This window comes from Pelobates fuscus, chromosome 2 (genome assembly GCF_036172605.1).
Source record: "Pelobates fuscus isolate aPelFus1 chromosome 2, aPelFus1.pri, whole genome shotgun sequence".
Taxonomy (NCBI): Eukaryota; Metazoa; Chordata; class Amphibia; order Anura; family Pelobatidae; genus Pelobates; species Pelobates fuscus.
Window position 1 is genome coordinate 393067086 of NC_086318.1, and position 576716 is coordinate 393643801.

General features: G+C 41.2%; 4 protein-coding genes across 6 annotated transcripts; 2 read left to right on the forward strand and 2 right to left on the reverse strand.

The window, feature by feature from the left end:
• Nucleotides 1-32967: 32967 nt before the first annotated feature.
• LOC134587457 (spermatogenesis-associated protein 7 homolog) lies at nucleotides 32968-255877 on the forward strand. The gene is made up of 11 exons (XM_063443834.1): nucleotides 32968-33020; nucleotides 45299-45373; nucleotides 99407-99499; nucleotides 111406-111453; nucleotides 178746-178864; nucleotides 182820-183274; nucleotides 184590-184653; nucleotides 188004-188035; nucleotides 205686-205763; nucleotides 209999-210056; nucleotides 255367-255877. Exons 1-11 carry the CDS (start codon nucleotides 33005-33007, stop codon nucleotides 255466-255468), a joined length of 1140 nt encoding a protein of 379 aa, XP_063299904.1. The 5' UTR covers nucleotides 32968-33004; the 3' UTR covers nucleotides 255469-255877.
• Nucleotides 255878-258696: 2819 nt separating this feature from the next.
• On the reverse strand, nucleotides 258697-318011 carry CENPF (centromere protein F). 3 transcript variants are annotated; one of them, XM_063443831.1, is made up of 21 exons: nucleotides 317910-318011; nucleotides 311739-311935; nucleotides 303251-303447; nucleotides 299520-299632; nucleotides 299351-299442; nucleotides 297941-298232; nucleotides 294653-294855; nucleotides 294115-294240; nucleotides 292927-293055; nucleotides 286684-286806; nucleotides 283753-283888; nucleotides 280852-283004; nucleotides 277781-280387; nucleotides 275384-276262; nucleotides 273243-273395; nucleotides 272645-272818; nucleotides 269096-269257; nucleotides 267142-267298; nucleotides 262536-263030; nucleotides 260733-260920; nucleotides 258697-258920 (listed from the first exon to the last, which is right to left on the reverse strand). In XM_063443831.1, exons 2-21 carry the CDS (start codon nucleotides 311898-311900, stop codon nucleotides 258720-258722), a joined length of 8742 nt encoding a protein of 2913 aa, XP_063299901.1. In that variant the 5' UTR covers nucleotides 311901-311935; nucleotides 317910-318011; the 3' UTR covers nucleotides 258697-258719. The 3 variants fall into 3 exon arrangements, with proteins under 3 accessions (XP_063299901.1, XP_063299902.1, XP_063299903.1); XM_063443832.1 differs by having other exon boundaries at nucleotides 317930-318005; XM_063443833.1 differs by lacking the exons at nucleotides 258697-258920; nucleotides 260733-260920 and having other exon boundaries at nucleotides 262929-263030; nucleotides 267138-267298.
• Nucleotides 318012-373401: 55390 nt separating this feature from the next.
• Nucleotides 373402-477473, forward strand: PTPN14 (protein tyrosine phosphatase non-receptor type 14). Its single transcript, XM_063443836.1, has 19 exons — nucleotides 373402-373721; nucleotides 409720-410041; nucleotides 429527-429696; nucleotides 443434-443531; nucleotides 445875-445942; nucleotides 449245-449315; nucleotides 450766-450853; nucleotides 452552-452640; nucleotides 453818-453905; nucleotides 462618-462700; nucleotides 463548-463605; nucleotides 463699-463762; nucleotides 464962-466445; nucleotides 467062-467205; nucleotides 468440-468658; nucleotides 473740-473868; nucleotides 475904-476138; nucleotides 476276-476439; nucleotides 477071-477473. The coding sequence occupies exons 2-19, from the start codon at nucleotides 409868-409870 to the stop codon at nucleotides 477197-477199; spliced, it is 3555 nt and encodes a 1184-aa protein (XP_063299906.1). The 5' UTR covers nucleotides 373402-373721; nucleotides 409720-409867; the 3' UTR covers nucleotides 477200-477473.
• A 5879-nt stretch (nucleotides 477474-483352) lies between these two features.
• Nucleotides 483353-526802, reverse strand: SMYD2 (SET and MYND domain containing 2). Its single transcript, XM_063443835.1, has 12 exons — nucleotides 526527-526802; nucleotides 517381-517444; nucleotides 514831-514941; nucleotides 511032-511092; nucleotides 509384-509508; nucleotides 497505-497572; nucleotides 494091-494193; nucleotides 491468-491578; nucleotides 488935-489055; nucleotides 487120-487294; nucleotides 485797-485905; nucleotides 483353-484158 (listed from the first exon to the last, which is right to left on the reverse strand). Exons 1-12 carry the CDS (start codon nucleotides 526691-526693, stop codon nucleotides 484081-484083), a joined length of 1293 nt encoding a protein of 430 aa, XP_063299905.1. The 5' UTR covers nucleotides 526694-526802; the 3' UTR covers nucleotides 483353-484080.
• Nucleotides 526803-576716: the final 49914 nt, after the last annotated feature.

Sequence of the window (576716 nt, forward strand, 5' to 3'; positions counted from 1 at the left end):
CCCCCGGTCCCCAGGTACTATTCCACATCCCGGATACGGCAGTGTCACGCCGTCTTGGGTTTGACTTGCTTGAAAGCAGAGAGTCACACCGGACAAGCACTCCTGTCCGCCCTGAACGCACAGGTGGAAAAGCAACTGGATATCGGCAAAGTGGTGTGTGACAACGGAAAAAATTTGATAGCGGCATTGAAGTTGGGCAGGTTGACACATGTGCCGTGCATGGCACATGTGTGTAATCTGATCGTACAACGCTTTGTGCATAAGTACACAGGCTTACAGGACGTCCTGAAGCAGGCCAGGAAGGTGTGTGGCCATTTCAGGCGTTCCTACACGGCCATGGCTCACTTTGCTGAAATATCCAGCGGCGAAACAACATGCCAGTGAGGCGCTTGATTTGCGACAGCCCTACACGTTGGAATTCAACACTCCTAATGTTCGACCGCCTGCTCCAACAAGAAAAAGCTGTTAATGAATATTTGTATGACCGGGGTGCTAGGACAGCCTCTGGGGAGCTGGGAATTTTTTTTCCACGTTACTGGACGCTCATGCGCAATGCCTGTAGGCTCATGCGTCCTTTTGAGGAGGTGACAAACCTAATCAGTCGCAACGAAGGCACCATCAGCGACATCATACCATTTGTTTTCTTCCTGGAGCGTGCCCAGCGAAGAGTGCTGGGTCAGGCTGTAGATGAGCGTGAAGAGGAAGAGGAAGAGTTGTGGTCACCATCACCACCAGAAACAGCCTTATCAGCATCGCTTGCTGGACCTGCGGCAACGCTGGAAGAGGATTGTGAGGAAGAGGAGTCAGAGGAGGAATGTAGCTTTGAGGAGGAGGAGGAGGAGCAAGACACAAACACAACAGGCATCCCAGGGTGCTCGTTGTCACCTATCTGGTATCCGTGGTGTTGTACGTGGCTGGGGGGAAGAACATACCTTCAATGACATCAGTGAGGAGGAGGAACGGGAAATGAGTAGCTCGGCATCCAACCTTGTGCAAATGGGGTCTTTCATGCTGTCCTGCCTGTTGAGGGACCCTCGTATAAAAAGGCTGAAGGAGAACGACCTGTACTGGGTGTCCACGCTACTAGACCCCCGGTATAAGCAGAAAGTGGCGGAAATGTTACCCAATTACAACAAGTCGGAAAGGATGCAGCATTTGCAAAATAAATTAAAAAGTATGCTTTACACAGCGTATAAGGGTGATGTCACAGCACAACGGGAATCTAACAGGGGGAGAGGTGGAAGTCATCCTCCTCCTCCCACGACCACGCCGGCAAGGACAGGACGCTTTAAAGACGTGTTGTTGATGGAGGACATGCAGACCTTTTTAAGTCCTACGCATCGCCACAGCCCTTCAGGATCCACCCTCAGAGAGCGACTCGAACCGACAGGTAGCAGACTACCTCGCCTTAACTGCAGATATCGACACTCTGAGGAGCGATGAACCCCTTGACTACTGGGTGTGCAGGATTGACCTGTGGCCTGAGCTATCCCAATTTGTGATAGAACTTCTGGCCTGCCCCACTTCAAGTGTCCTGTCAGAAAGGACCTTCAGTGCAGCAGGAGGTATTGTCACTGAGAAGAGAAGTCGCCTAGGTCAAAAAAGTCTAGATTACCTCACCTTTATTAAGATGAATGAGGGATGGATCCCGAAGGGACTGACACTGGGCGATACATTAAAAAAGGCCTGATGAGATGAGCTGCCTTGGGCTAAAAATGGTCCACACGCTGCTGTATTTTTTTTATTTTTTTATTATTCTTTATTTTTGCGGTGCTTTGCATGACAGTAAAACAGTACATTGCAAGTCAGAATTTCTAGTATATAGCATCAACATATTTATCTTGCATCTTGTGAGACTGCACCAATTATATAATTTTATAAAATACAAGCAATAACTTGGATCCGGGTCATTAACCGCTTAACCTGTGTTATTTGTGTGTTTGAGTCGTATATTCGGTGCTGGTATCCGCGTTCCGTGTGTGAAGTAGTTATGGAGTATGTGGTGCCTCCATGGTTATGACACTTGGGTGTGCCTGTATGTGTCGGTATGGTGTCCCGTGGGCATATTGATGGGTGTGTACTAGTGAGTGACTTCTGAAGCGTGTGGGCTGTCCAGTGCAGCCTCCTGCCGTGAGTGTGGTCTCTGCCTCACGTGATCGAAACTCCTAACCTAGGGAGTCGCGGGGGGGTGGGGGTGGTCGTGGTAAGAGTGTAGCAGTCACTCCATTAAGCGTTTGTGGTATGTCCCCGTCTTAGGTGTACCAGTCGTGCGAGAGTGGGTCCAGTTGAGCCTGTGGGGTCAGTCAAGTACGGTCCATGTCAGGGTTAGGCCTGTCGATTGTTATACGTGTGTCAGTCTTCTAGTAGGGATCGCAACAACATAAACAATAAACCGTTTAAACGTCCTTTTGTAACTGTGAAGTTAGATAGGTTTCTCCTGACCTCTGCTTTTGTATGCAATTCTTGACTCGTTTTAGACTTCACAAACCCTCGAGCTTAAAGCTCTACACCCGCTAAGAGTGCAGGACAAACCCTAATCTTTGCAGAATAATGTACGTTGCCATATGGACACTTTGTTGGTAGGTAATGGGTCGTATACAACCTGTACCTTTACTATGCTGCCCTCTTAAAGGCCGGCTACTGTTCAGTATTCTAGATTAGTCATCTATATAAGGTCAGCATTTAATGGGCTTTAGCAATATATACATTTTGTCAGACCATTTAATCATGCTTTTGTAGCTTGAAAGTAGTGAGGTGTGTTTATTAAATTTTAGTGCCCCTATTCAGCCTTAGGAGGGTAATGTCCCCTAGTCATGGGACACTGAGCTTGGCTTTAACCTCTATCAGATGTTTGGAGACCTTACAAACTGACAGCCACCGGCTCAAAAACAGGGTTCAGGAGAAAGAACAAGGTAATAAACAATTGTGATTTACAAAAGATTGAACAGATTAGACAGCTCCCCCCACTCTCACTTGCAGAGCCAAGCAAAGGGAGAGAAGATCTATCAATCAACCTGGTATATTGGAGAAAATAGAGCAGTGAATAATATAGAGATATGCCTATAGTTAAGTCCAAGAAACTAGGTATCTACAAGTTAAACACAAAAATATTAGAGACACTGAAAAAGTATGTATCCTAGCATAAACAGTAAAAACTGTAACTTTATTGAGCAGACTGTAGAAAGGATACAATTGGACAGTGTCTAATAAATGCTTGTGAAAACGACTACGAAATTCCCAGTAGATATGCTTGAACGCCAGAGGGTAGGAATTAAAGCATAAAAAATGCTATACTATGTAAATATCCCTATTAGGTGTCCACATAGGAAAACAAAAGAAAACGTAGTAGATTAGATACCTTTGAATCTTACAGAGGTTGGACAGTTAGGTAGAGGGAGACAGAGTTGCACAGTGATAGAAAGGACATAGTGTCCATTGTACATCAGCTTACAGAATAGCTATGGGGTGTAAAAGGTTAATAGGATGTATGATGATTTGTATGGTAGAGTTAGGTTTCAGTACCCAGTGAGCCTCTAAATCTCATCTCCTATAAACTCCCCCCAACACCTTCGTGGGTGTTCTATCGCTAATAAGCCCTGTAGACTGTCCCCTTAAGCTGCCGTTACACTAGTCCAGCTTGTAAGTTCAAATGAACAGACATCAGATTAACGAAAAAAAGGAAAAATAATAAAAGTGGTCAAAAGGGGATTCCCTCGTGCATAGTGCTCGGTGAGTGCTCAGTGAGTGAGGAATCCGCCTGCAAACGAAACCCGACGCGCGTTTCGGAGTGTAATACTCCTTCGTCAGGGGCTAGAATTTGCCGCCCGGTCTCCCCTCGGTATTTAAATGTAGGCTAGCCAATCCATGGAGTGAACGTCAATTACGTCATTGATGACGTGTCGCTAATGCGATCACGTGTGAAAAAGGTGGGCGGAGTGAACCGCTACGTCAGGATGATTGGCAGCCGAATGTCCCGTTCAATTACCTGACTCTCCTGTTAACGAAGAACGTTTTGGGGGTTAGGTGTAAGCTCCATAGTGGGCAGTGGGACATAATCAGGCTGGTTGACAGCCAAATGTACCGTTCAATTACCTGACTCTCCTGTTAACAAGGGACATTGGAGAGTTGGGTGTAAGCTCCATAGTGGGCAGTGGGACATAGGAAATCTCTCTTAACTATCAGGACAGTGTTAATTATCTGTCTTGCTGATGGTTTTAATTTTATGTAGGTATATGCTACAAGTCTGCACACAATTTATACTTGACTAATAATTGTGGATATATACAAAATAAAAGCTTCGATTGGGTTTTTTTCCCAGACAGAGCAAAAACAACTAAGATGTATAGGCACTTTCGATGCCGGTTGGGATCAGGTCAAGACAATTATGAACCGTTTCTGGCCTCTGTTGAAACAGGATGCACAGCTGAAAGATGTCCTCCCGGTATATGCCTCTTTAACAGCTAGAAGAGGCAGGAACTTAAAAGACATGTTGGTACATAGCCATTTTCAAGCAAAGAAAGTTCCAACACATTGGCTGTCGAACAAGATCAAGGGCACTTATAAATGTGGAAGGTGTAAAGCCTGTAACCATATAAACACAAGTTCTAAAACTTTTAGTGATAGCACCCGTACAGAAAACTCTATATTATTCACTGCTCTATTTTCTCCAATATACCAGGTTGATTGATAGCTCTTCTCTCCCTTTGCTTGGCTCTGCAAGTGAGAGTGGGGGGAGCTGTCTAATCTGTTCAATCTTTTGTAAATTGCATATTCATATCTGGGTTCAAGCCCAACTTAGGTGGAACTGGTACCACCATCCTGGCCCGTTACCCTAGTCTCAGATTCAACAGTTTGCTGGTCAGAGACAGGGGTACTTTAAACCCAATCCTCTCAATAAACAATTGTGATTTTCGCATTGAGTGTACGAACTGTAGGAATTATGGTAACGTTTCCAAAACGGCACTTGGTTACCAAAATTGGGCTCACAAAAAAAAAAAAAATATATATATATATATATATATATATATATATATATATTGTTGCCCCCAAGAACTATGGGGTACTATAAGAAATATTAAACGTTCAATGAAAATAACTTTGCAGTCGTTAGACCTGAGGTAAAGGTGAGTGCTGGGAAGGTGTGAGCTGAGCTGAGTTGGTCCTGATGAAAGCCACTGATGTGGCTGAAACGTTGACAAAGATGACAGCAACTATATTTTAACAATATGGAATAAAGAAGAAATGGTTTAACCCTAACTACAGACCGTGAGTGCAAGCCTTTATTTTTGGATTATTTTATATATATATATATATATATATATATATATTATATGTAAAGTTTATAAAAAAAATAAAAACGCCAACTTTGGCCAGTGTTTGTGACTAAGTAGCTACTACAAAAGACTGGACATACCCCATTTAGAATACCCTGGGTTGTCTACATTTGAAAATAGTATGCCATGCAGGGGTTCTTTCACATTCCTGGGCTACCATATGGTCTCAAAGGGTAACACAGACCCAGCACACCAATCTGGCAAACTGAATCGGGCATGCCCTATATTGACCCTGTAACTTTCCAAAACACCATAAAACCTTTACAAGGGGGGTATTGTTATACTCGGGAGACTTCATTGAACACAAATATGAGTGATTAAAACAAGTAAAACGTATCATGACGATGAAATCACCAGTAAAAGTGCAGTTTGTGTGTAAAATATACAAAGAGCAAATATGAACGCCGCTAACTTTGGCCAGCGTTTGTGGCTAAGTGGCTACTACAAAAGACTGGACATACCCCATTTTGAATACCTACTTTTACAAATGGTATGCCATGATGGGGTTAATTTTCATTTCTGGGCTGCTTTACGGTCTCAAAGGCAACATAGGTCCAGCAAACCAATCTGGCAAATTTCAGAGTGCAAAAACCCATAAAACCTGTACATTGGGGACACTGTTGTACTCGGGAGATGTTGCTGAACACATATTGGGGTGTTCTTTGTCAGTAACACATAACAGGAACTGAGAATCCGTGCCTAAAGTACAATGTGAGAGAAAACTAACACAAAAATAATGACTACCCAAGAGTTTGACAATTAGTGCATGGAAAGTGTTAAAATATCACAATTTGAAATACCCTAGGATGTCTACTTTTCAAAAATATATGGTTAGATGGGAGTAAATTACATTGTCCAGCTTCACAAACGTCCCAATTAGGACATAGGTGCATGATGACCAGCTGAGAAAATTCCAAGTTGGAAAACTGGAATTTGCACCCTGCAAATAAGGTATTTTAGCCCCCAGAGAAGCTGACACACCTATACATGGTGGGTATCACTGTACTCAGGAGATGTTGCTGAACACATATTGGGGTGTTCTTTGGCAGTAACCCTTAAAGTTCTCAGTACATGTATTCTTAAAGTGCTATGTGTGTCAAACAAATTACCAATTTTTTTTTTTTATTTGCATAGATTGTTGGTAAAATGGTTGCATGAAAATAATCCAGTTACCCCAAGTTTAATACCTTAGGTTGTCTTCTTTTAAAAAATATATACATGTGAAGGGTTATTCAGGGATTCCTGACAGATATAAGTGTAACAATGTAACTTGCGTTAATTTTGAAAATAAAATGGTTTGGAAATAGCAAAGTGCTACTTTTACTTATTGCCCTATAACTTTCCAAAAAAGTTAAGAACATGTTAACATTGGCTATTTCTAAACTCAGGACAAAATTTAGAAACTATTTAGCATGGGTGTTTTTTGGCGGTTGTAGATGCGTAACAGATGTTGGGGGGGACAAAAGGCAGGAGAACCTCCTGTGAAATGTGGAATCGTGAAACCACCCTAGGTAGAAATTCCACTGTAGGTCTTAAGATAATTATATCGTGGAAGACCTGTATATGATTCTCAGCACTGGAGAAGGCTTAAATCTCAGACATTCTTTTAGCCGTGGTAATTGCCACTAAGAACAATGTTTTATAAGTCAGAATATTAAAACCCAACTCATCCAAAAGAGCAAAGGGAGTGTCTGACAGAACATCCAGAACCATAGGAAGATCCCAAGGAGGAGCATAATTTCTGGATGGATGTCTTATACGAATAGCTGCCTTGAAGAACCTCGCTATCAGAGGATCTGATGCCCATGAGGTGTTACACAATACAGATAAAGCCGATGACTGTACTTTTAATGTGCGTAAGCTTAAACCCTTCTCCAGACCTGCATGTAGGAATTTCCGAACATCCATATTAGTAGGATGCAGGAAGTTTATGAAGTTTTGTTCTGACCAAAAAACGACAAACATCCCATATTCTGTGATAGCACGCTGAAGTGTATCCTTTTCTGGATTTCAAAAGCATTTCAGCCACAGCCAGGTAATCCTTTCTCTAAGAGTCTCTGCTTCTCAAGAGCCAAGCCCCCAATTTCAACTGGTTTGGATTGTGATTAACTGCTGGATCTTGAAACAACAAATCTGGTCTCTGATGAAGTGGCCATGGAAGACTCAAGCTCGTTCTGTTCAGGATCGGGAACCAAGGTCTCCTTGGCCAAATCGGAATTATTGCAATAACCATCTTCCCCTTTTTCCAAACTTGTCTAAATAATTGGTGAATCATAGGCAGGAGAGGGAATTCATCTCCCAGATCAAATCCCAGGGACAGGAAAATAAATTTTGTCCTGCTGATCAATAGTCCACTTGTAGTGAAAAATACTTCGGGACTTGAGCATTCCTGTTCGAAGCAATCAAGTCGATCTGACGTGTGCCCCACCTTAACGATATCATTTGAAATACTTCTGGATGCAATTTCCATTCTCCCGCTAGTATCGTAGTTCTGCTCAGATAGTCTGCCAAAACATTTTCCGGTCCTGGAAGATAGACTGCTTTCAGACCCTGTATCTTGTCTTAAGCAAATTCAATAAGTGGAACTATTTCTATTAAGAGAGCTTTGCTTTGAGTTCCACCGTGTCGATTTATATATGACGCCCAAGAGTTCTTTAGGCACTACTGAAATCACAAAAGGGCATAGTATATTGCTCTTAGTTCTCTTCGATTTGAATGCATCATCCTCTCTTCTGATGTCCATGTACCCTGTATCCAATTCTCTTCTACATGTGCACACCATCCATGGAGACTTGCATCTGTGGTATCTGTCTTCCATGATGGTTCTTCCAATGGAAAGGCCAGAGATAGGTTTTTAATTTTCGTCCACCAAGATAGGTCGTCTAATGTTTTATGAGTGAGAAGAATTCTCTGATCCCAGAGGCACTCTCGTTTCTTGAAGTTTTGTAAGAGTTTCATTTGAATTGGACGCATGTTCCACTGTGTCAATTTGACTAATCCTACGCTAGTCATGATAGAGCCCAATAGGCTCATAAATTCCCTTGCCGTTATGTGTACTTTGTAGTGAAGATTCCAGATCTTTACTGGAATCCTCTCCTATTCTTTCTGGTGATAAATTCACTGTCCCGATGGTAGTGTCTATAGCTGCACCTAGGAATATCATCCTCTGAGCAGGTATCATCATACTCTTTTCAATATTCAACTTCCACCCATGTTCTAGTAGATATTCTACTGTCACCTGAGTGTGAAGGGCTACTATGTGGCGGGATGGACCTATAATCAAGATAATCATCCAGATAATGATAGATCGCTATCCCTTTCTTTCGGATAACTGCAACCAAAGCGATGAGGATCTTTGAGAACATGGTGCCAGGCTTAACCCAAACGGAAGCCCTTTGAACTGGTAATGCCTTCCAAACACATAGAACTGAAGGAACTTGCGGTGGTATTTGTTGATCGGGATCTGATGATATGCATCCTTTAAGTCAATTGAAATCATCCAATCCCCCATTTTTGGTTTGTTTGGCATGGTATGATAGCGGAAATGGATTCCATCTTGAACGTCTTCTTTTTATTCTGGAATTTAGATTTTTTTTTTAGATCCAGAATAAGTCTCCACTTCTTCTGTAAGATTTGGGGCCAGGAAAACTGTAGAATAGTGGCTCTTTGATTGTTCTTCGTTTGGGACTTCTTCGATAACCTGGTTTTCCAGAGGTTTTTATATGCAGCTCCTCATAGCCTTTTCTTTTTACCCTTTTGCTAAACAAGATTGAAGAAATCTTTCATTGGAAAAGTTTCTAATTCTATCCTGTATGCTTCTTCCAAAATAGATAGGACCCAGGAGTCTGTCACGCTTCTGACCCAGACAGGATAGAAGAGATTAAGTCTTCCTCCTGTTATTCCTGGCTGGGCGGTTCAGAAGTTTTTACTTGGAATACGTGATCCTCTTCCTCTAGATGATTTGGAAGGTGTCTGATAGGTCCTCCAGTTAGGTCTGGAATATTCCTTTCCTGGCTTATATGTTCTGCTTTCTCGAAAGGAACGGTCCCTGTACCTTATTTATTTATTTATTTATTATTGCCATTTATATAGCGCCAACAGATTCCGTAGCGCTTTACAATATTATGAGAGGGGGATTTAACTATAAATAGGACAATTACAAATAAACTTACAGGAACAATAGGTTGAAGAGGACCCTGCTCAAACGAGCTTACATTCTATACCTCTCATGTTTCCGTGTGGTAGAACCAAATTTTCTTCTTTCTTGTGGAAGAAAAGCTTTTTTCCCATTTTCCCATCAGCTGCCTTGTGAATTGCTGCATCCAGGACTTTACAGAATAGAAGATCTCCTTGGAATGGGAGAGCACACACGGAGGCTTTAGAGGCATAGTCTGCCCCTCCATAATGCTCTCCTTGCTGCAACTGACAGACCCATGCTTTTAGCCACCATTCTAGTGACATCCAATGAGGATTCAGAACAAAATTCAGTAGTCAACTTCAATTCTTTTACTCCGTCCAAAAGATGTTCTCTCCGGACTCCTTTAGCAATGTATTCTAACCAAACTTTAAATGCTCTTGACAAACTGGTTAAAGCTACTGCTGGCTAAAGTGCAGATCCTAATGCTAGGATAACTGCTGCGTCAATCTTAGTGATGGAGTTCAATGATTTGCAATCCTCTTTCGAATAGAGATAAAGTCTGAATGCTTTATTCTTAAGAGTTACCTTTCTCTCTGGTTTCTGCCATTCCTGGGAAATGTTTTCCTTTATGGTAGAGTGAATCGTTGGCCTATTAGCTTTCAGATCTTCTAAATATCTGTCTGATTCTTTATTTTCTAATTTCTCCTCTGGAAATCCCAGAGTCTCTCTTATGATGTTGTTTAGTTTATCAGCTGCCTTAGAATCCAACGTTCTTGAAGCATAGTTTACTTCACCTTCCTCTTAATCTGACAGATCTTCCATTATGTCTGAATTTTCACTTGAATCTGTTGAATTATCTTATCTTCTTAGGCATTTGGATGAAGTCATCTTACTTGTTGTGGACTTGAACCCTTCTGCTATTGCCTCTGTAATCCACTTCTTCAAATCTGTCTGAGGTGATTGTCTTTTATCCATTACCTCAGCAGCTTCTGTCAGACATTCTTTACAAAGCTTGCTTCCACTAGGTGCAAGTTGATTGCAGTTTACGCATCTATTGGATTTATATTTGTGTTTTCTTGGAGAATCCTCTCATGGATTGCTTGGACTGAAAGATGCCAATATAATAAAATATTATGTGCCCCTAGTGGCACACTTTTACCCCTGCATAATAATTATTGAGGCTCACCTATGTTTTCTAGATAAAGAGTTAGAAACCATCTATAAAAAGAAAGCAAAGAATAATTATAGGACTTAAAATTCCTTAAGAGATGAAAAAAGGGGTTACAAATTTTTTTGAAAGTATAAATTCTACCTTGTTAGATAAATTTTCCTCTCTAGGGCAGCCTTCCAGCAAACTATACAGGTTCCAATCTCTGTAGAGTTAATGTATACCAAAAAAGAACAGTACCTTTAAGGTTCCTGGTATTTTTACATTTTGGCACAATGTTTCATTAGGGATTCTGTGGCTCGCGCATGCTCAAATGGATCTTCAGGAGGCTGACGCTCCTGCGCATGCTCCGCATACCGAGATCAGAAGAAGCCGGAGAAAGCACTCATCTTTTTTTTCTCCTAGAGAGCCACAAGCAACATGCCCATCTTCCCTTCTCTTGATACACATGGAAAGCCCCATGAATCAGGTACATTTTCAGGATAAGAGATTAAAACACTTACCTATACTTCTCCCAATTCTCTGCCCAGGATCATAGGGGGTTATTTGATGCATGCAAGGGGAATTTTTAAGGTATCTCCAACCCCACATCAATTGTAAATATTTGCCTTTTAAAGGATTCCTCATGCTGTGGTACATATACTAATATGTACCCAACTCACTTAGTCCTGCAGGCTGATTACTGGGTTCTTCAGATGAAGAGAGGCTGAACTTTATCTGGAAAACCCATGGTACACATGGGATGGTGGCCTCAAAAAAATTGTCTTAGGAGACCAATTCCTCTTTTTCCTGTTTAACCCCTTAAGGACCAAACTTCTGGAATAAAAGGGAATCATGACGTGTCAGACATGTCATGTGTCCTTAAGGGGTTAAAGGACCACTCTAGTGCCAGGAAAGCATACTTGTTTTCCTGGCACTAGAGTGCCCTGAGGGTGCCCCCACCCTCAGGGACCCCCTCCCGCCCGGCTCTGGAAAGGGGAAAGGGGTTAAATCTTACCTTTTTCCAGCGCTGGGCGGAGAGATCTCCTCCTGCTCTCCTCCTCCGATCCTCCTCTTCTCCTCCCCGTCGGCTGAATGCGCACGCACGGCAAGAGCTGCGCGCGCATTCAGCCGGTCACATAGGAAAGCATTCATAATGCTTTCCTATGGACGCTGGCGTGCTCTCACTGTGAAAATCACAGTGAGAAGCACGCAAGCGCCTCTAGCGGCTGTCAATGAGACAGCCACTAGAGGACATAGGGGGAAGGCTTAACCCATTCATAAACATAGCAGTTTCTCTGAAACTACTATGTTTATGAAAAAATGGGTTAACCCTAGAAGGACCTGGCACCCAGACCACCTCATTAAGCTGAAGTGGTCTGGGTGCCTAGAGTGGTCCTTTAAGGACAGAAAAAAGATTGGGGGATAGAGGGAGGAGGGACCTTTTATGCCTACAGTCTGCTACCAATTAGTTAATTGTTTCCTGTCCTGTTCCTGTTGGGGGGTGGAGCTAACCCATAAGTAATGCTGCCATGATAAGCCAGGAAATACATATGTATTTGAATGATAGTTAGTTTTAGATTCATTCGGAAGCTGCATTCTTTTTTTTTTTTTGTATTTTTTTTTTTGGACAGAAGTGTTATATTTGAGCATGCTAGGCTGAATGTGCATATATCATGGCTAGTTGCACTGAGGGTATGAGTATATGAGTCTTGATGGTAAGGTATGTCTTTTTGCTGATGATACTAAGATATGTAACAGGGTTGATGTTCCAGGAGGGATAAGCCAAATGGCTAATGATTTAGGTAAACTAGAAAAATGGTCAGAGTTGTGGCAACTGACATTTAATGTGAATAAGTGCAAGATAATGCATCCTGGACGTAAAAACTCAAGGGCAGAGTACAGAATATTTGATAGAGTCCTAACCTCAACATCTGAGGAAAGGGATTTAGGGGTGATTATTTCTGATGACTTAAAGGTAATAGAGCAGCAGGAAATGCTAGCAGAATGCTTGGATGTATAGGGAGAGGTATTAGCAGTAGAAAGAGGGAAGTGCTCATGCCATTGTACAGAACACTGGTGAGACCTCACTTGGAATATTGTACGCAGTACTGGAGACCGAATCTTCAGAAGGATATTGATAACTTAGAGTTCAGAGAAGGGCTACTAAACTGGTTCATGGATTGCAGGATAAAACTTACCAGGAAAGGTTAAAGGATCTTAACATGTATAGCTTGGAGGAAAGACGAGACAGGGGGGATATGATAGAAACATTTAAATACATAAAGGGAATCAACACAGTAAAGGAGGATACTATATTTAAAAGAAGAAAAACTACCACAACAAGAGGCCATAGTCTTAAATTTGAGGGACAAAGGTTTAAAAATATCAGGAAGTATTACTTTTCTGAGAGGGTAGTGGATGCATGGAATAGCCTTCCAGCTGAAGTGGTAGAGGTTAACACCGTAAAGGAGTTTAAGCATGCGTGGGATAGGCATAAGGCTATCCTAACTATAAGTTAAGGCCAGAGACTAATGAAAGTATTTAGAAAATTGGGCAGACTAGATGGGCCGAATGGTTCTCATCTGCCATCACATTCTATGTTTCTATGTTTCCTCCATGACAGCTGCATTCTTAGTGAGAGGAGGGACAGTGTAGCTACTGCTGATTTAATAGGGAAATCGATAGCTAGGCTAGTGTATTCAGTGTCCACTACAGTCCTGAAGGACTCATCTGATCTCTGCTGTAAGGACAGCACCCCAAAAAGCCCTTTTTAGGGCTAGAACATCAGTCTGCTTTTTTTTCCCCCTGTGTAATCTAATTGCAGTTGCCTGCCTGCCAGCGTGTGTGTCAGGCTCACAGTGTATACTGTGGCCACTTGCCCAGTGCCACCACTCATATCTGGTGTCACAATAGCTTGCATTTAAAAAAAAACAAAAACTTTTTTGACTGTAATATAATAGCAGTCAGTTTCCTTCACACGTGTGCGTTTCAGGGCCTGCCAGGGCACAGTGTCACACCAGTGCAACTCATATCTGGTGTAACAGTAGTGTACATTAAAAAAGAAAACTAGAAATTTGACTGTGAAATAATAGCAGTCAGTTTCCTTCACACGTGTGCATTTCAGGGCCTGCCAGGGCACAGTGTCACACCAGTACAACTCATATCTGGTGTAACAGTAGTGTACATTTAAAAAAAAAAATACAGGGGGCTTGTCACCTTTCGGGGACCCTTGGTGTTGTACGTGGCTGGGTGGAGGAAGAGACCTTCAATGACATCAGTGAGGACAAGGAACGGGACATGGCTAGCTTGGTATCCAACCTTGTGCAAATGGGGAGTTTGCGGTTGTGCAAATGGACTGTTTGCGGTGCGTTAAACGGGGAGTTTGGTCTGTCACTGTGAAGCGGGCGTAACCCTTACACTACCTGATGTTTTAAAGCACGTTATTCCAAACAATTTAGGAATGTTAGGTGATTTATGCCCTTTATGGATTAAAACCAGACTGCATCAACTATGTAATTTTCCATGGCATGCCACAGTCCAGGTGTTAGTCCCCTTGAAACAACTTTTCCATCACTATTGTGGCCAGAAAGAGTCCCTGTGGGTTTTAAAATTCGCCTGCCTAATGAAGTCTATGGCGGTTCGCCCGTTCGCGAACATTTGCGGAAATTTGCATTCGCTATACGCGAACTGAAAATTTTATGTTCGCGACATCTCTATTTGCCAGTACTGCTGTGGAACATCCAGGTGCTCTTGTGCAAACTGTAAACGTGCAGCAATGTCTTGTTTGGACAGCAGTGGCTTCCTCAGTGGTGTCCTCCCATGAAATCCATTCTTGTTTAGTGTTTTACGTATTGTAGATTCGCTAACAGGGATGTTACCATTTGCCAGTGACTTTTGTAAGTCTTTAGCTGACACTCTAGGATTCTTCTTCACCTCATTGAGCAGTCTGCGCTGTGCTCTTGCAGTCATCTTTACAGGACGGCCACTCCTAGGGAGAGTAGCAGCAGTGCTGAACTTTCTCCATTTATAGACAATTTGTCTTACCATGGACTGATGAACAGCAAGGCTTTTGGAGATACTTTTATAACCCTTTCTAGCTTTATGCAAGTCAAAAATTCTTAATCCTAGGTCTCCTGAGAGCTCTTTTGTGCGAGGCATCATTCACCTCAGGCAATGCTTCTTGTGAAAAGCAAACCCAGAACTGGTGTGTGTTTTTTATAGGGCAGGGCAGCTGTAACCAACACCTCCAATCTCATCTCATTGATTGGACTCCAGTTGGCTGACATCTCACTCCAATTAGCTCTTGGAGATGTCATTAGTCTATGGGTTCACATACCTTTTCCACCTGCACTGTGAATGTTTACATGGTGTGTTCAATAAAAACATGGCAACATTTCATTATTTGTGTGGTATTAGTTTAAGCAGACTGTGATTGTCTATTGTTGTGACTTAGATGATGATCAGATCACATTTTATGACCAATTTGTGCAGAAATCCATATCATTCCAAAAGGTTCACATACTTTTTCTTGCAGCTATAATTTAATTATACATGTATTTTTATGTTATTATATGTATATATTTATATAAAAATGCACTTAGTATGACATCATATATATATATATATATATATATTCACATTTTATATAGATATAATATGTGTATACATCTCATATATATATATATATATATATATATATATATATATATATATATATATATATATATATATATATATATATACAGGGAGTGCAGAATTATTAGGCAAGTTGTATTTTTGAGGATTAATTTTATTATTGAACAACAACCATGTTCTCAATGAACCCAAAAAAAACAAAAATCAAAGCTGAATATTTTTGGAAGTAGTTTTTAGTTTGTTTTTAGTTATAGCTATTTTAGGGGGATATCTGTGTGTGCAGGTGACTATTACTGTGCATAATTATTAGGCAACTTAACAAAAAACAAATATATACCCATTTCAATTATTTATTTTTACCAGTGAAACCAATATAACATCTCAACATTCACAAATATACATTTCTGACATTCAAAAACATAACAAAAACAAATCAGTGACCAATATAGCCACCTTTCTTTGCAAGGACACTCAAAAGCGGGCCATCCATGGATTCTGTCAGTGTTTTGATCTGTTCACCATCAACATTGCGTGCAGCAGCATCCACAGCCTCCCAGACACTGTTCAGAGAGGTGTACTGTTTTCCCTCCTTGTAAATCTCACATTTGATGATGGACCACAGGTTCTCAATGGGGTTCAGATCAGGTGAACATTAGATTTTCTTCTTTTATACCCTTTCTTGCCAGCCACGCTGTGGAGTACTTGGACGCGTGTGATGGAGCATTGTCCTGCATGAAAATCATGTTTTTCTTGAAGGATGCAGACTTCTTCCTGTACCACTGCTTGAAGAAGGTGTCTTCCAGAAACTGGCAGTAGGACTGGGAGTTGAGCTTGACTCCATCCTCAACCCGAAAAGGCCCCACAAGCTCATCTTTGATGATACCAGCCCAAACCAGTACTCCACCTCCACCTTGCTGGCGTCTGAGTCGGACTGGAGCTCTCTGCCCTTTACCAATCCATCCATCTGGCCCATCAAGACTCACTCTCATTTCATCAGTCCATAAAACCTTAGAAAAATCAGTCTTGAGATATTTCTTGGCCCAGTCTTGACGTTTCAGCTTGTGTGTCTTGTTCAGTGGTGGTCGTCTTTCAGCCTTTCTTACCTTGGCCATGTCTCTGAGTATTGCACTCCTTGTGCTTTTGGGCACTCGAGTGATGTTGCAGCTCTGAAATATGGCCAAACTGGTGGCAAGTGGCATCTTGGCAGCTGCACGCTTGACTTTTCTCAGTTCATGGGCAGTTATTTTGCGCCTTGGTTTCTCCACACGCTTCTTGCGACCCTGTTGACTATTTTGAATGAAACGCTTGATTGTTCGATGATCACGCTTCAGAAGCTTTGCAATTTTAAGAGTGCTGCATCCTTCTGCAAGATATCTCACTATTTTTGACTTTTCTGAGCCTGTCAAGTCCTTCTTTTGACCCATTTTGCCAAAGGAAAGGAAGTTGCCTAATAATTATGCACACCTGATATAGGGTGTTGATGTCATTAGACCACACCCCTTCTCATTACAGAGATGCACATCACCTAATATGCTTAATTGGTAGTAGTCTTTCGAGCCTATACAGCTTGGAGTAAGACAACATGCATAAAGAGGATGATGTGGTCAAAATACTCATTTGCCTAATAATTCTGCACTCCCTGTATATATATATATATATATATATATATATATATATATTTAATTTTATTATATTTTATTTTATTTTACAGATGCAAGGAGTCTGCCTGTCAGTTTAGGCAGTCCCTCTGCAGGCAGCACTATGGATGCCTATTGCGGCCATGTGATTGCTCTTTCAGGCCATGTGATCGCTTTCAGATCATGGGTGTCTGCAGGAATAAAAATGTTTAACTTTTTTATGAATGGGGAGCTACTGATTGGCTTAGAGTGCCAGCTGACCGCTCCAGCCAATCAGCAACACCCCTACCCAGTGGCACTCTGTGCTTCCTGACACTCAGTAAATAAAAGTGAACACATTAACACTGATATATGTTTTTTTATCTGGGGAGATGAGAAGGTCCAAAGTTTCCCTGCCAGGCCCAGGTACCAAAGCCTTATGATGTGGTGTCCATAATAAAGTGGAGGGTTCACTTCACTTGTCCTTCCTGCTCCGATCTCCTTTTCTTCTCCTTCATTTGACACAGTCTTCTTTTTCTTCTGACACTGTCTTCTCTCGTCCTTGGCTCCTTTTGCTCCTTTAGCTTTATGCTACTTGCTGCTTATTTTGGGATCTTTTGCTCCTTTCTCTTTCTGATCCCTTTCTGTTCCTTGCAGACCCTTTCTGCTCCTTCTGTCTCATTCTTCTCCTTGCTGCCCCTTCCTGCTCCTTGCAGATCCTTCCTGCTAATTTCTGCTCCTTCTCCCACTTTATGTTTGTGCTCCTTCAGCCCCTTCCAGCTCATTGCTGACTATTTCTGCTCCTTGATGTCCCTTCCTGCTCATTTCTGTTTCTTCTCCTACTTTACCTTTGTGCTCCTTCTGTCCCTTCATGCTCCTTGCTGCCCTTTCCAGCTCCTTGCTGACTCTTTCTGCTCCTTCTACTTTACCTTTGTGCTGCTTTACCTTCCAGCTCCTTGCTGACCCTTCCTGCCCCGTCCTGCTCCTTGCTGCCCCTTCCTGCTCATTTCTGTTCCTTTGTGTTTCTTCTCCTACTTTACATTTTCTGCTCCTTGCTGTCCATTCCAGCTCATTTCTGCCCCTTTCTGCTCCTTGATGTCACTTCCTGCTCATTTATGTTCATTCTGCTTTCTGCTCCTTCTCTTATTTTACCTTCCTGCTCCATGCTGACCCTTCCTGTAGGCTGCCTCCCCCATCCCTCACTTACCTGATCTGTAGGTGGATCCCCCTATCTCTCACTTACCTGATCTTTAGGTGGGCCCACTCATCTCTCACTTACCTGATCTCACTTACTCCCCATCCTTCACTTACCTGATCTATAGGCTTTCTCTCCCCTCCCCCCACCCTCACATACCTGATCTATAGGCCGTCTCCCCCCCACACCATACCTCACCTACCTGATCTATAGGCTTTCTCTCACCCCCACCCTCACATACCTGATCTATAGACTGTCTCTCCCCTCCCCCTCCCTCAATTCCCTGATCTATAGGCTGCCCCCTGCCTCACTTCCTTGATCTGTAGGCTGCCCCCATGCCTCACTTCCCTGATCTGTAGGCTGCCCCCATGCCTCACTTCCCTGATCTGTAGACTGTCCCCCCATGCCTCACATCCCTGATCTATAGGCTGCCCCTCCATCCCTCACTTCCCTGATCTATAGGCTGCCCCCCATGCCTCACTTACCTGATCTCTACTGGCCAGCCTCACTTACCTGATCTATAGGCTCCCCCCCACCCTCACATACCTGATCTATAGGCTGCCCCTCCATCCCTCACTTCCCTGATCTATAGGCTGCCCCCCCATGCCTTACTTACCTGATCTATAGGCTTCCCCCCCACCCTCACATACCTGATCTATAGGCTGTCTCTCCCCTCCCCCCTCCTTCACTTGCCTGATCTATAGGCTGTCCCCCCTGCCTCACTTCCCTGATCTGTAGGCTGCCCACCCTGCCTCACTTTCCTGATCTATAGGCTGCTACCCCATAACTCACTTCCCTGATCTATAGGCTGCCACCCTATGCCTCACTTCCCTGATCTGTAGACTATCCCCTCCATGCCTTACATCCCTGATATATAGGCTGCCCCATCCCTCACTCCCCCAAACTATAGGCTGGCCCCCCCATGCCTCGCTTACCTGATCTGTAGGCAGCCTCTGCTCTGGGAGTTGCTGACTGCACTCTGTGCTGCTATCTGTGGATTCAATCAGGAGAGAGAGGCAGGGATAACATGTAGCTTCCAATCCCTGTCTCTCTCCATAAACAGCGCCATCTACTGGCCGGCACCAGTATTGCAGTGTATTTTTACTCACACAAAAAATAGCAGCACAAGCTGAAAAAATCAGGGGGGGGGGAGTGCCCCCCTTGCCCCCCCTGTAGATGCCCATGAATCACATGGCCCGCGGGCCCGGGCCTAATCTGCCAAGAGGGGACTGTCAGGAGAGGTAAAGTGGTTGAAAGCGTTCACCATTTTTTGTCGGACGTACCTAGTACATTTGCGGTCCTTAAGTGGTTAAGAACCCCCGATCTAACCAGACGCCTGCACACTTATTGTTTGTGATACAATAATTATTTACAACCAAGTCTTGTAGCATCTGTACTGCCTCTTATTAATAATAACATCTGTGCTTTTTGTTGTTTCTGGAACGGGTGACGTTTTTAAGATTTCCTCATATACAGTATAATTTTGAAAAGCAGGGACTTCCTGCATAAATGATTTGTTTATTCGTTTCCTGTTCTTTGTGAACCCACACATGCTTATAAAATTATACTTAAATATTTAGATGCTAATGAAAATATGACGCCTAAAAGTTCATACCACAGTGAATCAGAGGCAGGAAAATATAATTTATTGAAAGGATGTTGTGATGCAGTAAAATAGATGTGTAGTAAGCAAATCAACTTGTTTATAAAATTTTAATGAACTTGAAAACACTGTCACAGTCCGCTTTCTTTTTAAGATGGAACCCAAACTCTAGCTTTTTGTCTTACAATTCTTTTGGGGTTTTTTTTAATGTAAATTTACAGTGGAATTAAAAGCATGTTAGAATATTTACTGTGAAACCTGAAACTGAACACTAATGTACAAATTGTATCTTCAGAAGCTTCAACAATAGGATAGGTTTGCATTTGGAGAAGGTAATGCAGAGTGGTCGTGTTCATCTTAGACTTGTACATGGCAAAAATAAAATAAGTTTGGCAAAATCATTGTGTTTATACAAAATGATTCGGACGTACCGGAAATGTAAAAAAAAATAAAATCAGTTCTCCCTTACATGTTATTAGTGATTGAATATCTTTGAAAGCTAAGAATGCTATTGTTTTACATATGTATAATACTTTTTCACTTCTGTACATGAAATTTAAAAAAAATCAGATCATTTAAACTAAAATGATATGACCTTGTGCTTCTCTTCATCTAATCAATATTTATAAAAAATAATTATCATGTGTTACTAAAAGTCTAAGTCGCAAGTCGCAAAGTTATTGTTATGGAATGTGATCGGAATCCTGAAATCTGAAATAAAAATAGAAAAAAACATCAATTTCTCCCTTGTTTCCATTTATGGCTGATAAAAGTAAAAAAGAATGAAGCTATTGCAGCCGACTATAAATCATTGAACCGAGAGTGAGCCATCCTTTGCAAACAAAATAAAAAGGGGTGCTGCTGTAAATACCAAAATGTCACGATTCAATACTTAGTGTTTGGCTTTTAGAACATGCTTGACAATGCTATGGTGAGCATCTTTTGCATTCCTACCTCTAGATATTGGACATAGATGATAGAACGGTCTGTTTAATGTCTTCAGAATCAAAACATTCTAGGCATAAGGAGAATTTAGTCAGGTTGATAAGAGAAATTTTTAAGAAAGTGGTCATCTTTCTCTTACCCAAATACAATTCATGCTTCTTCAAAGAGCACTAGTGATTGCAATCCCAAAAAGCTTGATATTTGCACTTTATTGCTTGCTATCTTTTGGGGGCAAGATATACAGTGGGCTTTGAGAACAGAGTTCTTGTTTTAAATTATGAATGAGGAATCTTTCCTTACAGATACATATTTTACTCAAAATCAAATTGTGACTTTAGCCCCAAAGTAAATGTTCAAGTTTCGAGAGCTTCTTTGCTATTCACCAATGACATACTTTTTTTTTTTTTTTATATTAAATGACTGATGGTTTAATATAGCTTAATCATTCACTGATATTATTATATATATTATTTGAATCAAACACCAATGATTTATTATATATACATAAAAAGGCAAATTTCTAGCTCTTTTATTTCACACATATTACCTTATTAAGCGTAGCTTTTGAGTGACATACACATTTGTAATTTGCTAAAAAAAATTATGCTCTAGAACTTATATTCTTTGTAAAACACATACTTTACTGGGAAATGTTTATTAAGGGCAATATGACCTTCATTTCATAATTCTCAGAATGCAGGAATAAAATGACTGAGTTTCTAATTTAATAACTATAGATGTTATTCTTTTTATTTTCACTGTTAAACCAACCCCACCCCCCCCCCCCCCCCCCAAAAAAAAAAAAAAAACCTTAAAAATATCACAGAATATTGCTGGAAATACCAGCCACCAATAATCTCCTAAAAACCCTTGTGTTTTTTGATTGAAGTAATTAAAAAGTTAATGATTTTTATCTGAACATGGTTAAAACGAAAATCTGTTCTGCAAAAAAAAAAAACTATAAAATGTCACAGGATTGAACCTAAAGAAGATTGAAGAGAGAACGGAGATGAATACTGTACTTAGTTAATCAGATTGATTGCCCCAGGGAACAGGAAATGGCCAGCTCTAGTGATATGGATGTTCATGTGGAATGCTATGTTTATGCACTAGATGGAGATGGATGGATGGATAAATCAATGATATAAGTTTGTATAATAAAATATACAATAGCTATTGCACATTTTATATCTATAAAAAAAAATCAGAGACAGAGCAAGCTTTCAAAAATATATCTTCAAAATGTTTCAGCCTTTCAGATATTTGTTAACAATATAGACTTAAACCAGGCACAAAATCCCAACTGCACCTCAAGTGATGTAATAATACAGGCATGGTTGGACCTGGTGCTTGAGGTTTAGAAAAAATAAATAATACTGAGAGACACAACAGCAGATCTAACTGTGAACAACCCATATTCAAAGGAAAAGGGAAGGGGTATAACTGTCTTAATGTTCAACATCCAGAATTAAATTTGCACTTGTGGAATCTTGGATGATGGGTTTGAAGTTAAATGAACACTATAGTGTCAGGAATACAAATACATTTATCTCTGACACTTAAGTGCTGAAGTGGTTGCTTAGATGACTGGCCCCACTCGCTAAAACTTTTTACTCACCTTTTCAACCACGCCACACTGGTCTTTGCCTGGCTCCGCCTCCATGGCTGAGATCATCAATCTTGACAATCTCAGGCAATACAATGATTTCACTGTGCAGCACTGAACTAGGAAGCACCGCTAGTGGCCGTCTGAGTGACTCCCACTAGAGGTTTTACTAGGCACCAATGTAAACACTATGTTATCTCTGAAAGGGCAGCCATCACATTGAAAAGGCACAGGCTATAGATACCAGAACCACTACATTAAGCTACATGTTCTGAGGTGTAAACAGATCTGACATTGATTTAAACTTGACAAAGTTTCATGGGAATTGTAACTCAAAGCATGCACCGTGTCTGATGCTTGTAGATCTTTGTACACAATTCCCATGATGCTTAACCAGCCATTAAGGTTTTTTGAGTGGCAGGGGAATAGCAGTTTGCAAATATCCATCCCATTTTTCTCAGCATTGCTATTATTTTATGATACACCCCAGGCTAGAATAATTACTCTAATGTCCCTAAAGCATTTTCAGATTAAAAATGTTTCCCAACAAGGATGCTCATTGTTGTCCTTCCTTTGAAAATTAATATATTTGGGGCAAGAAATATAGAAATATGTAACTTTGGCAATAAATAGCATTAAAACTTTGTTAGCATCAGGGCCGGTGCAAGGATTTTTCACTAAAGAGAGAATTGATGGGAATTTAAGAACAAAACTGTCAAACTGAAAACAGAATTGACTCAGAGAAACTTTTTAATTCAACTGTTTGACCTACATTTTAAAATTCACTTTTAATTCTCTTTGAAAACCAACAATTCTCACTTTAGTGAATAGCCTTGAGTTAGTAAAACCATGCACATAATTTGATATTTATCTATATTACCTCCTAATTATTCATAGTGCCTTTCAAAATTACTTAGACCCCCTGATCCAGTTCACTCAGAGCAATCAAATACAAACACCTCATTAATATTTTTTGTAATAAACTGGTAATTATATTTGTGTTATTGCAGTGAAAAAAACCACACAAAAAAACGTGCATTTCTAAATGTGTTTTTAACAATATTTTATTAAAGGAAGGGTAGAATGCAATATGATATATATATCATGGTCACAACAGAAAAGGAATATCCGGTGTCACAAGTTTATATGGGATATTTATCAAAAAGACAATGTTAACGCCAAAAATACTTCAAATTTGATGTATTTGGCATAGTATTAACTAGTGAAGGCTAGAAATTTAACATATCCACGTAGTTGGTCTACAATTTTTTAAATCTCTTTGTAATGTTGTGACAAAACATTCTATTTTATACAATAATAATGTAAGAATAATTTCATATGTAAGTCTTACTTTACAAAAATTATTACAAAAGAAGACTGAAAAAACTAATAAGACATAATTTGAATAAAAAAACTAACATTTTTTGAATGCAAACTAGTAGCAGATTCAACATGTTCTTCCATTCTTCCATTGAACATAAGATAATAATAATATTAATAATAATGACTTTAACGCTTATTTCTCTAAGTGAGACGTAAACTGTTCTGCAAATATGGATATAGACAAAATAAGGTACTCCTAAATAGAGTCATGAAAGTATGGACTTAATGGGGCTTATATGTCAAAGCAAAATATTCCCTGATCTTTCTTTTAAGTATACTTTCTAGGATTGAAGGTTAATGGGACTGTGAATTTTTGAACAACTAATGTGCAATAGTTCAATGTCTTAAAAAGTACATGATTCTTAATTTTTTTTGTAAACTGAGCAAAATGATAGTGTCCCTCTAACCATGCAGCGTTAAATCTTCTGATTTGTTGAAAGAAACATCGCAGAATTCCCAGAGCCTGAGTCGAGAGGAGTATGGAAACTTTTAGTAGAGAGGCATTAAAGGGTTGGATGGGAAATTAAGTTGCATAGTGGGAATTAATTTCTCTCTCTCTGTCATGAACGCTCCCTACTTCAAGAGTGTGCGTGACATAGTTGTGGTGAAAGTGTTAAAGTTCACAATTTTTCTGCACAAGACCGGAAATAATGATAAAATCGACTTAACACCACCCACACTTAAACATAATAATATAAATATTAAAATTTTAACGCTGCCACCACCAAGACAATTTATAAATGGGATAAAATAACAGAAAGTCCTAATCACTTACTCAGCTCTTCAAAGTAAATACTTCTACCCCGGGGGTCTGTGGAAGGAAAGATGGTTACTCACTTAGAATTAGATTCTGGCCCCTCAAGCAAGTACAAGGCACACTTCAGTATTACTAGAGTTATACCCTGTAGATTACCATGCCTCGCCCAGAGGTGGAGTTAAGGCGTATCTATAGAGAAACTAAGTGACCACCACTTAAACTTATTTTCTGTGAAATTTTTGAAGCCACTGGATAGCTTGTTCATAAAATAGGTTAGATAGCTCAATTATTAATGTCCCTTTTGTAGTTCTCATTGCAGATTTGAGATGAGATACAAGAGAGATTATGTGCAGAGACCAGCAGTTAAACTTATAAATCTGATAAATTTGTCTTCTTAATGTCAAGATGTTTTATACATTTGGTCCATGTTTTTGTGGTATCACTTCAGAGTGAGCAGCAGGAGAATCTAATAATTCTCAAGGTTCTACCTTCTCAATTTGATGTGCTTTTGTTGAAAAAAAAATAGAGAAATAGGTAGGTGGACCACCCATATTGTACACTGAAACGGAATACCCACGAATAGATTCAGTAGAACTGTAGAATGGTTCAGAACTCCAAAATGTTTTTTCTGGAATAGGTTTTGTTCTGTCCTTCTGATTCCTAACATCTAGATCAGATAGCAGCACGTCTGTATTTTTGTGGATTCCAGTATGAGTGATATAAAAAATTCCTTCCCCAAAATGGATTTCTAGGAAAGAATGACAAATATCAACAATCGAAGATTGATCAGGCTTTGTTGTATAAATGATCCAACAAGTCTTTTTAGGGTCACAGCCATGATGTAGCACATATTACCTTCTTAGGAAGTATATTTTGAATTCACATTAGCATGTATAGTCTATGATTCAAAGCATTTTGATAGAGGGATATTTAACTTTTGACCTTTCACTAACTTTTCTTCTTTATCCAAGTGAGCTTCTGACACTTGTTCCTCATGACATCTACTAATGTTCTAGTAGACAATGTTAGTGCCGTGAAGACCCTATCAATATGTACCCAACTTGAAATTAAAGTATTTTTTTTTTTAAAGTCAACATGTAACAGAAAATTAAATGAATAAAAAAGTATATAGTAAAAATAAATAAAAAAAAGAGTGCCCAAAATTTTCAAATAAAATAACTTTCAGTTAATGTGTTTTGATTTTATTTTTTGTGGCTCCTGTCCATTAACAATAAATCAATTAGTACTTAAATATAGCATTTAGATTCCATAATTGCTTATTGATGACTTAATGAGACATAAAATAGAATATATTGATTATTATTAATAGATTCTGGCTTGTTATTTTCGCTAACCTGGGAATGGAAGTATGCTGTAGCCTACACTCATAAGGGAATGGTGAGAAAATCATTCTCCTTGGTAAAGACCGTTTAAAAGGTAGAGTATTTATAGGACAATTACAGGAAGACCGTTCAAAAATGCTGAGAAAGTAAACATAAAATGATAGGAGGAAAAAAATGACATGACAAAGGGAAATTATCCATTCAGTTAGACCAACAATGTTTTGACTCCGTGCCAGTGTTTAGCTTTTGTTTTGTTTTTAATTATTACCTAGAAAATATAAATGCTTTGTAGCCTCTTAAGGTTTGTAATGCAAATAATAAAGTTGTCAATGTTCAAATACCTTCTCATTAAAAATAGTTTTGATGTAGTTTTAGGAGCATCGTTATAGCTCTCTTAGTAGCACAACAGTCTGTTAGTTTTTTTCTTTTAACAGCTGCTAAGAGGCTCACACATATTAGTTTCCTCCAGGTTTTATTTCATTTTTAAATTAGGTAAACCAACTATGTTTGATTTAGTAATGAGTATTGTCTGTCCATAACAATTGATTACCGCCAACTATACACGTTCATTGTTGTTACTGCTTTTATTAAGCCAGAGATGCAGTAACAGAGACCTATTATGCCACTTGCGCTGAGGAATGACAATAGAGGTCTAAAAAATTAGACCTTTAATGGTCCAGTGGTTCTGGTGCCTAGGGAATGAATGCAGCATTGGTATAACCTTTGCAAACAGATACCCTGGCCTGTATTAGTAATATGTACAATCATATATATATATAAAAAAAAAGATTAACCCTTTAAGAACACATGGCATGTGACATGTCATGATTCCCTTTTATTCCAGAAGTTTGGTCCTTAAGGGGTTATCTTTTGTTTGTTTGTTTGTTTGTTTGTTTTGTTGTTGTTTTGTTTTGGATTTTGAGGAAATCCTTAAAAGAACATTTTATTTATCCAGTTCTAGGAACAGCGTGGAGCTGACATAGCAGTTGTTATTATATTACCAATTCCAGCAGCAGCAGTTGTTCAGTAGTGAATTAGTGGACACAACATCACATCAAATATTAAATATATAGGAACATGTGCAATGAACATTTAGAAAAGAAAACGGACAGTTAATAACAGCTTAACCAGATGAAAGGTGACTAACAGCAAAACAGACAAACATAAATCAATAGGAGTGCAGCAGTTAAGCTTTAAAAGGCAAACTATTTATTTTCCACAAAATGAAAAACACGTAAATCAATGAAAACAAGTGCTAAGACCACGTAAAGTTCAAAATGCATATAATAACCACAACCGAAATGAACAGAAACCTAACTGCATACAGCAAAATGCACACTACTAATCACAGGTAAACAATATTAATTTCTAGTAAAATACTTTGAAAATCAATATATAATGCCCTGCTAAATGTTCACAACCAAACAACTGAAAGCAAAGAGAAGGAGGTGGTGGGCCAGTCACTGAATCTTAATGGTAGGCAGTGGTATAAACAAAATCTAGGATGTGTTAAAGAAACGCCAGTTGCCACTACTACCATGAACATTGTTGCTGAATGAGTGATTGTGTCCTTAACTCTTTTAGTGGCCATATGGATGGTCAGATTAGGCACTAGCCAGTGGCGGAACTACCGTCGGTGCAGCCACCCTTACGCTTACCGTGCCCATTGAAATCTAGTGTGAGTCTGACATTAGATACTTCCATGTAAAGATACAAAAGGGATCGTTACAGAGCTATAATTTAATGATGGTATAAAAGTAAGGGTTAAGCCACACGCCAGTTCTAGTGCTTGTTTGGTCTGTAGCGAGCTAACACTTTGCTAACTATTGAAACTGGAGATATGATTGAAAGTGAGACATTACCAGTAATTTACATATTACTACATGACCTATTCATTGTTTCTAGGAAACTGGGTCAGTTATCAAGAAGAAGAAAAAAATAGTGTTCTATTTACACAAAACAATATATACAGTAGTCACTCTCTTCTCTTGTAACTTTCCCATTCTTTGTCCTGGACTCTGAGTACCCACAAACTCAGTTCTTGAAACACAGATTTTCTACTGGCATAAAACAATTGGCCTTTCAACTATGGCTCATGTTGGGTCTCCAATTGTGTCTTGATATGTCTTGTGTTTATATTGATAAAAAAAAAGAATACGGACTGTACAAAAGAAAACACAGATAATAGCTATATTGATAACTCACTTACACGGGATTGTCCCTTCTCTAGAGTATATGCCATTGAATAAAACATTGACAATCAGCTACAAGGTGTGTTTAACATTTTTCATGACATTCTGTTTTCTCTTAAATGAATATGAAAGATTTAGCTAATCCAGTTCAGAAAAGGCAACTGTTGATAACAATGTACCATGGTACATTAAGTGACCAAGTAATGCTATTGGATAGATTTGTATTATTATTTTGCTTTGTGTCTAGCTAATGTCAATAGAAAGATTTAGTATTCATTGCAGCACACCGTTTTTTTTTTTTTTATATCGCATTGCACGCTAATGAGAAAAGCATAACGGCATAAATGTGTTTGTTATTGTGTCATTTCCTTTAGAAGAGCATTAAATATGTAACGAGTGTGTGTTTTCCAGTACATTCAATCAGAAGCAATAAAAAGCTAAAAGTAAACAAATTATCGTCAAACAAAAATAACTGAGGATCTGCGTAATAACTGTAAATTAAATGGTAGTTATAAGTGAAAGTGTTATAGTGAAACCATAAACAGGACAATAACAAAACATTTGATCGAATCATTCTAAGAAGAAACAAGATAGAAAAAGGTTTTATTTTAACTGCATCATTATCTTTGCATGTTGAGATTGTTAAGTCATGAAATATCTGCCTTATGTTTTATTATATAAATACCACAAGGTATACAAATAGCCTCCAAAACAATGTGAAACGGCAAATAAAAAGCTTTACCAAAAACATACCAAGTCAGGCAAAAGTATGTTTTTCTTGTTCAGATGCCAATACAGAGTTTTCAATATGAAACAATTAATTCATGTAAAATAAAAGATTAAATAAACCATAGCGTAACACTTTACAATAATAGTGTTACATGTATTGCACTTACTATCATATATAGCACTGTGGAAAGGCTGGTCCTGCCTCCTTGACTGAGCTCATCAGTTTTGTTGATCTCGGCCAATCCAATGCTTTCCTAAAAGAAAAAGCCACGCTATGCCAATCAGCATCTCTAATTAATCTAATGAATCAATGCATCTCTAAGGGAAATGTTCAGCGTCTCCATGCTGAATGTAGGTGCTGCATGATGTGCAACACTAGCACAGGGAGCACCTCTAGTGGCCATCTGAGTGACTGCCACTAGAGGTGTTCCTAGGCAGCAATGCATCTCTGAAAAGGCAGATCTTACAGTTCTCAGCCTGCAGGAACAGGCTACAGGCACCAGAACCACTAAATTAAGCTGTAGTGGTTCTGGCGACTATGGTGTCCTTTAAATGGCTGCTTTTTAATGATAAGCATGGAAATGAGCCCTTGAAGAGATACTTTACACATGAAAACAACACTAGCTTAATTAAGCTGTTTTTGTGTATAGATCATGCCATTGCAGTCTCACTGCTAAATTCTCTACCATTTAGGAGTTAAGTCATTTTTTGTTTCCGTTTATGCAACCCGTCACACCTCCCCTGGCTGTGACTTACACAGCCTGCATGGAAAAAAATGGGTTCATTTTAAATCATATGTTAACTTGCATTAGAAGTTTATACCTCCTGCTCTGTAACTTGAACTTTAACATACACAGGAGGCTCCTGCAATGTCTAGAAGGCTGTAAGCAGAGCAGGACATAAGAAATTCCAAATGAAACCTAATGTGCAATAAAGGAAGTTTAAACATTAGATCTCTATTTACAGGAAGTGTTTTGAAAGCTGCGGAAGTCACATGCATAATTAATAAAGTGAGGGAAACATAGGTTTCCCCATGCCCCCACAGTGGGACAATAAAGAAATAATAAAGCAGAGGGACATATTGTTTCTCACATTGCCACTCCTATGGCCAGCAGTGGAAACTATTAAATAAAATTCACGGGTGGGCCTAGTTCACCCCCCACCCATGAGGTCTAATAATAATAACATGGGGTCCTAATGACTCCCACTTATAAGTGGCAGATGGGCACTATTAATAAGCAATAGAAAACTATAGCTTTCCCCAGCTGCCTTGCCTATTAACCCACGAGGGGCCTAATTTCCTCCCAGCCCCCACTCATAGGCGGCAAATTGGAGCTAATAATATAAATTCAAGGGGGTTCACATACTATTGGCACCGCCCCTACACCCCTAACCCTAATATTAGCTTAGTCCAGCAAACTAAATACATGTAAAAAAAATTATATACCTACCATCTTTCTTGTTTGTTTTTTCTTGTTAAAAAAAGACGTATTGCAAAAAAAAAAAAAAAAACACGCTGCTTAAAAAATACACCCAAGTTGGCCAATTCAGGCCTCCATAGATTTTAAGATTGTATAGTGGGAAAAGGACTTTATAAGGACTTTCCCACGCTATGCAATTTCAGTCAGACCTCTCTGATTAGTCGGCTTCTGAAGCAAGAGGGCTCCGACGGGTACGTCAGTGAAACTTTGGACTGTCCCGGGATTAGTGTTTCTGAGAATAGTGTCAATCCAACTGAGCAATACATAAAAATAAACACAGATGGTGTCACCCACACTAGCATGTACAAGGACAATGTCACTTATATCACACTGATCTCTTTTAACCATATAGTCCCTAATTAACCTTTTGAGTTGTTTAGATCAGCTCATTATCTGGTTAAAGATCTACGGTGTACGTGTATGTAAAGTGTTGATAGAAGTTTTACATGTAGAGTAACTATTAGAAAATATAATAAATGTGTCTAGCCTGCTGAGTTGAAGATGAAAATTGCTATGCTCGTGAAAAGCAGATACATGATGTTCAGGAAGTTAAGAATTTAACTAATTTGAAATAGGTGAAGATGCTGACAAACGTATGGGAGTCATGATATTTTTTCCACTCCAATAATTTTATCTTACTCTTTACGGTTCACAGGATGGAAAGGTTACATGTATCACAGGCACAGAGAATACTGACAGAATATCAACCCTCCCTTCCAAGATCATATTGTTTTACCACTTACATGGAATATAGCCTTAACTTAATCTGCCATAACCCCTTTTCAGTAATTGAAAAGATGCAAGAGCCATGATTAAAACGGGTTATAATGAAGCCAAAATAAATATCCAAAGTTGTAATTTATTTTAATTGCTTTTAATTTTTTTCAGATACTTTCTCTTTCCCCATGTCTCCAAAGATGCATCTGTCTGCTGTGATAATTGCCAGTAGTAGGCTGGTAGAATAACCCACTGGTGCCTAAGTGCTGGAGTAATTAGATGCCACAAGAAACATTGGAGAAACTTGCTGAATCTGACAAAACTATATTCTTAAACAAATGTATTTTAATAGAAAATGCCAACATTCTACAGGAAAAACAAATTAAAATATTGAGTGACTGGTGAATGTCCAGACTGGACCAAAATATCACGAGTGCGCTGCTCAAGTGCAAAGTTTTGGCTCATTAGTAGTTCTACGTTTAGGCTCATTAGAGCCTTAATCGTGCATCGGCTCTAAGGAGCCGAAACACTGCCCTACTGAGGTCACTTACCCTCTAATAGACTTTGACCACTTGTTTCCTGGAGTGCTGCCCATTTTTCTATTCTTCCTGGTGCTGGGACGGATTGGTGGTGTGCATTCGTGCGGAGCATCTCCTGGGAGAGTGGTTGGATTGATAGATGGAACCAGAGTGTGGGGTGGTTTGTTTCCTGGTAAACGTTTATTTTATTCACAGATCAAGTGGGAATAGAGCAATAAAGGAAAAAAGAAGAGAAGGAAAATAAAAATCTATACATATAATATGCATTTGACACATGTATAAAATATAAATATATATATATATTTTTTTTTACTGGTTTTCCTTTATTGGTGACTTTTTCTCACTTGATCTGTGAACCACATGGTGGGAAAAATAATCTTAGATCTATATTTTGTAGTACACTGTCCCATTTTTGCACCCTTTTGGTTCCTCTGATTTGCTTCTGAACTAGGTTTCTAGTATATATATTTTGCCGAGTGGAACTGATATATAGAGGTAATTCAGGTGTTCAAAAAAATATTTTAATTTAGGGGAAGATAGCTGAATTTACTCGCATGCACAAGTATTATGTGTTTAGTAATATGTTTTGCCTCCAATTAACTAGACTCTCCATATACAAAAAAACTAAATAAAAAAAATTGAAGCTTTGCAGCATGTCGGCCATATGAAACAATATATAATATTTTAATAAAGCCAACCCAATTGACATATATGTTGACACTGAAGGTGAAATTTGAAAAGTCAAAGGTTAGTGAATACTCAAATATTTAAGAAAGGTTGAGGACCTACTTAGATTGAGTGTGATAACTACCATCTTGCACTGTGATATACATTAAGACGCAAGAAACTCTGGTCTAGCAGACTTTTGGTTAATTTAAACATGAGAAGGTCCAACAGGAGGTTGAAATGTTTCTATTTTTTTGTACTGATATATTTATGCAGATTTAATTGAATACTTTATGCATATTGGGTAAATGTTATGTATTTGGGACAATTCATTCTTGCATTCTAGAGTTTAGTAGGTAGGCATATGATATAAATAGGCTTTTTATGCCTTTCAGTAATGAGCTCCATAAATAGAAGACAGAAATCTAAATTGTGAACCTTCCTTAAAGACACATTTAGACACACAAATGGTTATCATGCGAATACTTTATATTTACTGTGCTGCTAAACCTTAGAAACAAATATGTATAAGTTTTGTTTTTTTAAAGATTGGAAGAAAATTAATTATTCAAGAACAAAAAGGAACACACATAAAAAGTAAAAACATAAAAAGTAAAAAGTATTTTATGCAAAGAAAAAACAAAAACAGAATAGTTTGAACTACATCTAAACATACTGGCAACTCTGTCACATTGGAATACTAAGGAACAGTGAGTGATATATCACTACCTCTGTGTTTACTTTATGTCCACTCGTTGGCAATACAGCATATCTGCAGTTCCTAAGTGACAAACGTTGTAGTTTGTTTATAGTAATGTTACCTACTGTTGTTATAAGGAATTATTCATGCTTTTACCACACCCTGACTTCTATTTGAAACTGCAAGGAGAGTTTCTATTTTTTAATAGAAAGGTGCATTGTCAGCTGAAGGAAACAAAACTCTTAAAATTTTTGCAACTTCCTAAATTTGAACAAAATGCTAGCTACGTACGGTGAGTAGGAGAGGATCCAGAAACATATCTATATAAATGTTATGTATTTGGGACAAATCATGCTGATACCACAGGTTTAAATAAACACGTGTGAGTATTACACCATGCATGTCTGATTATTCTGAGAATTTTAGTGTAATATCTTATTTACAAAACGACATAATTTTATATCTCCTGTTTTTGTTGCATATCCTACTGTATATAATTCGGATTTCCAATATATGTACTGTTCTGTATTAACTATGTTTCTCGTCCCTGAAACATAAAATACTATTAAGGGTTTTTTCACTACACTCCTCGTAGCAGTGAATAGAAAAGCCAAATGATAAATAACAAAGCTGTCCGTTTAACTAAGTAGGAGAATTTCTCCAGTTTGAGTACTTTGGCCTATGTTTTGCAATGATGCTTTTAATTCACTGCAATTTCCCATGTCAGTGGATAAACCCATATACTGTATACTCTATGTACGTAGCTTTGTTTTGGATATACTACACCAGATAAGTTGTTTCATTTTCCACTCCTTTTCTACGTATTTTTTTATTGTACGAATGACAAGAAAATATCTTTGCTTTAAAATAAACAAGGCTTTTCACATTTAAACAATGTTTGTTCTATAAATCCTCAATAACGTAGTTGAAAATTAAAACGGGCCTATAGCTAATAAATACTAAGAAGTAAAGAGTCATATCTGGGGGGGGGGGGGGTAAATAACAATAAGCACATTTTAACAGAAAATGATTTTGCTGTTTAATTCAATGTTGCCCTGCTTAGTAAGTGATGCTTGCTTGCAGTGATGAGCTGCTATTAGATCAATTGAAATGAATGCCATAGGATTCTGTATATGCCCCTTAAGTACATAATGGAATGAAAGGGATTAACTGAGCTGGTGGAGACGTTCTGTCTGAATGTATCATTAGTATTCCTGAAACGTTGACAAACTTTGCATCATTCCATATATTATGGTACAACGTGTGCTGCAGGTATTTAATTCCCTTCCTGTCTCAGACTTAGCAAAGGAAGAGTTTCTAACTCCAGTCTTACGGAGAGTTCCTGGTATGCAGTGATTATTAACTGCCAAAAGTAGTGATTTTAATTTTGTGGAAAAAAAGACAGAGGGAAGTAGCGCCTTACAGGTATCCTTGAGATCCAATCAGGAGAATTCTGAATTTATTGAATTTGAAATATTGGAATATTGAATTTTCCTGATTAGATCTTGAGGATACTTTTAAGTTGCTGGTTCCTCCTGTCCATTTTCCACACCATCCACAACCAGAAAAAGAGAGACTCTGGTTTGAGTTGCTCATGCTGTCTACCCGCACTACAAACAAGCGCTAGAGACTTTACATTTTGTACGATTTTAATGTTGAGGCTGATCAGTGTAAATTTGTAGGACAAGATCAAACTGCATAGACAAGAATAGCTCTGGTGGAGCCTAATTCAGTTCTAAATGAAGGCTGACTGTTGCTCACATATGTCTGTCCAAATGCTCAGGGCCGGTGCAAGGATTCTTGTCGCCCGAGGCAGCAATCCATTTTGCCGCCCCCTCATAAAGGCGACTACATTCTCTTACAGGTTTATTCACTAAATTCTGAATTGCAATGAAGAGACATTTAGGGAAGAAAACACTCATCTAGTATATGCATCCATATACACACAATGCCCAATACATCCATCCACACAAACTGCCTATTACATACAATCAACCATACACACACAGCCCAATATATAAATACACACACGGCCTAATACATACATTCATACACTCTTACTGCCTAATGCATAGATCAATACACTCTTTTTCAATGCATTTATGTAATTTGTAGTAATATTGAGATTTAATTTATGTTACTGCGAACATTTTTTCAGTTTAAAATATGCTATTAATATATATTTGAAATATAATTTAATATATATGTTACTAATTACATGGTCTCACACACACACACACACACACACACACACACACACACACACTAGCACACACACTGTCACTCACACTCTGACATACATACACATTTTCACTAATACACTTTTACTGAAATACAGTGTCACATACACATTCTCACTAACACACACTCTCACTGACATACAGTGTCAGTTACACACTTTCACAAACACTAACACAATGTCACTAACACACTTTCACTAACAGTGTCACTTACACACTCTCAATAGCATACAGTGTCACTTACACACTTTCACTGACATACACAATGTCACAGTCACTAACACACACAGTGACACTCACAAACACTCTCACTGACATACACATTAGTTTCACTTATACACACACACACTCACTGACATACAGTGTCACTTACACACTCTAACTGACATGCACAATGTCATCTACACACAGTAACTAACACACACACTGTCACTGACATGCACACACAGTTTCACTTACACACTCTCACTAACACACACACACACACACACACTGTCACTCAAGCACAAACTCACACCACTTTACATAGTGTCACACTTTATTTACACACACAAACACAGCAATTTACCATCATACACTCATACTCATAATCAGTTCCACTTACCTTCAGATGGATCATTTATGAATGAAGGAGAGGGGTCCAGCCTGCAGGTCGCTGCTGTTGTTCCTGATGGGGGAGCAGGAGAGCAGTGAACTGTGAGCACAGGCTACTTCCTGTTCCCCTCAGAGTGCTTCCGGTGTTCACAGTCAGGGGGCAGCTGGGATACTAAGTCATGTCCCGGCTTTCCCTGTCTGCAGGAAGCACAGTGCTCTGCTTGGAAGCTGGGGTTACAGCATACCCCGCTCCCGAGCAGGCAAGCTGCTGCAGAGAGAGCCCAGCAGCTGAATGGCTGTGCTGGGGATGGCTAAGGAGACGCCCATCCAGCACACCAGCCCCAGGCAGCAACAGGGCAGCCCACTCCTGGTGGGTGCCCCCCAGAGGCCGGCACCCCAGGCAAATGCCTTATTCAATTAATGGTAGCTCCGGCCCTGCACATGCTTCTTCTCAAAAACTGTAAAATTAAGCTTTTTTATTTTGATTTATGTAATAATTTCACAAATGTGGGTTGTCAGATGTTGCCAAATGTATCCCCTAAAATACAAAATCGCTGACTCGGAAAATCTCTTCAATGGGCTCTTTTGGTTTATTATATGCAATCCTCTTATTGTTCCTCCACAATAAACATTTAAATGTATAAACTTCATTATTTTGCAGTTCTACAGAACTTGTCAGTGCTCTTTTGTCCCTAAATTAAGTATTCCTCTTATCTGCCTCTACTCTGACAGGAGTAGTTAATTTATGCAAATTACCTAGTCTTAGTATAATGTCTTATTAGTAATTATAACATTATTTGTGACACTTGTCACATACTCAAAATAAAACGGACAAAACATTTTAAAAATGGGTTTTTTTTTTCAAGATTACTGCATTTTTAAATACAAACACAAACACACAAAATAAAGCCATGTGCTTAAACTCCCACTAGTTGTTGGCGGCAGCAATAGTTACAGTATTTATAAGCCTCATTACATAGAACAGAAGCCAAAAAGAGTTACCTGTGCTCTCTAGCAAGTCCCAATACACATTTAAATAACTGGAGGTTATTTCGTGACTGGATTTTTATATGACCAACTGCCCTTTGCCCCTGGCTTTTGGAGGAGCCTGATTGCCAGCCTCCTCCCTCATGACTATGGGCCTGGGGTGCATTGCCATTTAAACAGACTATTTGGGGCTTATTGGCTTTTAAAAAAGACTGTTTCTGCCCATTTGAATCCATGGGAAGATGTGTATCTTCCCCTCCCCCGATTCATGTCTATTGTTCCAGCAGGGCGTTGTCCCAGGCACACTGCCAGACCAGTTGGAACTTGCTGTTTTGCCCCTCCTCGGTCTCTCATCAGCTCTTGGTGTGTTTTAACCCCATGGTGATTTGACTGTGGTTGTTGGATCTGAGCGCTGTTCGGATATAGGGAGCGCTCAGATCCAAGCTCTCTGGGGATAGGTTGAATGTGGGGGTTCTGTTAAGTCTAATAGGAATGATGTATTTTTGTGTTTTTACGGTTGTGAATAGAGCCATTTTCTGTATGCTGGAGGTAATTGGCTTACCACACCCAAGCCATGCTTGCAGATGGTCACAAAGGGACTTTCAACTAACTTTTGACCCACTGGACCAATTTGTATGATTTTGACGTATGTTTGTATTTGGAGTATGCTGATTCTGAAAATGTAAGTTATGTGAATGTGATGTATACTTTTAGAGTTATGAATATTGTGTAAAACTGTATTTTCCTGCCTGTGATAAATGTGTTCAGTAATTATATCACAGGCAGATGGGAGGATGTTGTGTGGGAGTGTCTGAGTGTATTGTACGTATTGATTGATTGATTGTTCTGCAAAACCCTGTGGGCAGTACTAGGTTTGTAGAATGTGAATAAAAGAGGCTGTATGTGCCAGTACAGGCAGTTCTACTTCACCCTCAATTTGGAGTGCCGTCTCTTATTGGGGGAATCTGCTACAAGGGATTGCTATGCTTGTCATACTCCCTTGCTAAATCACTATTAAGCTCTTGGAAAAGCTTGTTCCTGTTCTGCTACCTGAAGGAGTCTTCGGTGGTTATGGTGTCTGCTGGATTGCTTGAAGTCCTCAGGAAGCGCTAGGAGCATCCTTCAACGGAGGTACCCAGTCACGGTGCCAGGTGATCCGTTACATTTCGTATCACTCCAATGTCCATTTAAATGTAAGCTCACCTGTCACGTCATGGCAAAACATCTTAGGGGAGTCCCACACTAAAATAACTCCAATTGGTTTTTTTCAATGTAAATATTTTTTTAGGCAAAACTCAGCTGACATATTAAGTGATCCTAGGTTATAAAACATAGAAGCGCGTTCTGTGGTAAGAAGGATATTACGTTTTACCTGATCCCACGCGAGGCTGGAATAATGAAGCATAACTATCACAAAGAGAAAAAAAGTGAAAAACATACATTTGGTGAAAAATGTATATATGGAAACAAAAAGGTATACACTCCTAATCTTTAGAGCCAATTGGGTCTCTCTCAGAATTCTGCAGAAGCTGGTGTCTCAAAAAGGTTCCACCACACCCTTTGTAATATGAACTCCACTTTATGGGATCCAACAGTGTAGATTGTAACACAATAGTCAATATAGATGTGCTGAAGAATAATACCCATGTGGGACAGAGCCTATTGATCCGGCTCATGATGTGTCTGCTTTGCGTTACTGAGGGTAACACTCCCATGTAGTGAAGAGGACTGAACTGCAAGGTATATTATATATAAGCTAAAATATAAAAACAATAAAAAAAAGTTAGAAATATAAAAGTAAATTACTAAAGGAAAACTATAGGGTCAGGAACACAAACATGTATTCCTGACCCTATAGTGTTAAAACCACCATCTAGTCCCCCTGGACCTCCCTTGCCACCTTTAATATACTAAAATCTTACTTCTATTTAGGTCTGCAGCTGCTGGCTCCTTATTTTTAATTGTGTATGTTAAGCAAGAAAAGTCTTTTGGTAACCCAAGCTGTACCAATTTTCTTTTTATTGTATTTTATATGCACTTTTTTATTTTATTTTACTCTTCTTGGCATTTTCATCTGTTCCTGTACTCCAAGAAATCCGAGGTGGGGATCACTCCACCAACGCTTTATTAATAGAGCAGTGTTTCCTGCTCTAGACATGTGAGTATATTTTATTTATTTTATATCCTAATTTCATCATATTGAGAGCACTATTGCTGTCTTTTTATCCTATTTTGGAGCCCTGGATACCCAGACTGTATTAACGGACGTACTTCTCCTGCATATCCCATAAGTGGAGATTATACCACTGTACGCCCTCCACTCCAGACTTGGTTATAGCTCTTGCAAATGTGAGTGTACTACTTACTTTTTCATTTTACTTTATCTCTGGATCTCAACATATTGCACTATTGGCTGTTTTCGTATCTCCCTCTTGTCTCCTTACATATATGAATATCCTAAACTACTCGGATGGACCAACCCCTGAGGAAAAGTCCCCACAAGCACCTTAATCCTACCCTGCTGCTCTAGTGAGACTTTATTTTGAACTATTACTTCTGACTCTACTGGTGCAGCCTTTTCTGTTTTTTTTTTTTTGCACTATTTTCTGTTTCCCTGAAGGGTTTGGAGGGATCCCCTTCTTTTAGGTTGCTGCCCACCTACATATTGTTTGTAAATTAGCACTGACCTATTGTTGTATTCTCTGCTCTTTATCTGCCTGCTTGGCTGACATCATCAGTAGTAATTATCTGAGCCAATCACAATGCTTCCCCATAGGATTGGGTGAGACTGTCAGATAAGGATCAGAGCCGGCACAATTCAAACACAGCCCTGGCTAATCAGCATCTCCTCATAGAGATGAATTGAATCAATGCCTCTCTATGAGGAAAGTTCAGTGTCACCATGCAGAGGGTGGAGACACTGGCAGAGCTGCTCACTGTGCAGCACTGCCCCAGGGAGCACCTCTAGCTAGCAACCATCTGAGGAGTGGCCAGTGAAGTTATCACTAGGCTGGAATGTAAACACATTTTTTACAGCAAAAAGCCTGAAGGGAATGATTACACTCACCAGAACAAATGCAATAAGCTGTAGTTGTTCTGGTGACTATAGTGTCTCTTTAAAATAATGTCCAAAATGCCTCTAAAATCAAGACGTATTTTACAGCTTCGTAGCGGTTTCTTCATCTGCGTTTTGCCCAGTCCTTGTGTCTCGCTGTATAACATAATAAAATGCAGCATTAAAAAAAAAAAAGTAGTTTGTTTTGTCTGGATTAAATAAAGAGGAAAAAAGGAGAAGGAATTTTTATATTTTTTAAAATGGAAATTCTTTTAGGTAGTCATTATGATGTATACTGAAATGCACTGGAACACTGTGTTTTGTGTGTTTTTTATATTAATGGAGGATGCTTCTGCAATGTTCCTCTGGGAATGAAAAGCAGCCCTGAAAATAGACTCTATACCAGCTCCATAATGCATCGCGCCAGCATAGTGTGCACATATGAAAGCTGGAAAAAAAACAAAAACTGAAAATTATCACTCAAACGTGAAAGAAAGCACTCATAGGGCTTCAAAATAAACAAAAGAGCGGATTTGTTGTAAGCAGATGTGCATGTGCATATAATCAATGTTTCAGTCCAACTACCTTGACATATTAAGGAAAGTTCTGTAATTGGACTGAAATTTGGAATGTATATTATTGCACAGCAGTAAATAAAATGACGTTATCATGCTTATTTTGAAGTAACAAGAGTGTGCTCTTCACTTTGACTGACAACTGGATGTTCTCAGTCAACGCCAATTCAATTCCCATAGGAAAACACTGCACTTCACCGCACCAATCAGCATCTCCTCATAGAGATGCATTGCATCAATGCATTTCTATGGGGAGCGTTCAGCACCTCCATGCAGAGCGTGGAGATGCTCAACTTAGGTGCTGCACACTGTGCAGCACTGGACTAGGAAGCAGCTCTAATGAGTGTCTGAGTGACTGTCACTAGAGATGTTCCTAGGCAGCAATGTAAACACTGCCTTTTCTCTGAAAGGTAGCATTTACAGTTCTCAGCATACAGGGACCGGCTATAGACACCAGAACCACTACATTAATCTGTAGAAGTTCTGGTGACTATAGGGTCCCTTTACTACAAAGTCTCTCTCACCGTGTCTCTTTCCCCACAGCTCCTCTGTGTGTCTTATTCTCCCCTCCCCAGCCCCTCTGTGGGTCTCCTGTTCCCCTTTCCTAGGCCCTCTGTCTCTTTCTCTCCAGACCCCTCTGTGTCTTTTTCTCCCTAGCCTCTCCATGTATCTCATTCCACCCCCTCCAGCCTTACATGTGTATCATTACCACCGCCACCTCTCCATGCTTCTAAATCCATCCCCTCAGACATCCATGTGTCGCAATCCATCCCCCAGTCCTCCATGTGTCTCATTAGCTCCCTTAGCCCCTCCATATGTCTTATAAGACCCCCAGCCCTCCATGTGTCTCATTAGCCCCCCATTTGTCTCTATAGCCCCCCACCAAGCCCACCATGTGTCTCATTCCTCTCATTCCACCCCTCCAGCCTTACATGTGTCTCATTAGCCCCCCATCCCTCCATGTTTCTCAATCCATCCCCTCAGCCATCTATGTGTCAGCATCCATTCCCCCAGCCCTCCATGTGAATCATTATCCCCAGACATCCATGTGCCTTATTATCTCCATTTATCCCTACATAGGTCCCCATAGCCCCTCCCAGCCCTTCATGTGTTTCTATACACCCCTCCCAGCCATTCATGTGTCCCTAAACCCCCTCACAGCCCTTCATGTGTCCCTATAGCGCCCCCAGTCCCCATGTGTCCCATTAGTTCCCCCCAGCCCCAATGTGTCCCATTAGTTCCCCCCCAGCGTCCATGTTTCCCATTAGTTACCCCCATGTGTCCCATTAGCTCCCCCCATTTGTTGCATGCTCTAACAGAACCATAATTAATGAAGCCCATTTTCTCTAAAAAAAATAAAAACAAGTTTATCCAGAGAATGTTTTTTTTTTAACAATATTTATTTTATATGTTTTGCTCCTCTAAAGATCACAGTAGGATTTGTTTGGTAGAACTAACCTGTTCGTTCTCCTTGCTATAATTACAAATTAATAGAAACTTAGAATTCATATTTGTTTAGGGTTTTTTTTTTTAGTATTTCAACAATGAACATCTGCCTACGTTATTAATCTATTCCTTTGTTTTTTTTCCAATTAATTTGTTGCATAGCCTTTCATCAAGAAATAGTCTGCCTGTGTGTGATATGTCAGTTTATCTGTATAATATTTTTTAATACGTAGTAACTTACTTTTGTTTTGTTTTATAATTTGTTGCAAATACTTATTTTTTTTTTTTCATATGTTCTGCTGCTGTCTGGGACATGGTCACTCTTGCCAAGCTGCTGTGCATTCACAGAGAATGCACTTCAAAGCAAGGCAATCTCATCTGTGCATTCTCTCTCTCAGCTCTCTGTTAGCCAGCAATATTATGCTCTGTTGCATAATGGACATTTTTAGGCAGCTGTGCTTCCGTCAGTCTGCAGTATATTGTTTTTTAAAGTTATTTTTAAAGTCATGACCCTGTCAAATTCAAGCAAACCAGTTTCTTAACTGGGCTGTGTTCGTACAAAATTGAAGACCCTAAATTATACCGGAATAGTTTAGAAATCACTCAGCAATTAATTCCGAGACAATTTCCAATCTCTATCCCCCAAAATGAGAAAATAATTTGATTTGGAGTTTAAAATAAAAATACATAGTGTTGGTCTCTAGGACCCCAAAACTGCAAAGGTAGCCCCTCTGAGTAGCTTCACCATTCGATCACAAATATGTTAGGGTTATATGGTGTCCATTGTGCAGATAATCTTGAGTTATATTGTAATCATGGGGAACCCCAAAATGTCACAAGGCTGTTATTTTAATGCCAAGACGATGATTGAGTATTAAAAGGGGAGCCTTCTTTTACCATACTGTACTGTGTATTAGACAATGCTGAGTCTTGTTCTGTGGGCCCCATGATGATAACTTCACAGTGTTTGTACCTTTCTACATTAATAAGTTTTGGAGCTCCCTTGAATGCTTTGCCTCTCTGAGCCAGCCAAAAAAGATTACTGATATATACATATATCTACACTGTAGTCAGGTGGGACAGACCAGAAAATTACAAAACTTGCACGCACATTTAGTAAAATGTAGATCTTGATGCATTCAATAAATATAGCAAAGAGGTAGGATGCAGCACCTCATAAGCACCAAGATAAGACTCTTTGGTAGATCCCACTATGAGAACGACATCAAATATTCATGAAAGCCTTTATTGCTTGTTTTGTTCTCTAGTGCGTAGAGTTCTCTGTTGTAAATTACACAGATAACTTGGCACCTCTTTACAGTGGAACAGCTGGCTAACACTTTATCTCCCTGGTAACAAAGAAAATAGAAGTCTTCCTTTTTGTGAAAATACACTGATGCTGAAAAACAAATGAACATTCAATATTTGCATATTTCCATAACTGTAAAACCAAAACAATAGCTAAGTACTCGGAAGGGCTCTTACGATGTCCCTGGCTATGAAGGAGCAACTTTTATTTATTTTTTTAACAATGAATACAAATAAAGCTTATAATTATTCCTAGACATTGTGTGTAGGTAACAACGAAAGCTCTTCCCTTAGTAACGTTTCATCAAAAAATATGTATTTGTAATAATTCATCGTATTTTCTCAGTATCTACATTTTTTATTTATTTTTAAAGGTTTGTAAATGTGTATCTATTATGTTAGTAAAATATTTGAAAAACCTAACAAGCTCTAGGTTAAACGCTACTGTTTTTAGGCGCCTATCAAATTTCCAGTCCTGCTACCTCCACTGAGACTTATGAATTGTATGCATAAAGGTCTTACAGGTTTGCAAAATATGTCCCCACTTGAGGCTGTCCCTTAGCAATGCCAATAACTAAACTGGAATCGTAGTGGATCATGTGACTTGTTCATGGAAAAATTACATTCAGATTTTATCTTCTCACTTAAAGAACACTTCAAGCACCATAACTACTACAGAAACTGTGTTTATGGTGTCGGAAGTGCCCTGGCATCCCCCTCCCCCAGGTACATAGTCAAACCATGTGCTTATGGTTTTTGTTGGTTTAGCTAATTAGCTAAGTAATATCTGACTTTCTCAGTCATTAAGTGTGGTCCTAATTTGTACATTAGCACAGACTGGCTACTCCTGTTGGGGAAGGCACAGGCTCACCAAGCACTATTGGTTAAGGTGTTTAGAAAGTTTTGTTTAATTGTAAGTAGAAACAAACCATTTGTACAATATAATAGCAGAGATTGCTAAACTTTTGTTTCCTTTAAGATTGGCTTGTTTTATAAATATAGGGAATATGAAAATGGTTGACTTCATTATTCTCCTACCACAATATAACAATGTAACAACGTGAATTTTAGTCATCAAATTCAGTGCATAAACAACAAATTAACAAAGCCAGCTATCAGGAAAGTCATTTTTAAAAATGTGAACTGCAAAAGATTGGCCACAAAATCTTTGTTTTCTCAAATGTCACTAAAAGTCAATTAACTCGCTGGGGATAGAATCAAAACCATAAAGAAATGTATCAGGGTGAATGATCACAATCTGCTGATACAGTGCTATCAATCATTTCATAGACTGAGACTTCAAGCACAGAGCAAGACTTCAAGCAGAAGTTTACCAAAGCAATCAAAAACTCCCAAAACTAAAGACAGAGTTATAGAAGGAACTGCCACCCATACTGATCACCAAACAGTGACTTGAAGTGGCCATGGTGCTTGGATTCTTTATGTGTATATGGGAAGTGTTTCAGTATAAAACGGTGCACATACATTAATATCTGAGTTTTCTATAGAGAGTTCTTGGTTGCTAATGTGAATTCTGTGCAATACATGTGTCCATTGTCAGCACGAATAGAATACGAACGACAGATGTTCAGTGACGGCATAGCGTCCCTTCCTCTCCCCACCACCACGTGGTGCTCACAGTCCAGTCATCCCTGCATGGAAAGGGAGTGACATCAAAGAATAAACTTGTGAATTCAGTTTCAAATGAACTGCGATAGGTACAGATTTTGGGCAATCAGCTGTTTATTTGAAATCCCGAACTCCAAAACACTAGTGGGGGCAGTTAAATTTCCACAAATGTAACAGACCTAAAAATAAGTTTCAAAACTGGAATATCCCACGTTTTCAAAAGACCATGGCCTCCTAAAGATTGTTTGTTTTTAATTATCACTCATTATTACCTGTAAGTACTCAAATGTGAAATCACACATACATACAGACATACATATATATATATATATATATATATATATATATATATTACAAAATATAGCTTTAATTGTAGTTCTCTTCAAGTGTGGCAATACAGAAGCTTTGGATATCTGTCCCTAAAAAAAAAAAAAAGAAATAAAGAATACAATTCTGACTGCTGTTTAAGAATGTGTTCTAGCTATGTGACACAATGACAGTTCCATAGCTTTGCTCCAGCCGTCATCAGAGTCTATTTCCCACAGTCCCAGTGGGAGACCTGAATATGACATGGTGTGAGTGCGTTTGTATGTTTTATTCAAGGTAAGTGTACAGGCAAAATAAATAGTGCAGCAATAATTTAAAGGTTATTATACATGTGCTTGTTTAATCATTATGCTAGATCACTGTTCAATATGTATATACTAAATTAATGTAACATTTAATTTATTTATAGAAAGCCAGACTGTCACAATACCAAAATATTCACTGATGGGACCATTCCGAGGCCACATGAGCATCAAAAGCAGCCGTAAGTATAGAATTAATGCTGCTATGTGTGGAGAGACACAAACAAGGATGACAGACAAGGTTGTGCACTAAACTCCGATGTGTTGTAATTAAATAACGAATGGCAAAATGCAGCCGGTCTGGGAAAATGTTCCTACTGAGCTGTAGTCACCGCTTGGTCTATTTGCCTTAATTTTGCTAATTGCATTTTAATTGACTACAATTCGGAGTACAGTTAATAGCCCTGATAGAATTGTTATCATACTCTGTTTTTCATTCTTTGTCTATCTCCGGAGATCCAACAGTGAAAATGGGAACAATGTATGGGAACTGCAGTGTTGCATTTTGTTAAAACTGTTTACTTATTAAAATATTATATAAATCACACTATGGGCCTGTAAGATGTAAATGCTCAGTTAAAGGCCAGTGAAAATGCCATGTCTCTCTGCAGGACAATTCTCTACTAAAAGGAAGGTGATTATTAATCTTCATTGTAGTAAAATAACACATTTTAATTCTAGTTTCCCTATTTTACCTAATTGAAACTGTATTACAACTAAGTATTTAATATTGTATTCTTGAACAGTGCTTAGCTCAGAAGGTATTTTAGATAACTATTTATATTGCTATGTGTTTTGTACTGGACTGATATCACCATAAAAAGTGTTAATATGAATTGTATGGTGTGTGGTGGCCCCGGGGTGCAGTAGAAGACATTATATGCCCCATTTCCACTGAGCGGTACAGTTCGGGTCGGTATGGTCTGGTATGCTATTTTGAGTTTTTCCATTATGAAAGTGGCCCATACAATCAAACCAAACCACATCATTTCTGGCCCCCTTCAGATGTAGGTCCATAGGAAATGGTACGGTGCAGTTAGGGCGGAGCTACTGGCGTCACACTATACAATCCATTGATTGGCGGACAGGAAAACGTTGATGCTCACGACAAATGACACGCTAGGCATTTGGTATAAACCCCGTATGCCCCCTGGCGGTCCGACTTGCAGTGGAAACGTTCACTTGAATAGACTGGACCATTCTAACCCTTCTGAACCGTACCGACCCGAACCATACCGCTCAGTGGAAATTAGGCTATATATACCTGATGCTGATCCCATGGGTGCCATCATCTTTTTTTCTACAACTCCTTTTGTTTCCTCCACGTGGAGCTCATTTCACTGCGCACACTAGTGCATGTGCGAGAGTATAACACTGATATCTATGGAAGATCCTGCAATACTGTGGGAGCCTCCATAGGTATTGTCTGGTGATGTCATTAGGGGAAGTGGCAAAACCAAGGTAGAGCTGCCTTTTGTCAAGTTTTTTTAAGCCGATAAAAAATACATATGGACGAAGAGATTGAAGCAAGGTAATTTTAGAGTGACTGAGAAGCTTTAAAGATAGCCCTTATTGATTTGGAACACAGAAAAAAAGTTTTATTTCAAATTTGCAAACTATACTTAAAATATAAGTGGAGCTGATTCATCTTTTAGATCATGCCTGTTATGATTATATTAACATTTGCTTAGCTGAACGGTGCATATTGCTTTACGCATGTGGCGTTTTTTCATACATGGAGCTCTACCGCTGTTTAATTGAAGTGGGGAAAAACACTTTAAGGGTTTAATTACTAAAATGTGAATTGTCAGGAATTCAAAGTAAATTTCAAATCTTACACCAAACTAGCTGATGTGGAAGCATATCTCACTTGGAGAATAGAAACATAGAATGTGTCGGCAGATAAGAACCATTTGGCCCATCTAGTCTGCCCAATTATCTAAATACTTTCATTAGTCCCTGGCCTTATCTTATATCTAGGATAGCCTTATATCTATCCCACATGCTTAAACTCCCTCACTGTGTTAACCTCTACCACTTCAGCTGGAAGGCCATTCCATGCATACACTACCCTCTCAGTAAAGTAATACTGCCTGATATTTTTAAACCTTTGCCCCTCTAATTTAAGACTATGTCCTCTTGTTGTGGTAGTTTTTCTTCTTTTAAATATAGTCTCCCCCTTTACTGTGTTGATTCCCTTTCTGTATTTAAAGGTTTCTATCATAACGCCCCTGTCTCGTCTTTCCTCCAAGTTATACTAAAATAATATTTTCAATTAAGTTATTTTGACATTCAGGTTTGGGGTTATTCACTAAAGTCCAAATAGTCCCATACCGAATGGGACAAAACCACCCAGGACTGCAAAATCCAGGAAAATTGTTTGTGCAATTTAACAATGTCTATATTTTCTGGAAAAATCCAGGCACTGATGCTTCAAACCCAGACCTGTATTTAATAAAAATCAAAACTATTTGCCAACTGAGTTAAATAACCCTTATCAGCACTAGTTATCTGCCCCAATAAAAAAGGAAAGAAAAAATAAATGTAAAACCTATGGCGTCAATAAGACCTCCATATTACTATAAGAGAGATTTAAAACCTCCCCATGTCCCCACATGCCAAGTGGCAGGTACAGGCATGTCTACTAAATGTGTTCAACTAGTGACTAGGCAGCCATTGGGCAAGTGCAAGTGAATTATAATTTCAACTGTGCATCCTGCCAAATACATTTAGTCTCAAATGTTATTAACACCGCTACTTTGTGAATATCCTGAATCCTATACTTTGTATCATATGCAGATGTGAAAGCATCGATTTAAATCCGGACAGCAAATGCATCTGGACGATTGCTGCCGATTTGCTCGGGCTGACCAAATTCCGATGGCATATAGCTTCAGGAAATATGAGAATTGCCAATGGGGTCGGAATTCAGTCATTTTCACCACATTTTGTCCATCCATTTCCTAACAATTCTCACTTTAGTGATTACATCTGTCATATAGAGGCTGGCTGTTTTTTCTGTACCAGGATCTGATCAACAACATATAAAATGTCTTATCAGAAAGGACACATTAAAATTCCAGATGTTCTATCCATTGAGTTCATGACCATAGAACCTTTGAAATTCATGATGTACCGCATGTCTTTGCACTCAAATAGATGGCCAGGGAGGGCAATTTCAAAATGGAGCAGGATCGGAGTGCCATTGTTTATTCAGTGGCATTGCATAACCACCAAACACTCACTTGATGGAATAATAAATATCTCTCCCAACATCATACCCATACACTAGACAAACCTTCGTAAAGGGACAATATAAATGGTGTATTGAGGAAAATACACAGTATAAATAGAGAACAATGTTTACATAATGGGAGAACAGACACTGAAAGAGAACTGATGTGGAAGTCCTCTCTTAGAACATTAGGGCAACATCCTCCTGGAAAACCAATACGGCATTAAGGCGAAGGAAAGGTTACATACACAATGACACTATGAATACCCCATAAAAGTGCTGTCATACAAAGTAATGTATCCTAATCAAATCTCTATTGATAGGTAGGCATGGTATCTTGGGTCAGGGATAGTGATGTCACGAACATAAAATTTTCGGTTCGCGAACGGCGAACGCGAACTTCTGCAAATGTTCGCGAACGGGCGAACCGGGCGAACCGCCATAGACTTCAATGGGCAGGCGATTTTTAAAAACCCCATGGAAAATTACATAGTTGATGCAGAGTCTGGTTTTAATCCATAAAGGGCATAAATCACCTAACATTTAAATTGTTTGGAATAACGTGCTTTAAAACATCAGGTATGATGTTGTATTGATCAGGTAGTGTAAGGGTTACGCCTGCTTCACAGTGACAGACCAAACTCCCCGTTTAACGCACCGCAAACAACCGCAAACAGTCCATTTGCACAACCGCAAACTCCCCATTTGCACATGTTTTAGTGCAAACTAGCCTAACTACTAATATAGTTGAAACATGCTACTTTTATTCATGCCAGACAACCATGCAGGCCAGACTAACAAACATGCCAGGGCCAATCATAGTTAACCACCTCAGATAGTAACATGGCTCCCTCTATATACAGAGTAAACATGGCTCCCTCTATATACAGAGTAATTTGGCTCCCTCTATATACAGTGTAACATGGCTCCCCTCTATATATAGAGTAACATGGCTCCCCTCTATATACAGAGTAACATGGCTCCTCTCTTTATACAGAGTAACATGGCTCCCCTCTATATACAGAGTAACATGGCTCCCCTCTATATACAGAGTAACATGGCTCCCCTCTATATACAGAGTAACATGGCTCCCCTCTATATACAGAGTAACATGGCTCCCCTCTATATACAGAGTAAACATGGCTCCCCTCTATATACAGTGTAAACATGGCTCCCTCTATATACAGAGTAACATGGCTCCCCTCTATATACAGAGTAACATGGCTCCCCTCTATATACAGAGTAACATGGCTCCCCTCTATATACAGTGTAAACATGGCTCCTCTCTATATACAGAGTAAACATGTCTCCCTCTATATACAGTGTAAACATGGCTCCTCTCTATATACAGAGTGTACCTGGAGCATTTGGCACCCGGGGCGGATCCTTTATTTGGCACCCCCTCCCCAACTTTGAAATGTAAAAAACAACTGCAATTTTTTAAAAATGTATGTGTATGCAGTGTGTGTATAGTGTATGCAGTGTGTGTATAGAGTGTGCAGTGTGTGCATAAAGTGTGCAGTGTGTGCATAGAGTGTGCAGTGTGTGCATAGAGTGTGCAGTGTGTGCATAGAGTGTGCAGTGTGTGCATAGTGTATGCAGTGTGTGCATAGTGTATGCAGTGTGTGCATAGTGTATGCGTGCATAGTGTATGCGTGCATAGTGTGTGTGTGCATAGTGTGTGTGTGCATAGTGTGTGTGTGCATAGTGTATAGTGTGTGCATAGGGTGTGCATAGTGTGTATGCAGTGTGTGTATAGTGTGTGTGCAGTGTGTGTAGAGTGTATGTTGTGTGGAATAAGTGCTGCCACTGGTGCTGGTGGTCCGGTGGCACAGCATCAATGGGCAGTTTAGAGGGGCCCAGTATTCTCCATTCTCGTTAATAAGACTATCTACCTGAGTTTCCCATCCAGCAGCAGCAGGGTCCTCTGTTCTCGCGATCCGCAAGAGCGTTGCTATGGCAATGTTCTCGCGATCCGCGAGAGCGTTGCTATGGCAAACCACGGCAACGCTCTCGCGGATCACGAGACCAGAGGACCCTGCTGCTGCTGGATGGGAAACTCGGGTAGATAGTATTATTAGCGGCCAGTCCCTTTACACAAGACACAGGGTGGCATTTCGCCACCTATGCGAAAGTTCGCCCCGGGCACCCCCCTAGTGAGTGGTACCCGGGGCGGACCGCCCCCGCCGCCCCCCCCTTAGTACGCCACTGCCTCTATATACAGAGTAACATGGCTCCCTCTATATACAGAGTAACATGGCTTCCCTCTATGTACCGTGTAAACATGGCTCCCTCTATATACAGTGTAAACATGGCTCCTCTCTATATACAGTGTAAACATGGCTCCCCTCTATATACCGTGTAAACATGGCTCCCCTCTATATACCGTGTAAACATGGCTCCCCTCTATATACCGTGTAAACATGGCTCCCCTCTATATACCGTGTAAACATGGCTCCCCTCTATATACCGTGTAAACATGGCTCCCCTCTATATACCGTGTAAACATGGCTCCCCTCTATATACTGTGTAAACATGGCTCCCCTCTATATACCGTGTAAACATGGCTCCCCTCTATATACCGTGTAAACATGGCTCCCCTCTATATACTGTGTAAACATGGCTCCCCTCTATATACCGTGTAAACATGGCTCCCCTCTATATAACGTGTAAACATGGCTCCCCTCTATATACCGTGTAAACATGGCTCCCCTCTATATACCGTGTAAACATGGCTCCCCTCTATATACCGTGTAAACATGGCTCCCTCTATATAGAAAATAACATGGCTCCCTCTATATAGAAAATAACATGGCTCCCTCTATATAGAGAATAACATGGCTCCCTCTATATAGAGAATAACATGGCTCCCTCTGTATAGAAAATAACATGGCTCCCTCTATATAGAGAATAACATGGCTCCCTCTATATAGAGCAGTGGTAGTCAACCTTTATCTAACTACCGCCCACTAATGCATCTTTTTGGTTGAAAAATTGTCCTTACCGCCCACCAGTTTTCGCGCAAGTGCAGAATATTTTTTTCGAAAGGAGGGTGTTTTAAAAAAAATAAAAAAATTGTACGTTCATTTATCTTTTTATTTCCAATTAATGCATGTTTATAATGTTTTTAACTTTATAAAGTTTAATGAGAAAACAATAAAGTAAATTGAAATTACCTTTACTAGTGATTAATGAGATCCTTGAGGTTGATGCTGCAAGACTAAATATTTGATATCTGGTTCGATTTTCGTAAGGAACAAACAAAGGTCTCCTCTTTTGGTGATATTCAGACGACTTCTCTGTTTGCGCATAATAGGATTTCTCATCTGTACGTCATCCCCCCTCTTCTCCCTCCTCAATTCCCCTCCCCACCTTCCCCCCCCCCTTTTTTTAACCTTCCTTTTAGCAATGCCCAGTAGGAAGGCTGAGCTAGGTATCCCACTATAACAGACTGGCACACAGGGCCGCCATCAGGGCATGACAACCGTGACAATTGTCATGGGCCCGGCGGCCCTGGGGGGCCCGGCCCCCACGTGTATCAGCGGAACTGCCGCCGGTGCATCTGCACCGGGGCCCACACGCTTATGGGGCCCATCAGGTGGCCCAAGCATTTAGGGCCACCCAATGGGCCCTATTATCTTCAGGGGCCCGGTCAGCGCTGTAATAGCGCGACCGGGCCCTTTTAAAAAAAAAATGCAGCCGGAAGCAAGTGCTGCTGGGAGGAAGTGACGTCCGGTCACTTCCTCCCAGTTTACTCCGCGCGGGAAGGAGGAGAGAAAGGCCGCGAGGAGAGGCAGCCGACTCACATCATCCCCAGCCTCCCTCCTGCGACGAAATGGTAAGGAAGAGAGGAGGGTGGCTGAAAATGAGGTGTATGTGTGTATGCCAGTGTGTGTGTATGTGTATGTCAGTGTATGTGTATGTCAGTGTATGTGTATGTCAGTGTATGTGTGTGTGTATGCCAGTGTATGTGTGTGTGTATGCCAATGTATGTGTGTATGCCAGTGTATGTGTATGTCAGTGTATGTATGTATGCCAGTGTGTGTATGTCAGTGTATGTATGTATGCCAGTGTATGTGTATGTCAGTGTATGTATGTATGCCAGTGTATGTGTATGCCAGTGTATGTATGCCAGTGTATGTGTATGTCAGTGTATGTGTGTATGCCTGTGTGTGTATGCCAGTGTATGTGTATATGCCAGTGTATGTCAGTGTATGTGCGTGCCAGTGTGTGTATGCCATTGTGTGTATACCAGTGTTTGTGCACTGTGTGTATGCCAATGTGTATGCATGTGTTTATGTCTGTTTCAGTATTTGTATCTGTTAGTGTGTGTATTCCTGTGGGCAGGATTTGGAGGCGGGCCCTGTGGGCGGGCTTGAAGGGGGGCCCAGACCTTGAGTTGTGTTAGGGGCCCCAAAATTTCTGATGGCGGCCCTGCTGGCACACATACATACATACATACAGGCACACATGCAGACACACACACAAACATACAGACAGGCACACATACATACAGACACACACACACACAAGACATACATACAAAGACACATACACACATACAGACAGACACAAGAAACATATACATACACACATATATACAGACAGACACACACGACACATACAAAGACACACATACATACAGACACCTACAGACAGAGACACACAAGACATACATACAAAGACACATACACACAGACAGACACAAGAAACATATACATACAAAGACAAGACACACATACATACACACATATATATATATATATACACAGACAGACACACACACGACACATACAAAGACACACATACAGACAGACACACACAAGACATACATACAAAGACACACACAGACACACACAAGACATACATACAAAGACACATACACAAACAAACACACATTATATTTAAGTCACCCTCCTGTTTCCTACCTTTAAGGTGCAGGAGGGTGACTTTCCCTGGGGTCCAGTGGTGGCTCAGGTGGATGGGAGTCAGAGTTCCCACTCTGACTCCCTCCTCCTCCTTCCTCCCGCGCGGGCTCTTAGTATGCTGGGAGGAGTGACCGGGGAATCACTTCCTCCTAGCAGAGATGATGTCATCACAGGGGGCCGGTCGCGCTGTTAAAGCGCCCAGCGCTGACCGGGCCCCCTCACAAATCACATCCATCGGGTGGCCCTGACAGCATGGGCCACCCGATGGACCCCTCTATATGCGGCCCCAGCGGATTTCCGCCCGGGCCGGGGCCGCAAGTGGTGATGGCGGTACCCGGTCGCAGGGGTACCGCCGCCTCGAACCCGCCCGCTCACCCAATCTATAAAAAAATTTGAAAATCCCTACCGCCCACCTGGAATCCCAAAACGCCCACTAGTGGGCGGTAGGGACCAGGTTGACGACCCATGATATAGAGAATAACATGGCTCCCTCTATATAGAGAATAACATGGCTCCCTCTATATAGAGAATAACATGGCTCCCTCCATATAGAGAATAACATGGCTCCCTCCATATAGAGAATAACATGGCTCCCTCCATATAGAGAATAACATGGCTCCCTCCATATAGAGAATAACATGGCTCCCTCCATATAGAGAATAACATGGCTCCCTCCATATAGAGAATGACATGGCTCCCTCCATATAGAGAATAACATGGCTCCCCTCTATATACAGAGTAACATGGCTCCCCTCTATATACAGTGTTAACATGGCTCCCCTCTATATACAGTGTAAACATGGCTCCCTCTATATACAGTGTAAACATGGCTCCCTCTATATACAGTGTAAACATGGCTCCCCTCTATATACAGTGTAAACATGGCTCCCTCTATATACAGTGTAAACATGGCTCCCTCTATATACAGAGTAACATGGCTCCCCTCTATATACAGAGTAACATGGCTCCCCTCTATATACAGAGTAACATGGCTCCCCTCTACATACAGAGTAACATGGCTCCCCTCTATATACAGAGTAACATGGCTCCCCTCTATATACAGAGTAACATGGCTCCCCTCTATATACATAGTAACATGGCTCCCCTCTATATACATAGTAACATGGCTCCCCTCTATATACAGAGTAACATGGCTCCCCTCTATATACAGAGTAACATGGCTCCCCTCTATATACAGAGTAACATGGCTCCCCTCTATATACAGTGTAAACATGGCTCCCCTCTATATACAGTGTAAACATGGCTCCCCTCTATATACAGTGTAAACATGGCTCCCCTCTATATACAGTGTAAACATGGCTCCTGAGCTGTGGGTGGGGGCCCTATAAAAGAATAATGGGAGAGGGGACCTACTGTCCTCCCCCCGCCCCCACCCCTGAGCGGCGGTCCTAAGTTACAATAAGAGGGGGGACCTACTGATAATGGGAGAGGGGACCTACTGTCCTCCCCCCGGCCCCTACCCCTGAGCTGCGTGTGGGGGCCCTATAAAAGAATAATGGGGGGGACCTACTGTCCTCTCCCCCGGCCCCCACCCCTGCGCGGCGGGTGGGGGCACCTACTATAAGGGGCCCTAAATGAAAATCCCCCCCTCCCCCATCAAAAGTGACTAGGGGTCCCCAAGCCCCTAGTCACACACCCAAATAAAAAAGCCCCTACCTACCCCCTCACCCTAAAAAATAGTGAGGGGGGAATAAAATTACTACCCTGTAAAGTAAAATTCAACGTCTTCTTTTTTCTAAAATCTTCATTTTTCAGCCCCAAAAAAGGCAAAATAAAAAGCCATCATACCCGTCGAACTTAAAAATAAAATAAAAAACCTGAGCGCAAAAAAAAAAAATGAATCCATCTTCACCCATGGAGGGCTCCGCGCAGACTAGGGTATTAACATATACCCTATTGTTACAATTGTTACTTGAAAAGCATGAGGAATGCCGTTGGGGTACCACATGCTCTTGTTATACCTCCATGCACTACAAAAATAAAGAATTTAAAAAAAAAAATATATATATATAAATAAAATAAAAAAAATAAAAAATGTATGCAGCTTCCAAATGAATCTAAAATGGATGCTGTCCAGGAGGTGGGAGGCAGTTTAAGTTCACAACAGAGGACATGAACCCTCTAAAACAAGGCTGACCTTCCAGCTCCTTCACATGCCATACAATCACTGTTTCGTTAGTGTAAGGTGAAATAGAAATGCCATTCCTGGGACATGATGCAAAGGTTGGATCAGAGCCTGATAACCCATTAGGTGGTGATTGTCTACTGCCCAGGCTCAGACAGAGGCCTGGTGGGCAACTGGACCCCCACCCCTCCTTGCCCTGGGCAACCTTAATTCGGATCTGGCTTACTTACATAAAACAACAATGATTAATCCAAAAAAAAATATTATATCTGCCGGTAAATAGGATGTCATTTGAATTTTTGCCAGTTGGCCAAAACTCTTTTCCCGGCATCTAAGTGTTTGGAGTGAACATACTGCACTTTATATAACAATAATAAGTATAGGATTCTGCTATTTATAATTGGCTTAGATCAATCCTTCAATAGGGAGAGGCAAGTAGGGACTGTACTCAAGGTCTCATGCTTTTTGTTAGGATGACTAATTGGAATATTAATTGCCTTCAATTAGCAAATGAAACTGATCTGACAGCACTGGTGAACTGCACTTAATCAAACAAAATGCAGCACATGAGAGGCCCTGGCTACCCTAAGGGTGGTCCAAGTTTATACAATGTTATCAGTGTATATTCCGACACAGCCAACACAATTTCTGAACAATATTTTGAGGGTTTTTTAAATGCTTTTTATGTAAATGGGTTTTCTTTCCTGATCCGGCATATTCCATGTAGAAATTGAGTGTCTGAATGTGTCTCTTGTGCATTAATAATCAGAAACATTATGATTGCATACAAGGAAAGGCAATAACTTTCTAAGAGACCAATTTAACAGACTGAATTCATTTCACATTTATGTCAATGGGTTTGAGGTTCTTCTATTTTTGATTAAAAGACAAACATAATGGAGAAAAACAATAAGTGAAGGGTTGTCCACTCAACTGGGAATAGGGAATTGCACATTTTAGGACAAACCAGACAAGTTGTATAAAGTTTAAGTTGGAGGATATCTATTGTAGCCTAACATTTTAACTTACCCTTTCAATTCCTAGCAATTACCAGTTTAGTGAATTACTGTGAACACTTGGCTGATTATATTTCCTATATTTAAAAATTTACCATAGTTCCAAAAGTAAATTGTTTAACGAAGGTCATACCAAAATATAAGAAAATATCCTGAGATGTTTCCAGACTTCTCGGACAATCATTGAATTTGTTTAAAGGAACCCTTCACACCTCTAAAGCACTCAGCTGAACAGAGTGTCCTCTCTTTGTCACCTAATAAAAGTACCAAATTCAAAACAAATCACTTCTGCAAAGAGGCTCAGTGATTTATGCAATGCTTCTCAACAATCTAAACTTCAAATGCAACATTCCAGAGTTATACGTAAATGTGTATATGTTTAACATTGCAGTGTTACTTTAAGAAGATAACATTCACAACATTATCAAGCTGCTTAACCCCTTAAGGAACGGACTTTTTTTGCGATGTTGCACATTTGCGACCAGGCATCTTTTTGACACTTTTGTGGTGTTTGTGTTTAGCTGTAATTTTCCGCTCTCTCATTTACTGTTCCCATGCAAATTATATATTGTTTTTTTCAGGACAAAAGGGGCTTTCTTTACATACCATTATTTATATAATCTCATGTAATTTAATTTAAAAAAAATGAAAAAATATGATGAAAAATTGAAAAAAATGCACGTTTTTTTGAATTTTATGTGAAAAATCTTTTACTCATCTACAAAAGCGAATGAAAAAAACTGCTAAATAGATTCAAAATGTTGTCCTGAGTTCAAAAATATCCAGTGTTTACATGCTTTTTGCTATTTTTTTGCATGTTATAGGGCTATAAGTACAAGTAGGATATTGCGGTTTCAAAACATACATTTTTAAAATGTATCAATAGTGACATTGTAACACTATTATCTGTCATAAATTGCTAAATAACACCCCACATGTACATATTTTTTAAAAGTAGACAACCCAGGGTATTCAATATGGGGTATGTCCAGACTTTTTTAGTAGCCACTTAGTTCGCAAACATTGGCCAAAGTTAGCGTTCATATTTGTTTGTGTGTGAAAAAAGTAATAAAACTAAATTGAACGCTAATTTTGGCCAGTGTTTGTGACTAAGTGGTTACTAAAAAAGACTGGACATACCCCATTTGAAATACCTTGGGTTGTCTTCTTTTGCAAATGGTATGCCATCATGGGGGTAATTCTCATTCCTGGGCTACCATACGCTCTCAAAGGCAACGTAACCAACCTGGCCATTTTCAATGTAAAAATATTTGACCCATATATTTGACCCTGTAACTTTCAAAAACGCTATAAAACCTGTACATGGGGGGTCCTGTTCTACTCAGGAGACTTTGCTGAACACAAATATTAGTGTTTCAAAACTGGAAAATGTATCACAACAATTATATCATCAGTAAAAGTGCTGTTTGTGTGTGAAAAATGCAAAAAAAAGTCACTTTCACTGACAATATCATCACTATGATATGTTTTACTGTTTTTAATCACTAATATTTGTGTTCAGCGAAGTCTCCCGAGTAAAACAGTACCCCCCATGTACAGGTTTTAGGGTGTCGTAGAACGTTACAGGGTAAAATACAGTGATAGCAAATTAAATTCTCTGGACTTTTGGCCTGGGTTGGCAGGCAGGTCCCTTAAATTGCAATCAATAAAATAACTTAATTATGTAAAAATATTACATAAATACGCACGTAGAATTTAAATATATATGCATATTTATATATTTGAAGTCTATGTGTATATTTATATAAATATTTATGTAATTTTGTATATGGACATATGAATAGTTCGCATTCTTTTTATTTATTTATATATACATAGATATATATACAATTTCATTCTAAGTGTATTTTGATATAAATATATATATATTAATATCAAAATACAGTTAGAATAAAATTTCGTATAGATATATAATTTTTTTTTAATTTGTATTATTATTTTTAATTTAATTTAAATTATTTATTATTCGTATTTTATAATAATATATATATACAATATATATAGTTATTATATATATTATATATATACGTGTGTAATTTAATTATAAGTGTATTTTTATATTAATATATGTACATATTAATATAAAAATACACTTAGCATGACATTATATATATGATATATAGACATATATTATATAGGTATAATATATGTCTATATATCATATATATACACATATATAATAATATTTTTTTTATTATTAACTTTCACTTTTAATTTTTTTTATGATTTTACACTGGCAGGGAGACTGCCTGTCAGCACAGACAGTCCCCCTGCAGGCAGAGACTAGGACACCTATTGTGACCATGTGGTCGCCCTGTTGGGCGATCACATGGCCACAGGGGTCCTAAACCGCCATGGGGAGACTGTCTGGGCTGCAGGCAGTCTCCCCACACCGGGAGCACCGCCGATCGCCGCCGGGGGAACGACGGCGATCGGGTAAGTACATTGGACGGTTAGGACGGTTCAGGACTGTCACCGGTCGGCAACGCAAAAATGCCGATGACGGTCCTGAACCGTCCTCCGTCCTTAAGGGGTTAATGTATGTTTTTTTTATATTTCCTTCAACACTTTACCTCGTCACTTCTAGGCTAATTAAATAACTCATTTGCCTTTGCCTATTTTTCCTTATTATACGGTATAATAAATAGTCTTGTGAACAGGGTGAAACAAAATTGGAGATTGAAGTGTAACAATTGGGAATCCTAATTACTAAATAGACTAACAATAAAATGCCCAAAAAGCTAAATTGGAGTGAATTATATACCGTATGTATAGTTCTCATGGTGAAGGAAAAATCAAAAGAAATAAAGTTACTATGTCTTATTTTGTTCATATTCCGTAACGTTAAGAGGTAATTAAAAAGGCACTCTTTCTTCTAGCAGATAGTACAAGTAAAATGTAGGGGAATTTGATTTTTTTTATAAATCACTATTTACTAGATGAATGCCCAACAAGAACATGCACATGTTTATTAATAAAAACAAAGAACGTTACCCACGCTCTGGCCTAAATCCCCATGTGCATTTAAACAAAATGGAGGCTCTTTAGTTTTATTCCAATGGCCATTTGAATATATAAGCTCACCAGCCACGTCAAGGCAAGCCTCAATAGGTGAGTTCCTACACTAGCCATTAGATATGCTGATATCAGCCAAGAATCTCCAGGGAGACAGCAAGGGGTATTTTATAAACCCTTTCACATTTAACCCTTTATAGGGCTTCTACACATACAATAAACTTTGCTGATATCAGACAAAGTGAGACAGAAAGGGGTGTTTTATCAACCCTTTAACATTTAACCCTTTATAGGGCTTCTACACATTCAATAAACTTTGCTGGGATCAGACAAAGTTTAAACGTCTCTAATGAGACATGAAGGGGTGTTTTATCAACCCCTAAATACTTTACCCTAAATAGGGCTATAAAACACACAAATCGCCTTCCTGGTATCAGCTAAAAGGCAAATTTATCTGATGAGACAGGAAGGGGTGCTGCCCCTACATACTTATAAAGTCTTAATAAGACAAACGTGGGGAGGCTGGCAGCAACGTAACATAGCTGTGTGATACAAAATTCATATACAAACACAAAGATAAAGCACCGCGCTTACAGCAGCAGTAGCTTAGTATCCAACAGCTTAAAATACAGCTTAAAATACATAGTAAAAACAAAGAACGTTACATGCGCTCTGGCCTAAATCCCCATTTCATTTAGTGTGTATCCCACCTCTGTGTCACTTAAAACAAATATGCAACACACACCACACACAGTGGTACTTAGCTTTTATACGATTGATGTGGCTGCCCAGGTGGACTCCCAAATAGCCAATACAAGTGATTTTACTAAAGTGGCTTTTTTCTGACACTTACTTACCTTAACCTTGGTATAGCTTAAAAAAAAAAAAAAAAGCATCTGTTCCAGGTAAATGACCAATCACAGGCTTCTCATTGAGAAGCCATGACGAGGCGAGAGCCAAGGAGGATACCGGTGCCAGGAGGAGGAGGTTACAGAATCAGGGAACAATGAGGGAAAATGAGCCCCAGGGACATTTGTTTATGGGCATGCTCTCACAGACTCTCTGTTTGTGTGCAAGCTGCAGTGCTTCATGGGGTGTGAAGTGGTTCTTTAACAGTGTTTTACAATGGAGAAAATAAATTGATATTTTGACTTTTGCAAATTATACAGCTGTATGCAAAAGTGAGGACAGCAAGATTAAATAACATGTTTGAGGTATGCTTTGCAAAACTGAAAAAGTAAATCATAACAATTTGTGTTCACTCTAATTGAAATACAACTGTAATTCTATATAATTACTTTAAGAAATGTTTAAAAAATATTTATAAAATTAAAACACAAATTCCACTTTCAGATGTGCAAAATATACCTCAAAATGCATGAGGATTGTGTAAAAATAATTCTAAGTAATTAGAATATGGTGCCCATATCCGAAGCATGTCATGGCTGGCTGAAGGTTTTACTAGCATTGGAACATAACGTGTGCTTATTAGCTGAACATTTTTTTATTATATGTTTTGCTCACGGCTTCCTGGAATTCTATTTACAGTAGCATGTGAGTGAAAGTTATGGTTTCATTTTCTTTTCCTTATTGAGAAGTCAGTCTCTGCTGTATATTTTGTCTAACAGTGTTATCCCAAACGCTCTGTCTACATTCTGCAGGGAGTTGCCAAAACAAATAAGGCCTCAAAAAATAGGAATCAAGCGTCCATCTACTATTATTAAATCGTTATACATTGTTATAAAATAAAATTATTATTTATAGAAATAGCCACTGATAATATTAAGACACCCTCACTAACACTTAGACAGAGAAAAAAAAAATACATTTATGTACTGGATCAGACATAGGCATTATTAAGGAGGCTAAAGACCCAAATTTGAGCTTCGTTAGCCTTGGATTCTTTAGGCAGTGCTGGAGTAGTGTGTGTGTGTGTGTGTGTGTGTGTGTGTGTGTGTGTATGTATGGCTAGTTATATATGTGTTTATATGGTAGCTCTTGATAAAGGCGCATGCTTTTTTAATTTAATCTAGCTGATGTGACAAGGAACGTTCTATATATTTAATAATTAGCTGGATACTTCCTCTGTTTAGATTCTGACTATTAAGGGGACTGCCCCTAATCTTTTGGGATAGTTCTTACTATATAACTGGTTCTTAAGGCATTATTCCTCCTTTTATTTAAAATGTTTTATATAGAAGCCTCCTATTTTTTATCTAATTATTTAACTATTTCCTGAGATATAGAATGGTCCCTATGATTGTTCTTTTTTAAGCAATGGTGTAATTGCTATTATCGAACTGAAGGCTCAATTCTCTCTTCTTATTTTTAAGCTATTTCACCTTAATAGTGGTAGGTTAATATCAAACTTTTTGCTGTCAGTATTCCAGTTTGAATACCAAGTTAACTTGGAATATACTGCAGCTAATTGCCAGAGGTGTTTATCTGTAAGCCTTGCTACTACTATTCTTTGAGACTAGCCAGTTATGGCCTTATTTGTAACAGATCGGGACATTATCTATAGGAAAAGCTATATTTTGATCAATCTCTATAAATCTCTACAGGTATTTACAAGTATTTATATCTGTCTATATACTATCTTGACAGACTAATTTATATTTATATTGATGCATTTTGACTTGAGAGCAGGAGCTTGATGGTTTAATTAGCCTCTAACTCTAATCAAACTTTTACCCTGACTCTCTCCCCCCCCCCCCCCCCGCACCTTCCTTTCTAATTAGATCCTTTATGATTACTCCTTTCTCATATTTCTATTTTTTTTTTTAATGCTGCGCTCTTAATGGGGTTAAAAAAAATGGTTACATTACAATGAGCCACACTACATCGTTACAATACGAGAGTGCTGATTGTTTCAATGTATAATGAAATACAATAAGACCACATTGAGTTGTTATCCAGCTATACCGGATCTAGTTCCTGTAGCTCATCAGCTGCTTTTTTTTCCTGACATAATTCACCTTGACGCTTAACCTTTTTCACTTAGTTTGTGTTGAGTGTTTTGACTTTATTTCTTAAGGACCCTAATAAAGTGATGTTTAATTACGTTTTAAGAATGGATATTGAATTAATAATGATGGTCTGGTCCTCTTTTTGAATCTTGACTCCATTAGTTTTTGCTTACATTTTTGGTGTTATGCCCTAATTACTCTACAACCATCTTGTGCATCAGGGCAAGACTCTGTGTTTTTCAACTGGTGCTTGTTTTTGTTTATATATGTGTTTATGTGGTTAACTAGAGAACACAGGGATTCTGTGGAAATTGAACATTGTGTTTTAGTTCTTGTTTTTCAAAGATGGCTAACCAATAGCCTACGTAGCTCAGTCGTTCATTTAGCCAAAATAAGTATACTTTTTTTAATATCTGGGGTGCCAAGGTTAGACATCACTGCTCTAGAACATTTCCTGTAGGGAAGTTCAGCAAGTACGCTCATTTTCCAGGTAGGTGGTTCCTCTGGGCACACCTCTGTTTTATTAGTTCAGGCGCAAGCAGATATCTTTTCTTAAACTAGAAAAAACAAGTAACTTCTCTCTAAGCACTTCCTTTGAATTGTGTCTAGCAAAACAACTCTGTTAACTTTGGCCATTCCTTTATTTTCAGAAACCAAGCTCAATAACCCACACTTTCCTTTTCTCCAGATTGCATCAAGTAACAGGCCGTTGTAAAAGCAAAGAATGTCTAGCAACACTATCTAATTTGTAATAAAATTCCCTATCAGTATTAAATCAATTGTTACTGTCTTCTATGTGTTTCATTAACAAGTAATGTAACATCATAAAATAAAACATTGAGGGTTTTCCTCTTCATGGAAAAGGCGTTCGCTTGTACTGCTATGCCCCGAGATAGAGACAGATTAACTAGGTCATCTACGTAGGAGAATGCCGCTAGCTCGGAAATTATCTTAGTTACAGTCCCGTTTACCAAAAATCAACATCATTTTTAGTAATATCTTGAAGCAAATTCAGCTTATATTGCTGATATTATCAAAACTCTTCCAATCTGTGGACATTAAAAAAAGACGTATTTAAAATATGGCTATTCTAAACAAGCACAAATTGAAAATTGATAAATAATTAGGTAAATACATTTTAACAATGTGGCAAAATAGTGTTAAATACTTTGCAACAAATATTTTAGTAAACACAAAGTATTTGATGCAATTTCCTATTTACTGTATTATATTTTGTATATTTTATACCATGATAATCCTGATAACTCAAGTGATAGAAACCATTTCCAAAATAAAATAAATGCATGTTTTGTGAAACATATAGTAAATATAATTTGAAACTATGAAAACATATGCTAAAACTCCCCATTCCATTTGACAATAAATGTTCTGATTCATTGTTTCATTATTAAGTTGAAAAATGGTACTTGCTTTGTGTGTCATATTGCATGTGCCTTCTGAGTCTCTGACTTTTTGAGGGAACTAACTAAGTTTTCCAGACGTTATATATACTAGAAGAGACTACAATGAAAGAATTAAATTGTTGCAAAAAGAATTGTAAAGAAATACCATGGCCATGTTTGTAAGTAACTTGGCTCAAACAACTCAAAATTGTGGGTCTCAGCCAATTATTATTGATTATCATTTTAAACAATGAAATGTGCCAGTCTGTTGTTTACCTGTGTACAGTAAAAAAAAAAATTCTTAACTGATATGATTCTGAATGTTACAATTTTTTGGTTCTGAAGAATTTGTTCAATTCAAAATTTCAATTTAGTAGGAAAACTTTTGGATTGATCTGAAAATTGCCAGGCAATAGACATGTGCAATTCGTTTCGTTCCGAATGTAAATTCGGACAAATTTCGTCAATTCCAAGTGCCAAATTTCGGAAGTGCCGAACCGAACCGAATTGCCGAATTACCTAATTTCAGGAGTGCGAAACCGAACCAAATTGCCGAAGTGCTGAATTTCTGAAAAGTGGCAAAACAAGAGAGGGAGGGAAAGCTACATGAATGGTGACAGGAATCTAGACCAATAAGCTAATTCCTGGCACTGGGAGTCCTATGGGTGTGTTAGTGCTTTTGGTGGCAGTCCGGGCACCTAACACTAACCCTACTTCTAACCCTACCCCTAACACTAGTGTGTAAGTGGTTGTGGTGATTAGGGGGTAGGGGTATAGGTAGGGGTATGGGTAGAGTTAGGGGTAGAGTTAGGGGTAAGGGTAGAGATAGGGTTAGGGATTAGGGAGCCTTACAGATGTGTAAGTGGTTGTGGTGGCAAGAGAGGCATGCTAACGAATTGCCCAAGTGTCGAAGTCCCGAATTGCCAAAGTCCCGAACACTAACCCTACTTCTAACCCTACCCCTAACACTAGTGTGTAAGTGGTTGTGGTGATTAGGGGGTAGGGGTATAGGTAGGGGTATGGGTAGAGTTAGGGGTATGGTTAGGGGTAAGGGTAGAGATAGGGTTAGGGATTAGGGAGCCTTACAGATGTGTAAGTGGTTGTGGTGGCAAGAGAGGCATGCTAACGAATTGCCCAAGTGTCGAAGTCCCGAATTGCCAAAGTCCCGAATTGCCAAAGTCCAAAATTGCCAATTTTTTGTACTTACCCGAATTTCCAAACCGAGCCGAACCAAATTTTTTGCCCATGCACACAGCTACCAGGGAAGCAATGGGATTAAAGGAAAAAAAGGTGCCTGTGTCACTTAAACACACAAAAAACTCTCAGACTGTAAATTAGTGATTCAAAGTTGGTGTTAAGTATGAGGGTCTTCTAGACTTGTGTATAGCAAATATGTTTAGTTCTTCCGAATTGATATGGTTCTGATTTTTGACATTTTTTGGTTGTGATGAATTTCATTTTAAGTTTGATTAGAAATTCTGTGATTCAGAATGACACAAAATAGGTCAAAGGTCTGCTGAATTTTGATTCTGACCAATCCAGATCTCTGAACCTCGTCTGTTGCATTCAAATAAAATGTATGAATAAACATTAGATTAATGATTTTAGATTGAATGGAATAAGTCATCAAATAGGAAAAAATCACCAAATATCATAAAGCAATTTAGGATTGCTTAATATTTATATTAATATAAATTCCAAGAAGCATAAAATGGATAATTATATGTATTTATATATTTAAACACACATTTATATATATATATATATACATAGCACTGCAATGCAAAAAACATTTTAGCTAAAGACTATATAAACTTTCAATTGTTTATATGAATAAAAATATTGCTGGCTGCACTTAAAGCATTTCCTCAAATGGAACTTAATGAACTAGTAAGGTTTACACAGATGGTTATTTATCCTGAAAAAAATATTCATAGTGACATGAAGACGAGAAGCTGAGGTTGCATTGTTTATATTGGTGCAGAGAAAAGCGGTCAAGTGAGGTGAACAAAGCAGGTAGTCTTTTTTACCTAGTAATTTCATTTTTTTTCTTATCGTGTTTCCGACATCAGTGGATAATCATTTCCTTCTTGGCTCCATTCGAATTAAGAAATATCCTACACCCGATGTTGTTTTTTAAAAAACGATAAAATTTTCAACACGTGAAATGGTCGTCAAATACATGGCAAGAAAACATTATGTTGTTTGCACGCCTAAAGTTTGGACCCAGGCTTGATGACTATTTCATTCCTAGTCAAATTAAAATTAGTGCAAAAAGCATAGGGCTGTTTAAGCCAGTGTTCTAGTGTACCAAAGATTTTACATATCCAGGAAAGGTAACGCTTGAAAAATATGATAACGAATAACTTTCACTCCACCGAACTGGTATTGACATATTGATGGACTTCGGATGTCTAGCTGAACCTAGGCTTGATAGATATTTTATTCCTAGCCAAATTGAGATTACTGCAACAATGTGTTCTAGTGTACCAGTTTTTTAGTGTACCAAAGACTGTGCATATTCAGCAAAGGCTACCCTTGCACAATATGATAATTAATGGCTTTAACTCCAATAAACTGGTATTGACACATTGATGGGCTTCAAATATTTATTTCATTTTTCTCCCACTCTTCGATATATTCTCATAAATACGATGCTTTGTCATTGGGTATTTGATCTTTGTTCTTTATGATGGATCCCTTTTGAGCATGCTTTGGTGGATAGTGATTCTGGTATGCTGGGTGACTTCTTCCAGTCCCTAGGCCGAAGAGTGTATAACTTCAACCTCTCATTGAAAATTTTAATAGTTACACCTATGACTCCAAAAAGGACTCATTCTTTCGACCCTTGTTATGGACTAATTCCCATAAAAAAAATAAAGAATGCAAATACAAGAAAAATATTAATTAGCTTATTTCTGTAACTTTTATAATATATAAAGAAAGTCAATAAAACGGTTTTCATGCAATAACTTACGTAAAATACTTATACATAACTTAGCTGCATATTGAACTACTAGTGTAATTTCAAGGATCTCACGAAGTTGTTGATGGAACTTTGAGTGAGGCTAGTGGCAGAGATTGGGACTGTGTTAAAGGGGAGCTGTCACTTACCTGAAATTTATGTTGAATAAAACGTTGAAAAATATTGCTCAATTTTCTATTAAAATTCATATTAAAGATTTAGCCAGGACTAGGACATATAGAAACATTGTTTCATGTTTCCTCTTCGCTGCCTTCTCTATGATGGCTTCCAAGTGAAAATAATCAAGCCTATATCAATGATTAAAAACAAACAGTGTACATTCACCTGTGTGTAGATAGCAAACACACTTAGTGGGTATTGGGTGAAACAAACACACAAGTTACCCTTAATTAACTGTATTGTAGACAAAGGATTCCTCTTATATCCTCAAGGCAATAACAACAAAATACCAAAGAAATGGCAATCTACAATACAGAAAAAATAGAGAAGGACATAGCGCAATACTGTTGCAAAATAATATAATTGTGGTTTAAATGATTGCACTCACAAAAACAGTTTGATTGAAGGCACATCAAATATACTGCTGTGACAAGTTCAGGACTTGTGGACCATCAGAATCATGCATAAGAAGGAAGAAATAAAAATATAGTGCAGAGTATCCAGATAAAAAAGACACACTTTATTCACAAATGCACTTACAGAATTGCAGTGTCAAATAGGCACATCAAGGTTCAGATGGAATGGTACATCCCAGTGGAGAAATCCAGAGGGGCAGAAAAACCAGGTGCATAAATAAAATCAACAATATAATAAAAAGTAAAAACTCTAGCACTTCTTTAGTGCTAGAGTTTTTACTTTTTATTATATTGTTGATTTTATTTATGCACCTGGTTTTTCTGCCCCTCTGGATTTCTCCACTGGGATGTACCATTCCATCTGAACCTTGATGTGCCTATTTGACACTGCAATTCTGTAAGTGCATTTGTGAATAAAGTGTGTCTTTTTTATCTGGATACTCTGCACTATATTTTTATTTCTTCCTTCTTATGCATGATTCTGATGGTCCACAAGTCCTGAACTCGTCACAGCAGTATATTTGATGTGCCTTCAATCAAACTGTTTTTGTGAGTGCAATCATTTAAACCACAATTATATTATTTTGCAACAGTATTGCGCTATGTCCTTCTCTATTTTTTCTGTATTGTAGATTGCCATTTCTTTGGTATTTTGTTGTCTATATCAATGATTGTCAGTCAGCTAATATGAAGGCACCTATTTGCAGGATACAGGATTAGGGCTTTCTATATTTAGTTTTAGTTTTCACAACCCACAAATGCATTTTGGGTAAATATAAGTAGAAGCAAATATAATTTATGGAAAATCCTGGTGACAGTTGCCCTTCAATAATGAATAACTACATCACTTGGACTTGTGTATTTAATGATGTAACTCCTGTGGCTGCAATAAACATGGAAACAGTGTTTTAAACTTCAAAGTGTTAATCGTGGAGATGAGCAAACTGTAATAAACTCCAATGCCACATGTGTCCACACCAGGGGTAGTCAACCTTTTTCTACCTACCGCCCACTAATGCATCTTTCTTGATGGAAAAATTTCCTTACCGCCCACCAGTTTTCGCGCAAGTGCAGAATATTTTTTAGAAAGGAGGGTGTTTTTAAAAATAAAATAAATGTACGTACATTTATCTTTTTATTTCTACTTTATCCATGTTTATAATGTTTTTTTAACTTTATAAAGTTTAATGAGAAAACAATAAAGTAAATTGAAATTACCTTTACTAGTGATTAATGAGGTCCTTGAGGTTGATGCTGCGAGACTAAATATTATCTGGTTCGATTTTCGTAAGGTGGATGGGGGGGGCTGTAAGGTGGGTAGGTGTTCTGTAAGCTGGGTAGTGGTTCTGTATGGTGGGTAGGGGTTCTGTATGGTGGGTAGGGGGACTGTGAGTTGGTATGGGGGCTGTGAGGTGGGTAGGGGGGCCATATAGTGGGTAGAGGGGCTGTAAGGTGGGTAGAGGGGCTGTAAGGTGGGTAGAGGGGCTGTAAGGTAGGTAGGGGGACTGCGAGGTGGGTAGGGGGACTGCAAGGTGGGTAGGGGGACTGCAAGGTGGGTAGGGGGACTGCAAGGTGGGTAGGGGGACTGTGAGGTGGGTAGGGGGCTGCATAGTAGGTAGGGGGACTGTGAGGTGGATGGGGGACTGTGGGGTGAATAGGGGGCAATATAGTGGGTAGGATAGCTGTGAGGTGGGTAGGGGGGCTCTATAGTGGGTAGGGGGTTGTATAGTGGGTAGGGGGGCTGTGAGGTGGGTAGGAGGGCAGTATAGTGGTTAGGGGAGCTGTGAGGTGGGTAGGGGGGCTCTATAGTGGGTAGGGGGGTTGTATAGTGGGTAGGGGGGCTGTGAGGTGGGTAGGAGGGCAGTATAGTGGGTAGGGGAGCTGTGAGGTGGGTAGGGGGGCTCTATAGTGGGTAGGGGGGTTGTATAGTGGGTAGGAGGGCGGTATAGTGGTTAGGGGAGCTGTGAGGTGGGTAGGGGAGCTGTGAGGTTGGTAGGGGGGCTCTATAGTGGGTAGGGGGGCTCTATAGTGGGTAGGGGGGCTCTGAGGTGGGTAGGAGAGCTGTGAGGTGGGTAGGGGGGCTCTATAGTGGGTAGGGGGCAGTATAGTGGGTAGGGGAGCTGTGAGGTGGGTAGGGGGCAGTATAGTGGGTAGGGGAGCTGTGATGTGAGTAGGGGGGCAGTATAGTGGGTAGGGGAGCTGTGAGGTGGGTAGGGGGGCTCTATAGTGGGTAGGGGGCTGTAAGGGGGGGTAGGGAGGCTCTATAGTGGGTAGGGGGCTGTGAGGTGAGTAGGGGGGCTGTGAGGTGGGTAGGGGGCAGTATAGTGGGTAGGGGGCTGTGAGGTGGGTAGGGGGACATTATAGTGGGTAGGGGGCATTATAGTGAGTAGGGGGTGTGCTAGTGGGTAGGGGCAGTGAGATGGGTAGGGGGGCTGTGAGGTGGGTAGGGGGGCAGTATAGTGGGTAGGGGGCTGTGCGGTGGGTAGGGGGGCATTATAGTGGGTAGGGGGCATTATAGTGGGTAGGGGCAGTGAGGTGGGTAGGGGGCTGTGATGTGGGTAGGGGGGCAGTATAGTGGGTAGGGGGGCAGTATAGTGGGTCGGGGGGCAGTGAGGTGGGTAGAGGGACTGTCTGTGAGGTGGGGGCATTTGAATGGTGGGTAGGGGGCTGAAAAAGGTAAATACCTTTCAGTGTCCTCTTGGTACGGTGGGCAGCTTCCCAGTAACATGTGTGGGGGTGGAGCTTGTGGGCAGGAGGCAGAGCTTCTGTTTGGGGGCGGGGCATGCGACCGGAATGATTTTAGAGTGTGCAGGGAGACTGAGAGGTCTCCCTGCAGCTGCTGGCAGCCACACCAGCCCCCAGCTCCTCCCTCCTTCCTCCTTCCTCCTTCCTCCCCTCGGACTGACAGGCTGGCACAGTCTGAGGGGAGGATTAATCAGAATGATTAGGTCTGTCAGCCCCAGCCACACCAGCCCAGCCACCCACTCTCTTAAACAGAGGATTTAGCCGCCGAAATCCCTACCGCCCACCTGGAATCCTGAAACGCCCACTAGTGGGCGGTAGGGACCAGGTTGACGACCCATGGTCCACACAGACATTGTATGAAGATTATAGTGAAAAGTCCAACACAAACCCCCACATTCCAAATTATTTCTTTATTTTGGGCTGACAGCAAAGTGAGTATGTTGAAATGTTGGACTGTCAAGCAAGAGTTTCCAATAAAGAAGTTCCTTTGAATCTTGTTGTGCTAGACTTTTTATTAATACTTTTATAGTTATTCTGCACTTTTTTTTTTTAGCAAGTTCACCCTTTTTATCTCTCACTTATTACTAAATATGAAAGCTAAAGATTACCGTATTATTATCTCACTGAAAATTATAAAACAATTAAACACTTTGCCAGACAGACAAAAGAGATGAGTGTGTTAATTATAAATGTGTTTGAGAGTAAAGAATGAATATAACCAGAAGAATGACCAGGACACGGCAAATATTAACATGGTTAACAGCTTTGAGAGCATATGAAGGCAGAAACTAGAGAAAAATTATAACAGTGTTTAAATAAAGTCCAAAGTGAATTTCAAATGTAAGGTCAAATTAAAGGTCAAAAGAGCTAAACTAGAAATATTCTCTATGCCAGCTATGGTTTCAGTTACTGCTACTCTGGCCTTAAAATAAATAAAATGTCTCCCCAAGAGCAGACACTCAACACTCTGGCCTTACGTTTGAAATTCACTTTGAATTCCCACTTGGGTAAAAAAAAAATAAAAAAAAATAAACCTTGTGTGACATTGTAACATGTGCATAAACAGCTTCCAACACCTGCTTTACAAGCGAGTGTGAAGTATCAGATCTCTGTGTATTTTATACACAAAATATGGTACTTAATTTCCATAGAATCTCAATATCTCATGATAACTTCCTGGAGAATCCATTCATCTTCTTCTTTACGGGCCATTTTCCTCTACGATAAAGAGCATACATCTAACTCATTATGTTTAGTTATATCCAAGCTAAGAGAAACTTACAAACTGAAAGATGTGAACCATAAAATGGTCAAATGAGCTAGCACCTAGCTTTCTCTTCAATTAGAACAGGTAAGGATGAATCTAACAGTGTAATAGTAGAAAGACAGTGATATTGAATTAAACACATTTGTTTAAAAAGTCCTTAGTTTTTATTGACAAGCCACATAATCCACAGTTCTTGGGGCTAACTACTATCCATATTGCAGTATACTTTGTTTGTTTTACTCTTTCAAGGCATGTTACACTACACTTGTCTTGCATGTCTTTGGTCTTGTTTTCTATTGGCCTTTAGATGTTTCACCATAGTCAAGGTTAGAGCTGAGCTCCTGCTGAGGGAAAGTAGGCAGAACAGTGGTGAGCTAAAACATCTCCCACACCAGCCCAGCAAACTTCAAAGTCCAGGATTACCTGGCAATTAGATGGAACTTTCCCCCCCCATGCAGCCATAGGTTGCGCCGTGATGGGAGGAAGTGATTACATGGGTTATCAAGAGCAGCACTGGGGAGAAACACATGCTTACAATCTACAGGCCCTATACACACACACTACAGCCCCTGTCAACACATGCACAATCTCTACAGCCCCTATACTTATGCAAGCACACACTACACCATAGTCCCTAGCTGCATATCCTACTTATAGGGACAGCAGAGACAAGCAAATGCAGTTCAAGCATGTCATTAAATCTGCTTGTGCTGTGCAACACAAACATACAAGACAAACTCGCCCACAATTTCTACCACCCGACTTGGGGTGGTGAAAATCATTGATGAGCTCCCTGACTATATTTAAAAGCGTATTAGCATAAATATTGATTTAACTTTACCTAAACCTCCTAACACCCTTTTTATGTCAATGCTTACTATGTTGGGAAGTGAATATACCAATGTCTATAGCTGTTTCACACTTTCAGGGCACTTGCAATTGTATTTAGATATTTACATGCACATATCATATTCACATGCTCAAACAGATTAATGCATATTCCATCATAATTACATTCATACACACACATGTTTATACCTTCATGTATAATGTGTAACAAAAAAACAGTTTAGATGTTTAAACCCACCACACAAAACACAAAGTGCAAGTGAAGCGCTAAAAATAATGTATACCAACGTTTCCCTTTGGTATACACTGGGGTAATGGGCAAATATTCAACATATAAAAGGAAAACCAATAATAGTGCAATACTTTATATATCACCCATAACACATAGTTACATAGGCTGAAAATAGAAATGTGCCCATCAAGTTCAGCCTTACCCACATGTGTTTTTTGCTTTTAATCCAAAACAAGGCAAAAAAACAAACAATTTTAATTTTGCAACAAACTGGGAAAAAATTCCCTCTTGACCCCAAATGGCAGTCAGATTAATCCCTGGATCAAGAAGCTATTACCCTACACTGAAAAATTATATCAATAAATATTGTGTTTTTGCAAGTATGCATCTAGTTGCTGTTTATATAATATACAAAATATGGAGAGAATACTCAATAGTATAAACATTAATAATAAACAATTGCTAGGGTGCTATTCAATAATGGTACTCCCCCAGATTCCAAAATAACCAATAATTAAATCAAATAAGAATGCACACCAGGAAACCATAAGAAATCTCTATCTATATTTATTAAATCACTAATAAGTATACAATACTCATACAGCAGTCAGTAACAATATAGGCTAAAAATAACAAACAATAATAAATATTTACCGCAATTCACAAGCCTAACCGGGCAGAAACACGAGTCAAATAAACAAACCCCCCAACGTTTCGGCTCCTCCTGGTAGCCTTTATCAAGGGTGTCTATATCAAACACTCACCCAGAAATCGTTTAAATAGCTGTACCTGCAGCTGATGGCCATTAGTAATAATGTGAAAACCCGAGACCGGAAGTGACATCATCACCTCCAACCCCGGTTTCACTTACAAAATTCAAAACATAAATGTACATGATATCCACAGTATAAAGATCCCATCTAAGCCCCATAGGTAATCCTCCCAAAAGAAATGCTTCCATACATTGTTAATAAACAATGAATGATTGAAGTAGTTGGATTAAATCAATATCCATACGCATGCGCGATCGACGCTCACCACTCCACCATATTGCTTAATGGCAATCTGCCCTTACTCCGTATCATACCCGCGCAAATATTTAAGGAAGAGAAAAGGCAGAACTAACCTCTGCCTCAAAAGGGATAAACACATAGGTACACATAGTACCTCCACATCGATATCTAGCCCACCAAACATAATGCGGACTATTTTTTAGCCTATATTGTGTCACTGACTGCTGTATGAGTATTGTATACTAATTATTGATTTAATAAATATAGATAGATATTTCTTATGGTTTCCTGGTGTGCATTATTTTTTTTATTTATTTATTTAATTGTTTAAACATCTGTACAGATTCTGATAAAACGACTTCTTCAAGCAGAGAATTCCATCCTTATTGGTAAAAAAAAAAAAGAAACATTTCCTTTGCATTAGACTTACCGGTAATATTTTTTTCTTCCATGATGTCCTATGTATAGTCCTGTTTGTGAATTGATTTTCACACAATTGTTTGTATTGGCCCCAGATATATTTGTATAATGTTATCATATTCTTTCTGAGGCGACGGTTTTCTGAACTAAAGAGGTTTAAATTGGTTAAATGTTCAATTCCTTTTATTAATTTTGTAGCCCGCCTCTGCACTTTTTCTAGTGCCATAATATCCTTCTTCAGAACAGGTGCCCAAAATTGCACAGCATATTCAAGATGTGGTCTTACCAGTGATTTATAAAGAGGCAAAATTATATTCTCATCCCGAGAATGAATGCCATTTTTCATGCATGACAATACCTTACTGGCCTTAGCCACTGCTGATTGACATTGCACATTGTTGCCTAGTTTGTTGTCTATAACAATTCCCAAATCCTTCTCGTGTTTAGTTGTCCCTAATTTGCTTCCATTTTAAGTTGTTTGTGCATTCTTTATGCTAAAGTGCATAACTTTGTATTTTTTAACATTAAATTTCATCTGCCATTTTAGTGCCCAATCCCCCAGTCTATCCAAATCCCTCTGCAGCAAGTTAATATCTTGCAAAATATTTTAATTCATTAAAAGTTATGTTTTATCATTCTACTGTGTTTCACCACATCCAATTCATTTTGCTTGTACGTTTATAGGGCTCAAACCCCTAGATAGGATGGGGAATCATCTATCCTCACGTTATCTTTACAGTGGTAGACAATACCTTCATCTTCTTTAGAAGTTAATATCTTGCTCACATTGTATTACTTTACAGAGTTTTGTGTCATTTGGAAATGCTAAAACAGGACTTTCAATGCTTTTTTCAAGGTCTTTTATAAATATGTTGAATAGAAAGGGGTTCCAGAACAGAATCCTGAGGGACATCACTTCATCACTTACCACCTCTGTCCAGCTTGAAAGCTTACCATTAATGACAACTCTCTGTACTCTATTTTTAAGCCAATGTTCTACCCAAAAACAAGCATTTTTATCTACACCAATTTCTTTGAGTTTGAACACTAATCTATTGTGTGGAACTGTATCAAACGGTACACTTCACTGGATATATACAGTATTTTGTTTTCCTTTGTATATTTGCCTGTTTATCACTTAAACACTGAGTATATGTTTTTGGTTTATTCAGTTATTTATTGTCATAGCTGACATAGCTGTCATAGTTGCTGTCAACATATAACAGCTACATTATATTTTAACTAAGCACCTTTGTTGTCACACTTATTTTTATTTTTTTGTTGATATATATATACAATTTGTAGAAGTTTTGCACTCCAGATTTCCCCCTGGCAATTGCCCAGTGCTCAGCTGCACGAAAATACACCTTCAAAAAGAGAGCCAGCACTCAAGGACTTGTATAAAAAAAATATGAATGCTTTTAATCCAAACAGTCAACGTTTCAGTTCACTACAGTGTGCTTTCCTCAGGACATAAATGTATGTACATTTACATTTATGTCCTGAGGAAAGTTCACTGTAGTGAATTGAAACGTTGACTGTTTGGATTAAAAGCATTCATATTTTTTTATACAAGTCCATGATTGCTGACTCTCTTTTGGAAGATGTGTATATATATATATGTCTGGGCATGATAATATAGGGTATGCGATATGCTTAGGCTGGCCCTACAACAACAACAAAAAATCTGAACTCCTCACGAATCCGAGAAGCACATAGAATGTACAGAATCAAAAGAAGGGGAACATTAATGCCTCTAAAGGGTACATAAAAAGATACATTTTTAATTAGAGCACAACATCATTATTGTAATGCTTGGAGTCTAGATGTGTTTAATAAAACCAGCATACTCAATTTCATGTGCTTTTTGGCATGAAATGCAGTGTATTTGTGTGTCTCCCTAAATTATAATTCAGTCTCGGATAATTACCGTGAGCCATTTACCTGCCTACATTGCCTGTCTTCCCATGGAAATATTACATCTGTTTTTGTTTTTTTGTTTTTGGTAGGTTTTTTTTATTTTTTTATTTTGAAAAACTCATATAATTTAATGTCATTAACAAGAATGGAGACTTTGCTTACATTTAAGCTCTCAGAGCTAGATTATTGTTATGTTGTTTTTCAAAGCCATCAGTAATTTAATATTCGGCCTCTTTAGCAAATGCATCATCTTTAATACATATTTTTATGTTCAGTACATCAGTAACCTTTGTGTGACCTGGCAAGAGTACATCTGAAAAAGGTAAAAGAAAACAGTAAACCGTCGCAATATTCAACTGTGAATTTTTCCATCAGGGAAAAGGTATATCTATTACATATGTTTATACCCTTTGAGGTTTGTGTGGAATGGGGTTTCTCAACCTTGTTCCTATCTCACGCAACTATGAAAAGCGACCATTTTAGTTCTTCTTCGTCCTCAAACTCCAGCTATGGCTGTACTACCAGTTGGTTTGTCAACTTTTCTGTTACAAAAAAAAAATGAATAATAATAATAAGCATTAATGATAAGCGTGTGGCAGAAGAAAAACATGTTGCATCTTCTGCAGTTTACTCTTGATGGTTGGAGAGGCTACTGACAGATGGCAACTAATGATGCCCTGATTTTTTTTAAATGCTCTGTGTTCTGTGTATAGAACTCTCAAACATGCTTGATCTACTTGGATTTCTGATCTCACCCATTGGCTTTGGATTAATCAATAATTAGGATTAGGCTTATCAATAAACTACAATCTTTGAGTTTGGATTCCAATATTGTTGAATGGGTAAGGCAGTGGCTGAGTGACAAGCAACAGAGGGTTGTAGTCAATGGAGTATATTCGAAGCTTGGGCTTGTCACCAGTGGGGTACCTCAGGGATCTGTACTTGGACCCATTCTCTTTAATATTTTTATTAGTGATATTGCAGAAGGTCTTGACAATGTAATAGAGCAGCAGGAAATGCTAGCAGAATGCTTGGTTGTATAGGGAGAGGTATTAGCAGTAGAAAGAGGGAAGTGCTCATGCCATTGTACCAGGGGCGGACTGAGAACCCTCAGGGCCCCCGGGCAAAATAAATCAAGGGCCCCCTTACAGGCCCCACCCATACTCCGCAGCAAGCGCCACCCATGTCCCGCCTCCATGCACCGCCTCCAGTGCAATAATCCCTTCGAGGCCCCAGTAGAGACTACAATTGAGGGCTAATGGGCCATGGAAGGGGGTCTTTCTAGGCTATCTCAGTGTCCTTTAGAGAGTGTGTTAGAAAGAATTTCCTCCAGGTCCCATTAGAGACTACAATGGAGTCTAATGGGGCCTGGAGGGGGGTCTCTCCAACACTCTGGTTCCTATTCACAATATAGCAACACAACATAGCTCGCTGATACCTAGGCCAAGTTGTCTCCTCTTACCTTAATTACTGTTGCTGGCTGGCAGTCTGTGGGCTTGCTGGAAGGCTGTGGGCTTACTGGCTGCGGCTGGCAGGCTGTGGGCTTGCTGGAAGGCTGTGGGCTTACTGGCTGCGGCTGGCAGGCTGTGGGCTTGCTGGCAGGCTGTGGGCTTGCTGGCTACTGCCGGCAGGCTGTGGGCTTGCTGGCTGCGGCTGGCAGGCTGTGGGCTTGCTGGCTGCGGCTGGCAGGCTGTTGGCTTGCTGGCTGCGGCTGGCAGGCTGTGCCTTGCTGGCTGGCAGGCTGTGGCTTGCTGGCTGCGGTTGGCAGGCTGTGGGCTTGCTGGCTGTAAGCCTAACTGGTGGCCTGTGGGCTGGCTGGCTACTGGCCAGCCTCTGGGCTTGTTGGCCGGCCTATGGGCTGGCTGGCCGGCCTGTGGGCTGGCTGGCTTGCTGGCTACTGGGGCACTTGTAGATTATTTAAAGAAATAATCCATGCACAATAACCACTACTGCTCTGTGTAGTCGTTATGGTGCCAGGAGGGCCGGGCCCCCCTTTCAGAGTAAGTAGTCAAACCGTTTAAGAACAGTTTGACAACTTACCTGGGGTCTGCTGGGATATGAGGCTGTAGTTGGGTGTAGGAGCAGTGGTGCAATGTGTAAGGGGTGCAGTGTGTGTGAAAGGTTCAGTGTGAGGGGGTGTAGTGTGTGAATGTGTAGGGTGTGTGAGGGGGTGTAGTGTGTGAATGTGTAGGGTGTGTGGGGCAATGTGTGTATGAGGGGGCTGTGTATGTGTGTGGCAATGTTAGTATGGGGGCTGTGTGTGTATGGGTGGGCAGTGTATGTGTGTGTGTGTGAGGCAATGTGTGTAAATGTGTATGGTGTGTGTGGGTGTATGGGGGCAGTGTTTGAATGTGTATGGTGTGTGTGGGTGTATGGGGGGCAGTGTGTGAATGTGTATGGTGTGTGGGGGCAGTGTGTTTATGGGGCTAGAGTTCACTCTCACCACTGCGACCACCAGGAATCCCTGGTGGTCACAGTGTTGAGAGTGAACTCTAGCCCGTAGCTCCAGGGCTAGAGTTTACTCTCGCAAGAGCCGTAACGTTGCCGTGGTAATCGCGGCAACGATCTGTGCTCGCGCAAGAAGGACCCAGAGGAGCTGAAGACTGAGCTCCCGAGTCCTCTCTTCCTCCCTCCCCTGCAGGCTGCCGCACGGTACCTGCGGACAGGGGAGGGGGCAATTGCCCTCCTCTTACTCCCCCCTCCCCCTCTTCTTACCCCCTTCTTACTCCCCCCCTCTTCTTACTCCCCCCTCCCCTTCTTCTTACTCCCCCCTACCCCCTCTTCTTACTCCCCTCCCCTCTTCTTACCCCCCTCCCCCCTCTTCTTACTCCCCCCTTCCTCTTTTTACTCCCCCTCATCTTACCCCCCCTCTTCTTACTCCCCCCTCCCCCTCTTCTTACTCCCCTCCCCCCTCTTCTTACCCCCTCCCCCCTCTTCTTACCCCCCTCCCCTCTCTTCTTACTCCCCACTACCCCCTCTTCTTACTCCCCTCCCCCTCTTCTTACCCCCCTCTTCTTACTCCCCCCTTCCTCTTTTTACTCCCCCTCATCTTACCCCCCTCTTCTTACTCCCCCTCTTCTTACTCTTCCCCCCCCCTCTTCTTACTCCCCCCTCTCCCTCTTCTTACTCCCCCCTTCCTCTTTTTACTCCCCCCCTCTTCTTACCCCCTTCCCCCCTCTTCTTACTCTCCCCTCCCCCTCTTCTTACTCCCCCTTCCTCTTTTTACTCCCCCCTCCCCCTCCTTACTCCTCCCCCTCTTCTTACCCCTTCTTACTCCCCTCCTCTCTTCTTACTCCCCCTCCTCTCTTCTTACCCCCCTCTCTCTCCTTACTCCCCCTCCCTCTCTTCTTACCTCCCCTTCCTCTGTCTTCTTACCCCCCTCCCTCTCTCTTCTTACCTCCCCTCCCTCTTTCTTCTTACCCCCCTCCCTCTTTCTTCTCACCCCCCTCCCTCTTTCTTCTCACCCCCTCCCTCTTTCTTCTCACCCCCCCTTCCCTCTTTCTTCTCACCCCCCTCCCTCTTTCTTCTCACCCCCTCCCTCTTTCTTCTCACCCCCTCCTTCTTTCTTCTCACCCCCTCCTTCTTTCTTCTCACCCCCCTCTTTCTTCTCACCACCTCCCTCATTCTTCTCACCCCCTCCCTCTTTCTTCTCACCCCCCTCCTTCTTCTCACCCCCCCTCTTTCTTCTCACCCCCTCCTCCCTCCCTCTTTCTTCTCACCTCCCCTCCCCTGTAGCGTGGCCGAGCTGCTGTGCGGTCCGCGGTGCCCGGGCGGAGTGATAGGAAGGTGCACACTGAGTGTGCACCTTCCTGTCAGTCCGGCCGGGTACAGGAAACAGAAACTCCTGTTCCGCGCGTAACAGGAGTTTCTGTTTCCTGTACCCGGCCGGTCTGACAGGAAGGTGCACACTGAGCACCTTCCTATCACTCCGGCCGGCATCGCGGACCGCACAGCTACAGAGGAGGGGAGGGGAGGTGAGAAGCTGCAGCCGCCTGAGGCTCTTAAGAGAGCGCTCAGGCGGCTGCAGCATTTAAAGGGGCGGCGGGCCCCCTGATGGCGGGCCCCCCTCCCGGCCGGGCCCTCGGACCATGTCCGAAGTGCCCGACTGGTCAGTCCGCCCCTGCATTGTACAGAACACTGGTGAGACCTCACTTGGAGTACTGTACACAGTACTGGAGACCCTATCTTCAGAAGGATATTGATACCTTAGAGAGAGTTCAAAGAAGGGCTACTAAACTGGTTCATGGATTGCAGGATAAAACTTACCAGGAAAGGTTAAAGGATCTTAACATGTATAGCTTGGAGGAAAGACGAGACAGGGGGGATATGATAGAAACATTTAAATACATAAAGGGAATCAACACAGTAAAGGAGGAGACTATATTTAAAAGAAGAAAAACTACCACAACAAGAGGACATAGTCTTAAATTAGAGGGACAAAGGTTTAAAAATAATATCAGGAAGTATTACTTTACTGATGCATGGAATAGCCTTCCAGCTGAAGTGGTAGAGGTTAACACAGTAAAGGAGTTTAAGCATGCGTGGGATAGGCATAAGGCTATCCTAACTATAAGATAAGGCCAGGGACTAATGAAAGTATTTAGAAAACTGGGCAGACTAGATGGGCCGAATGGTTCTTATCTGCCGTCACATTCTATGTTTCTATGTTTCTATTAAGCCATCTGGTCCTGGACTCCCTAAATTATAGCTCTTTAAAATGTTCTGTCTTGTAGGCAGGGCTGCCATCAGAAATTTTGGGGCCCCTGACAAAGTTCAAGGTCTGGGCCCCTAGAGCCCACTCACGAGTCCGCCCACAGGGCTGTCCTTGAATCTGCCCACAAGGATGCTGTATGTGTGTAGAGTGAATGCAGAGTCTCTGTGTGTGTGTAGTCAATGCACAGTGTGTGTTTAGTGGATGCAGTGTGTGTAAAGTGGCCAAATGTAGTTCTGAATCAGTTGTAAGTCCCAGAATGCTTTGCTAGCTGGGGATCTACAATTTGCAGGGCTGTATTTAGCACTCAGCAGTGTGAAAAATATTATTATGTACTTTAAATGTATTTAATGTGTTGATATAAATATTATAAGTTTAATTCAGATTGCTACCAGAACACTGAAATTGAGAAGCCATACCTTGGCCTATAGAGTATTACAGACTTTCATTGTATAGGAATGGAGACCACATCTGGTTCACTTTAAGAGTGATGTTGAAGGGCTTGTTTATAGTAACCTTTGACCTAGCCTTGAAAGCCTGAATTCCTTTGAAGACTCACATTTCTACAGGCAATTATTCATTACATCATGTATATAGAAGTTCTTTGTCTCACATATCTTGCCGCCAAATATAACGTATGACTTTAATCATAGATTTCAAATGATGCTAAGTAACTCCCCTTTTTCTAAGATAGCCACTTATTTTAAAGTAAGGCAATCTTATGTATACTCCCCTCTGTAACTGAATTTTAAACCCATAAAACTGATTGTAGTTTAGAATTCGTGGCCAATACCTTTAACATCAAAAATGGATAACAACTGGAAAATTGCTCTCTGTATTGGACAAAGAATGTTAAAGACATTTGTTATTACCAGATGGATTGTTATGTTTGAATAAACATAAGTTAACTGCAAGATATTTGATTCGATTGTTATGAAAACTGATATGTGACAAACAAAGATTTCACGGAATGCCAATTTCCTACATTTAATGGTGGAGAATGCGGGCACCAACAACAGCAAACTTTTGAATTAAGCCTGAATTATGACTGCTACAAGCTACAAGAAGATTACTAGAAGAAGATAAGAAAATCACTGAAGAAAAGTTGAAATTGTTCCCTGAAGAAAAAAGCTTTAGTACCCGGCTTGAAACAGGAGAAACACAATTGACTGATACAGCAGGATGGCATCCCAAAAATCCTTTATTTAAACATTCAGTTTTACTATGCGAAAATAGAGTTGCGCAGGGGAAAAATCGTTCGAACGTGGAAATGCTCAGTACTGACGGAAGAATATGACGATAATATATTGATAATATATTATAATTTTGACGATAATAATTGAGATGACAATCTGGATCCTTTTATCCATACTTTATTTATGAAGAAATAAATGTTATGACGAATTGCAGATCGAAGATGGCATTTCGGAGGATTCTCAAGAAATAACTACATATTCCAAAAAGTATTCTTCCATCAGATGATGCGCACACCTGTGGAAATCAAATACTTCAAGGGTATGTGTCTTTAACATGTCTGTAGAAGTTGCTCATATGTATATTGAAACAAATTGTATTAACTGTTTAGTTAATTATGGATTGGCAGCAAAAGACTGCTGTCAAATGTAACAGGATCTGTCTGTAAAAGAGTTAATCCTGAAAACGCTATTGTGTATTGAAATGGTTAGACAGATTAACTGGTAATGAGCAAAGCAATGTGGTTAAAAGGGAAAGAAAAAGTTGCATTACTGGCAAAAGGCTTTCTGGAAACTAAAGATTCTATAAAGGAATGGTGTCAACTTAAAAAGACCAGTAATTGTTATGTTTGTAATACATCGAAACAAAATAGAAATGTGTTGTTAAAAACAATTGAAAAATATATGTGTTGTTGCAAGGTCTAGTAAATTTACCTAGCCTCTAGCTAAACTGTAAATTTCCTTAAAAGTGTTAAAAGAAGGAAATCGCCCCCCATGGCTCTCTTTTGAGAGTGCATTGGATGCAACATTAGTTGAAACAAAAACTCAGACTCTCGGCAGTTGTTGAAAGGTTTAAGTAATGTCAAGGAAATTAAGATTTTAATATAATGAAAGAAATGCTTAAGAATCAGACTGATCTGTTAAATAGAACCCATAAAACAATGTCTCACATGTCCAATATTAGACGTTGTTACTAATTTTGACAATTTGCAAAAATTGTTAGTCTGGGGAATGTTACAGATATTTTGTGGAAAAATCTGAAAGATTTGGATTAAAGTAGAAGTTGCGTGAAAAGGGCAGGAGAGAAGAAAAGATATAGAAAAATGGGGAAATTGTGCAAGAAAAAGGGTCAGATGGATACTCTCAGATTAGCCAGATTGATTAAAAATGTGTCTAAATATGATGAGCAGAGAGGACCTTTTTACAATATGTGGGTTTTTGAAGGTGAAATGAATAAACAAAAATTTAGTGATGTGGTAGCCACCAGATGTCGTTTGATCTGGCTGCCAGCCTCATTAAGTAAAGGGGTTAAAAATTAACTCATTGATGTGTTGGAGGATAAAGAATGTGAAAAGCCCAGAGTTTAGTTGCAGGGATTGTTTCCAAATATATTGCTAATGGTTGTACAGTGTGAAACTGGTTTGAATAGTTTAGAATTTTCTATTTTTGATTAATTTAAATGGAGAAAATTATGATATACATGTTTGTGCTAATTTAAGGAATAAGGCATGGAATTTGATTACTGACACAAAACAGTCTACTATGTCTAAAGAGTAACATAGGCAGAGTGTTAGTGAATATGTCTCTATAATATCAGGGTAACCAAATGAGCTAGATTAAGAGATTTTGCTGCTATGAAAATTATGAAATCCTTGCAATTGTTAAAAAGGAAAAACACAGGAATAACTAAAATGTTGCACAGACACACTTTTGTCTAGGGATACTTCAGCAGGACTGGCCCCTATTAAAAATGTGTCTAGTGAAGAAGGTAGAAGGAGAAATGAGGTTATTAATTGAATATGGTAATTTTAGAGTGAGGTTTAAGGAAAGACCACAAAATTAACAAAATTACCAGGGTACTAAAAACTATTCGGCCACACCCCAAGATAGATATTATAGGGTTTTATTAGAGTAATTCTATGGTATGCTATAATTGCAACCAATAAGGTCATGTTAGGAGATATTGTCCTAAATATGAAGAAAAAAACTTACCCAGTGAAAGGGAAAGAAAATTGAATTTCCCAGACCATAAGAATCTACAGAGAGTGGCAGCTGTAAAAACAGAGCATACATCTTCAACCAACCCCCCCTCACATATCAAATTCATGTGAAGAGTGTATACTGATGTTAAGTGCCATTGAAAGAAAGGTGTCACAAATCGACAAGTAAAATCTGCCTAAACTCACCAATAAATAGGGATGTGTAACCCCTAGCTATTATCAGATCTATCATGCTGATAACGAAGTGAAGATGGGCGACCATATATTTATGGAAGACTAGAGGGAAAAATAACAGAGTTTTATTAGAAACAGGAGCAGGAATGACTCTAATAAAACACGCTTGCCTTTAAAAATTTAAGTTATTAAATTTGGTTTTATGGCAAGCTTTAGGTGAGAGCAAAACAGGTTGAGTGGTTAAACCTAATAATTTAAGATAGTTTAGTCATGATATAACTGTAAAACAGAGTGAAGTGTCACCTTCTATACAACAAGATGATGAGGTTGTACCATATCTTAAAACTAAATACCCCACAGTGTGCTCTAAGTCTAAACAAGAGTGTGGGATAGTGAATTTGCAAGTTGTAATTGTAGTTCTAGACCCCCTGCAGTTAAACAATATAAGATCCCAAAGAATAAGAAGAAGGTGTGAATCAGGTGATAAAAGCATTGGTATCTCAAGGAGTGTTGAGAGTGGGTAATTCCAAATGTAAGTCACCATTTGGCTAATAATCAAGCCAATGGCACTTATGGTTTAATTGTAGACACGTATGTGGTGAATAAGTAAATCTCATCAGATATCATGGCGCAAATAGATGCTAATGTTAAGTACTTTCTGTATTGGATATAGTCAATGTGTTCTTTTCTATACCATTCAATCCAGATAGCTAGTATCGCTATGCTTTTACCTTTAAAAATCATCAATATCTGTTCCAGGTGTTGCTACAGGGCTTCCACGCCTCACCAGCTTACTTTCATAAAGCAATGGCTCAAGTATTGGAACCCCTGGGGTATGGGAATAAGATTTTGCAATATGTTGATGATCTGTTAGTTCAAACAGTAACAAGGGAAGAGCATGAGCAGATACTGTGTGATATTTGTCAAAGCACTGGCACATAATGGGTTAAAACTGAACACATTCAAAGTGCAGATCTTGAAGGAAAGATTTACTTTCTTAGGAGTTAATATAGATCCAGAATGTAAAACGCCATGTACAGCAAGGGTTAAAGCATTGCAGCAATTGCCAAGGCCAATGACAGTGTATCATCTACAGAAATGTTTAAGCTTGATAAATGTTAGCAGAGAATTTATATATGATATGACAGGGATAGCAAAACCCTTATGCAATATGCTAAAATATAAAAGATAAGATCACCTGGACAGGGGAATTTGAAAAGAGTTAAATCTGTTAAAAGATGCTCTCACACAAGCGCCTGTGCTAGCTGCTCCCATTGAAACAGTACCATATATTGTTCAATGTTACGCAGGTGTCTCTTCATTAATAGCAGTTTAATGCAAAGGTAGCATGAATCTTTACGAATACTGGGATATTTTGCTAAAATTATGTATCCAGTGGAAAGATTAATGTTTTCCTGTGTAAAACAGCTCATGGCTGTATGATGGGCTTTAGAAGCAACACAACAAATGGCAGGATTTGGACAGATAAATTTACAAACCCCCCAAATATCTAAAACTGTTACAAAATTGTTCTGAGTTAGGAGTGTATAGCCAGTTACAAAATAAACCACCCAGGGTAGAAACCAGTAAAAGCTATGTTATTCCTGATTTGATGTCAGAAGGAAATGGAAATATAATCCAGATCTCCTTTTGAGAAGCAAATAATACAAGGGATTTCTAGTTTGTATGTGGAGTGACGAGATTTTATGTTGATGGATCACATCACACAGGTTATGCCATATATGACGATTAAACAAAAAATTGCAAAGATAGACTGCCAGGCCATATGTCTGCTCAGAAAGCGGAGTTAGAGTCTGTAAAGAAAGTTCTAGAAATAACAATATATGACCCAGTGAATGTAATCAGTGACAGCAGTTATGTAGTTAAAGCTTTAACACTTCACCTCCCAATATGGAGAAAAGAGGAATGGTAGATTCTCAGGATAAAGCTTTAAAACATGCAGGTATTCTGGCAGAACTGTTTAATTAAGCAGAAAATAAAGGTTTAACTTGTTGTTGTGAAACAGACTTGTAGATCAGGAATCAAAGGAAACTTTGTCTGAGGAGTTGTAATACTTGGAAAATCTAATGAGTGCAACTGTTAGTAAAAAGACAAATAACAAATACCCTATAAGATCAGATAGAGAATGGAAGGATGTAGCTTTCAGTATAGAAAGAATGGATCTAGATACTGAAACTGGCATGTACAGGGTTAAACACAATGAAACACAAACATTTGTACCTAGTGGCTTATTACAAGAGCTGATTGTATTCAATCATCGTACACAGGGCATTTGGGTACAGGACAACTATTTAAGGTCCTGCAAAATAAATTGTATCATCCTAATTTAAAACAAAAAGTGTATAAATATATTGCAGAAGTGTCTCATATGTGTTCAATTAATCCAAGACCTAAATACAAGAAACCAAAATTGCAGAGAGTTCCTTTGGCAAAAAGCACATGGTACTCTATATAAATTAATTTCTAAATTAAAATGAATAAAATAAAATAGAAATAAAAATGCTTTAAGATAAGAGTAATTGGTTAACATATTTACCAGGAGTATTAATGTCTATTCCTGCAAATCCAAACTCCAGTGTCACCTCATGAGTTAGTGACATGTAGAACTATGTAATCACTTTCCCTAATAAACCTTTTGTTCCAAGTTACAGCAGAACATGCTGAATAGTTAAAAGTATTACAGGAACATCTATTGTTAGAATTGAAGTTTGCTACTTCAAATGTCGTCCCTTATGGTAAACTATGTGTTAAAGTTGTACAGCGCTACGGCATCTGATGGCGCTATATATGTAAAAATAAATTAAATACATATAAAGAAGTAACACAGGGAAATTATGCAGATATGTTTAAGCCAGGTTATAAGGCAATGGTAAATCATTTAAAACACCAGGTCTATGAAAAGCAAGTTGGGAAGGTCCTTATGGTCCTTATGTTAGTCTAAGAATAAAAATTAGAACAAACTGTGTTATAGGTTTAAAAAGCAAACATTGGTACAAAGTGTAATAAATCAATTCTTGTGTCTAGTGATCAATGTAAAAGAAATGTACTAAGGTATAAAATGTACTAAGGTATAAGATATGTACTAAGGTATAAGAAATGTACTAATGTATAAGACATTTACTAATGTATAAGAATAGTAAACTGCCATCTGTTTTTCATTACAGAACTAATACTGTTTTACATGGACAAAAACCTGTATGATTTTAAATAAAAGGACAAATTGTTTGGACTTTCAAAGGACATTATGGACTTTCAAAGAGACTGTGCTTGTGGATTCGATTGGAGAGGACAATATTTCATGGACTAAATCAAACCGATTGTGTTTTCTGGTTAATATAAACTGTATACAATTGCACAGCATAATAACTATGATACCGTTATTATTAATGTTAGGTAAAATCAATGCCCAAGGTAAATTAATGAATTAGTGAAAAATGTAAAGGTAATTGTAACAAGAATTTTGTTCTTAGGAGTTCAGAAATGAAAGGGTTAAAATGTCTTGCTTCTCCCTCTTGGAGTGTAAAAAAAGCAATACAGACAACTGGAAATGGCTGTGTTAAAAGGCCTTTCCTTGTAAACTGATACTTAGAGACCAATATCAGAGAACAACATTAAAATCCCATAAGTAATTGGTATAAGTTATTATGATGCAATATTTTAAAATTCATTAAAATAAAGCATCAAAGAGGGGCTTGAAAAATATTATTATGTACTTTAAATGTATTTAATGTGTTGATATAAATATTATAAGTTTAATTCAGATTGCTACCAGAACACTGAAATTGAGAAGCCATACCTTGGCCTATAGAGTATTACAGACTTTCATTGTATAGGAATGGAGACCACATCTGGTTCACTTTAAGAGTGATGTTGAAGGGCTTGTTTATAGTAACCTTTGACCTAGCCTTGAAAGCCTGAATTCCTTTGAAGACTCACATTTCTACAGGCAATTATTCATTACATCATGTATATAGAAGTTCTTTGTCTCACATATCTTGCCGCCAAATATAACGTATGACTTTAATCATAGATTTCAAATGATGCTAAGTAACTCCCCTTTTTCTAAGATAGCCACTTATTTTAAAGTAAGGCAATCTTATGTATACTCCCCTCTGTAACTGAATTTTAAACCCATAAAACTGATTGTAGTTTAGAATTCGTGGCCAATACCTTTAACATCAAAAATGGATAACAACTGGAAAATTGCTCTCTGTATTGGACAAAGAATGTTAAAGACATTTGTTATTACCAGATGGATTGTTATGTTTGAATAAACATAAGTTAACTGCAAGATATTTGATTCGATTGTTATGAAAACTGATATGTGACAAACAAAGATTTCACGGAATGCCAATTTCCTACACAGTGTATGTGTGTTTGAATATAAACATGGTATTGAATGGAGCATGTGTGTATTTGAATGTTGGTGTTTGAATGCAAGCGTGCATTTGTCTGTAGTGTATACACACACACACACAGATAGATACACACCCTGACATACATGCAAATACACAGACACACAGTTACACATATTGGCACATAGTTACACACACATATATACTCAGGTTCACACTGACATAGATACATAGACATACAGACATATACACAGACACATTCAGGTGCAAACTGACACACAGACACATACACACACTGATATACATACATGCACACACATAGGAGATACAGGCACATGCATTGACATACATGGAAATATACAGACACGGTTACACACACACACACACACACACACACTGACACCCAGATACACGCACACAGAGATACACACTCAGGTGCAATCTGGCACCCATATATACACAGATACACACACTAACACTGATACATACACACACACACACTGACATACATGTAAATATACAGACACACTGAAAGATACAGACACACACACACACACTCAGGTGCACATTGACACAGATACATACAGACACACAAACAGATACACGTAAAAACTAAATATAAATAAAATATATGTGTAAAAATGTAGAAAAACAACAATAAAGTAATCAATTCTATGGGCAGATTAACACCAAATAAACACAGCTTTAGTTGAGAATCTCAGAAAACAAAGAAAGCGTGAGCGCTCCAGCAAAATATATATCTATATCTATATATATATATATATATATATATATATATATATATATATATATTATGTATTGCACTAACTAACACACTTTAAAAAATAAATGCAAACGACCGAAAATGGGCCATGCACATAATAAAATATAAGACAGGCTATGCAAGATAAAAACGTACACAACATGGACAGGCAGCGCCAAATAGAAAAGATATGCATTACAACAAAGTTACCAAAACAAACTAACAATCTGTTTAAACATTTAAATAGAGCCACAACTAAAACTAAAATAAATGGGGAATATCAACTAAGTAGTGAAAATGATTGTGGACAAAAAGTGTACAAAAAATCAAAAGCACAGACACTAGAAAACCATGAACATAAAAGCTGCAGCACTGCTATAAAAAAAAAAATCAAAGAATAAAACAATAACAAAAACATACACTCAGGTGCACACTACCAACCAGATACAAACAAACACATAGATACACACACTGATAGATACATAGATACAGACAGACACACACACATTTAGGTACACAGATACACACACTGATAGATACATAGATACAGACAGACACACACACACATTTAGGTACACATAGATACAGACAGACACACATAAACACTCAGGTACACATAGATACAGACACACTGACACTTTTTTTTTAACCACCCTCCTGTTTCTTACCTTTAGGCTGCAGGAGGGTGGACTCTGCTGGCTGGGGCTGATGTGAGTGTGGGTCTGACTCTGTCCTCCTCTCCCACCACCCTCATGTTTTTACCCTTAGGCTGCAAGAGGGTGGACTCTGCTGGCTGGGGCTGATGTGAGTGTGGGTCTGACTCTGTCCTCCTCTCCCCCCACCCTCATGTTTTTACCCTTAGGCTGCAAGAGGGTGGACTCTGCTGGCTGGGGCTGATGTGAGTGTGGGTCTGACTCTGTCCTCCTCTCCTCCCACCCTCATGTTTTTACCTTTAGTCTGCAGGAGGGTGGACTCTGCTGGCTGGGGCTGATGTGAGTGTGGGTCTGACTCTGTCCTCCTCTTCACACTCCCCAATGCTTCCTCCCTGTTTCTTACCTTTAGGCTGCAGGAGGGTGGACTCTGCTGGCTGGGGGCCTGGGGCTGATGTGGGTGTGGGTCTGACTGCCCTCCTCTCCTCTTCACACTCTCCGGTGCTTCCTCCCGCGCGGGTGTTAGCTCTGCTAGTGCCAGGATCCTTAAAGGGGCCCGGACTAGCTATTAAAAATCCACGGCACTGATCGGGCCCCTTCAGAGATATGCCCATCGGGTGGCCCTAAGTGCATGGGCCACCCGATGGGCCCCCTCAGGTAGTTCTGCCACTGCCAAAACACATGTATATAGCGATAACTGCTATATATATGTATGCACATTGGGAATGGAGGGCCTGGGTGCCTGGGCCCCCCAGGACCGCCGGGCCCATGACAACAGTCATGGTTGTCACCCCCTGATGGCGGCCCTGCTTGTAGGGTTGTCATGGGGTAAAGCATCAGAGGGGAAATCTGAGCTCTTGGAAGATTCCCACAGAGATGTATCTACATCATAGACATAGTCCTAAATTAGAGGGGCAAAGGTTTAACAATAATTTGAGTCAGTATTACTTTACTGAGAGCGTAGTGAATGCTTGGAATAGCCTTCCAGCTGAAGTGGTAGGGGTTAACACAGTGAGGGAGTTCAAGCATGCGTGGGATATGCACAGGGCAATCCTAGATATAAGAGACTAATGAAAGTATGTAGAAAAGTGGGCAGATTAGATGGTTCTTATCTGCAGTCACATTCTATGTTGCTAGGTTTCTATATGTTTAGCGTCTTTCCATATTATGTCTGACCAAGGTGGGTCAGACCAAGAGTTAAATTCATTATCACTTAGAGGTAGAGGAATTAGATTCTTCTAAATAATTGTTTCCACTTTGAAGCAGTGATTTGTGATTGTTTGTCGTGCACACATTCAGCATTCAGGAAGTGAAAATTAGAAGCTTTATTCTCTTTATTGTTACACGCCTTTTTCAATCACTCATATTAAGCATATAATTGACGTTACATTCCAAAATGTAAATGCATTCAAATACTATTAACCTTTACGTTTTTACACTTATGGATTATAAATACAACAAATTACAGTTCAGTTTCAATGATTTTCTAAAACGTCAAGTTGGGTATTTTTTGATTATGCACTGCGTGGTTCATTTGCTTTTTCTCTTTTTATAATTGTAATTGTTCCATCTGGGGTGCTAATTATGGTATACTGTAAATGTATTTCTCAATACTCTTACATAGTGTGTGTGTATGTTTCCTTTGATATTCCAGGATCTAAACTGATAACACAATACATTATAAAACTCAACGGGACTTGGAAGCTTAGCAATCAGTCATTGGCCACTGGTTGCATCCAAGATGAAGTGTTGTATATACAACTGCTAAAGAATACACACACACACACACACAGCTAAAAGACCTTATTTGGAGGATCCGCACTCCAGTTTTTCTAACTTGGAATTTTCACTGCTGGTCATCATGCACCCATGTCCCATCTGGGACATTATTGAAGCCAGCCAATGTAATTTACCCCCATCAAACCATATATTTTGGAAACTAAGACACCCTAGGGCAGGGGTAGGCAACCTATGGCACTAGTGCCATGCACGGCACTCGAGGTGTCTTTGCACGGCACTCAAGGCTGCTAGAGCCAAACGTACTCTGGCCTATCAGGAGTCCCAGTAAAACTTCAGATATCTGCTAATATGAAAAGGTGGTGAAGGACAATCCTCAATTTATGCATTGCAGCACATGGAGGAAGTGATCTCAGATCACTTCCTCCTAGCACTTGTGAATGGGAATCCACACTGTAGTAGAGCAGCCCTCGACAGCTATCACAGCTCCTGTCCTTGACTTGTACCTGGCCAGCCTGGTCCCCACTGGAATCCAGGGAACCCACCCACACTGCTAGATATACACAGAAATGCAGAATAACTCTCCCCTCATACAAATAATATGAACAGCCCACACACACACACACACACACACACAACACACAATCCCCACAAACGCAACACCACTGACAATCCACATACATGCACACAACACCACATGCAACATCTCACATGCAATACCCCAAACAGCCCCCACACACTACCAAACACACAGGGCTCGAGTCCTGCAGGAACGCGTGGGAACGGCGTTCCTGCACTTTTTTCATGGCAGGAACGCCGTTCCCTTTGCTCCTGCAGGCCCAGCTGGTGCTCCTCCTGAGCAGAGCCTTCACTATGCAAGCGAGCGGCATCGCATAGTGAAGGAGTCAGGACTTAGGAGCGGACGGAGGACTTACTTCCGGGTTGCTCCTCCTCCGAACTCCCCTGCCCTTTGCGTACGCGGGAGTGTCATGACATCACGCGGAGGCGGAGTCACGGCATTGTGTCGGCAACACTAGGGTGAGACCGTGACGGTGAGAAGGAGGGAGAAGAAGCCAAGCCAGCCAGCACCCCTGAGGCCAAGCCAGCCCTGAGTCTTCAGAACTGTAAGTACATTTTATAAGGGGAGCTACTATTACTTGTTTGATGGAGGCTGGGTGATTGGAGGGGGGGGGGGGTAGGGTGGATGGAGATGGGGGCTGGGTGGTTGGAGGGGGGGTAGGGTGGATGGAGATGGAGGCTGGGTGGTTGGAGGGGGGGTAGGGTGGATGCAGGTGGAGGCTGGTGGTTGGAGGGGGGGTAGGGTGGATGGAGATGGGGGCTGGGTGGTTGGAGAGGGGGGGTAGGGTGGATGCAGATGGAGGCTGGGTGGTTGGAGGGGGGTAGGGTGGATGGAGATGGAGGCTGGGTGATTGGAGAGGGGGGGTAGGGTGGATGGAGATGGAGGCTGGGTGATTGGAGAGTGGGGGTAGGGTGGATGCAGATGGAGGCTGGGTGGTTTGAGAGGGGGGTAGGGTGGATGGAGATGGAGGCTGGGTGATTGGAGAGGGGGCTTGACCCCTGCAAACACATAATGTAACATATCCATCCACACACAATTCCACAAGCAGCCCTCATACACAGCCCACATTCATATGTATCATACACGATACCATAAACTACTAATGAACATATACAATATAATAGCTCATATACGCACAAAAACAACGATACAAAGCAATTACAGTAAAAATAACACAAGCAGAATAAGGCAGCATACACACCTAAATTTAAAAAAATAGGATCGGCACGCTACGGGACATCACAATCCTATATCGGCACAGTGCTGCTAAAAGGTTGCCTACCCCTGCCCTAGGGTATTTCAAATGGTGGTATTTTAACACTTTCCAAGCACTAATTCTACCACCAGTCTTGGTCAAACATTTGGGTAGTCTTTTTTTTTTTGTGTTATTTTTCACACACATTCTACTTTACGCATGGATTTTCAGCTCCTGTTATGTGTTACTGCCAAAGAACACCCCAATATGTGTTGAGCAACATCTCCTGAGTACAGCAATACCACCGATGTACAGGGTGTCAGGTTGTCTGGGGGCTAGAATACCTTATTTGGAGAGTGCACATTCCAGTTTTCCAACTTGGAATTTTCACCGCTGGTCATCATGCACCCATGTCCCATTTGGGACATTATTGAAGCCATCCAATGTAATTTACCCCCATCAAACTATATATTTTGGAAACTAAGACACCCTAGGGCAGTGATGGCGAACCTATGGCACGTGTGCCACAGGTGGCACGCCGGGCCTGCTCTGTTGGCACGCGGCCAGAGGTCGCCAGGAGAGGGGTCCGCTGGCTGTCTGCAGAGTAGGCACCTGCCTGCCCGAAATGGCAGGCGCCTACTCTGCTTCCGTGTCGGGAGAGCAGGGGGAGGGCTCTAGGAAGTAGCTCCCCTGTCCTCCCGCGTGATGCTGTGTGGAGCATTGCCGTGCGTAACCATGGAAACGCTCCACACAGCATCGTGCGGGAGGACAGGGGAGCTGCTTCCTAGTTGCCAGAAACCCACTTACCACTGTGTCCCCTCCCCCCCCCTTCACCAAAGGTAGGAGGGGGGGATACAGAATTAATATTTTTTTGTTTTTTTTTGTAATTTATTTTTACCCCTACCGCCCACCCCCCACACACACTGCACCTCTCAATGCAGTATGTGTGTGTATTTAGCGGACTGTGTGTGTGTGTGTGTGTGTGTATTTAGCGGACGGTGTGTGAATGTGTTCTGCAGTCTGTGTGTATGTATTGCATTTGTTGGAGATACTAATAAATATAAGCTGAATTTTATCTATTTATATCATTATTTAAAATTTGTATCATTGAACTCTGTTGTGTTCTTTTTTAAAACAAAAGTTAATTAGTTCGGACAACTGTACAAGTTGTTTTTTCTAAACTTAAACCTCCGTATTCAGGTTTAATTACACACAGGCACATACATACTGACAGACATGCACACAGACACACACACACAAGACACACATACAAAGACATACATGCATACAAACAGACAGGTACACATACAGACAGACACACACATATACACAAAGACACATACACAAATACAGACACACACAAAGACACATACATACAAACACACACACACAGTGACCGGGGCAGTCACTTCCTCCCAGCAGTGATGTCATCACAGGGGGCTCGGTCGCACTGTTAAAGCGCCCAGCGCTGACCAGGCCCTCTGAAAATCCATCTCCATGGACCCCTTGAACGGCAGCCCCAGAGGTTTGTCGTGCGGGCCGGTGCAGCAAAACATGGCGTCCGCAGGGCGGCCAGGCCCCCTGGAGTGACGGGCCCAGTCGCAGCTGCGACTCATGCGGTCCCTATATGTACACCAGTGACATGCACTAATTCTACCACCAGTCTTTGTCAAACGTTTAGGTAGTAATTTTTTTGTGTTTTTTTTCACACCTTATACTTTAGGCATGGGTTCTAAGCTCCTGTTAGGTGTTACTGCCAAAGAACACCCCAATATGTGTTGAGCAACATCTTCTGAGTACAGTGATACCACCTATGTGGTTTGTTGGGTTTTTTGCGGGGTGCAATGCCAAGCTTCTGGCATGTGTTTTTAAAATTTGACATATCTTTTTTGGTTATCTTCTATTTTGTCAGGGTATTTATATCGGCAGACATTTTGTGCTATGATAGAAATTAAAATGTATATTGTCAGAGTCACTCGGAACAGAGCAGACTCCATTTTTTATTTTCAGACTAACAAAAGACACAAGATTTCTATCCCTTCTGTAAAACTAACCACTTTGCCAGAGCTAAAGGAATGCTTAGTATAAACAAACCTGTTGATGAGAACGGGGGATGGACAGACTGTCTAAATGCTAATGGAATATGATCAATTCTAAACCCAGACATTTATGACAGAGAAGATTAAATAATTTAATTTTACTTTCGATATTGTATAACGTCCCATTGTAAGTTTAGGGGTCATACTTAGTTATAACTTAGTTATAAGTTATAAGCGCTACGGAATCTGTTGGCGCTATATAAATGGCAATAATAATAATAATAATAATAATAACTGTCATATCAGAAATTACAGCAGAAATTGGAGACACAGAGTCTGAAGAAAGCCCAAAGAAACTCTTTTGAAGTGACAGAAAACTTAAATTATGAATAACCATAAGGATAAGCTAAATGACGTCAAAATAGCCACCAGGAAAAGTTAACTCTTTCCTGGATAGGTATGTTTAGTGGGACGAGACTGCCCTCTATAGACCAAATACTTAAAATTGTTATCTGGAAGGTAACCACACCTCCAGTGTTTCTCTTGGTCTATCACCTAGTGAATTTTCCTTTAAAAAGTTACGACAAAGGGAAGAGAGAGGTATGCAGAGAAAGCAAAGGTATGCAGAGAAAGCAAAGGTATGCAGAGAAAGCAAGAGAGTGAGCAGTCGGGGGCAAGGCAGGCGAAAGCAGGCTAAGAAAGAAAAGCAGAGAGCGAGAAAGAAACATTCCTGGACACTTAGCTACCCAAGAACATCTGATGAGAACATCTCTTTAATTGGTAAATATACTGGCTTCATTTAATTAATCTAATTTAATTAAAAAAATTCTAATAGCATGATATATGACTGGATAAATCACGATCAGATTTCGATATCTAGAAATCTTAGTTAACTAAGAAGTATATATTTATAACCATTCCATGCTGCAGATGGAATTAGAATAAGTATGTATTTATGTGACATATCATGTTAGCATATCGTGATATTTATCCAGGTGTATTGATTTGCTCTAAAATAAGATAAAATATCTGTTTAGGCAAGTTAAAATTCTGCTTATAGAACATAGTAGATTACTCTTATTGGATGGTTCCAGGAAATGACTAGTGAACTGGTTTAAATGTTATTTTATTTAAAATCACATGAGAATAGGTCTTAATTACTTAAGAGGTCTAGCCAGCATTGAAAGGGCTATTTTAACTGTCAGCTAAAGTTTTATGGCTTTATGCTGCAAACTGTGTGAAACTTTTTCTTTGTCTCTGTGAAAGACAGTCATAAATCTTGTCTTGACAATTAAGGCTGTTAACCATTGAAAAATGTTTTTGTATTGCCATTGTATTGCATATCATGTTATACTAAATATTGATTGATTATTGTCACGGATGTTACATATTATTATTATTTAAATTGTCACAATAAATTGTATCTATTTTTATAACAAATTGTGATTTTATTTATATGGAATACATTTCACTTACACGATAACGATCTTTGGGATCTGAGAATTGAAATAGTGGGCAATTCTCAACTGTTTACTATTATTATACCATAAATATCCCCACAATTTGGGGGCCTTTTTACATATCCCAAAAAAATTTCTTGCTATGAGCGTGCATATATTTGAAAAGTTGACACCCCACAGTATTGTATATGGAGTGTTTTGATGCCTTTGATGCAATCGTTTTAATCAAAAAATTGCAGAAAATGTGTGGTGGTAATTTTTCAATTTTCATTTTTACACATACATTTGTGTGTGATTTAGGGGATCCTGTTGTTGCTTATTGCAAGAAATCACTCCAGGTTGTTTTCTGCAATTCCTCCTGATTACACACATGCCCCCCATGCATAGGTTTGACAGGATATTTAAATGGTTCTGTTACAATTGTATGACTTGTAATTTGAGTTGAAATTCAGAGTATTTCTTCTGATAGGTCTATCTTTAGTTTGGGGCTTATAACGCACCCCGGTTTTATTTATTGCCATGAAAGTGTATATATTTGAAAAGTTGACACCCCGAGGTATTGTATATGGAATGCTTTGATGCAACCATTTTAGCACAAAAAATTGGAGAAAGTGTGTGGTGGTAATTTTTCAATTTTCATTTTTACACACACGCTTTTTGACTGGGATTTAGGACTGCGGTAGTTTTCTGCAATACATAGGGAAAACGTAACCAAAAAACAAAATAAAAAAATTAACGGCAAATGTTAAAAAATAAATAAATATGGACCAGTGTGTAGTATCGTTTGAAGCAGTCCCCAATGCAGAGTCCAGGCTGTCCAGGGCAATCAGGACAGTAATATGCGGTATATTTTCTCTGCCCCCTCTTAAAATAAACTCTGCATCTTTTTGGGGGATTCTGCTTTGCCGCAGTAGGGGGGATTTTTAAAATAAAATGTGTAGCCCCAACTCTGCTCTCTCCCATCACCGGACAGGGAGCAGGTGCATCATGGTACAAAATCATGGAAGGTTTCTTTGGTATTGATTATTTGATTAGAAAAAAGTATAATTATATTTTTATCATCAATTTCACTATCTAAGCAATCACTGTATCTCACTGCTTTTAATGCCCTCATCTGGTGGGTTGTATATCCACATTTTTGGGCATAGAAATTAGTTTGGGTGACAATGTTCCCTAATACATAATTGCCCAGAAACACCTCCATAAACTACTGATGGCTAAATCCTGCGACATCCACATTGATGCCAGGATTTGCACTGAAGGGTGGGATATCTGGCCTCTGGCAATGAGGCACTACCCACTCATCAGCAGTACTGCCAGCTGGAGCAGCACGTCTCCTTCTGGCAGGGGGACTAGCAGGCACAGATACAACATCACTAGATACATCACTAGCAGCAGACACTGTATCTAGTGATGTATCTGAGCACATGACAGGGTCAAAATCAGGGTCGGAGTCAGACATACGCAATAGATGCGTCAGACTAACGCAAGGATGGCATACGCCTCCTCATCGCCATACGACTTCTGTGATCTCTGTGACATGATCACAAACACTTTATTTAGTGATCTGTCACAAAAAAAAACACTTAAAAAAATGAACCCCTAAAAAAATGCACAGTCAGCAAACTAAGTGTTGCTGTTGAAGAGCCGGCGATCTATACAGTGATCACTAGCAGGATAGGGGCTAATAGCTCTGAAAAGAGCATTTGGATCTCACAAAAAAAAACAAATCACAAAAAATATAGTCCCTAAAAAAATGCACAGACAGCAAAAAGGTGCTGCTGTGCAAGAGACACCAATTATAGTGATCGCTGGCAGGATAGGGGTTAATGGCTCTCAAAAGAGCCTTTGGGTCTCACAATTTTACAAATCCCTAAAACCTAAAACTACCTAAATCTCTCTACCTAAAACACTCTCTCCCTTTCTCACTAAAACACAAGTGAAGAGAGGGACGGAGATCCATACTGATCAGATTCAATATTTACTAATATTGACCTGATCAGACAAATAGTTGGAATAAACATTGTTATAGGGGCAAGCTCTGATTGGATGTCCCAAGCCTGCCTCTATGATGAGGCAGGCTAGGGACACCCCCAGAAGCCCCATGTTGCACTGCCTTTAGAAAAGCAGTGCCATCTTGGGAGCCACATGGCTGGGGGCGGGGGGTTTATATATATTTTATTTATTTTATAATTTTTTATTATCTTCGACCCCTAGAGGCATTCAGCACATGCAGAGCATCGGAAGCCTGTCCGATGGCTTCCGATGCTCTGCTTTACTGCTGGGCGCCACATGGAGCAACCCGGAAGTGATCGCTCCAGGGGGGAGCAATCCTCTGGCGTCCGGCAGTAAAGAGAGGTATTACACCAACAGAGCGGCAGAAAGCGATCATGGTCGCTTCTTGCGCTCAAATTTGTCGCTGACGTATCAGGTACGTCCGCAGTCCTTAAGGACTGTTTTTTTGTCGGACGTACCTGATACATCTGTGGTCGGGAAGGGGTGAAATTTGAAATTAATTTTGAATTCTCACTTTAATAAACAACCCTGTATGACTTCAATGGGTGCCAGTGCAATAATCAGTTTTTTCATGCTTGCAGCTTTCATGCCTGGATCTTCATCCACACTGTCAAGTCAATACATCGTTCAAGATCACATGGCAACACATTACCGGAAACTGCTTTCTGCAAAAGGTATTTCTGAATATTAATACAGTGTCAGGTCATTGCATTAAGCCTGCTAGCTCGGAACCCTTCATTTTCCTTAAATTGAATTTTGGAGCAAGACAATATGCCTTATTGAAAGTGAGCCTAGTATTGCTATTTAGAATTCTTACATTTCCTACTGAAGTCTATTCAGCTGTTCTTCATTTATAACAAAAAGCAATGATGCAATTAATGCGTTGGAGAGCTTCTCCTTTATTTATGTGCGGTGAAGATTAGTTTAGGAGACATTGTAGAGATAATCTGTCCCTTTTATGTGCCTAGTGAATGCCTGATTATAATACAACAATCACAAGTTTTCAAACTTTCTGTGAATAAAAGATAACCTTTTTCATCTTAAAAATGATGTATTCTGACTATTCAGAGTCTTCTGTCCCACGTGGCTTACAATATTTAGGCTTTGATTTTTTTCATACCAAAGTTATGACTCGCATGACTTATCAACCACACTGATATCTGGATAAATCTGCTACATGTAGAGTCTGATGTTGAATTATTCTATGAAGAATTAGTTATTTTAGAATCCATTCTCATGTACTTTACATGGTCCCTCTGATAAATTTAATAGGTTTTTTTTTTACAAAAACATATGTTTGCTTGTGTCTTTAGTTGTTTTTGTACACGTTGGAAGAAATGGAGGATTCTCTGATTCGTGTATTTCTTTGAATTACGTAATATATTGAAAATACTAATTATTTACAATGTATTCATTGCACAACATGTCAGTCAACTTCTGCAATGCACACTAGCACATCAAAATCAAGGGAAGTACAATATCTGCAGTCGAAGCACCAGTAAAACTGGTAGAGTTTCCCATAAGGCAGTAATCTAAAAAATATTTAAAATAAATAAATAATTACAATATATATGGGGGAAGAAGGGTACAAATGAAATACAATGCAATCCTGCAATTATTTATCAGTTCCATAAATGCATATTCTTACAGTTAGGAAATAAATATTTGACTCTCATTAGACTGAAGTTAGCAAGACAAATGCACTTTAAGTAACAAAATTACAAGATCTACGATCTCAACTGACTGAAGTGGTTATGGTACCCGGGGGTCCACTGGATTTTGCATCACTACTAAATGGTTTACTCACCATTTAGGGGAGATTCTCAGTGTCCAGACGATATGGCAGAGAAGGAGTTAATCTGCTGCCACATGTCATACTAGTTTCTTCCAGGAATTGGGGCAGTGATTGACTGAGCATAGCACCTCCTCCAACATATTGTCATTGGAGGACAGGCTTCAGGATTGAACATCTTTACTAAATGGTAATTATACAAGCTGCTAGTGAAGCAGGTAAAGTGAGATTTAACCTACCTACACCTACTACTTCTATATTCTATAGGACAAGAGAAAGTACAGAGAGCTGCTCTGTTAAGCTGCTATAAGAATTTTGGGATGGATTTCTTAAAAATATCTACAGGTTGATTTATTTTCAGCAAACCATTTCAACAATTTCAAGATCCTATACAGCAATATAGTTTGGACGGTATCACTGTTTCGAGAGTTCTCTTTACACTAAAATCTTAAAAATTATTATGTCCATATAGATTTAATGGTAACGGTTAAAAACCAATAATAGGAGGTATATCATAATAGAATTAGATTTTTACATCTAAATGGTCACAGGTACCTTGCTAAATATTGTTGTCTTAGTCTGTTCTCTCACCATCTGCTACCTGACCTTCTATTATATGACCCCTGATCAATCGGGTTTTCGCCAGAATCACTCCACTACAACTGCCCTCTTAAAAGTTTGCAATGTCATCCAAACTGGCATGGGACAAGGAAACCTAACTGAAGCTGTTTTCCTTGATTTTGCAAAGGCCTTTGAAACAGTAGACCACGACATTCTACTGCACAAACTCAAAAAAAGGTATGGGTGATAGTTCGCTAACCTGATTTCGATCGTATGTATCGGATCGCTCGCAATATGTGTCCATATCTGACAGCAACTCCCTCTCCCAGTCACGTGTTGTGTTCCCCAAGGTTCCATTCTTGGCCCCCTACTATTAACATTATTTATAAATGCTCTGCCTAATTTCTGCAAATCCTCAAATGTACACATGTACTCAGACAACACAGTAATCTATGCAAGCAAATCCGAGTTACTGCAGCTTGAGGTTGTGCTCCAAGACCAGTTGAAAGAGGTAGAAATGTGGGTCACAAAAAGCAAACTCTTCCTAAACACTGACAAAACTGTCACAATGACCTTTGGAACAGTACCTAAATTACACAAATTACACAATTCCCACCTATCCGTCAAAACAAATTCAAATAACACACTGACCGCAGTCCACTCTTTCAAATACCTGGGTATATTGTTAGACCCCAATCTATCTTTTGACCTCCACATAGAAAAACTTTTATATAAACTTTATTCAAAACTAGGTTCCCTGTACAGAAACAAATCCTGTCTAAGCCCTACAGTAAAGGAAAAGATTGTACAGCAAATGCTGATGCCAATCATTGATTATGGGGATGTAGTATATGCATCTCTACCACAAACCCACCTTAATACATTGTATAACTCGTTCTGCCGATTTGTGCTACAATGTAATTACAGGACCCACCGTTGTGACATGCTAAAAGAATTAAACTGGCTGTCGCTGGAATCCAGATGCATCCTTCATCTTTCCAGTCTTGTGTTTAAGAGCTTTTCTGGGAAACTCCCATCCTACCTGAGCAGAAGGCTCTCCTCGGCTGTTCCCACCTCCTATAACCTCCGATCCAGTACCAGCACTTTATTTAGTCTACCTCAATACAAAAAGAAAGCAGCCCAATCCTACTTTTCCTACAGAGCACCGCAATTGTGGAATGACCTTCCGCAGACTTTCAAATCTTCCCCAAGCCTAAAGTCCTTTAAGAGATCCCTCTTTACATACCTCAAAACAGAATGCACGTGCCATGGTTGATTATATATTTCCTACCTGTTCTATGTTAAATTTTGTATATAATATGTATTAATATTGTTTTTGTATTTTATTGTACCATAATGTAACAATGCAATGTTTTGTGGACCCAGGACATACATGAAAACTAGATAAATCTCAATGTATCTTTCCTGGTAAAATATTTTATAAATAAATAAATAATACATAATTACAATGCCTATACAACATAATTAGATGCATTTTATTCTAAAAATAATTATATTGTTTCCAAGTATTCTATAGCAGGCTTCTTCCTTCCTCCATTCTTGGAAGTAGATAGCCGTTCCAAACAACTAAAGCCATAGAACTTATTATCCAATTCTGGTGACAAAGAAATCAAAAAATCGTGACACTTTCTACATGAATGCTCATATAGTACAAAGTTATTAATTGTGATAAACATGATGAAGGTCACCAACATAATATTTAAAGACATAAATAGAATTAATTACTACATGCATGAGTGCAAATAGCAGCCGTACTATTTACTCAGGTGTCAAATTCAGTTGATATTTGTTTTATATTCTAGATGAAAAAAAGATAGAAATTATTATTATTCTTTTCGAACTTAAAGGGTTAATCCAACCACCATGACTACTTCTTATTTTAGAAGTGGTCATGGTTGTAGCAATCTGTGTGCGCAGTCTTTCTGCTTGAAGTGCTGCCAATTCTAGCATGCCTGCAAGTAGAATCCCAAACTCCATCCAGTCAGTCTCTTGTACACCACCACCACCCTCTGTACAGTACTTCCTCTTTCCCCTCCTCAGTGACGGGGAAGAGGGCAGGCTTTAGTAGCACGATGAGCTGTCACTGTCATACCTGAATGCGAACACCATGTGCATGCACAATGCAGCATTTAGTGGTCCAACAATGCTTCTCTATGGGGCACATTTGCTTGGACCACAAGCATGAAGACATCAGAGAAGGTGGGAACTCAATCATGGAGGACTAGACTGAGTTCCAAGTAATTTTTACTCCTATAGCAGCTTTTAGACATGTGCAATTCGTTTAGTTCCGAATGCCAATTCGGACTAATTTCGGAAATCCGGACATTTGGATGCTTCCATTGATCCCATTCTGAAGAAGCCACTTATGGTGAAACGCGTTTATGGTTATTTAAATCTTGTATTTTAGAACAACAAAAGTCTTTTGGCTACTTTACTGTACCAATCCTCTTTTTATTGCACTCTCTATGCACTTTAATCTTTTTTACTTATTCCTGGCATTTTAACCGTTCCTGGTTACTTTTACTTCCACTGGCAATTTTACTGTTCCAGTACTCCAAGAAATCCTAGGTGGGGATCATACCACCAACGCCTATTCATAGAGCAGTACCTCTGCTCTATCTTTGTGAGTATTATTTTATCTTCTATTTTACTCTCTTAACCTATCACAATTGAGATCACTATCGTTGCTTTTTATCTTTCTATCTTGGAGCTTTGGATCACCAGACGGTGCTGACGGACATACTGCCGCTACATATCCCATAATCGGGGATTATACCACTGTATGCTATCCACGCTAGAGCTGGCCATAGCTCCCTCAAATGTGAGTTCTTTATCTTTCTCTACCTATTGCACATTGAACCACATCAAAATTGAGAGCACTATTGTTGCTTTCTAATTTCTTTTCCGGGTTTTGGACTACCAGACGGTGCTGACGGAGATCCCCTCCCCACATATCCCATAAGTGGGGATTATACCGCTGTACGCAATCCACACCAGAGCTGGCCATAGCTCTCCTGAATGTGAGTTCTCTACTTTTGTTATTTATTGTACCCTGAACTTTACATACTATACCATTGGTCGCCTCTACCTCTCTTGTATTTGCATATACTGAGCGGTCAACACCAGACGCACCTACCTCCACAAAGAACTCTATCAAGTATCCCAGACCATCTACTGGTACCCTAGCAATATTTTACTGGACTATCTACCCTCATTTGGCGCAGCCCTTTCATATCTTTCTCTTTATTTGGATGCTTCTGAATGTCCGAAGTGCCGAATTGCCGAATATCCAAAGTGCCAAAGTGCCAAATTTCGGAAGTGCCAAATTTCGGAAGTGCCAAATTTCGGAAGTGCCAAATTTCGGAAGTGCCAAATTTCGGAAGTGCCAAATTTCGGAAGTGCCAAATTTCGGAAGTGCCAAATTTCGGAAGTGCCAAATTTCGGAAGTGCCAAATTTCGGAAGTGCCAAATTTCGGAAGTGCCAAATTTCGGAAGTGCCAAATTTCGGAAGTGCCAAATTTCGGAAGTGCCAAATTTCGGAAGTGCCAAATTTCGGAAGTGGCAAATTTCGGAAGTGGCAAATTTCGGAAGTGCCGAATTTCGGAAGTGCCAAATTTCGGAAGTGCCGAATTGCCGAATTGCCGAAGTTTCGAAGTTTCGAGGTTTCGAAGTTCCGAAGTGCGAAGTGCTGAATTTCGGAAATGCCGAATTTCAGAAATGCCGAAGTGCTTTGGATTTCTCAAAAGTGGCAAAACAGGAGAGGGTTGGGGTAGGGTTACGGGTTGGGGTAGTGTTGGGGTTAGAGTAGGGTTAGTGGTTGGGATAGAGATTGGGTTAGGGGTATGGTTAGGGGTTGGGGTTGGGGTTGGGGTAGGGTTAGGGGTTGGGGTAGTGTTGGGGTTAGAGTAGGGTTAGTGGTTGGGATAGAGATTGGGTCAGGGGTATGGTTAGGGGTTGGAGTAGGGTTAGGGGTAGGGTTAAGGGTTGAGGTAAGGTTAATGGTTAGGGTAGGGGTAGGGTTGGGAGTTGGGATAGGGTTAGTGGTTGGAGTAGGGTTAGGGATAGAGTTAGGTTTAGGGGTAGGGTTAGGGGTAGGGTTAAGGGTTGGGGTAGGGTAAGTGGTTGGGGTAGGGTTTGGGTTAGTGGTTGGAGTAGGGTAACTTTAACCCTACTCCTAACCCTACCCCTTAGCCGTAACCCTACCCTAACCCTATCCCTTTTCCCCAAGAACTAGATGACACATAGTTTGGGAGTCAACTGCCTGGTCACCATATTTATACAAGTCCCCATGCAAGGGGTTTCCAAACTGGCATTGCAGGGGTTTTACTTAGGTGGACTGTGTGGGGAACTTAGCCTGCAAGGCTATTTCCCATCATACATTGCTGTACAGGAGAGATAATTGCGCAAGAATGTACTGTTAATCACATTATCTCTCCATACAGCAAAATATATCATTTCGCATTAAAATACATAACTCATACAATATTACTTAGAATTCACTGAATGACCCTTCATTGAATAGCTGGGAACTAAACGCACCATCTGGTGAAATACCGCTCAAATCCATTCACTAGAATGGGAAAGCGATTCGAATGAAGGTTCATACAAACACGTATTGTAATGTTCCAATAGACAGTGAGCTTTAATTTGGCGAACAGTGTCTGATTTAGACGAAGAAACATTTTAGACGAATGAACATTTTAGATAAATGAACATGGAAGCCCAGCGGTGTTCGTGAGGTCGAGTAGCCAATTTTAGATCAGGCACTTGACGACCAAACACCGCTGGCCTTTCGTGTGCAAAGATGGCCGCCGCCACGTGTTTGGTATACGAACGGCAGCCACCTGCAAAAAACATTAGTTATCTGCAGATACATTGTTGCTATTTCGTTAATGGGAGACACACGACTCCCTTGTGTGGTCTCCTATTCGGTAGTTTGATTTGTTTCACAAACAGCATATTCCAATACTGTTCATGAAACTAGCATACGAATGCTCGCGGTTTATGACCGCTAGCATACGAATGCTCTCAAGCTCAGACATAAAAGAAGGAAAACAAAATGCACGTATTTACTCACCCTAAAGGTCCAGAAGTCCCTACCCTTACCCTACCTCTAACCCTATCCCAACCCTAACCCTACCCCTAACCCTAAACCAACCCTAACCCCAACTCTAACCCTAACCCTACCTCTAACCCTACCCTTAACCCTACCCCTACCCTAACCTGACCCCTAACCCTACTCCTAAACCAGCCCTAACCCTACCCCTAACCTAAACCTTATCCTAACCCTACCTCTAACCCTACCCCTAACCCTAACCCTACCTCTAACCCTACCCCTAACCCTAAACCAACCCTAACCCTACCCTAACACTAACCTAACCTTATCCCTAATGGAGAAATAAAGTAAACAGAGTGCAGGTCAGGAGTCCGGAAACAAGTTAAGGGCTCATGAGCTGCACCACTGTAACCACCTAATAGGGAGCTCCAATGAGGGAGTATCCCTCCAAAATATGTAGGTAATAGAAGTAGGTGATGTGTAGAGTCCCACAAGGGGAAACCAACATCAGAAGAGCTCCACTGTAGAAGAAATGAGGAAGGGAGGCCCTACATCTAATCAATCTAAGGATAAAAAAGGATATGCAAGCAAAAAGTATAACTTGAAAAAAAGGGAGATCTACTAAACGGTGCCCAGGGGATCAATTGTCTGGAGTACTAGCTGGCATCCAAGTTGCAGTTCCCCTAGTGTCCGACTGACAGGAAGGTAGTGTAAATGGGGTTAGGGAGAGAGAAAAGGCACAGGGTCCCCAGAGAACAAGGGACCAGGTAATCAGGTCTAAACGCAGATGAAAAGCCTCACAAAAAAAAAAATATTACAAATTAAATTAAATTAAAATAAATAAATAAATCTCTCAATTCACCCTAAAAGTTACCTCGACACCGTGGTCTAACCACTAGTGTCTACCTGAACCAGCTCTCCCTACTAAAGTTATAAATAGATAAACACCTAAAAATCAATAACCATAGTGGTAACAAAAATAAAAAAGTGCTACCAAGTGCAGAGATTAAAGAAAAAGAAAACGCTCAACGCGCGTTTCAGCATGTTCAAAACACTGTCGTCAGGAACCTGTGAACATGAGCAGCTTGTTGTTCCATTTAAATACCTATTGCTGATGAAACATGGCCATCAGCTGTTCAATGTGGGAGTTCCTGAGGGGCGGAGTATCTAAGCTCTATTCTGCAGTCCAACAGAGGTGTGGCATGTCGTCACAAATTCTACATCTCAAAAACATAGTGAAGACACACCCTGCCAATGACATAGCTTAGCTGGCAAAATCCCTGACCACAAAGCCTGCTAAAAAATGGGCAAGGCTGCAGGTTCAAATCCCGGCAGGGCCAACCAAACACCACATCCGTCCGAGGTCACCAAAACAAGCTCCATCAATGGGGCAACATTAACATAGACTACTAGTCAGCTGCCGACCTGGTCCGCTCTGAGAGCTGAAGAATGTCCTGTGTCCGACTAGGGGAAAGGTGCCACATAAGTACATGTTATTATTTTTTTAACCCCTGTCATGACCTTTAGAATGGAGTCAGACTCATTGTGAGAACTGCACTGAGTCGCATCCGGTATGGGCATCTATTGCATAGGCTGTCCCATTGATTGTACAGTCAAAAAATTTGCCACACAAGATCTCACATATGCCAGTCAGGTCAGGGTACATTAAATGTACAATTAAGGGACCTGTCTTATGGATTGAATAATGCCTATAAACATATAGAAATAAACATCCAATCAGGGGAAGTAAACCCCAATCAGGATGTATACAATAAGGCAGACAGCATCTTGGCTCGAATGGCAAAATGAACAAGGTGAAAATAAAGTGTCCGTTCATGTTCATATAAAGTGTCATATTTACATATGGATGTTAAGTAAAGAATACACTCTGTACTCTGCACTCTGGCCTTATATCTCCTTATTATATTCTCTTTTCTGTACCCATACTGACATACCTGTCTGCTCTTATTTACATTTTGATATTATTACTAATGCTACCCTATTACTTCAATATTCACCACTTTCCACTTGAAGTCTGATTACTACCATTATTAATTATTTTCTTCTCACAAGCCTGGTTCTCTTATCATCTGGCTTGTGCCCAATTTATATGTACATATATTTGCATTTAATTATTAATGCTACTGTACTCATCGGTTCTCTCATTACCTAGCTTGTGCTTAATTTATATTTATATGTATTTGCATTTAATTATAAATACTACAGTAATCATATGCTGGATTATCTTTGAACAACTTTCTATATTTTCCTTTATTACAATTTTTTCCGTTTGCATTTTCCCCTGTCTGGGAGTTGAGGGGTTAATATTCTTCCCCTCTTCCAGACGTCACAAAATGGGAGGTCCCACTCCAGTGACATCTGAGCCATTAACCAATCACATCACATTCCTCACCAACCAATCACAAACCATCTGTTTGTTTTTAAACAGAGTGCTTCACACCGACCGGTTCCCTTCTGACGAGCCTGGTCGGGTGAAACGCGCGCGTCAAGGGATCTATTATGTGATTTATCAAACTCATCTAATCTTTAGTTCCTATGTTTGCACCCTATTCTTTATGTATATCCTGTTGGGGGGGGGGGGTCTAGGTGCCCCTGAAGGCACGGGGGGACTTCCTAAGGATAATTGTTTAGCTATTTTAGCTTGTTTGTTATTTTTTTCTCACCTCTCCCCCAGCCCTCCTATAACATTCTACACAAGTGTGGATTCTTTTGAACCTAGGGTCTGGTGGCAACCTTCCCTGTCTCAGATTTAAGTTATACCTTGTACTGTGACTATCTAGCTAATTCTCCACATTTACCAAAGAGACCACGATACCCTGTCACACTGTTTTGCAAACGTGACAGGCTTTTGTGCTTTGCTGTTTAAAGTTAATCAGTCTGTATACATTTCGAACGGACAATATAACCAACAGCACAGACCGATACAGTGACAGGCTTTTGTGCTTTGCTGTTTAAAGTCAACCATTATTAGTCTGTATACATTTCGAACGGACAGTATAACCAACAGCACAGACCGATACAGTGTCTCTGCGCATAACTATTGGGAATTATAATAGCTTAACAGTACTCAGCGGCTTCTCTGAAAAAGCACTGACAGTATATCCACTGACAGGGCATAATATTGGTAACATTGTTTCATGTACTGCTGTTAACATTGTTTAATCAACTGTTACATTAGCAATATACCCTGTCACACCGTCCGGTATCACCCTTTATCATATCGAATAACGTGACAGGCTTTGTCTTGCGTTCTATAGTTATCTATCACCAGTCCGTATACATTCTGAACGGACAGTATAACCAACAGCACGAACCGATATAGTGTCTCTATGTATAACTATTGAGAGTGGTGACAGCCTCATAGTACTCAGCGGTTTCTCTGATGAACTGCCACATTAGCACTATACATACCAATTGACTGAGCCTTCTGATTGCAGCACTTGGCATTTTTCACTGTAATCTATTGCCAATTTACACATACAGCGAACAGATAGTGCTCAATATTGGTTATATCCTTTGAACTATATTCATTTAGGCTCTGCCAGTCCTCCACACCTTTTTAAGCATCTCATTATTTCCTATCGCTCCCTAACATTCCTGGTTTATCATCACTTTTTTGTAACACAAACGTGTGTTTTACAGATATTAACAGGAGTGCAACTTTGGAACTTTTGAATCTCTAGCTATCAAGCCATTTCTTTTATTTTTTTTGCTATTATTTTATTTTTATTTTTTTCTAGGTTCACTATATTTAGTTTGTGTGTGACACTCTAGGTGATTGCCAAGTTCATAGGCAATTTTTAACATATACATATATATTATTTCTCGAATAAGTTCTTTTTTATTTTTCATGATTGGTATCCTCAGCCTTTGTTGGTAATAATATTTAAATACCTTCTATATGTTCCCTATACCACACACTGGTATACTACTCGTCCTCTCTTCTTTTCTATTTCCACCAAGGGTTACCCTCTTTTTTTCTAGTATATCAGAGGGAGCTGTACCCAATTAGAATTGAGAGATTTATTTATTTATTTTATTTTTATTTAATTTAATTTGCAATATATATTTTTTTTTTTTTTTTTGTGAGGCTTTTCATCTGCGTTTAGACCAGATTACCTGGTCCCTTGTTCTCTGGGGACCCTGTGCCTTTTCTCTCTCCCTAACCTCGTTTACACTACCTTCCTGTGAGTCGGACACTAGGGGAACTGCAACTTAGATGCTAGCTAGTACTCCAGACCATTGATCCCCTGGGCACCGTTTAGTAGATCTCCCTTTTTTTCAAGTTATACTTTTTGTTTGCATATCCTTTTTTATCCTTAGATTGATTAAAGGTAGGGCCTCCCTTCCTCATTTTTTATACAGTGGAGCTCTTCTGATGTTGGTTTGTGGGAATCTACACATCACCTACTTCTATTACCTAACCCTATCCCTAACCCTAAACTTACCCGAAGTCCTGAAGTCCCGAAGTGCTGAAGTGCCAAAGTTCCAAAGTGTCGAAGTGCCAAAGTTCCAAAAGTGCTGAACCGTACCAAAGTGGCGAAGTCCCGAATTTTGGAATGCCGAACCTAACCAAATATTTTTCCCATGCTCATCCCTAACAGCTTTTTTTTTTTCAATAAAAGCCCCATTAGGGCTCATATACTTAACCCTATACTTAATATAGTAACCCTTTAAGTCAAATCAACAATCTGTCTAATTTTATTTTATTGGTATAAAGTGTCACTCTCACTTTCTGGACCCCTGACAGTGACAATGCCGCTAGGGGCTCAGTGTTTCCGGTGGAGGGGTTGGAGGGGGCAGGCAAAAATGTGTTCTATTTACCTGAATGTGTCCTTAACGACTTCCAACCTCTTCTCCTGGTAGGTCCTCTTCAGCCTCCAGGAGTTGGCACTACTGAACACTTACACATGCACAAGTGTACAGCATTGAGGTCTATGGAGGAACTGACAGTCTCGCAGGATCCTCTATAGATTAAACCAATTCTCTGCAGCCATCACTGTTAAATTGAGATTTTTCTTGAAAACTGGCATCAGTTATTTTAATAATTGATAAAATAAGGCTTTAACAGAATAACAGGAAACTATTAAAAACAGGCAGTATTTTACAAAAACTTATTTTTTTTTCAGCTGCTGTTGATACATCAACTCCCAAGACTTTATTTACCAGCATTAAATGTAAGTACATTGTCTCAAACATCACTAAAAACATTTTTTTGGGGGAAGGAGAGTTGTTACGCATTTAACCTTGCTGGTATATATTCTTGATTTGTTCTTCTTTGAGAAGTCACATTATTTTGCAATTGTATTCTGTCAAATTATTTATTCTTGCACCTATCATTTTTATATATGTAACTCCTTTTTAGAATGATGGAGATCAAGGCTAGCCTTCAGTGTGTTTGCTACTGATAACACAGTGCTGCACACAACTCATCCAGTCTTGACCTGATTGGCCAGCTCCTATTCTGGTGCATTCTCCAAAACTTTGTTCACATATTGACTGGTTACAGACAGGTCTATCCTTTCTCCCCAGATGAGCAAGTATACAGTACGACTGAGCCTCTATAAAACTCTTCATCAAAGTCTTCATAAATTTTAATAACAGTTGTATGTTGAACACATGGAAAAATAATATACCTAGAATGTAATGTGATGTTTACTTTACATATCACATTACTAAGTGTTTGTTCCATGCAAATTCCTTCAGTGTGTCAGTGTCATACGTGGCCATCATGATAGAGTACTGTATAACGCATTTCACTCTCCGGTGGGCTACTTCAGGGAGATATTTTGCTCATCCTTAATTTTATCTTCTTAAATGCAACTGTTCACAGTCTCATCTCTAACCTTTCTTTATATCTCATTGACTTACCTTGTTCAACAACTTATTGTTGTCGTCTCCTCACTCCACTTCAGCAATCTTTTGTTTCTACCATAATGTTACTCCAGTCAGTGATATTCTTCTCCATTTAAATTTTTACCCCCAGGTAATTTCAGTCTGTTCGGCTCAAAGGAATTTCGGTACCGAGACTCTGATTCAGAAACCGAATCAGAAGAACTAGAAAGGGCATGGGAATTAGCCAATCACTGTGCTTAACCCTTCATAGATCAAGTGAGGAAAAGTAACCAAAAGAAGTAAAAACAGGAAAAGCAGTAATATATACACATACACACACATATTTGCTGTATATGTATATATTTATTTTTTCACTGCTCCTCGATTGCTCATTTCTCACTGTGAAAATCCAAGTCTAATGCTAGTGTTACAATATTATTTCCTAAAATAATTAATACAATTATTTCCAAAACTAAAGTATGTATTATTCTAAGTTTGAATATGTTGTATGATGTTGCAGTTTGGGATTGTACAAGAGATATCTTTTGATACTCTAGATTAGTGTAGAGAGTGCACTTTATATTCATAGTTACATGGACTGAAAAGAGATATGCGTCCATGAAGTTCAGCCTTTCTTGCATCTGTTTTTGCTTTTGATCCAAAAAAACAAGTTTGAAGCACTTGCAACAAAGTAGGAGAAAATTCTTTCCTAACCCCAGAATGGCAGTCAAATATATCCTTGGATCAAGAAGCTATTACCCCACAGATTTAAAATAATATTCCTGAATATTATGTTTTTGAAAGTATGCATCCAGTTGCTGTTTAAACCTCTGTACAGACTCTGATAAAACCACTTCTTCAGGCAGAGGATTCCACATCCTTATTGTTCTTACTGTAAAAAAAACCTTTCCTAAATCTTCTTTCTTCCAGTCTAAATGCATGAGCTCGTGTCCTAAGTATAATCCTGTTTATGAATAGATTTCCAGACAATGGTTCGTATTGACCAAGAATATACTTTATAATGCTATTATTTACCCTCTGAGGTGCCGTTTTTCTAAACTAAAGAGCTTTAAATTTGCTAACCTTTCATCACAATTAAGATGTTCCATTCCTTTTATTTATTTAGCCCGCCTCTGCACTTCTTCTAGTGCCATAATATCCTTTTTTAGAACAGGTGCCCAAAATTGCACAGCATATTCAAGGTGTGGTCTTACCAGCAATTTATAAAGAGGCAACATGATATTCTCATCCTGAGAATAAATGTCCCTTTTATACATGACAATACCTTACTGGCCTTAGCCACTGCTGATTGACATTGCATATTGCTGTATAGTTTGTAGTCTATAACAATTCCCAAATCCTTCTCATGTGTTGCTATACCTAATTCACTACCACTTAGGGTGTAAGTTGATTGTGCATTCCTTACTCTAAAGTGCATAACTGTGCATTTTTCTACATTAAATTTCATTCCATCTTTTGAAAGAAACAAACAGAAATCTTAAAGTATGGCGCCGATTAAAAGTATCCTGGTATGGCAGAGTTAACATCATGAAATCTTGTGTATTTCCTAAGTGGATCTACATGTTTAGAATGGTACCATTAGAAATACCTCGCTCTTGGCTAGCATTAATTAAAATAGTTTTTTTTGTTTTTTTATTTCGCACAGAGAGGAAAATAACCCAGGATTAAAAATTCTATGCTCTCTAATAATATAAAATAAAGTGGCCTAAGATTTCCGGATGTAGACAATTATTATGAAGCAGACATTGTTATGCATATTGCTCTATTGCAAATAGAGACTCAGACTTGGTATAATATTGTCAAATTAAAAACCCTCTATATTTAAAATGGAATAAAAATATATTAATTATTTTAATTCTTATATTTTAAATCAAATTGTTCCAATGTGGATACATACCAACAAGAAGCTAAGGCTTTATGACAAAATGTTTGATTTTAAAAAACAATGGATAATATCTCTCAAAACAGTTGGAGACTTATGAATATTAACATCATAAAAGTTCTGATTTCAGAAAATAAGATGAGATCTTTTGAAACCTTACTAACAGAATTTCAAATATCAAGCTGGAAAACTCTTTTTTAAGGGTAAAACATAATTTAGTCAACAAAACAATTCCTTTGAATGGTAATTTTATGGCAAGACAGGAGGCTTCATATTTGCTTTATCTTTCTTTACTGAACCTCCCAGCAGCAAAGGAACAGTTAACAGTAATGTAAAAAGTTCAACCAATCAGATAGTATAACAGTATTATATGATGTCATCAAACTCCTCCCATATCCTCTTTCTTTGCTGCTTGCCTCCCAGGTGAGTCTACTCCAATTATATTGCTGTATCATTTAACCTTTAATACACTATTTCAATTAAAAAATGTATTACAATGGCCATATACCTTTTAACACTATATTCACTTATCACTTTAACAACACTTTCTGTGGAAACATTTATGCTCTATTTATTTTAATTTCATTCAATTCAATCTTGGACTACTTTTTCAATTTCCTATTAAACTTTATTTAGGTTTCCCCTTTAAATCGCAGGAGGTTTTTCCTCCTGCGACTCATTACTGCTTTTTACTATTCTCAGTTTCGCGCCCTCACGTTACCCCGCCCGTTCGCATCAGCACTTAGCAAGTGCATTGTTTCCCGCCCTTTTGCTGGCGGCGGCCATTTTATTCGCGTTCCAGTCACCAGAGCAGCGATCAACTCGCCTGACTTCGGATCTGGTAAGTACTATTTTCCTCTTCTGTTTATAGCACCTTAAAGTGCTAATACCTTAATTTCTTTTAGTGATTTTTTCCCCCCCTTTTATTTCCTTCTCAGGATTTTTTCCAACACCTGCTGTATTATCATTGTTGTTACTAAATAAAGGAAGGCTTTGTGGGTGACCCCCACCATTTTATTATCTGCCACTTCATTATATTGAGTGTCTCTAACATCAATTCCTAAGGTGTTTTTAACACCAATATTACTGTTCAGGGTGACCCCCTTATACAAATACACTATAATTAAAGTGATACAACACTTTAATATCAGTTCTTAAGGTGTTTTAACACCAATATTACTGTTAAGGGTGACCCCCTTATACAAATACACTATAATTAAAGTGATACAACACTTTAATATCATTTCTTAAGGTGTTTTAACACCAATATTACTGTTAAGGGTGACCGCCTTATATAAATGCACTATAATTAAAGTGATACAACACTTTAATATCAATTCTTAAGGTGTTTTAACACCAATATTACTGTTAAGGGTGACCCCCTTATACAAATGCACTATAATTAAAGTGATACAACACTTTAATATCAATTCTTAAGGTGTTTTAACACCAATATTACTGTTAAGGGTGATCCCCTTATACAAATACACTATAATTAAGTGATACAACACTTTATTACTACTCAGTGGTGAACCCCACTGTCTATGGTTATAATTAAGTGGTTAACCCCACTGTTTACTATCATAGTGGTACAACCCACTTGTGTATATTTTAATGGACAACCCCACTAAATATTGAGTGCCGCCTACGTATTAAACTACACAAATATTTTGGGTGACCCCCATCTATACTCTGAAATAATTTTGGGTGAACCCCATTCAACTCCATTCTTTCAAATTAATATACTTAACTGTTTGGCAACCGCTCTAAGACATACCATGTCTGACAATAATGAGCCCGCTATATCCCAGGTACTCAGAGCCTGGTTGGTTTCAACCATTGCAGATTCCATCCCCAAGGCATTAGCAGCCTTTCATGAGAAGACTTTGGCCGAAGTCACCCCTACTGCACGTCAACTCTCTGATTCCGAGGACTCTCAACCCTCGGATCAGGAGGTTACACGCAAACGCCCCTGGAAAGGGGAGAGTAGGTCTGCGGGCAAGGGCAAGGCTCCTGCCAAGTCCCAATTGATTGCCACTCGCCCCGTTCAAGCTAACTTTAACCCCTTAGAGGGTCTACATCCCACACGTTAGACGGGGTTGACGATTATTTCCTTGGATATTCTGATGAGGACCCCTCGGCGAATGCGCTAGGGGATACCCCATCAGAATTTGTCAAGGAAACCTTTCTCACACATAAAGATCTAGATGCTATACTACCTAATCAAAAGGACCCGATTCAGACATCCTTCTGGATGCTTCAGGTGTCCCTTTATTTGACCCCAGGGTCATCAGACACCCACGGTCGGCAGAATGTGCTCCACCAGAGCACATTTCCAACTTTTGTAAAATGTGGTTATGCAAACCACTGGACAAAGAAAGTGCCCTTGACCGACGATTCCAAACAAGGTAGCTCTCACGCCAGATTTGACCCAAACACAGTTAGAGAGTGGGCCCAAAGAGCCTTATGCTTACTAGGCAATGCTAATGTGGCCATGTCCACCGAGAGACGCTAGGCGGCACTGTACAAACTGGATGCAAAATTAGCCGATCTGAGCTCTCGAGAACTGGGACCAGAGGTAATGGATTACTGTTTGGGGACTCATTCATGAAAGACCTTTCCAAACATGTAGCGGTGTTCACCACCCTAAATAAGGCCCAATCCTCCTTGCGCAGGGTTTTTCGTTCTCAGTCAGGCCATTTTTCTGGGAGAGCTGGACGTTATAGAGGCCGAACGAACAGCAGAATCGCCTTCACAGGCTACAGGCCTCGCCCCTCTGAAAACTATTGGCAATCGGGACAACCCCGACCCTACCACAGGCAACTATTCACTAATGGAGGGTCTATCCAGGGACGTGGATCTGCCTCCCTTCGCGGAAGAGCTGCTCCAGGTAATAAATCTCCCTTCTTTCAATGTACCTATAGCAGGTCGATTAACCAGTTTTTCCAACAGTGGGAATTACTTTCTCAGGATCTATGGATCCTACACACAGTCCAAGGGTTCAAATAGATTTCCTTTCCACCCCTTCCAGGACACCCCACCTACACCACTACAGATGTCTGCAGCAGACAACCTGACACTACAAACCAAACTGCGCAAGCTAGTAAAAAAAGGGCCAATAGAGAAATCCCTTTTCCCGCATACTTTTCTAAGCAACATTTTTTTGGGGGGGCCACAAAAAATTGGAGACCTACGCCCAATTATCAACTTAAAAAAACCTGAATCACTTTGTCAGGTATCGCCACTTCAAGATGGAGGGCATCCATCTACTCAGGGACCTCCTTTGCGTGGGAGATTGGTTCTCCAGCTTCAATCTCAAAGACGCATACCTCACAGTTCCTATTGCTCGCAACCATCGAGCTTTCCTTCAATTCCTCTGGCAAGAGGAAATCTGGCAATTCACATGCCTCCCTTCGGACTATGCTCCGCACTATGATGTTTCACAAAACTGATGAAACCAGTGATGGCGCTACTCCGATCACAGGGGATTCGATCCATCATATATTTGGATGACATCCTGATAATGGCACAAGACATTCGCAAATTGTTATCAACCCATCAGATTCGCTTACGCGATCTGGCCCATACTATAGGCCTACTGTCCGCCTCTATCCAAGCCATTTACCCAGGACCTTTACACTACCGGGCCATGCAACGGCTCAAGACATACTACCTACACCGTTCCACCTCCTACGATCAGTACATCCAACTGACAGACGAAGTTCGTATAGAACTTCACTGGTGGCTTCACAATATGGAAGCCTGGAATGGCAAAGCCATCTTCGGATCACAACCAGATTTCATTCTGGAATCCGATGCCAGTCTCCTGGGATGGGGCGCCACATGCGCCCAAGGGTCCACAGGGGGACTTTGGTCCCCATCCGAACAAGCACTGCACATCAATTGTTTGGAATTGATTACAGGATCTTTCGCAACTCGCAGTTTCGCGAAAGACCGTTTCAACTGTTCACTAGTACTGCGCATGGACAACGTCTCTGCAGTGCGCTATGTGAATCGGTTAGGAGGCTCCCAAGCCAAGCTACTATCCGATCTGACCAAAGATCTTTACCAATTCTGTCTAGAACGGAACTTATCTATCAGAGCGGAATATCTTCCGGGCACGGACAACCTAGTCGCGGATTGGTTCTCTCGCCATTGGAGGGATGTAAGCGACTGGCAATTAGACCCCCGCGTGTTCCACCAAATTCATTGCCTTCGCGGGCCCCTTACACTGGACCTGTTTGCATCCCGTCTGAACCGCCAGACGGAAGCCTTTATCAGCTGGCTCCCAGACCCCAGTCATGGGCAGTCGACGCCTTTCTACATCCTTGGCCGGAGACAGGAGCCTATGCGTTCCCACCTTTCTCCATGATCCAACGCACCCTCTACCGGGTCAAAGCCCTAATAGTGACGATAGTCATTGTCACTCCACTAAGGAGAACCCAGACTTGGTTTCCAACCCTGTTAGAATTATCAGTGAACTATCCAATTCTTCTACCTCGATCACCCGACATCCTCAGGAACCCAACAGGGCACTTTCACCCGCTCACCCTTCAGGACCGGCTCCAGCTTGTAGCTTGGACCGTTTCAGGGGATCTTGGAACGTCTCAGGACTTTCGGAGACAACTCAGGCTCTCCTATGGGACTCCTGTCCCTTTTCAGCACCTCTGACGATCATCCTAAATTTTCTGTCTACCCTATTTGATCAAGGTAAATCCTATCGATCAATTAATGTCTATAGATCCACTATCTCTGGGGCCCATAATCCCATTGACAATGCGTCAATAGGGAAACATCCTTCAGTCTGTAGACTTTTACGAGGGATCAGGTTAGCCAGACCCCCTCTTCCTAAAAACTCCTGTTTCTGGGATATCACTCAAGTCTTTTCCCTTTTAGAATCCTGGACCGCTAATGAAAATTTGTCGCTACGTCAACTTTCGGCCAACTGGCCTTACTCCTATGCCTGGTATCCTTCCGTAGGGTCTCGGATATCCGAGCATTTGATCCCCACGCAGTAGTCTTCTCGCCTGAAGGCGTTAAGTTTCACATCACCAGACGAACTAATTCTTCCTCCGTATTCTACCTTACTTTCCTAATAGACAGTCACTCTGCGTGGCACTCTGCGTAAGGCATTATTTAGATGCCACCACCACTCTACGCCCCCCTACGGGACCCCTCCTCGTGTCTTATGTAAAACCACACAAACCGGTATCCGCACCCACCGGCGCACGGTGGATCAGATGGATACTAGCGCAAGCAGGCATTGACTCAAATTTTGGCGCATATTCAGTCAGAGGAGCAGCCGCATCCTCAGCCTTTCGCGCGGGGAGCTCCCTCTCAGACATTTTGTCATCTGCAGATTGGTCCAGAGAGTCCACATTCCGTACATTTTATTTCAAACCTATGACACATGCTGCATCTTCTATCATATAGGAGCGTTAAAACAGCAAATATGAAGCCTCCTGTCTTGCCATAAAATTAGGGATTATTCTAGCTTTAGTGACTGAATAATCTAAATTTTATTAACGACAGGAGGCGAATATTTTCCCCCCCTTCTTTATTTTCACTTTCTAACACCCGCCCAGGTAAGTTACTATGCATTCCAGTCTACTGGTTACACACACTTTATACACCATCTGCCATAGGTTCACGCCATAACAATTCTAATCTAGTGTTTGAAATATTTAATATTATATTCAAAGAGTAACTACAATTTGTTCTTAACATACATGCCATAAATTGCATTCACCTAGTATGAGAACCTATACTCTCACGTCTTTTCTCTATTCCCTTAGTGTGAAAAATACCTACCTTTGTATATACGGCTCCTTCAAGCACGCTGAAGATTCCACATGTTGACTACTTCAGGACTCTAACTTAGTCCGCAGTTCATCGTTACAGTTTACACGATTGACACAGACATATCATCGACCACAGCAAGAAAGTGGATATGGGAGGAGTTTGATGACATCATATAATACTGTTATACTATCTGATTGGTTGAACTTTTTACATTACTGTTAACTGTTCCTTTGCTGCTGGGAGGTTCAGTAAAGAAAGATAAAGCAAATATTCGCCCCCTGTCGTTAATAAAATTTAGATTATTCAGTCACTAAAGCTAGAATAATCCCTAATTTATATCAAATAATGAAAGGAATTTTTCAAGGCAATAAGTTGAACCCCTTAAGGACACATGACATGTGTGACATGTCATGATTCCCTTTCATTCCAGAAGTTTGGTCCTTAAGGGGTTAAACAAATGTAAGATTAATTGAAGTGAACAATAAAACCATTACACCTCAGGCTATTAACCCCTTCACGACGGGTGACGGACGAGGTCCGTCATCCTGGGGATGCCCTTAACGACGGGTGATGGACTTCGGCCGTCACGCGGTAAAATTAACCCCAGATCGCCGCAATCGCGGCGATCGTGGGGTTAATGGTGCTCCGGTCTGCCTCTGCATTAGAGGCAGACCGGGAGCACCGGATCGGGCTGTCAGAGTACATGTGCCCGCTCTGACAGCATGCCAGAGCGGGCACATGTGCTCTCTATACTCACCTCCGCCTCCCTGCACTTCCGGGTTCAGTGTGAAGTGCAGGGAGACGGATCTTCAGTGATCCTGCCCCCTGCTGTTAAAAAAAAAAGTTAAATTAAAATCCCACCCCCCCTTTACCCATATTAATAAAAAATTAACCCCTTCCCTGCCAATTGATCACTGACTACAGTGATCAATTGGCAGGGATTACATTTTAATATGATCTGATTTTTTTTTTAACCCCTGAGGGTTAATTCTTTTTTTTTTTTAACCCTCAGGGGTTAAATTTATTTTATTAATTAATTTAAATATTTTAAAATTATAAATTTAGCTAGCTGGGGAGGGTGGAAGTTAGTGGGGAATTGGGGGATTTAGTGTTAGGCTAACTAGGGGTTAACGTTAAAAAAAGTTTTAAAATAAGCTTTAAAAAGTTAAAAAATTAAGTAAAAAAAAAGTTTTAATAACGTTTAAGTAAAAAATAAAAAAAAAATAAACCCTTTACCCAGTCCAAATAAAAATTAACCCCTTGCCTGCCAGTCTATCACTGCCTACAGTGATCAAAATACAGATCACAGTATTATACTGTGATCTAATTTTTTTTTAACCCCTGACGATTAACTTTTATTTATTTTTTAACCCTCAGGGGGTAAATTAATTTAATTAACTAATTTAAATATTGTATAATTCAATATTTTGCTAGCTGGGGTGGGTGGGAGTTATGGGAAAATGGGGAATTTACTGTTAGTGCTGCTTACTGCTAGTTAGGGGTTAACGGTAAAAGAAAAAGCTTAGAAAAATGTTAAATCTGTAAAAAAAAGTTTTACGAAAGTTTAGGAAACTTTAAAAAAATGAATAAGCAAAACAAAAGTTTAAAAAATAGTTTTAAAAAGTAAAAAAAGTTTTAAAAAGTAAAAAAATACATTTAATAACGCTCATTACCACTACACCTGGTACAAGCTAGCGGAAAAATGATCCCACGCTAAGGTTCAAAATATGCCTTTTGAAATACCCTGGGATGTCTTCTTTAAGAAATGGTATGGCTTTATGGGGTATTTGGATTATATAGCCTGGTAAAATACTCTAAAATGGGACATGGGCACAGCGTAAAAATTTAAAGTTTGAAAAAAATGGAATGGCTGTGTCCCAAATGTGCCCCTCCGATGTCCACATATACCTGGCAAAGGTACATACGGGGGTATTTTTGTACTCAGCCGACATAGCTGAGCAACATATAAAGTATTATAGAGTGGTGGTACACAAAATGTTTGCAAAATATACTGTGCAAACTCACTTTGTGTGTCAAAAAGGCAGAAAAAACGCTTATTACCACTACACCTGGTACAAGCTAGCGGAAAAATTATCCCACACTAATTTTCAAAATATGCCTTTTGAAATACCCTGGGATGTCTTCTTTAAGAAATGGTATGGCTTTATGGAGTATTTGGATTATATAGCCTGGTAAAATACTCTAAAATGGGACATGGGCACAGCGTAAAAATGTAAAGTTTGAAAAAAAATGGAATGGCTGTGTCCCAAATGTGCCCCTCCGATGTCCACATATACCTGGCAAAGGTACATACGGGGGTATTTTTGAACTCAGCCGACATAGCTGAGCAGAGGCGGCTCTAGACTTTATGAGGCCTTAGGCAAAACGCAAACATGAGGCCCCACTAACAAAAAAGTGTCACATATACACATTGATGCACTGTCTACCTGTGTATGTGCCTGAGAGTGTGTCTGACAGAGAGTATCCTTGTGTGTGTGAATGTATGTCTCTGTGAGCATGTTTGTGTTTTTGTCTGAGACCCTATGTGTATGGGGTAGCAGATGGTGAGAGGGAGCAGAGGGTGTGATGGTGAGAGGGAGCGGGGGGTAAAGGTGAAAGGGAGCGGGGGGGTTGATGGTGAGAGGGAGCGGGGGGGTTGATGGTGAGAGGGAGCGGGGGGGTTGATGGTGAGAGGGAGCGGGGAGTGATGGTAATGTGAGAGGGAGCGGGGTGTGATGGTAATGTGAGAGGGAGCGGGGTGTGATGGTAATGTGAGAGGGAGCGGGGTGTGATGGTAATGTGAGAGGGAGCGGGGGGTGATGGTAATGTGAGAGGGAGCGGGGGGTGATGGTAATGTGAGAGGGAGCGGAGGGTGATGGTAATGTGAGAGGGAGCGGGGGGTGATGGTAATGTGAGAGGGAGCGGGGGGTGATGGTAATGTGAGAGGGAACGGGGGTGATGGTAATGTGAGAGGGAGCGGGGGGTGATGGTAATGTGAGAGGGAGCAGGGGGTGATAGTAATGTGAGAGTGAGGGGGGTAATGTGAGAGTGGGTAATGTGAGAGTGAGAGGGGGTAATGTGAGAGTGGGGGGGTAATGTGAGAGTGGGGGGGCTAATGTGAGAGTGAGAGGGGGGTAATGTGAGAAGGAGGAGGTGATGGTGAGTGGGGTGAGGCTGAGGGTGGTGACGGAGGGTGATGGTGAGGGTGGTGGGGGGTGATGGTGAGGGTGGTGGGGGGTAAGGCTGAGGGTGGTGGGGGTTATGGGGATGGTGAGGCTGAGGGTGGTGGGGGTAATGGTGAGGGTGGTGGGGGTAGTGATGGTGGTGGGGGGTGAGGCTGAGGGTGGTGGGGGGTGAGGCTGAGGGTGGTGGGGGGTGAGGCTGAGGGTGGTGGGGGTGAGGCTGAGGGTGGTGGGGGTGATGGTGGTGGGGGGTGAGGCTGAGGGTGGTGGGGGTGATGGTGGTGGGGGGTGAGGCTGAGGGTGGTGGGGGGTGAGGCTGAGGGTGGTGAGGGGTGATGGTGGTGGGGGGTGAGGCTGAGGGTGGTGGGGGTGATGGTGGTGGGGGGTGAGGCTGAGGGTGGTGGGGGGTGAGGCTGAGGGTGGTGAGGGGTGATGGTGGTGGGGGGTGATGCTGAGGGTGGTGGGGGGTGATGGTGAGGGTGGTGGGGGGTAAGGCTGAGGGTGGTGGGGGGTGATGCTAAGGGTGGTGGGGGGTGATGCTGAGGGTGGTGGGGGGTAAGGCTGAGGGTGGTGGGGGTTATGGGGATGGTGAGGCTGATGCTGGTGGGGGTGATGGTGGTGGTGGGGGGTTATGGTGAGGGTGGGGAGGGGTAATGGTAGTGGGGGGTGATGGTGAGGGTGGTGTGGGTGAGGCTGAGGGTGGTGGGGGGTGATGGTGAGGGTGGTGGGGGTGAGGCTGAGGGTGGTGGGGGTGAGGCTGAGGGTGGTGGGGGGTGATGGTAAGGGTGGTGGGGGTTATGGGGATGGTGAGGGTGGTGGGGGGTAATGGTGAGGGTGGTGGGGGGTGAGGCTGAGGGTGAAGGGGGGGTGAGGCTGAGGGTGGTGGGGGTTATGGTGGTGGGGGGCAGGCTGAGGGTGGTGGGGGTGATGTGGTGGGGGGGCAAAGCTGGGGGTGAGCCTGAGTGTGGTTGGGGGTTATGGGGAGGGATAGCCTACCTTTCCCTGGTGGTCCAGTGGGCTCCCTGGTGGTCCGGTGGCCACTGCTTCCGGTCTGCAGCTCCGCAGAGCTGCAGACCGTGTCATCTCGCGAGATTTCAGAGCGTTGCCGTGGTAACCCGCGGCAACGCTCTGATTGGCCAAATCTCGCGAGTCACATGGTCTGCAGCTCTGCTCACTGCGGAGCTGCAGACCAGTGTCTGCGATGGTGGCCGGGCAGCCAGGAGGGGCCTCGCACCCGGCGGCATACCGGGCAAGCCGCCGGGCCCCCTCCTGGTGTCAGGTCCTCGGTCACTGACCGAGGACCTGACACACTCTGCCCACAGGCGGTTTAGGCGGCCGCGAGGCCCCAGCCAGCGCAAGGCCTTAGGCGGCCGCCTAAACCGCCTAATTAGAGAGCCGCCTCTGTAGCTGAGCAACATATAAAGTATTATAGAGTGGTGGTACACATAAGGTTTGCAAAATATACTGTGCAAACTCACTTTGTGTGTCAAAAAGGCAGAAAAAACGCTTATTACCACTACACCTGGTACAAGCTAGCGGAAAAATTATCCCACGCTAAGGTTCAAAATATGCCTTTTGAAATACCCTGGGGTGTCTACTTTAAGAAATGGTAGGCCTTTGTGGGGTAGTTTGAATTTAAAACTTACGAAGATGCTTGGAAATTGCACATAGGTCCAGCGTCAAAATTCAAAGTTCTGTAAAAACTGATATGGCTTGGTCTCCAATATGCCACTGTAGCTTCACAAAATAGTGCCAAAGACATTCATTGGGGATGTCTTTTTACTCAGAAGACTTAGCTGAGCATAATTTGAAGGTTTTGAACTTAGTGGCACATATGAAATATACAAAATGCCCAGCAAAAATGCAATCCGTATGTCAAAAAATGCACAAAATTATTTTTTACCACATACTTTGGCATATATTGGTGAATAAATGGGGGCATGCTAAGGCACAATATGCACCTTATGATATACCCTGGAGTGTCTACTTTTACAAATGGTAGGCCTTTGTGGGGTTTTTTTTGAACAGTCAAACTGTTATAATACCCCAAATGGAAGCATAGGCTCATTAAATCCGTCTCTCAAAATTCTACTGTGAATACTGAAAAGGACAGGTCTCCTGTATGGCACTGTAGCTTCACGAAATAGTGCCATAGACATTCAATGGGGGTGTCCTTTTACTCAGAAGACTTAGCTGAGCATAATTTGGGGGGTTTGAACTTAGTGGCACATATGAAATATACAAAATGCCCAGCAAAAATGCAATCCGTATGTAAAAAATGCACACAATTATTTTTTACCACATACTTTGGCATGTAATGGTAAAAAAATGGGGGCATGTTAAGGCACAATATGCACCTTATGAGATACCCTGGAGTGTCTACTTTTACAAATGGTAGGCCTTTGTGGGGGTTTTATAACAGTCAAACTGTTATAATACCCCAAATGGAAGCATAGGCTCATTAAATCCGTCTCTCAAAATTCTACTGTGAATCTTGAAAAGGACAGGTCTCCTGTATGGCACTGTAGCTTCACGAAATAGTGCCATAGACATACAATGGGGGTGTCCTTTTACTCAGAAGACTTAGCTGAGCATAATTTGGGGGGTTTGAACTTAGTGGCACATATGAAATATACAAAATGCCCAGCAAAAATGCAATCCGTATGTAAAAAATGCACAAAATTATTTTTTACCACATACTTTGGCATGTAATGGTAAAAAAATGGGGGCATGTTAAGGCACAATATGCACCTTATGAGATACCGTGGAGTGTCTACTTTTACAAATGGTAGGCCTTTGTGGGGGTTTTTGAACAGTCAAACTGTTATAATACCCCAAATGGAAGCATAGGCTCATTAAATCCGTCTCTCAAAATTCTACTGTGAATACTGAAAAGGACAGGTCTCCTATATGGCACTGTAGCTTCACGAAATAGTGCCAAAGACATACAATGGGGGTACCGTTGTACTCAGCAGAAGTAACTGAACACATAATAAAACTTTGTACAGGAATAGCACACACCAACTTTACAAAATACACATGAGAAGTTCTTTGTTATACGTTTGTGTGCGAAAACCCCCAAAAAACACAATTTTACTCCAATATTTAGCAGAGGTTGGCGGTAAAATGGCTACGTAGAAAGTGTCAAAACAACCTTAGGTAAATAGCCTGTGATGTCTACTTTATATAAATATATACTTTTGTGTGGCAATTTTGTTTTATTTTATGGCTATTAGGCTTACAAGACAAACATACCAAATTCTAAAATCGCTCCACATTAAAATTTTATTTTACTCCTTGTGCTTTGTGACCTGTAACTACCAAAAAAAACTTAAAATCCCAGACACATTATATATTCTGTAAATCAGAACAAATAAATGAATTTATTTTTAATTACTTTCCTTAACCTGCACTAATTATGCACACATTATGATTGCAAAAACTGTAAAAAAAAAAACAATATTTTTATTTTTTTTGCATTTTTCTGTATTTTTTTTATAATAAGTAAGCATTTTTATATATATATGTTATATCAAATTAAAGCCCTTTCTGTCCTTTAAAAACCAGTATATAATATGTGTCGGTGCAATAAATGAGAGAGATGCAAATTGCAGTTGAACGCAAACAGCAAGAAAATGCAAAAATTGCTTGTGTCATTAAGCGTAAGTCAAGCTTCTGAAGCTCTGTCCTTAAGGGGTTAAGATATGGGTTAAATACATTAGTATTTATGAAGCGGATTGGTATTCATCTTGTTATAAAGGACTGTTTTAGACAAATCTTTGCCACTCACTGTTTAATGAATAAAGCTCCCAGATTTATCTATAAATGTACATCATTACAGTATGGCCAGAGGCTGATATACACACTATAGAACGTCTTTCCTTATTGCTGAGCAAGCACTCGTGATGGATGGGAATCTAACACCTGGAATTACAAAAGGAAATGAATGGCAAAGGGCTAATGTGCAGGAAAATAATTTGATTGAGTGCCTTTTATTTCCCTATTGTTGCTGCCTTAATTTTGCAGAAACAGCAATTTTTCTTCAGTTCGGGTCAACATCCTTACTCTAAAGCTCCCCTGAAGTATTCTTATTTTTTATTCCAGTTTAATGAACGTGAATAGAAGACATGCATGACAGATCTTTCATGACAGGATAGAGAAGGGGATTTCGTGTCAGTTTGCTAGTTGGCTTCGAGACTTGTTATCATTAAATTCGCACTTATTTAGGGTGTGTGTTTGTGTGTGCATACAGACAGGTGGGGGGAGAGAGGGAGAGAGAGGGAGAGAGAGAGAGAGACAGAACATGGATGATATAATAGATAGGCAGACAACTATGGATGGATAGGTAATCAGAAAATAATAATGCCAGGCTAGAAATAATATTTTCTTCCATATCTCTATTCTATGCCATTTTGAAGCCTAATGGTTAAAGGAACACTAATGGTTAAAGGAACACAGGTGTTTCTGATCCTATATTGTTAAAACACCATATAGCCCCTAATGCACCCTTACTCCCCTAAATATAGTAAAATCTTACCTTTATTCCAGTCTGCTGCTGGCTCTGCCCCTGATCTGCCTGCTTGACTGACATCATCAGAAGTGTTGATCAAAGCCAATCACAATGCTTTCCTATAGGAAAGCATTGGATTGGCTAAGATTGCCAAGGAGGCAGAGCAGGCACAAGCCAGATATCATCTCCTCATAGAGATGCATTGAATCAATTCATCTCTATGAGGAAAATTCAGTGTCTTCATGAAGATGGTGCACTGCCCCAGAAAGCACCTCTAGCAGCCATCTGAGGAGTGGTCAGTGGAGGTATGCCTAGGCTGTAATGTAAACACTGCCATTTCTCTGAAAAACTGTGTTTACTGCATAAATCCTAAAGGGACTGATAATACTCACCAGAACAAATACAATAAGCTGTAGTATTTCTGGTGACTATAATGTCCCTTTTACTCATATGGGCTACAGAAAATAAAGGGATGATTACAATGTAGGTGGTCAGGAGACAGATCAAGATAAGGGAAGTTAGAGGTGCTAGCACTAACCAGCTGGGAAACCTAAAACAAGTATTGATATGTAAAGAGAAAGTTAACGCTATGAGCAATTTCTGACTTTTTACACTTGCTCGTTTGAAAGAAAATTCTGAAGTTACATTGTTACTGGACATTGTTACATGCAGGGCCGGACTGGCCCACCGGGATACCGGGAAATTTCCCGGTGGGCCGTCGGCACCTGGGGCCGGGCAGGCAGCTGGCTGAACGTGCGGCTGCTGGCTGGGGGAGCCGTTCTGGTGGCCGCTGGCTGGGGGAGCTCTTTTGGCGGCCGCTGGCTGGGGGAGCTCTTTTGGCGGCCGCAGGGGGAGCAGACTGTTCTGTCTCTGCTCCCCCGCCCCAGAGTGCCGCTTAATGAGACCGCGGCCGGAATATGATGTCATATTCCGGCCGCGGTCTCATTAAGCTGCGCGCGAGGGCGCGGGAGCAGAGACAGATTAGCCTGCTCCCCCTGCGGCCGCCAAAAGAGCTCCCCCAGCCAGCGGCCGCCAGAACGGCTCCCTCTGCGGCCACCAGAAGAGCCAGCTGGGCTCCCACATGCAGCCACCATCAAACTGAGCTCCCCATGCGGCCGCCAGCACAAAGGTAAAAATTATGTGTGTCAGTGTGAGTGTATGTGTGTGTGTCATGGTGTGTGTGTGTCTACCTGTGTCATTGTGTGTGTGTGTCTCTGTCTGGCATGGTGTGTGTGTCTGTCTGTGTCATTGTGTGTGTCTGTCTGTGTCATTGTGTGTGTCTGTCTCTGTCTGTCATGGTGTGTCTGTCTGTGTCATGGGGTGTGTGTGTGTCTCTCTGTGTCATGGTGTGTGTGTGTGTGTGTGTGTCTCTGTGTCATGGTGTGTGTGTCTGTCTGTGTCATGCAATGTGTGTCTGTGTCATTGTGTGTTTGTGTGTCTGTCATGTAATGTGTGTATGTGTGTTATGGTGTGTGTGTGTGTGTGTGTGTGTCAAAGTGTGTGTGTGTGTGTGTCTTTTTTAAGGTGTGTGTCTGTCATGGTATGTGTGTGTCTCTGTCATGGTGTGTGTGTCTGTGTCATGGTGTGTCTGTCTGTCATGGTGTGTGTGTGTGTTTCTGTCTGTCACGGTGTGTGTGTGTGTGTTTGTCATGGAATGTGTGTGTGTCTGTCTGTGTCATGTAATGTGTGTGTGTCTGTCTGTGTCACGGTGTGTGTGTGTGTGTGTGTGTGTCTGTGTCACGGTCTCTCTGTGTCGTGGTGTGTGTGTGTGTATGTCTGCATGTGTCATGTAATGTGTGTCTGTGTCATAGTGTGTGTGTGTTTGTGGCATGGTCTGTCTGTGTTATGGTGTGTGTGTCAAGGTGTGTGTGTGTGTCTTTTTAAGGTGTGTGTCTGTCATGGTATGTGTGTATCTCTGTCATGGTGTGTGTGTCTGTGTCATGGTGTGTCTGTCTGTCATGGTGTTTGTGTTTCTGTCTGTGTCACGGTGTGTGTGTGTCTGTGTCACGGTCTGTCTGTGTCATGGTGTGTGTCTGTCATGCTATGTGTGTGTGTATGTGTGTTTTTACTCACCTTTTTTTTTCCCCCACGTCGTGCTGGTCTCCCCTCAACTGGCCCTGCCCTGGAAAAAAATCTATGCCAGCCCCATAAGTCATTGCGCCATATATTGTCACATGTAATATGTAAGGCTATGTCTTGCCACCCTAGATGATTGATTATATATATATATATAATCAATCATCTAAGGTGGCAAGACATAGCCTTACATATTACATGCGACAATATATGTCGCAATGACTTATGGGGCTGGCATAGATTTTTTTTTCCAGGGCTGCTTTGGAATCCCCAGTCCGGCCCTGGTTACATGCTAATCTAAGTTGAAGAAAGACTCAAGTCCATCAAGTTCAGCCTTTAAAACACATGTTTTTATGTTGTTGATAAAAAAAAAGGCAAAAAACAATGAAGTGATGGCCAAATTAAAAAAATTAAGTAAAATTCACAATTTACAATATTAGCCACAAAATAAAGCTTGTATGTGTTATTGGGTTATTGTTATCTATCTCCAACTTGGTGATTTAAAACCCCTTCATATATGCCTTTTTCTCATTGAGTTTAAGAGGACACTCCCAGGCAAAATTTAAATCAAAGCCTCTTATAGTTTCAATCTCGCATGAGCCTACTGTATTACCTACTGTATTACTGTATGAGGCTAACTATGGCTTTTATGGTTGAAACATCTACACCTTCATTCTCTGTTGAATACAGTTGGCATTGCTCACTGTCAACGTCATTATATCTTTGGTATTTCGGTGCTACCAAAGAAGAACTTTTTTGTTGTACACTCAACAACAAGCAGAAATACATGAAGAGAATGGTATTTTCTAGCTGGTCTGTGGAAAGACAAGAAATACATGATCGTTTTATCAACAGACAGAAGATTGTATACATTATCACATTATATGTTGGTTCTCTAAAATATGTCAACCTTTGGACATCACAGAGGACAAGAACACTTCAAATATACTGAGGTCAACCAAAAACTGTCTACCTCTGTCACTTTGTCTGTAGGGAAAGCTATAGAATTTCCAGAAATAGGTGTGTGTGTGAGGGGGGGGGGGGGGGGGAGAGTTATCTTTAAATGTAGTCCAGGAATGAGGAAGTATGATAGGTGTCTATTGTCAAGCATTACTAATGCATTAAGTGTCAGTTATGCCTCGTCTTTGGAATGTGTCAATGTTATTACTGTTAGATAAGTTATGTTAAGAACTTTAAGAAATAAAGTCACGATTTTAAACATCTGTTTCAGCCGGTCAAAATCATTATGTTGACAGTAAGCGGTCACCAGTTCCAGGTGCTAGTTCCATTCATGAATGTTTTATGAGTCAGATCAATGTAGGTCCTATTTTTAGATTCGGCTCGCTGAGATGCGCTCTGTTCCCCCGTGCATTTGTATGTCAGATTTTTCAGCTGTGGAAATGGACATTGTGTTACATAGTTTACACCTTTTTAAAAGCGCTCATTAAAAGAAAAATGAAATAGCCGCTAATTTGTTTCACTGAAGCATCTTACGTTTATTCTGAATTTCCATTTAAATGAACTGTTTGTGAACGATGTTAAAAGAAAAGATATGAAATGCAAAGCAAAACAAAAAAAATATTCTAAGTCTAATTATGATGAAATCATTTTGGAATAGTATAGTAATTTGAGTTTAGAAAACCATTGCATAGCTTGCAGTCAGGTTGGTGTCAGTCAAAGAGGCTGTGAATCTCAAAGACAGACGTATTTGTTAGCAAATGTGTTGGCACTTGGTAGGGAATAATGAGGGCTTCATGGCAATGTCTCCACCAAAAGGCTTTGGCATGGAATAACAGTACAATTAAATTGTACCATGTTGAGAACAAAAATTGAAAACTACTTTAATTAAATCAAACAAAAATCACCAATTCCAGTTTATATATAATGCCTTTTTTAAGATATTGTTTGCATTGAGGTAGTTAGCTGGTTGGTAGTCGGTTAGTTAGTTAGTTAGTTAGTTAGATGTTAGACTGACCATGCAGTCTCATGACTTTTTGGGGTTGCTAAGGGAGGACATGAATAATTATACATTTCTCATTGTTTTCCTTTTTCTTTTCATGTAATCTGGAACCAAATAGCGATGCATAATCATAAATAAATCGAATTTGCAGTCATTTCCTTGGGTTCTGTTCATATAGTGGTGATGTATTTTTATCATGATTAGATCTCATTGAGATGTAGATGAAAGAATTTAACATTCCCCATATATTTATTTTGAAAAAAAAGTACAGAAGTCATACAGGTGCTTAATTGACCCATTGGGGAGGTCCCATTCACAAAATGTAATATAGTGTCCAGCAAGAAGTCTTCAGGAAGTCTGTATCTATACATTAAAATATAGCATCCATTAAGCTCTTCAAAAATAAAAGTGAAAGCAAACTTAATACATGCTAGGGTCTGTGAGACTACAGCATGTAACTACATATATAACTATAACTACAGCATATAACCAACATATAGGACATAGAATAAAATTAAACACAATCCCAAAGGAATATCACTCACAAAATAAGAGGGGTTTGAGAATTCTTTAAGTATCTGCAAATACGATGTTGTTTAAGGAAACATTATCAATTGGGGTTCGAAATCCCATGGGTCACTGTAACCGTTGGAAGCAGAATGTTAAAAAGTGGGAAAACTTATGAGACTTACATCTTTTTGTTAGACTCTGATTCACATAAACATTATGGACGGTCCTGCCCTATTTAAATATGGCTTTACACAGACTACCGGTATGTTTTGTCCGTGAGAGGATGTGAACGGCAATTAGGCTATGCCGTCATGATGTAATTACGTCAATTGCCGTCATCGCGCCGAAGGAACTGTAGGAATGTGGAAGTGACTGTGGAATACGTAAACAGCGCGAGATTCAATTTTTCGCAAGGATGGACTAAAAGCCACCATGGAGAAGAGTCCAACATACACTTTGAAAAAGACCGATCTAGGTTGAAACGTGTTAGTGTTTGTGGACTTTTGCTTATGTAGTTGCTGTTATTTATTTGTTTTTATTCGAGTAAAGTTTCTTCACTCTTACCCTATTGGATATCCTCGCATTTATGTGGTACCAGGAAGGAGAACCCAAGGAGTGGAATTTACAGCCTAAATAAGCTCATTATTCAACTGCCAACATAGCCAGAGCCTGCTTGTTGTGGCTCTGGAAAGTGTGAGTGACCCATTACCTCTTCGTTTGATCAATATTTGCTGTTATACAGTATTATGCTAGGATTGGTTTTATACTGCTTCTACGGAAAGAGCAAGAGGCTCTACATCTATAAGCATCTATCCCTGTGTGCTGTTGATCACTCTTGCACCCCCCCCTCCCCCCCCCCCCCCGTTATTTATTACTTTTATCATTTTGTTACTCTAGTATAATTAAAGAGTGGGTCAATATATTTCCATTATATTAAAAAAAATATCTGTAAAACAGAAATTGGAGTAGTCTTCCTAACAGAACAGTTAACAATGATATTTGATGGAGATTAGATTATTCATATGATGTGTGATATGATATTTTAATTTTTATTTTTTCTTCCTAGAAATATAGAAAGAGCTATATTCACAATATACCCAGGTGACATGACAAAATAACCAAAGCATACTTCTTAGTCATATATTTGGAGTTGCAAAATTGCCAGTGGCAAGGAGTTGGAAAGTCATTGATATCCCTTGCACAAGAAACATTAGGGACTCATTGCTCCAACATACTGGAGCATACAGCATGTGCCTTTCGTGAAACAATACTAAAATAGAATAGGATTTGGAGCCAGCATCCACAGAGTTGGCACAAGTTGAGATCAGATGGGAATAAGTGGGGGTTGGGGAGAGGAGAACAGAGAGCAACAAAGGAAAACTATACCTTTTTTTATTATAATAAATATGATAGTATTGGGTAAATTAATTTTTTTTTACTTAATGTACACATTCTGCAAAATAAGTCATTCTCATTAGTGTTTTCCTTATGGGTTTAATTTGCAATCTGTTGTAATGCGGGTGGGGATAGGTTGTAGTCTCTGTTACACCTACTGTGAATGCATTATATTTTATCAAACGAATATCACTAATGATAGAAGTTTGAAAAAAGAAATGTCTGAAATAAACATTTTTCTTTAGTGGGCAAATCTACAAATCTTTTTTCTTATTCGTTCACAAATCTGATTTTGAATCCATTTTATCTTCCTTTGCTTTAGCAAATTGACATCGGTTTCTGTTTATTCATTTGGGTAAATGTAGCAATTGGATTTTAAAAGTGTGTAGCTCTGTGATCCCTTCTAATTCCCCCAAAACCTGTTGGGTGGATCTTTGGAAGACTCTTGCAGAAAAGGTTGAATACTTATTTTTATGTATTTTTCGTATTTTTTGGTGTCTAGAGTGTCCATTTTTTTGTATAATACTAAACAGCCGAAAACCAAGTGTTTTCCAAGTATATTTCAATATTGATCTCTGAAATGTGTCATTACTTGCCAGGTTTTTACTGCTGCTTCCTAGAGTCTTGGAGAATATCGTGTTCTAACAGATTTTCTTTTAATAAATCTTTTTTTGTTCATACAACAATTTAAACTGAAGGAAAATCTCCTTGTCCAGCAGTCGGAAATCCAATAAGAAACTCGCACTGCGGGACATTTTTAAATTAAATTTTGAGTCCTTTAAAAATTCAATTCACAAAAAATAAAAGATATACTGATTGTAAGGTTTATAATGGTTTCAAGACTCTGTATACATTTGCAAATATATTTTATGGATTTTTATTGTTGTTTTGTTTATGTTTCCATCCATTGATTGGCCAGAAAATAAATTGCACACACTACGCTAAATAATTAAAAACTTTTTAATAACAAGTAGTGCATATTTTCTTTAGAAGGGAAGACTATAGAAATCACCACCTAAGCCCACATGTATGTAGAAGCATCGTACCTGCATCACCACCATAATTCCTTTGTCGTTCCCCCCCACCTCCACTATATCTTGTACTCTTTCAGTTGTGGACATGGACAAAGCTGCTTGCCACATAGCAATTAGCCACACTGTAGGACTCTACCAGCACCATGCGGTGCTCATGAAGTTGATGGCCACTGCAATTCCAATGGGGAAAATCCTGCCTGTGCTACAAAATTCCAGGGACAATGCCATACTCCTGCATAGCTGGAGGTAGGGATGGATCGCAACAGCACAAGTTACCTGGTGTAATACGTTCTATGGGAAGAGAGGTGAGGCCCTGACACAGCATGACAGATACATTGAGTTAAAAACATTGTGGTGTTCTTCTGAGGGCAACTTCTGAGGGCAATTTTAATGTTAGTGTATCTTTTACATTTTAATACATTTAAATTGGTTTACAATATATAATCCTTCTCTGTTTTTTTCCTTGTGTTAATGCCTAGAAGCCAAAATTAGAATTGTCCACATACTTGCAGGCTAAAGCATTTACAATGAGCCTACTAATAGATTTACTCAGTGAGGAAAACTACGATTTGTGTGCTGAAATAGGTTTATAGTAATCTGAAACCATTGTTCTGTAACTCTTCCACGTGTATCAACTATTTCCTGTTTAAATTCTATTAATTAAATCATCTTCCTATCCCACAATATAAGATGGAGGAAATAGTATGTTTGAAGCTACAGACCCACCTGTTTGGGAACTTTAACATTGTTGCTCGTGTTGTGAAAAAAGGTCTAAGTATTGCACTAATGCCTTCATGGCAAGCTCTACAGTAAAATCTTACTACACAACGTGACCTGAGTAAAATCTGTTAAAACGTAGCTCATGGGAAACATAAAAATCAATAGATTTCCCAGTGTAAACAGTGAACTGTAGCAAACTGATGAAAATCTTGAGAATTTTAGAACAAAACAGAGACTTTCTTCAAATCTGCTTCAGTGTGAAAATAAAGTCTTAGCTCATGAAAGCAACATCACAGAGGAAGTAATTTTATCATAAGATAGAAATAATAGTGGCTTGACTGCACATGGAGTAAGTCGCACGCTGCACTAGCTCCCGGGCCCCGATCCGCCTAAACCCAGACCCTGAGCGAATTTTGCGGTCCACATGGGGAGAACTAAACGGATGACGACCCCGAGACCTCCTCCTACACCCCACACCAACCTTAGACCCGGTCCGATGGACGAATTTCTGTCCACACCTCAGCACCTCAGAGACCCACGAGGCACGGACAAGATGGCGCCCACCTCCCCGAGCACCAGCAGCTTAGCGGGCTCCGCGAGTGACACACCCGGCGCAGCTGCGCTGTCACAAATGTCGCTGGACATAGCGGCTATATCGGCCAACATGCTCACACGAAGTGACAAGACGGCCCTGGTCGCGGAGCTGCGTACCGTCATCCGGGAAGAGGTAGCCGCGGTGCGTAGGGACCTGACGGCCCTGGAGCAGAGGGTGGACGACCTGGAAGAGACTCGCCTCCAAACTGTGCAATACCAGCAGGCCACAGACCTAGCTACAGCGAGGCAGGGGAATATACTCCTTGAGATGCGCAGACAGGTCGAGGACCTGGACAACAGAGGCCGCCGCAACAACATACGAGTACGGGGCCTCCCTGAAGCCGACAATGAGACCCACGGGAACTGCTGACAGGCCTTTTCTTGTACCTGCTAGGAGAAGACGCACCCCCTGATATATCCATGGAACGCGCACATAGAGCGCTCCGAGGCCCTAGAAGAGATGGCCAGCCCAGGGACCTGATTTGCTGCCTCACATCGTTCCAACTCAAGGACGCCATAATGAGAGCGGCCAGGGCCCGACGCACGCTCACATATATGGACTCCCAGGTCATGCTATTCCAAGACCTGTCGCCTCTCACGCTAGATGCCCGCAGAGCGCTGAAACCGCTCACAAACATGCTAACGGAGAAGCGGATTCCCTATAAATGGGGCTTCCCATTCAGCCTACAAGCCAAGATCGAGAACCGTTGGCACACGCTGCGCTGGCCCAAAGATGTCACCAGATTCCTCCAGTCCGCTGGATTGCCACATGTCCACGTTTCTAACTGGATTCTTGAGTATCCGCCTGCGCGTCCGACTGGACCCCACCCAGCGGCCGAGAACCTGTCGGGCGAACGTGTTGCCCCCCTTCCGCAACGACGAGGAGGCCCTGTCGGCCCAGAAGAATAACACCTGGTGACGCCACTACTGACCATCTTTGCCTGGAACCATGGACCTCACCCTACGCTACCTAGCCCTTATAAAGGTACCACACCCGTCCCTCTGACTTCGATGATTGCCGACCTCATCCTGTACGGGGTGGACACTGTGAAGTTGACCACAGGTTAGTGGGACATTATCGCTGGCTCATCGCAGGGCTTAAGACTTAGAGTTGCACTTTGGGTGGGGGGGTTTTTTGGGGGTCACGGACCGTACCGGGTGGGCTGTGATGCGTTGGACTGTTTGGGAGGCGGGCTTGGGCTGCTCAACCTCACGTAGTGCTGGCTCTTAGTCATACCCGGGCCTAGCAGGTTGGCACACTCAGGGGGCAGGGTATTGGGGTACGACTCCCCACGTATAATGCTTCTTGCCTATATCCATTGTTTTCAACTTTGTTTTCCCACAACATGCTTAACTTGTTTCAAGTCAACACCCCTGGCGCATACCCCGTAGCTAACGATAATTAACGTGCCACCTCACTGGTTCATATATCTTGTAATGCATTGCACTGTATTCCACATGTTGACCCTCCCCATTGCTTCCCGTCTTAGAGATGCCGTGGTGAACCGCCCGCGGCACTTAATGCCCTAGTACCTGCCGCCCACCTAGCGAGGATTAAGCGGCTGATGTAGGTGTTGCACCACACTGCCCGATGTAGGTCATGTTATATTATACTTATATTGTTGACCACTTCCTTTGCCCCCTATCACGTGTTCCCCCGAGAGGCTTCAATAATTGGTTTGTTGTTCTTGTATACCTAACTGTTTGTGATGCTTTATTTCGAATGTGTTTAGTTAAAAACGTGTATTTCAATGTTGGCATAGGTGCCATAGCGTTCTCCATGGCATACGTTGTTTTTGAATATGCCTACTATGCCGTCACCCCCTGCTGCGCTACCGCACGGCCACACCCTGTATAATAGGATAGCTCGCACATGGGCCGGGGTAACGGGTGCTGGTCTCCCTTGCGTAATGGGTACACTACCACCATTCATGTGCCCTTTATACATAGCCGATACGCCTAAATTATACCAAACGTGCCACCTGCGGCATCATACGCTACTGTGGCTGGTACTGCACTGCTCTCGCTTATTACCCGGTTACATGCTACATTGCTTGGTGCCGCACGTGGCGACCCCCTTACTGCCACACCCCACTTGAGCGCCCTGTACACACGTGCCGGGCCCCATTCCCAGGTTTCCGCTATGCCTCAGGCACGCGCAGCAAGGCCCTTGTGGGATGCAAGGCACACCGTCTATTATAGGTACTGTAGGCCAACACCCATATAGTTATTCTTTGTAATACTAGTACCATACGCACACCCAAGAGATCCATGCCCTGTGCTTGTTATATTTGTGTAGAAAAATGTTTGTGGTATCCCGAATTCTGTTATGGTTTTGCTGATGACTTGGGCTACAAAGCCGATGCTGAGAATATAACGTTCTGTTCACATGTGTTGTTCTGCAATGTATTGTATTACACTGTGCTGTATTAACCGTATCTTTGAATGACAAACGGCTCTGACTACCACTCCCCACAGGCCTGCCCTGGGGGCCCGCCCCCTCCCCCCCCCACCCCCACCCTGCCTTCCCCCTCCGCCCGCCTACTCGAGAGGGACACAAACCCACGGTGCTGACAGATGCCCCTACGCTACCGACGGACTTGACACCCCCCCTTCTTCTCCCCCCTCCCCCTCCCCGGACACGCAAGGATCTAGACAGCGATCTCCCGCGGCGGATCGGGAGCCGAGGGACATGGGTGCCGATTACATCCCCTCACGTGACACAGACTTCGTGGGTGGCCTTCCCCGCACCTCACGCAACTGAACTTCTTTGTAAATAAGACCGTAGTTCTACGAGACTTTCCAGACCCACAGTCTCCCGAACACTGTCAACCGGTCTAGGTTCACACGTTGCATTGACTCTCCCTCCCCCCCTCCCCCCCCTTACTGAATGACGAACCCCCATCCTCCAGGCGTCCGCCGTGCGGGGGCCGGAGCGGGATTCGGCCCGGCCCTGCTTAAATACTGGTCCAATAATACTGGGGGCCTCAACCAGCCGGAGAAACGTTCGCAGCTGCTCCGCCGTCTTTGGGCGGAGAGGGTGTCCGTGGCGTTCCTGCAGGAGACGCACTTCCGGGGCCCAAATGCTCCCAAACTGGAAAACAAACGTTTCCCCCTGGCTTACTATGCCAACCACCCTGATTCTAAGAGAGCAGGCATAGAAATACTGTTCGCACACAACACACCCTTCTGCCACGTAGAGACCCAAAGAGATCCGGGAGGCAGGTACATTTTTATCAAGGGTAAGATAGCTGACCACACGTACACATTCGCATGCTTATACTCTCCTAACCGCGGCCAGCACACCTTTCTTTCCCGCACCCTAAACAGACTGAACAAGTTCAGGGAGGGGCTTCTTCTGGTAGCAGGTGACCTGAACATGCCACTTGACCCACTCCTGGACACGTCACGAGGAACATGCACGCACCCGCCGCACTGCTTGCGGACGGCTACTAGGGCTCTTACTAACTTAGGACTAGTTGACTGCTGGAGAACCGCACACCCCGATGACAGAGACTACACACACTTCTCACACGTCCACCGCCATTATAGCCGTATTGATTACATTTTCATGCCCCAGGAATACCTCTCCCTCCTACGCGACGCGCACATTGGAATCATGACCCACTCGGACCACGCCCCGGTTACAGTCTGCACGAGCTCCCCACTTTACAAACCAAAGGATAGGCAATGGAAACTGAACGTATCCTTGCTGACTGACCCGGTCACCCGCGCATCCACACATCAGACGCTCACACAATACTTCGACACTAACGACAACCCGGACACGCCACCCCTGACGGTCTGGGAGGCACACAAATGTGTTGTGAGGGGCCACTACATCGCCATTTGCACTCAGCGTAAGAGAGATAGACTCAAGCACTTCACCAATCTCACCACCAGGGTTACTGACTTGGAGAACATGCACAAACAGACATTGGACGACGACACCTACCTACAACTGACTGAAGCTAGGAGGGAACTTAGGGATCACCTTTCGCAGGGACTGCTGCACACACTGTCGAAGTCAGCCAGATACTTTTATGAACACTCTAACAAGAGTGGTCGACTTTTAGCACGGATGCTCCAGACAAAAAGACGGACACAACACATTCATAAAATAAACACACCCAGCCAACGTAGCACGCGACTCCCAGGAGGCATTCTTGAAGCCTTTCAGACCTACTACGCTGACTTATACAACCAGACACAGACCGCACACGGACAAACATCTCAGACACACCAACGACAAATCACCGATTACCTCTCCCAGCACATAGCCAAAACACTCACCCAGGAACAATCGGAGGACCTAGAACTACCCCTGACACTTGACGAACTTAGAGGTGCTCTAAAGTGCATGAAACCTCACAAAGCACCGGGCCCGGACGGATTACCGGTCTCATACCTTCGCACATTTAGTGACACACTCTTGCCTAAACTTCTCTCAGGTCTGAACTCGATTCGCGAAGGAGGGCAGTTCCCGACGGACACACTAGCCGCCACCATCACAATAATCCCCAAGGAAGGTAAAGACCCGTCTAATTGCTCGAGTTACCGCCCGATCTCGCTCCTAAACTCGGACCTTAAGCTCTTTGCTAAAGCGCTAGCACTGCGGATCTCCCCGCTCCTCCCGGATCTGATTCACCCAGACCAGGTCGGGTTTATCCCGGGCAGGGAAGCCCGTGACGACACGATCCGGGCCCTTAACATCATCCATATCGCTAAATCCAAGAAACGCGAGGTTGTCCTGTTATCGACGGATGCCGAAAAGGCGTTCGACCGGGTAGATTGGTCATACCTCGCGTCCACCCTCCACCACTTCAGATTTGGCCCGCAGCTGCGCAACTGGGTGGCGGCTTTGTACACGACCCCGACAGCGCGCATTCGCGTCAATGGTGCATTAACGAAACCTTTCCCCATCAGCAATGGCACGCGGCAAGGTTGTCCCCTGTCCCCCCTCCTGTTTGCCCTCTCTCTAGAACCTTTCCTGGAGGCGGTCAGACGGGACGGGGTATTACGGGGGTGACTCTGGAAGCAGAGGAACACAAACTTGCCGCCTATGCTGATGACATGTTGTTCTTCCTGGAACAACCCTTAATTTCCATCCCTAACCTCCTCAAAGCGTTCCGCGATTTTCATCGAGTCTCCAACTTGAAATTGAATATGACCAAGTCAGAGGCCTTGCCTCTACTCGATAACACCGAGCTGGTTGATCGGTTGAGCTCAGAGTTCGCCTTCTCTTGGCGACCAGATAGACTACGGTACCTGGGCACTTGGCTACCGAGAGATCTCGCACAACTCTACCCGATGAACTTTCCCCCCCTACTCGCAATTATCCAAAAGGACCTTCTACGTTGGTCCCCAATGTATCTCACCTGGTTCGGCCGCATACAAGCCCTGAAAATGAATGTCCTCCCCAGACTACTATATCTTTTCACGACATTACCTGTCGCGATCCCGCAATCGTTCTTCCGTACACTGGCCAGAGACATCCGTAGCTTTGTATGGAACCGCTCCGCTTCCCGCATTCGCAGAGCCACCCTGGAACGCCCAAAGTCAGCAGGGGGGGCCGGACTACCTTCCGTGCAACGATACTACCAGGCCACACATCTACAAAGGGTGGTGGACTGGCACGCGAACACGGGTGCCAGGAGATGGGTGTCCATGGAGGTACAGCAATCCCGCGGTACGATCCCTGCTAGACTCTGGCTTGGCTCCCTTACATATTCTGAGCTCCGACTCCAAAATCCCCTCATAGACGCCACCCTTAGGGTATGGTGTTCACTACGCTTCACGCACAGGCTCACCACATCACCTAACCCACTGACCCCGATCACACACAACCCGTCTCTCGCGGACGGTCTCACCCCCGCGGCAATGCGAAATTTTCACCAGACGGACTGGCTCTACCTGCATCAGTGGATCGCAGACAGAGCCCTTAAACCGTTACCCGATGTCATATCGACCCAGCAACCGACCCTGATAGACGCGTTCCACTATCACCAGGTGAAGACATACTACACAAATATTCAAGGCAAAGACCACATTCACAGACAACTGACCGACTTCGAACAACTGTGCACCGACAGAAAACACCTTGATCACGCTGTATCCCACCTCTACGTACGCCTACTGACACCGGACAATGAGGGCACACTGGGGTTCACGGACAGGTGGGAGCGGGAGACGGACACGCGCTTGACTGCCCAGGAGTGGGGCAAAGTCTTTCTCCTAACCCACAAATGCTCCATTAGCTCCAAATACCAGGAGATGAGCTACAAATTACTCACGCGATGGTATAGAACCCCAGAAGTGCTCAGACACATGCACGGTACAACCTCTGGCGACTGCTGGAGATGCCACTCCGCCCTGGGCACCACCCTTCATATCTGGTGGTCTTGCCCACGCATAGCTCCATACTGGCACATGATACACGACAAAATTAAGGAAATCACGGACACAGACCTCCCATTCTTGCCATTGGCAATGCTCCTCCACCACACATCCATGCCCATTCAACAGTACAAAAAATCCCTCACAATACACCTGCTCTCTGCTGCGAAAAGCCTTATCCCGCTGCTTTGGAAAAGCCAGGCGGCACCCACTTACAAGCAATGGGTCGACAAGGTTGAGGAGATCCGTGGGATGGAAATGCTAACTGCGTCCCTGCGGGAGCGCTCGGACAAGTGCGCCCTCCAATGGTACCCCTGGACGTCCTATACTGCACGGGGACGGGCCTGACCCCGTATTCCCGGCCCCCCAGGAGACGCCTGATACCCTCGCCTGCTACCCCGACCCATATCCCTATGACGAAGATTAGTTCCCAGACCCAGCCACCCCCTCCTATACCCAACCTTTGACTCACCTGACAGCTATAGACGCGCCTGTAATACATTTTACACCCGAGGAAGGTGCCCCACATCGCCAACCACAACCCGCTTAGGCGGACACGCTGTACATTGATTGTGACAATGTCATTGGTGAAACATTATACTCGACTATGTATCAATGCTGGGCTCGATATACTGAGCCGATGTATGTCATTCTTTGCAATTTGATGTTTGTTTCCCCCGCCCCTCCCCTCCCTTTCCTTTTTTCTGTACCCCTTCCTTACTTGAAAAATATCTCATAAATAAAGAATGTCTAAAAAAAAAAAAAAAAAGATAGAAATAATAAAAAAAAACTGTAAACACATTTTATTATGTTTCAAACCTAAGAAGGAGCCTTCTGTTAATTAAATATTTATCGTGGTTAAGAACAATGAGTGAATTCTTTCAAAAGGAACTGTAGATGAGTATGTGTTCAAACTGACAACATACACAACAAAACACTCAATAAAACATTTACCTAGTGTACAGGGGCCACAGGAGAGAGGTACCCAGAATCCACACCCACATGAGCCAGCAAATTAACTTACAGAGGACAAGCTAGAAGAAAAATAGGCATGATGATCGTATTTAGTCATCAGAATGGAAGCAAGATTATGGAAGGCTCTTTTGAGCAACTGGATGCTGTCTATGAGTAGAATAAATACCTTTGAAAGTTCCACAAATAAATATTAGACAGCAACTAGCCAAACGGAAGACATTTCAGAATGTTGAGGATTGCCTGGAAGAGAAGCCAACATGTGGTTCTACAGAGGGAAGCAGGTCTAATGAAATCCCTTAATGAAGACGAGGCCTGGACAATAGCAGAATTGCTAACTTATTGCAAATCTATTGGGAGCAAACCGTCAAATGCAGTAGGCAACAAAGGAGAAGTTAAACATTATGTAATGATGGACATATGGTTGAAAAGGGATGTTGAACAATCATAATATATAGTGATTGTATGTGCTTGAATCAAACAGTAGGTGGATCTACCGTAAATGTTCATAGAATAAACCGTTCAGCCCAGTTTTCTCCATGTCTTCATTTGTCTATGATTGACTGAACATGTAGTTCTGAGTTCTGAGCATTACGTCTGTCACACTAAATAATCTTGTTCTACGGAGTCATGATTGGTTATTCAAATGAGAATAAGTATCATATGTTTCTTTTGTGACAGATCTAAGATTATGTTACATGTTGGATCTACCTCCTTTTAACATTAGCAATGCCCTAACAAGTTCCCTCATTAAACTCCTGAAGGGACTATTCACTGAATGTCATCATTGTCCATTTTGCTTACAAAAGTGGTGTTTTTTGAGACTTTTCATCTCTGGGTATAAGTAAACCATAAGCAGATCTAGCTTGTCACGTCTTTGGAAAATATACACCCAATGCAAATTGATGAACTCCCGAACCTAAGAAAGTTCATCATCTATACCCATCCCAAGTTTAATGATAGCTAAAACATTCATGCAACATAAAGAAATTACATTTACAAAACTCTTTTTGTATCCAAGAAGAATTGTGATTATTTCTGTAACATGTTTATTGTGCTGAAGAGGCTAGCTTATTTTTGCTTTTCATTTATTTTCTAGCCCTAGAGGCATTCAATTATCCATATAATAAATCTTGTTAAAGACAATGCACCATCTTATCACTGGTGCATTCTAAGGAAGACTAATTGGACAAGTCTGATTCTCACGTTGTCCAAGGTCAGGCAGGTCTGTTACGTGGTGGGTAATTTGATGTTGAAATTTATGTACGAACTGGCAGGTCACATATATTTCTTAAAATTATGTAAATTTTATTATATAATCAGATACATCATGTATGCCCCTATAGAGTTATTATATGAAGGTTATGTTATGCCTTAAGATGCATAATTTTTTACATATTACAAAGTGGCTTGTTTTCAATAAAGTATGTGTACGACCTTCTCCTTATTCTTGGCTCTTTGCTAATTCCAGTATTATTATAATTTGCTCTTGAGAATAACTTCTAATTTAATACCAAACATTGTGCAAAACTGAAAGACATCTTGACAGGCATCTAACTCTTAAAGGGATACTATCATGCATTTTTACACTAAATCATGGGTAGTTAAGCTGGTCCCTTTTGGATTTCAGGTGGGTGGTGGTGGGTTCTGCAGAAAACTCCCTGTGGGCCTCGATAGCCATGAACCAAGGCCAGCAGGGGAGATCATTTTATCTCCCCTGCCAGCTTACAGCATTGTTGCAAGCCCTCTCGGGCTAGTGAGGATATCAAAGAGCTCCCTCACCGGCCCACTGGCACTTAGTTCCAGCAGAGGGAGGAAAGGGCCTGGGAGGCTCTGTGTTGTTTCCGCAAGCGGGTTGGTCGGAGCATTGCAGTGTGTAATCATGGCAATGCTCTGATACGGTGCTGTGCTCGCAGGAGGACAGGAGATTCAGCCTGCAGCTGGAGGAGCTGCAGGCTAAAGTGAACATGCCACTACTGGACCACTAGGGCTTGAAGCATTATGTCCCCCCTCCCTGATAAAATGTAAGAAGAAAGCAGGGGGAGGGATTAAGATAGATTCTCACCCACCTACACACAGCATAGACCCTATGCACCCTTCACACACAGACACACTACACCCCTCAGTCACACACACACACACACACACACTTCCCTCTCATACACATACAGACTGCCTCCCTCACACACACACACAAACACACACAGACTGCTCCCATCACACACACGGCCCCCTCACACACACTGTACCCTTCACACACACAGCACCCTTAACACACACACACACAGCACCTCTTACACACACATCACATCTAATACACACACTGTACCACTCACACACACTGCAACCCCACACACAGTGCATCCCTCACACATACTGCCCCCTCACATACACACTGCACCTCAGACACACACACTGCCCCCTCACACACAGCACTCTTCACACACACACTGCCCCCTTTACACACTGCCTCCCTTACACACACAAACATACACACAGCACCCTTCACACACAAACATACGCTGCCCCCTCACACACACACTGCCACCCTCACACACACTGCACTCCTCACACACACTGCACCCTTTGCACACATACAGCACACCTCACACACACAGCATCCTTCACACACACACACATACTGCACCCTTCACACACAATGCCCCATCACACATATTGCACCTCTCACACAAACACTTCTTAAAAGAAGAAAAACGACCACAACAAGAGGACATAGTCTTAAATTAGAGGGACAAAGGTTTAAAAATAATATCAGGAAGTATTACTTTACTGAGAGGGTAGTGGATGCATGGAATAGCCTTCCAGCGGAAGTGGTAGAGGTTAACACAGTAAAGGAGTTTAAGCATGCATGGGATAGGCATAACGCTATTCTAACTATAAGATAAGGCCAGAGACTAATGAAAGTATTTAAAAATTGGGCAGACTAGATCTTATCTGCCGTCACATTCTATGTTTCTATGTTTCTACGTAACACACACAGTACCCTTCACACGCACACACAGCACCATTCACACACACACTGCACCCTTCACACATAGACAGCACCCCTCACACACAAAAAGCACCACTCACACACACACACTGCACCCTTCACACACACACACACACACACACACACCCCTCAAAACACTGCACCTCTTACACACACACACACACACAAAAAAAAAAAATATATATATATATATATAATTGCACTTATGCTATAAAATTTGTTACTGTGGCACTGGTGGGCTATAAAATAAGTTACTGCGGCACTGGTGGGCAGTAAGGAAATGTTACCATCAACAAAGATACAAAAGTGGGTGGTAGGCATAAAAAGGTTGACTACCCCTGCACTAAATATTAGATCAGTATAAACAATAACAGAGAAATTATAACATTCAGTTTCTGTAAAAGAAGCTATTCAAATATTCTGCGATTGCATAAAATCTCCTGTTAAAATTGCTGCACAGTATCCTTCGTATAACACAAAAAAGTTACAGAGCACTTGCATGGACAAGCAAAATCTTTCTTTTCAAGATTGCTCTCAATTCTTGTTGTATTTATTTTACTTATTTATTTAACAATTCTTTTATAGTGCCCTTATCCAGAGTAATTTACAAATTATGCAAAATAACATTGTTAATTATAGAAATAGAGAACATATATTTAGACACATTGAAACAAAATAGGAATATGGTGGGTGTGGGAAGATAGGTGGCATTGTCTGTGGTCAGAGCAAGTGAGTTGCTTATTCATAGCAGATCTAGCAGACAGAGGGAGCAGCCAGAGTGGACAGATATGCATACATCATGAATCTGCCCACAACTTTTGTATCTTCGTTGATATGTATATGATACAGGGGTGTATCCTGGTTTTGTGCTGCCCTAGGCAGGACAAAACTCAGACGCCCCGTCACCCCCACCCCCCCCCCCCCGCCACCCCCACCCAACCCTTCCCCCGCCTTCTAAATACACACACACTGACAGATACGCATCCATTAGCTAACTGTTAGCTAATGGATGCGTATCTGTCAGTGTGTGTGTGTGTGAGTGTATGAGTGTGTCTGTGTGTGAGTGTGTCTGTTAGTGAGTGTGTCTGTTAGTGAGTGTGTCTGTTAGTGAGTGTGTCTGTTAATGAGTGTGTCTGTTAGTGTGTGTGTCTGTTAGTGTGTGTGTCTGTTAGTGAGTGTATGTCAGTGTGTGTGAGTGTCTGTTAGTGAGTGTGTGAGTGTGTCTGTTAGCTGCTAACAGACACACTCACACACTCACTAACAGACACACTCACACACACTGACATACACACACTAACAGACACACACAGTCAGACACACACTCTAACAGACACACTCTCACACACACACACTCTAACAGACAAACAGACACACTCACACTCACTAACAGACACACACTAACAGACACACTCACACACACTAACAGACACACTCACACACACTAACAGACACACACAGTCAGACACACTCACACACACTCTCACACTCACTAACAGACACACACACACACTAACAGACACACTCACACATACTAACAGACACACTCACACACTAACAGACACACACAGTCAGACACACTCACACACACTAACAGACACACACACACACACTAACAGACACACTCACTAACAGACACACTCACTCACATTAACTCATTTTTTTTTAATTTACCCCCCCAGCCTCCTTACCTTTGGGAATGCTGGGGGGGTTCTCCCTCTCCCTGGGGTCTAGTGGGGCTGCCGGTCGGGCTGCTGGGCTGGTTGCTGGGCGGGCGGCTGGCGAGGGAGCACTTCCTCTGAGTTGTCTGCTCAGCTCCCTCGCGCGCCGCAGAGTGAGGCTGGGAGGCGGAGCCGGAATATGACATCATATTCCGGCTCCCAGCCTCACTCTGCGGCGCGCGAGGGAGCTGAGCAGACAACTCAGAGGAAGTGCTCCCTCGCCAGCCGCCCGCCCGCCCAGCAACCAGCCCAGCAGCCACCAGCCCAGGATGTCTGTTAGCCGCAAGGCTAACAAGACATTTGCCCTGGGCGTTTGGGGGCGGCTTTTTTTGCCGCCCCCTGGAAAATGCCGCCCAAGGCAAATGCCTTGTTTGCCTCGCGGCAAATACGCCCCTGATATGATACATATGATATGTATGATACTGTAGGACAATATCGGAATTCCTGTGGATATGTTGGCATTGGGATATTTTTATCCAGACAAACCAGTTTCTTTCATTTTATTCATGAATGCACAGCAGGCTGACACAAGGGCATAATGTCATAACACCTGCACCGCTGATGGTTGCCCATACACCAAGCACTTTTGAGAGCTCTGAGCATGGGCTGAATGCCCTAAAAACACTTATGCACTTACACTGCCTTGATGAGGGACAAATATCTGGTGCCCCAAATGTATGGCACCTGAGAAGACACCCAGACTGGGGACAGAAGCTCACAGCCAGAACAAGTCCTGCCACATCTGCTTAAAAATAATTTTTCCAAAAAATGTGGGATGAGGTTAATGTTCTAATGGCACCATAACTACATCATTAGCACCTACGTATTATGGTGCCTAGATTGACCTTTAGTATCACGCACATTGTACATGGTTATTAAATAACAGATGTTCCTCTGAGTTGCCACCATAGACATCTGAACACTGATTGAAAAAAAATGTGAGTATTAATTGCAGTATGTCAGCTTATGAGGAGCAATTGGAAATAAGTAGAATGGAAAAGAAGTTGTGAATGAATACCAAGCAATCCTGTAGACCAAGGGTTCCCAACTCAGTCCTCAAGTGTTTTTTTTCTTCTAAAACACCTTAGACACAACTGGGTAATCCCAGCCAAACCACTTCCTCCAAGAAAAATATATTGCTGAATTTAGGCCATAGGATCATTCAGGTCATCCGCATTTTGTAAATTTCATTCAGGAGAACAAATTAAATGAACCAAGAGACGCAACAATGGGCCAATCAGTTTACTGCTTGGTATAAATATTATGTATATATTTTGCAGTACACTGATAGGTTATTTTTCCCATAATTTTGTACACAGATGAAGTGATCTCATTCATTGCATGATTCATTTGGTAATGAATATGTAAAAAAAAGTAATTTCTAAGTCTGTAGACAATGAAGTTGGAGCAGACGTTGACAGTCGGGCAAGCATAATGTACACAATGTTTTGTGTAAACTGAACATTATGGAAAATAAATTATATTTTACAAAACATTAATAATGTATACACAGAGAGAATATTATTGTTACACGACATATGTGTAACTTAAACACCAGGGGGGAAAACCCATTAGGACATGTAAAATATTACCTACAATTACATTTGTAGAGTGCCTATTGAGTCACGAAGAAAGACAGCACATTTCAAGAAATAAAAGCTATTAATTATTACATGACTTCCATTGTATGCTCACTTAATTGCAATCAAAAATGATTTTGTGTGGGTTCCCCCTTTAAGTAAGGTCACACAAGGTGTCAATTTTAATGGAAAGTCAAACTCTGTGTTAGAATACCCTAATGAACATGCCATTTAATTTACATGCTAGACAATACTGACAGTACATTGGCCAATCACAAATTTCATTTTTCAATGTATTTTATTAAGTCAAGTAATATATGCAGTCAAGTGGGGAAAACAAGATAAATTGCTCATGTCTCTTTGTTTAAAGACTACACTACATCGGTTTTCTGCAAAAAAAAAGTTTGTGATATGTTTTAGATGTGTCAGTGGTTCTTAGCTGTCATTAGATTGCCTTTTGTATAACGTTCCAAAAAAACAATTTCTCTGAAATCTTACTTAACATTATACAACAGGGCTTTTTTTTCAGATAACTATAGTTCAGTAATTCAGGACCAATTGCAATGCATATTTCTTCACAAATATATCACAATTTATCTTCTCAATACAGACTGGTAGAAGTAGTTGAGTCCAGGGACCGAGTATAGAAGCAGTCTGGCAGTAAAATACAGCAGGAGTTGTGATGCAGGAGTAGCATTTATTAACTTAATGAACAGGAAGTAGATGAAAAAGTTAGTATAACACAAGGGTTTATCCTGAAGAACAGTTAATGGCCCAAGTGTAGCGAATAAATAAATACTTTTAACCCCTTAAGAACACAACTTCTGAAATAACAGGGAATCATGACGGAATATTTCCGTCATGTGTCCTTATGGGGTTAAATTAAGCAAAAACGTCAACGTGTTGGCATCAGGAATGTTTAGACATAATGCTGTATTATTACCTGGAGCAGGTAATATCGAGCACTTTAGAATAATATCACTCCTTCATAGACAAAATTAACAAGACAGGTTGAGACTGATTATTTTCAAGACTAATACATGACTGTTATGAGTTAGCATGGAATTGAATGGCAGTGTGAACATTATGGCAGAACCATTAGATGCCTCAATTGTTTAAAGCAATTCTGTTGGCTGACAAAAACAATTACCATGACAATCTTAATTGGTCAAAGCTTATACAATATTTGTTTAACGCTTTATTCCTCTGTATTAGAATATTTTCTTTATTAGCCACACACTTTCTTGACTCACACAGTATTTCCCTTATAGACTACTCACTATTGTACTAGCACCTTTTTTTCAAAATTCATCATATTTTTCAACGTTTTTGAGTAGTACTTTTCATTGAACACTAGACAATTGTTTTTACTTTTCTACTCTGTGTTTAATTTGTTTTTCTTTCTATTTATTGAAAGTATAATTCAACATACTTGTGTCAGGATCGGGACAGGGATCCAACACGCAGAGTACAGACAGTAGAAAGGTACGTATACCGGACCTTAGAATGGCCGGACTAACGTACGGAGATATAGAGAATGGTCAAAGACAAGCCGAGGTCGAGGGAACGAGAAGACAGGTAAGCGAGGAACAAGCCGGGTCAAAGGGTAATAGAGATAAGCAGAGTAATACAAACAAGCCGGGTCGGAACCAAAAGGAATACTGGAATACAAGAGCGCTGGGTGACTAGACAGGCTAGAACCACGACAGGGCAATGAGCAAATGGAAGAAGCACTGTTAAATACCCTGGCTCAGGAGAGTAGACACGCCTCCGACGAGTCCTGATTAGTCTCCAGACAATTGAGTGACAGGTCGGTCCGGGTTGGAATCATGACGTCGACTGCTGGGCGTCGTGTTACAAAAGGAAGTGGATCCCTCGCGGCCGGCGTGTAAATGACCGGGAGGACCGCGTGGAACGGATGAAACAGCCCTTCTGGAGGGATAAACTTCTAAGTCTCTACCTCTCTCAGAGGTAGAGACCTCAGGTACCCTGACAGTACCCCCCCTCTCAGATACGCCCACCGGGCGGAAGGAACCGGGACGAGATGGGAAGCGGGAGTGAAACGCCCTGCGGAGGCGAGGAGCATGAACATCCTCTTGAGGTACCCAACTCCTCTCCTCAGGACCATATCCTTTCCAGATATTGTACTCTCCCCCGGGATATTCAAGAATCGATGATAGAGTTGACCTCATACTCCTCCTGACCCTCCACCTGAACAGAGCGAGGAGAGGATACCGTGGAGGAAAATCTGTTGCAGACTAGCGGTTTCAGCAATGAAACATGAAAGGAGTTAGGGATGCGTAGGGCAGATGGGAGAGCTAGACGATACGCAACTGGGTTAATTTTAGTCAGAACCCTGTAAGGTCCAATATAACGAGGAGCGAACTTCATGGAAGGTACTTTTAAACGAATGTTTCTAGTACTTAGCCATACTCTATCGCCTGGAACAAAAACCGGAGCCGACCTTCTACGTTTATCAGCGTGTTTCTTAACCAGCATAGAATTGTGCAGAAGAATTTGTCGAGTCTGATCCCACAACTTCCTCAAATTGGCAACATGAACATCAACCGACGGTACCCCTTGGGAAGGAGAAACCGAGGGAAGAATGGATGGATGAAAGCCATAATTCATGAAGAAGGGGCTTGAATGAGTAGAATCGCAAACAAGATTGTTGTGCGCGAACTCCGCCCAAGGAATCAAACCGACCCAATCGTCCTGGTGTTCGGAAACAAAACAACGCAAATATTGTTCAATCTTTTGGTTGGTGCGTTCAGCAGCTCCGTTAGACTGAGGATGATAGGCGGAAGAGAAATTCAATTTGATACCCAGTTGAGAGCAGAAGGATCTCCAAAAACAAGAAACAAATTGGGAACCTCTGTCAGATACAATCTGGGAGGGTATCCCATGTGAACGAAAAATCTCCCTTGCGAATATCTCTGCCAACTCGGGAGAAGATGGAAGTTTAGGCAGAGGAACGAAGTGAGCCATCTTGGTGAATCTGTCAACCACAGTGAGGATAACAGTCTGTTTTTTAGAAATAGGTAAATCGACAATAAAGTCCATAGCCAAGCAGGACCAGGGCTTTTCTGGAACCTCTAAGGGATGCAGAAATCCACATGGAAGCGTATGAGGTTGCTTGGTCTTAGTACAAACCTCACACGCACCGATGAAATCTTTGATATCCCTACGTAAAGCAGGCCACCAGAAGTCTTTGGAGATCAAAGCGCACGTCTTGCGAATGCCAGGGTGTCCAACCTTGCTGTTGTGGAAACATTGTAACAGTTCCAGTTGAAGAGCAGGAGGAACGAAATGTCGATCCCCGGGAGTCTGTTTAGGGGCTAGATGTTGCAATTTCAAGATCTCGGCAAGTAACGGAGAGTGAATCCTGAGATTCGTGTTAGCGATAATATTGCATTTCGGAACTATAGAGGAAAGAACAGGTTCAGATATAGTAGAAGGTTCATATTGGCGAGACAAAGCATCAGCTTTAGAGTTCTTAGAACCAGGTCTATAAGTAAGCACATAATTGAAGTGAGTCAGGAATAAGGACCAACGAGCTTGTCTGGCGGACAGTCGCTTGGCCTCCCCAATATAGGACAAGTTCTTGTGATCCGTTAAAATGGTAACAGGATGTAAGGTCCCCTCCAATAAATGTCTCCACTCCTTTAACCCCTTAAGGACACATGACGTGTGTGACACGTCATGATTCCCTTTTATTCCAGAAGTTTGGTCATTAAGGGGTTAAAGCCATAATGACCGCTAATAATTCCCTATCACCAATGTCATACCTGCTCTCAGGACCAGACAGTTTCTTGGAAAAAAAAACACAAGGGTGTAGTGGTTTGTCCACACCCAACCTTTGTGACAGAACAGCACCTACGCCTGTCTCAGAGGCATCGACCTCGAGTAGGAACAGCAGAGTCGTATCAGGGTGGACTAAAATTGGAGCAGAGGCAAAAAGTTCCTTGAGAGTCTTGAAAGCAACGAGAGCTTCAGTAGACCAAGTCTTAGTGTCAGCCCCCTGTCTGGTCATATTGGTAATAGGCGCAATAATAGAAGAGTATCCCTTAATGAAGCGCCTATAATAATTGGAGAAACCAATAAACCTCTGAATAGCCTTGAGTCCCTTAGGCAATGGCCAATCTAAAATAGACTGGAGTTTGTCGGGATCCATCTTAAAGCCTTCCCCAGAAATCACGTAACCAAGAAAGTCTATCTGAGACTGGTCAAAACTACATTTCTCCAATTTGCAGTATAACCCATGTTGAAGAAGTTTGTGTAATACCTTTCTGACTTGTCTGTGGTGAGTCTCAATCTCTCTAGAGTGTATGAGTATGTCGTCCAGGTACACAATAACACAATCATGTTGAAATTCCCTGAGAACTTCATTAATCAAGTCCTGAAATACTGCTGGTGCGTTACAAAGACCAAAAGGCATGACCGTGTATTCATAATGCCCATAACGGGTATTGAACGCTGTCATCCACTCGTGTCCTTGCTGGATTCTCACCAAGTTATATGCCCCTCTGAGATCCAACTTGGTGAAAATTTTAGAGCCCTTTAGGCGATCAAACAGCTCGGTAATCAAGGGGATCGGATAGGCATTTCTGATGGTTATTTTATTCAAACCTCGGTAATCAATGCAAGGTCTTAGGGAACCATCCTTCTTCTTAACAAAAAAAAAACCAGCCCCGGCAGGAGAAGAAGATCTCCTAATGAATCCTTTGTCTAGATTCTCCCGAATATACTCCTCTAGAACAGAATTCTCTTTGGTGGATAGAGGGTATACATTACCCCTCGGAGGCATGGTACCAGGTAGCAGATTAATTTTACAGTCAAAAGTCCTGTGTGGGGGTAAAGTATCAGCATTCCTTTTGTCGAATACTGCTTTTAAATCCAGATACAGAGGCGGTATCTGTAAATCTGTAGACTGGGTAGAACTACCTGGTGTGTTAATTACCCCCAATGGAGAAACCCTCCGTAAACACTTCTCCTGGCAGCCCTGGCCCCATGAGAGTATCTCCCCTAACTCCCAATCAATAATAGGGTTATGTCTCTTTAGCCATGGGTAACCCAGGACTATGGGAACAGAAGGGGACGAAATAAGCATAAGCGATAAGTCTTCCTCGTGTAAGATACCAACAGTTAAGTTAACGGGTATGGTTTCACGGAAGATAACAGGCTCAAGTAAAGGTCTACCATCTATGGCCTCAACGGCCAAGGGTGTATCCCTTAACTGGGATGGGATAGTGTGTTTAGTAGCAAAGGCCTGGTCGATAAAATTCTCAGCAGCTCCGGAATCTATCAAAGCCATGGTCTTTAGTACTCCCTTCTCCCAAGTTAAAGAAACTGGTAGAAGAAGCCTGTGATCTTTATAGTTATGAGTAGAGGACAAAATAGAAACACCCAAGGCCTGTCCTCTAGAGAAACGTAGGTGCGGGCGTTTCCCGAGCGATTAGGACAATTCAGGCGTAAGTGACCTCTGACTCCACAATACATACACAATCCCTCCCTTCTCCTGTACTGTCTCTCCTCTTCAGAGAGGCGAGTCTTGCCTATCTGCATAGGTTCAGGCAACAGTGAGGTAGTGGAATCAGGACTTTGAAATGCGGGAGCTAATTTAAAGGAAGGTCTAAAGTTCCTCTCTCGAGTGTTCTGTCTCTCTCTTAAACGCTCATCAATACGAGATATGAACGAAATTAAATCTTCCAAATTTCCAGGAAGCTCTCTAGTAGCAACCTCGTCAAGGATTACATCTAATAGCCCGTTCAAAAATACATCTATATAAGCCTGCTCATTCCACTTAACCTCTGCCGCCAAAGACCTGAACTCTAGTGCATAATCCACAAGTGTTCGGTTCTCCTGTCTCAGGCGCAAAAGTAATCTAGCTGCATTGACCTTTCTACCAGGGGGGTCAAAAGTTCTTCTAAAGGCAGCTACAAAGGCATTATAATTATATACTAACGGGTTATCATTCTCCCATAATGGGTTGCCCCATCTCAGAGCTCTCTCAATGAGTAAGGTGATAATAAATCCAACCTTCGCCCTATCTGTAGGGTAGGAGCGAGGTTGTAATTCAAAGTGGATACTGATCTGGTTTAAAAAACCACGACACTTCTCAGGTGAACCACCATAACGTACTGGTGGGGTAATACGGGAAGAGGCACCTACAGTGGCTACCTCTAGGCCTGAACTCACAGGAGAAATAGAAGTAGTACGCGTCTCCTCTGGTGGGTTATTAGCACGGGATAATAACGCCTGTAGTGCTAGGGCCATCTGATCCATTCTGTGTTCCATGGCCTCAAACCTAGGATCGGAAGGACCAAGCTGACTGTTTGTACTTGCAGGATCCATTGGCCCTGTCGTAATGTCAGGATCGGGACAGGGATCCAACACGCAGAGTACAGACAGTAGAAAGGTACGTATACCGGACCTTAGAATGGCCGGACTAACGTACGGAGATATAGAGAATGGTCAAAGACAAGCCGAGGTCGAGGGAACGAGAAGACAGGTAAGCGAGGAACAAGCCGGGTCAAAGGGTAATAGAGATAAGCAGAGTAATACAAACAAGCCGGGTCGGAACCAAAAGGAATACTGGAATACAAGAGCGCTGGGTGACTAGACAGGTTAGAACCACGACAGGGCAATGAGCAAATGGAAGAAGCACTGTTAACTACCCTGGCTCAGGAGAGTAGACACGCCTCCGACGAGTCCTGATTAGTCTCCAGACAATTGAGTGACAGGTCGGTCCGGGTTGGCGTCATGACGTCGACTGCTGGGCGTCGTGTTACAAAAGGAAGTGGATCCCTCGCGGCCGGCGTGTAAATGACCGGGAGGACCGCGAGGAACGGATGAAACAGCCCTTCTGGAGGGATAAACTTCTAAGTCTCTACCTCTCTCAGAGGTAGAGACCTCAGGTACCCTGACAACTTGGACCATGGTCTTCTTAAAACACTATTTAGATAGTTTACACAAGTCAAAATTTTAATCTAAATTCCTTGAAGGATATTTAAATGCAAATTCAAAATACTGACCCCGAGAAGAAGAAAGCAAGACCTTCTCAAAATCAACTTTGCCTCTACTACATTCACTTGGTGAGAGTGGTTTTGGTAATGCCAATGATATGGTGGTGGGAAAATGAGAGATGCTTCAAGTGGGAGTAGTAAATATGAGGATCTCAGCAGTTCCGGGAGAGCATTACTGGTGACAATATACATTTTACATCTTGAAATTGGTTTAACAAATACATTCCACAGGACTATTATAACTGTAGATAATCTGTTATGTGGTGTAGTGCAAAGCATACTCTTTTGTCCACACAACAGTTAATATAATAGCATGGTCCAAATTCATATGAAATTCACTTTATTATGAATCCATAAAAATACAAATATAGTAATACGAATCGTACTCCAGGGTGACAAACAACCCCTCACCTCCTCAGGAATATCGTGTGGAATGTCCACAATCAGTCATAGGATAGTTGTAGATATACAAGTGTTTGCAGAGTTCTACTTATCCGGTCGTCCCATCAGAAAATACTAGCATACAAACCACAAAACACAAATATATCATACATATTATGTATTTAAAAAATGCAGCTTATCCAACAGAACAATAATACATTTATTTGTAAAATGTAACACAGAATAGGGAAATTAATCCTAGAAATAGTGCTTAATCCTAAGAAGTATTAAGTTAGGGATGTCTATTGGATTTAAAAGGCATTAGTAACTAAATATTTCTGATAGATTTTAATCATTTAATACACTAAATCTATTAAGGATAATCTTCCTAATTATGAAGAGATATCGCTTTGCACCAGACAGTCATTACTGCTATTATGACATAAATTGTATGCCTCTTATATTATTACGCATTAATTATTCAATATTAAAAAAAATTCTGAGCAATGTGTTGAAAGTAATTCAGTATTACACATTTGTTTCATGAAATTAGAATACCTACTAAAATTCCATGAATACCAATAAAAAAAGATGAGAGAGAGATGCCATGGGGTCTCAATATAGAACAAAACATGAGACCCCGTGCATCACCTGGATATAAATATAGCCACGTAGGCAACTAGTCTGTAAATAATGGATGGCTCGATAAACCCACAGAGGGTAAGGCTAAAACGAATGTAAATCAACAGAAAAAATAAAGTATATACAAAATACCAAATACCTACTATACCACAGTAGATGATATAGGGAACAACCACACTGCTAAAAAGCTTGAGGGATCAAAGATACAAAAAATAAAATAATAAAGCTTTATTGGAAATTACTGACACGTAAGTATCCTTCCCACTAGTGTCCCTATATCCACACCACACTCTACCAGGTAAAGGGCTGGAACCTTTAGGAGTGTATAGCAAAACTCCAGTAGAGGTTTAGAGGTCCCATATGGAGCAGTAATATAAAGACTCCTAATAGTGGCTAGAAACCCTGGGTGAAAACTATATATGTACACCAGGGATCCTATTAGTTGCCTACGTGGCTATATTTATATCCAGGTGATGCACGGGGTCTCATGTTTTGTTCTATATTGAGACCCCGTAGCATCTCTTTCTCTTGTTTTTGCTTTGACTCATTTAGGGGTTAAGCCCCTGGAGACCCCTGGAGACTCCTCGCGGTACACAGGAAAGCAAGTCCAGACTGGCACTCTCCCGTTAGGGTACAGTGACTTAGTCTGTCTTTGCTACCTGGTTTTGTTTCCTATCAATAAAAAAAGATAACTTGAAAACGGCATTTTATTTTACACACTGGCTTTAGTACCTTGGCGTTTGCTGTTACTTACTTTGTTTTGTGTGTTATAAATGTATTTTTTGCAAAACGTTTGAAGACATTGTTACATGCTATATAAACAGGTATCTAAGATTGCAATGCAACAAAGTACATGAAAAATGTCTTTTTATAGTAAAGGGGCACTCCTTAATGCATTTGATAGGTTTGGCATTTAGTAATATGCTGTATTTTATTTTTATTTTTTGCATGCTCAAATCTTTATAGTTTTTGCACAAAGGATTAATTTCTTGTAGAATGCTGTACCATAAGCCTGCCTCCTTAGCCACGCCCACTAACTCCAGAAAAATACTTCCTTGTCGAATGTATGTTCACAGTTCAGTCACTGACAGTACTGAATGATCTAAAATACAAAACATTAAAAGTTCTCTTTGATGAAGTGAGACACTCACATGAAACATGTAGGAGCATGGGGCGAACGATTATCGAGCAGTGACTCCTTTGACCCTCTGGAGTTCAGTACCCTTTCCTGGCAAGGCGCCTGCCCGATAGGAGAGACGGTAGTATTAGACACTTACTACACCGCATCAGCTGTTCCTGAAACTGCCATGGATCTTACAAGCAAGATTTGTCCAGGCAGCAGTGATTCAGGATAGTGCAGCAGATTAACACCTTAGTTTCTGTACAGGATCTACAGACAGGTCCGAGACTAACCAAAAATATATTTTGAAGCTACAACAATTCAGCTCTACATTGCTACAGAAATAAGATACATTGAATTGTATCACCACCAAAGTGGACACAGTAAACAAACAAAAAAGAGAGACTATCCATCTGTAATGTATTGTATATAGAGCTGCGTTTTACTCCCATATTTTACCAGATGGTCTTTGTGTATAGAACTACAGGGAGTGCAGAATTATTAGGCAAGTTGTATTTTTGAGGATTCATTTTATTATTGAACAACAACCATGTTCTCAATGAACCCAAAAAACTCATTAATATCAAAGCTGAATATTTTTGGAAGTAGTTTTTAGTTTGTTTTTAGTTTTAGCTATTTTAGGGGGATATCTGTGTGTGCAGGTGACTATTACTGTGCATAATTATTAGGCAACTTAACAAAAAATAAATATATACCCATTTCAATTATTTATTTTTACCAGTGAAGCCAATATAACATCTCAACATTCACAAATATACATTTCTGACATTCAAAAACAACAAAAACAAATCAGTGACCAATATAGCCACCTTTCTTTGCAAGGACACTCAAAAGCCTGCCATCCATGGATTCTGTCAGTGTTTTGATCTGTTCACCATCAACATTGCGTGCAGCAGCAACCACAGCCTCCCAGACACTGTTCAGAGAGGTGTACTGTTTTCCCTCCTTGTAAATCTCACATTTGATGATGGACCACAGGTTCTCAATGGGGTTCAGATCAGATGAACAAGGAGGCCATGTCATTAGATTTTCTTCTTTTATACCCTTTCTTGCCAGCCACGCTGTGGAGTACTTGGACGCGTGTGATGGAGCATTGTCCTGCATGAAAATCATGTTTTTCTTGAAGGATGCAGACTTCTTCCTGTACCACTGCTTGAAGAAGGTGTCTTCCAGAAACTGGCAGTAGGACTGGGAGTTGAGCTTGACTCCATCCTCAACCCGAAAAGGCCCCACAAGCTCATCTTTGATGATACCAGCCCAAACCAGTACTCCACCTCCACCTTGCTGGCGTCTGAGTCGGACTGGAGCTCTCTGCCCTTTACCAATCCAGCCACGGGCCCATCCATCTGGCCCATCAAGACTCACTCTCATTTCATCAGTCCATAAAACCTTAGAAAAATCAGTCTTGAGATATTTCTTGGCCCAGTCTTGATGTTTCAGCTTGTGTGTCTTGTTCAGTGGTGGTCGTCTTTCAGCCTTTCTTACCTTGGCCATGTCTCTGAGTATTGCACACCTTGTGCTTTTGGGCACTCCAGTGATGTTGCAGCTCTGAAATATGGCCAAACTGGTGGTAAGTGGCATCTTGGCAGCTGCACGCTTGACTTTTCTCAGTTCATGGGCAGTTATTTTGCGCCTTGGTTTTTCCACACGCTTCTTGCGACCCTGTTGACTATTTTGAATGAAACGCTTGATTGTTCGATGATCACGCTTCAGAAGCTTTGCAATTTTAAGAGTGCTGCATCCCTCTGCAAGATATCTCACTATTTTTGACTTTTCTGAGCCTGTCAAGTCCTTCTTTTGACCCATTTTGCCAAAGGAAAGGAAGTTGCCTAATAATTATGCACACCTGATATAGGGTGTTGATGTCATTAGACCACACCCCTTCTCATTACAGAGATGCACATCACCTAATATGCTTAATTTGTAGTAGGTTTTCGAGCCTATACAGCTTGGAGTAAGACAACATGCATAAAGAGGATGATGTGGTCAAAATACTAATTTGCCTAATAATTCTGCACTCCCTGTACATTTTCTTGTATTTTATTGCATGTTATTTTTTATGCTGGTTTTTAATCATGATAGATGTGTGATTTTTATAGATCCAAATGAAGTATCAATAGTTTAAAAGTTGCGCTTATGACAGCTTTGTTACACTATTTTAACTGTTTAGAGGAATGATTTTCCTATCTGTTTAGCAGCAACAATCAGTTATTTCTTGATTATCCACAATACTTTTAGAATCTGCATTTTTTTTCTCCTCCCCTACCTTTTTAGTATATATATATTTTTTTTCCCTTCTTCTAGCACAGCTGTGGTAGTCTTCACTGTCTATACCCCATTTATATAGTACTGGGTTATCTCTATACCTGTCACTACTTTTTCTTGGCAAGCCATTACTTACTAAAGTACCTGTCGCTAATTTTAGTAGGTATGGCTGTGTCACTTCTGACATATTTACAAGTAGCGACAGGGAGTTACCTGCAGCAGCATCTGATATGGTAGTCATTATGAGCTCCCTTTATTCTCGATAGGTAGTGATTGGTTCCCACTCGGTCACTACTTTTACCAGTTGCCACTAAACCTCCAAATTGACAAAATACAGATTAGTGAACAGCACACACACACACACAAAATACAGTTTTACATTTTACTACTTAAAATCACCTATCTTAGCAAACACATATGTGGGTTCGGGGACACCAAATGGTCATATTGTGTTAAACCCACCACTACGTCACAGCACCTCAATATCGGTGGGTCCTACACTAATTTTAACGTGGGAGATTAACATGCTAACTGACAATACTTACTGCCTAAGCTGCTTCCTGAGACTCTCCTCAGTTTATGTTTTTCTATGGTCACCTCCAAAGAGGCACCTGCAGTGGAGGTTTGGGGCCTTGTAAAATTTAAGACTGTATTATTTTTGTTGAGTGTGTTTTTCCTCAATCTGTATTTTGTATAAACTTCAGTCTTTGCGGCAGCACCACTGCTGAGATATGCATATTCCGGGTGTGTCCCTAATTTCCTATTTTTCAGGGTAAAGGAGAAACAGTGAGTTTCCCTTTGCTGTTCTGATGTATCTAAAATTGTGTCTGTGCTATAAACGTTACATCAGGACAGTTATGCTACTTCCTGACACCACAAGTCAGACTGGTAAATCTCATGGATCTATTAAAGTACTAGTATAACACATTTTCTTGCTTACGCTGGCTTTTACATGTGCTAAGAAATTGATCTGTTAATGTCTGAAATGTGCTGAACAGTGAAGGAAGACTGAAAGCATTCCAGACAGTGATACAGATTGGCATAGCACTTTCTAAATACCTTTATTTTAGAAATACATTAGCTGTGTTTACTGTGTTTGGTATTATGCTTAAATGCAGACATTATTTAACATTCTATTGGCATTTTCATTAAAGGGAAACTCCAGTGCCAGGAAAACAATCAATTTTCCTGGCACTGCAGGTCCCCTCTCCCTCCCACCTCCAATCCCCGGTTGCTGAAGGGGTAAAAACCCCTTTAGTCACTTACCTGACGCAGCGATGATGTCCCACGTCACTGCTTCTTCCTCCGCCGCCGCTCCTCCCTGTGATTGCGTCAGCCGGTGGTCAAGACTGATCCCGCCCACCGGCCGGGGAGACCTAATGCACATGTGCGGCAATGCCGCGCATGCGCATTAGAGCTCCCCATAGGAAAGCATTGAAAATGCTTTTCCATGCTTTCCTATGGGGAAATGAGCGACGCTGGAGGTCCTCACACAACGTGAGGACGTCCAGCAACGCTCTAGCACAGGTTTCCTGTGCTATGATCCAGGAAGTGCGCTCTAGTGGCTGTCTAGTAGACAGCCACTAGAGGAGGAGTTAACCCTGCAATGTAATTATTGCAGTTTATAAAAAACTGCAATAATTACACTTGCTGGGTTAAGAGTAATGGGAGTTGGCACCCAGACCACTCCAATGGGCAAAAGTGGTCTGGGTGCCTGGAGTGTCCCTTTAAGCTGCACTGCTAGTAATGGCATTAAGGTCCTTACATATACCTATAAACAGTCAATGCTACAAAAATATTACAAAGCTTTTATATGTGTACAGCTTTAAGGGTTTATTAACTATCAACCTGTATCAATTATTGGAACAATTATTCTACCCCTTTGTGGGATGTTACATTACTATGTATATTTTTACATTTAAAGGAACCAAAATTTGTGATACACACTTTAGGCATGTGTTATCCATGAACATAAAAAAATAAAACGTGGAAAAATTTATGGTAAAGCATTGACTATAATGAACAGATCAGTCACTGATTATTCATAACAAAAGTTTTACAAATAATACAATAATAAAAACTGTAACGAACAATAATGTGCATTATGAATTACAATAATTGACATTAACTGAGGAAATAATTCAGATATGTATATTTTTTTCACAATCTTTATTTTCAAGTTTAAATGTGGTACAGATTTAGACGGTATTGATATAACTAACAATCCAAGACATGACCGTATGCATTAAGAGTATCCTGGATATGGACTAACTCTGAAAACATCCCAACATTTAGCAAGCTTGACCAAGTTGTTAGATCAGTGACTGCTACTAGACCAGCTGATATTGGGAGTCACTGATTGTCAGTGGTTAAGTTGAATTATCAGCCAGAAGTGCGTGGTAGACAGTGCATTTCAACAGTATAAGAACGATGGTAGGGGAATATCACTAGCAGAGTGGAGGGAGGAAAAGAGAGAGAGTAAAAAAGGGAGAGGGAAGGAGTGGTAATGTTTTGCAGGGAATGCTCGATTACCTGTTACTGGCTACATTAAGCCATATTGAGTTGTAAGTGATAATTTAAATCGGAACTGATGCCACACTTCAACATTGCTCCAAGAAACTGTTGGGTTGCTTGCTGGAATTCATCCCCTCACCATTACTCGCTCCAAAGCGGGCCAGATCGTTTGCGAGCTAGCGTTGAGCCATTCCAATATTTAAGCTAAATGTGTTGCCTGATAATATATAAGATGGCAGACCAATACCTCCCGAGTGTTTATGGCGGATGAGCTGGTCAAACGTAAAATTCATTCTATTTCCCTTCTACATGTAGCAAACAAGAACATAGTTTTAAAAAAAAAGTGACGTGTGTGGGAGTAATATCAATATGGTTTGGGATAGGTAGAGAAATTCATTTTGATGGAATTTATGTGACCAAACCATGAGAAATGTGCAATCATCCTTACTTTCATATCCATCTAAAAACAGGTCTGCACTGGTTGAAAGTTTAGTCAACTTTTCAAGTCCAGAGAGACTCATAACAAATGATTCTTAAAGTGTCCACACAACATTGAAATGGAAATTGGTCATGAATGCGTTTCTGAGTGGAGATTGAGATGTTCTTCACCTCTAATTTATTGAGGTTTAGTTTAAAGTTGCTCAGTTTTCCATATGTGCAAAATTGTATGTAGAAAAGTTAATTGTCACGTATGTCGAAATTTTGTGTTTGACCCCAGTATGGCTGAAGCCATGGATAGATGGGTTTCTTCTAATCCTGTGTTTTATAGCATTCCTAGGTAGATAAACATTGTAGGACAATTATTGTAGGGGATAATACATCCAAAAGTGGCAAGTTAAAGTGCAGCAAATAATGAGCATAATTACCTGAGGCCTGCCCGCCCGTAAAGATGGGGTACCCTGAGGGAAAAATAATCAAAATGGAAGAAGAGAAATTACATCACTTGTCAATTGCAATGTTTACACCAAACAGCTATGTAAAAGAGCTTACAATCATAAAGTCAGTGGGAAATCTGGTCCCCGATCCCACTATGAAACACATCCAGAGCAGTGCTTCAGATAGGTTCAGATGCGCCTCTGAGCAAGACGGGGGATGCACACCTTCCCTGGCGCATTACCAGGTTGGTAAACATTGCGGATCATTTGAGAGAAATATAGGGTGCGTGAAAAACAGGTGGCAAGTTCCTATTGGTAGCTAGCATCTCAGGGGGAAGTGGGTGAAAGCTCTCCCACAGGCATCACAAATAAAGTTCCCTAGAGCAAAATAAAATGTCTAAGCTGAATCCCACAACCCACCCAATTATGGATACGGCATGATCTCTCCAACGGTCACAGGTGAGCATGATCCACATGCATACATATACACATCCTGTCAATATGGGTGTCCAGGGGAGTGCCATCACCTTCTTGTCTCCACCTGATAACTGCACATCATTGGCTTGGTAAAATTGAATACATATGCTCCAATATGGCCAATTGTTGCACAGTCCCATTATAGCATATAGTTACCGGTGCATACAGTTACCAGGGCTTCCCCCACCTACCCACCCAACACTTAATGGGGAAAAAAGGATCCCACCTGTCACAATGTAATGGGGTAGGACTACCTGAGAGGTGAGTTGCCAGCAAGAGGTGCAATATCAGGACCACATTCTTCATTCTGTCAAAGCGTAGCCAACAGAAGCTCAGAGGTTGGAAAGTGAGGAGCCATTCACAAGCCTTATTCATAATGTGGTCCTTTTGTCTGTAAGAATGGACACAGCATATCACATCCCTCGGCACCCCATTGGGACGCTGAGGGTGTAATGCTCTGTCCAGGGGACTTCCTCTTGGTCCTCAGGAGCCTGTTAGGTCCGCCAGGGTGGACAGAAAATCATCCATGGTTTTGGATCTACCTTGATGGGAAGGATGAGGTGTAATGTGTGTTAGCGTAGAAAATCTGGTTTGGTAAGCGGGATCTGAGCAACCAAGCTACCATCTTGCCAGTGAGCCAGGCCAAAAATCTAATTCAGATATTTGTGCATTCTTTCCTTTAGTTTGTATCCAGCTTTAGAATTGTGGTTTGTGGACTTTTTCTTTTCACTTAAAGAGAGAAGAGTGGGGTATGTTTAGTGCAATGGAAAAGTCAAAATGTACCTCAGAACAAAATAATGTATGCTGTACAGCTCGCTGAGATGTTCTTTTTTTTCTGTTTAAAGAACTTGTAAAAAACATAATACAAAGAAAAAAACTAAGCATCTCATCTTTCTCTCTGCCTGTCTAATATACACACCTAACAAGTAATTAAAATGCCATTTCATGTAACTACCTAATATGCAGTTACTTTATGACATATTTAACTCTATTGTAAGATGTCGATGGTGCAGTTTCGAGGACAAAGTAGGGATTGTATATTGTTAGTTTGGCTATTTAATGGTAGCTCAGATGTTCTTGAAAGCCACCGTGAAGAGTAGTGAGTTTGGTCAGATTCAAAGCTAAAGATGGGATCCAGGCTTACTCAATTTCCTTTGGTTTCAAGTTTCTGGTCCCTTGCAATTTTAATAGAATAGACTAGGATAGTAATGCACGAGCAAAATATAATAAACACTCATTTTATGCAAATATAATAAAAACACCTATTCAGAATCAGATATTGATAGTGGTGCTAGTTTAGCTGTTATTTATTGTCCTCGAACTTTGATATCAGAATTTTTGGGCCCAGCTAAAGATTAATTTGGAGACTCTGCTCTTACATGCAAAGACATTTAGAGCATTTAGAACTCAATAATTTTTTATTTTTTTTTTGCTTTACACAAATCATCTAACTAAACAGATGTCTGGAAAACAGATGTATAGCAGTCTATGAGGATTCTGATGTAAAACCTACCATGAGGACTAAAACGTTGTCCTTTCACTTTACGAATTTGAAAGTTCACAACCTTACATTAAGGACCCATGAGTATTTTCTGACTTTTGTCATATTTCTTTGGGCAGGATAACGAGTGCATGGTTCCCTGTATCTTTATTTATATTTGTATTTATTCAAAATCAAGACATATATGATCTCCTGCCACAATGCCCCATATGTACATGATGTAGATAAAAACTAGAGGCATTGAAAAATAAAATTAATTTATTAGACTTTTTGTGAATATGTAGGATTGTCAATGACATTACAATATGAACAAAAAAAAGACAAATGTTGCCTTGAGTGGCTGAGACAGGAAAAACAAGTAAAAAAATTAAATAAAAATAAATACATTTAAAAAAAAATATATATATATATAGTGTAGATTGAATTATGCCAAAATACCAGAGTATTGCAGTATGCAATGATACTTTTTTTATTGGACTAACATAATATTCCCATTGTACAGCGCTACGGAATTTGCTGGCGCTATATAAATATTAAAATAATAATAATATTTCAAAGACAAGCTTTCAAACGTTTTCCTCTCTTCCTCGGGTCTGAAGCAATACTGATCAATCTGAGAGAGTTTAACAAGTTTCTCCAATGTAGCAACCTTTGTCACACACTATACACTGTTTCATGTACACCACATTCGCAGATGTGCACGAATATGATCCCTTAATGTTGTAGGATGTTATTGTGTCTGACTGTGTTATTGCCACATATATGTTGACACAGTTTGCAGAGTGATTTGTTGCATCGTACAGTGCCATTCTGTGTGAGCTCCTGTTCTGTGGTCAATTTGCCGCGGACCAATCTCTGTCTCAGGTTAGGAAGTTGTTTGAATGGTAGTATGGAGGGTTCAGGAAATATTTCTTTGAGTACGGGGTAGCTTTTTAATAATATTACGTACTCCTAGAGTTGGGTTGTAAGTAACTACTTGAGGGATTCTTGTTTTGTCTTCAATTTCTTTGTATTTTAGGAGCTTTTCCGTGGTGTTTTTAGGGCAGATTTTATATTTTTAGTTATTGTCCTTTCCTTGCAGACCTTTTGCCTAAATGACTCTGACAGTGTACTCAGATGCCGATCTCTGTCTTTTGTGTCAGAGCAAATGTGGTGATATCTGATACCCTGGCTGTAGATGATGCCTTGTTTGGTGTGATTAGGATGGAAGTGGCGTACCTGTCTGTGCGTTTTCTATGTACAGACTAATGAAGATTGCCATTGGTGACAGTTATTGTGCAGTCTAAGCTCACACTATTAATTCATACTGACGGGTGAAATTAATGGAATGATTTATGGAAGTCTATAAGGCTTTCTTCTCCTTCTGTCCATAGTATGTTTTAAGTGTTAAACTCAGACTGATCAGTATTGCTTCAGACCTGAGGAAGAGAGGAAACTCTTGAAAACTTGTCTTTGAAATATTATGTTAGTCCAATAAAAAAGGTATGATTGCATACTGCAATACTCTGGTATTTTGGCATTGTATAAATTACTAAGTGTTATTTCAAATCCCTCCAATAATGTTAAATAACTGACAGTCACTCTGTATGAGTGAACTTTTGATATCTATAGAGTTCTTTGTAGCAATCTTTTTTCTTTTTTTTTTTTCTTTTAAACAAATACAAGCTTCCAGTCTTGTTTAAAAGATACAATGACATTTATATTGATAACAGCATGGTTTTGCCCCAACTTCAAATAGATTTATTTGTGTCTTGATCTTTGTAGTCCAAATTTAAAAATGGCAGAGAGCAAATACTAGGCCTTAAGAGGAATAGCTGTTACAATATTGCAACAAATAATTTTTTTACTCTGACATTTATTTAGTAAATTGCTTTTTGCTTTACTTTTAAAATGAAAGAATGCATAAAAAGAGATAAAGATAAAATGCATAAATTAGCTAAGACAATACTTTATACATTATTAATAAAAAATATATAAATATTTTTTGAGGGGGATAAAGAGGCTTAATATTTAGAATAGTGTTTTTTAAACCAGCCCAGGATTTATGGATTACTGAGTTACGTCTAAGGTGTTTTTTTTTCTTTTCTACAAACACCTTAGATACGACTGGGTAATCCCTAAATCATGGACTGGCTGGGCTGCCTTGAGGACTGGTTTGGAAACCAGTGATTTAGAGTGTCTTAGTATACAGGTAGTCCTCATTTTAGGATGGCTGAGATTTACGACCGGCTCTCTAGCACGGGGATTTGAGGGATACCACACATTAGAGGTCTATGTTCATGAAATTTTCCCCAAACATAGGTTAGAGGGATTCACTGCTCTGGTGCGCTTGTCTATGCTTGGGGAAATTTCCCCGAATATAGACCTGCACTGGTGGGAATGCTCTGTAGAGCATCCTCACCTACCGACCAATCTGTTTTATGACCGAGTCGTAAGAACAGAATCCGGTCGGTAAGTGAGGAATGCCTGTAGTTGAAGGTTAGTGAATCTGGCATGATGATAATGTATGGGATCCATCATGATATTATTTGTTATTATTAAGTAAGGTAACTTAAAGGGACACTATAGTCACCAGAACAACTACAGCTTATTGAATTTGTTCTGGTGAGTAGAATCATTACCTTGAGGCTTTTTGCTGTTAACATTGTATTTTCAGAGAAAATGCAGTGTTTACATTACAGCCTAGTGATAACTTCACTGGCCACTCCTTAGATGGCTGTTAGAGATCCTTCCTGGGTCATGGCTGCCTAAAATGCATCCAAACATTCAGTGTCTCGACCCTCTGCATGCAGACACTGAACATTCCTCATAGAAATTCATTGATTCAATTCATCTCTATGAGGAGATGCTGATTGGCCAGGGCTGTGTTTGAATTGTGCTGGCTCTGCCCCTGATCTGCCTCCTTGTCAGTCTCAGCCAGTCCTATGGGGAAGCATTGTGATTGGATCAGGCCACCACTTCTGATTATGTCAGCAGACTGCTTGTTTTTTCTGAGGCAAACAGCATGTATCTTTACAGCTTCAGGCTTGAATACAGTAAGATTTTGCTATATTTATGGAGGCATGAGGGGCCCAGGGGGGGTAGATGGTGGTTTTAACACTATAGAGTCAGGAATACATGTTTGTGTTCCTGACCCTATAGTGATCATTTAAGAAGTAAATCCCATTGTTCCCTACACCCCTACCCACATAGGACCCGCACACAAACACCTGCACTCACGACACAACAAGACACAAAACATTCGACACCGATGTCGCCCGGAGTGCGACTGGTGATGAGACTTGAGACACGAGACATGAGAGGAGTACACCTCATGGCTTAGACCGACTCACCACTGACATATAGGGACATGACGCCTCAACACGCCATATGGAGCCTAGGCTACAAAGTACAACTAAGATTCACAGAACATACCATCACCAAACACGTTACAGAGACTGAGGACAACCACAGATACACATCAACCAACACAAAGACGGACCGCTAGAAGACCGACATTACACCCAAGGGACCTAGAGAATACCCACACTTAGCCTAACGACCTCATGGACACACTTGGAACCCTACTGAACATACAGACAAACATTGACCGCACACGACAACACTGGGCTGCTCCCGAAGGGAGACCAGCAATTACAGGGTGTCAGGATCGGGACAGGGATCCAACACGCAGAGTACAAAGAGTGGAAAGGTACGTATACCGGGCCTTAGAATGGCCGGACTAACGTACCGAGAGTAAAGAATAGTCAGAGACAAGCCGAGGTCGAGGGAACGAGAAGACAGATAAGCGAGAGACAAGCCGGGTCAAGGGATAACAGAGAAACAGGGTAGTACAACGAGCCGAGTCAAAACCAAAAGAGCAAACTAGAATACCAGAGCACTGAGTGACTAGACAAGCTAGAACCACGACAGGGCAATGAGCTGAAGTAAGGAGTAAGCTTAAATACCCTGGTTCTGGATGGAAATCACGCCTCTGAAAAGTACCGATTGGATATCGGACACTTGAGTGACAGATAGCTCGTGCTAGCGTCATGACGTCACGTATTGAGCGTCCTGCTAGAAAAGGACGTGGATTCCTCGCGGCCGGTGTTTAAGTGACTGGATGAACCGCGAGGAACGGAGAGGACAGCTCGCCTGGACGGATACACCACCAAGTCTCTACCTCCCTTAGAGGTAGAGGCCTCAGGTACCCTGACAGTACCCCCCCTCTCAGATACGCCCACCGGGCGGAATGAACCGGGGCGAGATGGGAAGCGAAGGTGAAATGCTCTGCGAAGGCGAGAAGCATGGACGTCCTCCTGAGGTACCCAACTCCTCTCCTCAGGACCATATCCCCTCCAGTTGACCAGATATTGCAATTTTCCCCTTGAAATTCTGGAGTCAATGATGGAGCTGACCTCGTACTCCTCCCGACCCTCCACCTGAACAGGACGAGGCGAGGAGACCTTAGAGGAGAATTTGTTGCAAATGAGGGGTTTCAACAAGGAGACATGAAAAGAGTTAGGAATGCGTAAGGCAGGTGGCAGAGCAAGGCGATACGCAACCGGATTGATACGAGTGAGAACCCTGTAAGGACCTATGTAACGAGGAGCAAATTTCATGGACGGAACTTTTAGGCGGATATTCTTAGTACTCAACCATACCCTATCCCCAGGAACAAAAACAGGAGCCGCTCTTCTATGTCTGTCCGCGTGTTTCTTGAACAGTGAGGAACTATGTAATAGAATTTGTCGAGTTTGATCCCATAATTTCTTCAGGTTGGCGACATGATCATCAACCGACGGTATCCCCTGAGAAGAGGAAACCGAAGGAAAAATCGAAGGATGAAAGCCATAGTTCATGAAGAAAGGGCTAGAGCGAGTTGAATCGCAAACAAGGTTATTGTGTGCGAACTCCGCCCAAGGAATCAGACCGACCCAATCGTCCTGGTGTTCGGAAACAAAGCAACGCAGATACTGTTCGATCTTTTGATTAGTACGTTCAGCAGCTCCGTTAGACTGAGGGTGATAGGCAGAGGAGAAGTTCAATTTGATGCCCATTTGAGAACAAAAGGATCTCCAGAAACGTGAGACAAATTGAGAACCTCTATCAGAAACAATCTCTGAAGGGATCCCATGTAGGCGAAAAACTTCTCTCGCAAAAATCTCCGCCAATTCAGGGGAAGTCGGAAGTTTAGGTAATGGCACGAAATGAGCCATCTTGGTAAATCTATCCACCACCGTGAGAATAACAGTCTGTCTTTTGGAAGCAGGCAAATCAACGATAAAGTCAATGGACAAACAGGACCAAGGTTTCTCAGGAATGTCCAAGGGGTGTAACAGGCCACATGGGGATGCATGAGATAGTTTAGTCTTGGCACAAGTCTCACAAGCTGCGACGAACTCCTCAATATCCTTACGAAGTGAAGGCCACCAGAAATCCTTGGATATCAGAGAGTACGTCTTGCGAATACCAGGATGACCAGCTATTTTACTTTCATGAAAACATTGTAAGAGCTCCAGTTGAAGTTCAGGAGGAACAAAGTTTCTTCCCTCAGGAGTGTTTCCGGGAGCTAGATGTTGTGACTTCAAGATCTGGTCAAGTAGCGGGGAATGAATTTTGAGACTGGTATTAGCAATAATATTGCATTTGGGTACAATGGAAGACAAAAGTGGTTCAACTGAAGCAGAGGGTTCATATTGGCGAGATAGCGCATCGGCTTTAGAATTCTTTGACCCAGGTCTGTAAGTCAGAACGTAATTGAAATGGGTAAGAAACAACGACCAACGAGCCTGCCTGGAGGACAGACGCTTGGCCTCTCCGATATAAGACAAGTTTTTGTGGTCTGTCAGGATGGTAACAGGATGTAATGTACCTTCCAATAAATGTCTCCATTCTTTCAAAGCCTTGATAACCGCTAGTAATTCTCTGTCACCAATGTCATACCTGCTTTCAGTACCGGTCAATTTTTTAGAGAAAAATCCACATGGATGTAATGGTTTATCAACACCCAACCTTTGGGATAGAACAGCACCTAAACCAGTCTCTGATGCGTCTACCTCGAGCAAAAATGGCAGAGAAGTGTCAGGGTGAACTAAAATTGGAGCGGAAGCGAAAAGCTCCTTGAGAGTCTTGAACGCAAGGAGAGCTTCAGTAGTCCAATTCTTAGTGTCAGCCCCCTGTTTGGTCATGTTAGTGATAGGTGCAATAATGGAAGAATAGCCCTTAATAAAGCGCCTATAATAATTGGAAAAACCAATAAATCTCTGTATGGCTTTAAGACCTGTGGGTAAAGGCCACTCTAGAATGGATTGGAGCTTATCCGGATCCATCTTAAATCCCTCCCCAGAGATCACATAGCCGAGAAAGGTTACCTGGGTTTGATCAAAGCTACATTTCTCCAACTTGCAGTACAAGCCATGCTGGAGAAGCTTGTGCAAAACCCTCCTGACTTGTTTGTGATGAATCTCAATGTCACTAGAATGAATGAGTATATCATCTAGGTATACAATGACGCACTCTTGCTGAAATTCCCTAAGAACCTCATTAATCAGATCTTGGAATACTGCTGGTGCATTGCATAACCCAAAAGGCATGACGGTATATTCATAGTGGCCATATCGAGTATTGAATGCCGTCATCCACTCATGTCCCTGCTGGATTCTCACCAAGTTATATGCCCCTCTGAGGTCTAACTTGGTGAAAATTGTAGAGCCCTTCAAACGATCGAAGAGTTCGGTGATCAAGGGAATCGGGTAGGCATTTTTAATGGTTATCTTATTCAGGCCTCGATAATCAATACAAGGTCTCAAAGAACCATCTTTCTTTTTAACAAAAAAAAATCCAGCCCCGGCAGGGGAGGAGGACCTCCTGATGAATCCCTTGTCTAAATTCTCGTGAATATATTCCTCTAGGACTGAGTTCTCCTTTATAGATAATGGGTATACATGACCTCTGGGAGGCATGGTACCAGGGAGTAGGTTAATTTTGCAATCAAAGGACCTGTGTGGGGGTAAGGTATCGGCTTTCTTTTTGTCAAATACTGCCTTTAAATCTAGATACTGAGGCGGAATTTGTGTCTCTGTAGGATTGTCAGAGGTATTCGATGTATTAGTTAACCCAAGAGGTAAGACCTTCCGCAAGCATTTTTCTTGACAATTCTCTCCCCATGAAACTATCTCCCCTGATTCCCAATTAATAATAGGGTTGTGTCTCCTCAGCCAGGAGTACCCCAGAACTATGGGAATAGACGGAGAAGAAATGAGCATCAAGGATATATCCTCTTTATGCAGGATGCCAACAGTCAAGTTAATCGGTATGGTCTCATGAAAAATAACAGGCTCAAGTAACGGTCTACCATCGATGGCCTCAACAGCCAGAGGTGTCTCTTTTAACTGGGATGGAATAGCATGCTTGGCAGCAAAACCCTGATCTATAAAGCTCTCAGCAGCTCCAGAATCGATTAGTGCCATAGTCTTAACTACTCCCTTCTCCCACTTTAAAGAAACGGGTAACACAAGCCTGAGCTCCTTGTAGTTGTGAATAGAGGACAAAGTAGAAACACCCAAGGCCTGTCCTCTAGAGGAACTTAGGTGCGAGCGTTTCCCGAACGATTGGGACAATTTAGGCGTAAATGACCCCTGACTCCACAATACATACATAAACCCTCCCTTCTCCTGTACTGTCTCTCCCTTTCAGTGAGATGAGTACTGCCTATCTGCATAGGTTCAGGAATACGTAAGTCTTCGAACTCAGAGATTTGAAAGGTAGGCGCTAGTTTAAAGGAGGGTCTACGGGTCCTATCTCGAGTGTTCTGCCTCTCTCTTAAGCGTTCATCAATACGAGATATAAAAGAAATTAAATCCTCCAAATTTTCAGGGAGTTCTCTAGTAGCGACCTCGTCAAGAATTACATCTGATAACCCATTCAGAAACACATCTATATAAGCCTGTTCGTTCCACTTAACTTCTGCCGCCAAGGATCTGAACTCTAGTGCATAATCCACAAGTGTTCGATTGTCCTGTTTAAGGCGCAACATTAATCTAGCTGCATTGACCTTTCTGCCAGGAGGGTCAAAAGTTCTTCTAAACGCAGCTACAAAGGCATTATAATTATAGACGAGTGGATTATCATTCTCCCATAAAGGATTGGCCCATCTCAAAGCTTTTTCAATGAGCAGAGTAATAATAAATCCAACTTTTGCTCTATCTGTAGGATAAGAGCGGGGTTGTAGTTCGAAATGGATGCTAATCTGGTTTAGAAAGCCACGACACTTCTCCGGTGACCCGCCATAACGTACTGGTGGGGTAATACGGGAAGAAGCACCTACAGTGGCTACCTCTAGACCTGAGACTGCAGGAGAGATAGAAGGGGTACGTGTCTCCTCAGGTGGATTACTAGCACGAGACAAAAGTGCCTGTAGTGCCAAAGCCATCTGATCCATCCTATGTTCCATGGCGTCAAACCTGGGATCCGAAGAACCAAGCTGACTGTTTGTACCTGCAGGATCCATTGGCCCTGTCGTAATGTCAGGATCGGGACAGGGATCCAACACGCAGAGTACAAAGAGTGGAAAGGTACGTATACCGGGCCTTAGAATGGCCGGACTAACGTACCGAGAGTAAAGAATAGTCAGAGACAAGCCGAGGTCGAGGGAACGAGAAGACAGATAAGCGAGAGACAAGCCGGGTCAAGGGATAACAGAGAAACAGGGTAGTACAACGAGCCGAGTCAAAACCAAAAGAGCAAACTAGAATACCAGAGCACTGAGTGACTAGACAAGCTAGAACCACGACAGGGCAATGAGCTGAAGTAAGGAGTAAGCTTAAATACCCTGGTTCTGGATGGAAATCACGCCTCTGAAAAGTACCGATTGGATATCGGACACTTGAGTGACAGATAGCTCGTGCTAGCGTCATGACGTCACGTATTGAGCGTCCTGCTAGAAAAGGACGTGGATTCCTCGCGGCCGGTGTTTAAGTGACTGGATGAACCGCGAGGAACGGAGAGGACAGCTCGCCTGGACGGATACACCACCAAGTCTCTACCTCCCTTAGAGGTAGAGGCCTCAGGTACCCTGACACAGGGCAACCTAGAAGACGATGCCATCCAACATGACCTACTGGCAGGCAGATACGCAAAGGAAGAGCACCCTGGGAAGGAGAGACGGGGTAAAAAAAAAAAAAAAAAAGGAAAAAATAAATAAATATAAATAAAAATATAAAATAAAAAAAAAGACTAGGGAGGACTGACCACAAAACACTCGAATAACGCTGCACAACTACCAAATGCACACCGGACACATTGGACAGACCTTAGATGTGACGCCTCCCTGAAGAGCCGACAACGACTCACTTTATGACACGAACCCGGGACCCAGCATAGGGACCATATATCTTACATGGGAACAACATTACAACCACAAATTCCCTACGGAGGTCCACATAGAGGGTCTTAGCACACCAACCGACGACACGTACTACCCTAGCTAGACGACTCGCAGCCAGATAGTCACGGTCATTCACAATGAGCCAGCGGGACCGATTAGGATACTTACCCAGAGAGGAGCCCAGAAGAGGCAAGGGACCCGAAAGGGAACCCATTACCAAGGGTGCCTAAGAAGTTGAAACAGGTAGTCACACAATAGGCAGGGTTGTATGAGCACAAACCCGAGACCTACGCGGCTTTACGCTCACACAATCTATTACAGTATACATGCTTCCCCACACACGAAAATCGTCTTACACACCAGCAGAACACTGCCAGGTCATGTTGGAAGGGCATCAAAATTGTTACCGTGCATCAATGCAAGATATATGCATGTTGTCTGATGAACACTCAGTTTACCTTGAGACCTGTGTGTCTCCCTTACCATGGTTACACATGAGATCTGCGTATCTCGATTGAATAATTACTAATTGTTTTTTTTTAGTTCATTTGCTCATCTGAAACCTGCGCGTTTCTTAGCATTTCAACCTTTCTTGTTAACTATTCTGAGAATCTTTTCAATAAAAAGATATTTACAAAAAAAAAAAAAAAAGAAGTAAATCCCTGTCATAATGACAAGTCTAGAATGTGACAACTTTTAATAAAATACCAGTGGTCAGTTTTTTGCAAAGTTTCAAGTCTGTTTCTCTCACTTATTGTAATAAACGCTGTAATTTGCTCTTGGCAGCCAGCATTGAGAAAGCATACATAGAAGAGGAGAAATTCTACAATATTTCCACTTATTCTGCTAATTTGCAATACATGCCCTGGATGTCCCTGAACCGAACTAGACTGCGATATCATTTGCAAAATTTTGAGTATAAACTTTAAAGAAAACGTAGCATCAGATGAACAAATTCTTAAGGCACGTTATCGGTGATTTTCAATATTTTATTCAAAGGTTTCATTCAAAGTGTTGGTTCCTCTTTAACTCAATCAGATCACCATGATTTAAAGACGTTCCACCTATTCCTATTTGATTTTCTGTAGAACTAGAGGAACTTGTCGAGAATTGCTTTATTCTTCGGGCAAGGTGATGCAGCATTTAATCAGTTTATTAATCCAAGTCTGAGTTTAATTTCATCTTAAGTGTACCACTCGTAAATTACTCATATTTTCCAGAACTGCAAAACTTATGACATGCAACATCTGAGGATAAAACAGTTATGACTATAAATAAAGTTCAAAAATGTCTGTCTTCCATTACTCTTCCCTTGTTAATCTTTGTGAATATGCGGTTTTCTAAGACAATCTCTGTCAAGCAGAGATTTATCAGTATCAAAAAAATAGAAACAAAAATTATACATATGTCTTTGTCGTGTGTTTAAAGGTATCTCTCCTTGGCAAGTACGTGTTTTGTTCAGCGTTTTGTTTTCTTTTAATTCACAACACATTAGCCTTACACAGCAATGGGGTTAAATATAAATTCCGTGAGTCAGATCTTTATCATAACAGTGAAATACTCTGATAGAATCAATACAACATCTGGAAGAAACATCTGTTACAAACATTCAGCATTTCCAGACCTGTGCTTGATAGATATTTCTAGAAATGTTTAGGCAAACCATACGCATATCAGTCAGTCTTATTAAACTAATTTATGAAGACTATGTCTTTCTAGAGATTAATTCAGTTAACTTTGTGTTACCTTGTATAAAATGTAAATTATTAGTCAAATATTTTCTTGTAGTGGATTGAGATATAACACCAAGTGACTTGAGGAGCGCATCATTATAACATTGCATTGATTGCCATTAAATTACTTTTTTTTATTTATTTTTAACCATTTTTTGGGGTGTTCACTGTTGTACAATAGCATTACATGGGGTTACTATACAGTGTAAAGCCACTCCTGTAAACCCAGTGGAACGCTATAAAGGTACACACTTACCCCTTCTATAACAAGGGAAGGTATACACCAGGAAACGTAAAAATGGGCAAACTAGTGTAATACGCTCAAAATAAAGGGATGTATATTGTAGATATGGATGCACTCACATGGTACAGAGCCCCTGGAGGATAGGCTCAGATCAACAATGGTATAATAAGGTGATATCAGGACCTGTCTTTAAAATAGATGAACTCAAGAGAGGAATAAAACAAAAAGAAGAGTGTTTCTTGTGTAAAACCTTATTACAATTGGTAAATATATTTATAAGGTGCAAATAACTGCTCACTTGAGTGAGAGCCAAATAGACCAGGCTCACAGCATTATAACCTCTGTGTCAGTAGAAGAGACACTGCCCTTCGTTAGATGGAAGCAGATGGTAGGACCTCACAGGTCTCAATAGGTATAGCAATAATCTTTTATTACATTATAAACAAAGTTTTAAAAAAAAATAAAGGTAATAAAGTAATCCAAATACTATAAAAAAAAAGGAATGTCCACAATCAAAATTAAAAATGTTTTTGTAATAAAAGTGTATTGCCATACGTATTGAGTCCTCTGAGGTTCTACCATCTGCTTCCATCTAATCAATTGCACCAAGTTAATTAGTATTGATTTAGAAGAGAATAAAACTCACAAGCATCTTTGAGAAAATAACAGAAATTTGTGCAAAAAATGGTTTTCACCTGGAGAGGTTCCGACTTTCTCACAAGATAATTGTGGACTTTTTTGTGTTGTGGGTGAAGTCGTCAGAGTTCTGAGTACTTTTATAGATGCAATTGAAATAAAATGGAGATTTCCCCTAAAGATGGCATTGAAGGTCGGCTAAAGGCTCCAGGACTCTCAATTAGTATTAACCTGGTAAAATGGCAAGCACTATAACCACTTCTATCAGATAAAGGAGTTAACATCTCTACACTGTATTTAAGGGGCACGCCAATCATTTTTCATAGAGCTAGCCAGTTGTGCATTATTAGGCAAACAAATGGGTAAATGTGACCTCCAGTGTGGTTATATTTTTTGGGGGGAAAAATTAATTAAGAAAATGGGTTTCTAGTTTTGTTTTGTTAATTTTTACTCTTTTTGTTTTAACAGTTAAGGATCAACAGAAAAAAGAAAAACTTATCAAAGCCGTTGATAAATACAAGAAAGAAATCCAGGATATTTATTCTTCATCTCATCATTCCGGAGAAACATTCCCCGAACAATGGACGGTCAGTGCTGCTCTCTTCCTTTATTACAGCTTAGTGTAAATTTAATTAGGGTGCAATGTATCTCTATGACGATACAGAGGAAGTTCATTTTACAGGTCAATATTTGTTCATTTTGTGTTTCTAGTAATAATTGCAAAGGCTAACATCTTACAGTAAATCACTTTAGCAAGAGTGTTCTAATACAAATATATACTGTGTATATTGAAGGAAAAAAAACACAGAATTATATTTTAATGGTTAAGTCTTAGCTCATTGCCTGATATTGATCAGCTGATGACCACTGGTTAATGTGCTAGCACGGCACTGTAAGGCTTAGCTCAGTTGAGCTAGCGTAAGCTGTCACTGAGCGATAGAGGCTGTAGGGAGTGGGAAGAGGTGGGAAACAGTACCTGGATGACCCCAGGTAGGAAATCAAAGCATTAAATTCTGACTCCTTACATTGGGAAAGATGGGACACCAGGGCACTCTTTGCACCATAACCACTACAGCACACTATAGTAGCTATGGAGTTCCTTTAAATTAAATTGTTATCCTTTCCTTATTTATATAAGCATTCAAACCTACATGATTACATGGTTAATTAGTGTAAATAAACACATAATCTGTATTGTGAGGTTAATTCATTGAGCACCGAATTGTAAATGATTAAAAATCAAATTGCAATAAAACATTTGTTTAACTGCAAACTTTAAGAGAAAAGTGTTGTTTTGGAAACATTCTCCAACTATGCTACTGTTACAGTGTTGCTGTTTTAATTTTCCTAGCAATACATTTTCCTAATTCGTGAATAAGCCTCAACCGTGAATCAGAAAAACTCACAAAACGTTCACATTTTCTCCTATGTTCTGTTACAAAAGCTATATTTATTTTTTCTAACTGTTGTATTCTTTCTTATCCAAAGAGAATGTTGCATATTTATTTGTATATTGTTCTATGTTAATTGAGTTCAGACAGCTTGTTGAAACAGCCAGTAGTAATACCAGTGTCATAGAATCTAACCAAGTAAGTTCATTGACACATTTCTAAATTCTGGACCATTGGAATGTTTCGGGCATTGGGTTAAGAACACCTGTTCCGTCTAACAGTGAGAAAACAGATTGCACTCTGCCAAGTACTTTCTTTCACCTTTCAAAAAGTGAGTTTTCATTAGGTTCTGGGTATTGATTATTACACAGCATCCATTTCCATAACTCTGAAAACGTTGATTAGTACCCTTAGCTCACAATTTATTATATGGAAGGTGTATGTCAAATACTGCCTCGTATACAGCCACACACTCAGAAACGCACAATGTTCACTCAGGATTGTTTTGCATGGTTTTGTCTGCCGAGAATCAGTATAGCAAATTAACGGAATACTAAATAATTAATATATTTATGTCTTGGTTCATTGCACTGGAGTGTTTTCTAGTCCCTTTAGATTACTGGCCCCCAAAACTCAAAATGGTGAGTTGTTATTTCTGATCCAGTGGTGGGATGATCCCTCGCTGCGGCACCACCTCCAGGAGGTAATCAATACTCTCCTGACCAATCCAATGCTTCTAAAATGGCAAATCCATAGCAATTGCCATGCTGCTCCTGCAATACATTAAATCCTATACTTCTAAATGAGAAACTTCCCTTTTCGCTGGGTCAGTGTGAACAAGGGGACACTTATTCCTAAAACACATTAGCAAGCTGAACTGATTTAGGTGTTTGGGGCATTATTTTTTTTTTTTAAACAGCCATTAGAATCTTCTATTCCTTAGATTTCTATTAATTGCAGCCCAGTAGAAGTAGCTCTTCTTAAAATGAATTCATTTTAATTTTTTAACAAGAATCCTCACTTTGTATTATTTATAATTGTAGGCCCATTTCCATAATGTTATGACAAATGACAGCTTGAAAGTAAAATTAACTGAACTCATGTACTATTCCTTCTTAACACCTCTAACCTAAAAAAAAATAAAAAAAAATAAAAATAAAATAACACTTAGTGAAGAAAGTGAAAGAAATGTAAGCCATTACATTCAGCAGGCAGTTTTATTGGTTTATGAAAGGGATAATCAAATACCGTGGCTCATGCCGTTAGCAAACTCACTTCGAATTTTCAATATCCAAACATAAAGAATATCCCTGGGCCCTTAGGGGAGGGGTGCATGACTGCTGAGCCAAGGTCATGGAAGGGGGAATTAGGTGGAGTAGCTCTTGTATACCATACCATAAGAAGAGCAGCACGTATCCCATGTGTCATTTTCCTGCTTTCTTCTTCAGCTGTGGAAATGGGAGATGCTATTATGTCTTCCCCTGCATTCCTTGCTGGCCCAGCTACTAATCTTTGTGCTTGGCCAATATACCTCTCCATTGCAGCTTTTAGAGAGTGTGCCACTTCTTCAGATGCTTCCACCCAGCAGGCATGGGATCCAGAGCTGGCAGAGATTGGGAGGAGAGTCAGGCGATCTAGGCCTGCCTTTCGTCTGAGTCCCAGTCCCATACACTGCATCGGTCAAAGGAGACTGAACTGTCCCTGCCTTGGCCTGCACTCATTCTGGGCCTCCTTCCACTGCTTCAGAAGGTGCAGTGATTACACTGCTGCATCAGGCTTATAAATAATCCTAAACATAATATCTCAATGTGACATATGGGAAGAAAAACCCTTACAGAAACTCTATAGTGAAAGGAATACAAACGTGAAAACACAGCTTAAGCCCCAGCCCGCTTGCAAGCATTGTGTAGCACTGAATCGGGAAACACATCTAGTCAGAGTAATGGCCACTAGAGGTGTTACAAGGCAACAATGTAAACACTGACTTTTCTCTGACACACACACACAGCTTCTCTTAATGCATATCTTACACACACTCAATGTAACCCTTACAGACACACACACTGCATTACATTACATACAAAAAAACATACCTTGCATCCCTTACACATACTAACACACAAACACACACTGCATCCCCTATACACACCCACTACATCCCTAACACAAACTAGTATCCCTATACACTACATTCCATAAGAACACACACACATTACATCCTCTACAATAACACATAACACATCCCCTACACACATACACTCCACTCCCTGTGAGCGAACTCATGGGTGGGCCATGTAGGTGGACTTATGGGTGGGCCTTGTAGACATACTCATGGTCAGGCCCTGGGGTCCCAGACTGTAATCTTAGTTAGGTGCCTCAAAGAATGGAGCTGCTTCCTGTTCATTTATTTTTGTGAGCACTGCCTATAGAGAGCCTGTTTAACACCAGACCAGTGGAGTCAGACTACAGTCTAAGCCCATCATCATCGTCTTGTCGTCATCTGGTGGTAAGTAGGCAATCCAGTATATTACTAGTGGCACTAATCTCTAATTTACCTCACATTAAAGGGCCACTATAGTCACCAGAACCCTCTACAGCTTGATGTAGTGGTTCTGGTGTATATAGCCTGTCCCTGCAGGCTTTTTAATGTAAACATACTGTCTTTTCAGCGTTGTCTTATATGGCAGATCATATGGATGGGGCATTGTGATTGATGGGGGGGATTTTTGTTTGCCTAGGGCGGCAAAAATCCTTGCACTGGCCTTGAGGCAAAGGCATAAGCATGGAGAACCAGTAAGGTAAATACATATATAAATCAATATATGAAAACTTTGGTGGCACAAATGGCTAGGCTTCATCATAACAAGAAGACTTCTCGAAGTTAGAACGTTATACAGGAAACCCATGAGTAGTAAGCATATAAAGCCTAAGTGAGAAGCCTGTAATATCCAGAAAGAGGGTTGTGAACAAATAGAAGGGATGATAAAAAAAAATGGATTAGTAGCATTTATATCCATTTATTACTTTTGTTTATCATACATAATTAAGGCAGTATTAATAGTTTAATAGTTTGTAAAGTACAGATTTATTAAATTTTATTTCTTCTTTATTTGGTGCTAATTTGATTTAATGTATTTTTCTCTATCGGAAGCCAATAAACAAGGAATACCTGCATTCTGTTCTAAAAGAGAATCCAGGTACCAAAGATGGACAAAGTTTTCAAGGATGGAAGACAATAAAACGATCTCAATCTCCAGCTCAGATAGCAAGAGAAACCATGTTTAATATTCAACGAGGAGACTATCACAGGGGTTTTTCAGTACTACCATCCAGTGGGCTCCGTGCCAACTACCGGCCAACCAGCAACATAGGTGAAAAGAAGAAAACGTACCATGATCCTGAAAAGAAAACCTACAGCGGAGACCTGCTCGATAAACATGCAGAAAGATTTACAAGTGCAAAACAACCTTTTAAGCCGCGTTTACTAAAAAAATCCTCCCAGTCTTTTCTTTCCAATTACAAGTATTACAAACCTCCTGGCAAGAAAAATAGTGCCAAGCAACCATCACCAAAATCTGTCTTCGAAAGTCTCAAAGAACGTCACAGGTAACGAAGCACAAAAAAAAATCATAGTCTACAGACACAACATGCGCAATTAGATTCACCTTGTTTATTACAATAACACATCAATGGCAACTAATATATACTTGGTATTATTTTTTTCATTCACGGTCAGAGTTATGTCCTATGAATAACTATACAAAATAGCACAGCTAGAAAAAAACTAAAACATTACAATTACAGACCCAACAAACAGATCTAGACATACTGGCTCATATAGTCCACACATTATGCCATGACCTATCATTGAGTGCAACCCTTTTTTCTCTTTTTATGACCTAATGTGGGCACATGTCCATCACAAACACAGAATGTTATGTAATCAAGCTGTGCAGGCAAAATGCGTTGGGTAATTAGGCCGCTCATGAACAATCTGTAGGTGAATCAAGCCGTTTAATCACGCAGCATTAATAGCAGACAGGGTAATTAGACTCTGCCTTAACAATGTTTTGTTTAATAAGCATAATAAAAGCAAAGCACATCAGGTAATTCAGCTATGCATTCACCTGCACAACTGATTGTTCATTAGTGACCAGGAAAAACAGGACATGATTGGAGGAAACAGGACAGCCAGTCAACCCTCATGTTCATGTTTAAGGCAAACAGTTGGGAGACATGCACTAGATGACACTTGGCTAAACACAGTATGTAACGAGTTCCACTCATTGGCTGAGATTGTTCATTTGATACTCTCAACCAATGAGCAAGTCTAGCATGGCTGGGCGTAGCTTGGTGGACCTAACAGAAGTTTCTTGCTGTAGCTTCAAACAGCAGAGGAGTTGACAACATGTACCCTGCAAAAGCCAGGTAAGTTGTCAAAAATGAAAATGAAAATAATGTGCAAAAAATACTTAACATTTCTGGTCTACATCATATAAATGTTAAATAAAGGCAAGGTTTGTTGAGTGGCAGCCCCAGTGGTTACCTTCTGAGTGTCCCATGCATAGTAAAAGAAAAATACAAGGAGGAGTGAAAAATTGGTGAAAGAAAGGGTAAGAGAATGATGCTGGAGCAAGACGTTGAGCAACAGCATTGGGGTGGGGATGCAGTTTTCCAGATGCCATGAATAAATAAAGTATTTTTTTTAGCAATACCTGTAAGTTCACTGTTCCAAAGGATTGATCCAACTATTTACATCCACTGACCAACAGAGCTAAACATATTATTATTTAAACATATTTCACTACATAAGTATTTATGTTAATAACCGTATTTATAGAATTCAATCAGTAATATGTTCCTTAACAACAGATTAAAACTGTTTTTCCCCACTAGTGTCATTTTTATCTCCATTGAATAGATATTTGGAAGAAAATAACATACAGTCTGAAAACATCAGTCGACGATTAGATTCTGCAAGAATGGTGAGAATTTTTCTTTATTAGAATTCTAACGGTATTCTTTGTAATAAGCCTTGACCCTGAACATGTGATGTGTAATGGTATGGTCTGTGTATGTATAAATTAACTAATCACTGGATCAAAAAAAAAAAAAAAAAAATCGAGCACAGTAGACAACATAACCAATTAACACATTTATTAGCTATGGTGCCTTGAGTCTGTAGCCACCAGGCCCTTCATCACTGCTATACCGTTTATTCGCCAGTTACTAGAGATGCTCATTCTCCAGCAGTGTGAAGCAGAGCCCCCAATGACAATATGGCGGAGATTAAGTTATGTTTCACGCCTTACCCAGACCCTGGAATGAATTGGCATGACATGAGGTGGAACTGTGTTCTGCCTCTGCTACATCATAATTGAGGCCCAAGGCTGCAGCTTTCTGGGGACTGAGCATCTATATCATACTGTGAATAAACCGTTTAGCAGTGATACAGGGCCTGGCTTCGACAGACTCCAGGCACCATAACCTCTTCAAACAGTGTAATTGGTTATGTTGCCTTCAGTGTTCCTTTAAAAATAAACGTGGCGCTTTAGCAGGAACATTAATCTAAAATATAAAGTTGCACCTAGGACAAACTTGCTATGACAAAAGCCTGAAATAGAGTAATTAGAGACATTGATCCTCATTTGTTGATACTATTAATTTCTACATTTGTGACATATTTTATTTCTTTCTCTAGATCTCTTCAATTTGTTTAACTCTTAGTATCCATTTAAACAAAACATTTCCCCAAGTTTAGCAGAATTTCGATTCTTCTCAACGATGTTTAGAGTACTTTTACCATAAGGGTAATTTATTTAAGGGTTATTTTTAATACATACTATATATATATATATATATATATAGATAACGCATTTAAAAACGAATGCCAAAAAATACCAAATAAAAGAAAAAGCTACCTGCTTTCCTGAAACTGCACAGCTTGGATAAATTGAGTTCTGGATCTATGGGAATCATTTTATCCCTTAAACCTCAGCCCAGCATAACTTATAACAATGTATACACGCACATATACATATACACGCAGTCACCAGCTGGTGGTGAATTATAATCTCGATAATCCTCTCACAGCGGGAGTCTTAGTTTAACCACAGGTGATTAGAATGTACCTAATGTGTCTTTGGAAAAAAAGACTAAATATGCCTATTTACTCAGAAAACTGCTTATAACGGGCACAGCAGTATCCAGCATTATCTGAACAGATTGTATGTTAAAGTTTCTGGGGTAATTTGTCACTGAAATCAATTACCTGGAAAAAGGTCTCACAGTACCGATCATTCATATTATGTCTTTACTTAAATCTTAGCTTCTTAAAGACATCATCTAGTTATTACTTTTTATGTCTCATGCGCTACGTAGTCGTGAGATTATGCATCTGGAGATACCGTAAGATCATCACTGCTTACAGCACTGAGACATGCTCTTTGTTTCTGGTGTAGCATGCATTCTAAATTTAAAAACAAAGAAAAACGGCATGTAAAATATTCACTAATGCAACTTGTTTGGAAATATTAAAGTAAATTTGTCAGTAGACTTGGAGATTTGTTTTGGTACGAACTACAATTTATCTGAATAGTAGCCGAAATATAGCCGAGATGAAACCAAAACATGAACCAAATAAAACGCTCATTAGACGAGTATGTTAGATTTGTGATTCTGAATTCTGTCCTTGACAACAAGATTGATGAGAAAAACAATGAGTGACGGAAGAGATCGTCAATAAATGTTGATTTTATTCACCGTGAGAAAGCAATCAAAAGAGGGGGAAAAGGAGCAGTGAGAAAAATCTATATTCATATATTATATATTTTTATAAATATATATATAATTTATAAATATAGATTGATTTTTGTTCTGCTGCTCCTTATCTGTTTCCTTCTATTGGTTACTTTTTCTAATTTAATTTGTGAACCAAATGGTGGGAAGATGCTCCTATCAGTGTGCTGTATATATATGTAATATTTAAATTATGTATAGATTTTCAGTACAATGATTGGCCAATTTTCGCACCTCTTGGTATGTTCGTTTTTTTTATCTTAAATCTTTCTTCATTAACAAAATTCAGCTGAGCTGAACCGCTATAAAGCTAAATGTAGCCCAAAAGTCTATTTGTTATGTACAATATTTGTGGACTATGAGTTCATATTCAGGTAGGAATACAATAAATCTCTACATAAGCTATACAGTATCCCTTATTTTGTAATACATCAGTTTGTTTCTGAAATGTGTGTTTAAGGGCAGAAACAGTGTTTATAGTCGGTTACTGGTCAAGTACCATATCTATGGGTATTTATACAGAACCTAATGATATTTTGGGATTTAATTTGCAAAAAAAACAAAAGCCACCCAAATATAAAATTAATGTACAGTGCTCCAGTGGGGATGGTAGCAACAAATAAACTGGAAGCATTCAAGAGAGCTCGGGTTAAATGTGCTGCTATCCTGAGCAGGGAACAAACTAAAATATAAAATTTATGTATTAAAAGGGGAGAAATAGATGGGTCCATTGACTTTTACCTGCAGTCAAAATTAATTTTCTATTAAGGCTAAATGATAATTACCGTAACAAAGAGAGGGGGAGATACAGCGTTTACTCAAATGGCCAAGTATAAATTAAAATAAGTATGGATGTATATATATATAGATATAGATATAGATATATATATATAGATACAAAAAAAGATAAGTAGCTTGGCACTCACCCTTTCTCCTGCTGTGTAGTTCAATGCCCTAGTGCAATCCCGCGTTAGCAGATATATATACCTTGAAAAGAGATGCACTCTCTGGTCTTTGATAAACAAAATACTATTTTAATCCAAATGTCAGTTTACAATCAGCTTGATTGACGTTTCGACCCGTTCGGGTCTTTCTCAAGAAAAGCTCTTTGTTGAGCTCATTTGCATACTCCTACCCAGAATCCCTTGCAGTAGTGAGAGCACTGTTAAAGTGAGATTTCTGTGGGAAAAGCAAGTGTTATGGCTTGACTGGTGTGTGTATTTGTGTTTAGCAATGTATTGACTATATACACATAGACACATCATTACTTATGTCAATTTATACTTGGTGCAAATCAGTTTTTTTCTTGTTTTCTACCTAAATGATGATTACCGACTGTTAAAACTTGTAAAGTAAATAAAATGCTCTGGATATGCTGTGTGTCTTTATGTGAGACATCCTTATACTGCTGTAAAGATGTGAATGTCCGGAGGCTTCACTCCATAGAATTTTAGAAAATTTCCAGTGAGATCAATTTATTTACACAGTTATCAGATTATTTCATTTATATCTTACTTTATAATATTTCTAATTTTAGAATCCTGCAGATCCTTCCAAACTACTACAACAGTAAGTTTTTTTTTAAAGTCAATTTAAATTTTTTAAATGTAACATGATACATAGATAAGTTGAACTGATTTTCTATTACAAAATCTCAACATTTCTAAATTCATAACGCAATTTATCTGTGTGCTTTCTGTGCATTTTTTTTTTATCTCTTTTTTTATTCCACACAATCTTATGTACCATATATTGTCTGGGGTCTTCAATTCACAATATGACATTTCAATAAAGAGCTGACAAGTCCTGAATTTAAGGAACACTATAGCGTTAGGAATACAGTTCTGCATTCCTAAATCTAGCCCCTGTCCCTACTTGTATTAAGGTGTCCCCCCCTTCCCCTTGCCATGAAAATGAATAAAAATAAATCATTGACTTACCTTTTTCCAGCACAGAGGACTTATCAGACAGATCATTATGTATCAGAGTATTGGAGACATGATGTGTACGCGTAAGAAGCACCATGTACACATTCAAACTTGCCCATAGGAAAGCATTGTACACAATGCATTCCGATGGGCTTCCGTGTCGCATCATGTGTCACTGCCAGAGTAGAAGAAGGTGGATATAACCCTTCAATGTAAACATTGGAGTGTCTAAAAAGAGTCATTCAGATGCTAAACGTGTTCAGCAAAAATGGGAAGTGCCAAGTCCTGTGCCACCCCCGCCCACCCCACCATTAGGCTAATAGTGACACTACACTTCACTATTTGACATATTTTAACTTATTTTGCTATGTATTTTTTGTAATAGTAAAGAAGATGTTTTTTGTTTTACATTTGTATCGACATCGCTTTGAGGGCAACTCACACATAGGCTTTATAGTGTAGGACAGTTCACAATTTACATTACATTTGGAATTTACTCAGATGTGGTATAGCTATGTGTAGGGCTAGCGCAATGTGAAGTGCCTCGGTGTCATAACACATGCTCTGGCAGGTAACATGATTGTAGTTTGTGTGAATACAGTTTGATTCTCAATAGTTGCTTTGTTAGCGGAATTATCGTGCATACTATTAATTTGTATGGTTAATGATGTTTCAGATTAAGTACCCAGTTTTAAGTTACTCAGCTATAAATTACACTGACAGTTTTTAAGAAATGATTTGCTTAGTCTTGCTTTTCTTGTATATTACATGTAGATTGCAGCTTTTTACAGATAATCCTTCCAAGCCAGTAAAGTGTTCAAGCAGCAGATTCTGTAATTACAAATTATTTAACCATGTAGTTAGTTGGCCATTGGGATGCTGTAAATCCAAGGAGACAATTTAGATTAAAATTTAGAAACACACTGAGGACATATTTTAGCCTTGAATGTTCTAATTTGAATCCAGGGGGTTTCGTATGTAATGTTTGTGTTTGCAGGAGTGTGTTTGCATGTTGTGTTGGTGTTTGATTACTGGGATGTATGCACATATATGTGTTTGGTGGGATGTATGCACATATGATTGCTGTACTTATGCCACGTACATACATACACAAACAAATTACAACACAGACACACATATAAAAACATTGACACATACACACACATTCATATACACACAGAGACAAAGATACACACCTTGACATATGCACAGACCTTGACACACAGATACACACTGGCACATACACACACACACACACCAGACACACATACTGACATACACACACTCAGATATACACAGTGACACATACACACACCTTGACACACAGATACACACACTGACACACACATACTCTTTGAGAGACATACACACATACAAACACATACACACTCTCACTGACAAGCACACACACATTCTAGCTGACAAACACATACACACTCACATACTCACTGACAAGCACACATACACTCTCACTGACATACGCACTCACTGACAAGCATACATACACACTCACTGAAAAACACACATAAAAACTCCTTAGCAGACACAAACCCCCCCTTTTTTTTACATTTCACTCCACCCAACCTCCCTACCTTTGGGAGTGCTGGCATGGAGTCTCTGTTTCCCTGGGGTCCAGTGGGGCTGCTGGACTGAGCGGCTCGTGTGTGGTCCCTTGGTTTCAGTGGGGCTGCTGGCCTTAGCAGCTGGTGTGCGGTACCTGGGGTCTAGTGGGGCTGCTGGGCTGAGTGGCTGAGCGGCTGGCATGCAGGCATACAGTGTGGGTGACAAGTGAACAGTGAGCTCCCTTGCGTGCCTCTTAGTGATGCCGGGCCGGACTGACATCATATTCCAGCTCTGGCATCACTGTGTTGTGCATGAGGTTGCTGAGCAGGGGAGAGTGCTCCCTCGCCTCCCGTCTCAATTATCAGCGATGGCCATTTTGTTTCCTTAAATTGCGGTGAAACCCTGTACCCTCCGTTGATGGACGCTTCCTAGCTTGCGCCAAGGACCACAAACACTGAACCGGACACCACAACCACCGCAGACTCTGCAACCGCCGTAGCTTGACTTGAGTCTCGCCGTTTTCCTTCCACCCTGGATCAGCTTCTGTCCTCCAGGACCAAGTGGCGAAGGGCACTTCCTTCCACCCTGTGTGAACCTCCAGCATCCAGGACTGTGTGGGAAGGACCTCTCCTCTGAGGAGAGCGTAAGAGGAACAGCTCTTAAAAGAGCTAAGTGATTCAAGCTCAGGGGAGTATGCAGAGCATAGCAATCCCCAGTGTGATTATAACCGCTCCCTCCAATAACGAGACAAGGCTACGTTTTGAGGGATCAAGAAGAACTCATTTTTAATGGCAGGTACTCTGCTTTTATGCAGTGCTCCCATGCAAGGGAGACGCCCACAACCAATTAGACGTTAACCAATCAAACAATGGTTACAACCCACAAATTCCCTCCTCTCTGCATGGGAGATAATTGAGTTTCTTACTGTATCTCCTCAATTATCTCCAAGCTAAAACTTATACTTTTTATAAATTTTTATAACTTTCTCATTTTACATAGTACATGAATAAAACTAAATTCATAAAATAATACATTTTTATGAACAACACAACTTGTGGAACAACATATTCAAAATTCGAGAAAATCCGTTCAGTGGTTCCAGAAATATTAAAAAGTCTCTTTTGACCGACCGCAAGCACATTTTCATGCCCAAAACAGTTCCATGGATTTGGGCTGTGCGGTCGGTCTATTTTACATTGAGAAATTGACTAAGTCCCATTTGAACGGGAGTTCGAATCTTCGAACGGGACTTAGTCTCCAGCCGCGTTGTCGAAGAAGGTACGGGTCAGCGGTGTTCGTGCAATTGGGTAGCCGCAAACAGTTCCATAGATTTGGCTGCACACACCGCTGACCGCGTTCGAATACGTTAAAATGGCCGCCACCATGTGTCCGTTTGTCGAATGGCGGCCACTTCGGCACTTCAACGACTTCGGCACTTCGACTGCATTCGAAGTGCCAGTTTAAAAGTTGTAACACTGCTCCAAAGTATTTAAAGGGCCAGGAACAGCGTACAAAAATCCATTATGGCCAAATGTAATTGCTAAAGGGCAATACATTCCAGGGCCATAGTCGCAGGGCAGGAGGCTAGCGATCAGTCCTCTCCAATGCCCAGTGGCAAAGGGCAGTTGGTCACAAACCCCATTTGTGTTCTCGCACTATAATAAGTGTGTTTAGAAAACAGTCTGTGGCAATAAGATACAAAATGTGTAAACAAGATACATAGTTCTTAATTATATTTTAGTTACATAAATTATTAGTAAGTCACTTAAAATGTCTTAGAGCAGCCCCGCCACTGGTCACCCGCACTCACACCCCTACAATTAGCGTGGGTAACTATGTCTATTTGAAATGTTGGGAGGTATGAATATGCAAAGGGTACAAATACATAACACCAAAGAGCATTAAATGATAAACAAAAATCATACAAATACAGTACATATTGCATAAATTCTAGATAAATATCTAATGAATAACTTACCAATTTATTAGAGACCACATTGTTAAAAAAGGATTGTTGAAGAAAAATTATACAAAGAGGGTATTTAACATTGTGCGTATCTCATCTGCTATCAGAGAAAACAGCAGAACTCCAATAACATTAAAATGAACAGCGCTTTCTATTTAAGAGATGGACTTAATGCACATACATGTAGAAAAAAAAAGAGCAATACAATTATAGGTTGTTCTAGACAGGTACAAGAGGAAAATTATAATACACAAATACAAATTTAGACCACCCAGGTGCAGTGTAAAACAAGAATAAAAAGAATAGTTACTTCCTTTTATGGTCAGATATAACAAAAGGATTCCTCTCAATCCTCACAGTACATATAGGATAAAACAGAATATATCTAGACCTATAAAGAAATAAAAGAAAGCGCTCATAGGGGATTAACGTTAAGCCATAGGTGTCCCCTTGAGTTTATATCGCACTTACAGAATATCTGTAGTTTTCAAGCTCATCAAATTGATGGATATCCCCAGATTCCTCGAAATTAGGATGGTAGATTAAGCATGCAAAAGATAAAAAATATCATAGTGCAACACCGTTTGAAAAGTAAAATCACAGCTTTTAATGGTTACACTTACAATATAGTAGTGGTAAAAAGGCTCATCAAAATTATTCTGTTTTCTTCCATCAGTGTGGGGCCAAAACGTCCTTATAAAGAGGTCAGGCAGGCAAAACAGATACACATTTATAAAATAATAAAATGCCAATAAAATAAAAGTCTCAAGTCTCTACGCGTTTCATCTGGGTCACCAGACTTCCTCAGGAGTAGTGCTTCAATTCCTCTGGGGGCTTCAACTTCCTTTTATAGGTCTCACCGGTATTTCAATCCAATTTTCAAAAGAACGATCAGCTGTGTGTCGGTTTAATCATTCACTCCATATATGGAGTTCCGGATCCTGCTTGTGGAACGCACATGCGTTCCATAGACCCGGAAACATCCACTTCTTCCCCATCTGAGCGGACGTACGTCACTGGAACGCACGTGCGTTCCACTTCGTCCGATTTTCATATCGACATCAGAAGGTCCCCACAGTGCAAAACAGAAAAAATGGAATTTCATCGTATTAGTTTCAATGTACAGTCATTATAAATTAAGTTTGTTTCTCTCTTTATGCATGCAGTGTTGTTTCTAGCTCTAATGTCTAATTCGGTCTAAGGCATAATAGGATCAGGATTTTATATTCCCACAGTTAATGTTTATCAGGACCTAGATGCTGTCCATTAGTATGTTAAAATCTCCTGCTCTATACCATTACTGGGCAATTCACATCATATATAGGATTGTGTATTTTGATCACACTTCTCTTATTTACATATTGAAAGTATATAATATTGTCTAAATATATAAGAGAAATAAGCTTATTAAGAGGGCAACAGAAAAAAAGGGGGAGGTGTGTGCAAGAGGTGATGGTGGCAAAGGGAAAGATTCTGGAGTCACTGGCAAAAAATATGTATATATAAAATAAGAAAAAAATATATATATGAGAGAAAAAATAATAATAATAAAATAAAATAAAATAAAATAAAATAAAACAATAAAATGAAATAAAAATAAAAATAAAAATAAAAATAAAAATAAAAATAAAAATAAAAATAAAAATGAAAATGAAAATGAAAATGAAAATGAAAATGAAAATGAAAATGAAAATGAAAATGAAAATGAAAATGAAAATAAAAATAAAAATAAAAATAAATAATAAATAATAAAAATAAAAATAAATAGAATAAATAGATGTGATTATAATTTATAAAAAACAAATCAAATCAAAATCTACATTTAATCCTAGTGGTTGTAAAGTTTTGAGCCTATGTATCCAGAATCCCTCCCTCTGTCTGAGTTTGGTGATAATGTCCCCTCCCCTTGCATCCAAAACAACTTGTTCAATGACAATCCAGGACAGACTATGTGTTCTGAAGCTGGGACACTGATTACAGTGTGTGGGGACTGAATGGTTCTGAACCCCCTTCCTTATATTGTTCAAATGCTCCAAAAAGCGTATTTTGGCTTTCCGTCCGGTTCTCCCCACATACTGTGCCCCACAGCCACACATGAGTAAATATACCACATTGGTGGATAAGCATGTTATATTTCCTTTGATTTTAAATTCTTCTCCAGTGGTTGTGCTTTTAAAGGTTTCAATATGGCTTGGTCTTAATTTGCAGGCTTTACATTGCCCACAGGTATAAAAACCCTTTCTACTGTTTTTTCTTCCGGTTGTATTGGGTAATTTAAAGAAACTAGGTGTGAGATGTGTCGAGAGGTTTCTCCCTTTCCTATATATAACTTTGGGAATATCTGGTATTTTCCGTCCCAAAAATTCATCAAGCTGCAGGATGGACCAATGTTTTTTAAAGATTTTATTGATATGAAACGCCTTTGAGTTAAACTGCGTGTTGAAAGAGTACTCAAAGGGATTTCTTGTGTTAATTAATGGTTTGGATCTATCAACCAAAAGGTCCCCCCTATTGGTATTCCTGATTCTTTTTGCCTCTGCCTTTAGATGCTCTTCTCTATACCCTTTTTCTACAAACTTTTTAATCAAAAGGTCTGCTTGCTCTTCATATAATTTTTCATTCGTGCAGTTCCGTCTCAGCCTAGTGAATTGGCTTTTGGGGACTCCTGAGAGCCATTTGGGATGATGTCCACTATTTGATTGAATGAAACTATTTACATCTGTGGGCTTGAAGAAGGTCTTAGTTTTAATTACTGAATCTTCAATAAAGATTGTCAGGTCCAGAAAGTCTATGCTCATTGGATTGTAAATTGGTGTAAACACCAGAGACAACGTATTGTTGTTGAGATAGGAGAAAAAATCATCAAGTTGTTCATCAGACCCTTTCCAGATTACAAGGATATCATCAATGTACCGACGCCAGAGCACCAGGTTTGCCCCAAATGGACTATCAGTCCAAATGAATGTTATGCAAACATCTTCATGGACAGCTGGGAACGTTCATTCATTTGGACTGATAGTCCATTTGGGGCAAACCTGGTGCTCTGGCGTCGGTACATTGATGATATCCTTGTAATCTGGAAAGGGTCTGATGAACAACTTGATGATTTTTTCTCCTATCTCAACAACAATACGTTGTCTCTGGTGTTTACACCAATTTACAATCCAATGAGCATAGACTTTCTGGACCTGACAATCTTTATTGAAGATTCAGTAATTAAAACTAAGACCTTCTTCAAGCCCACAGATGTAAATAGTTTCATTCAATCAAATAGTGGACATCATCCCAAATGGCTCTCAGGAGTCCCCAAAAGCCAATTCACTAGGCTGAGACGGAACTGCACGAATGAAAAATTATATGAAGAGCAAGCAGACCTTTTGATTAAAAAGTTTGTAGAAAAAGGGTATAGAGAAGAGCATCTAAAGGCAGAGGCAAAAAGAATCAGGAATACCAATAGGGGGGACCTTTTGGTTGATAGATCCAAACCATTAATTAACACAAGAAATCCCTTTGAGTACTCTTTCAACACGCAGTTTAACTCAAAGGCGTTTCATATCAATAAAATCTTTAAAAAACATTGGTCCATCCTGCAGCTTGATGAATTTTTGGGACGGAAAATACCAGATATTCCCAAAGTTATATATAGGAAAGGGAGAAACCTCTCGACACATCTCACACCTAGTTTCTTTAAATTACCCAATACAACCGGAAGAAAAAACAGTAGAAAGGGTTTTTATACCTGTGGGCAATGTAAAGCCTGCAAATTAAGACCAAGCCATATTGAAACCTTTAAAAGCACAACCACTGGAGAAGAATTTAAAATCAAAGGAAATATAACATGCTTATCCACCAATGTGGTATATTTACTCATGTGTGGCTGTGGGGCACAGTATGTGGGGAGAACCGGACGGAAAGCCAAAATACGCTTTTTGGAGCATTTGAACAATATAAGGAAGGGGGTTCAGAACCATTCAGTCCCCACACACTGTAATCAGTGTCCCAGCTTCAGAACACATAGTCTGTCCTGGATTGTCATTGAACAAGTTGTTTTGGATGCAAGGGGAGGGGACATTATCACCAAACTCAGACAGAGGGAGGGATTCTGGATACATAGGCTCAAAACTTTACAACCACTAGGATTAAATGTAGATTTTGATTTGATTTGTTTTTTATAAATTATAATCACATCTATTTATTCTATTTATTTTTATTTTTATTATTTATTATTTATTATTTATTTTTATTTTTATTTTTATTTTCATTTTCATTTTCATTTTCATTTTCATTTTCATTTTCATTTTCATTTTCATTTTTATTTTTATTTTTATTTTTATTTTTATTTTTATTTTTATTTTTATTTCATTTTATTGTTTTATTTTATTTTATTTTATTTTATTTTATTATTATTATTTTTTCTCTCATATATATATTTTTTTCTTATTTTATATATACATATTTTTTGCCAGTGACTCCAGAATCTTTCCCTTTGCCACCATCACCTCTTGCACACACCTCCCCCTTTTTTTCTGTTGCCCTCTTAATAAGCTTATTTCTCTTATATATTTAGACAATATTATATACTTTCAATATGTAAATAAGAGAAGTGTGATCAAAATACACAATCCTATATATGATGTGAATTGCCCAGTAATGGTATAGAGCAGGAGATTTTAACATACTAATGGACAGCATCTAGGTCCTGATAAACATTAACTGTGGGAATATAAAATCCTGATCCTATTATGCCTTAGACCGAATTAGACATTAGAGCTAGAAACAACACTGCATGCATAAAGAGAGAAACAAACTTAATTTATAATGACTGTACATTGAAACTAATACGATGAAATTCCATTTTTTCTGTTTTGCACTGTGGGGACCTTCTGATGTCGATATGAAAATCGGACGAAGTGGAACGCACGTGCGTTCCAGTGACGTACGTCCGCTCAGATGGGGAAGAAGTGGATGTTTCCGGGTCTATGGAACGCATGTGCGTTCCACAAGCAGGATCCGGAACTCCATATATGGAGTGAATGATTAAACCGACACACAGCTGATCGTTCTTTTGAAAATTGGATTGAAATACCGGTGAGACCTATAAAAGGAAGTTGAAGCCCCCAGAGGAATTGAAGCACTACTCCTGAGGAAGTCTGGTGACCCAGATGAAACGCGTAGAGACTTGAGACTTTTATTTTATTGGCATTTTATTATTTTATAAATGTGTATCTGTTTTGCCTGCCTGACCTCTTTATAAGGACGTTTTGGCCCCACACTGATGGAAGAAAACAGAATAATTTTGATGAGCCTTTTTACCACTACTATATTGTAAGTGTAACCATTAAAAGCTGTGATTTTACTTTTCAAACGGTGTTGCACTATGATATTTTTTATCTTTTGCATGCTTAATCTACCATCCTAATTTCGAGGAATCTGGGGATATCCATCAATTTGATGAGCTTGAAAACTACAGATATTCTGTAAGTGCGATATAAACTCAAGGGGACACCTATGGCTTAACGTTAATCCCCTATGAGCGCTTTCTTTTATTTCTTTATAGGTCTAGATATATTCTGTTTTATCCTATATGTTCTAGACAGGTGCAGGGAATGGCGACCAAATCAGTTTTCATAGGGATTTGTCTCTGGTGTCCTCAATATGTGGGATACCAGAGAACAAATGTGGAACATGACTGTTAAAGTGTTGTGTGGATGCTCCCTGTGGTGTTGTATGTGCTTGGAGGTTGCTTGTTCGATTGCATGTGTGCATAGGAGACTATTTGTGGTGTACTTTGTGTGACTAAGGGCTGTAGTGAGAGAGAGAGAGAGAGAGAGAGAGAGAGTGAGTGTGAGTGTGTGTTTATAGGGCCTGTCCATTTAAGAGTTAAATCACTTTGTTTATGCAACCCTAACAACACATTCCTGGGCTGTCACCTACACAGGCTCCCTACACATTTTCTGTACAATCTCTTTAATTTAGAATTTCTTATCTTCTGCTCTGTTAATAGCCTGTTATAGCCAGCAGGAGCCTCCAGTGTGTGATTAAAGTTCAATTAACAGAGAAAAGACAAAAAATGTGTAGAGTAAACACACTGCGTTGTCAGATATGATTGATAATCAAACACTTTTTTTCTATGGAGGCTGTGTGAGTCCCAGTCAGGGGAGGTACAAAAAAAAGTGATTTAACTTCTAAATAGCAGAGAACTAAGCAATGAGAGTGCATGGGCATGACCTAGACTAGGCATAGGCAACCTTCGGCACTCCAGATGTTTTGGACTACACCTTCCATGATGCTTTTCCAGCATTGCAGGTGTAAGGGCTTTATGGGGGATGTAGTCCACAACATCTGGAGTGCCTAAGGTTGCCTATCCCTGACCTAGACATTAAACCTGCTAAAGTTGTTTTGGTGCTTAGTGTATCCCTTTAATTCTGTTTTGGTTTCTTCAGGGTCAGGTCCCAATTCACTATTTTGAAGTCATACCCGGCCAATGTTATGATTCTTTTAGCCTTGCACATATGCAGCAGAGCTGAGACACCTTAGAGGTGCTTTCAAAAGTGAGTTAATCATTAAGAATTCTACACATTGCAATTTTTTTTTATAACAAGTGTTTTATAGAGCTTTTTTCCCCAAGTGAACTTGAGTTGCTTTAACCTAGCAACCAATACATTTATTAGTAAGACGGGGAGAGTGACAAGTAGGTGGTAAATGGGAAATACCTAAACAATATATCATATCATAAGTATGGCTGAGGAAAACCAGACAGGGAAATTAACATAATATATGACTAGATAAGATAGACTGAACGATAAGAAAAGAAAAAAGGCACAGTAAGAGAAGGAACAGCTGCCAAAATGGTAATCGGACACTCAGCAGAATATTTGCTGTAAAACGGCTGACACTGGGTGATCAATAATATTGTGCATGTCATGTTTTTAGGTTAGAAATAACCCCAATAGTAGATCGTATATGAGTTAAAGGTGCATGCTCAAGTAAATAACAGAGTTAATTGCCATTCTGCCAATTATGGCTTGAATCTAGGAATGTACAAAGATGTGTCAGATTCTGTTAATTAACACTCTGCTGTGTGGTGTTACTTACATCAGGAATTGCATAATTAGAAGTCAAAGTGAGTCTATCAGCACAAGGTAGATAACAAACTTTAATAAAATCACTAATACTGTATTAAAGTGTCAGCCTAAGCACCAAAAGCACTTTGCATTCCTGCCAAGGAAATGGTTCTCACCGCATCCTGGGTCCACAGTCCGGGACTGGCCTATAAAGACAGCGACCGTGCTGCCCATCAGTCAGTGAGAAGACCTAGTTTCAAGTCGCCTTATATTCATTTTGTTTTCATTGTGCAGGCAGTGTGCGCATGTCACAGGAGATAGTGAGATGACGCTTTCTCCGCCCTGGAAAGAACTGTGCCGGGGACTGCAAAAGCAGTATGGCTATCAGTTTCTAGTACAGGTCTATACACTCTATGTCAGGAGTGCCCAAGAGGTAGATACCCAGGTGTTAAACTTCAACTCCCATGATGCTTTGCATGCCTTTAGAATGCTTCAGAATGACAAAGCATCATTGAAGCTGTAGTTCTACACAGGACCATCTCTGACATTGATTGGACCCTGGGCAAGCATTTGCTTGGGTCCCCTGGAGTAACTGGTCCCGGGGCAGCTGCCCCGTGTTAAAGACGGCCCTGGTTCTAAAACATCTGGGGATCCACCTTTTGGGCACCCCTGCTCTATGTGATGATTAGAACTGCAGGTAGGGGATAAACCCACAAGGTAAACCAGTCTCCATAGGTCAAAATGGAATGCTCTTGTTGGATTGTCTCATTCTGATATGGGGAGGGACAATAGCAGACCACCTCACTAAGCACTGCGTGACATTTTAATGTAATCCTTTCTTTATTTTATTTATTTGCTATTTTTTCTTTTTTTTATAAATGTGCAATATATTTAACATATGTGATCAGTTTTTACCTTGACAAACACTACCTATTAGCGTGCCACAGTATGAGTTTTTTATTTAACTTTTTTATTTAACTGTATTATCACCCAGTGGCAGGATAATTTTAGTCTGTAGGGCAAGTACAGTAAAATGAAGTGTGACTTTTAGAATGCTATAGTACAGGGGTGGTCAAACTTCATGCCTGTAACAGCCTCATGTGAAAATTTAGAAATATAAGAGCCGCAATTACATTTATTGGAGTGTTCAACAGAAGCCACCATGTGTCTCATTCCCCCTCCCTCCACTCCATTCATATGTCTCATTCCCTTAGCCCCCACCCCCATTTGTGTAATTCCTCCATTTCCCACATGTGTCTCATTCCCCCAGTCCCCCTTGTATCTCATTCCCCCAGTATCATCATGTGTCTTATTCCTCCAGTCCCCCTTGTATCTTATTCCCCCAGTCCACTCATGTATCTCATTCCTCCAGTCCCCCTTGTATCTCATTCCCCCAGTCCATTCATGTGTCTCATTCCTCCAGTCCCTCTTGTATCTTATTCCCCCAGTCCACTCATGTATCTCATTCCTCCAGTCCCCCTTGTATCTCATTCCCCCAGTCCACTCATGTATCTAATTCTCCCAGTATTATCATGTCTCTTATTCCTCCAGTCCTCCCATTTCCCTATGTATGTCATTCCACCAGTCCCCATGTATCTCATTCCCCCAGTACATTTATGTATCTCGTTCCCCCAGTCCCACCATGTGTCTCATTTCTCCAGTCCCCCTGTTTCCCTATGTATCTCAGTCCCCCAATCCCATATGTGTCTCATTTCCCCAACCCCCTTGTGGCGAAACCAGCTTCGCCACTGTGAACTGGAGAGGCCTGGTTGCTAGCCTCCTGCCCAGCGATTATGGCCCTGGGAGATTGGGCCCTTTAAGAACAGTGTTCACCCATTTAATGACTATGGGAGAAGGATTGGCACTTACTAGAGGGCACTTCGGATGCAGCCGAAGTTGCCGAAGTGCCGAAGTTACCGAAGGTGTCGAAGTCGTCGAAGTGACCGGCATCGGACAAAGGACCACGTGGCGGCGGCCATTTTAACTCGAACACCGCCGACCCGTACCATCGACTGCACTTCGACACTTCAACTAAAATCGAAGTACCGAACACACTTCGAACGGGACTTAGTCGTTTTTATACCAGGAAGGGACTGACCGCACAGCCCAAATCCATGGAACTATTTTGGGCAAGAAAAGGTGCTTGCGGTCGGTCATAAAAGGACTTCCGTGTAACTTTTTATTTACTGAAGGGATTGGTATGATTTTTGAGAGTGTTTATGTTTAAAGTATGCTGAGTCTGAATATGTGGTTTTTATGTGGATGCGATGTAGGGTTTCAAAGTTATGAAAGTTGTGTAAAAGTATATTTTAAACTGTATGCATAATGGGATTATGTGTCACACTAAGGGGAGGAGATGTGTGGGATGTAACATCTATGTAATTGGTTCTTTTATGCCTCCCCCTGGGTGTGGCCTGTATGTGTGAGTTGGAAATAAAAGCCAGGCTGGATGAGCCAGTCCTGAGTTCCTGTTTAACCCTCAAAATGAAGTGTCGTCTCGTTCTTGGGGGGAATTGGATTGTAAACTGACTGCCAGGAGTGTAAGCGGATTGTATGCTTTTCTTGTTCAGCTGTTCCAGTTCGGAGTGTTATTTCGTATCCAGATCGGGAGTTTGGTGTTCTGCAGTAGCTGTGCCTGTCTCTAGGAAAGGGGATTATCGCCTAAACGGATTTTATTCCCTTTTATGCTGAAACGGTCCGCAACACCCCTTTTGTCTCATTCCCCAGTATCACTATGTGTCTCATTCCCCCAGTCCCTCAGGTTCCCTATGTATCTCATTCCCCCAGTTCCCCATGTATTAAATTCCCCCAGTATCACCATGTATCTCATTCCCCCAATCCCACATGTGTCTCATTTCCCCAGCCCTCCTTTTATCTCATTCCCCCAGTACCACCATGTGTCTCATTCCCCCGGCCCCCCATGTGTCACATTCCTCTCATTCCCCAAGATCCCATATGTGTCTCATTTAATCCCCCATGTGTCTTACCCCCTCTCCTCCCATATGCCAGCCTACCTCCCCTGTGTAGCATGGCCAAGTCGCAGACCGTGGTAGAGAAGTTTGTTTCACTCCACCTGGTCTGACAGGAAGCAGTTTGACGCTCTTAGTGCACGCTCTTCCTGTCAGACCAGGTAGAGGGAAATAAGCTCTTCTACCACCGTCCGCGTCTCGGCCATGCTACAAGAAAGCACCAGCAGGAGGGGAACGCTGTGCAGTGCGCTCCCCTCCTGACGGTCAGCCGGATCCTGCTCCCCTGGGCCAGTGCACCCTAAGAAGGCTCCTTTTGTGCCTCCTAATGCAAGTGCCAGCCCTGAAGAGTTTTGACCCTCTAAAGAGTTGCATGTCTGCTATCGTGAGATTAATGCCAAGTTTGCTTAAATAGTCTATAATGTCATATATCCCATATTGGAATTGTGAAATTGCAGCAAATAAAAGAGCCAGTTTTCTTAAAATCAAGGCAAGCCAGGAGACAGTGGTTTCTATGCTGTCTGCATCTTTTAAGTCCCTAAGGATACTCGAGCTCCGCTTATGAATAATATGTATATTCGGACTATATATTCACAGCCTTCTTCCGCTTCATTTAGCAGCCTCTGCATATATTTGAAATCAAGAGAGTGCTTTGCTTGTTTTTATTCTTTCTTATACAGAATGGGAAAATACATGCAAAACTGTGTTGGTTGGTTGGAGTATTAAACCAGAATATCTGTGACACAGATAACCTTTACATATTTTAATTTTAAAGCAACACTGTCACCATATTCAATGCCACCATTTGCAGTATAAAATTACTGTGAAGTAATTACTGGATCTCCCCTGCTGGCTCATGCAGAGCTGGCGCTATCTGAGTGCCGGCTATGCTCTAAGCCTCCACGGGCTGGTGGGGAGATCAAAGATCTACCTCACCAGCCCACAGCAGCATGGAGGGAGGCAGGAAAGGACCCGGGGAGCTCTAGACAGAAGCTCCGCCAGGTTCCTCTCACGAGATCTGAGCGTTGCCTCGGCAATGCTCAGATCTCGCAAGAGTGAACTCTAGCCCCGCAGGCTAGAGTTCACTCTCCCTTGGACCACCAGGGATGGCACATGGCAGCAAGGATTCCCCCCTCCCTACATAAGGTAAGAAGGGAGGGGGGTTATTTACTAATCTGCCCCCACCTTCACAATCCCTCCAAACATACAGCACACACACATACAGCACACACACACAGCACCTACACACATACAGCACCCTAACACAAACAGTGCACGCACACAGCACCCTCACACACACAGTACACTAACAGCACCCTCACAAACACACACAGCACCCTCACACAAACAGCACACTCACACACAGCACACTAACAGCACCCTCACAAATACATGACACAAACAGCACCCTCACACACACACATCACACAAACAGCACCCTGCCACACACAGCACACTAGCAGGACCCTAACACACATACTCAAACACCCTCACACAAGGCACACTACCAGCACCCTTACACACAGCACACAAACAGCACCCTCACACACAAATCGCACCCTCACACACAGCACACTACCAGCACCCTCATCCACATGGCACACTACCAGCACCCTCACACACACACATCACACTAACAGCACCCTCACACACAGCAGTATGTGTATGTGTGTGTATGTATGTGCATATATGTGTATATATATATATATGTACATGCAGCGTGTGTTTGTGCTTTAGGGTGCACACACTAATGCAATAGGCTGCGCACGCCTATGTAAGCTACCTGTATGTAACCAACAGCAATCCAAATAACAAGAGCCATAACCAAATATCTTTGTCAGCAGTTGCTTTGTCAAGGCTCTAGCTGATTGAGAATGTTGTGTTTGTCTTTATATGTTTATGGATAGAACTTATCTTTAAATCTGCCTCAATGTCATTTTCAACACTTTAAAAGGACTAGCAATAAAAAATTAAAAAATCAGAACCGTCATTCTTGTTTTATTGCTATTGATTTTGAAGTGGGAATATCTGGATAATGGAATTGCTGCTGGTTACAGATCTTACATGAAGTTACCTTGTATAATCACTGTACTGCAACATGTACCATAGGGAAATTAAAGAAACAAAGACCAAAGCACGGAGTCAGATCAAAGCTAGGGTTAATTAGCAATTTTATATTGTGTTTAATTACCTTGTACAATGCTGTGTTCCTTTAGATAATTACTTACTCTTAGGTTCATGTCTTCTACTGTAGCCACTATAGTCTAAATATTATTATACAACAAGGAACGTGTATTTACACTATGTATTAACTAAACAGTGAATTTTTTTACTCACAATACAATGAATTGAAAACAGAGTTTGTCAAATATACCACATATGTTAGAACAGAGGAACCCAGATAGGAATAATTTTGAGCTAACCATGAGTAATTTCATTCTTTAAAAAATGTGACTCAATTTATTTGCCAAGTTCATAGATTATGCTTTGGGTTGTTATCAATTTAAAGGAACTCTCACACTGTAGTGGTTGTGGTGTCAGGTGCAATCCCATGGTAAGTAGTCAAACAATTTGCAAACAGTTTTATAACTTATCTGGAGTCTGAGAGACCCCAGTCTCACCCACTACATTAGCTTCCCAGGTTCAACTCACTGGCTGAGAGCGCCACAGCTAAGCTAGCTCAGAGCAAAGAGATTTTGGCTCTCCTAGAGGAGGTTTCTGGATACTGGAAGAATCCAGGTAAATTGTAAAACCACTTGCAAACTGATTACTTACACCTTGGCACACCTGGCATGATAGCCCCTACAAAGTATCTTAAAGGAACAACCCAAGTACCATAGCCCCTACAATGTGCTGTAGTTGTTATGGTACTTGGGTTGTACCTTTAAGATACTTTCTTAAAGGGTCACTCCAGACCCCTTAGAAACTTTAGGTTGCTAAAAAGCTTTATGTGTTAAGAGTGTGTACTATTTTTTTCTTTTTGCAATAGAATAGAAATTGGCACTTTTATAAATTAACCTGGTTACACCTCCTTGGCTTTAAAGCACACAACAGGTAATGTTACTTCCTGTTTTTGGTAGCTCAATGCAGCTGACCTCAAGAGGCAGCAATTGCCCAGAGCACTTGACTTCCAAAGACTTATAATTGAACTGTGTTGCGAAGTCTGTGATTGGACTGCAACAGAAAGTCTGGGCGGGGTTAGAAGGGGTGAGCTTGCAAAGGCACCAGACAAGAGATCTGCAGGCTTTGCTAGCTGTTTTTAGATATAACACTAATGAAAAAATACATAATTAAATGCAAGCAATTTTTCATTTGGAGTATATCTACTAAACAGCGATTTTTATTTATTTTGTATTTGGGCAGTGGAGTGCTCCTTTAAAAGAGGTCCATTAATGAAGGTACTTACAATATGTCTGCAAACGTTTTTCAGCTTTAATAGCTCTGCCAGGTTAGCTAGATATATTATTCTGAGCTTTACCCTCTTATGGATATTCACAAATGAGTAAATTGATTTCCCCATGTTTGATCAAAATAGTTTAAATTAAACATAGTTGACGTGGGGAGTGTTTCATATTCAGCTACTTTTGCCCAAACTTTCAAATTATTTTCCCAGCAATCCACTCTTTCACGAACAACGCTGTCTGTGCGGCAGTCTTGGGGCAAATCACAGTCCTGTTGTGTTTTCTGTAATTGACTTGTTCTTACCTAACTATCACTCTTTTCTTTGACAAGGGAAGAGGACCTGAAATCTCTTCAATTTCTGCAAGATCTCACCAGTGACATTTTAATCAGAAGCTGTGGGTCCACGAGGTGGGTATATCTATCCTTCCGGCTGAGACAATCCAATATAATTTCATCATTAATGTGGCAATGTCTGGGTCTCCTACTACAGGGAAGCAGCCAGTAGGAGATATTAGAAAGATTTTGTGTTTTAACATATAAGAATACTGTAAATTCATTCTTACAGATTTTTTAAAGTAGCTTTTTCACACATATATTTCTGGTTTCCATGGTAACACTTGATCACCTCATTTCATTTACTTGGTGAGTGTCCCCTATTTATCTCCTTTCCACTCCAATAATCTAATACTGCTTTTAAAAAATACATATTTTTAGGGTATCGAACGACAGCATTCATTTTTTTTATTTAAAGGTGCACTGTAATGTTGAACGACATATACTTATTTTAATGTTAGATTTTTTTCAGCAAGTTTAGCTTCAGGGCCTCGGTTTATAAAAGCCATAAGATCTACCTGTAGCCCAGCGCGGTGACAGAGCCCAATCAGCAGCAAAGGATGACAGGGAGGGAATCAAGTTTTTTTTTTCTATTCTTATAATTACCTAGGTCTGTACACTGTTGGATAAGCTTTCCAAATGATATAATATTTTGCAGGGTCACTGAAATCAGTGCTAACAGTCGGTCAAGTTCGGTAGTCTTTTACAGGTTTCCCTGCAGGGCCCATAGTCTGTGGGCAGGAGGCTGGCAAGCAGGCTTCTCCAAGTACAAGTGGCGAGGTTACTTTCGCCACACAGACATACATTCACTCACTGACAGACACAGACACTTACAGACAGACATACACACACTCACTCACTGACAGACACACACACACACACAAACACTTACTGATAGGCATACACTCACTGACAGACACACAAACACACACTCACTGACAGACATACACTCACTCATTGACAGACACACACACTCACTGACATACATACACTCACTCATTGACAGACACACGCACACACACACACAAACACAAACACACAGACACTCACTGACATACATACACTCATGGGGCAGCTCCTCACTCCTCCAGCGCACTGTTTAGTATGCCGGGGCCTGAATGACGTCATATTCCGGCTCCCGGCATCACAGACGGCACGCAAGGAAACGTCCCGGTGGGCGCCCCCAGCAGGCCAGCGCCGTAGGCGAATGCCTAGTTCGACTAACGGTGGCTCTGGCCCCAGGCAAATGCCTAGTTCACCTAACGGTGGCGCTGGCCCTGTATAAATGCCAGATAGTTGATAGGTGATACCGTAAGGCAATGATGTTTACACCAAAGCTGTTAAAGTTATTATGATGCCTATACAGGGCTCGAGTCCTGCAGGAACGCATGGGAACGGCGTTCCTGCACTTTTTCCAAAGCAGGAACACCGTTCCCAGTCCTGCAGGACCTGCCCTGCTAACTGCACACAGGGGCCATCACACGCGGCGTTCTGTAAGAGCGTTGCCACGGGTTACCATGGCAACGCTCCGCACAGGCGAGTCTCGCGAGAGTTGAAGCTGAGAGAGCTGGAGAAGAACGCCGCGTGTGACGGCCCGTGTGCAGCGGCTGCTACCCTCCACCGGACCACCAGGCGATCTCCCCCCTCCCTGACAAGGTAAGAAGCAGGGAGGGGGGAGTAAAGTAAAAAAAAAAAAAAACACATAAAAGTTAAAAAGCAAATGCATCCCCCCCATAATCCAGCACACACACACACACACATAATCCAGCACACACACACACATAATCCAGCACACACACACACACACAATCCAGCACACACACACACACACAATCCAGCACACACACACACACACAATCCAGCACACACACACACATAATCCAGCACACACATAATCCAGCGCGCACACACACATAATCCAGCACACACACACACACACACATAATCCAGTACACACACACATAATCCAGCACACACACACATAATCCAGCACACACACACACACATAATCCAGCACACACACACACACAATCCAGCACACACACACACACATAATCCAGCACACACACACACACATAATCCAGCACACACACACACACATAATCCAGTACACACACATCATCCAGTACACACACACACACACATCATCCAGCACACACATAATCCAGTACACACACACACATAATCCAGTACACACACACATCATCCAGTACACACACACATCATCCAGTACACACACACATCATCCAGTACGTACACACACACATCATCCAGTACACACACACACACACACATCATCCAGCACACACACACATCATCCAGCACACACACACACACATCATCCAGCGCGCACACACACATCATCCAGCGCGCACACACACATCATCCAGCGCGCACACACACATCATCCAGCGCGCACACACACATCATCCAGCGCACACACACACATCATCCAGCGCACACACACACACATCATCCAGCGCACACACACACATAATCCAGCACACACACACACATAATCCAGCACACACACACACATAATCCAGCACACACACATAATCCAGCACACACACACATCATCCAGCACACACACACACATCATCCAGCACACACACACAATCATCCAGCACCCACACACACACACACACACACACATAATCCAGCACACACACTGCATTCATTATACACAATCTGCACTTACTACAAACACACTACATTCATTATACACACTCTGCACTCATTACAAACACACTAAATTCACTGTACACACTGCACTCACTACACACACTACATTCACTATACACACTCTGCATTCATTATACACACTCTGCATTCACTACACACACACTACATACACTGCATTCATTATACACACTGCATTCATTATACACACTCTGCACTCACTACAAACACACCACATTCACTATACACACTCTGCATTCATTATATAGACTCTGCATTCATTATACACACTCTGCACTCACTACACACTACATTCACTATACACACTCTGCATTCACTACAAACACACTACATACACTGCATTCACTACAAACACACTACATACACTGCATTCATTATACACAATCTGCACTCACTACAAACACACTACATTCATTATACACACTCTGCACTCACTACAAACACACTACATTCATTATACACACTCTGCACTCACTACAAACACACTACATTCATTATACACACTCTGCACTCACTACAAACACACTACATTCATTATACACACTCTGCACTCACTACAAACACACTACATTCATTATACACACTCTGCACTCACTACAAACACACTACATTCACTATACACACTATATTCATTATACACACTGCACTCACTACACACACACTACATTCATTATACACATTCTGCACTCACTACAAACACACTACATTTATTATACACACTGCACTCACTACAAACACTTCATTATACATACTCTGCTCTCACCACAAACACACTACATTTATTACACACAATCCGCACTCACTACAAACACACTGCATTCATTATACACACTCTACACTTACTACAAACACACTGCATTCATTATACACACACTGCACTCACAACAAACACACTACATTCATTATACACACTCTGCACTCACTACAAACACACTAAATTTATTATACACACTGCACTCACTACAAACACACTACATTCATTATACACACTGCACTCACTACAAACACACTACATTCATTATCCATACTCTGCATTCACTACAAACACACTACATTCATTATACACACCCTGCACTGCACTATATGCATAGGAGTGCAATTTTTTTTAAGGGGGGGGGGGAGGAGGCGGAATCTTGGGTGAGTTCCCACACTTTTTTCCCCAGGACTTGACCCCTGTGCCTATATATCCCTTTATTTTGAAATAGGTAGCTGGGGCAAGGCCAGGAACCAATTCAATAATTTGTTTAAGATTTTATGACATTAGAAAGTTGGAGGAAATCTAAAGACACGTCTGCTTTCAAATATTTGATCAAAATGCTACAGTATTAATGTTTGCTTTTTTTAAAGGCAGCGCACAATTTATAATTTTAACGGAGTCTTGATCAATCAATGATGTCTAATTCAAATCCAAAGGCTGTGTACAGTCTTTCAATATGTCCTTTCTTTCTTCCTAGAAGAATACCTAGAAGAATACCTAGGGCAAACTTTAAGAAAATGAAAGCTATTTGGACAAATTAGCACTGGAAAATTACACTTCAATCAGTATGGCTGAGCTCTGCGAGAAAGTTTAGTTTCACATTATTTCTTCTTGTCTTGTGCTTTTTCAGAGCTATGGAGCATGTATTCCAAGAACATCTTCAAAGACCACATCCTGACATTGATTGGGTACGTAATGCACATGTAGCGTTTGTTGTTATGACTAATTTAAAGGGACGACTGCAAACTCATCGTAATTCAAGTATACACATTGAAAAGGTCAGGGCTGTAACCATTGCAAGCAGGTGCAGATGGCATCAATATGCAGGGAGCTAAACACAAGGAAACGGCAAAGGGAGGGAGAAGGCAACTTCTCAAAAAGGAAAACTGAAATATGTTTAAGCAAAGGAGGAAAAAGTATATACAGATAGAAAACACAAAAGATAACAGAGTCAGGTCGTAAAACAGAACGGTAGCAGATTCTCAGGGAACAAAGGGCACAGGAAACTAGGAGCTGAATGCAGGAAGGTCAATTAATAGAGTTCCAGGGGCAAAATACAATGCTGGGATACAGGGCTGATAGAGATGTGAGCATTAATAGGAAATTATTAGTGCAAAGCGCGTGCAAACTCCCAGTGATCTAATCAGTGCAACAGCACAGCAATAAATGCATGGTCAAAGTTGGTATAACAGCCTGACTGCACTGCAGTCTTCACAAGAACAAATCAATGCCGAGCTTTACAAGTACCTTCTTTAGATCTAATAGGATTCTGGGCAAGGCAGCAACAAGACGAGGAGAGTCACCCGGTGTAATTATGCAGTTAGAGCTCCAGCGCCGGCCCAGATACATGGTGATACATCTATCCAGCATGCACTGCACAATTCTTAAAGGGACTCTAAAAGTCACCGAGATTACCGCACTTCAATGAAGTGGTCTGGGCGCAGTGGACCTTCCAATTTTTGTTTTTGTTTTTTAGAAATGGCAATGTTTACATTCCAGGGTTTATTCTACCACAAGTCGAATTAATACAATGCTTTCAATGCTTTCCTATGGGGAATCTAGGATGTTCTTGCCGCCCACGTGCATCAGGTCCCCAAGGCTCCTTTAAAAGGAGCATAAGTAGCACTAGATTGGACAATTGCCGGATGAGGCCATGCCTCCTCAATGACATTGCGGGAGGCGGAGAGGTTGGCTGCGCCGCGGCAGCTTCAGAGTTGGAAAAAGGTGAGTAAAAAAAAAAAAAACACCTATTGATTCCAGGGACACTATAGTGTTAGGAATACAGGTTTGTATCTAACGCTATAGTGTTCATTTTATCATATCTATTTCCTGCAGCTGCATATCTATACATTTCAAATAGTTTGTATTACATTTTTGTAATAACTTGGGAATATCAACAAAGAAGAAGGGTACAGAAGAAAAAGGAAAAACAAAGGGAAATTTTCTCCATCCACAATGGTATATATACAGTATGTATAAGAAAATAGGACGTTTTAAAACATACATCAAAATAAGATCATTCAACTGTATGAGACAGTTATAATAACAATCCTGTATTGCTAAACCGTTTCAAATCTAAAGGCTTATACCAAATAAATAACACTGTATTCACACACTCTAATCACCAAGAACTTCAACATCCCCCTCCGTGAGATACCCAGCCCTCTCATAGTTAAAGAAATTATTTTTGTTTTATTTAATTTTTTTGTCAATCAGATTTTTTATTGAGTGAGAATGAGATATAACAAGCAAAAAAACAATACAATTGTCAGAAATATGATAACACATGCAAATATATTGTTTGTACATGTTGGGTCACCACTTGTTTTTTTAATATTACATGCTTAATTATATAGCTATAATCATTCTAGGAAAAATAATTAATAATCTATGCTTGACATACATAAGAGTACCGCCGGGGCTAGGCCGAGTATCAAGAGGGTTCTCCAAATAAATGTGAATAAACACAAAGAAATTAAATTTAAAACCTCCAAGATAAGAGAGGCCTGAGTACCACATCACATCAGGGAGAAAGCACAGCCCATGTAAAGGGTAAAAAAAAAAAAAAATAGTATAATGTAAAAAAAAAAAAAAAAGAAAGAAAGTAATTTTCCTTCTCAGATTGTTGAGGATGTAATTCGCTGACTTGTCACAAAATTTCATTGCAAGTCAACCATTGCTCCAAAACAGAGAAGAATTAAAATTTCAGGACTCTTTATTGTTTATTCCCATCCCTATACATTGAATTGCAGATTTGAGATTAAAATAGCCAGGCTTTGACTATAGCTCTGTTGTAATTTTTTTTCCCATATCAGCACTTTTTGACCAAAGTTTTCAGCTCAACTTTCAATTCCCTACAATTGATCAATTCGAAACATCATATGTGAACTCCATAAAGCCATCAGGATGGCCACACAAGCTTTTTATGCAACAGACAGAAACAAAGTGTCAGCATGGACTATGATCCAACACGGACAACTTCAGTGAATAAAGTTAAATCTAAACCTGAATACTAACGCATATTACTGGGCCTTAATGCTGTATAGAATAGTATAACACAGACAACACAGACTGAGGTCAGGGAGACCGAGAATACATAAATGAGTAGAGAAGCCAAAGATAACTAATAATAGAATGAAGAATGCTCACTATAAAATCCCGGGTCAGGTAACTCAGATAACCACTAAGAGAAACCAGGACAGAGCACAACGTAATGGACAAACTGAGCATATATAGCCCTAAGAAGGCAATAATTGGTTATTGGCAGTCATGTGACTCTAGAACATGTGTGCGCGCAATGCCTGCGTGATGACCTATGCGCGTTCGCGTTACTAATTGTGTCAGGGAAGGCGGAGCCATGTAAGGGCTCTGGTTTACAACGGGCGCATCAGGAAGAATGCCAGAGGAGAGGGCAGCCACAGAGGAAGAAGACGGAAGCAGCCCAACAGGCAAAAGGACGTGCCTTGTGGAAGGAGCTGCATCGGAGCGCACCAGACTGGAGCACACCCAGCGGTCGCCGTGATACAAAGTGTTCCTGGAAATTGTCTAAGGGATATATCTAAATTGTATCTCAGTTAGTATCTATCCAAAACACTTTCTTGGCTTTTCTTACCCCTATCCTAATCCAGACGACCCAACAGTCCTGATTTCAGAAGGACACTGCCAATTTAAGGGTCCTGTCCTGCCATCCCAATTCAGTTTCCTGGTGTCTCACATCTGGGAAATCCAGGGAGCTATCCTTGAGTATCACTCACTGTGCATGGGCCACTAGGAACCTGCAGAGAATGCTGCAGTAAATGTTTTTGTAAGGTCCTACAGTTTGCGGGCTGGCCAAACTGGCCCCTTCCTTTTGGCGCACCCAGCCCATTATGACCATCACCAGTGATGCAAGTATCGTCACTGGTGACACCAACTCTTAGGCCCGCCCACCTATACTGATCTCATACCTCCCAATGTTGGGAAGGTGTCTAATTTTACATTTTATTTATTGTGAGAGAGAAAAAAAAATTATAGATTTGCCACTATTTGAGTAATAAACTAAACAGGAATTGTGCAGAATTGCAAATTTTAGGCTAGAAACTTTTACAAGGAATTTAACCGGCATACCATCTACAACTGGTTTAAACCTATGAATCCCTTGTGTGCTCCTCAAAGCATAGTGAAAAGAACATCAATTTAATAATGCATGGACACAATGTAACAACTTCCTGTTTTTAAAAGAAAAAAAAACATAGGCGATTCTGTTGGAAACAGAGAACGAGCCATGTGCACAGGAAACATAAAAACATCCCTAGTCATGCATTAATTTCACTGATTAACTGTTTATTGGGATGACTTCTGAACAACATATTGCTTTACAGCAATAGCAACCAGATTCCCAGATATCTGTAGAACTACAACTACCATCATGCTTTGCTAGGCTGACAAAGTATCATGTGAATTGTATTTCTCCAACATCTAGGGATCTACCTGCTGGACACTCTATTTTGACGTATACATTTGTAATAAGGCCATTGTAACATGCCTTTAAATAATAATTACTACTACTGAACACTATAGTTGCACAGATTTAGTAGTGAAGGGGTTAAGTTACTATTGCGAATTCAGTCCCCTAACATTACATTTTGCAGCTTTCACATTAGGAGAGCTTACATTTTCCTTGCATTCTGCATGAAATTAATTTTAGCAGGGGAACTGAGCGGAACGAATAATTAATCATTATTCAGGTACACTGTCTAATTGATAGTTTTTAATAAAATATGGCTGGTAATTAAGATCTTCATGCATAATACAAATTTGTTAGGTGTGCGGAGCTTGGAATCCAAAAATATCACTTCATTTATTTTGAGTTTTAAATAGCTCAGTTTCATAAATGTCAGCAAAGATTAAGGAGTTCAATCCAGAAATCTACAAAGGGTTAATAAGCATTTGACTCAACGAGGAATGTATTCATTCATTGAGATCAGCTGGAATTAAAAAAAAAATGAAAAACTACAAAAAGTTTAACATCGAAAAAAAAAAGACACCATATTAAGGGGTTACTTCAAGCACCATGACCACTTTGGTGCCCTTACATGGTTATGGTGCCTGGAGTCTGTATGTTCAGTGTGTCCGAAAGAAATACCTCATGTACAGTGATAAAGAAATTTGCTGCCAGAGGCATAACTCCACAAGAGTTCTAGGCTGCTAATGTCAATTCTGTACATAATAGGAGTTCATCATCAGCATGCTGGCGATGGGAAGTAATGGCGGCTCACTGTCGCAGCCTAACTCCCTGACATTCCTTATCCTGGAGTGAGGGGGAGTGATGTTACGGAAGGAGGATCGAGCTGCAAGGAGAACTTTGGCCTCAGAGTAGGATCTAAGGATTTGTTGTGTGTGTGTGTGTGTGTGTATATATATATGTATATATAGTTAATAAGCGAGTGCACTGTTTAGTTAATAAGCGAGTGCACTGGTTTGTGTATTTTGTATTTTATATATATATATATACGAAACAAGATTGCTCCTGCACTCACGCTTAAATGTCCCTTAGGGGCCGGGTGCCAACCAAAAAGTAGCTTCAATATCCAAGGAATTCAAAGAGATGGTTGCACTCACGTAATTAAAAGTCCAAAGTTTAATGACAATTTGTTAAAATATCCAAGATCAACGTTTCAGTCCATGCAGACTTTCATCAGGATCATAAAATATGCCAGCAAGGGCCACTCCAATCAAAAACAGTGTTTGATCAAAACACTGTTTTTGGTTAAAGTTACACTTCAATGAGATCAAAAGCTATAACTAGATCTGTAAGTGCCCCATTAATTACCACTGCATACTGTATTTATATATTTATAAGTAGATGTCTGTTTTCTCAATGCACTGTCTGTTGATGTAATCGTATTTTTGGCCGATACTTTTACCAGAAGTATATGAACTCAAAAGCTATACTTCCAGCATAATGTGCATTAAATCTAAATACTTCAATGCTATCAATTTTTAAGTGGCAATTTGCAGTCAATGGAAAATAAAATCCAACTACAACAGAGTCTGTTGCTAGAACATTTTAAATCAATTAAAGAATACTCGTTGAGGACACAGTTCTCCTAGAAAGGTCAGGAAAGGAAATATACAGATAGAGCAGGATGTATCATTTAGGCTTCAACTTTTAACGAATAAAAGAGATAAATATGACGTATAAATCGTTAGTCTAATAACTCATATTATAAATGGCATTTCACATTATTAAAATTAAATTGATAATGTTTCTTCTGATTTCATATGTTTCTAACGATATCTCTAATGGTTGCGTTCATTTTGATTTTATTTCTCCCTGAATGCCCTCTAAAACAGCATCCATCTCAGGGAATATCTATTAAGCACTGCTGTTTTATTGGCATATTAAAGTTTCACAGCAAAAGTACCAATTTTGTTCATAAAGTGGAAATTTCACTTTTCTGTAAATTTTACCAGCAAATGTTAAAAATCACCTATAACTTGTGTTAATCTTTTTTTCATGAGACACTCCAGTTACTTTTAAACGTGTATTAAAAAATTAGCAAATGGCATCGCAGTCCTGTTCATTGTAGGCACATCCAGGGCACACAATGCAAATGAGTAGGGGGAAAAGAAACATTGTGTAATTTCTCCTGCTCTCTGTATTCTATCTCTCTGATGACTGCCAGGTGCAAAGCACATAGATTATAACATTGATTTACATTGAACTAAGACGGGGACACCTGAGAAATACATCTCTTTTTAAATATAGGGAATCCGTAACATAATAATAAAAAAATATATATTTTAAATTTATGTAGAGAAATTACAAAGGAATTGCAAATTTTAGGCCAAAAAAGCCAAGCTGAAAAAAATAGCTGAGTTACAGATTTTGATCCAGTTTGCATGTTTTACCCTCTTATTTGCAATTCACTTGTCAATTCTTCACAGTTCCTGGTTTATTGAATAAGACCAAGTGCGTTCTTATCACTACTAGGTAACATCATGTATAATGGAGTGAAAATTGCTGGTATAGCAGAATGTCATTGTTACTGGAAATTAGAATGCAGCCTTGACAAGTTCCCGGCTTCAAAAACTCCCCCAGTTTGTGATTGGCAATGAAGCTTCGGAGAATAGGTGGCGGTACACACCTACTTACCCAGTCATATACCCTCATTCGAATCCCAATTCAATGAATCCACTTATGAACCTGTATATGTATGTGTGGGACTCTGTATCTGAAATTGTGTGCCTATACATGTATGTGATTGTGTTTATGATTACGGTATTTATCTATATATGTGACTTTATGTGTCTTTTAAAGGGTAACTTTAAACACCATGACCACTTCAGTGATTTGAAATGATCATGGTGGATGAACATGTATGTCTTGTTCGACAATCCTGCTGGGCAGGTGTCTATGTGATGTGTCTAGGTCTCTTTGAAAATAATGGGAGCATCAGGAGAGGCTGAGACAATTCCTGGTTTGGTGAGAGGTCCTCGTAGAAGCCGATAACTTAAGGGAGTTGCAAAAAATGCAGGAATTTCAATGCATAATATATTTATATAATCAATAGAAAGCTGGATCGTCAATTCCAATTTAGCTAAGCTTAGAGGGGAACTGCCACTTGCCAGAACACAGTCATGGTTATTCCCTAACTGAATTCAAGGTGAATTTCTAAATTAAAGGGACACTATAGTCACCTGAACAACTTTAGCTTAATGAAGCAGTTTTGTTGTATAGACATGCCCCTGCAGCCTCACTGCTCAATCCTCTGCCATTTAGGAGTTAAATCCCTTTGTTTATGAACCCTAGTCACACCTCCCTGCATGTGACTTGCACAGCCTTCCATAAACACTTCCTGTAAAGAGAGCCCTATTTAGGCTTTCTTTATTGCAAGTTCTGTTTAATTAAGATTTTCTTATCCCCTGCTATGTTAATAGCTTGCTAGACCCTACAAGAGCCTCCTGTATGTGATTAAAGTTCAATTTAGAGATTGAGATACAATTATTTAAGGTAAATTACATCTGTTTGAAAGTGAAACCAGTTTGTTTTTTCATGCAGGCTCTGTCAATCATAGCCTGGGGAGGTGTGGCTAGGGCTGCATAAACAGAAACAAAGTGATTTAACTCCTAAATGACAGTGAATTGAGCAGTGAAATTGCAGGGGAATGATCTATACACTAAAACTGCTTTATTTAGCTAAAGTAATTTAGATGTGTTCCTTTAAGATAAAGTAGCCAAACTGCAAACATAGCTGGCTTAGAGAATGTTTCCAGCTTGCTTAATTTTTACTAGGCAAACCTGAGTGTGTTTGTGATGTCTGAAAAAGAAAATTTAATGGAGAAATCCACACACCGGTGTTTACCTCTATCCGGGAGCCTAGCGCCTCCATCTTGCCGGCTGTCAATCATTGTTATAAATGCTGCCATTTCTGTCACGGGATATAGTGTGTCAAGAATCTGAAACAATATCTCAGTCTCTCCTCCTCCTCCATTGTAAAGTGCACCTGCACTGATCTACATTGGGATGGTAGTTATAAAGACCCTTATAGTCACCAGATCACTGCATCTTAATGAAGTGGCCTGGGTGCAGTGGTCCTTCTATCCCTGCCATGTAAAACATCACAGTTTTCTAGAAACTGCTTTCACATTGCAGAGTTAAAGCTTAATGTAGTTCTGGTGTGTAGCATGATGTCAGCTAAGAAGGCAGGCAGAGCCAGACGTGTTGCGGCTCTGAAATAAAGGTGAGTTTAATACATTTTACTCTTCTGACAGGGGGCCCGCTAAATAGAACTATGGTGTTATAAATACATGTTTGTATTCCTGACACTATAGTGTTCCTTTAGGTCCACCATGAGAGGTGCTTTTGCTGTACAGACCAAAAGTGACTTGGAAGCCCCCATAGGGATGTATTGATTCAATGATTTCCTATGAGGAAGGCTCGATACATGCGCAGCACTCTGAGGAGCATTGGATTGAACCACGTTGGAGGATGCCATGTCTCTGTGATGATGTTTCAGGAGGTGGTGAGGTGAGTAGTGCTGGTGAGTAAAAACTTTATTATTTATTTTTATGGCACACATCACTTACATTCCATACTACTATCACTCCAAACTTATCCCTCCCTCTTTTACCCCAAACTCCTATCACTGCCACCCAGAAACCCCTCCCTTTCATCCATACTCATGTACCACCATCCCTTCCTCTCACCCCATACTCCTATCACTGCCACCCACCCATTCCTTCCTCTCACCCCATACTCCTATCACTGCCACCCACCCATCCCTTCCTTTCACCCCATTCTCATATCACTCCTACCCATTTCTTCTTCTCCCTGCATACTCCTACCACTCCAAACCTATACCTCTCTTGTTTAATCCTCCTATCATTCCCAACCATCTCTCCCTTCCATACTCCTATCATTCTGACACATCCATCTCTCTCTCTCTATCCTCTAATCACTCTTACGCTCCTCAATAGTGATGTCCCGAACGGTTCGCTGGCGAATAGTTCCTGGCGAACATAGCGTGTTTGCGTTCGCCACAGACGGCGAAAATATGCGATGTTCGGTCCGCCCCCTATTTTTTTTTGTGGTCTTTCAGCCAACTGTACTAATACTAAGTAAAAATTACTTAGTATTAGTAAATTGTGCCCCTACTCGCAATACCGTGAGTAGGGGCATGTCTATTAAACAGTGAGCAGCCTGTGGCTGCTCACTGTTAAAAAAAAAAAAAAAAGGGCCCCCCCTCCCTGAGCGGGTAGGGGCCCTAAAGTAAAAAAAGTGGGGAGGACCTATTGTCCTCCCCCCTGGCCCCCACCCCTGAGCGGTGGGTGGGGGCCCTAAATACCAATGGGGGGACCTATTGTCCTCCTCCCCGGCTCCCCCCCGAGTGGTGGGTGGGGGCCCTAAATACCAATAGGGGGGGACCTATTGTCCTCCCCCCGGCCCCCACCCCTGAGCGGCGGGTGGGGGCCCTAAATACCAATGGGGGAGGACCTATTTGCCTTCAGGCTTTTTGCTGTTAACACTGTCTTTTCAGAGAAAATGCTGTGTTTACATTACAGCCTAGTGATAACTTCACTGGCCACTCCTTAGATGGCTGTTAGAGATCCTTCATGGGTCATAGCTGCCTAAAATGCATCCAAACATTCAGTGTCTCCTCCCTCTGCATGCAGACACTGATGCATTGATTCAGTTAATCTCTATGAGGAGATGCTGATTGGCCAGGGCTGTGTTTGAATCATGCTGGTTCTGCCCCTGATCTGCCTCTTTGTCAGTCTCAGCCAATCCTATGGGGAAGCATTGTGATTTCTGATGATGTCAGCAGACTGCTTGTTTTCTGAGTCAAACAGCATGCAAAATTACAGCTTCTGGCTTGAATACAGTAAGATTTTGCTATATTTATGGAGGCATGAGGGGCCCAGGGGGGCTAGATGGTGGTTTTAACACTATTGGGTCAGGAATACATGTTTGTGTTCCTGACCCTATAGTGATCCTTTAAAGAAAATCTGTAACTCGTAAGACATGCTGACTGATGTGCACAGGGAAATTTTTTTTGCTTTGTGTCGAATTGATTAGTTATTTTTAGTTTGGAAATTTTTAATGTTCAAATTTCGGTTCAGAAATGTGTTAATTGTCTAATTGCAGAAGCCCATTTTGCCGCAATCATGAAAAATGATGATGTCAGTCACAAAGTTACCATGGAAAGTTCCAGTTTACGGAGTTATCTATTAGACTGATGAAATATCAAAATTAAAGGGACATTATAGTCACAAAAACAAATGAAGCTGTTTTGGTGTATAGATCATGTCCCTGCAGTCTCACTGCTCAATTCTCTGCCATTTAGGAGTTAAATCACTTTGTTTATGCAGCCCTAGCCACACCTTTCTCCATGTGACTTACACAGCCTTCCTAAACACTTGCTGTAAAGAGTCATCTAATGTTTACATTATTGCAAATAATAGTGTTCCTTTATTGCAAATTCTGTTTAATTGAGAATTCTTTATCTCCTGCTTTGTTAATAGCTTAGTAGACCCTAGAGGAGCTTCCTGTATGTAATTACAGTTTAATTTACAGAGCAGGAGATAAAAATTGTTAAGGCAAGTTACATCTGATTGAAAGTGAAATCGTTTTTTTTTTCATTCAGGCTGTGTAGGTCACAACCGGGGGAGGTGTGGTTAGGGCTGCATAAACAGAAACAAAAGTGATTTAACTCCTAAATGGAAGAATTGAGCAGTGAAATTGCAGGGGAATGATCTATACACTAAAACTGCTTTATTTAGCTAAAGTAATTTAGATGTGTTCCTTTAAGATAAAGTAGCCAAACTGCAAACATAGCTGGCTTAGAGAATGTTTCCAGCTTGCTTAATTTTTACTAAGCAAACCTTAGTGTGTTTGTGATGTCTGAAAAAGAAAATTTAATGGAGAAATCCACACACCGGTGTTTACCTCTATCCGGGAGCCTAGCGCCTCCATCTTGCCGGCTGTCAATCATTGTTATAAATGCTGCCATTTCTGTCACGGGATATAGTGTGTCAAGAATCTGAAACCATATCTCAGTCTCTCCTCCTCCTCCATTGTAAAGTGCACCTGCACTGATCTACATTGGGATGGTAGTTATAAAGACCCTTATAGTCACCAGATCACTGCATCTGTGTAGGTCACAACCGGGGGAGGTGTGGTTAGGGCTGCATAAACAGAAACAAAAGTGATTTAACTCCTAAATGACAGTGAATTGAGCAGTGAAACTGCAGGGACATGATCTATACACCAAAACGGCTTCATTTGTTTTCATTATCTATACACAAAAACTGTTTTATTAAGCTAATGTTGTTTTTGTAACTATAGTGTCCTTTTAAGAAAAGCCCTTTCCTTAATTTTGATCTCTCATATGTTTAGTAGATAATGCTTTTTATTTATCCTTATGTGGAATTGCCATAAGGATACCAATTACCAAATAAGGAAGCTATCTACCAAACAGCTTCCTAATTTCCTATCTGTAAATATGGCAATTCCATGTAAGGATATAAAATCAGGAAGTTTTCTACTAAATTGCTGAAAGAAAAGAGCTTTTAACCCCTTAACGACCGCTGACAGTTCAGGACCATCATCGGAAAAATAACCTTTTAGGACCGATGACGGTCCTGAACCGTCATAACGGTAATATTTACTTATCCAAACGACGCTGTTCCCCTGCCAGCGATCGGTGTGGGGGGACTGGCCTGACAGTCCACGCAGTCCCCCCTCAGCAAATTAGGACCCCACGGCCATGTGATCGCTCTAACAGAGCGGTCACATGGCCGCAATAGGTGCCTGTGTATCTGCCTGCATGTGTAAAATAAAAAAAAATGGTTACTAAATAAAAATATAATTAGATATGTATGTGTATATATATATAGACATATATTTTATCTATATATATCTTATATCTATAATGTCATACTAAGTGTATTATAATAATATATACATATATTAATATAAAATACACTTATAATTAAATTACACACGTGTGTGTGTATGTGTGTGTATATATATATATATATATATATATATATATTATATATATATGCATTATAAAATAGAAATAATAAGTAAATAAAAATAAATAAAACGTAAAAATAATTTACAAAAATGAAAAAAAATATATATATATATACACTGCTCAAAAAAATAAAGGGAACACAAAAATAACACATCCTAGATCTGAATGAATTGAATATTCTTCTGAAATACTTTGTTCTTTACATAGTTGAATGTGCTGACAACAAAATCACACAAAAATTAAAAAATGGAAATCAAATTTTTCAACCCATGGAGGTCTGGATTTGGAGTCACACTCAAAATTAAAGTGGAAAAACACACTACAGGCTGATCCAACTTTGATGTCATGTCCTTAACCCCTTAAGGACCAAACTTCTGGAATAAAAGGGAATCATGACATGTCACACATGTCATGTGTCCTTAAGGGGTTAAAGCAAGTCAAAATGAGGCTCAGTAGTGTGTGTGGCCTCCACGTGCCTGTATGACCTCCCTACAACGCCTGTGCATGCTCCTGATGAGGTGGCGGATGGTCTCCTAAGGGACCTCCCAGACCTGGACTAAAGCATTTGCCAACTCTTGGACAGTCTGTGGTGCAACGTGACGTTGGTGGATGGAGTGAGACATGATGTCCCAGATGTGCTCAATAGGATTCAGGTCTGGGGAATGGGCGGGCCAGTCCATAGCATCAATGCCTTCGTCTTGCAGGAACTGCTGACACACTCGAGCCACATGAGGTCTAGCATTGTCTTCCATTAGGAGGAACCCAGGGCCAACCGCACCAGCATGTGGTCTCACAAGGGGTCTGAGGATCACATCTCGGTACCCAATGGCAGTCAGGCTACCTCTGGCGAGGACATGGAGGGCTGTGTGGCCCCCCCAAAGAAATGCCACCCCACACCATTACTGACCAACTGCCAAACCGGTCATGCTGGAGGATGTTGCAGGCAGCAGAACGTTCTCTACGGCATCTCCAGACTCTGTCACGTCTGTCACATGTGCTCAGTGTGAACCTGCTTTCATCTGTGAAGAGCACAGGGCGCTAGTGATGAATTTGCCAATCTTGGTGTTCTCTGGCAAATGCCAAACGTCCTGCACGGTGTTGGGCTGTAAGCACAACCCCCACCTGTGGACGTCGGGCCCTCATACCACCCTCATGGAGCCTGTTTCTGACCGTTTGAGCAGACACATGCACATTTGTGGCCTGCTGGAGGTCATTTTGCAGGGCTCTGGCAGTGCTCTTCCTGTTCCTCCTTGCACAAAGGCGGAGGTAGCGGTCCTGCTGCTGGGTTGTTGCCCTCCTACGGCCTCCTCCATGTTTCCTGATGTACTGGCCTGTCTCCTGGTAGCGCCTCCATGCTCTGGACACTACGCTGACAGACACAGCAAACCTTCGTGCCACAGCTCGCATTGATATACACACACACACACACACACACACACATTGGAGTGTATATTATTTTTTGGGGGGGGCGGAGAATCTTGGGAGAGTTCCCACACTTTATTACCCAGGACTTTATTCTCTCCTGTCAGCTCACACAGAACCGGCGCCATCTGAGTGCCGGCTCTGCTCTAAGCCTCCATGGGCCGGCGGGGAGATCAAAGATCTACCTCACCGGCCCACAGCAGCATGGAGGGAGGCAGGAGAGGACCCGGGGAACTTCAGACAGCATCTCCGCCAGGTTCCTCTCGAGATATCTTAGCGTTGCCGTGGCAACGCTCTGATCTCGCGAGAATTAACTCTAGCCCCACAGGCTAGAGTTAACTCTCCACTGGACCACCAGGGATGGCACATGGCAGCAAGGATCCCCCCTCCCTACATAAGGTACGAAGGGAGGGGGGATATTTACTAATCTGCCCCCACCTCCACAATCCCTCCAAACATACAGAACACACACACATACAGCACCCACACACAAACAGCACCTACAGAAATACAGCACCCACACACATACAGAGCACACACACAGCACGCTCACACACACAGTACACTAACCACACTCTCACAAACACACAACACCCTCACACACAGCACACTAACGGCACCCTCACAAATACACGACACCCACACACATCACACAAACAGCACCATCACACACACATCACACAAACAGCACCCTCACACACACAGCACACTAACAGGACCCTAACAAACACACACACCCTCACACCCAAACAGCACCCTCACAAACACCCTCACCCACATAGCACACTACCAGCACCCTCACACACACATCACACTAACAGCACCCTCACACATACACACACACAGCAGCACCCTTACACACAGCACACTAACAGCACACACACACACACACACACACACAGCAGTGTGTGTGTATATATATATATGTAAACAAGGGGGGATGCTTTCACTGTATGATTGTTAGTTTAAACTGTTTATGTTCACTTTTTTATTTTATTTCTTATTTGTTTTGTATTTATGTGCCACATATTAACAGACAGTTCCCCTCAGTTTGAAACATAGTTTATATCTTGGCTCTGCTTAGTGCCGGTTGTCATAGCAACTGACCGTTACGTTATGAAGTGGGTGGCGTTATTTATGAAAGGAGATTTTCTCCTACCGGTGGCTGTTTACATAGTAGCAACCATTGCCGATTGTATCGGAGGTTGCTAGGATACTATGACGCCTCCTGGATTAACACATGGCCCCCCCTCCATCACATGACACGGAAGTGTGGATTGCTTTGGCACATGCGCTATGATGCCGGGTACACGCCGTGCAGGATGAGCGATGAGCTTCAGCTGATTTGGTGAGTGATTATTGGATGAGATGTCTTATATAAGTTTGTCTTTTGCAATGTTTTATGCCTTGTGTGTCCTGATGAAAGCTCCGATCGGGAGCTGAAACGTTGACTGGTTCTACTGACAAATAAACTGAATGAATTTACTCCAAGAGTGCCGGTAATACTTTTTTTGATTTTTATATATATATATATATATATATATATACACACATGCGGCGTGTGTTTGTGCTTTAGGGTGCACACCCTAATGCAATAGGCTGTGCACGCCTATGATGTCACTATTGATACATTTTAAAAATATATATTTTCCCTTCGTATAGTGGCAGTACTCACAGTTGGGATGTTCCTTCCAATCTGGGACAAGAAGCTCCCCCTTCTTCCGGTTTTTATGTCTGTGCTCCGCCTGCTGCCTGTCAGGATCGGGACAGGGATCCAACACGCAGGGTACAAAGAGTGGAAAGGTACGTATACCGGGCCTTAGAATGGCCGGACTAACGTACCGAGAGTAATAGAGAATAGTCAGAGACAAGCCGAGGTCGAGGGAACGAGAAGACAGATAAGCGAGAGACAAGCCGGGTCAAGGGATAACAGAGATAAGCAGGGTAGTACGACAAGCCGAGTCAAAACCAATAGAGCAAACTAGAATACCAGAGCACTGAGTGACTAGACAAGCTAGAACCACGACAGGGCAATGAGCTGAAGTGAGAAGTAAGCTTAAATACCCTGGCTCCGGATGGTAGACACGCCTCTGACAAGTACCGATTGGATATCGGACACTTGAGTGGCAGGTCGCTCGTGATAGCGTCATGACGTCACGTATTGAGCGTCCCGCTAGAAAAGGACGTGGATTCCTCGCGGTCGGTGTTTAAGTGACTGGATGAACCGCGAGGAACGAAGGAAACAGCTCGTTTGGACGGATAAACTACTAAGTCTCTACCTCTTTTAGAGGTAGAGGCCTCAGGTACCCTGACAGTACCCCCCCTCTCAGATACGCCCACCGGGCGGAAGGAACCGGGACGAGATGGGAAGCGGAGGTGAAATGCTCTGCGAAGGCGAGAAGCATGAACGTCCTCCTGAGGTACCCAACTCCTCTCCTCAGGACCATATCCCCTCCAGTTGACCAGATATTGCAATTTTCCCCTTGAAATTCTGGAATCAATGATGGAGCTGACCTCGTACTCCTCCCGACCCTCCACCTGAACAGGACGAGGTGAGGAAACCTTAGAGGAGAATTTGTTGCAAATAAGAGGTTTCAACAAGGAGACATGAAAAGAGTTAGGAATGCGTAAGGCAGGTGGCAGAGCAAGGCGATACGCAACCGGGTTGATACGAGTGAGAACCCTGTAAGGACCTATGTAGCGAGGAGCAAATTTCATAGATGGAACTTTTAGGCGAATATTCTTAGTACTCAGCCACACCCTATCCCCAGGAACAAAGACAGGAGCCGCTCTTCTATGCTTGTCAGCGTGTTTCTTGAATAACGAGGAATTATGTAACAGAATTTGCCGAGTCTGATCCCATAATTTCTTCAGGTTGGCGACATGATCATCAACCGACGGTATCCCCTGAGAAGAGGAAACCGAAGGAAAAATTGAAGGATGAAAGCCATAGTTCATGAAGAAAGGGCTAGAACGAGTTGAATCACAAACAAGGTTATTGTGTGCGAACTCCGCCCAAGGAATCAAACCGACCCAATCGTCCTGGTGTTCGGAAACAAAGCAACGTAGATACTGCTCGATCTTTTGATTGGTACGTTCAGCAGCTCCGTTAGACTGAGGGTGATAGGCAGAGGAGAAGTTCAATTTGATTCCCATTTGAGAACAAAAGGATCTCCAGAAACGTGAGACAAATTGAGAACCTCTATCAGAAACAATCTCCGAAGGAATCCCATGTAGGCGAAAAACCTCTCTCGCAAAAATCTCTGCCAATTCAGGAGAAGTCGGAAGTTTAGGTAATGGCACGAAATGGGCCATCTTAGTAAATCTATCCACCACCGTGAGAATAACAGTCTGTCTCTTGGAAGCAGGCAAATCTACGATAAAGTCTATGGACAAACAGGACCAAGGTCTCTCAGGAATGTCCAAGGGGTGTAACAGACCACAAGGAGATGTATGAGGTTGTTTAGTCTTGGCACAAGTCTCACAAGCTGCGACGAACTCCTCAATATCTTTTCGTAGTGAAGACCACCAGAAATCCTTGGATATCAGAGAGTATGTCTTGCGAATACCAGGATGGCCAGCTACTTTACTTTCGTGAAAACATTGTAAGAGCTCCAGTTGGAGTTCAGGAGGGACAAAGTTTCTTCCCTCAGGAGTGTTTCCGGGTGCCAGATGTTGTGACTTCAAGATCTGGTCAAGTAGCGGAGAATGGATTTTGAGACTGGTATTAGCAATAATATTGCATTTGGGTACAATGGAGGACAAAAGTGGTTCAACTGAAGCAGAAGGCTCATATTGGCGAGATAGCGCATCGGCTTTAGAATTCTTTGACCCAGGTCTGTAAGTCAGAACGTAATTGAAATGGGTAAGAAATAACGACCAACGAGCCTGCCTGGAGGACAAACGCTTGGCCTCTCCGATATAAGACAAATTTTTGTGGTCCGTTAGAATGGTAACAGGATGTAATGTACCTTCCAATAAATGTCTCCACTCTTTCAAAGCCTTGATAACCGCTAGTAATTCTCTGTCACCAATGTCATATCTGCTCTCTGTACCAGACAATTTTTTAGAGAAAAATCCACATGGATGTAATGGTTTATCAACACCCAACCTTTGAGATAGAACAGCACCTAAACCAGTCTCTGATGCGTCTACCTCAAGTAGGAAAGGCAGGGAAGTGTCGGGGTGAACTAAAATTGGAGCGGAAGCGAAAAGCTCCTTGAGAGTTTTGAACGCAAGAAGAGCTTCAGTAGTCCAATTCTTAGTATCAGCCCCCTGTTTGGTCATATTGGTGATAGGCGCGATAATTGAAGAATAACCCTTAATAAAGCGCCTATAATAATTAGAAAAACCAATAAATCTCTGTACGGCTTTAAGACCTTTGGGTAAAGGCCACTCTAGAATGGACTGGAGCTTATCCAGATCCATCTTAAATCCCTCCCCAGAGATCACATAGCCGAGAAAGGTTACCTGGGTTTGATCAAAGCTACATTTCTCCAACTTGCAGTACAAGCCATGCTGGAGAAGCTTGTGCAAAACCCTCCTGACTTGCTTGTGATGAGTCTCAATCTCACTAGAATGTATGAGTATATCATCTAGGTATACAATGACGCAATCTTGCTGAAATTCCCTAAGAACCTCATTTATCAGATCCTGGAATACAGCTGGTGCATTGCATAACCCAAAAGGCATAACTGTATATTCATAGTGGCCATATCGAGTATTGAATGCCGTCATCCACTCATGTCCCTGCTGGATTCTCACCAAGTTATATGCCCCTCTGAGATCTAACTTGGTGAAAATTGTAGAGCCCTTCAAACGATCGAAGAGTTCGGTGATCAAGGGAATCGGGTAGGCATTTTTAATGGTTATCTTATTTAGGCCTCGATAATCAATACAAGGTCTTAAAGAACCATCCTTCTTTTTAACAAAAAAAAATCCAGCCCCGGCAGGAGAGGAGGACCTCCTAATGAATCCCTTGTCTAAATTTTCGTGAATATACTCCTCTAGAACTGAGTTCTCATTCGTAGATAACGGGTATACATGACCTCTGGGTGGCATGGTACCAGGGAGTAGGTTAATTTTGCAATCAAAGGACCTGTGTGGGGGTAAGGTATCGGCTTTCTTTTTGTCAAATACTGCCTTTAAATCTAGATACTGAGGCGGAATTTGTGTCTCTGTAGGATTGTCAGAGTTAGCCGAGGTGTTGGTTAAGCAGAGAGGTGAGACCTTCCGCAAGCATTTCTCTTGACAATTCTGTCCCCATGAAACTATCTCCCCTGACTCCCAATTAATAATAGGGTTATGTCTCCTCAACCAGGAGTACCCCAGGACTATGGGAATAGACGGAGAAGAAATGAGCAGTAAGGATATGTCCTCTCTATGTAGGATGCCAACAGTTAAGTTAATCGGTATGGTCTCACGGAAAATAACAGGCTCAAGTAACGGTCTACCATCGATGGCCTCAACAGCCAGTGGTGTCTCTTTTAACTGGGATGGAATAGCATGCTTGGCAGCAAAACCCTGATCTATAAAGCTCTCAGCAGCTCCAGAATCGATTAGTGCCATAGTCTTTACTACTCCCTTTTCCCACTTTAAAGAAACGGGTAACAGAAGCCTGAGCTCTTTGTAGTTGTGAATAGAGGACAAAGTAGAAACACCCAAGGCCTGTCCTCTAGAGAAACTTAGGTGCGAGCGTTTCCCGAACGATTAGGACAATTTAGGCGTAAATGACCTCTGACTCCACAATACATACATAAACCCTCCCTTCTCCTGTACTGTCTCTCCCTCTCTGTGAGATGAGTACTGCCTATCTGCATAGGTTCAGGAATACGTAAGTCCTCGAACTCAGAATTTTGAAAGGTAGGCGCTAGTTTAAAGGAGGGTCTACGGGTCCTATCTCGAGTGTTCTGCCTCTCTCTTAGGCGTTCATCAATACGAGATATAAAAGAAATTAAATCCTCCAAATTCTCAGGGAGTTCTCTAGTAGCGACCTCGTCAAGAATTACATCTGATAACCCATTCAGAAACACATCTATATAAGCCTGTTCGTTCCACTTAACTTCTGCCGCCAAGGACCTGAACTCTAGTGCATAATCCACAAGTGTTCGATTGTCCTGTCTAAGGCGCAACAGTAATCTAGCTGCATTGACCTTTCTACCAGGAGGGTCAAAAGTTCTTCTAAACGCAGCTACAAAGGCATTATAATTATAGACTAGTGGATTATCATTCTCCCATAAAGGATTGGCCCATCTCAGAGCTTTCTCAATGAGTAAAGTAATAACAAATCCAACCTTCGCTCTATCTGTAGGATAAGAGCGGGGTTGTAATTCGAAATGGATGCTAATCTGGTTCAGAAAGCCACGACACTTCTCCGGTGACCCGCCATAACGTACTGGTGGGGTAATACGGGAAGAAGCACCTACAGTGGCTACCTCTAGACCTGAGACTGCAGGAGAAATAGAAGGAGTACGTGTCTCCTCAGGTGGGTTACTAGCACGAGACAAAAGTGCCTGTAGTGCTAGTGCCATCTGATCCATCCTATGCTCCATGGCATCAAACCTGGGATCAGAAGAACCAAGCTGACTGTTTGTACCTGCAGGATCCATTGGCCCTGTCGTAATGTCAGGATCGGGACAGGGATCCAACACGCAGGGTACAAAGAGTGGAAAGGTACGTATACCGGGCCTTAGAATGGCCGGACTAACGTACCGAGAGTAATAGAGAATAGTCAGAGACAAGCCGAGGTCGAGGGAACGAGAAGACAGATAAGCGAGAGACAAGCCGGGTCAAGGGATAACAGAGATAAGCAGGGTAGTACGACAAGCCGAGTCAAAACCAATAGAGCAAACTAGAATACCAGAGCACTGAGTGACTAGACAAGCTAGAACCACGACAGGGCAATGAGCTGAAGTGAGAAGTAAGCTTAAATACCCTGGCTCCGGATGGTAGACACGCCTCTGACAAGTACCGATTGGATATCGGACACTTGAGTGGCAGGTCGCTCGTGATAGCGTCATGACGTCACGTATTGAGCGTCCCGCTAGAAAAGGACGTGGATTCCTCGCGGTCGGTGTTTAAGTGACTGGATGAACCGCGAGGAACGAAGGAAACAGCTCGTTTGGACGGATAAACTACTAAGTCTCTACCTCTTTTAGAGGTAGAGGCCTCAGGTACCCTGACACTGCCTCCATAAATCCTGTATGCCCTGTACACACGCCAGTTCTTCTTGTCCCAGCAACGGGACGGACAGGTTCCCCAGTCTGGTGGAGAAGGTGCGATCAGCACAGGCTGCTGATCGAGGAGGTGTGCGCCCGATAGCTCCCCGGGCGGGAGCTGAGTGGCAGAGTGTTTCCGGTCTGGCGTTACGGAACGCAACCAGGTAGGGCAATTTATGTGGTTTTCCTCAGGAGTTCCCGGGCGGTCTTCCTCGTGGGACTTTACGCATGCGCACAGCAGTGGAACGCACGCCCGGGTGGCGTTGCGTTCCACCAAACCCGGTATCACGCTACTGCGCATGCGCGATCCGGAGTTTTGGCGCGAAATTTCAAAATTGGTATATAAGCTGTGCTGAACCCTTCTGACCCCAAGGGTGGGTGTACAGTTCAGTTTCTCCGTGTCACCAGCCCTCCTACACGGACCTCAGGTGGATAAAGGTGAGGTTTAACTATTTAAACTCTCCTCTTTATCGCCTATTATAATGCATGCGTTAATTTTCTTGAAATTTTTATTAATTGCTTCCTTATTCTGGTTCACAGATATGTCCAGCCCTATAGCTCCGGACAAGGCAGATAAGGACAAGATGTCTACTTCTGTGCCCAAAAAAGCCACAAGCAAGTCTAAGCACTTAAGTTGTCTGGAATGTGCTGTTCCTCTACCTGACGGATGTCGCAAAAAGACATGTAACCAGTGCGCTTCTGAATTACTTGAAAAAACAAAACAGTCGGATATGGCATCCTTCCTGGGCTGGTTTCAGGAAAATTTGTCCCAGACATTTGAGTCTTTTAAAGATACGATGAAGAAAGACCCAGCAATTCAAGAGAAATTGCCTAAAAAACGTAGGAGGAATAGAGTCTGACGTCTCTTCTGGAGAATGTTCCCTTTCTTCTCCTTTGGATATTTCCAGCCTGGCTTCTAGTGTGGAGGAGGGTTTTCCACCAGAAGAATTGAAAAGATTCATTAAAGAAGTGAGTGCGGCTTTTCAAGAGACTGAACCTACCAATGTGAAGGTTAAAGGTTTCCCTATGTCTCCAAAAATATTGGATCTCCTTCACAGAGAATGGAAGAATCCTGAAAGACGGGCGTTTATTTCAAAACATTTTAAACTGCTGTTCAAACTACAGTCTGAAGAAAAGTTGATATTCAGATAGCCCAACTATCTAAGAAAACCACTATACCCATTGGCGAAGTCTCAGGCCTCAAAGATCCTATGGACAAAAGAGCCGAAACTTCATGTAGAAGAATATACCAGGCCGCAGGATTTCAGTGCAGAGCTGAAGTTGCGGGTTCAGCAGTGCTCAGAGCTCAGAGTGTTTGGCTTCAAGCACTGGAAGATTCCCTTATGGGAAAATCCGATACAGACCCTTCCCATCTCATGTTCCTGCTGAAGCTATCCAATGAATTCCTTTCGGATGCTGCTGAGGAGTTTCTTCGTTTATCGGCAAGAATTATGGGGTTATCAGTAGCCAGGAGGGCTATTTGGCTTCGAACATGCACAGCTGATTCAGCATCGAAAGCAGCTTTATGTGAATTACCCTTCGAGAGGAACAAGCTGTTTGGTACTCCGTTGGAAGACATTATTAAACAAATGTCAGATACAAAGAAAGCCCTTCCGCTGGAACCAAGAACCCAGGGATATAAGAGATTCCAGTACAAGGGCCAGCGGTCCTTTCGTTATCAAGGGCGGTTTCGCAGGTTTCATAAGCAGGGTGGCAACAACAGCCAGTGGTCTAGGCATGAATCCAACAGACAAGACAAAAAGAGGAAGTTTTGACGCCAAAAGAGTGGGAGGACGCCTTCGGTTCTTCACCCACGAATGGAGAAAGAGTACTTCAAATGGGTGGATTTTAAGAACCGTTTCAGAAGGTTACAGGATAAAGTTTTCATCAAGTCCTCGGCCATCCTTCCTTCTGTCAAGCTATCCTTCAAAGGTAAAAACAGAGGCTCTACTTACGGAAGCACTCATCCTTTTAGGAAAAAATGTGGTGGAGAAGGTACCCAAAGGTTGGGAATTTCAAGGAGTCTACTCACGCCTTTTTCTGGTGCAAAAACCAGATGGATCCTTTCGACCGATCCTAGACCTGAAGCAAGTCAACACCTGCATACCATACCAGAAGTTCCGTATGGAGAGCATTCTGTCTGTAACACACATATTACAAAAGGGAGATTTCATGGCAAAGTTGGACTTAAAGGACGCCTATCTGCATGTACCAGTGGCAGAATCTTCCCGGAAGTTTCTCAGATTTGCAGTTCTAACAAGAAGGCGAAGGATTCTCCATTTGCAGTTCAAGGCTCTTCCCTTTGGCCTATCTTCAGCTCCTCGAGTTTTTACAAAAATTCTGGCACCCGTAGCAGCAGTTTTACGTCTGAAAGGTATCGCGATTGTTCCATACCTGGACGATTGGTTCCTGAAAGCCCAGTCAGGACAACTGCTAGAACTTCATATCAAGATTGCAAGGAAGGTTTTAAAAGATCACGGTTGGATCCTGAACCTGGAAAAGTCCGAGTTAACTCCGTCTCGGAGTTTAGTATTTTTGGGGCTTCGGATAGATTCATAGTCCCTATCTCTTTTTCTTCCAAAAAAGAAACAAGTGGGTATTTTCAGAGCAGTATCAAAGCTGCAAAGAAACTTAAGCTCAATCAGAGATGCTATGAGGTTGCTAGGCCTCCTAACTGCTACAATACCGGCCGTCGCCTGGGCAAAAGCGGAATCCAAACCGTTACAGTGGGACATTCTGTCCCAGCGGACGCGGAAACAGGAAGATCTGGACTCTCCCTTCCGCCTATCCGAGGCGGTGAAAAGACAACTGAACTGGTGGAAAGTAAAAGACAACATCTCAAAGGGCCTGTCGTTCGCACTAAAACGGTGGATTACGATAACCACAGATGCCTCCCAGACGGGTTGGGGCGCTCATCTGGGCTCTCATTTCCATCAAGGGCTTTGGAACAAAGAAGAGGCATGCGCTTCCTCGAATTTCAGGGAATTAAAAGCGGTTTGGGAAGCTCTGATTTCCTTCGGTTCTCTCATCGCCAGTCGGTGAGGATTCAGTCGGACAACGCCACTACGGTGGCCTACTTGAATCGCCAAGGGGGCACAAAGGTAAAAGCTCTTCAAGATCTTTGCTACCACATAATGGCTTGGGCCCAAGCGAATCTTCTCGCAATATCAGCTACCCATATCAAAGGGTCTCTAAACATTATTGCAGACGACCTCAGCAGAAGCCATTGGTCTCAAGCAGACTGGGCTCTATCAAACGAAGTTTTTCTGGAGCTGGTTGCATGCTTCAGCAGGCCAGAGATGGACTTGTTGGCAACAAGGAGAAACAGAAAGGTGCAGAGATTTGCGTCACTTCATTCAGAAGATTACCCAGATGTCCTAGACGGTCTATCGATCCCTTGGTATTTCGCTATGGCTTATGTTTTCCCTCCTATAGCCCTTATACCACGAATTGTTCAGAAAATAAGATGGGAGAAGGCAAGAATTCTGGCAGTCCTGCCCTTCTGGCCGAACAGAAGTTGGTTTTCGGAAGTGGAAAACATGGCCATCTCTCGTTGGCACCTCCCGGTCTCTTCTCACATTTTAGAGAACGTGAAGCTTCCAGAAGAAACCCTAGCAATGTTTCACCTGACGGCATGGTTGCTGCAAGGATGATACTCCAAGGTCAGGGTCTTTCTGACCGTCTATGTGACGTTTTGCTGTCATCTGTCCGCTCGTCCACTTCAAGAATCTACTTCAGGGTTTGGATGAAGTTCAGAACCTGGTGTTCTCTCCGGAATTCTGATCCGGCCAATGCCTCAGTTCCGAAAATTCTTTCTTTTTTGCAAGATGGGTTTGAAGCCGGCCTAGGGGTATCTACACTCAAGGGCCAGATTTCTGCTCTTAGTCACTTCCTGGTTCAGGATATTGCATCTAACCCTCTTGTTCGAAGGTTTATTAAGTCCGTACGGTTGAAGAGGCCTCCCAGGCTGGTTTCCTTTCCTACATGGGATTTGTCTCTGGTTCTTCAGGCCCTTTGTGAACCACCATTTGAACCTTTGTTTCAAGTCTCCATCAAATTCCTTACCTTCAAGACGGCCTTCCTGGTGGCGGTTACCTCCGCTAGGAGAATAGGTGAAATCCGAGCTCTATCATCTTCGCCGGAGTTCACCATTTTTCATCAAGAAAAAGTGGTACTACATCCCAGACCTTCTTTTTTGCCTAAGGTTATTTCGAGTGCTACGATCAACCAGCCTATTGTTCTGCCAGCCTTTTGTCAATCACCCACATCAGAGCTGGAAAGAAAATGGCATCTCCTAGATGTTAGGAAATCCCTGAAATGCTACCTTCGGAAAACTCAGGAGTTTAGATCCTCAGATCATCTTTTCATCTACTTTCAAGACAAATGTGCGGGTAATGCTGTCTCTGGACCCTCATTAGCTAGATGGCTGACAAATACCATCAGGTTGGCCTATCGCTCCAAAGGGATTCCCCTTAGATTCCCATTAAGGGCTCATTCAACTAGGGCTATGGCTACCTCATGGGCTGAAAGAGCTGCGGCTTCGCCTGAAGACATCTGCAAGGCGGCTTCTTGGTCTTCATTGCATACCTTTATCAAGCATTATAGGCTGGACATATTCTCATCATCTGAGGCTGATTTTGGGCGTAAGGTGTTGCAAGCTGTGGCCTGCTGTGTCCCCACCCTTTATTTTTTACAGGGATCTTGCTATATCCCAACTGTGAGTACTGCCACTATACGAAGGGAAAAACAGCAATTTTACTTACCGTAAATTCCTTTTTTCTTTGTATAGTGGCAGTACTGGCTTTCCCTCCTCTTTTTGTATAGATTAAATGAATTTTGCATGATTCGGTCTCCGTTTGGGTTCTTTTTTATTACTGGCGTGTGTACAGGGCATACAGGATTTATGGAGGCAGCAGGCGGAGCACAGACACAAAAACCGGAAGAAGGGGGAGCTTCTTGTCCCAGATTGGAAGGAACATCCCAACTGTGAGTACTGCCACTATACAAAGAAAAAAGGAATTTACGGTAAGTAAAATTGCTGTTTTTTGAAACAGCAATGTCCTTGTACTTGTACTTGTACTTATAGCCCTATAACTTGCCCTATAACTTGCAAAAAAAGCATGTAAACACTCTGTGTTTTTAAAATTGCTGTTTTTTGAAACAGCAATGTCCTTGTACCTTGTACTTGTACTTATAGCCCTATAACTTGCAAAAAAAAGCATGTAAACACTCTGTGTTTTTAAACTCAGGACAAATTTTAAATGTTAAATACTTTTTAAAGTATTTAACAGTTTTTTTCATTAGCTTTTGAAGATGAATAAAAGATTTTTAAAGTAAAAGTCAAAAAACATGTTTTTCACAATTTTTTTTTTTTAAAGTAAATTATATGACGTGATACAAATAATGGTATGTAAAGAAAGCCCTTTTTGTCCTGAAAAAAAACCCCCAATATATAACTTGTATGGGAACAGTAAATGAGAGAGAGGGAAATTACAGCTAAACACAAACACCATAAAAGTGTTAAAACAGCTCTGGTCCTTAACGTACAGCAGTCGTGCTCATGGTGACCACCCAAAACTTTGCTGGAACTTATTGCTAATTGTTATCCTTGTTTTTTTTAATCTATATTTATTGAGATAAATAGTGGAATATACTATAAGAAATACATCAATACATTCTAAATTAGCTTGCGAATTACACGATTGAAACAACACAACCAAAAAATTGAAGAGTCTGTAAAATTTCGAATATGTCTACGTTTCCACCGTTTCCTCTTTTTTTTCCCCAAATACTTATTTTGAATGTTTTACCTCTATAGATATATTAGCCTATGCATGGTAAGTTGACACCAATTGAAGTGTTTGTTTAGGGTTTGATGATATGAGGGATGGGAGCCTGGCAGCTGTGTACCCAATCTCTGTGGTGTAATAAAGTGAGCATTTCATGACTGTTCTGTTCTCTGTCTTTTTTGAACCGAACTGAAGCTGCATGTGACATCATATCTGTTTCTATGTTATTACTGTGCCTGCAAAGCCGTGTAACAGAACAAGGCAAGATAAATTGGTGCCAACCAAGGCACAATCTATATGTTCTTCCCTATTAGAGAAAGTTGAGAAAGCACCATGAGGGGTGCAAAACGCATCTAGGGCTTCACTAACTTTTTCTCGGGATTGACTTTCTTGGTGGTTTCTGTAATGCTCTCATGAGCAAATTATTTGTGACTTAACCGCAGGTGAAGAAACAAATTGAATACTGTTGATACCGGAGAAACTGACGGAAGCCAAGCACAGAGAGATGGACACGGGTTTCTTCAGGAAGGAAGAGATTCTTTATTCGGTTCACCGATCGGGACTCAGAGGGACTAATGTCACCAAAAAACAGCAAAGTCTGAGTTCTGATCATACAGTGTAGGTCCCTTATATAGGCATGTAGCTCCTCCCATAATCAGTTCAACCTACACATACTCTTATCTAATCAACCGAATAGAGACTAAAATCCTGTTTGACCACATGGCTTGCCCAGCACAATGGAGGAGGGGAAATACTCGTATATCCTGTATTCCTACTTATGCTCCTTACACTACTGATTGTATCTTAGCTACGTGTAACTGACTTAACTGGTACATCAACATTTGCAAATGCACATACCATGTGGCAATCTTGTCCTAGTAAATTTATTTTTACTGAGATTCCACCACATTCCCCCCTTTGATGCTTCTGATATTTCACAATTCCAGATGCATCACTTAACCATAGTTTGCTTACACCTCAGGTTTCTATGAACCAGACCAGACTTTGCGACTCCCTAACGATATGAATCCCTCAACATTCCTATTCCTGTACTAGTTCTCCCTGATTTAGAGCCTCATACCTATATATGGCCATTATCTGTGCAGCAGCCTTTCTTTCTGCTATATTTTCTATAATGCCCTGCACAGACCTAACTACCAAAGGAACAAGACATGGTAGGAGAAGACACAGCATTAAGATTAGCATGACTCCACCTACCAATGCCTTAAGTCCTCCAAACTGCTCATACCAATTACCAAACCAACTACTTGGATTATACTCTTTCCATACCTGGGTAGGCACATGCGCTAGTTTAACCATATGGCTAGTAAGCTCAACTATTGCTTGCCCTTCATCATCTATTTGAAGACAACATTTGCTTAGGTTAAACTTCCCACATACACCTCCCTCTACTGCCAATAGGTAATCCAAGGCTAATCTATTTTGGTAAACGGCTGTCCTCATCCTAGTATTATGTTTCGCTAGGAGATTGAGCGCTTGTGATGTCTCATTGGTAATTATCTCAACCACTGCCTGTAACCTTATAATGCGGTTGAGCATATATATTGGGGTTCTATATCCGAAAGTACCATCTTCTGCCCAAGTGGCTGGTCCATAATCAGTGGTGTATCCTGGTTTTGTGCTGCCCTAGGCAGGACAAAACTCAGGCGCCCCCCCTCCCCCCGCGCCAGCCCCACCCAACCTTTCCCCACGCCCCGCATTCTAAATACACGCACACACACTCGCTAACAGAAACACACACACACACACACTAACAGACACACTCACTAACAGACAAACACACTCACTCACTAGCAGACACAAACTAACATACACACACACTCACAGGCAAACACACACTAACAGACACACACACACACTAACAGACACAAACACTGACACACACTAACAGACACACACACTAACAGACACAGACACACAGACACACACTCACCCACCCACATTAACCCTTTTTTTTAAAATTTATTTTTAACACATTTTTATTTTTTTTAACACTTTTTTTTTTGATTAATTTTTAACACATTTTTTTTTTTTTAATTTAACGCCCCCCCCAGCCTCCTTACCTTTGGGAATGCTGGGGAGGGGGGGTGTCTCTTCCTCCCTGGTGGTCCAGTGGCTGCTGGGTGATCGGGCGGCAGTGGCTGCTGGGCGATCGGGCGGCTGGCCGGCGAGGGAGCACTTCCCCTGAGCTGTTTGCTCAGCTCCCTCGCCAGCCTCAGAGTGAGGCTGGGAGCCGGAATATGACGTCATATTCCGGCTCCGCCTCCCAGCCTCACTCTGCGGCTGGCGAGGGAGCTGAGCAGACAGCTCAGGGGAAGTGCTCCCTCGCCGGCCGCCCACCAGCGCCGCCCGACCGCCCAGGAGCCCGCCGGCATGTCTGTTAGCCGCAAGGCTAACAAGACATTTGCCTTGGGCATTTGGGGGCGGCTTTTTTTGCCGCCCCCTGGAAAATGCCGCCCAAGGCAAATGCCTTGTTTGCCTCGCGGCTAATACGCCCCTGTCCATAATAATCTATGATACGCTGGGGAGGCCATTCATTATCTTCCCAGGTACCTATCTCTAGGGGTCCCCTTTTCTTCCTATGATTCACATCATATACTTTAACTCCCAAAGTCTCTCCTGTTTCAATAGGCAACAAGAAGAAGGATGGTTTGAGCATACCTAACACACATGCCCCTTCCCAGTCCTGTGGTAACTCCGAATAGGCCTTCTTACCAGAGATCCAGTACAAATTTGCTGGGGCTTTCCAACTAGATGTGATAGATCAAACCACACGTCCTTTAAATTGGCATAACTTGCAAACGGGTTAGGTGGTTCTGAGACATTTGAAGCCGACCACCAGGTTGTATTCTTTGTAGTATCATCATAAGCTTTTTGCCCTAGACAAGTTAGTTCTCCTACAGATGTGTTAAACATTATTCCTTTTCTTGCTATGCAAACATAACCTATAATGGAGGTCTTTAATCGCCACTCAGATTTACCTCTAACACTCATTTGATAATAGGCTTGAGAAGATATTATTTGTTCAATTGTCTCAGAACCGGGGTCTCCCATATTAGTACCTCCACACACATAGCAGTTGGTCACATTAAGACTACCAGCAATACTCTCGGCTAGATCAATAAACAGGTTCTTAGCATTATGGGGAATCTTATTTTCTACACTCATCTCTTCATAAAAAGAATGGAAAACCTGATGAGTTTGGGATGCTACGGTATCGGTCTCTATCCCTATAAATAATATTGTCCCAGGATCCAAACCCGTCCCATATATCTGGAACCCAAATAAGTTACCAAACCTATCTAAAAATTGTTCAGGATTATTAATAAGTATATGGACTGGGTTACACTCCATAGACTTACAATACGGTTTGGTAGGCAACTTAGTAACAATCATATCCTTATCTACTGTCTGTCCCCAAGTTGCCCACCCCACACAAGACCAATATGGGCAATAATTATAATCCCTATCTGGGCATTTTGGGCTTACGTACTTATTTTTACTACTGGGACAAATATACTTATCGTTAGACCCATACGTTCTCTCCCACTTAAGATCCCCGCATACATTCCACGGTTTTCTACCACTTGATATCGCTTTACATGCATCAAATAGCAGAACACCCGAAGAATGTACGGTTTCTAATACTGTTTTATTTATTAGGGTCCCCTGTGGATCTCCATTCCGAAGGGTCAACCAAATTGTACGGGGTTGATACTCTGGATTGAAACACTTAGGTTCTCCTACTCCTAAATGGCATTCACTATATTCTATACCTAAGTATCTACACCTAGACACATATCCTTTACACTCATACTGTGAATGCCAAATTAGGGTCTGGGAAATATGATTACCTGTTATAGTAGCCTTAATGCAAACCTCACAGCTAGGTGTGTCGGTACCTCTACCTTCCTGAATATTTAAAAACTCAAAAATACACATTATCAAAAACACTTCTTTCGACGACTTCATCCTCAGTCTTCGTCCGTGCGATGGCACCTCAGCTTCCAGGATGTAAGGGCTGCAAGGAATGGAGTTCTGCAGGTCCTCTCTTCCCTTCACAGAGGTCCCTTCGAGACACCCTGGCTATGTCACGTGGGTGAGTGGTCTGGCTTTATTATGGCCGACAAAACACTCACTTACTGATGTCTTTAAACACACTTGTAATCCCAATATCTCCTCGTTACTCCGACTGAGTCATGCGCTTTAACCGGATCTTGCAGGGATTCTCTGGATCTGGTGTAGCTTGCCAAGAATCTACTGCTGCTGGTTTAACCCTGGAGTGATGAATCCACGGAGTCACTTCAGCCACCTTTATTGCTGTAGGGGTAGACAAAAGAACAACATAGGGACCTCTCCACTTGGAACCTAATGGAACAGTGTTCCATTCTTTAATCCACACTTGATCTCCTGGATGATAGCTATGAACAGGGGGATAAATATTCACAGGTAATCTATCTTGTACCCATTTCTGTACCTCCTCCATAGTTTTACCCAACTCTACAACCTGCTGCCGGGTAATTCCTTCTCCCAACTGACCCAAATCCCCCCTTAAGTTACCAAGTACGGGAGGTGGACGCCCATACATGATTTCAAAAGGTGAGAGACCCATCCTTCTGGTAGGTGTACTACGAATACGTAACAGAGCTATAGGCAAAAGAACATTCCACTTAAGTTGAGTTTCTTGACACATCTTTGCCAATTGGTTCTTAATAGTTCTGTTCATCCTTTCCACTTTCCCAGAACTCTGAGGTCTATATGCCGTATGAAGCTTCCACTTAATACCAAGCATATGAATCAGTTGTTGTAGGCACTGATGAACAAAGGCTGGACCATTATCCGATCCTATAGAGCATGGTAGTCCATATCGGGGTATTATTTCTCGTAACAGGAATCGTACAACTTCTCCTGCTTTCTCTGTACGAGTGGGACATGCTTCTACCCAACCTGAGTAGGTACACACAACTACTAGTAGGTAGCGATGTCTGCCGGATTTAGGCATTACTGTATAGTCTATTTGAAGATTGGACATAGGGAGTCCCCCCATATACTGGACTCCCGGTGGTTTCACTGGTCCTTGCCTTGCGTTGTTCTTAGCACATATTACACATCTTCGTACAATGGCTTGAGTCAAGTTGGACAAACTTGGTATGTAGAAATGTTTTCTGAGAGATTCTTCCATACTATCTCTTCCAGAATGTGTCCCGTTGTGATAGTTCTGGACAATTTCTACAGCTAGTGATGCTGGAATGACTATTCTTCCATCTTCTAACTGATACCATTTGTTCTCCAGGTATTTACCAGCTTCTGTCTTTAACCACTCTTCTTCTTGAGCTGTATAAACTGGAGTCCATTGAGACAGTGGAGTCGGTATAAGTGCAGCTATATGTTCCACATATTCCTGTGTTCCTGATTCAGCGTCACGCTTAGCTGCATTATCTGCCATCCGATTTCCTTTGGTTACATCACCATCTCCTTTCAGATGCGCCCGACAATGTATAATACCAACTTCTTTCGGTTCCCATACGGCTTCCAGTAGTTGTAATATTTCAGCTGCGTACTTGGATTTCTTTACCCTCTGAATTCAATAGTCCTCTTTCTTTATACAAAGCTCCGTGGGCATGAGTGGTTAAAAACGCATACTTGGAATCCGTGTAGATGTTCACTCTTAAACCTTCAGCCAATTGTAACGCTCGTGTTAGTGCAATTAGTTCTGCCTTCTGTGCCGATGTTCCTTTTGACAATGGGCGTGCTTCTATCACCTTGTCTATGGTTGTTACTGCATATCCTGCATAGCAAATCCCTTCTTTCACATAACTACTGCCGTCCGTATAATACTGGACATCAGGGTTCTGGATAGGAAAATCACAAAGGTCCGGTCTACTTGAGAACACTTCATCCATCACCTCCAGGCAATCATGTTGACTCTCAGTAGGTTGTGGCAAAAGGGTAGCTGGATTCAAGGTATTAACAGTATCTAAATGCACTCTTGGGTTTTCACACAACATAGCTTGATACTTAGTCATGCGGCTATTACTAAACCAATGATTGCCTTTATAGTCTAGCAACGTTTGTACTGCGTGCGGGACTCGCACGTAGAGTTCCTGACCCAGAGTGAGCTTATCAGCTTCAGCTACCAGCAGGGCGGCGGCAGCTACAGCTCTTAGACAAGGTGGAAGCCCACTGGCCACTGCATCCAGTTGTTTGGACATATATGCAACAGGTCTTTGCCATGATCCCAAGTACTGTGTCAATACTCCCACAGCCATTCTTCTTTGCTCGTGTACATATAAGTAGAATGGACGTGTATGATCAGGTAGACCTAATGCTGGGGCACTCATCAAAGCCTTCTTCACATCTTCAAATGCCTTTTGCTGTTCAGGGGTCCACAGGAAGGGATCGTGTTCTGTACCTATTATAGCTGCATAAAGAGGTTTCGCCAATATCGCATAACTGGGAATCCATATCCTACAGAAGCCTGCTGCCCCCAAGAATTGTCTTCTATTCTTGGGTATTGGTATTTGGCATACAGCTTCTTTTCTCTCTGGCCCCATTATCCTTTGACCTTCAGAGATATGGAATCCCAGATACTTGACAGTTGGCTGACACAACTGAGCTTTCTTCCTGGACACCTTGTATCCTGCCTTCCAGAGAATGTGTAGTAGATCATGTGTTGCTTGCTGACATATTTCTCATGTAACTGCCGCTATCAACAAATCATCTACATATTGCAATAGTACACACTCTCCTGGGATGGACTTGAAATCCAGTAAGTCTTGACTTAAAGCTGATCCAAATCGGGTGGGTGAATTTTTAAACCCTTGGGGCAGTCTTGTCCAAGTCATCTGGCGTTTCGAGCCCGTTACAGCATTTTCCCATTGGAATGCGAAGATACACTGGCTTTCCGCAGCAATTCGAAGGCAAAAGAAGGCATCTTTGAGATCTAAGACAGTGAAATAGGTAGCCCCGCCCGGAATTAAAGCAAGCAGGTTATATGGATTGGGCACAACTGGGTGTATACTTACGACCGCATCATTGACTGCTCTCAAGTCCTGCACAGGGCGATACTCATCTGTACCGGGCTTTTGAACAGGCAACAATGGGGTGTTACAGGGGGAAGTACAGAATTTTAGGATACCATACCGTATGAATTTATCCAAATACGATTGTATATTCTTCTTGGCCTTTTGTGGGATATGATATTGCCTTAAGCTCACTGGATAGACCCCAAGTTTCAGTTCGATTCGAATTGGTGGGATATTGCGAGCAAGTCCTGGTGGGTTGTTCTCTGCCCACACTCCTGGTATATTAAACAAGGATTCATCACTCTTAGGGTTTTGGCTAGTCAACGCTGTATAAAGTCGCCACTCTTCTTCCTTTGGTACAGAAATTGTCATTATACCTGAAGGTCCATTGAACTTTAAAGATGTTGTTCCATTTGGTAGAAACGTTATCTGCGCTTGTAGTTTTGACAACAAATCACGTCCTAGCAGTTGGACTGGACATTCAGGCATATAAAGGAATTGATGTTTTACTACGTGGCCTCCCAATGTACAGAGTCGACTTTTAAGAACCGGTTTAGCAGCACTCCTTCCAGTTGCTCCTATTACGGTGATGGTTCTTCCAGATGGAGGAGCAACTAGGTCAGTCACCACCGAATGTTCAGCACCAGTATCGATCATGAACGCACTCCTTTTTCCCCCTATTGATACATCGACCATAGGCTCCGCTCGGCCAAGGGGGATAGAGCCCGGTCGGTATCAATAGTCCTCCATGACCGTGTCAGCCAGTCCTACAAAGTCCCTATCTTCTCTATCGCGGGATCTCTGCGCTGCTGGATAATACCTGTCTTCTCTAACACTTCCTCTATTGCTACCATTATTCCCTCCAGGACCTCCTCTACCTCTCGGTCTGCCTCTATAATTACCATATCCTGCCCTGGGTCGGTCTCTCTCATACTGTTCCCTTTGTGGACACTCACTTCTCCAATGCCCTTCTTCCTTACAGTATGCGCACTGATTCCTACTCAGGGGTTCCCTATTCCACTTACTATCGCCTCTATCCGTTCCCCTATATACTTCCTTTTCCCATCTATCTACGCCTGCGATCGCTACCGCTAGCATATCTGCCTTTTTACGCATCTTGCGCTCTTCCTCTTTCTTCGTCTCCGTTTCCCTGTTCATATACACTTTATTCGCTACCTCCATTAGTTGGGTTATGGACATCCCTACAAACCCTTCTAATTTTTGTAGCTTGCGCTTTATATCTCCGTAGGCTTGGCTGACAAAGGCAGAGTTAACCATCCGGGAATTCTCAGGGGCCTCCGGATTAAAGGGGGTATACAAACGGTATGCCTCCAATAATCGGTCATAAAAGACACTGGGCGATTCATCACATTTCTGCAATACCTCAGCCGTCTTAGACATGTTAATCGCCTTCTTTCCTCCAGCTTTCATGCCAGCAATAATAGCGTCCCTGTATGCTTTTAAATGGGCCATATCTGCGCCATTGATATTCCATTCCGGATCAGTGTTTGGATAATGTGCTGCGGCCCATGCTGCCGGATTGGCCTGATTTTTTGTATGGGCCACTTCTTCCAGCGCTTTAATTGCCACTTGGTTTATCCTTGTCCTTTCCTCGTTATTAAACAATGTCATAAGCAGTTGCTGGCAATCAGCCCAAGTGGGATTATGTGTCTGGACTATGGAGGTAAACAAATCTGTCATGGCTTGAGGCTTTTCGGTGTATGAGGAGTTATGGGTCTTCCAATTAAATAGATCAGTAGTTGTGAAGGGAACATAAACGTATACTGGATCAGCATATTGTATCTGGCCGTCACCGTTAATGTGTGTCGGGCCAGGTGTCAGTTGAAGTGGCATTTGATAATGTCGGGGTTGTAGGGTACCGGTCAATTGTCGGGTTAGTATGGGGCTTCGTTTAGGAACGTTAGTTAGGGGTTCCGGTCGAGGGGTAGTAAGACAAGGGGATGGGGAAGCTTTACTATGGGGAAGGTTGGTGAGTAGAATATTCCGGGCCGGGCTAGGGGGAGCCTGACCAGGAACTAGAAATGGCGCCAAATCTGGGTAGGTGGAGTTGACAGAGGTAGGTACTGAGAGGGGAGGGTTTAAAACAAAAGGGCTGGGCTCTGAGCTAGAGGAGGAAGTAGGTGGGGACAACGGGGCAAGGGGAGGAGCGTTTCCAGCAGCACCTCCTCTTCCTCTTCCGGTGGAGGAGGAGTAAGGGGGCGGCATAGGGATCTCAGACTCAGGAGGCGTGTCCAAAATGGGCGTAATTACGGCCTTAGTGGACAAGCGAGTCCTGGCCACCATGAGGCGACATTGTTCCTCGTGGCATACTCGGATCCATTTTGGCGAGTCTTTTACGGCCTGCCTCCAACAATCAATATATGGAAACTGGCCGTAAAGTTCAGGCCTACCTGATACAGCCACGTGTACACGCTGTACCAGATTAGGATCCAAACTGCCACGTGGCGGCCATGCGGCAACCAAAGTAGGCCATTCCCTACTACACAATGTAATCAAGCGTGCTGGAGACATCTTTACCCCAAAATCACATGCAGTATATCCCTTTTTAAGATTCTTTATCATACATCCTAAGGGATCCAAAATCGTCGAATCTGACGCGCCCATACTTAACAATGGAGCGTCGTTTCCAACAGAAACTATACAAACACCACGTGGTACAGTTACTAAGTGAAACGCACACAACAAAACACTCAGGGAATTCCCGTACACACACAGCTGTTACACCAGTCACTAAGTAACTAATACTGTGCCCTTTGGCGAAACTATACGGTCACCCACGCTATAATTCCCTATATCTGAATTACCCGTCTATAACATACCCCAGTAACATCGTCTTTACAAACAGTAGTTACAGTACGGTTAGCATAGGTTAAAGTACAATTTAAAGTCACAGTACAATTAGTAGTGGTTATGGTGTTAAAACATGCAACATAGACGACAATTATTAGTACTTATTTACAGTATCAGTAATTATACATGGTTATGGTACCGTGCGCTATAATACAGTTACACACTATTCACACTCTCGCTAGACGGCAGAGCTCACGCTATCTAGCAAGATATACACGCTACTACAACAATCTTTAACACATTTACAATTCCCAACTAATCTATTGGCCAGTACCTTGATGGACTACCTAAAACTATCTACATACGTTTTGGTTAGCCACACTGCCCAAGCACCACATATAGCGAACTAGAGGGCGGAATTTACAACAGAACCCTCTTAGTCTATCTACTCTATCAAAAGTCTAGTGGGTTCCAAATTTACACGCCTTCCCACTTAGCCAAGATAGGTTGAGATCTAGCGGACCGAATTTACACAGACGCCGCTTAGTCTCCCGGTCCCTCCGACCTAGCGAACAAAATATACACCCTAGAATGCTAGTCTAGACAAGACACCGGTGTCCGGCTAGTGCTATTTACACCAGAACCCCGCCTGACTCCAAACCAAAATTAAACAGGCTTACTAAAGGGCGTTGAATTGAGCGGTGCGCCTTCGCTCCTTCCCTCCACTGGAGGGGGCAGATTCCAAATAACCCCTTATGGGCCTACCGCACAATCGGTATCCAATACCCCTAGTGGGTCCGCCGTCTAAAACAGCGGTCATCTTACCTCCTCGTTCCTGAACCTGGGTTCACACTCATCAACGTGGGCCCCCAGCACTTACTACGTAGAGGCCGATGATCTCCTGGACAACAGACCAGTGGCGCAGAGACGAAAGGAGGTCCACGCAGAAGTTCAGGGGTGCAGCCGTAGAGAACGTGGGCAAAGATAGACCGTCTCACGCCTCTGCTTCTCAGCTACCGTTGAACGATGAGCTTCCCGGCCCAATGCACCAAATGATACCGGAGAAACAGATGGAAGCCAAGCACAGAGAGATGGACACAGGTTTCTTCAGGAAGGAAGAGATTCTTTATTCGGTTCACCGATCGGGACTCAGAGGGACTTATGTCACCAAAAAACAGCAAAGTCTGAGTTCTGATCATACAGTGTAGGTCCCTTATATAGGCATGTAGCTCCTCCCATAATCAGTTCAACCTACACATACTCTTATCTAATCAACCGAATAGAGACTAAAATCCTGTTTGACCACATGGCTTGCCCAGCACAATGGAGGAGGGGAAATACTCGTATATCCTGTATTCCTACTTATGCTCCTTACACTACTGATTGTATCTTAGCTATGTGTAACTGACTTAACTGGTACATCAACATATGCAAATGCGGGGGGGGGGGGCCGGACCGCCATGCTGACCGGTCGCATGCAGGAGAGGCTCCGGAGAAATCTGGCCTCTTCGGCTGCACTCAGAAGACACTGACCCAAAACAAAACCACAAGATACCCACACGGCCACGGCAGGGGTAGCAGACCCTGAGATCGGGAGTTTCAGACCCCCTGGAGGGGGCACGAGGCTTTGGGGGCTGCGGCCTACTCGAGAGAGGAGCGGGGTGGACTGCCGCCACCATGCCTCCCTCTCCAACTGCCACACGCTGACTTCCTGAGTCGCCAGCCGGTCCCGTTCACCCCCCCCCCTTTGGACCGGGGGGGTCATCCCGGTCCCCACACTGGGGAGAATTCGAGCAACGAGGAGCCTAACACCCAAGGCCTACTATGCAAAATGGCGGTGACCCAAGGCACCTCACCTACTGCTCCTGCACCACGGAGTCCATAACAGCTCAGGGCCCGCCACCGACCCAAGCGGGGACCCTCACAGCGGGTCTGGTGACATAACAAGCAGGGGAACTGAGAGCAAGCTACCAGGCACAGGCTCCACACCTTGAACACTTTAACAAGACACCGGCCCTCGAGGCACACCCAAGATGGCGGCCGACTACTCACCCTATACTTAAAGTCTGTCTCCGAGCTCTGACGCCATCAGGATACTGCCACAATCTCCCTACAAAGACGCAAAGCATAACATCGGCACTGCTGGCGCTTGCCTTACCTCAGCGGCTGGTCCATGCCTCTGAAGCAGCAGGGTGTATGGTGCCGGAGAGGGGGGACCACTACGGAAAGGGAGGCCTCGGCAAACAGCTGGCACTATTCCTTCCCCTCGCCGACCTTGGAGTCCCCGGAGGCTCCACTTAAAGCTGCATCATGGAAAGACACAGCAGCACAGAACACACTCGGTGAGTGCAACTCACACAAAGCCAGAAGACAGAGCGGATGGAGGATCTGCTGGGTCGGGGACCGGAATATCGTGGGACAAAGCTTGCTATATGGGACTATGCCCTATCTATAGACGGTATTAGAAGTGGGGTGGCTCCTATTCTACCACCCTCTCTTTTCTACCTATATCACCCATTAAGCTGTTCACTCTTGTGACACACTGCATATTTCCATCTATGTTTAAAGTCTTTTTTTTTAAGAGTAACCCTGCAGTTAGTCATATATCTGGTCCTCCTCTCTGCGCCGCTTGACATTCCTAGCACTCTTGGCACTCAAATGTCGGCATGCACTGATTGATCCAGATGCTATAACTAACATGCATAGGCAAAACAGAGTGTTTCACTGTCTCACCCATGCAGGCACAGTCTCTGTCTCCCTTTTCTTTGCTCTTTGGTTATGTTTAGTTTTTATCTTTTGCTCCCCTTCCCTTGACTTACTAGTCTTACACCTCGCAAATTGTCCCAGCGTGTTTTACACCACTTATAAGCACTAAGATGTCAGTTCCAGTACTTAAAGCACTACCAGCTATTGTTCTAGAATTCACTGACAAAATCGTGTTCTACTCTAGACATGTATGCATGCTAGCATAAACAGTGCAAACCTCGAGACTACTCGCGTAGTTGTCATACGAAGTCACTAGTCACTAATCATTCTATATGCAATCTGGTAGAAAGTTCCTGTTATACAGCTGTTAAATATATAAAATTGTGCTTGTTATCCCACTGTTCCCAATGTAATACTTGACAAAATGCTCGAGGAATGCTGTTGGAGCACCAAGAGCTTGTATGTACTACTCACTATGCACACCAAAATAAAGAATAAAAAAAAAAAAAAACATATGCAAATGCACATACCATGTGGCAATCTTGTCCTAGTAAATTTATTTTTACTGAGATTCCACCACACTGTCACTTTAAGAAAATTCTATTAACGGCACTGTTACCGCCGCGACAAGCCAAAACAGCGCAGCTGGACGGCTTCTTCCGAGCCCCGAAACCGGCAAAGGCACCTACCACGGCATCCTGAGACCTCATCATACGCTTCCAGCACCACAAGGACAAGATGGCGGTCATAGCAGCAACCAGGGAATGCTCCCCTTATAAGTTCGAATCGATGTCTCTCGTTTTACGCTGATTTGACCGGTAGTACACTCGCTTGGCGCTGGTCATTCAAGCCATTTACCAAGCTGCTGCAACAGCAAGAAATGCCATACAGATGGCTGAAAACACGTGCCATATGGCTCCAGAGGGGTGAGACCAAATACACAATAAGCTCCCTTGAAGAGGCGACAGCTTTGCTACACACCCTGGGCCTGCCTACAGACTCTCTTCAACCTACGGCGAACCAAACAGGGCCTACTTCGACTCACCAGTGGAATCCTGACCGAGTACAACCCTTTGTTCCACGCAGAGCGGAACGGAATCGAGTTGAGGCTACAGCAACATGAAGCAGCCAAGTCCCAATAAGGACACTTCGTTAACCCATTGTTCTTTCTTTATTTTGTTATGCATTTTTATGTTTTTTTATCGTTAGCTACTCCATATATAGTTACCGACTGGACGAGACACTACACCCCTACCTCCTCCGACGGACCGGCATTTAAGCCATGATCCACCCTCCTCCCCCCCCCCCCCCCCGCCTGACAGGTGTACGACGAAGAACACGCGACAACACCTGACAAAGCCAGGCGTACCAGGCGTAACATACACAGCAAGACAGAACAGGACAGGACCCTACCGTGTAGGGAACCTGCCCCCTGAACACCACTCACAATAAGGTACGGCCCGTATAGATCCACGCACATACTCTGAACCGATCAGGGACCCACCGCCACGACTGACCTCAGACTAAAAAAGGCACCTGACCAAGGAACCTAAACGGGACGATAAGTCCCCATCACTATACCGGGCACATACCCCTAGCTATGGGATACAACTCACTAGGCTGCGACTAAAATATAAAAAGTGCAAGAATCGACAGGCCACACAAATGTCAATGATTATTGTTGTATTACTATCTGGCACAAGCTGTTGTGGCTGTGCAATACTGTATGTTCCTCTATGCACGGTCAAAATAAAGAATTCAAAAAAAAAAAAAAAAGAGAGAGATCAAGGAGAATCCCAGAGGGCAGACTTTAGTATCCCTGTATCCTTCATACATAATTTATGGTAAGAACCAATTTATAATTGCAAACACTGGTGAACTTATCTTTCCATTCATGAATGATGGGAGTTGAAGTTAATTTCAGAGTTGTAGCGAGCGCACATCAAACCACAAGAGAAATTGAGAGCAATTCCACAAGAGACATTGAATGAGCCTCTTAGATGCGATCGCGGCTTCCTTTTAACCCCTTAAGGACACATGACATGTGTGACATGTCATGATTCCCTTTTATTCCAGAAGTTTGGTCCTTAAGGGGTTAAAGGGAAGCGCATGACATCAGACACATGGGCAGAGACTGATCAGCGAAACCCGGAAGTCAAACGGGTAATGCCGATCGGAATCAAATCAATATGAAGGAGTTCCGAGACAACATGGAGGAATCTTGACAGTCTCTCCCCTCTTCCGCAGCTGCAAGGTTGTCCTGCTCTCAAGTTTCCGATTCGTGTTATTCACGTTTATTATTTTTATGTGTTTAGACCTACACAGCATTTTTTCGCGATTTTTTTTTTCTTGTGTACTGTTTGGGATTAACCACGAGTGTGGATCACCAATTTGCTTTGTGTGAAGTATCATTTCTTCACTATTAGACCAGCATCTTTTAACCCCTTAAGGACACATGACGTGCCTGACACGTCATGATTCCCTTTTATTCCAGAAGTTTGGTCCTTAAGGGGTTAAATTGGTCCACGACTTGTACCAATGTCCAAGATTATTCCTATTTAAAATACGGTATCCCAAAATTTTCAGGACTGGCTTCGCTCTGTGCTCGTAGACCAGACACATGAGATTTTAAAACTATTTAAATACTGTTCCCATTGTCCCTTGGTTCTATTCCTGTTCTCGATCTCATTACTTTGCAAATAATCCCACAGGACCACAAATCATCCAGGATTCCAAGAATTGTACCAGTCTGTTCCAGACTGGATATAAAAAAAAAAAAAATTGTACCCCTCTATTGTCAATTACCTAAAAAAACAAAAACAAATTATCATATCATCATTTTGGAACATCACACATGAGCTGTGGAACCATAATTTCTAACAGGCATGAGAGAGGCTTAAATTAGAGACAAGTTTCCTCGAGTGATGCTAACTGTAAGCGGATTAAGGCTTGGTTGTTAACACCACTGGGATTTTCCTTTAGGAAAATTCTCGGGTGAAGGTTTTTGTTCAATCATTAAACCAGCTCAGCGTGGTATTAAGTTAATGATGTTATTAATAACTTTACTTCTGCAGTCCATTTTTACTCTTTTACATTTAGAAGCGAAGTCCATTTTAGATCAGACTAACAAAACTGTTTTCCATTATATTTTGCCTCCTGTGAGCAATCAGGCAACTGCAGAGAGTCTTTGATCTGGTAACCAACGATAACACACCGTACAGTGTTAACAGCATGTATTAATACTACTGACACATTGTATGCTGTGTTACAGAAACTGTGTTTCTTACCATTGCACACACACATATATATAAATTGAAATCACACATTATGAACTATACACAATGATGATGCACACCACTGACCCCCACAGGAGAACATTTAGACACCATTAGGGAGCCAGAATTAGTTACCTCCTCTCACTTCAACAAAGGTGGAGTAATGGGGATTAAGAGATGATGGGAAAATTATCTCTGTGTTGTCCCCAAACACACTTTCTGTACCCCATGAGTTTTATCATATGAGCTCATTAAATGTTCCCCAAGACCATTAGCAACCTGCTGAAATGCCACAGGACAATTAAACCAGGATGTGCATTTGGTTGTCCCATTGGGCTATGGGCCATACCTCTCCCCTCTCACCTCTTCACACATATTCTGGGGTTGCTGGCATGATGTGGACCAATTATATCACACATAGCGTTATTTAAACACGTTTTATTTACTGTGCCCTATCGTTGTTTGTTACACTGTGTTATTATTGACCTTGGCTAAGTTATTGACTCTGTAACCCTTTCTTGGTTAGTTTAGTGGACTCTGGCTAGTTTTATATTTACACTGCCTCTCTGTTATCCTGACATAGACTTGTATTTGACTATGTTTTCTCTTTTGTATGTTAACAGCCACTCTAACGACCAGTAATATGTCTATTCTATCCAGTCTGTTGTTATCCTACACCCTGCATGTTAGGGTAATTCCTCGTGACAGATACACATTCACAGTTATATAAGCTCTTAAGTATCCCAGCATTCCCAACTCAACATGCAGATAAGAGAGAGAGAAAAAAATATATATATATTTGAAAACCAAAAGGCTGCACTCACCTGAACATGCATACATTATAGGGTGCTGTTGGAGGGTCGATCCATACAACATACAAGATCCCCCTCACTCACTCATGCACTAAACAGCACCCTTATAAAAGCACCCTTATGATGTATTCATGTTCAGGTAGGTTTCTCTTGGTTTCATTATAAAAAATATTTGGGAGTCCAGGTGAACTCCTTAGTTCTTCACCCCTCCATCTCACTTGTGCCTCATTCCAGGGACCTAGGTAACCTTGACCTGCAGAGAGTCCAGGAGGAAGGATTTCCCAACTAGGTGGATTGCTCTCATACGAGCAGTCATTAGGTTGCTAGAGTTGGACCTGCCAAAAATGTACTGTAAGTAGCGGTTTAGTGAATGAGCTAGACCTTGTATGTGTGTATAATATATATATTTAAAAAAAACACACTGGACAAAATTTTAAATGCAACACTTGTTTTTGCCCCCATTTTCCATGAGCTGAACTCAAAGATCTAAGACTTTTTTTTTTTTTTTTTTATTCTTTATTTTTGTAGTGCGTATGTTTGTTACAGGCATACACATGGTACCCCAACGGCATTCCATATGTAGGTTATAATACATTAGTTACAGCAGGGAGTCGATAAGCAATGCACAACGACCTAGACATGTGTATAAACAGGTTGAGTTGAGCATTTAGATAGTTAAGGCAGGTTTAGCGATTCTGACATGGGTTAAGCTATCTTAGCTGGGTCACAGCCCAATAGGAAAGCTAGGCATAAGTGGTAGGCCAATGTAAAGGACATGTGTTTGATTAAGCTATACGTTGCAACTATGGCTGTATTTAACGTTGGATCAGCCTTAATATATTTAAACAAAAGAGTACTGAGGCTTAACATGGTATTAAGATGGGTCTAAATGAGTATTGTCACCCAGGCTGGTCTGATTTGCGCGGGCTGGTATAGGCCCTGGGAATCGTCCGTGGGACGGGTAGGCTGCCTCTTCGGTATGCGCCGCTACATGCTCAGCCGTTGAACTAGATGTCTCGTTGAACTAGATAGTGTTGCTGGGTATAAATAGCCACCAGAGTGGGGGTTCGGGCAGAGTCCAGTGGTTTGTGTCCTGCGGGCCACCCGGATCAGGCATCAGTTTGGCAGAGTCCGCTGGGATACATATTAAGTCCAGGAAAGTCTGTCGCTTGGTGTCGTCTGTGTCCCCTCGCTTGAGCTGACGCTTTGCAGAGCTTATGGTTAGCGTGTAAGCCTATAGGCGGTTTGTGGGGGCATGTCGATGAGTGCAGTAGTCCCTGTTCTCCATGATAAGTAAGTGCAGTCAGTGGTTCTGCCGAGCTACTTTCCCTGCTTACCCTTGGTGTTTCTCGGTGGCGGGATAGTGTAGGCCTCATTTGATGGTCTATGGTGCGAGGCATGAGGGTCGCAGGCTTCTCCGCCTCCCCAAGGCTCCTTCCAGAGGTGCCGATCATTGCCGAGTGCTCGTTATGTTGGTAGTCCATTTCTCTCGCTGCGGTGCACATGGCGTCCTCCATTTTGTGTAGTGCGCCCGGGTCCCCATGCGAAGCGGTAATCTCCCTGGGCCTTGCTCGTTTAGCCGTTGGGTGAGGACCGGGATCACCCCCCCCGGTCCATAGGGGGGGGAAACGGGGCCGGTTCCGCCTGGGGCTGGGTCTCTGGCCGTCCGCCCCACTCACCGCCGGCGAAGGCCTCAACTAGTCTGACGGCGACCTCCCCTCCAGGGGACTGAAACTTGGAAAGCTGGCCTCTCCCTGGATCCAGCACCTCCTCGGCACTGAGTACCGTTGCTGTCGGTCCATAAATATTGGTTTTCGTTGATTATTAGCGGTTATGGCTGAAAATTAGCAGGAGCTGCGCTTTCATGCGACTTTCCCGCTCGGCAGTCCGGCCCCGCCCCCCTAAGACTTTTTCTATGTACACAAAAGGTCTATTTCTCTGAAATATTGTTCACAAATATGTCTAAATCTGCATTTGTGAGCACTTCTCTTGTGCCGAGGTAATCCACCTTTGCAATAATCATGCTGTCTAATCAGCATCTTAATATGCCACACCTGTGAGGTGGATGGATTATCTTGGCAAAGGAGAAGTGCTCACTAACACAGATTTAGACAGATTTGTGAACAATATTTGAGAGAAATAGGCCTTTTGTGTACATAGAAAAAGTCTTAGATCTTTGAGTTCAGCTCATGAAAAATGGGGGCAAAAACAAGTGTTGCGTTTATAATTTTATTCAGTGTATATATATATATATATATATATATATATAAAAGGATCTTGCACTCCATGTTGTATATAAAGGTACTTGTCAGGCCCAATGTACAGAAAAAGTAAGAGAGAGAGAGAAGATTAATTTATAAAATGTCTAACATTTAACCAGCTTTGCTATTGTTTCCAGATTAAAAAGAAGCTCTTAATACGAGACCTGAAGGATGAGCTTGAGAAGAATGAAAAATTGGACTTTTCAATCAGCTATGACGGGGCTCAATATAATTCTTAAAATATCCCGCTGGATGGAAAATTGGCTAAGCTCCTGGATACCCAGAAAACATAGGAAGACAAGCACATGTAATGCCAGATACACAGAACAATGAAGAAGAATATGAAATTTAACAAATTAAGCCTAATCTATTTAGCTTGACTTAATATGCATGATGACAAAAGCATTCCACATCATTTACTGGAAATCCCAGGCGCATGTTGCACAAAAACATCATCAATTGATAAATGAACTATTTGCAATATAACTGCAGTGTGTGAGAGCATCGCTTCCGGACATTATCTTCGCCAGGAATACAGTACCAGTAGAGGTGCAGTCGCTTATTTTTAACGACACTAATTATTTAAAAATGAAGTGGTTTGCAAACTGATATTTTGAATATAATGCTTGAATGCTGTTTAAATGTTTAGAAGAAGTAAAAAAAAAAAAAAAACATCAACAATGTTATTGAGCATTGTGAATAATGTTCTATTTTTTTTATAATGGAATAAAGAATTTGTGAAATTATTGAGTACGGCTCAGAGTTCCCCTTTGCTATGCAAGAAATAGGGTGCAATCAGTGTAGTCGGTCAAGCAATAGATATCATCTGGAAAGCAACCGATAAGTTATCTTTTGTTGGGGACAAACTACTTTTTCCAGACACAGGTTTATTGGCCAAGATCTAACCCCATGGACCAGAATGAGAGGCTCTTGATTTTGACTGGTGTTGCCAGATTCCAAAATCACTGTGGGTTTGAATCTAAAGCAAATCTCCATGACAACACCAATGCCTCAAATACATAAATATGCATGCGCGCGCACACACGTTTCGGTCCAACTTCACCCTTTAACCCCTTAAGGACCAAACTTCTGGAATAAAAGGGAATCATGACATGTCACACATGTCATTTGTCCTTAAGGGGTTAACAAAATATAGTTTGTTTACTTTGAAAATCTCTGAAAAGCAGAAATGTTGGTCTGCTAAGGAATTTGGGGATAAGATGCAAACACAAGTACATGCACAGTAAAGTTGTGTTTATGAAAGCATCCTTGAGCTCCACAGCAATATACCTCACAGTGTGCATGGTGTATATGTTAATCCCACAGCACAACAGTAACAATACCCTCAGTTATGAGTGGTGGTGGTGGTGGTGGTGGTGTTGGTACAATGCATAGAGTTTTCAGTTACATGCCTCAAGCCAAAAAAAAAAAAAAAAAAAAAATTGGAGTGCTGCTCTCCCCTGTGGCTACAGAAACCAAAAGTATATAAAAAAATAGTCTTGAGATGATCCCCTCAATGCTTTATGGTACAGATATCAAATATAAAGTTTTGTGGAGTTCTTACACATTTTTTTGATGTGGGGGGAATGCTATAGCTAGAGAGTTCCATAGCCTGGTTTATGACCATATGACATCCCTCTAATGGTGAAGTTCAGGAAAGTGATCCAACACCCACTGTAAATGCGCTCCCATGAATCTACCCTTCTGTGGTATAACATGGTATAATAACTCGAACAAAGACTAGCTATTAATTACACTAGATTGAAACAGTAGCAGGTGGTACTGATCTAAGACAATCATTTAAAAAAGAGTGAGGGCTAAATATACTAAAAGGTCTGGAGACCATAGTAGTCTCTAAATACATTTGCAATGTACCTGAATTCTATTTGGGCATAGTGTAAGGATCTAGCAAAGTATGGATTTATATTAATGTGTGAAAAGATTGCATAAAATGTAATGCACAGGAACAGTTAATTTATTTATTTGAGAATTGTCCTAAATTGGACCCAAGAATTTCAAATTATGCGTCGAAAATAGACAGATGTAAAAAATTCTCCAGCTCTTCTGTGTTTGCAGCTTGGCTATTTTAATCTAAAATTGGAAAGAATCTGTCTCAAATTAATGTTAATTTTAATGGGAAAAAAATGAAAAACAAACTTAATTACTGAATTTAAAAGCTTCTAAAGCCATTGTTATAACAGTAATAGTTTAAACACTTAGCTGAAAAGAGGTTTTTGTTTGAGGGACCGTAAAAAAAATATATGTATCAAAACACCATTAAAGTTTCTATCCCAGTTTGTTACTTATGTTGAAATCATCATAATTCTTCCTCTTGCCTTTACTCCTTGTATGGAACTCTTCTTTTAATATGCACAGACTCCTCGCCATAGCCCAACACGTATTGAGTTAATCTAGTTTAATTTTTCCTCAGCATAACACCTTTTCTTTCTATAAATGGAGCAATTGTAACGTAATTAACTAAAGAAAGTGGGTCAACTCCATGCTACTAAATAAAAAGAGTGATGGGTCATATTTCCAAATCCACCACCTGTACAAGGTTATAACAGGTAGGTCACCAGTATGTAGAAAACTACAACTTCCAACAATGCTGATTTAAGAGTCATGGGAAGAGGAGTTTAAAAGCAAATGGATAGTTATCTCTTGGTTACACCGCCGTAAGAAAATTTGAAGTGTAGAGAAACATATAATAAACAGTTTATATAAAAATTGCAAACAAAACAGGACGATAATAGCCCCCCCAAAAAAACAAACCAGTGATTTAATTATATATGTTTTATAAAAATCCAAGTAGAAAATATACTGTACAACTTTGTAACATTCTACATGAATTTTACCGTACACTATTAAGTCAACTGCGGGGGGAAAAATGCAGCTTTTAAAAACATTAATAAAAATGGTTATATGTACAAATATTTACACATTTACAGATGTCATGATAGCATAGCCTTTTTTTTTAAAAAAAAAGAAATAAATACAATTAATGGGTTATATATTCAGAGAAAATAGAGGAAACAGTTCTACTGGTATGAAAAGGAGATAACGAACAACAATAACAATAACAATAATGTCACGCTTATAAAACCCCCATTAAACTATGGTTACCTCCAAGATCAAGTGATCAGGATGCCCAGGTACTCCAAGCATCACCATTTCATAGAGAAAAAAATGTTATGGGGTGTAGGTGTAGCTAAATGGCTGCCCTAGGTAAAATACACAAATAAAACGACAATGTTGAGGGTCTCCTGGCCCCCTACAACCAAAAAAAGAGATTACTATTCTCTCTAGTTTAAGATGAAGCTTGGCTGTGCATAGAGTCTGAAGCAATTATGAAAGTTTTAGCCACTAGTTAGGAAAGGAAAAATTTGTCTATAACTTTCTATATTTTTGCAGTTGTATTTTTTTTTTGTATATAATATACACTAATTACATTATGAGTTTAAAAAAAAATAGAATAATAATACAAAGTACATTATTGTACATGACACGTTTCTTCACTTTCAGATTGTTCGTGTAAAGTTTTGACGTTCCTTATTGTGTTGCCCGCTTCTTTTTCACAAACGTTTGGACTTTCATACACGGGACCTTTCAGCTTGTTGTAAGATGATAGTGGAGATGAGAGTTCCATAGATCCTACTGCTGCCTCCAGCTGCATTAACTCCACTTTGCTCAACTGAAAGAAAAAAAAAATGTATGTAAATATATATAAATATACTCTCTCTCTCTCTCTCTCTCTCTCTCTCTCTCTCTTCTCCGTAACCCTTTTAATAAAACTGAATTCACAGGTGGAAACAAATAGTTATTTGCCTTTTTAAAAGATGACACCCAGACGGATTGTGTAAAGTCATAATGAAAGACAACATTCTGTAATAAAATGAGTAAAATAAGTGGACATATCAATGATCATGCCTGGCATCAGGCCATCAGCCTGTCTGGAGTCCTTCTAGACCAATGATTATTCCTAGCCTCAGATGTCATCTCACTAAACTCAGCACACTTTACTCTCAAAGTATGCACACTTATGCTGCCACCACCACCAAGTACTTCTTCCACTTCCTGTTCCTTACTTTGCACTACACGCCTCAAAAAGGAGGTAAGAAGACCGGCTTTCCCCTAAGGAGCAACATGTTTACATACCAAACCCAGTTAAAGAGTTACGGCAAGCTTTTCGTGATTTGGCCAAATAATTGAGGTTTTGTAATTTGAATAAATTTGGTATGAAAGCAGAAGATTTCCAGCGTCCCATAGTTTTGATTATATGAGCTGGAATGTGGTTGGAGGAAGCAGATGATGTCGCCCCTATGCGGAAGGAATGCCCTGAGAAATGATTTGCATTTTGGCCGAATCGAGTTAACAGCAAACTGACATAGAGCATAAATTTAGCGGTAGTGAGAATGGAGCTGTGTAGTTCTAATAGTGGTTGGTGTGGCTGTTTATGGAAAGTGTTGAAATAGGTGTCCAAAATATATAAATATAAACACACACACACACACACTTCTCCATTGCAATCTAAGGGAAAATTGTAATTCAGTAAGCAAACTATGACTAGATTTGCATAATAATCCAATGGTATGCACTTCTAGGGACACTTGGAAAAAACAAATCCCAAAGGATTGGATAAAAAAATAAAATAAAGAAATCCAGACTGTATGGTTTTAGAAAGATAAACACCATTGATTTCCCATTGAGGTTAACAAATGCCAGTGTTTGTTTGAACATGTCATCATCTACAAGCTCACTTGCTACAGGTCTGGAGAGTGTGGTGGAATCCTAAAGACATTGCAGAATTCCTTAGAGTCAGGTTGCTGGCTTCTACATATTGTATCAGCTGTTATTTATGTGCTCTGAAAGTTCCCCTTTTTTTTTCTCTGAAAAACTGAACATTTCTACAGCTGCCTATTACAATTCTGAACGTCAGGATCTTACATATGACAAAAACCTATTTAATTACTTGAACATTATTCATTGCTTGCTGTATAATCTACATAATTTTCCTTTGTCTTTTCATACTTCGCGCAGAATAAAATACCAGCAGAAAGCATGAAATGCATTATTTAAACCAGTTGAATAATTTAGAAATATTTAATATACCATACAGCACATTTATGCTCTACTGGTGAACAGCACACTGTATAGGCTGTGTAGTGAATAAAATAGAAATAATGGGTAATTACAGAAGCAAACTGCTTCATAAAGCTACTGTAATAGTGTTTACAATATCTGCTCTGCCTTGTTCCTTTAGATAAAGAAACACTATGTAAGCATTCCAAACCTAGCACCCTTTGTGGCAAACCACGATAATACTAAACGAGGAGTCTTCATTATTTTAAATATATGAATAGGGTTTTCTTTTTGTACTCTAATGTATTTCTGAATAATGTGGTTCATGAATAAGTAAGCGTACACACAAATGCTCTAATGACCCTGCATGCTTTTTCAGACTATTCCAGTGCTGAGTGTTTTGCAAGAATAGCAGTATAGTTACCATCTGTGCTTTGCTGCCACCTTCTGTTACATTAGGGAAGTTCTGGAGGTTCTCAAGGTCATCACTGGGTGTTGAGAGTATTGATGGAGATTGTTTTTGGCCAGCAAGACGTGGGCTTTTCCTTCTGGGAAGAGCTGTTCTACTGAGAACATAAGGACTTCGTTTTCCTGATGGGATATCAGCAAATCCTATAAAAAAAAATACATAAGGCAAAAAGTTGACAAGAGACCCAAGTTAACAGAGTCAATCTGACGGTTTATGTTGGCCAATCGGTGGATACTTCAGTTGTATGTATGCTGTGGAGTTGGTCTTTACTCAACCAGCATCATAAAAAAAAACAGAACACAATAACAGCAGTAGCCAAGATTCATCATTACTTTAACAAATGAAATAAAATATATTTTTAAATCTCAAAATTAGATTCTGCATTTTTTTGTTTTAGAGATAGTCTGGGATGCTTTGGGTTTTATCTATGCAATGTTAATGACCAAACCAAGACATTTTGGGGTTAATGATTCCCTCACTCCTAGTAAATGCTGGTGTATAAAATATAATGCGGAGACTGAACATCGTTCTTGCTAGAGATGCTTTTGTTTTGTAATCTGATTATTATTTCCAGATAACCTGCATTAAATGAAAACAATTCTTGCAGGGATTGTATACTAAAATTGTAGATTATGCTAGCGCAGTGTACCTATAATCTTAATTTTATTAAGGACAGGAGGCGAGTATTTTCCCACCCTGCTTTTTCCCTCCCTAATTATCATTCCTTGGGTTGTACTTCAATACAAGATTTGAATTCAGGGGGTGTGGTTATCTCTTTATTATGTGGTTTATTTCATATCACATCTTGAAATTACGACTGCTATCTGTTATGATTTCCTAATACATACAATTTGACTATATTAATGTCTCTATCATAGCTACCTATTTCAGTTAAAATATTCTTGTCTCATCTGATAAATTCCTTTTACGTAAAGTACTACGGAATAAACTGGCGTTTTATAAACGGTAATATTATTTATGCTAATAATAATAATAATGAGGACAAACAGTTCATTTCCAAATCCCTTTCACGTCTTTTGTTTCTTTTCAGTTTGATTCTTCTTCATGGATCAATACATGGGATCGTCTTCACACACTACGACAATCTTCCAGTCGGGATTTGGATCATTTACAGTCTGATTCTTCGTCGTTATCATTAATTATTGTAATAGCAGGATATGTTTATGATTATCTCGCACCAAAGAAAGAGGAAATTATGCAAGAGGAAGGGCCTTTTATACCCTATGGCAATGTTTTTTTCACTAAACTTTATTGTTAAACCTGTGCTGCTGGAGTTTTAGTAAAGAAAGATTATGTGCAAAATATGAAGCCTCCTGTCCTGTTATAAAATTAAATGTGGTTTACTGAACCAAATTAGAATTACCACAATTTAGCAAATGTGCCGATTTAACTAGTAGTAAATTCCATTTTGGTGTATCTTGCGTCAAGTAGGTAGGTGCTTTAATTACTAGAGGGGATGCAGTTTCCCTTTATCAAAAGGTCCATGTCATTTACAAGATACTGTAACAGTACAACAAAAAACTACTTTACACTAAAGTAAGGTCTTCACTAGAAATATCGGTCTGGATATTTAGGGTGTATAAAAAAAATCTTCACCAAATAACATTTGAAATATACACAATGTACATAAGCAGGACTTTTGATAAAAACACACATGCAAACATAATATAGAAGAGGATATAAAGCTGCAAAAGTTATCTGAAACAATTTGAATATAGAAAATAAATCAAACTGTACCCTTTTTAATAACCTCTGGAAGTCCATCTGGCTCAAAGCATGCATCGTCAGTTGACTGTGGTGTAGAAACCGTACTGCTTGCACTGTTCTTAATCCGTTTAGTATAGCGTGGAGTTGTAGGCGTTGTGTATTTCTGCCCCTCGACATCCTCTGCACACTCTTGAGCTCTTTGTCTTTTAGTGGATTTCTTTGCGGTGCCCTGCGTAGACCTTCTGTCCTTTCTGCCTTTGCTATTACACTTCTTCAATAGGCTGTTTGCTTTCTGGGGTGAAGATTGGACTTCTTTGCTGGCTTCAAGTTGTTGTAGCCTTGATGTTAACAAATCCACTTGTTTTCTCAGTGTTTCATTGGCCTTCTCCAGAGTATGGGCTTCAATAATTAAAGTACAATATTTTTCAACGCTCTCATCCGCCTCCGCAGTCTTTTCTTCCAAAGATTGTTTTAATTCCTCTAGCTCTGACAATAAGTCATTGGAACTAGAGTCCATTTCTGCACCTATATCAAAAGGCAAGACATTACATAATTGGAAATATCTGGTCTTAAAGCATGTATCGGTTTCAAACAAAGTCAAAGATGTAGGTGCTCATTCAATAATAGTCTAACTAATCCAGAGAAGACAGTAATTCATGTGTTGCGGACTGTTTTGATAATGTGACCGAAACAGGAAATATTGTAAAGGTGCAGAGTGAACTGCAGCTACACCACCACCAGTGTTCCAATTCGTTAAACAAAAATTCCAAGAATCCATAACCACTACAGCTCACTGTGAGGATTACCCTGACACCTCCCATGGAAGTTAGTCAAACAGTTTTTGAACACATGACTTCTTACCTGTGATCTGCCACTCCAAACCACTACTGTTGATGGAGAACTGGCATCTCCTAACCAGGAGCTTCTTTTATCTCTCCTGAGCTAAGAGTGTCAGCAGATTGATCTAAACCAATGAGCTATGCCCCACAAAACTAGGCTTTTCTAAAAAAAAGAGAGAGCTTCTGGCTCTCCATCTGCAGTACTGGAGACAGGGAGCGGCACCAGGATAGACAAGCCATTTTAACACTATTCACTATTCCGTGTGTGGCAAAGCAGTGACCGAACAACCCAGTTTTAATCACAAATCTGTCAAAATTATGTTTTATTGTAAAACTTTTTTTCAGACTCACTGCCCCAGTTCATTACATGAAAATGTGCTGTTATATCACTTGCCTTATGTATATGTCGAAATACTCTAAAAGCATTAAAAAAAAATAAAAATAAAAAAATGATTCAAACAGAAAAAGTGCAAAAAGGTCAATTTAAACAACAAAAAGTATTTTAGTTAAAGGGACGCTATAGTGACCCAGACCACTTCAGCTCAATGAAGTGGTCTGGGTGCCATGTTCCTCAGGTTTTAACCCTTCAGATGCAAACATAGCAGTTTCAGAGAAACTGCTATGTTTACATTTGGGGTTAAGCCAGCCTCTAGTGGCTGTCTTCCGGACAGCCACTAGAGGTGCATCTGCAATGATTGAGGCATATTACGCCCCAATCACGCAGAGCGTCCGTAGGAAAGCATTGAAAAATGCTTTTCTACGGACACTTTGAATGCGTGTGCGGCAATGCCGCGCATGCGCATTCGGCTCCTGTGACGTCGGACGAGGATGCTGACGTCGGCGGGGGAGGAGAGGTAAGGGAGCCCGGCACTGGAATAAGGTGAGCTGCTGATTTGTTTTCCTGACACTATAGTGTCCCTTTAAAGACAGTCTAAACTCCCAAATTGCTTAATCTTAGTGAAGTGATTTAGGGGCATAGATTTTGCCCTTGCAGCTGTGATGTTGTAAACAGTGCCATTCTTCAGAAATGGCACCGTTTACATTTTGAAATCTCTACATTTACTAGTGGCTGTCGGACACGGTGGGGGCATATTTATGATTCTCTACAGTGGTATGTGTCCGGAACCATAGGGCTACAGATTACTGCTACGAAGGTTTAACCTGCTAAAATCAAGCATGTCCAACCTTATCCCTCCAGGTGTTGCTGAAATGTATTTTCGCAAATTATCTCCCAACTGTTAAAATTGTAGTTAAAGCCCAGCTGCAGACCACATGTGGGATCATGCCTACACCAATTATATCTGCAAGAACTAATCACAAAGGGATAATATAAATAAAATGTAGGTATTCATTTAACAAGGAAAAAAGTGACATTCCCTCTAATATTTTTGTTAAATAATGTTTTCATTACTTGCATTAAACTATATTTCACAAAATAGATCAAACAATCATTCTGTGAAACTTGAATTTTTCTTGGTAAAAAAATAACTGTAAAATATATATTGAATGTCTACATTACAACATGAAGGATTTTATTTATCCTTTAAGAGAACAGTTTGTGCCTTCCAGTAAGCATGAAACAAATTAATGGATGTAAAAGATTTATTGTTCTTGCTTACAACAGAAAAAATAAAGTAACTACGCTAGTATGAAAAATAACTTCTGCATTAAAGTCACAATATTGTATTGCAATCTGATCTAAAAGTAGTGTTTTAACAAAATAGGAAAGTCTCAAATGGACCACATCAACAAATTATAAATATATAGCAAAGCAAATGTGTTTTCACTTTCAACACAACCAAATAGTGGACTAAAAAAGTTAGCTATAGGCAATGTTTTGTTGTTTGTTTTTATTTTAAATCATTTAAACAATTAAGTATACATACTCCACATTCCACCCTTGCTTCCACCGTGGCAGACCAATGCATTTCCCTCTGCTGCTCTAGTCACCAAAACAACTTTAGCACAATGAAGCAGTTTTTGTTAGATCATGCCTATGACGTTTCACTGACATTTTCATGGTTTCATTTTCAAATGGTTTAATTTTCAATCAGATGTAACTTACTTTAAAAGTTTTTATCTCCTGCTCTGAAATTTGAATTTCAGAACATAAGGAGGGAGCAGGGCCGGGCCGCCATGCTGTCGCATGTCGGAGGGGCTCCGGCGGAACCGTGCCTTTGAGCCACAACAGGCACCTATTCTTACCGGAACGGAGCTTGAAAATACCCACATAGCTGTGGGCGAGGTAGCGGACCCCGAGATCGGGAGTTTTGGACCCCCACGGGAAGCGCGAGACTTCGGAGGCTGCGGCCTACTTTGGAGGGAGCAGGGTGGACGGCGGCTGCCCTGTCTCCTTACCACACTGCCACACGCTAAAAGGTTGGGGGCTTGCCGGTCCCGTTTCCCTCCCCCCCCCCCTCTGGACCGGGGGGTCATCCCGGTCCCCACTGTGACAGACCCGAGCTGGCTGCAGAGCAAACTGGCAGGTGCCAAACGCTAAAGGCCTACAATCCAAGATGGCGGCGGTGCATAATACCTAACTCAACTTGCCTGCAAATTAGAGCCGCTCCACTTGCCCAGCTAAAGAGAGGAAGGAATCAGGAGAACCAACTGGCCATCTGCCTACATCACGCACCACCCTGGCCGAGGTAGGAGACGGAGGAGTTCTATGAACCCATAACAAACGAACAGCAACATCATATGCCCATCACCTGACCAAACGGCACCAGCATGGAACTTCCCACAGCCTGACACGGAATGTGCTTCAACAGAAACAACTACTCACCTCAGGCCACCTAGAGACTGACACGCTAGGATGCAACACACAGCTTTGCCCTACGCTTACACAGTTCTCCCGGCCGGGTCTCACGCAGACGCATGAAACAACAAGTCTGCTCGGCTGCAGTGGTCTCACCTATGCTCGATCATTTGAAATGCATGATATGCCTTTTGTCCTCTACTCTGCTCCCCTAGACAAAGCACAGCAGCACTAATCCTCAATGTAAACCTAAGTCTAGATGTAATGCAGGGCATAACTCTTCTCATGTACCGATACTATACAAGCACAGTACAATAGTTGACTTTGTCATTACTTTACCTGTCACTCACCACATCTTGTTTATGCGTTTTTCTTTAATTCCTGTGTACAATCGTAAGACGTGTATGTATTGCCTGACTAACTCTTCACCTAAAAATGTGCTAAACTCTAAATGTCATAAATGTGAAACGCTGTAAAATCACCAACCTTGTATATGCTATTGTGGCATTATGAGATGCTTATGTTCACTCAAGCACACAAAAAAAATAAAGAACATACAGGAGGCTCATGCAGGGTCTAGCAAGCTATTAGAAGAGCAAGAGATAAAGCATTCTATATAAAACAAACATTTGCAATAAAGGAAGTGAAAACATTAGATGACTTTTTACAGGAAGTGTTTACGAAGGCTGTGTAAGTCACAAGCAGGGAGGTGTGGCTAGGGCTGCATAAACAAAGTGATTTAACTCCAAATGGCAGAGAATTGAGCAGCGAGACTGTAGGGGTATGATCTATACACCAAACGGCTTTATTAAACCAATGTTGTTTTGGTTACTATAGTGTCCCTTTAATGAATTTCCACGGTGAAGGGCATGTGACGGTGCATCATCTTACCTCCTCCACTCTGGCCCTATGAAAGATGCTAAAATTGGCATAAACAGCTAGGCAAAAAATTATTTATACCAACCTACTGAAATAATATTTTTAAGGAAGCCATAACTTTCCCACAATGTGCTTTTGTGCATATGCATAGATAACATACTTTGTTTTTCTTGTAAGCTTTTCAAATCCACTTCTTGTTGTCTGATCTGTTCTTCCAGCTGTCCCTTTTCCTGTTCCAACTGTTTGCACGATTTCATCCACTGGTCAAGATTACGGCAGGTAATGGCATTTTCCTTCTTCATTGCGGTAACATCCGCCTAAATACATTGACAAAAACATATTCCAAATTAGGATTACAGCCAGCTGTACATTATATACAGATATTCGTTTCCACAGTGGATTTACCCCACTTTTCCCTTAATTCGTTAAAATAGTAGATAATAAAAATAAAATTACTCTGAATATCTAGCATGGAATTTCCAGGCACCAATCTTCCTCCTAGAAGTTTAAAGAAGTTGTTTCACGGACACAGAGATCTCAGACTATTTAACTGAAATGAGGTAGAAGGGAGAGAGAGTAGAATGTTTCACCAGAACATTTAGCAGTTTCTAAGTGCCTAGTGGCTGTGAGTTGCTGAGGAATTCCTCAGTATTTGAGTTCTTGTAAATAGGCAGACAGTGTCTTTATCCAGTATTCTTGTCTAGATTCCATCTGTTAATGCAGAGGTTAATTACTGAGGTAATGTTCCTTACTTTCCAAAAGGTAGAAAAGAGGTGAATAATTTGGATAGGACCACCTCGGAGAAGGCCATGCTTCCTAGTTTACATGACAGGAGGCAAAAGGTGAGCAGCGCCAAGAAAGCCTTAGCGCAGGAAAAAGAGAAGTAAAAGTTAAAGGGACACTATAGTCACCCAGACCACTTCAGCTCAATGAAGTGGTCTGGGTGCCAGGTCCCTCAGGTTTTATCCCTTTAGATGCAAACATAGCAGTTTCAGAGAGGTTTACATTTGGGGTTAAGCCAGCCTCTAGTGGCTGTCTTCTGGACAGCCACTAGAGGAGCATCTGCCTCGCTGGAGGCATATAATGCCTCCATCGCGCAGAGCGTCCATAGGAAAGCATTGAGAGCTGACGTCGGCGGGGGAGGAGTGGTCACCAGCGCCAAGGGAGCCCGGTTCTGGAATAAGGTAAGCTGCTGAAGAGGAGGAGGGGGGGGGGGGGGAGGGGTGGTACAATGCACATCGTGTAAAATGGCTCCTTACAATAAATATAGTGACGTCATCTTCAGAATACATATATTTTAAATAGTTAAAAAAGTATATTTATTAAGTATAGTAAAGTGTAGCCTTTTGGAAAGTGACAGGTGCTCTTTAATGCTAAAGCTGCTTAGGGTACAGCACCTCAGACTGGCAGCAGAAAGCACATTAAATTAACATTAATGACAGAACCTTTGCATTATTCACGGAGGCTAAAACCAGCAAAAGCATATGTAATGTACCAGCAGCTTTCTGCCAATTGGCCGGCAGATGGATAACCTTTTTTATTTTTATTTTTAAGAGAACAAAACTGTCTAAACGATCTCAATGTACTCACTCAGATAGCTAGTGAGTGATACAGGATATGGAGGATACAGGATATGAGTGCTAAATTACACAAAAGGGATTGCATGCCTTTGATACTAAACCATAGGAAGAATTTATTTGTTTACCAGTTCAGCACAAAAGGTTTTTTTTTGTTTTTTGTTTTTTTTTTCATGTTGCCACCATATTCCTGTATTTAGAGCCCATAGCCTGAGCCAGCTTGTGGAGTGGCTCAGAACCATGTGAGTGGGTCCATAGATGTACTAATACATACAGTTCTTTGTAGCTGTATTACCCAATGTTTTTTCCTTTATATTTCATTTATAGATCCCACTATTATATGTACAGATTGTGGTAAATATTTTATTTTACTGTGTGCTCTCACTATTTTTATTGTAATATAAATATAGCACAATGAACCTGCTGCGTTTGCATGTTTTTAAATTTCCAAGCAATCATGTGCCCAGAGTTTGTCATATAAGCCACATAATGCATGGAACAATCCAGATAAACACAAGTGACAAACTAAACACTTACCTTCAGTTGGTTTAACTCCAGATTTTGCTGCAGAGAATCGCTCAGGGACTGTTTCAGTTCTTCACGGTTTGCTTTTAAGTGGTCGATTTCATGTTTGTATGCATTAAGATGTGCTTCAGCTACAGTCATTTTCTCTTTGTAACTCTGAATTTCACATGTGTGCTGAAAATAAATAATAGAACACAACATAAATACAAAATTTTGATACAACATTTAAGGGACTCTATAGTCATCAAAAAAAAAATTGTGTATAGATCACTGCTCAATTATCAGCTATTTAGGGGTTAAAAAAAATCACCTTTCTGTTTCTGTTTATGCAGCCCTAGCCACACCACTCCTGGCTGTGACGGACACATCCTGCATGAAAACAAAATGCTTTCATTTTCAATCAGAAGTAACTTACTTACTTTTTAGTGTTTATCTCATGCTCTGTAAATTGAACTTTAATTACATATAGGAGGCTCCTGCAGGGTCTAACAAGCTATCAACAGACCAGCAGATAAGAAATTCTAAATTAAACAAAATTTGCAATAAAGGAAGTGTAAATATTAGATGACTCTTTACAGGAAGTGTTTAGGAAGGCTGTATAAGTCAAATGCAGGGAGGTGTGTCTAGTGCTGCATAAACAAAGTGATTTAACTCCTAAATGGCTGAGAATTGAGCAGTGAGACTACATGGGCATGACCTATACAGCAAAACAGCTTCATTAAGCTAAAGTTGTTTTGGTGACTATAGTTTCACTTTAACTGACTGCTCACCTTCCGTTAATACCCAGATATGTATCTTGACAAAAATGTTGCTGTTTGAGAGATAAATAATGTCTAACTCACTAACTTGTCTTTTTTTTGCAGTTATGAAATATAACACTACATTCTTGTATCACATATACAAGCTGTTATAGGTAAAACTCTTAAAATAAATAAATTTTTAAGCTCCATGTTTCACTCTTCCAAACAGTCTACCCTGTTTATAAGTGAATTCAACCTGCAGTCACAGATCCATTCATCACCCATTAGCCATGCTGCCGCTGCTAGTTTATTCACACCATCACTGTGAATGAGCTTGTACGCAATATTTTTTCAGACTTACTGGCTACAGATACTTTCATCTGGAGCTCAGGGAGGAGATAGATACTCCCAGTGTATGCACAATTGGTGTATGTTATATTGCAAAGAGAAAGTGAGACCCAAATCCAAAAGATCAAACCCCTGCCACTGGAAAGAAATGTGGAAGTGACTTGCAAACCGTTGCAGAGACTTCTTTGCATCACAACCTGAGCAATGAACACAGGATATTCTGGTGCTTTGAGTGCCCATTACGGTCTCTGTTCTTCTCTCCTGTTGATAATCACTAGCATCTTTTTTACTCTCCCTCCTGCATATTCAGGCTCTCTTTTCTATATCTTCCTTGCTATTGGCAAACAACAATCACTTTGATTATTAAAAAGCCCAAGCTTGATGTAAACTTACCAATCCACTTACTGTCCCCATTTCATACTAGTCCTCACTTCCAAATGTCTTACACCAGACTAATTACATTTCTTTTTAACTATGGCTTTCAGCAATCACACTCTTATCATTAACAGCACTATACACGCTGGGAACTCACTGACTCCAGCATGTACTAGATTCCAGAATGTACTGGCTGAGTGAGAGTGATAGGAGTGTGAGTGCTGTCAGCATGTTCAGTTAAAGACAGATTTGTGAAGAAATCATGTTGATTCATCAAAATTTAAAGAAACGGGCTCCATGATCCATATCTGGTGGACATGCCCGATAATCACACCGTACTGGGTGTCGATAACTACGCTGATCCAGGGCAGCACCAGAATCACCCTGCCTAAGACACTGGATTGTCTATTGCTCCATAACTACCCACCCAAATTACCCAAAGCAACAAAGCATCTGATATAACAGATTAATATTGCAGCTCTGGCTATGATAAGTAAATCGTGGAAAAAACTGGAGGCGCCGACCACAAACACCGTGTTTACAACTAATTGACACAACCCGATTTACGAATCCTCATGCAGAGCGGCTCTCTCCACCAAGGTAACCTTTTGGAGCAAAGCCTGGCAGAAGTGGGAGGTATTTAGAGGCCCCCGCCCCCTGATTCCACCGACCGAACTTTTCTCAAAGCCTCGCCAACTGAGTTCATAAAAACCAAACCTGTTCCTACTATGCCAATTGTATGATACTGTGATAGTGGTTCATATGTCTATGCCCACACCAAACACTCCTATCAAACAGGATACCCGCAATTGCCTCTGAACAACCCAGGCATAATACCTTACCCGAACATGATATGAATAAGGCTAAACTCAGTTACTGTCTGATCATGTCTGCTTTTTGAAGTGGTCATGGTGGTAGGAGTCTGGATATGCAATGTTGCTTGAAACATTGCACATACACAGATATTTTTAGTTGTGTGCTGGGAAGAAGTTTCACTCCAGCACATGTGACAGTACTCTGTTCCAGGATTCCCAATGTCAATTCTGTGCATAATTTATGTTTGCCAACACTGCCAACAGAAACAACTGCTTCCTCACTCTCCTCCCTCCTACCCACCCTTAATGAAGCCCTCCTTCCTCCCAATCCCCAGCATTATTACTACACACAATCCCTCCTCCTTTTCCACCCTTCCGTCCCACTCACCCTCCCCATGTCAGTTCAGAGAGCGTGCATGTAGTATTAGTGTGTATAGAAGGAGCCTCAAGAAATTTTAAAAAATCTCTAATACCTATATAATTAAAGTCTCTTAGCTGCTAAGCACTGCCTTGTGCAAACCATAAAACACTTAGAAACATACAAAACAGTGAGATTGTAGTGTTTGCGCTTAAAAAAAATCCAAGAAACAAATAAACCAAATAATAAACCAAAGTGCAAAAGTTTGCTTATACAGTGTCAAATTACCCGAGGATGTGCCCAGAACCGGTAAAATGGTCCAACCGACGGCTTCTCTATGAGAAGCCTTTCATTGGACTATGCTGAGGCCCCCGTGACATTAGACTAGGGTGCGCCAAGCAGCCCTGGGGAGCTTTGCTTAGAGCTGGATTAAGGCAAGTTAAACTTAAGTTTAAAATGCTCTTTGAGCATTTTTCTAGGAGGGGAGCATATAAATTAACGACAATAGGCATTAAATGTACAGAATATTGGCAAATGGCCCGAAAGGCGACAGATAATATGTATCTGCTTTGGCTCTCAAAAATCTATATTGGTGGTTCCCTACCCTAGTGGCATAAAACTTTGAATTGCAAGCCCTGTATTTAGGACACATAATGTGTCATAGGGGTTGTCCAGTCAGACAGGGGCACTCTTTGCTTCATAGACAAGTAAGAAAGCATGTTAGTGTTCCAGCTTCTTGCATTATTACAGAGGAAGACACAGGTTGTTGTGTTGATCATTACAAGCAAATATCACAACAATGCCTAACTTTATAATCCTCTGAATACCAACCATATAACCATTTTTTATTATTCAATATTGCCAATGTATTCTGAATTTGGTAGTTTGCAAAGACAGCTAGGAAAAAATGAATGTGATTAATTACCTGTTCCATCATTTCATTAAGCAAAGCTTGTTTCGAATCTGCTTGAAGGAGACGGTTCTCAAATTCTGAAATATCTTGCGCAGTTTTCTTGGTCTGTGCATCTAATTCTTTCTGAAGGTTAGTAATAGTCTCTTCTAATTCGGCTCTTTGAGATGTTGCAGATATTAGAAATGTCTAGAAAGTGAACATAAATCTAGGGTATGTAATACAGTGCTGTGATATCTAGTGCATTTATACTGCATCTGTAACAGTAACAGAATGACTGCTCTACAAATAACATATGCAAATCAACCACAGATGACATCTTTAGATTCACACAATATGAGTTACTTCCATAATCTTTAAACTTTTTTTGTTTCCACTATTTTATTTTGAACTGCTACAGATCATGCTGGTGCATATATTTTATAAGAAAAGAAAACCAATTCATTTTAGAGATGCTCTATACAACAATGAACCGATTCTTTGGACTCACTGGATTCATTCAGCTACTCAGAAAATGTATAAATGCTTTCTATATCGAATTCTCTTACTTTTATGAAAGTCATGTATAACTGAAAGTTAATACCAATGTGTGCGTAAAAACTCAATAACTCACATTGCTTTCTTCATTTTGTCTCCGAAGTTTCTCGATATGCTCATCAAGGGCCTTCCTTTCCACTGAGTCCGCCTCTTGAAATGTTTTGACACGATGATCAGCATCATGCAGTTTGAGCTGTAAATCACTGCAGGTTTTTGATAGCTCGTTTACCTACAGGTTATATACGAGTCACAAAATATCTGTTAATAATGCATTAATGCCATGTATAAATCGATTGCCAACATTCTAATCAATCAACATAAAAAAGTAGTTGGAGTCTATTCACAACGGAAGATTAACATATGAAGTGAGAATATTTGCTAGAACTCTAATCTTAAGGTATTTTAATAGCCAAATAACCTTTTAAACCCCTACCAAGAACTGAAGGCAAAAACCAAGAGTGATAAATCACATATAAAAAGGGTTAAACGGGTAATTTCAGATCAAGGAAACAAGTTTTTATTTTATCAACTTATCTTTATGGAAAACCCCTATATTGAATTGGAATGTTTTGGTTGCATTTAAAATTATAGTTAAAATAAATACAATTCCTGGACTTTTACACAAGTTTAATAGCTCAGCTCCACTATATTTTGTTCAGGTGTGGGCACAAGAATTGCATATTTGTACTATTACATATACCACCAGTGGATAATATAAACCCACCAGATTCCCTACTAAATTTTAAGTATGATTACATTTCACAATGCTAAATGCAGCCTTACGTTGCTTATCGTGAGAGGGGTTAAATGCGCACACAATTATATGTGCCTGCCACTGTAGGCGTAGAAAGGACTTCATACATTTACATACATTTGGTTGACATATTGCTTCCACAATGCATAGGTTACAATTTAGTACCTAACAGATACAGACATTGTTATTAAAGAAAAAACATGGAGTTAGGAATACAGACTGTATGCGTAACACTATAGTGTTCTATTTAGAGAACTCTCCCCCCACGGTATGCAGTAAAACTCAAATTTAGTTGCTTTATAGGGACACTCCAGACCCTAAAAGCGCTTTGGCTTAATGAAAAGCTTTGTGTGTGAAGAGTGTCATCTTTATTTCATTTTGCAAAAGTACAGATTTCAATAGACATTAACCATGTCACATCCCTGGCTGTCAGACACCAGATCTTGTTACTTCCTGGATTGTTTAGGTCAGTGGAGTTGAACTCAAGAGGCAGCAATTGCCCAGAACATCTGCCTTAGAAAGACTTCTCTGTGCAGATGTCCAGTCTCCATGTCTGAGATAACCAATTTTGATGAGCTCAGCCAATGCAATGCTCCCCCTGAGGGAAGCATCGGGAGGCTAGTGTGCATTGGATTTATGCATCTCTATGTGGAGTATTCAGCATCTCCAACATTGGTGCAGCAATCTTTGCAGGACCCAACTCAGGAAGTCCGTTTAGTGGCTGTCCAAGTGAGAGCCAAGTGAGGCGGACTTTTGCAGCAGTGAAAACGCTGCCTTTTGTCAGTAAAGGCAGCATTTATACTGCTGAGCCTGCAGGAAGACGCAACATGCCCCAGAACCCCTACATTAAGACTAGTGATTCTGGTGACTAAATAGTGTCCCCTTAAGACTTAAAGGACCACTCTAGTGCCAGGAAAACATACTTGTTTTCCTGGCACTAGAGTGCCCCCACCCTCAGGGTTCCCCTCCCGCCCGGCTCTGGAAAGGGGAAAAGGGGTAAAACTTACCTTTTTCCAGCGATGGGCGGGGAGATCTCTGCCTCTGATTCTCCTCCGTTCCGCCCCGTCGGCTGAATGCGCACGCACGGCAAGAGCTGCGCGCGCATTCAGCCGGTCGCATAGGAAAGCATTTACAATGCTTTCCTATGGACGCTTGCGTGCTCTCACTGTGATTTTCACAGTGAGAATCACGCAAGCGCCTCTAGCGGCTGTCAATGAGACAGCCACTAGAGGATTTGGGGGAAGTCTTAACCCATTAATAAACATAGCAGTTTCTCTGAAACTGCTATGTTTATAAAAAAAATGGGTTAACCCTAACTGGACCTAGCACCCAGACCACTTCATTAAGCTGAAGTGGTCTGGGTGCCTAGAGTGGTCCTTTAAAAGTGAATCTGTCATCCACAAGTCTTATGTACTAACCTGCATAACGAAGCCTGCAAATACAGAATATAATTTAGTATTTACCTTTTGGAAAAGATCTTGGTTTTCACACGTAGATTTTTCCAGCTGCATTTTTAAATCTTCGCATAGTGTTTTTGAAGTCACTATTGCCTGTTCAAGGGTTCCAATGGATGCCGTCATGGCCTGAATCTTTGTTTCCAACTGTTCTATCACTGTCTGAAGAGCCTTTTTCTCATTACTCAAATTTTCTGACTCAACTTCAAAGCGTAAAAGTTCTGATGAATACTGATTTTTCAACTGCCCTGCATTTACCAGTTTTTCTTCAAGAATAAGAAGCTGTTGGGTCTTCTCATCCAATTTTTGTTTGCATTCCTCAAGCTCTGAGGTAAGTTTTTCAACAGAGATTTCCAGATTTTGGTTGTTCAATTGCGCCCTTTCTAACTGATGCAATAAGTCTGTTTTACTTTGCTCCATAAGAGAAAGCATTTCAGCTTGTTTATCAGACTCTGTTTGGTATCTCTCATCTGATAGCATTTTTTGTTCACGCAACTCATTCAACTGTTTCTCAAACTCCAGGAAGGCTTTCTCCGATACCTCTTTAAAATCATTCTGTTCCATTTCCCTTTTTTCCAGTTCTACAATCTTCTCATGACTCTCCATAACTACTTTTTCTAGGTCCACCACCTTCCTCCTAAAATTATTTGTGTCCTTCTCCAATGCATCTTTATGTGCCTTGAGCGTTTCCATCTCCTCTTTGATGGCCTCGGTCTGAAGAATTGCGTCTTCAAAATTCTCTTCTGACATGGTCAACTCTCGCTCTAGATTTTCAATTTTATCTTTAAGATGATCTGTATTTCGTTCACTCTCTTTTAGTTTTTCAATCATATGACATTTTCTCTTTTCATCAGATAAATCACTGCAGGTTTTTGATAGCTCGTTTACCTACAGGTTATATACGAGTCACAAAATATCTGTTAATAATGCATCAATGCCTGGGGATTATATACATGTATAAATCGATTGCCAACATTCTAATCAATCAACATAAAAAAGTAGTTGGAGTCTATTCACAACGGAAGATTAACATATGAAGTGAGAATATTTGCTAGAACTCTAATCTTAAGGTATTTTAATAGCCAAATAACCTTTTAAACCCCTACCAAGAACTGAAGGCAAAAACCAAGAGTGATAAATCACATATAAAAAGGGTTAAACGGGTAATTTCAGATCAAGGAAACAAGTTTTTATTTTATCAACTTATCTTTATGGAAAACCCCTATATTGAATTGGAATGTTTTGGTTGCATTTAAAATTATAGTTAAAATAAATACAATTCCTGGACTTTTACACAAGTTTAATAGCTCAGCTCCACTTTATTTTGTTCAGGTGTGGGCACAAGAATTGCATATTTGCACTATTACATATACCACTTCCAGTGGATAATATAAACCCACCAGATTCCCTACTAAATTTTAAGTATGATTACATTTCACAATGCTAAATGCAGCCTTACGTTGCTTATCGTGAGAGGGGTTAAATGCGCACACAATTATATGTGCCTGCCACTGTAGGCGTAGAAAGGACTTCATACATTTACATACATTTGGTTGACATATTGCTTCCACAATGCATAGGTTACAATTTAGTACCTAACAGATACAGACATTGTCATTAAAGAAAAAAACATGGAGTTAGGAATACAGACTGTATGCGTAACACTATAGTGTTCTATTTAGAGAACTCTCCCCCCACGGTATGCAGTAAAACTCAAATTTACTTGCTTTAAAGGGACACTCCAGACCCTAAAAGCGCTTTGACTTAATGAAAAGCTTTGTGTGTGAAGAGTGTCATCTTTATTTCATTTTGCAAAAGTACAGATTTCAATAGACATTAACCTTGTCACATCCCTGGCTGTCAGACACCAGATCTTGTTACTTCCTGGATTGATTAGGTCAGTGGAGTTGAACTCAAGAGGCAGCAATTGCCCAGAACATCTGCCTTAGAAAGACTTCTCTGTGCAGATGTCCAGTCTCCCTGTCTGAGATAACCAATTTTGATGAGCTCAGCCAATGCAATGCTCCCCCTGAGGGAAGCATTGGGAGGCTAGTGTGCATTGGATTTATGCATCTCTATGTGGAGTATTCAGCATCTCCAACATTGGTGCAGCAATCTTTGCAGGACCCAACTCAGGAAGTCCGTTTAGATGCTGTCCAAGTGAGAGCCAAGTGAGGCGGACTTTTGCAGCAGCGAAAACGCTGCCTTTTGTCAGTAAAGGCAGCATTTATACTGCTGAGCCTGCAGGAAGACGCGACATGCCCCAGAACCCCTACATTAAGACTAGTGATTCTGGTGACTAAATAGTGTCCCCTTAAGACTTAAAAGTGAATCTGTCATCCACAAGTCTTATGTACTAACCTGCATAACGAAGCCTGCAAATACAGAATATAATTTAGTATTTACCTTTTGGAAAAGATCTTGGTTTTCACACGTAGATTTTTCCAGCTGCATTTTTAAATCTTCGCATAGTGTTTTTGAAGTCACTATTGCCTGTTCAAGGGTTCCAATGGATGCCGTCATGGCCTGAATCTTTGTTTCCAACTGTTCTATCACTGTCTGAAGAGCCTTTTTCTCATTACTCAAATTTTCTGACTCAACTTCAAAGCGTAAAAGTTCTGATGAATACTGATTTTTCAACTGCCCTGCATTTACCAGTTTTTCTTCAAGAATAAGAAGCTGTTGGGTCTTCTCATCCAATTTTTGTTTGCATTCCTCAAGCTCTGAGGTAAGTTTTTCAACAGAGATTTCCAGGTTGTGGTTGTTCAATTGCGCCCTTTCTAACTGATGCAATAAGTCTGTTTTACTTTGCTCCATAAGAGAAAGCATTTCAGCTTGTTTATCAGACTCTGTTTGGTATCTCTCATCTGATAGCATTTTTTGTTCACGCAACTCATTCAACTGTTTCTCAAACTCCAGGAAGGCTTTCTCCGATACCTCTTTAAAATCATTCTGTTCCATTTCCCTTTTTTCCAGTTCTACAATCTTCTCATGACTCTCCATAACTACTTTTTCTAGGTCCACCACCTTCCTCCTAAAATTATTTGTGTCTTTCTCCAATGCATCTTTATGTGCCTTGAGCGTTTCCATCTCCTCTTTGATGGCCTCGGTCTGAAGAATTGCGTCTTCAAAATTCTCTTCTGACATGGTCAACTCTCGCTCTAGATTTTCAATTTTATCTTTAAGATGATCTGTATTTCGTTCACTCTCTTTTAGTTTTTCAATCATATGACATTTTCTCTTTTCATCAGATTCAATACGAATTTTAAGTTTCTCAATACCAGCATGCAATAGTCCAGCTTCCTCTTGGGCAATATTCAGTCTGTTGGCCATTTCTTGTTTCTCGAGCCGGCAGCTTTCCAGACTTCTAGATATTTTATCTTTTTCATTTAGTGCTGCATGAATTTGAGCTTGTATTTCTTCTAATTGTTTCGATAGATGTGCCTTTTCCTGTTGAATTTGGTCTAGTTGGTTTTGTAGCTCTTCAAGTTGAGAATGTTTCCCTTTCTCGGCCTCTTGAAGGCTAATTAATCCATCTCTTTCCGTAGACAACTGTTCTATGATGGATTTTGCATTCTGAAGCTCCAGTTTCCAAGCATGCATTTCGTTTTCCAGTTTTTCAACCACATGACTTTTTTCCTTTTCATTAGAGTCAATACAAATTTTAAGTTCCTCAATACTCTTATGCAACAGAGCAGTTTCTTCATTGGCAGAGTTCAGTCTGGTGGCTAATTCTTGTTTCTCAAGCAGGCAGCATTCCAAAGCTGAATATATATCTCCCTTTTCTTTTAGCAACTCTCTCACCTGAGACTGTATCGCTTCAATTTCTTTCACCAGAAGTTCCTTCTCATCTTGTATTTGCCGTGTCCGATTTTGTAGCTCTTCAATGTTTGAATTTTTAACCTTTTCAGTTTCTTGTAGACTAATTAGCTCATCTCTTTCTCTAGACAACTGTTCAGTGATGGATTTTGTAGTTTGAAGTTCCACTTTTAACGCTCGCATTTCATCTTCTAGTATCTTTATAAGTTCTCTGGAATTTGCCTTATTTGCCACAAACTCATCTTCCTTTCTCTGCAACTGATGGTAGAGAACTAAATATTCCTCTTTTTCTTCATTGACACTATTCAGTTCCTGAAATATTTTATTTTTCTCTTCCAGAGCAACATCAAGACTTTCTTGTAAAGAGGAAAGACGCCTTATATTTTCTGCATTTTCATCATGTAAGTGTTGGCTTTTTGCTTGTAGGGTATCTAGGTCAGCTTCGAGAGATAATGCATGATTCTCAATGTTTGCCCTTTCAGATTTAGTCCTTCTTAGCTCATTTTCTGTTTGAAGATATTTTTCTTTCCATTCCTCACTCGACATTTCCAAACCTTTACGTATGACGGACAAGTCTGACAACTGAATTTTGAGCTTCTCTACTGTATTAGACGTGTTATTGACGTCTTTTTCCAAGTTTTCAACTCTTACAGTTAACTGCTGTTTCTCAGAAGAAAGTAATTCGAGTTTTTCAAACAAACATGCTCTCTCCTCTTCAAGTTCCTTCACATAATTCTGAAGTTCTAAGCTTGTTGCCTCACTTCCAACACATTCTGATTTCTGCCCGTCAATCTTTGCAGTTAGGTCTTTCAGTTCAGCAACCAATGTCTCAATCTTTTGCTCCCCATCCTCTGCTCGTTGCAGGAGCTTTAGGTTCTCATTAGAAAATTGCTGAGCTTGAAGCCTAAGATTTTCTATAACGGTTTGAACTTTCAGAATATCTGGGGAAGCCTCCAAGATCTTAGTAGTTGAAGAGTTAGGGGAACATTTTGGACTCTCAATTCCAGGATTTTCAGGTGATTTCTCCAAACTGAAAGATGCAAGTTTTACATCCTCTGTGTGTTTGGAATGTAGAGTATGATTGGATTCTCCAGGAATTTCGCTTGTTTGCAAACTAGTAGTATTTAAGGATAAACCTCCTATAGGTAAAACGGTGCATATGCTCTGATTGGTGGCGTCAAATGTTTTTGTTAACTGAAAACAAAAAGAAACAAGTCAGACAAATTGAGAGAAATTCAATCTTATCTGGACAAAATATTAACTATAATTTGTCAACTTAAGAAAATAGAGTCAGAACTGTAATTTTATTTCTTACTTAAAAGCTTAGAAAAACACAAAGTTAGGTCTCAGGAAACTTTCTGATTTTGTACCAAATAAAGAAATGGTTTGTGTGTCCCGTCCCCCCCGACCCCCCCCCCCTCCCATTTGTATCACATAATTATAATCAACCGAAGAGAATATAATTGTGATTTGATAGGCAGTTTGACAATGTAGAAGAAAAGGGGATAAAAGTTACAATGCCACAATTATTTATAATAGTGTTATATTCAACAGTACAGGAATAAATGAAATGGTCATGTTGCCTGGAGTAACCTTTTATAATATATATATATATATATATATATATATATATATATAAAAATTCAACAGATACTTACATCATCAACATCAAAAGACAGAAGCGAACGTGCGCTCAAGTCAAGGACTTGCAGCTCCAGCCTTGCAGCTTCAAGTTCAAGTGATAGATGCTCCTTCTGTTTCTTCTCTTCTGACAATTTATTTTCCATTTCATTAGCTTGGTCTTTTAATGTTTGTTGCAGTGCTGCAATTTCTGAACCATACTGTTTCTTCAAGTCATTTACCTCCGCTTGGTAAATGGCAAGTAATTGTTTTACACCATCTTCATCATTGCTATTCACACTGGCAAGAGAACACAGTTGCTCTTCAAACGATCTGTTGAAGGTTAGGTCAAACAGTTCATCAGAAACAGATTTCCTGGGCCTGTACCCATCACATTTGCTGTGGTCAATAAAGAATGTTATTTCTGAAGCAGGAGCACTTTGCTGATCAGTGATACACTCACTTTGGCCCGGCAAATCAAACTTTTGCATCACCATATCACACAGATCAGTTGTAGTGTCATTTAAACTTAACCTCTTTGATTTTTTCAATGGGACATCATTTTCCATTTCAAGAGTTGTGGTGGTTGGTTGATAAATGTTTTCAGAATTTAATAAAATAGTCTTAACTTCAGAACATAAGGTTTCTTCATGAAGCTCAGCTTGAGTATTACAAAGATCCATGTCTTTGCTGTTGAATATCAGAGCTTTCACGGATTCAATGTTCACACCTTCAGTCATATCCACATCACCATCATCATGACCTGCTGAACCATTTGTCTTTTCCGTGTCAATTGGCAATTTAATTGATAATTTTTCCTTTTCTTCTAGGCTCTCTCGGAATTCTTCTAAGATTTTGTTTCGAGATAATTCTTTGCTTTGCAGATCACAGACTAGCGTGGTTAGTTCTTCATTTGCGATTTGTAATTTGCAGTATTTCTCTTTCATCTCTGAGAGTTCCACTTTTAGAGTTTTGTGTTCTTTTGTGTGCTTAGTGAAGCGTCTATTGAGCATAGTTTTTGCTTCTTCAGAAACATGTTCCACATCTACTTCTTGAGTCATGTCAGAGTTTATTTTCAGTAATAGTTTTTTATTACAATTCAGGGCTCCATCGTCAAGTTCATTGATTCTTTTATTTTCCGCAGTCAGCCGTTCAATGTCTTTTTGATTACAGCTAATTAACGCAGTTAGTGTTTCCCTTTCGATCGACCATGACTCAGAAACCTGATTTACTGCTTGCAGTTCATCATTGAGCTCCTTAATAGTTTGACATGCAGAAAGCCTGTCAGTGTCCTTAAGTCTTAATTTCTCTGATAAGCTGTTAATGGTTTCATCTTTCTCCTTAATAGTAGAAGCCAGTGATTCAATATCAATTTGTTTAGATGAAATTTCATTTTGTAAGCTTTGTACTTGGCTTCTAGACTCTGCTACAAATCGTTCATGCGTGTCTTCGAATTCCACCAGACTAATTTTAGTGCCCACTTGAGTTTTTAGCAGTTCATCATGCTGTCGGCGCAATTCAGCGTTCTGCAGCTTTTCATTCTGTAACATGTTCTCTAATAAAGACATTTGGTCCTGGCAAGGATGTGATTTATGTTCTTCAATTTGCCCCTTAAGTTCAGTTATTTCTTGAACTAATTTTTCGGTTTCATTCCTTAATTTCTGACTTTCCACTTCCTGTTTTTGGCGAATATCATTGTACGCAGCTTTCTGCGTCTCAAGATCAGCCATTTTGGTATTCACAAGCTCTTGTAAAGTTTTAATCTGAATGTTTAAATTTGTTTTGTCATTTTCCAGTGAGTGTATTTTATCTAAATGTGTCTGAACCACACCTTTCACTTCGCTAATCTTACTCAACATACCTTCCTTTTCTCTGGATTGTTGATTAGCTATTTTTTCTTGCTCGTTTTTCCAATTAGAAAGTAAATTATTTGCATTGAGCAAGTCTTTGCATTCCTTTTCTTTACAGTCGGTTACATATTTCAGAGTTGTAGATTCTTTTGCCAAGTTTTCTAGAGTAACCTTCATCTCTTCAATATCTTGATCTCTCTTCTTTAACAATTCTTGGGCGAAATCTCTCTCTTTTTCCAGATTCAAAATAGTGCATTTTGTGCTCTGAAGACTAACCGAACCTTGATCTTGCAATTTTTCATGGACAGATTTCAATTCTGCTTCTATGATAACATTTTTATCTATGAAAAAGAGAAAATAAAATTTTAAGAACAAACCACATTTATATGCATGTATATTTTTAGTGTAATATAGCTATATAAAGAGTCTAAATCTTCCCTATATTCATTAAGGTAGGTGTAAAAACATCATATATTATACATAGCAGCTATACCTTTTTGCACTAGAAGCTCCACATACCTAGTCATTCATCAATAAAGAGGACTGAAACATGCATTTGTTAAGTGCCAAACACTTGTTCATGATGTCAGGATATATGCATGCGCACTAGCTGTTGATTTACTGAATGGTTGCTGGGCAGATATCTGCAGTCCTGACCAACAGAACTTTGAGATGGCCTCCAAAGAGCAAGGTCAAGACAAGACGCATTGAAAATAAATATTTACTTTATATGTACGCATTACAAAATAATACACATTTAGGCCACAATACGTGTCTTTTTTTTTACTTGAAATAATAAAAATTGGTATTTCTTTCCTTTCACAAGATTTACACTCTATATAACCTAGAGGTGGGGATAATCCCTTGCGTACTATGTATGTCAGGACAAATCCCCAGATATAACTTATCAGCGCTCCTGATGCATTTCATTTTAAATGGTACCGGCTGGTCTTGGTAGCAGCATGTTGACATAGATTTAGAGGCCACCATGCAAAAAGTTGGATATCGCTGTATCTTTCAACATTCCCTAACTACTACTGCTATGTGAATCAAGCAATGTGAAACACTGTTATGATAAGAGTTACTCACTTTGTAATTCCTCTACAAATGTCTGATTTTGTCTTAAAGTTTGATTGGCTGTTCTGAGGTCCTCCTCTAGTTTTAGATATTCTCTGCATTTCTGGTCAAACTGACATTTGATGGCATTTTGTTCAGACTTTGCTTCCTAAAAATACATAAAAACAATTGGAAAAGTTTATAAAATTAAGTTAAAAAAAAAAAAAAAAAAAAAAAAGATACTGTGCAAGTTTGGTTATTAAAACACAGGGTCAGTCACTAAAGGGAGAATTCAAAGTGAAACTAAAAAGCCAAAGTATTTGAACTTGAAACATAGCTCAATTAGAGAATATTTCTGGTTTGGCTATTTTGCCCTTAAATGGATTCTCTAGTGCCAGGAAAACAAACCCGTTTTGCTGGCACTGCAGAATTCAGGAGTGCTCCCTCCCCTCCATCCAATGTCGCTTGGTGCTGGCTCAGCTCCGCCCATGCTCCTCCCCCACCGACAATGGCCGCATTAGGATTTCCCCATCGGAAAGCCCTATTCAATGTTTTCCTATGGGCATTCCGGCGACGCTGGAGGTCCTCATGCATAGCCCGAGGACATCCAGCGTCGCTTAGACGACCAAAAGTCGTCTAAGAAGCCGGAAGTCCCTCTAGTGGCTGTCTGGCAGACAGCCACTAGAGGAGGACTTAACCCGGTAAGGTAATTATTACAGTTCATAAAAACTGCAATAATTACACATGCAGGGCTAAGGGTGGTGGTAGTGTCCATTTAAATGTGAAATTCTCACTTTAGTGAATAACACTAAAATTCACACAGACATCTAAAGCAAGGGAGTTAACATGTACGATATTCAGGCAGTACAAACAAAAAAAAGTAATATAAAAACTACCTAAAATCCTGTATTCCCTTTGCAAAATTGACAATTTGGGCATCACATTATTATCCCTGAAGTTTTTACAACGCCTGAAGGTGTCTGTGACAAGCGAAGTCTTGCAAGGCTCGTACACATTTGAACTTGTAGTGTTATGTTGGCACAGTAACACTGTTTGTGAATGTAACTGATTAGATACCAGAGCAACAGAATAGGTTGGAACTTTATTAATAAAGAAGCAGATTTCTTTTTTTTTTAATGTGGTTATTTTCAGCTTAATCTTGCCATGACTGTCAAGTGATCACATTTAATATTTGAAGGTAAACTATTGTGGTCAAACATCTATTATTTTGTACCTCAGTGTATACATGGGGTGTTTTAAATTTCAAGGCCCCCCCTTTTATTATATATATATGTTTTTTGTTTTAGATGAATAGTCTGGCTGGTTATAGTCATCTTTTAATCACCCCTTTCACACAATTATCAGCCTTTTCACAATTACCATAACCCATGGTAAACCCATAATTACCATAACTTCTTCCAAAACAAACTCATCAAAAATGTCTGTTTGTTTTAAAAGCAGAATAAGCAGTTCATACACTAATTCTCTGTATACAGTAATAGCCATTCCCCTAAATTGATATGAACATTCCGACTCGTCTGCAACCTGCAAGGTGATTCACCATCAATATCATGTCTTGTGGTACAAGGAATAACAAACTGCTGTTAAACAAATCTGTCCACTACAGGAAATGTGCAAGAGCTGTTTCGGAACATGGTTATGTGCACAGTAATTTGTAAGATACAAATCTGCAGAATTTATAGTCTTGTAGCAGTTTACAGCAGATGGCCTTGGCAAAACATCACTGGAGATGAGCCTTACATTTTCAGAGGCAATGGAGGTGGCAGATGGACAGAGATCATAAATGCCATACAGAGAAAAGGCAAGGCTTGGGAAGCAAGAAAATTAAGTTGTGTTGGTGAATGCAGGGAATTGGCAATGAATGCAGCTACCCATGTATAGTGCTTAGCCTAGGAAGCGCTATTTGTCGATAGTTACAGTTTTATACACATGTATATTGTGGGAAGCAAAAAGGTTTGGCTGTCAGTTTTAAACAGAGATCACCATTCACATAATTTTATTATTACTCAAACACAGTATAAATTATTGTGATACACACACATTAAACTAAAAATGTCAAATTTCACACAGTTTCAGATAGTGAATGTGGTTTATTTTCACAATTGCTTGTGTATACCATTTCCTTTTGGTTAACCCTAGATTACAAATTAGATCTATAGGTCAGCAGTTCTGGAACACGGAATGTTCTGCACCCAGGCACCTTAGGTAACATGCAGCAACAGCATATTCTGTTTAACTTCATTGGGGTAGTTTTAAGATGCAATATCTTTATGATGGAAGCACCACTGAATGACAGTTATTTTTTTTATTGTTTGCGCCTTATACACTTATATCCTCATGGACAAATTGGCTGCAGCCAATGGGCATATCTAACATATTACACCATCATCTGGTGATTCACACAATCAGAAATTCAAAGAACAAGAATTTGACACATTTACAAGAGTTAAGGAATTACACACAAGCTATATGTAAAGGAAACCACATTCCAAAAATAAATAAATAAAAGTAAAAAAAAAATGTACAAAACCTGGCAAATATTTATATAAAGACTATTATTTTATATAATTCTGAGTACTGAGCAGTCTGTTAAAGGAGTGTTAGCACATTAAGCACTTGACTTGGTATTGTCAACATAATTTATTCCAGGGCTTAAAAGTCCTACCTCACTAGCCAGGCCTTGCAATGTACTAGCCACTACAAACCTGGAAGGTTCATAGCATACTCATATGGAGTGAGCCTAATGCATTGACATTACAATATTTAGTGTTCATACTTGTGGAAATTTTAAACAAAAAATAAATCAACAATAATATAAATGTTGGTTAGCACAAGGTATAGATTAAATTGGATTACCTATAGGAAACCCCCAATTCTTGTATGGGAATTTTATTGGCACTTCAAGTCAAGACCATTAGTTGTTTTTTCTTATTCTATAGTTACCTCAATGTTTTTCTTAAAATCACTTTCATTTTTCTGGCAGGTATGTAATGCTTGCTCAGATCTGCTGAGTTTCTGCTTTAGTTCCTCTATTTCCACTTCCAGACTTCTTTTCAAATGATTCACCTAAACATAAATAGAGCATTCATTGAAAACAGCAATTCTTATAACAGCAGATGTTGAACAGTGAAGTAGACAATACATTGTAGGCTTTCATTTAAATAAATAAAATAAACATTCAATTCATGGTTTACCCAATTCTAAAAATAATTAACTTGCTGATTAGATTAGGCAGCTCCTAATCCTAAACCTTCCCCCCCCCCCCCTCCTCTTTAACCCCTTAAGGACCAAACTTCTGGAATAAAAGGGAATCATGACATGTCACAAATTAAGGGGTTAAAGCTAGCAAAAACTCACCTTACTTCCAGCGTTGCACGGATCTTCCAGCACTGGCTTTGCCCCCGATCTGTCTCATTGGCTGACATCATCAGAATCGATGATCTCAGCCAATCACAATGCTTTCCCATAGGAAAGCATTGGATCAATGGATCTCTATGAGGAAAATTTAGCATCTCCATGCAAAGGGTGGAGACGCTGAGCATAATCCCACAGGAAGCACTTCTAGTGAACTGAAGGTGTCCCTAGGCTGTAATGTACATACTGCCTTTTCTCTGTTCTGGTAACTACAGTGTCCCTTTAAGTAAGCAACATTAAAGACCAACGGCAGAACATAAAAACGGTGTAGAGGACACACAAGTATTGAGCAGCAAAAATTATTAATGATGAATTGTCATTTCTATGGCAGAGACCTTTTTTTGTTCCCTCAATACAGTAATCACAATTGCAGAGTTTACTAGATAAACAACTGCTGGCATACCTTCAAAAGTGCTATACGCATGCATCATGTATATGGTGCTCCCCGCATTGAGTATCTCATAACGCATTGCGTGATGATGTCACACATCAGCTTCATTAGTAAAGTGAGTAGGTATTGTTTGACGGAAATGGGCCAGAGTCCTCACAGTGAAAGAGTTAAAGCGGCACTGTCATGCCGAACTTACCTTTCCTCAATCTCTTCCTCTTCTCACCCTCTCTCGGGATCTGTTATTCATTTCTTCCATTCTTCTTTAGTTTTCTTTAAAACCATAAGACAAAGTAGGGACTCTTTGTCTTATGGGATTCCTCCGCTTGACCAGCTCTGACCAGCGGAGGAGCAAAGTGTGCTTCATTTCCGCTGGTCAGAGCAATTTTCCCATGATCCCTAGCTTTCCTCCCTGTTCCCACAATGCTTCCTGTCAGTATTGCCGAAAGTCCTGTCACTTAGACAGAACGCCGGCAAAACTGCCGAATTGCATCCTAACAGAATGAGCACTGTTTCTCCATTGGTGTTAGGATGCAATTCGGTACTTTGTTCGGATCGGAATTTCATTCAAATGAATGAAACTCCGATCCTATTCATTGCTGTGGCTGCATCTTGCAGCCGCTTAGTAGATAACTCCCTAATTCCCACGGTATCAGGGAGCTATCTACTAAAAGGCTGAAAGACCTAAACTGGTCTTTCAGCCAAATTTACTAACACCAAGTAAAAATGACTTGGTATTAGTAAATAATATGCCCCTACTCGCTATACCGCGAGTAGGGGCATGTCTAGTAAGCAGTGAGCAGCCTGTGGCTGCTCACTGTAGAAAAAAAAATAAAAAAATATTGCCCCCCACCCCTAAATGACGGGTGGGGGCCGTTAAGTAAAATAAGGGAGGGAGACCTATTGTCCCCCCCCCCCCGGCCCCCACCCCTGAGCGGTGGGTGGGGGCCATAAAGATAATGAGGGGGGGGGGACCTACTGTCTTCCCCCCCGGCCCCCACCCCTGGGCGGCGGTTGGGGGCCATAATGTTAATAAAGGGGGGGGGGGACCTACTGTCCTCCCCCCCGGCCCCCACCCCTGGGCGGCGGGTGGGGGCCATAATCGTAGTAGGGGGGGGGGGACCTACTGTCCTCCCCCCGGCCCCCACCCCTGGCCGGCGGGTGGGGGCCATAATGGTAATAAGAGGGGGGGGGACCTACTGTCCTCCCCCCCCCCGGCCCCCACCCCTGGGCGGCGGGTGGGGGCCATAATAGTAGTAGGGGGGGGGACCTACTGTCCTCCCCCCCGGCCCCCACCCCTGGCCGGCGGGTGGGGGCCATAGTAGTAATAGGGGGGGGGGACCTACTGTCCTCCCCCCCCCCAGGCCCCCACCCCTGGGCGGCGGGTGGGGGCCATAATCGTAGTAGGGGGGGGGGGACCTACTGTCCTCCCCCCCGGCCCCCACCCCTGGCCGGCGGGTGGGGGCCATAATGGTAATAAGAGGGGGGGGGACCTACTGTCCTCCCCCCCCCGGCCCCCACCCCTGGGCGGCGGGTGGGGGCCATAATAGTAGTAGGGGGGGGGACCTACTGTCCTCCCCCCCGGCCCCCACCCCTGGCCGGCGGGTGGGGGCCATAGTAGTAATAGGGGGGGGGGACCTACTGTCCTCCCCCCCCCCAGGCCCCCACCCCTGGCCGGCGGGTGGGGGCCATAACAGTAACAAGGGGGGGGGACCTACTGTCCTCCCCCCCGGCCCCCACCCCTGGCCGGCGGGTGGGGGCCATAATAGTAATAGGGGGGGGGGACCTACTGTCCTCCCCCCCCCGGCCCCCACCCCTGGGCGGCGGGTGGGGGCCATCATAGTAATAAGGGGGGGGGGACCTACTGCCCCCCCCCCGGCCCCCACCCCTGGGCGGCGGGTGGGGGCACTAAGTAAATCCCCCCCCCCCCCATCAAGGTGACTAGGGGTGCCCAAGCCCCTAGTCACCCACCCCCCACCCAAATAAAAAATGCCCCTACCTACCCCCCTCACCCTAAAAAATAGTGAGGGGGGAATAAAATTGCTAACCTGTAAAGTAAAATTAAACTTACCATTCGACGTCTTCTTTTTTCTAAAATCTTCATTTTTCAGCCCCAAAAAAGGCCAAATAAAAAACCATCATAGCCGTCGAACTAAAAATAAAATAAAAAACCCGAGCGCAAAAAAAAAACCCGACGAAAAAGAAAAAACCCGAGCGCACAAAAAAATAATCCATCTTCACCCATGGAGGGCTCCGCGCAGACTGAGCTCCGCAGGGCGGGGCAAGGCTTATAAAGCCTTGCCCCACCCTGCAATTAGCCTAAGAACACTCTGATTGGTGGGTTTAAGCCAATCAGAGTGCTCTTTGTCATTTTACAAGCGTGGGAAAGTTCTTTGGAATTTTCCCACGCTTGTAAAATGACACAGAGCACTGTGATTGGATGGCTTGAAATCCATCCAATCACAGTGCTCTGTGTCATTTTACAAGCGTGGGAAAGTTCTTTGGAATTTTCCCACGCTTGTAAAATGACACAGAGCACTGTGATTGGATGGCTTGAAATCCATCCAATCACAGTGCTCTGTGTCATTTTACAAGCGTGGGAAAGTTCCAAAGAATTTTCCCACGCTTGTAAAATGACACAGAGCACTGTGATTGGATGGCTTGAAATCCATCCAATCACAGTGCTCTGTGTCATTTTACAAGCGTGGGAAAGTTCCAAAGAACTTTCCCACGCTTGTAAAATGACACAGAGCACTGTGATTGGATGGATTTCAAGCCATCCAATCACAGTGCTCTGTGTCATTTTACAAGCGTGGGAAAGTTCCAAAGAACTTTCCCACGCTTGTAAAATGACAAAGAGCACTCTGATTGGCTTAAACCCACCAATCAGAGTGTTCTTAGGCTAATTGCAGGGCGGGGCAAGGCTTTATAAGCCTTGCCCAGCCCTGCGGAGCTCAGTCTGCGCGGAGCCCTCCATGGGTGAAGATGGATTATTTTTTTTGTGCGCTCGGGTTTTTTCTTTTTCGTCGGGTTTTTTTTTTGCGCTCGGGTTTTTTATTTTATTTTTAGTTCGACGGCTATGATGGTTTTTTATTTGGCCTTTTTTGGGGCTGAAAAATGAAGATTTTAGAAAAAAGAAGACGTCGAATGGTAAGTTTAATTTTACTTTACAGGTTAGCAATTTTATTCCCCCCTCACTATTTTTTAGGGTGAGGGGGGTAGGTAGGGGCATTTTTTATTTGGTTGGGGGGTGGGTGACTAGGGGCTTGGGCACCCCTAGTCACCTTGATGGGGGGGGGGGGGGGAATTTACTTAGTGCCCCCACCCGCCGCCCAGGGGTGGGGGCGGGGGGAGGACAGTAGGTCCCCCCCCATTATCGTTATGGCCCCCACCCGCCGCCCAGGGGTGGGGGCCGGGGGGGGGGGTCGGACAGTAGATCCCCCCCCCCCCCTTATTACTATTATGGCCCCCACCCGCCGGCCAGGGGTGGGGGCCGGGGGGGAGGACAGTAGGTCCCCCCCCCCCCCTTGTTACTGTTATGGCCCCCACCCGCCGCCCAGGGGTGGGGGCCGGGGGGGTGAGGACAGTAGGTCCCGTCCCCCCCCTTATTACTATTATGGCCCCCACCCGCCGCCCAGGGGTGGGGGGCGGGGGGGGGAGAAAGTAGGTCCCCCCCCCTATTACTATTATGGCCCCCACCCGCCGCCCAGGGGTGGGGGCCGGGGGGTGGAGGACAGTAGGTCCCCCCCCCCTTATTACTATTATGGCCCCCACCCGCCGCCCAGGGGTGGGGGCCGGGGGGTGGAGGACAGTAGGTCCCCCCCCCCCTTATTACTATTATGGCCCCCACCCGCCGCCCAGGGGTGGGGGCCTGAGGGGAGGACGGTAGGTCCCCCCCCCCCTTATTACTATTATGGCCCCCACCCGCCGCCCAGGGGTGGGGGCCTGAGGGGAGGACAGTAGGTCCCCCCTCATTCCCATTATGGCCCCCACCCGCCGTCCAGGGGTGGGGGCCGGCGGGGGAGGACAGTAGGTCCCCCGTCCCCCCCTTATTACTATTATGGCCCCCACCCGCCGCCCAGGGGTGGGGGGCGGGGGGGGGAGAAAGTAGGTCCCCCCCCCTATTACTATTATGGCCCCCACCCGCCGCCCAGGGGTGGGGGCCGGGGGGTGGAGGACAGTAGGTCCCCCCCCCCTTATTACTATTATGGCCCCCACCCGCCGCCCAGGGGTGGGGGCCGGGGGGTGGAGGACAGTAGGTCCCCCCCCCCCTTATTACTATTATGGCCCCCACCCGCCGCCCAGGGGTGGGGGCCTGAGGGGAGGACGGTAGGTCCCCCCCCCCCTTATTACTATTATGGCCCCCACCCGCCGCCCAGGGGTGGGGGCCTGAGGGGAGGACAGTAGGTCCCCCCTCATTCCCATTATGGCCCCCACCCGCCGTCCAGGGGTGGGGGCCGGCGGGGGAGGACAGTAGGTCCCCCGTCCCCCCCTTATTACCCTTTTTTTTTTTTTTTACAGTGAGCAGCCACAGGCTGCTCACTGTTTAGTGGACATGCCCCTACTCGCGATATAGCGAGTAGGGGCATTGGGGAGATTTGAATCTCCCTTGTGCTATTATGGGGGTCATATTGACCCCCATAGAGTGAGGGGAGGACCTGGGGGGCTAATGAAGTGGTGGGGAGCACTGCTCCCTGCCGCTTCTGTCTTTACATAATGCAAGGAGGGAGCTGCACGCCGGTAGCTCCCTCCTTGTAATAAACCGAACGAACAAACTAACACTGATACACAGTGTTAGTTTGTTCGTCTGATTTTTTCTATTCATTCATTCGTCTGTCTGATGAATGAATGAATAGGTGAAATTCCCGTTCGCATGTCCAGGTGTTTCACTGGGCATGTGCGGGAATCTCACAGTCTGTGTAGTGTGGGTAGATGACGTGTCCCACAGGGACTTCACCTACCCACACAAAGATGGCGGCGCCCTGAATATAGATCGGGCAGAAAATAAAGAATAAAAAATAGGTAATGTGGGGGGCATAGGGGCATTTGGGGATGACTAGGGGGTCGATTGGATGTAGTTGAGGCGGGAGGGGGGTTAAAAAAAAAACGGAATTCGGCATGACAGTGCCGCTTTAACTCCACACCAATTATGCTAATCTGCATGGTGGTTTACCAACTACTATACATATCAATATGGTGTTCTCTCTTTCATAGGTAGTAACATGGTGCTTTGGCAAATTTTCATTGAATGTCAAACCTGTGAGGACATTTTAGTTACACGTTTTTAGTGGATGAATGTTAAATAATTTGTCTATGATATACTTAGTAAAAAGAGTGTGTAAGAGTGTTTTGCATAAAATCTTTGCATTTGGCACATCTCTTACTTTGTCGAGTTCTGCCTGCATTGAATTAAACTGATTTTTAGCTTGCTGGGACTCCTGGCTCAGTTTTGTTTTCAACTGGTTCAGCTGTTGTTCCATACTTTGAAGGGAATTTTGTTGACGCACAAGGTCCTAAAAAATAAAAAATAAATATTGAATAAAAATTGTACACGATTGACAACTGCCTTTCACCATTATTATTTGTTTCAGAACTAAAAATCTTGCAGTCTCAGGATGCATACTAAAATAAACCATAAAAACTTAAAATGATCTCCCATTAAAGGAACACTCCCACGTACCATCATTAGTACTTTATCTCAAGATCTCCATCTACGTACACACACAAACAAATAAGAGTTTAGGTTCTAATATTTGGTATAGGTACAAGGGATATTTATCAAAACCAAAGCTAAAGTAATATTACTGAAGACACAACTGTATTGCTCTGTAAATATTTGAGTCCAGGCAAATTAGTGGCAAAGTAGTAGTGGCGACATAGAAAACCTTACATACATGTGTCAGACTTTACAGGACTCGTCATTAACTTGTCCTGGTTATTTTGTAAACTATTGCTCTCTTTCTGCAGCTCTCCAAAGACTTTGCAATTACCGGTATGCCGACAGTGTGTTAAAGAGGCCTTCTGTAGTGGTTATGGCGAAAAAGATTCCCCAAGCACTGAAACTGGATAAAAACTGCTTGTGATTTTCAGCAGATGCTCTCAGACTATGAATGATCTAAAAAGTTGCACAAAACTGACACAGCTAAAGCAGAATGGGAACTTCTGTACTTCTCGATACAACTAAAGAGGATGGACCATGGGGAACCAGGTAACTGTGAAACAAATGGTTTGAGATTACTTATCAGGGATACTGACAGTGAAACCCTGACAGCCTAACCACTACAGTGCTTATGATGCTTTTCAGGTTGTGGTTCTCAAACCAAAATTCAAGACAACAGGTGGTGCACAGATCCCAGTGAGAAATTAATAACTTCTCAATGTTGTTCTATTGGCTAGAGAACAACAACTATAAAAGGCAGATAAACTAAGACATTCAAATGGGTGCAGTTTAGTCAAGACTATAGGGAATAATTGACAGAAAACATTAGAGGGGGCTATATGTGGGTTTAACATAAAACGCTACATATGACATTAAATCAATCCATCCATATGTACACTACATTATTATTTACCTGTTGGTGTTCCTTCTCTCTATCTTTTAATTTCTGCTCCACAGTGATTCGAGAACTTTCAGCGTTCTGCCTTTGACAGCCAAGTTCTTCTGAAACCTTCTTCAGTTTTTGTTCAGCCAGCATGCCCTGACAAAATACACAACGCACATCAACGTTTAATAGTGCATTAATTGGCAAAAAGAAGCTATAGTTTAAGTTATTTTTTTAAATCAAATTCCTAGAAAAATTCCAAAAGCTCCATTTCAGCATACATGTTTTCTAAGAAGCATAAGTATTTACAAACATATATTAATACATATCGTGTGTCAATGTATATTACAAATATGTTCTAATGGCTTCAATTAGGCACAAATATAATATATACACATACACACACTCACTCATACATATATACATACACACATACAAAAAATAAAAATAACAGTGTGTTAACAAAATTATAAAGATTTAATATATATCAGTTTTTCTATTTAAAAAAATTATTACATTTTATTGTCATATTCAACTTCTTAGGCATAATAAGAACAGTTTCCAATACCTTATCTGTAGCTTGTTCCAGCTGTATCTTCACTCTGGCCAGATCATCTTTGCTTTTTGTTAGGGTTTGGTCCTTCTCTGCAAGATCCATCTTGGTTTTGTCTAAAATAATCTGAGTTTCTTGGCACCTTGAAACCTGATTTTTTATCTCCTTTTCCTGAATTTGTAATCTAGTCTCCATCTCATTTATTTTGGATTTGAGCTCTGAAGGAGCAAAAATAGGAAAAAAATTAATGACCTATAAAAGTGTATGATATAGACAGAACACCGACCTGGACCATTAACAGATACTCCGTGGAATTATCTCATGAAGACCCATGGAAAGCTTTGTTATTAAAGGGACACTATAGTCACCAATGCAACTACATGTATTCCTGACCCTATAGTGTTAACACGACCATCTAACCCCCTGGGCCCCTCATGCCTCCATAAATATAGTAAAAATCTTACTGTATTCAAGCCAGAAGCTGTAAATCTGCATGCTGTTAGAATCAGGAAAAACAAGCAGTCTGCTGACATGTGATAGCCTGATTCAATCACAGTGCTTCCCCATAGGATTGGCTGAGACTGACAACGAGGCAGATCAGGGGAAGAGCCAGCATGATTCAAACACAGCCCTGGCCAATCAGCATCTTCTCATAGAGATTAATTGAATCAATGAATCTCTACGAGGAAAGTTCAGTGTCTGCATGCAGGGGGAGGAGATACTGAATGTTTGGATGCATTTTAGGCAGCCATGACCCAGGAAGGATCTCTAACAGCTATCTGAGGAGTGGCCAGTGAAGTTATCACTAGGCTGTAATGTAAACACTGCATTGTCTGCATGTAGTGTGAGGAGATACTCAATCACAGGATGCTTGTGCACAGCTGATCTGAGTGGATGGAGGCATATTATGCCTCCATCAGTGGATGGAGGCATATTATGCCTCCATCAACTCAGAAGTCCCTCTGGTTCACTCTGAGTGACTGCAACTGGAGGTGTTCCTAGCTTTCAATGTAAACACTGTATTTTCTCAGAAAATACAGTGTTTCCATGAGAAAGGCTGTAGGGAGCTATAGTTCTCACCTGAACAACCTCATTAAGCTGAAGTTGTTCAGGTGACTATAGTGTCACTTTAAGGACAACAACAAGAGTGCACACATGCTACAGACCTACATGAGGCTTCTCATTACTTTGTTGAAATACATTTCTCCAGTAAGCCTTACTTCAGTAGTGGAGAAAGTGATGGAAACCATGTTAAAGGATAGGTTTGTTGAACATCTAAAAACACATGGATTTCAAGATCAGAGACAACATGAGTTTACTTCAGGGAAATCATGCCAAACTAATCTTATTGATTTTTTTGATTGGGTAACTAAAATAAAAGATCAGGGTGGTGCAGTAGACATTGCTTACCTAGATTTCAGTAAGGCTTTTGACACTGTTGCACATAGAAGGCTTATCAATAAACTGCAATATTTAAGTTTGGATTCCAATATTGTTGAATGGGTAAGGCAGTGGCTGAGTGAGAGGCAACAGAGGGTTGTAGTCAATGGAGTATATTCAAAGCTTGGGCTTGAAACCAGTGGGGTACCTCAGGGATCTGTACTTGGACCCATTCTCTTTAATATTTTTATTAGTGATATTGCAGAAAGTCTTGATGGTAAGGGATGTCTTTTTGCTGATGATACTAAGATATGTAACAGGGTTGATGTTCCAGGAGGGATAAGCCAAATGGCTAATGATTTAGGTAAACTAGAAAAATGGTCAGAGTTGTGGCAACTGACATTTAATGTGGATAAGTGCAAGATAATGCATCTTGGACGTAAAAACCCAAGGGCAGAGTACAGAATATTTGATAGAGTCCTAACCTCAACATCTGAGGAAAAGGATTTAGGGGTGATTATTTCTGATGACTTAAAGGTAGGCATACAATGTAATAGAGCAGCAGGAAATGCTAGCAGAATGCTTGGTTGTATAGGGAGAGGTATTAGCAGTAGAAAAAGGGAAGTGCTCATGCCATTGTACAGAACACTGGTGGGACCTCACTTGGAGTATTGTACACAGTACTGGAGACGGTATCTCCAGAAGGATATTGATACTTTAGAGATAGTTCAGAGAAGGGCTACTAAACGGGTTCATGGATTGCAGGATAAAACTTACCAGGAAAGGTTAAAGGATCTTAACATGTATAGCTTGGAGGAAAGACGAGACAGGGGGGATATGATAGAAACATTTAAATACATAAAGGGAATCAACACAGTAAAGGAGGAGACTATATTTAAAAGAAGAAAAACTACCACAACAAGAGGACATAGTCTTAAATTAGATGGACAAAGGTTTAAAAATAATATCAGGAAGTATTACTTTACTGAGAGGGTAGTGGATGCATGGAATAACCTTCCAGCTGAAGTGGTAGAGGTTAACACCGTAAAGGAGTTTAAGCATGCGTGGGATAGGCATAAGGCTATCCTAACTATAAGATAAGGCCAGGGACTAATGAAAGTATTTAGAAAATTGGGCAGACTAGATAGACCGAATGGTTCTTATCTGCCGTCACATTCTATGTTTCTATGCAACAGAATAGAACATGAAGACAACTCTCTTTACTTCAAGTGTTTCTGAATTATATTTTCAAGTATGTAGATGTACTTTCACTTTAATTAGAAATATGAGATTTAAAGGGACACTATAGTCATCTCAATGAAGTGGTCTGGATGCAGTGGCACTGTCTTTTTAACCAAGCAATGTAAAAAAACTGCATAAAGTACAATGTTTACATTGCAGGATTAAATCCACCTCTAGTGACTGACTTCCTGACAGCCAATAGAAGCGCTTTTACTGCACAGGCCAAGCAAAAATCAGTCACATGACGTGGAAACCACATCGGAAAGCATTGGATTTGATCATCGTGGAGGCTATGCCTCCTGTGTGACATTACGGAAGAAGAAGTAAGCAGCTCCCAGAAAGCCTCAACGCTGGAAAAGGTAAGTAAAAAACATAATTTTTTTTTATTAAACACCTCCCTTCAAGTAGGAACAATGACACTAAAGCTTTAGGAACACAAGTTTGTATTCCAGCTCTATAGAGTTCCTTTAATACCTATTTTGCTGTAACAACTTTACATTTCAGGATACTAGCTATACATTTCTAACTATCATTTCACTTTGTCATAACTGAACTCCAACAAAGACATCTTTCAAATGAAATACAAAACTATAGCACAAGTAGTAATATTTTAAAAGACTTTCTGGTATTAAGAATTTTTTATTTTTCTACTCACATTCTCTGAAATTTAATCGAACTTACCTTGATTCTGGACTCTAAGTTGTTCATTGACTGTATCATTGTAGGAATCGGATGTACTTTTGGACAAATTGTCCAATTTGTAGCCTTTTTTGCTTGGCACCTCCTCTTGTTCCCATGGAAAATGGGTTGCTGCAAAACCTCTCTTAAGAGAAGTGTCCTGAGTAATAGATGAAGAGCGACTTGGTGTTCTGTCTTGTTGCCACGAAAATACAGACGATGACGCCTGGTGACGAGCAATATCTCTGTGGTTCATGGTACTGTGGGAAGAGGACTGCGGGGTCTGATTTGCGCTCTAAGAAAAAATAAATAAATCTATATAAAATGTACAATAACAAAAAGGCATGTACCACACTTCATTATATAATTAAGGTTTGTGTGTATTCTTGTTTAATCCAAAGAGGTGTTTGCCACCTTATAAAAAGGTTCCTCTACAAAAAAATAAAAAATAAAGTGTGTTGATAAAACACTGTTTTTGGATTGAGTAACCCTTGCTGGCATCACTCTTAAATTCAATGAATGCAAACCTTACCGGTTATCCTGCACCAAATCAAAGTTCTCTCAAAACAATTACAGGAGTAGAAATAACTGTTACAGGAGGGTGATTTTAAAGTTTCACAATACACAAATTTCATGATGGCATTTTATAAAGAATAAGATTTGATAGCATTTGGAGTTTTCACTAAATAGGAAACTTTGAAAAACAGACAAAATAATGGAATGTTACAGTCCAAGAGCACTAGACTGGGTTAAAATTGATATTTGTGTTATGGCCCAAGTACATTCCTCTCAAGGTATTCTGAGAAAGCACAAACCCCACTGGGAAATCAAAAAAAGAAAGTGCCAGGCGACAAAATATCAATACCATATCATTCCAATGCTAAAAGGGGTTATGAAATATAAAAAAAGCATGTCTAGCACATGGATGAACATATTTTTTTCAAGTTGGGAGGTAAGTATTTATAGGTCTGTGTTGAATAATATACAAGGTCATTTTTAAGTGTCACTGTTTGAGACCGTGATGTTCTCCTGACAAGCTGGTATAAAACCCATTTCCTGGAATGACATCACGCTACAGGAAAGACAGCAAGGGAGACAAAATTAGTTTGGAACAACTTTTAAAAAGTCTTCTAGACACTGCAGGAGCTGATGATGTGTGATTAAATTACAATTTACAGAGGAGGGGATAAAAACTTATCATGCAAGGTAACATCAGATGGAAAATGAAACCACAAACATTTTATGTGCGAGTCATAGCCAGGGGAGATGTGGCTAGCGCTGCATAAACAGAAACAGCAGTGATTTAACTTCTAAATGGCAGAGAATTGAGCTGTGTATTGCAGGTTGCATGATATATACATCAAAACTATTTCATTAAGCTATAGTTGTTTTGATGCATTTCGTATGCCTTACTTTTAATTGGAGCACTCTTAGTTCTGTTTCTAGTCTTTTTCTCTCTTCAACTTCTTTATTGTATTTTTCTTGCAAATCCTCGTATTTGGAGTCTAAATGGAAATGGACGTTATATTAAGACATAGAAATAACATTTGATGTGTGTGAGAAATATGATTAATTTACATACCATTGTATTTATCAGGTGTACAAGAAATAAATGAGGTTTTCTGGGGTGTGACACACAGGGACATGTCCCCAGCAGTAAATGATTGCTGGCTTTTTTCCAAGTCATTTTTATATCTAGAAGAAAGCATAAGATCATAACAGATACATTAAAGTGAGAAATCAACAATTACAGAGTTATAAAGCCACTTACATAGAAACATAGAAACATAGAAACATAGAATGTGACGGCAGATAAGAACCATTCGGCCCATCTAGTCTGCCCAGTTTTCTAAATACTTTCATTAGTCCCTGGCCTTATCTTATAGTTAGGATAGCCTTATGCCTATCCCACGCATGCTTAAACTCCTTTACTGTGTTAACCTCTACCACTTCAGCTGGAAGGCTATTCCATGCATCCACTACCCTCTCAGTAAAGTAATACTTCCTGATATTATTTTTAAACCTTTGTCCCTCTAATTTAAGACTATGTCCTCTTGTTGTGGTAGTTTTTCTTCTTTTAAATATAGTCTCCTCCTTTACTGTGTTGATTCCCTTTATGTATTTAAATGTTTCTATCATATCCCCCCTGTCTCGTCTTTCCTCCATGCTATACATGTTAAGATCCTTTAACCTTTCCTGGTAAGTTTTATCCTGCAATCCATGAACCAGTTTAGTAGCCCTTCTTTGAACTCTCTCTAAGGTATCAATATCCTTCTGAAGATAGGGTCTCCAGTACTGTGTACAGTACTCCAAGTGAGGTCTCACCAGTGTTCTGTACAATGGCATGAGCACTTCCCTCTTTCTACTGCTAATACCTCTCCCTATACAACCAAGCATTCTGCTAGCATTTCCTGCTGCTCTATTACATTGTCTGCCTACCTTTAAGTCCTCAGAAATAATCACCCCTAAATCCCTTTCCTCAGATGTTGAGGTTAGGACTCTATCAAATATTCTGTACTCTGCCCTTGGGTTTTTACGTCCAAGATGCATTATCTTGCACTTATCCACATTAAATGTCAGTTGCCACAACTCTGACCATTTTTCTAGTCTACCTAAATCATTTTCCATTTGGCTTATCCCTCCTGGAACATCAACCCTGTTACATATCTTAGTGTCATCCGCAAAAAGACACACCTTACCATCAAGACCTTCTGCAATATCACTAATAAAAATATTAAAGAGAATGGGTCCAAGTACAGATCCCTGAGGTACCCCACTGGTGACAAGCCCAAGCTTCGAATATACTCCATTGACTACAACCCTCTGTTGCCTGTCACTCAGCCACTGCCTTACCCATTCAACAATATTGGAATCCAAACTCAAAGATTGTAGTTTGTTGATAAGCCTTCTATGTGCAACAGTGTCAAAAGCCTTACTGAAATCGAGGTAAGCAATGTCTACTGCACCACCCTGATCTATAATTTTAGTTACCCAATCAAAAAAATCAATAAGATTAGTTTGGCATGATCTCCCTGAAGTAAACCCATGTTGTCTCTGATCTTGAAATCCATGTGTTTTTAGATGTTCAACAATCCTATCCTTTAACATGGTTTCCATCACTTTCCCCACTACTGAAGTTAGGCTTACTGGCCTATAGTTGCCCGACTCCTCCCTATTACCTTTCTTGTGAATGGGCACAACATTCGCTAACTTCCAATCTTCTGGGACTACTCCTGTTATCAATGATTGGTTAAATAAATCTGTTAATGGTTTTGCTAGTACACCACTAAGCTCTTTTAATAGCTTTGGGTGTATTCCATCAGGTCCCATTGACTTATTTGTCTTTACTTTTGACAGTTGAAATAGAACCTCTTCCTCTGTAAACTCACGTGTAATAAATGACTCATTTATCCTTTTTCTTAACTGAGGTCCCTTTCCTTCATTTTCATCTGTAAATACCGAACAAAAATATTCATTGAGGCAGTCAGCTAGACCTTTATCCTCATCTACATACCTTCCTTCTTTTGTTTTTAATCTAACTAATCCTTGTTTTACTTTTCTTTTCTCATTTATGTATCTAAAAAAGGTTTTGTCCCCCTTTTTTACTGACTGTGCTATTTTCTCTTCTGTGTGTGATTTGGAAGCTCTTATAACTTGCTTAGCCTCTTTCTGCCTAATCTTATAGGTCATTCTGTCTTCCTCACTCTGGGTTTTTTTATAATTACTAAATGCTAACTTTTTGTTTTTTACTATTTTGGCTACATCTGTGGAGTACCACAGTGGTTTCTTGAATTTTTTGCTTTTACTGACAAGCCTAATGCAATTTTCTGTTGCCTTCAGTAGTGCAACTTTTAAATAATCCCATTTCTTTTGGACTCCATTTAAATTGCTCCAGTCTGATATTGACTCCTTTACATATATTCTAATTTTGGAAAAGTCTGTTTTTCTAAAGTCTAAAACTTTTGTTTTTGTGTGGTGTGACTCAGTCACTGTTCTTATATTAAACCACACTGACTGATGATCACTGGATCCTAAACTTTCACCTACAGTAATATCTGATACCAAATCTCCATTTGTTAACACTAAATCTAGTATGGCCTCTTTACGAGTTGGCTCCTCAACGACTTGTTTTAGAGACAATCCCAGTAGGGAGTTTAGAATATGTGTGCTCCTGGCACAAGTAGCTATTTTTGTTTTCCAATTTATATCAGGAAGATTAAAGTCACCCATGATGATAACTTCCCCCTTCATTGTCATTTTAGCTATTTCTTCAACTAGTAGATTATCTAACTCTTCAATTTGTCCTGGGGGCCTATAAATCACACCTACACGAGTTACTGTGTGATTACCAAATTCTAACGTAACCCAAACTGACTCTATGTTCGCCTCACTAACCTTTATTAGGCTAGATTTTATGCTATTCTTTACATACAGGGCCACCCCTCCCCCTTTCTTGCCTTCCCTGTCTTTTCTATATAAAGAGTACCCTGGTATTGCTATGTCCCAGTCATTTTTCTCATTATACCATGTCTCAGTAACAGCGACTAAATCTACACTATCAGTTGCCATTATTGCCACAAGTTCATGGATCTTATTCCCTAAACTGCGAGCATTTGTAGACATGACTCTAAGCTTATCATTTTTTAACACACTTGCTACAGGCACCTTCTGTCCTTGTTTTGGGGGACAATTGGATTGATGTTTTATCACCCTTTTGCCCCCCCCTCCTAGTTTAAATACATCCTAGCAAAACCTCTGAACTGCTCACTGAGAACATTTGTTCCCTTTTGAGAAAGATGCAAACCATCTTTTTTGTACAGTTTATTTCCATTCCAAACAGAGCTACCATGAGCAATAAAGCCAAATCCTTGCTCCCGACACCATTCACCAAGCCACAAGTCACATGTCAAAAAGTGAGCACACTATTTCCCCCCCCCCCCCCCAAAAAAAAAAAAAACACAACTTAGTATTCCTAATATTAGAACATGTAACAAGTCACCAACTGAGATATCAATACTCTCAATATATATTAAAGAGACTCTCCCATCAAATACTTTAATCTCAATGCATGGTACTGCATTTCCTTAAAGTGTTAAACTGTTTTTCAATGGTATAACACTTAAGGGGGTTCCCGGGTGCCAGTCCACTCTCTCTCTTCAGTCCCCAAGTGGGTACTCACAACAGGCTTAGATGGTTAGAGGTTGTGCTCAGCCTATCACGGACCGCCCATTACAAGTAACAGTACAAAATCAGTGGGAACCCTGCTGCGGTTAGCAATATTTCTAACAATGTAAACTTTGATTCATTTCAAACCTTTTCAGTTCTTGTTCCAACTTCTCAATTTGTTTCTTGCTTGAAGCCAGCTGCCCGTCTAGAAAGTTGACCTGGGTCTCTTTAACTTGATGATCATGGAGGAGCTTCTGCTTTGCTTTTTCCTGGTTATCACATAATTCGATCAAGCTTTGATTCTCTCTCTTCAGTGCTGTTACTTCACCTTTTTCACTTTCAACCTGTTCAAATGACACAATCATATTCATAAAAATGAAATAACACACAATGTCCAGACGTGTGGAGTATGTAGCCAAGCAAATATACTAGAAACAATGTGGAAATGGCACATTATAACAGGGGCTGATTTAAAGGAACACTATAAAATTAGCAATATAAATCTGTATTTCAAACATAACTTTCCTTGTTTCCAGTGTCAAGGCTCTCTCAGCTCTGGTCACCTCTTCTCTCCAGGTGCCGTCACAAAGGAGGTAGCACCTCCTCCAGCGGGATCCAATCTAATGTTCCTCATAGAAGACCAGTGGGAACATAATGCACATGCGAGCGCATTCACTTCCGCATCACATGACAGAGTTTTACTGGGCAGCATAAGTGCCTCTAGTGTCTGGCAGTATGACAGACACTAGAGGAGGAGTTAACTCTGCAATGTAAATACTGCAGTTTCTTAAAACTACAATGTTTTACACTGCACCCAGACCACTTGTTTAAAATAAAATTGTCTGAGTGACTATAGTGTTCCTTTAAGTTTGGAGTGGTTATGTTTGGTAGTAGTTATGGTGCCAGGAGTGAGAAATTGAACCGTTTAAGGATTGGTTTGAAACATTAGCTGGGTCCTCTCAATCAACTGCCTCCCCTGCAGATGGGAACTTCTACCACTGAGCTATTCCTGGCTATGCAGGGATGCACTCACTTACTTAACTACATTCTCAGCTGAGCTCAGTGGAGCTAACAGAAGCTCTTTGCAGGGGCTTCCAGCTGCAAACGCGACAGGGATGGGTGCCTGGCAGGCCCCACGCAAGTTGTCAAACTATATATGAATGGTCTACACTGGGAGGGTGCCATGGCAATCCTGGCACCAGAACCACTACAGCAGACGTTTAATATATGAGATGTTGTAAAATGAAAATATTAACGAATCACAATAGATACTGTACGCTGGCTTGAAAATAACACAAGCATGTCATAATGTGAACTTTGCAAAATCTGTTAGTGAGTTAACAATATGTTTGATGGGGACATGCTGAGATTGATGCTAACTCTAGGAGGTACACCAGTGGTTCACTTAATCACCTATGTAATTTTCATATAAATCAAAACAGTCCAAAGCAAAGTGCTTTGCCAGTTCCTTAGGTAGCTCTTATCATGAAACGTTCTTACTGTTAACATACTGGTGGTGAGTTTCTCCCCAGCCAAGTTCCTGAGATCCAAACATGTATTCCTAGCACTATTAGTGTTACCCTACCTATTTACGTGTGTCTGCAAATCCGATACTTCCCCACAGAGAGGCACTTTAGAGTTAAAGCGGCACTGTCATGCAGAATCCCGTTTTTATTTTTAACCGCCCTCCCGCCTCCACTACATCCAATTGACCCCTTAGTCACCCCCAAATGCCCCTAAGCCCCCCAGATTACCTATTTATTAATCTGTATTTTCTGCCCCGATGTATATTCAGGGCGCCGCCATCTTTGTGTGGGTAGGTGAAGTCACCTACTGTCCTCCCCCCCAGCCCCCCACCCCTGTGCGGAGGGTGGGGGCCATAATGATAATGAAGGGGGGGGCCCTACTGTCCGCCCCCACCCCTGGGTGGCGGGTGGGGGCCATAAAGATAACGAGGGGGAGGGGACCTACTATCCTCCCCCTTCACCCCCGGGCAGCGGGTGGGGGCCATAATGATAATGGGGGGGACCTACTGTCCTCCCCACCCCTGGGCGGCGGGTGGGGGCCATAATGATAATGGGGGGGGCGACACCTACTGTCCTCCCCCCCCCCATTATCATTATGGCCCCCACCCGCCGCCCAGGGGTGGGGGCCCTAAATCAAATAACCCCCACCCCCCCCATCAAAGGTGACTAGGGGTCCCCAAGCCCCTAGTCACCCACACTCCACCCAAATAAAAAAGCCCCTACCTACCCCCCTCACCCTAAAAAATAGTGAGGGGGGAATAAAATTACTACCCTGTAAATGAAATTAAACTTACCATTCAACGTCTTCTTTTTTCTGAAATCTTCGAATTTCAGCCCCCCAAAAAGCCAAATAAAAATCCATTATACCCGTCAAACTTAAAATAAAATAAAAAAACCAGAGCGCAAAAAAAATAATCAATCTTCACCCATGGAGGGCTCCGCGCAGACTGAGCTCCGCAGGGGGAAGGCTTATAAAGCCTTGCCCCGCCCTGCAATTAGGCTAAGAACACACTGATTGGTGGGTTTAAGGCAATCACAGTGCTCTGTGTCATTTTACACAGCGTGGGAAAGTTCTGTGATTGGATGGCTTGAAATCCATCCAATCACAGTGCTCTGTGTCATTTTACACAGCGTGGGAAAATTCCAAAGAACTTTCCCCCGCTGTGTAAAATGACACAGAGCACTGTGATTGGATGGATTTCAAGCCACCCAATCAGAGTGCTCTGTGTCATTTTACACAGCATGGGAAAGTTCTTTGGAATTTTCCCACGCTGTGTAAAATGACAAAGAGCACTCTGATTGGCTGAATCCAGCCAATCAGAGTGTTCTTAGCCTAATTGCTAATCTTTACTTAGTATTAGTAAATTTGGCTGAAAGACCAATTTAGGTCTTTCAGCCTTTTAGTAGATAGCTCCCTAATACCGTGGGAATTAGGGAGTTATCTACTAAGCGGCTGCAAGATGCAGCCACAGCAATGAATAGGAATTCGAATGAAATTCCGATCAAAGTCCCGAATTGCGTTCTTACATGAATGGAGAAACTGTTAGAACGCAATTCAGCAGTTTTGCCGGCGTTTTGTCTAAGTGACAGGAAGCATCGTGGGAACAGGGAGGAAAGCTAAGGATCATGGGAAAATTGCTGTGACCACCGGAAACGAAGCACACTTTGCTCCTCCGCTGGTAACACTGGTCACCACGTAGGAAACCTCCAGAAGAGAAATAGTCCCTACTTTTTCTTAAGTTTTAAAGAAAACTATAGCAGATAGGAAGAAAAGAAGAACAGATCCTGAGAGAGGGAGAGAAGAGGAATCGATTGGGGAAAGGTAAGTTCGGCATGACAGTGCCGCTTTAACATCTGACATGCCAATAGACTGATACTAACAGAATGGATTTTTACACAATAGGTGTGGAATATATGGCGCTAAGTAATAGGTATAAACAGTGGGTTTTAGCTGCTGAAAAACACTCTGTGGGTACTCCTCAAAAGCCCACCATACAAAGATAATCACCAAGATACAAAAAAGGTTTCAGGCCCAATTGGTGTTGCCACCCCTTGGGTCCTCTACCTTTAAGAGTGCAGCGCTGTGTTTGGTGAAGGATTACAGTAAGTTACCTGTGGTTCAAAGACAGGTACCCTTTGCGTTCTCCAATATAGTGAATATACAAAAGAAAACAAGAATATATACAAATAATTGTGCAGTATATTAAACACTGTGGTTGGAAATTGAGTGAGTTCACAATTATGTCTACACTCACATTCTTTAGAGCCTTTTCAAGTAAATTAGGCTCTAAACTTGTGCACGTCTGTGTCTTTAAAGGTAGATCACACGACCCCTCTCTCCAAGTTGGATGTTGTATTCTCCTCTCCACTCGGTATATAAAAGACACAGAATTAACGAGCTAAGTGTAGCATCCTTTGTAGTTTTTGTGAGTTTTAAGAAATGAGATTAAAATGCTCACCTTGTTTAGAGCCTTTTGATAACTGGCTCTAAGTATGCAGACCTAGTGTCAATTTGTGGGGTGACACTGCCCCTTCCCTGGAATCACTGGTGCTGGATACAGTTGGTAGTAAAAAATAGATGAATTTATTGCAATGTATAAATAATCAATATAAAATACTTTCTAGAAAATAAAAAACAGATAAGAACAAATATATTATGAGTATTAGTGGTTTCCAATAAAAATGTTAAGTCCACTTTAAAAGCTAAAACGCGTTTCGCCGGTAAAACGGCTTCCTCAGTCAGCTTGTAAAAGACTTCTTGATGCTCTGTACTTTTAAATCTGTAAAATCCCGCCTAAAATGCATCCTTCCAATCGGAATGGTCCTTCCGATCACCTGACGTGGCTGAACAGCCGTCGCGTCACTTCCGGTTTTTCGGCACTACAGGATCCAGAGTGCTTTGCGCCCAGCGCGTCACTTCCGGTTTTTGTCCGGTCGTTTATGGGGATTGTAGTCCGAAAGTGGCGATTTGCCAAGTCCATATTTGGAGCCTATTTGGCTCAATTGCAATAATAAAACGAAAATAAAAGAAAGAAGTGTACAGTTAAATGTTCTTATGTATGCTCTTTATATATAACACAAAAAAATGCTTTACTAGCCTTTTTTAGCATTTCCATTGAAGTTATTCCGTTTTCAATATATAATCTTGTCTTAAAAACACAATAAACCCTTATGTGAACCTTTTTAATTAAAAGACATACAGGTTCCTTTAAATTTAGTGGGAAAAAAAGTGACTTGTGCTTAGGATGTGCTTTTTATACATAGAGCCTATTTTCTGCAGAAAACATTTTTCCAAATACACATTTAATTATTTATTTTATATCCTAGTTAGTGTGGATTTTTCCTTAGGTGAGTGTATCTGTTGCCTCCCTTATTTAAAAGGTGGTATCACATCTATACAAAAAAACATGCAAAGAAAATAAAATACATAAAATGCTTTTAAAACCAGTGGAAGACGAACGTTGGTGATTAAAAAGTATACATGTTTTTTTCATAAAAAATGGCATAGCTCAAAATCTGCGTTAAGACCTGCAGGGGCTAAAGTGTTGAGGTTAAAAATCCATTTTGTTTCTATTTTGCCTAATTTCCTAATCTCATCTTCCCCTCGCCAGTTGAGTGTGATTTTCTGGATTGCCATAAATTCCAGACATTGGGGGTCTCTATTATGTACTGAATTAAAATGCTCTGAAACACTATGTTTGTCATAACCTTTTTTATGTTTCTAATGTGTTCATTTACACGAGTTTGTAAAGGGCGTTTTGTCCTGCCCACATACAATAAATTGCACGAGCATTTTAAAACATATATTACTCTTTTTGAGAAGCATGTAATCATCTGGCGTATCTTATACTTATTTTCTCCTTTTGAGTCATGGAATTCTGTAATATGTCTCTTTACACTTTTCGTGCTTCTACACGCTAAACACTGTCCACAGCCAAAAAAACCTTCTTTCTGGAAGAAGGGGGTAGGTGTATTTTCTCTAATATGATTGTGTGTTAATTTTCGTTTTAAATTGGGAGCTCCTCTGTACACTAATTGTGGTCTCTCTGGTAAAATGGAGTGTAGCATGGGATCGTTCCTTAGCATAGGCCAGTGTTTATTAATTATTTGTCTGATCTTCTGACTCTCTTGATTGTAATTACAAATGAGCGGCAGACTCTTATTTTCATTGTTATTTTTAGGTTTGTATTTTAACAGGGAAGATCTTTCCATGGCTCTTACTTCTTTAATCGTGTTGGAAAGAGAAATTTCCTCATACCCTTTTTCTATAAAATCCTGTTTAATCTTAATGGCCTGGATTTCAAAAGTGCTTTGATCTGTGCAGTTCCTTCTAACTCTCATCAGTTGTGCTTTGGGTATATTTTTAAGCCAGGGGGAGAAGTGACAGCTGTTTAAATAAATATAATTGTTAACGTCCACTGATTTAAAAAAGGTTTTTGTTTTTATCTCATTGTCCTCTATAAAAATGGTCAGGTCTAAAAAATTAACGCTTTCTTTGCTGAATTCTGTTGTTAGCGTCACTCCCCAATCATTTGTGTTTAAAAAGGTTAAAAACTTATTTAAAAGATCCACTGGCTTAAAAATATACCCAAAGCACAACTGATGAGAGTTAGAAGGAACTGCACAGATCAAAGCACTTTTGAAATCCAGGCCATTAAGATTAAACAGGATTTTATAGAAAAAGGGTATGAGGAAATTTCTCTTTCCAACACGATTAAAGAAGTAAGAGCCATGGAAAGATCTTCCCTGTTAAAATACAAACCTAAAAATAACAATGAAAATAAGAGTCTGCCGCTCATTTGTAATTACAATCAAGAGAGTCAGAAGATCAGACAAATAATTAATAAACACTGGCCTATGCTAAGGAACGATCCCATGCTACACTCCATTTTACCAGAGAGACCACAATTAGTGTACAGAGGAGCTCCCAATTTAAAACGAAAATTAACACACAATCATATTAGAGAAAATACACCTACCCCCTTCTTCCAGAAAGAAGGTTTTTTTGGCTGTGGACAGTATTTAGCGTGTAGAAGCACGAAAAGTGTAAAGAGACATATTACAGAATTCCATGACTCAAAAGGAGAAAATAAGTATAAGATACGCCAGATGATTACATGCTTCTCAAAAAGAGTAATATATGTTTTAAAATGCTCGTGCAATTTATTGTATGTGGGCAGGACAAAACGCCCTTTACAAACTCGTGTAAATGAACACATTAGAAACATAAAAAAAGGTTATGACAAACATAGTGTTTCAGAGCATTTTAATTCAGTACATAATAGAGACCCCCAATGTCTGGAATTTATGGCAATCCAGAAAATCACACTCAACTGGCGAGGGGAAGATGAGATTAGGAATTAGGCAAAATAGAAACAAAATGGATTTTTAACCTCAACACTTTAGCCCCTGCAGGTCTTAACGCAGATTTTGAGCTATGCCATTTTTTATGAAAAAAACATGTATACTTTTTAATCACCAACGTTCGTCTTCCACTGGTTTTAAAAGCATTTGATGTATTTTATTTTCTTTGCATGTTTTTTTGTATAGATGTGATACCACCTTTTAAATAAGGGAGGCAACAGATACACTCACCTAAGGAAAAATCCACACTAACTAGGATATAAAATAAATAATTAAATGTGTATTTGGAAAAATGTTTTCTGCAGAAAATAGGCTCTATGTATAAAAAGCACATCCTAAGCACAAGTCACTTTTTTCCCACTAAATTTAAAGGAACCTGTATGTCTTTTAATTAAAAAGGTTCACATAAAAAGGGTTTATTGTGTTTTTAAGACAAGATTATATATTGAAAACGGAATAACTTCAATGGAAATGCTAAAAAAGGCTAGTAAAGCATTTTTTTGTGTTATATATAAAGAGCATACATAAGAACATTTAACTGTACACTTCTTTCTTTTATTTTCGTTTCATTATTGCAATTGAGCCAAATAGGCTCCAAATATGGACTTGGCAAATCGCCACTTTTGGACTACAATCCCCATAAACGACCGGACGAAAACCGGAAGTGACGCGCTGGGCGCAAAGCACTCTGGATCCTGTAGTGCCGAAAAACCGGAAGTGACGCGACGGCTGTTCAGCCACGTCAGGTGATCGGAAGGACCATTCCGATTGGAAGGACGCATTTTAGGCGGGATTTTACAGATTTAAAAGTACAGAGCATCAAGAAGTCTTTTACAAGCTGACTGAGGAAGCCGTTTTACCGGCGAAACGCGTTTTAGCTTTTAAAGTGGACTTAACATTTTTATTGGAAACCACTAATACTCATAATATATTTGTTCTTATCTGTTTTTTATTTTCTAGAAAGTATTTTATATTGATTATTTATACATTGCAATAAATTCATCTATTTTTTACTACCAACTGTATCCAGCACCAGTGATTCCAGGGAAGGGGCAGTGTCACCTGACAAATTGACACTAGGTCTGCATACTTAGAGCCAGTTATCAAAAGGCTCTAAACAAGGTGAGCATTTTAATCTCATTTCTTAAAACTCACAAAAACTACAAAGGATGCTACACTTAGCTCGTTAATTCTGTGTCTTTTATATACCGAGTGGAGAGGAGAATACAACATCCAACTTGGAGAGAGGGGTCGTGTGATCTACCTTTAAAGACACAGACGTGCACAAGTTTAGAGCCTAATTTACTTGAAAAGGCTCTAAAAAATGTGAGTGTAGACATAATTGTGAACTCACTCAATTTCCAACCACAGTGTTTAATATACTGCACAATTATTTGTATATATTCTTGTTTTCTTTTGTATATTCACTATATTGGAGAACGCAAAGGGTACCTGTCTTTGAACCACAGGTAACTTACTGTAATCCTTCACCAAACACAGCGCTGCACTCATAAAGGTAGAGGACCCAAGGGGTGGCAACACCAATTGGGCCTGAAACCTTTTTTGTATCTTGGTGATGATACTAACAGAAGATCATAAGATACATAGTTAACAACCATTGGAATGACAGAGGTAAGCCATCACTGATCTAAATTCAAACTTTAGGGTGGGAAAGATGCCATACATTCAGACAAATGAAAGACAGGTGTGTACATGTACTACGTGTCCCAATTCTAGAATATCACCTTTTGTTTTTGCTTTTGAAATGCAGCCTCTAGAGACTCAAGCTGAAACTGCTTTTGTTGTCGTTCCTTCTTTAGTTTATCCAACTGACTTTCCAGCTCCTGGATTTTCTGCAGGCTCTTTGTAGGAAGCCCTTCCTTCCATTCCTCAACAACCCAACTCATTGTACCTTACTTTCCTGGGCTACTTCAATTGATACCTGTAATGAAGAAACATAGGTTATTATAGACATGCTCATTCCTATAAAACAATGCATGTTGAGGAAAGTCACAAGAGGATATTTCAAAAATGAAAAAGAATACATTTAGTAACTCTCAAATTGTCTTAAAAAAGGAATATCAGTGGAAACATAGTTTACATGCACCATTGACACTACTGAATTACGTTTATGTACCTCTTAATTAAATATCCAACAGCAGCAAAGACATTGCATTTACTTTATCAAGCTCATAATTCAGGATATAATGTAAGTAGATCATTTTTTCTTCAAACTGAAAGGCAAACCAATTTGTGTTACACCCTGCCTGTCTGGCGGCAGGATTACTGCCCTTATTTTCATTGATAGTTTAAAGAAACACTCCAAACACCACAACCACTAGAGCTTGTGACTTGCCAGAGACAGAGCCCTTACATTACAACATAGATTTAACCCCATCCTTTCCACCAAATATGCTTGAAAGATATTTAAACCCATCCATCACTGTCAGAGGCAGAAACCCAAATGACATTCAACAGTATGCCCACCTCAGAGACAAATACTGCCAATTATATTCACCCAATACACCCCCACAATGACATTTAACTCTTTTCTTACAAGTGAGAAATCCATCCTGACAGACAGACCTCTGTAAAAGAAATTTACACTAAAGAGTAATTTATCTACAAGCTCGATTTCAGGGGGCTTACCACTTAACCGTTTTCATACCAAAGACAAAATGCAAGCAACATCTTCCCAAGAAAGGCTCTCCCCTTCCTTATGTAGGTTTCCCTGACAAAAATTGCTCCCATCCTCTCCGAACTGACATTTAAAGCGGCACTGTCATGCCGAACTTACCTTTCCTCAATCTCTTCCTCTTCTCCCCCTCTCTCAGGATCTGTTCTTCCTTTCTTCCTGTCTTCTTTAGTTTTCTTTAAAATCATAAGACAAAGTAGGGACTCTTTGTCTTATGGAGGATTCCTCCGCTTGACCAGATCTGACCAGCGGAGGAGCAAAGTGTGCTTCATTTCCGCTGGTCAGAGCAATTTTCCCACAATCCTTAGCTTTCCTCCCTGTTCCCACAATGCTTCCTGTCAGTATTGCCGAACGTCCTGTCACTAAGACAGAACGCCGGCAAAACTGCTGAATTGCATCCTACCAGAATGAGAACAGTTTCTCCATTCGTGTTGGGATGCAATTCTGGACTTTGTTCGGATCGCAATTTCATTAGAATGAATGAAACTCCGATCCTATTCGTGCTGTGGCTGCATCTTGCAGCCGCTTAGTAGATAGCTCCCTAATTCCCACGCTATCAGGGAGCTATCTACTAAAAGGCTGAAAGACCTAAATTGGTCTTTCAGAAAAAAAATGTAATACTAAGTAAAGATTACTTAGTATTAGTAAATTATGCCCCTACTCGCTATACAGCGAGTAGGGGCATGTCTAGTAAACAGTGAGCAACCTCAGGGGTGGGGGCCGGGGGGAGGACAGTAGCGGTTGTTGGGGGCCCTAAAAAACAATAAGGGGAGGGCCCTTATTGTTTTTTAGGGCCCCCAACAACCGCTCAGGGATGGGGGCTGGGGGGAGGACAGTAGGTCCCCCCCCCCTTATTATTTTTTAAGGCCCCCACCCACCGATGAGGGGGGACACCGGGAGGAGGACAGTAGGTGCCCCCCCCCCCCCATATTGTTTTTTAGGGCACCCACCCACCGCTCAGGGGTGGGGGCCGGGGGAGGACAGTAGGTCCCCCCCCTTATTATTTTTAGGGCCCCCACCCACCGCTCAGGGGAGGGGGCCGGGAGGACAGTAGGTTCCCCCCATATTGTTTTTTAGGGCCCCCACCCACCGCTCAGGGTTGGTGGCCAGGGGGGAGGACAGTAGTTCCCCCCACCATTCTTATATAGGGCCCCCACCCACTTTTCAGGCGTGGGGGCCGGGGGGGGGGACAGTAGGTCCCTCCCTCCTTATTGTTATTTAGTAGGTTATTTTTTAAACAGTGAGCAGCCACAGGTTGCTCACTGTTTAGTGGACATGCCCCTACTCACGATATAGCGAGTAGGGGCATTCGGGAGTTTTTGATCTCCCTGATGCTATTATGGGGGTCATATTGACCCCCCTAGAGTGAGAGGGGGACCTGGGGGGCTTATGAAGTGGCGGGGAGCACTGCTCCCTAACGCTTCTATCTTTACATGTTACAAGGAGGGAGCTGCGTGCCGGTAACTCCCTCCTTGTAATAAACTGAACGAACAAACAAACACTGATACTCAGTGTTTGTTTGATCGTCTGATTTTTCTATTCATTCATTCGTCTGTCTGATGAATGAATGAATAGATGAAATTCCCGTTCGCATGTCCAAGTATTTCACTGGGCATGTGCGGGAATCTCAGTCTGTCTAGTGTCGGCAGATGACGTGTCCCTCAGGGACTTCCTCTACCCACACAAAGATGGCGGCACCCTGAATAAAGATCGGGGCAGAAAATAAAGATGAAAAAAGAGGTAATATGGAGGGCTTAGGAGCATTTGGGGGTAACTAGGGGGTCAGTTAGATGTAGTGGAGGCGGGGTTAAAAAAAAAACAAAAAACAGGATTCGGCCATTACAGTGCCGCTTTAACCCCTTAAGGACCAAACTTATAGAATAAAAGGGAATCATGACATGTCACATATATCATGTGTCCTTAAGGGGTTGAAGAGAAACTACCAATAATGAAAATCACACCGCTTAATAAATCCCTGAAACTGACACAATATGCAGCATCTACATTCAGCATGGAGGCGGCGCTGAAGTTCCACATAGAGATGCATTCCTTTAATGCTTCACTATGAGGAGATGTTGATTGGTAATTAATCATCTCAGTTATGGAGGCGGGCCAGCTGCGGTGAGACTGGCACAGCGTTGGAAAACAAGTGAGTAAAAACACCATTGCCATGTGATCGGAGGGGGGCTGGTGACCTAAACATACACATTCACTAACAGACACACACTCACACTGACAGACATCCTCTCACAGGATATTATTTGATGCATACAGACAAATACACACACACACACACAGACAGACGTACATGCATGACAGATATACAGACAGAAAAAAAAGCAAACACAGTATACTGTATATGTGCATATTTCTGCTCTTCTTGTAATGTACTGGGTTTGAATATGTGAGTAAAGTGAGTGTATGCAGCTGTGTACATGCATGCAGTCAGGGCCGGACTGGGGCAAAAATTCAGCCCGGGCATTTAAAGGTAGAGAAGCCCACTAGGAGGGGCAAAGCCATAAAGAGGTGTGTTATGTCATCACCAAAAAAACATGCCAACCTATTCTGCAGTGCTTTACAATATTATGAAAGAAGAACATTTTAAGTGGTTATGGTGAGTGGAGGCTGTCCCCCCTGACATGTAACCCTTCCCCTGCCATACTGCCTCCCTGACATGTAACCCTTCCCCTGCCAGACTGCCCCCCCACTGATATGTACCCCTTTCCCTGCCAGACTGCCCCCCCACTGATATGTACCCCTTTCCCTGCCAGACTGCCCCCATACTGACATGTAACCCTTCCCCTGCCAGACTGCCCCCTCACTGACATGTATCCCTTCCCCTGCCAGACTGCCCCCCCCCACTGACACGTAACCCTTCCCCTGCCAGACTGCCCCCCCACTGATATGTACCCCTTTCCCTGCCAGACTGCCCCCCCCCCACTGACATGTAACCCTTCCCCTGCCAGACTGCCCCCCCACTGACATGTAACCCTTCCCCTGCCAGACTGTCCCCCCCACTGACATGTAACCCTTCCCCTACCAGAGTGCCCCCCACTGACATGTAACCCTTCCCCTGCCAGACTGCCCCCCCACTGACATGTAACCCTTCCCCTGCCAGACTGCCCCCCCACTGACATGTAACCCTTCCCCTACCAGACTGCCCCCTATCTGATATGTAACCCTTCCCCTGCCAGACTGCCCCCCCTACTGACATGTAACCCTTCCTCTGCCAGACTGCCCCCACTGACATGTAACCCTTCCCCTACCAGACTCCCCCCCCACTGACATGTAACCCTTCCCCTGCCAGACAGCCCCGCTTCTGACATGTAACCCTTCACCTGCCAGCCTGCCCCCCTACTGACATGTAACCCTTCCCCTGCCAGACTGCCCCACTGACATGTAACCCTTCCCCTGCCAGACTGCCCCCCCCACTGACATGTAACCCTTCCCCTGCCAGACTGCCCCCCCCACTGACATGTAACCCTTCCCCTGCCAGACTGCTCCCCCCCCCACTGACATGTAACCCTTCCCCTGCCAGACTGCTCCCCCCCCCACTGACATGTAACCCTTCCCCTGCCAGACTGCCCCCCACTGACATGTAACCCTTACCCTGCCAGACTGCCCCCCCCCCCACTGACATGTAACCCTTCCCCTGCCAGACTGCCCCCCACTGACATGTAACCCTTCCCCTGCCAGACTGCCCCCACTGACATGTAACCCTTCCCCTGCCAGACTGCCCCCCCCCACTGACATGTAACCCTTCCCCTGCCAGACTGCCCCCCCCACTGACATGTAACCCTTCCCCTGCCAGACTGCTCCCCCCCCCACTGACATGTAACCCTTCCCCTGCCAGACTGCCCCCCCCACTGACATGTAACCCTTCCCCTGCCAGACTGCCCCCCCCACTGACATGTAACCCTTCCCCTGCCAGACTGCCCCACTGACATGTAACCCTTCCCCTGCCAGACTGCCCCCCCCCACTGACATGTAACCCTTCCCCTGCCAGACTGCCCCCCCACTGACATGTAACCCTTCCCCTGCCAGACTGCTCCCCCCCCACTGACATGTAACCCTTACCCTGCCAGACTGCCCCCCCCCCCACTGACATGTAACCCTTCCCCTGCCAGACTGCCCCCCACTGACATGTAACCCTTCCCCTGCCAGACTGCCCCCACTGACATGTAACCCTTCCCCTGCCAGACTGCCCCCCCCCCACTGACATGTAACCCTTCCCCTGCCAGACTGCCCCCCCCACTGACATGTAACCCTTCCCCTGCCAGACTGCTCCCCCCCCCACTGACATGTAACCCTTCCCCTGCCAGACTGCCCCCCCCCCCACTGACATGTAACCCTTCCCCTGCCAGACTGCCCCCCCACTGACATGTAACCCTTACCCTGCCAGACTGCCCCCCCCCACTGACATGTAACCCTTCCCCTGCCAGACTGCCCCCCACTGACATGTAACCCTTCCCCTGCCAGACTGCCCCCACTGACATGTAACCCTTCCCCTGCCAGACTGCCCCCCCCCCACTGACATGTAACCCTTCCCCTGCCAGACTGCCCCCCCACTGACATGTAACCCTTCCCCTGCCAGACTGCCCCCCCCCACTGACATGTAACCCTTCCCCTGCCAGACTGCCCCCCCACTGACATGTAACCCTTCCCCTGCCAGACTGCCCCCCCACTGACATGTAACCCTTCCCCTGCCAGACTGCCCCCCCACTGACATGTAACCCTTCCCCTGCCAGACTGCCCCCCCCCCACTGACATGTAACCCTTCCCCTGCCAGACTGCCCCCCCCCCACTGACATGTAACCCTTCCCCTGCCAGACTGCCCCCCCCCCCACTGACATGTAACCCTTCCCCTGCCAGACTGCCCCCCCCCCACTGACATGTAACCCTTCCCCTGCCAGACTGCCCCCCCCCCCCACTGACATGTAACCCTTCCCCTGCCAGACTGCCCCCCCCGCGGACATGTAATCCTTCCCCAGCCAGACTGCCCCCCCCCCCCTGACATGTAACCCTTCCCCTGCCAGACTGCCCCCCCGCTGACATGTAACCCTTCCCCTGCCAGACTGCCCCCCCGGCTGGCCCAGTTAACCCTTTCCCAGCCAGGGACTGACACCCCCCACCCCTGCAGGTGACATTTTGTAAACATTCCCTCACACAATACTAAACCATCATTAACCCGCCTTCCTACCCATCCAGCACCCTGACTTACTGGTGCCGGACTCAGCTCACCCGTTTTATTTACGGCTTATCTTCATCACTGATTCGAACTCCGCGCCGAACACAACACACAGCCACAAACACCCAGCGTCCAGAGCGCAGCAATGCAACCCAGGCTGCCATTGGTCCGCAGTCAAACACACATGCCACGCTATTGGACAGTGATCCCGCCTGGCCACGCCCACTAAACATAAACAAGTGGTCTATGGTGAAAATGTATAAAGGGGCGGGGCTTCAGTTCAAACTGGGACAGAGGGATAGAAGGCTGACTGGGATTGGTTACATGGAGAGGACTTCGTCAATGGCTCATACAGCGCGTCTGATTGGATGCGTATGCTAAAGCATTAACCAATCGGAAGGCTGGTAGGAGAATTTAAAAGATGGTGGCGGTTGTTTCTGCCCGGTTGTTAGAGAGATGTGATGGGGGCTAGGAACCCTGATGAGTTTAGGGCTGCCAGCAGGACTTTCTGACCCATTGTAAGACCAGCCGCCTCCAGGACAAGCTTCCTCAGAAACATCCCTCCCAAGTGTCCCTGTTTAGGAGAGGCAGTCCCTATTCTGGATCCAATTAACTGCCCCCCTCTTCTCTAGGAGCTCCATATTGCTGAAGTGTCTGAGTGATAACAGAGCTCCACAGCAATAATACTCCCAGTAATGTGTCTGAGTGTATAACAGAGGTCCCGAGCAATAATACTCCCAGTAATGTGTCTGAGTGTATCACAGAGCTCCACACCAATGGTACTCCCAGTAATTAGTCTGAGTGTATAACAGAGCTCCACAGCAATAATACTCCCAGTAATGTGTCTGTGTATAACAGAGCTCCACAGCAATAATACTCCCAGTAATGTGTCTGAGTGTATAACAGAGCTCCACAGCAATAATACTCCCAGTAATGTGTCTGAGTGTATATCAGAGCTCCACAGCAATAATACTCCCAGTAATGTGTCTGAGTGTATAACAGAGCTCCACAGCAATAATACTCCCAGTAATGTGTCTGAGCGTATAACAAAGCTCCACAGCAATAATACTCCCAGTAATGTGTCTGAGTGTATAACAGAGCTCCACAGCAATAATACTCCCAGTAATGTGTCTGAGTGTATAACAGAGCTCCACAGCAATAATACTCCCAGTAATTTGTTTGAGTGTATAACAGAGCTCCACAGCAATAATACTCCCAGTAATGTGTCTGTATATAACAGAGCTCCACAGCAATAATACTCCCAGTAATGTGTCTGAGCGTATAACAGAGCTCCACAGCAATAATACTCCCAGTAATGTGTCTGTGTATAACAGAGCTCCACAGCAATAATACTCCCAGTAATGTGTCTGAGCGTATAACAGAGCTCCACAGCAATAATACTCCCAGTAATGTGTCTGAGTGTATAACAGAGCTCCACAGCAATAATACTCCCAGTAATGTGTCTGTGTATAACAGAGCGCCACAGCAATAATACTCCCAGTAATTTGTCTGAGTGTATAACAGAGCTCCACAGCAATAATACTCCCAGTAATGTGTCTGTGTATAACAGAGCTCCACAGCAATAATACTCCCAGTAATGTGACTGAGTGTATCACAGAGCTCCACAGCAATAGTACTCCCAGTAATTTGTCTGAGTGTATAACAGAGCTCCACGGCAATAATACTTCCAGTAATGTGTCTGTGTATAACAGAGCTCCACAGCAATAATACTCCCAGTAATGTGTCTGAGCGTATAACAGAGCTCCACAGCAATAATACTCCCAGTAATGTGTCTGAGTGTATCACAGAGCTCCACAGCAATAATACTCCCAGTAATGTGTCTGAGTGTATATCAGAGCTCCACAGCAATAATACTCCCAGTAATGTGTCTGAGTGTATAACAGAGCTCCACAGCAATAATACTCCCAGTAATGTGACTGAGTGTATCACAGAGCTCCACAGCAATAATACTCCCAGTAATGTGTCTGAGTGTATATCAGAGCTCCACAGCAATAATACTTCCAGTAATGTGACTGAGTGTATCACAGAGCTCCACAGCAATAGTACTCCCAGTAATTTGTCTGAGTGTATAACAGAGCTCCACAGCAATAATACTCCCAGTAATGTGTCTGTGTATAACAGAGCTCCACAGCAATAATACTCCCAGTAATGTGTCTGAGCGTATAACAGAGCTCCACAGCAATAATACTCCCAGTAATGTGTCTGAGTGTATAACAGAGCTCCACAGCAATAATACGCCCAGTAATGTGTCTGTGTATAACAGAGCTCCACAGTAATAATACTCCCAGTAATGTGTCTGAGCGTATAACAGAGCTCCACAGCAATAATACTCCCAGTAATGTGTCTGAGTGTATAACATAGCTCCACAGCAATAATACTCCCAGTAATGTGTCTGAGTGTATCACAGAGCTCCACAGCAATAGTACTCCCAGTAATTTGTCTGAGTGTATAACAGAGCTCCACAGCAATAATACTCCCAGTAATGTGTCTGTGTATAACAGAGCTCCACAGCAATAATACTCCCAGTAATGTGTCTGAGCGTATAACAGAGCTCCACAGCAATAATACTCCCAGTAATGTGTCTGAGTGTATAACAGAGCTCCACAGCAATAATACTCCCAGTAATGTGTCTGAGTGTATAACAGAGCTCCACAGCAATAATACTCCCAGTAATGTGTCTGAGTGTATCACAGAGCTCCACAGCAATAATACTCCCAGTAATGTGTCTGTGTATAACAGAGCTCCACAGCAATAATACTCCCAGTAATGTGTCTGAGCGTATAACAGAGCTCCACAGCAATAATACTCCCAGTAATGTGTCTGAGTGTATCACAGAGCTCCACAGCAATAATACTCCCAGTAATGTGTCTGAGTGTATATCAGAGCTCCACAGCAATAATACTCCCAGTAATGTGTCTGAGTGTATAACAGAGCTCCACAGCAATAATACTCCCAGTAATGTGACTGAGTGTATCACAGAGCTCCACAGCAATAATACTCCCAGTAATGTGTCTGTGTATAACAGAGCTCCACAGCAATAATACTCCCAGTAATGTGACTGAGTGTATCACAGAGCTCCACAGCAATAGTACTCCCAGTAATGTGTCTGAGTGTATAACAGAGCTCCACAGCAATAATACTCCCAGTAATGTATCTGAGCGTATAACAGAGCTCCACAGCAATAATACTCCCAGTAATGTGTCTGAGTGTATCACAGAGCTCCACAGCAATAATACTCCCAGTAATGTGTCTGAGTGTATATCAGAGCTCCACAGCAATAATACTCCCAGTAATGTGTCTGAGTGTATAACAGAGCTCCACAGCAATAATACTCCCAGTAATGTGACTGAGTGTATCACAGAGCTCCACAGCAATAATACTCCCAGTAATGTGTCTGTGTATAACAGAGCTCCACAGCAATAATACTCCCAGTAATGTGACTGAGTGTATCACAGAGCTCCACAGCAATAGTACTCCCAGTAATTTGTCTGAGTGTATAACAGAGCTCCACAGCAATAATACTCCCAGTAATGTATCTGAGCGTATAACAGAGCTCCACAGCAATAATACTCCCAGTAATGTGTCTGAGTGTATAACAGAGCTACACAGCAATAACACTCCCACTAATGTGTCTGAGTGTATAACAGAGCTCCACAGTAATAATACTCCCAGTAATGTGTCTGAGTGTATAACATAACCCCACAGCAATAATACTCCCAGTAATGTGTATAACAGAGCTCCACAGGAGTAATACTCCCAGTAATGTGTCTGAGTGTATAACAGAGCTCCCCAGCAACAATACTCCCATTAATTTGTATTAAAACTACAGTAAATGTGTTTAGAAATCAGTCTGTGTAAATAAGATACATTGTTCTTGTTATAATTTACATTTAGTTTTATAAATTGTTTGTAAGTCACCTAGAATTTGTAAACACAGCCTCACCTCCAACCTCATACTCCTAAAATTAAAGTGTCCCTTTTTGTCCTTTTGAATAATTGAGAGGTATGCAGAAACACACTCAGTCAGACGCACTCTCTCACAAACACATGATGACATATTATTATTATTTATATAGCACCATCCGATTCCGTAGCGCTGTACAGTGGTATGCACTCTCAACAGACTCATGCAAACATAGATATACACACCCACAAATATTGAAATCCATGTAACTTTTAACATCACTATGTCTGCATAATTTAATATGAATAAAATATAAATAAAATGAGAGAAAATAAATGTTATTTTTTTTAGTTTTGCTTGACATTTTAACTGTAAATGTCATAATACTCCTTGCTTTTACGGCAATAAAATACACATATTTGTATTTGTACAGGTTTTATGGTGTTTTGGAAAGTTACAGGGTCAAATATAGCATGTTTCATTTTTTTCACGTTGAAATTCGCCAGATTGGTTAAGTTGCCTTTGAGACCGTATGGTAGCCCAGGAATGAGAATTACTCCCATGATGGTGATGTAGATTATTTTGAAAATAAACAAATATGTTCAAATGTCTATCTGTTCCTGTCCAAATCTGAGATGATTAAATTGCGTATACGCAGAAGTAAATTCACACTGACACACGGAGTTCAGGTTAAAAGCACTTCGAGAAAATTTAATGGCATCTGGTTAAAAGCGGGCTCGCAGACCCTTATAAGAGCAAAATTACATCATCATTGAATATCAAGATAACAACAAATAAACATTATTAATTGGATTAGGTGTTAAGTGGTTATGTCAATGTCCACCCATTAATATTATTTATTGGCTCAAGTACTAAGTGGCTGACTAGGTGTCCTCCCACCGGGAGTTGGCGTCATTCTGGACACGGGTGTGGACAGATGGCTCAAGCGCCATCTTACCCAGCATCATTTTGGGTAGTTAGTGATGTCAGACTCGGGGTCAGGTTCAGGGTCTTTTTTATGAAAGAACATTTCATTAGAGCAGTTTTCACATGGCCTAGCTATAATATACAGTGGGACCTCGGTTTACGAATTTAATGCGTTCTCCGGGATATTTCTTATTGCGAAACATTTGCAAACCGAAATGCGGTTTCCCATAGGAATGCATTGAAAACCAATTAATCCGTTCTGGAGGTCAGAAATAAGTCAAAATGAGTTGGCATGGAAACCAACCCACAATGCAGAACACACAATAAAAGGCATGCAAACGATGAAGCTCAGCTCCCTACCTTTCCAGTGCTTGAGAAATGCACCAAAAAAGTTCCAAAAAGTCCCAAAACCACTGCAAACAATTTCCAGAATGGCACCAAAACTTGATGCAAAAGCCGCTCCAACACCTCCACACTCGACGCCACATGCTACCAACAGGCTCCAGCATGCAGGGGGCGGTGCTATAAACCTCCCAGGTGCAATTGTGTATTGCGAAACAAATTTGTAAACCGAGGCATTATTTTCAATGGATTTTCATTTGTAAACCGAAAATTATGTTAACCGAGGCGTTTGTAAACCGAGGTCCCACTGTACTTTGTTTCACATTACAGGAACTTGATAATTCCGGTGTTAGTCATGTCCTTCTAGAAACTACATTCTCTATTCAATATTCTAAATGCTGTTAGGAAAATATGTCATGTAATGTAGTTAAAATGGAGTTAGTACAAAAATTCAATACAGGATCAATAAAGGTTTTTAATAATTCTACATCAATGGCATACCATTTGCAATAGTAGACAACCCAAGGTATTGCAAAGGGGTATGTCCAGTCTTTTTTAGTAGCCACTTGGTCACAAACACTGGCCAAAGTTAGCGTTAATATTTGTTAGTGTGTGAAAAATGCCAAAAACTAATTTGAACGCCAATTTTGGCCAGCGTTTGTGACTAAGTGGCTTCTAAAAAAGACTGGACATACCCCATTTGCAATACCTTGGGTTGTCTACTATTGCAAATGGTATGCCATCATGGGGGTAATTTACATTCCTGGGCTACTGTACGGTCTCAAAAGCAACGTAACCAATCTGGCAAATTTCAATGTGAAAAAACTGAAACGCAAGCCTTATATTTGACTCTGTAACTTTTGAAAACACCATAAAACCTGTACACGAGGGGTACTGTTATACTCGGGAAACTTCACTGAACATAAATATTAGTGTTTCCAAACATTACAACTTATCACAACAGTTATATCGTTAGTGAAAGTTCCGTTTGTGTGCGAAAACTGCACTATCACAGACAATATCATTGTTGTGATATGTTTTACGGTTTTGAAACACTAATATTTGAGTTCAGCGAAGTCTCCCGATTAAAACAGTACTCCCCTTATGTATAGGTTTTATGGTGTCTTGGAAAGTTACAGGGTAAAATATAGGGCTTGCACACCATATTCTCTGGACTGTCTGCCTGCGTTGTCAGGCAAGTCCCTGAAATTGTAATTAAATAAATGACTTAATCATGGAAAAATATTATATAAATATATATGTAGAATTTAAATATATATGTATATATTTATATAAAGGTACATATATGTATTTATAACGTCATTCTAAATGTATTTAAATATATATGTATGTTAATATCAAAATACAGTTAGAGCGAAAGTATACAGGTATACGATTTTTTTTAATTATTATTTTTTTATTTTATTTTTTTCAATTATCTTATTGATTATTTAATATATATATCATTATAATTATATATATTAAAAACCAAAGAAAAGAAAATGTTACTTGCGCTTTCTCCTTAATCCCTATGTATATTTAGACAAATGGAGGTCATTTAGTTGCTCCAATGGCCATTGGAGGGAATGCCCGCCTGCCAACGTCAAGGCAGACCCCCCTAAGCGGGTCCTAACACTGACCCTTCAGCCTGCTTCCTTGAGCTTCTGGCAAAGATATCTCTAATGAGACAGAAAGGGGTATTTTTTATATACACCCCTTTACTTATTAACCCTTAATATGGAACACATGGGATGGGTAGCAGCATTGTAACCAGGCTGTGTGATACAAAGTAAATACAAATACAAAAAGAGAAGTCCTGCGCTTAAGCAGCAAGGACTACAACACACATCAGCCCCAATATATAGTAAAAAACAAAGAAAAGAAAATGTTACTTGCGCTTTCTCCTAGCAACTAAATGACCTCCATTTGTCTAAATATACATAGAGATTAAGGAGAAAGCGCAAGTAACATTTTCTTTTCTTTGGTTTTTACTATATATTGGGGCTGATGTGTGTTGTAGTCCTTGCTGCTTAAGCGCAGGACTTCTCTTTTTGTATTTGTATTTACTTTGTATCACACAGCCTGGTTACAATGCTGCTACCCATCCCATGTGTTCCCTATTAAGGGTTAATAAGTAAAGGGGTGGATTTCACTACCACCTGTACGCTGATGACACCCAGCTATATCTCTCATCCCCGGACCTCTCCCCTGCCGTCCTGCAACGTGTCACTGCTTGCCTTTCTTCCATCTCTGACTGGATGTCATCCCGCTTTCTGAAACTCAATCTCTCAAAAACTGAGCTCCTTGTCTTTCCTCCTCCTAATACTGATCCTCCTCTTTCGCTCTCCCTCCAAGTTTGTGGTACCAACATCAGTCCATCCTTGCAAGCGCGCTGTCTTGGCGTCATACTTGACTCTGGTCTCACCTTTGAGCCTCACATCCAGCATGTTGCCAAATCCTGTAGATTCCATCTTAAAAACATAGCCCGCATCCGCCCCTTTCTTGCATCAGATACTACCAAGGAGCTTGTCCATGCTCTAGTAATTTCCCGCATGGATTATTGTAACCCTCTCCTGATTGGTCTTCCCAATAGCCGTACTGCACCTTTACAGTCCGTAATGAATGCTGCTGCTAGATTGATTTTCCTCTCTAGTCGTTTCTCTCACACCTCACCCCTCTGCCAGTCCTTACATTGGCTTCCTGTATGCTATAGGAGTCAATTCAAGGTACTAACTCACACCTATAAAGCACTGAACAACTCTAGCCCCTCTTATATCTCCTCACAGATCCATAGGTATGTCCCTTCTCGGTCTCTCCGTTCTGCCCGTGACCACCTCCTGTCCGTTGTCCGCACTCATACGGCCAACTCGCGCTTGCAGGACTTCTCACGGGCGGCTCCCTTCCTATGGAATAGCCTGCCTACCGCCATCAGACTCTCCCCTAGTCTTGCATCTTTTAAGAAGTGCCTTAAAACCCATCTCTTTAGGAAAGCTTATGGCCTCCAAGACTAACCCTTACCTCACATACCTGTCTCTTGCCCTCTCCTAAAGGGCAGCCCACCTTATTTGATTGTAAATTCCTGTCCTAATGTGTTTTACACCCCACCTCCTATAGAATGTAAGCTCGTTTGAGCAGGGTCCTCTTCAACCTATTGTTCCTGTAAGTTTATTTGTAATTGTCCTATTTATAGTTAAATCCCCCTCTCATAATATTGTAAAGCGCTACGGAATCTGTTGGCGCTATATAAATGGCAATAATAAATAAATAATAAATAAATATATAAAAAATACCCCTTTCTGTCTCATTAGAGATATCTTTGCCAGAAGCTCAAGGAAGCAGGCTGAAGGGTCAGTGTTAGGACCCGCTTAGGGGGGTTTGCCTTGACGTTGGCAGGCGGGCATTACCTCCAATGGCCATTGGAGCAACTAAATGACCTCCATTTGTCTAAATATACATAGGGATTAAGGAGAAAGCGCAAGTAACATTTTCTTTTCTTTGGTTTTTACTATATATTGGGGCTGATGTGTGTTGTAGTCCTTGCTGCTTAAGCGCAGGACTTCTCTTTTTGTATTTGTATTTACTTTGTATCACACAGCCTGGTTACAATGCTGCTACCCATCCCATGTGTTCCCTATTAAGGGTTAATAAGTAAAGGGGTGTATATAAAAAATACCCCTTTCTGTCTCATTAGAGATATCTTTGCCAGAAGCTCAAGGAAGCAGGCTGAAGGGTCAGTGTTAGGACCCGCTTAGGGGGGTCTGCCTTGACGTTGGCAGGCGGGCATTCCCTCCAATGGCCATTGGAGCAACTAAATGACCTCCATTTGTCTAAATATACATAGGGATTAAGGAGAAAGCGCAAGTAACATTTTCTTTTCTTTGGTTTTTACTATATATTGGGGCTGATGTGTGTTGTAGTCCTTGCTGCTTAAGCGCAGGACTTCTCTTTTTGTATAATTATATATATATATTTAACGTCATTGTAAGTGTATATTAATATATATATAATCATATATATATATTAATATTAAAATACACTTATAATAATAATTTATTTGTGTGTATGTGCATATAAAAGTACTTGGATCATATGCATATATATATGATCTAAGTACTTTAATTTACTTTATTAAACTTTTTTTTAACTTATTCTAACTTTTAAAACTTTTTTACAGGCAGCAGGGGGACAGCCTGAGAGCCCAGCCAAGTCCCTCTGCTGGCACTGCATGAGCTGGCTATTCCGGCCATGTGATTGCAATGACCCTGGAGGGCCAGATCGTGACCACCGTCATGGGATCGGCAGAGACCCGGTAAATCCCCTGGACGGTGGGGACGTTCTATGCCAAAAAAAGGACGGCATAGAACGCCCGCTGTCCTTAAGGGGTTAATTTCTAAATGGCAGTGAATTGAGCAATCAGGCATGATCTATACAACAAAACTGCTTTTGTTGTATAAGTTAACGTTTTTTTGGTGACTATAGTGTCAATTTAAAAAAAAAATAGTAATGCTTTATTGCACAAACAAAATTCTAACATTTATCTGTGAAAATGGAACTCATTGGTAAATAAATCTGAAAGTATAAACAGTGTCTAGACCAGGGGTAGGCAACCTACGGCACTAGTGCCAGGCATGGCACTCAAGGTGTCTTTGCACGGCACTCAAGCCTGCTAGAGCCAAACAGGCTCTGGCCTATCAGGAGTCCCAGTGAAACTTCAGATATCTGCTAATACGAAGAGGTGGCGAAGGACAATCCTCAATTTATGCATTGCAGCACATAGAGTAAGTGATCTCAGATCACTTCCTCCCAGCACTTGTGAATGGGAATCCACACTGTAGTTGAGCAGCCTGCAGCTGCTTTTGCAGCTCCTGTCCTTGACCTGTACCTGGCTAGCCTGGTCCCCACTGGAACCCAGGGAAGCCACCCACACTGCTAGATATACACAGAAATGCAGAATAACCCTCCCCTCATACAAATAATATGAACAGCCCACACACAAACACAACACACAATCCCCACAAACGTAACCCGCTAACAATCCACATACATGCACACAACCCCACATGCAGCCTCTCACATGCAAGACCCCAAACAGCCCCCACACATACACACACTACCAAACACACAATGTGACATATACATCCACACACACAATTCCACAAGCAGCCCCCATACACAGCCCACATTCATATGTATCATACACGATACCACAAACTACTGCTGAACATATACAATATAATAGCTCATATATGCACAAATACAACGATACAAAGCAATTACAGTATAAATAACACAAGCTGAATACGGCAGCATATAGACCTCAATTTTAAAAAATAGCACCGGCACACTACGGGACATCACAATCCTATATCGGCACAGTGCTGCTAAAAGGTTGCCTATCCCTGGTCTAGACAAAACAACTCAATTTATGCTATTTGGAATACCCTGGATTGATACTATTAAATAATTATATGCCATCACGGGGGTTATTTTTTTTTCCTGGGCTGCCATACTGCGATCTAGGCCCACTTTGTTAAGTTTAAAAGGGTATTTAATATATTTCCCCCTGTGATTTACTAAACTAAACTGAAAATCCAGGACATAGTTACATTTACATGTTCAATAAAAACACTGAAGCTTTATTGCACCAACACATATCAGATTATTAAATTTCCTGTGAAAATGGAACTCAACTCATGTGTGTGGAAAAACGAGCATCTAATATATTTGGCCCTGTGACATCCCCTCCCCAAAACTCTGAAAACCAGTACATGCATTGTGGTGGAATCTCAGTAAAAATAAATTTACTAGGACAAGATTGTCATGTGGCATATGTGTAAATGTTGGTGTATCAGTTAGTCAGTTACACGTAGCTAAGATACAATCAACACTGTATTGAGCAAGTGCAGGAATGCAGAAACTGAAAACACTTCCCTTCCTCCATTGTTCTGGGTGAGCCATGTGGTCTAACAGGTAAGGGAAGTTAGGCTTTGTTCAGCTGATTGTGTAAAGAGTATATGTGGGTAGAGTTAACTATAGGAGGAGCTATATGTCTATATTATGCATTTACACAGTCAGTTCTGGGCTCAGATCTTGTTGTATTTTGGTGACATTAGTCCCTCTGAGCCCCGGTCGGTGAATCGAATAAAGAATCTCTTCCTTCCTGAAGAAACCTGTGTCCACTTCTCTGTGCTTGGCTTCCGTCAGTTTCTCCGGTATCATTTGGTGCATTGGGCCGGGAAGCTCATCGTTCAACGGTAGCTGAGAAGCAGAGGCGTGAGACGGTCTATCTTTGCCCACGTTCTCTACGGCTGCACCCCTGAACTTCTGCGTGGACCTCCTTTCGTCTCTGCGCCACTGCTCTGTTGTCCAGGAGATCATCGGCCTCTACGTAGTAAGTGCTGGGGTGCCCCCGTCGATGAGTGTGAACCCAGGTTCACGAACGAGGAGGTAAGACGACTACTGTTTTAGACGGTGGACCCACTAGGGGTATTGGATACCGATTGTGCGGTAGGCCCATAAGGGGTTATTTGTGTATGGAATCTGCCCCCTCCAGTGGAGGGAAGGAGCGAAGGCGCACCGCTCAATTAAACGCCCTTTAGTAAGCCCGTTTAATTTTGGTTTGGAGTCAGGCGGGGTTCTGGTGTAAATAGCCCTAGCCGGACACCGGTGTCTTGTCTAGACTAGCGTTCTAGGGTGTATATTACGTTCGCTAGGTCGGAGGGACCGGGAGACTAAGCGGCGTCTGTGTAAATTCGGTGCGCTAGATCTCAAACCTATCTTGGCTAAGTGGGAAGGCGTGTAAATTTGGAACCCACTAGATTTTTGATAGAGTATATAGACTAAGAGGGTTCTGTGTAAATTCCGCCCTCTAGTTCGCTATATGTGGTGCTTGGGCAGTGTGGCTAACCAAAACGGATGTAAATAGTTTTAGGTAGTCCATCAAGGTACTGGCCAATAGATTAGTTGGGAATTGTAAATGTGTTAAAGATTGTTGTAGTAGAGTGTATATCTTGCCAGATAGCGTGAGCTCTGCCGTCTAGCGAGAGTGTGAATAGTGTGTAACTGTATTATAGCACACGGTACCATAACCATGTATAATAACTACTGATATTGTAAATAACTACTAATAACTGTTGTCTATGTTGTATGTTTAACACCATAACCACTACTAATTGAACTGTGACTTTAAATTGTACTCTAACCAATGCTAACCGTACTATAACTACTGTTTGTAAAGACGATGTTACTGGGGTATGTTACAGACGGGTAATTCAGATATAGGGAATTATAGCGTCGGTGACTGTATAGTTTCGCCAAAGGGCATAATATTAGTTATTTACTGACTGGTGTAACAGCTGTGTGTGTACGGGAATTCCCTGTATGTTTTGTTGTATGAGTTTGACCTAGTACCTGTGCCACATGGTGCTGTTGCCAGGGAAACGAGTGTGATTGTTGGAGGTGTGTTTGTTGTGTTTCTTTGAATTAGACGCTCCATTGCTAAGTATGGATGCGGCAGAATTCAAAGATTGTTGATCCCTTAGAATGTATGCTAAATAACTTTAAAAAGGGATATAATGTGTGTGATTTTGGGGTTAAATTGGCTACCTTATGTAGTAGAGAATGGCCTCTGTGGTAATCTGTCTTGATTTAAATCTAGTGCAGCGTGTACATGTGGCTGTATCTGTTATGTTTGAATTCTATGACCAGTTTCCATATTTTGACTGTTTAAAACAGTTTGTGTTACTAGATGGTTACCAAAAACTGGTATGTCCATCCCCAATGGAATCTGACCCATCTGACCATCCCTCAACTAAATTCTTTAGCAAGAACTGGTGCAGCTGGTATGTCCACCTGTGCTCTCTGTGCCTACCTACCCCCCCCCCCCCCCCCAACTGGTTCTTGTACCCTGAGGCCATTTTTGGTGGAAGGGTATTTTAGTGTTTTTTTATTATTGTTCAGTTTTATTATTAGCAGTCAAAATTGTGAGGAGAATTCTTAATAACAGTAACTCTGATCCACGGAATCAGATAATTCTCAGCAATTACACAACACCATAACCACTGATAATACCATAACCACTGATGATACCATAACCACTGATGATACCATAACCACTGATGATACCATAACCACTGATAACACCATAACCACTGACAATACCATAATCACTGAAAACACCATAACCACTGACAATACCATAATCACTGAAAACACCATAACCACTGACAATACCATAATCACTGAAAACACCATAACCACTGATAACACCATAACCACTGACATAACACTATAATTACTGAGCCTTGTGTGCCTTTAGTAACAGTAAATTAGTTTTGAAATACAACTGGATGAAATGGTCAATGGTATAGGACGCTGGAATACACTTTTACCATTTTTGGTTACTGGTCAGGCTCCTCCTAGCCCTGTCCGAAACATTTTGTTAACCAAGTTACTGACCAGTAAAATTAATTTATCCATTCCCACCTACCTCACCACTCCCTGACCGGAACCTATGACTAAACAACCCTATCTAAGTCCCACCCTAACCTGACAAATGACCGGTGCCCTCCAACTTTGACATTTACAAATGCCACTGCAGCTTACCCCTGGTCCCCCACACATTGATATTAATGGTCAATTACAGTTGGCAGACCCTGTATTTGTTTATGTCCCGTTCACCATGACTGATCTGTTTAATTGGAAGACCCATAATTCCTTTACGAAAGCAGACGAGTCACCTAGTGCTTTCTATGAGAGATTGCTGGAGTCATATAGATTATATACTCCTTTTAATCCAGAGGCCCCTGAGAACTCTCGAATGAACAACTCAGCATTTGTCAGCCAGACCCAAGGTGATATCAAAAGAAAATTGCTAAAGTTAAAGGGATTTGTAGGAATGTCCATATCACAGTTAATGGAAATTGCAAGTCAGGTGTATATGAACAGGGAGATTGAAACAAAGCAGGAGGAAGAACGTAAAATGAGGATGAAGGCAGATATGCTAGCTGTAGCTATCATGAGTGTAGAGAGACAGGGAAGGGAGGTGAATAGAGGAGTTGAGAAAAGGCTGAGTAAGGGAGGAAGTAGGAATCACTGTGCGTATTGTAGAGAGGAAGGATATTGGAAAAGTGACTGCCCACAGAGGGAATATAAAGCAAGTTATAGATAAGACAAGAGAGAAGGTTACGAGATGGTTACAGAGGTGGCTATAGAGAAAGTCTTGGAGGGAATGACAGTAGTAAAAGAGGAGGTGTTCAGGGAAGTAGATACTATTCCCCTACCCAGAGATTAAGGGATAGAGAAGATAGAGATTTTGTCGGTCTGGCTGACACTGTCATGGAAGACTATTGATACCGACTGGGCTCCATCCCCCTTTAGCCGAGTGCAGCCTATGGTCGATGTATCAATAGAGGGAAAGAGGAGCTCTTTCATGATTGACACTGGTGCTGAGTACTCTGTGGTAACTAACCTAGTTGCTCCTCCTTCAGGAAGACTATAACTATGATAGGAGCTACTGGGAAAAGCGCTGCTAGACCAATTCTCAGGAGTCATACTTGTATTCTAGGAGGCCATTTTGTTAAGCACCAGTTCCTATATATGCTGGAGTGTCCAGTTCAGCTTCTAGGACGAGATCTATTATCAAAGCTTCAAGCCCAGATAACTTTTAAACCCAACGGATCAACGTCTCTGAAGTTTAATAGATCACCAGGCATAATATCAGTATCGGTGCAAAGGGAAGAAGAATGGCACTTCTACTCTATAATAACAAATACAGACCCTAAGAGTGATGAATCCTTATTTGACATTTCAAGAATATGGACAGAGAATAATCCTCCAGGACTTGCTCGCAATATTCCACCAATACACATTGAATTAAAGCTTGGAGCGTATCCTGTTAGCCTTAGTTAGTACCATATATTATAGAGGGCTAAGGAAAATATACAAACCTATGTGGATAAGTGTGTAAAGTATGACATCCTAAAATTCTGTACCTCCCCTTGGAACACTCCATTATTACCTGTTCAGAAGCCGGGATCAGATGAGTATCATCCTGTACAAGATCTAAACGCAGTTAATAATGCAGTAGTCAATATACACCCAGTGGTACCCTTCCCCTATAATCTGCTTGCTTTAATACCAGGTGGGGCAACCTACTATACCTTCCTAGACCTCAAAGATGCTTTCTTTTGTTTCTGGGGTACTGCTGAAAAATTATGTATGGGCATCCACCTTCCATACTTGGTAACTTAAGGGGGGATTTGAGTCAGTTGGGAGAAGGTATTACCCGGCAGCAGGTTGTAGAGTTGGGTAAAACTATGGAGGAGGTACAGAAATGGGTACAAGATAGATTACTTGTGAATATTTATTTATAACCTGGAAGCTGAGGTGCCATCGCACGGACGAAGACTGAGGATGAAGACGTCGAAAGAAGTGCTCTTGATAATGTGTATTTTTATGTTTTTTTATTATTCAGGAAGGTAGAGGTACCGACACACCTAGCTGTGAGGTTTGCATTAAGACTACTATAACAGGTAATCATATTTCCCAGACCCTAATTTGGCATTCACAATATGAATGTAAAGGATATGTATCAAGGTGTAGATACTTAGGTATAGAGTATAGTGTATGCCATTTAGGAGTAGGCGAACCTAAGTGCTTCAATCCAGAGTATCAACCCCGTACAATTTGGTTGACCCTCCGGAATGGAGACTCACAGGGGACCCTAATAAATAAAACAGTATTAGAAACCGTACATTCTTCGGGTGTTCTGCTATTGGATGCATGTAAGGCGATATCAAGTGGTAGAAAACCGTGGAATGTATGCGGGGATCTTAAGTGGGAGAGAACGTATGGGTCTAACGATAAGTATATTTGTCCCAGTAGTAAAAATAAGTACGTAAGTCCAAAATGCCCAGATAGGGATTGTAATTATTGCCCATATTGGTCTTGTGTGGGGTGGGCAACTTGGGGACAGACAGTACATAAGGATATGATTGTTACTAAGTTGCCTACCAAGCCATATTGTAAGTCTAGGGACTGTAACCCAGTCCATATACTTATCAATGACCCAGAACGATTCATAGATCCTGGGACAATATTATTTATATGAATAGAGACCGATACTGTGGCAACCCAGACTCATCAGGTTTTTCATTCCTTCTTTGAGGAGATGAGTGTGGAAAATAAGATCCCCCATAATGCTAAGAACTTGTTTATTGATTTAGCTGAGAGTATTGCTGTTAGTCTTAATGTAACCAACTGCTATGTGTGTGGAGGTACTAACATGGGAGACCAATGGCCATGGGAAGCAAAGGAGGTAATGTATTCCGGTTCTGAGACAGTTGAACAGTTAATATCTTCTCAAGCCGATTATCAAATGAGTGTTAGAGGTAAATCTGAGTGGCGATTAAAGACCTCCATTATAGGTTATGTTTGCATAGCAAGAAAAGGAATAATGTTTAACACATCTGTAGGAGAACTAACTTGTCTAGGGCAAAAAGCTTATGATGATACTACAAAGAATACAACCTGGTGGTCGGCTTCAAATGTCTCAGAACCACCTAATCCGTTTGCAAGTTATACCAATTTAAAGGATGTGTGGTTTGACCTATCTGCTACATCTAGTTGGAAAGCCCCAGCAAATTTGTACTGGATCTGTGGTAAGAAAGCCTATTCCGAGTTACCACAGGACTGGGAAGGGGCATGTGTATTAGGTATGCTCAAACCATCCTTCTTCTTGTTGCCAATTGAAACAGGAGAGACCTTGAGAGTTAAAGTTTATGATGTGAATCATAAAAAGAAGCTAGCATCCTTGAATGTAGGTAGCTGGGAAGATAATGAGTGGCACTGGCTACCTTAGCGCGCTTCATTGCCAATAGGAGGGATGTAATATGCGAGGGAACTGGTTAACAGCCAAACTGTATGCCCATGAAGTGTTATTGTATTCTAATACAGGGATTCAAGCCTCATTCTACCATTAGGCAATTATGGATTCCTCTGTAAAGCACATAGCCTTCTTACCAGGTAAACCAGTTGGGCTGTTGATAAAGTCCTCCATTCACTTCCAGTGCAAATAGAAGGAGGTGTATGTGGAAAGTTCAATCTCAGCAACTGTTGTCTGCACATAGATGATGAAGGGCAGGCAGTGGCTGATCTCACAAGCCACATGGCTAAACTGACGCATGTACCGACTTAAGCCTGGAACGGGTACAATTCTAGTAGTTGGTTTGGAAGTAGGTACGAGCAGCTTGGAGGGATCAAGACATTGGTAGGAGGAGTCATGTTGATTATAGTGTGTCTCTTTCTACCATGTTTGGTTCCATTGGTAATTAGGTCCATACAGAGTGTCATAGAGAGCACGACAGAAAGGAAAACAGCTGCGCATGTAATGGCTGTTTGCAAGTATGAACCCTTAGTCCAGAGAGAATACCGTATTTATCGGCGTATAACACGCACTTTTTTCCCCTGAAAATAGGGGGAAAATCGTGGGTGCGTGTTATACGCCGATATCCCATAATTACTTACCTGTCCTGAAGCGTGGGCCGGCTTCACAGCTTGCACCGCGGTACAGGAACTTTAATTTCATGTTCCGGTTTCCGGCGGGACTGAAAGGAAGTGTGCACAATAGTGTGCACACTTCCTTTCAGTCCCGCCGGAAACCGGAACATGAAATTAAAGTTCCTGTACAGCGGTGCAAGCTGTGAAGCCGGCCCACGCTTCAGGACAGGTAAGTAATTATGGGAGGGGAGGGGGGGAGAATACTATGGGAGGGGAGGGGGGGAGAATACTATGGGAGGGGAGGGGGGGAGAATACTATGGGAGGGGAGGGGGGGAGAATACTATGGGAGGGGAGGGGGGGAGAATACTATGGGAGGGGGAGAATACTATGGGAGGGGGAGAATACTATGGGAGGGGGAGAATACTATGGGAGGGGGAGAATACTATGGGAGGGGGAGAATACTATGGGAGGGGAGGGGGAGAATACTATGGGAGGGGAGGGGGGAGAATACTATGGGAGGGGAGGGGGGAGAATACTATGGGAGGGGAGGGGGGAGAATACTATGGGAGGGGAGGGGGGAGAATACTATGGGAGGGGAGGGGGGAGAATACTATGGGAGGGGAGGGGAGGGGGGAGAATACTATGGGAGGGGAGGGGGAGAATACTATGGGAGGGGAGGGGGGAGAATACTATGGGAGGGGAGGGGGGGAGAATACTATGGGAGGGGAGGGGGGGAGAATACTATGGGAGGGGAGGGGGGAGAATACTATGGGAGGGGAGGGGGGAGAATACTATGGGAGGGGAGGGGGGAGAATACTATGGGAGGGGAGGGGGGGAGAATACTATGGGAGGGGAGGGGGGGAGAATACTATGGGAGGGGAGGGGGGAGAATACTATGGGAGGGGAGGGGGGAGAATACTATGGGAGGGGAGGGGGGAGAATACTATGGGAGGGGAGGGGGAGAATACTATGGGAGGGGAGGGGGAGAATACTATGGGAGGGGGGGAATACTATGGAAAGGGGGGGACACTATGGGATGAGGGGGGAACACTATGGGATGAGGGGGGAATACTATGGGATGAGGGGGGAATACTATGGGATGAGGGGGGGGGGGAATACTATGGGAGGGGGGAAATTTCCTGGAATTTCTTTCTAAAAATGAGGTGCGTGTTATACGCCGGTGCGTGTTATACGCCGATAAATACGGTATATTCAGAATGAGGAGTGCTGAAGGAATTTGTAATGATGCTAAGATGCTTACGAGGTCTGTTCTGATTCATGGCAACCTGAGGTGTAAGCAAACTATGGTTAAGTGATGCATCTGGAATTGTGAAATATCAGAAGCATCAAAGGGGGGAATGTGGTGGAATCTCAGTAAAAATAAATTTACTAGGACAAGATTGCCATGTGGCATATGTGTAAATGTTGGTGTATCAGTTAGTCAGTTACACGTAGCTAAGATACAATCAACACTGTATTGAGCAAGTGCAGGAATGCAGAAACTGAAAACACTTCCCCTCCTCCATTGTTCTGGGTGAGCCATGTGGTCTAACGGGTAAGGGAAGTTAGGCTTTGTTCAGCTGATTGTGTAAAGAGTGTATGTGGGTAGAGTTAACTATAGGAGGAGCTATATGTCTATATTATGCATTTACACAGTCAGTTCTGGGCTCAGATCTTGTTGTATTTTGGTGACATTAGTCCCTCTGAGCCCGGGTCGGTGAATCGAATAAAGAATCTCTTCCTTCCTGAAGAAACCTGTGTCCACTTCTCTGTGCTTGGCTTCCGTCAGTTTCTCCGGTATCAGCATGTTAAGGCCTTATTACACTAATGCACTTCAGGATTAAAAAAAAGTCCTGTGAAAATGGAATTCATGTGTATGAAAAAGCACAAATAAAAGTATAACCATTAAATGAGGCCTGCATAAAGCTGCAAGACCAAAATACAGTGGGACCTCGGTTTACGAATTTAATGCGTTCTCCGGACGTTTCTTATTGCGAAACATTTGTAAACCGAAACGCGGTTTCCCATAGGAATGCATTGAAAACCAATTAATTCCTTTCTGGAGGTCAGAAAAAAGTCAAAATGAGCTGGCATGGAAACCAACCCACAATGCAGAACACACAGTAAAATGCATGCAAACGAGTAAGCTCAGCTCCCTACCTTTCCACAGCTTGAGAAATGCACCAAAAAGTCCCAAAACAACTGCAAACCATTTCCAGAATGGTTCTAAAACTCAATGCAAAAGCCGCTCCAGCACCTCCACACTCGACGCCACGTGCTACCCACAGGCTCCAGCATGCAGGGGGCGGTGCTATAAACCTCCCAGGCGCTATGCATCCTGGGGAAACTTGCTTTGTAATGTGAAATTTGTTTGTAAACCAAGGCATTATTTTCAATGTATTTTCATTTGTAAACCGAAAATTATGTTAACCGAGGCATTTGTAAACCAAGCTCCCACTGTACTCAATTTGGAATACTCTGGGTTGCCTACTTTTGAAAATGATATGCTATTGTGACGAGACCAACCTCGCCACATTGCATTGGAGGAGCCTGGTTGCCCGCCTGCTGCCTTTGGATTATGGACCGGCAGCTAAAGGGTTAATTTTACTGTGCAGAAGGATTTATTTCTCCCTTTCTGCACAGCCGTTCGGTAGATTCTATCTACCGAACAAACAGCCTGTTTGCAACCTCCCCAGAGCCGTGGGAAGCCGGCCGGCGCTGTTAATTGGCCACCCAGAAGCTGGAGTGTGCTGCCAATTTACCTCCCTGAAGCTGCGGTTAACCGCAGCTTAATTGCTTGTTACTGGGTGGCCGCTGTTACACTTAGCGGCCGCTAGGTGGCGGTGTTCTGGAGCTCCCCGGGCAGCCAGCGCTTTTCTGCCCGGCTTTCATGCACCAAAATCGGACACTTTTACGTGCAGGCACCGCTGAACCTCCAGCCCCTGGTTCTAATTCGTATGGATTTGGTGAATGCAGGGAAATTCGGTAGTTTGTATAGGTGAATGTTTTAACCCAGATAGCTATGCCATGGAGCATATTAGTGTAATTAAAGACTCTGGCTCCATGGCAATTAAACTGTATTTGTGTGGTCTGTGTGCCATTCACCTAATAATGTGCACTCAGACCTGAGCTATCTGGGGATATGTTACATGTCTGTGTTTAATGTATAAAAAGTAACTTTATATATTTTATAGCATATTACTGTATTTGTGTCCCCACATGTGTAATGGAGTTTTGCCTTTGTCCTGGGAGATAATTGAATTACTTCTCCAATTATCTCCAGGGCAGAAGGGAGGAAGCCAGGATGCATTGTGGGGATGTTTTACTTCTGTAAGTCTGTAATGTGATACATGTCTGTCTGTGTTACAGTCTTCCATTTGGTCCCCTAGGGGAGTGTCCACCAGGTGGGAGACCTGCATAAATACAGGGGCAGGTAGCCCTCAATAAACAGACCACTGCTTGACCCTCAACACGGAGCCTTGTCTCGTTCTTGGGGGGATTCACTGTATGCTGCTGGAGATTGATTGCTAGGAGTGTAAGCTGATGTCTGCTTTTCCTGTTCGTCTGCTAGCAGCTATTCGTGAGGTTCCAGTTCGGGAGTTTGGAGTGCTACCTTATTCCCTTGTATGCCGTTCGGGAGTTTGATGCATTCACCTATATCCAATTCGTGAGGTTTGGTGATTTTACAGTAGCTGTGCCTGTCTGTGAAAAGGGGATTATCGCCTAAACGGATTTTAACCCCTTGTCTGCTGAAACGGGCCGTTACAGCCAGGGGTGTATCCTGGTTTTGTGCTGCCCTAGGCAGGACAAAACTCAGGCGCCCCCCTCACCCCCACCCCCCCCCCCCCGCCACCCCCACCCAACCCTTCCCCCGCCTTCTAAATACACACACACTGACAGATACGCATCCATTAGCTAACTGTTAGCTAATGGATGCGTATCTGTCACTGTGTGTGTGTGAGTGTATGAGTGTGTCTGTGTGTGAGTGTGTCTGTTAGTGAGTGTGAGTGTGTCTGTTAGTGAGTGTGTCTGTTAGTGTGTGTGTCTGTTAGTGTGTGTATGTCAGTTAGTGTGTGTATGTCAGTTAGTGTGTGTATGTCAGTGTGTGTGAGTGTCTGTTAGTGAGTGTGTGAGTGTGTCTGTTAGTTGCTAACAGACACACTCACACACTCACTAACAGACACACTCACACACACTGACATACACACACTAACAGACACACACAGTCAGACACACACACTCTAACAGACACACTCTCACACACACACACTCTAACAGACAAACAGACACACTCACTAACAGACACACACTAACAGACACACTCACACACACTAACAGACACACTCACACACACTAACAGACACACACAGTCAGACACACTCACACACACTCTCACACTCACTAACAGACACACACACACACACACTAACAGACACACTCACACACACTAACAGACACACACATTCAGACACACTCACACACACTAACAGACACACACACACACACACACTAACAGACACACACTAACAGACACACTCACTCACATTAACTCATTTTTTTTTAAATTTACCCCCCCAGCCTCCTTACCTTTGGGAATGCTGGGGGGGTTCTCCCTCTCCCTGGGGTCTAGTGGGGCTGCCGGTCGGGCTGCTGGGCTGGTTGCTGGGCGGGCGGCTGGCGAGGGAGCACTTCCTCTGAGCTGTCTGCTCAGCTCCCTCGCGCGCCGCAGAGTGAGGCTGGGAGGCGGAGCCGGAATATGACATCATATTCCGGCTCCCAGCCTCACTCTGCGGCGCGCGAGGGAGCTGAGCAGACAGCTCAGAGGAAGTGCTCCCTCGCCAGCCGCCCGCCCGCCCGCCCGCCCAGCAACCAGCCCAGCAGCCACCAGCCCAGGATGTCTGTTAGCCGCAAGGCTAACAAGGCATTTGCCCTGGGCGTTTGGGGGCGGCTTTTTTTGCCGCCCCCTGGAAAATGCCGCCCAAGGCAAATGCCTTGTTTGCCTCGCGGCAAATACGCCCCTGGTTACAGCTATAATAATGGAAATGTAACATGGGCCCAGAAAATCACTTTTCACTTGTCACATTTCCAGGTATGAAAATGATCATGCCACAAGTTTTGGCCTTGAAATTTCAAAAAAACCCTTAAAACTTGGGCATGGGGATACTGTTGTACTAGTGAGACCTCACTAAACACAAATATGAGTGTTTTAGAGCAGTAAAACGTATAATGATGAATATATTTTTTATATACAGTAAAAGTGCAGTTTGTGTGTGAAAAATGCAAAAACAACAAAATATGAACACTTACTAAGTTTGGCCAGTTCTTGTAACTAGTGCCTTGTAAAAAGACTGGACATTATGAATGCCCTGTTTTTTTGTTTTCTTTAAATACTAAGTAATTTTCGTTCCTGAGCTGTCATACAATCTCAAAGGCAACACAGGCCCAGCAGACCAATCTGGCAAATTTCAATGGGTAAAAAGTAAAATGGGCAAACCCTATATATGACACTGTAACTTTCCAAAACACCATAAAACCTGTACACGAGGTCATTGTACTCGAAGGACATTATAGCATACAATTATGTGCATTTTATTGTTGTAAAAGCTAACAGTATTATGAAATTCACTGATTCACAGTTAAAATACCAAGCAGAACTTGGAAAACAACATTTCTTAATTTCTCACATTTTTTGTTTTAGATTTTATTCCTGAACAAAATTATATATAATAAGTGTGGGTGCACTTAATATGAAAGAGGTAAATCATGGTTTAACAGACATATAGCTCAAATTCCAGGTTGTGTTTTGAACTTGGGCAATTGCCTGCGACCTTAAAGGGACACTATAGTCACCAGAACAACTACAGCTTATTGAATTTGTTCTGGTGAGTAGAATCATTACCTTCAGGCTTTTTGCTGTAAACACTGTATTTTCAGAGAAAATGCTGTGTTTACATTACAGCCTAGTGATAACTTCACTGGCCACTCCTCAGATGGCTGTTAGAGATCCGTCCTGGGTCATTGCTGCCTAAAATGCATCCATTCATTCAGTATCTCCTCCCTCTGCATGCAGACACTGAACTTTCCTCATTAAGATTCATTGATTTAATTCATCTCTATGAGGAGATGCTGATTGGCCAGGGCTGTGTTTAACTTGTGCTGGCTCTGCCCCTGATCTGCCTCCTTGTCAGTCTCAGCCAATCCTATGGGGAAGCATTGTGATTGGATCAGGCTACCACTTCTGATGATGTCAGCAGACAGCTTGTTTTTCTGAGACAAACAGCATGCAGAGCTACAGCTTCAGGCTTGACTACAGTGACAGTTTACTATATTTATGGAGGCATGAGGGGGACAGGGGGCTAGATGGTGGTTTTAACACTATAGGGTCAGGAATACATGTTTGTGTTCCTGACCCTATAGTGCAGTGCTCCCCAACCTTTTTATCGCCGCGGACCGGTAAACGTTTGATAGTTTTTCCGTGGCCCGCTTGTTTTGATTTAATAAGACAAAAAAAAACCAAACAGTCACATATATTAAAAAAAACACGCAGACACATACATAGTCAGAAAATCACAAACACAGTCACATAAAGACATAGACTCAAAATTGTGTGTATGTGTGTGTGAGCGGTGCAGTGTGTATGTGAGGGTGGCAGTGTGTGTGAGAGTTGCAGTGTGTGTGTGGGGGGCAGTGTTTGTGGGGCAGTGTGTGTAGTGTGTGTATGGGGGAAATGTTTGTGGGGCAGTGTGTGCAGTGTGTGTATGGGGGCAATGTTTGTGGGGCAGTGTGTGTATGGGGGCAGTGTTTGTGGGGCAGTGTTTGTGGGGCAGTGTGTGTAGTGTGTGTATGGGGCAGTGTGTGTATGGGGCAATGTGTGTAGTGTGTTTATGGGGCAGTGTTTGTGGGGCAGTGTGTGCCGTCTGTGTATGGGGCAGTGTTTGTGGGGCAGTGTGTGCAGTCTGTGTATGGGGCAGTGTTTGTAGTGTGTGTGTGGGGCAGTGTGTGTATGGGGACAGTGTTTGTGGGGCAGTGTGTGTAGTGTGTGTATGGGGCAGTGTTTGTGGGGCAGTGTGTATAGTGTGAGCATGGGGGCAGTGTGTGTATGGGTAAGTGTTTGTGGGGCAGTGTTTGTAGTGTGTGTATGGGGCAGTGTTTGTGGGGCAGTGTGTGTATGGGGGCAGTGTTTGTGGGGCAGTGTGTGTAGTGTGTGTATGGGGCAATGTGTGTAGTGTGTATGGGGCAGTGTTTGTGGGGCAATGTGTGTAGTGTGTGTATGGGGCAGTGTGTGTAGGGCAGTGTGTGTAGTGTGTGTGTGGGGGCAGTGTGTGTAGTGTGTTTATGGGGCAATGTGTGTAGTGTGTGTGTGGGGGCAGTGTGTGTAGTGTGTTTATGGGGCAGTGTGTGTATGGGGTGTAAGGAGGCTTTTTTAAAATTTATTTAATTAAAATTAAGATATTCATGTCCCCCCTCCCTTCTTACCTTTACTGGGAGGAGGGGGGACATTTCTTAGTCCCTGGTGGTCCGGTGGGGATTCCCTGGTGGTCCGGTGGTGGTGAGGTGAACTCTAGCCCAGTTACAGGGCTAGAGTTCACTCTCGCGAGATTTGGAGCGTTGCCGTGGTTACCGCGGCAACGCTCCAAATCTCGCGAGAGGAGGACCCGGAGGAGCTGCAGGTAAGAGCTCCTGGGTCCTCTCACTCCCCTGCCGGCTGTCAGCACAGTGCCTGCAGACTGGGGAGGGAAATCTCTGATCTCCCCTCCGGTCCGCAGGCACATTGCAGGGCTGGCACTTGGGCAATGCCAGCCCTGCATTAGCCGGCAGGCTCGCACACCCCACACCCCTGGGCGGCCCGGTACCGTTTGATCCACGGACCGGTACCGGTCCGCGGCCCGGGGGTTGGGGAACACTGCTATAGTGAACATTTAAGGGGTTATTAGAAGTATTTTTTTATATTAGAGGGAAGCCGCCACTAGAGGTCTTCATAGAGACAAATATAAACGATACCTTTTCACAGAAGTGTTAACAAATGAGAGACTGTGTGGACAAGTTATTTGCACCAAAACTACTACATTAAAAAACTATAGTAGTTCTGGTGTTTAGTGCTCCTTTTATTCTTGTACTAGTAATAATGGGCTCTTCCACTAGATGTCACTCTTATATAGTCTAACTGTTTCAGTAAATCACCAGCACTAGATTAAATTGGTTACTTTGATTGTTACTTTGCTTCACATGTGTAAGTAAAAAGTGGTCATTTCTCTGCAGAAGTTTCTGCAAAATCTGTTTATTGGTTTTGAATCTATTACAGCGGCTTTGTCATTTTCAGTATTTCAAAAAGATATAATCTTTATGAAATAATATACTGATCAAGGCTGCGTTGGAATTTTGCAGATTCCAACTCAGTCCAAAGATATCGTAAGACCAGGGCCAGTGCAAGGATTTGCCCTTCCCCGCCCAAAATAAAAAATGTGTCTTCACCGGTGTGTCTCTTAGCCCCCCTTTTGAATTTCTTACCACCTTTAGTGTATCTTATACCCCTTTTGTGTCTTACACCCCCCTTTAGTGTATCTTATCCACATTTTCCCCCCTTTGTGTCTTTTACTCCTCTGTGTGTGTATCTTTTCCCCCCAAAACCAACAACACATGGAGAGACACAATTGTATTAAATAGCTAGGTGCAAACCATATAAACACTCCCTCAAATGTTTCAAATATCCAAATATCTATATGATATAGAATGCACACTATAACAAGCTAAAAAAAACTAGCTTTATTATGTACAAAAAGTACCAAACATACTTGGTAAGTAAAAACATACAAAAAAAAAAATAAACACAATGACAGAAGCAAGGGCAAATACAATAAAGTAATGGTAAAATACCAAAAAGATTCTTACAAGCCACAAGACAGAAACACGATTTACCAAACCCCCCAGCGTTTCGGCACCAACTGGCTGCCTTTACCAAGGCTGCCTTTACAAGGTATGTTTTTACTTTGGTACTTTTTGTACATAATAAAGCTATTTGTTTGAGATTGGTATAGTGTGCATTCAATATTATATAGATATTTGTATCTTTTCCCCCAACACCTTTGTGTTTATCTCTTTCATCCCCAGCCACTCTGTCTCTTTCTTCCCTTCCCCAGCCCCTTTATGTGTCTCCCCCCTGCCCCTTTGTGTGTTTCTTATCCTCTTCTCCAGTCCCTCTGTATGTCCTTTTTTCCCCCAGCACCTATGTGTGTCACTGTCCCCCCAGCCCCTCTGTGTGTCTGTTTTCCCCGGCCCCTGTGTGTGCCTCTTTCTCCCCCTCCACCACACCAGCCCTTATGTGTATCTTTTTCTCCTCCCAGCACCTTTGTGTCTTTCTCCCCTTTCCCAAACCCTTTTGTGTGTCTCTTGCTCCCCCCACCCCCTCTGTGCATCTTTCTCCCCCCTGAGCCCCTCTAAGTGTCTTCTTCCCAGCCCCTGCTGTGTTTTTCTTTCTCCATTTTCCAAGCCCCTCTGTGTCTATTTCTTCCCTTTCCCAGACCTTTTGTGTTTCTCTTTTTCACCATCTCCAGCCCTTATGTGTCTCTTTCTCCCCCCCAGCCCCTCTCTGTGTCTTTTCCACACACCCCGTCCCTTTGTGGTCTATTTCCCCCTCTCCACTCCTGTGCCTGCTCACCTCCTGCCTTGTAGTGTGGCTGAGTGGACCGTGATAGAGGATATTCTGATGGTAATTATTAATTTTTTGTTCTATGTATTGGTGCTGATGTGTACTATATTCAATGCTGCCACCCAGGAGTAGTGGGAGTTTGAGCCCAGGAGCTCTGTGCACCATCTCTCTGCTCTCAGCAGCTCTGTGCCATTGCTCTGCCCCATAGGTTCTGTGCCCTCTCTCTTCCCCCAGCTGCTGGTATTTTCCTAATGCCAGCACCAACGGGATTACTGGCCAAGTGGCAACCTGGTATGGCTAGAATTTTGGGCGGCCTGGAAGGCAATTGCCCCCTGTCCCAGCCTGTGCCTGGTTAATAGGGACATTAAGAACAAATAAATAAATGCTGAGATTCTAAGATAAGAATTTAGATGGGATGGATACCGAGCTTGAATGCATTTTATAAACTACAACTATAAGTTTAAACTATAGAATATACATAAACCATGTTCTCCTTACAGTATTCTTTCTTTAGCCTTTCTATTTTTCGCTGTGATGAAATGAATCAGCACCTTCATTTCCATAAGCTGCATGAACAGTCAGATGATCATGTGTCACCCCCTCTCCCCACACCCCCAAGCCAGTTCTAAAATCCTTCACATAGTAAATAGAATAATGTACAGCTTGCAGACAGACCTTTACTCTCCAGATCTTTGGCAACTATATTGCCCACGATTCTCAGCCAACCCGACTTTAGCTCATAAGTGTCCCATTGCTGCATTACTGTAGGGAGTGCCACTTGGTTTCCATTTCATGGGAAAAAAGATTATATTTAGCTTTTACATTTATAACAGAAGCAAAAGTTAGAATTGTGTGGCCACATGAGCAGTGAAAAAAGAAAGGTCTTTGGAGGTACATTATGTCACACTGTGGCCTCCACCTCACAGCTAGCCATGATGGAGGTGTAGGCTGTCAGCATGTGATCAGCAACAGCTGAGGGAAGGTGAGATGTGCTAATTAGCGCAGCGAGAAACCTTCATTTTTAAGGAAATACAAATTATACAGCAGACATAACTATAGTCTTCTCTTCCAATGCTATATAAAAAGAGGCTCTCATGTGATGCCAACCACCTCCCAAATCCAGTTGTACATCTTTTGGTTTGGTTTTCTTTCTAGATTTTACTTTTTTTTTTTGTTTGTTTTGTTTTTGTTTTTTAAGCCAAGAATATTTTTTAGAGAAGTTAAGAAATAAAAGAAATATTTAGAGAAGAAAGAAATAGGCAAGTTTTAAACATAACTGTGCTGGGCAGGGTTTCCAGTTCAGCTCTTTAAACCTAAAATTAGAAAATCTTGGGTCAAACTCAAGTCTTACATAATTACATCATGAAACAGGCTGAAAAAGACTCGAGTCCGTTAAAGGAACACTCTAACGTTAGATATACAAACATGTATTACAGTGTTCTCTTGTTGGTTTAGATCTATACCTCTCACAAAAGATGAATAAAGTTATTGAACTTACCTTCTTTCCCTCGTTATGTCAGTCTCACCACGTCACTACTTCACTAATCTCAACCAGTTCAATGCTTCCTCATAGAGAAGCATTGCAGGGTGTGCAGAGCTTGGCTGCATTAAACATCAGTCCTGCAAAGATTGCAGGGCCGCAAAGTTAGCACCTCTAGTGGATGTCTGAGTGGGAACCACTAAATATATCCTTACAGCCCCATGCAAACACAGCTTTTTTTTTTTTTAAAGAAAACACAGTGTTTACAATTGAGACTGCAGTGACATGCTCTCTACACCACATCCAATACCTTAAAAGGTATCTCAATGAAGTGGCCTGGGTGCAATAGTCCTGTCTTTGTAACCGTGCAATGTAAAAAGTTGATTTTTTTTTATTTTCTTTACATTGCACGGTAAAAAATCTAGTGACTGTCTTCCTCAGTAAAACTGGAGTCCTACATTGGAAAGCAATGATTTGATGCTTTTCTATGTAGAAGATTGAATGCGCGTCAAGTCCTCAGTGCTCCTCTACGAGGAGGATTGGATTGGACCATGCCTCGTCCATGATGTTGTGGGAGGAAAAGAAAGGGAGCCTCAATGCTGGAAAAAAGTAAGTAAAACTCTTTATTTTATTAATTATTGTAAAAAGGGGGGCCTCCACACAAAGGCGTAACTAGAAACCACAGGGCCCTGGTGCAAAAATTGCCCTGGGTCCCCCCCACACGTCTACCCCCCGCCAACCCACCATACATCTATCCTCCCCCTTCACATATGTTGCCCCCCCCACACATGCAGACACACACATAGACACAGACACACATACATACAAACACACACATATATACAGACACACACACACAGACATACACACATACATACAAAAACACACACACACATACAAACACACACAGACATAAACACACACACATACAGGGAAACATTCAAACAGACACACACACACACACATACATACATACATACATACAAACAAACACACACATATACAAAATATTTTAATCACCCTCCTGTTTCCTACCTTTTAGATGCAGGAGGGTGACTTCCTTGGGGTCCAGTGGTGGCTCAGCCAATCTGACTCCCTCCTCTCTTCCTCCCGCTCGGCACCCGGGAAGTCACTTCCTCCCAGCTGTGATGTCATTGTTAAAGCGCCACAGCGCTGACTGGGCTGCCTGGATATTCGTTGCCATTGGGTGGCCCTAATAGCACGGGCCATCCGATGGGCCCCTTCAAAGTGGCCCGAGCGGTTATACTGCACTGGCCAGGGCCACAACACATGGCGGCGGGTACTGCGGTCGCAGGGGTCTGCAGGGCGGTCGGGCCCCGTGAAGTGACGGGCCCGGTCGCAGCTGCGACCCTTGCGACCGAGGTAGTTCCGCCACTGCCTCCACAACTAGGGACAGGGCACTAAAGGTTTGTATTCCTAACACTTTAGTGTTCCTTTGAGCTATTGTATTCTGTCCCTTTAAGCTCAGCCTTTCACACATCTCTGCTGTTGAACCCAAAGAAGGCAACAAAAATGTTGTTACAAAATGGTAACCTCCTAGAATCAACAAACTGTCCTCCTTAATTTTCTGTTGGTTCTTTTTAGCATATTTGATTCTTTTATATATCCAAATACCCTGATTGGCAACTGTTTCCTATCAAACAGCAATAACTAGTAATAATTATCCCATTGGACAAGGATTGAGAAACTCTGGTAAAGGTTAATCTTGCAGCATTTTATATCTACCATCCTTAGTGCCCTAGATCAGTACTCTGCAACTGGTGTACCACAGCACTGTGCCAGTAGCAGAACTACCGCCACAGTCTGCAGGCTTTGGAGGCCCATCGGGTAGCCCATACACTTAGGGCAAACCCAATCAGCAGGCTGGTCTGATCAGGGGCCCAGTCAGGTGCTGCATCCCATTAGCTGCGGAACCGGGCCTCTTTCATGTCGATACCCAGTGCTGGGAATATGTGATTTCCAGTCACTTCCTCCCAGCAGCTTACAGACAGCGTGGAGGACAGAGGAGGCACAGAGAGGGGAGGAGGGAGAGCACTGCAGACAGCCTCAGACTCCCATCGCCCTTAACCAGCACAGGAAGCCACCCTCCTGCATCCAAAAGGTATGGAAGGAGGGTGGTGGCTAAAAATATGTACATTTAAACTTGTGTATGCTTCAGTGCTTGTGCATCTGCATGCGTGTGTCAGTGTATGTATATCTGTGTGTTAGCATGTAGCGGCATATGTGTATGTGGGCATATATCCCAACATTCAAAAACCAACACTACATACAAACAAACTGTTACGATGAAAAAACAACACTACATACTGTTACGATGAAACACCAACACTACATACAAACACACCTGTGTATTAAAATGCCAATATTGTATACAAACATTCCCCTACATTCAAACCCCAAAACATCCCCTTTCATGCAAACACCAACACCTCAAAAAACCACACCTGGAAAACTCGCTGTGGTATGTTTTAATGGGTACCTGGTTTGGCATATGTTAAATGGGAAAACTGATGTTCTGTGGGGCAAAATAACACTGTTCTATGTATGCATTTTATTACTTTTATTATTTTTTTTCTGGGAATTCTGGGAATAGCTTGGTGTGCCTTGGGTGAGAAAGGCTTGAGCAGCACTACCCCGGATGGCTGAAGAATAGCGCAGAACTGCAGGATTTCTTGTTATAGTTGTTGTTAATGATATATATTATGTCATTTGTACTTAGCGTTTACCAGGTAACGTTTGCCCAGAGTACACTGCCATACGTGAGCAGGCATGTCCTGGAGCAGAGAGTGATGATTCCAGGATTTGTCATATTATTTACAAAACAATGCACACCCAAGTATGGACTATTCTGTTAGTGGTGTGTGAATTCAGTAAACCTAGCAGTACAGTATCCAGTGTTCCTGACTTGGGAAAGGTCTCTGACTTCCACACTTGATAGGTTCTGTTTCATCATCTCTGCCCATGCACAATGATGGTTCCAAATCTGTGGCCCTTGCATATTGATCTTCATTTCCACCCTCCACATCACTAACTTCATGTAATCCTCTCGCATTGTACTGATAACCCATATAGGCCTCTTGTACACTGATCTGTTGACATCATACATCTGCAACCAGATTTTCTGTCTCCTCTCACCAAATCCGTTATCCCTGTCACTGCCAAAAATAAATAGTGCACTAGCCAATTTGGCCAGTTGGCCAGTTGGCCCCATGCTCACCATATGTGAATCTAACAGCTGTCCTCTTTCCTTCTTCTGTCATCTCAAACGCCCACCATGTCCTGGTCCTTTTGGTTTATGTGTTCTTCCACAATATTGTTACCTATGTGGCTGTCTTACCAGTCTAGTCGGAAGTATCCATCTGGGGGTCTTTCTTTTCCACTAACTACTTCCTAGGCTTCCTCCACATCCTACAATCTTCCACCCTAAGCTTCCCCCACTTCCCTCTATTTTTCCTCCAAGGTTTACCCACCTCTTTCCATTGCTTCTCCTAGGCTTAGCAACCTCCTTCCATCGCTCCTCCTAGGCTTAGCCACCTCAATCCATCACTCCTCCTAGGGTCCTGCACTTCCCCCATCTTTTCTTTTAGGCTTTCCCCACCTATCTCCATGTTTCCTCTTGTGTTGCCGGATCCCAATCCATCTTTCATACTATGCTTCCCCAATCTCATCCTATGTTTCCCCTGCCACCCTGATAGTCCACAATCTGGTGATCTCTCCTCCTCTTTCCTCTCTCCTTCTGCACACACCATTCAGCTCCCCATTCACTTCCCAGTCAGTGATATAAACATGCAGTGTATAAATGTATAAATATATGGGCATGCATTTCTTTGGTGTATGTGCAAAAATATATAGTGCAACTTAATTAAATAAATCTCTTATTTTCTTAGGTGTAGTGTAGTTTTCTAAATATAGTGCTTGCTCCCTTCTCCTATCAAAGTCAACATGTTCTGCAGTTCAGCTTTGTACTCTAGTCCACCAACAGAAAACATGGGCGCGTAATTACAGTTTTCAGGGTCTATATATAGTGCAATTACTACTCTGCTCAAGATATCCACTAAACTAGGAATTGACCATGAGAGAACCTTTAGGCTGAACTATAACTAAAAAAACTGCCTTGTTATCTTCATGCCACACAAGTACATTGTGCTGTCCAGTTGATTTGAACTCTTTTAGATAATTTATTCAGATTGAATTAGGAGCTACTTTATAGAAAATATTTTGTACCCATAAAGTTTAAAAAAGATTGGACTTTCTCTGTACCATATTCCAGAAACCATACCATAATTGCTATCGTAATTGCCCCTTCTCGGTCTGTCCGCTGCTTGCACCCTACTGCAGCCTGCCTACCCCCATCAGACTCTCCCCCTAGTATTCAAACATTTAAGAATTCCCTCAAAATCCATCTCATCCGAATAGCTTATGGCCACCCAGAGTAACTTCAATTTCACAAACCTGTCTCTTGTGTTACCACACTCCACTCTCACCCTCCATTCCTGATACTTCCCCACCTTGTTGATTGGTTGCTCTCCCCCACTCTGTCCTTCCTATTGTGTTTTTATACCCCACCCCCTAGAGTCCTCATCAACCTATTGTTCCTGTAACATTTTGTAATTATCTATTTTATTTTAAGTTTCCCCCTTTATAATATTGTACATTCCTGCAGAATAAGTTGGCGCTATATAAATGCCAATAATAATAATAATTATTATTTTCCCCCACGGGTTTAAAGCACTTGCAATCTGCCCAATTTACCATGAGTTCTTCAAAATATTCAGAGTAAAACTTATACATTTTTTTCTGGGATAAAACATAGATAATAGGGACCTCAGATGCCTTGTTTATCTTCTATCTTTTTTCCTTTGTTTTTTTTAATCGTGACAAGTTAGCTTGGAGAAATAGACTTGTCAATTCTCGGCTCCCATCCTTTTCTGCCCGAGGCGTTTTTTATACATTCTTTCATAAGCAGGCACAACACACGTTTAATATTCTTTGGCAACATGTGAACCACTGGCACACATGATGGGACTTGCTTCCACGAGATCTTTATCTTTTTGCCTACAGTGTATTCAATTGATAAATACAGCTGCGTGAACCTCAAATAGTGCTTTCACAGTAAGAATGCAAAGCATTTTTCAAATAATTGTTGGTGCGTTACTGCCTCAACGATTCTAACCAAATAGAAACTTATATTTATCTTCTGTGTTATCCCAGCGGTTAATTCATGCTATTGATCACTTCAGTAATACTGCTGTCATACTGGAACCGGACACAGATTGTATTTCAATAAAGTTTATTTATGAGACTTTTTACTTTAGTTTCATTTACAATGAGATAAAGAGTTTTTCACATCTTCTCTATAGCCAACATACTCATGGTGTAGAGCTGTGAAACGAAGGATGTGGTTCACAGTGGTGGCATCCAATTTTGATGTGAGTGACTTATCCATGGAATTAGGAAAAATGTGCTGGAAAAGTTTTGAAGCAGGAAAAATGGACAAGTTAAAAGATCTGAGTGACTTTGACAAGAGTCAAATAGTGATGGTTAGACGATTGGGTCAGAGCATCTTGTGGGGTGTTCCCGGTATGCAGTGCTTAGTACCTAACAAAAGTGGTGCAAGGAAAGACAACCGGTGAACTGGCATCGGGTTCATTGGTGCCCAAAGCCCATTGATACACATGGGAAATGAAGGTGAGCCTGTCTGGTCCAATCACACAAAAGAGCTAATGTAGCTCACATTGCTCAAAAACTTAATGCTGGCCATAATAGAAAGGTTTCAGAACACACAGTGCATAGCAAGTTTCCTGAGTAAGAGAGAGCCCATGATGATCCCTGTCCACCACCGAAAATATCTTCAATAGGGACGTGAACATCAAAACTGGACCATGGAGCAATTGAAGAAGGTTGCCTGGTCTGATGAATTATGTTTTCGTTTTGATCAGGTGGATGGCAAGGTGTGTGTGCGTCATTTACCTGGGATGGCAGCAGGATGCTCTATAGGAAGAAGGCAGGCCAGAGAAGGCAATGTTATGCTCTGGACAATGTTCTACTAGAAAACCTTGGGTTTTGGTATTCATGTGGATGTTACTTTGTGTGGATGTGGACAGGGCCGGTGCAAGTATTTTTGACTACACAGACGAAGATGCATTTTGCCACCCCCTCTCCCCGCCGAAAAAAAATGTATCTTCACCTGTGTGTCTTCAAACCCCTTTTGACTAAATTACCCCCATTAGTGTTTTATAGTTCATTTTTTTATGTCTTGCCCCCCTTTTCCCCTTTGTGTGTCCCCTTTGCTATATTTTATCTCTCATGTGTCTCTTACAACCCCCCCTTGTGTATTTTTTACTTCCCCAGCCCCTTTGCCTGTCTCTTTATTCCCCTTTGCCCTTTTGTGTGTCTTTTGTCCTCCTACCCCTTTCTGTGTCTCTTTCTCCCCCCCAGCTCCTTTGTGTGTCTCTGTCTCCCCAACATATTTGTGCGTCTTTTTACCCCAGCACCTTTGTGCATCTGTTTCCCCCTAGCCCCTTTGTGCTTCTTTCTCCCCCACAGCCCCTCTGTGCATCTTTCCCCCAGCCCCTTGCCCCTCTGTGTGTTTCTTCCTCCTCCAGCCCCACTGTGTATTTGTCCCCCTTAACACCCCTGTTTATCTCTTTGTGTCCCCTAGCCCTCCTGTGCCTTTTAATATCCACCTGTACCTTTTATTGCCCCACTTCCCTCCTGTACCTTTTATTGTCCCCCTGTACCTTTAATTGCCTCACCTCCTCCCCTCCTGAACATTTCATAGTCCCCCTTTCCCTCCTGTGCCTTTCAATGTTGCCCTTCCCCTCCTGTGCCTTTAAATGCCTCCCCCGTATGTTTCAATGTCCCCCCTCCCCTCCTGTCCCTTTTATTTGTCCTCCTCCTGTATCTTTCATAATCCACCTAATGTACCTTTTATTGTCTCCCTTCCCTTCCTGTTATCCCCTCTTGTACCTTTTCCTGTTGTCCCCTGTACCTTTTATTGTCCCGCTCTCCTCTTTTTTTTGTACCCTATATCTTTTATTGTCCCCCACTCCTGTCTTGAACATTTTATTATTGTTACACCTCCTGTACCTTTCATTGTCTCTCCTCTTGAATTTTTCATAGTCCCCTCTCCCTTCCTGTCCCTTGTACCTTTTATTGTCCCCCTACCATCCTATTCCTTTTATTGTCCCCCTCCTCTCCTGTTCCCTTTATTGTCCCCCTTCTGTATCTTTTATTGTCTCCCCCTCCCCACTGTACCTATCCCCCCCCCCGTACCTTTCACTGTGCCCTCCATCCATGTTTCTGAGCTGGAGGTCCACGACGAAGGATCTGGTTTCCTGTTCTGGTCTGATAGGAAGCAGTTTGGTGCATTTCCTGTCAGACCGGGTAAGTAGCGTTCCGCCCGCTCGGCCACGCTCCACGCAGTGACCGACAGGAGGGTAGCGATGCGAATACTGCTCTCCTCCTTCCGTTCCCCCGGAGATCGCGCCCCCTGGGCCGCCTTATGGTAGCGCCGGCCCTTGATGTGGATGTTCACATACCACTTACCTAGAGATTGTTACAGACCACTTACACCTCTTCATGGCCATGGTATTATCTGATGGCAGAGGCCTTTTTTAGCAGGATAATGCACTCTGAAAAATTGTTCAGGCATGGTTTGAGGAACATGACAAAGAGTTCAAAGTGTTGCCTTGGCCTCCAAATTGCCCAGATCTCTGATTATGCATCTGTGGGATGTGCTGGGGCAACAAATCCAATCCATGGAGGTGCCACCTTGCACCTTGCAGGATGTAAAGGATCTGCTGCTAATACCACAGGAAAAGTTCAGAGGTCTTGTGGAGCCCATACCTCAACACATAAGAGCTGTCTTGGCAGCACGATATTAGGAAGGTGGTAATGTTACGGCTGATTAGTGTGTGTGTATATATATATATATATATATACACACACATCATAGGATCATATAGCTACACATGATAAAGCTTCATTGCGTCAAAATGAGATTAAATGGGCAATCAAGGCTCCATAAACACCACACAGCTCTGTAGTGATTATGGTGCCAAGAGTAACCTGGTGCCATCCCACAATAAGTAGTCAAACTTCTTTTGCATGATTTTACACTTACTGGGGTCTCCCATGCATCTCTGGTGTGACATCCTTTTCTAATATTGCAAAAACAAAAGTCCCTATTCTCTCAATGGACATAAGTCATTATATGAGAGTGTTAACTGATGGACTCTGGCAATCAGATGACTCTCATAGTGAAGCATTGAATTCAATGTTTCTCTACAATAATTATTAAGCGTCTTTGTTGTCATCATGTTGGGCATAGTGACGCCAAACATGAAGACCCATTTTCAAAGATCATTGTGAATAAGAGCCTCCTGTCTAGTGGCTGCCAGTTTGACAGCTGTGTTTTACATTGTCCAAAAAAGGGACAGCATCTGTGCACCAAACCCAATTCATTAAGATGAAGTGGTTTTGGTGCTTAGAGTGTACACTTTAACAAATAAACAAAAAATAGTAAAAAAAAAAACATTTTTGATACATTTAATATTCACCCCCTAAGTCTGTAATTGCTAGAATCTAGTTGTAATTAAACCTGTGAGTCCTGTGCAGGGGCGTCACTAGGGCAAAAAGTCTGGTCGCCATGGCGATCTAGCGCCTGGGATTTGCCGCGGCCTCTATATATATATATATATATATGTGTGTGTATATGTATATACACACACACATATATATACACGTTTTATAACTGCCCCCCTACAATTGTCCCTGGCCCCTTATGTGCCCCCTCTAAATATGAATCCTGGAGACGCCACAGGACTCCTGTGGGACAAGTCTCTACCAGCTTTGCACATTTGGGTCCTGCCATTTTGACCATGGTTCTTGGCAAGAATGCTCAAGTTTTTTTTTTCAAATTGGATTTGGACCATTGAACATAGATTTTCTGTTATTTTTATAGTTTTGCGGATTGGATTGATAACTAGACTTCAACTGTGCCATTCTAAGACATTCAAGTTCTTGGATACATAAAAATCAAATGGAATTTGGGAATTTTTGTATTAAGGTTATTAACCTGCTGAAGGTAATTCACCTGCCCTGCCTCACATATCCTGAAAGCTGAAACCTTCTTCTATGGTTTCCCAACCTTTGCTGATGAAAAGCATTTACAAGACATGATGGATTCACCACCATGCTTCACTGCAGGTATGGTGTTCACAGGGTGAGGAGCAGAGAACCTCTCTCAGTGTATTTACGGTTTCTCGCACATGCCTTTTGGCAAATTTCACATGGGATTTGAGATGTGTTTTTGTTTTTTGTTTTTTACAGAGTTTAACAATGCTCACGTAGATTTTTAAAGTTTGGGATATTTATTTATCGTAATCAACCCTAACTGGTGCAATAGTCAAAACTGTATCCTAGACTTGCTCTGATAACGCATTGGTTTTCACGATGCTGATAGTTTGGATAGGCACTTTATGCTGGGGCCTTCCAGAAACAGGTAACACTTAAAGGTACACTGCAAGCACCAGCTCACTGTAGTAGTCAAGTAAGTAGTCATGTAAGTAGCCAAGCAGATGCGCAGCGTAACTAGAAACCAACGGGCCCCAGTGCGAATCATTCCCCCCAACCCCTCCATGATTCTCATTCTCATTACCCCCAGTCCCTCCATATGTCTCACTCTCATCCCCACCAGCTGCTCCATGTGTCTCATTCTCATCCCCTCAACCTCGCCATGTGTCTCATTCTTCCCCCAGCCCCTCCATGTGTATCATTCTTCTTCACAGCCCCTCCATATTTCTCATTCCTTCCCTGCCCCTCCATGTTTCTCATTCCCCCCAGTTTCTCCATGTGTATCATTTTTCCCCACAGCCCCTCCATATGTCTCATTCTACTCCTTAGCCCATCCGTGTGTCTCATTCTCCCTCAGCCCCTCCTAGTGTCTCATTCCCCCCAAGCCCCTCTATGTGTCTCATTCCCCGCAGTCCCTCCATGTGTCTCATTCCCCCCACCCTCTCCATGTGTCTAATTCCCAACTCAGCCCCAACATGTGTCTTATTCCCCCATGTGTCTTATTTCCCCCAGTCGCCCCATGTGTCTTATTACCCCCCAGTGCCCCCATGTGCCTCATCATCCTCCAGGCACTCCATGTGTCTCATCCTTCCTGAGCGGTGCATAGCCAAATGCAGCATGGCCGAACAGACAGCAACCCGTTCGGCCATGCCGCATTTGGCCATGCACTGGTCCTGAAGTTATGCCAGCCCACCGACATCAGCAGGGGACGACAGTGCCCCTGAGCCCCTTGTTTTCAACCAACAATTGTCTGGTTGTTTTTAGTATAAATAACTTTTTAACTTTTAAGTTTTCTTTACATTAAATAAAAGTTTATTTTAACTGTGGTTTTCCCTTCAATCCAGTCTGGCAATTATACCTTCCCCGCCCCAAACAAAAGGCGTTTCACAGTCTAATAAGAGAATCTTCACTTAATCCTATAAAAATGCAGCTAAAACTATTATTTTCTCTTTCACAACATCGAGGGGTTAATACAAATTTCCAGCAATGTGTGTCTATGTAATTTTTTTCACGTGTTGGCATTACATTTCTATAACTGGTTTACTGTTCTGTTCATTCTTCCTATCATGGCATTTTTCTTTGTAGACGAATAATATGCAACCAAAGGGAAAATTAAATTTGGATGTCTCTCCATAATTAAATTGGGTTAAGAAATAAAATAAGGTCAGGATTTCAATTCATAGCTCAGTGAATGGAGTTCATTATTCTCTGTACGGACGTCTAACCACAAGACCACACCTACCATAGGGGTTCAGAACTCATGAAATCTGTCTAATCTTGCAAAAATGTCCAAAGGCATGCATCCTATTTTTTACATTGAGAATGCTTAACTTCCTAAGCGCTTATTTCTGAACGTTCGTAGTTTGCCAGACATTATTAGTTAGATTATAAAAGCTTTAAAAGAATTTTTGAGCACACTTATTAAAACATCGTAAGAAAATCTTGTCTTGGTATGTTGCTAGTTGTACCACTAAAATATATTAGTTTGTTTTCTTAAAATAATGAAATAGAAGATTATGACTTTATAATGAATACGAAGTTTTTTGTTTTTGTTTGTTTTTTTAATATTACTATGGTTGGGGCATTGAACTAACGTCTGCCAGAAATATTTTTTTATTTATTATGACGTGAGTCCATGAATTTAATTGTGGAATAAAAAAAACGTACCTCTTCTGCACTACCAGATTTGACCATGATGCCTCAGTTGCAAAGGGGATACCCACAACATGAAGTCATATTACCAGGCCTTAGAATGGCCTGGACTTATTAAAAGATAGATTCAAAGTCGGAACTAGCCGAGGTCTGGAATATAGAAATGCAGATACACGAGAAACAAGCCGGGTCTGGAATATAGAAATACTCAGGTCATTATACAAGCCAGGTCAGGTTACCAAAAGTTCTCAAAGTTAAAACAAAGCCAAGGTCAATAACAAGAATATAAATAAGAGAGTCACTTGAAGCACTTAACGTGTTACTAAACAGAAACCACTATAGGGCAATGAGTAAGGGCCTACACGGGCTTTTACTAGGTTCACATGTGTTCGGATTGGTCCACGTCATCTCTGCAACTCCAAACAGCATAGGGTCTTCTAGATGACATGTTCCCTTTAATGGCCAGCGTGACATCATTAATTTCAAATCTATTTAAGGACACGACCTTTGAGCAGGCAGTAGCCGAACGTCTGTCTGCAGAGAACAGCGGCTTGACGCTAGTGAATGCGGAGGAGCTATTCCCCGGCATCAAAGGGTAAATATATTTCTCCCACCATGTTTCTGGCTGGGCACAGTCCGATCACTCCATGTGGGAGAGGAGAGCTACTTGGCATGGAGCAAGTAAGTATCGCTACACCTACATGGAAAATCAATATGCATATCTGTTTCCCAAGCAGTGCCGTATGTACACATGTACAACAATCCAGGAATTAGTTATTTACATGCTTTGCCCGGTGTGCCCAGTATGGCATGGCAAATTTACTTCATTTTTTTTTACAAAAAGGATTAGCTCAAATAATAGCTAATTTGTATTAGCTACTTGTTTGTGCAAATACAATATGGTTTTCAGATGACTATAATATGCTACAATATGTTGTTTGTAGCCTTGAACAATCCAAGAGAGGTGAAAAAGTGAAAACATCTTGAAAGAGTCAGAACTTACCATCACTTAAACTTATTAACCATATCATTGAATACCATACTGCAGTTGATGAAATAGATTGGTTCCTGTTAAGCATTCTGTTTAAAAATTAAAACTGGACATTAATGATGGGCTTAGAAAGCTTGGTAAACCTACCCCAGTGTTCTCAGCCTGTCATTGCCATCCAAGATTGGACTGGTTTGAGAATGTAAAAGTATAAAACTCACTCAATACTTGGGGTTGGTGACGCGAAGTGGGAGCCAAGGATAGCTCCTCTCTCTTTACCCCTCCTTCAGGATCTCCGTTGTGTAGCCAAACAGTGGAGGAGGAAGAGCAGGAAGAAACAACAAACAAGCAGGACTGTTGAATCACAAACAAAGGCAAACCGGGTCCAGAAAAATTACCACTTCCTAGAGGACCAAGTGGCCTCAACATAATACAGAACATGAGCAACAAGTTATACAAAAAATCTTTCTCCGTCATTCAAAGGTAAAGACAAAGAAGACAAAAGGAGGGAAGAACACTCTCTGGGTTAATATTAATGGAGAACATTTTTGTTTTCATTAGATAGTTATTTTTTTAATTTTGCTTTTATAAAAATAAATAAATAATGTCATGAGAGACACCATACAGGGAAACAACTACGTAGGAAACAAAGTACTAAGTCATGAGCTACTAATCTGGGTAAAAAAAGAAATTTGACTAAGAATGACAGAATACCCAAACTATCTATTTTTCATTTCATTTTGGTGGAATAGAGACCATGGTTACACAGTTGAGGAAGCAGGTGGTCCATAGTGCCAGACTTGCAGATAACTACAGATAGCCTGTAGCAACAATAATATAATTGGTCCCTTTAGATAAAACAGTTTGAGTTCATGGCTAAAAGCAGACGATACATTTAGGAAGGTTGCAGATAGATTTGGGGTTGAGAAGGTTTGTTCAGCAGGTTATACACAAACTGTTCATGAAGTTCAATAATGAAAGGGTTAAGGAAATAAGATAATATTTAGACAGAGAGAGTGAAATACAAGGGCAATAAGGGAGTTGAGTAAGGATCAAGGGGACAGGTGTTGGCACAATGAAATAGAAGTGGTATAAACGTGTAAGTAACTGGGGGGAACTTAAGGTAGGTGCTAAATGACACAGAGTAAATATACATCAATGTGTATTGGAAAGCTGGGTTTCCAAATCATTGCCTTCACATTTTACCATGGGGTGTAGGAGGAGGCTGGCACTCATTTTACTAAAACAATGGCAGTGTATGTACCAACAGCATTGGCGCATGTTCTGTAATAGCGTTGCATATAGACTGCATGCTTACACAACTGTCTTATATGTTCTGGGATCAAGGTTTCCACTAGACCACTGCTGGTTGAAAAAGCCCTAGCAAGGAGAAATTCACACCGGTGTGTGTGCCTCTAGCGTACAGTGACAAATTTGAGGCCTTGTTAGTATTGCAAGGCTTGAAATTTTAAAGTCTTGATTATGTATGTGCATACCCGACTCACAAAACGTTGAGTAATATGGGGTTGAATAAAACTGAAGGAAAAAAAGACGTCAATAATAAAGTGTAATGTGGTGGAATCTCGGTAAAAATAAATTTAGTAGGCCGAGATTACCACGTGGCATGTGTACGTGCATATACTGGTGTATCGGTCGGTTGGTTGCACGTGGCAAAGATACGATCAGTAGTGTACGGAGCATGTGCGAGAATACCGGATGTAGTATTCCCCTCCTCCATTGTGCTGGGCAAGCCATGTGGTCAAACAGGAAGTTAGTTCTTGTTCGATTGATTGGGTAAGAGTATGTGTGGGTGGAGCTTATTATGGGAGGAGTTACATGCCTATATAAGGAGCCTGCACTATTGTTCGGGGCTCAGATCTTGTTGTATTTTGGTGACATTAGTCTCTCTGAGTCCCGTTCGGTGAGTCGAATAAAGAATCTCTTCCTTCCTGAAGAAACCTGTGTCCATCTCTCTGTGCTTGGCTTCCGTCAGTTTCTCCGGTATCATTTGGTGCATTGGCCGGGACGCTCATCGTTCAACGGTAGCTGAGAAGCAGAGACGTGAGACGGTCTATCTTTGCCCACGTTCTCTACGGCTGCACCCCTGAACTTCTGCGTGGACCTCCCTTCATCTTGGCGCCACTGGTCTGTTGTCCAGGAGATCATCGGCCTCTACATAGTAAGTGCTGGGGTGTCCCCGTCGATGAGTTCAGGAACGAGGAGGTAAGACGACCGCTGTTTTAGACGGCGGACCCACTAGGGGTATTGGATACCGATTGTGCGGTAGGCCCATAAGGGGTTATTTGTGTATGGAATCTGCCCCCTCCAGTGGAGGGAAGGAGCGAAGGCGCACCGCTCAATTAAACGCCCTGTAGTCAGCCCGTTTAATTTTGGTTTGGAGTCAGGCGGGGTTCTGGTGTAAATAGCCCTAGCCGGACACCGGTGTCTTGTCTAGACTAGCGTTCTAGGGTGCATATTTTGTTCGCTAGGTCGGAGGGACCGGGAGACTAAGCGGCGCCTGTGGAAATTCGGTTCGCTAGATCTCAACCTATCTTGGCTAAGTGGGAAGGCGTGTAAATTTGGAACCCACTAGACTATTGATAGAGTAGATAGACTAAGAGGGTACTGTTGTAAATTCCGCCCTCTAGTTCGCTATATGTGGTGCTTGGGCAGTGTGGCTAACCAAAACGTATGTAGATAGTTTTAGGTAGTCCATCAAGGTACTGGCCAATAGATTAGTTGGGAATTGTAAATGTGCTAAAAATTGTTGTAGTAGTGTGTATATCTTGCTAGATAGCGTGAGCTCTGCCGTCTAGCGAGAGTGTGAATAGTGTGTAATTGTATTATAGAGCACGGTACCATAACCATGTATAATTACTGACACTGTAAATAAGTACTAATAATTGTCGTCTATGTTGTATGTTTAACACCATAACCACTACTAATTGAACTGTGACTTTAAATTGTATTCTAACCAATGCTAACCGTACTATAACTACTGTTTGTAAAGACGATGTTACTGGGGTATGTTATAGACGGGTAATTCAGATATAGGGAATTATAGCGTGGGTGACCGTATAGTTTCGCCAAAGGGCACAGTATTAGTTACTTAGTGACTGGTGTAACAGCTGTGTGTACGGGAATTCCCTGAGTGTTTTGTTGTGTGCGTTTCGCTTAGTAACTGTACCACGTGGTGCTGTTGCCGAGGGAACGGGTGTGACCGTTGGAACAGTGTGTGTTTAGTTTCTATTGGAGACGACGCTCCATTGTTAAGTATGGGCGCGTCGGATTCGACGATTTTGGATCCCTTAGGATGTATGATTAAAAACTTTAAAAAGTTATATACTGCATGTGATTTTGGGGTAAAGATGTCTCCAGCACGCCTGACTACTTTATGTAGTAGGGAATGGCCTACTTTGGTTGCCGCATGGCCACCACGTGGCAGTTTGGATCCTAATCTGGTACAGCGTGTACACGTGGCTGTATCAGGTAGGCCTGAACTTTACGGCCAGTTTCCATATATTGATTGTTGGAGGCAGGCCGTAAATGACTCGCCAAAATGGATCCGAGTATGCCACGAGGAACAATGTCGCCTCATGGTGGCCAGGACTCGCTTGTCCACTAAGGCCGTAATCACGCCCATTTTGGACTCGCCCCCTGAGTCTGAGATTCCCATGCCGCCCCCTTTCTCCTCCTCCACCGGAAGAGGAGGTGCTGTTGGAAACGCTCCACCCCTTGCCCCGTTGTCCCCACCTACTCCCTCCTCTAGCTCAGAGCCCAGCCCCTTTGTTTCAAACCCTCCCCTTCCGGTACCTACCTCCGTTAACTCCACATACCCAGATTTGGCGCCATATCTAGTTTCCGGTCAGGCTCTTCCTAGCCCGGCCCGGAATATTCTACTCACCAACCTTCCCCTTAGTAAAGCTTCCCCATCCCCTTGTCTTACTACCCCTCGACCGGAACCCCTAACGGACGCATCTCTACGAAGCCCCATACTAGCCCGACAACTGACCGGTACCCTCCAACCCCGACATTATCAAATGCCTCTTCGATTGACTCCTGGCCCGACACACATTAACGATGACGGCCAGATACAATATGCTGATCCAGTCTACGTCTATGTCCCTTTCACAACCACCGATCTCTTTACACTGAAAAGCCTCAAGCCATGACGGATTTGTTTACCTCAATAGTCCAGACACACAATCTCACTTGGGCTGATTGCCAGCAATTATAAATGACATTGTTTAATAACGAGGAAAGGACTAGGATAAATCAAGCGGCCCGTACACAAAATCAGGCCAACCCAGCAGCATGGGCCGCAGCCCATTATCCAAACACCGATCCAAATTGGAATGTTAATGGCGCAGACATGGTCCATTTAAAAGCTTACAGAGACGCTATTATTGCTGGCATGAAAGCTGGAGGAAAGAAGGCGATTAACATGTCTAAGACGGCTTAGGTATTACAGAAATGTGATGAATCGCCCAGTGTCTTTTATGACCGATTATTGGAGGCATACCGTTTGTATACCCCCTTTAATCCGGAGGCTCCTGAGAATTCCCAAATGGTTAACTCTGCCTTTGTCAGCCAAGCCTATGGAGGGTTAGAAGGGTTTGTAGGGATGTCCATAACCCAACTAATGGAGGTAGCAAACAAGGTATATATGAATAGGGAAACCGAGACAAAGAAGGAGGAAGAGCGCAAGATGCGTAGAAAGGCAGATATGCTAGCGGTAGCGATCGCAGGCGTAGATAGAAGGGAAAAGGAAGTGTATAGGGGAATGGATAAAGGCGAGAGTAAATGGAATAGGGAACCCCTGAGTAGGAACGGACCTTCAGGTATAATTACACTATCTGTACCAAAGGAAGAAGTACTTTATACAGTGTTGACTAGCCAAAACCCTAAGAGTGGTGAATCCTTGTTCAATATACCAGGAGTGTGGGCAGAGAACAACCCACCAGGACTTGCTCGCAATATTCCACCAATTCGAATTGAACTGAAACTTGGGGTTTATCCAGTGAGCTTAAGACAATACCACATCCCACAAAAGGCCAAGAAGAACATACAATCATATTTGGATAAGTTCATACGGTATGGTATCCTAAAATTCTGTACTTCCCCCTGGAACACCCCATTGTTGCCTGTTCAAAAGCCCGGTACAGATGAGTATCGCCCTGTGCAGGACTTGAGAGCAGTCAATGATGCGGTCGTAAGTATACACCCAGTTGTGCCCAATCCATATAACCTGCTTGCTTTAATTCCGGCCGGGGCTACCTATTTTACTGTCTTAGATCTCAAAGATGCCTTCTTTTGCCTTCGAATTGCTGCGGAAAGCCAGTGTATCTTCGCATTCCAATGGGAAAATGCTGTAACGGGCTCGAAACGCCAGATGACTTGGACAAGACTGCCCCAAGGGTTTAAAAATTCACCTACCCTATTTGGATCAGCTTTAAGTCAAGACTTACTGGATTTCAAGTCCATCCCAGGAGAGTGTGTACTATTGCAATACATGGATGATTTGTTGATAGCGGCAGTTACTAGAGAAATTTGTCAGGAAGCAACACATGATTTACTACACATTCTCTGGAAGGCAGGATACAAGGTGTCCAGGAAGAAAGCTCAGTTGTGTCAGCCAACTGTCAAGTATCTGGGATTCCATATCTCTGAAGGTCAAAGAATAATGGGGCCAGAGAGAAAAGAAGCTGTATGCCAAATACCAATACCCAAGAATAGAAGACAAGTGCGGGAATTCTTGGGGGCAGCAGGCTTCTGTAGGATATGGATTCCCAGTTATGCGATATTGGCGAAACCACTTTATGCAGCTATAAAAGGTACAGAACACGATCCCTTCCTGTGGACCCCTGAACAGCAAAAGGCATTTGAAGATGTGAAGAAGGCTTTGATGAGTGCCCCAGCATTAGGTCTACCTGATCATACACGCCCATTCTACTTATATGTACACGAGCAAAGAAGAATGGCTGTGGGAGTATTGACACAGTACTTGGGATCATGGCAACGACCTGTTGCATATATGTCAAAACAACTGGATGCAGTGGCCAGTGGTCTTCCACCTTGTCTAAGAGCCGTAGCTGCCGCTGCCCTGCTGGTAGCCGAAGCTGATAAACTCACTCTGGGTCAAGAACTCTATGTGCGAGTCCCGCACGCAGTACAAACGTTACTAGACTATAAAGGCAATCATTGGTTTAGTAACAGCCGCATGACTAAGCATCAAGCTATGTTGTGCGAAAACCCAAGAGTGCATTTAGAGACTGTTAACACCTTAAATCCAGCTACCCTTTTGCCGCAACCTACTGAGAGTCAACATGATTGCCTGGAGGTGATGGATGAAGTATTTTCAAGTAGACCAGATCTTCGTGACTTTCCCATCCAGAACCCTGATGTCCAGTACTATACGGACGGCAGTAGTTATGTTAAAGAAGGGATTCGCTATGCAGGATATGCAGTAACAACCATAGACAAGGTGATAGAAGCTCGGCCATTGTCAAAAGGAACATCGGCACAGAAGGCAGAACTAATTGCACTCAATTCAGAGGGTAAAGAAATCAAGTACGCAGCTGAGATATTACAACTACTGGAAGCCGTGTGGGAACCAAAAGAAGTTGGTATCATACATTGTCGGGCGCATCTGAAAGGAGATGGTGATGTAACCAAAGGAAATCGGATGGCAGATAATGCAGCTAAGCGTGCCGCTGAATCAGGAAGACAGGAGTATGTGGAACATATAGCTGCTCTTATACCGACTCCACTGTCTCAATGGATTCCAGTTTATACAGCTCAAGAAGAAGAGTGGTTAAAGACTGAAACTGGGAAATACCTGGAGAACAAATGGTATCAGTTAGAAGATGGAAGAATAGTTATTCGAGCATCACTAGCTGTAGAAATTGTCCAGAACTATCACAACGGGACACATTCTGGAAGAGATAGTATGGAAGAATCTCTCAGGAAACATTTCTATATACCAAGATTGTCCAACTTGACTCGAAACCATTGTACGAAGATGTGTGATATGTGCCAAGAATAATGCAAGGCAAGGACCAGTGAAACCACCGGGAGTCCAGTATATGGGGGGACTCCCAATGTCCGATCTTCAAATAGACTATACTGTAATGCCTAAATCCGGTGGACATCGCTACCTACTAGTAGTTGTGTGTACCTATTCAGGTTGGGTAGAAGCATGTCCTACTCGTACAGAGAAAGCAGGAGAAGTTGTACGATTCCTGTTGCGAGAAATAATACCCCGATATGGACTACCATGCTCTATAGGATCGGATAATGGTCCAGCCTTTGTTCACCAGTGCCTACAACAACTGACTCATATGCTTGGTATTAAGTGGAAGCTTCATACAGCATATAGACCTCAGAGCTCTGGTAAAGTAGAAAGGATGAACAGAACTATTAAGAACCAATTGGCAAAGATGTGTCAAGAGACTCAGCTTAAGTGGAATGTTCTTTTGCCCATAGCTCTGTTGCGTATTCGTAGTACACCTACCAGAAGGATGGGTCTCTCACCTTTTGAAATCATGTATGGGCGTCCACCTCCCGTACTTGGTAACTTAAGGGGGGATTTGAGTCAGTTGGGAGAAGGAATTACCCGGCAGCAGGTTGTAGAGTTGGGTAAAACTATGGAGGAGGTACAGAAATGGGTACAAGATAGATTACCTGTGAATATTTATCCCCCTGTTCATAGTTATCATCCAGGAGATCAAGTATGGATTAAAGAGTGGAACAGTGTACCGTTAGGGCCTAAGTGGAGGGGTCCTTATGTTGTTCTTTTGTTTACCCCTACAGCTATAAAGGTGGCCGAAGTGACTCCGTGGATTCATCACTCCAGGGTTAAACCAGCAGCAGTAGATTCTTGGCAAGCTACAACAGATCCGGAGAATCCCTGCAAGATCCGGTTAAAGCGCACGACTCAGTCGGAGTGACGAGGAGATATCGGGATTTCAAGTGTGTTTAAAGAGATCAGTAAGTGAGTGTTTTGACGGCCATAATAAAGCCTGACCACTTACCCACGTGTCATAGCCAGGGTGTCTTGAAGGGAACTCTGTGAAGGGAAGAGAGGACCTGCAGAACTCCATTCCTTGCAGCCCTTACATCCTGGAAGCTGAGGTGCCATCGCACGGACGAAGACTGAGGATGAGAGCGTCGAAAGAAATGCTTTTGATAATGTATATTTTTGTGATTTTAATTATTCAGGAAGGTAGAGGTACCGACACACCTAGCTGTGAGGTTTGCATTAAGACTACTATAACAGGTAATCACATTTCCCAGACCCTTATTTGGCATTCACAATATGAGTGTAAAGGATATGTATCCAGGTGTAGATACTTAGGTATAGAGTATAGTGTATGCCATTTAGGAGTAGGAGAACCTAAGTGCTTCAATCCAGAGTATCAACCCCGTACAATTTGGTTGACCCTCCGGAATGGAGACCCACAGGGGACCCTAATAAATAAAACAGTATTAGAAACCGTACATTCTTCGGGTGTTCTGCTATTTGATGCATGTAAGGCGATATCAAGTGATAGAAAACCGTGGAATGTATGCGGGGATCTTAAGTGGGAGAGAACGTATGGGTCTAATGATAAGTATATTTGTCCCAGTAGTAAAAACAAGTACGTAAATCCAAAATGCCCAGATAGGGATTATAATTATTGTCCATATTGGTCTTGTGTGGGGTGGGCAACTTGGGGACAGACAGTAGATAGGGATATGATTGTTACTAAGTTGCCTACCAAACCATATTGTAAGTCTATGCAGTGTAACCCAGTCCATATACTTATTAATAATCCTGAACAATTTATAGATAGGTTTGGAAACTTATTTGGGTTTCAGATATATGGGACGGGTTTGGATCCTGGGACAATATTATTCATAGGGATAGAGACCAATACCGTAGCATCCCAAACTCATTAGGTTTTCCATTCTTTTTATGAAGAGATGAGTGTAGAAAATAAGATCCCCCATAATGCTAAAAACCTGTTTATTGATCTAGCTGAGAGTATTGCTGGTAGTCTTAATGTTATCAACTGCTATGTGTGTGGAGGTACTAACATGGGAGACCAATGGCCCTGGGAAGCAAAGGAGGTAATGTATTCTGGTTCTGAGACAATTGAAAAAATAATATCTTCTCAAGCCGATTATCAAATGAGTGTTAGAGGTAAATCTGAGTGGCGATTAAAGACCTCCATTATAGGTTATGTTTGCATAGCAAGGAAAGGAATAATGTTTAATACATCTGTAGGAGAATTAACTTGTCTAGGGCAAAAAGCTTATGATGATAATACAAAGAATACAACCTGGTGGTCGGCTTCAAATGTCTCAGAACCACCTAACCCGTTTGCAAGTTATGCCAATTTAAAGGACGTGTGGTTTGATCTATCTATCACATCTAGTTGGAAAGCCCCGGCAAATTTGTACTGGATCTGTGGTAAGAAAGCCTATTCGGAGTTACCACAGGACTGGGAAGGGGCATGTGTGTTTGGTATGCTCAAACCATCCTTCTTCTTGTTGCCTATTGAAACAGAAGAGACTTTGGGAGTTAAAGTATATGATGTGAATCATAGGAAGAAAAGGGGCCCCCTAGAGATAGGCACCTGGGAAGATAATGAATGGCCTCCGCAGCGTATTATAGATTATTATGCGCCAGCTACATGGGCAGAGGATGGTACTTTTGGTTATAGAACCCCAATATATATGCTCAACCGTATTATAAGGTTACAGGCAGTGGTTGAGATAATTACCAATGAGACATCACAAGCGCTCAATCTCCTAGCGAAGCATAATACTAGGATGAGGACAGCCGTTTACCAAAATAGATTAGCTTTGGATTACCTATTGGCAGGGAGGTGTATGTGGGAAGTTTAACCTAAGCAATTGCTGTCTTCAAATAGATGATGAAGGGCAAGCAATAGCTGAGCTTACTAGCCATATGGTTAAACTAGCGCATGTGCCTACTCAGGTATGGAAAGGGTATAATCCAAGTAGTTGGTTTGGTAATTGGTATGAGCAGTTTGGAGGACTTAAGGCATTGGTAGGTGGAGTCATGCTAATCTTAATGCTGTGTCTTCTCCTACCATGTCTTGTTCCTTTGGTAGTTAGGTCTGTGCAGGGCATTATAGAAAATATAGCAGAGAGAAAGGCTGCTGCACAGATAATGGCCATATATAGATATGAGGCTCTAAATCAGGGAGAACTAGTGCAGGAAGAGGAATGTTGAGGGATTCATGTCATTAGTCGCAAAGTCTGGTCTGGTTCATGGCAACCTGAGGCATATGCAAAACTAAGGTTAAGTGATGCCTCCGTAATTGTGAAAATATCAGAGGCATCAAAGGGGGGAATGTGGTGGAATCTCGGTAAAAATAAATTTAGTAGGCCGAGATTACCACGTGGCATGTGTACGTGCATATACTGGTGTATCGGTCGGTTGGTTGCACGTGGCAAAGATACGATCAGTAGTGTATGGAGCATGTGCGAGAATACCGGATTCCCCTCCTCCATTGTGCTGGGCAAGCCATGCGGTCAAACAGGAAGTTAGTTCTTGTTCGATTGATTGGGTAAGAGTATGTGTGGGTGGAGCTTATTATGGGAGGAGTTACATGCCTATATAAGGAGCCTGCACTATTGTCCGGGGCTCAGATCTTGTTGTATTTTGGTGACATTAGTCCCTCTGAGTCCCGTTCGGTGAATCGAATAAAGAATCTCTTCCTTCCTGAAGAAACCTGTGTCTTTCTCTCTGTGCTTGGCTTCCATCAGTTTCTCCGGTATCAGTAATAATTAAAATACAAATAGCAATATAATAACCATATAAAGCAGAAAGCAAGAGCGGATGTACAGCTATGATGTAAGGAAATGGAATTGAATTAAGACAGGGTATGAAGGACAAAACCGAAGAAGCAGGCTGAAACTAAGGAAATGTTAAAATTGAAAAGAATATTAGTGACAAAGGAGGGTAGCAATATTAATAGATAGAAACGTGAGGAGTTTGGAATGAGAGTGGTAAAACGAAGGTTGAGATGAAAAAGGAAAAAAAATGGAGATAAGGTAAATGTTTACATAAACACCTTCATGTTGTTTTTGACCTCAGTCTGGAGATATTGTTTTGTGTTGGTACATCAGCTTGATGGTCATTGTTTACAGTTTCCTGACTGGCATACATAGTATGGGTGATGCCTTTTTAACCTTGGGCCTCTGGAATTTAAACATGCTCACTCTTGCATCTGTCAAGCTGTTTGTTTACCAGGATTGTGTAAAGAAATTCCTTTTGCTAACCATGATCCAAAAAAATATGACTCAGTGGGTGTGATGAATCACTGTTTACAAGTTACAAAGCTACTATTTCAGAGATAGATACCTACTGGTACTCTCAGTACCATAGACTAAAGTACAAACGGGTTAATCATGATGGAATTTGTGTTCCATGTTAGATGGCCGTCCAGACGTGAATTAGCTCTGATTTTTTGTACCCAGAACATCTAGTTCTATCTATGTATGTGTGTAATACATGACAACCAAATGGTCCATGTGAGTTCCTCAGTTTGTGCTAAACCACTGGACAACAGCTTGACACAGAACCAGGGGACCGCACCAGACGTTCGTAGTAGTTACGGTGTTCAGGGTGACTGTTTAATACAGTAGCTACCAAAAAGTGGGCGAGTCCTTTCAGAGTAGAACACACATACCTAATTTTTCATGGCATTCTGGACAACTTAATGTACAGATAAAACTTAAAGGGACACTATAGTCAGCAGAACAACTACAGCCTATTGTATTTGTTCTAGTGAGTATAATCATTCCCTTCAGGCATCGTGCAGCAAACACTTTTTTCAGACAAAAGACAGTGTTTACATTACAGCCTAGGGATACCTCCACTGCCCACTCATCATATACTGCCATTCCGTGTCTCCACCCTCTGCATGCAGACATTGAACTTTCCTCAGAGATGCATTGATTCAATGCAGCTCTATGAGACGATGCTGATTGACCAGGGCTGTTTTGGCTCCTTAACAGTCTCAGTCAATCCAATGCTTTCCTATGTGAAAGCATTGTTATTGGCTCAGTACACCATTTGTGATGATGTCAGCCAAGCAGGTAGATTAGGGGCAGAGTCAGCAGCAGACTGGGATAAAAGTATGATTTTACTATATTTAGCAGGACGGGGGTGGGATTTTATGGGGGCTAGATGGTGGTTTTAACACTATAGAGTCAGGAATATGTTTGTTTTCCTGACCTTATAGTGTTCCTTTAAGGGTTATTGAAAACATATTCATATTTGAATGACAAATATAGATTATTTTTAAGGTCTGACTATGCTTCTTGGTTTTATAGCAGAATACAAAAATCATAAAAGTCCATTTCTTGTAAAATATGTGTGCTATGCTATCTTTCTGAATATGTTAACTCAGAACAAAAAAAAAACAAAACACATAAATGACCACATATAGGACTCAACTTTAGCATACATCTGGTAAAATCCAATGATGTAGTGAGGTGAAATAAATGCAATAAGCCCCCAATGTGTCCCTGTGCCCAGTAGCACCAGATAACAAAATCAATAGCTAGCATCACTTTGTGTCAACAAACATTCCACCAACTTAGTGCCACTTAGTGCTCAAGAAGAGCCTACAATCCCAAACTACACAGCGTAGAGGAGTCAGATGTGTCCAGACACACTCAAAATGCAGGGCTTTGTTGTCTTTACAGCCTCAAAGTAGTTTCCTATGTGTCAATTAACATAGCTCATAGTTTTATCAAAGATGAAGATAAGCATTTATCTTTGTAAACTATAAATCACTACATTATTGGAGTATTCAGTTGGTAATGTTATAAAACCATAGTTTAGCCACATTTTAGCTTTTTTGATTAATAGAAATGAACTCTATGATGGTTAATGGGACACTATAGGCACCCAGACCACTTCATCTCATTGAAGTGTTCTGGGTGCACTTTCCCTGTCCCACATAGTCCTGTGATGTAAATCTTTGCTGAGAAGCTGCAATATTTACCTTGCATGGCTAAGACTGCCTCTAGTGGCTGTCAATCAGACAGCCACTAGAAGCATTTCCTGGATGATAGCAAACTCTGAGTCCCTTAAATGACGCTGGATGTCCTCTCCTATGGGTAGGGCCTGATTCGCATTAGGTCCCCCTCGTCGGATGACGTTGGAGGAGGCGGAGTGCCAACCCAGCGCCTGGGGACATCAGCGCTGGAATTGGGCGAGTAAATAAAGGGATTTTTTTTAACCCTTTAGGTGCCGAGGGGAGGCAGGGACCAGAAGACACTATAGTGCAAGGAATATACGTTTTTAATAAATATTCTCCTTTTATTAAAAAACAACAACAAAATAATTGCAATAAAATAAGGTATTGCACGTAATGGATTTTCACTAAACTCTGAACTTTAAGAAACTAATACCTATATATAATACTGTTGCACACGTTTTATAAATGATTTCATATTTTTTTATACATTTTTTAAATGAACAAACACTAAGAACAAAATTAAAAATGTTTAACATTGTGATATTTTTTTCATATACATTTAATTGTGTGCTAGTTTAATATGGAGAAAATTTCTTGAAATGTTTATACCAAAATATTAAAGCATTAGGAAAGCTTAAGCAACAATATTAAATCGAGGCCTAAATCGAAAATTCAAAATTGAACCTAAACTAGCCATGCTATTAGAATTCTCATGATATTTTTTATTTTGGTTTAAGGTTTGCCATTAAGATTTCAATTTGCAGTTATTCAAATAATACTTAAACCCACACGGTTTAAAACTGTAAAAAAAATGAAAAAAATATGACAAACCAACAAAAGAGCTAGGTATGTTGAATTATTAGTGTCCCCCACCAATTATTGTCCTGCCCATGAGTCTGTTTAAAAAGATGTTAGGATGTCAGGCTATAGATTTCTGCATGGGTAACTCAGTGGCAGCACAGTGAGCCCCAGCACTTACTATAATATTTGGAGGAAGGTTTAGTGCTCACCTGACCGGATACCTGAGCCATAAAAACATTAAACTGACCTGAGTTCAAAAGCCCTGGTGCAGGAGGGGGGCTGCATTTTAGACTTTTAACCTTTACAGTCAGCTCTGCAATACAGACTGGTGTGAACCTGCTTTTATTCCACTGGAGGGGATTAACCATGTTTTGTTGTCCCACCTCTCTTTAAGACGAACAAGAGGGGATGTTTTGTGGTTCCCCCCACTACCCCACTGAACAAAAACAAAAAAAACAAACAAAAAAAACAAGCAAGTAACATCCCCACTGGCTGCACATTCCAGAAATACCAGCACTGTGATGTCAGGACGAAGGAGTGCATCTCTCTCTAATGCACTTTTATCAGGCAAGACACACAGAGTCCCTGATACACACTCCCTCCACTCCTCCTATTCAGCCCTCCCAGCCTGGAGCTGATTCACAAGCTCAGGTCCTGGCTAAAGCCCTCCCCTCTTTCTCTCCTCCAGCAGCTTTAGACAAACTTTTCAGCGTCTCTTGGCACAAGGCAGGCTGCACAAGCGCCTTATTGCATCCTGAAGCTGGATGGAGGTCTGGTGGACATGTAGTTGATCTGTTTGGATAGCTGCTCTCTGCGTCCCTGGAAGGAGATATATACCCCGGCTGTGGGGTGTTCCTAGCATTTGTCTGGGTGTTTATTTAGGTATTTTTTGTGCGGGATCTGCTGGGAATCTGCAAGAGGGTTCCGTGGAGTCTGATCCTCGGAATATTGAGACAGCATCAGATTGTCGCCGACCAATGCAGGTAAATACACTGTTGCACACTGCAGGCTGCATGTATCCCTTTCCAACGGCAGATCTTGTAAATAACAATTCCAGTGCTTCACACACTGCTTTATATAGCCAACATTAACTGCTAATCTCATTAATACAAAGTGTTACCCCCTCTATGCAACTTTGTATTTTCCAAGGATAAGAGCTAGTGCAGTTGTGCACACAAGGCCAGTGGTAAGCAATTTCTGTCTGCCTGAAGTCATGGGAGTTGCATTCCACCAAGGCTGAAGGTCCAGAAGATCCCTTATTTCTGAAGAGTACAATTTATTAACTCTGGATATTTAAAAATCAGCAGATAAGTCATTTAAAAAAAAAAAAAGTTAATAAAAGGGTAAAAAAAAACCCTACCTGTGTAAAAGGGGTTAACCGAACTTAAACAAACCGCCCCTAACGCGTGTTCTACTCTGTGTGTGGACAGGTGTGAACATATGTATGTTATCTGGGCTGGTTGTGGATTTAGCCTGGAGGCATTGAAGAGGTTAAGCCCCAAGCTGTCTGCCTTAAAAGAGAGAAGGCTGTGCTGGGACTTGCCTCACCATTCCAGCATGTGTGTGTGTACCCCAACATGTTCAATCCATGCATTGTGTGTTTATACAACCGGGACTCCTCCTTTCTTAATAGCTAGTCATGTCTGTACTGGCCAAGCTGTGCAGTCTAGACTAGCAAAAAGGCTCATCTTGGCACTCCAGATGTTTCTGAACTACATTTCCCGAGATGCTCCCCCCAGTCTTATTTCCTGGGTAATGCCTTATTAACTCTCTGAATTGTCAGCAGTCTACTAATAGGATTAAAATGTCACCTGGTCTGGCAAGGCATCATGGGGAGTGTAGTTCAGAATTATTAGACCCCCAAAGTGAAAATCACTCACCAAATCTACTTTACATTCCCCACAGGTATACTGACTTTTTATCTGGTCACTTGTTATATCTAGTATAGTTTAGAAGTATTTTGGAATGTAGAAATCTGATTAAACCATTGAGTTCATGTGCCAGGTTGTAAGTAGTACTAATGTAAAGCACCAACGCATTCTGCAGAATTTACACTAAAATATGAAAAGTTTTTTTTTTTTTTTTTAAACACCCTATTGTGAAAGATTGTACTCTAGTTACTAGTTACGTATTGGTAAAAGTAGCGTTGTTAATTATTCTGAAGTAAGAGGTTTTGTTTTCTGTCGGTTCATAGGATTTTTCCTTAAACTGCACATTTTAGGCCAATCTATTTGAACTGTGGATATATTCTCCAACTAAAGCTTAAAAAGTTTTGGCCCAGAATGTTAAATTCCTGGTTATTTTCTAGCAATTAATGGGCGTTATTTACCAAACAGAAAATTGTAGTGAAGAGAAAACTGACATGTATGCTATATTACATTTTGAAAAGGAAATAAAATCTTGCCTTTTTAAAAGGAAACGATAGTGCCAGGAATACAAAGTGGCTCCCCACCTCCCCCACAGCTGGTTACAACCTTAACTGATTCCAGTGCCGATGTCCCTCAGTGCTGGATCAGGCTTCGCATCCGCTCCTCCTCCGACGTCAGCCGACGGTGGGGGGACCCTACTGCGCATGCGCCACGTGCGCATTAGGACATTCCCCTTTCTAAATCTGACGCTGGATGTACCCATGCAGAGCGTGAGGATGCCCAGTGTCATTTAGCGGACCTGAAGACCGCCATTAGAGGTGGGGTTCACCTTGCAAGGTAATTTATTGCAGTTTCTCAATAATTGTAGGGATAAGGCGACAGGAACACTGCACCAAGACCACTTCAATGAGATGGGGGTCTGGGTGCCTATAGTGTCCCTTTAAGACAAGATTGTGCAATTTGGTATTCAATTCACTAGAATTGTCTAATGCTTAGTGAATAAGCCTCATCGTCTAGTGAATACAAATATACTAAAAGCTGCTATGCGTCCTTAAACAACTTGTAAGAGTTCCTGGATGTTTTTAACTATGTAACATCATTGGGTTATGTTTAAATACATTATCTTAGAAGTGTGTCTATATATAACGAAAAAATGTACCAACTGAAAGATTGGTATAACTTGAAAAGCTGATCTTGTAGTAAGAGTTTCCATTAACAGATATTTTACACAACAATTTATGTGTTTGTTTCTTTTTCTGTAAGATATGATGTAGCTGTATACATATCTGATGTTCGCATTATGAAATGTTCACAATTTGTCTGAAATTAGGCATTCTGTGTGTTTATCCACATCCCATGCATTCCTGAATTATTTTTTTTAATGCTAATCTTTTTAGTTTTAAAGAAAGTTACAGGTAAACACAGCCTGCATGTCTAAGCCATTAGACATTTATAGTCCTTTTTTTGTGGTTCTAAACTTTCCAGAGTTTACTAGGATATGACCGCAGCAATGTCTTCTGCTGAAGAAAGAATTTCACCATACTTGGTTTGAGTCAGTTAGAACATCAGTTTCAGTAGATGTAAACCGAATCTGGGAGCGATCACTTAATGCTAATGTAATAAATGCCACTCGGAACTCAGATAATCCACTGTTATTTCTTGGACAGTTGCTAATAGTGCACAATGATGGGCAATAGAGAAATATGCTGCCCTGCAGTATGTAGCATTCATGTGCCTTAGAAGAGATATCAGTTGGCCCAAGCAGGTACTACAGGCAGGGCTGGATTTACACTCATTGCTGCCCCCAATTCCAGTTTCCTCAAATGGGAGGATAGGCGCTGTGTTGAGGGGGATTCTTATAGTGGGTGGATCGAGGTTTTAGAGGGGTATAGGAGCAATAGTGAGGGATAGTGGCTCTAAACAGTGAATAGGAACTATTGTGAGGTGAATAGTTGCTATAGAGCGGGTATAGTGGCTGCAGTGGTAGTCATTTGTTATAGTGGACATAGTGAGGGGACCTTTTTTGTTTAAAAAAAAACAAAAAAAAAACATAAACTAAAGTGCATTTCACCCCTCCCCTCCTCTCCCTGAGGCTTACTTTCAGCCAAAAAGAGGGAGGGGGGTCCTGATTCCTGGTGGTCTGGCCCCCATAAAATGAGGCAAACAAGGCATTAGCCTGGGCATTTGGGGGTGGTGTTTTTTTGATGCCCCCTGGAAAGTGCCGCCCAAGGCAAATGCGATAGATACAGCCCTGGGTAAACCTGCTTAAATAATAGGCTAGGCTGACTGCCAATCATAACAAAAACATTTTCATAGGAACCTAAAATGGGTACTATCCTGCTGCAGTCGGAACAGATGGAGGCCTGTTATGTGTCAAGGAAAACATGGGTCTTGCAATCCTTCTCACAAACCTAGTTGTGATCTGTAAACATGGCGCTGCTATCACCAATGAATATATGTTGACTGTAATTGTGTTACAGCAATCTCCATATGGTGATTAAAGGGACACAATATGTAGGAAATAATATTTTAATGCATTACTATGGAAATGCATGAAAAGATGAAAAATATATATATATATATATATATTTTTTTAAAGTTCCAGATCATGTAGCAATGGTCTCCCAAGCCACCAGTCATGCATGTGCAGTTGCTCACCTACACAGATCAGGCTCTCCTTGGACCTGGGTAGCTGACAGGAAGTCAAATTACTCCTTTGATGTCACTTGTCTAAGGGGAAGTCCTATAGCTGCAAGGAATAGTTACATTCTGCTATGGAAAGGGAAACTGCATCCAGGGGACCATCTGCATGGTAACCTTTGCAATGATGTAAAGTTGTTATGGTGCGAAGTGTCCCTTTTGGAAAAAAAAAAATCTCTGGTCATGATTTGGGCATCTGTTACTATTGGCAGGACAGGCAATGCAATTTATTTACATGTGTACATAATAATTAAACGTGAAAGTAACATCGTGCTTGGGCGTTTTTATTACCTATGAGAAAATGCAGTTTTGTACGTTTTCAGCTTTAAGCAATAATTCAGAAAAAACGGACCCCGTAGAATGTAGATCTGAAAAACTTGTCTAAAATTTATTTAAAGTAACAAATTAGACTTCTTATTGCTGCTAACTGGGAAACACTCGATGTAATTTTTAACATCTATTGCAGGATCAGGTTCACAGGGCCAGCGATTTTACTGGTTAGTGTTATCTCTAGAATCGATTCTCTTTTTGTGTCAAGATCATAAATGTGAATTGCAAATAACAGGTGTTAACCAAATAAAGTACGTTTTACAATGGAATGATAAAAAATAAACTGCCAACAGTTGTGAATGAACATGCCGTATGTGCAATAATTTCTTTACACCTACAAATTAGAACCTCTCCAATATATTTTCTTAATAGTCTAATATTTATATTGGGGGGGTAGGCAACCTTCGGCACTCCAGATGTTGTGGACTAAATCTCCCATAATGCTCTTACAAACGTAATGATGGCAAAGCATCAAGGGAGCTGTAGTCCACAACATTCGGGGTGCCGAAAGTTTGTCTACCCCTGATTATATTGACAAGAGTACGATGGAAGTCTAAATATGTAAAGTTATCAGTGGCTATCCATATAATGCATGCTACAGAAAACTTTTTTAAAAGCTGCGTAGAGGATCTGATCGTAAGATGTGAATGATTGGGCATTCTCTACACCTTAAAACAAGTGTACATGGACTGCCAGCTGACTCTCCTTCAGAAGTTACTGCAACTTGTAAAATTCCGTTCCCAGACACATTCCATTTGCAGTGTGTGTTACATCCTTTTTGTTTTAATATGGTTCTGTTTGTTTTTTAAAGTGTCATAGATACAGACACTCCACTGGGTGCACCTGCAGCCGTTGGCCCAGCTGGGTCTAACGTTGGGGGTTGGGATCAAAGACATTGTCTCCTGTGTCCCAGATGTTTGCTACTGTTCCCTGAACCAATGAATCACTATAGGTGCTGATTCAAGATGCTCGAAACGTTGAGGAGGGGGGAAGGGTTGTGGAAGTGAAAGAACACACGGTCACTATGTTTTTACTAAATCCAGATTATTCTAGAAATTAATACCGTATATACTCGAGTATAAGCCGACCCGCATATAAGCCGAGGCCCCTAATTTTACCCCAAAAAACTGGGAAAACTTATTGACTCGAGTATAAGACTAGGGTGGGAAATGCAGCAGCTACTGGTAAATTTCTAAATAAAATTAGATCCTAAAAAAATTATATTGAATATTTATTTACAGTGTGTGTATATAATGAATGCAGTGTGTGCGTATGTGTGCAGGCAGTGTGTGTATATGAATGAAGTGTGAGTGTTTGTGTATGTGTTGGTGGGGGATGGGCATTTTGATTGTTATTTTATTAATTATTATTTTAATCATTTTTTGTTCTATTATTATTTTAATATTTTTTTTATTATTTTATTTAATTAATATTTATTTTTTTCGTCCCCCCTCCCTACTTGATACATGGCAGGGAGGGGGGCTCTCACTCCCTGGTGGTCCAGTGGCATTAGCAGTTAAAGTGGGGGGGAGGGGGCTGGCAGAGCTGTTACTTACCTCTCCTGCAGCTCCTGTCAGCTCCCTCCTCCTCCGCGCTGGTCCGGTCAGCTCCCCTGTCAGCTCCCCTGTCAGCTCCCCTGTCAGCTCCCCTGTCAGCTCCCCTGTCAGCTCCCCTGTCAGCTCCCCTGTCAGCTCCCCTGTCAGCTCACAGTGTAAGTCTCGCGGCCACACTATGATCCCGTGGCTCTCGCGAGACTTACACTGGGAGCTGACAGAGGTGCTAAACGGACCGGCGCGGAGGAGAAGGGAGCTGACAGGAGCTGCAGGAGAGGTAAGTAAACGCTCTGCAGCCCCCACAGCCCCCTGTCTGTATTATGGCAATGTAAATTGTGCTGAAAAACTCGGCTTATACTCAAGTATATACGGTAATTGTATTTTTCTCAATTGTACATCCTCCAGTCTCTCTCTTTCTTTATAATTTTGTTTTACGAAGCAACAAAAAAGTATTTATTGAAAACCATTTCAAACCTATTTTTGTCTACTTTTGCAACTCTTGACTTATAACGTATGTTTCAAAGAACACCTAAAGCACATTCTAGCTTGTTGAAGTGCTATATGTGTGAAGTACTTATTTTTTTTTTTTCTCTAAATAATTTTACTAAAAGTGCACTTTTATAAATTAACCTTCTCACACCCCTGGCTTTTAGACAATTGGTGGTGTTACTTCCTGAGCATTTAGTTCTGTGGAGCTGAACTCGAGGCAGAGAATTACCCAGAGCCCCTTCTTTGGACAGCTTATTGATCTGCGTTGTGTAGTCTGTGATTGGACAGCCAGAAGAAGGGTTTGTGAAGGCTGCTCAGAGCAGGTCTGCAATGTTTGCAAACTGTTCTTTATATGTGTATATATACATACCAACTGAGTTGTGGTGGGGAAATAAGTGTGGATGAAAACCTCTTCCACCTGAAGTAAGTGGATAGTTAATACATTGCTAAACACAAATACACACACCAGTCAAGCCATAAGACTTGCTTTTCCCACAGAAATCTCATTTTAACAGTGCTCTCACTACTGCAAGGGATTCTGGGTTGGCGTATGCAAATGAGTTTAACAAAGAACCACATTTTGCCTTTAACAACAGCTTTAAAACACAACTCAGGAAGAGGAGCAAAGCAAGTAAACCACTCATGGACAGCTGTTTCGTTTGTTAATGCAACTCATCCATTAACAGCTGTCCATGATTCCTAGTTGTGATTGTCCACTGGTCTTGATAAAAGTCCAGTGGGACTGAAACGTTGACACTGCTACTGTGATAATCTGTTGCTGCAATAAATAGCACTATTTCTTTGAATCAAATTGAGTCCTGTGAGTGCTCTACTACAAGGTATTTTATATAAACGGCCGGAGAAAGGCACCTAGGCATTACCAAGACCGGGAGCAGTGAGTGTGGGATACGTGGGAAGAAAAAATAAATAAATATATATATATATATATAATTCTATCCCAATTTAAAAATTCTTAATTAAATGTGTGCATGTTTTTAATTGTGGTATACCTACTAAACAGTGGTTTTGAATTTGGGCAGTGGGATGTCCTTTTAAATGTTTGAAGAGACAAGTGAGAAGTTGCACAACTGACTTGTAAAAGGAATCTGGGAGAGTTTGCCTGTGAAAATATGAAACCGACAATAATGATTTGCAAACCTCTGTGTAAAGTAATGTGTTCAAGATATCTTGGTAATTTATTTCAACAATTTCCCAGTTTGGAGATATTCAGTCAATGTTCCATTGTTAGAAACCTGTTTTACTGACAAGATGAACCAAATTCCCTCTTCCCCTCCAGTACCCCCACTTCCATTCTGTACCTTCTTCCATTTTTGACTTTTCCCCCTGTCTCTGAGCTAGCGGTTTCTAAACCTCTCCTCTTTCTCGGCCCACCACATGTCCTCTCATCTTGTACAATCTTTGTCTACTGGCATCTTTCCTCAAACATGACATTGTTAATCCTAAAAAAAAAAAAGTTAATCTCTTAACTTTACCACTCCTTCTCACGATCATCCCATATCACTACTCCCCTTCACTTCTAAGGTTCTTGAGCGGGATTTATTTACATGTCTAACACAATTTCTCAATACAGTCTCTCTCCTTGACCCACTTAAATCTGGCTTCCGCTTCCTCCATTTTACTAAAACTGCCCTTACCAAAGTGACTAACGACTTACGGTAATCACTATTAAACATAAAGATCATTACTCTTTTTATCCTCCTCTGACCTCTATGCTGCCATTGATACTGTTAACCACTCTCTTCAAACCCTCCACAACCTTGGACTTGGTGACACTGTATTTTCTTGGTTTTCATCCTATCTTTCTGAACGCACATTCAGTGTCTCTTTCTGAGGTGCAACCTACTCCCTGCTGTCTTAGTTGGTGTTCTCTAAGGCTCTGTTCTTGGTCCTCATTTACTTTCCATCTACACTGCCTCTCTCGGCAACGTTATTAACTCCTTTTGGATTTCAGTATTCTCTCTAGGCTGACAATACTTAGATTTACCTCCCCTCCTCTGACCTCTCTCCTGGAGCATTTCCCAAACTGCCTCTCTTCCATCTCTAACTGGATGTCTTCCTGTTTCTGAATTGTAATCTTTCTAAGACTGAACTCCTTATCTTATCCCCCTAAAACAGACTTCCTCTATCAATCTCCCTGCAAGTCCATGGGACACCTATTACTCCAACCCCTCTAGCTTGGTGTTCATTTCCACTCAGGTCTTAGCTTTTCTCCTCGCATCCAGTCTGGCTCCAAATCCTGTAACATTCTCCTTAAAAATATGGCCCCATTCACCCATTTCTAACTCAAACTACAATTAAGGCACTTGTTCATGCACTCCTCATTTCCCAACTTGACTATTGCAACTCTCTACTCATCAGCCTTCCAAATATCCGCCTTGCTCCTCTTCAGTCTGTAATGAGACCTGCAGACAGGCTCATCTTGCTGAATTTTTTTAGGAAAGCTTGCCATCTTCCTGGACGACGCTCCTCTCATTTCACTGCTCCCATTGCTTCCCTCACCTCCACAGCCCAGCTCAGTCTCTCCGGCCACTGTTCGATTCCTTCCACGCGTCACATTTATTGGCATGTTTCAACACCTCCATCTTATCCATCGTAGTACCTGACAAGCTGTTTGGGAATCTTTACTCCTTCCTAATAGATTGTAAGCTTGTTTGAGCAGGGCCTTCTTTACCTTTTATCGCTGTTATATACCATATGTAAATTACTTGTCAAATGTCCCCATTTTATAATTGTAATGCGCTGCAGAATATGGCGCTATTTAAGTGATGATGATGATACTAACAATTCATTTTTATTGGATCTTTCTAAAATTAATCTGTACGGTGTGTGTTTTTTTTTTTTTTTTTCTTTATTTCTTTTGTTGTATGAACAAAGCGGTTACAAACGAAAGTGTGGTCAAACGATTACAGTTTAAATACATTCAATACATTTACATGGTAGTCACCTTCCAAGTCTCCCCTTACTTGTGTAGAAATGCTGGCATGTAAGGGTGGCTGTGCACTGCAGTACCCTGTTAATGTGTTTATTGTGTGCAGTACAGCTTTGTATCTAACATGGGTAGTAGTGTACCCTTCTGATGTTATGTTACCAGTCATCCCAATGACCTGTTGTGTGGTTTGCTCATTTTAAGCTGTGGCCTTATCGTTCTGGTCATTGGGTCCTCTAACAACGGTTGTTGTGTAGACACCTGGCACTGTAGGTAAATTTTTTTGATGGCTTGGCTGTATTGGTAACAATACACGTAGGTAGAGAAGGGTATAGGGTGAAAGAGAAGAGTCATGAGCAGGGAAAGTGTCCTAGTGGGACCCAAGTTGTATGGTGTTACTTTAGCGTAGAATTACCACCTGCCCATGAAATTATGTGTTCGTGCTTTATAGAGGTTATATATCAAATTATATATATTCTCTTTTGCTTGTAGTAAATCCCCCAGATTGTAACCCTCTTACATAAACATACATGTGGTTGACATTTTTGTTTATTTCTGGTGCATGTTGTGTCCCTTTAATTATTTCTCTCTAACAAAATCCTTTGCAGTGATTAGATAATTAGGAGATTTCGACCAGAATAGCGTACATTCCTAGACAGTCTATTATTATTATACTGTGGTTTCCTAATTTTTAAAGCATGTAGGTTCCCATCATAGATATTTCCAATAATAATTTTGAACTTACATGACCTGTCTGTTTTACTCAGAACAAAGTAATTTTCATGATTTTATCGCTCTAAATCTCGAGACAGAAAGAGTTGGCTGGATCTGTTAAATGTCTCCTCCAAAAACAAATTACATGGCAGCTGTGCTGAAATATGTTCTCAAAAATCGTAAACCTCTGTTGGTTAAAATGAACAGGTAAATTTACTTAAAACAAATAAATAAAAGCTCTGTTGCTAGTCTAACAGGCGTTGTTGTACTGTAGGTATGGAAAGCATATTCCTTGTATTCAGGGCCAAGCCTGGCCACCACAGAGAATTCACTGTTCTTCATATTATTATCCACAAATCCTCATGCTCGTTCGTTCTCCCTGACCTGATTCATGGACCAAACCAAGGACAAGACGTCAAGGAAGGACCTTGAAAGTAGATGATCTGGTGGCATTTATCAGTATAGTTGTGTAGAATTCTGAGACTGGAGAACGATAACAATCATGATCGGGGAAAAGTGGTTACAGCACGTCTTATTGGGGGTCATAGTTTTGTAATACTAAAAAATACCGCTCTCTAGTCAAATGCTCTTTAACTCCTTTTCTTTTGCTTTTTTTCCCCCATAACTGGTTTATTCTTACAGAATGTTTGTTTTTTTACTTTCTTTTGTCATGTGTTGTAACTAGTGATGTCCCGAACAGTTCGCCGGGAACAGTTCGCCAGCGAACATAGCGTGTTCGGTCCGCCCCCTGTTCGTCATCATTGAGTAAACGTTTACCCTGTACCTCACAGTCAGCAGACACATTCCAGCCAATCAGCAGCAGACCCTCCCTCCCAGACCCTCCATGACGAATAGGGGGCGGACCGAACATCGCGCGTATTCGCGACCACGAACACGCTATGTTCGCCGGCGAACAGTTCCCAGCGAACTGTTCGGGACATCACTAGTTGTAACACTTCAAACCTTAGAAACCGTTCTTGACTAGGCATAACATTTTTTTCCTGGTTTATTAAAGACTTTCCTACTGAAAAACCTTACTTTCACATCCTTCCTGGTTTTGCTCCTCTCGACTTTGGGGTACCTATCCCTGGCACAAGCATAATATGCACGCGGATGATAGTAAATATACCTATAGTTCTGTTAATTTTCAATTAATACACCGTTTCCTTAGGTGATTAACGTGTAAAAAAAAAAAGTCAGTAATTAATGCCTCCTGACACCTCTCTGCATTTATTTTGTTTGGTTTGTAAACTATCCACCAAAAAGTTTTGTTTTTTTTTGTCTTTTTTTATTTTTTATCTTCAAATGTATTTTTTTGTAGTAAAAAATATATAAAATGTTTAAACACTGTAAATTTTTTAAAATTATAGATATGTGTGATATATATAGATTTTTTTTAATCTATGAATTTAAGGACTAAAAATGCGTTTAAATGCATTCTGTGTCCTCATGAAAAGTAATCGGGCTGAAAACATGGTTTTCTATTAATGTCTGCTTGTATAACAGAGTATACTCCTAGTAGGATCATAATATAGGGCACTCACTTTGACCTTAAAAGCAAACAATGGGAAGTAATGAATACGGTCAAATAAAGAAGACAATAAGGAGGAATTTTGAAGTTACATTCCTAAGTCTGTAGTACTAAGTGCTCTCTACAACCCCCATCACCTCTTCATTTTTGGCCCAGCTTAATAAAAAAAAATACATTTTAAGACTAAATGAGATGTCCTTTATTTCATATTTACTAAACTTATCAATGTATAATTAAAAGGAACCAATGGAGTAAAGAGTACCCCTTATATTATAATGCATTCTAAAATGAAGAATATACATTTTAAAAATGCCAAAAAAATAGTTACCCAAGGTTCTCTTGGTAGACAACAGAGATTTGAGATAAGTAGTTTATCAGCCTAGAGCACTTATGCTTATCACACAGTATGAGTTGAACTGCAGTTTACCAGCACCCTGTGTTAAACTCTCTGCTATGCTGTGGTCTGCAACTTGATTCCTGGGAGAAGAGCGCTCAGTCCAAGTTATACATCATCTGCCTAATTGACTGGTTTGGGGGGCAGACTTACAATTGTGATTTTTTTTTTTTTTTTTAATGCAAAGTTATGATGGTGCTTAGAATACCTCTTTAAGCAGCCCAAGATCCAAAACCACTGATCTTAACGTAGTTGTTTTGGTGCATAGCTGGCTGTCCCATAAAAGGATGATGTAAAACATTGCTGATTCTGGGAAATGGCATTATTTACATTTTGCCAAAACATGCCTCTAGTGTCCACTATAGGCCACAATAGGCAGAATCTTTTTTAGGCCTTCAGTTTAGGCCATCATGCAGAGAATAGCGATGTGGCTATTGCTTCTCCTAGTGAAGCATTAGTTGGTGAATCTCGGTGATTTCCATGCATGTGCCATAGGGACATAATGATTCTCTCATTTTATTGTGGACCGATCAGACTACAGAAAGGCAACTTTGTTAGATTACAGGTAAATTTGTTTCTTTTTTTTTTTATATTTTATTTTAACTTTTTTTTTTTTTTTTAAAACAGTGTGGATCTTTCCCATTTTCCTTTTCAAAATCACAGGAAATGCCTTAAAAGCTCAATTGTAAATGATGATGCCTTTTTTTTAATTTATTTTTTTAATCTATTTATTTTTATCTATTTTTTTTTTTTTTTTTTTTAAGCGTGGTAATGACTCCATAAATTGCAATTCCTGACTGAACGAATTCTTCAATTTCATGTGCACTGACAAGTATGTTCTAGTACACTCCACTTACATCATTTCTAGTTTTGGTGCAGTATGCATACCTGGGTATTTTCATATTTAGTTTACTTTGAAACATTGCAAATTATTTTGCCTTTAGTAACCAGCTTTTCAAATGTTTTGTACAGTGACTCATCCGTGAATGTAATCAAATTACTCCTGTCTTCATGGAATCTCCAAACTTGTCAGCATACCCAACATAAGCTCTGCTGTTGATGTTATTCAGTAAGGTACACTTTGTAGTGACGGGAAAGATATGCAATCCTGTAACAATTTAAACATGCTGTACCTTTTATCAATGTGGTTTTATCGATGTACCCAGTGAGAGCTTAGTGGTTAGTCCTCCTACTGAAACATTTCTGGTACGTGTTTACTACAGAGTATATCGGAGTTGGTTACTAGTGTAAATATCCCCTCCAGAGCCCTTAGAAGGCCTCCAAGAGTTTCATCATACCCAGCTCAAGAAGACATCCACATTTTTTCCCAGGCATCTGATAAATGGGGGGATGAAGGTATTTGAGCGTCTAGTGATGGACGATGTGAGAAATTGAAATAATAATAGTAAGAGGAATTATAAAAGGGATAATTTGGATTTTTTTCAAAGGAAAGCACTAAAGGAACTCCAGACAAACAAAGAAATAATCATAAAACCCGCTGATAAAGGGGGTGGGGTGGTTATACAAAGGAGAGATCAATATGTGAAGGAAATCTACAGGCAATTGGATGATCCAAGCACATATAAAGAACTAAAGGGTGACCCCATAGGACAGATAAAAAAGGAGTACGCATCTCTCTTGGGCAGGGGTAAGGTACTGGGAATCTTAAATCGGGATGAGTTCCAATATTTGGACTCTACCATAGGTAGGACCCCGGTATTTTACACCCTGCCAAAGATACATAAAAGTGAGGACAATCCGCCTGGCAGGCCCATAGTGTCAGGGGTAGGGTCACTTCTGAGCAACTTGTCAGAATATATAGACAAGCAATTACAACCCTTGGTGGTTGTACAACCATCCTATTTACGTGACTCTATGTCACTGTTGGACCCCCTTAAAGAGATCAAATGGGATAGTAATATGCTATTGGTGACTTGTGACGTTTCAAGTCTGTACATGAGTATACCACATTTGTCTGGCTGCGAAGCAGTCGAATATTTCCTTAAAAACCATAGTGAATTGAAAGAATTGCAGGTGAACTTTATCCTAGATGGAATTAGACTGATCCTCTGCAACAATTATTTTTGGTTTGATCACAAGTTTTTTTTGCAGCTTAAGGGGACGGCGATGGGGACCAGGTTCGCGCCCAGCTACGCCAATTTATTTATGGCGCATTGGGAGAACCCGTTCCTAACGGAGGAAGGTAGCTGGGCGCGCAACCTGGTCCTTTATCGTCGTTTTATAGATGACATCTTTTTTATTTGGCGCGGTGATGCAGAATCACTGTGGCCATTCTTAGAATTCTTGAACTTTCAGCATCCAGACATTAAATTGACAAGCGAGTACAGTACATCTAATATCAACTTCCTAGACCTAAATATCTATGTAGACAATGGAGCTATTAAGACCAAGACTTTCTTTAAGAAGGTCGACGTAAATGGTTACATAGAAATGTCCAGTTGCCACTTTGAATCCTGGCTACGAAGTATTCCTAAGGGCCAGTTCCTTAGGTTGTTCAGGAATTGTAGTGATGCTGAAGTGTTTGAGGAACAGGCAGTCTGTCTGAGAGACAGGTTTGTAGAGAAGAAATATGACGCCAAGGAATTGGACAGTTGTATTAATTCCATTAAAAAGATGGACCGAAATAAGACTCTGAAGAAAAAGATGTCTAGTGAGGGGAGGAAGGGTGTAGACCAAGTACCAATCATTTTAAATTATAGTGAAGATGCCAAGCAAATCAAGCATATTATCAACAGACATTGGCGGATCCTTAAATCAGATCCGAATCTGAAGGAAATTATTGGTGACAAGCCACGTATTATCTATAGAGGGGCAAAAAACTTAAAGCAACATCTAACTACAAGCTTCATTAGGGACAAAGGGGAAGGAAAAAACCTCTTTGGACTGGAAAAGGGTTTTTATCCATGTAAGTCCTGCTCAGCTTGTAAGAAAACCATATTTAGCAAACAAAAACAGACAGAATTCACTTCCCACTCTACTAATCGAATATTTAAAATCCATCAGGTTCTAACATGTAACTCCACTAATGTCATATACCTCCTCTGGTGCCCATGTGGTCTGCAATATATTGGGATGACTACCAGAGCATTTAAAACCAGGGTTGCGGAACATGTGGGCAATATCCAGAGGGGGTATATGAAACATAGTGTATCAGCACACTTCACTGAGAAACATGGCGGTGATCCTTCTTTACTGTCATACACTGTCATCTTCAAGAAATTTAAGAATTGGAGGGGTGATAATAATGTCAAAGAGCTAGCGAAGATAGAGGGCAAGTGGATTTTCGATGTTAATACCCTATCCCCGAAGGGACTGAATTTAGATTTTGAGTTTATACATTTTTTATAGAATCCACACATATTTTTTAGAATTTATTTTATTTGAATTACCAGGTTTAGAAAGCTATACTTGCTTTCTGTCTAATTGCTATCTAAATGTGAGGTTTCTGTGGTTACACATTATATTGTTTAATGTATGTAATTAATTAGTTTTTCTAAGAATACATTGCTCTATTTTATTTTAAACACAGAGATTGATGTTAGTTAATATAACACTTGCATTGTGTAGGCCATTTATAGATCATATTTTTAATCTTTACTTTTCTTATTTCGTTATGATATCCTGCAAATATGGAGGTTAAGGTTGCTATGGGGACTCAATCATAACAATTAAGAGCAACCAACATCCTGAACGCCGCGTTTCAGCGTGCGTTCCAGCCGGCCGAAAAACCGGAAGTGACGTCTGTAACGGATCACCTGGCACCCCGACTTGGTACCTCCGTTAATGGATGCTCCTAGTGCTTCCTGAGGACTCCAAGCACTCTGGCAGACACCATAATCACCGAATCCAAGAAACCTTTAAATTCTCCCAAGCGTATGAATGCTGTAGACCATTGAATAGGAACCATACGAATAGGCTTGTACCCCTAGCAGTCAACTGGAACAGCATACAATAAATCCTTCCCCCAATAATGAGACGACACATCACTTTGAGGTTAAAACAGGAACTCTGGACTGGCTCATCCAGCCTGGCTTTTATTACACTAATCCACATACAGGCCACACCCAGGGGGAGGCATAAAATAACCAATCACATACATGGTTCAGCCCACACATCCCCTCCCCTCAGATAACATTAAACTCAATTATCCGGTACACTTTTTCAGCCAAGTTCTGGATGTACCCCAAAACCCGGGGGTACACCTTTAAATCCAGCATCGCTGGATAGCCCTTATTCAGGGGGACAACATATCCAAAATTCAAGTAATTCGGATGAATGGTTCGTGAGATATGGGGTTCCAAAGATTTGACCGACCGCATGGGTAAAGTATCCGAAAACAGTTCCATGCATTTTGGCCCTGCGGTCGGTCACAAACAAGGGAATGAAAACAGGCGAATTGCCTGTGTTATAGAGCCTGGAGAGGGTTTGAATGAATTCCCTTGTTTATGGGGTTCTTTCTACCGAACGGCGGGTCATTCGGTAGTTTCCATACGAATTTCTGGAAGTATGGAGGTCTCAGCGGTGTTTGCCTAGTCAAGTGTCCGATTTTAGTTCCAGACACTCGACGGCAAAACACCGCTGTTCGGTAGTTTAAGATGGCCGCCGCCACGTGTTTGTTTCCCGAATGGCGGCCACCCAGAGGACAAAGAATACATTACACTGATTGCCAATTACCCGTTTGCAACATTGTTGCAAACTGTAATTGGAGGCACACTTATTCCTGGGTGGTCTGGTTGTTCGGTAGTTTCACTCAATATAATAAATGGAGTGATTCTACCGAACAATCAGAGAATGCTGCATACATATCCCAGGTTAAACTTAATACACATATAATATTACAGGCAGTACACTAGAATATGTATCACAGTCTTAAAGGGACAGTAGTCCCAAAAGTCCCAATATGTCCATAGATGCTGTTAAAAGGGCCAGTAGCAGCAATATACAGTACAATATGCCCCAAATAACCCAGGGGCCATAGTCAGCAGGTAGGAGGCTAGCAAACAGGCTTCTCCAGGGCCCAGTGGCGAGGTTGGTTTCGCCACATTTCTCCCCTTTTCCAAACAGACTAACAGGGTACCTGACCTCTTGCCGGTCAGTGCCCTTGTTAGTCCAGCAGCCCACCCACAAAACAGAAACAGCAGTACAGCCCACCCACAATAAATGGTTACTACACCTGAGTAAGAGAAAAACTTGTCCAGGTCCAGGTGCCTCACCATGGCTGTGTGGGGGACTGGTAGGCTGTTTTGGTGGGTTGCTGAGTGGGCAGAGCCCAGCGGTACTCTGCCCTGGTGCCAGCACTACCCCGGGAGTAGTCTGGTTGGGGCCTTGCTGGAGACCGACTGCCTCCCCTTTAGCTGCGCAGCTCTGCTGCTGGAGACCGACTGTCTCCCCTTGAGTTACACAGCTCTGCTGCTGGAGACCGACTGTCTCCCCTTTAGTTACACAGCTCTGCTGCTGGAGACAGACTGTCTCCCCTTTGGCTAAAAAGCCCTGTTGTGGGGGGGCAGGACCGACCGTCCCTACCCCCTGTGCTGGAAGTGCAGAGACCACGGTCCCATCTGCACAGGTGTGGGGCTTACAGTCTCCCCCTGGTACATTAAGCTGTCGCTGGGGAGAGGTGGTAACCAGCTCCTCTCCCATTAGAACACTCTGCCCATCGATGATCCGTCGCTGGGGAGAGGTGGTAACAATCTCCTCTCCCATGCCTACTTTCAGTCTTTGTGGAGGGAGACCGACTGTCTCTCCTCCCAATTCAGTGTCCTGCTGCTGGGGAATAGAGACTGGGCTCTCTATTCCCAAACAATCATGCTGCTGCTGGGGGGTAGGACCAACTACCTCTGCCCCCTGTAACTCAGCCTTCCGCTGGGGAGGGAGGACGCTGCTCTCCTCTCCCTGCACTTCACACTGCCTTCCCGGCATATCACTCTGCTGCTGGGGGGAAGGACCAACTACCTCTGCCCCCTGTAACTCAGCCTGCCGCTGGGGAATGGAGACTGGGCTCCCAATTCCCTGTGATTCACACTGCCGCTGGGGAATGGAGACTGGGCTCCCAATTCCCAACAAATCACACTGCCGCTGGGGAGGGAGGACGGCCCCTTCAGCTCCCTGTAACTTGGGCGCAGAGACCACGGTCCCATCTGCGCTGGTGAGGGGTTTTCTGTCTCCCCTTGGTGGGTTAGGTTGTCGGTGGGGAGAGGGGGTATCAGGCGCCTCTCCCTGCACTGTAGACTGCCGCTGGGGATCAGGGCTGACCCTCTGTACTCCCTGTAGGCAGGGCGCAGAGACCACAGTCCCATCTGCGCTGGTGAGGGGCTTACTGTCTCCCCTTGGTGAGCTGTGCTGCCGCTGGGGAGAGGTAATAACAGGCTCCTCTCCCTGAACCGTAGACTGCCGCTGGGGATCTGGGCCAACTGCCCAGCATCCCTGTAGGGCCGGTAGAGAGATCTCGGTCCCATCTTCACCTGCCATCTGTGGGTCTCTCCAGGACCAGTCTATGAGGTCCCCAACTTCTGCAGCTGGTAGTGAAACAGGGGGTACCTCAGCCACCTTTTCCCAGCTGTAGGCTAGCAGGTCTGGGTCTGCCACCCAGTTTTCCCGGTCTGCGTCCCTGCTCTGCGGCTGGCAGGAATTTAATAGTTCTACATAGTCCATCTCCAGCTCTCGTTCCATGGCAGCGAAACGGCGGAGGTCTTGTCCCAGTCCAATAGATCTCGGGCCCTGTATCATCTCACCTCGGTAATGAAAGATAGCCCAGTACCGTGACTCTGCTGGACTGCCGAAGTCGACATCCTCCACTAAGGCTTTCCACAACAGGCCAGGGCTCGTGTAGTTCTCCCCCTCTGGCTGGATGCCCTCTGCCCTCCACGTCTCTGGCTGGACAGTGCACCACCACAGTGCCCGGTATGAGGTGTCCAAGCTCAGTTCCCTTTCCACGAGGTACTCGAGTTGTCTTACCCGCTGCCCTCCAGGTTGGTCTCCCAGAAGCGGCATCCGCCAGGCCATTTGTTCCTCCAACCGGTATGCGACACCAGGAAGGCGCTGCTGCCGTTGATACTGGACTTCCTCCAGGGCATCGTACCATAATTCTATCCGGGCATTATCTCTCCATTCTAATTCACTCTCTTCCTCAGGTGTGTGTGTTGCCCAGGGGTCTACGAACCCCATTTTCCCAAATCTTTATGTAAACAGGGACGCTGTATGCACACCAGCGTCGCCCTCAATTGTAAATCCAAACGCACTGTGTCTCCGAGCTGCTTTACCTCGCACTAGGACGCCATCCCACCGCTGCCACCAATGTAACGGATCACCTGGCACCCCGACTTGGTACCTCCGTTAATGGATGCTCCTAGTGCTTCCTGAGGACTCCAAGCACTCTGGCAGACACCATAATCACCGAATCCAAGAAACCTTTAAATTCTCCCAAGCGTATGAATGCTGTAGACCATTGAATAGGAACCATACGAATAGGCTTGTACCCCTAGCAGTCAACTGGAACAGCATACAATAAATCCTTCCCCCAATAATGAGACGACACATCACTTTGAGGTTAAAACAGGAACTCTGGACTGGCTCATCCAGCCTGGCTTTTATTACACTAATCCACATACAGGCCACACCCAGGGGGAGGCATAAAATAACCAATCACATACATGGTTCAGCCCACACATCCCCTCCCCTCAGATAACATTAAACTCAATTATCCGGTACACTTTTTCAGCCAAGTTCTGGATGTACCCCAAAACCCGGGGGTACACCTTTAAATCCAGCATCGCTGGATAGCCCTTATTCAGGGGGACAACATATCCAAAATTCAAGTAATTCGGATGAATGGTTCGTGAGATATGGGGTTCCAAAGATTTGACCGACCGCATGGGTAAAGTATCCGAAAACAGTTCCATGCATTTTGGCCCTGCGGTCGGTCACAAACAAGGGAATGAAAACAGGCGAATTGCCTGTGTTATAGAGCCTGGAGAGGGTTTGAATGAATTCCCTTGTTTATGGGGTTCTTTCTACCGAACGGCGGGTCATTCGGTAGTTTCCATACGAATTTCTGGAAGTATGGAGGTCTCAGCGGTGTTTGCCTAGTCAAGTGTCCGATTTTAGTTCCAGACACTCGACGGCAAAACACCGCTGTTCGGTAGTTTAAGATGGCCGCCGCCACGTGTTTGTTTCCCGAATGGCGGCCACCCAGAGGACAAAGAATACATTACACTGATTGCCAATTACCCGTTTGCAACATTGTTGCAAACTGTAATTGGAGGCACACTTATTCCTGGGTGGTCTGGTTGTTCGGTAGTTTCACTCAATATAATAAATGGAGTGATTCTACCGAACAATCAGAGAATGCTGCATACATATCCCAGGTTAAACTTAATACACATATAATATTACAGGCAGTACACTAGAATATGTATCACAGTCTTAAAGGGACAGTAGTCCCAAAAGTCCCAATATGTCCATAGATGCTGTTAAAAGGGCCAGTAGCAGCAATATACAGTACAATATGCCCCAAATAACCCAGGGGCCATAGTCAGCAGGTAGGAGGCTAGCAAACAGGCTTCTCCAGGGCCCAGTGGCGAGGTTGGTTTCGCCACAACGTCACCCGCTAAACCGGAAGTGACGCGACGCCGGTACGACATTGAATCCAGGTGAACGGGACAGATAGGACTTATAAAAGAAGACCCAACAGAACATGAAGACAAGCACTGGAGGAAGGCTGTTAGCCGAAACGCGTCTGCTTCAATCTTCTGCATATTTATATTTGTTATTTTATGTGTATTTTTGACACTCTGGGCTGTAAAAAGATAGGGGTAAGTGGAACTCCAATTTTGCTATATATACTATTGTCTGCTTTGGGTTCCACCCCCATAGTGCCCATTAGTGCCTATACTTATAAAATATAAATATAAATATATTTTGCATCTAAATTTTGGAGTCGTATCTATCTGGATCACCTGGATCGTTAGCCAGTATTGGCACCCCTGAGCCTGTTTTACAGAGCCTGGCACGGCTCTGGAGAATGTGAGTGAGAGTCACACACTTATCTATTACCCATTTTTTATTATACAGTTTGCACTATGTTGTTGTCTTTTATTTTTTCTCTATTTTAGTTTATACCCAAATCCAGTTCCACGCTGTTTGCATTACAGTCCAGTCCCATATTGGTCCTATATTGGTAATATTACAAATTTCTGCTGTGATCACATTGGGGAGGTGTATATACTGGTATATGTTTCTTTTAATTGTATTGTGTAAAACTAGTGTAAATATGCCAATATAGATTTTGAATTGGAGGAAAATTTATATTGCTGTATTCAAAATCCTGTCTTTTACTTCAGCAAATGTATCAATGTGATTCTGTCAGAGTAATAGTAATTTTAAATTAAACGTATTTTGTCCATAGGGTAATAAATCATACTAGGTGGATGATATACATTTTTTTAAATTTTTTTTTTTTTTTTTTTTCAATCCAGTCTGTGAGGGCTCTATATGGTCATCTTATCCGTCACCCTCACTGGAATAAAATAGTTATTTTAATACCCTGTGAACCACTTATGTATGTGTCAGTCAATTAAAGCCAACTGATCTATTTTATCAGTCAGCATATTCAACTACATTTTTGTAATAACTATACTATTGAGTATCTGGCTTAATTTTTGTTTATTTCACAGTTTCAATATGTAATGTACAGTGTCACGTCACACATATACAAGCGTTTGTTTTTTTTTTGTTTTGTTTGTATTTGCAGACAATATCTTGTTCAAAGTGGCAGTACTGCTCCAAAAAAATATATATTGCCAGCTCATTCCATTGTGCTTATGTTGGACATATTTTGTCATATCTCTGCAAATGTGAATTCCCTGAGGACTAGCTGTTTAACGGAGTGGCTATTTATTAATTTTTTTTTTAGGATATTTTTTATTTTTTATTTTTTTTAGAGATTTTGTTGTTCTTATTGGCTATTTCTTAATACATATTTTCAGTGAAATTTTTGAATGCCTTAAGACTAAATCACTTCTTAACTTCTCTTTGTTACAAGCCATAATCTCATGTAAACTCATTTACCAGATATCCGGGGTTACTCTTCATTCTACTAGCTAATGAAAAATTGAATGGTGGGCCAAGAACTCTAAACATTGGTCTCAGCATGGTATACAGCATTTAATTTGAAGATGAATGAAATAGCCTTAGATTACGAGGCTTAAATCACTTCCTTCTAGACCCCTGCTGGAAGTCAGATGAAAGAATATAATAACATTTGGGGAAGTTTTGTATTTTCTTTTTTAACAGACATTGGAAATTCTACTCTAACCATCCTTCTGGCAAATAACCAATTTTTCTTTCCCCCCAATCATTTTTTTTTCCTTTTCATATAAATGTTTGATAAATTACAGTTGATTATGGTGATCTAAAACTGCTATACAGACGTTGCAATTTGTGGCTACTTGGGCGGAGGCGAGGGGGAGGGGGAATGGAAACAAACCCCCCCCCCTTTTTTGCATTTTTATAAGAATTAAAGAACATACTCTATAAGAACATTTGCATTACTTTCCTGATATATCTGAATACATTACAGGAATATTCCAAGCACCATAACAACCACAGCACAATGTATTAGTTGTGGTGCCAGGATTACCATGTACGTAAGCAGTCAAAACTTATTTTTTTTTGTTTGTTTTTTTTCTAGAATAATTTGGCTATTCACCTGGGGTCTGCACCACTCCACTACCTCAATCAGAGAGCGTTCTGTCTAAGCTAAGCTAGAGGTCCATGGTTCAGCTCATTGGCTTTGCACAGCAGCGCCTAGCTCAAGAGAACTAATGAAAATTCCCATGCAGGAGCTTTTGGCTCTCTAGCTTAGGGTAGTGGAGGCAGGGAGCAGCTCTATGTGGACCCCATTTAAAGGGACATTGTAGGCACCCAGACTACTTCAGCTCAATTACGTGGTCAGGGAGGAATGTCCCTTAACCTTGCAGTGATGATTATTGCAGTTTCTGAAGGTTAACTCCTCCTCTAGTGGCTGTCTACCAGATACCCACTAGAGGGACTTCCTGAATTGAAACAAACCTTTGGTCCGGTATCTGACGCTGAGCATCCTCACGCTCTGCATAAGGACTTTCAGCGTCAGATTTTCCCCATAGGAAAGCATTGAATAATGCTTTCCTATGGAGAAAACCTAATGCGAGCGAGGCCATTGCGGCGCATGCGCATTAGGTCTCCCCCGCCTGACCCAGCACAGAGGGACATCAGTGCTGGATTCAGGTAAGTCACTGAAGGGGTTTTTAAACTGGGAGGGGATGGGGAGGGGCGAGGGAGGGTGGAACTGCAGGATTTTTTTAGTGCTAGGAAAACGGCTTTGTTCTTAAAATCCCTTTAAGAAATCAAGCAGAATGGGTTTGATTCCATGCAAGTGGGAGGCACCAGGACAGTGTGTTGTAGTGGTTATGGATGGTGCATGAAGTGCTATCTTAAAGAAGTAAAAAGCTGATGGACGCTCACTGTAAGGAGTACTGTGGAGCTACAGGTGTATTGGGTTTTGTTTACGAGCAATGCGAAATCAGACACTGTTGTGGATGTCATATATTTGCTTATGATTTGGGCTTGTTTTCTTTGTCTGAGCCCAGACCACCTGTTCGTATTTATTTAAAGCTTTGGCTTTGCCCTGTTCATGTATTGAAACCTTCCCTTTCCAAATGCACTATCTTTCTCTTTTTTTTTTAAATTTATTTATTTATTTTGAGTCTCAGATTATAGAAGTTAGTTTTTCTGCCTTTTACTTGTCATCTCTACTTTGAAAAACACTGAATGTCCCCTGAAGAGGAGACTTTGGCTATTTTTGTCCTAGTCACATGAGTCCACCTTCTACCATAGTTTTGGCTCTAGTTCTGTGCAGAATTCTTCTATCCAGAAAAATTGACAAAAAAAAAAAGTGTTCACCAAGGAGATAGGTGACCACTCTCACACTTATATGCAGGTATTCACTATTTATGCGTTCTCTATGTGCACCTGTATACCGGCTAACCCTAAGATATATGCACTGGTCTAAATTGCCCTATAGTATCCTCCATACTGATACTTATTTACGCTATGAATTTTCTATCAAGTTAATCTAGTCTCACAAGCTAGACCCTAGCCAAGACTCATACCCAGGATATAGAGCACTCTTTTTCACGGTTGTTTGAATTTTTTCCACCTTATTTAGGGTGCAGCAGCTCATTCTCTACTTATTTTTTACTATATGTTGTTCTATTAAAGATTTATTGTTTTACTCCTCATACCAGGGGATCTATACTATTTACCATTGTACATGGGCACACCCTCGTTTCATGGATTTTGGGGGTGGGACTCTCGTTCTCCCCTCCAGAACGCCCTGACTCGTGGGAACTCTTTTTATTTAACCACTCTCACACTTGTTTTCAAGGATCCTCGTAGGTTAAAACCATAACCACTTCAGTTGGCTCAGCATCCATGTATAATAAAAGGAAATTGTAGGCGGATGGCTGAGCAACACAACTATCCATTGTTTAATAGCTGTCTTGGAAGTACATGCAGCAATGGCTTCATTTTATTATAGGGTCCATGCTAAGGTGTATGCATTTGGGATCAAGCAATTCTCTCTGGATGTTTCACTTTTACTTTCTGGGGAAATGGTTTGTTTGATTGTCCTTTTATTCCTGGAATGTTTGGGAGCTCTCCGTATTGGCTAGTTAATGTGTCCTTCTGTTTGAAGTGCAGGAGGGCTTTTCATTCCCTGATCTCAAGAGTCCTAATTGGCAGCTACTTTGTGGATTCCTAGAATGAAAAAACCCAATAAGCCCCGCTGTTTATTCACTTAACCTGGAGTTGTGTTGACTATATGCAATGAATAGATTGCATATGTAAACCAAAATAACTGAGATCGGGAGAAAACCTAGCTTGCTTTAGTGGTTATGGTGCCAGCAGTGTTTAATTGTATTAACCCTGTTTTGTAATAAAGAAGTCTTCTACGCAATACCTATTTTTCATATGTTAATTAGGAACAAACACCTATTCCTATTAGAATCTCCTAATCTCAAGGAATGGTTCTTTAACAAGTACAAGCTTTATGTAGATCATTTCATTTTGCATTTTTCTTTTTTCGATAAGGCGAAGGAATTTTAACCTTGTTTGTATCACACTTGAATGCATCTGTTCTAACTCTTCACATAACCATTTTGTAAATGCTTGTCCAATTATGGTAACAAACCACTAGGCAGGCAATGACTAGGCTAGCCGTGGTCTCATAAACCATATTCTCTTAATAAATGCTAATCTTTTGACCCACAGTAGGAAACCACTTGCTCATCAATGCATAATTGCAATAAAGTTGAAAGCTGCTGTAAGTTTTGTATTTTTATTATATATATATATATATATATATATACATATATATTATGTAATTATGCACACATTGCCTATTTTATTAAATGTCTAGAATTAAAGCACTTTTTTACCCCAATGAGCTGAAATGCACAAATTGGAAGTTAAGAACCATATCCATGTTTTTCCAGATTACGTAACTCATGCCGTCTTCCACAATATTATGTGTTTCCTGTAGGATTTTTTTCCTTATATTTAACAACCCTACAAACTGGAGAATCAAGCAAATATTATTTCAGGGTTGTATGGGTCAAAAAAAAAAAAGTACAAACTTGGATGTTTTGGATTTTTTTCCCCCCCTGCCAAATACATATAGTTATTGGCTTTTCCTTTAGGTAACGTGACCGTATAGCACATTTCTCTTTCATACCTGAAACCTAGATATTGGGGATTGCTTTGGGAACACTTTACAATGACTCGAACTATCTCATGATTTGTTTTTCTGAATTGATGATGCAGAGGGGTAATTACATGTGTTATTCAAGGGCAGTGAGACAAATCATAGTGTCTTCACCAATCTCCAAGAAAAATTGATCCCATCACTGTCTCGACTATATATTTCTTGTCTCTAACAAATCCTTTACTAATTATGTTGCATTATTTTACATGATCACTCTTTTACGGTCGTATCAATACAACCCAACCATGTGTGTTTATAGTTACCTTTATTAATGAAATTAATGTACCATTAAGCCATTTTTTAAAAACCATTTATTAGAAACATTAGTCGTGTTTGTTGCTATTTGTCTAATAACTGTAAAAGAGTATCTAGTGCTATAGTGTGGTATTTGTTTTCTAAATATTTAATTACTGAGCTGTATTACGAATCACTTGAGATAATGATTCTTACAACAAATAACTTTGAGGGGGAAAAACAAAATTCCACAAATTAAGACTACAGAGTAACATAGGTTTTTCTTGATTTGAGTCCTCTGTTACTTGTCCAGCGTTGACCTGACAGGCGAGGGTTAAACGCAGTAATTTATGTTAGAAGGTAGCTTATCCTGTGCTGTACACCCAGCACATGTAATTTGGTGATAAGGGCAGTAGCCTTTGATTTATTGCTAAAGTTCATTTCCTGAACTTTAATTGGATATGCCCTGCGCCTTTTAAAATCCTGACCTGTGGAATATATAAAATTAGTCACTTTGACACTTTTTTTTTTTTTTTACTTTCTAAAAATGAGGCGTTTATTGTCGGCATTTTATATACCGGTAATTGTATTTGCTTCTACAAGGCTTTGCAGTGAGATATTTATTATGACCGTTATTACGTTGCACTTTGTATTTTCAGCAATACTTGCATGCAGGGATTGTCTTTCCTTGTGTAGTGTTTGGAGTGGTAGTTTCTTGGATTTAAAGGTTTTGATCCAATCTCTTTACTTCTCTTTTACATATTATAACAATATCAGTCCCTAAACCACCCTTGTCTTAGCCTTTGCCATGTAGGGGCAGAATTTAAAAAAAAAAAAATTTTTTTAAAGGGTCACTCCAGACTCCTAAACAACTTTACTTCGCTGAAAACCTTTGTGTGAAGTGTGTTCGTTTTTTTTTTTTTTGCTAAAAGTAATTTCAATTTTTTTCATTTTTTTTTTTTTTTTTAGAAATAAATTCATCCGGTTATACCCCCTGGTTTTCAAGCAGACAATCGGTCCTGTTACTTCCTGGTTTCATTTGCTCAATGCAGCTGACCACAAGAGGCAGCAATTGCCCAAAACACCTGACTTTCAAAGACTGTATTTGGAAGTCTGTGATTGGACAGCCACAGAAAGTCTGGGCGGGGTTAGAAGGGGAAGGTTTGCAAGCTTATTTTAGATATATACACAATTTAATGCATGCAAGTTTTCAATTGGGATATATCTACTTAACAGTGATTTTTTTTTTTTTTTTAAATGTATTTTGTGTTTGGGCAGTGGAGTGTCCCTTTCACTGTTGTTATACATAGAAAAAAATAAGGCACTGCTCTTTTTAACGATTTCAAAGACCACTAAACTAAGTAAAAACAAAAAACATACATTCAAGGCAAAACAATAGGAATTAAGTTACAGTATATAAACTATACAAGTCTGCCACAACGGCAATTTACCCAATTTTGGCAGATCCTATTCTAACAACATACTGACTGCTATTATAAGATTAACCCACTTACATGGCAATTTTAGCCATCAGGGGCTCTCTATAATTCAAGGTTTAAAGGGATACTATAAGTGCCATGAATACAAAGTGCAAATGCAGCGCACATATTAGACCTTTCCATAGGAAAGCATTGGGAAAATATCCGACACTGGATGTCCTCATGCAGAGCGCTCTCCACAATAAGAGCTATCTCTTGTCCATGTATATCATTGCAAGCATGACCTGATTCTTAAAGAGCATAGGTGATTTGCATCAAGTGCCTTGTTGTGCTTTATGCAGAAATTAGTTTTAAAGGATGCTCCTTTTTATTTTTGTTTTTTTTTAAATATTTTTCATAGGCTTTAATTTACACCCTCACTTATTGGTGAATCCCCATAAAATAGTCCAACAATTATTACAGGGGCAAAAAAAAAGTGACAGTCATTTTTACATTAGCTTATTTGCAATTGGTATCTGTTCCAAATAATGTACCTTTGGGAGGGAGTGGACACCTTTTGTGTATGATTGATTGAATCAAATAAAAAGGAACTGTCACATACAAAAATGTTGCAGTTCCTCCTTTTTAGGACACAGAAGATCATACAAATGAATTATTAACTGGCCATGGTCTCGGATAACCAATTTCACTGGGTCATTGGTCATTCCAGGATGACCGTGGATCTTCTGGAATTCCACATGATCACCATTTTAGAATTACTACTTGTCAATGTGTAAAGGCAAATTATCTGCCTATTCAGCATATAAAGAGTCTTACTGATTCCAAAGGAAGCGATGGATAGAAATGTCTTTTTTTTTTTTTTTTCTTCATGCATTCGATACCAAATTTAAAAAAACAATGCAATACAAAAATTGTCTTCAAGTAGCTGCTCATTTCAGTCTATTTGATCCTATCCCACATCTGTTACCTCCAGTAAGAGGGCATGGATGTGCCCCTACATCCCTGTTCAAAAAATTCTTAATTCTAGGATAATACAAATATTAAATGCACTATATTGGTTCAGGAATGTTTTGTATGTTACTATATTAAATCCCTTTGAAAAGGGTAATGGATGAAGTTGAGCAATCGAGCTATACTGTGACATGTGAAACATTCCACAACTGGTGTGGTAGAAATATTTCAGACACACTAGCAAATATTTACTTGTTCTGGATAGCTGAATAGGGTAACCTCTTCTGCAAATTATGAACCAACTCAAAGGTGAAATCTTTAGTTTCCCTACCGTCATGAAAGACTCTATTCTTTTGAGTATAAATCCATCTAAATCCTGTGTAAAATGCTTTCTAAGGACTTTGGTTACATTTCAAAGCAACAGATGTTTCACCTGCAGAGAGAGATTATATGTCATGGCCTGTGTGTCTAGATGTACAAATATAGCCTACAATGTACAGTGAAACATTCTAAGCTGGTTAAAAAGTTTAAATCCTGTTTGCCACTTTTTTGTAGTTTTTAAAATACTTTGGAGCATAGTATAAGTTGTAATTGTGAAGATTCTAAGAATATTAGTATGTCAAAATGAGGGACACCTAGGGATTGGCAGGAATGGATGAAGGTGAGGGATCGGTGCTCTCTGAGTTAAGGGGGGTTGTAGAAGGGAGAGTGGGGAGGACTAAATACTTCTACATAATACAAATCAGGGGGAAGTGTATGTGTATATGTGTTGGGGGGGGCATATATAACAAATATCTTATCAGCACATGACCGGTTGGGTTACACTACTTTTCAGAATCCCCTTTTTAAATCCTCAGTTAGTGTTATTATATGTTGGCAGTAGGTGGAGGGGAGTGTTAGTCAAGGATATTTTGACTATTCTTTTCCCAACCTCAGAAACCTTGGGTGGGAGTTGACCACAGGTACATGGCTTGTATATTTCAGGGCTCTCCCTTGTTGGGGACCGCCTCCTGCCTCTGGTGGCGGGAGTAGGTTTTCACTAGTGGAGTCTCTTACCCTATTAGAACTCTTTGCTTTTTTGGTATAGTGGTGTTTGGGAGGGTTTTATGACTGCTCTTTATTTTTTTTTCACTAGATTTTTTTTTTTTTTCAATTTCAGCCTCTCCTTTAAAAATCTTTTTACCTTTTCCCTGAGCGCCTACCGTTTTCTTTTATAGACTGAACAGAGTTACTCTTCCAGACAGTTATCTCTAAGGGGAAGATAAGTTGCAGGAAATGAAGGAAATCGATAAACTCTAAAGGACCAATGACTTTCCATATCCTCTATCTGTTTGTCCGTCCATCCATCAATCCCTCCAATATTGTTCTCAGAGTTCTTTTGTCAAAATAAAATGTTTTTTTTTTCCTGTCCATAGCTTTATACATCTCCTCTGCTAGGACATTCCATGCCTGTGTGTGCTTTCCAAGAATACAGATTGCTATGGTCTTTGGTCCTAAAGGGGTTGAATAAAGCTGTGCTCCCAGGTGCCCTAAGAATACAAGACTCTACAAATGAATGAACAGTATGTGGCAGATTACACCACCCTAGCACACATACCATGTGATTACCTTGCTGACTCAATGTTACTCCTTAATCCTATTGTATCCCTGTTCGGAAGAGGCATTTATTACCTTTTGTATTTATGCTCGCTCCTGTTTAGAAACCTTCTCCAAACATGAATGATTCCTCTTATATCTTGGCTGTCTCTCTTTTATTTATCTATTAGAGTGGTCACTTTAAAAATGATGAAACATTTTTTTAAATCAAGTTATATTGCCATTGTCATTTCTTAACTATACTTTATACAATAATTAACTGTGAAACATTTTCCTTCAATCAATGTACGGTATATCACGTTTTTTAGCTTTAGTTGAAGGGAAGGGGTTAGAAGAATGCCTTAGGGAGCATATAATAACCGCATCACCCCAACAGAATCTGTGTAATTTGCAGTTTTCTACTGGGCTGGAAACCATATGGCTAATTGGGCTGTAATAGCACAGCCTAACTGGCCTATTTTTTTTATTTTTTTATTTATTTATTCTGTTAATCCTTGCTCCAATATTGCATTTGGTCTTCTAAGGGACATACCACTGAAATGTTTTATTTATTTTTATCATGACTTCTTTTGTCTAAAAACTCCTATTGATTTCAAAACGCAATGTGAAGAGGAGCCATAGAAAACCATTTTTTTCTTTTTTTTTTTTTCTTTCTTCTTCTAGTAGAACGAAATGGTTATTTAACTTGCAAAAAAATTAATAAATGTTTTCTCAAAAGCTCATTTATAATGTGTAAGGAGAAAATGCTTTGAAATTGTAACCATTCTGTTTTCTGATACTTTCTCCCACCATCCCATATCATGATAAGCCCTGGCATCTTACGAAAAGGATAAAAAAAAGTGGGGGGGTACACACACACAAAAACACATTTTGTGAAATCAAAGTAAGTGTTTTTAAGGCTCCCTTGTTCTGCAGAAGCAATCATAGAAGGTTGAGTGACTTCAAAGCAGCTCCCTTCTCAACAGTCTCATAAATCTTACTTCTAAGTATTAGGGTAAGTCAGCCAAGACTCCTTCCCAGCCCACGCTGTGGATAGCACAAGTATGTGTTTGTCTAAAGTAGCTCCACAGACCGAAAGGCCCGTGTTTGTGAAATATTTCAGTGAGGGAGTATTCCTGCTTTGAAATGGATTCTAAGATTTAATTTCATTTGGATAAGATCTTGTGCTTGGTTTCACTGGAAAATAAAGTATACATTTTTTTTTCTCTATTATTATTTTAATAAATTAAAGGACCACTCTAGTGCCAGGAAAGCATACTCGTTTTCCTGGCACTAGAGTGCCCTGAGGGTGCCCCCACCCTCAGGGACCCCCTCCCGCCCGGCTCTGGAAAGGGGAAAGGGGTTAAATCTTACCTTTTTCCAGCGCTGGGCGGAGAGATCTCCTCCTGCTCTCCTCCTCCGATCCTCCTCTTCTCCTCCCCGTCGGCTGAATGCGCACGCGCGGCAAGAGCTGCGCGCGCATTCAGCCGGTCACATAGGAAAGCATTCATAATGCTTTCCTATGGACGCTGGCGTGCTCTCACTGTGAAAATCACAGTGAGAAGCACGCAAGCGCCTCTAGCGGCTGTCAATGAGACAGCCACTAGAGGACATAGGGGGAAGGCTTAACCCATTCATAAACATAGCAGTTTCTCTGAAACTGCTATGTTTATGAAAAAATGGGTTAACCCTAGAAGGACCTGGCACCCAGACCACTTCATTAAGCTGAAGTGGTCTGGGTGCCTAGAGTGGTCCTTTAATAGGCAGAAATCTATATGTAAGATTTGAGGTTTATTTTTTTTGTAATTTTTTTTTTTTTAGAAAATTGTCTTTAATTCTTGCAAATCTGTCATTGTTTTGCGAAGCTCCACTCCTCCATCTCATATCATCCTTACCCTTGCGTGATCCAATCGCAGACTCCTGTGATTGGACCGCTTTGCTGCTCTTTTCCACATAGAGAAACCAGCGATTGGACAGCTTTTGAGAGTTGGAGTAATTCTTTAATGTCCACAGATGTGAGTTTTGTCATTACTTTCACTATAAATATGTATACTTAGAACCTGTGTGAATAGTTTTTATATTGAGTTTTCAAAATACAGAGTCAAGGAAAACTATTAACGGAGAATGTAGGAAAGGAAGCGCAAAATATTTTCACTTTTGGATTTGTGGACTGTTACTCATGATCCTCAGCCAGTCTATAAGTATTCTGTTCTCTAAAACGCTGTCCTCAAAATTTGCAGTGCCTAGGTTTATCATCATTCACATGGGTGTAGAGGAGAAGGGATGGAGGGAATGGGTATGCCCTAGATCAGGGGTAGGCAACCTACGGCACTAGTGCCATGCACGGCACTCGAGGTGTCTTTGCACGGCACTCAAGGCTGCTAGAGTCAAACAGGCTCTGGCCTATCAGGAGTCCCAGTAAAACTTCAGATATCTGCTAATCCGAAAAGGTGGTGAAGGACAATCCTCAATTTATGCATTGCAGCACGTAGAGGTAGTGATCGCAGATCACTTCCTCCCAGCACTTGTGAATAGGAAGCCACTCTGTAGTAGAGCAGCTCGCAGTTGCTGTTGCAGCTCCTGTCCTTGACATGTACCTGGCCGGACTAGTCCCCACTGGAACCCAGGGAAGCCACCCACACTGCTAGATATACACAGAAATGCAGAATAACCCTCCCCTCATACAAATAATACAGACAGCCCACACACAAACGAAACACCACGAACAATCCACATACATGCACACAACCCCACATGCAATACCCCAAACAGCCCCCACACACTACCAAACACACACTTTGACATATCCATCCACACACAATTCCACAAGCAGCACCCATACACAGCTTACATTCATATGTATCCTACACAATACCATAAACTACTCATGAACATAAACAATATAATAGCTCATATACGCAGGGCCTTCTTTAACGCGGGGCAAACTGGGCAGCTGCACCGTGAGCCCTGCTGGCCTCAACTATTTCTTACCCTCTGGCTGGTAATCTGCACACTAAGGAGGCCCACCGGGTGGCCCATGCACAAAGGACCACCCGCTGGGCTTCTGTCAGCAGGGACCCGGTCACACGCTGAGGTGCTTTAACAGTGCGAGCGGGCCCCTTGCTTTTCGGCAGCAGGCTGGGAGGAAGTGACGGCCACGCATCACTTCCTCCCACAAAGAGAGGAGCGCGCAGGAAAGAAGAGTAGGCAGATTGGAGGGGGGCTGGCCAAGAGCTCTAGGCCCCAACTCCCAACGCCTTCAGCCACCAGCAGGAAAGGTAGGAAACTGGAGGGTGAGTTTTAAAGTGTATGTTTGTGTGTGTGTCAGTATGTTTGTGTGTGTGTCAGTATGTTTGTGTGTGTGTCAGTATGTTTGTGTGTGTGCCAGTATGTTTGTGTGTGTGCCAGTATGTTTGTGTGTGTCAGTATGTGTGTCAGTATGTCTTTGTGTGTGTCAGTATGTCTTTGTGTGTCAGTATGTCTTTGTGTGTGTCAGTATGTCTTTGTGTGTGTCAGTATGTCTGTTTGTGTCAGTATGTCTGTGTGGGTCAGTATGTCTGTGTGTGTCAGTATGTCTGTGTCAGTATATCTGTGTGTGTGTGTTTGCAATCCCGCCAACACCACATACAAACATATTCCACAAAAACACACAAAAACTGCTTGGTGCTAAATACAGACCTGCAAACATGAGTAAATGGTAAAGCCCCAGCTGTCAGTGCTATTCTGGAGTTGCACGACAGATGGGGATCTACCTTTTAATCACCCGTGCAACAGGGAGACCGCCAAGAATTCTTGCACCTCTCTACTTTAGGTCCGCCACTGTGTTGAGGTGGAGGACGTGATTGCATGCCTGGGAAGGGGGGGGCAGGGTCCAGGGGGCCCTAAGCAAATGCTTTGCCCAGGGTCCAGTCATTATTAAAGACAGCCCTGCATATATACGCACAAATACAACGATACAAAGCAATTACAGTAAAAATAACACAAGCAGAATACGGCAGCATACACACCTCGATTTATAAAAAAAAAATAGGACCGGCACGCTACGGGACATCACAATCCTATATCGGCACAGTGCTGCTAAAAGGTTGCCTACCCCTGCCCTAGATAATCTAGTAAAGGGATAGCTTGAGGGGTTACAATCCCTACTAGTATTGATGATGTAGCTTTTAAGATCTTGAGACAAACTATCAAAACAAAACAAGTGCTATTTTGGATGCAAATTGCTAAATGTTAAGAATTTTTTTTATTTATTTAGGGTGGGCCAAAATAAAGAGTATGGTTTGAGGAGTCAATAACTTTTTATTTTTTATTTTTTTATTAATGAATCAATTTCAATGATATTACAAACAGTGAGTGCTTAAAATATGGAGATTTGTTTGACTAGGTATGGAATAATCTTTTAAATAAGCACCATTTGCTGACTCACAGGTCAGGCTATTTTTTGATTGCATTGTTCATAGCATTAGTTAATGCTTGAGGCTCCGATGCTAGCATCTCTGCACGAATATTCTCCTTGAGCTGCTGAAGTGTACGCCGTTTGTTTACGTACACCTGCTACTTCAGATATCCCCACAGGAAGTAATCCGGAGCTGAAAGGTGGCAGTCAAGTAACCTGGGAATTTATTGATATTATCCAAACCGTTTTCTCAGGATGTCCATTGTGGCACTGGCTGTATGTACAGTAGCACCATCCTGTCGAAACCATATTTCAGGATGGCTTTTTCTTTGTGTAAAAATAATAGACCTGCCATTTTGAAAATAAACTTTCAATACTTGTTGTTCCTTCGTGAAATTACCCATGATGAGTCTCCCACGACTCAGGTGTAATAAATATCTGCAACACAACAAAAAGGTTTCAACTATTAACATGTTATTTACCTGTCAAATCCTACTCTGAATATTGTCACACCCTGTATATTCAAAGCATTGCTAATCCCTATATCTTATAGAGGTCATTACTAAAACTAGGGTTAGCTCCACTCAAAAGAACCAAGTGTGAGATGTAAAGGAAGCCTGCCTGCATAGTCCAGAACTTGCATCATACGATCAGCCTAGATCAAGCATGTCAAACTCGCAGCCCACAATGGGCATCTTTGCGGCCCGGCGAGCCATGAGTACATGCTGGTGTTATAGCAGAGTAGGATCTTGCTTTCCACACATTGCAGGTGCCTACTCTGCTAAAACTTAGCCGGCTGGGGAGGAGGGCCAGCGAGGGAGCTCAGTGTTCTTGCTTCTCAATGCTCTCTCTCGCGCGCCGTTTGTAGTGAAGCCCGGGCGCTGGAATATGACATCATATTCCGCCACCTGGCATCACTACAGACGGCGCGCGCGAGGGAGCAGTGAGGAGCAGATAGAAGATCCCCACTGGACCCCAGGGAGAGGTCCCACATCAGCTCCCAAAGGTAGGGAGCAATAAAAAGTCTGTGAGTGTGTGTCTTGGTCAGTGAGTCTGTGTCTGTCAGTGAGTGTGTTTTGGTCAGTGTTGCATTGGCTGTGACTGGACAGTGGATTACCTGGAGGTGCATGGAGGCACGCAACGCCACATGACATCGACGTGTTCCACCTTCACAGGGTTTCAAGAAGTAGCGAGAGGATCAGATTTGGCACAGGGTGGTAGAGGGGGGTTGCTGTGGTTTAGTAGAGGGGGATGCTGTTTTTTTTTTTTTTATATATATACTGTACGTTTTAAAACAAACCTACGTTTCTATGAAAATTTAAGGTATTTTTTTCCGGCCCACATAAACTTAAACATTGTTTATGTGGCCCGTGCTAGACTTTGAGTTTGATATGCTTGGCCTAGATGGCCTCCTATACTGTGAAGGCAAATAAACAGTTACATGTTTAATGAAAGTTATGTGTATTTGCAGTACTGTCAGCCTCAAACCTCCGATTCCAAGAACTCAAGTAATCCTAGAATTTACTATTCCTTTAAGTGAAAACTTGGCTACACCCTTCCGCAAGAGCAGATTATTTGTTATTGTATCTTTAATGTGTGGGAACACTGTTCTGGTATGAATACTGCTAAAAATAACTAGTCTGTCGTATTCACAGACTAGCTAAAATTTATTTTGCTTCTGATTATAATACTGATATTAAAGTCTTTATTTTAATCACCATAGTAACGTGATGGATAGATTTTAAACTGTATCGTGTTCAGTTAGCTGTGTGTCTATTGTCACAACTGACACAATTATATTGTGTATTATATATATTTTTCATTCAGATCTGAACACTGTGGAATCAAAGTACCATACCATTATATATTTTTGTTTTCTTTTTCTTTGACGTTTTTAGGATGCTAATTGTGTGTTGTAGTTGTATTGCCATCATCCACATCTTATAGTCAAGGTCTTAATTTATCGTGAATCTGATCCATCTGGGATATATTTTGTTTTCAATATCATAATTGACAGTTTTGGCTTTCTCTTGGTTTGTAGGTTACACAGAGAACGCTCAGACTGCACTGGGTATGGACAACTCTCCTGACTCTTGGAGGTCAACAATAGTTTGTGAGGTGAGGTTCAAAGCGAAAATAAAGAATTTATATACTGCTTAAGGACGGATTTTTGGAGAAGCCCATCAGTCATGCCTTTTAAACTGAAACTAAGGAGGACCAAACGCTACAATGTATTGAGCAAGAACTGCTTTGTTGTTCGAATCAATCTGTTGGATGACAACAAGATTGAGCTAACACAAGCAATGGATAGCACTGGGTTACAGTGTCTGGAGGCTACTGCTCAAAGACTGGAGTTACGAGAGGTAAGGAGCCTTTTTACTTTTTATTTTTTGCCCCTCATATATGTTAAGCTAATAAAACAGTGGACCTGTCACCTTTAATGTATCTTTCTTTTTATAGAGTAAATAGTCTCAGGAGACATATCATTTATGTAAATTATTTTTGTGCTTGAAGCACATGGTGACCTGTACGGTTCTTGGAGCTTATTTTATTTATTTGTATTTTAGCTATTTTTGTTCTTGCATGTTATTAGACCTGTATAGGGATGTCCCGAACCGTTCGCTGGCGAATAGTTCCTGGCGAACATAGCGTGTTCGCGTTCGCCACAGACGGCGAACATATGCGATGTTAGGTCCGCCCCCTATTCGTCATCATTGAGTAAACTTTGACCCTATACCTCACAGTCGGCAGACACATTACAGCCAATCAGCAGCAGACCCTCCCTCCCAGACCCTCCCACCTCCTAGACAGCATACAATTTAGATTAATTCTGAAGCTGCATTCATTTTTTTTGTTTATTATACATTATCCCCCATAGCCAGTAACCTGTGTTTATTATACATTATCCCCCCCATAGCCAGTAACCTGTGTTTATTATACATTACCCCCCCACAACCAGTAACCTGTTTATTATACATTATCCCCCCCACAACCAGTAACGTGTTTTATACATTATCCCCCCCATAGCCAGTAACCTGTGTTTATTATACATTATCCGCCCATAGCCAGTAACCTGTGTTTATTATACATTATCCGCCCATAGTCATTTATCGTTGGACCTAGGCAGCATGATGTCTTAGGCCGGCACAGAGAGTGTGTTAGTGAGTGAATAATATAATATATATGTTCAGAAACATATTAGTAATATATGTAAATCGGGTTCATGCAAAGAGGGTGAAAAGGTATTAAAGCTTTTAAAAGCTTTCCTCATTTCTTTCTCGGGATGAGGAATATATCGGTTGTAGACTGAGGATTTCCATCTGCCCAATCTTTTAATAATAAGCACTGGAGTGTCAGTGTTGAAGGAGACCAAAGCTGCCCCTATTCTAAATGAAAGACCCGAGACATGGATACAACCCAATCTTAGGAGTAGTGTTCTGATGTAGAAGATGAATTTAGCTGTAGTCAGAGGGATTCAGTGAGAGTAGTGATGAAATGTGTGTGGCATGACTGAGTGTGGGTAAGTAAGAGTCAAGTATTTTAACTGGGCACTAGTTCTAGGTGGGATAAAGTGGTATAGCGGATGGATGAGTAGTTTGGTTCGTTTTAGAGGTTTGTAGAGAAAGTATAAAGTGATCATGATTTTTAGCGATATCCAATATTTTTAAGTTGGTCCCAGTGCCACCACTCATATCTGGTGTCACAATAGCTTGCATTTAAAAAAACAAACAAACTTTTTTGACTGTAATATAATAGCAGTCAGTTTCCTTCACACGTGTGTGTTTCAGGGCCTGCCAGGGCACAGTGTCACACCAGTGCAACTCATATCTGGTGTAACAGTAGTATACATTTAAAAAAAAAATACAGGGGGCTTGTTGTCACCTTTCGGGGACCCTTGGTGTTGTACGTGGCTGGGTGGAGGAAGAGACCTTCAATGACATCAGTGAGGACAAGGAACGGGACATGGCTAGCTTGGTATCCAACCTTGTGCAAATGGGGAGTTTGCGGTTGTGCAAATGGACTGTTTGCGGTTGTTTGCGGTGCGTTAAACGGGGAGTTTGGTCTGTCACTGTGAAGCGGGCGTAACCCTTACACTACCTGATCGATACAACATCATACCTGATGTTTTAAAGCACGTTATTCCAAACAATTTAGGAATGTTAGGTGATTTATGCCCTTTATGGATTAAAACCAGACTCTGCATCAACTATGTAATTTTCCATGGGAGTTTTGCCATGGATCCCCCTCCGGCATGCCACAGTACAGGTGTTAGTCCCCTTGAAACAACTTTTCCATCACTATTGTGGCCAGAAACAGTCCCTGTGGGTTTTAAAATTCGCCTGCCTATTGAAGTCTATGGCGGTTCACCCGTTCGTGAACATTTGCGGAAGTTTGCGTTCGCCGTTCGCGAACGGAAAATTTTATGTTCGCGACATCACTAGACCTGTATTATTATGCATATGAGAGAGCAGAGAATTGACATTTGTGGATTATTCTATCAAACAGCAGCTGCCCCTGGTATCTAGAACACAGTGTCTTTCTGAGCCTTCCAAAGCATTTAAAAACTAATATCTAGTACTTTTTAAGTCTAATCGGTAAACATAACACAAACGGTTTTATTGCAAACATTTTCCAGTCCACTCCAGGAGTAGAAAACCGTTAATCTATTGTTCTTACGTGCAAATTGCAAGGATGCACTTCATGGAACATCGTGCAACAGAATCTACTTTTTATTTTTATTTTATATTTTTTGTTTTGTAAGGCCTGATGCTAGGCTTTTTGAGATTGCATTTTGTCTGCAGACATAGCACCCCCCCTTTCCCCTCTTCCTCTGCGTTTTTATATAATAGGAAGTGAGAGACAAATTAGGAAATAGACTCTTGGCTTCTGGGAAGTACAGTTCTCCATGGACCTGCTTCTGTTCACTTGCGTATGTACTTCTCATTTACCCTCCACTCAGGCTATATTTATCATTGTTGCCAGGTGCTAGATGTTGTGACCCAGTGATACAAATACAATACATTGTTCTATCAGCACTCAATGACTTTTTATACAAATCTTTCAAAGTGTTAAAAAGAGCAGTGTCGACCAGCTTGAAAATTTCATCAGGACATAAAAATTTAGCCTAATGAAGCAGTTTTGGTGTTTAGATCATGCCCCTGCAGTCTGGTTGCGCAATTCTCTGCCATTTAGGAGTTAAATAACTTTTTGTGCAGCCCCAGTCACACCTCCCAGCTTGTGACTTACATAGCCTTCCTAAACTCTTCCTGTAAATAGATATCTAATATTTAAACTTCCTTGTATTGCAAATGATGTTTAATTTAGAATTTCTTATCTCATGCTCTGTTAATAATTTGCAAGACCCTGCAGGAGCCACCTGTATGTAATTAAAGCTCAATCTACAGAGCAGAAGATAAAAACCTTATAAAATGTTACATCTGATTGAAAATTAAACCATTTTATTTTCATGCAGGCTGTGTCAGTCACAGCCAGGGAAGGTGTGGCTAGGGCTGCACAAACAGAAATAAAGTGATTTAACTCCTAAATGGCAGATAATTGAGCAGTGAAACGTCAGAGGCTTGATCTATACACACAATCTGCTTCATCAAGGTAAAGTTGTTCTGGTGACTATATTGTCCCTTTAACCTGATGTTACCATGTGGTAAAAAATTTTTGGAATACTACTTTGCTTCAACTGATGTCATTGGTAGAACCAGGATTGGCCAGGAGTGTCTCAGCCGTGTAAGTTGAAATGTACATAGAAATTGGTATGCCTCAGTATGCCACATCTGTGAACTAATTGTTTTGTAAGCCAGTGAATCTCAGTAGTTACTTTTGCCAATTTCTATAATGATCACCAGCAACCACTGGGGCAATGTTCTAAGATCTCTTGGAAGATGGAATTCTCCAATCCAACTTTACCCTAAACCATAATTCTTTACCAAGGGAGATCTCATCCATTTTTAAATTGGTTAGAATAGTCTTCGTTTTTTTTTTCCTTAGGATGACAATGTCTGCTTTCATCAACGGTTGGATGGTGAGCGCTATAGTTCCCAACCTAGTATATGTGCTTTTGGTAAATAGTGAGGTTTGTATCTAATATTCAGCAAGGAGAAAATAAAATTGGATTTTTAAATTTTTTTTTGTACATAGTTAAGGGACAAACAAACTTGTTTTCCTGGTACTATAAAGTCCTTAGGTGTGTTCCCCCTCCCCCCGCCCTCAGGGCCCCCCTCCCGCTGGGCTGAAGGGGATAAAATCCCTTCAGTCACTAACTTAATCCAGCACCGGGCTCCCTCGGCGCTGGTGACCTCTCCTCCCCCTCCAACGTCAGCTACTGAGTGGAGATGAATGCGCATGCGCAGCCAGAGCTGTGCGCGCATTCAAACCGCCTATAGGAAAGCTTTACTCAATGCTTTCCTATGGACATCTGCGTGCTCAATGCGAAAATCGCCTTGAGCGTAGCAGAAGCGCCTCTAGCGGCTGTCAGGAAGACAGCCACTAGAGACTGGATTAACCCTGCAATGTAAACATTGCAGTTTCTCTGACACTGCTATGTTTACAGCTGCAGGGTTAAAACATGGGGGACCTGGCACCCAGACCACTTCATGGTGCTGAAGTGGTCTGGGTGACTAGAGTGGTCCTTTAAAGGTAAAGTGTTACTTGAAGTACCTCCTTTTAAAGATGCTTGTTTTTGTTTTGTTGTGTGCTAGGCCTTAGAACACTTGAGGGCCTTGTTTGGGCAGGCGTGCAGACAGGAACAGAGACTATATTGAGACATTTTATACTTTCTACAATTAGATGGGATGGGACTGCTTTCAAATAAAGGTTATTTGAGGTTCCAGACTTGGCTACATTGAAATATGTATGTTAACATATGACTGTGCTGCCATAACTTGGGAGAACACAGCAGGTTATAGATTGCATACAACCCTTCTGTACCCACACACTAAAGAATGAGAGGTCATGCAGAGAGCTGTGCCTACACATCTGTGAAATGTGCTGTTTTTTCTGTTTGTGACAATACGCAGTTTATGCTGCAATTATAAAATTAATAATTGTAAGATTGTTTTATAGTAAGCCTTCCCTTATGATAAGACCTAGAAAAACCTTCTATTAAAGGGACATTCTAATCACCATAACCACTGCAGCTCATTGTAGTGGATATGGTTATAGGAAACTACTGTCCATTCTGTGTCACATTGTTTTTGAGGAGTTAGACACCGGAGCCCATGGCCCCAGCTTGCGACATTGCTAACGTGGCACACAAACTTTCTGCATTAGCAATGTTAATTTTGCCCAAGTTTGGATGGCATTAATTGGCAGAGCATGTCAGCTGACTGTTTCGGCCAACCATCAGCTGACTTCTTCCAAATGCAGTTTGCAATCACTATCTCTTGATTAGTAGGCATTTTGTCAAAATGTTAGTGAGCTTTGAACAATAGTTTTATAGGCTTTCTATAATGCTAGATGGAAAAACTGTGCAATACTTGCATACGCAAAGAGTGCCAGAAAAACCTGACAGAAAGGCAAATCAGGTATTTTAATACATTATTGGGGAAAGGGTAGAAGGTTGAATGGATGAAATTGTACTTCCAAAGAGCTTTAAAAACCAAGCAATGACAACAATCAAAGTTCCTAATCAAGATTCCTGAACAACATGGGTGTTGCAGAATGGATGGAACATTTACTTATGTGACAAAACATGACCGAAGCTTCACCAGTGGAGGTTTGTAGAAACTTGCCAAAGTTGCAGCTGTGCCATTGACTGCCAAGGTATGATAGAAGATGATATTGTACAGGAAGAAGGTTGGTTGTTGACATCCAAAGATGTAGGATCCTCAGTCAATGGAATTCCATCCCAATGATCTTTGTAGACTGCCCTGGCTTTAAAAACCCAAAGTATATATCAAGGAGTATAGATCAACAGTACAAGAGTAGGTATCGATGTGCAAGGAAATTTACGCTAATTATGCTGTGCCTATTCACCAAATAGATTACATACTGCTGGGCCATCGGTGCATGTTGAGTTTTTAATGCAAAAATCTCAAAACAAATCAATCGCTATGGAATCCAATGATTCTGGTGGTTGATTATTTTTTTGCCATCTGTTACAGAACTCTCAATTTAAATCTAACCTTGCCAAACACAGCGCCTTCTAGAGGAGCAATCCGTTAAGATCTATAGAATATATTTCTAAATAATACATCACCGACTCAATTTGTAGCCCCACGGAGAAAAGCGCAACTTAGCAGAGGGGGCCTTGACAGGGCTTTGAGGTGGGCTTAGGGGGAGCCTGATGGTGATTGGTGAGTAGTGGTTGGGCTGATAAAAGTGTCATCCGTTTTAGAAATCCCCATTACTAATTTGACTTACCAGGCTGAATTGGTCCCTCCCTTCCTCGGTCCCTCCATTTTTGCATGGGTTACGAGTTTCCCGCTTAGTCACAGCGGCGGGCTGGTATAAGGAAGGTTAAGAGTAGTTAGTTGGCTGGTTAATATGGTTGGTTATATGATGGTAACATGTTGGTGGGTTTCTAGCTCGTTGGTAGCTCAGAACCCGGGTGGTGTAGGGGTGTCAAGGTATACCCCTGCCAGGATCGTGTGGAAAATGTTGGATCTTGTTTGTTAAATTGACGTGATTGTTATATCATTGCCTTGTGATTTGATATGTGGGGAAGTGATAATGTTGGATGTCTGCGGACTTGGGGGGTGGGCCAATGACTTTAAAAAGTTATTTGTATGTTATTGTTGTTATTATTATGATTATAATAAAATTAACCTCTTAAGGACCGGCCTGTTTTTGCGATGTTGTACGTTAAGGACCAGAGCAGTTTTGACACTTTTGTGGTGTTTGTGTTTAGCTGTAATTTTCCTCTCTCTCATTTACTGTTCCCATACAAGTTATATATTGTTTTTTTTAGGACAAGAAGGGCTTTCTTTACATACCATTATTTGTATCATGTCATAGATTTTATTTAAAAAAAAATAAAAAAATATGGTGAAAAATTGAAAAAAAAAACCTCGTTTTTGGACTTTTACTTGAAAAATCTTTTATCTACAAAAGCTAATGAAAAAAACTGCTAAATAGATTCAATTTTTTTTCCGAGTTTAAAACACCCAGTGTTTAGATGCTTTATTGCTTTTTTTTTGTGCAAGTTATAGGCCTATAAATACAAGTAGGAAATTGCTGTTTCAATATGTGTGTGTGTGTGTGTATATATATATATATGTGTGTGTGTGTGTGTGTGTGTGTGTGTGTGTGTATATATGTATGTATGTGTGTGTGTGTGTGTGTGTGTGTGTATATATGTATGTATGTGTGTGTGTGTGTATATGTATGTATATATATATATATATATATATATATATATATATATATAAATGCAGACAGCTCTTGCACTCTTCACTATTTGTAAAGTACCTGGTGCTCTGGTAGCTCATGCACAGCAATAGAAAAAATATACCAGCACTCCTAGGAAATCCTAGGAGTGCTGGTATATTTTTTCTATTGCTATATATATATATATATATATATATATATTTTAAATTTATCAATAGTGACATTGTAACACCGTTATCTGTCATAAATCCCCGAATCACACCTCACATGTACATATTTTTTTAAAGTAGACAACCCAGGGTATCCAATATGGGGTATGTCCAGTCTTTTTTAGTAGCCACCTAGTCACAAACACTGGCCCCCCAAAAAATATTTGTGTGTTAAAAATGCAAAAAATTCAACGGTGCGACAAAACTAATACAAAATATCAGCCTATGCCGATGATATCCTCCTCACACTTACAAACCCACTCCAATCCATACCCCCCCTACTGGCACTACTGGACGAGTACAAATTAAACTCTCTGGGTACAAATTAAACCTAGACAAAACTGAATCACTCCCAATCGGGATCCCAGAGCATGACCTGCAAGACCTACGACGCTCACACCCATTTAAGTACAACGACATCAGCCTCCCGTACCTCGGCATACTCCTACCGGCTAACCCCGACTCCATGTATGAATTAAACTACCCCCCCTTAATCCACAAAGCCTACACAGACCTCCAGACCTGGAACACCATGCCTATTTCATGGATGGGGAGGATAGCCTCCATTAAAATGAACTTACTCCCCAGATTCCTGTACCTATTTCAAACCCTACCCATCCCTATCTCCCGAAAGGACTTCAAAGCACTCCAGACAAAAATCGACAATTTCATTTGGTCTAACAAAAAACCCAGAATACGGAGATCCACAATGTACAAAACCACGAAAACAGGGGGGCTGGGGCTCCCCAACTTCCTACACTATTTCCAAACGGCCCAACTGACACAAATACAACACCTACACGCCCCCCAGGTCTAAAATTATGGGTAGATCTCGAACACGACCTGATGGGTAGAGACCACCCCTCACTGCTCCTCTGGGTCCCCAAACAGTCCAGACCCACCACTCCACAAACGTCCCCATCCCTCAACACCTCTTTTCAGGTATGGGATAAGACCACACCGAAAACCCAACTTATCAACTCCCCCTCACCCCTAACCCCAATCCTACGAAACAAACAATTTCCCCCCGGGATGAATCCCCGAGACTTCGCGCATTTCGAGGACAATGATCTCTTCCGTTTCTACCACTTCTTTCAATCCAACCAGCTGCTCCAATTCCCAGATTTGCCCCGGCACACGCCGCTGACCACCTTTGACTACTTCCGGTATCTCCAGATCCGCAGCTTCCTTCAACACCCCCTCCACTCCTCCACGGCCACCGCTACCCTGACCCAATTCGAACGAGACTGCTTACATTCTCCGATACGCAGAGGCCAAATCTCCTTCAGTTACCTCCAACTAAACTCTTCCTCCCCGACAGAAGCATACGCATACACCAAGGCATGGGAAAGGGACATTGGCCCCCCCAATGACCCGTCAGACTGGTCGGCAATATGGGAGGCAACTGCTTCCCTTACCATATGTGTAAACCATAGGGAACAGGCCTATAAAACGCTCCTCAGATGGTACCTGATGCCCCTAAAGTTGAAACAGATGAAATGCTCGACCACTGACGAATGCTGGAAGGGCTGCGGGTCTCAGGGTACCTATATTCACGCCTGGTGGCATTGCCCACACATAACACAACTCTGGACAAAAGTGGCAGACGTAACATCAGCTCTCCTACACACTGAGATTCCACTAGACCCATGTATCTGGCTACTATCCAAACCCCATACCCCCCTATTTAGGGCACAAAACAAACTACTCGCCAAGATCGCCTTATCCACGCGTCGCACAATCGCCGAACAATGGGGCAACAAACACATTCCCACCCTGGACACAACCATCAAGAAAATAGAGGAAGCCAGGGAGATGGACAATCTATCGTCCCTACTCCACGACACAACCCACCACCACAACACAATATGGGACCCCTGGGTCATATATAGACTGACCCACCCTTAAAACCTCCCAATTCCGGAAGACAATCGCCCACGACCCCTCCAAGATATCACTGCTCAGACCTTCCCTAACCCCCACACCACTCCTCAACCCCCCCTCACACAGCTGCCGACTCTCAATTGGAAACAACGGCAACACGACCCCCCCCACAACACCGACTCCTCATCACCCGAAACCTACAAAGGGCGAACACCCCCACCCCCCTCCCTCCCTAACTCTCACCACGAAACCCACACCCCCCAAAGCAGGCTCCTGACCCGAAACGCCCACCACAGAGCACTGACTTAGACAGATCAAGGCCTATCCACCAGACCAACCCCGCACCATGACGTGAGGAACGGGCCTCACGGAGACCCCCCCGCCTTCCAACCACCCTACCCGTCCCTGTAACCCCCCCTAGACGTACAAGGTACTAGCCCATATACACGGCCACTGACTTACAGCCCACCTCCTGGACATTCCGGAGAACAACAGCCAACGTCTCCGCGAAAGACTATCGCTAATGACATCCGATACACCAACCACAACTATCTCAGTCTCCTTATCCCCAATCCTGAAATGCCAAACCGTAACTCACCTGAATATAAGGATTGTACTTGTACCCCTCCCCTTTTTTTATTCTGTATCCTGCATTAACAGTTGAAAACTTTGAAAATAAGGATTGTACTTGCACCCCTCCCCTTTTTTATTCTGTATCCTGCATTAACAGTTGAAAACTTTGAAAATAAAGAATTTTGGGGAAAAAAAAAAAATGCAAAAAATTCTAACTTTTGGCCGGTGTTTGTGACTAAGTGGTTACTAAAAAAGTCTGAACATACCCCATTTGCAATACCTTGGGTTGTCTTCTTTTGCAAATGGTATGCCATCATAGGGGTAATTCTCATTCCTGGGCTACCATATGCTCTCAAAGGCAACCTAACCAATCTGAAAAATTTCAATAAAAAAAAAGAAGTAAAATCAAGCCTTATATTTGACCCTGTTACGTTCACAAACACTATAAAACCTCTACATGTGGGGTACTGTTATACTCAGGAGACTTCGCTGAACACAAATATTAGTGTATCAGAACAGTAAAATGTATCACAGCAATAATATCAGTGAAAGTGCCGTTTGTGTGTGAAAAATGCAAAAAACTTCACTTCCACTGACCATATCATCGCTGTGATATGTTTTACTGTTTTGAAACACTTATATTTGTATTCAGCGAAGTCTCCCGAGTAAAACAGTACCCCCATGTACAGGTTTTAGGGTGTCATAGAAAGTTACAGGGTTAAACACAGTGTTAGCAAATTTAAATTATGTGGACTTTCGGCTTGGGTTGGCAGGCAGGTCCCTCAAATTGCAATAATTAAAATTACTTAATATGGGGGCGGGGCCGGGCCGCCGAGCTGAGCGGTCGCAGGACCGCTCGGCTCCTGCAAACAGAGGCACAAATAGCATGAAAATCGTGATTTCTGGGGAGAATTACCGGCAAATAACTGCGACCCTCGACGGAACCGGGCTACCTGGGCTGAGGAGAGGCTTGCTCTCGAAGTTTTAGTCCCTCGGAGGATGGGGCCCGCTGCAACAGGCGGGACCTATGCTGGCGGTGAGTGAACACCGCAACACTATCCTGCCCGACTGAACCCGACAAGCGTGGAATACCTGCGGGCGCCAGCAGCTCAGCAGAGCAGGCATCGGGTGAGCACTGATGAACCTACACACAGAGGCTTAGACTCCACTCCCAAGCACCGGAGGGGGCTCCTGAGCAGCGGAACAGTGCGGACTCTCGGGGCACCGAGCTGTATTACCCTACTGACTCTCTCTGCCTAATCCCTTCTGCAGCTATCTAAGCAGAGGCGGGCGATCTCCACAGAACTCTCGTTATTCGTATGGCTCTAATGTTTTTGTTAATCGCATGTACTCCTAATCTATGCCTGATATTGATATGTTTTCACATACCCACTAGCTTGCCCCTAGACAGCATGCAACTGGCGGGGACTTTTACACATAACGTAGCCTGCTCATATGCTTTTCACACACTACCACTGAACCATAGCCTGCTACTCTGCTGACTACATGTCACAATAGGATGTTTTTCATGTTTAGTATAAGACCAGACCTAGTAGCATAATCTTAACCTATCAACGTTGACGCACAATCTCTATATATGTATAAGCAACCTCTATGTCATAGATTACCGTCATATCAATATAACTACAATCTGATGTGTGACTAGTTGAGTTAAATGCAATTTTAGCCTAGCATGTTATACTATAATGCGATACTTATCAGCTTGTTATCTATGTAATATAAAAAAAAAAGTGCATTGTCTATCTACTACCCACTGTAACGGATGTTTAGAATTCAACGTATGGAATGCCGTTGGGGTACCATATGTATGCCTGTAACCATTATAAGCACTTCAAAAATAAAGAATTAAAAAATAAAAAATTACTTACTATGGTAAAAATATTTCATAAATATGTACTTAGAATTTTAATATATATACATATTTATATATTTGACGTCTACATGTAAATTTATGAAATTATTTATGTAATTATGTATATGGACATATGTATATTTTGTATTTTATTTATACATAGATATATATATATCTTTGACATTCTAAGTGTATTTTGATACAAATATATATATTAATATCAAAATACTGTTAGAATAAAATTACATATATAAAACATTTTTAATTATTAAAAATTATTTTTACTTTTTATTTATTTTTATTAACATATTTATAATTCATAATATATATACAATATATAGTTATTATATATTGTGTAATTTAATTATACGTGTATTTTTATATTAATATATGGATATATAAAAATACACTTAGTATGATATTATATATATGATATATACATATATTATATATAGATATAATACACGTGTGTGTGTATATATATATATATATATATATATATATATATATATATATATATATATATAAATTTTTTTTTTTTTTTTACACGGATTGATTTTTTTAAAACTTTATTTTTGATTTTCTACTTGGAGGGAGACTGCCTGTCAGCACAGACAGTCCCCCTGCAGGCAGATACACAGGCACCTATTGCGGTCATGTGATCGAGCGATCAGGTGACCGCTGGGTCCTGATCTGCCGTGGGGAGACTGCCTGGGCATACAGGCAGTCCCCCTGGACCGGGAGGAGCACTGATCGCCGCCGGGGGACCGACGGCGATCAGGTAAGTACCCCCAGACCGTTACGACGGTTCAGGACAGTCATCGGTCCCCAAGGGGATGTTTCAGATGACGGTCGGCAAGGGGTTAAAGCTGTGGACATATTGGCCCATACCTAAGGTGGGTTGGTATAAGGTAGTAGACCGCTCCTCCTGCCCATATGGCGACAATGCACCTGTCATGTGTTCCCTTTTGCCTGTTGATCCTAACATTTATTACACATGTTCCCAATGTGGAATAGTTTCAAAAACTTCTGCTTCATATTAGTCAAGCTTTATAAAGTGTAACCACAACGCTGCTTGTTTTTAATTTAGAACAAGAACTACTCAGAAATGTTAGACAAGACATTTGACAGAGTTTACATTCCTGTCCCTGCTGCTGGCAAATATAATGCTCCCTGCAATGTGGGCATTGCTAGAACTGCTTTCATGGTAACGAAGTACATAATACTTTATATTTTATTACCATAGAGAACCCGGTCCATGTCTCATCATCCTCTTCCCTTCTCTTTCTCGGAAACCTCATCTCCCCTTCCATCATTCTGTACAACTGTTTTAGACCATCTGCTTTGGAATAAAACTGTTTATCCGCAGAGTAAGAGGTTTTTATATCAAAACAAGACTGTTTGTTTAATATTGAAGTAAACACAAAAATGTTAAAAGTACTGTAAATTAGAAAGTACTTTTTATTTATTTGTTTTTTCCTGTAACAAAGCAAGTAATGATTTTGTGTGGCCTCCTTATTATATGGTAAAGTGAGAATAAAAAGAAAGAGGACACATTAGCGACTGAAGCATCAGTGGAAGTTACAAACACACGCAAGCAATGTATAAAAAGTATTTAGAGGTCACAGTCTTGCTTGACTGACGTAAATCCCATGAAAAGCTAGGGATTGTCACGTGGCACCACAGGAAATGGTCTTGCGGAGTTCATTGTAGCGAAGAAAGAATTCTTACAGAAACGTAGTATCCAAAATCGAAAAATAAATAAATCTATAAAAAGACACCGTGGATGGGGATCTAGGGAAAATATACATTCTAATTTTGGTTTTTTTTATATGAAATTTGTCATGCATATGTAATTCTGGCTTCCTAATTTGCTATATCTGTCTGATGGTCCTTTGTCTCCAAAATAGTTTGAATTGTTCATAGTATGGCTTTCGCAACATGCAGCAAACATTACTTTGCTATTATCATGCATGTAGACTACATTAATGGGTTCACGCCGTGAATTTATTGTTATCCACAACAAACGTTGTTTTTTTGTTTTTTTTTATATTGTGAATTTTTCACCACATGAATCTGCAGCTCTTTTACAGGAATATTGAAACAAAACAACTTTAGCATAATAAATTAGTTTTGGTGTTTAGATCATGCCCCTGTATTCTCATTGCTCAATTATCTGCCATTCAGGAGGGAAATCACTTTGGTTTATTTTTACACCTGCAGAAGATGTGACTTATACAGCCAGCATGAAATTCACGCACTATGTGTTTGTTTGTGTCTCCTGATCTGTTAATTGGACTTTAATCACACCCAGACTCCTGCAGGGTCTAGAAGACCGTTAATAGAGCAAGATTTAGAAATTCTAAATTAAGCAGAATGTGCAATAAAGGATGTTTTATACCTTATCTCTCTCTTTGCAGGAAATATGTAGGGAGACCGTGTTAGTCACATGTAGTGGAGGTGTGACTAGAGTTGTATAAACAAAGTGATTTAACCTCTAAATGGAAGATAATTAAGCAATTAGACTGCAGGGGCATGATGTGTATACAAAAACTGCTTCATTAAGCTAAAGTTATTTTAGTGCTAGTGTCCCTTTCATAATCTCCGTTTACCTAGTAGTACTACAGTTGCAAGAAAAAGTATGTGAACCCTTTGGAATGATATGGATTTCTGCACAAATTGGTCATAAAATGTGATCTGATCATCATCTAAGTCACAATAGACAATCACAGTCTGCTTAAACTAATAACACACAAAGAATGAAATGTTGCCATGTTTTTATTGAACACACCATGTAACCATTCACAGTGCAGGTGGAAAAAGTATGTGAACCCCTAGAAGTATGCTAGGATGTTTTTAAACTAGGAGGGGGGGGGGGGGCAAAAGGGTGATAAAACATCAATCCAATTGTCCCCCAAAACAAGGACAGAAGGTGCCTGTAGCAAGTGTTAAAAAATGATAAGCTTAGAGTCATGTCTACAAATGCTCGCAGTTTAGGGAATAAGATCCATGAACTTGTGGCAATAATGGCAACTGATAGTGTAGATTTAGTCGCTGTTACTGAGACATGGTATAATGAGAAAAATGACTGGGACATAGCAATACCAGGGTACTCTTTATATAGAAAAGACAGGGAAGGCAAGAAAGGGGGAGGGGTGGCCCTGTATGTAAAGGATAGCATAAAATCTAGCCTAATAAAGGTTAGTGAGGCGAACATAGAGTCCGTTTGGGTTACATTAGAATTTGGTAATCACACAGTAACTCGTGTAGGTGTGATTTATAGGCCCCCAGGACAAATTGAAGAGTTAGATAATCTACTAGTTGAAGAAATAGCTAAAATGACAATGAAGGGGGAAGTTATCATCATGGGTGACTTTAATCTTCCTGATGTGAATTGGAAAACAAAAATAGCTACTTGTGCCAGGAGCACACATATTCTAAACTCCCTACTGGGATTGTCTCTAAAACAAGTCGTTGAGGAGCCAACTCGTAAAGAGGCCATACTAGATTTAGTGTTAACAAATGGAGATTTGGTATCAGATATTACTGTAGGTGAAAGTTTAGGATCCAGTGATCATCAGTCAGTGTGGTTTAATATAAGAACAGTGACTGAGTCACACCACACAAAAACAAAAGTTTTAGACTTTAGAAAAACAGACTTTTCTAAAATTAGAATATGTGTAAAGGAGTCATTATCAGACTGGAGCAATTTATATGGAGTCCAAAAAAAATGGGATTATTTAAAAGTTGCACTACTGAAGGCAACAGAAAATTTCATTAGGCTTGTCAGTAAAAGCAAAAAATTCAAGAAACCACTGTGGTACTCCGCAGATGTGGCCAAAATAGTAAAAAACAAAAAGTTAGCATTTAGTAATTATAAAAAAAAAACCAGAGTGAGGAAGACAGAATGACCTATAAGATTAGGCAGAAAGAGGCTAAGCAAGTTATAAGAGCTTCCAAATCCCACACAGAAGAGAAAATAGCACAGTCAGTAAAAAAGGGGGACAAAACTTTTTTTAGATACATAAATGAGAAAAGAAAAGTAAAACAAGGATTAGTAAAATTAAAAACAAAAGAAGGAAGGTATGTAGATGAGGATAAAGGTCTAGCTGACTGCCTCAATGAATATTTTTGTTCGGTATTTACAGATGAAAATGAAGGAAAAGGACCTCAGTTAAGAAAAAGGATAAATGAGTCATTTATTACACATGAGTTTACAGAGGAAGAGGTTCTATTTCAACTGTCAAAAGTAAAGACAAGTCAATGGGACCTGATGGAATACACCCAAAGCTATTAAAAGAGCTTAGTGGTGTACTAGCAAAACCATTAACAGATTTATTTAACCAATCATTGATAACAGGAGTAGTCCCAGAAGATTGGAAGTTAGCGAATGTTGTGCCCATTCACAAGAAAGGTAATAGGGAGGAGTCGGGCAACTATAGGCCAGTAAGCCTTACTTCAGTAGTGGGGAAAGTGATGGAAACCATGTTAAAGGATAGGATTGTTGAACATCTAAAAACACATGGATTTCAAGACCAGAGACAACATGGGTTTACTTCAGGGAGATCATGCCAAACTAATCTTATTGATTTTTTTGATTGGGTAACTAAAATTATAGATCAGGGTGGTGCAGTAGACATTGCTTACCTAGATTTCAGTAAGGCTTTTGACACTGTTGCACATAGAAGGCTTATCAATAAACTACAATCTTTGAGTTTGGATTCCAATATTGTTGAATGGGTAAGGCAGTGGCTGAGTGACAGGCAACAGAGGGTTGTAGTCAATGGAGTATATTCGAAGCTTGGGCTTGTCACCAGTGGGGTACCTCAGGGATCTGTACTTGGACCCATTCTCTTTAATATTTTTATTAGTGATATTGCAGAAGGTCTTGATGGTAAGGTGTGTCTTTTTGCGGATGATACTAAGATATGTAACAGGGTTGATGTTCCAGGAGGGATAAGCCAAATGGAAAATGATTTAGGTAAACTAGAAAAATGGTCAGAGTTGTGGCAACTGACATTTAATGTGGATAAGTGCAAGATAATGCATCTTGGACGTAAAAACCCAAGGGTAGAGTACAAAATATTTGATAGAGTCCTAACCTCAACATCTGAGGAAAGGGATTTAGGGGTGATCATTTCTGATGACTTAAAGGTAGGCAGACAATGTAATAGAGCAGCAGGAAATGCTAGCAGAATGCTTGGTTGTATAGGGAGAGGTATTAGCAGTAGAAAGAGGGAAGTGCTCATGCCATTGTACAGAACACTGGTGAGACCTCACTTGGAGTACTGTACACAGTACTGGAGACCCTATCTTCAGAAGGATATTGATACCTTAGAGAGAGTTCAAAGAAGGGCTTCTAAACTGGTTCATGGATTGCAGGATAAAACTTACCAGGAAAGGTTAAAGGATCTTAACATGTATAGCTTGGAGGAAAGACGAGACAGGGGGGATATGATAGAAACATTTAAATACATAAAGGGAATCAACACAGTAAAGGAGGAGACTATATTTAAAAGAAGAAAAACTACCACAACAAGAGGACATAGTCTTAAATTAGAGGGACAAAGGTTTAAAAACAATATCAGGAAGTATTACTTTACTGAGAGGGTAGTGGATGCATGGAATAGCCTTCCAGCTGAAGTGGTAGAGGTTAACACAGTAAAGGAGTTTAAGCATGCGTGGGATAGGCATAAGGCTATCCTAACTATAAGATAAGGTCAGGGACTAATGAAAGTATTTAGAAAACTGGGCAGACTAGATGGGCCGAATGGTTCTTATCTGCCGTCACATTCTATGTTTCTATGTTTCTAATGACATCTCCAAGAGCTAATTGGAGTCAGATGTCAGCCAACTGGAGTCCAATCAATTAGATGAGATTGGAGGTGTTGGTTACAGCTGCCCTGCCCTATAAAAAACACACACCAGTTCTGGGTTTGCTTTTCACAAGAAGCATTGCCTGATGTGAATGATGCCTCGCACAAAAGAGCTCTCAGAAGACCTACGATTAAGAATTGTTGACTTGCATAAAGCTGGAAAGGGTTATAAAAGTGTCTCCAAAAGCCTTGCTGTTCATCAGTCCACGGTAAGACAAATTGTCTATAAATGGAGAAAGTTCAGCACTGCTGCTACGCTCTCTATGAGTGGCCGTCCTGTAAAGATGACTGCAAGAGCACAGCGCAGACTGCTCAATGAGGTGAAGAAGAATCCTAGAGTGTCAGCTAAAGACTTACAAAAGTCACTGGCAAATGCTAACATTCCTGTTAGCGAATCTACAATAAGTAAAACACTAAACAACAATGGATTTCATGGGAGGACACCAAAGAGGAAGCCACTGCTGTCCAAACAAAACATTGCTGCACGTTTACAGTTTGCACAAGAGCACAGGGATGTTCCACAGCAGTACTGGCAAAATATTCTGTGGACAGATGAAACCAAAGTTGAGTTGTTTGGAAGAAACACACAACACTATGTGTGGCAAAAAAGAGGCACAGCACACAAACATCAAAACCTTATCCCAACTGTGAAGTATGGTGGTGGGGGCATTATGGTTTGGGGCTGCTTTGCTGCGTCAGGGCCTGGGCGGATTGCCATCATCGAAGGAAAAATGAATTCCCAAGTTTATCAAGACATTTTGCAGGAGAACTTAAAGCCATCTGTCTTCCAGCTGAAGCTCAACAGAAGATGGGTGTTGCAACAGGACAATGACCCAAAACATAGAAGTAAATCAACAACAGAATGGCTTAAACAGAAGAAAATACGCCTTCTGAAGTGGCCCAGTCAGAGTCCTGACCTCAACCCGATTGAGATGCTGTGGCATGACCTCAAGAAAGCGATTCACACCAGACATCCCAAGAATATTGCTGAGCTGAAACAGTTCTGTAAAGACGAATGGTCAAGAATTACTCATGACCGTTGTGCACGTCTGATCTGCAACTACAGGAAACGTTTGGTTGAAGTTATTGCTGCCAAAGGAGGTTCAACCAGTTATTAAATCCAAGGGTTCACATACTTTTTCCACCTGCACTGTGAATGTTTACATGGTGTGTTCAATAAAAACATGGCAACATGTCATTCTTTGTGTGTTATTAGTTTAAGTAGACTGTGATTGTCTATTTTGTGACTTAGATGATGATCAGATCACATTTTATGACCAATTTGTGCAGAAATTCATATCATTCCAAAGGGTTCACATACTTTTTCTTGCAACTGTATTTGTAAACTAGTGCCTTGTATGGGAAAAGCAATCCACTTACCTAGGGAGCAAAGTTTAAATAGAAGATGTTTTCATCCTATACTTATTGCTGGATGTTTATTACCTATAGCCAGAGTGAGTACATCTCAGCTGATTCTTGGAGACCTTATGGAAGATATTTACGACATGACTCTATTAAAATAATTGCTACATCTTCTTATATATGTGTCCTTAGGTATTCTGATCACTTTAATGTTCACAGACTACCATCCACCTATTACCATCCATGTTGCTTTAAGCATTTCTAACTTTATATTACAGGTGGAGGGGGGGAGGGGGCCTCAATCTATGATATACGACTGTAGAATATTGCATATTCTATTCACATTCGATATGGGTGTTGTTTCTCTAGCACAGTGCCTGATCTTTGGTAGGTAAACTGAAATGTTAATTTAATTAGGGATAATTAAGGTTTGTAAATCAATAATTATTATAGTGTGTTGCATCTGTCTGGATGTCTGCCATGTCAGGTCTAAATCGGTCTGTACTGTCTATATCTATCTCGTGTCAGAGAGATGTATAGTCCTCCAAAGATCTTGCACATAAACTGTTGGTCGGGGAGATCTTCTGATGTCACAAACCGTCCAATTGTCCAGTTGTCATTCGCCATTTGCATATATAAATATATTGTGTCCAATGTTCAGTTCATGTATGTTCCTTTTAGAATGTTTGCTGTGCTGCTTGCATTTACTGTATGCTTTATTCTTTCTAGATAAGCTACTTTGGACTGTGGTATTTCGGAAAAGCCCAACAAGCCAGATGGGTGGAACTTGACAAATCCCTGAAGAAGCAGTTGGACAAATATGCCATTGAATCGATACTTTATTTTGGAGTAATGTTTTATGTTCCAGACATATATCATCTAAAAGAGCGTGTCTCCAAGTATGTATACATTATTTCTTTTCTAGTTTTCAACAGAAACCCTGTTTTTAAAAAAAAATGTCTTTGTAATTTAAATATACATAAAATTACTACAATGAGCACTTAAATTTTTTTTTATTTTTATTTTTAAAGCTCTACCTCGTATTGAGTGGCATTTATCACGTTGGGTTTCAGCATCTTTATATTGAATGCATTGTGATGCAGAACGAGATGTACAATTGCAATGCATGCAATAAGTGTCCATCTGTAAAGAGTCATTACAAGGGTATTATTGGTTTAGAAATAACAAAATAGCCAAATACGTTGCCTGTATTATTGCATAAACCCAATTGGCTCCCTATGGAGCACATTCACATGCGTGACCTTCTTACACGCTACAATTTTGCACAGTGAGTAAGAGGTTATTTTATATACCAATGTTTGCAAAAGGTGTTGGGTTGCCTTTATTCTGTGACTTGTGTTTTCTATTTGTCTTGCATTTTCAATTTGTGTGTCTTATAAATTAAAGGGACAGTCCAAGCACCTTAGCCATTACAGGTCATTGTGATGGTCATCTTGCATGCACAGCATATTGTAGTAGGGTTTGCACCTGAAGAAAAATACCGCCTCACTGTATACTTTAAAATTGAGCATTTTAAAAATAAGGTACAAATTACAAGCGCTTTTTTTTTTTGCACTAGTGATTAGCTGTATAGCGAGAGTCCTAAATTAGTTTTGTTTTGTGTTTTGTTTTTCTTAATTTCTTCAATATAACATAAGTTAACTTGTATTCAAGCAAAAGTGCCCCTAAATATGAGACAGGAAGGGTAATTAGGTGTTGGCATAGCCGCTGCACAAGAAAACTTACAGGAACGATAGGTTGAAAAGGACCCTGCTCAAACGAGCTTAGTCTGTAGGAGGTGGGGTGTAAAACACAATATCACCAGAGATGGCAATCAAATTAAGTGGGAGTGAAGCTGGAGGCGAGGGAGTGCTGCCCTTTAGGATAGAGCAAGAGACAGGTATGTGAGGTAGAGGTTACTCTGGGAGGCCATAAGCTTTCCTAAAGAGTTGGGTTTTAAGGCACTTATTAAATGATTGAAGACTAGAAGAGAGTCTGATGGCAGTAGGTAGGCTATTCCATAGGAAGGGAGCCGCCTGTGAGAGAAGGCCTGCAAGCGTGAGTTGGCCGTACGGGTGCGAGCAGCAGACAGGAGAAGGTCACGGGCAGAGCAGACAGACTGAGAAGGGGCATACCTATGGATCGGTGAAGAGATGAGAGGCGCTAGAATTGGTCAATGCTTTATAGGTATGTGTTAGCACTTTGGCTTCCTGTATCCTATAGGAGTCAATTCAATGTAAGGACTGACAGAAGGGTGAGGTGTGAGAGGACCGACTAGAGCGGAAAATCAGTCTGGCGGCAGCATTCATTACAGACTGTGTAGCGGGGCTATATGGCTTTTGGGAAGACCAATCAGGAGAGGGTTACAATGTGGGAAATTACTAGAGCATGAACAAGCTCCTTAGTAGCATCTTGTGTAAGAAAGGGGCGGATGCGGGCTATGTTTTTAAGATGGAATCTTCCATAAAAACTTCATCAAAATTGTTATGGTGCCAGAATGTCTATGGTACTGGCTTTCCTGGTCCTGGTGATCCACCACAAGGGACCTCCTAGCACCACAACTTTCAATCAAGTTGTTATGGTGCCCCTAGTGTTTCTTTAAAGAACCACTATAGTGCCAGGAAAACCTACTAGTTTTCCTGGCTCTATAGGATCCTTGTGGCCCCCTCACCCTCTGGGCTACCCTCCAGCCGGACTATAGAGTGAGGAAGGGGTTAATCCCTTACCTTTTTTCCAGCGCCGGGGACTCTCCCCCTCCTTTGGCCGTGATTGGCTGAATGCGCATGTACGGTAAGAGCCGCGCGCGCATTAAGTCAGTCCATAGGAAAGCATTCTCAATGCTTCCTATGGACGCTGGCATCTTCTCACTATGAAAATCACAATGAGTCATGGCGGAGCCTCAGCAAGACTTTGAAACGCTCCCAACACCCTTCAATGCGTATCGGCTGACCGAGCACTCACAGACCGGGACACACAGAGATATAAGTCCAAAGTCTCTAAAACAATAGACGCTGTCCATACCACATTGGCACCTCTTGAGCAGAGACTTTCTGACGACAGAGGACTTTAATGTAACATTCACGCTTACCCATTTTAATTGTTTTACACTCTCATAATATTCATCCCACACTTGCATTATGCATTACAGTACGCATCGGCCATGCTCCCAAATAGCCTGTCCCCTATTAACATAACGATGATATACCTGCCTGCCTGGCAACTTGCATGTCGAACTCTTATGTCTGTTTCTTCTTCTCCTTTCATATATGCATAATCTGTGATGCCCACAGACTAGTTTAAGAACTGTTCTAGCCTAATTAACGTGTAACACTACTCTCACAAACTGAAAGTATAAGCTAACAATAATATAAAAATGTGCCTTGTAATCAAATGTCCCGCATGTTTTGCGAGAAAAAGCTTGAGGACTGCTTTCGGGGCACCTCATGCCTGCTTGTAACTTTTTTCTGTGCACTGCAAAAATAAAAAAAAATAAAAAAATCAGTGAGAAGCGCCTCTAACGGCTGTCAATGAGACAGCCACTAGAGGCTGGATTAACCCATTTGTAAACATAGCAGTTTCTCTGAAACTGCTATGTTTACAGCAGAAAGGGTTAATCCTAGATGGACCTGGCACCCAGACCACTTCATTAAGCTGAAGTGGTCTGGGTGCCTACAGTGGTCCTTTGTGATTTCCTAGTGACAGCTTCCTAGTAACAAACTGATACAATAATCTATATTTTCTCCAAGAATTAAACGTGGATACAGAAATATGAAATGAATGGAAACTTGCCGGCTGTGCATGTGGTGTTTTTTTAGGTTTCCAAAGAATGATTCCTTCTGACTTGGACTTCAAGGAGAGAGAGAGATTGTGCATGTCTCTTGTGAAGTATTTGAATATTGTGTTTTGTATGTGTTTTTCTGGAAGGTGTTGTGCAGATTGTTTTAAATAGGCACTTGCTGCCAGCTGGTTTTGAATAACACAATCTAGTAAAAAAAAAAAAAAAGTTAATATTTGCCCACATTAGATGTCTTTTCACTGGAGTCCAAGTATTTAATCTTTTTCTGAATTAATTTAGTCTCTCAGACACCTGCTAACCAGAGATGCCCAAGCACAACGGCCACCCCTATTCTCTATGTGTGACTACATATTTTCTGACTAGGATAACCACTCTCCTGGATTGTGGGATGCGGGCTAAATCCCCAAACTCCTTTTATGCAACTTGCAGCAATTGGGGAAATACTGTCAGGAGGCCGGCGGTTTTACTGACCTCCAGCCGATCAAATGGTGTGCTGATTTGGTCCCACAGATACTCCCTTTTCTGGTGTTTCGGACGCCCAACACAGCCTTTCTGTCTCTTATTATGATGGGGTGCTCTTGCTCAGCCGTCATTATGTAAATTATGCACATCCGCGTTATTTGTCATAGTCTCGCCTCCAAAATGCAAGGGGTGTCAAACCCCTTGCATTTTGGAGGCGAGACTATACCAAATTCCAATAAATAGATGCCAAAACCCATGTTCCTTGCCCTAGTGTGGTTTTGTGATCTCTGCGTTTATATCGTTCTTTATTGCGTTTTTGACCCAGCTGTCCCTTTGACCATTTTGACCTCTTAACCTTGACCCTGCTTAGTTTTCTCATTGACCTGCTTTCTGGAATCCCTTGACTGTTGCTAGTTATTCTACTACTCTTTTGTGAAGCCCAGCCACCTCTAAGGACCAGTAACACACTTCTATCATGTGTTATTTTCTGGGTTTCATACACTGCATGTTTGGGTTACTATTGCCGTGACAAATACAAATTGCTGTAGGCCAGCTGGGTCACCTTGAATCCCTGAAAATATCTTCTTAATGGTTTCCCTTGCCACTCAGGTATCTGTAAGATATGTAAGGTTCTATCCCATCTAAAGATTCTACTTGGCTGATTTTATTAAACCCCATCAGTTGAGGTGTTATAAGGGGATCAAACAGGTGGGGGGTCTACAGGAATATATTGAGGAGACCAGCAAGCATCCACATTCCCCTAAGTACATTTCTCTGACTATGATCTTGCAGGCTGTGCATGTGCTATAAGGTATTAGGCATGGATATTTATGCATTATGTTTTAGTTTTATTATTATAATTTTTAAAGCGATTAATTTAGGGTGGTGTACATTTAGGAAATAGCATTCATTGTGTCACTCCTTTATGGGAAAAGTGAAGATGTATTTGAATTGTAATTCTGTCGAGTTCACAAATGACTTCCTTTTTATGTGAATTATACCTGAAGCTTCTTAAAACGAGCTGGGACCTGCACCCGCAGTTTGAAATAATTTTAATACCATAATCTACGGATACATGTTGATTGAGTCAGCCCTAATCTAGAAATATATGGAGGCTTGGCCACGAAAGAATACTAAAATGCCCTTTTATTTATTGATTTATTTATTTTTGTCCTGGTCACTTTTTTTTGTACAATTTATTCGAACACATTTCTAAAATACATCAAAACATCCATTATTTTTTAAAACTTTCTAATATAAATACAAAATTATTTGGCTCCTGTGTGTAATTTGAGGATGGGATCTTAATCCAAGATCATTGTTATTTAGTATTACCAAGTGATCTAGATTTTCTGAAACCTAAAGGAATACTGAAACACAAACTCTATAGCTTGTAATGGTGCAAGAAGGCTATTTGTGTGGTCACACTAGTTTTTGTCAAACCATTTTTAGGTGCATGTGTTAATAACCTTTTAACCACTTGCCCAATTCCAGTGCTGATGTCCCTCGGCACAGGACTCACTCTTCTCAGACGACATCGACTGGCTCGTAGCTAATGCGCAGCGAACGCAGCAGGCACATTAGGTCCTGCTTATAGGAAAGCATTGAATCAATGCTTTCCTATGGTGATTTCACTGATGCTGGATGTCCTCATGCAGAGCTTGAGGACATTCAGCGTCTGTTGTGCGACCTAAAGGTTGTCTTGGTGCTGCAATGTAAACATTACAGTTTCTCTGTTCTGCATTGTAGGACTAAGGGGGAACAGTGACACTGCACCCAGAGATGAAGTGGTGGTGGGAAAAGTGTGGATGAAAACCCCTTCCACCTGAAACAAGTGGATAGTAAATGCCATGTTGGAGTATGTGTCTGCTGCATACAACATTGCTCCTCTTCCTGAGTTGTGTTTCAAAGCTGTTGTATGCAGCAGACACATACTCAATGGAATGCATGTATGTATAAAGTGGAACTACGGGGCAAAATGTGGTTCTTTGTTGACCTCATTTGCATACACCTACCCAGAATCCCTTGCAGTAATGAGAGCACTGTTAAAGTGAGATTTCTGTGGTAAAAGCAAGACGTATGACGTATTTGTGTTTAACATTGCTGTTCTGTTCACTGCAGTGTGAGGCCTACAGCACACTCCAGCTTCCCTTACCAGCAGCTCCTGTGTCTCTAACACTCGCGAGCGCCGCTGCTCTCCCTCACTGACTGCAGCTCCTATTTTACATACACTACATACCTGCACAAACACATGCTATGCATTCTTTATATATATATATATATATATATATATATATTAATGTGTATATACACACACTACCTCCACTACACAAACACACACTATGCATTTTATATATATATATATATCCACACTACCTCCACTTTACACACTACATTCACTACGCAAACACTATGCATTTATTATATACAAGCTACATCCCTACGCAAACACACAAACTCTGCATTCATTCTATGCACACTACATCCACTACACAAGCACACTCTGAGTTCACTATACACAAACACACTGCATACCTGTGGGCGGATTCAGGGGTGTGTCCGGGGCCCAGTTCTTGAGCTGTGTCAGGGGCCCTAAAATTTCTGATGGCAGCCCTGGTCTGGGTGCCTATAGTGTCCCTTTAACCCCTTGAGGACTAAACTTCTGGAATAAAAGGGAACCATGACATGTCACACATGTCATGTGTCCTTATGGGTTAACAACCCATTTTGTAGGAGGCCAGTGTTCTATGGCTTGTGGCTCCTACAAGTGATAGAATAATTCCTTGAGTTGATTCTGAAAATGTAAGTGATTATCACATATTATTTTTTTGTTTAATTTGAATATGTGTTGGTGTGTTTTTCTATGGACTAATACTTCTGGTATGTTGGATAAGCCCTGATTAAATTATAGGTTGTTATTAAGGAATGCACTCTCCCTGTAATTTTGTGATAATGAATGTAAAAGTTCAAGGGCAGAAAGTGAGATGCAGGCTTCGTCTTGTAGCCTTCTCTCCCAGCATGCTTCGACTGGTCTGTTCTGCTACACAGTTCACATGCAAAGTTTATTTTTAGCAAATAGTAACCTTTTAGGGTGAAAAACGCTCTGTTCCTTCCTTGCAAAGGCAAACACTGGGATTCCAAGCTGACTGGTGAAGATATCTTGTGTTTACCCTGGAGTACAAGATGATGGCTTCTTAAAAGGCTGTGCCCTATTGAGAAGCATTATGTAAAATATTGCCTGCATGCCCTGGCACGATATGGGTATAAGTGTTTGCTTGCTGCCCTGAAGAGAAGGAGAATATTGGTGTTGTAATAACGTGTTTTGTTTTTTTTTCTCTTCTTCCAAATGTAGAATAAATTATACATGTTTATCTTTTGTGCATATTAGAAAGGAAAATAAAAGCTTACATTGCACAGAGCTTTTGGATCTCTGTGTGAAACAGTGGATTGTCGTGAATGGAAAACCAGATGGATAAACTTAAAGGAGCAGTATAGCATTAGGAATATGACCCTACCTATTTGGATTATTTAAAAAAAAAAAAATGTAACTTGCCATTACAAAGTTTCCCAGCCTGAGATAATCAGTCATAAGACAATTCAATACCATGCTTCCTTAAGGAAGCTTTGGGAGGCTAGTGCACAGGCTCACCAAAATGCTGTGCTGCACTAATCTGCAACTCTTCCCAGAAATGTGTTGAGACGAAGCATGGAGACGCTGAACGTGACTACTGTAATGTTTTGTGGACCAATTCCTGGAAGCTCTTCTGTGACAGCCACTAGGATTGGCATTAAGCATCCTCTTCTCTTTCTTTGAAAAGGCAGTGTTTACACTGCTCAGCCTGCAGGGACAGGCTTTATAGCCCAGACTCATTATGTTAAGCTATAGTTGTTCAGGTGCCTAGTGTGTCCCTTCAAATAGAAAAACTATGATTCATATGAATCATCCCCCACCAGATTGTCTATTTTGGCCTAAATTTTTCAGTTTGGTTTTTAATTTAGTGCAAATCACTAAGCAGGAAATAAACCTATTTTATTCTAATCTGAAAGTTATGACATCCTATGTTGGAATTTTAACACACATGCTGCAGCTTCTACTTTAACTAAACTGGTATTCAGGGTGTGTGGCTGAAAGATGAATACTATTTAATGATACGGTCAGTCTTGTGTAAAAAAAAAAAAATATATATTAAAAATATTAAAGAATATTTATGTATTTGTATAAATAAAGCATGTCAAACTCAAAGGCTAACTCAAGCCAAATATACAAGGCACACTATAGTCACCTAAATTACTTTGGCTAAATAAAGCAGTTTTAGTGTATAGATCATTCCCTTGCAATTTCACTGCTCAATTCACTGTCATTTAGGAGTTAAATCACTTTGTTTCTGTTTATGCAGCCCTAGCCACACCTCCCCTGGCTATGATTGACAGAGCCTGCATGAAAAAAAAAACTGGTTTCACTTTCAAACAGATGTAATTTACCTTAAAAAATTGTATTTCAATCTCTAAATTGAACTTTAATCACATACAGGAGGTCTAGCAAGCTATTAACATAGAAGGGGATAAGAAAATCTTAATTAAACAGAACTTGCAATAAAGAAAGCCTAAATAGGGCTCTCTTTACAGGAAGTGTTTATGGAAGGCTGTGCAAGTCACATGCAGGGAGGTGTGACTAGGGTTCAGAAACAAAGGGATTTAACTCCTAAATGGCAGAGGATTGAGCAGTGAGGCTGCAGGGGCATGTTCTATACACCAAAACTGCTTCATTAAGCTAAAGTTGTTCAGGTGACTAAAGTGTCCCTTTAAGTTTATATGGGCCGCACAAAAAAAAGGGAAAAAAAAGAGGCCGACGTAGACTGACACAAACTTACATTACTGGTGTCATTCTCGTGCAAACAATATGTATTCCTGGGTACATCTATATAATTCACTCAAAAGCTTCACCTCAAGTTACTTACTATGTCTGTAGTAATTCCACTGTCTGGAGTGTCCGCTCTGCTCGCTCCCCCAGTCCCTCTGCAATCTCCAGGCAGAGTGTTGCCATTTTGATTATTAGGGTAGGATAACAGAGTATATAACAATAACCTTATATAAAGATGGAGGGGAAAACCACACAGGTGCTTCTGTGTCTTTATTGTAACTAACTCCGCTTCTACTTCCTGTTTCAGGAGGAAAAGGAAGGAGTTACAACAAACTTTATTTACACTCCTTTTAACCATTCAATGTATTGCATAGGTTACAGCACTATGAGAGCACTTTTAGTTTATATCTCAACACAGAATAATGTGTCACAACACAGAGTAATCCATTCATGTCTATTCTTCCCCCCTTCTATTCATGTCTCTGTTCCCCTCCCGCCCATGTCTCCCTTCTACCCCTTCCATTCATACCTGGCAGGCAGCTGTTTCTTTCTCAGAGCCGGCGCCCGAGGTGTTGGAAGCGCCAGCTGTGCTCTGCACTATTGATAGATGGCCCCCTCCCTGCTGTTTCTCACCTGACATAGTAGGGGCGAGGGGCCTCTCCGGCGGTGCGCGGTGTCAGACTGAGCGCCGGGTAGTGACGTGATACCCGGCGCTCTAAAGCAGAATGGGAAGGGGTTGGCGCTCCCCCTTCCCAGTATACAGTGCGTGCGGTTCCCATGGAGCCACATGCTGCCTGTGGGCGGAGGAAACGCAGGCACAAAAATTGCTGGTCAATCTGACAGTCTGGTTGGGCTGCGGGTCGCAATGAAAGTCATTGTGGGCCGCGAGTTTGACATCCTTGGGATAAATGTATATTAAAAAAAAAAATGCTGCTTTCTTTATGCAGAGCCTCAATTTGAGCTACCTAACAGTCCATGACAAATTGATTTCCATGCGTATTATTTTGACATATTTAGTATAATACAATTTCCTGTGAAAATCTACTCATTTTATGTTTTAATGTGTATAGCTTTAACATTTTGCTAGTTATTGGACCATTATTTTATCTTAGAACTCTTCCCTTCTTACCTGCCTCGGTCAGTGGTTACTAACCCTCAAGACACACTAAATGTTCAGGTTTTGTCACTGTCCCCATTAGAGAAGAATTGAGTATATCTAAATTGAGGAGTGCTCATGTGCCGTGAGAGTTGAATTGACAACAACTGACGAAGTCTATAGTTCAATCTTTTATATTTAAAACGGCTTTGATTGGCGTTGCATTATCTTGTTTCAAAATTGTTGCAGCTTTTATCTGTGTGTCTGTGTAAGCTTTATGAAAGATAATCCTTTTTTGAATTTCATAGTAAATATTAAATGCAATGCATAATGTGTTTTTAAAAAACAAAATGCACTTATTTCAAAAACAGAAACACCCTTAAGGAGTATCTCTCCTGCAACAAATCCCCAGTTTCAGTCCATGTATATTCTGTGAACACACAGCTGTAGAGAACACCTGCTCTAGAACAGAATTATCAAACTCCCATCACCACTAACCCCCCCTCCCCCCCTCTCCCCACCCCCCCAAATGACATTGAACTACAGCTCCCAAAATTCCCTGAATGCAATAAAGGGGCAGAGAATTATGGGAATTGCATTCAACTTCTTGGGGACAGTTTGACACTCCTGATCTAGTCCGTGTAAGGCAGTGATATGTCGTCACCTGTAGTGAGAACATACTATACCCCGATACCATACTGGACTAGTGAGAACACACTAATGAGCGTGCATGTGTAGTGAGCAGCATACCGCTGAGATGAGCCTATAGCAGTAGTGTGCTTGTAATGCAACATAGCACTGCTGAGCGGTTGAAACGAGAAAGCGTGCTGTAGTGAGTGTAGCTGTAGTGAGTATCCTATTGATGTGAGCATGGATGATTGCCGAAGACCAAGGACATTTAAAATGCTTTGTATTGCTTCTTAGTCACTATTCGTGCTTCCACTCTTCTTTGCAGGGAGTGATACCTTAATTTAGCTTCTTGTAGAGTCTGTATTGTTTTGTGTATCATGGTTATCTCGTTCTTTAACCTGGGACCATTTACATACCCATATCATGAGTGCATAATAGCCAGGATTGTGTCCTGTGACGTAGAACGGGCTCTGATGTTTTAGAGAACCTTTTTAGTAACCTAATAATAATGGACATGAATAAAATGTACTAATGAAAAGGGGGTGGGGTGGGGAATCCTAACTTTAAATGTTATTTAAGGCATGGGATTCATCTTGCTATGCTTTTATAGGGTCAGACTTAAATAAGGTTGGTAATAACATTGCTGTCCACCTTTACATCCGTTTTGCGTTAGATGGCGAAGACCCCCAGTGTAACAAGACCTTTGTTCCTTCCTTTCTCCATGTATTGTCAATATTTGCAGGAAAATGTGAAATTTAGCAGATGTTTGTCACCCTTGGCTTGACCAGGAATATTTTGCTTCCTGTGTTCTAGTGTACATCAGGACATTTAATGGCTTGCTTAAAAACCCTCAAATGTCATTCTTTTGTTGTTGTTTTTTTTTTTCCTCCTACAGGAAATTGATCATACATATAGCTTTTGGCACTTTTATCAAGAATGGGTTTTTGTATTCTGTATTAATTCCTTTCCTTCGCATAACTTCCACTTTACACAATATCTACAAATATCTATTTAGTGGATGTCAAGGTCCAGAAGAATGATTACTGCAAAGGAAATTCTCTAGGAGTCTCTGCCAGGTATAACATGGACAAATGTGCTAGCCATATGGCTATCAAATTCCATCGATATACTATATCTAAAGATCCAGAAATGTCAGATCCCAGCACTGGCCAAATAGAAAGTGGCGCCGATTTGATATACATGCCGAATGCCTCCGGCATCCATTCACATGGCAAACTTACCAGAAAGGAGCTATTCTTGATAACTATTAATCTTAAAGTGTAGGTGACTACAAAGGGACATTTTGTCCAGTGTGAATAAGAAAGCAGACATTTATATTTATAATTATTATTATGATTGCCATTTATACAGCGCCAACAGATTTGGTAGCGCTTTACAATATTATGAGAGGGGGATTTAACTATAAATAAAACCATTACAAGAAAACTTGCAGGAACAATAGGTTGAAGAGGACCCTGCTCAATCGAGCTTACATTCTATAGGAGGTGGGGTGTAAAACACATTAGGACATGAACTCCGTGTTCTAACTCCACTACTCCTGGGCAGCTATCTGGATTCTGGATAGTGTGTAGGTAAGTTTTGGATTTATTCTGTTCATGAAGAGTGAGTTAGAAACTGAAAGTTTATGCAGCACAGTATTTTCAACGGTAAAAAATATGGATAACATTCCGTCTCTGGTTTCATCCATGCCAACATTCCTGGTGGCTCCCACGAAAATGTGAAAATATTTCCCAACGTACAGCAGATTCCTCACATGCTTGCAGTGCCAGTGTTGTCTCCCACAGGTAGAACAGGCATCTTAACGTTGTTTTGCTTTATCAATCATCTGACTTTCTGTTACCCAAGCAAGTTATGCCCATACTCCATTTTTGAACTGGACATGATAAAGATAAATCTCTCCCGTCAAGTTATTTACACTCTGATTTCAGTTCAGGGTGAATTATTAGCTGTGAGTAAGTCAGCACTCATGATTTTTAAAGGGACACTGCAGGCACGCAAGGTGCAAGACTGTGTCCGATCTGGCCTTATGCAAATATCATGTAGAATCTGTTTTGCATCTGATGCATAGATTTGCAAACTAATGCACAAAGCGGACACCTTGGCTCCACTTTTTGTCTACTCAACAATTTAAAGGAACAATCTAGCGTTAGAAATACATGGTATTATGACTCTCTCTACATTATGTACAGCCCCTCCTCCCCTTTATTACCTAAATTAACTAAATTAAAGCACTTTTACTTTGTATCCCCTGACGCCTGGACTCACTTCAGTTGCTCCGCCTCCACTAAATGACATCATCATTACTAGTGATATCAGACAATCCAATGTTTTTTTTCCATAGGATATCATTGGGAGGTTAGTGTGCATGTGCAGCAAACACCGCGCTGCGCCAATCAGCATCTCCTTAGAGCTATGCATTGACTTTATGTATACTATGGGAGTGTTTGGTGTCTCCATGCAGTTTGGAGACACTGAACGCCGGTTTGGAATCTTTGCAAGGCTTCATCTAGGAAGTCCCCATGCAGGTGGCATGAGGCAGCAATGTAAACACACTACATTTACTTTGAAAAGCCAGTGTTTGCACTGCGGAGACTGCATGGACAGTTTCTTTGCCCCAGATCCACTACATTAAACTGCAGTGGTTCTGGTGCCTAGAGTGTTTAAGATAAACCTAAAAGGCAATAATCCATATGATAAATACCAGTGGGATAAGTAGGTCTGTATTTAACTCCCATTTCTAGTTACTTTATTAACTTTATTATGTCTATGTGACATTCGGACACTCATGTTGTCCTTAATGGAGGGTACTTTAATGCCATTAGAACTGTATAGAACATCCCAACATTTTGGTGTGAGCCGGGTAAAATACCAGAGAGTCCCGAGTATCAAACGATAACTCTGGCTCCCCACAGTCAGCTGGGGCAATTTTTAGTGGTTGCTTTATGTTTGAATGAACAAGTGGCACTTATTCTATAGTTTTGGTTCAGAACTTGCACGATTGCCTCTGTGTTATGAGGTTAAGGAAAAAAGAAAATACAGCAGAATCCGTACTTAGTCTTGGATTCAATGTTTCCCAGTTTGCTCCTAGAATTGAGCTTTCTGAGCAATGCATAGTCAAGCAGCCGTGCATATGCAGAAAACTAATTTTGGGAGACTGAATAATTGGAGCAGAGCTGTAGTTTTTTTTTTCTTTTCTTTAATATGCGGACGGTGTAAAGCTGCTCTGTACAATGTTTTCTCATTACTTTCTCTCTCCCACTCCTTTTCTATATAAATTTCATTTTTAAAATTGCATGTGATAATTATGGTTTATATATTATTGTTCTTTTATGGGTGGTTTTTTTTTTCTTAACTTCGCCACTTCCTCACATAAATATGATACCAAGAAATGGAGCACACTTTTTTTTTCTTTTTGTGGGGAAAAAAAACCACATCTGGCTTGCAGTAAAATCAGGTTTAGCAGAATGCACCCCATTATCTTAGATCCATGGAATGGCCTTTAAGTAAATGTAGCTTCCCAGTGAAGCATGTTCGCAATACTCTAATAAAACATTATGAAGATGAATGTTTATAGAAATGTAGTGTGATTGCACTGATGCTTGCTATCGCTCTAAGGTTACGGCTTTGGAAGCTGTATAAATTACAGACGTTGAGTGATGCTGCTTCCATTGACCGGTATAAAGAATAATTTACATACTGGATGTATGCTTTATGAAACACAATAAAGTAGTTTGTATTCCACTAACAGAACCTTGTGACTTGTTTCACAGATACCAGTACTATCTCCAGATGAGAAAGGATGTGGCAGACGGTAGACTACGCTGTTCTGTAGAGCAATGTATCCATCTAGCTGGGCTAGCTATTCAAGGTATTGCTCTCTTACAAAGAGTCTCTTTGTGGTCTGTACTTTTTCCAGAGTTGGCACAGGAAAAAGAAATAGTCACATTTTTCCATATTTTTTTTTTTTTTTTTTTACCTGAGAGAATTCAACAGTGAATTATCACACCAGACCTGAGGTGCCCATTTGATGTCAAAACACACTTCTTGCTTGTCACCTGCTGACTCATCCTGTGTATTGTGGCAAAGAGTTATGGGTGCTGGGGTGAATTTTAATCCTAGTCTTACATTTGTCATGCGAGACAGAGCAGAGCAATTTATTTGATCCTTGTCCTATCCAATACATTCATTACTTTGCTTCAGAGTCCATGCAAAGTGTTCTTAAGACTTGTTTTGACAAATCTGCGTAGTCTGCCAACACATTCTTCCAGGATAGAATGTCTGTGCCTGGCCTGATGTGCCTCTTTTATTTGAGTTTAGAATATTCACTGTGCGTGACTGTATCAAAGAGCTCCACACCATTAAAACTCAGTTATGTGCATCACAGTTTTGCAAAGCAGTAAATCTCACAGTAATGTGCAATGTCCACTGATATATAACAGTACTCCTCAGCAATAAAACCGGTCGGTGTACTGGAGTAAATAATGTTCCACTTTCTCTGTAGTGTTTGTTTATGACTGTCCTTTTGACGGTCAATCCAAAGGACTGTACAAGACAATGCAATGGCTTTCTAGGTCCTACCTTAAATGGAGATACAATTAATGCATTCTCCCTAGTATGAAAAAAACACCATACTTTTCCTTAATAAATACACTGCCAGAAAAGGCCATTCCTACATTCTTAAAAGCTCAAGGCTGTAAATTCTCATCTTCAAGCTATTGAAATAAAACATGGTCTAGTTGGGCTAAAAACTGGACTTCTTCCCAGAAGGGCTTGATTTATGAGTATTTGGCAAGTAAAGCATTTTGACATCTCTATAAGCTCTTAAGAGTTTCTTGGCAACTTTATTACAGCGAACCCATCTTTCTTCTAATTGCAAAACACGGAGGATCCCAGGCACCTCCTGTATATAATAGATAATTGTGGAGTCTGTGGACTGCAGATTACTTTTTAAACCACTCCAATGAAATTTTTAAACTAAATGGAGCTGGGTGAATATTAGGCACAATGTTCCCAGCCTAAACACCTTGAATTGTTATTTACATTGGACTTCCACAGTATATGATCATCTCATGTATAGGAAACCGATTCACTTGAATTTAGCACAAACTCTCTAGTCCAGAAGCTCAACTTCCTGTCCCTCCCAGATGTTGATGGCCTACAATTCCCAGAAACCTTTGAATAGATGGCAAAATATTCATGGGGCTTGTAGTTCTCTATCATCTGAAGCATCCGTTTTGGTCTCTAAATGCTCAGGGTTAGAATTCATGGATACAACTTCAAAAACATTTACAATGATAGTCCAACTGTACCTGAATTCCAAGCCCAGCTCTGAGAGCCCTATAGTGCCGAGGTTCTACAGTGTAAAATGCAAGTATGTGAAATACTAAATGGAGAAGGGATTTAGAGGATGCTACATGGCAGAGTTCATGCTGAATTCAGCTGTAACTTTGTATTTCCATTTAAATCACAGGAGTTACTAGTGGATTGAATCTTAGTGTTGTTGGCAGCTTAGTAATTGCATCATTTTTGGAGCAATCTTACTCGTGTTGAGTTTGAATGTGCCTGGTGTAGCTTTAATGTAAATATGCCACCTGAGTCTAGCAGCCCCTGGTGGTTGCATCTAAAATTGCAAATTCTGGTGGTGCAGGCTGATTCTGAACATATATTCTGAACAGCCATTAAAGCGTTAAAACCCTTTTTATTCACCTACCTGAATCCAGCACAGAGGTCCTGCCATTGTTCATTCAATTCGGTAACCTAATGTGCATGTATAGCAAGCGCCACACACCCATTTAGGTTTTCCCCATAGGAAAGCGTTGACTCAATGCTTTCCTATGGGGTTTTGCAAGATGTCCTCATGCACAGAGAGTTAAACTTCATATCACTGCAGGAAGCACGTCTAGTGGCTGTCTGGGAGACCGTCACCAAGGCTGTCTTATCCCTGCAATGTAAACATTGCCGTTTTTCTAAAACTGCATTGTTTTACATTGCATGGTTAAGGAGACCGGGACACTGGCATGATGTGGTATAGGTGCCTATAGTGTCCCATTAAGACATTTAATACAGTTACACAAGACAACTGCAAGCTCTTTGTATGTTAGTTAATTAATATGATTTGTAATAATACTTTTTTCTTTTTTTTCTGTGTAGCAGAAAGAATACAAGCTTTATTGTAAGTTCAATTCTCAGACTCTTAATTTTTTTATTTTAGCGGAATATAAAGATGATAATGTGTTTGAATCCCAAGAGTCCATCTTAGAGAAACGTCTGTTTCCTGTGGTAAGTGAAAAATTTAATTATTTTATATTTATTATTTGTGCATATAATTCAAGGATATGCACAAATAAGAAATTGCTGATGACCACTGTTAATGATCTCCACCAATCCCATGCTTTCCCATAGGCAAGACTCTGTGCCTATCAAGTGGTCTCCTGAGACCAACTTATTAAAACGGCAAAGTTTTTTTTACTCTATTTTATGGAAGCGCTTCTAGTGGCTAACATATTGACGGCCACTAGAGACAGGTTAACTCTGCAATGTAAATTTAAGGGGCGAGGCGGGTACGTGGCACCCAGACCGCTTCATTAAAATGAAGTGGACTGGGTGCCTATAGTGTTCTTTAAGCTGTTTAGTAGATAGCTCCCCTAACCTGGTACCCTTATGTGGGAGTGCCCTATTGGTATAACAAATTAGGACCCCATCCAGGCCAATAGAGGGCTAGAAAAAAGCCTTGCTAGTGTAGAATTGGGCTATACAGGATTCTACCTTTTACAGATTCCTACCACAAACATAACTTCTCAGAGAGGCCAAAAGGTGTTCCCATGCAGATTCTCATCACTTCAGGGGCAAACTAAAGCAAATTCGAATGTTTGGTGTCTTAATCTGATAACATGGATTGATTGGGACTCAAAATTGTCTTCAAATAACAAATTGTGTTACAAAGGAAACTTGAAAATTAAGTGTTACTGTGAATTCTATAGAAAGACTGTAGCAAGTAGCAACGTCTTAACATTGCATTTGCCATAGTTTGCCTTCAAACTTATTGTGCTACATTTAGTGTTAAAGTTACAATCTAGTTGCTTTTTGTGAAAAAAAAATAGATGTCCCTCAGATGTCGCATTGGTGTTGGTTGGCAATGTGTATGTGAGCCCGTGGCTGATATGCCACCAGGTGAATGATGTTACCTGTGATCAGAGAAAGAGACATCCACATATAGTGCATCTGCTGATTAAGGACGAAACATTAGAGAACTTGTTTAATAACAAATACATAATTGCCGTTGCTGTCTTTATATATTGTGGGATTATGATTGTGTGATAAATAGAGTTAAAGCAAGATGATGGGACAGAAAGATACATTTGAAGTGTTTACATGCTCATTGTGCACAGATATGCAGAACAGTGCACAAAACAAGTCCGCTTCAACTCCTTGTGATTTGGCTCCCAAGAGAGGGTGATCACTAATGCTTTCTAACTCAACCCAGATAAAACTGAGATGGATATGGAATATCAATCCCAGATCTTAACCCAACTAGCAGCATCTAAATTAGATAGTTTTGCTCCTGAAATCGAAGAATGGGAAGATCAGAGGGGTTACTTTTGAATCCTCGAAGAATGGTGTCAAGAAGCATCTAAAGCTGGATATTGTTGACCTGTTCATTATCTTTGGTCAAAGACAGGATGTGGTTTATGCATTTTGCCTGAACTCTTCAGGATTGTCTGGATCGACGCCAAGTGACTTTGTCGTGTGTTGGGCGGTATCCTCAAATTCTGATCTTATGTATTGTGCTCGGACTATGGTGCAGAATACTGTAATTATTGCACAACAGACCTTTATTTTATTTTTTTTATTTTTTTATTGAGCCACTTATTTACAAATGACTTACTTTCATCTGAGACTACTGAACTTTTTTTTTTGTTTGTTTTTCTTTGTTTTTAAGATAATTCCGCAACATTGTGCAAGACTTTAGTTTAGTAGAAATCGTATTTTTGGAGCTGTATTCTGCATGTCATAATTTTCGCGTTGTACAGACATGTTTCGAATTTCTTTATCAAGGAGATTATTATTTTTATCCTGCATGCCATTGTGGCAAAAGTAAATACTATTACAGAGTCTCTCTGTGGTATTTTCTGTGATTTTAAGGTGGAGAGCAGAAACAAGCACTACTGGACAGTAGGTACATGGAGCAGTTCTTTATTCAGCTTCCCATTAAATCACTAAGCAAGCAACTGGACAACTGAAAATAAACTTAAAATGGCCGCTGACCATAGAGTTCCCCCACAAACCGTTCCAGAGTGTCTTTCCTTAAAGTACACACCCTCAGGGGAAGAACTAGAAAATCTGTTGAACAAAATACACTCGTCCCCAGGGCTTGTTTTCTGGTTCTGTCTCATTGCGATTGTGCAGTGTTGCTGCCTCAGTATAGTTTATTGCCCTATGTGTCAGTCACACATGGATACACTTCAGAGGAAATTTCAAAACCCACTGACATTGATCTGCATTGCAGCAGATTGAGAAAAGGCTTTAGGGAAGCAGATGCTATCTACACCTTTTGTGAAAACCCCAGTTGACACATGACTGACTAGCAGTACAAGTTGACATGGTGTCTGGTACATTCTGTGTAATTACACCACATTCCAAATCGGATTCTTTAGTGTTTAACCTTCAGGTATTACATATACAATAATTGAAAGAATGCCACAAATTGACATTAGTGACATCTTTATACCTTTTTTTTTTTTTTTTAATAAATAAAAAAAAAAACAGATCAATAAAAATAGATGAAATAAGTAAATTATACTTGATTTCTCAACTTTAGTGTATTTAGAAAGGTGTGCAAGAATCACACGGACGCCAGTGAGATGTGGAATACATACAGCAGGAAACCTAGGAAACCGAGTTATGGAACATCTAGCATTGAATCCTGAAGACCTGCGATTCTACATTAAAACCCAACATATCTGTATGTTTCCTTACTTGCGTTGGCATTAAATGAAAAAGAAGGCTGACCACCTCTAGACAAAGGCCATAACATTTGCAATGCAGCAGTCACAGGCCCAATATCTTATACGAACATATTAAAGATACACCCTGAGTGAGACACACTATATGCCACTAGCACACTCTGCTAAACACACAAACCAACTCAAAGCCACCCTTTTAATATGACACATTCTAGGTCTCTCATGCTGCTACTCATTACTGCTGATACATGTATTCTAACAATTTGGCACATGCGTTCCAACACAGACATTTATCAAGACATGCTACTACTACTAGTGCACACCAACACAAAAACAACTGAAATTGTAGCTGTCAAGAGCCCCCAACTATTTTCCATCCATTATCCAACCCAGTCAACATGCTTGTAGTTACATATCTTTACTTATGTTTACACATGTAGACATGCTACCCAGTTAAGTTTCCGCATGTCTCGTCTGGGTACATGTACGTGAATTAACAGGCGCCAACTTAAACACTACTGTGGAGTAATGCTCATTAGCTGGTGTCATTGGTCAGTAGGACTATATAAAATTTAGCTCTCTGAATTGATCTAAAGTAATTTGATTTAATTTCTTTAGGCCTGGACTAAAGATAAGGCGATCCTGGAAGAGCTGTTTAATAAACTGAATATGGAACACACAGCTTACAGGTGAGCGAGCAGCAATGCCAAGGGTTCTTCATCCCTGCTTGAAAGAACATTATTTATGTATATAAGTGTTTAGGAAAAAAATAAATTTCTGAAACATGACACTGTTCATAATGTCATCAAGGGCTACTGATGCAGTATTGGCCTTCAGTTTGATTTAGTATTCAGCGAGTCTCTGTAAACCTACCCCACGCTGCGGCAAAATAGGATATCACCAGAATTTCTGCAGGTCCATCCTATTAGTAATATCAGAGCTGGTTTTCTTTTATCACTTCACTTAAAGGGACACTATAGGCACCAAAACAGCTCAAGCTTAATGTAGCAATTTTGGTGTATACATCATGCCCCTGCAGTCTCACTGCTCAATTCTCTGCTATTTAGGTGTTATATAACTTGTTTTTTGTAGCCCTAGTCACACCTCCCTGCATGTGATTTGCACAGCCTCCCTATACACTTCCTGAAACATAATGTAGATATTTTAGGTTCCTGTATTGCAGTTTTTCCACTTAACATTAAAGGGACACTATAGTCACCTGAACAACTTTAGCTTAATGAAGCAGTTTTGTTGTATAGAACATGCCCCTGCAGCCTCACTGCTCAATCCTCTGCCATTTAGGAGTTAAATCCCTTTGTTTATGAACCCTAGTCACACCTCCCTGCATGTGACTTGCACAGCTTTCCATAAACACTTCCTGTAAAGAGAGCCCTATTTAGGCTTTCTTTATTGCAAGTTCTGTTTAATTAATATTTTCTTATCCCCTGCTATGTTAATTACGTTGCTAGACCCTGCAAGAGCCTCCTGTATGTGATTAAAGTTCAATTTAGAGATTGAGATACAATTATTTAAGGTAAATTACATCTGTTTGGAAGTGAAACCAGTTTTTTTTTTTCATGCAGGCTCTGTCAATCATAGCCAGGGGAGGTGTGGCTAGGGCTGCATAAACAGAAACAACGTGATTTAACTCCTAAATGACAGTGAATTGAGCAGTGAAATTGCAGGGGAATGATCTATACACTAAAACTGCTTTATTTAGCTAAAGTAATTTAGGTGACTATAGTGTTCCTTTAAATTCACTACTGTTAAACGTTTAGGAATTAAACTCCTTACCGCTGTTCTAATTACTACATTAAACATGGTTCCCCAGTATTTAACTTTGTTGCAGCCCAGTTCCAAACAAAGTTTCATAAAATTTAATACCACAAGTTTCTCACTCCAAAACAAAATATTTAAGGATTTATTTTTTTTAGGTCAAAATCGCTGAATACGGAGAATAGAAGAAAATTCTGTTCAACAGTGTCTTTCAATCTCTGATATTATGACCGTCATAAATGAATTCTTTGCGTTTCTCAGTTTGCAGAATGAAACCCAGTTGTCCTCCATAGTCCAGTTATGTCTATTCCCTGGTGGAATTGATTCTTTGCATTAATATTTTTCTGTTTGTTTCATTTATAGTGCTTTGCCACCCGAAGAGGCTGAACTCCTGTACATTAAAGTGGTCGAGCATCTTGATGGCTACGGCCAGGAATGTTTTCATGTGAAGGTATGAGATTAAAGGGCACCTACAGTCCATAAAATAATATTTTTTTCAGTGCTATTCGTATCCTGCCATGAGTGTCCACCCCCACTCTGTGGGGAAAATGCAAAGTTAATTTATTTAATTACCTTGTTTCCATCACCCACTCTGCCTCTCTTTTCATTGGCAAGCATGCTGACGTCTTCTGTCTCCTCGTCCAATCCAATGCTTCTCATGGATGAAAAGCACTGCTCTTCTCCAATCAAGAAGCATTAGAGGATGTGAATTGTCAGAACAGAGTCTGACTCCTTTCTCACAGGGAAAGCACCATCTAGTGGCTGCCAGGGAGACAGCCAACAGAGGCTTTTTTTCTTTTTCTAGTCCTGCAATTAAAACATTTCCGTATCTACAAAACAGCAATGTTGTACATTGCACAACCAAAACGGCAGGACCATTGCACTCAGACCACTTCATTAAGATGATGTGGCCTTTTAAAGTGACTAATGCTTCAAACAACTTAGCAGCATGTTTTATATTCTATAATTCTAACCGGTTTCTGCTGATGTATTTCACAGGAAACAGCACAGTTTGAAAGCAATTATGTTATATTATACTAGATACACCTCTTCTGTGGCTATAGAATAAAAAAAGTATATAGGTAAAAGCAAATAACCGATTCTAATTGATTAGCAGAGCGGTGAGATCGCTCAGTGGGCTAATGCATCAGCAGCAGAATCAGACGTACTTAAAAACCAGAGTAATCTGATTGTACTTTTCCTGGTTAAATACTTTGTTATTAGAATTATTATTTGCCTGGAGCTGAACAATTAATACATTTTTAATGTATTTTTTCATTTCCAAAGTTCCGTTAGAGAAACAGAAATGTGGATGTTTATATTTTGTTTTATAATGCTGCCTCCCTGTGTTCAGGTTTGGAATTACAATATTTTTTTTTTTTTTTAGAAGTCTCCGTAAATCACAGAAGATTAAAAAAACAACAAGTTTAAAGCCATTTTTAAAAAGTCTTTCAAAACCATTAAAAAAAAAAAAGACGTCCCCCACCATTCAACCTATTTGAATACGCACAAGCAGACTTCGTTCTGCGTGAATTGCTGTTTTCACAAAAAAACAACAACTTCTCATCCTCATCCCCCCCCCACCCCAAAATAAAAACCAGCCAGAATATTTTAGTAATTTTGTAGACACTCCTTCAGATGGTACAAACGTACAAAATTAAGGCCTGCGCTCAAACCTCTACTACTCCTGGGTGGTAGCAATGACTATAGTTCAGCCCCAATACATACAATAAAAAACAAACAAAAAAGGTTGCTTGCGCGCTATTCCTGGAGGTTTTTTTTAGTATTGCTTCAATGGCCATTTAAGTGTAAGCTCACCTTAAAAGGAAATTGAGGACTTACTACTGTGATGGCTCATCTTGACACTGACTAAGTTTGTCAACTACATTTCCCATTAAAAGCAACCACTTGCTTTAGATATAGTTAATTAAATTGAATAACTACATAATGCAACCAAGCAAAGGCGAAGAGATCTCTCCCCAGCTGTTGTTAAAAGAGCATCTCCCATGAGTTCTCTGCCCATCCAATGCTTACTCTGAATAAGTGTTGACGCTAAACCATGGAATGCTTTTTTTGACTATTCACTTTTACCCTTTCAGTTGTTTGTGAGATTTTAACACTTTTATTCATATTTACGGCTTGTTTTTAGGACAGTCATGGAAATGATATAAACCTTTGTATCTTTTTCGTGGGGATTTTTGTGACTGACAATACTGGACAACTAACAGCCATTTACAGGTAAATCTTACCATAATTACGGTGGGAAACCTACTAACCAGTTAAGGCCTCAATTAAATATTTTTTTTGTAAGCTCTTAAAATGATCTAATATTTTTAGGTAAATTTTGAATATGATTTTAATATTCTGAAAAAAAATATTGACATTTTTGATTACTTTTATAGATTTTTGAATATATATATATATATATATCTTTATTGTTTATATTTTGAAAAAAAATAATTTAAAAAGATTATCCCAAAAATATTACATAAAAAAATAATATAATCAAGAGGAAAAAAAATCTACTACTTGCATTTTACAAAGGGAACATTCTGTAGCGCTGTACAATTATACAAAAAGGATATAGAACTGCAAAAAAAGTCAATAGATAAAAAAGGCAAAGAGGACCCTGAATGATTGACTTTTCGAATTCAATACGGTAAATTTAATTGCACTACTCTGAATTCATATTTTCATTCACTATTTTTCAATGAATTATAGAATAAAACTACATTACCCTGTGTTTATTAATCTATTCTTGTTTAGTATAAAATAGTTTTATTTATTTATTTAAATGACTTTCCAAATGCTATATCTATACAAGTCACCATCAATGTCTTTTAGAATTCTTGTAGCTAAATTGTTCGTCTTTCTAACAGTATGGAATCATTTGGGAAAGCTTATTAAATCGAGGCCATGGTAACTCGGCAAAGGATCTCGATTATGGGTTTCTGTGGGAAAACGGTGTAATTACTCCGATGTAATGAAATGTGCTTCTATATCAATATCAGAACAGAGACTAGTAAGGAGATAATTGTTTGTTTAGAAACAACATGAGAAGTTTAAAATTAAAAAAAATTATATAAAATGTATAATGTTTAAAAGTTCTTTTGTTCAATCAGCGGGGTGAGCTGGATATAAATCCATCCAGTAAAAATGATATGCATTTATATAATACACAAGGTTTTAAATTTGACTGTTTGGCTAATCAAGAAATTGCCAAATATATATACCATCTCTGTATTTTCTGATCTTGTTTGGTGAAAAGGATAAATCTGATAAAACGACAGTGCTCCGCATCTCTAGCAGCGATCGAAAGGCAGGAAAAGTGCAATGAAACCTCTACTTGAGAAATAACTGTGAGAATGTAGAATGTTTATTTTTTTGCAAGCCTAATGTAGAATCTTGTCTGTAGGTGGAATGATATTGGAAATATCACCCACAACAAGTCTGCAATTGTACTTGAGCTGACGAGGAAAGAAGAATCTCCTCTTTTTCACACGGTAGGGGCAGTTTTTTTTTTTTTTTTACATTTACACAATTACAAAGTCTTGAACTGAAATAAAGAACAAATGGCTGCCAACTGGTCGAACTCCTTTTTTATTTCCTTAGGAATGACTCCATTTTTAAATGCTGCCTTAGGTTTTGTGACTGCATTAACCCTTTAACCTCTTAACCGATATGCATTTTATTACACAATTCTAATTACATTTTAAGAAAATGTTTAGTTTTTTTATTTAACCTAAAAATCATTGTTTAGCAGATGTACCCAATGAAAACATGCATGCATTTTATTAAAGGAACACTATAGTGTTAGGAATACAAAGATGTGTTCCTATCAGCTGCAGCGACCGGGGGCGTTCCGGGTTCAATGGAGACAGTGAAAATTTTGGCCACCCTGGCAGAGGTGAAAACATACCTGGCAGGGGAAATAGAACACTGCACACATGTCCTGAGGAGTGAAATTCAGGCCATTGGTGAGTGCACCACGAGGTTAGAAAACCGCTTGGAGACCACTACAGCTGCACACAATGCAGGAATCAGCCAAGTGAATCACCTAACCACCAGAATGGCGGCAGCGGAGCTGGCCATTGAAGACATGGCAAACAGATCACGCCGTAATAATCTTCGCCTCAGGGGCCTCCCAGAGAATTCAGGGGAAGGCCCAGTGATAGACGTGCTGACTGCAATTCTCAAACCTCTGCTTCCTGAGTTACCAGACCATCTCTGGCATATAGAAAGAGCCCATAGGGCGCTATGTACCAGAAGATTGGACACAAACACCCCAATAGACATCATAATAAGGTTCCTGCACTTCCAGACCAAGGAGGCGCTGATCAGGAGAGGCAGAGAAGGCCCAATCCGTTACCAAGGCTCGGACCTCACACTATACCAGGATTTGGCGCCAGCTACTCTACAACGAAGGCGGGAATGGAAACCTATTACAGAAGCCCTGAGAGCAGCAAACGTGAAGTACGCATGGGGATACCCCTTCAAACTTCTGGCCTTTCAACAGGGCAAGACCTACGTCCTGCAAAAGGGAGACGATGCAACAGCCCTATTTACTGACCTCGGGCTCCAAGCTCCGACACAGATCCCATCCACGCTGACCGACATTGGAGAACTGCCACCTCTCCCTGGTGAATGGTGGATCGCCGGAGAGTAAGGTACTAGGGGCGCCATATAGTCGCTTCACCTATTAAGGTTATTAGGGCCTGCACGCATTTACAGAGACTGTGAGAGTGAGGGCCTCATGGACCTTGGGGAGGGGGATGGGGGAGGGACACTTGCTGGGGTAAGTCACCTCACACTATGATCCTGGACAGGAGGAGAACTCACATAGATGATACAGTGGCTGCCTGGGGGACAGGAGGTGGGATTTGGGTCGGGGGGGGACTTCGAGACAGGGGTCCCACACAGAAAACTCCACCGCAAGCAAGTGAACTGAACCTTTATAGGGGCGGCCAGACCCAGGACTAGGCAAGACCATGCGGATTGCTATTGCACCCGGCATGTTGGACACTTCCTTAAAAAAGGGTAACAACCTAAACCCAGTTGAAACGGTTGAGCCAACATCAAGACTCTTTGTTTCCCGTTGCAGTTACTTGTTATTCTGTATTCTAATATCCAGGTTAATTGTTAAGGTACATAGCTCAACCTGGGCTTAAGTACGGGCACAACGCTTTCATGCGCACTCGACATTACACATACCCAAGAAAGCAGTAAACGCACAAACTGCAGGTAGCCTGGTTCCACCCAACCGCTTTGCTTTACAACAGCTCATCCTTACCCCCGACGACAATCACACCTAAATGACGGACGACAACTCTAAGACCGACACATCATCTGCTGTAACACCTCGGAACAAGAGTCTCCCACAAACGACAGAGGCAGCAACCACTCACTCAGACACTGGTGACTTAGACTAGGGCTACATGGATGAAAGTAGCGCATTCTATATGACATAAGCATCAGCTGGAAGACACACTAAACGGGCGCACCACTCATGTACACACCCAGACTTCTTACTTAGATTAACGAAAAATTTAGTGCACAATCGAACTGAGCAGCGGGTATAAACGTACTTCTCCGAACGACGCAATATTGTTGCCCAGCGGCATAGGCAGGGACGAGGGATGGCCCCGGGTGGAGTGAGCCAGACCTTGCAAATTGTATTCCTGACAACCCATTGGACGGGTGTGTTCGTTAAGGAGTAAGGTCAAGTCAATATCGTCCTTTTATACCTGTTGTTGATGTGTGTTGAATATATTTACCATGTACACCCGATATTAGCAACTGTAGTCAATGTACGACTTTGCGACACTGACTAGGGTATAATGCACAGTGAACTGGTTTAGGCCTCTAGGCCCGTGCGCATGTTGCATTATACAACATAGCTTAAGAAGGATCTACTCCCGTTGCAAGTAGGGACTGAGGGGAGGAACAATGGGAAGACTGAACCCATGATACAGTACGTCGATCGGGAACTGTCCTAACATCCATCTACCAAACACTAGACGAAATAGCAAACACAACATTGTCATATAACTTCTCAGCGGTGTGGCAGTCACATGGTACAGGAACCTCCATCTCATACTCCCCTCAAGATTAGGGGCATGGGACAGGGAACTGCACCCCACACACCGGTCTGGCAGCAGGTAAGACCAGACCTCATTCTTCTATTGCTTTGCTTTCACTCTATTCCTTCCATTCTACTTTCCTCTTTACCCCCTCTGCTATCAGCCCCCTTCATGCGTCAGTCGGTGGGCGACTGGAGCGGTGCTCTGGTGACTTACCATAGTGATCCCACACATGGGCCACGTACGAAAGAGAAGGTACGCGCAAACAAGCAGCACCCCTCACGACTATGGGTATGGCCATAAAGCTGACATCTATTAACGTTAAAGGAGAAAAAAAAGAGACGACCAAAAAGAGACGACTGATGTTTAGGGAAATTAAACGGCTGGGATCAGACATTACCTTCTTGCAAGAGACACACATACCCAAACGCACAACATTCCATCTACGGGATCGCACATACTGCACCACATACGGAGCTAGATCCCATCGAAAAAGCAATGGAGTAGCTATACTCATACATAGTAAATGCCCAATTCACATAACTACCTTTGATCCAGACCCGGAAGGGAGATACATAATGCTCATCGGTACCCTGCATTCTCACCCAATACACCTGGTTAACATTTATGCTCCCAACTCACCTGATATAGCTTTCTGGGACACCCTGTCTACTAAGATTAAGGCACTCCCACACAGCATGCTTATTGTAGGAGGGGACCTAAACGCCGTACCGTGTCCGGCTGCGGACAGGAGCTCTAGAGCAGGCCAATTGAGGTCGCAGGGCAGGGGAATCCAAGATAAATTGCTACACGGATTCATACAAGACAGTGGACTGATAGACGCATGGCGAGCGCAACATCCCAGCGCACGAGATTACACATTTTATTCAGCTCCGCACGGGACCTATTCCAGGATCGACCACTTTCTAGTAAACAACATATGCATGGCCAGAGTAGTGGACACGGCGATAGGTTCCATAACGTGGTCGGATCACGTGGACATATCTCTCACCCTGGGAAACTTATGTACAGCTTCATCGTGGAACTGGAGACTCAGCCCTCACCTACTGAGAGACAAAGACACACAGGAGGCAATACGTAAAGACATACAAGAATATTTCACTACAAATGATAATGACATGAGGACATGTCCCCGAGCATTATTTGGGCGGCACATAAGGCAGTGATCAGAGGCACATGTATAAAACTGGCCACACGAAAGAAGGCACTAAAGGTGCGGAGACTAGCTCAACTGTTAGTTTTGCTGAGAAAACAAGAACAACAACACAAGACGGCACCAACCCCGCAAATACTGGAACAACTGGGAGGAACCAGATTATCCATCACAGAACTTCTCCTAGATGACACCGCTAAAGCCATCACATGGTCCAGAAGGATGTTTTATGAGAAATCGAACGAGATGGACACGCTGCTAGCTAGGACTCTACGCCCACGACAAGATAGGACACACATCACCACAATCAAACACAGAGATGGAAACATCAAAAACACCCCGACAGATGTTGCACAAGTATTCACAGACTACTACAAGACACTCTACAACCATACTCCAAGAGATCCTATCGCAAAGGCGGCGGCAGAAAAAAATGTGCACACATTTTTAAGCAATCTAGACCTTCCTAAACAACGCTCATGAACGACGCCATTACCGGAGACAAACTAGACAGGACAATAGCACAGCTTAAGAGCAATAAAGCTCCAGGTCCGGACGGATTTGACGGGGCATATTATAAAACATATAGAGAAGAACTCATGCCCCGCTTAGAACAACTTTTCAACGATTTCATGGAAGGCCAACATCATCCTTCTCCAGAAACCGGGTAGAGCCCCCCTACTCCCAGATAACTATAGACCCATCTCGTTAATTAATCATGACATAAAGATTTTAGCGAAGGTCCTGGCAGAACGCTTTAATCCTCATTTGAAAACGCTGATACATCCAGACCAGGTGGGCTTTATACCAGATCGACAACTTTTCGAAAACACCAGAAGGAATATAGACCTCATTTGGCGTAAGCAGACCAAAGACACATCTACAGCGATAGTCGCAATCAACGCAGAAAAGGCCTTCGATAGGGTCGATTGGCCCTATTTCTTTCAACTCCTAGAATTTCTGGGATTCCCAGAAAAATACGTGGCCACGATTAAAGCCATGTACAACCAAGTATATACACAGGTGAAAATCACCGGAGCTAGGACCAAACCCTTTAAATTGGGTAATGGAACACGACAGGGATGCCCCCTCTCCCCGCTTTTGTTTGTGCTGACCTTGGAGCCGCTCCTACAAGCTTTATGCAAACACCCATGTATACATGGCATAACAGTGGGAGGACAGGAGTTTCTTGTTTCCGCCTATGCAGACAACGTCCTGCTGACGATTACAGAACCGAAAGATTCCATGGATGCTCTGCAAGAAGTCCTGGCACAATTCAGAGAATTCTCAGGCTATAAGGCTAACCTAGAAAAATCAAGTGCCCTCCTCTTAGGCCTGTCTGTGGAGGACACGGCGGCATTGCAGGCAAACTATAATATTCCCATAGCTAAAGACCACATAAAGTATCTAGGGATACAACTTCCGAACGACCCGGCCAAACTTTATCACCTAAACTATGCCCCACTTATGCGAACCCTAATACAGGACATGGATAAGTGGCTAGATAAGCCTATCTCTTGGATCGGACGTATTCATGCAGTACAGATGTATGTGCTACCCCGCATCCTGTTTCTCTTTCAGGCACTACCCATTAAACTACTAAAATCAGATCTAGCCCCACTGCAAAAGGCTGTCGGGGACTTCATATGGCAAAATCGATGCCACAGAATCTCCCGAAACATTTTATATAGACAAAAACAGAGAGGAGGGTTGGGGCTCCCACACTTTTATTTCTATTATGTAGCTGCGCAATTAACTCAGGTGGCTATGTGACACGCACCATTGGAGGTAAGGAGATGGGTGGACTTGGAGTCCCTCCTAACTGGCCCAGGCTTACCGCAATACCACATGTGGGTGCCCAGAGAAGACAGACCAATATTGAGAACCACCTGTCCAGCTGTTTTAAACGTCAGCGTCCAAATACATACTGGCGACTTCCCCATCCCCACTTACCCCACTTTTAAGAAACAGGGCCTCCCCCCCGGGAATGGCGGCTAGAGAATTCGCAAACCTGGAAAAAGCAGGTTTACAGAGAGTTTGCCACATGTTTAAGAGCGATGGCATAGTTACATTCGAACAATTGAAACAGAGGACCCATTTCACCCCCAGGGACTTTTTTAGGTACCTACAACTTAGACTATGTACAACTCCCACACATACAAAGGGTATGGAAAGCCCCATTGACATTTTAAATGTGTTTAAACAAAACCACACAATCAGGACTCACCACTACAATGTACGCACACATTTGCTCTGAAACAGAAGAATGGGGTACACTAACATATACAGACACATAGGAGAGGGAGTTAGGAGAGGTCCCGGAGGGAGTTGAGTGGAGAGAAATATGGGAGGCAAATAACGCAGTGTCCATATGTGTATCTCTCCAGGAGCAATCCTATAAAACTATGTTTAGGTGGTACACCACCCCGGTTAAACTCTTCCACATGCAGCAAACACCGTCAGACGACTGCTGGAGGGGATGTGGCCACAGAGGCACATATCTCCACATGTGGTGGGACTGCCCACGGGTGCAAATCTACTGGTCGAAAGTTTTCGACTTGCTTAAAAAGATCTTCCACAGGGCACCCGAGCTAAATCCTTGGACATATCTGTTAACTAGATCTCTAGACGACTGGACGAACAGGGAACAAAAATTGGTACACAAAGTAACATTAGCAGCACGAAGAACCCTTGCACAGTCATGGCTAAAGGTGGACATGCCTCCCATACGGAAGGTGATCTCCAATATGAAAGACGTATATCTAATGGATAACTTGACAGACAGGGTGAGAGGTTCCATGTCTAGATTTGAAAGAATTTGGGAACCCTGGACAAGTAGCGAACTTTTCCATAACACAACTTAACCTCTACCTCCCCCCCCCTCCCTTAGGACAGAGACTTAAGTAGAAAGAGGACTACTCAACAGACGGGAATGGTAGCCCCCGCGCTACACGGAACTGACGCATCTCCCCTCCCCCCCTCCTTCTACTACTCTATTCCTCTTCCTCCCCCCCCCGCCCCTTCATCTTCTTCATTCACTATCTCTTTTCTTCTTTTCTTCTTCTTCTTAAAACATCGGAAAGAGATTTGGATCCCAAATTCCTACACAATGACAATATAGCGACTCCTGGCCGTACCAGGACCGCATCACAAGGGATTGGTGACACAACCCCCAACCAAATTTTATTTTTTACGTTACTTACATAACAGAAACCTCATTAGCTTAGATGGTTTGTCGTTTGATGCATACTGCTGGTTTGATACCCAAGTTACATGAAAAATACAAAAAGTGAAATGTCCTTGTTATATGTAGTACATTGCAATGTTAGCTGACAATGGGGAAACAGAGATAAGCTATGAATAATGTCAATACCCGTCTCATATATTCAATGTACAACAAATATTGTATGCTGTTGATGTAACAAGACTTTCACACAAAAATAAAGTATTGAAAAAAAAATGTGTTCCTAACACTACAGTGCCCCCCTGCCCCCTCACCATGGTACTTAAAGGTTAAATAGCCCTTTAAACACTCACTTTAATCCAGTGCCAATGTCTCTCGGCACAGGCTCAGTCTCCGCCTCCTCCGACGTAATTGCGATGGGGCACCTAATGCACATATGCGGTGAGGGCCACGCATGCATTCGGCGTTAAGTTAATGTTTTCCTATAGAGCTTTAGAAGATGCTGCACGTCGCCGTGCAAATCGTGAAGACGCCTAGTGTCCCTTCACGGAGTTAAAATCTGTGAAACAGAAGGAATCCCCTCTAGTGCTCTCTGGTAGACGGCCACTAGAGGAAGGCTTAATACTGCAATGGAAACATTGCAGTTTCTATAAAACTGCAATATTTTTCAGCTGCGGGGCTAGGGGACAGGGGCAGTTCATTCCAGGAAAGCAGGTGTAATGGAACAAAACAAACCATAACTGATCTAGATCGTGCAAAATTGATGCACAAGATCACTTGTGAAGTGTGACTGACGTGGCTTATTGGCATTGCACCTCGCAATTTAGCAGAGTTTAGGTTAAATAAAATTCAATCAAGAAGCCACATCTGCCTTACAGTTGGGTAAATGGAAAATCAATCGAATAATTAAGTGAGAGAACAATTTTTTTATTTTTTTTTCTCCCGCCCGCCAACGTGATCTATTAGATCTGTTAATATATGCCTTTTTTTTTTTTTTTTTTTTTTTTTTTAAAGCAACACAGTGGGTTGATTCAGCTTTTTTGGCTCTTTTACCTCCAAAAATATATTCTATTTCACTTTTTTATTATCTGCCACCCTAAATTTGGCATTCTTTTCTGAAAACGTAGTGGAATTTTGGCAGAGATTGTTACAACAATTTAACCCCTTAAGGACACATGACATGTCATGATTCCCTTTTATTCCAGAAGTTTGGTCCTTAAGGGGTTAAATAAAAATGTGAACAGAATAGACAAAAAACAAAATACACTTTTCAGCTTAGTTTAATAAATGTCCCCAAATTTTGAACTACTTTAACTACTTCATGGCAAGGTATTAGACAAATAGAATTCCATCAGTCCTGACATGTCCTCTGTCATAAATGGGTTAAAGGGAGAGAGTAAGCACACTTATTGTAACGCGTTGATTACACAGATTTATTTGTCCAGTCTTCCAAATGAAAAAAAATGACTTGGCAGATACGAGTAAGTTATCCTCTCGTGTTAGAGTGCACTGTAATAAATCACATCTGGCCTCACACAACGAACTGAAACATTTCTGTTATTTGCCTGTGGTAATTATCTGAGACACAACAAGTATAGACACATTGGTGTTAAACAAGCCATCTGGCAGAATTCTAATACACCTTGAATGAGGTCTGACACTTCTACCTGTTAAGTTGTTTATGTTGGCTTAGTGCATTGCTGTTCTCTTTACAAACAGAAACCTGAGGTTTGAGACACTGTTGATTTTGTGTGTTTGTGTGTTTCTTTTGTTTCAGGATGATGTTGAAAACAGTAAATATATATCTCGATTGTTTGCTACGAGGCTTAAGTTTTACAAAGGCAACAAAATATGCACCGAGTAAGTGGCATGCAATGTGCACAACAGATATACATTGTACAATGTTTCAAACTTTGTTTTCATGTATTAGTTCTATTTATATGTCTGTCCACATAGTATGCGTCGTTGCCACATGAGTGTAAGTTTAACAGGAGAAATGATGTCATGAAGGCAGTGGGAGAAATTTAAAGAAATACTCCAAGCACAATAACGGCTACAGCAAGTTGTATTGGTCGTGGTGTCAGTAGTGCCCTGGTACCCCCCAGCGTAAGCAGGCAAACCATTTCGTAATAGTTTGACTTTTTAACTGGGGTATTCTCGACATCGCCCCATGCCTCAATGGGAGTCTTGGCAATGCTCATTGGCTTAGAGCAGGCTGCCAAACAGGTAGATCCCCAGATGTAGAACTACAACTCCCATGATGCTTTGCATGCCTTTAGAATGCATTTAGAATGACAAAGCATCATGAGCGTTGTAGTTCTTCAACATCTGGGGATCTTCCTTTTGGGCAGCCCTGATTTACATGATGTAAGTGTCCCTTTAAAGTGAATAAGCATCTCGATCTAATCCTTCGCCTTTGATCGCCCTAAGAATATCCGTTTCTGCTGCTGTTAGAAGGTTGCATTAGCAAGACTTGTTTTAACGACAACTACAAAAAAAACTTTAATAAAATAAATAGTAACCATATGGGTAAACCAAAATCATCAGAGGCCAAGTTTATTTCTATGTTTGTGTAAATACTTGCATGTTTTAATTTGGATCAGATTTTGTAGTCTTTATTTTATATTATTTTACACAGCTCCAGTCTGCACATTGTAGTACATGTTAAAAAATGTATAAACACACGGTTCATTTTTATATTTGACAGGCAATCGATAACTCCTCCTGTGGTCAGACGCCGGCACACCTGGAACAGGTCCTCCTCGGTATGTGCAATGTTTTCTCCTATTGAAGGTGGTTTGCTCATTAATGGAGATAATATTAAAGCTGTTTTTGCTTTATTTCTCACACTATTGTAGTCACGGCAGCAGCCAGTACTTCCTCAAAGACATATTCATAGCAGCGAGATATACATGTCAGAAGGTAAATGCTAGTACTCATGTTTTCTGATTTAAACTGTATTTTAATAGTACTACTGTGAATTTGTGTGGGTGTGAATGTGTTTGACTGTATATCAGAATTCATTGCAGACATAATTATATACATGTTCTTCTGTATGTGTATATATAATATAAATATATATGACTACCAATACAGTAAACATATAATATGACTACCAATACAGTAAACAAACAGGAACAACCAACAAATGCAGATGTCGACAAAAAAGTGGTCTTTCGTTTCTGGAAGATGTTTTTAATGTCATTATTTTAATTATTGCATTTGCTGATGCATTAAATAATTCTGAAAGGAACATTCCATTCCTCTAAAGCACCTTTAGACTTATTTGAGAAAAGTTTTTTTTTTTTTTATATATATATATATAAATCCCCTCAGTAACACCTCCCAGGTTCCCTGCCTCACTCCTGAAGTGAGTGCTTCTAATATAGAAGCGTTGGTTTGTTTCTATGTTACTCTCTGAGAAGCTTTGTTGGTGTATCCAATGCTTCTATACGTGAAGCCTCTGATTGGACACAAGTCATCAATAGTCGTGGCCTGATGCTGCAGTGAGGAGACTCTCCCAATACAGGAAGGAATAATGTAAGTTTAACAGATTTTTACGGTTTCATTACTGCATTGGGGGAGGGTTATTAATCTAAAGAATTTAAGGAACAGTGCAATAAACAAACAATGTCTGCTCTACCTCCATTGATGTCTTTCTCATCCAATTCAATACTTCTCATAGAGGTGCATTGGGGATGAGAAATGCATGTGCAGCAAGCGCCACATTTCTCCAATCGAATGCTTCTGATAGGGAAGAGTTGAACCCAGTGCCTCCCTATACTATGCGATAGAGGACATTCGATGTTCTCATGCAATGCGTGAAAACATTGAATAATACATTACCAGTCTGACTTGGTTGTAGCACCGGGAGCACCCTCTAGTGGCTGTCAGGAAGACAGTCAGTAGATGTATGTTTAGCCTTGCATTGTTAACATTGCCGTATCTAGAAAACAGAACTAAAACAGGGCAACTGCACCCACATAACCTGGTCTAGGTGCCTATAAGTGATTCAAATGTGCAACAGATTTACATTACATATTTGATATAGATTTGATTTAATCAATTAATTCAGAAAAACTGCAATTGTTTTTTTTTTTTTCTTTTCTTTTATCTTTCAGACAATATTTTCCATATGAATGAGGACCCAGTAAGTTACAGACCGATTTCGCAGACTAGTTTGGATGGATATCCAGAAATTAATGGGACTGTATTGAATGGAAGCGTTTCCAGTGCTCATAGCATAAACTCTCTTAACCATTCACAGAGCATCACCCAGGCTTCTCCACGGACATCAAACCTTAGTATCACAGCAAGTGACCTCATGACACTAGATTACCTCACAAAGTTGCGCCATAGTGCAACGGTTGTGCCGTCTTACAGGCAAACACCTGAATATGAAACTGTAATGAGACAAAAGAATAGAGGCATTCTTCCCCCTGATGGCCAGAATCAATCTTTAAGAAATCTCAACCTTGGAAACGCACATGCTTACAGGCCCTGTGATAGCTTGGTTTATGGTCAGTCTGAATTTCCAGAAAGACCCCATTACATGGTTCTCTACGGACCTCATACTACCTTTGGAAATCAAGTTCTGAATCCAACTGAACGCATTCTCCATGGTGTGGCTTCCAACCAGGAAAATATTCAATCCATATCTCACACGGTCAGTACACCAGAGTTGGCTAATGTGTTACCACAACCCACCCAAGGTTTCACTGCTTCTCGTAAACTAAGAAATAGGTCATCTCTGCCCCCACCTCAGTACTCACAACCACGACCAGCTAGTAGCACTCCAGACTTGGCAAGTCATCGCCATAAATATGTTAGTGGCAGCAGCCCAGATTTGGTGACCAGAAAGGTACAGCAATCTGTTAAAACATTCCAGGAGGACAGTGCTCCGGTGGCACGTCAGTCTTTTCAAGAGGTCAGTGAACTATTAATGAGACCCACCCATCGTCCCACTGTGAAAAAACGCCACAGTTTGGAAGTTATTAACAGCATGGTATGTGGCATGGAGGCTATGGCAATAAATTCACTAAATGCACCACTGCCCCGAAGGAATACATTACGAGAGTTGGTGCACACCGAGGAGACCATGCAGAAGGACCAGGATGTTCATCAACTTCCATTGTATCATCACAAAAAAACTATTTCTGATGCCACTATGTTGATACACAGCAGCGAGAGTGAAGAAGAGGAAGAAGTAGCTGCTCACAATCCTGTACGCCATGCTTCATCTACAAATCAAATGTCTTACAGCTATCAGCTACAAGCTGCCCTAGCCAGAATGCCAAATAAACCCCCTCCAGAATATCCAGGTCCAAGAAAAAGTATAAGCAACGGAGCTCTAAGACATGACTCTTCATGTCTCTATGCTGCTATAGCTAGAACCAAGGCAACATGCCAAAGGACATCACAGACTGCTTCTGTTTCTAGAAATGAACAGGCAACAATAAATGGGGCTTCTCTTGGACCATCTATCTCGGAACCTGATCTTACCAGTGTCAAGGAGAGGGTCAAAAAGGAACCAGTTAAGGAAAGACCTGTATCGGAAATGTTTTCAATAGAGGATACGATTGTAGAAAAGGAAATCATGTTAAGAGTGAGTATATATGAAATTGTGCAATAATCATGGAATTTCATGTAACAATTTGAATTTAAATACATTTATTAGAGAAGACAAATCTTGTCTGCAGATAAATGTATTACATATGCTAATTTAAAAATGTGTTTTATTTTTTATTTTTATTGCTATCGAGGATGGAATATTGAGAGAATCTTTAGGTTAGAACCTAGAAAAGTTGCCATTATACATGTTGTATACATTCTTGATAATTTCTTAAAATGTATATTTCTTACAGTAAATGTTTTGATCGATCTTTCTTTATTTACTGTAAAAGATGAGAAATTTATTCTCAAATTTTAAACCGGACATGAAGTTATATATAGAATGATACACATTGTGTCTGTGAAACAAAAGTGAAAAAAAAGACTCCATCTGTATTTTAAACTTTATTTGAGCTTGATTGTTCTTGCATTCTATGAAAGGTCTGTTTAAATTCATTAAAAGATGCTGTAAATAAAAGGACCAAAACCTGCATTAATTGTCAGCGGCAGCATTCCTTGGCTTTTCGATTTGTTGATTTGAAGATTAAAAACATTCCAATATTTGCTGGCATAACTAACGTAGATGAAAACATGTGTTTTCTTGCCAAAAGAATTTAGAAAGGGATAAGATGGCAGGATTGGAGGCTCAGAAGAGGCCCTTGATGTTGGCAGCGTTGAATGGACTCTCTGTTTCCAGATTTCCTATGCTTGAGGCACGGCAGGAGGACTCTGCGAAGATGCCAGTGGATGAGAGGGTAAGATTAGTCTCTACTCAGCACTGTTAATATTATTTTGTGTCTTAACCGGTTGAGTGCCAAAAAGGTGGTGAAATCTATTGCAAAGCAATGTGCCCACTGGCATGAACAGAGCTGTGCTTTTATGGTATGCCAAATAAACACTTTGAGTGCTGGAGGGAGACAATGCAGAGCCAGGCACACCAACAAAAAGGTTAAACTATCAGTTAAATTGCCATTTTTGTGTTTCAGTTTAGTTTTTATGTGAATCTTTTTCAAAGAGAAATTGTTTTCTGTTTTATTTATTTATTATAATTTTTTTTAATGCACAGTTAATTGGGATTTTAATAACAATACGATACTTTGTAAATATATCCGACTTTGCCAGGAAAGTCACAATATTTTGTTTCCCTGTACTACTGTTGAGTGTTTGCTTCTTTGTGTCCCACTTTTAGGGGGCAAAAAAAAAAAAATGCCCCATGTAAAGTGCCTGAAACAGCATCATTAAACATGCCCAAGCTGTGATAAAATGGCTTTTCTGCCCTTATGAGTATGCTTCAAGAGCCTGTTTCACGTGGGTAACTGATATGCCCCTACACCCTCGCTTTCTTACAGAGAAATACAAGGAGAATATTATATGGCTACTCATTAAATTTAAGTGAAAGTATAAGGTGTGTGTGTGTATATATATATATCTTTATTTATGGCCAGGTACCATAATGAGTAATAATGCATGGCCAGAAGGCAGTAAAGCGTGATTAGCTACCAAATACATAGTCTTTAAAGTGAGAATGCAATAGAAGTCCGCTAAACTAAAGTCAAAGTGTCTATATGCGTGTATGTAATATATGTATAGTGTGTGTGTATATGTATATGTAAAATAGGGTGCACTCACAGGTCTTCAACTGCGTGGTTTTAATGGTGAGAATTATTTCAAAAACATATGGATTAACATTTCATCTTATTTTTTTCAAGATATGTTTAACGCAGTTTGCCCCCAGGCACAGTCTGGATTTCCCCTTAGGCACAGTAGACCACTACGGGGAACCTGTTTTTTCAGCACTTACAATGTGACTTTCCGAGCTTAAAGGGACACTATAGTCACCAGAACCACTACAGCTTAATGTAGAAAGGTTTAGAAATATAAATGCTGCCTTTCCAGCTATATATATTGTTAATTATTTTTATTTTTTTGTTCAGTAGATACTTTCTTCTTTATTCTCTATATATACCACTTTCTATGTGTCTTATTTAGTACAAGTTCTTAAGAAAGAAACTGGAGGAGGGGACAGTATTTACAGAATACGAGCAAATTCCAAGAAGAAAGGCAGATGGTGTTTTTACCACTGCGATATTGCCAGAAAATCTAGAACGGAATCGTATCCGTGAAGTTGTTCCTTATGAAGAAAACAGAGTAGAACTTTCGCCAACCAACGAAAACCGTACCGGGTACATCAATGCATCTCATATAAAGGTAACATTCCAAGTATTTAGTGTAAAGAAATTCACAGCAGCAGGTGTTAACATCACACGTCGCGTGCATTTTGTAAAGATTTATCAAAGGGACAAATGTGCTGTACCTTTCTGTACAGAAATGTACAAAATGTAGAAATGTATTAATTCCTTTCAGCCCATCCCAAATAAGTAATAGATTTAATTGACAAAACTAGGGAAACTAGTCATGGAATGAAAAATCAATATGTTTCTCATCTCGTAATGTGCCGTGGATGATCCAGACAAAATTGGTTTAAAAAAAATAAAATAAGTCGTATTGAAAATTAAAATCTAATAAAAAGAGAAAAATAAATAAATACAATTTTAGAAAACACACATTGCTTGTGGTGTATCTCTGCAGGTATGTGATAGATATACAAAATATACTTATTATGGACACTAGAAGGTCTGAACAACACAACTCGTCTAAAGTCAGTTTCAAACGTCCTAACTAAGTGGCTACACAATTGTTAGTATGGAACAAATTAAATCCACAATCCCTGCATAGGGTTCATATAGTGCAAGTGTGCCCCTACATCCTAATTCAATGTGTTGTCAGCATACACATCTGTATATCAGACAACTTGGCTATAGGCGCTGAATTAGCTACATATAGTTTATGAGGATAATAATGTGGGCTACACTTCCATGTGCATAGTACCTGGGACCAAAATAATTTCACGGGGGAAAACACTTAGCTGATATTCAGAGTAGTATAGACAGCGAGATAAGATCTATGGTACTATGGATCCAAAAAAAAAAAAAAACATATTCTTTTTTTTTTTTTTGGAAAGGTTTTTAATCTATAGGAACAGTATATACAATATACAAGTTGTTGGGCCCCTGGAGGTTTTGACTTGAGCCCAGTTTTAACTTGTCTTTCAACATCAAAGAATTTGGCTCATAATGACATATTTAGGTTTAACCACAAGAATGTATTCTCTCTACAGTATTAGCAGTGCATCAAATAGCAATCCAAAGTAAACACTGACTATTTAGTGTAGACTAAACTATTAAAAGTTAAATTGTTGTCCAGGATATCAACATTTTTAGCTGTTAAATAACATTCCTGGCAACGTAACCTAATTAAAATAAAGTTGTTATAGTGTGAGAAGGTCCTTGTGTTGGCCTGCCTCAAGGGGTCAAGCAATTAAGGAACCATTTAACCCCACAGTCTTTGAATCCGGTTCCCAATAGCTCTGCTTGGCTATTTACGCCGCAGTCCGATGCTTGTTGGGTCAGCTGACACTCTCAGCATATCGGTGGATCCCAGGCGGAGGCTTCCTGACTGAAGTCTCGGACTTTGGTGAAAGTAGCTTGGCAAAGCGATCGAGCGTCAGGCTCAACAGTTTGGGGTTGAACTATTTTTTTTAACCAAGGCAAATTGGTGCACAGGGACCTCTGTGCATGATACTAATTTCATTACATTGACGTTGTTACGGTGGCTGGAGTGTCCATTTAAAACTCTAAATGATTTTCTAAATGGTGAATCCAAAATAAGTGGTTAAATGAAAATTTGCCATTGTTGTCTAAAATTGACCTATATGGATCCAAGCCATGGAGACAGGCAGAACTAGCTTTCCTGTAATTCTAATATATTATGCAGGATAAGCGTCCAACATTCCAACAATTAAAATGGACAAGTAAATCTTTGATTCTTAAATTTAGCATGTGGCTAGCAAAATTGAGTTGAAGGCCAATCTGGTAATATGCAGCTCAGTGTTGCTGTCCTTTTGTGGCAATCATAGTTTAATACAGTAAAAACCAAAGAAAAAAAGTTACCTGCGCACTTCCAAAATCTCGATGCATATTTAAATAAATGGAGGTTATTTGGTAACTCCAATGGCCATTCACAACTACAATTCACCTGGCTTCCTTCAGCTTCAGGCAAAGAAATCACTGAGACAAAGAGGGGTATTTTTCTAAACCCCTTAATACTTACTAACCCTAATAGATAACACATAGGGTGGGTGGCCGCATTGTAACATAGCACTGTGATACAAAAGTGAATACAAATACACAAAAAGTAGTCCAGCGCTCACTTAAGAGGTTTGCCCTGACTTGACAGGTGGGCTTACATCTAATGGCCATTGAAGTAACTAAATAACCTCCATTTATTTAAATATGCATTGGGATTTTGGAAGTGTGCAGGTAACTTTATTTTTTTTTTTTCTTTGGTTTTTACTGTATCTATTGGGCTGATATTTGCTATGGTCGTTGCTGCCGCCCAAGAGTAGTGGGAGTTTGAGCGCAGGACTTTTTTTTGCGTGATCCTAGTTTAATAGCCATTACTGTAGGCCAATAAAGAAGGCACACTGGGATGCCTCGGAGTATGTATGAAAGACTGCTCCAAAATAATTTTAACAGAAGACTGGAATATGGCACCCATAGACTTATTGTATCAAAACCACTACGTTGAGCTGTAAACGCTATAAAATACTATCCCTCCAAGTGGTTTTATCTATTGATTTGAACCACGAGTGGCAACCTATACTTGTGAAAGGAGAGTGGCACTACGTAGACTTGGATAATGCTAATTTGCTTCCTGTGTATTGGAAAACTCAGCTCACTGTCTTTGGAAGAAAATTTCCCATTGCATTGTCCCTTACCACAGGAAGAAAAACCCTACTACATCAAGATATTTTTTATTTTATTTTATTTTTTTTTTTTTTTAAATTCTTTATTTTTGTAGTGCGTAAGCAAATAACAGTTGCATGTGAGGTACCCCAAAGGCAGTCCTCCAGCACAATACGAACAGTTGAACATAGGGGTATAAGGTAGATCAAGCACATTTTTTATATATAACGTAGCATAACAGAGTGATATCGCTTAACTGTCTAGGCATGTGAGTATTTTGCAGTGGCAAGAGTTAGTGAAGCTATGAGTAGGTTACCACATGCGTTAGAGTAAGGGTGAATGATTCAGCAGATTAGTGATTGCTAGTGACAGCAGCAGGAGATATGTTTACAAGATATGTTGTGACATGGCTGAAATAAGTTGGTGACATGTTGAGTTGGACATCATCATGGCAGGCTGGTATGTCTACCTATCTGTGGGTGTTGAGCTTATGAGTAAGTAGAGCCCTCTTAGCCATTAAGGCTATAGATTAGTGGTCCCACGGATAAGTGTGCTGGACTAGCTCTGGTGACAGGGTATCGAGGTTATACTCAGAGAGGCTCGGTATGCAATTGCTTTGTCCCGAGTGGCATTCCCCCCGTGGTCCCTGGCGTTGACAGATCTATGTGCCATGCTGGATTGCTGTTCGCCAGTGCCAATTGGGCTTAGTGTGTAGTTGGCGGCAGTGGCGCTGGCTTTACATGAAGTGTGTAGGTGCAGTTGTGGAGCAGATATAGAGCAAAAGAAAAGTAACACAATAAATGCAACTCGTAAAAAATTAAGATGCATATTTACACTCTTGCCATAAATAGAGTCCTCTACTGTCTGTGATTGGATATGTCCGTGGTGCAGGTAAAGTCCACATATGTTCCCATGGAGCCCGACGCGGGTGTCGGGCTCCGGTAGCCAGGTCAGGCAATCACCTAGCCGACTCCAGATCTCAGGGCGTGCAGTCTGGTCGCAAAGATCTTATCGGTGTGATGGTGTATCCAGCCTCTTCGTTCGATGCAGGGGGTCTCTGCGTTGGTACGGGCATAGCCCCACTCCGGTGTGGTGGACCCGCCAACATGTGAGAGTCTGCGTGAGGTGATGTGTCGCAGGCTGTTGTCTTCTCCGAGGTATGCCAGGGCGAGGGTCTGCCTCTGAGTGTTGTCGGTAGAAGGGTTGCGATGTGGTCTGCCTGGGGCCCTTCCGGTCCCTGTTTAGCGCAGTGTGTTGCTGCAGCAGGATCACCTTTTCATGCCTCTTAGGTAGGTTTAGTTTTGCCGGGCCTTTGTGTGGGCGGGTCGCCGCCATAGGTAGTGGTAGTCGCTTGGGCTTACGGGCTTGTCGGTGTTGCCGTCCACGGGCTTTGTTGGCGAGAGGCGGTGTGCACGTTTGTTGGGGGATCACCGGCAGGATTGTAACAGGATGGTATGCCTTGGCCTGTTGCTCCCTGGAGGCTATTGTCCTCCAGAACCTAGCGAACAGCTCGTCCAGCCTAGTCTCAAGGTCAGGTTTCTTTGCGTCCCGAGCACACGTGGCGGCGGCCATTTCGGTCTCCATCTTGTCAATATGGGTTTGCTGGTTGGGGATACGATTTAGGCTGCTGCCATCTTCTGCGGTCCGTATATGCTTGTGGTACTCGATTGCGTGGACCGGGATAACCCCCGCCGGTCCTGAGGGGGGGGGGGGGAAGCCCAATGCTTCGGGTGCTGCAAGATTTGGTGTGCCGGGAGAGCGGCCGTCTCTCCTCTGCTCTGCATGTTGTAGGCCCCAAGCCTCCGGTCCGGTTTCCCAGCGGGCTTTTGAACGTGCGAGGTGTCCCCCGGTACCCCTGCCTCCATATAGCAAGGTGGGGTAAGTTGGGGTTCTGAAGCAGGCTGTATTCCCACTGTTTTCTGACAAAAATCGAATTCAGGCCTGGGAGCTCACAGAAAGCGTGTCTGTTCAGCTCCCCGGTCAGGCCCCGCCCCTTACATCAAGATATTTTAAAAACATTTCTTGTTTAGTCCGCTCCTTCTATTCTGAAATGAAAATTGGAAAGGATAGTAAGTGCTTTATAGGTAGTGTCTCTCTTACTGTGAACTGGTCATTCACAAAATGTATGCATGGCATCTTATAAACATTACCGCACACACACGACCACTTCTACACTTTCAAAATGGCAGCCGGATATGGACTGGGCAACAGGACTTGCAACTCCCTCCTCTGTAACCGTTCAGAGCAAGTAGTTACATACTAACACGTATTGCTGCTGCCATGTTACTGCTGCCACCACCACATGGGAAATATGTACTCGAACATGCAGAAAAAAAAAAACACTCTTCCTGGAATGTTACATTTGTAAAAACAGGTGCGCTTTATTTTAAAATTGTGTTAATCTGAAAAATCTGGCGTGGCCGGACGGTCTATGAAGTGTTCCAAGATTGTAACTTGTAACTTGTAATTGTGACTGTATCACAGGTTGCTGTTGGTGAAAAAGAACTGCACTACATTGCCACGCAAGCACCTTTGCCTCACACATTCCATGATTTCTGGCAGATGGTGTGGGAACATGGGGTGAACGTCATCGCCATGGTAACTACTGAAGAGGTATGTAGTGCAACAATTGCTATTTAAATATGTTTGCGAGTTTGTGTGCGTGATACAAATCATAGCATTGAGGGGTTCTAGTGAGATCACAAATCTTTCAAATGAAGACTCTGGGATGGCATTATTTTTACCCTGTACATGCTTCAGTGTTATGTAATTATTATTTTTTTTTATTTATTTTTTAAATTAGAGTTAAGGTGAGGGCAATAGCCAAACTGAAAACAGAATGAACTTTTTAGGATTTTTTTGTAATTTAGCTATTATGGTCTACATTTTGGAATTCCATTTGAATTCCCAGCAATTTTCACTTGGGTAAATAAATAAATTTTACTTTTCATTCTCCAGGTATCCCATATATACATTTATACTATCTACTACTATTAATATCTAAATTAATCTGGTACTGAAGTATATATTGGACCATGATATGTTTTTTGCATATTAAAAAACAAAAACAAAAAAAAAACTCTTTACTCCTAGGAATAGTAACCTGTATTCCCAGTGCTATAGTGTTCCCTCCCTTACCATTTCGGTCCAGTAATAATAATTAAAACCAAAGATTTGCTTACCTTTTTCCATCGCCATAGAAGTAGCAGAGAGGAGTCATGGCCTCTTCCGGCATGATCCAATGCTACTCATAAACAAGTGCCATGTGAATTCAAACTTCCCTATAAGGAATCCTTAAATAAAAGCATTCCTACTGGGCAACCGCCAGTATAGTTGGCCTTAACCCAGCAATGTTTCTCAAACACAGCAAGGTTTTACATTGCAGGGTTACGAGGACAGGAACACTGCACCCAGATCACTTCATTGAGATAAAGATGTCTGAGTGTCTATAGTATCCCCTTTAAAGCCTCTAGTACATGATACAGTTGTTACATATCTTCTGGAATTGATAAAGACCAGAACATTACCTGTCCGTTATGGGCAACTGATAAAAGGACCATTCTTCATCAGAGTTACTGCTAGACTAGGAGACAAAACTGCACCAAAACCATAGATAGCTGGCACACCTAAAATCTAAAATAATGAGGATTCCAAAGCAGTGCTACAGAAGCACATTTTGGATTTTTGTGTATGTGATCTGCTGTGTGAGAATTTGTATCTGCTGGGTTAAGAGATTACTCTTTTAACCTTGCAGTGACGGTAACAATGATTGTGTTTTCCAAACACTGTGATGTTTCCATTCAAGCCGTAGAGGCTGTTTTCTTGTCCTCCGAGTGGAATAGACTCATGTTTGTCCGTCCAGTCTCTGCCAGCATTAAATTCCTTCGTTGATATCAGTTGTAATGGCTCCAGAAGTCACGATCTGCTCACAGATCCTTTCCTAAAATACTTGTAATCGTTTGCCAAACGAAACATCAAATAGTTTCCACTGTGATCTGGGACTGTGGCTCTGTATATTTTACAGCAAAGTATAGTATCAGTCAGCCTTTGGTCTGTTTACCTTCATATTGTGGAGCTGTTTCCTTAAACGCATTTATTCATTTTCCTTTGTATTTGTGTTTTATCTCATGTGTGATGTGTTGCCAGTGAGGGCAATGTATACATCAGTTCACGCTTTTGCTTCCTAATCTGGTCAGGATGATATATGATCTTTGAGAAGACGACAACCAGTTTGCTGCTTTTTACATCAGAGGTTATATGGCAAAGTATAAATAAGGTGTTTAAAGGGAAACCGTCCATTCTCTGGAAATTTTGTCCTCAACTAAGACATTACAAATATATATATATATATTTTTTTTTTTTAAAGAGCTAGCAAATGCCGTTACATTCAGTTTCAGTCCAGCCAGTTTCTAAAGTGGTCTAAATGAATAATAGTGGAACAATCACCATGTAGACCAGCAAGCACACCCATTGGTGATTCCTCCCACTCTACATTTTTGCACCACTTTTTAGAAGACATTTTGATAAATCTCCATAGTTCTTTTTCCTTCCATATAAGGTATTTATTTTTAGAATAAGTATTTATATGTATTGAAGGTAGCAAAGCAAAGATGTCTATTTATACTATCTCTATTTTCATATCTTGCAGGAAGAAGGAAGAGATCAGAGTTATCGTTATTGGCCAAAACTTGGGTCCAGGCAGAACTCTGCCACATACGGAAAGTTTAAAGTGACCACTAACTTCCGTACAGATGCTGGTCGCCATGCTATTACAGGGTTGAAAGTTAATCACTTGCTGTCTGGTCAGGAAAGGACCATTTGGCATCTGCAGTTTACGGACTGGCCAGATCACGGTTGTCCAGAAGAGGCCCAGGGATTTTTACGTAAGACGATTTACATTTTTTTTCAAAATTGTTTTATTTTTAATTGTTTTTCTAAATATTATCCTGCCATCTAACATCCATTATCTACATTTTAATCTTGTTGTTGACCCTTTCTCTTTAATTGTTCTCTTAAACAGTTTATTTGGAAGAAATCAATATGGTGTATTCACATGCCAACAGTATGCAGGACACAAGCAGCCACTGTAACCCACCGATTGTAGTCCACTGCAGTGCTGGCGTTGGAAGAACTGGAGTAGTTATATTGACAGAGCTGATGATGCGATGCTGGCAAGCCAATGAGGTGGGGGACGAAATATTAAAGGCAATTTAAAAAAAGTTAACAAACATTTTAACATGAAAAAAAAAAGAGAAGTAAAATACATAGCACTTAGGATCAGCAACAGCATACAATCTTGTAATTTCTCCTTGTATAACCTGGGACAGATGCAAAAAAATAAAACTAAAACTGCTGTATCTCATTGTTGAAGCCCTCAAGCTTGAGGGGCAGGGAGGGTTATGAACTGGAGGTAGATTCACTGGTATGCCTTAATATTATGAAACTATCAAAATTAGTTTCCCGAACTAACAGGAAACACCAAATATTGCCTCGGACCATTTTTATCACAATGGATTGTGTGTACAAATCACAAAATCTAATGTGCCATGGTTTGTTTGTTAGTAATATTTAGTATATAATGTTGTAATGTAAACCATTTTTGAAAAACATATATTTCTATAGGGGTGATTTTTCTTTTTGACATTGTATCATACACACTCTAGTATAATGACGTAATGTTCCTTGAGTGAGAATATTAGATATTAGATTCTGCTTTAAGAATTCTAATCAATAAAGCACCTTGATATGTAACTGAATGTGAAACCATAAAAGTGTCACACCAATCGTGCTTTTTTTTTTTTTGTCTCCTCCCCAGAATGTTGAAATTCCGGCTATGCTGAAATATCTCCGTGACCAAAGGGTGTTTATGATTCAGACTATTGCACAGTATAAATTTGTCTATCAAGTACTTATCCAGTTTTTTGAAAGTACCAGACTGGTTTGATACATTTTGGTCCTTGTGAAGACCAGAAGTCAGTTTGCCAGTTTGGTGACCTGGCCATCCCGCAATGTTGTCATGGAATATATGCTACATTTGGAAGACTTTTTTGCATATTTTTTTTTGTAAGTGGACTTTTAACACACAGCTTGGGTTTTTCAATAAGTTGCACCCCATTTTTTTTTCTTTTTCTAAAGATAATTTATTTTCTCAAAAGCTATTTATATAAGAAATTTAATATTTTCTACAATGAACCATAGTTTCGTTGTGATATCTGAATGTTGCAAGTGTTATATGTGTATATATTTTTAATCACATATTATGGTTTTTATATCTTAATGAAATAAAAATAAAAATGGACTTCATTATTTTTATTGATATAACAATTTCCTCATATATGTGTATATATATAAAATTATATGTAGAATCACATTGGATTTATTTACACTTTAAAATAGAATTCAAAAGCACTGGTACTTTGTTAAATAGTTTTTTTTTTTTTTAGAGGGATTGTATATTTACATTTGTGATTGTAATTATATCTTCTAAAGTAATTTTTTTTAATTTGTTTACATTTTTTTTTCTCTGCATAGCTTTTGTTAAATGTGCACCTTAAAAACATTTTTTTACTTATTTCTTTTTTTTTTTTTACTTTTTACCATAGCAGAGAAGGTAGGTGTAATTTTAAAACTGAATTTCTGGATCTGTATATACAACTACATTGCTGAAAATGTGTACATCTTAGAAGAGACTCAGTCTAAAGACTTATTTACTAAAATGAAAATTAAAAGAGAATTTAAAATTTAAGGCTAGAGTAGTCAATCTGAAAGCATAGCTGACTTAGAGAATGTTTCCAGTTTGCCTAATTTAACCTTAAATGTGAAATTAATGTTGGGTTCACTTTGAATTTCCACTTTGGTGAATAACTCTGTGGTTTGGGAAAGTCTGTTTTGTAAAAATTAAAGGTGTGGGAAAAAAACAAACCTAACTGGGCTAAAAATGACCATAAAAACCAAGTTCATGTTAAATGTAACGGGCTGTCAGGATAACATATTTTTTTTTTCAAAATTGCGTAATTCTCTGTTGAGAATATTTGTATAATTCTATGCACTCAGAACAACTTTTTTTTTTCTCATTATATTCAAAAGTCAGCTTTGTTTTTTTTTTGTTTATATGTATTTTTTTCATATTGTTTGAAGTTTAACACTGGTATGTAAAGATCCAGAAGTTTAAGGCATTAAATAGATACAATATGTGGAAATATAACAATTGTGTGCATATTTTTGTAGAAATTGTTGAATGATCATTAATGTGAAAAAGGTAATATTGTCACAAATATTCTACAAAATGTATTACACAATGCGTTGCTCTATGTGATTGACAACTCCATGTGCAAATACCTGTGTGATAACCAGATGGATAACACATGTATAGATGTAACACTGTATAATTTTACCAGGCTTTTTTATTTTTTTCCCTTGGCATAGTATCGTGGGAATGGGAATTAAACTACACAACGTTGTAGAGGCACAGTACCCCATATCCCAACTTTCCCTATTGCTATGTAGATCACTGTAAAGACCCCAAGCCTAAACTTTACACTAGCTCCCTTAGTGTGTCTTTATTAATGTCACGGTCCTCAGCGGGGTAATGCTACCATGTCACCGCATTTATATTGACATTTCATACTCACCACTTTAAAAACTGTTGTTGTTTCATGTTGTATAATAATTGGTATACCCAAATTTGAGTACAGATGGATTGTGGGGGAGCTGGAGGACATTTTTATTGATCAGTTACTAGATATTTAGGTAAAATAGCTGTATCATGACCGTGTTCATGAAAATCTTCAAGTACGAGTTTAATTATTAAAATCACATTAACTTTTCTTTATTAAAAGTTGGACAAGTATAGATTCGATTTTGCCATATATTGTCAATGTATTGTATTCATTCACACTATACACATCTACAATTTTAACACTTGTGTTGCAGAGGATGTAACTGAAATTCAACAAAAGTCTGCAATATGTTAATGGAAATTTATATTCTAAATTTGTATTCACTTTGGTTTTGCAGAGGTGAATAGTTTTAGATGTGTCTAATTTACACAGCGTATATGTTTGGGAACAGAAAAATGAACTTGCTTAGAGACGCGTAAGATTTTCACCCATATGGGGACAATTAAGACACTGTCCTGGGTAGAAATAATGGTTCGTTCCTGTGCTAAGTGGATAAGAACTAATAAACATTTCTTTGTACAGGATATGAAATAAATTGTACCCCTTAGTAATGAGAACAGAGGTTTCATCTGGAATAAACCGGGTCCTTTATAAATTAATATATGTATCACTAATCAAATAAAACAGAGCTTTTTGTTTTCTTACAATAGGATAATGGGATGAGGGTTTTTCTTAGCAGAGTGACAGATTCCAAAACAAGCTATGTGGATAATAATGTGTAACAAATTCTATGATTGACCTCTGACTACTAAACAGTTTGAGCTTACTGTTAATGTGTTACAAATAAATAGAACTTTGTGCTTATAAGGTTGCTAGTGGCAGCCATCTTGCTTTTCTTTCAAACTACATGTGACTTTTTTTCTGCAACGAATGCAAGCTAGAAAAATCAGTTTATAAATAAATATGTAGTTATAAGATAAGGAAGATCTGCATATTTTGGAGGTTAATAATGCTGTGTGTATATATTTTTGCATACAATTACCATTTAAAAATGTGAGTGCATACTTTATTATCCGTTAAGACTTCCCCACGTATGCAGTCTGTGTTTGGATAAATCAATGTTGCTGCAAAGAATAATTGCTGTATAGAGCTTTTCTGGGGAAAAGAATCCTTTTCGTTTTCTAGCTCGGCTAGAGGAGCCATGTCTGTTCCAATCAGTAAAAAAGTGATTTTTTTTTCACTCTGTCTACATGGCTGTACTCCAATTCGAAATGTTAAAGAAAAGAGTGTGCATTTTCCTAAATTGTAGTTTTTTTTTTTTTTGCACTGGGCTATTTAAAACCATGTTACCACTGTAACCTCAGGATTTATAGACTCTTAGAACCTTGGATTATCTTGCTAACAATGTAGTGCAATTGGACAAATAGTTTGCATTGACCTTCAAAGGGCTGTACTGAGTGCCTGTGTTGGGCCTTCAGTAACTGTAGCTGATTCACAGATTTTCATCGAAGCATATAACTTACATTTTATTATATAATTCTAAAGTCCAATAGATGCCACACTCCAGTAGAAAAGGGAAAATATTTTAGTCTAGAACAGATACATTGATGAGCATATACAGTACATTGTTCTCCATACAAACTGTGTAAAGTACATCGTTGGCACTCTAAAAATTCTACTTATACGAGTAGGTATAAGTGGAAAATATTACCGCCCTGAATTGTTTCATGCTCATTTACGTGTCTGCCATGCCAACTTTATTTGAATTGGCTGTTGCTTGTGATACACTTTGTCTATATTACTACTTATATGGCTACCTGAGATTTGTAAATAAAGATGCGTTCACAGAGTATAGATAATGACGTTTCCATTAAACTTTATGCTTTGATGTCAAAAGTATTGTATAAAAAAAATTAAAAAGTAAAAGATTTTTGGCGGGGGGATTGGTAACTTTGCAATTTCTTCAATACTATGCATTTAAAATTTGTAGTATAGTAATCCTGTCTCTTGGTTTCCCCATAGGAATGTGACTACTTGAACACTATTTTTGCACTGTACAGGCTTTGCCCTTTGTGTATGTCTATGCATGTTAGTAAATAACTGAACATTTCTCATGCAAAACTGGGGGAAGTTTTGGGCAATGTAATGCAAAGCTGGTCTTTGGATCAGGCAATCCCTGCAGATTGCCCCATGATTTAAGTGCTGCTCTTTTCAAGATTATGCCAAGTCAAGGTAGAGCGAACGTGAAGTTCTCAAGCTGGTGCGTAACATGTCTTTTATAAGAGGTAATGGGTTATTTTTATTAAAGTGATACAAAGTGCCATAACCCCCACAGCTCATTGTAGAGCTGTAAAAGAAGTAGAGTAATGAAATAAGTTTGAGATGAGACTTTACTCAAAGGCTTGACATTAAGCAAGGGATCTCCTCCTGCCTAGAGTGCCCTTTCACAATATTATGCAATACTAGTGAATGATTTCACTCCACCCATATGGACTGTGGTTCAAGCACATCTGAGATGGTCACAAATGTAAACTTTTTTTCTTCTCTGGTCAGCTGTAGAACTGAATTTTAGTATGGAATCTTATAGATTAAAGCATAATCTTATCTGGCATATACATGACTCGTAAAGAACCTGAAACCATCTGATCTGTTAAATGTTCAATCATTATGGACTTAAGAATATTGAAAAATGAATGCACTTGTATAGTAGTTTAAATGTGTTTGATTAAGACCCTGTATGCATCACCACACCTGACGTTGGCACTGAAGGGAGTTATATCCTCAGTCATTATGAAGTACAACTTAGTGGTTTGTCCCCTGGAAGTCGCCAAGCCTTTAACAGCTGAACAACTGCTGCCTAGCTCCACTCGCTAAATGTATTAAGAGGTATCCATGTAGTAATTTACCCTGAACACACATGCAGAAATGTGCTTGGCTGGTCCAATTTTGGACCTTCTTGAAATATTACCCTATCCTTCTCCCAGTTTTGGATTGATATGTAAATATCCTTTGATAGTATATGCCAGGCTTCCCCAAACTCCGGCCCTCCAGATGTTGCTTAACTAAAACTCCCATGATTCTCAGCCTATTTTCATAGAATCATGGGAGTTTTAGTTAAGCAACATCTGGAGGGCCGGAGTTTTGGGAAGCCTGGCATATACTATGGCATTTTACACTTTGCTTAAATCTGTCAAATGAAAACTGCCTAGATATATATTTTGGTATTGAAAACCATCATAGGTAATCTATTAATACACATTTATGGTAGTCTTTTTTTTTTTTTTTTAAATAAAATGTTTTGCATCCCTTCGTGTTGTGACAGGTTTTTTTTTTTTAATGCACTAGAAAATTAACAGAAAAATAAAACTATTAAACATCTAAAACTAAACAGTGTGCCTGTGAACTGATACTCACACCCCAAACCTGAGTTGCACGAATAGCGGCTTGTGCCCACCCTTTAGCCACACAATATCATTAAATTGTTTAAAATGGGCAAATCTAAAACAAGTGAAATTCCCAGTATCCTGCCACCTATTAGTTATATAGCGCCAGCAAATTCCGTAGCGCTGTACCTATTCCATCTACTGCTCCAGTCTGTTTAATGATATCATCACTATCCCCAATGAGGTTATTATCTTTGTAAGTTCTATTTAGGGAACAGAACTTTCATTAGCTGGTAAACAGTACCCTGGCAACACCCCCTTCTCCCTTTTAAGTAGTCAAACTTTAACGTCTTTAGTCACGTCAGCAGCATGCTGTAGTGGTTATGGTGCTTGGAATGGTTTGTGTGATCGGAAAAGGTGGTGGTAGTTCATGTTAAAGCATTATTACTAAATGAGTCAACTCAAACTTCAGTAAATAGCTTTCTATTCTTTGTAGGTCTCGTAAATTTATACATTAATCTAAAGGGTTTAATATTCATGAAGGTTTGGAAGTTTATGTAAAAAGAAAAATTCAAAACACACAATTTGTCTCTTGTTTATTACATTGCACTGAGACAGCAATTTAGTAATAAAACTCGCAGGCAAACTTTGGTTGATTTCAGTTTCAGGCAGTGTATTGTGCAAAAAAAAAAAAGGTTAAAAAACAAAACAAAAACAGCCATTCAAATCTTAAAAACAAAGTTCAAATAAAACGCATGAGTTGGATTGCTGCAAACGATGTAAATCCGGGGCAAAAAAATAAATAGGGATTCTGATTTACTACAACTGCTATAATTCTCTGCTGTCTTATCGCTGCCAGGGAATTATGGGAGTTGTAGTTTGACATATGGGCTCATTTTGACAGACTTGGTATATGTTGGTATTCAAAGGCACCAAGGGAGAAATCTGTAAAGGGTCTCAGAGAACAACCTGTTAATTTAAAGGGTCACCCCAGACCTCTAAACAACTTTAGATTGATGAAAAGCTTTGTGTAAAGAGTGATTTTTCTTTTCTTTTAATTTTGCAAAAAAAGTGCAATTTCAATAGAAATTGTCCATTAATTAAATTGGTTACACCCCCTTGGTGTTCAAACAGACAACAGATCATGTTACTTCCTGGTTTCATTAGCTCAATGCAGCTGACATCAAGAGGCAGCAATTGTTCAGAGCACCTGACTTCTCATTGAGCTGTATTTGGAAGTCTGTGACTGGACAGACACAGAAAATCTGGGCCGGGTTAGAAAGGGAGAGCTTGCAAAGGCAGCAGAGAAGAGAACTGCAAGGTTTTGCAAGCTGATTTTAGATATCTGCAATGAAAAAATACATAATTAAATGCACGCAAGTTTTCATTTGGGGTATATCTACTAAACCGGGATTATTTTGTATTTAAGCAGTGGAGTGTCCCTTTAATTACTGTTTAGCAACCTACAATATCAGGTTGACTGATTAAATAATTTACACTTTTAGTCCTATAATTTTAAACTAATATCCCTAATATTCAGTTTTACTTGATCCATACATATTGGGATATTTACCCTTTTTTGTTTTACTTTTTTTTTATTAAATTATTCAAATTTTGTTTAAACTGTTTGAAGAAATATAAATATAAGCTTCGGCCCCTCTAGGCTAATAATTAACAGTCTTTCCAAGCAAAACAGTAGCACACAATCTAGATACCACTTGTATGGTAAAAATAAAAGCAGCATTACAGGTTTCGCAGTTCCATTGACAAACATCTTAGCATTCCAAACACGTGTTTAAATAGAAGTGCTCCGTTCGCATACTTTAATGTTCTAGTTCCTTTTTGATTTCTGTGATATAATGATGATCAGCGCCATGAGCGATTTCCATTATATTAATGGCCTGAGGGGAAAGGGACAAAGCATGGATAAAGTTAAAAGCCCACAACAGTTCAAATGTGAATAAGACACCAAACACAGCTCAGCAGCACACGTTCATATGTTAAAATGTAGGTCAAAATTTCAGCTGCAGAGGTGGTGGAGGAGCAGCAATCTACAAACCGCCAATTGTTAAAAAAAGTAAATGTTTTGTAGTATTTTAACCCCTTAAGGACCAAACTTCTGGAATAAAAGGGAATCAAGACATGTCTTGTGTCCTTAAGGGGTTAAACAGATTAATAATGAAGGCCAAGATTTTACAACTTAAAGGGACCCTATCGGCACCCAAACAACTTCAAATCAATAAAGTGGTCTGGGTGGCATGACCCAGTTGGCTTAATCCTGCAGCTAGAAATATCACCATTATGTAGAACAGCATTGCAGGGTTTAAGTGTCTTTAGTGGCGGTCACTCAAACAGCAACTACAAGTGCATACGAGGACACCACAGAATAACATTTATCAGATGGTCTATGTGCATGCACACTAGCCTCCCAACACTTTCACATAAGAGAGCACTGGATTGGCTGAGATTATCGTTCTCAGCAAAGAAGCCAGGATGGAAGGAACGAGACTGGCTCGGTGAGGGAAAAACCTAAAAGTACCAATGATGCCCTATGCCATCAGAAGAATCTTGTGTCAAGGATCATTAAGTACAATTTAGTCATAAACTAGTCTTAGGATGTGGCAAAGTTTAAAGCCCCATTCATTTACCACCAGCAAGGCAGTATAGAGCTACTGACTGAGTAAATACACTGGATATTACATGCCGGTATTAAGATCTCAAAGACAACAGTGTGATGACCGTAGGCATGGCATTGGGTTTTGAAAAAGAATGGATGAGAAAGAAAAAATGTCTATTTAGGGAAAATGAAACTGTAGTTAAAATTTAAACATTTATTTAATCACATTTTATTTAGTAAACTTTGAAAAAGGTGTGTTTTGGCAATCTAAGCACTACATTTCATATATACTGAGTAAGAACAAAATTGTTGGTCTGTCTTACAACAGTGTACATCATGGGTGCCCAAAAGGAAGATCCCCACCGGTTTTAAAACAGCCTCCATGATGCTTTGTCATACTAAAGGCATGCAAACATTATAGTACCTATTAAAACAATCACAGATGGGTCCATGTCTACACTACTCTAATATTGAAAGACTGATAACGATATACAATTTACAATGAAGGTCAAGAACATAGTTTTCCTAAATTAGTCATTGGGCTCTCATAATGGTTGTAAACCACTAACATCTATTTATACTTGAGAATTGACCAAGTTGTAGCAAAACCATCTACAGATGGGATGATGCTAATCAGTCTGCAGGCTTTTGTTATATCTATCAGACAATTGTAGGCCACTTGTGATGGTCCATGTTTCAGTGGTAAGGATAAATTGTTCATTATAGAGAATATATTCTTATAGCATAGATAAATGCCAAGATGGTGGTAACACAACAACATAACTGACCCACCAATGATTATCATTAGATGGCAAAAACCTGAACTTTTGGTAGGGCTCAGATAACCTACGTCCTAGAAGAGAGCATTGATATAGTTGCGTATATGGAAAACATCTTAAGCACAATGTGTTCAAGCAAGTACCTTCTTAAGGGCCTTTGTCCCGGCAGTGTTTTTCTCCAGTCCCATATAAAGTCTACCAAGTTTCAGCCACATGGAGGCAACATTCAACGAATATGCAGGATAGTGCTTACTGGAAAAGAAGAACTTTATTTTAGATCATTGAATGCTAGAGCCTCACCCAAGAGGCGATCACAAATCATACTGAACGTCCGTGTAATCAACTAGTCCCATACAGTCAGATTAGCAGAATAAATTATGGAGCCTCTGCAAGGTTAGTCGATTCTTTAGAGTGTGACCGGGACATTGTGAATCCACATTCTGTGCATGCTATATACTCCCATTAGAATGTTCATTCAAATATTAATAAAGATTAGGCCTCTGGAAGCAGAAGCTTTAATGCCCGACAATACGGAAACTGAAAACCCAGCTTTACATTAAGTTCTGGTTGTATCTATTAGCTCACTATTTATTAGGTTTGAATAGAATCGCAACACATGTGGAAATGTTTCGTAGACTGTATTACTGTGCCTTGTTTCCCAACAATGAGTTTTACACGGCATGAATCAATTAATGGTCAATGTGGATATCTGATCACCTGTGGGAGATTAGTTTAGATATTTATCAAGGAAAGTCAGGTGCTATTCTGGGGCACAGTACTGACAGTCAGGAGACATTTTGCTTCCACGGTGACTAATTATTATTAGGTATCATTCATCGGAAGCAGAATATGAGAACTGGGAAAAGCTCAGTGAAATCTTTATAGCATGCACTTAGGTTAGTCGCCACTCAGGTCTCAAAATGGTTTTTGATCACTTGTGTCATTACAGAGAATTGTACCATTTGCCCAAAAGGGAAGCCCAGATCTGAAATACTGGCAAGTTCCCTTTGCACAAGAGTTAAAGAAACCAACTAATGATGATGGGTTTGGCCTTCTTTGGGCCTCATCATTGAGGTGTAGCGGATACTCCGTTAGACACAGTGAGCACGTGGTATTAGTTTGTTTACTCTTCTAAAGGTAAAAAGATAATCCAGATGTGAACTCCTTGCTCACTCTTCCTAAGGAGGCATCAGCTATACCTTAATGAAAAGGCCTAACAAGGCTGAAATTAATGTTTAGGGTTGCTGTATCTCTCGTGCAGAGGGAACCAGCTTGCATTTTGGATCTAGATTGCCCACGTTGATGGGATCAGTCTATGTGCTAGAAACCACTTGAAAACTCAGGGGAGACCCACCAAAGGGCAATATGTCCGTTCTCAGTATTCTCTTGCGCCCCGTTTTAGTTGGTTTGCTGACGTTTTTCAACTTTAGTTAGTTATATTCTGTATGATTTGTGTTATACACTACCTGTAAGGCTTGATTATTTTTTGTCCATACTTAAGGGCCCCGTCCCAGTCTTGCATGTAGAGACAAACTCCCATAGCTTGGTACATCATATGCAACATGTAAACATTGCTCTCTTCAAACACAGCTCCCATTTTTTCCATGCTGAGCTCACAGATTTCCAGAAGCTCACTAGGCGGTACACCAGTCAAGAAAAGTAACTCTATGACAACTTAAAGATTATTTGCAACACTTGATCTTATGCACAATGCCTTAACCCCTTAAGGACCAAACTTCTGGAATAAAAGGGAATCATGACATGTCACACACGTCATGTGTCCTTAAGGGGTTAAAAGGACAATGGAGACACCATTACCCCAACAGGTTTTTGTATAATTTGTGCAAAAAAAGTGTCTGGTAGGTAAGTTGGTCCCAACAGTCACAGCCTACCACTACCATTCAGGTTTGGATACGTTTTACAAAAGTGAAACTAGCACTTTGCACCAAAACAACTTTAGCTTAATGAGACATATTTGGTGCATAGGTCAGGCTCACTGATCAATTATTTTGTTTTATGCAGCCCTAGCCACACCTCTGCTGGCTGTGAATCACACACAAAACAAGTTTCATTTTCAATCAGACTTTATAGCACTGTGTGTTTATTTCATAAGTTCGTATCACCTGCTCTATTTATTTAATGTAATCAGACGCGGCTCCTGCTTGGTCTAGCAGGCTATTAATAAAGCAAGACATAATACATTTTACATTAAAAGGAAATATAGTGCTAGGAATACAAAGTTTTATTTCTAGTACCCAACAGTGACCCCTCCCTCGCACCCTCCTGCAGCACAGAAAGGGCGCTCGTCACGCATTTGTTCCCTAATGTAGGGTGAAGAGACGTAGAGGCAGAGCCTAACCCAATGCTAAGGGACATCGGAGCTAGAATTAGGCAAGTGTCGAAAGGGGTGACACCCATGAGGACGTCCAGCATCAGTCAGGCAACAAAAAGTTGTCCAACAACCCTGAAGCACCTCTAGCTGCTGTCTGGTAGTCAGCCACTAGAGTTGGAGTTAACCCTGCTAGGTAATTATTGCGGTTTATCTATAACTGCACTAATTAGAATTGCAGGGTTAAGGGTACAGGGACAGTGCACCCAGATCACTTCAATGAGCTGAATTGATCTGGGTGCCTACAGTGTCTCTTTAAAACACACTGTGCAGTAAGGGAGACTAAAGAAGCAAGCCTCTTTTCAGTAAGTGTGTATGGAGGGAGCATAAACAAGATAAAACAATAAAAATGCATTTAACTTTTTAACGGCAGATAATTGAGCAGAGCAGTGAGGGGCACGATATATATACTCCAAATACATTCTATGCAGGGGCACGATACATACCTCCAAACCACTCATTGACTTATTGTGGTGCCGAGTGTCCCTTTGGAGGTGGCTACTTCTAGGACTTAATTAAAAAAGAATTTACTTTACTGCAGCATGAAGATCCCATTTTGCAGAATGGCAATTTTATGTAACAAAATCATGGTGGATCTGACAATCATAGCTGATCTGTAATGCCAGGTATATACAGATGTTTGTGAACTACGTTTCCCCAAGATACTTAGCCAGGTAGAAGGCCATCATTCCTCAGACTTGTTGGCAAAGGGATCATTATGCCCCTACCATGTGTTTTCACCTAGTATTAATTTACATAAAATTAATAAAATCATATTTAGATACACCGCTTGAACATTTATAAAAGTCCATCAGAAGTCCCTCTCAAAAAAAAACAAAAAAAAAAAAAACACATTAGAAAATACAAAAGAAATACAACACAAAAAGGATATTTTTATAATGCTTGGCTCTTCGAAACTCCTCAACAACATTTCGGGCATATTTGACCATATCTTTTACAGTCTGTGCACTGGGAGGGTCATTAAGTTTTCGGATCTCCATTTTCGCGCCATCCTGCAGAAAACAGAGCAAATCAGACTCAAACCCAAAAAACAAAATGATCAATCCAGTAAGGCAATAGAAAAGGAATTATGCTTCATTATTATCAGAATTTCTATAGCACCGACATATTCTGCAACACTTTAAGACAGGGGTTTTAAAAAAAAAAAAAAAAAAAAAAAAAAGTTATAAAAGTGGTTCAATCACAGACCATTATAAGCATGGATTGTTAATAGAGACATTGCTAGTATTTTCCCTTGCCGTGATAACAGGGCTGGGTTGTACACCTATTGGCTTTTGCTTCACTGCCTCGATTCCTTCAAAGATGTATTGGTATGACATAGGTCGTTACACCGGCTAAAGGGACAATATAGTCACCAGAACAACTACAGCTTAATGTAGTTCTGGTGTCTACAGCCTGTCCCTGCAGGCTGTTAAAACGTAAACACTGCCTTTTCATAGAAAAAGCAGTGTTTACATTACTGCCTAGTATGACCTCTAGTGGCAGTCACACAGAGGGCCACTAAAGGGGCTTCCTGGGTCAGTGCTGCAGAGTGTGCGGCTCTGGCGTTCAGTGTCTCCATGCTCTGTATGGAGACACTGAATGTTTCCCATAGAGATGCACTGATTCAATGCGTCTTTATGAGGAGATGCGGATTGGTGCAGCTGGCTTTATGCTGCGCATGTGCAATAGCCTCCCAGTGCTTTCTTATGGGAAGGCATTGGGTTGGCTGAGATCAAGTTTGAGGATCTCACCTGCAAAGGCGGGGCCAGCCGCGGCAAGCCCTGTGCGGCATAAAAAAAAAAAAAAAAAAAAGTTGAGTCGAAACCATTTCAATGGGAGGCAAGGGAAACAGGGAACCTAAGCAGTGCTTTTACCACTCTAGTGTCAGGAATACAGGTTTGTGTTCCTGACACTAGTCTTCCTTTAATGCACCAATACCTCTTGTGTTGGGACCAGGTTAACGCATGCTAGAGTGGAATTAGTGACAAATTGTGGAGAACGGAACACGCTACACAAAGTATATTACAATCAAAATGTGTTTGGACAGTCATATTTGCAAGTCTGCAATCTAAAGGTCATAACCTGTGACCGTCAGAATTCACAGTGCTTTCCATACTACCCTTTGGAACGTTGTAATAGTAAACACAGCCATCAGAAGAAGATAGGATTTAAAGTTAAATGTCAGCCAGAAAATGGTCCACATATAATTAACAATATTTTTAAATCAGGCATAATTCACATCAATGAGACATTACAGGATACTCAGACCCATAAACATCCAAATGTGATAGATCAAATCGTAAATCTGCTCAAAGTGCCCCAGGTAGGAGTTAGACGATGTTCCTCTCAAGTTTAACACTTTCACAGTCATCAGTCATTCAAAGGAAACTATAGTGCAAGGAAAACACAGTTGTTTTCATAGTTCTAGAGCTCCCCTGCCTCGCCACCCCCCTTCGGTCACATTCCTTATTACAGTGCAGTTGTCCCTCGGCACTGGTTCAGGCTCTGCCTCCACCTCCACCAATCAGCAGGGGACCTAATGTACATGTGTGGCAAGCGCATTGGGACTTACCCCATAGGAAAGCATTTTAGAATGCTTTCCTATGGGATATTGGATGTCCTCATGCAGACCAAAATTCACCTAACCACCCGGATGCTCCTCTAGTGGCTGTCTGGTACACAGCCACTAGAGGTAGAGGTAACCCTGCAAGGTAATTATTGAAGTTTATTAAAAACTGTAATATATAAAATTGCAGGGTTAAGGGACCTGGGATACTGCACCCAGAGCTGAAGTGGTCTGGGTGCCTATAGTGTCGCTTTAAGGAGACTGGTGACCAAGTACACCCCCCCCCCCCCCCCCCCAGGTAATATGCCAGTTTTTCAATGCCTGTCTAAAACCAGTAAAAAAATAAAAAGAACACTGGAGGCACCATATCCACTTCAAAAGATCGAAGGAGTTTTGTTACTCAGCGCTTAGTAGAGCATGATGCATGACAGACGCAAAGCTATGCCTTTTGTTATTCTGCAGGAACGATAAGGTTTTCATTGCAGGGTTAACCTTCCTCTAGTGGCTGTCATACTGACAGACACTAGTGGTGTATCCATGAAATAGTGGAGGTAGACCCCATTACTTCTATCAGGTGGACTGACAGATCAGTGAGATCATCAATAAGTAAGCTAACTTATTTCACCTCATGCAGCATGGACCTGGGCACCTAAACAGTGACTAGGGCACTATACTTATTTGTATGCCTAAAACTAGAGTGTTCCTTTAAGAACAATTGCTCAACTGGCACAATACAACTGCATTTACACAGCTTCTCATTTGTTTGAAAATAAGATTTAAAAGAAGAAAAAAAAAGGGGGTGGGGGAGGGGAGAGGAGATATATTAAACTTTGATGTTAACTGAAATCCCACCTACCTTTTGCTTGGTGCTACATTCTTTGCAGTCACAAGTAAAAAAATAAGAGTCCTTCAATCGGTCATTGCGATCTTCTGTGGGGTACAGCAAATCAATGTAGCTGGTGAAGATCTGGAAATACACAGAATAAGAATGACTTGTGATGTGATGTGATGCTATTGCGGGTTCTTGAAATTATGTCAATGCAAGGGTTAAGTTGTAATTGTGCTATGTTTGGTACCATGAGATCCATAGTTATTGACATAACCGAGAAATGCGAAGCAACATTGAAAATAGTGCCTGTAGTGCTAAACAAGTCTAATGAAATTGGAATAGAGGAGACAAAATATATACAATTCCACTTTACATTTTGCGATGCGTAAGAATATTTATTCCAGATTTAATTGGATCCATGACAGCAGGGATATGAAATGGCTCTGGACCCTAAATTACTAAAACTCCATATCCTGTTCACCATTGAGGGGATAAAGAATGAGACTCGTTTTTTTGTGCAATTCATACACAGAGCCAAAAGGTGGAAATATAGGACAGGCTAAGAGAATAGAGCCGCAGCTGTTGGTTTTACATTGTTCAGAGAGTTGCTGGATCCCACAGCGTGTCCAAGTTTATTTAAGCGGAATATCTGCTTAGTGTTAAGTCCTCTTGAGGCTTTCGTCAAGATTCCAAACAGTAACCAGCCTCCCACAAAGACAGGATTAAGGATGAAGGAAGTGCCAGAAGTGAGTTTGCCTCTAGCAGCCAACTCGACTGATGTTCGTCTGCACACATAAGATGATAAGTAATTGCACCGCTTTCCCTCTGTACCATTGGCTGGGTTCAGTTACCTGGAATAAATTTATCAGAGGATTTTATTCCAAAATCTGCTACAGACAAAGGTAACATGATCCAACGTAGCAGTCAATCAACAAAATTTAGTATGCTTATAATTCACAAATCACATTCAGCCATAGGGCTTCATATGATGGGAAGAAACAACTTCGGATAGAGGGAAGGGGATTAACATGTGAAAAGTTTTGTATTGTTAAATAATTCACACATAACTATTAGAATCAGACGGCCATGAGATGAGATCGGTATTTGAAGAACAGACATAATTTAATCTGTATTCAAGCATGTCTGCATACCTTTAAACAGAATGTAGATTCCAATTATTATTATTATGTTATTTATATAGCGCTTTACAGTGGGTGGATGCTGAGGCTTCAACAGCCAGGGACACAGCTGCCTATATGCAGATCTCAACTATTTTATAACAAGATTTTCAGCTCTTACGATTTCTAAAAGGACATAGAAGTAGCTATAAAAACAAACAAAAAAAAACAAAAAACACAAAAACATACTTTTGTCACGACGACAATCCCAAGGAGCTCCGCACAGAAGCCCCCAGCGCTAGCACGGCCCCCGAGATTGACATGGATAGCGGGGAGAGGCCACTCCAGCAGCCGGAAGGTCCACCGCAGGCCACAGAACCCAAGCTCACACGAAGCAGAGTAAGGCCAAGTCACAGCCAGCTAGGCGGAACCTTAGCACACCACAGATAGTTAAGAAACGGAGAAGGGAGGCCAGAGACTGCCATCATGGTCCAGCTGTGAGCCTCCAACGTCGACACAACTCATGCACTGGGAGAGATCCCGACCACCGCATGGCAAAGCAGCATGTTGGGGGATCGCGACCTCAAAGGATGAAGCGGGCTACAACACAGGCGGGCGCCCACCCAGGCCCATCAGGGACAGATAGGGCAATGCAGCAGCTTACACTCAGTCCCCGTCTTATATGCATAATCGAAGAGACTAATTGCAGGGAAAGCTGGGTCTCTCTACCTTTGGGAATCGGCTAGGTACTCTTAAATCTTACCTGCGGACAACTGGTTATTGACAACGGCTTGCTGCAAACCAAACATATATAAATGCTACCTAGTGGTTATCCTAAGCTTATAGTTCCACTTCTTGATTTACACTCATAGTCTACTTTAATCTACCCTGCTATATCTCAGTCAGTGTGTATATAATATGCTTTTCTACCCTTGTTAACACAACCACTGCCAAGATCAACTTAAGCATGTTTAATATAAAATACCTGTGCAGTATCCTCATGTGCCATAACGCCTTACAACTTGAATTGCTTATGTTTTATACTGTGGCAACGTAAATGCATGTATGTCAATCCTATGCACAACAAAAATAAAGAATATATAAAAAAAAAAAACAAAAAAAAACAAAAAAAAAAAACCTGCAGCATTACATACAACATGGGATCCTTTTATGTTCTTGTTCTGAGAACATGTTTTCGGAAGTACAATGATAATTTTTTGGGCTTGGGCTAGAGGGATGGCTGGTAAAATCCACAGTATATGCATTATCCACACGGGTTGATGAATACACCTATGCAGTGGATACAGTGTTTGGGGTTCTCAATGCATTCTATAATAAATGGCACCCAAACGATGAATTTTAATTACATTAACAAGGTTTCACATTTAAAACACCATTTTAATGATTCCAACACGCAAAATCGTCAAAGGAAACACAAATTAAGGTGCACTTTAAGAAACGGTATGCAATTAACTGTTCTGCCACACACGTCTTCTGATAAATGAGAGAATTGCTTTGACATAATTTCTTACCTCATCTCCCGCATTGATTTCTTGCACGGCTCTGACTTCTGCAACCGTCCCTTTGTAAGTGACAATCACATTAGGACAACAGCTGTGATTCATTAGTGCAACACTGGGGAAGAAAAAGAATAATCTAGCTTTAAACATATTATAAACATGGCTGTCTGGTGCATGACTACCTTGAAGAGAGGCATCATATGTGAAAATGCAAAGAGTTAATGCAGGGCTCCCTTCTGAAGGCTAGCCAGACTGGGTCCTGGAAATAATCAGGGTAGGAGTCCTCGCCAACAGGAGACAATGATGCAACATTATTTTTCCAATAAACATAAGGGTTCTACATATATATTATTTGGATCACTTAGTTGTAGTTTTACAAAGTGAGTAATTGTATATTTATTGCTTTTTATATTTACTGAGGAAAGTACGGAAAAACACTGGGTTTACTAAGAGACCCTTCAAAGTTGTGTTCCTTAAAAAAAAGAAAACCAAAGTTATACGGGGTTGCCTACAGGGTACATTGATGGCAGAGCGTCCTTTGATCAGCACTGGAAACAGCCTGCTGTTGACTAGCACCAACCTACCCTGCAAACTGCATTAAATGGTTTTAGCAACATTTGCTGCAGCTTGTTTTTAAGAATACAAATCAATGCTATGAGTACACAGACTACCTTAGCCATAAAATACAGGTGTAGTAGAGTTTGCAGTCTTTAGCCTCCTTAAATGGCAACAAAAAAAGATAGACAGGAGGCTCTGCTCTCTGGGTAAATGAATTGGGAGTGTTGTCCAAAGGTCCCTGCAAGTCCAAAAAAAATACAAAGTAGAAATAGCAGTTGCAATCTCAGTAATTTCCACTCAGGGGTGAATTGCAGCAAGGCAGAATAAACTCTTTGATTGGAAATTCCTGGAGCTGTAACTCTGTTATTCCTACCTTTCCCTCCGGTAAATCTTTAATTCGGCTACAATAATAATTCAAAGTAAGCAGTAACACAACCACTATATTTCTAACTTGGGGAAATGTAGTTATTCCAAGACCAGAGGCAGACATGAACTCTCTAATTTACGGACATATCCCAGATTAATCCACGGTTTACAAGCTGCATCAGAAAGGTTTATGTTAAGGTCATGAGGGGAATATTATACCATGGACAATCAATCTGACATTTGGTCCTTCTTATGAAAAAAATAAAAATAAAAAAATAAAAAACTAATAGCTGAAAATGAAAGCATATCTGAGCTTTGCATAAAGAATTATTGTGCTTGGAGATGGAAGGATTAGATTTAATCTGTTGCAGTGATATTCCGTTCCCTTCTGATATGTTCAGAGCTCCTTGTCTATAACCTTGTCCCTGACCATTCAACCCATCCACGCTTTATATTAGGGCTGCGCAGAATGAGCTATAAAAAGGACACTGCTCAGCCTTACCAAATAGACCAGAAACAGATCATAGACTATTGAGAAATAATGCATCCCGGACGAGACACTTTAATACACGGTCACTCTTTTCAATACTTAATGAATCTCCATCGTAAAAAGCTTGTGCCAGGATTGTATAGAATTTATTTCTATATTAAAAAAATACACAAACTGTATAGAAAGCGTTAACAGAATAATAAAAAAATAAAAAATGGATAAAAGAGGGATACCCATTTGAGGCTCCAATATACTTGCACATTAAAGGGACACTTTAGGCACCTAGACCACTTAATCTCATTGAAGTGGTCTGGGTGCAGTATCCCTGTCCCCTTTATCCTACTATTGTAATTAATGCAGTTGAGAAACTTGAGAAACTGGAATAATGACCTTGCAGGGTTAACTCCACCTCTAGTGGCTGTCTACCGGGACCTTAGCGAACTTCAGATCCGCTTAATGACGCGTGAGGACATCCAGCGTCAGCTAAAACCTCATAGGAAAACATTGATTCCATACTTTCCTATGGGGGAAGTCCTAATGTGCTTGAGGTGCTCGCAGTGCATGCGCATGACCCAGCACCAGGAAGGGTGGGGGGGGGGGGGGGGGGGAGAGGGTTGTGCAAGGAATACAACTTTGTATCCCTAGCACTATAGCTTCCCTTTCATTTCCATTATGGTCATTTGGTACATCCAGTTCAGATTCCATCCAACCTTTCATGGTCCAGAAATTAAAATACTTTGAAGAATCTACCTAAATATTAGACCATTTAATTTTTCAGAGTTAAAGTAAGCAGGGATTTAAAAAAACAAAAAACAAAACAAACAAAAAAAACAAAACACAAAGTATATATACTAGATTGCAATTTCCCATGGGAATGACTCCTCCTGTATTTGTTTGTCTTAGATATATTATACCTTTGTTTTTTTCCCCTTCTACCAATTGTACCCATGCACAGCGCTACAGTAAGTGTTGGCGCTTCATAAACAAAGAATAATAATACTGCAGGGTTGCCTAAGTAGAGTTACAGGTCTGTAGGAAGGTTTATATTGTATGCATCCATTTTTTTTAATTCTTTGTTTTTGGAGTGCATTGTCAGATACATGTTGAAGCAAAGACATTACAGGTTGCATGAGTTAAAACAATAACATCAGTACAAGTGATTTTGCGGGGTTTTTAAAAATATTTTTTATAAAGGAATATACAGGCTTAACAGTAAAGAACAACATAAAGGATTCCCTGGGAGGCAAACCTGTATAGTGCCGAATGCCAACAGATCGTCCGCCTCTCCCACCAGGTGCGCTCTAGGGCGCATGATCCAGGTCGTGTAATAGATGAGCTCTTGTCGAGTTTTTGACCCCTGCAGGGATTGTCAGCTTGGGCAAGAAGCAGGCAAGTTGTAGGATGTCAGCCAAATCGAGCTTATTAAGGCTAAAAATCAGTTTGTCAGTAGAGGAGAGGAGCTCTTTGAAAACACTTCTCTCCACCGTGCCAGTCTGATCCTGCCCCCGTATGCATCCACTTTTTAATTGACAGACATATTAATCTGTGGTGTCACCTAACCACAGCCCCAGAATAATCTTTTCATTCAGCTTTTCAAACTAACAGGCATAACTTTGCTATAAATACTCTTGCATTTCCAAGTACATCTTACGTGTGGCTGGAATCTGAATACATTCTTCATTATACACAAACAGCACGGTACTCCCATTAAGGTTAATGGAAGCTACTGGGGGATTACTGGTTACCGAATCTGGGTATTCAAGTATTGTAAACATATCATGCTTTAGGGATTATCAGACATAACGTGAAAGCCAGTTAGGGAGATAAAATCTTTGCATATAAAAATAAATCTTATTTGGAACCATGTTTAGCCTTAAAGCTAGAAAAGACATTAAAAGTGTTAAAAATAATTGAGGTGCATTTTATCTTCATTTGTGGCATCCATCTGTCACATGCACTTTGCAGTTATAATAAAACAATGGAAGCACATTATAAAATAAAAATAAACATACTCTGGAAATATAGCTGATCCCAAATGAGAGAGTTCCTCATCTTCAATCGTGAATCCATTGCAGTTAACCTACGGGAATAAAAGAGATTAACAGATCACTTAATGCTATAATCCTCTGGTTATTTTAATATTGTATATACTTTTTTTTATTGGGGAAGGAGGGGGGGGGGGGGGAGGAGTATTTTAACTTAGATTTTATAAAAGAGATACAGTTTTACAATATCAGCAAGCAATGCTAAATATAAAAAAAACCAAAAAAAAACAAAAAAAACCCATATCTTCAGTAGGATCTAAGGCAGAAGTAGGCAAACTTCGTCACTCTAGGGGTTATGGACTACATCCCCCATAATGCTCTTAAAGTCATAATGCTGACAAAGCATCAGGGGAGATGTAGTTTACAACACCTGGAGTGCCGAAGGTTGCCTACCTACTGATCTGAAGTATCTTTATTACAGTGCGGCAGACTAGAAGAAAGAGAGGTTTTTATGTTTTTTTGTTTTTCAATAATCCAAAATAGTGTAGAGAAGTGATACAAGAATTGCACATTTCATAACAAACTATTTGAATTGTTGAATAACTTTGTAATCGAGTTATGTTGGCTTTTTAATTTGCAAGTCACTTGTCAGTTACCCAGAATTCCTAGTTTAGGGAATAACCACATATAAAGCTAATCAATAAACTGCAATCTTTAAGTTTGGATTCCAATATTGTTGAATGGGTAAGGCAGTGGCTGAGTGACAGGCAACAGAGGGTTGTAGTCAATGGAGTATATTCGAAGCTTGGGCTTGTCACCAGTGGGGTACCTCAGGGATCTGTACTTGGACCCATTCTCTTTAATGTTTTTATTAGTGATATTGCAGAAGGTCTTGATGGTAAGGTATGTCTTTTTTTTTTAATTTTTTAATTTTTGTGCATGTTGCATATTACATAACATTCGTAGTCGCCACTTCCATGTGGTCAAATATTCACAGTTATACAATTAACATGGCGTTCAATAATTTGCACTTTTTGTTTTAGTTGGACTGTGTGGTTATAACGGGGTGACCTATGTGTTTGTAGTATATCCCCATAGTGAGTGTGTCTCTGTTGGGAGTTCCGAGTGAAGCTTGTCTGTGGGTATGCCCGCTACATTTGTTTGTGGTATGCCATGGAGATGTTGCTCCTTCATGATGCCCTACGTGTCTACTGTAGTAGTCTCCTATCCGGGGAGGAAGTGATGAGTCGAACTACTTAGCTATGGTTGTGTGGGGTTGTTGGTCACCTTTGGAGGTGTGATCCATGCTTCGAAGGTCGGCGTGTAAATGGTGACCCGCGTGTGCCCCAGTGATTTCTACCCCTGTAACCTAGGGTAACGGGGGGGGGGGGGGGGTGCATTAAAGCATATCCGGTCTGACGTCCTACTGCGGTTGTGTGAGTGGAGCGTGTCAGCAAGCGTGAACATAAAAAAGAACTGAGAAAAAATAAACGGTCAAATTAACATTGGTAGAATAAAATGAGTTTGTTTAACTTATAAGTCCCAGCAGCCTTGGCTTGCAACAATAAACAGTGTGTGATGCGTTTGGGGCTCTGCGGTCGTCAGTGTCCCTTCAGGTGGTAGGTCGCCGTTTCCTTCTCGGCGCTAGCGTAGTTGACTTGGCATCCGTTCCGGGTTGGGGGTGAGATGTTCCCGGTGCAGGAGTTGCAGTAGTGGGTATGCCCAGCGCTGTCAGCAGGGCTGGTGCGTCTGTCGGGGCAGTAGCTTTGAAAGATTGTCCGTCCTTGACCCACAGGGTGTTTGGGGTTGCCCACCTATAGGTCAGGTTTTCCGCTTGTAATGCCCTGGTGAGAGGTTGCATGCTCTTGCGCCATATTAGAGTAGCCCTGCTCAAGTCCTGAAAGAAGGAGATATGGCTGTTTTCAAAGTCATATGGGGATTTCCCCTTAAGCGCTGCAGTTAGGCCTAGTTTGTCAGCAACAGTTTGGCACCTGAGGATGATGTCTCTTGGTGCTGTGGCTTTAGCTATCCTATACACCACGTCAAACGTAAAGTACTTAGCTTGTTTCGCCGGTAGAAGGGATGCCACCAGCCGTCTCACGAAGTGCGGCAGTTCTTCCACGGGTATGTTTTCTGGGACTCCCCTTATCTTTATATTTTTCCTCCTGCCTCTATCGTCTAGAGTGTTCACTTGTCTATTTGTTTCAGTCTGGGCGGTTTGTATTTGGAGTACCTTGTCTCCTAGTGCCTGGAAGTCCTGTTGCAGGGCCAGTACGTCTGCTTCTGTGGCCTGGGTGCGTGCTGCGACTGTTTGTACCTCTGTGGTTAGTGTTGCCAGTTCTGCTTCCCACATTGTTTTGAGGTTGGATTGGAGGCCTGTGAGCATCTCCTGTCTGTCCCACTTTGTGGCAGGAGTCAGTGGACCCGATGTGCTGGCAGTCTCTTGAGTGGCCTGGTGTGGGCTTCGGGGCGAATTCCCGCCCTCCGGTTGCTGGGATGTCGAGTCTCTCGTGAGAGAGGATTCTCTGGAGTCTTTTGCTGGAGTCTGAGACGTCCACATCTGGCCTAGTTTGCGCTGCGTTTTCGCGGCAGTCGCAGGTGACCCAGTGAGAGTGTTCTCTCGCGGTCACTTGCGGCTGGCCGTCTGCGCGGTAGGCCTGAAAGCCTCGGTTGCGGTATTTTTTGCCCGGTGCCAGAAAGAAAGGCATCGGTCGATTCCGGACGGTGCCCTGAGTGTTATGCCGACTTCAGGTAGGTTGTGACTAGCGAGATGTCGCTGATATTTGCCCGTTTTGAGTTGGGCACACACGAGCTGCAAAATATGGCGACCGCTCCCGTGCGCTGCTAGGCTCCCCCGTAAAGTATGTATTTTTGATGATGATACCAAGATATAAAAAACAGGGTTGATGTTCCAGGAGGGATAAGTCAAATGGCAAATGATTTATGTAAACTAGAAAAATGGTCAGAGTTGTGGCAGAGTTCTTAACATGTATAGCTTGGTGGAAAGACGAGGCAGGGAGATATGATAGAAACATTTAAATACATAAAGGGAATCAACACAGTAAAAGAGGAGACTATATTTCAAAAAAGACAAGCTACCACAACAAGAGGACAGTCTTAAATTAGAGGGGCGAAAGTTTAAAAATAATATCAGGAAGTATTACTTTACTGAGAGGGTAGTGGATGCATGGAATAGCCTTCCAGATGAAGTTGTAGAGGTTAACACAGTAAAGGAGTTTAACCCCTTAAGGACCAAACTTCTGGAATAAAAGGGAATCATGACATGTCACACGTCATGTGTCCTTAAGGGGTTAAGCATGCGTGGGATAGGCATAAGGCTATGCTAACTATAAGATAAGGCCAGGGACTAATTAAATTATTTAGAAAACTGGGCAAACTAGATAGGCCGAATGGTTCCTATCTGCCGTCACATTCGATGTTTCTATATAATGTAACATAGCATCACAGTGGCTTCACCTCTAAGCAACAGTCTAGTTTTTGGTATATACTCTGAAGGGTTTTCTGGTTAAGTCATATTTGAGGGAAATATTCACTAAACTTGAAATTCTAGCAAAGTGTTTCCATAGCCACGCTGGAGAATTTTTTAAAAATTTGTTATGACAATGTTGCCATTGAGATTTTGTTCAGTAAAACGTGGAGTTTAGTGCATGACCCTGATAGAGTTGCTACTTTACAGCTTTGTGTAACAAATCATGTTTACACTATTGACAGGCTGGAAAAGGTTACAATGACAACAGCAATGGAAAAACAGATCGACAGCCTTGATTCAAAGTCCATCAATACTTGTGTTAAGTTTCAGAGAAACTGCTATGTTTATCAATTAGTTAAGCCTTCCCCTTTTTCCTCTAGTGGCTGTCTCACTGACAGCCGCTAGAGGCGCTTGCGTGATTCTCACTGTGAAAATCACAGCGAGAGCACGCAAGTGTCCATAGGAAAGCATTATGAATGCTTTCCTATGCGACCGGCTGAATGCGCGCGCAGCTCTTGCCGCGCGTGCGCATTCAGCCGACGGGGCGGAACGGAGGCGGAGAGGAGGAGGAGAGCTCCCCGCCCAGCGCTGGAAAAAGGTAAGTTTTAACCCTTTTCCCCTTTCCAGAGCCGGGCGGGAGGGGGACCCTGAGGGTGGGGGCACCCTCAGGGCACTCTAGTGCCAGGAAAACGAGTATGCTTTCCTGGCACTAGAGTGGTCCTTTAAAACCCATCTCCAACTTAAAAGGACAGCACAAAATAAGCACAGAATAAGACGAAGTCTACATGGCTGTATCAATCCCATTCAGATAGTTCGAGAGAGCCGGATGAGTGACTGGATCAGAGTGAACACAGCACACTTATCCTACAGGAAACATGAACTCCCGAAAGACTCTAGTGTCAAAGCACATCTTTAAAACTAAACCACCTTGTATGTAAATTACCTAAACAGTAAGCAAATTTGACCCACCAGCACCAAAGGTGCAGACTAGATTTCAAGGCTGCAGAGTACATAAAGAACTGAAGAGTATGGAGAATCACACAAAATGTGCTGTAGTGAATTCACAGTGTCCATTCAGACAGGCTCATGAACTGCCCAAAAGTGTTTGCACACATGCCCAGTTTAACCCCTTAAGACCGGAGGGCGTACTATTACGTCCTTTTAAAAGCGGCTCTAAACGCCGCAGGGCGTAATAGTACGCCCTCCGGTTTTTAGTAACTTACCCGGTTACACTGGCGATCGCGGTTGGGGGGACTCCCAGGGAGCCCCCCCGCGGCACATCTTCCTCCTCCGGTCCCTCCCGGTCATGAGAGAGTGAGGTCCTTGCGAGGACCTCACAATCACATGGCCGGGATAGCTGGCTTCTGTATTGCCAGCAGGGGGACCAACTGTAATGACAGTTGGTCCCGCTGCTGGCTGAAATCAAATCAAAGTTAAATAAGTGTAAAAAAAAAATTTATACTTAGATTATATATAATATATATATATATATATATATATATACACATACATACATACACCGTCTAGGTGTATTTTAATATTAATATGTATATAATTATATATATTAATATCAAATTACACGTAGACTGATACTGATTAAAAAAAAAAAATATATATATATATATATCTATATATATATATAATTATTGTTATATATATATATATATATATATATATATATATATATTTATAAATAATATAAAAAAAAATATGTAAATACGTAAAAAAATAAAATAAATAATTAAAAATAAAATATTAAAAAATATATAGATGTGTTTTATTTCGTTCTAACTGTATTGTGATAATATCAAAATACACGTAGAACGAAATAATATATATATCTATATACATAAATATATACGTATATATCACTATATATATATATATACCTATATATAAATAAAAAAAAAAATATATATATATATATATATATATATATATATACACATACATACACACACACACATATATTAATTCTACACATATATTTATGTAATAATTTTACATAATTAGGTATCCTAATTAATTACAATTAGCGGGACCTGCCTGACCACCCATGCCGAAAGTATAGGAAATTTAATTTGCTAGCACTATATTTAACCCTATAACTTTCCAAGACACCATAAAACCTGTACATGGGGGGTACTGTTTTACTCGGGAGACTTCGCTGAACACAAATATTAGTGTTTCAAAACAGTAAAATGTATTACAACCATGATATCGCCAGTAAAAACAGTAATTTTACTTACCGTAAATTCCTTTTTTCTTAGTATAGTGGCAGTACTTACAAGTGGGATGTTCCTTAGGATTCTGGACAAGAAGCTCCCCCTTCTTTAGAATTTAAATGCTGTGCTCCGCCTGCTGCCTCCATATAAGCTGTAACTCAGAGACACTCACCAGTAATACAAAAGAACCAAAACGGAGACCGAATGATGCATAGAATTTAATCTATTTGAAAGCGGAGGGAAAGCCAGTACTGCCACTATACTAAGAAAAAAGGAATTTACGGTAAGTAAAATTACTGTTTTTCCCTTCGTATAGTGGCAGTACTTACAAGTGGGATATAGCAAGACCCCTGCAAACAACAAAGGGTGGGAACTCAGCAGGCCACAGCTTGTAGCACCTTACGCCCAAAGCAGCTCCAGATGATGAGAATACGTCCAGCCTACAATGCTTGATAAAAGTATGTAAGGAAGGCCCAGCAGCAGCTTTGCAGATGTCTTCAGGTGAGGCGGTTGCTCTTTCAGCCCAGGAGGTCGTCATAGCTCTAGAGGCACGAGCCTTTAAAGGGAAACTAAGGGGAATCCCTTTGAAATGATAAGCCAACCTGATTGTATACGTTAGCCATCAGGCCCAAGAGGGTCCTGAGACAGCACAACCCCTGTTAGCGCCATGAAAGAATACACATAGATCTAAGGATCTAAACCCTGAGTCATCTGAAGACAGATTTTCAGGGATCTTCTAACATCTAGGAGATGTCACATTCTTTCCAGATCCGACGTAGGAAAATGAAAAAACCCCGGTAGGACAATAGGTTGGTAATTGCAGCACCAGAAAAAACCTTAGGCAAAAAGAAGGCTTGGTGTGCAGGACCACCTAGTCGCGATGAAAAAGGTGAATTCCGGAGAGAAAGAGAGAGCTCGGATCACACCTACTCAACTAGCAGAGGTGATAGGCACCCGGAAAACCGTCTTGAAGGTAAGAAACTTTATAGGAACCTCCAGTAAATGTTCAAATGGTGGTTCACAAAGGGCTCGAAGCACCAGACAGATCCCAAGTAGGGAAAGGTACTACTTAGGAGGCCTCTTAAGCTTTATGGACTTAAGAAATCTTAGAAAAAGCAGGTTTGAGGCAAAGCCACGAACCAGGAATTGATTTAGAGCTGAAATCTGGCCTTTGAGCGTAAAACTCCCAGGCCGGCTTCAAACCCATCTTGCAAAAAAGAAAGACTTTCCGGGATAGAGGCTTTGGCCGGATCCAACCTCGAAGTGAACACCAGGTTCTGAACTTCATCCAAACTCTGAAATAGATTTACGAAGTGGACCAGCGGACAGAAGACAGCAACACATCACATAAAGGTCAGAGAGACCATGGCCTTGAAGGATCACCCTTGCAGCAACCATGCCGTCAGGTGAAAAATATCCAGAGTTTCCACGGGGAGAGTCACATTCTCCAATACTTGAGAAGAAACTGGAGATGCCAACGTGAGATTGTCAAGTTTTCCACTTCCGAAAACCAACTCCTGTTCGGCCAGAAGGGCAGGACTGCCAATTACTTGCCTTCTTCATCATACTTATGAACAATCCGTGGTATAAGAGCGACAGGAGGGAAAACATAAGCCATGTCGAAGGTCCAAGGTATCGATAGACCGTCTAGGACAACTGGGTACTCTCCTGAATGGAGAGAAGCAAAACATTGAACTTTCCTGTATCTCCTTATGGCAAACAGGTCTATCTCCGGCCTGCCGAAGCGTGAACCCAGCGCCCAAAAAAAAATTTTGCTTGACAGTACCCAGTCTGCCTGAGACCAAAGTCTACGGCTGAGGCCGTCTGAACTAACTTTAGAGACCCTCTGACATGGGTAGCTGATATAGCGAGAAGATTAGCTTGAGCCCAAGACATATGAGGTAGCAGAGCTCTTGAAGAGCTTTCACCGTCGTGCCACCCTGGCGAAAGAAAAACCCACTGTAGTGGCGTCGTCCGACTGAATCCTCATTGCCTGATTTGTGATGGCTGAACGGAAGGAAACCAGTGCCTTCCAAACCGCATTAATCCCTGAAACTTCAGGAAGCGCCTGACTCCACTCTGTTCCAAGACCCTGACGGAACTGAGAAGCTAGATGGGCCCCCCAACCCATCTGAGAGGCATATGTGGATATCATAAACCATTGTTTCTGAGCAAACGATAGGCCCTTTGAGATTTTGCTTCTGTGTTTCCACCAGTTCAGGAGTCCTTTCACCCCTTTGGATAGGTGGAAGGGAGAGTCTAGATCTTCCTGTTTTCGTGTCCATTGGGAAAGGACGTCCCATGCAATGGTTTTGCTTCTGCCTTAGCCCAGGCCACTGCTGGGATTGCAGAAGCGAGGAGGCCTAGAACCTCATAGCATCTCTGATTGAACTTAGGTTTTATGCAGCTTTGATACGGCTTTAAAAATCCTCATTTGTTTCACTAATGGTAGAAAAAGAGAGAGGGACTGTGAATTTCCTCTAAGACCCAAGAACTCTAGACTTCGTGACGCAGTCAGCTTGGATTATTCCAGGTTCAGGATCCAACCGTGATCTCTTAAAACCTTCATGTAATCGTGAGATGAAGATTTAGCAGTTGTCTCTATTGGGCCTTCAGGAACCAAACGTCCAGGTATGGAACAATCGAGATACCTTTCAGACGTAAAACCACTGCTATGGATGCCAGGATATCCGTAAAAGCTCGAAGAGCTGAGGACAGGCCAAAGGGAAGAGTTTACATTTCTTGAAACAAGAATGCTTGGGCACTTCCGGATTTGAACCCGGGACCTCTCGCACCTGAAGCGAGAATCATACCACTAGACCAACAAGCCAGTGTTGCTAGAACCGCAAACCTGAGAAACTTCCGGGAAGATTCTGAAACCAGTACATGGAGATAAGCATATTTAAACCAACTCTGCCATGTAATCTCCCTTGTAAAATGTGTGTCAAAAGACAAAATACGTTCCATACGGAACTTCTGACATGGTAAGCAGGTGTTTACTAGTTTCCATCTGGTTTTTGAACCAGAAAAAAAAAAAAAGGCGTGAGTAAACTCCCTGAAATACCCAACGTTTGGGTACCTCTCTACCACATTTCATAAAGAAGAAGAGAATTTGTTTACTCTTGATGGATAGCTTGACAGTAGGAAGGATGGACGTGGTTTCGATGAAACTTTATTCTGTAACCTTCTGAAATGGTTCTTGTAATCCACCTATGAAGCACTCTTTCCCAGTCTTGGGTGAAGAACCGAAGGCGTCCTCCCATTCTTATGGCGTCAAAACTTCCTCTTTTGTCATGCCTGTTGGATTCCTGTCAAGACCACTGGCTGTTTATTTGGGGTACATAGTTGGTCTCCCATACAAGTACTAACCAGGCCCGAGTCTGGATGGCTTCTGAGATCTGACGAGATCAGGGATTTTAAGGCTGGTATGGCCATAGGCCATCATGCTTTTTAAACCTGCAAAACCGCCCTGGTAACGAAAGGACCTCTGACCCTTGTACTGAAAACTTTAATATCCCTGGGTTCTTGAATCCAGAGGCAGGGCTCTCTTCGTATCAGACATCTGTCTAACAATGTCTTCCAAAGGAATGCCAAAAAAATTTTTTTGTTCCTTTCAAAGGGTAATTCACATAAGGATGCCTTAGACGCAGAGTCAGCTGTCCATGTTCGTAGCCAAAGAGCTCTTCTGGCTACTGACGACAAACCCATAATCCTCGCTGATAAACAAAGAAAACTCATCTTTCAGTAGGAACAAGAGATGGGAAGGATCTGTATCAGAATTCCCATAATGGAATCTTCCAGGGCTTGTAGCCAAACGCTCTGAGCTCTGAGAACCGCTGAACCTGCAAATTCAGCTCTGCACTGATATCCTGCGGCCTGGAATATTCTACTACACGAAGTTTCGGCCCGTTCGTCCATTGGGTCTTTAAGCCCTGAGACTTCGCCAATGGGTATATTGGTTTTCTTTGATAGCTGGGCAATCTGAACATCCACTTAGGAAGATCTTCCCATTTTTCTCCAGACTGTAGGCTTGATTTGAGCGTACGTCTTTCAAGATTCTTTCATTCTCTATGATGGAGATCCAAGATTTAAGGAGACATTGGGAAACCTTTAACCCTACCCTTGGTAGGTTCAGTTTCTTGTACCGCCGTCGTCACTTCTTTAATAAATTTCTTCAGCTCTTCTGGTGGAAACCCCTCCTCCACACTTGAAGCCAGGCTGGAAATATCCGAAGGCGAAGAGACGTCAGACACAGAAGGAGATCTATTCCTCCTACGCTGTGTGGGCAGTTTCTCCCGAATAGCTTCAAATGTCTGGGACAAATTTTCCTGAAACCAGCCCAGGAAGGATGCCATATCAGTCTGCTTGGCTTTTACTAGCCGATCCTTTGCGCACTGATTGCATGTATTTTTGCGACATCCGTCAGGTAGAGGTAACGCACATTCCAGACAACATAAGTGCTTAGATTTACTTGTGGTGTTTGGAACAGAAGTTGACATCTTGTCTATATCTGTCTTATAGGACTTATTCTAGAAGCATGCATAAAAACAAAAGGTGAAAAAAAAAAGGAGAGTTCAATAGTTAAACCTCACCTTAAATCACCTAAGATCCGTGTAGGAGGGCAGGTGACACGGAGAACCAGAACTGTACACCCACCCTTGGGGTCAGGAAGGTCCTGCACAGCCATGTATCCAAATTTTAAATTTGGCGCCAAACACCGTTTCGCGCATGCTCAGTAGCGTGATTCTGTGTTTGGTGGAACGCAAAGCCTCCCGGGCGTGCGTTCCACCGCTGTGCGCATGCGTAAAGAGCAATGAAGGAGAACCGCCTGGGAACTCCGTCAGAAAAAAACACAAAAGACAGTACCCGGTCACGTTCCGTAACGCGAACCCGGAAGTACTGTTGCCGCTCAGTTCCCGCCCGGGAAACTATCGAGCACTCACCTCCCGGTCAGCAACCTGTGCTGAACGCACCAAATCTCCACCTGCACTGTGGGGAACCTGTCCGTCCCGTTGCCGGGACAAGAAGAACTGGGGAGTGTCTCTGAGTTACAGCTTATATGGAGGCAGCAGGCGGAGCACAGCATTTAAATTCTAAAGAAGGGGGAGCTTCTTGTCCAGAATCCTAAGGAACATCCCACTTGTAAGTACTGCCACTATACGAAGGGAAAAGTGACGTTTTTTGCATTTTTCACGCACAAACAGCACTTACACGGACGATATTATTGCTGCAATACTTTTTACTGTTTTGAAACACAAATATTTGTGTTCAGCGAAGTCTCCCGAGTACAACAGTACCCCTCATGTACAGGTTTTATGGCGTTTTCAAAAATTACAGCGTCAAATATAAGGCCTTCTTTTCATTTTTTTCACATTAAAATTCGCCAGATTGCTTACGTTGCCTTTATGACCCTATGGAAGCCCAAGAATGAAAATTACCCCTATGATGGCATACCATTTGCAATAGTAGACAACCAAAGGTATTGCAAATGGGGTATGTCCAGTCTTTTTTAGTAGCCACTTAGTCACAAACACTGGCCAAAATTGGCGTTTTTTGCATTTTTCACACACAAACAAATACTAACGCTAACTTTGGCCAGTGTTTGTGACCAAATGGCTACTAAAAAAGACTGGACATCCCTTATTTGCAATACCTTGGGTCGTCTACTATTGCAAATGGCATGCCATTATGGGTGTAAATTTATTTCCTGGGCTACTATACAGTCTCAAAGGCAACGTAACCAATCTGGCGAATTTCAATTTCAAATGTAACACACTATATTTGACCCTGTAACTTCCCAAAACACCATAAAACCTGTACATAGGGGGTACTGTTTTACACGTAAGACTTTGCTGAATACAAATATGTGTATTTTATTGCAGGAAAAGCAAACAGTATTATGACATTGACAGTTAAAATGTCATGTAGAACGAAAAAAATAACACAATTTGTTCTTTTCTCCCATTTTTTTCATATTAAATTATGTTTAATAGCTAAATATTTGATATTAAATGAAAGCCCTGTTTCCCCTGAATAAAATGATATATAATAAGGGGGGTGTATTTAATATGAAAGAGGTGAATTACGGTTGGACAGACATATAGCGCAAATGCCAGGTTTTGTTTCGTTCACAACTTGTACATTTGGCTGCGGTGTTAAGGGGTTAATTGCAACCAATTGTGGCTTCTTACCTGTGCAAACAGAATTTCAAGAGCGGAATTATCAGAATAATGCAAACTCTTGGAATAATAGTGGTGCAGTGCAGCAATATCATTTTCAATCAGCTCTTTCTTTTCATTGTCGAGTTTATCAAGATCTAGAAAAAGAAGAAAAAAAATATAAGTACAGTGTAAAGCCTGTCTTCAAGTGGAATACAGCTGGCCCTGGTTAAAAACAGGTCCACATATTTTGTGGCAAATGAGAAGTGTGTCCAAGGATGTAATCAGGGGCACCCTTACAAAAGTACTGTACTCCTTGATGGAAGCTCTGTCTGTGTATATAAAACTAATTTTAACGAAGAATATTATCTAGAGGTGGACATCTACCTCACCAAACCAATTCACAGTATGGATAACCCACTTACCAAACCAGACTGTGTGGTAGATGTCCATAGCCAAAGGATAAAAGCAGATAAACCTAAAACAAGCAACAATGCTTGAGAGGTTGTCATAACTGGGTTTTAGACTTAATGTGCTCTTTCAGTCTGTAATGGATCAGGTAAATGCCAGTTCATATCCTTTCAAATTATTTCAGCATAGTTAATGTTTACCATCGATGAAAAAAATAATTTAAAAAGCCAAAGTTTTTTTTTTAAACTATGTTTTAATTTTGATAGCCCAAAACAATACTCCAGTTTCTTTCCTACCATCCACTGGAATGGCAGCATGGAAGAACTAAATCAATCAGTCTGAAAATATTATTTGATAGCTGTATCTCCAAGTTTGTAGGAACATCATTCATGAACGTGGGTACTATCCCCATGGGCATTTGGGTTTTGCAAAGAGAAGGTCCTTGCATGGTACCGTGTATATACATTGACTCAGCTGTATCAACCAGAGTTATAAATAATGATGCTTTTTACATTTTTAAAAACATATGTTTGAAGGTTATAGACTAACATGCAAAGGCCTGGGAAAAATGCCGTGATACATTTAAATCATGTTCAAATTAGTCAACGTATGTCGATGTTGTGTGATTCTCCAACTGCACCTTGTCACTAGCAAGTGAAAATGTATCCATTGTCACTAGCAAATTCACATCTGGTGATTCTGCCATGCACAGGTGAGTACATTTTAAGGCCTGGCTAGTCATGTAGGACTTGAAATTTGGCCTACACTAACCACAATCAACTTTGTCATCTTCTGCTGCAGCACTTTGCAACTCCTACAAAAAAAAAAAAAAAAAAAAAAAAAGCCTAATTTCTGGACCTTAGCAGAGGACATTCTGGAAAATTTGTAGCATTACTAAAAATTAGGTGGGAAGAAATCATAGCTTCTAAATTTGTATTGCAAATAATTTTGTTTTCGTTATAGAAAACTACATATAAGCAAGCTTAAAGTGACACTCCACTGGTTAAAAATATATATACACATTTTCTGATTATAAATAAAAAATATATTTTATATGTGCTAATGCTAGTTCAACTTTTTTTTCAGAACTCTCACTGTGCAAATTGCTTATCATATAATTCTTAATTTTAGATATGTTAACCACTTTACTTTAACATATATTTATAAAACACATCGGAGAAGAAATATAGCGTGTCAGGTTTACAGTCACACGCATCTATAAAAACAGATCTAAATAAAATAGAACATTGAAAGTGATTGTAATTCTTACGAGATTCGAACTCCTTAACTGTCAGGAACCGCTCTCCCTGCGTTCGTTCTGTCTGTGTTTTCTAAGATATAAAACAAAAAATTATTTTAAATTGCAAAAAATATATTTAGTAAGAAATAATTAGATTCACAGGCACCTTTGCAAGTACTGGTTAAAAATAAAACACATGCACAGCGCCACAAGCTGTATTTAGCACATTCTTCATCACAATGAAGTGGAAAGGAAACCCCCCCACCTCAAAAAAATAAAATAAAAAAAATACCCAAGGTTTATTTAAATATGTATTTTTTTTCCCTTTTGATTCGAATGCATCCAAATAAGGCAAACTTGCAAGTCTCACTTTGGGGTAAGTGAATCTGTTCACTGTTGACAAAGTATAAATGCAGAGCTCAGCTGTTGGCCTCAGGCCCCTTCTTTGTACGTTTGGCTATTAAATATGTGTTTGCAGGTGGTCTAGCAGCTGAGGTTACGAGGACTGTACTTAGCATACTAAGCTTCAATACAGTATATGCTGTTTATCCTAAGAGCTAGCAATTATAGATTCTTGCCAGTAAGTCATATCTTATGAAAGAGCATCATTCAATTGTGGATCTGTAGACTGTTTTTTGAGAGAGTGATCACAGAAGCAATGCTCCAGGCTTGTCAACTAAACTCTTGCCACATCATTTTTCTTTAGTTGAAAGATTAAAAAATGAAATACATTAAAAAAAAAGAAAAAAGAAAAAAAAAAAAGAAATCTCAAGTTTTCAGCCTCCGACATTATCCAACAGTGCTTTAGAAATGAAAATTACCTTGGAAATATTTTAAAGTATTCAATCTTCAATAGTTAAGTGAGATATTGAGAACCAATTAAGTGTTTAACTTTTAGTTTAACTATGACCTTGAAACAATAATTGTGGGCTGGTATTCTACTCTTTATTCCATAACTTCCATTTAGTTTCCAGAAAAAAAAAAAATAAAAAAAAATAATCCACTTACTGTAAACATTGTTCACTCATCTTTATCAGACAGTATTTTAGAAAGATGATTTAGTGGATATCAAGAAGGCACAAAGGCCTTGATTTAATTCTCTTTGATAAGCTTTTCAAACCATCACAATCTTTTCGAAAAATAAAGTTTCCAAATTATCTACAGAAGTCACTATTAAAGACAAATTTTTGTAGATAAATCATTTGAAAAGGTTTTCTAACAATCTTTAATCATTTGAAAAGCTTATCCAAATGTATTAAAGGGACACTATAAGCACCAAAACAACTTAAGCTTAAAGGGACACTGTAGGCACCCTGACCACTTCAGCTAATTTAAGTGGTCTGGGTGCAATGCCCCATTTGCACCTAGTGTTGCAATGTTAAACATTGCAGATCCATAGAAACTGTAATGTTTACATTGCAGCACTAAGTCTGCCCACAGTGGCTGTATGCCAGATAGCCTATGGAGATTTTCCTGAATCGAAACTAGACAGCCACTAGAGGGCACTTCCGGGTTTATAGCACAGATTTTTTGTGCTATAGCAACCTCCAGCGTTGCTTTCCTATGGGGAGGTCTAATGTGCCTGCGCATGCGCATTAAGACTCCCCCGTCGCAGGCCGTGCATGCGCAATAGGTCTCCCCTGCCGGATGACGTTGTGGGGGAGGAGCGTGGGCGGACCCTGAACCAGTGCCGAGGGACATTGGCACTGGATACAGGCAAGTCACTGAATGAGTTTTAACCCCTTCAGCAACCTGGGATGGGGGTGGGAGGGAGAGGGGACCTGCAGTGCAAGGAAAACAATTTGTTTTCCTGGCACTGGAGAGACCCTTTAACCTTCCTTTATTGTACATTCTGTTTAATTTAGAATTTCTTCTACTTCTATTGCTTCTTCTACTGCTGTTAAACGCACATCACTTTAAGACAACTGTGTCATTCAAAAGCTTTAGCTATGAATGAACAGTTGCATCACTCTGCAGGCTATAAAAAAAGCAGGTCAATATGATTCTTCACATTTAGCCGCTTCTTCTTTCTTATGCTTTCCACACCCACTCCAGGGGGGACACTAATCTAATCAGTGTACTATTTCTAGGAATGATGGAAAAGTGCATTGCATGTGCCTGTCAGAGTCACACATGTGCAGTTGCAAAATCTCTTCACCATACAAAATCCAGAGGGTGAAAGAAGAGAGTGAGTCTGATCAGGCTCTGATCCACAAAGTTGTCCTGTTTCGGTCAAAAGTGTTTTGCTCTGGACTGGATTAGTGGGTGGGTAAGGATGGAAGCTTAAGAAACTCCCATAGCTGAGAGTTGGGCTCTACAATGCAATCTGACCAAGTTTATAAACGTTTATTACATACGTCTCAAAGTTTTTGATTTTCTTACTTTATTTTGGTTTGTATACTTTCTTCATGGACTAAAAATATATTGTCAAGTGATGCATGTCGCTTTTACAGCATTCTAGAGCATCCTGTGTGTGATGAAAGTTCAATAACAGAACAGGTTAGCCACCTTCCTTCCCATGTTAGACCGATTTGTCCATACCCAGTTCTTTAAATTGGAGGTTTATGTATAACCAACTTGGCAACAATATCCACCCCTAGTCCACACCATACTCCTCCTGCTTTCTTCCAATTAGCCCTGCTTGGGGATGCTTTAATATGGAGAGTAAACCTCCTGTGTGACACCAAAATGCAAGCTTTGTTGCCAGCATACCGGTGTCTGAAGCCAGTGCTAGCAGCAACAGCTAAGGAGTTACCATAGCAACCACAGCGCATGCACTGTGGTTGCTTGGCACGGAAAGCAGAAGGACCGCACTCCCCTTTGTGAGTCAATTCTTCAGAAGATTTGACTAACAGCTGTGAGAAAGACCTACTTTTAAATAAGAATTCTGTAAATTGTAAGAAACCTAACAAATTCCCTGGATAAATGTATGGTCAGAATAGCATCTTCTTTTAAAAGAGCATAAGGTAAAATACCCATCACGATTGCTACCCTTTGCTCAAAAGGCACATCAACAATAGAATACACTTGCACACTCCTACCAACAACAGTAGCAAGTGAGTCAGACTACCCTACAGAGATTGAGAGACTATGCAGGTCAGAGTTCTATATTAATAAAGACTATGACGGTCTCTTAGTATTTTGGAGTAGATTGAACGAATAACCAAGTAATAAGTAAATTAAACGTTTAGTACATTTTCTGTGAGGATTCTAGTTTAATATTTTGGGTTATATAGGACCCATAGAAGGGTGTACTACAAACTTTCCACTGCTCTCTAGATTTCAGTCATGCTGCAAATCATTAATCAAAACCAAAGAATCAACAGAAATATGGCTATACATGGTACCTGCTATAATTAGCACTGATTATACAGTAGTTAAAAGAGGAGGTGATTTGATCTGCTAATAACACCATCTAAAAAAGAGCGTAACGCAGATTTATGAAGTCTTGTCACAAGTAGACCTTGCTTTCCATCAACAGATTTCTATATTTTTCGATGTAATAAGGATTGCACACATTTTTTAAGGTGAAGCAACGAATCACACATTTAAAGCAATAGAAGAATATTAGATTATGGTTAATATTGGCTACCCTTGGCACTGGAGATTTTGTGAGCTCAGCTAGATAACATTTTAGGAATAGTAGCTGCTTATAGAGATTATCTAACCAAGCCCAGTTTAGCCAGAATGGAGTTAGTACACATCGAAAAGCTGAATAACTTGCACACGTGTTCCTGTACAGGAAAAAAAAAAATAATCATTTTGTGAGGCATACATCTTAATTTCTTCTGAAGAGAACAAACTGTGACTTCCGGTCTCATCATCTCACCTGTTTGGCTATTATCCTTGCAGTGAGCCTTACAGTTTCCGAAGGATTCCAGTTCTGTCCGTAAGCACACATCGAAGAGCATTCCAACTTGTGCATAGGCCAGTCTCCTTTCTACATGGTTAGAAAAAAAACACGTTACAGCAATAACAAAAGGATGCAGTTGTCTTCTCTGCAGACAAAGGTCAAGTAAAATATGTTTCCTTTACACATATAGGATGACACTGAAAAAAAAACTTGCTAACGAAAGGATGGAATCTTCACTTCTTCCAGCAAAGGCAGCAAGACAAAAGCATAGGTCATAGTCAAACGTCTTTTCGCTGAAACGGACAACGTGACCGTGCATTATTATTGCAACAGCAGAACGGATATTTTCCCATGTTTATAAAATCTTAACTAATGCCTACTTAAATCATACCAATGTGGAGCTGGTCTAGGTCTAGGAGACCATTATTATGTCAATCAATTCATCCAAACCTTCACCAGAGACAAGAACAGAGCCAATTGAAGCTTGTCACAAACGTAAAAAATAAAAAGAATAGCTCTCTGGGTTGTGTCATAGATAAAAAAAAAAAAAAAAAAAAATGCCCCTTTGAGATTGGAAAGGAGCATACACCTGTTCTGAATTTTTTTCATGGACTTTTAATCTTCATACAAATATACACATATATAATTTTTTATTTTTTTTAACTATGGTTATTCACCAAGAACTGGACCAGGGAATTTGCCCATACATGAGATTAATCATGAATTAAAATTTTCTCTATTTTTAATGCAATATTGTGATTATTTTCACACTTTTTATTTACATTTTTATTTCATGTTTAAGTTGTTTCCAAGGTCCTTGTTTCTCAACCTGAGATACGCTTAATCTGGGAGTATGCCAACAGCTGGCCACCGTGCACCAAGGCAGGGGATAGGCTACAGATTGGCAGTGATGTGATGCAGATAGCCGTGTTATGACATCACTCCAGCCCCGGCATCACAAAACAGCCTGTGAGGGAGCAGAGGAAGAAGACAATGAAGAGGACCCCATGGAAATTATGCAGTCCAACAAAAAATAATTTGAGTGTGTGAGAATGTATACGTTTGTCAAATCAGGCTGAGTGTATGTCTGTGAATGTCAAATAAGTGTTCTCTGTGTGTCAGTGTCCTCTATATGTAAATGTGTGTGCATGTTAGGGTCTATGTGCAAGTATGTCTGTGTCAGTGTCCTCTTTGTGTAACCATTATGTGTGTATTATATTTTCATTTTGTGATTGTTATACTTCAGATTAATAGTTCATAAACTCATCAGAACACATTATTCACATCATGTCATATTTATTTAAAAAAATATCCTTTACCTTTAATAAGGCTTGCTCTCTAATATGGGATTAACTTAAATATCAGGGTCTACACAATTAATTTGGAATTTAAATAAACAGAAATTACTTTCTTGAGGTAGATGTAGTTTTACAGGGGTAAAATTTATTTTAGACCTACAGGGGTACTTCTTACACCCTCCAGGTGTATTATAGTACCTACAGGGGTACTCCATTATAGGTTGAAAAACACATAGGTGAGCCATTTTTAATATTGAAGCGTGGCCCTGCCAAAGTGATATTCATTTTAAGTAGGTCATAAAGACAGAAGGGTTTTAAAATAATCATGTTGAAGCTGGTGGAATGCTATTGAAATTCCAACACAGTCAAAAGAGAACACAAAATAGGGACTTCTTTTGTTTTGTGATTAAGTCCAATGTTGCCAAAAAGCAACATTTCTGTCATTACATTTTCTCAATTTCCACAGCAGTCACTAGCAATGGCTGCGAAAATAGATTATTTTCTTGCAGACTTGGTCTTACAGAGCATCCTTGGAGAGACGCACTTTTCTCAGACATAGTATCACCAAACACGGACACCATAAGTGAAGGACAATTCAATTTTCGAAGTCACCAGTGACAAAATATCTTTTAAAGAAAACTGCAATAACACATAAAAAAAAAATAAGAAGCCGGTCTATTCCTTATAAAGACTATGCAGAAAACTACACAGTCCCCAATGTCTTTGAAGCATCTTAACCCACTAAAGATAAAGATCATTTATTGGGCAAGGCTTTTAAAAAAAAAAAAAAACATACAACTTTTGGAAAAGTTATAATCATTAAGAAAAACTAAATCCAATTTGTGACTGAGTGAGTATTCCCCCTGTAGGCATGGATAATTAAAATGTATCCTCGGGCAGGATCATACAGAGTTGAAGAAAAAGTGACCAGCATTTCAAATTGTATTGTGATTAATAGCTCATTTAGGTTTAGCAATCGAGTAACTAAACTGCTTAGGTGAATAAGAGACCAACTACAGGTATACTACAAGTTTGTTTAGTTTAAATTTTAATAAATTGGAACTAGAATTCTGCTAATCCTCTAGAATCCGCACTTAGAATAGGAATTCATAAATCCTGGATTAGGACCTCAAAAACCCAGCATGCAAATAGTTAAACAATTACTGATATCCAAATTCAATTACAGTCAGATATATAGGACAGCAAGTCAGTAGCGTTGCAGTCATACCTGGCATTCAACGTTACAGTAAAACGCCTGCTTACACTTCCCACATTTCGATAAACCTTCTTTCCTAAGGGAGAAAACAAATGAGGAATACATTAACTATTATACTATGAATGTGTATTTGTTATAATTGCATTCAGCGTTTGACATTTACAGTTGGAGCCAGAATTGTATAAACAAACCAGGATTCTTGTTTATTTCAAAAAAAGTGAAAAAAATTAAATGTTCCTCTGACTTTTTTTTTTTTTTTTTTTTATCTCACAAACCCTTAAACCATTTGAACAGTTTGTCTTTACATCATATCTGAATATAGTTATCAGTAAGCACTATGCTAGCATACCAGTGGGGTAGCCTGGGATGTGTCAGCTTTGACAAGAATTCCAGACTCTAAATGTAACTCACTTGCCATCGGAGTCCATATGAAGATTATAAATACATCCACTATAGTCACACAAGACAAGAAGGAGGGGAGATTCTACAGGTTAGAATTGTAACATTAATGAACACGTGTGGAATACTATATTATGCAGATCAAGGTTGATACCCATATGTTTTAAAACTACAGCTTCCATGATGCTTTGCCATTCCAAGTCATTTGAGAGACATGCAAAGTATCATGGGAATTGCAGTTCTACATCTTGGGATCTACTTTTTGGGCACCCCTGATTTCGATGAATAATTACATAATGTCATATAATAGTCATCACTTTATGCATGGCTGTGTTAAAGGGTCACTATAGGGTCAGGTACACAAACATACCGTATTTATCGGCGTATAACACGCACTTTTTTCCCCTGAAAATAGGGGGGAAATCGTGGGTGCGTGTTATACGCCGATATCCCATAATTACTTACCTGTCCTGAAGCATGGGCCGGCTTCACAGCGCGCACCGCGGTACAGGAACTTTAATTTCAGGTTCCGGTTTCCGGCGGGACTGAAAGGAAGTGTGCACACTTCCTTTCAGTCCCGCCAGAAACCGGAACCTTCAATTAAAGTTCCTGTACCGCGGTACACGCTGTGAAGCCGGCCCATGCTTCAGGACAGGTAAGTAATTATGGGAGGGGAGGAAAGTACACTATGGGAGGGGAGGGGGTGGAAGTACACTATGGGAGGGGAGGGGAGGGGAGGGGGGGGGGGGGAAGTACACTATGGGAGGGGAGGGGGGGAGAAATACTATGGGAGGGGAGGGGGGGAGAAATACTATGGGAGGGGAGGGAGAAATACTATGGGAGGGGAGGGAGAAATACTATGGGAGGGGAGGGAGAAATACTATGGGAGGGGAGGGGGGGAGAAATACTATGGGAGGGGAGGGGGGGAGAAATACTATGGGAGGGGAGGGGGGGGAGAAATACTATGGGAGGGGAGGGGGGGGAGAAATACTATGGGAGGGGAGGGGGGGGAGAAATACTATGGGAGGGGAGGGGGGGAGAAATACTATGGGAGGGGAGGGGGGGAGAAATACTATGGGAGGGGAGGGGGGGAGAAATACTATGGGAGGGGAGGGGGGGAGAAATACTATGGGAGGGGAGGGGGGGAGAAATACTATGGGAGGGGAGGGGGGGAGAAATACTATGGGAGGGGAGGGGGGGAGAATACTATGGGAGGGGAGGGGGGAGAATACTATGGGAGGGGAGGGGGGGAGAATACTATGGGAGGGGAGGGGAATACTATGGGAGGGGAGGGGGGAGAATACTATGGGAGGGGAGGGGGGGGAGAATACTATGGGAGGGGAGGGGGGGGAGAATACTATGGGAGGGGAGGGGGGGGAGAATACTATGGGAGGGGAGGGGGGGGAGAATACTATGGGAGGGGAGGGGGGGGAGAATACTATGGGAGGGGAGGGGGGGAGAAATACTATGGGAGGGGAGGGGGGGGAGAAATACTATGGGAGGGGAGGGGGGGGAGAAATACTATGGGAGGGGAGGGGGGGGGGAGAAATACTATGGGAGGGGAGGGGGGGGAGAATACTATGGGAGGGGAGGGGGGGGAGAATACTATGGGAGGGGAGGGGGGGGAGAATACTATGGGAGGGGAGGGGGGGGGAGAAATACTATGGGAGGGGAGGGGGGGGAGAAATACTATGGGAGGGGAGGGGGGGGAGAAATACTATGGGAGGGGAGGGGGGGGAGAATACTATGGGAGGGGAGGGGGGGGAGAATACTATGGGAGGGGAGGGGGGGGAGAATACTATGGGAGGGGAGGGGGGGGAGAATACTATGGGAGGGGAGGGGGGGGAGAATACTATGGGAGGGGAGGGGGGGGAGAAATACTATGGGAGGGGAGGGGGGGGAGAAATACTATGGGAGGGGAGGGGGGGGGGAGAAATACTATGGGAGGGGAGGGGGGGGGGAGAAATACTATGGGAGGGGAGGGGGGGGAGAAATACTATGGGAGGGGAGGGGGGGAGAATACTATGGGAGGGGAGGGGGGGGAGAATACTATGGGAGAGGGGAGGGGGGAGAATACTATGGGAGGGGAGGGGGGAGAATACTATGGGAGGGGAGGGGGGAGAATACTATGGGAGGGGAGGGGGGGGGAGAATACTATGGGATGAGGGGGTGAGGGGGGAATACTATGGGATGAGGGGGTGAGGGGGGAATACTATGGGATGAGGGGGTGAGGGGGGAATACTATGGGATGAGGGGGTGAGGGGGGAATACTATGGGATGAGGGGGGGGGAAATTTCCTGGAATTTCTTTCTAAAAATGAGGTGCGTGTTATACGCCGATAAATAATGCTAAACACACAGTTTATGTGGCTTGCCCCCCTTAGCCCCCTATAAAAAAAAAAAGTTTAAAACTCCTTAAAAAACCTTATTTCCAGTGCCGCGCAGATCTGCCAGCGCTGGCCCCGCCCCCTTTGTGACATCAAAACTGACTTTTTTTTCATTTATTTTTTTAAAGCCAATCCAATGCTCTCTCATAGGGAAAGAATTGATGGGAAAGCATGCTGCTTACTGTGCAGCACTGAGCCAGGAAGCACCTCCAGTGGCCATATGAAAAGGCAGTGTTTGCATGAAAAAAGCCTGAAGGGAACTATTATACTCACCAGAACAACTACATTAAGCTGTAGTTGTTCTGGTGACTATAGTGTCCCTTTAAAGTTAATTCAGTTGCTACGAGACATGAACAGTAGGCAGAAAGCCTGTTCTGGACATTTACAGAGGTTCATTTACTAAACATTTAAGTGCAGGGAATTATAAACTGAATTGCAAAATACAGGCAAAAATGCAGATTTAGAAAAATTCTCCAACCCAGTTATAATCACAGGTTTGCTATTGTAGCCTACATATTACAATTGCTTTTTCAGTTCTCTACAATGTTGTGTTTGGTGAATAAACCCCTTGGCATAGCCAAATATACCTCCTTCACATGTGATGTGACTAGCAAGGGAGGTGGGAGGACTAGCGAGAAGTCTTGTAACGCTGCACACTTATCTAATTTTGAAAAGGCAAAAACGTAAAACAAGCCCAGTGCTACACTATATGACTGGAATAAAATCAACATTCTAATTTCATGAGAAACAGAGATTGGAACGGTCTCCAAACATCCATAGAAATGCACATCATCAGTTCCCGAGGTAGTCTTAAACTATAAGAATCAGAGAAGGGAGGGCTCAAATCAATCCTAACTCTTGTGATTTTATTGTGAATCTTAACCTTAATTTAATGCTTGGCAGTCATTTTTTATCCTACTTGTGGTTTGCAATGAAATCCTGGATAGGTCCTAGATAATTGAAGGCCTTATATTGAGTTTACATTTTAACCATTAACCTGTTGTGTCTTGCAAAGTCATGAAAAGGCAAACTGTAAAAGAAAAATAGCTTCTTTGTTTGATTTGTTCATTGCAAACAGTCTGTAGAAATATATATATATATATATATATATATATATATATCTCCATATATCCAAAGATGGCTAGGGCTGCACTCACCTGAACATGCATATACTATAGGGTGCTGCCATTTATACAACATACAAAACACAAAATCCAGCGCACTCACTCATTCACTAAACAGCAATTTCAAGTCTCACAGATTGTAATAGTTTTATTTAGAAACACCTCACCTAGGCAAAAAATATGGTGGTTTAGTTACAGTATATGATCATACATTGCATAAACCTGCCTGCAAATAAATATAAAGAAAAGGTGCACTCTGAAACAAATTAAAGTAGTGTTTATTCAAACATTAAATCACAAAAGTGCTTGATCGACGTTTCGACCAATTCTCAGAGTGCACCCTTAATCCAATTTTCTATATACCTTAACGTGGGTTTGCATTTATCTGAAAATTAACGTGTTGAAGGGGTAACTTCCAAGCCATTTTTGAAAAAAAAAATTAAAAAAAATTAAAAAAAATAAAAAAAAAATTATATATATATATATATATATATATATATATATATATAACACACACACAGAGAGAGAGAGATGAGAACGGAGTACATATTGGGCAATTAGGCTATGTATAGGTGAGAGGATCATAATTTATATGAGGAAGAAAGTCTGTTACATATTGAGCAATTCTATGTATTTATCTGTAACCCTATTATTTTGGGGTGAAGGGGTTAAGGCCAAAGTAGCCAAACTGAAAGCATATCTGAATTTTTCAATTTTACCAATTTGATTACTTTTACCTTAAATTTAACATGCCTCACTTTGCATTTTAACTCGAGTAAAATTAACATTCTATTATCAAGAGAAATAGAGACTGGGTGACTTTAGTGTTCCTTTAAAATGTGTCATTCACGTTGAATTCTCACTTTAGTAAATAGAGCGGTCGGTGTTGCACTAGATTTGTTTTATGTTTTCCAGTGCAGTTTGCAGTGTATGCCCATCCCATGGCCAGAACAGTTTTGAGTACATGTCAATCCTTTTCCACTTTGTCAATAAGACTGATACAACTCATGTCAGTAGTAAATTCTTGTAGCCGCAGGGTATGCCCCCCTGCGCCTCTGGCAGGGAACGGTGACGTCTACAAGAATATGATTTTGGAAAAGGGTCAAGTATGTGATATTTTTTAATATTTATATTATATATATTATATGTCAGCCAGCCACAGAGGCAACCATGACTTAATAATCACCAACCATCTGCACTTCATTTTTAACCGTGATCGTATTAGCAGTTTGACAGCTGTAAAATAAACGTCAACAGGCCACCATCCCAGTGATTGTAGCTCACAGCAGGACTGCAATGTGACCCTCTAATAGGCAGACATGGCCTGAATGAGTTGCAACTCCTATCCCTCTTTTCTAATACCACCCTCATAACATTTTATGTATGCGCCTGGCTTTCTTGACATCATTAAGGAATGTGTTTTACAGAAAATATAATGGATGCAAAATTCCTTTAAACCCTGCTAATAGCTTGAATGGCTGGAGAATTGTAACATCTACCTCGGCAAATTAAATATATTCCTAGACCTAGAGGTTGCCTTCAAATAATCTGTAGAATTTCTTAGCTGGATACAAATGACAAAAAGAATCACAACATCCATTCTATAGCAGTTAGAGGAATATGGAGAGACGAATTACAAAACAGTGGTAACAGAATACAGAAGGAGTGGATGTTCTATGGCTGAATAACAGGATTTGATTCTCAGCTTTGTTAAGACATGAGAGGTCATGATTTTAAAAAGCAGCTTTCTATTGACACAAGCGTAGTTTTACAGCAAAGGGACAACAGGTGTTAATCATGAATAGGGCATGTGTTTCGGGGGTTGAAGGATACACAATAACAATAGTTTTTACTGTAGAAAAGAGCTTTCAAAAGGGAATCATTTTGCAAACTTTTAAATATAAGAAAATATAATAATTGGAAACCTTTTGCTTGAAAGAAATTTCAGAATTTACTAGAACTTAAAGCGACACACTAAGCACCAAAATAGATTTTGTCCCTTACGTCTTGCAATGTAAAATATTGTAGTTTTTGAGAAACAGCAATGTCTACAACAAAAGACTGACAGCCAGTAGAGGTACTTACTCCTTAAAACCCCTTAAGGACACATGACATGTCATGATTCCCTTTTATTCCAGAAGTTTGGTCCTTAAGGGGTTAAAGGGTTACTCCTTCCACAATGACCACTTCAGTGACTTGAAGTGATCATAGTGGTAGGAACCTGTATGTGCATTTCTGCATGAAACTCTGTACATACAGAGTAATCTGCACTTTTGTGTCAAGGGCTAGTTATCACACGTGACTGGCAGCCCGGAAATCTATTCCGGAAAGACTAAATATGAATCCTGTGCAAAAAAAACAAATCGGTCATCAGCATGTACTGCATACTGGCAATGGCCGTACTGAGCTTCTCCACTGCAGGGCCTGCAAGCTGAACTGTGTTCCTCCCCTCCTTAACGGAGATGAGCCCTCCCCACCTGCCTATAACCTCAGTAGTGCTTCATCCCACTTCCCCTCGCGGACTTAGTTTGTATGCATGCACTGTGAGCAGGCAAAACTGTCCAATCAAGCCTTTGTTTAAACTGCGCAAGGCCTTTGCCGACGGAGGTGTGGAGGGCAGGGTCAGGAGCTACAGCCGGGGCTGGATTCCAGGTATGTGTAAAAAAAATAAAAAAAATTAAAAAAAAAAAAATTACTGCACAATGTAAGGGTGTGCCTAAATAATAGTCCCCAGCAAAGCATTTTAAATACAAAAATGTTCACCCCCCAAAAAATGGTTGCAGTGACCCTTTACAACCTTGTTTGGAGTCAATGCTTCTCTTTAAGAAGCACAGGATCGGCGATGCGTGGCAAAGACGCTGTAGATCTTCTAATGCTTCTATGTGAGGCAAAGGCAATGCAACCACTGCATGCACGCACTTTTATTGTAAATTTATTACAGTAACTCACTACTTTTTCTTTCTTCTATTCCATGCAAATACGTTTTTTTGTTTTGTTTTTTTTAAAGCACCGGAGGAGTGTATTTTTCTTGGCTTCAAGCTGCAATCATTGGACGTACCAAGCTTTGTATATTATTTATGTTTTCTCACATATAATTTGTAGATTGTTAATAATCGAGCTGAACCTCCGTTGTTTCAGTGCAAGTCTCACTTCTGGCTACATTGTACAGAGCCGTAGGTAGCTTTGTGTGAAAAGTAAAACATTTAGAGAGAAGCAGCATGAAAGGATTTTCCATGTGATTAAGACTAGAATAGTCTTTGCAGTTCAGTAATTGCTATGGTGCTGCGAGTAAGTGAATAAAGAGCTTTGAGTGGGAGATGTTAAATTGAGGGTTTATTCACTAAACAGTGAATTGTAGTTCAACAGAAAAAAAAAATATATATATAAAATGAAGGCCAATTCGGAGATTGAATTTAGATAAAATATCTGCACTCTAAATTTACCATGTTCATTTCAACACAAACCCCTTTAATTCATCGGTCTATGCCTTTAGAGTGAACTTGTTAGGAAACATTAACCAAGATATCTGGTGTATTCACCGTAATATATAAAGATTTACCAACGTTTCCTCCATTCCAGCGCCACTTAATAGGTGTTATTCTTCACATAATACCCACCCCCTGTCCGTCATCTTCTCCGTACTCTGCCTGCGCTACTTCCGAAGTTGTCTTTGATTTGCCCTGCTTGGGACGCATCCTCAAGCAGGGCGAATCTTGTCAGAAACATCGGCATGCTGGCTTTGTTGCTAGCGTCAGAACTGAATGGCATCATGTCACTTGGTTACTATGGTCAGCTAGGGAGTTTCCATAGCAACCACAGCGTACGCACTGATGAAACCTGGTTACTTCAGCTCATTGAAGTGCTCAGGATGCACAGTCCCCGTAGTCCTGCAATGTAAAACATTGTCGTTTTAGAGAAACTACAATGTTTACATTGTAGTATTAAAGGGACACTCCAGGCACCCAGACCACCAACTCCCACTACTCTTAACCCTGCAAGTGTAATTATTGCAGTTTTTTTTTTATAAACTGCAATAATTACCATACAGGGTTAACTCCACCTCTAGTGGCTGTCTACTAGACAGCCACTAGAGGTCACTTCCTCCTTCATAGCACAGATTATCTGTGCTAGAGCGTCGCTGGACGTCCTCACGCTGTGTGAGGACCTCCAGCGTCGCTCATTTCCCCATAGGAAAGCGTAATTATTTTTCAATGCTTTCCTATGGGGAGACGTAATGCGCATTAGGTCTCCTCGGCCGGTGGGCGGGATCAGTCTCGCCCACCGGCCGACGCAATGAAAAGTAGGAGCGGTGCAGAGGAGGAGACAGCGGCGAGGGACATCGCCGCTGCCTCAGGTAAGTGACTGAACTTCAGTAACCGGGGATTGCGGCGTGGGAGGGAGAGGGACCCTCCAGTGCCAGGAAAATGGATCGTTTTCCTGGCACTGGAGATTCCCTTTAAGATTGACTCTAGTGGCTGTCTACCAGAGTTTTTGACTGTGTGAAACGGCACTGGACGTCCTCAGGCTCTGCAGCAGTACATCAAGTGTCAGAGAAAACCCCATAGGAAAGTATTGATTTACCGCACATGCACATTTGGTCTTTGCCCCCCCCCCTCCCGAATCAGAAGACCGAGAAGGCGGACTGCGACCCACCGCCAAGGGCCTCGGCACTGGAATCGGGTAAGTGAATTAATGGTTATTTTATTCTTTATGTCCTGGGGTTGGGGAGAGTTCATCAGCACAAATAAGTTTTGAAATTACTTTTCTTACGCTGCACAATTTATCCACGCATTACCATAACTGTAAGGGGGGGGGGAAATTATTTTATTGGTTTGTCTATTTTCTTTTTTTTTTTTTTAAATATAACAAAGAAATGAGACTTTATAACGTATACGTCACATTGAAGTCCTTTTTTATCTTTTCAAACAGTTTATAATGTGTGGGTGCAGTAAATGAGACAGAGATGGGAATTGTGGTTAATTATTATTTTTTTCACTGTAATAAACCCAGTTATATCCAAGCCTTCCCCATTCCTCATACAAGGTGTCTCACAATGAGCCCATGCTGGGCAGTGCTTGGAGGAGCCCACATACAGCTCTAGACCTGGGCCCTGTGAGAGGGAGGCTCTAGGACCCAGTGTCTCCCAGGGAGCCTGCAGCTTCCACCCACGTGCGGCCGCCGTAATTGCTGTATTATGCGGGCCCGGTCCGGCAGGCAGGGCGGGCGCAGTGCGCGGCCGGGCAGGTTACCTGGTGAAGCAGTAGTCGCAGTGGTTGCCGCGCTCGTTCACGGTCAGCACGTAGGTGTAGGCCGGGCAGGAGAAGAGCAGCTCCCCCAGCTGGAAGGAGCGCCGTGCCCGCAGGCCCCTGCCTTTGCCGGAGCTCTCGAAGCGCTCGATGTCCTCGCTGAGTCCCATGGTGTGCGGGCAGCCCGGGGGTGAGAGAGAGAGACTGCGAGCGGCTATTAATGTCTCCGGGACTCACTCACAGACAGACAGCTGGGCTGGCCGCGGGAGCCGAGGGGTCCTACCGCCGCCGTCTGCCACAGGACTGCCTGACTGCTGGGGACTACATCTCCCGGCATGCTCTCTGCCAGGATCACAGCCTGCAGACCATCGGGAAATGTAGTCCACAAAAACTGCACTGACAAATGCTTTTATTTATATATATATATATATATATATATATAAATAAAAAGCTCTGTACAGTAAAATAAACACTCCTGATGGCTTGATGTAATGGGATTTGCCTAATCCCAGGTTGTTATGAGATTTAAAATGTATACATTATTAAGGAAATACTACAACCACCATAACCACTAGTGCACGCGGTAGCAGTTATGGTGCCCCATTGTGCCGCCGGTGTAGGTACTCAAACTGTTTGTTTAAGAAAATGTGGACGTCTTACATGGAGGTCTGCCGGGGCGGGGCATTCTTGGCCGTGGCGGAGAGCTGGAAGCGACTGGTAGGAGCTAAAGGCTACGCTGCCAGGCTTAGCTCTGGGAAAAGCGCTTCCAGCTAGAGAGGAGGTTGAGACAGGTGCTCTTATCGACCCCAGGTGAAAAGTCATACCATCCTGAAATGGTCTTAGATTCCTAAAATTATACTAAACCATAAATATACAGCAATGTATTTTCCGCGAGGCAAACAAGGCATTTGCCTTAGGCGGTAATTTCCAGGGGACAGCAAAAAAGCTGCCCCAATTGCCTAGACAAATGCTTTGTTAGCCTCCTTCAAGGGGGCCCAAGAGCTGGCCGGCTGGCCACATTTGGACCCTCTGAGGCAGACGGCCAGTGAAGCTCCAGACGGGCGACTCAGTGATGCTGGAATATGACGTAACCCCGGCTCCCGGCATCACTCTGCGGCATGTGAGGGAGCTGAACAGGGAGATCACGGCTCCCTCACTACTGACTGAGCCCGCCTGCCTTCCACCCAGCAACCCCCACAGCCAGACCAGCAGCCCCACTGGACCCCAGGTAAAAAAAAAAAAATCCACCAGCTCTCCCAAAAGTAGGGAGGCTGGGTGGATTTATGTCAAAATTAAAAAATAATCTGTGAGTGTTGGGAGGAAATGTGTGTGTATGTCTCTCAGTGAATGTGTGTGCGTGTATGTCTGTCAGTGTGCGTCTGTGAGGGAGCCTGTGTGAGTAAGTGTGTTAGTCTGTCAGTAAATATGTGTCTGTCTGTGTGTATCTGTCTTTGAGTGTGTGGGTGCGTTAGTCTTTAAGAGGAAGAGGTGTGGCCTTGACAGGAAGCGGTGTGGCAAATTTAAATTAGGGTTGCCCAAGTTCCGTCATGCCTAGGGCAGCACAGATCCAAAATACACCACTGTATATACAGGGAGTGCAGAATTATTAGGCAAGTTGTATTTTTGAGGATTCATTTTATTATTGAACAACAACCATGTTCTCAATGAACCCAAAAAAACTCATTAATATCAAAGCTGAATATTTTTGGAAGTAGTTTTTAGTTTGTTTTTAGTTTTAGCTATTTTAGGGGGATATCTGTGTGTGCAGGTGACTATTACTGTGCATAATTATTAGGCAACTTAACAAAAAACAAATATATACCCATTTCAATTATTTATTTTTACCAGTGAAACCAATATAACATCTCAACATTCACAAATATACATTTCTGACATTCAAAAACAAAACAAAAACAAATCCGTGACCAATATAGCCACCTTTCTTTGCAAGGACACTCAAAAGCCTGCCATCCATGGATTCTGTCAGTGTTTTGATCTGTTCACCATCAACATTGTGTGCAGAAGCAACCACAGCCTCCCAGACACTGTTCAGAGAGGTGTACTGTTTTCCCTCCTTGTAAATCTCACATTTGATGATGGACCACAGGTTCTCAATGGGGTTCAGATCAGGTGAACAAGGAGGCCATGTCATTAGATTTTCTTCTTTTATACCCTTTCTTGCCAGCCACGCTGTGGAGTACTTGGACGCGTGTGATGGAGCATTGTCCTGCATGAAAATCATGTTTTTCTTGAAGGATGCAGACTTCTTCCTGTACCACTGCTTGAAGAAGGTGTCTTCCAGAAACTGGCAGTAGGACTGGGGGTTGAGCTTGACTCCATCCTCAACCCGAAAAGGCCCCACAAGCTCATCTTTGATGATACCAGCCCAAACCAGTACTCCACCTTGCTGGCGTCTGAGGCGGACTGGAGCTCTCTGCCCTTTACCAATCCAGCCACGGGCCCATCCATCTGGCCCATCAAGACTCACTCTCATTTCATCAGTCCATAAAACCTTAGAAAAATCAGTCTTGAGATATTTCTTGGCCCAGTCTTGACGTTTCAGCTTGTGTGTCTTGTTCAGTGGTGGTCGTCTTTCAGCCTTTCTTACCTTGGCCATGTCTCTGAGTATTGCACACCTTGTGCTTTTGGGCACTCCAGTGATGTTGCAGCTCTGAAATATGGCCAAACTGGTGGCAAGTGGCATCTTGGCAGCTGCACGCTTGGCTTTTCTCAGTTCATGGGCAGTTATTTTGCGCCATGGTTTTTCCACGCGCTTCTTGCGACCCTGTTGACTATTTTGAATGAAACGCTTGATTGTTCGATGATCACGCTTCAGAAGCTTTGCAATTTTAAGAGTGCTGCATCCCTCTGCAAGATATCTCACTATTTTTGACTTTTCTGAGCCTGTCAAGTCCTTCTTTTGACCCATTTTGCCAAAGGAAAGGAAGTTGCCTAATAATTATGCACACCTGATATAGGGTGTTGATGTCATTAGACCACACCCCTTCTCATTACAGAGATGCACATCACCTAATATGCTTAATTGGTAGTAGGCTTTCGAGCCTATACAGCTTGGAGTAAGACAACATGCATAAAGAGGATGATGTGGTCAAAATACTAATTTGCCTAATAATTCTGCACTCCCTGTATATATATTTCAAGCTCACTGCAGTCTCACTGCTCAATTTTCTGCTATTTAGCATTTAAGTAACTTTTGTTGCTGTTTATGCAATTCTAGGCACACCTCCTCTGGATGTGACTTGCACAGCCTCATTAAAAATAAGTTGACAAGCAGATCTTACAGCACTGTGTGTCAACCTTAGAAGTTTGTATCCGCTGCTCTGTTAATTGGAGTTTAATCACGCACAGATGACTACTTAAAGCTCTAGCAGCCTATTAACAGAAGATAAATTCTAAATTAAACTCATTGTGCTATTACAGAAGGAAAAAGTGTATTTTTCAGGAAGTGTTTCTGTAAGATACATCATATGAATAAATATTAATAAAGAATATCACAAGTGGTTTTAAATTATTGCTAAACTGTGCAAAAATAACTATTGATTCCTTTGTGTTTTTTTTTTTATTTCCAGTAAGCTGGACTGGTCTCTATTCTTATTTAGTTTAATATTTTTCCAATATCTTACAGGGTTACCTCTCTCCAAAAATTACATCATCCATTTTAATCATAAGAATTGATTCTTTATATGTATTCAGAAGTCTTAATTGGGGTTGCAAATCAAATATGTATATCAATTTCATTCTTGCGAATTTTACTGTTTAGAAATTTAGTAAAGTGAAGATTGTATTCCATATCCGTCATACAAGAGTTCAGATACTGTCGAAAATTAAGGGTCTTTTTACCTAATGGAGTAAATGTTTCTTAAAGGAACACTTTAGTGTTAGGAATGCACTAACATGCTCCACAGCTTTCCCCCCTCCCCATGATATAAAGGGTGAAATAACTCTATTCACTTACCCGATTCCAGCACTGAGGTCCCCTTTCACTGGGTGGCGCTCCGCCTCCTCCAAATTCATCTGATGGGGGGAGCTAATGCGCAAGTTGAGTGCGCTGCAAGTTCATTAGGCCTTCCCCAAAGGAAATCATTGCCTCAACGCTTTCCTATGGGGTATTCTCTGAAGCTGGATGTCCAGTCAAACTCTGTAAAAAAAACTCCAGAAAGCACCTCTAGTAGCTGTCTGGTAGACAGCCACTAGAGTCAGTCTTAGTACTGCAATTTACTTATTGCAGTTTCTCTAAAACTGCAATTTGTTACATTGCAGGACTTAGGGGCACAGGTACACTGCACCCAGACCATTCAATCAAACAAAGTGGTCTGGGTGCCTATAGTGTTACTTTAAACACACAGGCGGGAAAACAAAATCTTAGGTGGGGCTACATTAGTATCCATTACCGTACCGGTCTTTTGGATGTAAAGATCATTTCCATGTAAGAAATAATTTGCCCTCAATACCAAGTTCAGCAATGTCAAGAGAAAAACATTCACTTTGAAAACATTCGTTTTTGCAGAGTTAATGCTTGTAAGGTTTTATTTATGGATGCATAAAATCTTTATACATCTTTATAAACTCTCATTGGGAAGCGTAAAGAAAATTGTTTGTCTCTTGATTTTTATTTTATCTGTAATATATGATGGCATATTGTTGCTAGAATTTCCGTCCAATCATAATGCTCAGTCCAGCACATTACTTTTTTATTTCACAAATTCTATAGTACCCCTAGGGCAGTGATGGCGAACCTATGGCACGCGTGCCACAGGTGGCACGCCGTGCCCTCTCTGTGGGCACGCGGCCACAGGTCCGCCATCACTGCAGAGTAGGCACCTGCCTGCCCGAAACGGCAGGCGCCTACTCTGCTTCCGTGTCGGGAGGCAGGGGAGGGATCTGTGATGCTTACCATGGCAACGCTCCACACAGCATCGCGCGGGAGGACAGGGGATCAGCATCACAGATCCCTCCCCTGCCTCCCGACACGGAAGCACTGCCTGCCACCACCGGACCACCAGGGATGACGGTACCACCACCGGACCACCAGGGATGGCTGTGTCCCCCCCCCCACTTCATTAAAGGTAAGAAGGAGGGAGGGGGGGATACTGACACACAGCACCCCTACCCCCCCCCCCCGAAGTACCCTTACCCCCCCAGCACCACCCCTACCCCCCCAGCAGCACCCTACCCCCCCCACAGCACCCCTACCCCCAGAAGTACCCTTACCCCCCCAGCACCACCCCTACACCCACAGCAGCACCCTACCCCCCCCACAGCACCCCTACCCCCCCAGAAGTACCCTTACCCCCCCAGCACCACCCCTATCTCCCCAGCACCACCCCTACCCCCCCAGCAGCACCCTACCCCCCCACAGCACCCCTACCCCCCGAGAAGTACCCTTACCCCCCCAGCACCACCCCTATCTCCCCAGCAGCACCCTACCTCCCCAGCAGCACCCTACCCCCCCAGCAGCACCCTACCCCCCACAGCACCCCCCCAGCAGCACCCCCCCAGCAGCACCCCACCCCCCCAGCAGCACCCTACCCCCCACAGCACCTTCCCACCCCCCAGCAGCACCCCACCCCCCCAGCAGCACCCCTACCACCCCCAGCTGTACCCCTACCCCCCAGCAGTACCCCTACCCCCCCTCAGCAGTACCCCTACCCCCCCTCAGCAGTACCCCTACCCCCCCTCAGCAGTACCCCTACCACCCCCAGCAGTACCCCTACCACCCCCAGCAGTACTCCTACCCCCCCCACAGCACCCGTCTCACACACACACACACACAGCACCCCCCACACACACAGCACCCCCGTCACACACACAGCACCCCCCCAAACACACACACAGCACCCCTCCCCCACACACACACAGCACCCCCCCCACACACACACAGCACCCCCCACGCACACACACACACAGCACCCCCCCACACAGCACCCCCCCCACACACACAGCACCCCCCCACACACACACAGCACCCCCCCCACACACACACAGCACCCCCCCACACACACACAGCACCCCCCCCACACACACACACACAGCACCCCCCCACACACACACACAGCACCCCCCCCCACACACACACACAGCACCCCCCCCCACACACACACAGCACCCCACACACACACAGCACCCCCCCACACACAGCACCCCCCACACACACACAGCACCCCTTATACACACATACAACACCCCTTATACACACACACCCCCCCCACACACACGCTCCCCCCACACATGCAATTGCCGTATTGGCACTTTAAGGAAAAAAAAGTTGGCATGTATTGCGGTTTGGGCACTCGGGCTCAAAAAGGTTCGCCATCACTGCCCTAGGGGGACAGCTGAAGCTGCCAGCAGAACAGTTTTTTTCCAAGGTGATTTAAGTTAAAGGGACACTATAGTCACCTGAACAACTTTAGCTTAATGAAGCAGTTTTGGTGTATAGAACATGCCCCTGCAGCCTCACTGCTCAATCCTCTGCCATTTAGGAGTTAAATCCCTTTGTTTATGAACCCTAGTTACACCTCCCTGCATGTGACTTGCACATCCTTCCATACACACTTCCTGTAAAGAGAGCCCTATTTAGGCTTTCTTTATTGCAAGTTCTGTTTAATTAAGATTTTCTTATCCCCTGCTATGTTAATAGCTTGCTAGACCCTGCAAGAGACTCCTGTATGTGATTAAAATTCAATTTAGAGATTGAGATACAATTATTTAAGGTAAATTACATCTGTTTGAAAGTGAAACCAGTTTTTTTTCATGCAGGCTCTGTCAATCATAGCCAGGGGAGGTGTGGCTAGGGCTGCATAAACAGAAACAAAGTGATTTAACTCCTAAATGACAGTGAATTGAGCAGTGAATTTGCAGGGGAATGATCTATACACTAAAACTACTTTATTTAGCTGACTATATTCAGCTATAAGTAATTTAGGTGACTATAGTGTTCCTTTAATGATTTGGAAATATCATCTTAAATTAATCTTGATTCAAATTTAGATATTTTATATTACTCATCTCTTATAAGAAATTTAAAGGGGTACACCAACCCTTGGGGGGCAGCAGGTTGTTCAGGCCTGCGTTGGATGTGTCACTGCTCAATTATCTGCCATTTAGGAGTTAAATTACTTTTTTTGTGTGTTTATACAGGTCTATCCATAACTCCCCTGGCTGTGACTGACAGAGCCTGCATTAAAAAAAAAATGGTTTCATTTTCAATCATATGTAACTTACTTTAAAAGTTTGTATCTCCTTCTCTGTAAATTGAACTTTAATTGCACACAGCAGTCTCCTGCAGGGTCTAGCAAGCTATTAACATGCAGGAAATAATACATTCTAAATTAAACAGACTGTGCAATAAAGGAAGTATAAACATTAGATTACTCTTTACAGGAAGTGTTTAGGAAAGCTGGATAAGTCACGTGCTGGGAGATGTGGCTAGTGCTGAACCAACAGAGTTATTTAACTGCTAAATGGCAGAGAATTGAGCAGTGAGACTACAGGGGCATGGTCTATACACCAAAACTGCTCATTAAGCTAAAGTTGTTTTGGGAAGCGCGTGATGTCAGCCGCATGGGCGGAGTTAGATAGGTGAAACCCGGAAGTCATACGGGTAAATGCCGATCTGAGTGAAAAATTATATGGGGGAATCCTGACACCAACAACCCACAGGATGAAAAAAGGAGTGAGGCAGCTGCAGCTCCTTCTTCTCAAATGTTTGGTTATTTGAACCCATAATGACTCTGCATTGGTTAAGAATGTATGGGAGCTATTGCATTTGTGAGCAATGCATTTACAATGGGACTTTTAAAAAAAACAACAGTTGCTATATTATGCAAAAATTCTGTTTATTTTTTCCAATAAAATGTATATTAACTTAATGTGCAAATTCATGAACAATAGTTGAATCATCCACAGGTTTGCTTTTGCTATTTAGGAGCTAAGTCAGCAAACTTTAAATGTAGTAAATTAAAATTTGCCTTTATATTTTATTTTCGCTTCAATTTGCAGTTTATTGAATAAGCTTTTCAGTGAAAAATGACACTACACAATATTTATAAACAATTTGAAGTTTACCTCCAAATTCTAAATTTTACCGAACAAATACCTATGAAAATTACATATTTGAATAGTTGAAGCCTGAATTTTATTTCAATACACGTTTTAATCCTTGATTTAAAGTGGAGGAGCATGTTTTAGATACATTGCTATTTGTTGAGTTAAGATGTCATAAACTACAGGAAGATTAAAGGTCAACAGTTATTAGGAGAGACAGCAGGTAACAATGAGTTCTTGCTTCGTGATATCTGAAGAACAAAGAATTTGGGACACATTTCAGAAGAGATATAAAATCCTTCCTGGAAAAGAAGGAAGGGAGGTACATGGCGCTTGAGAAAAGGGAAAAAATTAATTAACAAAAGATCAGGTGAGAAAGGAAATCACCTTGTGGCCTGTGGAAATAAATTTTTGCTGCCTTCTGAAAGGATGTTTTCCTGAAACAAAAGAAATAATGTTATGGGAAGCTAGGAGCCAGGTATTTTAGGAAAAGGAGACGTTGAAACGGATGAAGAAGAAAAAAAAACCTGATTTTTTTGTAATGCGAAAATCTGGAAGCAGCTGAAAGCTGAGACAAAAGGTGAAATTATCTGGTCTAGCAAGATGACTGAAGCATGGGAGGAAAGGAGGGGGAGATATTGTTCTCGGTAACCTATAAAAGACGTTGGACGAATGTTTTGACAGCCACAGGAGAGCTATTTGGCAGTCTTGTTGAGTGACCTGGTAATGTTCCGTTATTTTTTAACTTAAAGAGATAAACAGGAAGATATTGTGAAAGGAAAGATTCACCATAGGTGTCCAGTTATCTAGTCACATGGTAGGTTTGGGGCAAACATACTATGGTCAATTCAAGAGAAGCACAAAAGTAGCAATATGTGTGTGTATCAGGTCTGCCCCTTGCACCTAGCAGTCAGCATAGAGACTGCATACTGAATAGCGGAGAAAAACACTGTTTCGATCCTTTCATTTGCAAACTTTGCCTTCGATAATTGGATAATTATGTTCTCATGAAAAAGTTTAACATAACATATAAGTGATTATCAATGTTTTCTTCAATGGTGTTGTGACGGAGCTCCTGTACTCCGACCGAGTACCTCCATCCAGTTCGCTTGCTGGGACCCTGGAGCACTTCAACCCCAGTCGCTGAGGCTTGACTGGGGTCTCTCTGGAGCTTTTCCATCTGACCAGTCTGCAGCTTTCGTTCCAGGCAGGTATCATTGCCTCTGCCTGTACCTCTGCAGCCTTTCTTTCAGGCAAGTATCGTCTCCTCTGCCTATTCCTCTGCAGCCCTTCTTCTAGGCAAGTATCGTCCCCTCTGCCTATTCCTCTGCAGCCCTTCTTCTAGGCAAGTATCGTCCCCTCTGCCTATTCTTCTGCAGCCCTTCTTCCAGGCAAATATCGTCCCCTCTGTCGATTCCTCTGCAGCCCTTCTTCCAGGCAGGTGCCTATTCCGCTGCATCTCTTCCTTCCAGGCAGGTATCGACCCCTCTGCCTATTCTGCTGCAGCCTTTCTTCCATGCAGGTATCGTCCCCTCTGCCTATTTTGCTGCAGCCTTTCTTCCATGCAGGTATCGTCCCCTCTACCTATTCCACTGCAGCCTTTCTTCCAGGCAGGTATCGTCTCCTCTGCCTATTCCTCTGCAGCCCTTTTTCCAGGCAAGTATCGTCCCCTCTTCCTATTCCTCTGCAGCTCTTCTTCCAGGCAGGTATAGTCCCCTCTGCTTATTCCTATGCAGCTTTCCTTCCAGGTAGGTATGAACCTCTGCCTGCAATGTGATTGCTCTTGCAGCTTTCAAGCCTCAGGCTCTCTTTGATTTGTCACAGGGCTAGAGGGATCCTGCTGCCGGCCAACAGGTACGACAACTCTGTGGCTGGGATTCCTAAAAATCAACACGGAACACACAGTTCCAAAAGGAACCAACATACAACGCTTTAATTTTACTTGGGACTAGCGCATGTGATCATTACATAAAACTTACTGTGACACACTCAATAAATACATAAAACCAAATCATGTGGAGAAACATACAGGCACTCATAATGACACATAAAAATATTTATAAAGGGGCGGAGGAGACAATAACTAACATGAAATATCTCTCTTGCCTGCTGAAACCATAAAATGCAAATCTTCCTGAATATGCAAATTAACCAAGCCTTGCTATGCAGGTAGTGCATATAGCTGTTGCTACCAACAGGTGACGCTGTACAGGCTCCACAGCCAAATCCCCCTAGTTGGTAGCAAGCATCAGCAGGAAAGGAGAGCACACAAAACATATAACAATAACCAAACACATTATAAATACCCTGCAACTATAATGGGCACAGGGTGACTTAGACATAGGACCAATTTTGGTACCCTTGTAATGTGTCCTTCTGCTCCCAGTGTAAATACTACAGAAGTGACATTTAAAGGGACAATATAGTCACCTGAGCCACTTCAGCTTAAATGGACACTATAGTCACCAAAACAATTTTAGCTTAATGAAGCAGTTTTAGTGTATAGATCAGACATGGCCAAACTGCAGCTCGTGAGCCACATGCGGCCCTTTAGAGTGTCCAATGTGTTCACAAACCTTTTAAGGGCTGGAGCTACAATAAGGCACAGGTAGCCACTGGCTCAGGGGGAGCAGGGTCCGTCTTATCAGCAGAAGAGGAGCGCACAGCACAATCCTGCCAGTCATTCATTGTAGCGTGGCCGAGCTCCGGACCGCTATAGAGGAGCTTGTTTCCCTCTACCTGGCATGAAGTGCACGCACTGAGAGCGCCGAACTACTTCCTTTCAGACCAGGTGGAGGGAAACATGCTTCTCTACACCGGTCCATGGCTCGGCCACGCTACAAGGAGGAGGTAAGTTTGCACAGGAGAAGAGAGGGGGTAAAACACTTGGGGGGGGGGGGAGCAAATGAGACACATGGGGGAATGGGGTCATGAGACACATGGGGGGCTAGGGGAATGAGACACATGGGGTGCTAGGGGAATGAGACACATGGGGGCTAGGGGAATGAGACACATGGACTGGAGGAATGAGGCATGGGGGTTGGGGGAATGAGACACATAAGGGGGCTGTGGGGATTAGACACGTAGGGGCAATGGGGGAATGAGACACGTAGGGGTCTGGGGAATGAGACATATGGGGGACTGGGGAATGAGACATATGGGGGACTGGGGAATGAGACACATGGGGGACTGGGGAATGAGACACATGGGGGGACTGGGGAATGAGATACATGGGGGAATGGAGTCATGAGACACATGGGGGCTACGGAAATGAGACACATGGGGGGCTAGGGGAATGAGACACACGGTGTACTGGAGGAATGAGGCATGGGGGTTGGGGGAATGAGACACATAAGGGGGCTGTGGGGATTAGACACGTACGTGGACTGGGGGAATGAGACACATGGAGAGAACTGGGGAATGAGACACATGGGGGACTGGGGAATGAGACACATGGGGGACTGGGGAATGAGACACATGGGAATGGGGTCATGAGACACATGGGGAACTGGGGGAATGAGACACATGGTGGACTGAAGGAATGTGGCATGGGGGTTGGGGGAATGAGACACATAAGGGGCTATGGGGATTAGACATGTAGGGGGACTGGGGGAATGAGACACGTTGTGTGGAGGAAATAAAACACATGAAAAAAAAAGATTTCATTTTCAATTGCATGTTAACTTACTTTAGGAGTTTTTATTTCCTGCTCTGTAAATGTAACTTTAATTACACACAGGAGGCTCCTGTCTCTAGCAAGCTATTAACAATATTAACAGTGCAGGATATAAGAAATCTAAATTAAACAGAATCTGCAATAAAGGAAGTGTAGCATTATAATGGAAATGCAGTGTTTACATTGCTGCCTAGTAACCCCTCTAGTGACAATCACTCAGACTGCCACTACAGGTGCTTCCTAGTCCAGTGCTGTACAGTGTACAGCACTGGCATTCAGCGTCTCCACACTGTGCATGGAGGTGCTGAACGTTCCTCATAGAGTTATATTGATTAATTGCTGATTGGCGCAGCACAGTGTTTTGCCGCACATGCATAATAGCCTCCCAATGCTTGCTTTCCTATGGGAAAGCATTTTATTGGCTGAGATCATCAAGATTGATGATCTCAGCCATGGAGCGGGAGTCAGCCACAGTAAGACAGGCTCGACGTGGGATTAAGAACACCTTTAATCGGGGGGCGGGGCCTGACAGCCAAGATGGCCGGACGCGCATTCTGAATCCTCCTGCACCGGCAGACACGAATCCGCCAATCCTGCCCAAAGCACAGGGGCTGGCAACTTCAGGTGTCTGGGGCAAGACGCAGCACCTTACAGGGATTACAGCGATACCAGTTTGGCTCCGATCCGACCTGGGAAAGCCTGAACCGGCCACGCGGCCTAAAATGGAGCGGTGCCTGCAGCATGGGAGAGGCGGCCGATCACCCGGCAAGGGACCCGCTCCCACTCGAGATACACACGCAGCCCTGCTATCCCCCCCCATGGACCGGCGGGGGTTATCCCGGTCCCCGCTGGGGACGGTCACCCCCAACCAAGCGACAAACTCAGCAGACAGGCAACACCGCATGGGCCCACCCAAGATGGCGGCTCAGACACGGCCCGCGAAAGGGAGAACCCGTATCAAACCGCCTGTACATACTCTGGAGTTCTTTGACCGGCTTGGTGCGAGCCTCTGGTCTGAACTCCACATTAAAGGCCAGGCCTACAAAATGATATTGCAACACGCAGCGGCGTGGATACGCCCCACAACCCGCCACCGCTTAAACAGACACCCGCCAGCGGCTCCCAGGAAGGCTACCCGACGGTGGCTACGCCAGGCACCCAAACGGCAGGGACATGCAATGCATCACCAGGGGGAGACCACCCTTCATGCCAGAACCACCTCTCACCCAGGGACATCGGCAACCTGCAAAGCGGCGCCATACCACATGGCCGAACTCCCAGATCTCTGCACCCGAGAGAACAAGACGACTGAGCCGACACCCCACACAAGCTACTCACAAGCTCTAAAAACCGGCGTCCAACCAGGCTTCCAGCTTCCCTTCCACGGCACAGATGCACACAAGAGAGCAACAACCATGATCGACGACGCCAAGGCCTCATGGGACTTATCGGTATGTGATCTGCCAGAGCCGACCACAGGTGTAGGTTGACACCCACTGACTCTCGCTGCCGCACGGCGGCCTGGCCTGCCGACATGCTACCACATATACGCAGCCCTTGCGGACTATGTCCCTCGAACTCTTTATTTTTATTTTTTATTTTTTCCATGCCTTGACCTTCTTGTGACAAGCGAATGTTAGAAATTTTGATTTAGTTTTTACAGCGTTTAATGTAATGCTAATCACACACCTTACTGTTAAACCTATAACGTTCCACTTACGTATACAGCTATTTGCTCGTAAGGAATAACCGTATAACAGCAACTTATCTGTGATTAGCCAGCAACGTAGACTGCATACATGACTAACTGTACATAGCTTCTGGCCCAACCGATAGATAATAGGCGATTACTAGCGGAAGGTTTAACATATGCTGGAGACTATTCTACCCTATCAAGCCTGTGTAGTTACTAGTGTCTTACACACAAACGCAATGGTTTAGCATGTATATAACGCGCAGATACCTAAGTATAGTCCCACTTAACAATACTAGGGTACAAACACCTGACAAACCTAGGAGAGACGCCTATGTGCCTCCACTAAATATGACTAATGCACAGCGTAACCACACTAGCCTGCTTTCTTACATAGCATTGAATACATGCATTACATAAATCGATACCTGACTACCACACGCACTAACCAACTCTGCGTACAAAGCAACTTACCTTAAAGTCAACGTTCTCTCGTTAACAAGTTTATGTTTTATTATGACAATACCTTAGAAACGTGAATCCATACTGTTAATAACCTAACCAAAAAATGTGCTTGATCTAACATGTACCTCTGTGTATAACTGTTTAAATACGCTGGAGGATTGCCTTTGGGGTACCTCCCATGCGAATGTTATAAGCTGACGCACAACAAAAATAAAGAATTCAAAAAAGAACACCTTTAATCTCCGTAGAGAGAGGGGGCGTTCACTTAGGTAGTTAATCATGATAGTGTCAGGAATACATGTTTGTATTCCTGACACTATAGTGTTCCTTTTAAGTTAAGTCTGGATACTTTCAAGTCCACAATATGCTTTTCTGTCATTCTTTTTCTGATCTACCTGTACCTAAGGTCTGGTCTGTGCTTTGCACGTTAGTATCATTCTAGTCATCTATATTAGACAGACTTTTTTCAGATTTTTGACTGTCATAATTTAATGTCCCTCTTATCACTTTGAACTGTTCAAACTGACAACGAGTTAAATACCATGTGTGGGGTTCTAATAGTGACAGCACCACAACAGATTGTGACTGTTGTCTTCAGCTGCTGAGAATTATTTCCACAAGAAATTAAGATTTAATTGTCCATGACTTCCACTAGAACAACTGTTACGTCTCAACAGAGATACACACAACTCCGAGACGGAGTCCAGGATTCCTGCAGCGCTGGCAAGGGAAAAAACTTATCAATCTTTAATAAACAGCAGTTTATTTTTAATTGGGTTATTTTTAAGTTCCTTTAATGATATTTTTATTAGTCTTAATGTTTTAAGGTTCTTGAGTTAAATGTATGAAATATATTAATCCTAATATTTTAATGTCACTAAAACCCATTGCATCTGTTAATTAATATGTCCTAAACCAAAACAAATCTCTATTCTTAGCTGTAACTCTTTGATATTTTTTTTTGTGATTTGCATTTTATTTGCTTTTGCACATAAATCTTACAACGTGACCAATATATGGGTAGAGTAAAGTAAAGTATAGTAAAATATAAACATATAAATATAAAAATATAAACATTTTGTAATGCTGGGTATGGGTCCTTATCACAAATAGTCAAACAACAATTATACATTAAGGATATATGATACTAGATTAAATTATGCTAGTTTAACTTGTAATGTCTAGGGTTAGAGTAAAGTGTCTCTAGATTTTAGTTGCGTCTTCGGTCTCTTAGCTTTGATAGTAGGCTTGATTTGCCGCCCTCACGGTATAAATCCTCGCTGGATCTCTTCAGGTGGTGTTTCTCGAGCCCCGTGGTTTTTGCAGCGGAAGGGTCTTCCCTACCGCAGATTCCAGTCTCCACCGTGGTGCAGTATAGCCCTGAGCCATTGGGGTCGGTTTGTCGTGCCCCTTGGGGTCAGCTCGCTTCTTTGGTGTAGGCTCCGGTGGCGTTTGCTGTCGTCTGTCTGCTTGTGCGTTAAGGCTGCGGAGGAAAGGTTCTGGTTCCTCGGAGGAAGTGAGGGTGACTTGTCCTGTTCCTGACATTGCCAAGAGTGACCCGTCTGCTCCCCATCTGTATTTCACGGAATTGTCTCTCAGTCTCTTTGCTATGGGTGCCAGTTTCCTCTTCTCTGCCAATACTGCGAAAGGGAGATCACTGTATATCGCCAGTGCAGTGTTTTCGTAGTGTATGGTTTGTAGTTCCCTGGATCTGGCCATGATCGCGTCCCGTACTGCTATGTCTCTTGTGAGAACTATTGTGTCTCTCGGGGCGTCGCTGGGTGCTGCAGCGGACTTTTTCACCCTGAATGCTGCTTTTATGGCAGGAGAGGTTGCTTCGCTGTTGATTCCCAAAGCTGCGATCGTGTTCCTGGCGAACTCCAATAATTGCTCCCCCTCTACAGACTCTGGGATACCCCTGATACGGATGTTCCTTTGTCTGTGTCGAGCAGAGTCATTGCCCGTTGCATCTGGCGTACCTGAGCGGTGAGATCCGCTATTTGGCTGCTGTTGCCTTGTATGTGGCTGTCTCTGGCGGTTTCTCTCTCCGCCACCTCTTTCACTTTTTGGTGTATAATCCCCATTTCATTTTGTGCCTCTGCCAGATCTGCCTTCCAGACCTTTCTTAGGTCTGTTAGCAGTTTCTTAATGTCCCCTTTAGTGGATGGGGATGAGTCTTCTTCCGACTCCGAGGTGTGGGGGGTCTCCCCTTGTGCGGATGAGGGAATCGATTCCTCTCCCTCCTGAGAGTCTTCCGAGGCTTCTGGGTCTGTGTGGGCCTCGGGCGCCATCTTGGGCTGCAGCCGCGGTTCAGGCCTGCTGAAGGAGAGCCTGATATCAGGCATACGAGGGGGCTCGGGGCGTGTTCTTTGTCTATTCTTGCACCCCATTTCGTTCTCTGGGGGTTTGTGGGTCTCGTGCTGTAAGTTAAATTTGTTTTTTTTACGGCTTTTTCCTCTTTTCCTGTGGATTCCTGTCGGAGCTCCACAGATAGACGTCTGGTTCAGTGCTCTGCCGGCCACGCTCCCCAACTCTTTGATATTTAAGGAAATATTACTTACTGTAATCTATGCGATGCAATTTAATATAATATGATTGTATATAGAGTGTGAATGTAATGTGAATCTGTGTGTGGATGCAAAAAAATATGTGCATGCATATGGGAACATGTATTTTGAGAACATAGGCCTCATATTAATATTTTTGGAAAAAAGTTTAAAAATAAATTTTTCTAAATATTAAAATATCAAAAATATATCATAAAAAAAAAATCGCCCCAACCCTTAGACCTAGAGTAGCAATAAACGTTATGTACAGAGCTCTACCATACAAGCAATCGACAGACACTGTAAACAAAGTAACCTTGTTATAAACTGGAGCCAAGTGCAAGACTGTCTTAAAATGCATGTATAAGTTATACGAAATCTGTGACAATCAGCTTATCCCCTTGTCACATTCTGTACCTTAACCCCAAAGTGAAAGAATGAAAAATCTTACAAATAAAGAATTTAAAAAAAATAATTTAAAAAAATCGCACTTTTAAATTATTTTTGGGAATATTAAATAATTTTCAAAGCCTACCAAAACATGTTAATTTGAAGCTGTAATTGCTTTGAATGCCTACCGTGTTTCCCCGAAAATACGCCCTACCCCGAAAATAAGCCCTAGCTGAATTTTCGGGGTGGGCTGCAATATAAGCCCTACCCCGAAAATAAGACCTAGGCAGGGCCGGCGCCCGCCGGCCCTTTAAATGCCTCAGCCGCCTGAGCGCTCAGACGGCTGCCGCACTGCCTCACCTCTCCTTCCCTGTAGCGTGGCCGAGCTCCTCTCCGGTCCGCGACCCGCCCGGACTGACAGGAAGTGCACACTGAGTGACATCGAGACATACGAGACATCAAACTAACTTACATTTTGTGGGATCATGCTTGTGATTGGTGATGATATAACTCGCCCCTCCTACTGGGCTGCTCTGCCTTTAAATGCCCAGGCCAAACTTTTATCCCAGTCCGGCTCTGTCAGCAAAACTTGTCTAGACCAGCTGGGCAAAGGATGAAAGGAAAACTGTTTTACTTTCACTTTTAAAGGGGGAAACCTACATCTAAATCTGATAGAAGAAACTCTAATGTTGAAAACACATGTCTGATCCCCAACCCTAAATCTATCTCTACTCTTAACCACACAAACCTTCAGAGGCTAGCACAATCCATACCTTAATTTACTATTATTCTTTAATCTGGGGTCGTTTCTCCATCTGTTTTAATCATGTTGCTGTCATATGTATTTGGTGTCAGCAGAATATCACCCTGTTTATTTAAAACATACCTTTTAATGTTCAGCTTTTATTCAGCTTTCTAAATGTAGACAAAAAATAATATTCGATCCATAGACTGGATATGGCGGACATAAGAAACATTTTTTGCAAAAAGCAAAAGCTGGACGATGCACAATTAGAGCAGGCATGCTCCAATAGAAAGTGCAGAGACTGCAATTCAAACTTAAATTTTTCCCCTCCCAGGACCGCAGTGTGAAAATCAAATTCTTTCCATTTTTTTTTTTTGCTGCTTAAGATTAGGTTGTATTGACTCCACTTATTAGGCTTTACTGCCCCTTTAATTTCTTCCAACACAGTTTGCCGATAGTGAATTTTAGGTAATAAATGCGGGAAAATTTACCAAGCAAATCTGCAATAATTAATAAAAATCTAATTGATGACCATGTTTTCGAAGGGCAGTTTGTTACTCAGCAAGCCATGTATTGGTATGCGAATAGTTTGCAGTTCTGTCTTAGTCACTAGATAATCTTGCAAGATATTCAGAGAATCTCACTTGTGTAGTAAATACTTATTACAAGAGGTGTTAGCTTACATCTCACTGCAAGCTCATGACATCAGCTGATCAAGAATTAGATAGAGTGGGTTTCAGAAAGGTTCTGCTTATTTCTACAAATATAGCCCCCTAAAGGAGAACCGTTACCTCCCAGAATGCCTACTTGTCCCCTTTATTTACTACCCCATTTACATCTTAGCATCACTTTTTAGAACACATTTTTTTTTTTTTTTAATATACATAACCCCACGATGTTTCTGTTTTTCATCCACATTTGCAGGCTGTGCCCTGGCTGTACCTGCAGTGAACTGGAATGTGATGCAATTTGTGAAATCTTTAACTAAATTAAAAAGCCATATGTGATTTTTATTGTTTTGTTCAATTATAGAATTTCCGCGAGGAAAAAAAAAATCACCATTAATCAAAAACATTGTTTCTGAAATATTTGAATGGGCACTGCTGCTGGTTCAGCTGCCATACAATGACAGACATTATGGCCTTGATTTATTTTTTTTGGATAAGCTTTAAAACATTTTTTTGCTAAATCTTAAAATGTGTATTGAAAAAAAAATTCTATATGAAATCATTTTAAAGGGTTATCCAAAATTTTAAACTTATACAATTTTTAGCCTATATTATATAGAGAGTACACACCTCATGTAAAGGTGGGCAGTTCTGATATTACAAAAGAAGAAAGTAAAACTCCCTCATTTTGATGTATTTGGTACAAGGGGAATTGTTTTAGCAGCAACAATTCTTTCATTATACATTTTTAAAGGATCACTATATTGTCAGAAAAACATACTCGTTTTCCTGACACTATATAACTCAGGGCCCCGCTCCCTTGGTGCTGTAGGGGTTAAAACCCTTTCAGTTACTTACTTTAATCCAGCGCCGGGCTCCCTCGGCGCTGGTGACCTCTCCTCCCCCACCGATGTCAGCTCCCGAGTGGAGCGGAATGAGCATTCAAACAGTCCATAGGAAAACATTTCTCAAAGCACTAGAGGCTGGATTAACCCTGCAATGTAAACATAGCAGTTTCTCTGCCATACCTGGGGGACCTGGCACCCAGACCACTCCATTGAGCTGAAGTGGTCTGGGTGACTATTGTGTCCATTTAAGTAATGGAAAGTTGGTATGGGGGTCTGACCCATTACACTTACAAATAAGCAATGTCAGTTTTGTCCAGTTTGGATGGCATTTATTGGTTGAGCGTGTTACACGACTCACATAAATTCTTTAAAAAAAATAGTATATAGTATATTGCATTCATATGCTGCAGGAGTGAAATGACCAAATTTTTCTATGGGAGGCATGTTGTTCATGTAGGGCAGTTTGTACGGTGATCCATACTTTTTCCTGTTCTTCTCTCGTCTCACCCTGTAGCTATAACTAACACCTGTTTTTTGCACCTGTTTCTGTGATGATCGTCTAACCAGCCTTTAAAAGCCAAATGCCCCAGTAATCTATTCTGGAACATTAGAGCAGTTCTTGTTTTAATGCTGGCAGCAACACAAGTCATCCAAGTTACTGTTATTTGATTACTGGGTTTTGCCTCAAGATTCCTTGAAAGCTAGTTCCCTACAGAGATCAGTTATCTGATCCTGCAAGTAAAGTCAAGTTATGCTTACACTGAAAGTTGGCCTGGGACTGCGCTACAGCACTACTAGTTACGAGATTTAGGATTAAAAGTACTCTTAGCATCATACCCACTACAGCTCATATCAGTAGTTATGGTAGAAGGAGACTATGAATGTATTCTATCTGGGTTTTGCTATGCTGTAATCAGAACTGATGGGGGAGATTTAGCACAGCATTGCATTCTGAAAAGTGTTGCAAAGTTCTACAATTCCAATGATGATCACTCCACTTTATTTTGTTTTTGTAAACTGTGCACCACTTTCTAAAGCGATTTAACAACCTTACCCCCTGCCCCTATCAATTCTACAGTACTGAATGGGTCAACTTTGATGCATCTCATCCAGAAAACCTGCAGCAATTCATCATTCACATTCCCCAGAGATCAGGTAACGGATATAGAAAAACCATTTGAGCTTGACATTGCAACTTGGCTATTAAAGAATTAGGCCAGTTTATTAGGTCAAGCAGTACTTATAAACACAATGATATTCCAACATGGGTCCATTCTGAAAAGGGAAAGGGTGAACCAACACATTAATGCAAACGTCTCGTGTCCATATTTAGGAGGGACAGTCCCTATTTTGGGCCCAAATCCCTCTTTTCTATCCTATTGTCTCTCTCTGTTGGCGCACAATGTTCTTATTGTGTCTGAATGTCTATCAGAGCTCTAGCCTATCATGAATTCCAATCAGCAAGGCATAAATTACAGGAGGAGTAGCTGGTGAAAACATGTACGTCTTTAATTTTAACAAAAAGAGTATCTGCTTACATTTAAAATTACTGCTCCCAGCAGCCACCATTGATTGTCCAGATCTGACCAAAGTTCCGGAGCACCACTCAGATGCTGCCACTATTCAGACTCCACCCTCTGTGACATGACTGTGTGATAACATATTTATGCATTTCACCCAATGATTGTGCTTCCTCAGAGTGCATCATCAGAGTTCCAGTCACTCCCTTTCATACCACGCAAATTAAAACACTAGTTCTCCTCCCCCTAATCCTTAACTGTTGGTGGTCATTTGTTACATTTATGTACATTAAAACAAAGTAACAATTATGTAATAAAACAAATTGTACCTGAAACTCTAAGCTTATCAGCAGCACCCAGTCCAAGGCTTCCTCGAAATCTCAGGCCATGGCTGGAAGGAGACTGGCAGAGAGAACCGGCTCCGTCATTGCAACTTTGGGGTTACACTATTTGTAAATGGTTTAAGACCTTAAATAAACACTCTAGGCACCATAACAACTTCATAAGAATACAATTATTATGATGCAAGAAAGTATCTTGTGCCTTTTTACCTTTAGGGGATAAACTGTTAACAAATAATTTAACACCAAAGTCTTTAGTCCGGTGTCGGTCAGCTCTGCCACCAAACTTCCATTGCAATCCGTGGCTTAAAACAAGAAGCCTTGCAAAAGGGCACAACTGATGGCCTGAGACTGTCCTTTGGTGCTGTCAGTTTATCCTTAAACTCCCCATTCATATAATAGAGTTTGAAAAATATGTGTTTTTCACTCTATTTTGTGATATTCTCATCAGTGCCCCTTCAAACAGGAAGCCTCGCACTGCAAAAAATGTTCGGGCAGAACTGACCTGCTCCGAACTGAAGAATTAGAGCAGGCCTGTCCAACCTGCGGCCCCCCAGATGTTGCTGAACTACAACTCCCATGAATCTTTCAATTAAACAGATAGCCAGGGAATCATAGGAGTTATAGTTCAGCAACATCTGGGGAGCTGCAGGTTGGACAGCCCTGAATTAGAGTTAAACTGTTGGTGGATAGTCTAACCTAATGAAGTTGTTGTGGTGCCAAGAGTATTTCCTAATATGCTTTTTTTTTGTATTGCTACATGCTTATGGCGAGTTTTCAGGGTCCACCATAAACATTTTGTTTGCATTTTAAACTATTTTAAATCTATATAAACATCCCAGCACGTTCTACTTTTTATTCATTTTGTGACTCACATTGTTGGTGTGTAAATAATTATGCAATAGTCTATTTTTTTTTATATATATAGAACAAATAATGTCCCACCTACTTAGGAATTGGATAGACTTGTTTTAAAGGGTTCTTGAAGAATGATTAGAAAATCTGTTTTGAGCATCAAGTAGTAGAGAATGTGCTAGAAACCAACAATCCTTTTTATCAACATTGTTCAAGTCTGAATTGGACGCCCTAGGAGATGTAAAATGCTTAATGCAGAGAAAATCCCCGACAATAAAATATTTAGTATCAAGTTATTTAGCTTGGAACATCTGTCATAGAAAAGAGCTTCGGAAACGAGGAACTGCGTTTATTTTCTTATCAATTACTGACATCTACTGGTGGCAATATGAATTCAATAACACAGGAGGTTTCCCAACCGTAAAACAAACTGGGATATTCTATCAAGTACCATGAAAAAGTAAACGCTAAATATTACCATGTGGCCTACTTACTCTGTAACAGCAAACGCTATTCCAAATTCCCTCTGATTGTGTATTAAAACGCATAATCTATTCTGTAAAGGGATCTACTCACTACAGTGAGTTGTGGCTCATTGACAACTTTTTCTTAGTCAGCTAAATATTGAAAGTCAGTTGTTAATTCAGCACAAAGTTATACAGTGGAACCTCGGTTTATGAATTTAATGCGTTCTCCGGGACGTTTCTTGTTGTGAAAAATTTGTAAACCGAAACACGGTGTCCCGTAGGAATGCATTGGAGGTCAGAAAAAAAGTCAAAATGAGCTGGCATGGAAGCCAACCCACAATGCAGAACACACAATAAAAGGCATGCAAACGACAAAGCTCAGCTCCTTTCCACAGCTTGAGAAAAAGTCCCAAAACAACTTCAAACAATTTCCAGAATGGCTCCAAAACTCGCTGCAAAAGCCGCTCCAACACCTCCACACTCGACGCCACGTGCTACCCACAGGCTCCAGCATGCAGGGGGTGGTGCTATAAACCTCCCAGGTGCAGTGCATCCTGGGGAAATTTGTTTGTATTGCGAAAAAAAATTGTAAACCGAGGCATTATTTTCAATGGATTTTCATTTGTAAACTGAAAATTATGTTAACCGAGGCGTTTGTAAACTGAGGCCCCACCGTAGTTTAGTGACTAAAATTAAATAAAATGTTCCGGCAATCCTTCAGTTTGTGTTTCACTTATTTGTTTATTTGGTACCAATAATTAACAGGCAATGGTTCTTTATTTTGATAAATGTCCTCTATTTGAACAAAATGTTATCAGTTAGCAGTGGGCACCCAGTAAAAAGAAGTTAAATTAAAGGGTGTCGGAACATTTTCTTTGTTATGTCTTGTTTTGTTTTGTTTTTTTGGACGTACAATATAAATAAGTGTGAACAAGACATAAAAATACTTTAAAAGCAGAACAAAGTTCAATAATACTTCAATTAATAAAAAATATCTAAAATAATATATACATAAATAGCGCTGACAGACATAAAATGTGATTCCAGTTGGAGTAAAATAAATAATACAGACAGACTCCGATTCATTAACCCTTACTGTGCCCACCAATTGCCACATTAAAAACACACCATGCATCTTCATGATAGCACCTGTATGACATCCAGCTGTAAAAAAACTGTATCCCACCAATAGAACCAACATGACGCCCATGTTTACTTACAAATCCACATTGCTTCTAACAGCTAACATTTACAAAACACGCACTCAATTTAAAACTGCTTCTATCTTCCATGTAGTAACTGAATGAAATGCGTTAATGTGTTTGCATGTCCAAGAGGAAATAGAGATTGTTTTATTAAAGGGATACTATAGGCACCTATACCACTTCATCTCATTGAAGTGGTCTCGGTGCAGTGACCCTGTCCCCTTAACCCCACAATGGTAACCATTACACTGCGAGTTGGGGCGGTAGGTGAGAGACCCAAGGAAGGGTGGAGTGCGAGGGAGCTATAGTGTTAGGAAATACAACTTTGTATTTTTTGTATCTATAGTATCCATTTAATGTCAGAACAGGGGAGAGACACAGAGACATCTGATTATGTTCCAATCATAGTATCTTTGTTCTGCTTGGAATGTGAGCAATAGATGATGTACTGCTAAGTTGGGTACTTTTTTTAAGCATAAATATGCATGTTAAAGGACAGTTATCATTACATTTTCAATTCTAATCTTTAAACGTTTTTTTACATCTAACTTAAAGGGTTACTTGAAGCACCATGACCACTTTTCACTATGAAATGCTGAACATACAGGGATAAATCTCCTAGCTCCCCAGCTGGCTAATATCAATTCTTTGCAAAATCTGTGACTTAATGTGTGTGCAATCGCAGTGATGCTCCAATGTATGCTTCTATTAGTCTGACTCAGTTATCACTGCAGCAGCAGTTGATGGCAGGGAGATAGATACTAGAGGAGTGAGCTGTGCTTAACCCTTGATTAAAACATTCCGCATCTCCAAAATGAAAATGTTTTACATTGTGAGAGAAAAACAGCAAGGCCACTGCACCATGGCCACTAAGATAAACTGGTCTGGGTGATCACAGTGGTCATATAAACAGTGATGGGTAAGTATATATCCAGGGCCTTCTTTAACGCGGGGCAAACAGGGCAGTTGCCCTGGGCCTAGTTGCTCCTGGGGGGCCCCAGAGCAGCTGCCCCGTGGGCTCTGCGATTTGCGCAGCCACCATGGAACAGGCGGTGCGGCTGCACAGAGCTGCACCGGCCCGCACACTAAGGAGGACCCCCGGTTGGCCCATGAACTAAAGGCCACCCGCTGGGTATATGTCAGCAGGGGCCCGGTCGGGCGCAGTGGTGCTAAAACAGCGCAACCAGGTCCCTTCCTGTTTGTCAGACGGCTGGGAGGAAGTGAGTGCTGCGTGTCACTTCCCCCCAACGGAGATCAGAGTTGCGCGGGAGTAGAAAGGCAGGGAAAAGCGGAGTTCCAGAAGATAACTCCTAACTGCCTCAGCCTGCCACTGGACCCCAGGGAAACCACCCTCCAGAGGTAAGAACCTGGAGGGTGGCTAAAGGTAGCAAGTGTGTCAGTATGTCTGTGTGTGTGTGTGTCTGTGTGTGTATGTCAGCATTCCTGTGTGTGTGTGTGTGTCAGTATGCCTGTGTGTGTGTGTATTTCAGCATGCCTGTGTGTGTATGTCAGTATGCATGTCTGTGTGTATGTCAGTATGTCTGTGTCGGGATCCCGCCCGCAGTACTCACCCACCAGCCGTCCGCGGTCCCCTCCTCCACGTTGGCTCGGCGAGCGGCATCCCTCCAGCCTCGGATGCCGCCCGCGTCTTCCTCCATGTCCCCCAGCGGCAGCATGCATGACGCTGCACGCTGGGAGACCGCCCAATATATGACACGCCGGGGTCAGTCACCTGACCCGGCGTTAAAGGCACAGTGCCTCAATCACAGTGGGAGGTTTAGATATCTCCCACGTGTGATTGTTAATTCTGATTGGAAATTATCCAATCAGAATTAACCTTATGGTTTAAATACTTACCTTTCCTGTTCCTCCCTGCCCTGTCTTTGCTTACTAGTATTGCTACTGAAACTTGTGTTTCTGGTTACGTACTCTCTGGCTTGTTAATCTGACTTTGTGACTTTCTCCTACCCTTTGACCTCGGCTTGTTTCTCGTTATTCTGTCTTCTGGTTCCCCTTACTCGGCTTGTCTCCTGACTATTCTCTGTGTGCTGTGTGTCTGTGTGTGTTAGCGTGTTGGGTTCCCCGAATCGTGACAGTCTGTCTGTGTGTGTCTCAGTATGTCCGTATACTGACACACAGACAGACATACTGACACACACACACACACACACAGACATATAGACATACAGCCTCCATGGACCAGGCGGTGCAGCTGCACAGCACCGCATTGGCCCGCACACTAAGGAGACCCTCCAGGTGGCCAATGCACTAAGGCCCCTTCCTTTTTGGCAGCCGGCTGGGAGGAAGTTGCTGCCAGAGACCGGAGATCAGAGTCGCGCGGGATGAGGAAGGCAGGTAGGAGATGCGTTCCCAAAGATAGCTCCCAACTGCCTCAGCCTGCCACTGGACCCCAGGGAAACCACCCTCCATAAAAAGGTAAGAACCTGGAGGGTGGCTAAATGTAGCATGTGTGTCAGTATGTCTGTGTGTGTCCGGATGTATCTGCAAATATGTCAATATGTCTGTCTGTGTATATGGCTTTTTAAGTATGTTTTGATTCTCTCTACTTTAGTTCCTCCACTGCATTGGGGTGAAAAGTGTGATTAGGGGTTGGGTGTAATTGGGGGGAGCCCTGAATATATCCTCAAACGTATTTAATATTTGTGAGAGTTGGTGTAAACAGATAATACAGTAAAATAGGAAATGATATGACCACACAATGTGGCTAAATCCTCATATTTTAAACATGAAATGGGGGATTTAGGTAACTTTCAAAAGTATATCGGTAAAACAGAAAATCCAATATATAATTAATTAATCCACTTTGATTTGGCTGAATCAAAGTGGATCTATAAATGAAATACCCTAATTCCACATGGTCTTAATGAAGAAATAGACCAACTGTCTGTATAATAGGTCATTACTAGAGTGGGCTGCCCAACACCGTAAGGTGAGCGACTTAGAATAAATTAATTATAAAAACATGGGGTGTGGGCGCTCGTGTTGTAAAAATATGGTATGAATACAAATTAAAAGACAAATATAGCTTTAATAGATAAAAACACAGTCACGGACTGAATACAATCAAACTCTAAAAGAACAATCTAATACTGTGATAATACGATCCAGCTCTACATAAGGGCCGTGAGACTATAATGCCGTAGGTAACGACTATATTCACAGTGTATCCAATGTGTAAAAGTAACAGAACCGTTAGAGATTGTATCTAAACCATGGAATAAAAACATAGACACAAACTCTACACTATAAAAGAAAACTTAATATAAGTGGAAACCCCTTATGAAAAAGGGGATTGATCCACTAAGCAGTGAAAAGTATAAATATGAAAAAAAGCGTATAGTCACAGTAATAGTATCTGAGATTTTCTCAGAAAGAAAATCACCCAACATAAGATAATATAATAAACAAAAACAGCAAGCTTGCAAATGACGAAAAATTACTTATCCGTGGGGAGCCCCCTCCACGTATTGAGAATGATGTGGTTAGTCAGTGGGTTTCTAGCACAGTCCAGTACACCTTGCCCTCCGTTCCAGTTGTGGCCTTCTACCCAGATGTGGTCTCCGGATCTGCTGCCTGTGACCTGCTTTGCACACTGAGTCCCTGTATTCCAAGGATGTGGGCTGTACCTTGGGGTTTGTACCCAGTTGGATTGAGGTCCAGGTGGGTGAAGGCGGCTGTCATTGTGGCGTTTCTGTGTTCGGTGCGCTCTCCGCTTTCTCTTCCTCTGCCTGCCCGATTTTGGCGTCGAGGTATAGCAGGGAAGTGGGGGCTTTGTAGGCTTGAGCCGAGTCGAGGCAGTAGTCCTCAGTGATTGTCGCTGGGTTTGGACGGGTGAGGTGGGAGTGCTTGAGCGGCTTGCTGTGCGTGTCCAGAATTCCTGGCACAGTTTGTCGAATCTTTCCGTAAAGTTTTTCACTCAGTCTGAGCTCTCTGTGTCTGCTTGGCTCACTGGGACAGAGGGCGCGTCGGCCATCTTTGTCCCGCCATGCGGTCTCAGGATCATAAGGAATCGATGTGGTCGCAGTAGCGTGGTCGGTGTTCCCAGTGGGGACCGGGATCTCCCCCACCGGTCCAAAGAGGGCTCAAAATAAAAATCAACGTTTCAGTCTGTATCAAGACTTTCATCAGGATTGATTGATCCTGATGAAAGTCTGTGATACAGACTGAAACGTTGATTTTTATTTTGAGCTAATAAAAGCTACGTTTTATTCATTCGACTTGGAAGTCCCTGGAGTGCTAGCTTGTACTTTTGGCTGTATCTGTTTGCTGATAAGCACCGGGCAAGTACATCAAGGAAGGTGGAGTGCATTACTATTTTTGTTTTTATATAACTCGAGATGGAAGGATTTCCCCAAGTGAGTAGCTCATTTAGTAGACAGTTGTCAGTGAGAGTAGGACCTGCCAAAGATGGGGTACATTGACGTTTGTGGCAGGCTTATGCAATGTATGATCATATAGTGTAACTAAACCCCCATTATTTTTTGCCTAGCTTAGGTGTTTTTAATAAAACTAGTCAAATCTGTCAGCATCAAAGTAGCTGTTTAGTTGATAAGTGAGTGCGCTGGATTTCTATTTTTACTGTACTTATTGGCCCCCAGCAGCACCCCATTTAAGCATGTTTAGGTGAGTGCAGCCAGCCCCTTGTTTTCCCATATATATATATATATATATATATATATATATATATATATATATATATATAATCCTTCTGAAATTGTGAAAAAAATAAATAAATAACGCAAAAGGCACAAAAGTAATGAACTGTCAGAACAGATAATTTAAGTCAGAAACAACCACCCCCTAATTAAACAACAGTTTTTCAGCAACACGTGTATAGATCTGTCAGACTCCATACTATATCTTATGGAGACTGACAGACATGGAGTTGATGTTGACCCTGACCATTCTTGGCCAGCCTATTGAGGATATCTTAACCCCATGGGCCCTATCTCATTGCTCTATCCTATGCTGCCAATTGTAGGTATGTGAGTCTACAGTGCCCCTTGTTGCTTGTCATTTGTTTTAGAACTGCACTTCACTAATAGTGCAAACAGAATGAACAGAGGTCTGTGCAAACAAAACAGGCAACTCTAAGTCCTAGCAACAAACAGCAGTAGGGGAAAAGGGGAAACAGAGGCCAAATTGCTATATACTTCTTTGACCCCGGGGGTCGGTTGATAACATCCTCTGATCTCCCCAGTCAGCCTCAGAAGAATGCTGCAACTAGGTAATTGCCAGCTTGACCAAAGGCCTTTCCATGCCTGATTATTACATACATTATTAGAGGTCCATTCAACAAACTCTTGAGATGCTATCTAAACAAAGGATATTTCGTATAAGCAGAAATTACATAAGCATTGCAAAATCTGAGTAAAATAGTTAAACTGAATGGAAAGAAAACTGGGTACGTAGTAAAAATAATTTGTGGAAGAATTTGCTTAGCACCCAGAATTTTAAGACTTGACTGGAGGCAACTTTGCCTTTTTTTTGGCAACTTTGCCTTTTTTTTGGCAACTTTTGTTTGTTTTATATTTTTTTAGGTGATACATATTATGACATAAGGAGTATGCAGATCCATAATAAAGGTGTCCACTGCAGCCGGGCTTCCTAAATTGGCTTTCATCTTTGGTCACCATGAGGGTCCAAGAGATCGCACAGAGGTAGATGTAGATCTACTCAGGTAAATGTAAAATGTAAGAGCATTCGACTTGAATATGTAAGGCGCTTGATCCTGACATGTGGGTGCCTGAGGGGATTTAGTGATCTGATAGTCTTCATTAAAGGTGAAATGCTTAGTTAGTTTGACATGACCTATGTTTCATAAAGCCATGCTGATTATTACTAATGACATTGCTAATGACAATGTTCTTCCAAAATGAATTCCTGAATATTATCCTTTAATAACCCTTTCAATACTTTCCCAGCCACAAGAGTTAAGCTCATAGGTCTCCAATTTTCAGGCAAAAAATGTTGAACCCTTTTTGCCTATAGGAACCACATCTGCCTTCCTCCAATCCTCTGGTACAATCCCTGAAAGAAAAGAATTCTGAGAGATGATAAAAAAGGTTCACTTTTTTCCACACTTAGAATACCGTCAGGGCTCGGAACTTTGTCAAACTTTGTTTAACTTTGTTCAAATGTCTGCATTTTTCTGGTCTTCATTAACTAAAACACCCATCTCTGTTGTCAGTGTACCTACACTTGAATTTTTTTTGTGTTTTGTTTTTAGAATTCATGTACATTCATTTGTCAGATTTAAATGCCCCTTTCTTATTTTTAATTTCTTGGTTTACCTTCCCACTGAGCCACATTGGTTTTTAATTTGTTTATTTATTTTTATTTTTTAATTTTTTTTTACCCAATGGTACATACTGAGAAGTGTATCTTTCAAATGTTTGTTTGAAGATATCCTATATACTGTATATTTAGTGGGGTTTTTTCACTAAAGAGTTTATGCCAGTCAATATGTTGTAAAGCTGCCATAATCTTAAATAGCATTTTTAAAATGACATGTTTAATATACCTAATGCACAACTGCTTTTTTTTGAGTTGATTACAAAAGACACCATATTGTGTTCACTATGTCCAATAGTACTCCCCTACTTGAATGTTTGGCAAAAGATCAGCACTGCTTGTTATAACCAGATTTAAATAAGCATCCTTTCTGGTTGGTGCTTGTACCAGTTGTGACATGAAGGTGTTCTTTAAGAGGTTCGAAAAGCTGACCTTGCTAAACTACTGGTCCCTCTATCCCAATTTATGTCCAGGTTATCAACATTTCCAATAATTAACATGTTACCCAGATGTGCAGCTTTCCCAATTTAAACTAAAAGCTGTTCCTCCTCATCAATATCAACATTTGGTGGTTTATAACATATTCCAGCTAATAACTGATTTCTCTTCTTTTACCCCAAGCAGATATCTACTCATAAAGCTTCCACATTTTCCTCATCACATTCCACTTGCTTAATATTTTGTTTTAACTCATGGTTGTCAAACAAACATACCCCACCACCTATCCTTCCTAACTAATATGTAACCATTTAAATTAAACTGCCCAGTCATGTGTCTCACCCCACCATGTTTCCGTTATGCCTATTAAGTCATATTGTTTAGTGTATGCTATTGCCTCTAGTTCACTCATTTTGTTATTTGGGCTCCTTGCCTTAGTAAGCATACATCTAATATTATCATGAATCACTTGTACTTTATGAATTAGTTTATTACTATTATAAATCTCCTCGGTTCTCATCTTGCCCTCTCCCCCATTTCTACCGTCCTTATGTTGAGCTAAGCCCATCTCCTTTCGGTCTTATCTCCATTTTGTAGGTTTCTGTGTCCCTCCCCCCACCACTAGTTTAAAACCTCCTCCAACCTTCTACCATCTTGTCTCCAAGCACAGCAGACACTCTTCCGTTTAGATGCAATCCATCACAGCTGTAAAGATTATATCCAAGCGCAAAATCAGCCCAGTGCTCTAAAAGCCACACACATGACTTTAGCCATGCATTAACCTCCCTAAACACCCACTGCCTTACTACTGCAGCGCTCAGCACAGGTAATATCCTTTTCTTCAGTTTGCTTCCTAATTCCATTAACTCATTCTTTAGGATCCTCCATTTTCCTTTGACTTTGTTATTGGTACCAATATTGACCACGACAGCTGAGTCATCCCCAGCCCCTCCTTATAATCCACTATGCCAGACCAGAGCACCTTGTAGACAGCAGACTATCCAGTTGGAACATCCAAGAAACAAGAAACCCAGCACACAGGTTCCACACTACAATCCGGCCATCAAACCAAGAGGTGCTCCATACCGAAATAAATACCGCAACTCCAAACAATCCTGCGAACGCTTGCACCTTCAGGATCCAGGAGTGTTGCCTATACTTTTCTTTTTCTCTATCCAGTTGAGACAATCAGAGCGGCAGATTACTTTATTTACTTCCTTAATAATAGATACTTTTCTTTCAAATTTAATATTTTACATGTAAAAGGATTTGCCATCCTCTCTTTATTCTATTTGGTTTGTGGAAGCAATGATAAAAAAGAAAACGAATAAATAATTTTGTTTTTTAGATGTAATATGGTTAAAGCTTCTGAGCAGTGCACAGCAAGTAATTCATATGAATAAAAGACAGAAATACATTACTCAAAGTAAAAAAAAAAAAGGTAAGATTAAATCTAAAAAAATTAAAAGCTCACTTGCTTTGTGGCAATATGAATCCATATGCTACATAAATTAATAGACTTTGCACAGTTTCCATAAATAATAACAGTGTGATACTACAAATAGATCCACATGTTTTTTTTCCAGAAAAGCCTCAAGGATTTTTGAACTTTGGGACTTATACAGCATGTCAAAACCAAGAGAGAAAACCCCTAAAATTTGATTTGTATTATAAAGCCAAATAACTATAAAAGCAATACTTTATTCACTGTTCTAGTTCTTTTGTAATTTACCTACAACAGTGTTCATGCCGAGTGCAATATACTGATCATAGAACACAAGAACTATGTTTGTCTATATATTGCAACATCAAATTATTATTCTCTGTAATACATTTTGCAATGGGTTATCTAACTCACAGACCCACTTTCAATGGAATTTAGTCATATGTATACAAACTAATAGTAAGAGATTTGCAGATTGCAAGAGGTAAGCCATCTCCTCTTTGATGCACTCCACTGTTTATTTTTAGCGGTTCACTTATATTTGTTGTTGTATGATATTATGAAATGTTTTAAAGAGAGAGAGAGAAAAGAAAATGATGAAGCCCCATATTAGGGTTCCAATAAATTGTGGGAGAATTAAAGAAACAAAATCTCTTATGATCTATAGATGCACTACAGTAGTCTGTTAAACCAATTTAATAACATTTAGCTTGACCAAGCCAAACTCAGCGTTGTGGTAACAGGCCTCGAGTTTTTGAGAGTTAGATGGGAACTGTCACTTTTCAGTGAATAAAACATTTAAACTTGTCCATAACTTGTGTCAACCTTCTTCATGAGATGCAGTGTCTTCTTTTAGATATTGTCAGACCTTCCGGCATCCGTACTCCGGGGACTTCCGGGTAGACGGAGCGCGGCCACTCCCCCTCCTCTGACGCGGTCACTCCCAGGATACAAAGGGAGACCGCGGCAACACCTCAGTGCTGGATCAATTTGAAAGCCTCCCGCGAAAACTTCAAAGCTAAGTGTATCTGTGTTTACCTCTACTGTGTATCGGACCCGGACTGTTTATCGTTTACCTGCCTTCTCCTCTCCTCGACCACGGACTTGCCTTTGGATACTCTTTTGTCTGCAGCAACCTTACTCCTCTCTGAGAAACATCTCTCATCAAACCGGATTACCACCCCTACAAAGCTAAGTAGAACTCATCTGCCTAAACAGGAGTATTGTTATCCTGCATCTCTGCTTACCTTCTTTTGCTTCACCCTAACTAATTGTTCTGCTGCCATTTAACAATTCTACATTGGAATCTCATCTCTGTTCAGACTAATAATTGCCTCACCCTAAATCTTCTCTGCAAATCCTGCTGCTGCTTAATTTTCTGACAAGGAATTAAAGAGACAGCTCAACTTGAATTTTACTTTATTTCAATTATAACAATTTAATAAACAATTTCAGTTATCTACAGTTGTGATCCATATTGTCAATAAGTGACCATTACAGATTGAGCCAGCCCTCTTAATGGATCCAGTAGATCTCACTTCTGAAATCACAAGATTGAACCAAAGAGTGGATACGCTTACTCAAGGCATGCAAGACCTACAGGTCACCAATGAACGAATCCTTACTTATGTAAGGGACTTACAAACACACACTCCTCATACCGTTACACACTCGGCTAGTGATCCTGCTGTTTCCAACCCCGAAAAGTTTTCTGGAGACAGGTCCCAATACCGAGAATTTATCAATTCTTGCAAATTGTTGATTGCCTTGAAACCTAGATCATATCCCACCGAAAGATCTAAGGTTTGTTCTGTTATTTCATTTTTAAGAGGCGAACCCATGGCCTGGGCTCATTCCTTCCTGGAGAATGATGACCCCATATTGGATTCCCTGGATGAATTCTTCGAAGCCATGTCTCTCCTTTACGAGGACCCTAATAAACAAGCAACTGCAGACTTAACCATTAGAACACTGCAGCAAAGAAACAGGCCTGTCGAAGATTATATTGCTGAATTCAAACGATGGGCACCAGAAACTCAGTGGAATGACATAACACTACGTAACCAGTTCCGTATTGGGTTATCTGAAGCTGTCAAGGATGAGCTCTCCAGGACAGAACTACCTACTACACTGAATACTCTTATCCAATTGTCAATCAGCATTGACAGACGACTTAGGGAAAGAAAAGCTGAGAAGTCACTCACTAGCTCCCTATGGAAAAAACCCTTCACTTCTTCACGAGCACCAGAGAAACCTGTAACTCCCACAGAACCTATGGAAATAGGGGTTTTGAGAAGTCCTCTTACTCCAGAAGAGAGAACCAGAAGAAGACAAATGAACCTCTGCATGTACTGTGCTTCACAAGAACATGTGGTCCCAGAATGTCCTCTATTGAAACGTCCTAGAGGCGGTAAGCATGGTTCTACTACTAATGTAATGAGTGTACTTCCTCCTAAAACTACCTCTCATCTCTCCTCTGTTTCTCTCATATTACAGTGGGACAAAGAAAGGATTACCACTGATGCCATTATCGATTCCGGTGCTAATGGGGTTTTCCTGGACTCATCCTTTGTTACAAAAAATAAAATTCCTTGTGTTCAAAAACGTAATTCCGTCTCTGTCAGAGTTATTGATGGCTCCTTAATATCCTCGGGGCCCATTCGTTCTGAAACTATCCCTTTAAGAACTACTACTAATCATATCCATTCTGAATTTCTTGTTTTTGATGTTATAAATTCTCCTCTTTATCCAATTATATTAGGAATCGACTGGTTGCGGACTCACAACCCATATATTACATGGGCTCCTTTCTCTCTCACCTTTAACTCTGCATATTGTAAGGGAACATGTCTACAACACATCCCCATTCTACAAGTTACTGAAGAAACCCCCATACCTCCCATCTATTCTGAGTTCGCCGATGTATTCAGTAAAAAGGAAGCGGAGACACTTCCTCCTCATCGACCTTATGATTGTCCGATTGACCTTGTTCCTGGTGCTCCTATCCCTTTTGGACACATTTACCCTCTCTCTGAATCAGAGTTAAAAACCCTCAAAGAATACCTGGATGAGAACCTCCGTAAAGGGTTCATTAGACCTTCCTGTTCACCAGCCGCTTCCAGCATGTTTTTCGTAAGGAACAAGGATCAGACTATACGCCCAATCATCGACTACAGGTCATTAAATAAAATAACTATCAAGAATCGTTACCCTCTTCCCCTGATCAATGAGTTGATCGAAAGATTAAGAACAGCTACCATCTACACTAAACTTGACCTTCGTGGGGCATATAACCTTGTTAGAATCAAGGCCAATGATGAATGGAAAACGGCGTTCAGGACCCGATATGGCCTTTACGAATATCTTGTCATGCCCTTCGGGCTCTGTAACGCCCCTGCAACCTTTCAGCATTTCATAAACGATATCTTCAGAGATCTCCTAGATGTTTGTGTCATCATCTACTTAGATGATATTCTCATCTACTCCAACAACCTTGAGGAACACAGAAAACATGTTAGATGGGTATTATCCAGATTAAGAACACACAAATTATATGCAAAACCAGAAAAATGTATTTTTGAAGTCAATGAAATCACTTTTTTGGGATACGTTATCTCCCCTCATTCCATAAGTATGGATACCTCAAAAATAGATTGTATTGTCAATTGGTCTACTCCTGCTAATATTAAGGACTTACAACGTTTTTTGGGATTTGCCAACTTCTACAGGAAGTTCATTAAAAATTACTCCAATGTAGCTCATCAGCTTAACCTGCTCAATAGCAGTAAACGTTCCTTTGCTTGGAACGAAGAGGCTCAAGCAGCCTTTGATGAATTAAAACGGAGATTTACAAGTGCTCCCATTCTCCAACTCCCTAATCCTGATTTTCTCTACGTCATGGAAACAGATGCTTCTGACGCAGCTATCGGGGCTGTCCTTTCTCAGCAACGATCGCCTCAAGATTCTCTCCATCCAGTGGCTTTTTTCTCACGATCTATGTCTCCTGCTGAACGAAATTATCCTATAGGAGAAAAAGAATTGTTAAGTATTAAAGCAGCATTCGAAAACTGGCGACACATACTTGAAGACTCACGCACTCCTGTAATTGTTTACACTGACCACAGGAACCTTGAATATCTTCATTCGAACAAAACTCTCTCTGCCAGACAAGTAAGATGGAATCTTTTCTTTGCCCGATTCAATTTTCAAATTATTTACAGACCTGGATCCAGAAACAAAAAAGCAGATGCTCTGTCCAGAATTCAACAAGATCTTCCTGTGACTGGAACTCCCCCACCTAAAATCATAGGTATCATTTCGTCATTAATAGATGATATTAAACATCTTAAAGAAGAAGATCTTGAGCTTCCCAAACAAAAGAAACTATCAAAAAAGGACGGTCTCTACTACTTCAAAAACAGGTTATACATTCCTCCCTTGTTTAGGAATAAAATTCTCACCTTAATACATGATTCCCCTCTGGCTGGTCATCCTGGTACAAGGAAAACACTGGAGCTGTCTAAAAGATATTACTGGTGGCCTCGCCAGGACAGAACCATAGAATCTTATGTCAAAACCTGTCCAACCTGTCTGAGATCAAAATCTGACCATCATCCACCATTCGGTCAACTATTAAGCCTACCGATCCCAGAAAGACCTTGGCAGTCCATTTCAATGGATTTCTTGGTGGAACTCCCTCCTTCGCAACATCATAACACCATTCTAGTAGTGGTAGACCGTTTCACCAAAATGTCTCATTTTATTCCTTTAAGGAAATTACCCTCTTCATCTGAGCTTGCAAAAATATTCATCGACAACATAGTGAAACTCCATGGACTTCCTGAGGAAATCATTTCAGACAGGGGAACACAGTTCACCTCCAAGTTCTGGAATGAGATGTGTTCCTCTCTCAGTATTCAACGTAAATTGTCTTCAGCCTATCATCCCCAAACCAACGGACAAACAGAGAGAGTTAACCAGTGTGTTGAACAATACTTGAGGTGTTATTGCTCTCACTTACAAGATGATTGGATCACATGGTTACCAATGGCAGAATTCTCATATAACAACTCTGTACACGCTAGCAGTAAAATGACTCCATTCTTTTCAAATTACGGATTCCATCCCTCTTCGATTCCTGATCAGGGACTCCCTTCTTCTAATCCATACGTCTCCAACCACAACGCTTTCATGTCTGCCCTCTTCCTCAAGTTGCGTGATAACCTCAAAAATGCATCATCTGCTCAGAAAAAGTTTTTCGATACTGGCAGACGACCTTCCCCTGCTTACAACGTTGGTGATCTCGTATGGCTCTCTTCAAAGAACATTGTCACAAACCGTCCCTCAAAGAAACTGAGTTCTCTCTTCCTTGGCCCTTTTCGTATATTGTCTCTTATCAACGAAAACGTGGTCAGATTGAAACTTCCACCTACCATGAAACTTCATCCTGTCTTCCATGTGTCTCTGCTTAAACCACACCGCTCCGACCCTTTTCTAAGGGATGCTCTTACCACTCCTGATCCCCTTCTGGTACAAGGTGAGGAAGAATACGAGGTCCAGAGGATCCTGGATTCGCGAATCCATCGTGGTTCCTTACAGTATCTTATCCGGTGGAAAGGCTACGGAGTTGACGAGGATTCCTGGGTGTCGTCCTCCGCGGTGCATGCTCGTCGACTCATCAACGCGTTCCATGCTCGCTACCCTTCCAGACCTCGTTGACAGCATCCGGTGGCTGCTTCTTATGGGGGGGGTTCTGTCAGACCTTCCGGCATCCGTACTCCGGGGACTTCCGGGTAGACGGAGCGCGGCCACTCCCCCTCCTCTGACGCGGTCACTCCCAGGATACAAAGGGAGACCGCGGCAACACCTCAGTGCTGGATCAATTTGAAAGCCTCCCGCGAAAACTTCAAAGCTAAGTGTATCTGTGTTTACCTCTACTGTGTATCGGACCCGGACTGTTTATCGTTTACCTGCCTTCTCCTCTCCTCGACCACGGACTTGCCTTTGGATACTCTTTTGTCTGCAGCAACCTTACTCCTCTCTGAGAAACATCTCTCATCAAACCGGATTACCACCCCTACAAAGCTAAGTAGAACTCATCTGCCTAAACAGGAGTATTGTTATCCTGCATCTCTGCTTACCTTCTTTTGCTTCACCCTAACTAATTGTTCTGCTGCCATTTAACAATTCTACATTGGAATCTCATCTCTGTTCAGACTAATAATTGCCTCACCCTAAATCTTCTCTGCAAATCCTGCTGCTGCTTAATTTTCTGACAAGGAATTAAAGAGACAGCTCAACTTGAATTTTACTTTATTTCAATTATAACAATTTAATAAACAATTTCAGTTATCTACAGTTGTGATCCATATTGTCAATAAGTGACCATTACAGATATACAGTATACAGAGGATTTAGAGAATGACAACATAATCCTGTTCAGACAATGCAAAACACGGGCAAATTAGGAGAAACGTTGTCTCAGTTCTTCTCTGTATGCTTTCTTTATGCTGATTGCCATGTCCAAAAAGACACAGCTTATAACAGTGACTGAGGTATGAATTCTATCTTTCAAACTTCACAAAAACATATTTGTTAAAAATAGGGATAACTAAGCATAATACTATAAATTGTGGGAAGTAACACATTGTGTAAGCACAATGCAGTTCAACAAGCAAAAATGGACAAAGGCCAACTATGCAAAGTTCAATCCAAAGTTGGCCCTTCACACTTGCCATTCTCTAGAATGAAGAATAGAAGAGAGTAGGTACCAAAGGAAATGGTGATTCGAATGTATATATAACAGCATTAAATCATCAAAGAGAATATAAACTTGATCCATTGTTCACAAAGAAATTGAAGTGATAAATTTGGTGGAATCAGCTTTTTAACTTTTTCAACTGAAACTGAATCACATCAAAACACTGCTTGATATAATTTTTAGTGTCAGACAGAGAGGGTGTTGTGCCTGTGTCGACAGGTTGCCTGTGGTGTTGTATGTGTTTGGAGGCTGCTTATAGTTTTGTGCTTGTATGTGGAGGCCGCTTACGTTTGTGCAGGTTGCACATGAGATTGTATACATTGCATTAGTTGTGCCAGTATATCTGTATTTCAGGGGACTGTTTATGAGGTTGTTTGTTTGTGTAGAGGGATTGTCTGTGGTGTGAAGTGTGTATTTCGATTACTGGGGTTCTGGTGAGAAGAACTTGTTTCCTTCATCTCTGGTGGGTGCCGATCACTTGTTTCTCCGTAAAGTAATGTTTCAGAGTGTTGCCATGGTAACTCTCCACGATGCCACAGTTCATAAGGGCAATATAGTGGATTGCACTCATTGCAGCTGCAGAACACGTGCTCCATGGGACACAGGGAATAGAGAGACAGGATCATTCGGGGAGATCTTTGATCTCTACATACGTCAGTGGATTATTCGAAAGCTCTCTTTGGGCCAGTGCACTGGTAGCATTGGTCCTCCATGTGCCGGCCAGGGAAATCCTTTGATCTCGTCATTTGATTACGGCCCATGACCATTACAACCCATTTAGAATTTTCCTGGTTTGCCATGTGCCGGCCAGGGAAATCCTTTGATCTCGTCATTTGATTACGGCCCATGACCATTACAACCCATTTAGAATTTTCCTGGTTTGCCATGTGCCGGCCAGAGAAATCCTTTGATCTCGTCATTTGATTACGGCCCATGACCATTACAACCCATTTAGAATTTTCCTGGTTTGCCATGTGCCGGCCAGGGAAATCCTTTGATCTCGTCATTTGATTACGGCCCATGACCATTACAACCCATTTAGAATTTTCCTGGTTTGCCATGTGCCGGCCAGAGAAATCCTTTGATCTCGTCATTTGATTACGGCCCATGACCATTACAACCCATTTAGAATTTTCCTGGTTTGCCATGTGCCGGCCAGGGAAATCCTTTGATCTCGTCATTTGATTATGGCCCATGACCATTACAACCCATTTAGAATTTTCCTGGTTTGCCATGTGCCGGCCAGGGAAATCCTTTGATCTCGTCATTTGATTACGGCCCATGACCATTACAACCCATTTAGAATTTTCCTGGTTTGCCATGTGCCGGCCAGGGAAATCCTTTGATCTCGTCATTTGATTACGGCCCATGACCATTACAACCCATTTAGAATTTTCCTGGTTTGCCATGTGCCGGCCAGGAAAATCCTTTGATCTCGTCATTTGATTACGGCCCATGACCATTACAACCCATTAGAATTTTCCTGGTTTGCCCAATGGCCAGTTCAGTCCTGGCAGCAGAGCATAAATATCAATGAGCCCCATGCTTTGTAATTTATTGGGATTATTCACTAAACAGTGATTTGCCAGGAATTGACGTTGCAATTCGAAATTCTAAAAAAATATTTAGCCTTTCTGCTGTCAATCCTCCACTTTTTGTGGTTTAGTGAATACATTTCTAAGTGTCCTGTTTTAATATGCTCCCATTTAACCTGATTAAAACCATCCATTAATACTGATCTGTCCATTGATGTTGCCCACTGGCTAGCCACCCTGGAAAGGTGTGAATAAACAGTGCATTGTGTTTGTACGCGCCTATGGTACATAAAGAGTTATCAAGTACATTCCCTTTGAAAACTGCAGCGGGTCCTGCTGCAATGCAGTATTCTGCTGAACTGATCTGTAATCACTGAATGTTTGATCTGGCTCATCTACTTCTTGGCTCAAAAAGACAAGTAAGCTCCTTGGCTTGGCTATGACTTGGCAGTACCTCTAAGTTGTGTTACTTGCCCATCTATAGCCCACATATCCCTGCCAGTAGATGCTTTCAAATTGCATTTGCTGAAAACCTCAACTGCATACAACAGTACCAGAGACCAAGATGACAGAATGCATAGCAAAGAATGGATTATGGAACATATTTAACACATCCATAATTTTAAAAAATAAGAATGACGGAGTCTGCCTTTTAACTCTTTCCGAACATGGACATGAAAAGGCTTTAAATGCCCAGTGACTGTCTGACTTGCCAAATTGTACATGGTGAAATCATCGGGGTTCTAAGGGAAACAGCACTTTCAGTAGGTGTGGATTGTCTTTTGTAGACATCATTCTTCCTGTTACCCACATGAAATCATAGCATGGTCCATACAGTCCGTGTGATTCATATATTCAGGAATATACATGTATGAAAAAAAAATAATTCTTGGAATTAATCACATGCTTGCACTTTTACCAGGAACTCAATTATCACAGAGGACAAAAATAGATAAACCTGCTTACTAAGGGTGAAATCATTTCCTAAATCACATATCACAACTAATCTCATCAGCGAACAAAAACCTTCATAGAAATATATAACTAAATAAATAGGACCAAAGGAATACCCACATTCACTTACTAATATCTGTTATAGTGAACCGATATAGGCCTCGATTTAATACATTGAATCAGAAATTATGCCATTCTGTTAAATAAAAAAGTTGTATAATTTATTTATAAAATTTCCCGTAGACTTTAATGGTGACTTGTGATTATAAATCATTTGAAAAGGTTTTTCTTTTTCTAACAGAATTAAATGATTTCTGATTCAGATTCAAGCAAATTAAACTGAGGCAATAATGTGAGTACTGAAATATTGATCTTGACATTACTATGTTACAGTATGAGAGTTGGGAGGTAAAATACCAGAGGGCTTGGACTGTGGTTTGAAGCCTTCTAATTATTTTAATATTAGGTTTTTGGGGTAGAAAGGGGAGGGGGGACTGCAGACAATAAAACAACTTTAATACAATGAAGTTGTTAATGTACCTACAGTGTCCCTTTTAAAAAGTTACTGTCACTTGTACGGTGTTATTCAAGATGCCATGTCAGATTGCATGGTGATGCCTGGAAGAAGCTGGGCAGGTATACTTATCTGGAGATCCCGCTACAACACCTCTGTTTTGTGGTTTAGGTCCACATTTAGCTCCTGGCAGATAAAGCCACATTACTGGTGTACTCGTGTGCATATGCAAGACTAAAAAAGAGTAGTTTTACACAATGTCCCACCAGACCCTCCATAAATGGTCTCACTCATGATCTATGAAATGCCACCGTCATCAATTACACAAAGCACAAGAAGAGGTCGGTTATTTCAAGGGATGGCTGGTGGGAAATGGTAAGATGAAGCAGACAAGGTGTTTAAAGCCCTGCGTTTGGTCACATAGTGCTAAAAGTTAATATTTATCAAAAATTCCATCCTTCTGCTTTTTTTTTTTGTAGGGATATATATATTATTTTTTTTACATTTTTTATTATTTATTTTAAAAAATATATTTTATTTTTCTATTACACTACCTTTATCTTGGCATATAAAGCAAGGCAGGATACTAGCAAAATATGTTCACAGTATTCTTAGTAGAGCATAATGTGGCACTTTTCAGACTTTAAGAAATTAAAAAAGATTTTTGAACCTAGTCCTGAAAAGAAAAACCCTTTCATAATACTTAGATAAATCTACCACATTAAGTCCCACCTCATCTCTTGGGATCCTCTCGAATGTAATGGAACTAGAAAGTCAGAAAATATTTTGTATTTCTATCCATTCACCTAAATATTCAGCCCAACTTGGACCTTGATAACAAGGCCTTCAACGACTCCAAAAATAATATATTGTTGGCCAAAAATACTTTGCATTATTTATATATATATTTTTGAATTGTAACTTATGAAGATGTAATATATACATTTTATTTCCATAATTGTTAAATGATCTCTGGTATTAGAATAATTATTTTAGACCACATATTTCAGGTAGTCCAGTGCGCCATGCAAAGTATTGAAAACTTCAAGGGCCATGAACCAGGATCCTGCGATATATTCCATTTGTAAATACTGTTATCTTGCCTAAAGTTCTTTACCTTTTCTTGCAATGTTTTTTTTTTTGGTTTTCGGGATGACCCATTGCTAATCCTCCTTTCCACTTGTAAAAGGTCGACAGCTAGGAAGATCTTCACAATCCGCACTGACAGATTAGTGAGCACCTTTGGGGATGACGCACATTTCGTAACACTTACTGCTACAGCAAAAACAACAAAACACAAGAGGGAAAATTGCATCTGGTGTTTTATGAGAGAGGAGAAATTTATGACCTATTCAAACCAAGGCGGAGGTGATAACAGAGATGGCTCCTCTGAAGATAAAAAAGAACAAAAGAAACTTGTGAATAACCAGGTATTTACTCTCCAAAGGAAGCATCTCTCATTGCAGAGATCAGGCCACTACTTAAAAATATAGTGATTGGCAGTGGCCTCCAGAACAGGATGTATCCATCCGAAAAAAAAAAATCCAAAGGAGGTTATTTCCCTCAACCCCGGTATTCAGCTCTGCTGTGGAAAGGAAATGGTAAGACAGCCAAGCAGATGTGTCCAGAAAATATAGTAATTATTAGCACAGAACAGAAATATAACGATAACAAGAAACAACAGTCTAGGAGTTCCCGTGTCATTCTTCAACATAAAGCAATGTTATATACAGGGGGATATTTACTAAAGTGAGAATTTTAAGTGAATTTAAAATTGAAGGGCAGTAGCCAAACTTTAGCTTAGCTGACTATGTGCCAAACTGTAGCATAGCTGACTGTAGCATAGTTTGACAAAACGGTTCCTGCCACTGTAGTGTTAAAAACACAGTTTAGGCACCAGCCTCCTGTTGGCACTCTATGAGAAGGTAATAAACTTGCCTTTAATTCAGGGCCACACAGATCTGCTGCAGCTGGCTCTGCTCCTGCTCCACCTCCTTGGCTGACATCATCAGAATTTAATGATCTCAGCCAATCCAATGCTTTCCCATAAAAAAGCGTTGGGAGGGTATTGCGCATGTGTGGCAAAACCCTGCACTACGCCAATCAGCATATCCTCATAGAGATTCATTGAATTAATGCATCTCTATGAGGAACGTTCAGCGCCTCCATACACAGCGTGGAGACGATGAACATCAGTGACTGCCACTGAGGGTGTCTCTAGGCTGTAATGTAAACACTGCCTTTTCTATGAAAAGGTAGCATTTACGTGAAAATGCCTGCAGGGACAGGCAATAAACCCCAGAACAACTACATTAAGCTGTAGTTGCTCTGGTGACTATAGTGTCTCTTTAATTTCAAATGTAAGGTTAATAAAGTTGATCAATCTTTTGTCCTTTTTCTTTCTTTCTTTCCGAAATGTATTTCCTCAGTAAAATATTATTATGATTAATTTGTTCTAGTTATAGTAAAATATATATATATATATATATACCTACATATGTGTAACCCTCTTGTTTTCTGCTTTATCGCTGTGAACCCCATTTCACGATTATTGTCACAGTCAACAGCGTATAAAAGGAGAAATTCAACTACGGTACTAAAACAACATTCTGAAACTGAAAAAATAAAGTGCAGTGATAGAACAACAATGAAAGTCTTGTAGGTTTCATTTTTAATTAGAAAGTTTTCTGTAATTTTATTCAGGATGCATCATCTCAATAATCAATAATAATCAGTGCTCATCCTCGAAGAACCCTATGAGTCCAGTTCATTCAGTTGGCAAAGACAATCTTTGAATGAAGTCAATAAATGTTTCATACAATGTACTGTAATGACATAACAAGAACACTAAACGGAGTGGTAGTGTTCAGCCTGATTTATGGGGTAATTATCCTAACACATTCATGCCATCATATCAAGTATATTTGCAGTTCTAAAGTAATACATTGAAATTGTTTAACTATGCGGATGTCAATGTGTTTTCATGACTTTCATCAACCTGACACAAGTAGTTAAACAGTATTTAAGGAAGGAAATGCACACTTAAGCTGCTCACCATTATTTTTCTATACAACTTCCTGCATACAATCTTGTTTTATTTTATTATTGCAGTTAAAATACAATGGATAGACACTGCCTGGCCAAAAGAAAAGTCGGCACCTGGATTCAACTGAGCAAATAGGTAAGAGCCTCCTATTGGATAGTTACTGCATGGGCGATTATCTTTCAGCTGGCAACAAGTTATTTAACCCCAACTGATGCAATGAGTAGCTTCTCATTTCTTAAACAACCACGTCGAAAGACACATCTCGTGGTCGTGGAAAAGACGTTAGTCTGTTTGAGAAGGGTCCAATCATTGGCATGCGTCAAGCAGAGAATACATCTAAGGAGATTGCAGAAACTAATGAAATTGGGTTAAGAACGGTCCAACGCATTATTAAAAACTGGAAGGGTAGTGGGGAACCATCGTCTTAGAGGAAGAAATGTGGCTGGAAAAAAATCCTGATTGATCGTGATTGGCGATCACTTAAAAGTTTTGTGAAATCAAATAGAAAAACAACAACAGTAGAACTCAGGGCTATGTTTAATAGTGAAAGTAAGAGCCTTTCCACACACACTATGCGGAGGGAACTGAAGGGACTGGGACTGAACAGCTGTGTAGCCTTAAGAAAACCACTAATCAGTGAGGCTAATCGGAATAAAATGGCTTAAATTTTCTAGGGAGCATAAAGAATGGACTCTGGAGCAATGGAAGAAGGTCATGCGGTCTGATGAGTCCAGATTTACCCTGTTCCAGAGTGATGGGCGCATCAGGGTAATAAGAGAGGCAGATGATGTGATGCACCCATCATGCCTAGTGCCTACTGTATAAGCCTGTGGGGACAGTGATATGATCTGGGGTTGCTGCAGGTGGTCAAGTCTAGGTTCAGCAACATTATGTGCCCAAAGAATCAGCCCGAAGAGGTCAGCTGACTGCCTAACTGAATGACCAGGTTATTCCATCAATAAGAGTGGTTCAGGGAGCATGAAACATCATTTTCACACATGGATTGGCCACCACAGAGTCCAGACCTTAACTTTATTGAGAATCTTTGTGATGTGCTGGAAAATGCTTTGTGCAGTGGTCCAATTCTCCCATCATTAATACAAGATCTTGGTGATAAATATATGCAATACTGGACGGTAATAAATCTTGTGACATTGCAGAAGCTTATTGAAACCATGCCACAGCAAATGCGTGCCGTAATGAAAGCTAAAGGCGGTCCAACAAAATATTAGAGTGTGTGACTTTTTTTTTTGGTGGCTACCTTTTTTTTTGGCCAGGCAGTGTATGTAAAAGAGCACTTGACATGCAGGTGTTCTTAGTGTAAGGCTTTTAAAGCAAAAATATGATTTTACATATGTACTGTCTTTACCAAACTGCTAATAAATTAATAGAAAATCTAACATTTTGAATGAGATATTTTAGGTTACACCAATACTATGGAAATATGAGGTAAAATAATAATGGGTGTATATGCGTTCCCATAATGTCTACTTTGTCTCCTGGGCATTTTGAGATTTAGGATTTTGGGAGTATGCTGTGGCACACAATCCCAACATATAATGTAATCTTTGTATTTTCTGGTAATTTCCTAAGTGTATTGAAGGGTTCTGATGAGTTTTGAGAGAACTGCAAGGCGTCTTGTCTGGAGAAAGCAAGTATGGCCCTTTAACCGCTTAAGGCCGGAGGCAATTGCCCATGTTCTGAACCAAAACAAAACCTTGAATTTGAGTTACAGGTTTTTTTTTACCATAATTTAAGGTTTTTCCTTTAACAAATGTGTGAATAAAATTATAAAAATTAAAATAAATTGGAAAAAAAACATGGAGTTAGTGGTGTGAGCATGGATTTCACCGTGCTCACACTGCAATCTTTTAATAGGCAATTAACTGCCTATTTAAAGAGCTGTTTGCAGCGTTGCAAGCAGTTCATCTAACAGTTTGGGGCTACTAAAAATGGCCCAGGCAGAGGGAAGCATTTAAGCTCACAATTATGTCATTGAAGGCGGAGTGCCGACCCAGCGCCAAGGGAGTCGGGACCTGGAATTGGGTGAGTACAAAAAGTTTTTTTTAACCCTTTGCATGTTGCGGCGGGGGTCTATGTGGGAAGTGGGGGGGGGGGGGGGGGGGAGAAAAGAGGGAACTATAGTGTACAGATTTGTATTCCTTACACTATAGAATCCATTTAGGGCTCAAATGACTAATTCAGATTTTATATTGGATACAACATTCAAGTACAAATAGGAGGCGAGGCATTGTTTTGCATATTAAACTAACAGATCTCTGTTTGACTGGACCTATTCATGCAGTGATTGATGAGTCTCTGTCCTTTTATGAACTTTACATGCAGCCTTATTTAGCCATGATACATACTTTCTTCAGTATTGCTCCTATTAATAGAAGTGCTTGGAATGCTGGGTATAACAGAGAATGTATAAGGTTAATAGGGCCCAGACCACATGGAGTGATGAATTATATCACACTGCACTATGAACACACAATATATAATTTCAATCCATTCTTCTTCGTAGTGGTCATTCTAACAGCTAAATGGGCTGGACGAAAGGTTCACATGTGGATATTCCAGCAAACCTCTCTGTAAAGGTTCACAAATACGGTAAGTATCGGGATGTGTTTAGTGCCATGTAAGCCGTATTTACTCTAAATGTTTTTTTTTTTTTTGGAAACCGAAATCTTTTTACTTTGTAGGCTGGCCATGTTAACATTATGACAAGGAATGTAATAATTAAATTTTTACCTGGACAAACATAATACTGTTACAATAATCTACTGAAACATTCTACTATTTTGCTGATTATTACATTCAGCTATTTACTATGCTTGTACGCGTCTGATAGTGAAATTACCATTACATTTTGGCAAAGTGAAAAAAAAAACATAATTTTGACATAATTATATCAATATGAGAACCAATTTCTGCATATTATAAAATAATGTGAATTTTATTAGCATATCAAACCACTGGCAAGTTTACTTTCTTTTTTAAAAATGGTCTAAAGATAAATGATATAGGAGTCTTGGAAGCAGACATGCTTACAAATTTGGAAATGTTGAAGAGTAGTTATCTGTATAAAAAGGTTTTTTTTGTGTGGAGGTTATCTCCTTAAAATACATTCAGCCAAAGTAAAGGATTCATTGAAGCCCCTTCGCTACAATTAATTAATAACTCAATAATGGGGAAACCAGGGCGTTTAAACTCTGCAAAGTTAATTCGATAAATACTCTTATGAGAATTGTTATTGGAAGGTTTTAAAACCAATTTAGTCTTCATGAGTTTCAAATTGCAATGCTGTTCCCTGCCAACGCTGAGTAATGCTGTGCTCATCTGAAGGGCTTGAAGACTTGCCTGGAGAAGAGTATTGTGTCCAAACAACTCCTGCCAGTTTGGATCTTAAGAAGGATGGAAAGAATTAAAGAGTCCTACACAGCAAATGTTGTTATGAAGATAGTGAGAAGCGCAGATCATTGGAAAGGGAGGGTTATGTGATTCATGTTGTGACAAATGCCATGTAAAAAAACGAAATCTGTGTACACAGTTAAGATGCTTAACAGAGTCTGGCAAACGATGGACAGTTCCAAATATGGAGAAGCTTATTTTTGTTACAGCAACAACGGTAGGATAGTATGAGGAGCAAAGCTAAACTGGGGGAAAATGCTAATTTTTCATCGAGGTAAGGATAATAGTTTACCACTTACCCAAATATGATCTTTGTATCCACACATTTTGTGAGTAAGAGTATGATGTAAACTTCTTATTACTGTATTTACACAGAAAAATATTGGCATTGTGCAAAAAACAAAACAAAAAACATAGCGTATCTTATGCTTGCTTCTCATTTTTAATTGCAAAGAGAGCTGCATGTGTTGAATCCAGCATCAGGGAGAATTAAGGATTTCAATGATTGACACAAAGTGCTACCTTGATTCACCCGACCCATTGCTGCCCCTGCATTGAGCACATTGCTGTATAGAATTAAGCCCTATGATACACTGTACATGGGATGGAGTTGGTGAATGCTGCTGTATACAACCAATCAGGAAAGAGCAGCATTGTTGAGAGAGACAGATCAAGGAGAAATAATGTCCAGAGGGTTTGCTGCGAATATGATAGGGTTTGTCCACGTAGGAATTTGAAATGTGAGGCCCCCGGGGAACATGAACAACACAAAGAATTCAATTGACTTTTGTATTGGCCTGCTCAACACCTCTGATAATAGAGTAGTTATCATATTCCAGTAAGGCTGAAGAGCCAAACAGTCCCACCAGATATGCAACATAGTAACCCCATTTGTACCGCACCTCCAATATGTGTCAGGTGTGTTGGGGTAGATCCGGGCCAGCTTTGTGGGTACTAGGTACCATCGTGTCATTATCCTTCTAATCAGTTCAACGTGAGAGGCGCAGTGGGTAAGAGATTTGCGTGTTCGAAAGGCTGATACCATAAGGGCTGTGGTATGTTATTACCAAGTTCCTTTTCCCAAGCAGCTGTGTAGTTTGGAAGCAGTGCTGTCATGTCTATTTTTAGTGTGTCGTAACATATCGATATCAATTTATTTTTGTGCATTTGTCCCATAACATTTTTTCAATAAATGTCATAGTATGCTGGGGGTACATATACCTGGATGCCCTCTGTTGTGACTGGCGTGTCACTGACTCTAGTTGGAGGTATGATATGTACATCTTCATGGGCATGTCGTGGGTAGAACATAGAACGGGGTCCGTTTATTTCCCGACCAAATATGGTGCAGTTGAGTGAGGCCGCAGCCTTCCCAGCCTCTGCTGTCGAAAGAAGGGGCGAGGTATCTGAAGCATCTAATTGGTGTGGCAAGGGAGAGGGCAGTCCATGAGAATTTTTTTTTGCTTTTAAGTATCCCACACTTGTAACACAACTACTGACATGGGCAGTAGATTACTCAATTTCGGGTGGAGGGGTTCAGGTAACCAGAGGAGATGGTGAATTCCCTCAGGTAAGGACCAATGGGACTCTATAGCCACCCAGGTGTCAGGGTACCTGTGGTCTCTACCTCCGAAAGAGGTAGAGACTTAGCTGTTCCTCCATCCAGACGGTCTGATGGCTCCCTTCCCCGCAGTCTATCCGGTCATGCTAGGCCGGCCGCGAGGGAGTGACTGCCTTTTACAGCATCTAGGCAGGAAGTAGTCATCAGGACACTCCCCCGGAACAACCTGTCAGTCAATGGCTGCAGGACCAATCAGGACGCCTTGGAGGCTTGGTTACTGCTCTGAACAGGGTATTTAACAGAGCTTCTTTCATTAGCTCATTGCCCTGTCGTGGTTCTAGCTTGTTCTAGTCACTCAGTGCTTGTGTATTCTATTATCCCTTTTGGTTTTGACCCGGCTTGTTTACCTTACTCTGCTTATCTCTGTTACCCTTGATTCGGCTTGTCTCTCGCTTACCTGTCTTCTGTTACCCTCGACCTTGGCTTGTCTTTGACCATTCTATACTGTACTACTTACGTTAGTCCGGCCATTCTAAGGTCCGGTATACGTATCTGGCTACTGTTTGTACTCTGCGTGTTGGATCCCTGTCCCGATCCTGACACCAGGGCGGATTGTGGTTGCCGTCATGCGTGCTTATGGCGTGTGTGAGGATAGTGGCTCTGTAGTATGTGTGAATGTCTGGGCTCCCCGTTCCCCCATCTAGAAGTTTTCTATATGTTGTGGTTTCG

Bases quoted from the DNA above. Each gene is read 5' to 3' on its own strand.
- SMYD2 (XM_063443835.1), bottom strand. From the start codon at position 526,693: ATGGGACTCAGCGAGGACATCGAGCGCTTCGAGAGCTCCGGCAAAGGC. The intron at 514,942-517,380 runs GTATGACTGCAA...CTAACCATGTAG, and splicing joins ACTGTAACGTTGAATGCCAG to AAAGGAGACTGGCCTATGCA. The intron at 485,906-487,119 runs GTAGTGTATAAC...CTTCTTTTCCAG, and splicing joins AAAATAATCAAGCCTTACAG to TAAGCACTATCCTGCATATT.
- LOC134587457 (XM_063443834.1), top strand. The intron at 178,865-182,819 runs GTCAGTGCTGCT...CTCTATCGGAAG, and splicing joins CATTCCCCGAACAATGGACG to CCAATAAACAAGGAATACCT. The intron at 210,057-255,366 runs GTACGTAATGCA...TATTGTTTCCAG, and splicing joins CACATCCTGACATTGATTGG to ATTAAAAAGAAGCTCTTAAT.
- CENPF (XM_063443831.1), bottom strand. From the start codon at position 311,900: ATGAGTTGGGTTGTTGAGGAATGGAAGGAAGGGCTTCCTACAAAGAGC. The intron at 280,388-280,851 runs GTAAGTATCTGT...TTTTGTTTTCAG, and splicing joins TGTCTTTTGATGTTGATGAT to TTAACAAAAACATTTGACGC. The intron at 267,299-269,095 runs GTAAGTGTTTAG...CAATGTATTTAG, and splicing joins TGGAGTTAAACCAACTGAAG to GCGGATGTTACCGCAATGAA.
- PTPN14 (XM_063443836.1), top strand. From the start codon at position 409,868: ATGCCTTTTAAACTGAAACTAAGGAGGACCAAACGCTACAATGTATTG. The intron at 452,641-453,817 runs GTAAATCTTACC...TCTTGTCTGTAG, and splicing joins CAACTAACAGCCATTTACAG to GTGGAATGATATTGGAAATA. The intron at 466,446-467,061 runs GTGAGTATATAT...TCTTGCCAAAAG, and splicing joins AAAAGGAAATCATGTTAAGA to AATTTAGAAAGGGATAAGAT.